Raw genomic sequence first — 537,108 nt, forward strand, 5'->3', positions numbered from 1 at the left:
CATGCCCGGCTAATTTTTTTTTTGTGTATATATATATTTTAGTTGTCCATATAATTTCTTTCTATTTTTAGTAGAGACGAGGTCTCGCTCTTGCTCAGGCTGGTCTCGAACTCCTGACCTCGAGCGATCCACCCACCTCGGCCTCCCAGAGTGCTAGGATTACAGGCGTGAGCCACCGCGCCCGGCCAAAAATATTATTTTAAATTTTTAAGTACATACAGTCATGTATTGCTTAACAACAGGGATGTGTCATTCGGTGATTGCATCATTGTGTGAACATCAGAGAGTACTTACACAAACCTAGATGGTATACCCTATTGCTAAGCTACAAACCTATACAGCATGCTACTGGACAGAATACGGTAGGCAATTGTAACACAATAGTTAAGTATTTGTTTATCTCTAAATGTACCTAAACAGAGGAAAGGTACGGTAAAAATACGGTACTATAATCTTACGGTTCCACCATGGCATATGCATCCTTCATTGACTGAAATGTTATAATGTGGCATATGACTGTACTTAAATTACTTTGCCCCCTCGATAAAAAGGGAGGGCAAGTATTTCCTTCTGGGCCTGTTTTAATGCAAGGAAGTCTCACCCCAGGCTTGGGTATTTCAAAAGAGAAGTTTGAATCAATGAACTCTTACTATAAACTTTTCAAATACCATTATAGTGACCTGAAAAAGAGTTTCATTCACTTTCTGAAGCAATAACATGGGCACTGCCCAGCCTTGCTTACGAGGCACAGTAAGTTACTTCTATCCACTGGTGGAACTCAAAGCCTCCTGCTAAACTTGAACCTTGCTCCTCATTCCATCCTACCCAGCTGCTGCAGGTGCTGACCCGGCATTACTGAAGACACGGAAGTTCTTACTTTTGAGGGCAGGTATGAACAGAAGTTCAGGTCACCCTGGAATTAACAATTCTATTTTTACCCATGCTCTCGACTGAAGTCAACACTTAGAGAAGCTTCCCTTAGCTCCTGCCAGTCATAGGTAGAAGAAAGTCCCTAGTTTCTTGTTCTTGCAAACACAGCAGTCGAGTCATTTCTTAAAACCAAAGGCAGCTTTCCCATGAGGACAATGACACTTAAACTCAGAGCCCCTGACTTGGTCCTCACAGGACCCTTCCAAGGCCTGGGAGAGGCCCTAGCAATGTGTTCACCTGGGCATTTTGACTTTTTCTTACAGAGGACCCCTCAAATTACATAGTATCAAGCCCCACCAGAACTGAATCCTCCCCTGCCACCTCTGTCCCCCACAGGTGCCCACTAGCCACTGCCCACGCAGGAAGTGGGAATGGTGGCTCTGCAACCCACACCTCTGGTATATAAACCAGCCACGTGCCAAGGGAAGAATTTGTGATTTTTTTGTTTGTTTCAAAAGATGAATTTAATAATATGACCAGACTAGAATATGTGGTCTGAAAAGAGGATGTTTATCCTGATATATGAAATTATTTGTATGAAAAGTTCCACGAAGTTAACTACATTTATTAACTCACCTTTATTGAAAAAAACCAAGTTACATTAAATAAGGCCTCTCTCAGAAAAGTGAGCATAGTTACACAGCATCGTATATAATAACCAATACTCCTTAAAATAGTAGGTTCTCAAACAGGGGTGATTTTGCTTCCAGGGGATACTTGGCAATGTCTGGGGATGTTTTTGGTTGCCACAACTTGGGGGTGGGGAGGATGTAGGGTGCCACTGGCATCTACTACCGGGTAGAGGCCAGGGATGCTGTTAAACATTCTACAATGCACAGGACAGCTCCCCATTACAAAGAATTATCTGGCCTGCAACATCAACAGTGCCCAGGTTGAGAATCCTTGCCTTAAAATAATGGGCATGAAGGCCAAGGTGACGGGTGGCTTACAGACAGCTACTGTCTGACTTCAGCCACCACACCATAATAAAAAGCAATGAAAGCTCCAGAGTTTCGTGGACCACGGGACTGGAAGGACCCTTGCCAAGAGCGGCTACGTGAGGAGGTGGTGGCATAATTTCAGGAGCACCAGGAAAGGCACTTTGCCTCCCCAGTTACCTCCAACACCCACTCGTCTGTGCTTGATATGCTCCCGCGGGGAACACGGCCTTTCATTCTGTAATGAGGCTTACCGTGCAAAGACCCCTGGAAGAGAGAACATGGTGACCTACATTCATATTCAAGAAAAAGTGACTGATGACAGATTGGTTTTCCCCTGAGACCATTTTTCACACAGTGAAAGGCTCCGGACAGCTGAAAACGGAGGAGAGGGAGAGAGGGCAGCAGGCCGTGAGGAGGCAGGACGGGTGAAGACACGGGCAAGAGGGGCACTGAGATAAGTGCCACCTGCTCTAGTGACGCTTTCCTCCTGAGCCCACAGGGAGGGAAGGATGCAGAGGAAAAAAGAAGTCACATTCTTGGCCATGAAGAAGATTATAGGCAAGTTCAGCTCAGGTGAAAAACTCTAGGAATGCTTGAAAGAATGGTAGAGACGCACGCAGTGCTACCCCCGCAGCTGGAGCAGGAGACAACCGTCCCCACCAGCTGTGGGATCATGTGAACCCCAAACTGTGCTGGGTGACATCCCCACCTGACACCTAGCACAGTCCTTGACACACAGTAGAATGTTCAGGCAGTGCTTGTGTTGAATGGACACTATTCCAAATGAAGATCCATCGAATTCCTAACGTGCTCTCTCTAGAAATGATTTTCCTTGACACCTTTGCTGATGCTATTTCCCTCAATTTGGGAGGGAAGTCACTGTTAGTCTTCTTTGCCCATCGGAATCTATACAGTTTGTTTTCTATGTAAATTCCTGATGTTGGCCTCTGTTGGTTTCCCCCCCCCTTTTTTTTTTTCCTCTTATTTATTTATTTATTTGTTTTCCCATCTCTACTCTGGAGGAATCCGCTTTTCTTATAAGCAAGCACAGGGCCTCCAAGTACATTCATTCATCTAGTGCTCACCACATTGTCTATGTATCTTTCATAATGGGCTTAATTCCAGAAAAGATTTGAGGGAGGCTTTCAAGTTCACGACAAAAATAATATAATATAGCTTAAAAACTAATTTAAAATGGAGATCAGAAATAATTTAGGAAGAAAAAGATCATCGTACCAAGAAGCTGAGGCAAAGCAGTTACCGGGAATTGCTGGAGGCCAAGGTAAAAAGGTAAACATACAAGGCATACATAGAGAGTCCCCAATGTCTCATAAATGAAAAGCCACAATTCCATGAGGTCGGAATTATTTTTTCTGACATTAAATTCTAGGAGGAATTTGTTCCTGGCTTTTCATACGTGCTGCCTAAAGTTGTCATCTCATGTGCTTATCTCAAGAACCAGACTTCTTTAGGACAAAGACCACATGTCAGACTACATTTCCCTAACAGCCTATGTGACATTGTATGTGCTCAAATATTTGCTGATAGATTGGGGACCTACAATTTTCTTGCCAATCTGGGTATTACAGTGTATCTCAAGATCCCAAGATTATCAGAGTAAGAGATTCATCAAATCTCTTAGCAGGAAGGACTCTCAGACCATTTGATTACACCCTAGGTCCCCAGCCATGGGCAATAATGACGAGATCTTAAAGACCCTCTCACCGTAGCACCACTGGAGCTGGTTTGGAGTGCAGGGCTGGAAGGTCCAGCTGGCCCCATCTTCATGCTTCTCTCCCCTTCCCTATTGGTTCATTCTTTGTTTAGTCCTTTTGTCTGTCTTTCTGTCCCAACCACAGATTTTCCACTCCTTTGAGCATTAGGACTTTGCCTTACTCACCTTTGATTTGATTCCCTGTGATAACTAGCACAGTGCGTTGCACGGAGGAACTGCCTTTTTTTTTTTTAATGTAAGGAACTGAATTGGAGAGAGGTTCCAGAGCAGGCCTTTTCATTATTCTGTCCTGCTCCTGTCTGACAAACCCTCAAGCATAGACGTGTACCCTGAAGTGTGGGAGACCAGCCCCCTTCCTCCACCACACAAGCAGTCCTGAAAGGTTAAAACGCAGGTTACTAAAGGAGTTGAAGACTCAAGGGTGGGAAGACATTATATTCTCTTTCCCTTGTCTCCATACATAGCCTGAAAGTACACTGGGCAACACTTCAGCACCAAAGTTCTTTGCACTTAGTAGGTGCTCAGTAAATATCTATTATAATAAGGTCATAGCACAGCTGCTTTGAACATAGTAGGTACTCAAGAAATACATTATACTGAGAAAGCCATGGCATATCACCTTTGAACATACTAAGTGCTCAATAATATCTATTCAATTGAAAAGTTTGTAGCATATCTTCTTTGCATATAGCAGGTGGTGCTCAATAAATACCTTTTACGTTAAGGTGATTGTAAGACAGTTGCCTTGCACATAGTAGCCCCCCAGTAAATTGATATTAAATCGGATAGTAGCAGATATCTATCTGCTCCTTAGAGAACACTGGCAGAGGTGACATTAATCAAAACCCAGGCACTGATCCACGAATGGAAATGCTGGGGAGGCGCGTGACGTGACGGTGGGAGGTCGTGGTGGGCACCACGCTCTTTCCGGACGCAGCGGACCCACTGCTGGCTCCCGGGTATTGATTAGTGATCGGAATTCATTCCCCACCCAGGGGCGGGAAACGGCCGCTGCCTCCAATTGTCACTTCAGGGCTGCACCTGGAACTCCCGCCACAGCCCCCTCCCGGGGCATCCGCCCACCCGGGCTTCTCCTCCGGAGAGTAGCGGGCAGAACAAAAGCAAATGCCAGCCGGGTTTCCGATTGCTTTTCTGATGGAGAGCGACCCGGCAAGAGGCTGGGGGAGCTGGCCCGGGACCAAGCAGTGATGTCAAACCCGAGCCGCTGCCCTCAGCCGCCCGCCCTCTCCAACAGATTCGGGCTCGGGATCGCTGAGCAGGGCGAAGTGGCGGGGCTCCCGCCCTCCCCTCTCTCCCGGGGCCACCGAACGGCAGAGGGGGCGCCTCGGTTGGGTGGGGTGGGGGGACAGCGCTATATTAACCCTTGAAAGAGGAGAGAAGGAGGCTGGAGGGGAGGATTATAAAGGACTGGGGCAGACCCCCGAACGGGATCCGAATCTGAACTCGCAGTGTGACCCCAAACGCGCGGGACTGTCCCCGGGGATGGGAGCCCCTCGAGGCGCCCGGTCCTTATGTCCCCTTCCCCTTACCCTCAGGGTAGCTCAGCGGCAACCTTCCCATCCAAGCCCGCGACCCAGGACAGGACGACACCGCGACCCAGGACAGGACGACACCGATACCGGCGCGCGCAGTCCGCTGAGAAAGAGGGCACCGAGGGTGGCCGGGGTGGGTCCCGGGAGATACCCCACGGCTCCAGAACTGGCCCGTTTGTTATCTGCTCGCCTCGGGGGTTTTTGTTAAGGTGAGGTGGGGTTGCAGAGCGAGCGGGAAGTATCATTTCTTCCCTTCTCCCCGCTCCTCCGGAGCCCGCCGAACTCCGAGGGGCGCGGGCGGCGGGAGAAGGAGGCAAGCGGAGGGGGAGCCACTTACCCGCGGCAGAGCCCGAGAGCGCGGTGGCCCGGGCGCGAGCTGCGCCTTTGTCTGCGGCCGCGGCGCCGGCGCGCTCGGCCAGGCCGGTCCCAGCCCCGGCGCGCGGCGAGCTCCCGCGGGCGCCCGGACAGCCCGGCTCGCGGCTCCCGCTCGGGCTCGGGCCCCGGCCCCGCCCGCGCCGCCGCGGCTCCGCCCCGAACCGGGCCCCGCCCCCGGCCCGCCGGGCCCCCACCTGCTGCGGCGGCGGGCACGGAGGATCCTACTCCTGGGCGGCCGCCTCCGGCGCGCGCCCCGCTCCTCCCTCCCACGGCCTCCGGGCCGCGCTGTTCCGGGGTCGAGTGCGCGCCGCGTAGACTGGCCTCCTCCGCCCCAGCCCCCAGGGAGACAAGCTCACCTGGGGAGCCGGGCGCCCGCGTTTCCTGCCCCCCGGGCGGGTCCCCGTCCCGGCTACGCGCTCTCGGGAGCCCTCCATCACTTAGAAGCCCGTCCCCACTCCTGCCCTGGGGCAGGGCCCCCTCAGGCTCTGCCCGGGAGGGGAGGGAGGCGGGAAGCCCCGGCCGAAACCCAGCCTCGCCGCCGGCCAGCCCGACGCTGCTGCAGCGGCCCGGGGCAGGGCTTGGCGAGGGGGCGGAGAGCAGAGAAGGAGCCGGTGGGGACCGGCCGGCTCCGGGGCTGGGGAGACCCGCGTCGGCGGGAGGGGGCGCGGAACGCACGTGCGCCAGTCCTGAGCCGGCCTGGGATTCGAAACGGGCACCTGGGCTGTGAGTCTGTGTGTGCTCATTTGCACAGGCGGCCGGAATAAAACTAACAGAAGGGAACTAACACTTTGGGAGCCAGAGAAAAGGGACGGGAGAAGCCAGCAGCCCCACAACATTGGTAATAACTGGTGTTTATGTGGTGCCTTCCAACAAGCCCAAAGCAGTTGGCACCAATTAGGTACATCACTGAATGCGTGTGCCTCCCATTGGAACGGTTGAGGAGCTGCTGTCTAGGCAGAGAACAATGTGATAACCTAAAGGTTGTATAACGAGGTCACTAGTGGCTTTAGCTGTCCATGAGTCCCCCCTTCTCCCTACTCAGTAAGAACCGCACGTCGACACTTCATAGGATCTGCTGCGTACTATGGTTATTTCTGCTTCATCCCAGAGCCTAGGACAACTCCAGGTGCCTAACAGGTGCTTAATAATTGTTGAAAGAATAAATGTGTAAATCACATAATTGTGCTAAATTGCAACGTGAGCAACCATAAAAAATTGTGGGATCATATTGGAAAATGCAGTAAGTGGTTAGCACAATGATGGTTATGAAGGGTAAAGAATGTGAGCTGTAATTATTACATAGATGCAATTGCTATTAATCATATGTACGGAGGTGGTAGGTTTAGGATCGTATGATAAATGAGAGACAGAAGTTATCACTACCCTGAAAGAATAATCAGGGATCAGGAAGGAGTGTGTCATAAGCAAACGTGTATACATCTGGGATAAGACTTTCCAACGTGTCTTCCCCAAAGAGAACATTTTAACATTTTGCTTCCTTAATTTTCATTACAAATAAGTATTATCAATTCAGTGAGTAGGCATAAATATGAAATGTTCTGTGTTGATTTATTCATTTTTTATAACATCTAGGGAAGAAGGATAAGACGCCCCAGGGATGCTCATTTTATCCAAAAGAATCAGAAGGACACATGTCCTGCCACATTAAGCCCACCAGTGGCAGAGTGAGGATCCGGTGGGTTGGAATGAAGAGACCCACCCAGGACAGCACCAGGAAAGCTCAGAGTCTCCTTCCTCAGTGTTTTATAATATCTTGTTGTCGTGGGTCTGGAAACTGCTCTTGGGAGCAATGTGCTTGTCCACGTGAGATAATTTATCTCTTTCATTTGGCAACTGAGAAAATGTAATTTTCTCCATGTGATGAGTGTGAGTGAGTGGTTCGTGCCTAGTGAGTGGCTGTCCTCCAAACTGTGGGACAAGAGACTGTGCAGTATGCATTTTAACAAGTGTCCATTACCTTACAATGCCAGGGGAATGAATAGGCACTGGACATCCATCTGGGTGCTCTCCACCGCATTTATGTCACATGGTGTCATTCTTCTGTGAATTCTGCTGTCAGGAATTGAGCTATTCCTTATTTTTACCCCATAGGGAAGACTCCTAAGGAAACAGCTGGCATGGTAGGTGTCAATCAGCAGAAAATAACTGCATAGAACTCAGGAGTTAGGAAGTTCGCCAGGTCATTCTGTTTTAGGACTTCTTTTGGGGGGGGTGGCTAAAAAATGTACTAGCATTTCCCCACTGCCTGTGACTGGACACCAGAAGCTGTAACTGAGCCAGTGGTGCCAACATCTGCAGTGGCCCTGGAGGATATGGGGGCCAGGGGTGCTGCATCGAGCAGGAAAGTACCCTACCTGCCTCGCTTAGGGTATTTAGAAACAATTTTTTAAAATATAGTGCTGGCTAAACTCATCTCTGGTACCCATTTTTGACTTGGGCTTAGGCGGAGGAGAGGAGGCAACTTAAATTGTTTAATACTGTTTTTCCCCATCCCACCCTTTCTGCTCCCAGGAGGAGATGGCGTCAGGGCCAATGACTGTGCATGTGGCCTCTCTTCCAGGGGTAAGCACTGGCCATGTTTGAGGAACCCACTGGACCATGACTTCTAGATGATAGAGCTCCCTCAGCAGCCTCAGGTGCCTTTTTGGGAGAGTCTGTTTATCTCATTCATTCTCGCTCTCCCTCTCCCCGCCCCCTTCTCTCTCTCTCTCCCCCCCCCCCCCCCACCATTTCTTTTTCTCCCTCTTTCTTCTCATAGGTCCAGCCTGTCCATCTAGGAAGATGAGACAGGCCTGGGGATACTCTAACAGTCTGGGACCTGAGGCCTAGAGATTAGAAATCGCACACTCTTCATTCTTACTTAAGGCTGCTCTGGAAATACCTTTCCTCACTAGCAGAGAGATAAGATTCATGATGCAGGCACAGACTTGGGGAAAAGAAGAAACAGGCTCTTTGGGTTGCTTGGTTCTCGCTGTAGGCCAGTAATTCCGAACCTGCACTCTCTCTAGAATGACCTATGAAATCTTTCAGCGCACTGAGAAGAAGAAGCGATAGGTGACTACAGTGGCCACTTACCAACATCTGTCCCTGTTTATCATATTCTGCCTTCCACGCTTGCCTTAGTCCCTTTGTGCTGCTCTAACAAAATACCTGAGACTGGGTAATTTATAAAAAACAAATTTATATTTCTCACAGTTCTAGAGTCTGGGAGTCCAAGATCAAGGCACCAGCAGGTTTGGTTGCCTGGGGGAGGCTGCTCTCTGCTCCCAAGATGGTGCCTCGTGGCTTCATCCTCTGGAGGAGAGGAAGGCTGGGTCCTCACATGGTAGAAGGCAGAAGAGCAAGAAGGCCAACATTGCCTGAAGCCTCTTTTATAAGAGCCTGGATCTCATTCCCTGGGGTGGGGAGCCCTCATGACCTAATCACCTCTTAAAGGCATCACCTCTTAATGCCATCACCTTGGCCATTAAGTTTCAACACCTGAATTTTGGAGGGGTCACATTCAAACCACAGCACTCCTCAGGCTGTAAATAAACCATCCTTGCTCTATGTAAAGTCACCCTCCACTATGTACAACATCTCATTCCCCCTCCTTTATATAAGGACATCATTCTATAAGTGCTCCCCTCTCTTTTTGACCACTAGTTTTTCCTCACTGCTGGGTCTCAAGCAAAGCAGCTTTCAAATATGGTTTAATGTCTCCTGTCTTGAAAAAACAAAACAAAAATACTCTTTTGACTCCATTGTCCTCCAGCTTCTGCCCCAACTCTCTTCTCTCTTTATTACTTTTTTAGAGATGGGGTCTTGCTCTGTTGTCCAGACTGGAGTGCAGTGGTGTGATCATAGCTCACTGTAACCTCCAACTCCCTGGCTCAAGTGATCCTCCTGCCTCAGCCTCCTGAGTAGCTAGGACTACAGGCGCATGCCACCATACCCAGCTAATTTTTCTGTTTTTGTAGAGATGAGGTTTCACTTTTACTCAGGCTGGTCTTGAACTCCTAACCTCAAGCAATCCTCCCACCTCAGCTTCCCAAACTGCTAGGATTACAGGCGTGAGCCACTGCACCCAGCCTTTCTTCTCCCCTTTTTCTCCCTTTTACTATAAAACCTGGCAGAGCAGAACTTGCCTCCCCTCCCTGTGTCCACTTCCTTTCCTCCCATTCTCTCTCTAACCTGTTCCAATCATCACTCCATGGAAACCACTCTGGTCAAGGTCATCAGAGCTAACCTCTGTGTTTTTAAATCTAATCATCAGTTCTCAGGCTTGTCTTACTTGACCTATCTAGCATTCGACGTAGTTCATCCCTCCTTTCTTCCTGAAATACTTTTTTATCCATGTGACTCCCAAGACATTTCTGATTTCTGTCCAACCTCACTGGCCCTTCAGGGAACAATAAATGCTAGCTACTCAAAATAACACAGCAAAGAGCATAGAGAATGGAAAAGTACTAAAGCCATTTCCACCAAATTCGGGAACGAGACAGAGATGCTGGCTGTCACCACTATCATTAATATTGTTTTAGAGACTAAAATAAAACAGTAAGACATGAAAATGAAATAGCAGACGTGAATGTTGAAAAGGGAAAAAGTCTTTGTAGATTCCATAATTGCACAGCTGAAAACCTTAAGACTCCTGTTCTTTTATCTATTAGATATTAGAATTAATAATTCTAAAAACTATTACAATTAATAAAAGAATGTGGTAAAGTGACTAGAATTAGTAGAAAGAATCGATAAAACCAAAAGCTGGTTTTTTGAAAAAGAATAATAAAATATGTAAGCTCCTTAGAAGCCTGATTGAGGAAAAAAGAGAGAGAAAGAAAAAATAAGCAATATTATCAATTTTAAAAAGGTGATATAAGGATTGATTCAGAAGATATTCTAAAACTTATCAAAGAAAACTGAATGCAATTTCCTAGTAAGACATTTAAGGCGGTTGTTTTTATTTCTCATGAGACAGTCTCTGCTCTCACAGAGCTCACAGTCTGATGAGGGATACAGATATTAAATACACAAGTGATTGATTTTCCTTGTATGAAGGGTCGAACTGAGAGACCTAATCTCATCTGGGGAGCCAGGAAAGCCTTCCTGAGAGAGTAGAAATTAAGTTGGATGGGAACAGAGGAAGAGAGGCTCAAGCACAGGGAACAGTGTGAGGGAACACCCAGGAAAAGGTCAGAGCATCTGAAAGTATCCCACAGACTAGAGGACAGGGCACATGGCCAGGACAGCAGAGGAGACAGAGGCAGGGCACAAACTGTGCAAGGACATATAGCCCATGGCATGGATTTTGACCTTTGTCCTGAGTGTCCTGGGAAACCCTTTCAGCATTTTGAGCAGGGAAGAGTTGAGTCCTTACTGTGTGAATTACTTCCTCTGTAAGGTCTGCAAAGGTTGTGACCATGCAGCAAGGTGGCATCGTCCAGGATCACTTGTCACTAGCATCATTCAGTGATACTAGCCACTAATCCCCTTCTCTTCCCCTACTGCCCCCAAGGTGCTCAATATCTTATAGGTTTCAGTGGGAATTCTGCACCTTCAAGGCAAGTCGACCCAAGCGACTGGTATCTAGTGGTTTGGGGCATATCTTGACTTTCACCTGATTCCCACAGGCTGGGAAGACCTTTCAGCCTAACTTCCCAGAAGTTTCTCAACTGGCTTGGACCATCCCAGCATTCTCTTCTTTCACTTCAACCTGTGATAGATAAGACCTTGCCAAAATTCTAACTACGTGTTCCCTACCCTGAGTCCTTACCTCACCCAGTCCTGTGTTTTTCAAACTACAGATCATAACCCATTATGGGCTGTGAAATCAGCTAAGCAGATCATGCCAGCATTCCTGAAACAATGAAACAGAATAGAATAGAAAGTAGCAGAGTTCATTGTAAGTGGTAAGAGTATCACTTTATGACACTTTAATTTCAGATAAATACGCTTAGATGTGGATGTATGTGTGTGTGCACATACCATAGGTTACACCATTAAATGGATATTTTAATTATGAGTCATGATCAAAAACAGCTTAAGATTCACTACCCTACTTCCTCCCCTTATCTGCTCTGTGTAGAAACGTGAGCTAACTGACTTACTGACTCTTCTGTCCCACCTCAATTCATTTCTCCAAGTCGTTTTTATTCATCTCCTGACCTGTTAAAATATCCTGTTCCTGTCACACAAATAACCCACTATTACTAGACTATATTTGAGTTTTTCCCCTAATCATGGTGTTCGAGTTTTTCCTCATCACAAACAGTGACTCAGGCTTATAAAAGTGCCCCATGGTTTGATGAATAACCCATACCTACAAGGACATAAAACTCGTTCCCTGTGTCTTGTTGGTACCTAGTTGAGCTAACCAGCCTCAGAGCAGTCCATGAACTTTCATCCATCAATTCTAAAAGACTTCATGAAGTATACATTATTGTTCTAGATTCCCAAACATTATGCCAAGCTAGTATGGTCCCTGGCATGCAAAAACCTAGAAGACAACTGATCTAATGTTTGCCCTAGTCAATCAGTTATGAGTGCTTACTATTAATATATGCTTAGAGCAGTGTTCTATGTTTACACCCTGATGGTTAGAACCCACTGGACAAAGACTGTCAGTTGTAACTTTTAAAACTTGGTCTGTTTGTTCTCTTCCTGTGCCATCTCCCTTCCCCACCCCCAAGTCAGCATGTTCACGGCCCCAGCATTTCTAAACATGGATGAGGATTTGACAGATAAGAAAAGCAGTCTCTGGCCATCTCCATCAACACTCACTAAATGTGGAATTGGATCACTATCTCTGACCGCCCCCCAACTCTCCTGATGCCAGGCGAGAAATACACGGCCGTAATTGCCAATGAGCACCACTTGGTTTTATTGTTGTTGTTGTTTACATGAACTAAAAAACCTAAACGGACACTTAAGAATTTGTTTCTAAGTGCTGAGATAATTTTTGCTTCAAAAATCAAAAATTGTTTCTGGCCCTATAGAGAACACCGTCTTAAAATGACTGGATAATATGAAGAAATTCTAGTATCTGTGACCTTACCATACATCCAAGCTGCCTCTGTCTATGCATCGGAAATTTTACTAGAAATTTGTTATGAGTAGCCTAGCTTATGTGGGTAATTTTTATCGAAAAAAAATTGTCACGGAGTAGGTTAAATATAAATGTGTTTTTAATAGTTTCAATATAAATAACACACAAGTCTTTAGTGAAAGCATAATGAATGCCAGTTTTCTCACTAGAGCAATCAGTCAACTAACCAAGATCAGAAGACTCAACTAGGCCGGGCGCGGTGGCTCACGCCTGTAATCCTAGCTCTCTGGGAGGCCGAGGTGGGCGGATCGTTTGAGCTCAGCAGTTCGAGACCAGCCTGAGCAAGAGCGAGCCCCCACCTCTACTAAAAATAGAAAGAAATTATATGGATAGCTAAAAATATACATAGAAAAAATTAGCCGGGCATGGTGGCGCATGCCTGTAGTCCCAGCTACTCGGGAGGGTGAGACAGGAGGATCGCTTGAGCTCAGGAGTTTGAGGTTGCTGTGAGCTAGGCTGACGCCACGGCACTTACTCTAGCCTGGGCAACAGAGTGAGACTCTGTCTCAAAAAAAAAAAAAAAAAAAAGACTCAACTAACTCAAGAATGTAACAACCTAAAACCTTTTAGGAAGTGTTATCACTTTGGGAAAAGAATTTGCATAAATCTAAGTCCACATAGAGGCTAGTGGTGGCCAGGAAATGTGTGACCCAGGAAAGAAAGCAAGAAATGGTGAATTTATTAGAAGCATGTACTCATGTTAGTCACCATCACTTATTTTTGTTTGTTTTACAGAATGCTCTAGTGTGTCAGTTACTTGCGGCCTATCGGTTAGTGGGACTGTGCTTGAATTCTTCAAGGAAGTGTGAATTATAGTTTACCCTTGAACAACTTGGGGGTTAGGGTATCTGACCCTCCTGAAGTCAAAAAATCTACATATAACTTGACTCCTCCAAAACTTAACTACTTAACTGATAATATAAGCAGGCAATAACACATATTTTCTATATTATATGTATTATATGCTGTCTTCTTACAATAAAGTAAGCTAGAGAAAAGAAAATATTAAGGAAATCATAAGGAAGAGAAAATATATTTGCTGTTCATTTAGTGGAAGTGGATGGATCCTTTATCCTCATCACCTTCACGTTGGGTGGGCTGAGGAGGAGGAGGAGGAGGAGGAGGAAGAGAAGGGGTTGGTCTTGCTGTCTCAGGGGTGGCAGAGCTAGAAGAAAATCCATGGGTCAGTGGACCCATTTAGTTCAAAACTGTGTTGTTCAAGCGTCAGCCATATGTCAGTGTCATTTCCTAGGAGGTGGCCCGCCTCGGAAAATCATTTCACAGAATAAGAGTTCTCAGGAAGGTCCAGGTTCTAAAACAAAGTAACTAATGATCATCTTTCTGTTTAGAATTACAAGTAGGACTCATTTATGAATTGTTAATACCCATTCCCCAGTTTGGTTTTGTTTCCTGGAAGAAAACCTATTTATGCTTATTATAGTTATACCTGATTTATACCCTGTCGATTAAAGAAAGGGACTTTGTAAAAGAAAAAGAATAATAAAAGGCAATTTGCAATATTAAAAAAATATGAAACTATAAAGTACTCTTCTAAGTTTTGGTACATCACTCTCAGTTTAGAATTATCCTCAGTATTCTATTAAATAAGGACAGCTGCTGTCCAATTCTGGCAAAGATGAAGAAAGTCTCTGCCTGATATCTGCAGATGTGGCTGATAATAATAGACTTCTACTTAGCTGTCACAGAGTTGCATTCCCCTAACTCCAAAGGAACCTAGCTGACAAGAAAAACAATGTTCCAATTAAAATGTCCACACAGTCTGTGATGGATTAAGTTGGTGCCAAAGACACTTAGGAAATTCAATTGAGGAGGATCAAGGCTTTGATTATGCTTTCTTGAGTCTTCAAGGGGAAGACAGGCAAAAAAATCCATGCAATGACAACTTAGCATGATAAACGAGCACTGGATTGAGGGTCTGGTATGCAGCATTCCGCCACCAACTAGCTGTGTAATTCAGCGAGGTGCTTCCCCTCTCTGGGTTGTGGTTTTCTCATCTATAAAATGGGGGTGCTCCCCTGCTGTATCAGACATCTCTTATGTATCACCCCAGCTTCGGTGGCCTCACCTTATTTGATGTGGCCACTTCAGGGACTGTCCTTGCTCAGGTACCCCCAACAGCACCTCACCTCTTATTCATGCTGTGCACCTCTGACCTCTTGCTCTGGGGCTCACCTGTTGCTTTTGAAGTGTGAGATGCACAAGACTCGGTGGGTACCCTTACATATAATGGAAGGGTGAAGTTTTGACCAATGGGCTCAGGAGCCAGCAGATAAATTCTCATCTCCCCAGGGACAGATTGTCTTGAGATGCAAGAGGCTCTGGAAAGATTAGGCAATCAGTTGAGCTCAATACCAAGTGCTGGCTGGCTCCTTAAGGTGCTTGTGTTTTTTCTCTCCCCACTTCCCTGCCCTGGTCCCCTTTCCCCTCACTCCTGCTCTCCTGGCATTGACTACACTCCCTACTAATATAGCAAAAGATGAGCTTTTATCTTAGGATCTGCTTTAGCGGGTTCCAGGGTAAGACACCAGGATAAACTCTGCTCATCAGTGTCCTAAAGATTGCTGGAGATACTCAGCCCCCAAGCCCACCCACCCCACCACGAGGACCTCAAGGCAGAAATCAAATTCTCTGTTTTATGTAATGTCTTTCCATGTTAGGTTCATTTAAAACAACAACAACAAAAAAGTTATCATGTTAAAACACAGTTAAAAGCTCCTGGAGTAGGTAATATTGGGGCAAGTTTGGGAAAAGCCATCACGCAGGAGAAAGAGAGTTTCTGGTACCTGAGGCATCTCAAAAGAAATACCAGGAGGGTAGCTGGACTCTGAGCTGGAGATACGGATTGTGAAGTGTCATTCCAGTGTGGATAGGAAGGGAATCTGTGCTTGTGCTTGATGTTCCCCTGAAGCAAGGCAAATGGCAAGAGGATGGAGGAGTGAATCTAAAATCACCAATTGCAGCAACTCTCTCCAATGTCCATGCAAACCCTACTCTCCCCCTTTTTCCTAGTAAAACAACATTGATTTGTTTGGGTTGAGGTCCCTTGATCTCAGGAGGTTAACACCTTCCCAGACCTCCAGAGGATGAATCATGATTGGCTTCAAGCCTCATGTGACCCAGTTCTGGCTGATGAAACCTAGCAAGAGGCCTGCTAAAGAGAACTCCCTTCCAGAATAAAAAAGATTGCAAAGAGGGAGAAGTTGCCTGGTTCTTTCTTTCTTGAATGTGGGTATGATGCCCAGTGCTACAGCAGCCACATTGTGATCTTGAGGTGACAAGTGTAAAGGGAAGGCAAAGAGAATCTCAGAGATGCTGGGTCTAGCATCAGTGAGTTACCAAACCAATTTTGGCAGCTGTGTGTTATCTTGTGTGTAAGGAAAATACATCCTTACTTCAGTTATTGTCAGCAGGGTTTTCTGTTACTGGTAGCAAAAATCATTCCTGAGCTCAGGAAAATGTGGTAGAAAAACAGGAGGACAAACAAGAAAAAGATTCAGAAGTCAAAGAAATAGAGTTTTGAGGAAGGAGTAGCTGACAGTACCAATGCTACAGAGGAGTAACAAAAAGAGAGATGGAATAGCTTTAAGACAAATATTGTTCCTAGAGACAAAGAAGGACATTTTATAATGATAAGGGGGTCAATACATCACAAAGATATAACAATGACTTAAAAAAACTATAAACCGACTATACCTAATCAACATACATGGAAGACCTCACCTAATGATAGTAGAATACACATTCTTCTATCAGAATTTATGGAGAAACCTCCAAATAATGGAAGTCATTCAGAAGAATTCTTTTTCCAATTAAATTTAGATCAGAGAAATATTTACCATCTTGTGCCAGTGAAAGTCACCTCAGCTAGTATTCTCATCAGTATCATGGGAAATCTAATTTTCTGATTTCAGAGTTTCATATTTTGTATATAATGTAAATATTGTGAAGCAAATACAGCATTCTTTCAAGGAAAAAAAACCACAATGAGATATCACTTCACACCCACTGAGACAGTTATGATTTTTTTAATGGAAAATTACAAGTATTGGCAAGGATGTAGAGAAATTAGACCTATAATACATTGCTGATGAAAATGCAAATTGGTGTCATCAACTGTGGGGAAAAAAAAATTAGTGATTCTTCAAAAATTTAAACACAGAATTACCATATGATTCAGTAGTTTCGCTCCTGGGCATATAGCCAAGAGAATTGAAAACAGGTCCTCAAACACTTGTATAATACACAAATGTTCATGGTAGAATTATATACAATGGCCAAAAGGTAACAAATGTCCATCAATAGACGAATGGATAAACAAATGTGGTATATCCATACTATGGAATATTATTTGGCCATCAAAAGCAATGGAGTAGAGAAACATACTATGGCATGGATGACCCTACCTTGAAAACTATGCTGTGTGAAACCACTAAGCCATATATTGTATGATTTCATTGACATGAAATGTATGGAAGCAGCAAATCCGCAGAGACAGAAAGATTAGTGATTGCCAGAGGCTGGATGGAAGAGGGAATGGGGAGACTGCTTTATGAGTACAGGGTTTCTTTGGGGGGTGGTAGAAATTTCTGGAATTAGATATTCGTGATGGTTGTACAACACTGTGACTGTACTGGAAATCACTGTCTGGCACTCTTTAAAATGATTTAGATAGGCCAGGCACGGTGGCTCACGCCAATAATCCTATCACTCTGGGAGGCCAAGGCAGGAGGATCACTCGGGGTCAGGAGTTTGAGACCAGCCTCAGCAAGAGCGAGACCCCATCTCTACTAAAAATAGAAAGAAATTATATGGACAGCTAAAAATATATATAGAAAAATTAGCCAGGCATGGTGGTGCATGCCTGTAGTCCCAGCTACTCGGGAGGCTGAGGCAGGAGAATTGCTTGAGCCCAGGAGTTTGAGGTTGATGTGAGCTAGGCTGATGCCACGGCACTCTAGCCCAGGCAACAGAGTGAGACTCTGTCTCAAAAAAAAAAAAAAAAAAAAATGATTTAGATAGTGAATTTTATGTTACCTCAATTTTGGATTTTACCTCAAAAAATGCATGGCAAAATGGATTTTTTAAGCAGGATTCTGGGACTTTGCTTTACGATACAGTTTAATAAAGTCATTTTGCGATTTTTGCAGCAATTCTTCTTTTGCCTTTAGACACAAACCTCAGTAATTCCAGGTCCACAAGGATCATTATATTCACTGGTCTATAATTAGAGGCCTATTTCTGGGTGGCATTTGCCATGGCTCCTGATGGCAGGTTAGATTGTCACATGATGTACATGATTGTTTCCAACATCTCTCAAATGCAGTATCTCCAAAGCACAACTCTGATTGCTTTCCATTGTTGGTCTCCCTCCACCATGCTTAGATCAGCAAAGGGCATTTCTGCATGCCATTTCGAAGAGTTCCCTTACATCATATCCAATTAATCCCCAAATCTGGATGTTTGACCTCCTAAGTGGCTTTCAGATCTATTTACTTCTCTTCATTGTCACTGCCACCTTAGTTCAATATGCCATCATTCTTTATCTGAACTCCTATAATAGACTGGTCTCACCACCTGCTCTCTTAATTCTCTTCAGTCTATTTTCCATACCTATCCACTTGCATTTTCAAAATGCAAATCTAATTATTCCACTGGTAAAGACTTTAATTGGCTTCCCATTGCGCTCAGAATAACATCTTCAAATGTTGAACTGGTCCAGAAGGCTCTGTATGACCTGGCTCCTGCCCACCTCTCCAGCCTCCCCACCTGACTCACTCCACTCCAGTCCTGGAAGATTCTCTCCGTTCTCTCTACCACAGGGCAGTCGTACGCATGCTCATCTCTTTCCAGAACCTTCTCCCTCTTCTCTTGCCTGCACTTACCCAGTCCTGTTCATTTTCAGAGCTCAGACGAAATATCCCTTCCTGAAGGAATTCTTCCTGGCCCTTTCAAACTCAACTAAGTTCCCTCAGGTGGGCTTTGGACCACTTCTTGCAAGGAAAAATACTCAGTTCTCAACATGCTGTGGAAAACGCCTTTTGCAATTTCATCGCCACTTGCTCTCCAGGCTTCTTCCCTACTGGCATAAACAAGTTACCACTAAGATGGCAAAACTGTGTCAGTAGTTTAGGCTTATACTTTGAATAATTGTACTGCCTCTTGTTTGAGATATAATAAACTAAACTTTTGATTGAAATTGGACATTTCATATTTAATGACCTAAATACAATGCTAAAGAGAACGTCTGTTTCCTACTCTGCCTCTAGTTTTATTTCCAAGGTTCTTCTGTTATTTTAGCTGCTGTGTGCCCCGGGGAAGGACCCCTAAGGGTGGATGGAAACCCCTGCAGAAATGAGGCACCAGAAGGAGGCGCCACTCCTAACACGAGCAGTGGAAGGAGGCTAAAGGCATCTTTGTCAACCTTGCAGGTTTTCTGAGTCTGACATAATTTTGTGTTGTTTTGCAGAAAACAAGCATGAGTGAGGGATATTGCAGAATGATTTCCATGAGGTGTTTGAAGCTAAAAATGATGTGCTGGGAATGACATTGACCAAATAGACTCCTTAACTCCTTCCTGATATGCTTCCTTTTTCTCTATCAAGGAGAACAAGCCTTGGACTGCAAAGGGCAGAACAAACGTGGGTGAGGCCTGGTGATCAGGATGAGTGAAGAGAGTGTCTTAGAGGGATGAGCTGGTCCTAGTGCCTTGAGCCTCCTGGCTTGGACAGGCCCCATCCTGGGGGAATGAGTGGACTGATCAGCCCAGAACCACTTCTGAGGACCTTGGAGAAGGGGACAAGTGGCAGAAGACTAGATACAGACTGGGTTTGATGTCAGTTCAGATGATTAGGAAGGAAGAAGTGATCACAGGCCCTGCATGAAACCCTAACCTCATGTCCTTCCTTAGGGTTTCTGGGCTGGGAAATGGGACTATACAGTTGGTGGTGCAGCTGGGCTTCTGTAAAACATTGACCACTGTGAACACCTAAGAGTCCCTGTGCAAAAGTACCTGATTAATGGAACCACTGCGATCTGGAGACAGAGTTTTGGAGGAGTTCCTCAGCGCTCTGGCTTTAACCTGCTCCTGTCCCAAAACTGTCACCACTAAATTTAGCTGTCCTTGCATCTAGCCTATATTTTTCCATATTTCCCAAAGGCAAGATTTAATAAAGTTAAACAGTGATAAATATAAGGTCCTGTACTTTGGTCTGAAAAATCAGCTGCACATCTATAATGCAAGAAAGATGTGATTTAGCTAGAGAGTGACACTTTAAACCTCTTAAGATTTAATAATTATTTGCCTTATTCTGAAAGGGCCCATATAGCAAGGGCTGGTGTTGGATGATGATGTCTATGTTGCATGACCTCTGCTTCCACCTTGATATAAATCTATTAATTTTATTATCAGCTATCAAGGACTGTGACTTGATCTCAATTCATATAACAGACTAAGTATTTCCCCAAAGAGCTTTAAAGACAGTTGATTTTCTTTCTCAAGGATAGGGCAGGAGTATCTCTGTCTTACGCGTTGCATTTGTCATCCAATGGCTAGAGCAAAGTTAAAGAGCCAAGAATACACATGAAATGAAACCACAGAGAGAAATCATATCTGAAGAAGTCCCCTGTATTTGTAGCATTCCTAAGAGCTTAAACTCACTTTTCTCTGATCTTATTTGATCCTCTTCTACGCAAGCTTATGAGATAAGCTATGCAGGTGTCTCCAGTTGATGGATGGGGGGGATCCAAGAACCTGAGAGACACAAAGGCTACCCCTGCTTCTCAGGGTCAGAGCTGGGCCCAGAAGCCAAGTTGCAACTTCAAGTTCAGCTCTCTACACACAAAACTGTCTCGCATGAATGTGTGCATAAAATATGTAGTTTAAAATCAGGTCATCTTAGGAGAAGGAGTTCCCTGTTAAATAGTTAATTCAATAACTATTACCTATTAATAGTTAATGACTAGCAACTATTTAAGAGAGTCTATCATGTGTAAATCGCTTCTCCCACAGTGGCGGGGGGGTGGGACTGACAGTGGGGCAGGAAGTAGTAGGAGCCCCAAAGCCCCTCCTGGTATGCTTGAAGGAGTTAATTCTAATTTTTATCTCCTTACTTCCCAGCTGGGATTTGAAATTTGCTTTTCCTATACTTTCCACCAGGTGAGGGGCGGCTCTTGTTTCCTGGGAGGGCTGCTGGGCTGTAAAGGTACATTTAGGGAAGCGTTTCCCTCTGCTTTTAGCTCCTGACTTCCTGGGGCCAGGGACTCTGCCTTCAGGCAGGCTGGAAATGGGTTCCTGGGGACCCGCAAGTAGTGAGCAGGGACGGCTCTCTCCGCCTCACAGTTGGCTGGTGGGAAGTTTTTTTTCCTTTGCTCTTTACTTGCTGCCATGGATATTTTCCAATTAAGCCTTACCCATGGAATTATACCGTGGCCACCTGAGTTTCTCTGCTCACCCTTTGGGACTGTAATTCTCAGACTCTGCATTTCGGAGGTGTAACTTGACTTATTTTTATTGCATTTTTTCCAGTGATTTTAGACATAAGCTATGCCGTTTGGTGGAAGATCAAATGATCATCCCATTTGTGCATTGCTACGTGCAAAGCACAAGGCGAGATGCCGTCATGTGACAGGACTTCTTGGCCATGGAGCTCAGGGTCTTAGAGGGGCCAGCTGGAGGACAAAGACGAGAAGGGTAGATTTGGCAACTTCAGTTTGGTGGTTTCCTCCAGTAGCCAAGAGAGGTGTAACAATCTGGCCATTGTTCAGGGAACAGTAAGGGGGGCGGCAGGGACTGGAAGGGGGGGTGTGGGATGGGAAACTGTAGTGGAGCCTCCAGCTCTGACGGTGGAAATAGGGCGCTGAGTTCCCACAAAACCGATTGAACAAAGGCCTCAAAACTTCACAGATCGGCCTTAATCATCTCAACAAAATGTCTCATTCAGCTGCAGTTAGCCACGTAATTGGATTGCTAAGTTTGGGGGCAAAAATAAAAGGTATGAAACAGTCACAGAACATTCTGACCACAGAGCAATTTCAAATGGTTCACGTGGTTCCTCATTCCCGAAACTAATTATTGTCCCTATTCTCTCTTTCCCTCCCTAGCTAAACTTGCCTCATAATCATTTAATTCATGGCTGCTGTCCTGTCTCATCGGTCTCAGCTCAGCAAATTTATTTAGACTGGTTTTGCCCCTAAAAAACAGTCTCTAATAGCACATAGAATCTGATTTTCTATAATGGAGATACAATATTACTAAACATAGGGTTTGTTTTTTCCTCTTGTTTGATCAGGGAACTCACAAAGAACAGGCATGGTGGCGTCTATTAAACCAGTGGCTTCCTAATGTGGCTTCGGCAGCATCAGGCTGTGTTAGAAATGCACGTCGTAGGTGTCTATCCCAGACCTCCTGCACCAGAAATACTGGGTGGGGGAGCCCGCTCACACGGGGCCTGTTAGGATGAAGGTTGTTCATCAGGAACCTGCTCAGATAGAGCCTCCTCTTCACATGGAGCCAATTCCCCAAAAGTCTCTTCCCCGAAAAGATAAAAGGGAAAGTCCAACATGCAGATCGAAATGGCAGGAAAGGAGCAAGTCCTTCTCGCAGCTGGCTTAGTGCCTGCTAAAGACAGCTGGCTTCCAAAGCAAAGTGCAGACACTCGGGCTCCCCAACCACCAGCATCACTGCTGCCGAAGGAAAACTTAAAAGAGGCATCAAAAGACCAAAAATTGCTCTCCAAAGGTGGAGGAAATGAAGAAGCCCATCTTCAGAAAGCAGAAGTGGAAAAGGCAGATAAGCGTCTAGCTTGCTGGTCTTGCCGCTCTTGCTAAGGAATCTATCCGTGTTTCATCCTCTGGACAAAACTTGACTATGCCAGTGGGCGGAACTTTAGATAGTAAACATCAGACTGACCCTGCGCTTTGTGAAATGGAAATGGACACTGATGAGAACACAGCGGAGACCCTTCCTGGTAAACACTCCGCAGATGAAGAACCAGTTTCACCGATGGTTCTTTCCCCACCAATAGAGGACCAAGAAGCAGTGTCCGGCACTGCTCTGGCATCACCTCCTGCTCCGCTGGCAGTAACTGAGTCTCAGGAAACTGATGAAGACAAAGGCGTCCACAGTCATGATGAAAGTGACCTAAGGGACAACATGTCACGGGTAGTGATGATTCTGAATTGCATGGGCCTCTGCCAGCTCCACAAGAAACTAGTAGGAAAAAAATGCAGAGGAAGCCTTGGCCGTCAAAGTGGCTGATTTCTTTTGTTTGTATCTTCTGTGATCATTCTTTCAGAAAGAAAAAACATGACCGCAAACACCTCCGTCACCATTGGGTTAAGTGTACTTCCTTGAAAAGGCAGCTCGAGGGCAGGAATAATTAAACTTTGGACAAGTTTTCGGGTCTTTATATGATCCATTACATTTTATATTCATTTATGTAGTAGACCACCTTTTAAAATTGCTTTAATTAGAGTGTAGTATAGGTTTTTAAATGGCATTCTTTTCCTTAGGACTTTATGTACACCTCTTGATTGCTGTATAAATTTTAGCAAACCCTAGTAGTTAGTGTACGAAACCAGCAGATACCTAAATCTGTTAGCTCACGTGTGTAATTGAAATGATTGGCCAAGAAGGTATAATAGCATTCTACTGCTAGGTCCAGCTACAACTTGTCAATTTTTTCTCCGTGACTATCTTCCTGTTTCACTTTATACTAGTTCCTGTTGAGCTCTATAAAAATTGGCTTACTTAATAGCAAATTACTTGAAAAATTTGCCTACTTTATACAAAGTTAGCACTTTAAGATATTTTTTTAATTGATGAGGAAAGACATTTAAATTGAAGAAAAATTTCCCCAACAATGGACATTGTATCAGTCCAGGTATTTACTTTGAGTTTTGATCAATATTTCATATTTGCGTATGTTAATTGTCATTAAAAACAGTGATTTTGGCATTTTTTTTTGTTCTGGTGCTTTAATAGCTTAAGATGTTGTTTACTGTTTTTATTTTTTTAACCTATGCAGTTAATTTTTTCTAGAAATAGAATCTGTGTCGAACAATGACACTTTAACACATATATGTACGTTTATTTTGGCCTCTTTGGAGGGATGCTTTTAGGCATGTTTGCAAATGAGCAATTTTCTTTGTCTTTTTTGCAGAATAAGTATGTGAGTTGTGAGCAAATGAAACATGCAGGTTCAATCCACCTATTTTGATTTTCACGTCTTATATCTATGCCAGAATCTGTATTTCATATAAGTGATTTATTTTAAATGGATGTAGTAAGTTCACAGCTCTCAGTTTTTATTTTGTAATAAATAAACCACTAGGTTCCATATTAGAAAAAACAACACTCTGGGAGTGTGATCCAGTGATCTATATTTTAACAAGTCTTCGAGGTGATTCTAATGCACGCTGGAGTATGAGAGCCACTATTCTAAAAGACCTTCCTAAAGCAACAAGAATCCTTTGTTGCTTTATGTTATTTTGACGACAAGGAAAGTCCTCCCTGTATTGCTATAGCCTAAGAGAGGTGTGGAGGGGAAACGCACTGCACGGGAGGAGATCTTTTAGAATTACATTCTTAAAAAATGTGCAAGTAGAATTTTTTTAATGTCCTGAGGGAAGGTGCACACACTGGGGTGTCTTAACAGGGGCCCTGGGCACCACCCACTCTGAGCTGTAGTCCCAGCTTGGTCACCAAGCAACTGTGGAGCCTTGGGCAGGCCCCAGCTGCTCTCTGCTCACCAGTTTTCTCACCTGTAAAAATCAGGCAATTGGAATGGTCGATCCTTTCTTACTCTGACAATCTTTGTCTCATCTCTTTGTAAATATAGAGTTGCCAGTTTTAGCAAATAAAAATATGCCCATCTAAACTTACGCCCCAATTTCTATGTTTCAGTTGAATTTTAGGTAAAACAACAAACCATTTTTAGCATGTGTGTATACATGCCTACATTTATATAAAAACAATATTTATGCACATGGAACATACTTGTACTAAAAAAATAGTTTTTGTTTATCTGACATTCAAATTGTACTGGGTGACTCGTATTTGTGTTTGTTAAAATTGATCATCTGTATTTGAAGCCAGCTGTCATCAGAGATTGAGTCAACAGGAAGGCCTTTGCCAGAGTGCAAAGGGCCCGGCAGCCTCAGGGAAGGGCAACGGAAGGAGCCTGGGCTGGGGGGGTCAAAGATACAGGATTCTGGTTCTTACCTAATCTTAGATAAAGTCACTTCCCCTCACTAGGACTTAGTTTTATAATCTGTACAATGAGGGGTATTGGACTAAATTATCTCCAAAGTTCTGTCCAGCTCTGAGTGCCTGTGAATATTATTTTTGGCTTTTTCACTACTCTTTGGACCTGTAAAAGGCATTTTGCTGTCTTTTTGCTATTGTTTTACTTGTGGGGAAAATGGATTAATCATGTGAAATTTAGAAAAATAAATAGTATTGAACTATGAGCTGAACTTCTTGAACAAAGCCTTGCCATCAGGCTTTTGATATGTACATGTAGTGCCCGCCTTTAAAAGCCTCATAATTTAATTATGATTTAATACTTAACATCCAAATTACTTTAATTGTCACGAATAATGCTATATCGACCATTCTTATAACCAAAGCTTTTCACATGCACCTGATTATTTCCTTAGATAGATTTCCTAAAAGGGGGGTTGCAGGGTCAAAGGTGAAAATCTCTGGGGGACACCTCTCCCTTTTCTCCCTCCCCCTCCCCCCACACTCCCCCTATCCTACCCCGAGGAGGTCAAGGGAGATCTGCACCAGCCATGATCTGGGTCACTGTGAGGCCTTGTTTCCCAAGTCTGCACATGTGGCTTGGGGGTGGGGCTGCTCCTCTGTCCCACCTCCCCCTCTTTTTCCAGAGCTGCTCTCTCCACCTGCAGCTGGGCCCAGGGATACTGCCTGTCAGTGGTCTAGAGCAGTGGCCCAAGTGACCCGTAATCTGACTCCTCTCTTCCGTTGGCTCCAATAGGGGTAGCTGCCATTCCCCGTGGGCTCAGGATTGGGGGTCCCACATGGAGTAGCTTCTAGCCTGCATTGGTTCAAGGCCATTTGGGCCCAATTATTTTCAGAAAAAGGAGTACTCCATGTGATCCAGCACAGGCACTGGAGTTCTAACCTTGGCTTTGGAGCCAAAGCCTCTCCTAATAGCAAGGAGTTACTTGTCCCGGCCTGGCTTCCTTTGTGCAGCTTCCTCCTGTGGGTACCACGTGGGGAGGGAGGTGTTCTGGGCTAAAGCACCATTTGTCTACATCTGGGTCTCATAGCCAAATGCACAATCGTACATCTCCAACAAAAGGATTTTAGGGCTATTCATATTTTTTGCCAAGTTCTATAATGAGCATTTATTATTTTATGAAAAGAAAGTTATTCTTTTAAAAACCCCTATAATTATTCCCAACTGTTCATTTTTCCCAACTATATATTTTTAGAGTAACCAGAATACAATCCATTGCTCCCTGATTGATTTGCTTTGTGTATCAGATCAGGTATATGATTAATAATTGATGATATCTAGACAAGAAAAATAAATGTATAAATAGGTCACACTTGGTGTTCTTAGGAATGGAAAGAAGAGGAGAACCAAGGTAAGCCTGAGGAAGGAATGTGTCTAGGAAAAAAAAATAAAGGAAGAACTAAGAGTGGGGCTCTGTTCTCAGGGAGTATGTCCCTAACTGTCATGCAATAGCTATTAGATGCTCAGGAAGAAGAGACTGGGAAAACAAGGTCACACCAAGAGCCATCCTGGCAGCCCCCAGGGGCAGAGCTATTCATCTGAAACCACTGAGTGCTTTGGGGTTAAGGAGCTTGCTCTGAAATTACTTTCCATTTTTACTGGAGTGACTTCCTCCATTCTACCATAAAGAGCTCTGCCTTAGTTACCTAAATCTGATTAACATTTGCACGGTTGAGCCCTGGAGGTTCTTCAGCCTTGTTCCCTGTAACAGGAGGAGAATTCAACCAGATTGAGGACAGCAGAGAAGCACAACTGCAGCTGTATGAACCAGGAGATGCTGGAGATACTACTGGGGAAGGTGCTTCTCCTACTCAACTGAACCTACTACATCCTGAGGCTATTTGAGATTGGCCCTCTCTACAGATTAGATTCTTGGCTTACAGAGGAGGTAATTTTGAAACGTCAAAAGCCTCAGGGTAGTTTGGCTGAAGTTCTCTGTGCAGAGTTTGTTCTTAGGGGAGAAATTAGAAGTTCCTTGAGTTATTGGCCAGCTTGAATGCTTGAAGGAAAATTAACTACCAGGAAGGTTTAAAGGGGTTCTCAATTTTGTGTTTGTTTAGACCATTGCCAGATCACCCATTGAGAAATGAAGAACAGTCAGGGTTAAGTAATTCTTTTCTCAGGTACATTGCTAAATCAAATAGTCCTTAACAAAGGAAACACATTTCTTTATTGTTTAAATATCACCAACCCAATTATGAACCCTCATTTGCATAATACTGTATTCTGAATAAGCTCATTTATATCAATTATCTCTTTTAATCTTCTCAACAGTCATAGGAGGTGAGCAGTGCAAGTTTGTTGTGCAATTTTGCAGACAAGGAAATTGAGTGCTCAAGGTCACCTAGCGAGTTGAGAGGCAGAGCTGAGTCCGAAAGCTGGGACTTCAGTCCTCATGGATTGCCTAAGATGACCAAAATTCTGTGCACGCTCAACTCTCTTGATGCCAGTGGCAATGGTTAGAAGCACTGAACTTCAATAATATTTGTTTTAAACACAGCCTTACACAAGAAATAAGTCATAATGGAAATTAATCAGAGAAGTTCAACTAAAACACGGATGGAAAGTGAACCACTTTCATATGAAGTTAGGCTGAAATGATTGTAACTGCTTAGGCTCAAAGGGAACAGATCGAAGGGGACCGATGCAGAAAACTTGGCTTTCATTTCAACATTAGAAACTACACGTGATCTCCTTGAAGGTTGGGCAATGCCATTTTTGGACAAGCACGAAAGCAGGGTCCTGCCATTCATTATCAGTGACATGGCCCTGCCTCTTAAGAGCTAGAGATTTGCTCACTCACTCCACAGCTTGTAGAACATCTAAGCTCTTAGCCCACATTTTTGCCAATTCCCAGAGGTTTGTTCTCTCACGGTCACCTCTGGCTCTAATTTCTTTCTTCCAATGAATGACTTGAGTTTGTGAACTTTATGCTGTTCCATAGTGGATCCACCCACCCTGATAGGGAACTTAGCCTGATCCTTTGATCCGCTTCACCTGTCTCCTACCAAGAAAGCAACAAGAAATAAATACAATTTTATTATAAAGGCTCATGTTTGTATAGCAATGTTTGGTGAAAACAAAAGTATTTATACTGTAGAAAGACAATTTTAAATCACATATTAGACCCTCCCTCTTTGTAAAGATCATTTTGGCCACTCTGCCACTAGATGTTTCACTGGCTGGACTCCCTACGTGTATGGTGCCCAAGCCATGGGTCAGGTAGCTGGAGGCTTCTTACCCTAGAAACCTCCAGAGATGACCAATGAAATTTTTACTTTTTATTATCATTATAAACTCATGAAACTTTATGTGTTTGAATCCATTGTACTTATTTTTCTTTTTGATCTCCAAATGTTCCATCTTTGGCCAGTGAGAGCCCTTTGAAATTGGCTTCTGTGTTGTTTTGATATGAAGTCTTATAGGGTAGACATGTTTCTCAAATTCTAAATGTGAATCAGATTTTTGTAAATTTTAGAATCATAGCATCATAGAGTTGAAGAAAATTGTAAGGATTGTTTAGTCTCCCACATACATAAAGGGTCCTTTCTCTGTTACCCTTGACTTAAGGTCTTAAAGACTGTGGAAACAGTGGAAACTCCCTAGCTTATGAGGCAGGCCCTGCCATCAACTGGATGTTCCAGTTGTCAGGAAGTTCGCTATGTTGTATTCAATCTGTTTCTGACTCCCACCAGAAGGGATACAATTATTTTACTTTTTGCGGATGCTGTAATCTAATGATATAGATGAAAATAACATTAAGTTTTGAGGAAATCAAGTTATACAGTGGAACCAAACCAAGCTTTAGTTTAACTAAAATTGCCTTTTCAAAATGAGCATATATAGAGAAACAATTCGAACAATAAAGTAAAACATAAAATGAAATGTTAGATTCCCACCCTCATCATCAGGCCTGCTTTCCAGAAGTTACCATTGCTAGAAGTTCCTTTTTATCGTTCCAGAGATTTTCTGTGTTCATAAACGTATAAAGTATATTTTAACAAATGGGATCATATTGTACATATTTGTCTGTACTTGTTAGTTTTTAATTTGTTTAGATTTTGTTCATGTTTTAGATTTTGATAGATGTTGCCAAATTATCTCTCAAAAGGTTACAAAAATTTGTCTTTAGACCGTGCTTCCTTCACACCCATGACAACACTAGAAATTACAAAACTTTTTAATCTCTGTCAATCTGTGGGTAAAAAAATGACTTATTTTAATTTGCATTTTTATCTTGAAATAAAGTTAATAATTTGTATTTCTTTTTCTGTAAATTTTATATTTGTGTTTTTCAACTATTTTTCTATAGGTTTGTTTGACTTATTGAGTTTTTTGTGGGAGTTTATATTTTTTTTTTATTTCAAAATATTAAGGGCGTACACATGTTTTGTTACATAGATACACTGTGTAATGCTGAATGTCAGGGAATTCAGTGTATCCATCCACTCATTTGCTGTTCGTAGTACCCAACAGGTAAGTTTTTATCCCTCACCACGCTCCCATCCTCCCCTCTTCTTAGTTTCCAATGTCTTTAATGTCTCTTTTTGCCTGTGTGTACCCATCATTTAGCTCCCACTTATTAGTGAGAACATGTGGTGCTTATTTTTCCATTTCTGAGATACTTCACTTAGGATAAGAGACTCCAGTTCCATACATAAGTTGCTTCAAAAGACAATGAAATCCCCATCAAAATACCAATGTCATATTTCACACTCTAGAAAAAATAACTCTACAATTCCTTTGGAACCAGAAAAGAGCACAAATAGCCAAAGCAATCTTAAGCAAAAAGAACAAATCTGAAGGCATCACATTACCAGACTTCAAACTACACTACAAGGCTATAGTAACCAAAACAGCATGGCATTTTCACAAAATGGAGACATAACCAATGCAACAGAACAGAGAACTCAGATATAAAACCATTCACATACAGCCAACTGATCTTTGACAAAGCAGACAACAATATACACTGGGCGAAAGAAGCCCTATTCAATAAATGGTGCTGGGAGAATCAGATAGCCACATGCAGAAGAACGAAACAGGACCCCTATCTCTCACCACTCACAAAAATTAATTCCAGATGGATAAAAGTCTTAAATGTAAGGCATGAAACCATAAGAATGCTAGAAGAAAATGTTGGAAAAACTCTTCTAGATATTGGCCTAGGCAAGGAATTTATGAAGACAACCCCTATGGCAACCACAGCAACAAAAATAAATAAATAAATGGGATTTGATTGCATTAAAAAGCTTCTGTACAGCTAAGAAGCAAACATACAACCTACAGAATGGGAGACAATATTCACAAGCTACACATCCAATAAAGGGCTAACAACCAGAATCTACAAAGAACTCAAGCAAATCAACAAGAAAAAAACTAATGACCCCATTCAAAAGTGGGCAAAAGACATGAACAGAAGCTTTTCAAAAGAAGATAGACAAATGACCAATAAACATATGAAAAAATGCTCCACGTCACTAATCATCAGGAAATGCAAATCAAAACCACAATGAGATATCAGTTAACTCCAGTGAGAATGGCTTTTATCAAAAAGTCCCAAAACAACAGATGCTGGTGTGGATGCAGAGAGAAGGAAACACTTATACATTATTGGTGGGACTACAAATTAATACAACTCTATGGAAAACAGTATGGAGATTCTCTAAAGAACTAAAAGTAGACCTACAATTTGACCCAGCAATCCTACTACTGGGTATTTACCCAAAGGAAAAGAAGTCATTTTATCAAAAAGACACCTGCACTCAAATGTTTATCACAGCACAATTCACAATTGCGAAGATGTGGAATCAACCCAAGTGCTTATCAATTCATGAGTGAATTAACAAAATGTGGTATATGTATACTATGAAATAGTACTCAGACATGAAGAAGGATGAATTAAGCCCTTTTGCAACAATTTGGATGGAACCAGAGACCATTATCCTAAGTATTTAAAGAATGGAAAAACAAACACCACATGTACTTGCTATTAAATTGGAACTAACCAATGAGCACACATGTGCACAGAGGGAAGAAAAACTCAGTGGAAATCAGGTAGGGCAGGGGAGGAGGAGATGGCCAAAAACATACCTAATGGGTACAATGAACACAGTCTGGGTGATGGGCACACTTATAACCCTCACTCAAGCATAACAAAATCGATACATGTAACCAAAAACATTTGTACCCCCATAATATTTTGAAATTAAAAAAAAAAGAGTAAAGTAGGGATCTAATTTTAAATCATCAATAGTTAAATAATTCATCTTTTCTCCAGTGATATGAAATGATATCTTATTATGTACCATTTTCATGAAATATAGATATTTCTAGAATCAGAAAGTTTACTACCTACAGAGCCTCACTGAAATAATGAAATAATTACCAAAGAAAGTTCCCCATCAAGAAGAAAAGTGAACCCAGAACACAGTAAAGGCATGGAAGAAGTAATGATACAGAAAAAGTAAAACATATAATAAGCATTGCTTATAAAAATATTATTTGAAAAAAATAATTGGGTCTAAAATTCTGGATGATAACATGGGTGAGAATGTGTAAGGTTTTGGGGGCTCAAAGCGAGAAGTGAAAAAATAAAAGTTTGCTAATATTCATGTCATGTCTCCGGAAACATATTGGGAGTAGTTTCAGAATTTTTGAGAATATAAACTTAAGTATACATGTGACAACTTTAAAGATATTATACCTACTACATTGGCTAAAATGAAAAAGTCTGGCAATACTAAGAGTTAGCAATGATATGGAAGAACACGAATGCTCAAAGACTTTGGGGGAGGGGGGTTGTATATTACTATGACCACTTTGGAAAATGGCTTGATGTTGTCAGCTAAAGTTATAGATTCTCATAACCTGTGACCAGGCAGTTTTACTCCAAGAGAAACTTAAGTACATGTGCACCAAGCCACATACAGAAGAAGGTTCAGAGTAGCAATGTTCTTAATATTCAAAAACTAGAATCAACCAAAATAATCATGAACAGTAAATCAGAAAATACATTACATTATGCTTAAACAATGAAATGGCTAAACAGCAATAACGGTGAACTACAGCAACATGCCTTCAGCCTCGATGAAGCTTAAAAACAATGTTGAACAAAGGAAGCCAATGTAAAAGAATATCTACTATTTAGTTCCATTTATACTAAGTTCAAAAATAGGCAAAGCTCATCTATCTTATTCAGATATGCAAACTAAGTGTTAGGAGCTGATCACTATAAAAGCATGGATGGTAGCTGCCTCTAGAGAGAGGAAAGAGGTTGTGATCGGGAAAGTGTAAAACAAATATGAAATGCAACACGTTACTGTAAAGCAAATGGCCCTGGTACCACTATTCAGATCCGCAAATATTAATAAAACATGGCCAGTACTCTGGAAGCCCTCACGTGCTCCTTCCTAATTAAAAGAGCCTAGAGAAAGAATTCCAAACATATCAGTAATTTCCCAAAATATGAATGGGTTGAACTCCTTTATCAAAATATATACCAATTGAGAGAGATGACGTCTTTATAACCCTGAGTCTTCCCATGTAAGAACTAGTTCTGTTTTCCCTGTAAGTCTTCCTTTGTGATTTCCAGTAGAATTTTAAAGTTATCTTAATTCTCCCATGCCATTCCCATGGGGTTCTTTATCCTGTACTTGATGTCAGTTTGTTTGGTATTTTTTAAAAAAATGTTTGAGTAGCTGGCATTTGTTCCTGTTGAATTTCAAGCTTAGGGTTTTCATCTGTAACTCCTGTCTGTGTGCGATTCTCTGACATCTCTATCTGCACACAGATCACTGGTGTAAGATGGTGGCTGGGACGGAGCCGAAAGCAGAGCTCTGCAGCATGCTGAAGAGCCCTTTCCAGATGGACATGCGACCAGTAATCGAAAGTATTTAAGAACAGTGGTATAAACACCTGTAACTTTAATCACACTATTACATGATCTGTTTCTTCATCTTGTCTTTAAGAATATCATGGAAAAAATTTAAAGTGCTTTTCTAAAATGCAAATAAAGCATAACTACCATAATTTCCTTGATTTTTTTTTGTTAAGTAAATCCAGGGAGGAAGAAAGATCCAAAATTACCTTGATCTGACCTACTCTTAAATCTTTTTTTTTTTTTTTTAAGAGACAAGGTCTCATCATGTTGCCCAGGCTGGTCTCAAACTCCTGGCCTAAAGCGATCCTCCTGCCTCAGCCTCCCAAGCAGCTGAAATTACAGGTGCAACCCGCTATACTTACAAGAGTAAGCTTTGACTTACTGTTAATGAATTTGTGCTGGTTTCTTATAGCCATTGTTTTCTAAGTATTCATGAACCATCCATTAAATAATCCCTTTTGGAATTTACTGGGATCAATGTGAAACTTACCTGCCTATATTTTCCAGAATTGACTCTCTGTGGCACACTGGATTATTGTTACCAATTCTCCCCTTCCCTATATTAGAATGATACATCCATGACTTTTGCCATGTCTGCCATGATATGACAGTGTTAATTACCTGGGAGGTAATTCAGCTAGGAAGTAGGAGCTCTTAATTTCTCACCTATCTTGAGCTTCAGGGACCAAGGTATTGTTTATTCCACTTGTTCCACTTTGATTTTTCTATCTCTTTGATAAAAATGTCCAGAAAAGAGAAGTTATGTCTTATTCCCATCATTTGGTCATAGTATGTTGGCCACCTCAAGCAATTGAATCCTGTTCTCCCACTGCTGAGAGTGGAAAGTTCAAGGTGCTTCCTATTATTGTGGTTTTTCTTATCCTTACAAATTTCAGCAGCAAGTTTGAGTTGTTCATTTCAGTCTGTTTTGACATGAACTGTCTAAGCTGTGTGTGTGTGTGTGTGTGTGTGTGTGTGTGAAAATACTAAGTTTATGAGACTCCTTAACTTGTATGCTTAAATAGACTTGTCTTCAGGATAATTTTCAGAGTTTAAACTTGGGCTCACTGACCTGGCAGTGGAGAGTGAAGTCCTCACTCTGGAGGACGGTCCCGAGATTGCACACGCTTCTGGGGATTCACTTTGTGTGCTGGTCCCTAATGGGGAAGGAGGTGCACCGGACATTTTATAATTAACCTCCCACAAGAACAACTTGTTCTTTAAATTCAAAAGCCAAGAAACTTTGAATAGAATCAGTTTAGAGGAACTGGGTTGTTGGGGTTTTTTTTTGTAAATTCAAGTGGAACAATTCTTATTCAGTCAGAACCAAAATCCTGTCTAACTTTATTTGCATCACACTCGCTGGCACAAATTGCCTAGTGATGAAAATAAAAGAGCCTGTGTAAAGGTCTGGGAAGAAAAACAACAGACAGAAGAGAAGAGGAAAACGAAGAGGGAAGAGAAAAAGGAAGGGGAAAAGGGCAAGGGAGTAAAACGAGGGAGGGAGAGTGTATCTCTAGGCAGACAATATTTGCATTGGAAGTTGCCTTAACAACATCTAATTTAATTTAGCCCTTATTTTTATGGTGTAGACATGGAGTCACCGAGAACCTAACTTGCACAGTAGCACCAGAGTAGTTAATGACAAAGCCTGTAGCCATAGTCTCCCACCCGTGTTCATTCTTCTTTTCTTCTACCCTCTTCCCTCATGCAGGCTCATTCATTAATGTTTTTAACACACATTAATTTTTTAACTGGATTGACTCATTGTGAGAATAGAAACAACTGCCTCCCTAGAAAAGTTCAATAGAAAGGTTTGGCTGTATTGGAAAGACTAGGAAAAAATCTAGGACATTTTCAATCAAGCACTGGACATTGTTATTCATCCAAATGCAGTTATTTGCCTACTTGAAAACTGAAAGTTGAGTTTTCTTCTGGTGTCTAGCCTGCAAACTCCTTAAGAGCAGGTTCCAAAGCTGCCTTCAAGTGACTCTGGAAACTGGTTAATGTTCTTAGCCATCCTGCCATGATCCACCCCCCTCCTTTCCCCAGGTGTGCTGGGATTTCCAGGAAGGACAAGAGTGACGGGGCTTCCATTCTGATCTTCTAATCTTGCACTAAGGTACATGTGGCTCAATATCATACATGCACAGTCACATAAAATGCAAGCTGCTCGAAGGATTGTAGTCCTTTTCGTCCATATCTACCTCTTGTAACAGTAACAATATGGCTGCAGGAAAAAAAATTGCCATTCCAACTCACAACAAATGTGGAGATTTCTTCCTACCCTGAAGAAAAGGCCCATTTCCCAGAATTACTGTTCATAGGGTGTTGCAAGTGTCTCTAACACCCAATGACATGTTGTATTCAGAATCTAATAAACTGGTGGGACAGTGCCCCCGAGACGTCCTGGTACCAGCTGATGAGCCTGGAGGGAATGGCCAGTTTGTGGGGCAGAAGTTCTAAGTATAAGTTCAAGAGGGAGAAACTAAGGAAAAGATCTTGGGGAGCTGTTTTTAGGAGGGAAAGTAAGAGGCTTGGGGCACAAGCATTGTTGCTGAAGGGCCAGAGTAGATCTGGATTGGATATTTCCACCTAGAATGCAGTGTGGGTCTAACAGTGCATGGACCAAGCAAGATAGAGCACAGACAGCAGTGTTGGCCTCAGAGGGGCTTTGCAGCATTGGGAGTCCCAGGAAACAGCTGCCCAAGCAGGGGGGAATCATTGCTCTTGGAGAGCAGCCCCGCAGCAGCTGCAGTGGTGAGACACTGCCCTCAAGTGGCTTGTGGGCGGGCACCCTCAATGGTCTAGAACACACCAGAGACATACTGGAATTAATTGGGGGATGCTGAAAATCCTACAGTTAGATGGGTGGCAGCTGCAAGCCAGCAAATTCATGTGTTAATGTTAACATGATGAGCCCACATGGGGGCCCTAGGAAGAAGCCATCCTCTCCTTCCTCCTCCTACACCCATGCTCCATCTTCTTCCAGAATCCCTGGATTCCAGCTTCACAGGTCATGAACATCTCCCCACAGTACTCCTACTCCCTGATGGTTGTGCAAGTGTATGTTACACCATTCACCTGTAGACATCATAGAGTTGTATCATTGTGAATATTATGTGACAAATGGCTGTGAAATGACTTGAGGTTCAGGGTTTTTTCCTAATTTGCACAAAGTTGCCATATTGGCTAATGGAGGGGCTTCCCCAGGGTTCCTTTAGTGCAGGCCTCTGTTCAGGTGTGGTAGCCCAGGAGATTCCCAGATGGATGGCCTTGGAGAAGACCCATCACTAGGAGTGAAGTTAACTTGGAGGAAGTACTAGACTTTCTGACACCATTACCGAGCGATTTGGGTTGGGGAAGTATGGGGAGGAAATGAGTGGATTCTTAGTGATTGGCCTTCAAATTATGAAATGATCTATAAGGACAAATTTTCCCTCTCCAGGTATTAATACAAGTTCTGGACTCACAGTTCTGAAGATAGAAACTGTGTTCTATCTACTTCTGTTTGTGCAATCTAAACATAATGCCCATCACCAAGGTTTTTGTTGAGTTGCATTTTATTGAATTCCTCTTTCAGTAATGTTTATCAATAAGCACATAAATAGCAGACAAAGTAGGAGCTTTGCTACCACCAACTAGAAGATGTTCCCAGAGTGTAACGCAAGCAGTTTGAGTCTTCTTCCTATGTCATAGCTTGAGTAGGGTTGGAAGACTGGGTGAGAGAGAGGAACATGGTAGGAAGAAAAATTAATATTTCTTGAGCACCTACTATGTACTGAATGTTCTACTTTCATTATTTCTGTTGAGGGTTTGGTATAGGGCTTAAGAATTCCATTCTATCCTCCTTCCTTCATTTTTTAGTTATAAACAAGCAAATTTACTCACAGGGCATAATAACCAAATGGGAAACAAAAGAACAATTTAGAAATAGCAGCCTCCACCCCACCCTAGAACTCTGGGTTGGAGAACTGAACCTAAGGACAGTCTCTTGGTTCTTCCTCTCCTGAATCTAAGGTAGTCAGTGCCCCAGAGAAGATCCAACCTGATTTACCACTCAACTCCCAGTAGAGATGCTGGGACACAGAGAGAGCACATGAGGTAGGGTCCTTTTAGGCTTTTTACAACACAGAGACAGGAAATAAAAGGAGAGAAGCAGCTGGCCCACCCAAAGGACCTAAGCCTTCTTTCTGAACCAACCACGTTGCATTAGTTATCTACTGCTGTGTAACAAAATTACCTCAAAACTTAGTGGCTTTAAAACAAGCATTTATTATCTCACAGATTCTGTGAGTCAGAAATCTGGGCATATCTTGCCTGGGTTATCTGGCTCCTCTCCTATATCGACAATCGACGTATCAACCAGAGCTCACTGGGGGAGGATTTACTTCCAACCTCATTCGTACGGCTGTTGATAGGATTTGGCTCCTTGTGAGCTGATGGACTGAGAGCCTCAGTCGCTTGTTGGCCAAAGGCTGCCCTCAGCTCTTGACAAGTGAGCCTCTCTATGTGGTGGTACATAACATGACAGCTTGCTTCATCAGAGAAAGCAAGTGGGAAGAGCCAAGGAGAGTGTATGCCAACAAGATGGAAGACACAGTCTTTTGAGACCTAATCCCAAAAGTGATGTCTCTTCACTTTTGTCATAGTCTATTCATTAAAATATGAAAGTCATTTACAAAACTCAAAAATATGTGGAAAAACAACACATTCCTAAATAACCAGTGGGTAAAGATGAAATGAAAAGGGAAATCAGAAAATACTTTAAGATGAATGAAATGAAGATACAACATACCAAAACTTATGGGATGCAGCTAAAGCAGCGCTTGCTGGGAAATTTATAGCTACAAATTCCTCTATTAAAAAAAAAAGAAAGATCAAAATCAATCTAACCCTCCACCTTAAGGCACTGGGAAAATATCTAAATCAAGCAGAAGGCAGGAAATAATAAAGATTAGAGTAGAAATTAATGAAATAAAAATAGAAAAAAATCAATAAAACCAAAAGTAGGTTCTTTGAAAATAGCAACAAAATTAAAAAACCTTTAGCTAGATTGACCAAGAAAAAAAGAAGACTCAAATTACTAGAATTATAAATGAAACAGAGAACATTACTACCACCCTTATAGAAATAATATCAATTATAAGGGAAGTAGATGCAAAACATATGAGATTATATGCAAAAAAACCTAGATAATCTGGATGAAATAGACAAATTCCTAGAAAGACATGAACTAACAAAACTGACTCAAGAAGAAATAGACACTCTGAATAGACCTATAACAAGGAAAAATTTGGGCTAATAATAAAAAATATAAACTACCCAAAAAGAAAAGCAAGAATGGATGGCTTCACTGCAAAATTCTACCAAGCATCTTTATTTTCCTTGAACATTCACCTATGTAAAATCTACCAAGCATCTAAAGAAAAATTGATAACAATTCTTCACAAACTCTACTTCAGAAAATAGAAGAGGATGGAATACTTCCCAACTCATTCTATGAGGCAAGTATTACCCTAATACCAAAACAAGATAAAGATGTCACAAGAACACTACAGATCCATATCTCTTATGAACATATATGCAAAAATTATCAACAAAATACTAACAAACATAATCTAGCAATACATAAAAATAATTATACACCATGACCAAGTGTGATTTATCCCAGCAGTGCAAGAGTGGTTCAACCAAGAAAACCAATGTAATTTACCATATTAATAGAATGAAGGGAAAATAATCTCATGATCACCTCAACTAATACAAAGAAAGCATTTAACAAAATCCAATATTCTTTCATGATTAGAAAAATTCAACAAACTGGGAATAGAAAGAAACTTCCTTAATTTGATAAAGAGCATCTGTGAAAAACTCACAGGTAACACCATATTTATGGTGAAAGACTAGATGCATCTACTCTAAGATCTGTAGCAAGACAAGATGCCGACTCTCACATTTATTCAACATTGTACTGGAGGTTCTAGCCAGGGAAATTAGGCAATAAAAAAAAAGGCATCCATATTGGAAAAGAAGAAGTAAAACTATATTCACAGATGGCATACTCTTGAGTATAGAAAATCCTAAGAAATCCAATAAAAACTATCAGAAGTAAAAAACAAGTTCAGCAAGATTACAGGATACAAGATTGATATACAAACACCAACTATATTTCTATACACTTGCATTAAACAAATCAAAAATGAAGTTAAGAAAATAATTCTATTTACAATAGCATCAAAAAGAATAAAATACTTGGGAATAAATTTAACAAAAGAAAGAAACTTGTACTCCGAAAACTACAAAACATTGTTAAAGAAATGAAAGCAAATATTAATAAATTCAAGAATATCCCATGTTCATGAGTTGGAATCCTTAATACTACAACAATGGCAATACTTCCCAAATTGATCTACTGATTCAATGCCATCCCTATCCGAATCCCAGCTGACTGCTTTGAAGAAATTGACCAGTTGATTCTAAAATTCATATGGAATTGCAAAGGACCCAGAATAGCCAAAATAATCTTGAAAAGGAAGAAATAGGAAGGTTCACCCTTCCAGATTTCAAAATTTACTGTGAAGTAATAGTAACCAAGACAGTGTGGTACTGGCATAAGGAAAGACATATATATCAATGGAACAGAACTGAGAGTCCAGAAATAAACATGTGTTTACAGTCATCTGATTTTCAATAAGGGTGCCAAGGCCATTCAATGGGGGAAAATAATAGTCTTTTCAATAAGGTGCTAGAACAACTGGATAGAAACATGGAAAATAATTTGGACCCTTACTTCATACCATATATAAAAAATTAACTCATAATGGATCACAAATCAAAATGTAAGAACTAAAACTGTAAAATTCCTAGATGAGTACACAGGGGTAAATCTTCATGACCATGGATTTGGCAATGGATTCTTAGATATGACACCAAACACGGGAGCAACAACAACAAGAAAATAGATTAGAATTTACCAAAACTTAAAATTTTTGTGCCTCAAAAGACATTATCAAAAGAGTTTCACAACCCACAGAATGGAAGCAAATATTTACAAATGATACATCTGATAAGGGACTTGTATCTAGAATATAGAGAACTCTTACAACTCAACAATAAAGACAACCCAACTTAAAAATGAATAAAGAACTTGAACAGACATTTCTCCAAAGATATACAAACGGCCAATAAGCACATGGAAAGATGCTCAGCATCAATAAAACCCATAATGAGATACCACCTCACGCTCACCAATATTGCTAAAATTCATAAGCTTGCTGCAGTGGCTCTCACTTGTAATCCTATCACTTTGGGAGCCCAAGGCAAGAGGATCACTTGAGGCCAGGAGTTCCAGACCAGCCTGAGAAACACAACAAGACCCTGTCTCTACAAAAAAAAAAAAAAAAAAAAAAAAGAAAGAAAGAAAGAAAGAAAGACAGACAAACTAGCCAGCCATGGTGCATGTGCCTGTAGTCCCAGCTACTTGGGAGGCTGATGCAGGAGGATGGCTTGAGACCAGAAGTTGGAGGCTGCAGTGAGCTATGATGGGGCCACAGCACTCCAGCCTGGGTGACAGTGTGAGGGCCTATTTCTTAAAAAAAAAAAAAAATTCTAAAATTTAAAAAGCAGAAAATAACTAGTGTTGGTGAGGATGTGAAGAAATAAAAACCCTCATACACTGCTGTAGAGAAAGTAAAATGTTGCAACCACTTTGGAAAACAGTCTGGAAGTTCCTCAAGTGATTAAACGCAGAGCTACTATATGACCCAACAAGTCCACTCCCAGGTATAGACATGTGAAAAATGAAAACATAACTCTACACAAAAACTTGTACATGAATGTTTGTAGCAGCATTATTCATAATAGCCAAAAGGTAGAAACAACCTAAATGTTCATTGATTAATGAATGGATAAACTAAATGTGATATAGTCACATAGTCATGAAAAGGGACAAAGTTCTGATACATGCTACAATACAAGTGAACCTTGAAACCATTATGCTAAGTGAAAAAAGCCAGTCACAAAATGCCACATACTATATGAGTCCATTTATATGAGATGTCTAGAATAGGCCAACATATAGAGATAGAAAGTAGATTAGTGGTTGCTAGGCATGAAAGGAATAGGGAGTTGATAAGTATACAGTTTCCTTTTCAGGTGACAAAAATGTTTGAATATTGACTTTGGTGATGATTTCACATATCTTTGAATGTACCACTGTATTGAATAAAACCATTGAATTGCATACTTTAAACTGACATGGATTATATCTCAATAAAGCTGTTTTTAAGCAGCAGCAAGTCACCAGGTCCAGCCCATACTTAAGCAGATGAGAGTATGTTTAGACCTGAATACCAGGAGGCTGAGATCACCACGGGCCGTCCTCCCAGGCTGCCTACCACATGCATAAAGATGAAGAGGCAGAGGGGAGTCTGCCTTTCATAGGTGCAGAACAACAAAAGGGTTGCCATGCAAGACAGTGCCATTTTGGTATGTAGTGTCTTTATTCGTTAATAAAATGCAGCCCATTTATTAAAATGAGATCCTGAGCCCTGCTCAAAGACCCTAATCAGGATTAGAAACTTTTCCATCGATGGAGGGGTTAGCAAAGATGGGGTAAATAGTTGGGTGGGATATGGTAAGGGCCAGAGGTGTGGAGCATCCTTTAATCATCTTCTTTGAGTTTCTGTACACGATAAAGTAGGCATTATCTCTCCACATCCCATACAGAGGTTAAATAATTTACCCATGGTCACAAAACTTGTAAGTGGAAGTATCAACATTCAAATATCGGTCTTTCTGATCTCGAAGAACATTTTAGTTCTTATATATCAGTGCTAAGCAACCTTTTTTTTTTCCTGGGATGAGAGTTAATTTAGGAAAGATTAACATGCTTACTACATTTTTTCACCAAGCAAACTAAAAATGGCTTTATTGAATCTCAAGGGGGGAAAACGTGTGCTTGTGCTATTTATATTACCTACTTTACTGAGTAGAAGAATGCCAGTAGGAAAATTGGCTCTGCTTTTAGCTACTAAAATACTAATATCTGTGCATTTAAAGTATAACAGACAATAGTATTTTAACCTTTTATACTTGCATTTGCTCTGTACTTTAGAGCTCACAAAATATGATTATATGTTATTATCTTGTTTATTTCTCAGAACATACCTTATGAGATAGTTATCATTGCCAGCCCATTTTGCGGAGGAAAAACTGAAATCTGAGAGGTGAAATGATTTGCCAGAGGTTACTCGAGTTTAACTGCCAACATGAGCTAAAGTTGGTTCATTTGATTTAATGCAACATTTACTGAGTATTTTAGTCAGGATGCCTTTGGCTGCAAGTAAAAGGATACTAGAACAACATTTATTTAAGCAACAGACACAAATAATTACCTCACATTCTAAGAAATCTGGAAGGAGGTAGCTTCAGGCTGGCTGCAATGGATTCACAATGTCATCAAGAGCCTAGATAGAAAGAACCTACCCTTCTGCTCTGCCATGAGATGTTGCATTTTGGTCTTTGAGTTTTGGCTTCATAGTCGCAAGGTGCTGCTCAGCTTAAACATGACATCTTCACTTCAATACTCCAAGAGTGAAAGAGGGAGAAACCACAGTACCATAGAAAAATCCTCTAAGACCTTCTTTTCTTATGAAGAAAACACTCCCAGAAACCCCCCTTAATCTCAATGGATCACAAATTCACCCCTAGGACGGCTGGGAAAGTATCTGGAAAGAGGTATGGGATTATTGTATCTATCTTAGACTAATCATCAGTCATCCCCTGGGGGGCTGGAGGAGTCTATCTTCCCTGAGGTCAAAGGATTTTCGCCATGCAGTTGAGTAAACCAAGGTTCTGATAACAGGAAGATAACAGGTGGAATGTCTGTTGGGTAGACAGCCAGCCACATTCACCAGGCTGTTCTATCCCTGGGGAGACAGAGATGAATAATGCATCATCCCACATGACTCAATGCAGAACTTCCTCTCCCGTGGTTGTAGCTCCCCAAACCCTGCTTGGATAGGAAAGGACAAGACAATGGCACAACCCTGAGCAGTTCAGCAGTGACCAATGCCAATTTCCAAAAAGGGCTGGCACTAAGTTTATCCGGACACTCTGAACTGGGCTGGACATCAACGGCCATCCTTCTGCTAAGGTATGGCTCCTCTTCACGCTCACCTTTCCTTTCCTTTAGCACATTCTTCACTGAGCTGTCAAAGAAATCTTTTCAAAACATAACCATAGGAGGATAAAAATTTACCCCATACCCTGCTTGAAATCGTTCAATGCCTGGCTTTTGTTTTAGGACAAAGATCAAACTTTGATGTAGACAAGGTCCTGCATGGCTGATCTCTGCCTACTTTTCCAGCCCCATTTCACTCTTACTTGGAAAAGCCTTCCCCCACGAGTAAGTCCTTTAATAATATGTTTCCAAGACCCAGTGAATTTTTTCTTGACCTCACTTACTGCAGTGTGCAATTTTACAATTATTTTGTGATTGCTTATGTCTGATTTCCACCACTAGACTACAAGACCCATACAGACAAGAGCTTTCTGCTTTGGCTCCCATATGCCGCAGCAATTGCTAATGATCTCCCAATATCTAGTCTCCACTTTTTCATTAGAAAAAGAATCCTAACTCTTAGACACTGTTGGTGAGAATGTAAATAGTACAACCTCTATGGAAAAGAGTATGATTTCTCAAAGAACTAAAAATAGAACTACCATTCAATCCAGCAATCCCACTACTGGGTATCTACCCAAAGGAAAAGAAATCATTATATCAAAAAGATACCCGCACTTAATATATTTTTTGTAGTACTAGTCACAATAGCAAAGACATGGAATCAACCTAAGTGCCCATCAATGAATGATTGGATAAAGAAAATGTGGTTGAGTGGTATTCCATGGTATACATATACCACATTTTATTAATCCACTCATGTATTGATGATGGGCACTTGGCTTGTTTCCACATCTTTGCAATTGTGAATTGTGCTGCCATAAACATTTGAGTGCAGATGTCTTTATTATAGAACGTCTTTTTTTTTTCCTTTGGGCAGATGCCTAGTAGTGGGATTGCTGGATCAAATAGTATTTCTATTTTTAGCTCTTTGAGATATCTCCAAATTACTCTAGCACCTCTTATATTATCCTGAATAGAGCTTGAGTCCATCCTTCGAAGTGAGATATTACAAGAATGGAAAACAAGCACCATGTGTACTCGCCATCAAATTGGTACTAACTGATCAACACTAAGGTGCTCACATGGTAGTAATATTCACGGGGCAAAGGTCAGGTGGGAGGGGGTGGGGTGGGTAAACCCACAACTAATGGATGTGGAGCGCACTGTATGGGGGAAGGGCACGCTTGTATCCCTGGCTTGAGTGAGGCAAAGGCATTATATGTAACCAAAATGTTTGTACCCCCATAATATTCTGAAATTTTAAAAAATGTGGTATATATACAATATGGAATACTATCCACACATAAAAGTTAATGAAATCATGTCTTTTATAGCAAGATGGTTGGAACTAGAGGCCATAATCTTAAGTGAAACAACTCAGACACAGAAAGACAAATTCCACATGTTCTTACTTATAAATGGGAGCAAAATAATTTGTAAACATGTACATAGGGTGCAGAATGATAGACAGTGGATGCTCAGAAGGGTGAGGGGGTTGGTGGGGTGGAAGATGAGAAGTTACTTAATGGGTACAATGTATGTCATTTGGGTGATGGATACCCTAAAAGCCCTAACTTCACCACTGTGTAATATATCCATGTAATAAAATTAGAATTATACCCCATAAATTGATACAAATAAGAAAAAAGAATCCTAGATTTATTGAGGGCAGCAGTGCACCCAGCTAAAATACTACACGTCCCAGGTGCCCTATGCATCCCAGCTTCCCTTGCTTCTAGATGTGGTCATGTGACTAAGTTCTGGCCAATTAGATTTAAGCAGAGTGCAGTGTGGTGGTTCTGGGAAGTTTCCTTAAAAGGGAGAGCATGATCCCCTATTTATTTCTCCTTCCAGCTTGCTGGAGCACCAGAGCTGGAGCAGCCAACTTAGACCCTGCGGTGCCATGCTAAGGATGGGAGAACACCACGCTGGGCAAAGCCCAGGCCCCTGACAACTGTGCAGCTACCATAGAAATCCCGGGGGAGGTGCCTACTGCTGGACCTGGTCATGTGAGAGGGAAATAAACTTCTATTCTTTTTTGTGTGTGTGTGAGACAGAGTCTCACTCTGTTGCCCGGGCTAGAGTGCTGTGGCGTCAGCCTAGCTCACAGCAACCTCAAACTCCTGGGCTTAAGCAATCCTTCTGCCTCAGCCTCCCGAGTAGCTGGGACTACAGGGATGCGCTACCATGCCCAGCTAATTTTTTTTCTATATATATAATTTTAGCTGTCCCGATCATTTCTTTCTATTTTTAGTAGAGACGGGGTCTCACTCTTGCTCAGGCTGGTCTTGAACTCCTGACCTTGAGCGATCCTCCCACATCGGCCTCCCAGAGTGCTAGGATTACAGGCATGAGCCACCGCGCCCAACCTAAACTTCTATTCTTTAAGCCACATTTTTAGCTTTCTCTGTCACATACCATCAAACTTGGTCATAACTGATACAATATTGAATCATCTAGCTTGTGCACAGAATCTCAATAAACATCTGTGAAAGGAAGCAGGGAGGAAAGAAGGAAGGAGAGAAAGTAGGAAGGCAGGATGGGAAGAAGGCAGGCAGGCAGGCAGACTCTGGTAGAGAATCAGAGCCATGTATCATAAACATGTGAGCAAAAAGCTATGACAGTCCAGAAGACAGAAAAATTGATCCCAGCTAAGGTAATTGGGACAATTCTTGAATTCGGATCTGGTGGCTAGTTTCATTGCTTCCATAACTCCCTGTGTGTGTCCCTTCAATGGCACTGCCATGCTGTGTTGCTGTTCTTTTATTACATAAGTAACGTATGCTCGTTGTAAAAAGAATGTTTTTTGAACATATGGAGGAGAATAAAGTGGAAAGTAAAAATTGCCCTGCATGCCAGACTCCCCAGAACCAAGCCTCCAGAGATAACCCATCATCCAGTATGCTTCCAGAAATGCTCCGTGCATATGTAAGCGTATCTGTCTGATCTCTCTATATATGTATAAATAACTCTTGTTACTCAGATGAGACTGTATCACTCAGGCTGTGCCGCCTTTTTCTCTTAATCACACATCTTTGGCCACCTCCAGGCTGTTCCAGTGGTCTGTTTTGGTGTTTATCATATACTAGACAGCAGCCTGGTTAGAATTGAGTTCTGTGCTTCCTTGTCTTGGACGTTCTAGAACCCAAAACAGGTGCTTAATAAATGTTGCCAATGTTGTCAAATGAATGCTGAGGAAATTCTTAAATTGGGCCTTGAAGTTGATACAGGGCAAGTGACAGAGGTGGAATTTTCCTCACTGACAAGATGTTCTTCTTTTAAAGACAGCCTTATAGTCACTGGACGCATCATTCTCATGTCCCTGAGTCTCCTGAGGCCGCAAGCATTGATGTTTCAGAACAGGGAGCACCTGGAAGTGTTAAATGAGTTAAACTCCTCAGCTGGAGCTAGTGGCACTGCATGAGACCCAGAAAGAAAAAAATAAAATAAAGAGCCAGACTCTTAAATTAAACTGAGCGCTGGCTCCCTGTAGCCCAAAGATGTCCCTTGGGGTCTCATTAAAATGCAGCTTCAGAGGAGGAAGAGCCTCCACTGGCCAGGAGGGGAAGGCCTCTTCCAGGCCAGTCTGAGGAAAAAACTTAGGTTTTATTTTTACCATAAAAGGGGCACTACAAAGAGGCTCATAGCAGGTGAGGAGCGGGCACTTCCACAGAGAAAAATGTGTCTAGAATTAAAACTGTGAGACACAATAGAAGGGAGACTGAAGTTATTCCTGGCCCCTTTTCCCAAAAATAAGTATTACTTTTAGGTTTTGCACACTTTTAGTTTTCATTTACTGGCTGTCATAGTCTTTTTGTCCTGCTATAACAGAATACTACAGGCTGGGTAATTTATAGTGGACAGAAATCTATTGACTCACAGTTCTGGAGGCTGGGAAGTCCAATAGCAAGGTGCTGGCAGGTTTGGAGTACGGTGAGGGCCTGGTCTCCACTCCCAAGATGTCACCTTGAATGCTGCATCCTCTGGCAGGGAGGAACGCCGTCCCTCACACGGCAGGAGAGCAGAAGAGCCGAGAGTGAGAGCCCAGCCCTGAAAGCCCTTTTATTAAGGTATTAAACCCACCTGTGGAAGCAGAACCCTCATGGCCCAATCACCGCTTAAAGGCCCCACCTCCCATTACCATTACATTGGCAACCAAATTCCAACATGAGTTTTGCAGGGGACAAACATTCAAATCATAGCATTGGTTAAAACCTAATTTTAACAAACCAGACAAAACATCAAATTTGCTTCATAAAATTCAAATAGGCTTGAATGAAAATCTATTACTGCCATGCACAAAGGGAGTGTTTATACAAACTCCTCCCCTCCTGTCCTCAGGACCCCAGCCACCCTCCTAACCCCCCAGTTCTGACACCAACCCCCCTCTTAGGAAGAATTGAAGGCAGTGCCCCCTGTAGGGGAATATGAGATCAATCCTACTCTTTGATGTTCTCTAACTTTTTTGGTCCAGTTCTAGTAGCTACCCTCTGAGAAAGGCAACTGGCATTTGTTAAGGATTTGCTGGGTGCTGTAGGAAAAGATATGCATCAGTGGAAAACTGTGTATTGTCTAGACACTAAAAATACTCCAGAGGTTACCTGATTCTGATTCTATGGAAGCTATTTTACTTCTTGATAAATTGTAGATAACTGATAGCAATGGAAAATAATTCTTGTCTTTAGACATGCAAATTCTGCCCCATCTGATGGAGGTTCAATTGATTTTCCTCCTCCACTGTGAAAGAAGCTAGCTCTGCCTCTATTTGCACATTCATTTTAATATTCCTTAACTACTATACGCTTGTGCCTTTTAAATTTCTCCTTTGAACTGGTTATGACACCTAGGTCCCTCATTAATTCATGAATTGATAAAACCTTTAACTCATATTCATTTAACATCTATATGAGTCCTGATTTTACCTTTTTAAAAAATTATTCTAATGTGTACACATTCTAACATTTAACATGTACACACTTTGATATGTACATGTATGCATGTATATACTAACATACATACAAAGTGCTTTGGGGAGCTCAAAGCAGTAAGAATAGAGGAGGTAACATTCCAGCTGAGTCTTGTAGGAGAGATAAAAATTCACCAGGCAGAGGTACAGCTATTCCAGAAGGACTAAAAGCGGTTTCAGTAGCCAGAGGGCAGGACGCAAAATGGGGGTTAAGGCTGATGTGAGAGGCGGAGCTGAGTCACAAATCAGAAAGGTAATGGAGGGCCAGGTGTGGTGGCACATACCTGTAATCCTAGCAGTCTGGTAGGTCAAGATGGGAGGATCGCTTGAGGTCAGGAGTTCGAGACCAACCTGAGCAAGAGCGAGACTCCATCTCTACAATAAATAGAAAAATTAGCTAGGCATGGTGACGTGTACCCGTAGTCCCAGCTACTTGGGAGGCTGAGGCAAGAGGATCTCTTTAGCCCAGGAGTTTGAGGTTGCAGTGAGCTATGATGATGCAGTCTAGCCCCTGTCCCCCCGCTCCAAAAAAGCACCCATTTCCTTGAATCCTTGCAAACACCGTCATGGCGTTTAACCTTTATTCGTGTGTGGCCAGTTTGTCCTCAGACTCCTTTCTTGGCCTTCACTTGTTCTGCTGTGCATTGCAGAGGAGGGCTGACCACGGCAGGGGGCATTAGCCAGCCTGATTTTCCTTCCACCTGGCTCTGCCTGGGTTTGGCAAACGGGCAGCATCAATGGGAGATTGGAAGGTAAAAGGAAGAGGAAAGCCAGGGTATTTCTCCCCAGCCCTCTCTGCTGGAGCAGACATCTCTGGTAGCTGCTGCATTCCTCTGGGGAGAGGGGGTCCCGACCCCCAGCCCTGATAACACCACCTCCTCGTCTTGTAGCTGACCAATGCTGCCTTCTGAAAAGCTACTGTCCCCAGGATAGCCCTTGGGGAAATCCAGTTACCACTTTGAGATTTTCAGAAGGCAGCATGGAAAGAAAGATTAGGCTTGGAGTCAGGAGACCTGGGCTCTAATTCTGCCTCTGCCATTGGTCAGCTACAGGCAATTCCTCTCTCTGAGTTTCACTTTGCTGCTTCATCAGTAACATAACGGTATTGGAAGAGGTATCTCTTAGGTCCCCTCTGGCTCAGGCTAAGATGCAAAGAGCCTGTGTTCTGTGTACCAATCACTTGTTTCTCTTTTCTCTATTTGACACTCAACATTTTCATATCTTCTAGCCTTTAAAGACACTGCCACATTTATTCTCTCAAGTAAAACTCCCAATAAACTTGAGAATGGTGAACAATTCCATGTGACAGATGAAGAAATGGAGAGACTGAGTTAATTGTCTGAAATCCCACCAAAATGGCTAAAATTAAAGGAATTGATGAATATGGATAGAGATGAGCAACTGGAACTCTCATACTTTGTCTCTGGGAATGTAAATTGGGACAGCAACCTAGGAAAATTGTTACATGTTGTCTTTAAAGCACCTACCCTATGACCCAACAACAGAATTTACTGTGTATTTATTCAACAGAAATGAGTGCCTACATCCACAAAAAGGCATATTGCCAGAATGTTTCTAAGAATTTTATTTACAATAGCCCCAAACTAGAAACAAACCAATTGTCCATCAACAGAAATATGGAAAAATAAATTTTGACACATTTATTCACGAAACTATCACACAGCAACAATGCAGAATGAACTACGGCTGCACACAATAACGTGGCTAAATCTCGTAGGCCTATCTCTGAGCAAACAACACCAATGAGTATGTCCTGTATGCTTCTATTTATATGAAGTTCAAAGACAGGCAAAGCTAATCTTTTGTGATAGAGGTCAAAATAGCAGTCACTTCTTGGGGGTGAGGATTGACAGGAAGGGGGCACAGGGAGCTTTCCGGGCTACTAGAAGTTTCCTGTATCTGATCTGAGTGGGTGATTACACAGCTAATATGTATTCATCAGCTCTGCATTGATGGGTTGTGATGTACACTATATATAAACTGTACCTTTGTTTTTTCAAAAACCAAAGAAACGAGAGTGAAAAATCCCTTCAAAAAGGGAGGGAGGGGGCAGAGAGAGAGAGAGAGAGAGAGAGAAGAGAAGAGAAGAGAAGAGAAAAGGAAAGGAGATGAAAGGAAAAGAAAAGAGCTGGGATTTTAATACATGGTTCTTTACCCCTACACCGAGCAATGGCTGTGCTATAACTTAAGTACATATATATTGGTGCTGACCTAATTTCCAAGTCTGAGCTGAATCTTGTACTTACCTTTCCTTCCTATATAATAAGAGTTTAACATCATTGAAGTGACAGGCTTACATAACAGGAGCTATTGTAAATTAAACCACACCGAAATTGTAACTCAGGCATGATTTTAAAGAGCCTCATGATGAGACATTATGTAAAGAGAAGAATCTTTTCATAGCAAACAATCAGTCTTAGTTTTCTCTTTGCTTTCTTCCCTTTTCATAAATACATATTGTCTTTAAAATATCTGGTTTGCTTAAAATGAGGGACAGCCTTGGTGTTGAAGAAAAGGGATGAATGATATGGGCTAATGGAGGACAAAGGCAAGATGCCAGAGTGAGGTCTGTGTGGTATAAAGTAACAGGGCTGTGAAGGATGTTAGAATCGAAATGGAGTCATTTGTGTCAAACTGACAAAACAGAGCCAGGGAAGCCCATGAAGGGAGGGTTCTCGTGCACGACTGCCTGAGAACAAGAGCTACCACAAAAGATGCTACCGAAACCTCAGCCTTGCACAAAGGCCACTGCAAGCTTACATGAAAAATACTTCAAGGACACCTGCCCAGCAACTGCCTGTGCAACTTTGTACTGACACCATGCTTGTTACTGACCCTTGTAGCCAAGAATAATTGTTTCAAAACAACTTCTCTAATCCTCCTCGTTTTACCTTTAAAAACTCTTGTCTTCCTGAATACACCTGCAGTTTGCTATGGCTCGCGTATTCCAGATTGCAATTCTCACTCCTAAATAATTCATTACCTTTGAAGAATCTCTTTCTGTTATTTTAGGTTGACATGGTCACAGCAGAGAGAGATGGCCGGAGTTGTGCGTCATTAGAATGAGGTAAGCTCTTTTTCAGAACCATAGTTATTCACCACGCTTTGTTCAGTTTGGTGGACACCATTTCTCTTGAAAGACAGTTGCAGAAGGACTCTCTTTCTGAATAAAGAAAGCAGGCCACAGAACTGCATGTGTGGTACACGTCCAGTTTTGTAAAATTGTATATGCGTACTTATATGTGTGTATATATAGGCAGATGCCTGAAAGAATGTTAATAGTCATTTTCTCTGGGTGGTAGAAGGTCAGGTGATTTTTAAATTTTTCTCTAAGCATCTTTTTGTGTTATCTGAATTCATTTCATTGAGAATGTTATCATTTTTATAGAAACCATAAAGCTTTAAAAAACTGAGTGGGATCACAGTCCAGAATGAATTCCAAGATTAATTCACACTCAGCAACACAGGTTGATAAAATCCAAAAGCAAACCAGAGAAAAGAGATTGGACATCCATCAGAAATGTGGGAATGGGAGGTAAAGAGGAAGCTAGGAGCTGACACATATTTGATGGTTGTTATGCCAAAGACAGGGAACAGCCAAGGCCATGATCAAATTCATTTTGACATTCAAGAAGCCTCAATCCATGCTGCAAACCCAGGAAAGACTAGGTCCATGCAGACCATGTTTCTGACATCATCTTAGCAGATCCTGTTCCTCTGAAATGACAAGTGCAAATGAAGCAGCGACAGAAGGAAAAACCAGAGTTTCTCCCATTAAGCCAGTGTATTTCTATATCTGGGCTAAAGAAGTCACTTTTCAAATATAGTACCACCCCGTTTAAGCAGCTTGTTAGGATATACAATAAAAACATGAGCCATGAGATGTAATGGCAAAAGCATTATGATTCCAGCCAAATTTAGAGATTTTATTGTAATATCTGATGCCTTTAAAATTATTAATATATCATGTTTCTTAACAAACAAGACATCCGAATTATAATCATTTTGACTGCTAATGAGTAATTTTACCTGCTTTGAAAAGAACAGATGAAGTCTGGCATTATCTTTGGGGGTCTTGGCTTTTAGGGAGTCAAAGCTGTTTTTCCTGGTTGCTCCTGAGTGTGGTTACTGTTCTTATAAAGTTGCCAGAAGGCTCAGTCCCAGCCTTGTCTCAGAAAAATGATTGCTATTAATACCGAGCTGGGGCAGAGGTGACACGGGACATGGGATCAGGAGGGCTGGTGTGTGCCCTCCATGTTCCCTGGTTACCAGATTGAGAAAACAAGCAACCGGAGAGTTTGGTGTTGTCAAGAGTGTTGTTTGCGGAGAGCTGGAAGGCAGTTCTGCAGACAGTGAGCCAGAGCAAGGGCGCCGAGGATGCGCCGCACCAGAGAAGGGGGAGGAGGATCGGAAATGAGCGCAGCTCCCGCAGCCGGGACTCAGGTGCAGGTGCGAGGCGGGATCAGGCCGGGCCAGAGCAGCAGCCTCTCCCGCAGGTACGGTGCCAGCCTTGGGCCCTGGCCCCGGCCTTCTAGCCCTTACAGCGGCCACAGCCCTGGCAGTAGTGCCGGCTCCAGGAGCTCCTGATCTTATGCGGCAGGTCACAGAGGGATGGGACCAGACGATCTCTTGAAGCCCCTTCAGCGCCGCCATCCGCCAATCGGTAGGTTTTAGGCGAGACTCCACGGGCAGTGGATTGTCCTCAGGAGTGGTCCCGGGTCCCGGGCAGATCCCTGGCAGGTGCTGCTCCTGGAACCAGGACACACCTGACACACCCAATTCCTTGCGGCAGTGACCTGGAGCAGCAGGCTCCACAGGCATTTCTGCTCCGCCGCTGCTTCTGGGGCAAGGATAGTCATTTCATCTGCATGGCTAGCTGGGAAATTTTAAAGGTCAGGTGAAAATCAAAGAAGTCCTGATTTGCTCTCTTCACAGTTTTAGTGTTTTGTTTTTATTACGAGAGCACTGTATGCGTTTATTCTATTACCCTGTTCTCGAAGACATTTGTCCTCTGTATGGGAGAAGCTCATCTCAGACAAAAACACATCAGGAACACGCAGTGCCTTCTACAGAGTAAACACTTCCCACTTATTTTGTTGAATGAACAAATGGAACATCCGGCGTGTACGGGTGAGAAGTCACCCCTTCCCGTAATGGAGCCAGGAGGATTAGGAATCCTTGTACTGGCCGCCTTCTGCAAGGCAGGATGCCCTGCCCGATAAATTGTCCTTGCCTAAAAGCTAGAATTTCATTGCCAAAGAAAGGAAAGGCCTCATTTCCAATCCTTTTTTGTGTTTTAGGTAACTAAAGGTGTCCGGCAGGGATAGATGGTTCTGTCTGTCAAGGCGGTGAAGTGGCCCTTGTTTCTTAGACACCCCTGGACTTTCTGGGCGTTGCCTGTAAGTACGAATGAAAACAGGAAAACTTTTCTGCATGGTGATAGAATGGACTTTAGGGGAACGAGGGATTAGGACAGACTATGCTATATTCAAGAAAAGTGAGTTTCTCTTTCCCAAGGTATTTTAATACCATACAGTGTCTGATAATTACTGTTTGCTCACTGGAAGAGAGAGAGGGACAGGGTGTGTGTGTGCATTTTTCTTATTGCACTGAAATGTTTTCCAGGTCTTGCATTTTATTTAACTTCTTATGCATTTATGTCTTGTCTCTCCAACTGGATTATAAAAACCCTGGAGCAGGTTGACAGTCAAACCTTTGCACATGGGTGGCCAAAGTGGACAGAAACAAATAACACACGGCAAACTAAAGTTAATTCCACAAACAAGCCTCGTTTTGCCTGCTCTGCTCTGATTAGAGTCATAGTTTGACTGACTGCAGCAAAACGTGTCCCTGCCTAGAAAGCTGGACTTAGAAATGACCCCTGGAGATTTTGCCTGTAGAACACAGCGTTGCTGCTGCCCAGCGGACCCAGGAGACAAAGGAAAAAGTGACCCTCAGGCACGCTCAAAGTCTCTATGTGCTTGACTTTGAGAAGCAGGACAGCTCAGGGTGACTGATAAATCTTTCTTTTCTAAATTTTCTGATTAAAATGGAATGAAAGCAGCTAATTTTCATTAATCCTCTTTCTTTTCTCTCTGCCTCAAGAACATACATTTTCCCACTGACTGGGAGGAATTAAGTTTACCGGGATTGTCAGTAAGTATAATAGATACATTATGAGAACCGTAAGAGGCAGCATTGTCCCCTGCAGCGAACATTGCACTGAACAAGGGTCGTGCATTTAGCTCCCAGCTTCACTTACCAGCAGTGTGACCTTGGGTGAGCCATGTTGCACATTTGCTCTTGGGTGATCTACAGGGTGGCCCAATAAGTCAACACAAAATCCTGGAAGACTCTGAATGTGTAATGCTAGAGCAGGGGTTGGCACACTATAGGCCACAGCCAAATCCACCTCTACCACTTGTTTCTGTCAATAAAGATTTATTGGAACACGGCCATACCCATTCCATTACATATGATTTCATGCTACAATGGCAGAGTTAAGTAGTTGCTACAGAGACTGTATGCCCTGAAAAGTTGGAAATATGTATTATCTGTCCCTTTATAGAAAAAAGTTGGCATGCACTGTTCTAGACTCATGCACTGACTCTTGTTGACCTTGGAATCCCTGTCCCCATATAGTTTTCTTGTAAGTAAATCCTGGGTGCTATAGAAAATAACTAATGATCAACTACTTTTGAAATAGAATGCCATGTAAGAGCACCATCTCAGCTCGGCAAGCTAAGGAGCTTCTTTCTACAGAAACTCTGCCCCCTCTCAGCCTCACAGAGCAAAGCGGACAGTTGCCTGCAATGGTGAATGGTCCTCATTTATTATTGCTGTTTCTGCAGAGCAGAGGTGGGAGCAGCTCAGGGCAGCTCCAGCCAGCATGGAGGTAGCCTTCTCTGGATTCCAAGAAATCAACTTAAGTGGTAATTTGGCTGAAGGGCAGCAAGTGTGCAAATCCTCTCACTTTTATGGGAATAAGACCCTTTCCCTGTGGCGCCTAAACAATTGGAAAAGATTCTTCACTTAGCTCCTGGTGTGTCAGAGCTGGAAGAGCCTTGGGCCATGTCCAGATTCCCTCTCCTCATCCTGTAGATGAGGAAGTGGAGCCCAAGGAAGCAGAGGGATTAACCCACGAGGTTAAGGACAGAGCCAGAGTCAAGTCCAGATGTCTCACTTTCTAGGCCACTGCTCTTTCCACTCACTCGTGTCGTCAACAGCCATTTACGAGGCACCTGCTTTGGACCAGAGACTTCAGTGGCTGCTGGTTGTAGAGTCATGAACAAGACAGATACACTCCGGATATCATGAGCCTTTCGGTTAACAGCCAGATCTCACATGCATAATACATATGTTATTACATATATTATTAACAATTGTGAGAAATGCTATGATGGATGTGAGCAGCATGCAATGATAGCAAATAACAGGGAAATCTTATTTTCCATACTTCGTTTATTCTAGGCATACATTTTTTAAACATTTTAATATTTCTGAAATCAAGATGCAACTTATGCAATGCGTGAGATGATAATGAATGGCATTTTTACTTTCTAAGTGGTACATACACCTTACAGCTGATGGTACCTTAAGCCAATGAGTAGATAGGCAGTCAGGGAAGACCTTTGTTTATCTAAGCCAAGACTTGGAGGCTGAGAAGGAGCCAGCTATGACAAGAGCAGGGAAAAGAACATTCCAGACAGTGGGATCAGCATATGCAAAATCCCAAAGGCAAAAAGAAGCCCTTGAGGAACCGAATGGAGACCAGTGTGGCTGGAGCGAAGAGGGAGGTCCCGGAAGTGCCTACAAGTGTGTGCAGGGCCAGGTCATTCTGAGGTTTGAAAGCTGCAGGCAGGAGTTTGGATTTAAGCAGGAGAGTGACACAAACAGCTCGCATTTCTAACAGACTGCCTGTGAACAATTTGCCAGAAGGGAGATGGGAAACCCATGTTATTTATTTATGGGGCAGGATCAGAATTAGGGAGCTGAGGCAGCAGGCAATTTTAGCAGCGCAGGCAAGAGATGAGCATGGATTCGATTGGGATAGGGCAATAGAGGTGGAGAAGTAGGGGTGGATTTGAGCAACGCTTAGATGGCGCCCCAGGCAGGACTCCTCCCTTGATGTCTGACCACAGGCCTGTGGAGATGATTGGGAAGAAGTTAGAGAACCAAAGCCTTCCAACATGTTTGCTACAGTCGGTGGGCGCAGTCACCCCTCTGAGCACGTTCTGTACTTTCCCTAAATCTTCTCCAAGTCTCACACCCTGGAGCCCTCTCGGGGGAAAGGAGTGGCATCCCCAAGGTGAAGAGGTGGCATCGCCTCTCTTTGCCACTAAGCTGGTTGTCTGGTTTCCTCTGGTGCTTCCTTAGCTCATCTGTCCTCCCGCTCAGATTTGCCCAGTTAACCACAGTACGTGGATACTATGGGGAGAGTTGTACATAATGTGATTCACCGAAGGTTGTTGGCATCTTTCCCTTTCACTCCAAAATGGCCTTGCCCAGACTGGTCAGTGGCAAACCCTTAGGGTTCCTGGAGTCCATGAAAACCCAGACCCGGTCCCATCGCAAGGCCATGAGCAGTTACCAGGAAGTGGTGAGGGAACAATGTGTCTCTGCACAGGCCCCCGGAGCCCCAGAATAGCCCACAGTGAGGGCCCAGAGTGCGGGAAGTTGGAGCTCTCCGCTCTTGCTGCCTCAGTCTCTCGCCTTTCTCCTGAGTGTGTCAGCGGCTGTGAAGTCACCAAGAGAAACCTCGCAGAGCGCGCACCAACCTCCTCCACCTGGAAATGGCTCCTCTGCCTGCCACCTCCCCGGGGACATGGGGGCCCCATGGGTGTAGATGAGTTTAAGTTCAGATAATGACAAAGGACCCACATAAGTGTTCCTGGTGATGAGGGCTCCTGTTGCCCACCCATTCCTGCCTGCCTCCCACGGCCTCCGCCAGCACCAGGAGGCATCACCAAGCTCCGTGGGCCCAGCCAGACCAGCAGGGCACCGCCTCCTCCTGCTTGCTCATTTCACAGCACCTGGCTTTGCCTCCCCATCATCTGGCACTTGTGGGACCAGGGCCAGGGACTGGGCGATGAACTGGGAGCGGAGCCCTATTTGCTGTTTCCAAAAATATCTGCTCCTGTGTGCTTTGAATTTCTCTGGCATTTGTCATCCTCTCTGCTCATTTAGCATTTTGCTTATAATGGCTGAAGTTTTAGGTTCATGGCACAGCACCATATTGTATCTCTCCAACTAACTCCTGGGGAACCAAGCCAATGTCACCCAGGTCATTTTCTCCTGCAGAGTACTGCACCCACGTGCTAAGAGGAAAGCAGGCCTTCCCTTCACATTGGCTGACCAAGGCTTCATTGGGGCTCCGAGAATTTCAAAATTCACAGAAACATGAATTGTCTCCATAATCTATTTCTTAGAATTGTGGCTCAGGTGGGCTCAGCCTCAAGACACCCAAGTTGAGAGAGAAGCCAGGAGCATGTGTGCTTGACACCAGATGGGGCCCAGGCATGCCAGCAATTCAAACTAGAGGATTGTGGTACAGTAGACATCATCGTGGATAGCACTGACATCCAAGGGGTAGGAGTGTCCGCCATGAACGGCAGATGGCTTTTATCTTGATGGCCAACCCTAATCCATGAGAGTGACTGTCTGGGGTCCTGCGTAGAAAAGGACCCTGAGGCTGCATCCATGACCAGAAGGAAAAATTGACAGGCCCACTGGAACTGTTTGCCTGGACCTAAGGAAGGGAGAGAGAGTGTGCATTAGCCACTCTCCTTTGCATAGTGCTGGGAATTTGGAGTTGGGTGGATGGCAGAATTCATGGCCCCAGAGCTCCTTCTTTGAGGGCAGAAATATCCAGAAGCAAAGTGGAAAAGGGTGGTCTGGCCTTCACGCCACAGTGGGCTGGCCTGCCCAGTGCAGCTGGTCACACAGCGGGTGGCTCAGGACAGCTCTCTTTTGGGGTACCTGGAGCACATATCAGGAATTCAACACAGAGGTGCACACAGTCATGGAGATGGGGTGAAAGGAGATGTGACCAGAGGAAGTCTTGAACTCTTTGGGGTCACCTCACATACCTCAGCCACTAAGCTCTTGACAACCAGATTAACTGCAGACCCCACTCATTAGCTGGCAGAGCATTTTGGTATAATGGCAGGCCTGTTCCGGATTTGCACCTGAGGCTGGGCCTCAGCCACTCCGGGGAGCTGTGCTGTCAGGGCAAGAATTAACAAGCATCGAGATCCTGTCTGCATCATCTTTAACCTAGATAAGTACAATGGCCTCCCAGCCTCCAGGTTTATTCCACTCCAATTTATCATTACTAAAGCTGCCAGAATATTCTGTCTAAAGCATACTTGTCATCCTGATAGCCCCTTGTTAAGATTCTTTATTGAACCTCTTTCACCTACAGAGTAAACGCCAAGCCCTCAGCATGGCCTGGTAGGTCTTCCATGACATATGCTTTGTCTGTGTCTCTGGCCCTATATGTCACCATTCCCTCCCTTGCCCGATGTTCCATCCACATGGAGCCACTTGAGGACTTCAAAAGTCCCATATTGTTTCACTCCACCATTCCTGTGTCCACTCTGCTTTCCCTCCCTGGAATGTTCTCCCCCAGCTTAGCTATTGAGGTCGGCAGAATTCAAAGACGACTTCCAATGACCCTTGCCCTTGTATAATCCCCTCCTCTTGAGTATGGGCCAAACTTGTGAATATGATGGGATGTCATTATGATTGGGTTGCTATTTAGTTGACTTTGAGTTAATCAAAAAGGAGAGTATCCTGGGTGGGCCTGACCTAATTGGAAGAGCTTTTAGAAGGCAGTGAAAGACCCCTAAGGCAATGACAGCAACAACAAAAATAAATAAATGGGACCTGATCAAATTAAAAAGCTTCTGCACAGCCAAAGAAACAATCACGAGAGTAAACAGACAACCTACAGAATGGGAAAAAAATTTCGCATACTACACATCAGATAAAGGACTGATAACAAGAATCTATTTAGAACTCAGGAAAATCAGTAAGAAAAAATTGAACAACCCTATCAAAAAGTGGGCAAAGGACATGAATAGAAAATTTTCAAAAGAAGATATAAAAATGGCTAACAAACATATGAAAAAATGTTCAACATCTCTAATCATCAGGGAAATGCAAATCAAAACCACAATGAGATATCACTTAACTCCAGTGAGAATGGCCTTTATCAAAAAATCCCAAAACAATACATGTTGGCATGGATGTGGAGAGACAGGAACACTCATACACTGCTGGTGGGACTGTAAACTAGTGCAACCCCTATGGAAAACAATATGGAGATACCTTCAACAGATTCAAGTAGACCTACCATTCGATCCAGCAATCCCATTATTGGGCATCTACCCAAAGGAACAAAGGTCATTCTATGACAAAGACACCTGTAACCGAATGTTTATAGCAGCACAATTCACAATCGCAAAGATATGGAAACAACCCAAATGCCCATCAATTCATGAATGGATTAGTAAATTGTGGTATATGTATACCATGGAGTATTACTCAGCTATAAGAAATAACGGAGATACGACATCTCTATGGTTCTCCTGGAGAGAGTTGGAACCCATTATATTAAGTGAAGTATCCCAAGAATGGAAAAACAAGCATCACATGTACTCACCAGAAAATTGGTTTCCCTGATCATTACCTACATGCACATTTGGGAATGATACCAATCGGATATCAGACTGAGGTGGGGGGTGGGGGGAGGGGATGGGTGTATGCCTACATGATGAGTGCGTTGCGCACCATCTGGGGAATGGTCACGCTTGAAGGTGCTGACTCGGGGAGGCGGGGGTGGAAGGAGGGGATGGGTATATACCTACATGATGGGTGCAATGCGCACTGTCTGGGGAATGGACACGCTTGGATCTCTGACTCGGGGGGATAGGCGGTACATGGGCAACGTATGTAATTTGAACTTTTGTACCCCCATAATAAGCTGAAATAAAAAAAAAAGAAAAGAAAATATATATTTTCCTGAGTTCCACCATAAAAAAAAAGTTTTCAATTATGTCATCATTTTATGAAGAATAAAATCTTAAAAAGTTAAAAAAATAAAAATAAAAATAAAAGGCAGTGAAGCATCAGAAAGATGTCCTCCTGCTAGCTGTGACGTGTTTCGAGAAGAGGGGACCACGTGGCAAGAACCAGAGATTGGGCTCTAGGAGATGAGAGAGACCCTGGTCAACAGCCAGCAAGAAAGCAGGGCCTTCAGTCCTGCAGTGACAAGCAACTGAATTCTGCCAACAATCTGATGAGCCTGGAAGAGGATGAGACCCACAGCCACCTGACACCTTTATTTCCACCTTGTGAGGCCCTGAGCAGAAAACACAGCTAAACCTTGCCCAGACTCCCAACCTATGGAAACCATGATGCTTAAGATGTATTTGTTACTAAAATATTATGAAAATATAAGAAACTAGAAAGCTAATATAGCCCATAATTGCATCCCCATACAAGTAACCACAGCTAAAGATTTTGTATATATTCTCCAAAATTTTTTTCTATGCATACTCTAAAGTGGAGATTTGTCATTATTCTCAATAAAAATGCCATCCTACTTATACATACTATTTTGCAACTTGCTCTTTGTGGTTAACACTTTATCTTAGACATCCTCTTTGTCAGTACATTCAGAAATACTTTATTGTTTTTAGCAGATGAACAGTATTACACTGCTTGATGTGTATAATTTACCTATGCAATCCTCACTGGCATTTTATTAATACTTGTTTTCTATTTTGTGTGTAGTAAAGGATTAGCCTTGCCCAAGGAATGGTTTGGCCCCTTGTTCCCAGCTCTTAGGAGGTATACCCTGCAAGCCTTGAAATATCCTGCCTGATGAGAATGTCCTTGTTTACCTGGGAGCCTTGAGCCATGTTACATAGTCTTTGCTAACAGTGTGATTTATTGTGGGCGACCTTGAGTCACACAGTATCAGCTCAGCCTCTCGAGGGGCTGGAGACTACAGTCAGCCATGCAGCCAGTCAGTCACATCTGTGGCTGAGCCCCAACAAAAACTTGACCCCACTGCTCAGGTAGCTTCCTGGTTGGCAATATTCCATGCATACTGTCACGCACTGTTGCTGGGAGAAACAGGTGCTGTCTGCATGACTCCAGTGGAAGAGGACAGCTGGCAGCTCTGCATTGGGGTCTCCTGGCCCCTGCCTCCCATGCCTCTCCTCTTGGCTGATTCTAATCTATATCCTTCTGCTATAATTAGCTGTCAGTACAACAGCCTTGCTGAGTTCTGTGAGTCCTTCTAGCAAATTTCTTAAATTGAGAGTGATTATAGGGACCCCTGGACTTGTAGAACTGAGGGTGAACTTGGGGACTCCCAAACTTTGCAATTTTGCACTCTCATAAACACTGTAGCAAAGAACATCCTTAATCATATCTGTTTGGACTATGGTACGTTTCTTTAGGATAAATTCCTAGAAGTCAGTTGCTGACTCAATGTTTTGAACATTTCCAGTTATAATAGATACCACACTGTCCCCGTGCCCCAAAATAGTCCACCCAATTGATACTTCTTGCAATTGAGAACATCTGTTTTCTCATATTATCTGTCTTTTTTTGTTGTTTTGCCAATCTAACAATTTTTTTAAAAGATAACAAATAAAACAGTACCTGTCGTTTTGATTTGCATTTTCAAAATTATTAATATTAGTAAGTTTTTTTTTTTTTTTTTTTTTTTGAGACAGAGTCTCGCTCTGTTGCCCAGGCTAGAGTGAGTGCCGTGGTGTCAGCCTAGCTCACAGCAACCTCAAACTCCTGGGCTTAAGCGATCCTACTGCCTCAGCCTCCCGAGTAGCTGGGACTACAGACATGCACCACCATGCCCGGCTAATTTTTTCTATATATATTTTTAGCTGTCCATATAATTTCTTTCTATTTTTAGTAGAGGTGGGGTCTCGCTCTTGCTCAGGCTGGTCTCGAACTCCTGAGCTCAAACGATCCGCCCACCTCGGCCTCCCAGAGAGCTAGGATTACAGGCGTGAGCCACCGCGTCTGGCCCAATATTAGTAAGTTTGAATATCTTTTTGTTTTGTGTTTTGGTCATTTAAGTTTCTTTAGTGAATTTTTTATTCTAGTCATTTTCCTGTTTTTTGACTACATTTTCATTTTTATTTTACTTACTAGTAAGAGCTCTAAGTATACAAGGGCAATTAACCTTTTGTCTTCGATCTGAAATGTTTAAAATCAGAAATCGTGCTTTCCTTTACAGAACTGCTCTTTTCAAATAGCAATGGAATGTTTCTGCATGGATGAAAAGTTACTAACACATTTCCCCAAAGGTCATGAAACCATATTTCTGTTAATTCTTAAAGCTCAAAACTATGTGCCTAATAAATCTAAATATGCTGGTAAGAAATGTCAATTGTTCTGCCTGAATTTAGGGATACATGATTTCGTGCTAAATGGTAATTTTAACATTGAATTATTACAGCAAAAATGAGGTCAAACCATAGAGTTCAATTTAAAGCTTTACTGTGACATCATCTAAATTCATCACCCCACGAAGTTGTCTTTCATGAAATGGATACTGTTTGAGTTGTGTTTCTTGGTTTTAGAGGTAGATCTGTGCTAGACCATCCTGCTGTCCCCTGAGGCCAGTACCGCTGTTAGACCTGGGTGACCTTAGGGAGAGAAGGAAGGTCCTCTGTACTCCTTTTTGGACTTGAATTTTCATACCAAGAGTCCATCTTGTTGCTATAAGTGGCTCACACTACCACCACTCTGACCTTGAACTCGATTAGAGTGAAAAGCACAGTGTTGTCACCATCCATGCTCAGGGAGGCAGAGATGGACCCTATGTGGTGATGATGATGCTGGTGGTGGTAGTGGTGGTGTTGATGAGAATAATATTATAATAGTTATTGACATTAGAAAAGCACTTGGACCTATCTTATTGTGGAAATTCAAACCATTATCATTGTTGTTAATAATATTAAAATAAATAGAGACAGAGCTTAGAGTTGGAGATTCAAAACGACCTGCAGCATTTTCCCCAACAAAGCTTCTTGACTGTGCCCTTTCTTCCACCCCTAATAAACGAGTGCTATGTATGTTTTCCTTTCTGCATAGCAAATAATAGCAGGCAACTGATATGTTTCCGTTGTATCTGTGCCAAGTTGTTCTTACTCCCATCTTCCTGTATGAGTGAACTTTTCCTTCACTGATATAGAGTCCATATAATTTCTTCCCAGCTTAATTTCTGATATATTCAACAGAGGGGGATAAATTTCCACCACTAAAGTAAGGGCCATTAGGAGAAAGATGGCTCTGAGACTCGTAGATTTTATTAATGGGGAAAACATTAATTTCACATTTCATTCTGCTACACAATCTATTTGACACTAGCCAGTTCAGTAAGTTTGCAAAGGCAGAGCTGGCTTTAAACAAAGTGAGTGTGGGACAACAGTTGTGAGTCTGGGATGGACCTTGGCCTTTGGCTTGCCCACCCCCCTCTTTGCAGAGGGGGAAACTGAGGCCCAGAAGGGTGAAGGGCACTAGCCAGCATCACAGAAGGGCAGAGCCAGTCTGACACCATGCCCTCAACTCTGTATGTCTGTTCACGGTGAAGAAGGACCAGAGGCCTTGGCTTGGAGGGTCCCGCCAGGTTCGATGGGACATGGAAGCCTGATGTCTCCTTTAGTGATGAAAACATCTACCTTGATAGGTAAATGTCTATAAAGAATGTTGCATAAAGAGACTCCAGGAGAAAAAAATTATATTCCCCATGATGATGGAAGATTATTTTATTACTTATAAATGTTCACAGCATTAAAAAGTTCAGGAAATATAATAAGCATAGCAAAAATTCTCTGTGTCTGAAAAATCTCCTCTTTTAAGACTAGAAATGGGGAAAAAAGCTGAGAGATAAGAGGAGCTTACACCAACCTCTCCAAGTTTTCTTAAAATGGGGCAAGTGAGGAGAGTGCTGGGTGGAGGTGGGCGGAGCTGAATTACGTCACTCACTCACTGTGTGGGACGTGGGCAAGTCACATCACCTCCCTACACGTCAGAGTCTTTTCTTGTAAAATAATAGTTTTAAACTAAATCATTTCTATGGATTCATAAAACCATAAAAAGTTCCACATGAAGTTATTCCAACCACCTGCAAATTCTCACCAGCTTCTTCCCACCTTCTGAGTGCCATATTGATTATGATCACTCAAGAGAGTGCAGTGAATCTTTTCCCATTTTAGTTAAAATCTTAGCCTGCCTGAAAGTGATTTCTATCAAGCCAAGGACCCAGAAGCCTATGTTAATTAACATAGATTAGTATTCTCCACATTCTCTGGCAAATTATATTTTATTTTCCACCTTGGAGACAACTTCTTGTTACTTCTGAGTTGTCTCTGATGCTTGACATACCTCTGGATGTACATTATGTGTGGCTTACTCTCCTTTCCAGATCATTTAAATTAAAAATAGTGGGGCCAAAGAATGATTCTTCCACTAGTCTGCCTAATGCCACCAACTGAGCCACCAGACGGTTTTTTTGTCCTGAGTGTGGCCTTTCAGACTGAGACATTGTATTTAGAATAAACAGATGTTGAGTGTCAGGTCTCAGTGTACTGACGTTTGCATTTTTCTGGCTGCTTTCCTGTTTTCATGAGAAATTATAATTCATACCTACAGTCTACGTCTTGGGAAACCTCAATTGCAAGAGAGTAGGCTCAACTCAGGAAGGTAGTGGTGATGTTGATAATGATGACAGGTAACGTTTACTGAGGGTTTACAACATGCCAGACATATTGTATTTGGTCTTTGTCCCCAGTTACTGATACAGTGCTCCTAAAACCCTTGGAATTTTCTGCATAATAGGAATGTCTTTTGTTATTCATAATGAGCCACTTCTAGTCACTTCTGAATTTACGATAAGGAGCACTTAGGGTGGGGCCCCTAGGTAGCCTCAGGATGGGACTGGTCACCAGAAATACCAAGCGATTAGAGAGGAGACAGAGGACACAAAAACTCCCTTTGAGCAGCCTCCATAGACTGGTCAGAATCACTCCATGGTCTGCAGTCTCTTATCAGGAACGAATGCTGGTCAGTTGTTGAAATCAGTGGTGGAACAAGTCTTTCCAAGGGTTTGGTTCCTGTTTAACCCTTAGGGGAAAAAACCTAATAGCAGTTAACAAGGGAGGGGTGCATAACGAGGCATGTCCAACCTCCCATTCCATCATGGCCAGGAATTCAGTTTTTAAGTTTTCTCTGGGGTCCCCTTGGCCAAGAAGGGATCCATTTAGTTAGTTGGGGGGCTCAGGATTTTATTTTTATTTCTCAGCTTTTCCAGAGTTGTATCATTTATAATAAATGAGTAAACATAAATATTTTCCTGAGTTCTGTGAGCCATTCTAGTAAATGTTGTAGGAGCTACAGATTTATAGCCAGACGATCACAAGTGCAGTGACCCCGGACTTGTGACTGGTGTCTACAGTTGAGGCAGTCTTGTGGCAAAGAACCCTTAAACCTGTGGAATCTGACACTAACTCCAGGTAGTGTCAGAACTGAATTGTTAGACACCCAGTTGGTGTCCAGAGAATTGGAAAATTGGTTATTGGCGTTGGAAAATTCCCCAGAATGACACATGTATCGCCTACTGAATCCTCACAACGACCTTATGAGGTAAGTACTCTTATGCTCATTATACAGATGTGGACCCTGAAGCTCAAAGAGATTAAGTAACTTCTTCAAGGTCACACAGTAAGTGGTATAGGCAGGATTCAAACTCCAGCCGTCTGACTCTAGACCTATTCGATACCTTAAAGAATGAAAGGAGAGTGGAATGGTTCCCACACCTGCAAGTGCCTCGGTGCATCAGCAGCAGAAAGAAAAAGACTCAGTTGCTGAGTTAGTTGGTCTGCACTTGTTTATACAACAAGCATTTATGAAAAGTCTACCACGTGCTTAATGATGTGAGGCATTGGGATGACTTAAGATGACCAAGACAGAGTCCCTGCACTGAAGGATCTGCAGTCTAAAACCAGAAGTAGCTAAGTGCGCACAAATTGTTACAAAAGAAGGACAGACCATGATCTACGCCATGCAAGGCACAAAGTGCGGGCAATTCAGAACAGGCCAACCATTTCAGGCTGGAGTGAGCATCAGAAAGTTGCTGGCTCTGTAAATAACTTTTCCTCTCTTGCTCACCTGAAACACTAACATTACCTTTCCTCAATGGATCATTCTTTGTTTTCTTTGTTTTGTTTGCATGTGTCTTAACAAAAATGCATGTAAAAAGTCGAATTCTTATTGTCTTCTGGCTGTGAGTGAACCTACTGTTTAATGCATTATCCTTTTGAGTGAAGCCCGGAAAGTCCTACCCCCAGTGGGGGGCAAGAAGCTCTGCCTGTGAAGCACAGCGTCTGTTGCAACCACACCACCTAGCCTGGATGACCTAAACTTCCAGCGTCTCCTCCCAGTGATAAAGGAAGAGTTCTCCACCATCAGGCCCGCTCGCCACGCTGCCTGTGAGTGGATCTTAGCAGGTGAGGCTCCTGAGTGCAGGCACCGTGTCAGCCTAATGCCAGGCTGGACGGTTCTTTCAGGGCAGTCCTGATTTAGAACGCTATCTTGTTGTCCTAGGAGTGGCCTCCTACTTGTCAGACTCAGTTCTAATTTTAATTTTATGAAATGTGGTCACTGGAAATTTAATGAAGGATACCCTGAAGTGGGAGTCAGGAATCTTGGGTCCTGGACGTAGCTTTGGCACTGACCTGTGTGATCTTGGACATAAGACTTCACATCTTGGAGCCTCTGCTAGCTCATCTGTAAAATGTGGCAATTGGTCTAAGTTAGTGTTTTCCAATGGAGGTGCTACCAGCCTCTGAGTGGAGGTTTTTCCAGGTTCTTGGTGATTGTTGGGAGAAAAGAATTTCAGGATGCACCATGTAAGCCAAGCAAGCAACAGCTTCTTCTTCTTTTTTTTTTTTTTTTATTGAAAGCAAAAGCACACGCTCAGAGAGAGCGAGCAGGCTCAAAAAGAGTAGCTGCACTGGGAGAAAGTGGTTTTTGATCTTTTAAAGTGTTACTAATTGAGGGGAGGAGTGTTCAAGGCTAAGGGGTTGGCTTTTACTAGAATTTGGGTAGTAATTCCTGGAATTGGGTTCCCTCCCATTTTTATACTTTGTATGGTTGTCTCAAAACTGTCATGGTGATTTCAAGGGCAGAGAAATTTTAAAACTGCAATGTAAACGATATTATAATTAGCCAAAGTTCATGTAAGGTGGGCAGAGACAGCTGACAAGCCGGCTGAAGCCAGTTCTTGCCTGCAGTTATCAGCCCCTAGTTAGTTTCTGCCTGAGGGTTATTTACTTTAACACCTGCACCCAATCTTCAAGCCCCTGCCTGGTCTGAGCCCTGTCTCCTAGTCTCCTACTGCAACAGAGGCATTACTGACTTTCTAGTTGGGACCATTCTACTTACATGGAACTGCTCATATATAGAGGTTGAGGATGTTTAATGCCCTTCAACCCCTGGGCCATAATTGCCAAATATAAACCTCCCCACCCTCAGTCATTATCAACACCAAAACCACCCCTAAACATTTCCAAATGCCCTGTGGCTGGAGAGGGAGTGAATAATGCCCTCTTGGTTAAGAGTCACTAAAATAAGTGGTCTCTAAAAGGGCCTTCCAGCCATACAATTCTAATTAATAAATGTTAGAATAAAGGGCTCTACCCAGGCTCTTTCTTCCAAAGTATTTGAGGTATGCTGTGTCACCAATGGCTTGTAAAAGCTTTATCAGTAAAGACCTACTTATTTGTCACGGGTGCTGGAGTATTCTGTGTCTCACTGTTGGTGTTTGTTCCATCTGAATGCCTACAGTTGTGTGGGGCATTGATTTGAAGCCATTTAGGTCCCCCAAAAATGTTCAGCTTTTTACTCTGACTATACAGACCATCTATTCATGTGATAATGAGTTTGCTCCTTCTTCACCTTCTCTAACAGGTCTGCTGTTTCTAATTTGTACCTCTTCTTACCTATCAAGAAGGCTCACATCAACCTAACAACAGAGAGAGGCTCACGAAAAGAAAAGATCTGTGTTTGGGAACAGAGCATTGCAGTGGGTCTACGTATGCCGTAGTAAACTACATATGTATTCAGGGAGGTAAAGGAAGACAAAGGTTTTTAAACGAAAAAAATGAAGAGGATTACATAATTGCTTTGAAATAATTATCCTTGGCTACAAAGATCAATAACAAGGGTGATGCCAGTTAGAGGTCGGACAGCCAGTTGCCGGGCAAATGTCCTGGCAGAAGCATTTTCTAGTGTAAGGGCTGTGATGGCCTTTGTGCAAGGTTGTGGTTTTTGTAGAATCATTTTTGTCATCAGGCATACAAGTGTGAGAACTCTCTCTTCATGGCCTTCCCTGGCTCTATTTGTCAGGGTTTTCTTAACATTAGTGACTCCATTTGATTCTGACAACCTTCACACTCAGCTACTAAGGCTTTCTGGCTTAGCACTACAAATTAAGAAAAACACAGGAATGACCAAAATGCCTTTCCTGTGCCTGAGGAGGTCAGCGTTTCCTGTATTTACACTGGTCGCCATGGCATTGAGCTTGACAGCCAGTTGCATCCTTGCAGGAGCTCCCCTTGCCACCCACAGCTGGCAGAATTTGGGCTGCAAATGACCCCAGTTTGCTGTTAATTGAAGTGAGGTGGCATACTGCGTCTGAGGGATTTGAATGCCTGTGTGTGTTCATAGTGCATGAATAAGTTATGACTTTCTGTCTAACAATCTCCTTTGAAAGTGGCTGCTCTGCGCTCCTGCCCAGGCCCTCAGCTTTGCGGTACAACTCACAAAGCCAGGCTGCTCCCGGGCTGTGGCTTTGCTTAGTCAACACCTGTGACATGACGCTAATTGTTTTGTCTTAACTCTTCTTCCAGCCCAGGCTTCAGAAAGCATACTGTAAAATGAAATGTTTGTCACATGCAGCTTTGTGACCACCCTCCCACCCAAGCCACCACCTGTGCGAGACACTGTGGCTGGAATTAGCCTGCAATGATCCAGCATTTGTGGGTGGTGGAGTTTAAACAGACCTCACTGTATCTTGAGTCTCTCTGCTCAGGCCTGCAGCCCCAGGGGCTTCTCTCCAGCAGTGACAGACAAGATGAGCCAACTCAGAGGTGGGTGCTGGGAAGTTGGCCTGGAGCAGGAGCTGGGGGGCCTCACATGCCCCCAGGCTGACAAGCATGGGCCAGGCAGAAATGCACCCACTGGACGGGGGTCAGAGCTCACCTCCACCAAGGCGGGTAGAAAAGTGGCGCTTGTTATTGACTGCTCTTGACTGTGTGACTGCTGAGTTGAAATATTAAATACTCTGCTCTGTGGAGAGTCAATCATCAAATGTGCCTTCCCTGAGAATGTCCACTGCACAGAAAATGGAAGCGTTTTTAAGTTTTTCACTACCCCCAGCTATTGTAACATCATTGCATTCTGTTCTTTATTTTTTAATTTTTTTTTTTTATAAAATAAAGATGGGGTCTCACTATGTTGCCCAGGCTGGTCTCAGACTCCTGGCCTCAAACGATCCTCCCACCTCGGCCTCCCAAAGTGCTAGGATTACAGGCATGAGCCACCATGTCCCGCATTTGTTCTCTATTTCTTCAGAAGGTTTTCGTCTCACCTTTCTTTATCTAACTCTGCCCAACACCCTGACCCAGACCCTCACCGACTCACACTGGGATTACTGTTGTAAGCTCTAGGGTAGAAACAAAATAAAGAGGGTAGTCAATGTTCCTCTTCCCACAGACCAAAAACCTGACAAGCTCCTCAACAAAGAGCATTTAATTATCTGATGATTGCTGTAGGACAAGTCAAAGGTTCTGGTTGTCTAGGAGTATCTAATGTTCCCTGGGGAAAGACCTGGGAGGGGTCCTAATCCACTTTGGATATCCCAAAGGCACTTCAAGTTCAGCTTGTTTAGGAGCAGATGGATGATCTTCAACACCTTCCTAATCCACTAACAGTCCACACCCCACCCCGCCCACACTCCCAGCCACCCCATGTGTCCTGTGCAATAGGCCCTCCTGGCTGGAGAGTATCCATCAGCCCTCGCTGCCTTGCGGAAGTGGGGAGGAAGCAATGACGGGGTTAGACAGGGAAAGACAACCTCACCTCCCAGAATCCACGGGCAGCCACCATATCCATTCAGCCTCCCAGCTCTGCAAATATCCTAGGGCGCTTGGCCATAACCCTTTATTCATGAACCATTCGGTTTTGCTCAATACTTAGAAATCAACTCACATTATGCCGATCCAAATCCTGCTATTCAAGGACATAAATTTTAAAAGACTTTAAAAATGCAACATGGATGGGATTTGGCTGTGTGCTGAAATTTCACATGTTGCAGCAAGTACAGTCATGGGTTGCTTAATGACAGGGATATGTTCTGAGAAATGTGTCGTTAGGCAGTTTTGTCATTGTGCAAACATTGTAGAGTGTACTTAGGTAAACCTAGGTGGTATAGCTGACCACACACCCAGGCTATAGTACAGACTGTTGCTTCTAGGCTACAAACCTGTACAGCATTTTACTGTACTGAAAACTGTAGGCAACTGTAACACAATGGTGAGTATTTGTATATCGAAGCATAGACAAGGTACAATATAGTGTGAAAGATACAAAGAAAGGAACACCTGTACAGGGCACTTACCATGAATGGGCCTAGTGGCTCTGGAAGTTGCTCTGGGTGAGTCAGTGAGTGAGTGAATGTGGAGGTCTTGGCTATTACTGTCTAAAAAAAATTTTTTTCTTTCTTCACTAATAAATTAACCTTAACTTACCAGAACTTTTTTACTTTATAAACTTTTAAATTTTTTTTAACTTTTTGACTCTTTTGTAATAACACTTAGCTTAAAACATACATTCTACAGCTGTACAAAAATATTTTCTTTCTTTATATCACTATTCTATAAGCTTTTTTTTATTTTAAAAAAATGTCTTTACTCTTTAACTTTCTTATCAAAGACGAATACACAGACACACACCTTAGCCTACGCCTACACAGGGTCAGCACCATCAAGACGTAACTAGGTGATGGGAATGTTTCAGCTCCATTACAATTTTACAAGACCACTATTGTATATGTGGTCTGACATTGACCTAAATGTCATTATAGGGTGTATGACTGTACTTAAATTGTATTCAGTCACTATATCATACCAATGATACTTATAATTAAAACACACAGTATTTTTTTTTTTTTTGAGACTGAGTCTCACTCTGTTGCCTGAGCTAGAGTGCCATGGCGTCAGCCTAGCTCACAGCAACCTCAAACTCCTGGGCTCAAGCAATTCTCCTGCCTCAGCCTCCCAAGTAGCTGGGACTACAGGCATGCACCACCATGGCCGGCTAATTTTTTCTATATATTTTTAGTTGTCCAGCTAATTTCTTTCCATTTTTAGTAGAGACCGGGTCTCACTCTTGCTCAGGCTGGTCTCGAACTCCTAAGCTCAAACAGTCCACCCTCCTTGGCCTCCCAGAGTGCTAGGATTACAGGCATGAGCCACTGCACTCGGCCAAAACACAAGGTCTTAATCCAGAATTTCTTTTCTCAATTTTTTACTTTAGAAAAGAGGTTGGCAAACTACACCCACAAGCCCACCACCTGTTTTTGTATAATAAATAGTTTTATTGGTGCACTGCCACACCCACTCATTTACATATTTTTTACCATAATACTACTACTTTGCTACAACAGCAGAGTTGGATAATTGACACAGAGAACATATGGTCCATAAAGCCTAAAATATTTACTGTCAGGCCCTTGCCATCTCCTGCCCTAGGACTACCAAGAGATTACTAATGAAAACCCAATGCTCCTTCCATTTGCAGGGCAATAGGTCTAGCACATGGGCTTTGCCTCCAGACCAACTTGAGTTCAAACCCAGGTGGCTTATGCTAGTATGACAGCTATGTGGGATCTGGTGCAGTCTTGTTCTTTTCTGCTGCAAGTAACAGATATCTCAACTCAAACCAACTGAAAAGATCATAAAAAGTGTCATCTCACATAACAGGAAGTACAGAAGCAAAACAAGCTTTCCGGGTTAGCAGATTCAAAGACTCCAAGGCCCCAGGTTTCTAGCATCTCTCTCTCTCCCCGCATCACTCTCAATGATGTCTCCATGCTCAAACGGATAGCAGGAGAGATGCAGCAGTGCCAGGCAACCCATCTAGCCTCCAAGATGTTCAGAGGGATAAAAAAATCCATCTTTCTCTTTGGTTCTCCCTTGGGAACAAGGACAAACTTCTCTTCCCTAATCTCTCATTAGCAGGTCACATGGCCATTCTTGAACTGTTCATTGGAGAGAGGAGTGGGATTACCCTCAAACCAGTCAGGCCCCATGTAGAATTGAAGGTGAGGTCAAGCTCCCCAGAGGCACAGAGCTGCATAAGGAAAAGGTAAATATCTGAACAAAATTGGGATCCTGTTAGGAAGAGAAAAGGAAGACACTGATTCAGAGAAAGCAAACACCGGAGTCTCTAACTGGCCACTAAAATGTCTCACTCCTCTAAACTCCTTTCTAGAACCACTTTGTTCTGCCCTAGGCACTCTCATCAAATGGTCTCACTCTCACCTACATTTTCAAACGCCAGCTTACGAACCATTGGTTTATAAATCCATATTTTCACCCCAAGACCTTTCCACTGGGATCCAGATCTATATATCAAGCTGCCTTCTTGAAATCACCGTTTGGATATCCCAAAGGCACTTCCGGTTCAGCTTGTTTAAAAGCAGATAGGAGATCTTCAGTACCTTCCACCACACACAAACAACACCCATCTCTGCCCCAACCCGAACCATGTACAGTGTCCCCTTCCCAGTGAGTGGCACCAACATTCATCCAGGGACCATAGCCAGAAACTTGAAGGCATTCTGGACACTTTCTTCTCCCTCACGCCCCCATGGCCAACCATCGTCAAGTCTGCTGAATTCAGCTCTTCCTCTCCGTCACCACGGTTGCTCTTGCATCATTTCTCATCTGAATGAATGAAATAGCCTAACAGGTGAACCCACAGCCTCTCTTGCCCCATCCAATCGGTTCTCCAGAGGGATCTTTCGTACAATAATTGGTCCTGTGACAGTCTCAGTTTAAGACCCTTTAAAATTCTCCCACCAATTTCCAATCCTTGAAATAAGCCTCAAAGCTCTAATAACCTACTTACCTCTCCAGCCTCATCTCACCAACACACCCCCTTGATGTGGTGGAGCCAGTATCTGGACACCCTTCCTTTGTTTGGGGAACTTCCCAACTGGTGAATTTTTGTGGGCAGCGGAGACTTCCTCCCACTATTAAAGCTGAAAACTTGCTTTCACGGCATCCCTTGCAGCTAAGGCGTAGGCATGTGACCCCTGCTGCCGCCATCAGCTCCCTTCACACCAGACACTGGAGCTTATGACACATGGTGCAGTCTGTTGGGATGAGGATGAAAGTCATGACTGTCATCACAGCCAGTCTCCAGAGACAGCAGAGGAAGCAAACATAGCAGCAACAGCCACTGCTAGGTAGCAGTAATGTCAGCAGAGCCAGCAGAAGAGGGTGTGCCCTGAGGGCAGCAGTACGGCTTCCCAAGGCCAGGTCTATAGCAGCAGTTTGAGTGTTCCTCCTGGCTGTGTTTCTCTGCCTTCTTAGGGAGTTTGGGAACTGCTCGATATCCTGTAATAAAGTATTTTTGTGCTTCAATTAGCCAGAGTGTACCTATTTGCCTGAGATAAAAACCCTGACTTATAGTGTATTCCAGGAGTGATTATAAGGAATAGACCCTTAGGATAAGAGGAGGAACCTGAACTTGATTATCTAGTGTGGTTGAGGATGAAACTGATAAAATCTAGCAAATTCACACATTACGGTGCCCAGTAATTAAACTGTTAGTTAAATTACTACCTGTATTATCCAGAACAATGTCCATTAAAGAGAGAGCTTTGGGGGATTTAATGGCATCTGCCATAGAACAGTTACCAAAAGCACAAGTAATTCAAGGACCAGGTGGGGAGGTGGTTGTTTCTTAATGACACTGAAGAGATTAAAGCAATAAGAATGATAAGCTCTAGGTCCTAAATACTGAACTCAAGACAGGAGCAGAAATACTGGCTACTGAAATGATGAGCCATATTATGAAGCCTGTGGGTTGCTGAATTACAGTATTAGATTAATGCACAGCCTCATTTATTCTTAAATAGAAGTTTGGGCATTGGTCAGGAAACAGTGAATTGGGATGCACTGGGATATTATAACTCCCAAGCAACCCAACCCCAGCCAAAGGACTCTTTCCTTTCCTTCTGATGAAGCCATCCCTCCCTTGCTTGAGGACCCTAAAGATCACAGCTGAGGCAGATGCCTTGCCAAGTGAGCTCATTCTGCTCACGCCTCCGCCCAGCCACCTCCCGTTATTTCCAGTTTTATGACCAGATTCCAGTCTTGTGACTTGTATGTAATTACAAAGACAAACTCAGGAGGAGATGTACACACCAAAGGATATGCAAGATATTGCTCAGATTGAATTTCCTGGCACAGGTGTGTACCAGAACCTCTAAATTCAATGTGTTAGATTGAGCAGCTGGAAATTATTTTAGTTGTTTCCAATTGCAATTAATTGTTGACAGATACCTGGGCTCTGGGGTGGCCTAGCTGCAAAATGTTGAAATGCCAGAAATTTGCTGGTGTAGCAAATTTAGGTTAATGTTTCTCAAACTTTAATGTGCCTTTAAATAGCATGGGAGTTTTGTTAAAATTCTGGTTCAGTAAGGTCTGGAGTAGAGTTCAAGATTCTGAATTTCTATCAAGCTCCCAGATGATTCCAGTATTCCTGGTACTCATACACTTTGAGCAGCAAAGATCCAAAGGAAAGGATCCAGTGCCCTGGGGATATAGGAATGTTGAAGTAGATTTATCATTGTCATCACACTCATCCATCTCCTGTATACCTCAATAGAGCCTCGAAGAGACTCCTTTTATCACCCCAAGAATTACATTGGTGAAGTATTGCCAACATCTTCCAAAGTAAGGGTAGGGGCTTTTCTCTATGAGTGAAGGATGCTGGTGGGAGAAACTGAAATAGAAATGGGTTTCCTGATTTCCATGACAATGCTGGATTCCGGGAAGTCTAGAATCAGCATTTAACTCCCTGAGACAAGACGGGGTGGTTACCGAATAGGATGTGGGACCAGAGCAATACAGTGGTTGACCACAGGGATCTTTGGCAATGGTCATCGATCACAAGCTCCTTAGAGATGAAACAGCCAGTCCACTTAGTCTCTTCTGATCAATACAACAAATAAGCAAACCAAATCTAAGTCCAATGAACAGAGACCTGAGCCACCACAGAGTTATGACTCCTGTCTTAGGTCAAATTCAGTGGAAGCAGACCCTGAAAAGTAGATTTCTGTGCAAGTGGTTTACTAAGAAAGTTCTCCCAGGAGAAACTGGTAAGAAAAGGGGAAGCATGATAGGAAAAGGAGAGAAGCCAAGCCAGGGTGCAATTTCAGGCCAAGCGCCAGCCTCAGCCTGATCCTACAAGGGAACTCTGTTTTGTTTTTGTTGTTTGTTTGTTTTTAGAGAAGAAGGTCTTGCTGTGTTGCCCAGGCTGATCTTGAACTCCTGGCCTCAAGCGATCCTCCCACCTCAGCCTGCAGAGTAGCTGATACTACAAGCACAAGCCACTATGCCCGGCTCCACAAGGGAATTCTGGAGTTTAAATTACACCTCTGAGTTTGTCCTAACTCTGGAGAAGGAAGCTGGGCTTTCAGAATTCTTGCCCCACTCAGTCAATGACTAGGAGCCCCAGGAAGGAAGGAGGTATTGAACTCCCAGGCACTTGCAGCTCATTACTTGTGTGGCCAAAGTGGCTGCAATAGTCTAAGGACAGAGCTCTCTTCAGAGAGTTGCAGGTGTGAACTTCAGAAGAAAAAGAACCCAGAAACCAGGGGAGGGGTGCACAAAAACGGTAAAAGGGACCCAAAGGGATACGGGTGGACATAGGATGTCTGCTATGGCACCCATCCCAGACTTGGTTAATTCACAGACTTAGAGTGCCCTGAATGAAGAGACACTGCAAGGGAAAGACCCTGTAGACCAGCCCAAGTATAAACTGTAAATTTCCTTTTAGTCCTGTCCAAAGGGAACTACAGGGCAAATGGACACTGGGGAATGGTAACGTTCTAGACTTTGAGGGGAACATTGGACACAGGTTCTGAGCTAACACAAATTCCCAGGTTCCCAGAATATTACAGTGGGTCAGAGAGGGAGCTTGTGATGGTCAGGTGATGAGTAGAGTTTGGCCTGAGTCCATCTTATGGTAGGTCTAGTGAGACCTCAACACTGATTCAATGTTTATTTCCCCATTCCAGAATGTAGAGTTGGAATAGATAGCCTGGACAATAGGCAAAAATTCTACACCAGCTTCCTTATCTGAGGGAGAAGGGCTGTTATGATAGGAAGAAACAAGTGGAAGCTTCTGGAGCTCCACCTTCCTACCAAACTATAAACCAAAACCAGTCCTGCATCCCTGGAAGTACTGAAGAGATATACTGAAAGATTTAGAGGTGGTAACTCCTAACCTATCATCTTTCTAATCACAAGTTTAGTTATTAATGGTATAAAAGACAGCTAACTCTTCAAAAAATGATACTAGCTTAATAAAGTGGTACAGCAATTGTGACTGCCATTCAAAAAGCTGTATTTATCAAAATAGGTTAGCACAGTCTCTGGAACCTGATACACAGCTATTGGTCTAGTGGGTACTTTATAAAAATCTATCCTAAAAAAAAAAATACCAGAAGAAAACTCTCTCTGCTGTCAGGGGCTGCAGTACACCTTCACAATTTTATATCATAGAGTGTCCCACGTTCCGGACTTTCTGACTGTTTTCTTGTAGCTGTATTGCTCTGACCCTTTTGGGGGAAGGAGGCCACACTGAGGGAAGTCTCTTCAACTGGTCCTGGCTGCAGTACAATTAACTCTGCCATTTGGTCCTTTAGGCCAAGGAGATCCAAGCAACTGTGGCATATCAGCATGCCATCAGGGGCCTATAGCAAGCCCCAAGTGAATTTCAGCCACAGCCCTGAAGGGTTTTGAAGTAAAATTATAGCATCTTTAGAAAGTAGCTATTCCTCTTTCGATAAACAGTTCCTGGATTGCTACTAGAGGCCAGTAGAGATTGAGTTCCTAGTCACAAAGTGAAATATCACGTGAGTTTCTCCTCACTGACTAGGTATCTTCTGGTAAACCAAGCAATAGTGTTAGATGTGCCCAGTAGCACTCCATCAGCAAGAAGAAACAATGTGTGGTAGTCAGTCCACAAGATAGCTCCCAGTGATCGCCCGCCCCCTCCTGGTGTTCACGCCTTATGTAGTCCACCCCCACTTTGTAGCAAGCTTGGTCTGGGCGACCAGTAGAATACAGCAGAAGCAATGGTATGTAGCTTCTGAAGCTAGGTCAGAAAAAACACTGTGGTTTCTGCCTTGTTTTCTCTTAGATAACTCTCTCTGGGACAAGCCAGCTGCCATGTCATGAAGACACTTAAACAGCCTGCAGAGAGTCACATATGGCAAGAAACTGGAGCCTCTTGCCAGTAGCCAAGGAGAAACTGAGGCCTCCTGCCAACAGCTGTGTCAGTGAACCATCTTGGAAGTGGTGGATCTTCTGCTCCAGTCAAGCCTTCAGATGATTACAGTCCTGACTGACACCTTGATTACAGCTTTGTGAGGAACCCTGAGCCACAACCAGCCAGCTAAGCCACTCCCAGGTTCCTGACTATCCTAGTCCATGTTCTGCTATTACAGAATACCACAGACTGGGTAATTTATAAACAATAGAGCTTTATTTGTCTCATGTTTCTGGAGGCTGGGAAGTCCAAGAGCATGGTGCAGGCATCTGCAGGGGTCATTCCATGGTGGAAGGTAGAAGGCGGAAATGAGTGCACCACACAAAGAGAGGAAATAAGGTCAGACTCATCCTTTTTATCAGGAACCCACTGCTGAGATAACTAACTCACTCCCTAACTAACCCACTCCCATGATAATGGAATTAATGCATTCATGAGGGTGGAGGCCTCATGGCCTAACTACCTCTCAAAAACCCCACCTCTTAATACTGTTACAATGACAATTAAATTTCAACATGAGTTTTGGAGGGAACATTCAAACCATAGCACAGACCCTGGAAAACTATGTGAGATAATAGGTGTTTGTTGTTTTAAGATGCTATGTTTTGGGATAGTTTGTTATGCAGCAATAGATATCTAATACACTGTACAGTATATTAGAACAGTTCTTAAGTCACATGTAAATATCATGAGTTATTCATGCATGTCACATTCCCACTAGGCTATACCTGTCACAGTGACACTGTCCCTCAACTAATGATCAGTTTCCTAGAGAGTTTGAGTTTTCAGAACACCCTGCATGTTTTATAGGTACCAGTGGAGTAACAGAATGGGCCTTAAGGTCAATACAGAAGGGAATTCCTCCTGAAAGGCGCAATTTGAAGCTGTGTTTCTCATTGTCCACTTTGCTTTTCAAGCCTGCCTTGTGGCGAGGGTACAGTCATGTAAAATAGACTCTGCCAGTTAGACTCACCTGGGTGGATACTGACTCCATTCTTGTGAGGGTGGTGGCATAGGAGGAGCTTTGTCCAATGTCCAGTGGTGGCAACTACCAGTGATACAAGCATTAGTGGTTTCTCCATGATACAAAATCCATGGAATTATTTTGGACATGGTCAGTGGACTTATTTCTCTAGTACTTTAGGATATTCTGTAATCTGCCCAATCTTTTAATAAATTCCTCTTCTGCAAAAATTGGCCAGAGTTCCTTCCCTGTTATTTTTAGTTAAGAACCCAGAGTAACCCATTGGCTGTCACTTATTTCCTCATACCAGCCATACTTCTTTCTGCCACAGGGCTTTTGCACATGCCCTTTCCTCCATCTGCCTGGAACATGCTTTCTTTTCACTTCGTTTAGTTATTTTCTGTTTATTGTTAGGTTCTTAGTTCAATGGTCCTTCTTATGGGAACTTTCCCTGATCTACCATTAAATATTCTCCTAGTCCCATTTACCTCTTTTTCCTATTACTTATCACTTTTGTGTACCTGTTTGATTAATGCAGATATCCCTCCAGCACATAAGCTCCCTGAGACCAAGGACCATATCTATTTGGATCAACATTATATTTCTAGGGGCCAGTTCTCCACCTGGAGCACAATAAGCATTTGTTGAAGGAATATATGAAAGAAAGGAATTTAAGTCATTTCTCCAACTAGTCAAGGAATTACCCGAGGAATAAAATGAACATATATGTAAAGTAGACATCAGAATTTCTGGCACAGAGAAGCAGACCAGTAAATATTCATTCTATTCCTCCTAGCTTTGTTCCCCCAACCCCAGCTAATCTCCTACCCCTCCTTGGTCTTCAGCCAAATAGGTAAAGGATCTTTTATCTAAACAGGCAAAGGATCGTTTATAAATTCCCAGGGCACAGTTGATGGCACACATGGAAGCCACTCAACTGTGAAAAATTTAGTTACTTTGACTCTTCTGTCATCAAAACTAAACTGCTGAATTGAAAAAAAAGACTGAAATTTTGTTCTACCTGCAGAAAGAATCCAAATCTCTCTCAAAGTTCTGGCCTGTTTGATCTCTTACTGTTCTTAAAACCTCCACCAAATACGTGCCCATAGAACTCTCTCAGCTAAAAAGTACCTTTTTGTTCTTAGCTTGATTTGCATAGCATAGGCTGGGTGCAGACTCCTCCATCCCCCTCACTGATTAATTTATTCGGTTTCACTCCTTGTTCTTAGCTTGAAGTACCAATTAGAAGCTGCTTTGGGGTAGCTGATATAAGGATGTGTGACTAAATATATATCATTACATGATGATTTACAAGAGAGGGTGATCCATGTGAAATGCACACGCACACATAGCATGAACTTGGATGTTGGCACAGTCCCACCCGCCCACACACGACATCTCGGAGATGTTGCCATGGCATTTCTTCAACAATGAACAAGACTCCCTGCTTGAATGCTATTGTTCTTCTAGAGATTCTCTAGTACCTGCAAGGTCTGCTGAAATGTCAGACGCCAAAACAAGGCCCTTAACTGCTTTATTATTCACTTTTGGTCTCACTGAACACGAAGCCACCAGTTAAGAGTATGAGTTCATCGAAGGCATCAGAGCGAGGCACTTTCCATTCAGAGGATTTTAATGGCTGATGCTCATTCACTTAATCTTTTGTTAATGCAAAAAGGGTGAAAGCTTTTTTTTTTTTTTTAATCTGCTAATTTCCAGTTCTCCATCTTGAAGGCTAAGAGGCAGAAAATCTAAGTTATATTCGCAAGTAGACAGCTCAGTCCAAATTGCATTTATGTAACTTACCCTATTTAGACTGCAAAAGTGCTAGCAAGAATCCAGCTAATTCGCCATAGTGAGCAGCTCCGGAACCTTCTCTCCCTCACCCACTGAAATTAGAGCAGCCTCTCATTTTTGTCACAAAAAAACGAGACCCATAACATTCTGTAAATTATTCTTCCTACCAGCGTAGGAGAGAAATATAATAAAAGGAAGTCATTTATGTAGTGAAGAACATTCTAGCAGTCCTGAGATAAGGATCTCCTAGAGTAATGCTATTTCAGTTTCTTTATTCTGGAAAATCAGTAAACGGCATGGGATCCTCCTCCATACACTTGCGGATGCAGGAGAGCTCCTGGCAGTAGACTGAGGGCACGCCAACGATCGCATCATAAAAGTCTCGAATACCAGCCTTCTCTGAGATGTTGTACTGAAATATGATTAGGTGTGTGGGCTTTGCCCTTTTATATCCACTTTATCTGCAATATTTATTTGCTGCTGTAGGCCAAACCAGGACTTAATAAACTGAGACCCAAACCCAGAATTTAATCAGCCTGCTTCCAGGAACACAAATACACTTTTCTCTTTTTTCTGGGGCAGGCGTGTGTGAGTGTGTGTGTGTGTGTGTGTGTGTGTAAGAATTTTCATTAAAACAGGAGAGTGCATTGACTTTGAATTGGTAAACACAAGTTCTAGTCAGTTATTCCCATGGACTAGCTGGCCACTTTAGTTGGATTACTTTCTTCCTCATCTCTAAGTATTTGAAATCAAAATGGAATTGTATTGAGCCAGACCTAGATTGGTAAGTAAAATAGGCACTAACCAGAGACATGACTTCAGAAGAACAGTAAATAATAGAGATGCTGAGTGTCCTCTGCCACTCAGCAGATGAATGACTATTTAATGAATACCTGCTTTGTGCCAAGAACTTTCATAAGTACATTTGGTTCAGCTGGTTTTCTTGGTGGCCCCAGGAAAAGGACTCTAAGGACCCAAATTTTGCCCGTGGCACTTATTGCTCTAGGCCATGCAGGCCTGGCCTCTCTAGGAAGTCTTAGTATGAATGACTCAGTCTGGTATGTACTCTATGGACAGGAGTCTCTGGGTTCAAGTGCCTTCCCTTCAGCCCTTGCCTCTAGAAGAGTTCAAGTATGCAATAGCCTAACTGTCTGAGGCTAGCTGGCTATATAGCACATTCAGTGGGATATTACAAAATATTTAACAGGCTAGGCATGGTGGCTCATGCCTGTAATCTCAGCACTTTGGGAGGCTGAGGTGGGAAAATCATTTGAGACCAGCCTGGGCAACATAGCAAGACCCCTGTCTTTACAAAAAATTAAAAAATAGCCAGGTGTAATCTTAGCTACTCAGGAAGCTAAGGCAGGAGGATCACTTGAGCTCAGGAATTTAAGGTTACAGTGAGCTATGATTGGGCCACTGCATTCTAGCCTAGGTGACAGAGTGAGACCATGCTGCTAAAAAATAAAATAAAATAACAATTGGTAAGGCACATAGTATTACCAATCTGAATGAATGCTAGACATCTTGATGGTCTGACAAGTGCAAACAGTGGAATGTCAGCCCTGAGTTCATTCTAATCTAGTGCAGCACAATACCACAGGGCCTTTGTACATGCTATTCACTTGCCTGGAAAGATTTCTCTGCCCTCTTCACCAAACTCATGCCTACTGACTCACTCAGATGAGTCAACCTACGCCACAGGTGCCGTAGAAACACTAATTTTCTATGCAGATCCAATTGTCCTTGGTCTTTCACTCCAGCAGCAGCACTGATGAAACACTAGCAATAAACATAGCATCGAAACATTTGTATATGTAATTCTCTATTTGGGGTGGGAATGAGGGGAGTAGTCCGGCAAAAATTCCCAAGGTAATTCTATGATTTCCTTATCTCCGCCCTCACTGAGAAGAAAATCATTAGTTTGCTATGCATGGTCTCTCACATTCATGAATTATATGTATAGACAGATAATATTGAATCCAGGTATGCTTCATGTAATAAAATTGACATGCTCTTGAAAGTGGTTTGTAAGACTAATGTTTCTAACCAGAATCATAATTTCTGATTGGTTTTCATTAGAATTTCAAAGCTAATATTGCCACTGAGAAAATACTTGTCTTAAAGAACAATTGACATACTATTCTGCAACAGAAAGGCCACAGACTGTATGATTACATGACATTATGGAAAGACAAAACCATAGGGACAGAAAATAGGTCATCAGTATCTAGGGACTGGGGATGGGCAAAGGGAATTGATCTCAAAGGACAGGAAGAGACTTTGGGGTAATAGAAATATTTTATATCTTGATTATGGTGGAGGTTACATGACTGTATATGTTTGTCAAAATTCAAAGAACTATACACATTAAAAGGGAATTTTACTGTATTTAAAATACACCTCTATGAGCCTTACATACTATGAAAAAGAAAAACAGAAAAAGTAAAATTAAAAGTGAAATATGTAAACTAAAATAAAACCCTAATCTGTCCCCTCTCCCCACCAACTGAATGGACCCCTTTTTGGCCAAGGGGACCTCAGAAAAACCTTAAAACTGAATTCCTGACCATGAAGGGAAGGAAGGCTGGATATGCCTCAGAAAATAAGATACTAAATTATTAACAGGGCGTAAGGCTATGCAGAGAGAAGTTTAAATCACTTTCAGGCCATCAATTTGCTTAGGAGATCACTTTAGCCAGTATATATGCCCAGTGGCTTGTCTCAGATCAACAGATTTTCTTACAACTTAAAACATTCCAAGCCTTTAAACAAAGCTTCATTTCTTTAATCAATTACAAATCAAAGAATCTTTGAACCCACTTATAACCTGTAAGCCCTCTGCTTCAAAGTGTCCCACCTTTTCAGGCCAAACCAATGTACACTTTCCATGTATTGATTTATGATTTTATGTGTAATTCCAATCTCCATGAATGTCTAAATCCAAACTGTAAACTGGTCACCTCGGGCACATTTTCTCAGGACCTCTTGAGTCCATGTTCTTGCAGTCACATATAGTCAGCTCAGAATAAACTTCTTTAAATTATTTTATAGAGTTTGTGGTTTTTTTTCCATTAATAAAACTCCAAAATTTATCATGTAAGACTATTTCATGACTTTCTAGATAGACGAATAGCTGGGTGTGATTAAATCACACCCTCTTTTATGGCACGAGTGTCCCTAAGACACCCACATGACACCCAACCTGCCCCACCCGCTATGCCAGGGCAGTGTCTGGGAAGGGGTGTGGTCTGGCATTGAGGAGCAAGTCCCCCAGGCCGAGTCAAGGGCCACACCACTTTGGAGTCAGGCCAAGTGTGCAGGGCAGAGAGGTGGAAATAAATTCTGAGCAGGATGGTGGGAGCAAAGCAGTGGGCAAGGAGACTGGACAGAAACATAGAGAAATTTGGACACCAGGCTGGAAGCGGGCAGAAGCGAAGAGAACTGGTAGACTAACCTGAGAGGCCACACGTGGACTCGTGCTCTAAAGGGGTGGAAACCAAGGAATCCTGTCGCTCAAAACACATCCCTGCCCCACTGAGCCTCTTTTTCATTCCTTTCAAATATCTTTAATGTTACTCCTCCAGTGGCAAAGATAACCTGAATAGAAGAAGGGTGTAGCACCTTAATTCAAATCCCACCAAATTTGGAATTTCTAACAATTCAGCTTTTGGATATTTGTTTCTTATTGCCTAAACCGGTACACATTTTTCCTTCTGTAATTTTTTTTAGATATTTTAGCACTGAACTGCAATCTGCAGCACCTTTAAACTAGAGGCTTAGTAAGATGCAAATCTTTTAACACACCTTCACTAGGTCCAGTGACAAATTGTTTTAATCTAGGAAAATAACTTTAAATATAGTAATGACATCTTAATATGGAATGTAAACCTATTATAAATTCTGATTCTTTAACTTCTTTAATCGATAGCCTTTATATCATAGTTTATAGTACTCTAATATATATTAGAATTTATCATCTTATTACTATATATAGTAAAGCATTTGCCAGAGAAAGTTGAACCTGAATCTGATTAAGCCTCTAGATCTAACAGAAAACACAGAAAATAGAAAGACATGCAAACATCATTCTGGGGATGCATTCAACAAAATCCAGAGTGTAGGAAACGCCACCAAAAAATTTCTTCAACAAGAAAATTGCAAAAAGAAAAAAAAAATCATATAGGGGGTAACCTATGGATTAAAGCAGTCTTTAAAATATGTCAACAAAATATAATGTAGGTGATAGGAAAGCCTTACTAATAAACTGTCTAACAGGGAAAAATAAACTATCTGATAAAAAAAGGAGAGAAAGATCACTGTCTTTAAGATTGACCACATGGGCCTTAACTCATTGTCTTTTAACATTAACCCTCTATGGAGACTGTTTTCACAGCATTGGAAAAGAGCTGAGCAGACAGAAAGGGAGTGTAAATCCTCCTCCTTGACATCCCCCAAACCAGACCAGCCAGCCCACATTCCAGAGGAGACCGTTAAGACTGCCTCAAGGACAAGAAAAAGGGAAAAATGAGCACCCTAACATCTCGCAGCTGTCTCCTGCTAATCAGCCTATAGCAACAAATTTTTCTTTACCCCTTTATCACCCCCCAATGGAAAGCTCAAGCCTCTTGGCCTCAGTGCCAGCACTCCCTCTTTCTGTCACTTTTGGGCTGTGTCCTTTTCCCTTTTTCTATTAGAGAAAAGTAAAATAAACTTTTTACTTCTTTCTATCCTAATCTTTGTGTTGAGAATTCTTTCTCCACCCATGCTGTGAGCCCCACCCTAATAGTAAGAACCTTATTTTGAATCCTGACTCAATCTTTCTAAAATATCATGAATTAAGGATATTTAAATGCTAACTGGGCATTTGATAATATTAAGCAATTATTGTTAAGTTTTTAGGTGTGATAATGGTGTTGTGGATAAGCTTCAAAACAGAGGCCTTCAAAATGAACTTGTATGCATTTGAGGATCACTCAAGCTACCCTCAGTTTCAATGATTTGCTAGGACTCACAACTCATGGTTATAGTTTATTGCCATAGTTTATACTCATGGTTATAGTTTATTGCCATGAAAAGACACAGATCGAGATCAGCAATGGAAAAAGGTACATAGGGCAGAGCCCAGCAGAGCCCAGGCACAAGTTTCCATTGTCCTTATCAGTGCAATAGTAGGGAGAGCACTTACTTCTCCCAGCAATGATGTGTGATGACACACACTGAGTATTGAAATCCAGGAAAATTTATCCAACCCTTGGTATCCAGGACTTTCATTGGGAGTTGATCACATAGGCAGGGCTGACTTCCCTGCCTGGCTGGACTTCAGTCTCCAGCCCCTCCATAGGTCAAGCCATTATTATGTAGCCCAGGACCCCACAAAAAATTTCATTGTAGTACATAGCCCAAAGTCCCAGCTATAAAAAAGACACTCTTATCAGGCCTTATAGGTTGTCTCCTAGGAAACGAGCAAGGGCCAAACCTTTCTTTGGAATGTGCAGGATTTGGACTGCCCAGATTGCCAAGTTAGTCCTTTACTGCAGAATATGCTGCCGTAAATCAGAATAATGGTTACCCTCAGGGATAGAAAGTGGCTGGAATAAGACCTCAGAGAGGCTCTGGGATGCTGACAATGTTCTGTATCTTAATCTGGATGTGTGCAGTTCATGGATGTGAACTGAGTTGTTTACTTCTGATCTGTGCATTTTCTATGTGTATGTAATACTGCAATAAGAAGTTTTTAAATAGAAGCCTTTAGAGAAGTATTTCTCAGCCCTGGCAATAATGGTATTTGGGGGACTGATTCTTTGTTGTGGGATTATCCTGTGTATTATGGGATGTTTAGCAGCATCCTGATGTCTACCCACTAGATGCCTGTAGGTAGCAAAAATCCCTCCTATTTGTAACAACCCAAAATGTCTCCAGACATTGCCGTATGTCCCCTGAGTAGCAAATCACCCCAAGAGCCACTGTTTCATACACACATATTTAAAAAGTTTATAATTGTAATGACATATCAGAAATTTGCTTCAAAATAATCCTGAGCAGGGAAGTAGCTTGAGGTATTAAAAAAAAAAAAAAGGTTGGCCATGAGTTTTGTTAATTGTTGGGATTTGGTAATAGGTACATTCATCACTATTCTCTATACTTTTATGTGTTTGAAATTTTCCATAATAAAAAGGTTTCCAAAAAACAGGAAAATGTCTATGGCATAATGTTATATGGAGAAAAATTCAGTAGAACAACATATATAAAGTACAGACAGTAAAAAAGATTAGAAGGCAGGCCGGGCGCGGTGGCTCACACCTGTAATCCTAGCACTCTGGGAGGCCGAGGCGGGTGGATCGCTCGAGGTCAGGAGTTTGAGATCAGCCTGAGCAGGAGGGAGACCCCGTCTCTACTAAAAATAGAAAGACATTATATGGACAACTAAAAATCTATATGGAAAAAATTAGCCGGGCATGGTGGCACATGCCTGTAGTCCCAGCTACTCGGGAGGCTGAGGCAGTAGGATCGCTTAAGCCGAGGAGTCTGAGGTTGCTGTGAGCTAAGCTGTCGCCACGGCACTCACTCTAGCCTGGGCAACAAAGTGAGACTGTCTCAACAACAACAACAAAAAAAAGATTAGAAGGCAATAGAACAATATGTGATTGCTCCTGGATAATAGTATTGTGAAAGAATTATGGCGATTTGTTTTCTTTTTAAATATATTGATGCATTTCTCAATTCTTAGTACTATAAAATATCTTTATAATTAGAAAAAAAAGGAAGTAATTCAATTTTAGCATGATAGTTATTGTATAGAAGCTCAGAGGAAAGAATTTGCTAACTCTGACCTGGAAGAGTGAGAAAAGCTAAAATCGACCTTTATATTCAGGTTGAGCTTAGAAGGTTAAATAAATAGTTCTGAAGGTGAACCTATAAGGCATGGTCGGGCATACCCGGTGAGGGAACCACATACATATGCAGAAGCACAAGTGCAAGAAAACATGTTACATTTAGCAAACTACAAGGTGTTGAAAGAGGGGCTGCACCCAGGAGCACGTGCATCCAGAGAACATTTAGTAAGGTAAGGCCATGAGGTAAGTAAGTAGGTGTCAGGTTGGGGGGATATTCTATTCTTCACTTTTCTTTTTGTGTCAACTCCTCTGCCAAAAACTCTCAAAGGCTTTCCGTCATACTTAGGATAAATTCATCGTGCGTGCCATGGCCTGCCAAGGCCCAGCGCTCTCTGGCCCTGCCTACATCTCCCATCATTCATCTGTTCACTCCAGCCACACAGGCCTCCCAGCTGCTGCTGGAACCCACTGAGCACTCATCTCCTGGAGACTGGGCAGTTGCTATTCCCTTTGGTCTCCATCTCTTCCCTGCCCCCACCCATGCCGTCCAGGGACTCACTTGACTGTCTTCCTTACTTCACTCTGGTCAGGTGATACCTCATCAGGGAGGTCTTTCCTGGCCACCCTGTCACAAACAAGCCACCATCATTCTGTATCTTCTCACACTGCTTTATGTTTTCACAGTAGTTGTCACTATCCAACACTGGCATGTATGCAGGTGTTTATCATCTCTACCCCCATCCACACACACAAACCACACTAGAATGAGGGCAGGATTTGCTTTATTCACTGCTGTACTTTTGTTACCTAGAACAGTCTCTGGTGTATTTCTTAACTGAATGACTGTTATACACCATATGGTAGGAAATAAGTACAAGAGTTAAAATTGTGGGTTTTGGAGTTAGCAAGAGCTGAGTTCAAATTCCAGCTCTTGGCCAGGTGTGGTGGCTCATGCCTATAATCCTAGCACTTTGGGAGGCCAAGGCAGATTGCTTGAGGCCAAGAGTTGGAGACCAGCCTGGATGACATAGCAAAACCCTGTCTCTACAAAAAATTTTAAAAATTAGCCACACATGGTGGTATGTACCTATAGTCTTACCTACTCGGGAGGCTGAGGCAGGAGGATCCATTCAGCCTAGTTGTTCAAGGTTGCATTGAGCTATGATCACACCACTGCAACCCAGCCTGAGTGACAAAGTGAGACCCTGTCTCAAACAAACAAACCAAAAAGATAAATCCCATCTCTGGGTTTCACAAGCCATATGATCTTAGGCAATTTATGTAACTTCTGCTTCATCTATAAAAGGAGGCTAACCTGTCATAGGGCTGTTTGTGAGCTAAAGTGAGATACTGTATGTAAAGCCCTTAGTACTGGGCCCATTGGACAGAGGGCGGCAATAAGTCAAAGGCTACAAGTGACAAAAGACAAAATTACCACAAATTTAGTTTGAAGATTCTAGAATCGGGCAACACTTCTTTCCGTAAAATAGAACGAGTGTTCCCATTAGCTAAGCAGAGGAAATTGTGTAACTGAACCAAACTGGGTTCGTTTGCCCGTGTGCAATGGAAAGCCAAACACTGAAGCACTGGGCTTCTGCAGCAGGAAATGTTTGTCAGGCGGCCAAAACAAGGAGACACGAGTAGGACTCAAGTCCGTCTCCCCAAGCTGGGGGTTGGGACAGGGTTTATAGTCAGAGGGTCATGCCCCGTGATCTGATAGGATCTTGTGGTGGGGTGATGCCAGGAAATGTACTCTGATTGGATCCTGCTATGGGGTGATGACAGAGCTCAATCTGATTGGATCCTGGACCTGCCAAGTGGTGTCCGCTTCTTAATTCAGTCCCTACGTCTCAGTCCGCTCCTCAGCCTGAGCACTTAGGTTCCACCTGTGATCGCATGCTTGGTTCATCTGGGCATGCTCAAGTTATGTGACCTTCAACTCACAACTTTGTTACATAAAAGTTAAATCAGATTGGTCTGATGCAGTTACAATTGGTTTTATAGACAGAGAAGAGCTGAGGAAAGTAGAAACAAAACAAAAAGCAAAAAGCAGACTGGGCATTTCAAAGTTACTTTCCTTGTAAATGTTCAAGCAGAGGGGACTTTCTTATCATGCTAGCAAGGACTGGCCTGTTAGGGGATTTGGCTATTTTCTCTTTCTCTCTCTGTCCCCTGATTTCTCTGAAGGCCAGATAAACAACTTGGTTTCAGCTTGGTGGCCGGAGCTTTAGTATGAATAACTCCATTCTGGTGTGGTCTGTCGCGGCTTGGTGCAGGAGCTCAGTCCAAACCAAGGGCCTCCTATAACTTTTATTTAACACGTGAGAAAGTGGCGGGATTTGCAGTAAGTGGCCCACACAGAGATTGAAAAGAAAAATTAGTGAAATGTCTACATTTAAACTTTGGGCACTTTTACATAAATATCTGGATCTGGAGTTTCTCTTTCAAGGGGCCGGCCTGCCTTCTACCGGGGCAGCCATGAACCGGAATCCGGTAGAGGCTTCCCCCTTTAGACAAGGAAGTGTTGAGCCATTTCCATGTTGTCTTGGCTCACTCCCTGTGACGTCATCTACCTGGTCGCTGTGGGCATGCATGTTTGCACTCCAGCAATAAATGGAAGTAGTTGGCTGCTGTTTTCATGGCTGTCACTTAAATGGCCACTATTCCCTTTTAGGGTTACTCTTTTTAAATTTACATGGCCACTAGAGGGCAATACAGATCCACTTCTTAAGAAAAAAACAGCAAAGATAATATTTTTAAAAGTGTTACACATGTCCTTAAATATGTGAATAATTTATAGGTAAGCAGGGGACCAACTGGAACCTTTTCATTCTATGCTGGCTGTAACTGCCCAAATAGTACTATTAACTCTGGCAAGAAAAACTGTGGACCTAGATGGAATTAAGAAAGGTTTAGCATTTCCCTCAAGATTAAGTATGTTTATAGAACATGGCTTCTTAAAGGATGCTTCCAAATGATCAAGAATCCATGATGCAAGAACTACTAATGATCTCAAAGTAGCATAAACCATATCAGTTCTTGAGGTACTAGAGGTTAAGAAATTCAAAATCAGATGGACATCAACAAGATAATATTTCTGAGTTTTCTTTTTCACTAAAATTTTAAAGGAGTCACAAACTTTTGAGTCAATTGAGAATTCTCCAGCTCCCATAAACTCATGTTATCAGTGATGGCATTATATTAAGGACAACAGTAATAAGTTTATCACTGAATAAGGTCAGGGAAACAACAAACACTGAGGAGAAAGTCTAAATGATGGTTGTACTCAGAAGGTGATAGAAAAAAATTTAAAATATTCTTGCATATTAAGTAGAATCTTGACAGGTTATTTGAATTTTAAAATATCATCAAAAATATTAATATTAAAATCACTGAGGGCAACATGTTTTTAAGCAGATTAAGCATTCTAATCCAATAAGCCAAGTCTATTCAGACACAGTAAATTTAGAGAGATCGCTTATGATGTCCAAGCTAAAACTGATATCATAAGACAGCAATCCCATTCATTTTTATTCCAATTATTAATAGTTTGACATTTATATGATTTAAAATATTTTAAATAACCTGATCTTGGAAGGAATCTACTTCCTTCTGAATTTACATGAAGTATTAGTTTTCTGCCAAATTTGATTGCAAGTTATGAAAATTATTTTCTTGTAATTACTTTCTTATTATGTTTTATAATCATAAACATTTTAAGAAAACATTGATTTTCATTATACAATTAATCTAATATCTGGGGCTTTTCATATTATTTCTCAAAATTCCTTAGAACTTTGGTAAATAAATATCAACAAATGACAAAATTATTATGGAAATATAAGTTGAAAATCTTACCTAGATTTGTAACAAAGAAATTCATAATTCTTCTTCCTACTTTTGTGCTTTCATAGCCAAATTTTCTCAAGTGTAAACTAAATCTCCCTTTTGTTGTATCACCTAACCAGTGTATGATGAATGGGTCTCAAATTCAACTTAAGAAAAGGAAAAAACACTTTATAGAAGTTCCAAAGCTAGAAAGATTTAGCTATACAGCCTACAGACTTTTTTGCGATACAAGGTTTATAAAACTTTGGAAGCACTCCAAATGCCTAACAAACAATAAAGAACTAATTATTAATAAATAAATATATCAGATGAGAAAGTATGTATTAATAGTTATTTAAATGATGTTGTAGAATAGTATTTAATGGCATGTGAAAATGATTATGCTCTATTAAATAAAAAGAGCCATATATATATAATAAGGCCCTTTTGTAAATTTAAAAATATATATTTTTGGAAAGAAAAAAAGACTAGAAGACTGTATCTTCACTTTTAATGGTGATTACCTTGGGGAGATGGTGCATTTTCTAATGACTCTTCTTGTTTACTTTATGAATTGCTATGTGTGAGGCACCATGTCTGGTACATATTAAGTCATTTTGGAAATGCAGTTCTATGGATCATATCTGGATTCTTAGTTAATAGGCAATTTTTAAATAATTTATGATTCATATTTTTAAAAAGTTAAAGCAGATTCATATTTATCCCTATGATGACTTTAGATTTGCATTCTATTAATACATGCTCTCTTAAGCGGAAGAAAAAAGGGTAGGTATAGGATATAGTTGGAAGTTGGGCATAACCCTAGATTCTCTCCTGGGCTGGTGTTGTTCGAGGGAATGTTGGCCACTGTCCCTTCTGCTTGGAGCCCATTTCCTCATAATCACCCTCAGGCCTTACCCCAGATGCCACTTACCTGAAGAAACTGTCCTTGATCCCTATACATTTATGTTAGGTGCTTTCATCTGTCCCTATAATAAGATCCTATACTCCCATATTAAAGCACTTATGCTTTAGTATTTTTTTATTTACTTAGCTGTAATCTCTCCCAGGAAATGAGCTTCATGGAAGCAAAACCTCATATCTTTCTTGATATCACTGATCTTCTGCCCTTAAGAGAGTACCTGGATCAAAGTAGATGCTCAATAAATATTTGTCAAATGGATAAGCAGATCCATCTTGTCTATTAGGGTGAAAAAAAAGATAAAAAACCAGTGTGTGAAAGTTTCTCCCAGGGTCTTTGCAGGAAGCCATACCAGCTGAAAGGGGCACAAGGGAGTCCATGTTAGGAGGCTACACGTTCAGAACACGTGCAGCCAGCAGAGGCTGAGGACACCGTTGGGTTTAGGAACAGATACAGGACGAGCCAAAGAATACACAGAAAAGATGATTCAGAAATGGCAAAACTAGGAACTGCAATCAGATAAAGAAGAGAAATTAGTAGCTGAGGAAACTGGGGGATAGTCACTTTCCATTGTTATAAATAATCCACATGATCCCTCACAGCAAGGGCTAGACATCTCACCAGCTGGGATTAAAGCCACCTAGAGGAGGTCTGTCTACATAATGTGAGATTTAATCCCTCATAAAATTATACATTATATTCCTCCAAGGTTGAGACTCAATCTCTTAAGGTTTTAATATTTTAAAAACAAGAAGACTGTCTTTATCATTGTATCTCTGCCCTGGTGGCATAGACAAGCAGCAAATCACCTCTGACACACGAACTTCCAGATTGCAAGGTTAAAATACTGCTGCTTACTAATCTTAAAAGAGCAATCTGGGCTCCAGAACTAGAAACATGGCAGTTTATATGGTGGGTTTGCTCCAAGTCCAGGAGTCTCTTCTGACTAGGAGCAAGTCAAGGAGGCAGAAAGAGCCAACAGCCTTCTCACCCCTCCTCCAAGGCAGAAGTCAGCTCACACTCATAAACGGCAGAGGTGTTTGTGAATACACACCTCTGAATCCAACCCCACCTCCAAGGAGAACCTCAGAATAGAAGGGAACCACCCACCTCCATGCCCTGCCCACATGGAACAGCAGAGGCTTGGGTGTTCCAATTTGGGGAAACAAATGATTGGTATGATTTGTCATGGTCTCTAACTTAGAAATGATTACTAAAAGTGAGTAATTTATTTCCAGCTTACTAATACCAAAACCTTCTGATAACACAAAGGACCAGAAAAGAGACAGCTGGCAAAAGCATTTACCTCAATTATTAGCTTTGATAATAAAAGTATAAATAGAAGCACAATTCTCTCAATATTATTCCAAACTGTGGAAACAAGCCAGAATTAAGTGTACAGACACAGTCCTTCCTCAGTGGGGATTGGTTCCAGGACCCCGTATGGATACCAAAAGCCCAGATGCTCAAGTCCCTTATATAAAATGGTATTGCATTTGCATATAATGTACACACATCCTCCTATGTACTTTAAATCTTCTCCAGATTACTTATAATACCAAATACGATGTAAATGCTATATGGTTGTTATACTGTATTTTTATTTTTATTATTTTTTATTGTTTTTTCCCTAATATTTGCCATCTGAACTTGGTTGGATCCATAGATGCAGAACCCACAGATACAGAGGGATGACTGTGTATGTGTTCTTCTTGAAGAAAATCCTAAATCCAAAATACAAATGTTCAAAACAAAGAAGTGTGGCTCTCCGTACCCACCACTATCAATAGGAAAACATCAATGGAGCCTACAGAACACACAGCAGATGCATAATATTTTTGATTACTACTAACCAAGGGAGATAAGGGACTATCTATATTCTAAAAGGATATTTTGCTGCTCTCATCAAAAAGGTCAAGAGATAACTTCCTAGTTCTGGTCCTACTAATGGAGGAGTAGCTTAAAATGTACTAATTCTCCCACAGATAACATTGTAAATTTTATTCAAAATATTTTTTAAAAACCAGGTATAGACAGTCTCGGCTACCATTTGAGTAACATTGTTTACAATATATTAGGAAGATTCCTCAATATCTTGAGTATCTCTTCCTTTTTGCCACTTGTATTAGTAGATACATTTATGGAACAAGGGCAATGGTTTATTAGGAGATGAGATATTTCATAAAAGTAATCATTTAATATTATGAAACAAAACTGCATGCTATAAAATAGTTCTATTCAATACGCCACAGTAATTTATGATTACGTGTAATTTATTTACGAATTGTGAAATCTTAAAACCATATCTACTAAACAAAATAGATGAGAAAACTAAAGATATTAGTTTAAAAAAACCCACATTTTCACAAAGATCCTTAGTCAACGAAAGCTTCTTACTTTTTATTATGTAATTAGTAACTTCGAATTTCAGTATTTCTTGAAGCTTAATAATTTAGATTCTTTGCTTAAAAGATGAGATTTCCATGTAATTACACAATATTTCTTGCATTTTTTAATGAGCCAGCCGGTCAGAATATCCTTTAATTTTATCATGAATGTATTTCCCAGAAGTAACCAGAAATATTAGAATCATAGAATATTTAACCTAGATGGTCCTTAGAGAAATTTTTGTGCAACCATCTCAATACATATAGAAAGAAACCAAGGCATGGAAAGGTGAAGTCGCTTGCCCAAGGCCACCAACTGTTTCAGTTAATATGCATTCGATAAATATTTATTTAGCGCCCTCTAGTGTAGAGCCCTAGTAGAGCAACTCGGGACACAGCAGTGAACAGAAGGGACAAAAACTCTTGACTTCAAGTTTATATTCTCGTGGGGGGAAGAAAGACAAATAAATAAGTAAAATATATAAACCATCAGATAGATGTAAGTGTAATGAAGAAAAATAAAGCAGGGAAGGGGGAGGAATTGTTGCAGAAGGAAGCTGGAATTTTTAATATAGGTTATTCTGAGATGGCCTAAAAGATCAAATGACATTGTGAGCAGAGATTCAAAGGAGGGCGGGAGGAGGTTACACGGGCAAGGGCGGGAGCTTTCCGGGCAAAAGCAACAGCCGTGCAGCATGGAGGCCAACGTGGCTGGAGCAGAGTCGGCAAGTGGTGTTGTAGGAGACGATACCACCCAGCTGCGCAGGACCCGTGAGGGCCTTGCAGGCGAGACACGGAAAGCTCCTGGAGGCCTCTGAGCGGCAGTGACCTATGCCAACTTTGGTTCATGTGCAGACTAGGCAGTAGGTGCAAGAACAAAAACAGAGACCAGAGTAAAGGAAAAATAAAATCCCAGGACCCCCAAAACTCATTATGCCACAAGGGAGACGGAGCCTGGGAACTGGATCAGGCAGCACTGCCATCCTCTCCCCAGATGAACAGCTGTGAGATTTCACGACCCTTTGTCATGGCTTTATGCATAGGCCAGGTTCCCACAATAAGGTCCTCACAGATTGCTTACACGGAACTGCCTTGTTAGCCCTAAACCTTTCAGGATATATGGCCCCTATAAAACTAGCTCATGCAAATTATAACCTCAGCGCTACAACCTAAATAAATCCTTGATCCTGAGTTCTGTTAAGTACAAGCTTATCTCCACAGATGCACAGCAGGGAGGATGAGATCAGTGAGTCCTCTGCCCACTGTGAGAAGACGACATAATTGCTTTCTTTCCCTCCATTCCCATTTGGATGGCCACCTCATGTGAAACGTAGATTTACTGAGCCCTAATTAGAGCCTCACAGGAATGTAACCATTTGTCTCACTGCCTACCTCTCCGCATTCCTTCCTCTTTTCTGTGTGCCCTCTCCCTTAAATACCTTGTTCCCAAATCCCGCTGCGGAGAGCCCACAGATGCTTTGTGGTCTGTGCTTTTCCTGGTGGGTCCTCAGACTTTGGCGTAATGAACCTGAGTGTGACTCTTGGTTTCAGTCACTTACAACTTATCTCACCAGTTTTTGTAACAATCCACAAGAGAGGTGACACTGTTTGGGACTAGGGCGGTAGACACTGAGTTTGTGAGAAGGGGTCTGTGCACTAAAATAAAATCTTAAGCCCCACAGCTGACAATGGATCCCCTCTTGGCCAAGGGTACCCCAGAAGGACCCTAAAACTGAGTTGCTGGCCATGAGAAGGGAGGTTAGACCTACCTCATCCTGCCGACCTGCCCTCTTGGAGATATCCTTTGTAACTCATTACCAGGCCTGAGGCTATGCAAGGCGAAGCTAAAACTACACCTGCAGGTCCTCAATTTACTTAACAGATCACTTGAGTCTGAGTCTATGTCAGGTGACTTATCTCTGATTAACAGATTTCCTCACCTTAACTTAAAACATTCCAAGCCTTTAGACAAAGCTTCATTCCTTTAACCAATTACAAATCAAATAATCTTTAAACCCAACTATAACCTGTAATCACAAGCCCTCTCCCCTTTGAGATGTCTCACCTTTTCGGGCCAAACCAACATGTGCCTTCCACTTGTTTATTGATGACTCTATGTAATTCCTGTCTCCCTGAAATGTATAAAACCAAACTGTGACCCAACCATACGGAGATCACTTGCTCAAGGCCATGGTTGCACATATTCTGCTCAGAATAGCCTCTTTAAATTATTGTACAGAGTTTGGGTTCTTTTCCATTGACAGGCCAAATTTGGATTATATTTTGAAGGTAGAACCAAGAGTGAGTAAAGGGCAGAGCTAGGACTAGACCCCAGGTTTCCTGATGCGTAAGTGTTCTTTTTGGTACACCATGTTGCTGAATAATTTTTTAAAGTTAAAGAGAGTATTACTGAGAAATAATTTGATTTCTGAGTCACAATTAAGGATCAGAGTTGCAATTCTTAGTGTGCAAATGAGGCACAGCTCAGAATCACTATACTACGAAAACGCTTGTAATTAGAATAGTTCATATTGTCAGGCCCTTTGACCCACCAGAAAAAAATGAAATTTCAATTACTTGAGCTTTTTGAGTTGCCGCATTGATCCTAGATTTAAAACATTAGTCTGAAAGTGCATCACAGTTCTTACAAACAAAAGTAGGCTCATGATAATAAAGATTTTCCTGCATTAGCAAGGAAAATCTGTCCATGTTAATCACCTGTGGAGTCCTAAGCTTATTCAAAAACATAGTTCTTTAAAAATGACACATCTTTCAGGTATCAAGCTTTAAACACTGCATATCATTTCTCCATGGATAAGTCAGATGCCAAATACATTGCTTCACAAGTAAACATGACAATATTTACATACAGTATAATTCAAGAAATTCGTATCTTCACCCACTTCATCTAATACATTAAGTTCAAACACCTGGCCTAGGCTCAGTGAGCAGTGTTGGGAAGAAGGAATGCTCCGGCTAATGAATTTCACCAGAGTGCATATCAGCTCATAATTGATCGCTGACAACTCTCCCTTCTTTCCCAACTTCACCAGCCCACAAGTTATTATCAATGCACATTCCATGAGATATAAATATATAATCAGTACATTTGTTTCACATGGGCACTAATTATAGTAGGAAAAATTATTAAACATTCAGAAAATTAGAACGAACAGTACAATGGATACTATTATAACCAATTATTAAGACGGCCACATATGCTCTATGTGTGTATGTAACTATCTAGTTATACTGCTGGACCATTTTAAAGCATATTATTGACATCACATATCACTTTACCACTAAATACCTCAGCATACGTTGGCAAAAAATAAGGATACTCTCCTTTTTTTTACTGGTAACCACAATACCTGTATCATATCTAAGAAAACAAGCAATAATTCCCTTATGGCACCAAATATACAATCCTTATTAAAATTTCCACAACCTTCCCTACATCTTTTTTTCAAAACTGAATCAAATCAAGGTTCATGGTTTATATTTGGTTACACTCTTAAATCTCTTTTAATCTCACACATGATTCTTGTTTTTTTCTGTGACATTGATTTGTTTTTAAGAGACCAGGTTATTATGTTATATCGAGATTTGTCTGATTGTTTCTTCATGGTAACATTTAGCTTGTTTCTCTTTTCCTTGCGTTTCCTATAAACTAGATGATAGCACTAAAGCCCTAATTAGATTCAGGTTTAATGTTTTTAGCAATAATACTTCATAGGCAGTATTGTCATATCACATTTAACAAGTGCATAATATCAGGATGTTCCATTACTGGTGATGAGAAGTTTAAGTAGTATATTCATTATCTCTTGTTGTATAACAAATTATGCAAAAACTTAAGCATCTTTAAACCACCATAATCATTTAGTATTTTTCATGATTTCTGTTAAGTCTTGAATTCAGACAGAGCATTAGGAGGAACAGCTTATTTTTGCTTCTTTGATGTCGGGGACTTCAGCAAGAACACTTGAGTGAAGGATGGGATCTGGACTCACCTGAAGGCTCATTTGCTCACATGACTGGTAGTAACAGCAGTTAATGTGGCCTCTCCATGTGGCCTAGGCTTCCTCACAACATGGTAACAGGGTTCTAAGGCAAGCATCCCAAGACAGAAAGAGAACCAGATGGAAATCATATTGTCTTTTATGAGCTAGCTTTGGAAGTCATGAAGCATCACTTTCTCTCCATTCTATAGGTTGAAGCAGTTACAAAGATACACCCAGATTCAAAGAGAGGGAACAAAGATCCCACCTCTTGATGGAGGAGTGTTCATATCACATTGGAAGAGCATATAAGATGGGATGTGGAATTCTCCCATCCATCCATCCATCCATCCATCTTTGGAAAATGCAATCTGCCCCAAGTATTGACAGCCAGATCTCTTCATTTAAAGTTACCTCTGTCCCTAGTGACTAGCAAGTAAAGGCAGGGTTTCCTACTAACATTTCACCTAATGATTTTAGCATCTATTGATGATCCTTACCTAAATCAATTATTTCATTAAAAGTTACCAAAAAAGTGATTTTCTAATTCTACCATTTATTTGATATACTTAGCTGGAGAATGTTTCCATTATCAACTTGGCTATTTGGTTATCCCGAAATATGATTCCTCCTGAAAAGGTAAGATAACTCTTTTACATTAATTACCAATGTTCAGAGAAAGAAGTTGGTGTAGAAGAGTCCATCAATACTGGCAATTTGTTTGGACTTAGTCAATTAGTCATTATTTATGTTTAAGTTTGTTCCTAATTTGGCCAGTGGGAATCAGGTTCTAGTAAGGAAAATAGAAACCATTCTAGGTATTTCAATGGGGGCAATTTAATACCAGAAATTAGATACACGAGTAACAAAAGAGCAAAGAAGCCAGTCAAAGGATAGTGAATGATAAACTGGTTAGCAACAGCAAGAAACTACTACCACAACTAAGCCTGACGGGACAATGGGAGAAAGTGGCATTACCAGAAGCTATTTGCCAAATAAAGCTAGAACTATAGCTGGGGCCGTCCAGTGGGAACTGGAACCACAAAAAGAGAACTGGTTGGCAGTACTTAGAGCCACAGAGGAGATACCACCTGCCAAGGATACCAACCCAATGCAAAGCAAAAGGGAGAAATCCCTGGCTTCTCCCCTTCTCCTACATGCAATCTTCCACCAGTGCCTCCTATTGGCTGAACCCAGCTAGAAACTATTTAGTAAGGAAGACTGGAAAACTAGTTCCCTGCAAATCAGAGCAAAGCAAATAGGTGGGAGATGATACCAGTTCCTGCCCTACCTCCCTCCCTCCCATCCCTGGCCTGTTAGGAACCCAGCCACACAGCAGGAAGTGAGCTGCAGGCGAGCAAGTGCAGCTTCATCTATATTTACAGCTGCTCCCCATCACTCGGCATCACCGCCTGAGCTTCGTCTCCTGCTCCAAGGACAGGATCTGGATGGGGCTGCTGGTGAAGAACAGTTTCCCATCTTCTCCAAGCACCTGCTCCACTTCTGTCCAGAGCTTCTGTCCAGAGGAGTTTGAAGCAAGTCTCAAAGACTGGCAGTAACCTGCCTCTGCCAAGGGTATGACTTCAATTGGATGAGATAGTAGAGCAATTTATGCCCCAGGGCATTGATGAGAACAATAGAGCAATCATGTAGCAGTTAGTGGAGGCTAACAGCTGGGTGTGATACCAATAGAGGCAAAACCACCAGGAGCTTAATGGGAAGATCAGAGAGACAGTCAAAGAAATCCTGGCCAACACAGTCCCTGGTGGTAAGACTGTGTATGTGTCACCCTCTGAGGAGCGACATTAGAGGCAGCACACTGCAGGGGAAATAGTCTTCACTGAACTAGTCCAGCCAAGTCTCTGTAGCTGTTATGAATGTGTTCAAAGATCTAAGGGAATCATGTTTAAAGAATTAAAGGAAGCCTGATTAGAATGTCTCATCAAATAGAGAAGAATATCAATACAGAGATAGAAATTATAAGAACCAAATGAAAATTCTGGAGGTAAAAAGTACAAAAAACAAAGAAAGAATCAGCAAACTCGAAGAGATAGATCAACAGAGATTAGGCATTTGAAGAACAGAAAGAAAAAAGAGTAAAAATAATAATGGGTAAAAATAAAGAAAAATGAGTAGAACCTCAGAGGAAAGTGGGACACCATTAAGTGAGCCAACGTATTTGTAATCCAAGTACCAAGAGAAAGGAGCACAAAAAAAATTTCACAGAAATAATGGCTGAAAGCTTCCCAAATCTGATGAGCATTAATCCACATATCACGAAGCTCAAAAAACTCCAAGTAGAATAAACACAAGACAATCCACATCCAGACATATCATAATCAAAATGCTGAAAGAGGCCGGGCGCGGTGGCTCACGCCTGTAATCCTAGCACTCTGGGAGGCCGAGGCGGGTGGATCGCTCAAGGTCAGGAGTTCGAGACCAGCCTGAGCAAGAGCGAGACCCCGTCTCTACTAAAAAATAGAAAGAAATTATATGGACAACTAAAATATATATAGAAAAAATTAGCCGGGCATGGTGGCGCATGCCTGTAGTCCCAGCTACTCGGGAGGCTGAGGCAGTAGGATCGCGAGCCCAGGAGTTTGAGGTTGCTGTGAGCTAGGCTGACGCCATGGCACTCACTCTAGCCCGGGCAACAAAGTGAGACTCTGTCTCAAAAAAAAAAAAAAAAAAAAAAATGCTGAAAGAAAAAAAACTTCTATGTCTCCATGAAAGGGGCGGCCTTGCAAAAATAACAGGACAATACCTAATCCTACAATTTCCCCAGTAACAGTTAAAGATCAATCCTATGAGTTCTCTCACTAACAGGCAGCCTGAAGGAGTTCTGTTTTGCACAACTTCTGAAAAAGCTGAATGGACAGAAAAGAGATGTAAATCTCTCTTTCAAAATTGTTTTTTGAGAATCTGCTTTTACAGAGTTCCTGAGTAAACAGCAGAACAAGCTACAGCCTCAACCATATCTCGAGGACAGAGTCACATCTCTTGTGACAATCCCTTCTGCCAGGAAAGGCAGGAAGCCATGTCCTGTACTTTGACATCCTTGCAGTTTTTGTTATCTACCTGCTGTGGCTTTTGTTATCAACTGACGGACATCACTATTTTTTTTCTCTTTGTCCCCATAAAAGCAGCAAGCCACTTGGCCTCGCTGTTGCCACCCGCCTTCTCTTTCTTTCGGATGCTCCGCCATCTCCCTGCTCTCTCCGCCTGCCCCCTCCTTCCTCTCGCCCATTCTGTCTCTCTCATTCTTTCTGTCCTTCTAAAGGATAAAATAAACTTTTAAACTTATGTATCTTAATTTCTGTGTGAGAAATCTTTCTCCACCCACACCGTGAGCAGCTACTAGCCTTTCCACCCTAACACTCCCTAGTGACCATCCATGAAGTGATTGTTGCCATCTTCTCTTTCGGGAAAACTCTAAACAGCCCTCAGCTCCCCTCTAACCAAGGGCTTCCCTCAGTGCCGACCACTGATGCAAGCAATCCAGCCTTATTCTTTCCGCAGCCTTTTATAACTGGGGTCCCTGTGCCCAACAGGTGGCCTTCTTGGTAGGTACTGGCAAGACGTTTAAGCCAGAGTCCATGGATCGGCTCCACGTGTTGTACAGACCCCTGTCAGGCACTTGACCTGCCAAAGATGGGATGCTGTCTGTGCACTGGCTCTCTCTCCTGTCCTTTACACATTGTAGTGTCACTGTGACCGGGAACTTTAGGAAGCTTGGTGGCTGACCAGGTGTCAGACTGGTTTTTAGGATATCTGTCTCCCTATTTTTTGTACTCCCAAGATTTACCACTGCTTTTCTCACTTCCTGCCCTCACGTGGAGTCAGCGAGGGGAACCAGGTGACCGCCATTATTACCTCACTACAACAGATGAGAAGAGTGTGGTTCCAAGAGGTTAACTAATGGAAGCTTACGCGGCTTGTCAGTAGCGAGTCCAGGATTTGAACTCTGGTCAGCGTTCTTACCCCAGGTCTATTACACTGCTTCAAAAATGGTGTTTTTTTAATGTACGTTTACTAATAGGAGATTGTAGTAATGAAGCTTCATTTATAAAAATGAGCATGGTTTCCAAACAGATTGTTTTCCGTCAAGGTCCCCAAAATGCATTTCATGGAACATTAGTATGTCGAGAGATACGTGTTCAAAAACAGTTACAGAAGTAATGGAAATAATGTGCTCCACTCTACAGTCTATCTCTGCTAGAGATTTACAAAATAAATGGGTTCAATGAAGGCCCTGAGAAGTCATGCAATAATAAAATCTACTTAACTATACTTAACTGAGCATATCTCAAACTCCTTTAACCACAGAATCCTTTTTAAAACTATCTACTGTACTGAGAGACACTAGCACTCAAGACATGCATTTTGGGAAATGCCAAGCTAGAGGTTTGCCAGCTTTATTTTAGCTCAAGCTCCCCAGAGGCAAGGTTTCGGTGCTAATGCTTTGCTAGGAGTTACGTGCCCAAAGCAGCAAGTGAGGGAAGAGAGAAATGACAGGGTAGGGTGGGAAGGAAATACAAAGCGACGATGCACCTACACCGGCCGCTGCTTCAGGAGGCATGAAGAGACATAGCTGATCACTCAGCCACACAGGATGTCCCCAGATAGGCAGATTAGCAAACTGTGTCTTAGAACAGTCCCTTAGAAGGAGGAAGAGACAGGAATTTATTTGCCGGCTCCATCTCCTCTCTCCCTTAGAAAAGCCTATTCCACAGGTGGGTAAACTCCCCAACACGTCTGGGTTATCACCTGGCCCCTTCAGGCAGCTGCTGGGGAAACCAAAGCCCACGCGTGCGGTCAGGTGCTTCATCTGAGCCTGGAAGGAGGAGAAGCCAGAACCTCCCAGGTCCCGCTGGGTCAGGTCTGGGAACAGACGCTGCAGAAGTTGCTGCTATAGCAGGTGTCACTGAGGCCACAGCCTGGCACTCACCCAGGGAGAAGACAGCCAGTGCTGGTGCCTGTGGCAGGGCCAGTCAGGGCTCTCCATGGGCAAGTGGCCCAGGGTCTGAGATACAGATGAGGCCAAAAGCATCGGAGGGGACACCTACACCTCAGGAAACGTACAAGAGGACAGAGCATACTTAAGGGAGGTTCAAGGGGACAGAGTGTACTTGGAAGGGGTAAAGCAAGAAGAGATAGTGATCTCTCATGATCATTTTTAACTAGCCTGTGTTACCTGAAGAAAAAAATGTTTTATGTACAAATAACCAACTTTTCCAAAAACCAGAACCCATTATATAAAAGAACAGGTTGAAGATTTTATCATATAAAAATAAGTATCTCAATAGCCAACACAGACAGCAGGCTGGGGGAGGTCTGTAGGCCCACCGGGAGCCCCACTCCTGCCCAGGGCCTACAGAGGAGGGGTCTCAGCCTTTGAGGGTGCAGTGGGGCCACTGGCTGGGGAGTGCCCATGAGAAGAGGGAGGGCACAGAAAGGGAAAGGGATGCACCTAAGGGCAAAGGGCAAAGAGAAACAAGACCACAACTTTCTTTCAAAATTTTAAAAATATTATTTTTTAAAAAAAATAACTAAATAGAACAAGCCAGTCATTTTGCTTGAAAGTGAATTTCAAGTAACAAATTAATTTGTTTGAAACTTAATGTGTTCATTATTCTTTGAAGAATACAACTATATCAACTGCACACCTAAATTAATGTAACAAGTTGATGATGTGCTAACAAAATAGAGACTAACTGTTCACCTCAGTGTCCATTCTTACCAAAATGAAGCAAACCTAATGACAAAATTGTTTGACATTAGTTTCAGGAAGAAATATTTTAAACAGAGAAAACTTTCTCACAGGGAAAAATTTTACAAAGAGAAAAATCAAGTAAGGCTTAAGACAAAGGATAATGCCATTATTTTTATTTAATTTGAGGCATAAAAAATTAAACACCCCTGCATTCAAATTAAGGAGAAAAAAGGATAACGGTAAATGTGCAGTGCCTGTAAGGTACTCTGTGGTCATCACAGTGATGGTGTTAACCAGGCCACAAGGTCTGGTGAGACGTTTTTATTCTCTGCTACAGGGACAAGCGTGCCAAACAGATGGCACAGACATCGATAGAACAGATTCCCCAGCTGCAGAAGAGAAACATGGCTAACGTTTTACAATCCAATAACCCATTTTTCATGACTACTATCAACCTGCCCACACATGTTACTGCATCACGTTTTTTTAATCTAAAAAGGAAAAGCTCTGTTTTCTTCTATACTACATTCACATAACACTTCTGACACTAAACGTGCGAGGGTTTTTTCCCATACCAACCAATTCTCCAACTCTCTGGACGCCAACTGGGTAGCCTACAAAATTATGACGCTAACCACCTGGAGTTAGTGCAGACCCCACAGATGAAGAGGTCAGTCTCACAAGGCTGCACCCCACTTCAAACACCAATCACAACTGGTGTATACCCAGGTTACCCACACTTCTGTCCAACTTGGCTACAAAGGTGGGGGTTCCCACAACCTCCTCCTCAGGTTTGACAACTTCCTATGATGACACAAATGGGTGAGGGGCTGTAGACTGAATTAACAATCTACCACGCCTTATACACTGAAATGCCATCTATAGAATCTAGGCCCTAGTGAGCTTTAATTCCAAAGGGCCTATGTATCCTTGACTATATCTTCTCGACTTTTTCCTTCCAGTGTCACGTCTGTACCTGTGTCTTATGGGGTCTGTAGCAACGTCCACTAAACACAAAAACTAGATATGAGCATTTTTGAGTTTGCTTATATGCCTAGTACAGAGGCTTACATGGCAGGTGGCTAAATATTTGCTGAAAGGAAGTGAATCTTGAAAATATATAAGCTTTATTCAAAAAAGAAACAAAAACAGAAAATGAAAAAGCTAAAGAAATTGTATGTAAGAAAACTTTAGGAATAACCTCTGTACCCTACTGTTGGTCTGTTCAAAAGCTCACCAGGGCCTCAGGTTATAACATAACGGGTAAGTCCTCCCCCTCGGACCTCTGATAACCTCCGGCAGTGTCGTAAGATATTCAGGAACACATGAAACTTCTTGTCAACTTTCAAAGTCGTGAACTCCTTTATGTCAGCTTCCACTATAAAATAATGACCTGGAAATAAAGATATTAGTGCTAACTTTTATAAGACCAACTTTCAAGATGAGTCTTCAATGCATTAAATTGTGAATATGAATGGCATTCATCATTTTTACTCTCATTATCTAATAAAAGCAAGAACTGGTATTCTTCCTAAAATAATTATTCTACCATTTGAAGTTGCATACTTACTGTAGCATTTCAGAATTGGTATCTCTCTGAGCAATTCACTTTTTAAGAGGCAATACAGTGTAGTGATTAATACAATGGCACCTGTAGCAGCGTTATCACTTAACTAGCAGACCTTGGGCAAGTAAGTTAAGCATTCTTTGCCTAGTCTGCAAAATGGGATACTAATAGTACCTAGGTGATAAGCATGTTACAAGGACTAAAGTTCTTAGCATGCTATCTTGCACACAGTAAGCACTATATAAGCATGACTAACAGTTATCATTACTATTCTAATTCTCAAAACACTGGGTATAGTTCCATAATAGACTCTAAAGCAACGTTTCTCAGGCTCACCACTACAGACACTGTGGGCCAACTAGTTCATTTTGTGGGTGCTGTCCTGTGCAGTGTAGGCTGTTTTAGCAGCATCCTTGGCCTCAACCCACTAGATGCCAGGATCTTCCCCCACCCCAGTTATAATAACCAAAAATGTCTCCAGACATGCCAAAATGTCCCCTGGTGGGAAAATTGCCACTGGTTGGGAATTGACACTCTAGATTTAGAATTTTCTGGAATTAGCTGTGTTTCCCATGATTTAGTTTATACTCCAAACAGTTTACATGTACATATATATATGCTACCATTTTACCTTTGGTATCTTTAGTTTCTTCATCCATAAATCTATGATAGAGATTTCTGGCCACAGAATTCATAGACTTTTTTGGTTGATGTAGAATCTTATATTTACTAATTACTGCCTTGTTGATTTCTTTAATAACTTCATTAATTTTACAATAGGTTAAACGGGATTTCATGTACCTGTAAAAAAGTACATGGTTAATTATTTTTTAAAATAATCATCATATAAAATTACTTTCCTTGAAAAATATAAGCATGATGACTTTGTATAGTAGCAAAACAATAGTATTCTTTCTAAAAAAAACTTTATGTTAACTTCCAAATAAACCAGACACATCTCAAGAGCTGAAAAATTAAACAGAGATGACAACACATCAGTGTTTATCTTCTCTAATTATGTTTGGATGCATTAATCTCCATTCTCCACCTATGGAGAACTAACATAATTTAAAGTAAGCTCTCAAATTCTGATTCAAATGGACTGATTAATTATAAGTTTAGTTAAACATTTTTAAACATTTGTGAGCAAAGGAAAGAAAAATTTTGCTATTAAAATTTTTACTATTAAAGTATGCAACTCATAGCACTCTAGTGCTACACAAAAACTATTATCCAGTCAGAGGTAAGCACGAAAGAGGGAGGGAAAAAAAGGAAGAGGAGCAGGACAAGACAAGGGACAAAGAAAACCACAACAAAATGGTCCTAGAGAAGAACTAAGCAATGAACTGATCCATCTCTAGATCTCTCTATGAAATGAGGTTTTGCAATGAAACAAAAAACATGATTTTAAGCATCTTCAAAAATTTCTTACATTTTCATAGTATAATGTAAAACTATTTTAGAAAAGGTCAATATTCAAACAGCCTATTCCAATTAATATACTCAAGCTTTATGATTTAAACAATCATGAATGTTGATTATTAAATAATAGCCACTAGACCACCAGGGAGTCTATGTTGATTATTAAAGAGTTGACCATTAAAATTTTTCTTAAATACTTACGCAGGAATACCATTAAACTCATCACAAGTTATAAACGGTATTTCTTTAATACTTCTTTGTTCTTTTGGGGGCCTCTTAATGGGTGCAGGTTCCTCAACTTTGAGTGGTTCTTCAGAGTCAACATCTGACCCCTTCTCACTACGGAACAGAGATATACATAGATATCAGTAACTGTCAGAATTACGCAGCATACTGGAAAGTTTTCCCAACTGAAAAAACCAATATTAAATGCATGATTCATCCTGTAATAATAATTTTATTGCCAACATTTGCTTCTATCCCTACCCCTACTGTTCATGAAAATCTAAATAGTGAAGGGAATGTTGAAAAATTAGCCCCAAATCTTCGGTAATATGGCTGTATTTATTTACACTTGCAAAACATGGTATATGTTATATGTATGCTAAACATCTTTAGCAGCTGTCCCACTGGCTCCTTAAAGTCAGTATGTGTAAAACTGAACTTAACCTCTAAACAGCTTCTTTTCCTGACTTCCCTAGTTCTGAAACTGGAAAGAAAATGTGGTCTATGTATACAATGGAATACTACTCAGCCATAAAAAAGAATGAAATCATGTGTTTTACAGCAACATGGATGGAACTAGAGGTTATTATCTTAAGTGAAACAACTCAGACACAGAAAGACACTTACAAATGTCTTACAGCTCACTTATAACCGGGAGCTAAATAATATGTATACATGGAAGCAGAGTATGGAATGATGGGAAGGAGAGGGTGGGTGATGGGAGGTTGCCGGTGGGGACAATGCCATTGCTCCAGTGATGGGTACTGTGAAGGCCCTGACTTCACTACAATGCAATGTATCAATGTAGCAAAATTGCACTTGTACCCCACAAATATATAGTTTTTTAAAAAATAAGGAAAAACAAGATAAAGATGCTCAGTGCTATTGTGCCATCATCCTTACGTGAATCATAACTTGAGACTCCACTGAGAGACTGGCTGAATCTCACCTGTACTTGCTTCTCTGGACCCTGTGCTGAGGAAGCACCTGATTTCTTCATCATGCCCTGATGCATATGTCAGCTAAAAATTACATTTCAACCTACAGAAAGGTTCTGCTTTGACCTATCCCTGAGAGCTAAAGCTAGGCCATAGAAAGTTTAGAAAAGTCTCTGGCCATATTCCTGCTGATGTCCAATGACAGGTGATGGTTAAAGCGAGAGTGTCTGGGTGAAGGGAGGAGAGCAGTGGTTGGATGGATGGGTGATGAGAGAGCCAGGTCTTAGAAATGCACAGTTTAAGGAGAAAAATAACTCACTCATCAGATTCCCGGCAGCCATTAAATCACCAGAACTAGATGTCATGTCAAGGCTGGAGTTGGACGTGCGAGAGCATTAACAGTGGGGTCAGGTAAGCATGAATAAAATAGTTTTAGGAGGCACCTATAAGTTAAAGGAGGGCAGAAGACAAGGAAGCAGCCAAGTCAGAGATGTGGGATGACACTGACAAAGCACAGTGGCAGTGCAGAGAAGAGAATTTCAAAAACAAAAGGTGGTAAACAAGATGAAACCTGAAAAGTAGATTCAGGGCTGAAAAAGGATTTTTGATCTCTTTGTGGCCTTCAAGCAATCAATTTCATAAGTGTGATGTAATGACAGCCAAAAGCCAAGCGTTAGGGCCTCTGGGAGAAAGGCAAAGCACAAACATATATTGTCAATGAACAACAGAGAGAGAGGATGGAAGTTTCAGGGGGAAAAAGAGGTAAGTTTATTGTTCCTTTGGCTATTTTTAAGATGGGAAGGAAGTTCATCAACTTATTTTCACCCTAAAGCAGTTCTACAGGGTCAGGGGAGATTTTTTCCCCCAGAGGGAATTTGGCAATGTCTGCAGACATTTTTCATTGTCATAGCTGGGTTGGGGAGGAAGCACACTACTAATATCTACTGGGCAGAGATCAAGAATGCCACTAAATGTCCTATTCTCATAACAAAGAATTACTCGCCTAAAATGTCAATGAAGCCGAGGCTGACGGAAAAAGAGGTAACATTTTCCTCAGAGATAGTAGGACAAGAAAACTGGGGAAGATATGGGGAAATACTGTTTCCAATGTATGTGACAAAAAATTGGATAATCACCAACAAAACTTCAAGTACATGAAAGAACAAAAAGCTCTGAAGTATTTGTTAGCATGGGTTTATAAATCCAGATAGCAAGAATAATTATAAATATACTTACAACCTTTGGGTTACTGTTACTGGAGGCAAATGGGAGGGAATGTTTTCTTCCAGATGTTTCACATCTTTGTAATCTTCTTCAAGAGACTCACAGAGTTCCTAAAATTTAAAAAAACACTCACAAATAAGCCTTTTTCCTCCCTGTGTGTGTTTTAAGACATTCTAAAGAGCAGGAAAGACTGAGCCATAATCACAGCGACTGTGAGTGTTGAGAATGAAGAATGAACTGAAAAAGCACTGAATGTAGCAATATAAAAAAAGAGCCCTTTGGTTTTCTAGAGGTAGTTTTGGATGGTGGTATAATATTTTCTCTACTAGATCTTTTCAGAGAACAATCACTATAATCACATTACAGTTACAAAGCATGGCTGAAGTTATGTCTTTCCCAAATACTTTAATCTTGGGAGACAACTAAGAAATATATGAAAAATTTGTTTTTCATTCTGGTAAATTGCTTTTATTGACTTAGCAAATGTTCCCCAGTGTTACCTGTGTGACAGCATCGGAGGGATAATGCCCGCCCAGATGGCAAACAAGAGGTGCCGCTTAGAATGACTTCCATCATTGACCTGCATGTATGCCAGCTTAATGAATAGTTCTACTTGATCATAACTGGGTTTTTTTTTTTTTGTCTTTATTTAATTCCCACTAGAACTTGAGGCTATGAACACATACAGATTTTAATGAGGAAAATATTCTGTACCTTTGGAGTCCCATTATCTGGTCCCCAACCACAATGTGAATAGAAATCCCAAACAGCCCTCAGTTCTGCAATGAATATTCTCTAGGTCCACACCAAACCCTGGACATTCTTGAGCAAGTTAGAACTGAAATACCAATATTAGTTTCCATTTTGAATTTGTATGACATCTTTTTTTTTGAAGAGGTGAATGATGTTCATAGATACTAATTTCATTTTGACTAACAGTAGGATAGGTATAACCATGCCCATTCCTAAGCTGAAAAATTTTTGCAGACATTAAGGATTATATAAGGCTGAACAGGACCATACAGGTCCCTTGTTCAATCCCACTGAACACTTCAATGGCTCTAACAACGTGATGCAATTATGCTACAGGTTGAGTATTTTCCCATCAGGAAGTACACAAGCACTTTTATTAGGTGAAGTCAATTAGAAGTCTTTTTTTTTTTTTTTTTTTTTTTTGAGACAGAGTCTCACTCTGTTGCCCAGGCTAGAGTGAGTGCCGTGGCGTCAGCCTAGCTCACAGCAACCTCAAACTCCTGAGCTCAAGCGATCCTCCTGTCTCAGCCTCCCGAGTAGCTGGGACTACAGGCATGCACCACCATGCCCGGCTAATTTTTTCTATATATATCTTTAGCTGTCCATATAATTTCTTTCTATTTTTAGTAGAGATGGGGTCTCGCTCTTGCTCAGGCTGGTCTCGAACTCCTGAGCTCAAACGATCCGCCCACCTCGGCCTCCCAGAGTGCTAGGATTACAGGCGTGAGCCACCGCGCCCGGCCAGAAGTCTTATTTAGAACAAAATGTACATGTAAATGAGGCTCAAGCTTTTCTTCACTGGTGAATCCTTCTATTACATTTTATAAAAACATAGAAATGTAGAAACATAAGGGAGCTAAGAAACTGTCCAGTATGACCTATTATTTTTCAAATGAGGATCCTGAGACCCCGAAAGGTAAAAAGACATTCTCAGGGTGGCAGAGAGTACCAAGGACACAGTCAAGGTGAGAATCCACATCTTCTCGCCCAAGGCAGGTATTCTTTATATCAATATCTGCAGTCCCCAATCCCCTGGCCATGGATATAGAAAAATTATCTTCCACGAAACCAGTCCCTGGTGCCAAAAAGGTTGGGGGCCATTGCTTTATATAACACTCTACCAGGACATCATTTGTTTAAATTAACTGTATCAAGAATTATTTAGAAAACACTCCTTTTTAGTAAAGTTCAACTCCATTGGCCATTAGCATAAAGAAAGAAATAGCTGTGATGCTATGAACACCTTTATACCAGCAAAACAAAACACAAATGGCACTCTATACTATTAATGATTTATAAAGCTAAGAACATTATAAACAAAGAATCCTTAAGAATTACCTGTTGATTAGGGAGTTTGTATTTATTGCCTTTTTACTGTGTCTTCATTAGAAAAACATTACCTTGAGTGAATTGTTGGTTTGTTCTTGATACTGAATTTCCAATTCCAATTTATTTAGAAGTTCATTTACTACAATGATCTCATCTCCTATTTTATTTAATATAGTCTTCAAGGTAGGTTCTTGACCTGTTATAAACAAAGATAAAATAGAAACAAAGTGTATAGAAAAGCAATAATGTACAAGTAACCATGTATGGATGTTTGTCTCCTCCAAATCTGATACTGAAATTTGATCTCCAGTGTTGGAGGTGGGGCTAAGTGAGAGATGTTTGGGTCATGGGGACGGATCCCTCATAAATGGCTTGGTGCCCTCCCCACATAATGAGTTCTCCCTCTGTTAGTTCACATGAGAGCTGGGTGTTTAAAAGAAAATGGGCATTCCCCCACCTCCAGCTTCCTCTCTTGCCATGTGATACTCCTGTTCCCCTTTTGCCTTTCACCTTAATTGGAACCTCTGTGAAGCCCTCACCAGAAGCAGATGCTGGTGCCATGCTTCTTGTACACAGCCTGCAGAACCGTCAGCCAAAGAAACCTTTTCTTTATAAATTACCCAGACTTAAGTATTCCTTGATAGCAAAACTAAGACACTATGTAAACTCTTAATATAGACAGCCGTACCTTAGAAAGACACTGAGGTTAGAAAAAGAACTACTGCTTCAGCCCCTAGGACTGCAGTCTTCAAAATCTAAAATTATCTAAGATACATTCACTTAACCAGGTATAAGATAATCATTCAAAATGGAAGAGTAATCAAAATGCATTTTGTATATACAAAGTCAGTGGAATGTGTTTTACTTACCACAGTTTCTTAATGACAGAGTTTTCTTAATATTGCCAATCTTTTCATTAACATGAGAGCATAACTGTTCCAGATCTGAGGCCATCCTTTAAGCCTCTGAAGAAGAAAATATAAACACATTTAAAAAAAAAAAAAAAAAGCCAGACAAATTTCTGTTCACTTTCAAAATCCAAGAATGGTAAATATTGAGTAAATCACATCTCCTTGAAGGAAAAGTACAAAAACTCGAGAGCAATTTCTTTCAATTCTACAAAACTCAGTTTCTAACCAAAGTACAGTTCTGACTTATCTCGGAAGCTTCAGCAGTCAATGGATCCCAAACCAGTGCACAGGGTATAAACCCAGGGCATTTCCTTAAGGATTTAAGAGAACAAACGCACTATTTATAAAGACAACGTTGGTGTTTTCTCTGAAAACGCAAAATACACACGCATTTCAAACAAACACCATAATTTCAAAGAAAAGGGCCAGGTAACCATTTTTCCTGTGCTGTGGGGAATTGGGGCTCTACAGTTTGGGGTCGGTAAGAGGCAGAGAGAGGGGAAAGAACTCAGTTGCTGTTCACTAAGCGTGAGAAGGGACGGGTCTAAAGCGGCCACCGCAGCTAAACAGAGCGGAGGAGTGTCAAGTCCTGTCCTCCGCCCCGCCCGGCGCGGCCCGCGGCCCACGGCCCCCAACGCCCCAAGCAATACCTCGGGCTGCTTCCGAAGGCGAGGTCCCCAACACCCAGACTCCAACCTCAAGCCAGCCCACGAGTACACGGCCTACTCACAGCTGGGTCGCAAGCTGCAGACACCCAACTCTCCGCCGGAAGCCCGTGATCTTGAGACTAGACGCTGAGGACAAAATTCAAACGGCCCGCCGGATCCCCGCGTTGCGCAGGCGCACAGCCGCACTTCCGAGGTGCTGGCTCCCGGCCAGTGCGCGATTTTTTGCGTCATCCGGGACACAGCTGGGCGGGGCCGGGGGCGGGGCCAGGCCGGGGAAAAGGCGGGACGGGGGAAAGGCGGGGTAGAGTCGGCTTCCCGGCGAAAGGTTGCCGAAGCGGTGCCGCTCCTTCTCCAGGCGGTCTCGGTTGATCTCAGTCAGTCACCTAGTCCTGAGCACGGACCAGCCAAGCGCTCTGGGGCTACAATGGCGAGCTAAAACAGTGGTTCTGAAAATGCTGCACATTAGCGTCACTTAGGGGCAGCCTTACAACTCTCAAAGCCTAGGACATACCCTCAATCAATGAAATCTGACACCCGAGAGGTGAGGCCCAAACCTTAGTATTTTTTAAAATGTTACCTTAAAGGTCAGTACTTGTCCATGAGACCCAATCAATGAGAACGAAGAACGAGGACAAGTGGTTTAAGAAAAAAGGAAAAAGAAGTTTATTAGTTTGCCAGCAAATGAGGAGGGCAGGAGATTAGCGTCTCAAAGACCACCATCCTGACTTTAAGCAGAAAAACAGGGTTTTTTAAAGGGCAGGGGATCGGAGTTGGGCTCGGGTCTACCCAACTCGTGTCACATGTTGCAACTTTGGGCTATTGTTTTGCTTAACTATAATCAGTGGTTTCTGGTTTCAGTCTTGGGTTATGTCAACCTTATCTCCAGTAACAACTATCTTGTGATCTTATGACCCTTGTCCGGACAATTCTGGACAATTCTGTTGAGCTATCTCCTGTGGTTTAAGATAATAGAAAACAAACATCAAAGAACATTTTTCTGCCCCCGTTGATCATTGTCGTTGATCGCTGGCCTCCGGAAGGAATGCAAGTTTTAATTCCCCAAGGTGGGGGGGGGAAGGTTTAAAGAGAGAACTTGTGGAACATTTCATTGCCCTTTTTCAGACCTTTACCCCTGTTACAAAAACATTCCATATAATTCCAAAAGGCATCCAAGTTTGTGAACAAAAGGTAGGGACTCTGTCTTCCTAGGGCTTACAGCCTCTGTAAGGGCAAATATAAATTTAAAAGAAGAAAAACAAAAGTTTAATTCTCCCTGTTGAAAACAAAAAAGAAAATGGAAAAGCATCCCAGGCCTGGAGTGGTAGCTCACTAAGTTCCTTTCATCTTTTGGCTCTACCATCCATAGTATCATGCATTCTTGTCTTAAGATTGCCAGTCCCTGTCATCAGGTCTTTGTCTCAGCAGAAAAGAGGAAGAGGCAAGGATAATAGACTTACCTACCAGCTGAACCAGCACCTTTAAAACTTTTTTTCTGGAAGCCACACCCAATGGCTTCTACCTGATTTTCACTGGTCATTCACAATCTCCAATGGAGACTGAAAAATCTTTTTAAAAAAATTTAATCTGGACAATTACATTGCGTCCTCAAGACTGTAGGAGTTCTATTAATAAGTATAGACTCTGAGTAGGTGAAGGCGTTCAAAACATGCCACCTCAAAATATGCCATTCTAGCACATTGATTCTTTTGAGTTAAAGGTACTTAAAAAACAGTAGTTGCAAAAAGGATACACTGGCCTTCCTTTTTCTCTTGAAAGCAGGAGATGAAAATTCCATATGAAAGGTGTCCTCACTATACCAAGAGGACATATCACTAGAGATGGGAAGTGGAAGCTGAGAGAAATCTTTACAAAATCTTGTTGAACTAACCTTTATCTTCCTAGTCACTTCCCCATAATTAACTGCCCTAATCTAAGCCCCTTTATCTTGCCATATTTTAACAATTTACTATTCTGTGTCCAATTCAGTTTGTATGCATCCAGCTCTAACTGTTTCTTTGGGTCTTCATTTTTCTTGTAAGGATTATCATGTACATGTGAAAGAGTTATTAATATTTGTATGCTTTTCTCTTGTTAATCTGTATAATGTTAGTCCCAGCCAGAGATCCTAGGAGGGAGGAAGAAAATTTTAGCTCCCATACATAGGCAAATATAGATGCTTTGGCTGTTTAGACTTATTACTTTTTAAAACTTTTTATGAGGATTCTGGGAAGATGGCAAAGTAGGAGGAACCAGAATCTGTCTCCCCACCTAGACAACAATTGTATTGGCAGAAACTATTTGATGTTTTGGCAGAAACATTTGATGTAATGATTTTGGAATTCTGGAGTCTATTGAAAGCTTGCAACTTTCAGAAGGCTTGGAGGGTAAATTATGGTTAATTTCCATCAGTTCACCTCTTAGTACAGTAGTAGCTACCCATGCTCCACCCCCAGTGCCATGACAGGCAGCTGTGCATGTGTTTTGGGAGTAGCGTGTATACAGCCTGTGGAAGCCAGAGTGGGCAAAAAGGACTCTGTCCTCCAAATATGTGGGATCTGGTCTCTGATCACGGATTGTTGCTTCTGATCACAGAGGTGCAGACAAAAAGCCTGGTTGCCATTGTTGTTGTACCTCCCCTCATGGCTGACTTGCAGATAGCTGCCTTCTCATTGTGTCTTCATGTGGTGCTGATGGTGGGGAGAGGTAAGAAGAGAGGGAGAGAGAGAGAGGGAGAGAGAGAGATATCTTCCTCTTCTTATAAGGCCACCAATCCTATAAGATTAGGGCTCCGCTCTTAAGACCACATTAACCTTAATTACCTCCTAAAAGCTGTATCTCCAAATTTAGTCACTTGGGAGTTAAGTCTTCAACATATGAATTTTGGGGAAACACAATTCAGTCCATAGCCTATATATATAATTCTTTTACTATGAAAGGCTAAACTTTTAGGTCTCTAGCTGCTAGAGTCCAGCATTTTAATGTGACAGAATGTGTTTAGAGAACAAGAGGATAACATTAGAGGGCCAGCTGCCTGCTGAGGGGAAGGGGCAAAGACACACATGACCAAACTTACTTAAAAATTTTCCAATAATAGTAAGAAAATCTGTGCTCTTCCTAGTTCACACATTCTAGGGGATGGTTGCTATATAAGGGGATATGCAACAACAATGTTTGAACAACCCCTCAGACACCTGACAGGCTGTGGGTGAACTGATCTCAACAGAGACTCTGACCTAACTGAAAATTAGAGCATTGCTTTGTATTTAAAGAAAAGGGAAAAGAGACGTATTAATAGAGCAGTTTTGTAGCACAGAATTTCTCCAGCTTTTTATAACCAGAGATTTTATTTTAGCACCTTTTGCTGTGTGTTTAATTCACACAAAGGAAACGAGTAAACATGCTGTATCTTTCAAGATCCTGGCAGGAAACAGATGGAAAACTCAAATGGGATCACTGGAGGAGAATTTAATAAAAAGAACTACTTAAAATGTGTGGGCAGTGTATGGAAGGTAACAAGCGATGGTGCGGTTCCCTGGGGCTCACAATCTCAGGGAACAGTTATTACCTCTAAGCACAAAGACTAAAGGTCATGTAGGGGGGTGGTGCAGCTGCAGGGAAGAGGTCACTGCACCACGTAGGGACTTGGGCCATCGGTATAGTTTCTGAGCACCCCCCATTGGGAGAATAAATACTGCCTTCATTCTCCTCCCACCTATGGATCTTTCCCTGATAAACTCCTCCCCTGTTGGCTGAACCTAACCTGAAGCCAGAAGGCAAAGGGAACCCCTGAAGCAGTCCATATAGGTTAGCACCTGCTTCCAACTGAGTCGAGGGCTAGATGGAAATCATGGAAGTGCATCTTGGGGGGCAAATGAAAGACAGCACAAGCACTTAGATTATGGCATTCACATGCTGGCATACTTTGTGAATTTCATAAAATATTTCTCAGAGCAGCCATCAATACTTGGTATATACATATTTGAAATCAAGCACTATAATAAGTTACTGAACTACATCTTTTATTTGATAGAGATTTTTCCCAAAGTATTTGTGTTATAGGATTTTTTTCTATATTTTCAATATACTTAAATGAGCACACACTGTCTTAGTCAGCTCAGGCTGCTATAACACAATACCTTAGAGTATCCACTTTAAAGGATATTGCTATATTGGTATTTGCAAAGTGGGAAGTTGTCCGATTTTTGAGGTAGAGAAGAGTAAGGCTTGCCAAATTTTCCAGAACCAACTAATTGTGAAAGAAGCTGCCAATCAGATCTCTTATAATGGGCCACAGGAAAGACAGACAGGACCCTTTCTATGTCATTTACATCAACGTTTTCATTTTGCTGAATATGTTTTAATCTCCTGGGCCAAGGTATTTTTCTTGCTTACCTTTTGAAAGGTTTTTTCTTAAGAAAAAAATATTATAGCAATGAAAAAGGAAAACACAGAATTTCATTTAATTGACTGCCATTATGATGTCCAAGTCTATAAAATGAGACACTTTCTGTTTTGGGAGAACCCTATCTGTAAACACAACCAATCATACTGAAGTATACATTCTGTATAGTAGATATATTTATAAATCTTGTGTATAAGCCTTACATAAGGCTAAATTAATAATTCATTACTTCAAAGATGCTTATAAATAAATTGCAAGATTTTAGATCTTTGCATCAAAGATTTATTATACATCATTAGAGCACCCCAAACCTCCAAATAAACTTCCTAGATAATCTAGAAAATGATCAAATTACAGTGGGAATCTTTCACACTACACATTGCAATACAGTTATAACAGAGGGGACAGACTCGAGCATGGTCAATTTACATTCCCAGATGCTACTGGTGTGTGAGAGAAGCCGAGGCCTCCCCGGAGGAGTCTGAGCTGTGGACAAGCGCCCCCAGGGCCTGCCTGTGCTCACAGGGAGCAGCCCATGTGTCCCTGCCATGATGGTGGGTGAAGCAGGAAGCTCAGTCCTCCTCTGCCCATGGTCATGTGCATATGCTGCAGCTGAGTGGCTTGGCTCTCCCTCACCAGACCCCGCTGAAGCTGTAGGGGACCTTCCCTGGCACAGATTGTCACCTCTGCCTTTTCCTTTGTACCCAGCATGGGATATACCCAATGTTGCCAAACCATGTACTTCTGTTATCTGTTCGCCTCCCCTCCCCGCTGGCACACAGTGCATTTCCTATTTGTCCTCCTGACTGTTGTCTGGGCCTTGACCTCCCCCCCTCCACTTCACTGGTCCAGCCCAGCTCCAGTCCTGCCTCTTCCACTCCAGCCTGACTCACTGCCATCCAGGGCAGCTTTGAAATTGACAACAGCATCCTTTCTATATCAGTCCACTCACACTTGTTATTGTTTACAAAAGTAGAATCGGAGTTGTGATTCAGCTATCAAGAGGGCAGCCACACCAGAAGGCCAGGACGCCTGGTCAGGAGTGAACTCAGGCATGATGGCAGCTCTCAGCCTCCCTTTCTGAATTGACGTGGAAGCCCAGGCCCCTTCAGTGAGGCCCAGGTCCCCCCTTGCCCTGGCCCCTCCTGCCTCATCAGCCTCATCTCTCAGCACCTGTTCCTTGGAAGTTTATCTCACAGCAGCAGTTGCTCCTGTGCTGGTATGTGCCACCCTCCCTCCCGCCACGACACACACAAGCCCTGCCAGCCCATCCATGTTGTCCGACACCTCTACGTCCTTGCTCATGATGGTCTTCTGTCTACACCCCTCTTTATTTTCTCTCTCAATAATTTCCATTCATTTTTCAAAATTCAGCAAATGAATCCCCTCCCATCAGAAGCCTTCCTCAATCCCTCCTTCTTGGATTAGGTTTCTCTGCAAATGTTCTTCTGATTTAATTGGTCTAGAGGTGGGCTTCAGGCTCATAAGTTTTAAAAACTCCTTGGATTTTAATGTACAACAGGGTTGAAAACCGTCGAAGGACAAGAAAAGGAAGATGGGGAGAAAGGAAGGGGTAGGGATTTCCAGCTACCTGCCTGAGGCTGAGGGGTCCTTCTACTGAGATACTGCATCAAGGGGGCCTTAGGAGTCGAATTGTGCCCCCGCCATTCGCGGATTTCCCAACCCACAGGACCTCAGAATGTGACCTTATTTGGAGATAGGGACTTTACTGAGGTAGTCAGGTCAAAGTGAGGTCGTTAGGTGGGTCCTCGTCCAATATGACAGTGGTGTGTATAAAAGAGGAAATTTGGACACAAAGCCGGGCACAGAGGGACGGTGACGTGAAGAGACACGGGGAGAAGACGCCATCTGCAGGCCGGGAAGAGAGGCCTGGAACAGAGCTCCTCTCACAGCCCTCAGAAGGAACAAACCAGGCCGACACCTTGATTTCAGACTTCTAGCCGATAAATTCCTGTTGTTTAGTCCCCTTAGTTTGTGGTACTTTGCCATGACAGCCCAAGCAAACCAACAGAGGGTAACACTAAGAAAATGCTACGCCACTCCCGAATTCACTCGCGTAACTGATTAGCTACGGCTAAGACTGGGCTGGTCCTGCGGATGGCTTGAACTCGTCTGCGCACTGAAGAGATATTGTTTGAAAAGGCCACGAGCTCTAAGGGAAGGGTTTTTGTGGTCACTACATTCTGTTTAAGAAATGGGTGAGAAAGTTCACGTCATCTTTACGTGGTTCCTTAAGAGTTAAGTGTTTAGAGGAGAGCTGTGTTCTGTGATGATGCCAAAAGGATTACAGAGTACCATAAAACAGAATACCTGACCTCTGTGTGGCATCAGGAAGGCTCCAACCAAATCAAAATTTACTTAGAACACTACTAAAACATTTTTTTGTTGTTTTATTTGTAATGCTGGCTGGAAGGCTCACTTGCCACATGGCCACCAGAGGGCAGTGCAGCGCCATTCTTCTGGAGGCCACCAGCAAAACGACATTCAAAATCGGGACTATGTGGCCGCAGATAGCAAGTCCACGTGCTCTAAAAGTTTATGAAGCTGAGCTTCACTCTCTTCCTTTTTGAGCATTCTCTTTTTCTGATGATAAAAGTATCACATGTTTTTTTATTATTATTTTTTTATTTTCATTTTTTTGTTTAATCTTAAGTGTTCTGTGCATGTTTTTAACTGAAAATTTTAACAACACACAAAATTAAAAAGAAGAAAATGAAAAACTCATTCTAGGCCGGCGCGGTGGCTCAAGCCTGTAATCCTAGCACTCTGGGAGGCCGAGGCGGGTGGATTGTTTGAGCTCAGGAGTTCGAGACCAGCCTGAGCAAGAGCGAGACCCGTCTCTACTAAAAATAGAAAGAAATTATATGCACAGCTAAAAATATATATAGAAAAATTAGCGGGGCACGGTGGCACATGCCTGTAGTCCCAACTACTTGGGAGGCTGAGGCAGGAGGATTGCTTGAGCCCAGGAGTTTGAGGTTGCTGTGAGCTAGGCTGATGCCATGGCACTCTAGCCCAGGCAACAGAGTGAGACTGTCTCAAAAAAAAAAAAAAAAAAAAAAAATCCTGCTACTATTTTGACTGGAATTGCATTGCATCTGCAGCTCAACTTGGGAATAATTGACATCTTCAATATATTGTGTTATCCAATCTATGTACATGGTATATCTCTTCATTTATTTAGATCTTGTTTGACTTCCCTCATTAACATTTTGGAAATTTCAGCAAACAGATTCAGCACATATTTTGTTAGATTTATACCTAAATATTTCTTTTTTGAAGTTATTATAAATGGCATTATTTTAAAATTTTTGGTTTCAAGTTAATATGATGTCTATAGAAACATGATTAATTTTGAGTGCTGATCCTTTATCTTGTGACATTACTAAACTACTAAGTTCTAAAAGCTTTTTCTTTTTTAAGATTCACTGGGATTTTCTATGTAGAAAATCATGTTGTTTGAGGCTGTAGGGACAGTTTTATGTCTTCCTTTTCGATCTGTATGCCTTTTACTTCTTTGTCTTGCCTCATTTCCCTAGCTAAAACATGAGCATGCTGTTGACTAGAAGTGGTGAGAGGGGATAATAGAGCACCTGACACCTGTTGTCTGTCACCAGGAGCAGCAGTCCCAAGATATCAACCCACTGCATGGTTTCTAGGTGTTGGGGTTGCCAAGAAAGATGTGACTCACACAGGCAGGCACTGGATGGAACAATGATTTACTCACATAGGAGAGAGAATAAGATCAGCTTCAATAGCACACGTCAGTCCCCCATGGCCAGTGGGTCTTGCCCCCCAGCCAGTGCAGAGAGCTGGTCTGCACACACTCCTCTTGTGCTGCAGGCAAAGGACCCCATTCCCTTCCCTCCAGGAACAGATATAGCAGTGGGGTTAGCAAGGTGCCACATGATGCATATACTTCGGCAGGATAAAGAAGTACACATCAAACTTGGAATGGAAAAAGATATTCCCAAACAGAGATATGCCCAGAACAGTCTGTGAGGGCTCTTTATCTCTCTGCAAGGAAATGTTCCTGTGCAAAGGGCAAGAAGCTGTGCATGACTGCCTTTCCCAGCAGCAAGCATCCTTTCATTGTTGTCAGTCTTAAAGAGAAAGCATTCAGTCTTTCGCTATTTAAGCGTGATATTAACTATAGATATTTTTATAGACATACTTTATCGTGTTAAAAAGTTGATCTTGAACTGTGTACCTTGAAACTCTGATGAATTTGTTTATTCATTCAAGTAATTTATTTTTGTAGATTCTTTTGGATTTTCTATATATAAGATCATGTCATTCAAGTCTAGAGACAGTTTTACCTCTTCTTTTCCAATTTGGATGCCTTTATTTCTTTTTCTTGTCTAGTTTTCTGGCTAGAATTTCCAGTAAAATACTGAATAGCAGCCATTCTTTTCATGGTCCCAATCTTAGGGGAAAACCATCCAGTCCCATTGAGAGTTAGGATTTCAACATATGAATTTTGGGAGGACACAAACATTTTGCCCACCACAGTCATGCAGTATAATGGTGCTTTATCCTTTCACTATGCTGTTATTAATGGATTCAGTTTGCTGGCATTTTGTTGAGGATCTTTAACATCTATATTTATAAGTGACATTGGTATATAATTTTCTTTTATTATAATGTCTTTGTCTGCTTTGGTATTAGAACTGCTGGCCCCATAAAATGAGTTAGGAAATGTTCCTTCCTCTTATACTTTTTGGAAGAGTTTGAAAAGAATTAGTGTTAATTATTCTTTAAAGTTTGATAAAACTCACCAATGAAACCATCTGGTCCTTAACTTTTCTTTGTTGGAAATTTTTTTTTAATTTTCAAATTGGGAAATGTATTTTTTTTTGTTGTGATGGTAAAATATACACAACATAAAAGTTATCATTTTAATCATTTTTATGTGTACAGTTTAGTGGCATTAAGTATATTGACATTGTTCTGCAAACATTACCACCAGCCATTTTCAGAACTTTTTCATTTTTCCAAATTGAAGACTCTGTACCCATGAAGAAGTAACTTCCCATTCCTCCCTCCCCCAGCCTCTGGCAAGTACTTGGGAGATTTTTGGTTACTCATTCAATCTCTTTACTGTTACAGGTCTGCTCAGATATTTTCTATGTCTTCTTGAGTTAGTTTTGACAATTTTTGTGTTCCTAGGAATTTGTCCATTTTATCTAGGTTATCTAATTTGTTGGTATACACTTGTGCGTAGAATTCTCTTAACAAAACATTTTATTTCTGTAGATTAAAGGTAAGGTCCTTACTTTTATTTCTGTTTTAGTTATTTGCATCCTCCTCCCTCTTCCCACCCCACCCCCTTTTTCTGTCAGTCTAACTAAAAGTTTGTCAGTTCTCTTGATCTTTTCTAAGATCCAAGTCTTGTTTTTGTTAATTTTCTCTATTATTTTTCCATTCTCTATGTCATTTGTCTACTCTTTATGATGTCTTTTCTTCTGCTAGCTTCAGGTTTACTTTGTTCTTTTTTTTTTTTTTTTTTTTCCTAGTTCCTTAAAGTCTAAAGTTATTGATTTGACATCTGTCTCTTTTTTTAATGCAATGTATCCACATAGGCTACATAGGCAGGGCTTAAACTGCAGCTGATCTGAGTCTTGGCAGAAAGCCTTGTGATCCTCCCAGAGCACAACAGCATGGAAGGCTTGTGAGGAGCTGCTACAAGGCCATTTCCAACTTGTCTCTCTATCTTTCCTGGGAGGCTGTCATGAGACAGTTTCTCATTTCCTCCCAGGTTCTACTTAGGTGTAAGTCTTTCTGCCTAACCCTCCTTTTCAGGATACAGCTGTACGCTATAAAATTGCTTAGTTGCATCATGGCATTGGCTGTTCAGCAACAAGCAGTTCCAGTATATTGCATTTTCATATGGTCCCCTTCGTTTCAGTGTTGTCCTGTGGGACAAAGAACATGGGAACCTGGCACCTTTAGCTACTCTTGCTTTCCCTATCAAAGTAAATAATAAAACTACCTGAATCTAAAAAGGGCTTGCTATTTCTTCACAGGCCAAATCTATCAGCCTTGATAGTATCCAAAATATATAAGGTACTCTCAAACTTCAATAACAGCCAGGTACAGTGGCTCGTTCCTTTAATCCCAGCTACTTGAGAGGCTGAGGCAGGAGGATTGCTTGAGGCCAGGAGTTCAAGACTAGCCTGGGCAACATAGTAACAAAACCAAAAAACAAACAAACAAAAACCCAACCTCAATCATAAGAAAATAAATAGCTGAATTAAAAAAAAAATAAGCCAAAAAACATGAACAAAAGATATATGGGTGGCAAATAAACACATAAAAATATTGTTAGTCATTACTCATTAGGGAAATGCAAATTAAAACTACAATGAGATACCACTTCACACCCACTGGGATGACTATAATTTAAAAAAACAGAAAATAACAAGTATTGTGAGGATATAGGAAAATTGGAACATTCTTACGTTGCTGGTGGGGATGTGAAATGGTGCAGCCACTTTGGAAAACAAGTTTGCAGTACATAAAACAATTAGGTATAGAGTTGCCATATGACCCAACAATTTTATTTCTAGGTATATACTTAATAGTAAGAAATATGTGTCCATGTAAAAACTTGTACACAAATGTGCATAACATTATTCATAATAGCCCAAAAGTGAAAACAACCCAACCCAGACACCCATCAAGAATGAATGGGTAAATAAAATGTGGTATATCCAAAAATGGAATACTATTTGACAATAAAAAAGCATAAAGAATTACATTAATACATACGGCCACATGAATGAACCTTGAAATTATGTAAAGAAGCCAGTCACAAAAGACTGTATATTATTATATGATTCCACTAACATGAATTGTCCAGTATAGCAAATATATAGAAACAGAAAGCAGATTTGTGATTGCCTAGGGCTGGAGGGGAAGGGGGGAAATAGGTGGTGACTACTAATGGGTATAGAGTTTCTTTTTTGGGTGATGAAAATGTTTTAAAATTGATTGTGGTGATGGTTACACAACTCTGTGAATATACTTCAAAACCATTGAATTGCTACTTTAAGTGGGTACATTTTATGGTATGTGAATTATATCTAAATAAAACTGTTCTTTTTTAAAAAAAATACAAGATAAATAAAATAAAATATATTGCTGGTAGAATTGGCACAGCCACTTTGTCAAAGTGTGGCAGTGTTAAAAAGTTGAACAGATACTCATCATATGACCCTGCAATCCCACTTAGCTATTTACTCAAGAAAAATGAAAATTCATGTTTGCACAAAAAATCATAAGCAAATATGTATAGCAGCTTTATTCAGAACCACCACAAAGTAGAACTAACCTAACTGCCCCTCAAGAGATAAATGGATAAACAAAATATAGTACATCCATACAAAGAAATACACCTCCACAATTAAAAAGAAAGAACTACTTACATTAATACATGCAACGTGGGCGAAATTCAAAAGCATTAATCCAAGTAAAAAGAGCCTATGTAAAAAATTCCTTTTATATGACATTTTGGAAAAGGCAAAATTATAGAAATAGAAAATAGATCAGTGGTTTCCAGGTGCTAAGATGTGCGGAGACGTTGACAAAAATGGGGCAGCCCATGAGAATTATTGAGGGTGATAAAATTGTTCTGTTTCTTGACCGTAGTGGTTGTTACATGACTGTGCGCATTTGTTCAATGCATGGAACTATATGCTAACAGGAGATTTGATTATGTCAATTAAAAGAAATGAACTAAAAAATATGTTAAGTTCTAACTATGGGTATAGTGAATTCCTAATAATGTTATGTTGCCTCAGCATCTGTTTTGAATACAGGTTTAACTTTCTCATTCCAGAAGCAGGGCTTAGTCATGCTTGACAGTTTCCAGTTTTCTGCCTACTCCCAGTTTGTCAGTGTGGTAGATCCGTATATCTGCCTTACACAACTGCTTCCTGGTGACCATCTCCCTGTGGGGCAGCTAGATACAGCCTACTGACTCGCCCCACTGACCCACACGCCCCTCACGGACTGCACAGATATGCTCCAGTGACCCCTTCTCAGGCATAACATGACTCCACGGAACTCATGCCTCAGCCCACCAGTTAGAACTCTCCGAAGGAAACCTGCTTGGGTGGCACCCTGAACCCCAATAAAGGCCTGGGTTCATAGGTTCATCTCTCCCTGGCTCCCCACCTGCTGGTTGAGCATACCACCTGCAACCTTCCCACTGGCCCTCAGCAGGACCCCTCTTCTCTCATGCTGTGAATAATAACCTGTTTCTGTTCTCTCATGGGTTTTGTTTCGCCTCTTGTGTCTCACCCGACTGGCACACTTGAATCTAACTTTTCTCCTGGTCAAGGCTCTTAGAGAATGGCTACCTTGGCAGGAATAAACTGGACATAGTTCAGACAAGAGCCAAAAGAGTGTCTACCAGTATACACAAGTTTCCTGTGAGAGGGACATTTGGTCACAGGTCAGACACTTAGGCACTGGGCCATCTACCAGGAAAAAAAAAAGTATCACGTGAAAGACACACTGTGAACATCCATGACCAAATTCCCTGGATCTTCATGAAGTCAGGGCTAGAGATTTGGCCACTCTGCAGAGAGAGAGATCTCAGGACCAACCTAGAGAGAAATATTACACAAAAATGGGACAGTGCTTGTATCTTTGTCAATTAAAGGCAGCAGTTTTAGAGACACAACAGGGATTTTCAGTGTTACTTTCAATGTGAGCACAGCTCATACACTGATGTGTGGGGAGGGTTGGCAAAGAGCTAGGAAAGTGAAATGTGAGTTGGAGTGGAAGTGGGAAGGGTTTTGTCTGCTATCGGGGAAAGCTGTCAGTAAAGGAGAACCTGGGGCATCTGTGGGACAAGATGTGGTCTTGTAGGCAGAGGTGCAGCAATACAGAGGCTGCTGAAGCTATCACAGCATAGATAAGGAAGCTGACATTTTCAGAAATAACTAATAACTATGGGAGAGTAAACCTAAAGGATATAAACACAGGAAAGACTAAAGAATGTTTTAAAAGTCCAACTTAAGAAGTACAGGAAAACAGACTACAGGGGCCCTTTTTCCCTCCAAAAGGAAAAGATCAAGTTTCAACTGTCCTCTCACCAATAGCCATCTGTATCGTCCCTATCGTCAGATGGAGGGACTTAGCTAAAGCCAATTTGCAAAGTGCTTGTAGGTGCTCAGTAGGTGGTCAGTAACTAGACCTGCTGTGCCTTTTGGCACTATTCACGCTGGTGGCTGTCCGGCTCAGCAAGTGAGTAAAGCTCTTCCCAGCTGCAATTCTTTTTTTCTTTAATTAAAACTTTGAACAAACTAAGACTGGCCAGCTGGTCCCTGGGAGTGTCCCCACCTGGTCCAAGAGGAACCGTGCCTTCCTTGTGGTGGTGTACTTGCCCGGGGGCCTTTCGGGCTTGCGGTGCAGCCTCGGCCTTGTCCTCTGCCACATGCCCATAGTCCCCGAGGTTCAGGGTCTCAAGAAGTCCCCACACAGTCCTGATCGCCTCGCAGCAGCGCGGGGGGTGGGGGGTGGGGGTGTCTATCTGTGGGTGTCTTGTGGCCCAAGTGCTCACAGCTGGAGGTTTCTGTGCTCTTTGTGTAGGGGATGCCCTGCTGAGTGAGCAAACTTTTAAGCTTTTTTTCTCTCCTTCGACAGTTCTTTATGTGCCTTTGGGCAGTTTTCCAGGGTTTCAAACCCCAGGCCCTTAGGACCGCCTTCCTGCTCCGTGGGTTCATTTTCTCCTGGAGTCTTTAAATAGCCATGTCCTCAAAAAGTGCCTTCAGCAACTTCTAATAACCCTGAGGGGTGATCAACTCATCTGCCAGGTCTGGCCCCAGCTGGTCCCACTGCCGCTGCAGTGCCTGGCAGGGCTGGGTACGCTAACAAAGAGTCGGGGTGGCAGAGGAGGGGGGTCTCGAACGTCAGCGAGCAGACGCAAGTGCTGGGCTCTGACCCGTGGGCCAGTCGGTTGCCTTTTCCAAGGGTAAGCTCCCACTTGTTCTGCCGGCTCCGGGAGCGGCAGGAGTCGGCGTCCCGCATCCACAGGCCCATGCCCGCGAAGGTGCCTGCTAGATGCCGAGAGTCCCGCTGTACGTGTTCCCGCGGAGGGTCGCTAGTGCTGGGTCACGTTGTGGGACGGGCAGAACTCATACCAGAAAGTCAGAAGAGGTGCGCGCGCCCAGACACGGGTGAAGGCGCCCTCTTGGGCTGGAGACCACTGGTCTGGGGCAAGAACAGGTTGTTCACCCTGCGGGAAGCGCCAGGATCAGGGGGAACCTGCCCAGGCCGCCCCAGGCCCAAGGCGCCCCGCGAGGCCGCTCACCGGAACGCGCTGGGCTCCTCCACTTTCATCTTGGCGGCGCCTGGCCCGCGCGCCGCCAGCCGGAGGAACAGCGGGACGCATGTCGCCTTCGCCGCCATAGCTCGGCGGCGGTCACGTGGAGGCCTTGCAATTCTCATTTATGTTGTCTTACACAATAGATGCAAACTTTAACTTGGCACTTCTTGTGTTGCTCTCTCTTCTGCAACAAGGGGCTAGACCAAAGATTCTTCCCGATGGACTGAGGCAGCTGCTTGTGGAAAATATTTATTCAAAGGAAAACAGAGATCTTTCTTTGCCATGTTTCTTTGTGTTGTTACAAGTTACTTCTCAAAAAAACTCATTTATGTAATGAGTAAAAATAAATGCACATATTGTAAATTTATATTGAATTACATCTAATAACATGTTTAAGAACAAAGTTTTACAGTGATAATTTGTTTTTTTAATCCAAAAAAAAAAACTGCCCATGTTAAATTAAAACACTGTCATATTTCAAACAAATTATACAAAAATGATTTTTTTATTTTTTGGTTCTTTGTTTTCAGACAATTTCCTGCTATGCTGGAGACCAATAGAATTTGGAACAATTACAGTTTTTAAAACAACACAAAGCAAAGCCAAGACATAATATGGAAGCTGAAAGAACAGTCTTGCTAACAGCTAACAAGGAAATAAATTTCTAACGGGCAGCCACTCAGAGTAGCATAAACGCTGCCTCTAAGGTTAGTGACATGAATATCTCTCCTACAGAGATGTTTAGCACTTAAAAGAAGCTGAGCAAACAAAAGGTGCAAACCCTCATTAACATTCGCCGGAGCTGGCCAATTCACATTCCAAAAGGGAAAAGAGTTTCCAGGAGAGTGGAGGAAAGGGTAGACTATCTGATGGACTGTCATCAAAATTTCACTGCCTCTAAAAAGGTTTTTGAGTATTGTTTAAACGGCCTTGAAGTTTCTGAGCGGACAGTAGGAGTGCAAAGTCCCCGTGCTTTCTCGAGAAGTACGCGCTATCTAAAGGAAAGAAGAAAGTAGTTTCTGTTATCAGTCTGCTACGTGAGAAACTGAAGACAGCAACACAGCAGTTTCTCAGCTGTCTTCTGCTAACTGGGCTACAGTCTTAAATCCCCGCTCCCCTCCTCAGTCTGACCTAATGAAGAGTCAGAGTCGTTTGGCCTCAGGGCCAGCGACTCTTTATTTTCTGGCGCTGTGCCCTCTCTCTCCGGAGAGAGTAAATAAACTTCGCTTCTTTCTATCCTAAACTCTGAGAATTCTTTCTCACCTGCCTACGGACTTCACACCCTAACAGACGCCTACCATAAACACTGAAGCTGCAAACATTTATCTTCCTAAACCACCAATAGAAGAAAGGGTACGTCAGGGGACACAGCAGAGGGACAAAGTCTTATCACAATGCTAGGGGGGAAAAAAGATGACACATGGTGACAATAACTTAAATTCAACTGTGGTGTGAAAGGCTTGCCTGGCAGAAAATAGCAATAATCCCGCAGCAGCCTCCAGCTGGAGGTCTCCCACCTGTGAACCTCTTCCTATCCTAGTACTCAAGGCTCAACGAGGGTAGAGGGAATAGCAGCTGATGGTAGGAATGTAAAACGATGCACTTTGGAAAACCACGTTGCAGTACATCAATTAGGTATAGAGTCAGACTCCCGAAGAAAAGGGCTTAGGTGCTCACGGGACCGGTGACTCGGCCTGCCCAAGTGGCGGGTTTTCTCAGCCTCCTGCTCCAGGTTGTGTCAAAGTCCCCGATGCCCGTGACGCCCTCCCTGCCGTCCGTGAGGTCACTCCGCGGCCACCGGGGCGCTCTTCGTCCCGCGGGTCCCCGGACGGGAGCCTGATGGGCCGGGCTCTGCGATCTGCCTTTCCCGACGCGGAGGCGGAGGCTCGAGTCTCAGACCCGGCTTTCTCCCCGACGGCGAAGTGGTCGTGGGCAGTGTCTGCGGGGGACTTCCCCAGATGGCGCGGGCTCGGGGACAACCCAGGTTTCCTGTCGCTGAGCCGAGGCCCCTCCTGCTCCGGGTGAGCGCTGGCCGCTGGGCGGCGGGATTGCCACACGGAGACTCATCCTCGCAGGAGTGGGCGCAGGGGTCGCATACGCTCCACGGGGCTGGCCGACCCCACACGGAACCCGACTTCTGGGGAGCTCCTCGGCGGGATGCCGAGCTCTCACTGGAGTCACGTCCCAGGACAGGCAGACAGGCAACCGAGGGGACGCAGCGGGGGCTGCAGCTGCTCTGGGCGGGACCTGAGAGGACCACTGCGGCCGCTGCGCTCTCCCGCCCTCTCCGAGAGGGGCGCACCTGCCCGCCCGCTCCCATTTTAAGCCAGTACAATAAATAGCAAAATAGCAAGAATCTTCCCGACGTGCTAAGACAGCCCCAACCATACGCTCTTGGAACAAGATGAGATCTAAACAGACCTTTATACCTTTTATAAGGCACAAAAAGCTGTATAAATTAAAGTTGCATTAAGTCCTGCGACTTTTCCAATAGGAAAGGCGTTCGTTTGCCTTCCGGGCAGAACCCGGAAAATATCCAGGAATGTGGCCCAGGTTGAGATGGGGATCGCTCAGACTCAGCTTCTCGGTGCGAAGAGGAAGTAGCCAGTTTCGGCGTCCTTGGTTGCCGTGGTGACGCCCACTTCCGGCCGGACTCACGCACCCGTCTAGCCACGATTCTTGATACCGTGGTACCCATGGCAACCAGAAGGTAGTGCCCCTGAAGCGGGCCTCACTGGCCGCTGCAACTGTGGGATCCCGACTGTGTGGCGGCTGCTGCCTGTGCTAGAGGCCCCGACAATGTAAAGACGGCTTTTTAGCTTTGTGGGACAGAACGAGGTGAAGGGAGGGCCTTACGCTCATTTTGGGAATCCTGGAGCGGTGGGGATGGGGATGAGGAAGGAAGCAAGGAAGTTCGTTAGTGACCTGGGCCCTAGACCCTAGAGACCTGTACAGCTGCCTCCACTCTCAGGCCCGGCCCAGCCCTACTGAACCAGTAGTGAGGGCTCAAACTTTAAGAGGAAAGGGTGATATCCCATGTTCATGAATCAGAAGACCTAATATTATTAAGATGACACAACTTCCCGAATTGATCTATAGATTAAGCGCAACCCGAGTCAGGATTCCAGCTGACTTCTTTGCAAAATTAGACAAGCAATCCTAAAATTTATATGACATTTAAGGGGTTCAAAATAGCCAAAATAATATTGAAAAAGAAGAACAAATTTGGAGGACTCATGCTTCCCAATTTCAAAATTCTACAAAGCTGCAGTAATCAAGACATATACAGATGCTCGATCCTGATGTAAGGATAGACATATAAATCAACAAAATAGAAATGGGCATCCAGAAATGAACCCTCATATTTATGGTCAATTGATTTTTAAGGGCACCATAACTATTAATATTTGTTGGGGAAAGAATAGTCAACAAATGTTGCTGGAACAACTGGATGCTCACAAGCATAAGAATGAAGTTGGACCCCTACCTCACCATATGGAAAACTCAAAATGGATCATTTAAATCAAAATGGACCAAAGACCTAAATGTAAGATCTTTTTTTTTTTTTTTTGAGACAGAGTCTCACTCTGTTGCCCAGGCTAGAGTGAGTGCCGTGGCGTTAGCCTAGCTCACAGCAACCTCAAACTCCTGAGCTCAAGCGATCCTCCTGTCTCAGCCTCCCGAGTAGCTGGGACTACAGGCATGCGCCACCATGCCCGGCTAATTTTTTCTATATATATTTTTAGTTGTCCATATAATTTCTTTCTATTTTTAGTAGAGGTGGGGTCTCGCTCTTGCTCAGGCTGGTCTCGAACTCCTGAGCTCAAACGATCCGCCCACCTCGGCCTCCCAGAGTGCTAGGATTACAGGCGTGAGCCACCGCGCCCGGCCTCTAAATGTAAGATCTTAAACTATAAAACTCCTAGAAGAAGGCTGGGTGCAGTGGCTCACACCTATAATCTTAGCACTTTGGGAGGCCAAGGCGGGAGGATCACTTGAGGCCAGGAGCTGGAGACCAGGCTAAGCAAGAACAAGACCCTGTCTCTACAAAAAATAGAAAAATTAGCCGGACATGGTGGCACACACCTGTAGTCCCAGCTACTCAGGAGGCTGAGGCAGGAGAATCACTTAAGCCCAGGAGTTTAAGGTTGCAGTAAGCTATGATGGCACTATTGCACTCTAGCCTGGGACAGAGCACTAAGTTTCAAAAAAAAAAAAAAAAGAAAAGAAAAGAAACCTAGAAAAAAACATAGACGTGAATCTTTGTGACCTTGGATTGGGAAATGGTTTCTTAGATATGATGTCAAAAGCACAAGTTATAACAGAAAAAAATAGATAAATTGAAATCATCAAAATTTAAAACTTGTGCTTCAAAGAACACCATCAAGAAAGTGAAAAGACAACCCACAGCATTGAAAAAAATACTTGCAAATCATATGTGATAAGGGACATGTATCCAGAATATATATAGAACTATTACAACTTAGTAATAAGAACAAATAACACAATGAAAAAATGGGCAAAGTATTTGGTTAGATATTTCTCTGAAGAAGATATATGAATGACCAATAAGCACATGAAAAGATGCTGAACATCATTAGCCATCAGGGAAATGCAAATCAAAACTACAGTGAGATACCACTTCCTACCCACTAGCATGACTCTAATCCAAAAGACAGATAACAAGTATTGGCAAGGATGTGGACAAGTTACAGCCTTTATACCTTGCTGGTGGGAATATAAAATGGTGCAGCAACTTTAGAAAACAGTCTGGCAGTTTCTTCAAACAGTTAAACATAGAGTTACCATATGACCCAGCAATTCCACTCCTTCTAGTTATATACTTCAGAGAAATGAAAATATGTATGCACACAAGGACTTGTACGTAAATATTCACAGCCACAAAATTCATAATAACCATTATGTGGAAACAACCTAAATGTCCATCAACCAATAAATGAATAAACAAAATGTGGTATGTCCATACAATGGAATATTGTTCAGCCATAAAACAGAATGAAGTATTGATACATGCTACAACATGAATGAACCTTAAAAACATTATACTAAGTGAAAGAAGCCAGTCACAAAAGACCACATATTTATATGACTCCATTTATATGAAGTGTCTAGAATAAGCAAATAGAGAGAGAGACAGAAAGTAGATTAGTGGTTGCCTAGGGGGAGAGGGTGGGGGAGTGATATCCAAGTGGTGCAGAGTTTCTTTTTGGGGTAGTGAAAAAGTTTGAAAAATGATTGGGGCAGTGAATGCACATACATGAATGTACTAAAACTATTGAAATGTAAACTTTTAATGGGTGAATTGGATAGTATTTGAATTATATCTCAATAAAGATGTTTTTTAAAAATGCTTGATGCCTTTCGTTATGGTTTGGAAAGATTTTTTTTTTTGACATGCATGAAGGTTGGTTACTAGAAGAAAATGAGTTTGAAAGAAGGAACACATTTTTTAAAAAAAGAAAGAGGTGTGATAGGATTTGGAAGAGGAGGAAAGCTAATGAGGGCCTGTTCCCTAACTTCCCCGTCCCACATCTCCCACAGGCCAGACTTAAAATACATAAATTCCATACCTGGAGAATTACCACTGAGATCTTGAATGATTTTATTCTCCCGTATACTCCCAGGATAGCTGTCCATGCTATGTGCAGTGTGTGACGTGGAAAAGTGAGCTGGGCCAGGCAGCAGGAGATCTAGAGCCTGAATAGGTGGTTAACCAGCCATGTGATCTTGGGTTTCTGCTGCTCTAGGTGATTCTGGAGACTTTCCTGTGGAGTGAGGAAAATAATGCTGTTGTTCCATTCACCTTCTAAGGCACTTACGAGGATCAAATACGGTATGTATGAAAGTATCTTGCAAACTATAAAGAACTAAGCAAATATAAGGTTTTTAAAATTATGACTATTACCGTAATCATCAAGCTAAACTTATAGACACAAACATTTACTTTTTAATGAAATATTCACTTATCTTTGTTTGCTTCTTCATGTCCATACTATGGCTGCACATGGATGAAAGTGAGCACCGATAATGTAAATCAGGAGCTCCCCAAGGGCAGCATCTAAGATGATTCTGGGGGGTTGAGAAAATACCAAAGATGTTTATATTTATTTTTATTTCATCCTTTTATTTATTTTTATGTGGTTTCTGATTTTGTACTATATTAGTATAGTAATGAATATATAGTATTTATATATGGCCGTGGATGCTGACAAAGTTTTTTACTGAAAGGGTTGCATGATTTTAAAAGTTTGCACTAATCTGACAACCTAATAAAGATCTGATATGGAAACCTTCATACACTGCTCGTAGAAATATATGTTTGTATCAACTGTCAAAGGACAGGATTACTACAAATTTAATTATAGATCTAATGGCTTTTATTTGCAATTCATTAATCGGGGCAGACCCCATTCTACAAACTAGAATGAAAGCTCCCCCTGGACAATAGCAAAGCAGTGAGTTTTGTAAGGTGGGAACAAGGAAACAGAACAATTAAAAAAAAAAACTGGTTAATATCAGGTAACTTCAGTTTACTTTTTTTGTAAGGGTTAAAGCCGAGGGGACTGTGTTATGCTGGCTAAAAGTGGCTTGTTTGGGGATTTGGCTATTATTATCTCTCTCTTATTTTCCTGATTTCTCAGGAGGTCAGATAAACAATTTAGTGTTGGATTGGTGGCATTGAACTTCAGCATGAGGAACTCCATTTTGGTTGGGCCTAGTGCAGGAGCTCAGTCCAAACCAACGGCCTCCTACAAATTTTATTTAACATGTCTTAGAATATTTATACTCAATTACAAAGTAATTCTACTTTTAGAGCCTAATCTCTAAGGAACGTCAGCTAAAAAGAGGCAAATGATCAAGGAGCAATGCAGTAAGCCAAAATTTATTGGGGTTTTGGGAATTGCAATTCAGAAGACATAGATTCAGCTAGAAGCCAAATTGTGTTCCAGAGACAGGGAGGAAAGTAGGGGTTTTTTTGAGAAGTAAAAAAGATGCTAAGGGTGATTACATGAGTTGTTTTTAAGGAATTACCATTGATGGAGGCGGCTGCCCAGCACAAGTCCATAGTTCACTGGCCATTGTTCAGGAGATGCAGCACTACTGAAATTCAGCTGTTTTCCGGGATGGTGTGGTCCTTGTAGTTTGGCCCAGTTCAAGGGTTCAAGGCAAGTTCATTTTGTATGTGTACGTGTGTGTGTATGTGTATGTGTTGCAAATTTGCAGCAAGTGCAGATAGTCCTTCTTAGAATGGCTTCTGGACTCCATTTCAGACTCAGAACCAGAGTAACACCATTTCATATATCACATTTTGATGCAGGAGGTGTCCCAATGAAGGGAGGAAAGCCCTCTTGAACTTGACAAGTGGGTTTTTGGCTTTGCATAGGGAAGAATTTAAGTGGGAGCGAATTAGTAACAGGGAAGTTTATTGTGATAGAGACATACAATAGATCCTACTCCACAGATCTCAAGCTGGGGGTGAGGAGAACCCGTATCGGGCAATGGTAAAGTTTTTTAAATGTTCAAAAATCCGGTGGGATGTAGGTGACCAACATTGTCTTATGGTCAGGCCATAAAGGTTAATCATAAACTGCTGTCATAGAAAGGTAAGCACAGTTTGTAAGGCATCTGGTTTAGTAATTTATCCATCTTCGGAGGGTCACGGGCTTGCAACCTGCTGGTGATTTCATTGTTCAGGGTGGTAAGGGGTTGGTATTGGTTAAAATGGTTGCATTCAGGCTCTCTCAACCTTCCTTTTCTGCCTTATCCCTACATTAATTTCACAAGAAATAATCAGGGATGAGCATATAGATCTATGTTTAAGAATGTTCCACGAAACTTTATTAGAATAACATTTGAAAATGTCATAAACGTTCAACAATAAACGAATGGGGAAGTAAACGGTGCTATACCGTTAGGTTTATGCAGCTTACAGAACTAAATTTTGAAATTAGTTTAAGAATTGTCTTTAAATAAAAATAAAATAAATAAAAGCTGAACAGTGTTAGGTCCCGCTGAGAAACGGACAGGAGAGTCGGAAAGAGTGGTGGCAGGTGAAGTCGGGGTACAATAGGGACTGGTTTCCTTCATGGCGCAAAGCACACAGCCTCCCGGCGCCCCATTAACACATATAGAAGGGGAAAGTGATTGAACGCAATAACGAATGAGATTTGATCCAGGTAATGTTTCGGGGGCGGCCGTTTTCCGCGTGAACCTCTCTGGAGGACGATTGGCCCATGTACCGAATCGACTTCCAAGATGGCGACGCCCACGTAGAAGCCGCGACTAGGACGCCGCCATGTGTCGTCTGGGATCGTACGGCCTCGACTCCCTCACGGAATCAAATTCCACGATGACGGCATCTACGAGGAAGTAGCGCAGTAGGTGCGGCCATGTTGCCTGTAAATTCGAGGCCGTACAAGCGTCACCGTACGGACTCTACTGACAAGGTGGCGGCGCCCTCAGAGAGCTGCATACAGGCACGGCCATGTTCCTGGCGAACGTATGGATTCGGCCACTATACGGACTCGATAGCCAAGATGGCGGCGCCCGAAGAATATTCGGGGTTGTAGGGGAGCGACCTACTTGTTTGCTGCGGAGCCGACGCGTGGAGCCTGCGCAATAGGAGTACGGTGCCCAGAAGGCGTGACCTGGAGCGGAAGTAGTGGGCGCCTTTGCAACCGCCGCGGACGCCGCGGAGTGGTCTTAGAAGATTCCCGGGTCTCTGGCGTGGGGCGCGAGGGAGTGCGCCGGCGGCGGAGCTATGGTGAGCACGGGGTCCAGGGAAGGCATGGCGTTGGAGGTCTGTAGGGCTGGGAACAGTGGGGTCGGTTGGCGGACGCTCGGGGGTCTGTGGCGAGCCGAAGCCGGAGTCTGGGGGCAGAATGGTGGGGTCTGTGGTGAACCACCTCGGAGTTCTGTGGTGAGCCATTATGAAGTCCGCAATAGAAGTTTCTGGGGGACTCCGGATGGCAATTCCGTGGGAAGCCGCGATGGGGAGTTCTGTGGGCAGAGGGATACGCGGGTTGTGAGAAGCCGTACTGGGCGGTCTGTAGTGAGCGGGACGAGGAGTCTCTCAGGGAATCCGGGGACAACCGTCGGCGGGGGTGGGCCGGGCCCGGGGGCGACAATGACGAGGGAGCTGTGGAGACCCGTGGCGGGAAGTCTGCGGAACAAAGTCTGCAGGGTCTGTGCGAAGCCCCGCTCGGGGTCTGTGAGGAGCCGCCATGGGGCAGCGTGTGGCAGAGTGTGAGCCATATGGGAGTGCGGATGGTGACTGGGTGTCGGCGGTGAGTGATGGGAGGTCCGGGCAGAGCGATGGAGATGTGTAAGCCGAGTAACGGGGTGACAGAGGTGAGCGATGGGGTCTGTGGGAGCCCTGTCGAGAAGTCTACAGGCAGTGTGTGAGTCTGTGCCGAACCCTGATGGAGTTGTAACGGGGGATGCGCTGCCACCATGGCGTGTCTCGCAGGAGGGAGATGGTTCAGACCCAGAGCCTCCGGACGCCGGGGAGGACAGCAAGTCCGAGAATGGGGAGAACGCACCCATCTACTGCATCTGCCGCAAACCGGACATCAACTGCTTCATGATGTGAGCCAGGGAGAGGTGGGTGGGGCGGCGGGTGACACCTGGCAAGTTTGAGTGAAGCCAGGGGGGCTGGCCCCTCACACCTTCACCGCCTGCTCCATCCTCTGCAGCGGGTGTGACAACTGCAACGAGTGGTTCCATGGGGATTGCATCCGGATCACTGAGAAGATGGCCAAGGCCATCCGGGAGTGGTACTGTCGCGAGTGCCGAGGTGAGGGGGGTGGGATGGACAGGGACCGCAGGTGGGAGGAGGAGAAGCCCTAATAGGGTGGTCGAGGGAGTAGTGATACACGTCTGCTGGCAGAGTGATTGTTGGTCTGGGAGCCAGAATGGGGACCCCATCGTGAGAGGTAACAGGATCCCACAGGAAGGGGCAGCTCTGCCCTTGAGCAAGGGGACCAGGAGGTGGGTGGAACAGTAAGAGAGAGAAGAGGAAGAAAGAGGGTCTGGGACCATTTAGGCCTGCCACTGCTCACTTACCTTGGCCCCATTCTTTGCCCCACAGAGAAAGACCCCAAGCTGGAGATACGCTATCGGCACAAGAAGTCACGAGAGCGGGATGGCACTGAGCGGGACAGCAGTGAGCCCCGGGATGAGGGTGGAGGGCGCAAGAGGCCTGTCTCAGATCCGGACCTGCAGCGCCGGGCGGGGTCAGGGACAGGGGTTGGGGCCATGCTTGCTCGGGGCTCTGCTTCGCCCCATAAATCCTCTCCACAGCCCTTGGTGGCCACACCCAGCCAGGTGAGTGATTGCAGTGATTGGGATGTATAAAGTGGTCCCATTTTGTGTTCTGCTTGGGTCCCTGATTTCTCTTCTGGGTACTTTTCTCCAGCATCACCAGCAGCAGCAGCAGATCAAACGGTCAGCCCGCATGTGTGGCGAGTGTGAGGCATGCCGGCGCACTGAGGACTGTGGCCACTGTGACTTCTGTCGGGACATGAAGAAATTCGGGGGCCCCAACAAGATCCGGCAGAAGTGCCGGCTACGTCAATGCCAGCTGCGGGCCCGGGTGAGCATGGGCAGAGCTGGGTAGGATGGGGGGGGGGGGAAGCAGTCCATGAAGGGCCGGTTAACGCTAGGCATGAATGGGCCAGGTGTGGTGGGGCCGGACTGTACCAGATAGGTGGGAAGGGGCCTGGCATGTCCAGATGAATGGGGCATGACCAGGTATGCTGGGCTGGCAGGAGAACCCCCAACCCTGGGTGGGGCCAAGTATTTCTGGGTGATCAGGCATGGCAGTGCAGATCAGGCAGAGCTGAGCATGTCCTGGTGGTGAGGGGTAGGGGCAGACGTGTCTGAGGAGGCAAGGCCAGGTGGGCAGGGCCAGGGCAAGGCCACCCTCCACCCACCTGGGGCTGACCTGGGCCTTCCTCCTGCCGGCACAGGAATCGTACAAGTACTTCCCTTCCTCGGTGAGTCCAGCCCCCCAGGGCGGGGCGGGGCATGCGGGCAGGGCGGTCAGGGCCAGTCCTGAGATTCTGCCCCGCAGCTCTCGCCGGTGACACCCTCAGAGTCCCTGCCAAGGCCCCGCCGGCCACTGCCCACCCAACAGCAGCCACAGCCATCACAGAAGCTGGGGCGCATTCGTGAAGATGAGGGGGCAGTGGCATCATCAGCAGTCAAGGAGCCACCTGAGGCTACAGCCACGCCTGAGCCACTCTCTGATGAGGACCTACCACTGGATCCTGACCTGTACCAGGACTTCTGTGCAGGGGCCTTTGATGACCATGGTTTGGTGAGCAGGCAGGAGTATCCCATGGTGGAAGGGTGGCGGTTATAGAAGCAGACAGTATCCCTAATGAGAAGAGAGGAGGCAGGGTATGGAAGGCTGATTTGGGAAATGAGTAGGTGGTGGGTTGTCTTGAGTGGGGCTTGTGCGTCAGTGCATGCCCTGCTTGCAGCCCTGGATGAGTGACACAGAAGAGTCCCCATTCCTGGACCCTGCCTTGCGGAAGAGGGCAGTGAAAGTGAAGCATGTGAAGCGTCGGGAGAAGAAGTCTGAGAAGAAGGTGATGGAGAGGGTAAAATGGGCATGGGAAGGCAGAGGATGGGTGGAGAGGGAGAGGCGGAGGTCAGGGGCCGAATGGGGCAAGAGCCAGAAAGGGGTGGAATGGAGGGGGAGACATTTGGGGCTGACTTCCATTCCACGTTGACCTGACCTGTCTTGTCCTGTAGAAGGAGGAGAGATACAAGCGGCATCGGCAGAAGCAGAAGCACAAGGACAAATGGAAACACCCAGAGAGGGCCGATGTCAAGGACCCTGCATCACTGCCGCAGTGCCTGGGGCCCGGCTGTGTGCGCCCTGCCCAGCCCAGCTCCAAGTATTGCTCGGATGACTGCGGCATGAAGCTGGCAGCCAAGTGAGTCACTCCTGGGGGTTCAAGGGAGTCAGGAAGTACAGGGTAGGGTAGAGTTCTCTGTATGTCTACCAGTCAATCACCTATTCATCATTTAGTCAACCAAATACCTACATATCTATCTGCCCACTCACCCATCCATGTTGCCCCCATCTGTCCACTTGTCCATCCATCCACCATTCAGCCATCCAGCCACCTATTTACTTACGTTTTCACCATTTAGTCTTGCATCCATTTGCCATCTTTTGATCACCCCACTTAATCATCTTGTTGCTTGCCACCTTCCCTGCCTGCACCATACCCACTGTCTCCCTGCAGCCGCATCTACGAGATCCTCCCCCAGCGCATCCAGCAGTGGCAGCAGAGCCCCTGCATTGCTGAAGAACATGGCAAGAAGCTGCTGGAACGCATTCGTCGTGAGCAGCAGAGTGCCCGCACCCGCCTTCAGGAAATGGAGCGCCGATTCCATGAACTTGAGGCCATCATTCTTCGTGCCAAGCAGCAAGCTGTGCGTGAGGATGAGGAGGTGAGCAAGCATGGGCATGGCAGGGCCGGGCCCAGCACCTGGTCCCTCTTGGCCTCATCGCTCCTTCCACCCCACACAGAGCAACGAGGGTGACAGTGATGACACAGACTTGCAGATCTTCTGTGTCTCCTGCGGGCACCCCATCAACCCACGTGTTGCCTTGCGCCATATGGAGCGCTGCTACGCCAAGGTCAGGGTGTCAGCCTAAGGGGGTGGACGGTGTGGGAATATCAGTGGGCCAGTGGGGGACAGATTTATTGTCCGGGTGGTGTCTTGGGCTAGTGTGCAGCACACATCCACAGTTCCCTCCATTTGTGCTCATCCCTCCAGTATGAGAGCCAGACGTCCTTTGGGTCCATGTACCCCACACGCATTGAAGGGTAAGTGAGGGTGCCATCCAGAGTTAGGGGAGTAAAGGCTGGGGTCAAAAGTGGAGTGTGTATGGAGCTGGGGCAGAATATAGGCATGGGCAAGGATAAGAGGGCCTTCCTCCTCCTTTCCCTCCATTACCCTCTCTCTACTCCAAACCCCTAGGGCCACACGACTCTTCTGTGATGTCTACAATCCTCAGAGCAAAACATACTGTAAGCGGCTCCAGGTGCTGTGCCCTGAGCACTCACGGGACCCCAAAGTAAGATTTTTCCTCAACTCCCCCGACTCTGGCCCTCTTCCCTGTCCCACATTCATCCTTTCCTCCCCTCCTTCCTTCTCTTTTTCCTACCTGACCACTTCCATTTCTCTCATTTTCTCTGCTTCCTCACCCTTTGTCCTTTTCCTTTGGCTATCTTATCACCTGCTATTCCTCCCCCTTTCCCTGCTTCTTCATCCTCCATTCCTCCTATTTTCCATTGCCTCTTCACTCTCCCCTGAACTTTCCATTCCTTCCCTTCTCCTGTGAGCACCTATTCCTGTTCTCCCTCACCAGTTTTGTTCATCCTCATTCCTGGTTTCCCTGCAGGTGCCAGCTGATGAGGTGTGCGGGTGCCCCCTTGTACGTGATGTCTTTGAGCTTACAGGTGACTTCTGCCGCCTGCCCAAGCGCCAGTGCAATCGCCATTATTGCTGGGAGAAGCTGCGGCGCGCTGAAGTGGACTTGGAGCGCGTGCGTGTGGTAGGTTTCGATGCTGAATGTAGTGAGGGGACCCCCTCAGGTGGGGCTTCAGGATCCCCTTCTCATGGCACCTTCCACTCCTTTGGCAGTGGTACAAGCTGGATGAGCTGTTTGAGCAGGAGCGCAATGTGCGTACAGCCATGACAAACCGGGCAGGATTACTGGCCCTGATGCTGCACCAAACAATCCAGCATGACCCACTCACTACCGACCTGCGCTCCTGTGCTGACCGCTGAGCCTCACCGGCCCACATCACCCCCACCACCCTGCATTCATTCCAGTTGGGGAAGCTGCCCTGAGCCTCCCGTGTGTTTGTTCCTCCTCCATCTGTTCATGTTTCTTTAATTCTCTCTGTGCCCATCTACCATTTGACTGGCCATCTTCCCTTACCAGAGAGTCTCAAAATTTCCCTGTTTCTCCATTTTCTCTGCCGGGGTGGGACTGTGGAGTCTACTCACCTCTGCCTCCTCCCTCCCTGGATTTTGTTAATAAAATTTTGAAGAAGCAAGGAAGATAACTTCTGATGCTCTCTACACTTGTTCCAGTTGCAATTGTGTTCCCAAACCCCGGGATAGATGGGCGGTGGCACGCCTTACCCCGGAGGGGCTGCAGTGCATGCATAGGCTGTGAGTATATAGTTAGCACTCAGTCTGTGCTCCCTTAGGCTGTGGGGATATGACCTGACGTCGTGTCCTGTATTCTCAGCCTCTCTGGGACAGTGGGTGTACACACTCAGCACTCGTCCTGTGTGGCTGACTTGCCACTCCTGTGTTTGTTCATACTATCCAGACCAGAGTTGTATTCGGTGATGGAAACAAGCCGCCCCCTTTCCCGCAAACCCCTCTTGTGGGACACGTACACGACAGGAGCCCCCTCCAGTTCTGCAGTCTCGTGCGGCGTGGACACGCCCTCGCTGGGTGCTCTCTGTTTACTTGCGGCGCGGCTCCGCCCCCTTCCCCGTGTCCACGGAGCCAACCGGGGCCCGCCTGTTCAGCGGGGAGGAGAGTGCAGGACACAGTAGATCTGGGGTAGATGTTCCCAGGGACCAGTGAGCACAGACGCGACCTCGAAAAGAGGTGGGAGAGTAGGGTCCGGGCTGGACAAGGGAGTGCGCAGGCGCAACCCCAGCCTTGCGACGCCCCGGTGGGTTACTCCTGGAGACGGCCAGAGGGAACGGAGAGCGCAGGCTCAACCCCTACCGTCCGCGCCCCTTTAGCGTGGGACGGGAGAGCGCATGTGCAAACTAGGCAGCATGGGGAGGACGCGCCGGCTGGGGAAGCGAGGAGCGCAGGCGCTGCGGGTCCCGGCCGTGGGCGCGCTCCGGTGTGGAACGTCAGCACGCAGGCGCGGGAGCCTCCCCGCTAAGGGCGCGCGCCGTTGAGGCGCTAGCGCGCAGGTGTTTCGTCGGGGGCGGAGCCCGAGAGGCAGGCACGGGATTTCCGGTTCCGGGAGCAACGAACAGCCGCGGAGGCGACAGCTACCGCTTCAGAGGAGGCGGCAGAGGAGGAGGAAGAAGGGGAGTAGGGCAAGGCGGGAGGCACAGAAGGGACCCTCGCCATGAATCCACGGGCCTAGAAAGGCGGAAGCTGCCGGCCTGGTGCCGAGCTGGTGAGACAGCCGTGGGGTTGGAAGGGGAGAGCATTCAGGCGTAGGATGGGGAGGAATTGAGGCTCAGAACGCTGACGGGGAGGAATGAAGGGCCCTCGGGCCGATGAGGGAGAGGAATGGCGGCTTCGGAATATTGAAAGGGAGGAATAGGGGGATTTAGGCGAAAGACGGGAAGGAATGGGGCTTAGAACGCTGACAGGTAGGAGTGTCGGGATCCTGGGACGGAGACGGAGAGGAATGGAAGAGCTCGGAACGCTGAGGGGAGACATCGGGGTCTCTGAAGTTAAGGAGAGAGAAACGGAGATTCAGAACTCTGAAAGGGAGAAATGAGGGTCCCTCAGACTGATGACAGAGAGAAATAGGGGCGTTGGAATGCTGAAAGGGAGCGACGGGAGTTGTGTTCATATAGAGGATGAGGAGAAATAGGAGATCAGAACGCTGACAGTTAGGGATGGCATGATCCTGAAATAAGAACGGAGGGGAATGGGGGGAGTTCAGAATGCTAAGGGGAGAAATCAGGGTCTCTCAGGCTGATTAGGAAGAATGTAGGGTGAGAATGTTGAAGAGGAGGAGTGGGGAACTTTTTGGCTGTAGAGGAGAGGAATAGGGAGGTTTTGGGTTTGAGATTGGGGAGAAATTGTGGGTCAGAACATTGAGGGAGAGGGAAAATAAGTGGGGGAACTCTTGAGCTGGGGAAGGGGGAGCCATGGGAGGCTTCTAGCTGAGGAATGGAAGGGACTGCTCAGGCCAAGGATGTGGAGGGTTTGGGGGCTCTCACACAAAGGAATTTGAGTCTATAACACTGAAGTAGCAGAATAAGAAGACATCAGACAGGGAAGGAATGGAATGGTTAAAACACTAAAGGAAAGAAATTGGGAACTTGTGGGTCAAGGAAGGGGAGGAGTGGGAGGGAAGAACACTGAAGTAGAATACCGAGGGCATGAGGAATGATGGCCTCTTGGGATAAGGATGGAGAGTATAGGGGTCTTAGGGCGATAAAAGGGAGAGATAGGGACCTGTATGTAGGTCAAAGACAGGGAGGAATGGGGGGTGGGGGAATGAAAGGTTCCTCGGTAGGCAGTAGAGGGAATGGTGGGCTCTCAATCTGAAGATGGAGAGGATTTAAAGGGTCAGCATACTGAGAATAAGAAACAGGGACCCTTAAGTTGAAGATGGGAGCTGTGGAGGTTACCAGGTTAAGAAGGGGAAGGAGTGAGAAGCTCCTGGGCCCAGAACAGGAAAGAATGGGTTGAGAATGGGAAGGGTTTCTCTTCTATGTATGGGATGGTTGCCTGTGGCAGGTCCTAGGTCTTGGGCAAGCAGTAATACACACCAGTGATTTATGTGGCCTGGGGCACAGTTTGTCCCTTCCTAGACCCTTAGTTTCCCCCATGCACCTTCTTCTCCCACCTTTGCAGGCTGCTGCTACTTCCTGTGGCCTCCATGGCTGAGGACTGGCTGGACTGCCCAGCCCTGGGCCCTGGCTGGAAGCGCCGTGAGGTCTTTCGCAAGTCAGGGGCCACCTGCGGGCGCTCAGACACCTATTACCAGAGGTACTGGGTGGGTTATGGGCAGAGTCGGGTGAGGCTGAGCCTGGTTAGGGGCAGGGTGAAATCAAATAGTGTGGTTAAATTTGTGGATGGAGTTAAAATTATACACATACAGTTAATCGTCATTATTCTCATATTTTGTATTTTCAAATTCACCTACTTAATAAAATTTATTTGTAACTTCAAAGTCAGTACTGACGGTGCATTCGTGGTTATTCCAGAACATGCACAGAGCAGCGAAAAGTTGTTGCCTAGTGCACATGTTCTAAGCCAAGGTCGAATAAGGCGTTTTTGTTTCAAGTTTCATATTATGAGCAGATGTTCTTTTCGTGATCTATTTAGTATCACGTTTTTTGCATTTTTGTGCTTTTTGTTGGTGATTTTGCTGTTTAAGATGATCCTCAAGCATATGCTGAAGTGTTGTTTAGTGTTCTGAGTGCAAGAAGGCTGTGATGTGTGTTAAGGAGAAAATGCAAGGTAGATAAGCTTCGTTCAGGCATGAGTTACAGTGCTGTTGGCTGTAAATTCAGTGCTATGAATCAGAAACATGGTACATCCCCAAAAGAAGAAGGAAGTTTGTCAGTATGTACGTGAGGCTGCTCCACAAAGTACAAAAAATAGCATCTATAGTACTTGAAGCTGCGGAAGATACGAAAGCAGCTAAATTTGTGGATCTGTGAAATGATGACCGATAAAGCATAGTGAACAGCATCGTTGTAAGGAAAGCCAAAGTCATGTTACCCAGGGTTAGGAAGACATTAAACTTAGCTAGTGCTGGCTGGCTTGCATATTTCAAAAGGCGATAACGGCATGAAAAATATTAGTTTCTACGGATCAGGAGTCTGCAGAAGAATTTTAAAAATACCTGCTAAGTGTTATACAGGAAAAGGGTTATATAGAAGAGTGGTTTTCAACGCCAGTGAGACTGGCTTGTTTTATAAGAACATTGATAAACAAACCTATATAACACAAATGGCCTCTGAAGTCCCTGGCTTTGAATCATTCAAAGACCATGCAATTAATCATTTGTAAGAAATATATATTAAGTAAAATGTCTTTAGGCTGAAACACATGTAAAACAAAGTTATGCTTTGATCAGTTGACAAAAATGTGACCAGAGCCTCTCAGGAACCTAACCTTGTATTTCCGCTAGGAGCAATGGTTCTGTATTCACTAAGTCAGTGTTCGTGGCAACTTTGTAGAGCATAACTACCATGAACAATGGAAATCAACTATAAATATGTTAACATAGATGTTTATAAACATTTACATGTGTTTTAGGGTACATTAGTGATATAGGTATTAAATTTTCTATACTTGTCCTGGTTCTTTTTGTATCTAAGTTGGCAGTTTCCCCAATAAATATGGTAAAGTTATAAATAAAATTAATTTTTTTGTATTTAGTTATAATTTATTCACAGTTACATACTTGTATAAAACTTTCAAAACTTGTAAGTGCGATTGTCAAAAACCATAAAGGATCTGAGATTCTACTCCAATTAGGACAAGATAATGGTGAGTTTGTCACAATTTTGTGGATGCTGTTAGGAGACATGAGACTCCTGGGACAGAGATGAAAGACAGTTTATTACAACAATAGCAGGATCCAAAATATGGTAGTTCTCCCTTATCTGTGGTTTCGCTTTCTGAGGTTTTGCTCTCCTGAGTTTCAGTTACCTAGTCAACTGCCATCTGAAATATTAAATGGAAAATTCCAGAAATAAGTAATTCATTAGTTTTGAATTGCGTGCCGTTCTGAGTAGCGTGATGAAATCTTGCACTGTCTGGCTCAGTCTTGCCTGGGACATGAATCATTTCTTTGTCCAGCATATCCATGCTGTATGTTCATGCCGTCCATTAGTCACTTAGTGGCCATCTCGGTAATCGGATCAAAAAAGCACTGTATATACCGTATAGGGTATACTATCCATGGTTTCAGGCCTCCACTGGGCATCTTGGAATGTATCCCCTGCAGATAAAGGGGGACTATATCATCATTTTTGTGCCCGTTCCTCGAATCCCAATTCCTGTGACATGAAGAGAGCTAAAACAGCACCTGCACACACAGTGAGTTGTATCATAGGAATGGAATCCTAAGCTTAGGGGATCGAATCTTTTATAATACCAGGACAGTAAGTATGCTTTCTCATTATTCTGGAAGGGGACTCCATCTCTTATTTTCCAAGGTTGTTTGCTTTATAAACATCCTTGGAAAGATAGGTTTTTTTTTTTTGTTTTTTTGTTTTCTTTTTTACAAAGGACAGTCAGGACATGCAAGAGACCCATGGAGTATTGTCTCCCAATATCAATTACTTATACTCCATTATGTATGCAGTTGTATTTGTTTATATGTTTTCTTAATCATAATTATGACATAAGTTTTCTTGATTATGTGTTTGGTACATAATGTTAACATACTTACATGTTATTTAATATATTTATGTCCACATTTGTGTTTATTTTTACTTATAGAAAGTATTTCCAGTATGGCAAGTATAATGTTATAGATGTTCATGTCTATTTACATTTATATGATTTATTAAATGTTTGTATACATGCTGGTATTTGTATTTTATACTTCTGTTATTCGGGGCTAGTTGGGGTGGGGTGGGGCTCACAGCCAATTCCAGGCTGCCTCCTGTATCCTACCAGCCCTGTGGAAGGGTTGTGTGGGTGGAATGGCATTGGCTCTACCTATCCTGGTCCATCCCCAGTCCCACAGGAGACAGGATCCGAAGCAAGGTTGAGTTGACCCGGTACCTGGGCCCTACATGTGATCTCTCTCTCTTCGACTTCAAACAAGGCATCTTGTGCTATCCAGTCCCCAAGGTACTTCACAGCGTGGGGAGCCCAGTCAGGGGTGGCTATGCTACCTAACATGTACCCACTGACCCACATTCCTTCTGCCTTCACTCTCTTCTCCAGGCCCATTCGGTGGCCGTCCCCAGCAAAAAGCAAAAGAAACCTTCAAAGCCAGCCAAGACTAAGAAACGTCAGGTTGGACCCCAGAAGAATGAGGTCAGGAAAGAGGCCCCAGGCGAGGAGACCAAGGCTGACACTGACACAGCCCCAGCTTCATTCCCTGCACCTGGGTGAGTGTTGGCCTAAGGTGGGCCAAATGGGTGAATCTTGTGATTGGGGGTGCTCTCAGGGCCCCACACCTGTCTTTCCCATCCCAGGTGCTGTGAGAACTGTGGAATCAGCTTCTCAGGGGATGGTACCAAAAGGCAACGGCTCAAGACATTGTGCAAAGACTGCCGAGGTGAGTTAGGACAGAGGCTACTGACATAGTTGGAGATTGGATTTTGAAAGTATTGGACATGGGTAGAGACTGAATGTGGAAGTCAGGCCAGAGGCAGTGGTGAGGTCAGGTGTCTGTTGCTTCCTTTTCACTTACTCCTTCCTTCTCCCTCCCCGCCAGCACAGAGAATTGCCTTCAACCGGGAGCAGAGGATGTTTAAGGTAAGCACAAGCTGCGTCTTCTTCATAACTCTGCAGTGGGAGCAGGACATGACGGGGCCAGTAGAGGGTCTGAAGAAATGGTGATGGGGCCATAGGGTGTAAGAGTCATTTTGTAGAGAGCTAGTGTGGATTGGCAGACACAGTAATGGGAATTAATGGGGTGCCAGTAGACAGTGATGAAGCTAACAGGAGACCAGTAGACATACTAATGGCCTCATTGATGGCAGCTGACCGGTAATTATCAGATATAGCGATGAGGCTAATGGGGGACTAGAAGACATGGTGATAGGAGCTAACGTAGGATCAGTAGACAAGGGTGGGGCAGCGCTTCTGGAGCCATTCTGCCTGGGCCTGTGACCTTGTCCCCCCCCATTCTTGGCAGCGTGTGGGCTGTGGAGAGTGTGCAGCATGCCAGGTAACTGAAGACTGCGGGGCCTGTTCCACCTGCCTCCTGCAGCTGCCCCATGATGTGGCCTCGGGGCTGTTCTGCAAATGTGAGCGGAGACGCTGTCTCCGGATCGTGGAAAGGGTGAGTCGGGCAGGTGGGGAGGGCCCTGGGCTCACCCCAGCCACTGATCCTCATGGCCCTGGCCTCATACATCATGCCTCTGGCCCTCCCCACATACGCACACAGAGCCGAGGGTGTGGAGTATGCCGGGGCTGTCAGACCCAAGAGGACTGTGGCCGTTGCCGTATCTGCCTGCGCCCTCCCCGTCCTGGTCTTAGGCGTCAGTGGAAGTGTGTCCAGCGACGCTGCCTACGGGTAAGTCAGGCAGGAGGGGGCAGAGTTCATTCTGCTGTTAAAATTTCCCTGCTGCTGCTTCTTCCCAACCTGGCCTTGCCCGCCTCATGTCTTTCTTTTCTTCCTTACCCCATGGTCACCTCTCTGGCCTCACCTCCCTTCCCCGTCTGTCAGCATCTTTCTGACCGCCTCCGTTGCCACCATCAGCGATGTCAACGTTGCCCTCCCCTGGCTGTGGCTCCCCCGGCTCCACCCCACCCTCTGCCTACCTGTCCCATGCATGCTTTCTGTAGTCTTGGGATGTCCTGTGTCTGCCTGGTACCACCAAACCCAAACCACCCTTTTTATTCTCCCCCAGGGTAAACACAGCCGCCACAGGGGGCGCTGTGACTCCAAGATGGCTCCCCGGCGGCAATCCAGAGCCCAGCCACTGCCTCCACCTCCCCCATCACAACCCCCAGAGCCCACAGAGCTGGTGAGGCCCCAGTGGGTGGGAGGAGGCACACCCCTAACCTTACCAAGTACCTGCCCTGACCCCAGCCCATTTGCCTCTGCAGCACCCCAGAGCCCTGGCCCCCTCGCCACCTGCCGAGTTCATCTATTACTGTGTAGAGGAGGACGAGATAGTGAGTGGCCCTGCCCTACCTGGATAAGCCTAGACTCTCCCAGGACGCTTGATTAACTCCAAAGAAGCAGATGCTGTGATGGGCCTACTGGGGAACAGCAAGGCACAGTAATGGGTCCTAGGATGGGATGAGCAGATGATGGGGGAGGACTAACATGGCTCAGCAGGTGCAGTGACAGTGCCACATCAGATGCACCAACACTCTGGTGGCTAATGCAGGACTAGCAGACACAATGATGAGGCTGACAGAGGAGCAGCCTGTACAGTGACTGGGTTTCATGTAGAATGAACAGAGCAGGCGCAGTGATGAGAGGTAATAGAGGGCCAGCAAAATCCTGCTGGAGGTGGGGTCAGAGAAATTTTTTGGTAGCTTTAATAGAGTACTAGCAGATACAGCGATGGATCCTGGGATGGAGCAGCCACAGTCCTACTGTACCGAGGGCCAGCTGTCACAGTGATAGCGACCAGTGTTGCACTAGCAAAGGCTGAGGTGTGACTAGTGGGGAGTCAAGAGGCTAAGACTGGTATGCAAGTAGTGCCCTCCGATGGGGCTAGAGGAGCACCAGGACCAGCACTAGAATAGCCATTGAGGATGGCCTCTCCTAGTCTTAGTGACAGCACCACCCATTCCCCCCACCCCAGCAGCCCTACACGAACCGCCGGCAGAACCGCAAGTGCGGGGCCTGTGCAGCCTGCCTACGGCGGATGGACTGTGGCCGCTGCGACTTCTGCTGCGACAAGCCCAAATTCGGGGGCAGCAACCAGAAGCGCCAGAAGTGTCGTTGGCGCCAATGCCTGCAGTTTGCCATGGTGGGTGGGGCAGGAAGGGTCAGGTGGACGGGATAGGTGGGGCCAGATGCCCCAGTACCTGGGAATGGTGGGCAGGCCTGGTAGGTGGGTGGGCGGGGCTATGGCTTTGGTTGAAGATTAGCAAACATTGTGCAGGTGACACTGGCATTGCTAATGGGAGACTAGCAGTCTCGATGACAAAGGGCTCATCTGTAAGCAGACTCTGTGATGGGACTAATGGGAGATTAGCAGGCATGTTGAGCAGGGCAGGGTGGATGTGATTGGTAATGGCACCAGGCGGCCATAGTACCCCATCTTTCCTCAGAAGCGGCTGCTGCCAAGCGTCTGGTCAGAGTCTGAAGATGGGGCAGGATCGCCCCCACCTTACCATCGTCGAAAGAGGTCCAGCTCTGCTCGAAGGCCGCACCTGGGCCCCACTCTGAAGCGCCCCTTGGCTACACGCACAGCCAAACCAGGCCGTGCCCAGGCTCCAATGAAGCAGGAAGCAGGTGGTGGCTTTGTGCTGCCTCCGCCCGGCACTGACCTTGTGTTTTTACGAGAGGGTGCAAGCAGTCCTGTGCAGGTGCCAGGCCCTGCTGCAGCTTCCACAGAGGCCCTGGTGCAGGTGAGGGCCCCATCTTACACTGCCCTTCCCAGCCCCATCTAGCCTCATGCCAGGGAGCTGAGACCAAGTCTGCTGCAATCCTCCCTCATGCAGGAGGCCCAGTGCTCTGGCCAGAGTTGGGTTGTGGCCTTACCCCAGGTGAAGCAAGAGAAGGCGGATGCCCAGGAAGAGTGGACACGGGGCACAGCCATCCTGACTTCTCCTGTATTGGTGCCTGGCTGCCCTAGCAAGGTAGGGGTAGTGATGGACATTCTGTTGGTGCCATAAAAGGGTGGTCTCTAAGCAGAGTGATGGTGAGCCATAATGGTGGTTCTTTGAGCAGAGCGATAGATGTGCTGATTGCAGCCTTTCTACACAATTACCCCATCTGTCTAACAGATACCCTACTTCCATAGGCAACTAGCCTTGCCTGCTTTGCTGCCCAGCTAACAGAAAAACGGAGATCAGTGAGGAATGGGAAAGGTTTGTAGGCAGGGAGGTGGCATTTCTGTGCTGAACTGTGGTGGAAGTGGGATTTGTCAGCACAGTGATGTATTGATGGAGACTTTCCTCAGGCCTGTCTTTCTAACTGCTGCCTATTCCCCACTTCTCCCAGGCAGTAGACCCAGGCATGCCACCTGTGAAGCAAGAACCACCTGACCCTGAGGAGGACAAGGCAGAAGAGAACAAGGATGACTCTGCCTCCAAATCAGCCCCAGAGGAGGAGGCAGGAGGAGGGGCTGGCACACCTGTGGTCAGTGCTGGGGATGCCCCACCCTGCCCTGACCCTGCCTTAGCCCCACCGGGCATATTGACCTATGATGTTAATTCTTCCCTAGATCACGGAGATTTTCAGCCTGGGTGGAACCCGCTTCCGGGACACAGCAGTCTGGTTGCCAAGGTGTGCCCCACACAGTGAGGGGTGGGGATGGGGTGGGTGCTGGTCAGATGTGGGCTCTGAGTTTTGAAAATAACAGTCAGCAATTTGGTGTGGTGTAGTGGGAGGTAAAGGCTTCACGTCCACTGTGCTGACCACAGTCCATCAGAGGCATGTGTGCAGGACCCTAGAAATTTCCCTTGAGACCCAGCCCGATAGTGTTCCAGGTTAGGGCTCTCCTTTGGGGAAGGGAGGAGGACTTGATGCCCTATGATGAAATTTGAATGATAAAGAAAGATAAGGAAAGTCTGGTCCCCATCTCCCTGAGTAAATCCTATGGGAGTTTTTCTTGATATGTAAGTTCTTATTCAAGGAATCATCATTTGTGGTCTTGAAGGCCTTTGGAGTCTCCAAGAGACCACTGGGTGGATGTTCCCTGACAGTGGAGAGTATGTGTCCCAGAAATGGTTGTGGTCTTGCCTGGTAGTGGGGTGGGCAGGAGATCTGGGTCCTGAGCTGACTCAGCTGAGTCCACATGCAGTTGTGTGATCTCCGGCTCATTCTGCACTTCCTGGAGCAGCCTCCATGGAAGGGCTTGGGCTGGGTCTCTTGAGCCTTTCTTGAGCCTGTTGAGGTTATTAACTGTTTCAGCTGCTGCGCAGAACTGTCCCTGTAGGCCTGGCATAGGATGAAGGGTAGGTGCCTATAAGGATTGGGATGGTGGGAGGAAGACAGGGGAATGCTGCCTTCTGCAGAATGTAGACAGGCCCTGCACACAGCCCCACACAGTGGCAAAGTAAACTATTGGCCTAAGCACCTGGAGTCCTTTGCTCCTATAAATCAATTCCAACAGGCCAGAAACCCTTCCATCTGTACCTAGGTGATTACACAGGTACTGATTGAGCTCCTGCTGGGTGGACAGCAGTCTGGGAGACCCAGCAGTGAGTACAATGAGCCCTGGAAGGCTTACCCTTCAGGAGACACAGGATCCCTACCCTTAGCTTATAATCTAACTGCACGCAATGTGTGTTAACAGAGAAGGTGCTATGCTGTCTATAATGATAGTTTCTAGGAGAGAAGAGATAAAGGATAATTAAGGGGAAATGGGATGGAGGACACAGAATAGTAGGAAATGGTTTTGTGATGCTCCATTTTGCACGTAGCAAACCTCATTCAACATATAGACCTGCTCCCTCTTCTCTAGGTCCAAGGACCTTAAAAAACCTGGAGCTAGAAAGCAGTAGACTGGAGGCTTCTGCAGACTGTAGGATTCAAGGTGATATTTGCAGACCGGCTTTTTGAGAGACAACACTGATCTACTGGGGGCTGGACCCTAGATTGGTTGCCAGGGCTTGTGTGTGAATCAACCCTAGGAGGAAAAACCTACCACCAAACCAGAGGAACAGGCCTAACAGTACTTTGAGCTTATAGAAGAAGTAAGCGGGAAAGGAAGACAGAAAGAGTAGAAAGTTGGTGCATCTATCTGCTCCTCCCCAAGAGCCTGAGTGTGATAAGAAGTTGGGTATTACGGGTGGGGGAGCTGGGGTGGGGAAAGGGAATATAATTAAAGCCACAACAAAACAACCTAAATGGGCCATCTGTATAAATAATTTAAGTGGCTTCTGGATGAGACCTGGTAGTGTCTCTAAACATTTCCTCAGGGAGACAGCAATTGCAAATGTAATGTGAAAAAGGAGGAAAGGAAAGGAACTGCTATTTGGTGTGTTCCTCCTGTGGACCCCATTTATTTAATCCTCAAAATAGTCTTTTTAGGAAGACATTGATTTTGCCCATTTTTGCAGATGGGAAAACTGAAACTCAAAGAAATTAATTTGTCCAATGTCAAATATGTTAGTAGAGCCTAGAATTAAACCCAGGTTGTAAAGGCCATGTTCTTTAAACCACTAAACTGTAAACTGTAATCCTGTATGCAATAATGTGTAATATTATAGTAACAGGAGTTTTCAGTGATCTTGAAAACACACAATGGATTACTATAAATACTATAATAAATCCCTTATACTCCTGTCTCTAGCATGGTTTAGGGAGCGCCAAGGCTGTATGTGGAAAGGGTCATCTTGTTGTCAGAGCATCTGTTCATCCAGAAACTGGGTTCTCTGCAGGCCCTATGTGCTGCATCAGATTCCTCAAACCCTCAAGGCTGTCCCTCCTCACTGACTGCTGTCCGTTTTGCTTGTTACCCTGACTCCCCTTCCTCAGCCAGGGCAGTCTGTGGAACTAAAGTTGGCAGCCTGGCTTGTCTTTCCTAACAACATGTATCTCCTGCCCTCTGATGACCTGTGTGCTTAGTTCCTTCCCTCAGCCCGAATGTCTACTAGGAGGCTGAATTCCTGCTTCAAGTCCTGCCCGAGGGCCAGTGTTGGCTCAGCCCTACCTCACTTTCTCCAACTTCATTCATAAAGTGCCAAAACAATTAGACCTGTAATTTGTTTCTTAGCCAGCTTTACAGGGCCAGGACTGAGTGAGTGCCTCCTTAAATTTTGTACCCTGTGTGCCTCCCTTGCCTTACCCTAGTCGCAGCCCTTTCAGCTTTAGGTAATTCAGATATGGATTAGCCATTTCCCAATTCTAACTCAAAATATAGCCCTCTGCCACCCTCCTCTGCCCCTTCCTTTGAATCACCCTACCTAGCTCAGCCCGAATCACGACTGGATAATCTGATACTGCTTTGTCTCCTCCCCCTCACCCCCCCCCCCATCCAACCACCGAACCCTAGTATTCTGGTGATTTTGACAATGATGTTCTAAGTGAAATTTGATTGGCATTTTGATTCATGAATTAAGAATGTGCTTTCCATGTGTATTAGGGATCAGTCACAAAAGCAGAACCACTAAGATAAAGATTATGTATATATGTATTTTAAAGGATTTATTATAGGGATTTGACCTCATGCAATTGTGGGAGCTGGTTAAACAGTTTCTGTAAGGCTGTTATCTTTGCATCTAATGCTGGAGCTTGAAGTCTGCAGGGCAGGCAGTCGGGAAGGGAAGATGGATATAAAGTATGGGAGACCGAGGACACAGCACAGCCCACAAGCACAAGCTGGAGCCCACGAGGATGGCCTGGAACCTATGTCAGTCTCTCACCACCTCCAGCTTCGATGATGTGGGTGTCCTGCAGAAGAAACTGGTGCCCTTCCTCACAGAGTTAAATATGCATCTGCCTAGGAATTAGAGAAGCTGAAGGAAGATCCTGGGGAAGGTGGAGCAGCTGTAGGCCTGGCTTCAGGCCTGTCTGTTGCACCACATGAACAAGGTGAGCCAGCTGATAAATGACAACATGAATGAACTGCAACAGCACCTGGTGTCCCTGCACCAGCCTTCCAAGTGTAAAAAGAATATGCTGCTGCTTCACTTCTGCCCACCAATTATCAGGCAAAATGTCTCTGTGGCCCGTCTTAACTGGAAGCATACAGGGAAGGGAGTTCGGGGAAATATAGCCTAGCCATGGTGACCCATTACAAAGCCACCTTGCTATGGATCAGCCCCCAAAGGGTCTCACTGTTCACCTGAGGATAACTCGATAAAACTACATTGCTGAAAATGCAAAGCTGAAGACCATGGATTTCATGGTGATCCTAGCAAGTACAGAAATTCCATCAAGCCCACCCAGAAAAAACTTGCTGGTCTTGGCTATTTTTGTGTCTTTCATTCAAGTATTGAGAACCTGGCGTATGGTAGGCACTTGTACTTAATACTGGGATACAGAAATGAAAAAGATACGGTCCATGCGATTTTATTAAATGCATCAATATGTATTACAAATGAATGGATTTCCAACTTTATCATGGAATTTAATACTGAAAATATAGAATTCAGGAAACTATCAGGAGGACAACCCTTGTGTGAACCTTGTTTGGGGCGCAACGGGAATTGGAAATACTTTAGTTTCTATCTCTGAGCTGTTCTATTTTAAAATTATTTTTAAATGATTTTTATTGTTCCATTTACTGATTTATATGCTTAGTGTTTCTTTTGGGAGCGTCTTGGTGGTAGCACTTTACTGCCTGTGAGAAACTGGGATAGTGGGTGGCAAGATCAAGGTCACTTCTGTCCAAAGACCTTGGGGCAATCACCTCTGTAGGCCTCCCAGGAGGGTTGGCTGAAGGCTGTTGCTCACTGCTCAGCCCCGGGCCGGGTTCCTTCGATCTCCGGACGGGCCGCCAGGGGGCGCCGGGGCGAGAGCCCGCCGTTCCCGGCCGCGGCCTGCCCACCGGGCCCTGGAGACACTCCCCACCCTTGGCCTGGCCGCCCTGGGGCGTGGCCTGCGCCCGGCGCAAACACCAGTACCTAGGCTGGGCCAGAGGGAAGGCCACTGCCCCTCTCTTCAAATGGTGGTAAAACACGCGAAAGCGTACCGGCGTTAAATTACGGAGCTTGCCTGGGGTGAGGGCGCGGCATGACGAGCTGTCATGTCTGGGGGCAGGCGGGTCGGTTTTCGCCTCCGAGAACTCATCCCGACGGGACCCTCCGGGCTGCGCGATCTCGGAGTACCTGACGAGCGGCTTTTCCCTAACCCTGCTCCGGGCCGAGGGCGTTCTCATTGCTGTCCTCCCCCAAGGCTTTGTGTTTGGGGTGGGGGTGGTTCCGCCCAGACCAACCCGCGGGCCAGGCGCCTGTGAGACTCAAGATCAAGGAACCGACACTGGAGACCGTCCAGGGAACTGAGACGACACCTAATTTCTTTCTTTTTTGTTTCAGGCTATGTAAACTCTTAGCAGTAAACGAAAATGAGTATTTTACTGAACTGCAGTTGAAAGAAGAATCATTATAGGAAGGAAAAAAGGCAAAATGAGAATTATTAAAAGAGATTGTTAAGAGAGAAGACAGACATTATTTTGTGGCTGAAAAGCTGAACCAGCAATTCAGGAAATGGAATTCAAACCTAGAAACGTACCACATACAAAATCCGAAGTGAGAGGACTGCAAAATGATTAAGGAATGCTAATTTACAGCAAATTGCGTCCTTAAGAGGGCATACACATTAGTTGTACTTTGGTTATTATACATCAGTGTCTGACGTAGGTATTGATTTTTTTGTGTGCCATGGTCGCCCCCACTTTAGCAATGGAGTACCAAAGTGTCATTCTTAATTGGCTTTTAGGTATTAACTACCATCTTGCTCTTGATTGGAAATGCAAGTTTAGTTTCCACCTGTGCTGCGGGTCCGTTCTAGGGTCCCTGATCTGCCTGAAATCCTGACTCTTGGGAACCAATTAACCTGGACTTCTGATCCACATCCTGACCCTGGTCCACTGTGACCCCTCAACTCAGACTCTTGGTCTTTCTTGTGCGCAGCCAGGCCGTGCCACTGCCCCACCAGCCCATTTGATCTGCTCCCATCCGAGGGTATCCTGAGTCTGAGCCCTAGTTTCTACCCATTGCAGTAGGAAGATTTTATTAATAATTTATTATTACTGGTTGAGCGGTTTGACAAGGCGCTGAGGCTCCCTGAGCCTTAACTGTCTTAGCTGTAAAATGAGAATAATACCTGCTGTTCCATCAACCCTATAAGATATCTGTGAGGCTCAAAGGTTGTATGTGTGAAAATACCTTGCAAATTTTAAAGAACTACACAAATAAGGTGGTCCTGTGATGATTACCGTCATCGCTAAGATTAACCTAGCGATGGTACAAAATTTGACCTCCGACAAAATGTCCACTAACATTTCTCATGCTTTTAGACCGATTACAGGATATAAATAGCAAAGTCAATTGGAATTATAATTAGACTTTCGACTTCTCTTCAGGGCAGAGGTTTTTTTCTTCCATTCTGATGAACCCTAGAGCAAGGGCGCTAGGTCGGCGGGCATCGGCCAGGGGCGGGGTAAGGACCGCGCAGACTCCGCTTCTCTGCTGCCGCAGGAAGTCGCGAGTGCAGGCGTCTGTGGCCCCCATGGCGACGGGACCGACTTCCGCCCGGCCCACCCACCTCCACCTGCCCCTCACCCCGCGAGGTGCACCATGGCAACCAGACCTCTGCGTCGTGGAAGCGGGTCCCGCAGGTGGCTGCGGTTGGGGAAGCGCGGCTAACGCCGCCCCCATCCCGCGGGGACTCGCAAATGTACAGCCAGAAGTTTGGCGCCGTACAGCGGGAAGTTAAGGGCCCCACTCCCAAAGTGGTGATCGTGGTAAGCATAGGATGTGGTGGCGAGGTGGGGGGTGTGGACCTACAGCTCTCTCTACCCGCACTCTGGGCTTGGCTGAGCCCAACCGCCCCCCGCCCCCGTAGTTATAATATTTAGGATCTGTATTTGGAGAATCACCACTGGGATCTTGGGGGTTTTCAGTCTCTGGGACACTCGAAGCAGATCTGTTCCTTATAGTGGGAAGTGTGTGTCATGGTAAGGACACTGGGCCCAGAAACAGCTCTGGGGCAGGGCTGGCCATGATTCAGCTGTGTGATTTGGGGCTCCCCTTTCGCTCCTAGGAAAATCATCTGTGGAAGGGGAATTAGGCTGTGAGTTGTGAGTGGTTATAGAGCCTTTCCTGTGCCAACTCAACCAGTAACCATTGCTGGACAGTGACGCTGCATGCCTGGAAAAATGCAGGGTGGTTGCCTCTAAGGCTGGGATGGTAGTAGGTGGTAGATTTTTATCTAAAGATGGGATTTTTAAAGTTCAAATTTAGGCTAAGGGAATGCTGCTACCTACAGAATTTGATGGGTCCTGCTGAGAACTCCCGTCATTATTGGTCCATGCACCTAGATTCCTTTGTTTCTACAGACTAGTTTCTGCAGGTGGGAAAACTTTCCCTGTGCAATTAGGTGATTGCAGAGTTATCACTTGAGCCCCTGCTGTGTGCACAGCACTGTGGGAGATACAGGGGTGAATACAATGACCCTGGGAGGTGTACCCTTCATTGAAGCCTGACCCCTGCCTCCAGTGAGCTTATACAGGTTAAGTATCCCATATCAGAAATGCTTCAGACCAGAAGGGTCTCAGATTGCAGATTTTGGAATATTGCGTATATATAATGAGATATTTTGGGGAGGGGATCCAAGTCTAAACACAAAATTCATTTATGTTACATACACACTTTATACACATAGCCTGATGGTAATTTTACTTTTCCCTTGGATATGCTGAATAAACTGTGTTGTGTGCCTGCGTTTTGACTATATCCAGACACGTGAGGTCAGGTGTAGAATTTTCCCCTTGTGTTGTCATGTCACTCACAAAGTTTCAGATTTTGGAGCATTTCAGATTTTTGGATAAGGGATGCTCAACCTATAACCTAATTGCAGAAACAACTTGCTCATGCATAAAACCGTTATGGTTAACACAGCAGATAATGATGTGCTATATTGTCTGTGATGTCAGTTTATGGAAAAAAGATCAGAAAAAAATCAAGAATACAGTTTTATTATGCTCCACAGTTCACACAGCAAGTTTTAGTCAACCGATAGACCTGCTGTTTCTCTAAGTCCAAGTACTGTAGGAACTGGAGCTGGGAAGTAGACTTCTGTCTTCTATAGGCTGTAGAGTTCAAGGTGACAATTATAAACAGACTCCATGAAAGAAAGAAACTGCTTTATTTTGGGTTCTGTATTCAAACAAAGGGCTGAGGGGCTCGGCTATTTCTTGGGTGCTGTTACTTGTGCTGGGAACCAATAAAGAACAGTAAAAAATAAAAACACCACCACCAAACCAGAGAAGCAGGCCTTTTGACCACTTTGCACCTATAGAAGAATTAAGAGGAAAAGGAAGAGGTCAGAGTTGGTGCATCTGCTCCCTCTCAGGTGTCTGAGTGTAGTAAGTGTAGATGTTAGAGGTAGCAGAGTTGGGTTGGAAGAATTAAAACCACCAAGAGAGGAGACTTGGACCCTAAACAATTCCCTCAGAAAAAGCAATAGCATATGTAATGTCCGAAGGGCAGTATTAAGGGCAGTAAAAGAAGCAGCTATTTAATGAGTGCCTCCCACGAACCCAACAGGTGAACATTTATTTTGTTCATTTGACAGGTGAGAAAACTGACACTCAAAGAGATTAAGTAAGTCGCTCAGTACAGTAATGGGTAGAGGCCAGACTCAATCCTAGGATGTAAGGCATTGTAAATTGCAATCCTAATAACTATAATTTGAGATGCTACAGTAACAAAAGCCTTTAGTGACCTTGAAGACACAAAGTAGTTAGTGGGTTCTCCTGCCTTTAGCATGGTTTAGAGCTGTGATGTCCAGTATAGTAGCCACTAGCCACATATAGCATTTGAGCACTTGAAATGTGCCTAAAGTCACATGTTGAAATGATAATATTTTGGATATACTGGTTAAATAAAATGTATTATCAAAATTAATTTCCCCTGTTTCTTCTTTTTAAAATGCAGCTACTTGGAAATAGAAAATTACATAATCTGTTTTGCATTATATTTCTATTAAATGGTGTGGGTTTTGAGCAATGCCAAGACTGTTCCTGGCTTGGCATCCACCTTGTTAGAGAACTCCAGGTCATAACCTTACTCATCCAGAGACTGAGTCCTTCCCAGACGGAAGAATCCTGCACAGGATGCCCCAAGCCTTAAAGGGCTTCCTGACCCCTGGCTACTGCTCATGCTGTTTCTCACCACCCCTCACCTCCACTTTCCTCTTCAGCCAACATGTACAGAGCCTGATTCCTGTCCTGCCAAGTGGAGACAATGTTTCTGTGTGACCTTGGTGCTTGGTTCCTGTTCTCAGCCCATGTATCTCCTGGGAGCCTGAATTCCTGCTGTGTATCCTGCCCAAGATGCAGCCATGACCCTGCTCTCCTTCATTCACAGAATCTGTATTCATAAAATGCCAAAAATATTAGACAACAGTAGTTTAATTATCTGGCTTTAGGCTCCAAATAATTCCTATATGGATTAACTACTTCACATGCTATAACCCCCAATATCATCTTGTCTCCTCCCCACCTCAGGGCCTGCCTTATCTTGGTACCTACATGTGTATCCTGAGCCCTGAATCTTTTCATCAAGCTACCTTCAAATGTTGATTTTCTTTCCCAGGAGACTTCATTACTGACTCCCAACCCTAGTGTTCTGGTAACCCTGACAGTAATATTCTGTCACGTAAGCTATCAGATTGATATTCTCTCTCTGCCTCGTGAGTTAAGACTTTTGTTTCTACGAATGAGCACCCGAGTGTCTCACAACCCACCTAAGGATGACCTGATCAAACTTGCTAAAAATACAAAGCTCAAGACTATGGATTTCCTGGTGGCTCCAGAAGGTGTAGAAATTACATCAGGCCCATCCAGAAACACTGTTTCATTCATTCATTCATTCATTCATTGGTTCATGTAGAGAACCTGACTGTTTATGCATTATGCTCAATGGTAGGAATATAGAAATGAAAGAGATATAGTCTATGTGATTTCATTAAGTATATCAATATATATACAAAATGGTGCATGCATTTCCAACTTTTTGGAGGTCATTTCTATACATATAATACATTTACAGAAATTCCAAGTTACCCTAAAGTGTCAGGAGCACAGTCCTTGCATTAAAACTTCTGGGCACCACAGAAATAGGAATAAAGTTATACCACCAGCATTTTTCCTTTTTTTTTTCCCCCTTCCTTTTCCTCTTTCCTCCCTCCCTCCCTTCTTTTGTTTCATTCTTCTTCCTTAGTAGGGCTTTTCATTGTCACAACTATATAAAATGTATTTATGTGTCTGTCTGGGTGTGTATATATCCTATATATTTAGAAACTTTTCATTGAAAGTATTTTGATGGTGGTAACTATGATGTACACCTTAGAAACAGTGTGGAATATGGGTGGCAAAATCAATGTCAGGAATTAGAAGCCCTCTAATTCTTTTCTGTCTAGGTCTGCCCTATTTGAAGCAACCTTAGGCAAATCACTTAATGTCTCTGAGTTTGACTAGATAATCTTTAGAGTCCTGGTCACATTTTTAACTTTATAATTCCATCAACTCTTACTTAAATGGCACTTCTGAAATATTTGAGACTGATTTGGTAACATCTTAGGTATAGGCTCAGAGAACCAAACAAGTTACTCCTTAGGTGCTTAAGCTGTTTTCAGTCATAGTAGGATGTATTAGTTTTTTTATACCCAATTTTATTTAGTATGAATATTGGTGGAGGTCATACCTGAAAATATGTGATTGATTTTTGGTTTGTCATAAGTGATAGTAGCTTTTGTTTTCAGAGAGCCAAGCCTCCCAAAGACCAAGGGGCTGAGCAACAACTGGAAAGAATCCGACGCACTCATCAGAAGTATCATGCTATTTTGGCCTCTATTAAGTCAAATGAGCAGGACCGCTTGAAAGTTGAGTGGGACCAACACAATGACCGCAAGTTTTTGGCGAACCTTGTGCAAGCAAGAGTCAAGGATGCTGTGCAAGGGTTTATTATTAATATTGAAGAAAGGCGAAATAAGTAAGGCTTACACACCTGGGGACCCAGATTATGAAACATTCCTAAAGTTGAAATTTGAGATTGACCAGTCAAAAATCACGTATAAAGATTGTGGCTGAGATATTTATATTCAAATTGCTATCATTTAATATTTTTGCTGGTGATAACCTATGTTTAGAGATGGAAAACGAATATATTGTTTCATATTTCATTACTTAACTAATATCTGTTTGTTTTACTTCTTTTGTTGAAAGTGTACATTTCATATGTGTACATTTGTATATGATCAAATAAAATATGGTGCAGATTAGTCTCTTTATTGCTTTAAGTGGTAACTAGTCTTATTTTATAGAGGACTGCCATGATCTTTTCCTTCTTACAAAATTTGTTAGACATGTAAGTCTGAAATCAAATATAACAAATAAAAATCAATAAAATGGTGCATGTAGCATGAGAATTTTAATTTTTTTTTTTTTTGGTCTTTTTCTTTCAGGCTACGTGAACTTTTAGCATTAGAAGAAAAGGCATATTTTACCGAAATGCAATTGAAAGAAGAAACCATTGAGGAAAAAAAAGATAGAATGAGAGAGAAAACTAGATTATTAAAAGAGAAGAAAGAAAAAGAGAGACAGGATTATGTGGCTGAAAAGCTAGACCAGCAATTCAGGTAATGGAATCAGAAAAACACACAATCAGAATCCAAAGTGGACATATTGAAGATTTAGGAATGCTAATTTGGAGTAAGTTATAGCCTAATGAGGATATACACAGTAGTTGTACATTTAAGTCTTGGCAATTATATTACGTATCATTGAATAATAACAGAGTTTGTCTGAGAACTGTGGTCTAATGTTCTGTGCTTGCTTCCCAGTTAGAATGAAAGTACCAAGTGAGATTTTGTTGTTGAATAGTATGTATTAACCTAAGCCTTGCTGTTGGCAGGGAGTTCTTTTAAAGCCCTTATGCCAGGGAGTCTTTGGTAAAGTTGGGCTCTCTCCCTACTGCTGCAGTTGCCACCTGTGCTGAATGTGTGCTTAGCTACCTGTTCTTTATTGTCTGTTTCCTTGTCTGGTATTCTGATCCATGAGATCTTATCACCTGGACTTCTGATCCACTCCTGACCCAGACCCCCAGGGACTCTCGGTTTTCAAATTCCTGGTTTTCACTGTACTCAGTCTGATCCTGTGGTTGTCTCCGTAACCCTTTTCATTGTGCTTTCCCATCTTAGGATACCCTGAGTCAATGCGTTGATTTCAGCCCAACACTGTGCACTTACAGAGGGAAGGTCCATGTGGAGGTTTACCCAAGGGTGATCCTTTGAGATGATCTACAGTGTTGCATAATCAAGAGCTTGGCAGATGCTTTTAATTTCACAAACTAAGAGATTCTTTACCTCTAAAGCAAAGATATACTATGAAGTCTCAATATCTTATATTCCTCCCTCTTATTCTTACAGCAAGAGCTATCAGATATTTGCAATTTATGATGTCATTATATTGTAATTCCTCAGTTATATTTTCAGTACCTCGGTGACTTCTAAGAAAGTGAACATTAAGAATCACTATTATATTTCTAAGGATAGTTTGTTTATTTTGCCCCTTTTATTCATTCATGTCTTTCAGTGCAGTGATGATCACATGATGTGACCCATGGAATGCCCCAAGTCATCCACTTCATCTGTCTTTTAATTTTAGAGTAACCGGTTAAGATTTTTATCTTCAGAAGGGATTTTTAAGTTCAAATATTACCTAGATGCGGTAAATGTTTTAAATGTGTTTAAAACATTCATTCTATAAATATTAAATATTTTTGAGCCTCTACTTTGTGCCAGCCTCTGTGGTAGTGTCACTTAGGTTATCAGGTCACCAAGCATGAGTGGGGCAGGGTGTGTATCATGTTAAACTGGATTCGGGAACAGATGGTCCAAGAGTCAATTTAAACCCTGAGCTAAAATCTGGTAGAATACAGAAGGAGTTCATCTTTCACAGCATTCCAGATGTGAGTAGGTCAAAAACCCAAAGGTGAACAGATGTGAGAAAGCCGCAAAATGAGGCATGTTGGGGAGTCAAGTCATGGTTCGGAGAAAAGCTTTCACCATCTCCTCTCCCTTTTGGCCATGAAGTTGCTATTAGTAAAAGAGACATCCCTAAACCCTAGGGGTCAGAAGGAGAAGTGAGCTATTGCAATGTGTACTAGATACAAGTTGCAGATGCAGCTGCTATAATTATGAGAGTAAATTCAAACTGCTAAAACGGGGTGGAATGGGAAGTTTCAGGGCTTGGGGAGCTGCTGAAGGAGGACAGTGAAGAAACGCAGAGTAGTAATGTGTAGGGCTGACGTGACTTGCCACTCTCTTTGGCTTGCAGATGGATAACTGAGTTCCACAGATAGGAATTTGCCTGTGTTTTCAAGCCTGTAGTGACCAAAACAGGGTGACACTTGGAGTTTCCAGCCTGTGTAAAGTATGTGCTCGTACCCTGTCCTCAGTGGGATTTGGACACGCTCCCTGGTTGCTGGGGACGAAGGTGCTGTGAGGGTCAAAGGGGGACACCACCAAAGTGACTCTCAATGGACCATTCGTATATTTTCTACTCCCTAGTAAATATCTCAATATATATTAAGAAAAGTGAATTGTTCGTAAGTGGTTGTGCTTTTAAAATATTTATGAGTTTGGCAATATTTTACATATTTCACTTGTGTAACTGAGTTTTTGATAGTTAGATGAATTGTTAGAATTTTTAAAGAAACAAATATATCCTACAGTGATGTAATTCATCTGAAAACAAATTGTTTTCAGTGTCTTAATGCAACACGGCAGCATTTATCTTCAATACAGAGCAGCAAACGCACTTTTGAGTAACGATGCTATATTAGGCTCCATTACTGAAAATATAATTGAGGCTTTAGCACATGTATAAAACAAAATGAAAATTTTCCTTCTCATTCTTCTTTTTCTTCTACTTATTTTTATATTCTGTTGTATGATACAAATACACCACAATATATTTATTCTCCCAGTGACAGTCATTTCCGTTATTTCCAGTCTGGGATTCCTATGAATAAAGCTGCCATGAATACTTTTGTACATGTCTTTTGATGGGCATATGCATTCATTTCTCACATGCATATTCAGTGGCATTCCTGGACTCTTTGATATCTGGAGTGGATCATTTTTAGTGATCTCCATTCTGCACAGCAAAATTATTTTCAGTGATAATATGAAATGAATAATAATGAATAGAAAAACTAGCTGGTGATTATTTTTGTTTTTTAAAAATTTTAAATAACTATATGTTCACAGAAAGTGCAAAGATAGTACCGAATGTACCCTTCACCTAGTTTCCCCCGGTGGTTACGTCTTACATAACTATAATACAATATTAAAATAAGGAATTGACAGTGGTGCGTGGGTGTGTAGTTCTGTGCCGTTTTGTCCCACGTGGAGATCTGCGTAACCACCGCCACAATCAAGTCCAGAACTATCCCACCACCCTCCCCCATCATTCCTAACCCCTGACAACCACTAATCTCTTCTCCAGCTCCATAATTTTGTCATTTGAAGAATGTTAGATAAATAGAATCACACCATATGCGATCTTGTAAGATAGGCTTTTTCACGCAGCATAATGCCTTTGGGGTCCATCCACGTTGTTGCAGGTGTCACTGGTGTGTCCTTTTTATTGCTGAGTAGTACTGTGTTGTACAGATATCCCTCGGTTTGTTTCAGCTGTTCCCTTATTGAAGGACATTTTGGTGGTTTCTAGTTTTTCGCTATTATAAGAGAATCTGATGGGAACATTTATGTATAGGTTTTTGTGTGAACGTAAGTTTTCATTTCTTCAGGAGAGTTGTCATACGCTATTGCTGGATCATATGTATATGCTCAGTTTTTTTAAGAAACTGCTAAACTGTTTTCCAGAGTGTACCCATTCTGGTATAACCTTTTTATATTTCCACCAGCAGTGTATGAGAAATCCAGTTTTCTCACATCCTTGTCAGCTTTTGATATTGTCACTATTTTTTTTTTTAGCTGTTCTAATAGGCATGTAATGATATCTCATCATGGGCTTAATTGGCATTTTCCTAATGGCTAGTGATTTTGATCAACTTTTCATGTGCTTATTTGCCATCTGTGCATCTTCTCTGGTGAAATGTCTCTTCATATCTTTTGCGCATTTTCTAATTAGATCATTTGATTTTCAGCTAAGTTTCGAGAGTTCTTTCTATATTCTAGATACAAGTCCTTTGTCAGATATGTGGTTCTTTCCTAGTCTGTAGCTTATCACTTTATCCTCGTAAAAGGGTCCTTCAAAGAGCAAAAGTTTTTAATGTTAATCAAGTCCAGTTTATCAATACTTCTCTTATGGATCATGCTTTTGGTACACTGTGAAATCTCTTTCTCAATGTCCTATTTTATACACAATTAGTGATTATACCCCAGATTAAAGTACACATTTTGGGGTTTTGTTTTGGGGTATTTTGGCTAAATGAATACCCTAGGATGTGTGGTCAGAACCCCTGTGAGTAGTCTTGTCTCTGTCAGTTGCTGGCGGAGGTGATACAATGAAGCACCAAGTAACCCAAACGCCAGGGCCATACTTCCAGGTCTTCAGGCCCAGTTCAACCACATATGAAATACAGGAACTTAGGTAAGATGCTTACCTGCTCTTTGTTTACATTTCCTCATCTGTAAACCAAGGATAAAAATAATAATGAACTTGCCATCATGTTCATTGCCACATTGGTTGTTACAAATATTATAAAAGTTCATACATGGTAAAAGTACTTAGAATGGAGCCTGGCAGATAATGAGTACTCAATAACTGTTGCTAATAATATTCCTACTATTGGCTGTGTGGCTTGGAAAGACACTTAGGTTCCCTGAGTCTCAACTGCCTTAACTCTAAAATGAGGATGATACCTGCTGCTTGTGGGGATCAAACAAGATACCATGTATGAAAGTACCTTGTAAACTATAAAGCACTCACAAATGTAAAGTTTTCTTCTTATCAATGATCATTATCATTAAAAAAAGGTAGCTATCCTGTCTGTCTATAGATAAAAGTGAGCATCCCTAAAGTAGGGGCTCCCAAAGTCAAGTGAATAGGTGGATTATTAGGGTATAGGAAGAAAATATTTAATGTTTATTTTTTATCTTATCACTTTTTAATTTTTATTTTTGTATACATTTAATAATTTATATGATACAGTAATATAGTAATCACTGCATACAATCTATAAATAATCAATTGATGCTTAGATTTTTTTTACTGAAAGGAATACATAATTTAAAAAGTTTGAAGACCAACTGATCTAAAGACATACTTGATATGGGCACCTTCATATACACTGTTCATTCAGCCTTCCTTGGCAGCATGCATCCTCAACTGCCTTAACAATATTTGTACTCTTTCATTTTATATTAAGGAAGGGAATTACCTTAAGGAAATCATCAGAGATAAGCAGAAAGAGGTACATTTAATAATGTTCAATGCATCATTATTTGAAATAAAACTCAGAAGTAACCTATATTTTCATCAAATAGGAAAATGTTTAAATAAACTGTGGTATATGTATAGGCTCCAGCTTTTATCATACAGCTTATTAAACTATAATAAAAATTTAAAGTTAGGAATTATTTTTAAAAATATTTCATGAGAAATATTTTTCCTAGTATGTTAGGTGGAAAAATCAAGATACAAGGATACACACACACACACAGAATGCCCCCAGTTCTAGTAAAAATGCACATACACACACAAGACTGGAAGGAAATACACTACCAAGATAATAGTGGTTATGTTTTGGTAGTGGGATTCAGGGTTTTTTTTGTGTGTGTGTGTGTGTGTCTTTAAACTTTTCTGTATTTTCTAGATTTTATATAATGAACATGTATTAATTTTGTAATTAGAAAAAGGAGGCTTTTTTAGAAGAAAAAATGTCATACACTACTTGTTATTCTTGGGCTTTAGATTTTCATTAATTGAATAACTTTGCTAGAGTATGAATCATAGGATTAAGAAGGACTTCAATAACTTATCTTGGCCAATTCTTATAGAATTTCGCTGATTAATTTGAGATAAATTCATTTTTCAATATTGAAGTGTTCTTTGTTTTTGACTTTGGTTTTTTTTGGTACCCTAGCAATTTCAGCTTCTGTTACTTTGTTGAGCCTTCCACAGAATATAGACAACTGCTGGTTATCATATGTTGCTAATGAGCATGATTATTTATCAATTAAACCAAAAATTATTTATTGGGAGCTGCATAGGTGCTTTGGGGCCTATTGAATACTTCTGATTCCCAGCCCTCAAAGAAATTCCAGTTTAGCTAGGGAAATGAGATGAATCCTCATCAAATGAACAGTACTCAACATTTGGTTAATGTCAATTTGTATAGTATTGACCACCTGTATAATAATGAGTTTAGACCTCATCCTTTTTTTCAGTCTTAGCAACTCACATATCTTCAAAAGTTCTTTATTGGGCCTCTTCTCCAAACTTCAGCTTCCTTGTGCTGCATTTGATTTAGAAACCAGGAGGACGTGATGTTTGTAAACACTGCCTTTAATCAAAACTTCTCAAACTTGGCTGTATGCCAGAACCTTCTGGGGAGCTCTAAAAAATACAACTGCCAGCTCCCTCCCCCCGCCCTGCCCCAAGATACTCTGATTTTACTAGTCTGGCATAGGAGGAAGAGAGGAAAGAAAGGGGGATTGGGATTTTGAAAATGTCCCTAAGTAATTCTAAAGTGCAGACAGTGTTGAGAATCACAGCCCTTAAAAAATGGGCTCAATGAAGAACTTTTGAAGAAATTTGAATTCCTAAGACTGAAAGAAAGGATAGGGTCTACATACTTATGAAAAGAGCATTTTTCTTGAATGGTGGCATAAGCCTGGGGGTGAAAGAGTAGTGGGACAGCAACAATAGGGCTGTTTTCTCGACTCTGGCAAGAACCCCTTCAGTGTACATGTGCCCTGCCAGGAAGTCCAGAGCAATGGAAAAGCTTCACCATGATATGCGGCCCCTATCCTCGGATATCCTTGCAATATCTCTTCCAACCAAATCCTAATATTGCAGGTGTCCATCTCTTTTCTGTTTCCTCTACAGCTGTGGTCCCCAACTCTCAGGCCACGGATTGGTACCGTTCATGCGTGGCCTGGTAGGAACCCGGAGGTGAGCAGGCCAGTGAGCGAGGGAAGCTTAATCTGTGTTTACGCCGCTCCCCATCGCTAGCATCACTGCATAAGCTCCGCCTCCAGTCAGATCAGCAGCAGCGGCAGATTCTCACAAGAGCACGAACCCTACTGTAAACTGCGCATGTGAGGGATCTAGGTTGCACACTCCTTATGAGAATCTAATGCCTGATGACCTGGGGTGGGGCCGAGCGGTGATGCTAGTGCTGGGGAGCAGCTGCAAATACAGATTTTCACCAGCAGAGAGGTTTGACTACACAACAAATGTAATGCGCTTGAATCATCCTGAAACCATCTCCTCCTCTCCCCCTCGTCTATGGAAAAATTATCTTCTATGAAACTGCCCCCTGGTGCCAAAAAGGTTGGGGACCGCTGCTCTACAGTAGTAGTTGCCAGTTACTGAGCCCCTGTCATCTACCAAGCGTTTACATCCATTATCTCTGATCCTTACCAACACCTTGAAAAGCAGTTATTTTACAGATGAGGAAACAGGCTCGGACAGGTTGAGTTTTTGATCCAAGGTTATACAGGAAATGGCAAACCTGGGGTCAAAGCCTGCTCTGCCTGATTGCAGTGCCCGTATTTTGGCTATGACAGCCTGGCACAGGCCGCCCTGTGGCTCCCTCCCCTGTTCCCTCTGCCCAGAGGGCCTACATCCGGGTCTTTGACTTTCCTTAGTCCGCCTGCGAGTCTACAGACGCGATCCTCAATGGAGCGGCGTCTCACGGAAGGCTGGGTTTTGCCTTTTCTAAATTCCTCTTTCAGGGAATGCTGCGAGGAGCTCCGTGTTGAATTGCTTTGCATCCGTCAGAAGCAAGTGTGTGAGGAGCGGAAGGCACAGGTGGCGTTTAACGAGGAGCTGAAGAGACAAAAGCTGTTGGAAAAGCAGCTGTTCTCCAAGCTGTGGGAGGAAGACCGGTTAGCCAAGGAAAATCGAGAAGCCGAGGAGGCGAGGAGACGGCGAGAGCTGGTGGAGAGCACCCGCCTGGGGCTGAACGCCCAGGTCACCGGCATCCGGGCGCAGAGGCAGGCGGCGCAGCTGCGGAAGGAAGAGGAGGCGCGCCTTGTGGTGGGCCTTCTGAAGTGCTTGTTGTACGGTGGTCACCGTCGTGGGTGTGAGCCGGTCTGCAGGCCCGTTACTGTACGGCCTGCCCGATGGCCCGGGCTGGGGCACGGGGCACATTGCCATTTTGGGACTCCCATTGCTATTTAGTAATGTATGCAAATCTAGATGTACAGATGCACGTAGAAGTCAAGTCTGCAAGGCCAGCACACCAAAAAGTTGACAGTGGTGGTGGGTGAGGAGCCCTGGGATTAACACGTGGACTGCCACACCCCCCAAAATCAGTCTTCTCCTTGGGGCCACAGTGTTTTATTACGAAAATAGAATAAAAACTTCGAGTGTCATTTAAAGGTAAACAAAAATAGAAAAACGGAATTCATTGGCTTCTATTCATTTAGTCCACGTGTTTAGAATTAAATTGTCAATATTAATAATTCTAACAATGAGAAAATCAACAAAAAGATTTTATATATGCTTCACGCAGCCCCAGGGTCAAAACCAAAGTGAATTGAATAACGCTCATGGCAGTTAATATGTTAAGGGTGGTTTCTCTTTATGCTTTTCCGCATTTTTTTTTTTTTTTTTTTTTTTGAAACAGAGTCTTACTTTGTTGTCGGGGCTAGAGGGCCCTGGTGTCAGCTCACAGCAACCTCAAACTCCTGGGCTCAAGCAATCCTCCTGCCTCAGCCTCCTGAGTAGCTGGGACTACAAGCATGTGCCACCATGCCCGGCTAATTTTTTCTATATATATATTTTTAGCTGTCCATATAATTTCTTTCTATTTTTAGTAGAGACGGGGTCTCCCTCTTGCTCAGGCTGGTCTCGAACTCCTGAGTTCAAACGATCCACCCGCCTTGGCCTTCCAGAGTGCTTGTATTACAGGGGTGAGACACCACGCCCAGCCCTTTTCTGCATTTTTTTTAACTCCACTAAGGTAAAAAATAGTTACTAATAAAGTAAACCATTTGTTACTTTATTATCACACATACAGAGTGATTTTCAGAAATCACTCTGTATGTGTGATAATCTGTATGTCTGATCCAGCAATGAAAAAGGAAGTTTGTTTCTCATAGCCTCTCTAAATCCAGGGCTGTGTGTGGGGGGGTGTGTGTGTGTGTGTGTATTTCCAAGAAATCCCTTATTCTCATCTCTGAAATCAAATGCATTAACTTACTTGTTTTGTCCAATTTACTGACACATTATCTTTGTTATTGTTCCACCTTAGGAAAATGACATTGCACGGGTTAAACTTGAGGATGAACAGGAGAAACTAAAGAAAGAGAAGGCAAAACAGGAAATGAAGGCTGTTTTGCAAAAATCCATACAAGCGAAGATGCAGCAGATTCGGCAGGACTACAGAGAAGAACAGGACTTGAACATGAAGCTCGTGCAAAGGGCTCTTCAAGACTTACAGGAAGAGGCAGATAATAAGAAGCAAAACAGAGTAAGACATTCATTTAGTGCGTTACTGTATGTTGGATGGGATTCCTTGTTGAATTCTTGGTCTTGTGGAAGATGGCCAGAAGTATAACAGTGCTGCACTAAGTGTGGTCCATGAACCAACAGCATTGGCATCATCTGGCAGGGTGCTAGAAATAGAAATTCACAGGCTCCAGAATCAGAATCTCCAAATCAAAATCTTGGCAGGGACCACTATCTGTGTTTTAACAAGCACCCCCCAGGTGATTCTGATGCTTACAGAGGTTTGAGAACTCCTGGAATTTGGGGAAGACATCACTGAGAAAATGACATTTGACTTGGACCTTAAAATATTTGTAAAGTTTGTCAGGCAAAGAGAGTAGGGAAAGGCATTCAGTATTTATTTGGCTAGCGGTACCTTTGGAATTTGTATTGAACTTTTAAGGGGGTTGTGCTTTTCCTATAGGTGTTTTGTTTTTTAAATACACTTTTTATTTTGAAATAATTATAGATTAACATGCAGTTTTAAGAAATAATACAGACCGATCCCTTGTACCTTTTACTTAGTTTCCCTCAATAGTAGTATCTCGCAAAACTATAGTACAATGTCATGGTCAGGATATTGGGATTGATACACTCAAGATACAGAACCTATCCATCGTCACCAGGAACTCTCATGTTGCCCTTTTCTAGCCACGCCTACTTTTGTCTTGCCCCACCCACTCCTTATCCCTTGGCAGCTAGTAATCTGTTCTTCATTTCTGTAATTTTATTTCAGTGTTTTATTAATGGAATCATGTAGTTTGTAACGTTTTGGGATTGACGTTTTTCATTTAGCGTAACTCTCTGGAGATTTATCCAAGCTGTTGCATCTATCAATAGTTTGTTTCTTGCTATTCTTGAGTATTATTCATGATGTAGATTTGCCACAGTTTGTTTAACTCTTCACCTGTTGAAGGACGTTCGAGTTTTTAAGGACATTTGGGTTGTTTCCAGTTTATGGCTGTTATGAGTAAAGCTGCTCTATAAACATTTGGGTATAGGTTTTTGTGTGAACACAAATTCTCATTTCTATGAGATAAATGCCCAGAAGGGCAATTGCTATGTCATATTGGTAGTTGCATGTTTTTTTTAAAACCTTAAAACCTATTTTCAGAGTAGCTGTACCATCTTACGTTCCCACTGGCAATACATGAGCAATCTGGTTTTTCCACATCTTCATCAGCATTTGGTGTTGTTACTATTTTTGACTTTCGCCACTCTGAGAGATATATAGTGATATCTCGTTGTGGTTTGAATTTGCATTTCCCTAATGGCTAATACTATTGAACAACTTTTTATGTGCTTATTTGCCATCTGTATATCTTCTTCAATGTACTGAACTATCTCCTCATGTCTTTTGCCCATTTTCTAATTCATTTGCTTGTTTTTTTTTTGCTATTGAATTTATTGTTCACAATTGAATCATTTTACTTAATTTATTTTTAACAACTTCATTGAGATACAATTGACATAACATACAGTTCCCCCCATTTAAAGTACACATTCGCAGATATGTGCAACCATCATCACATTCTATTTTAGAACATTTTCATGATCCCACTATTCTCTCTTCCTCACCTCCCACCCCCAATCCTAAGCAACTACTAATCTACTTTCTGTCTCTAGATTTCCTTATTCTGGACTTTCATATGAATGGAATCCTATATTATGTGACCTTTTGACTAGCTTCTTTCGCTTAGCATAATGTTTTTAAGATTTTCCATGTCACAGCGTGTATCACTATTTTATTCCTTTATATGGCTGAGTAGTATTCTCTTGTATGGATGTATCATGTTTTGTGTATCCATATGTCAGTTGATGGACATTTGGGTTGTTTCCACTTATTGTCTATTATAAATAATGCTACTGTTAACATTTATTTACAAATTTTTGTGTGGACATATGGTTGCATTTCTTTTGGGCACATACCTAGGAGTAGAATTACTGAGCCATAAGATTAACTGTGCGTTTAAGCTTTTGAGTAAATGCCAAACTGTTTTCCAAAGAGGCTGAACCATTCCCACCAGCAATGTATGAGGGTTCATCTTGTCTAATTTCTGCCCCAGTCTCGGAATAAGTCATTTTCCCAGGGATTCGTTGTTCTTTTTAGTAGGAAACAGTATTTATTAATAATAACATCTACAACCTGAATGTTAGATGAATTCATTGCTATTGGATTATCATTGCTGCTTGACATTAGCCAACTACCTGCCTTGAGAAACAGCAGTTCTCAACTGCACATTACAATCACCTGGGGGAACTTAAAAGCCATCCATTAAATAGGAATCTCTGGGGGTGGAACTCAGCCCTCAACACATTTTAAAGTTCACTAGGTGATTCCAAAGTGTAGCTAAGATTGAGAATTGCTATTATAAAGTACAAGGTGACTACCAGTCAGAGAGGTGACTATAGTAGTAGGAATGGCTTATTTTGTTTATTAGGCTAAGATTTCATCTACCTAAATTAAAATAAATGAAAATAAAGCTGTATCATTGAAAATTATTTGGCAACTACTTTGAGAAACACTTTGGAAAAGTGTTTGAATTAACTGATCCAAACATGTGTTATTAAACATTTCAAACATACAAAGAATAGCACAGTGAGTGCCACATGTCCATCACCTAGCTTCAACAGCCATCAACTAATGGCCAATCTTGTTTTATCTATACCCCACACATTTGCCCCGCCACTCCTGAGTATTTTGAGGTAAACACCAGACATAATATTTCATCTGTAAATGTTTCAGTATGTGACACTAAGAGATTTGGATTGGAGCTTTGAAAGATTTATTTTAAACTTATCCTTAATATCATTATCACACCTAAAAATTTTAATAATATGAATTAATTTTTATGTTATCACACAGGAAGATATGATAAGAGAACAGAAGATATATTATAAATATTTGGCACAGAGACATGAGGAAGAAAAAGTTCAGGAGAAAGAATTGGACAGAATATTAGAGGAAGAGAAGGAAAAGAAGTTGGCTGAGAAGGAGAAGGAGCTGAGACTTGAAAAGGAGGCAAGGCAACAACTTGTGAATGAAGTCATGTGTACAAGAAACCTCCAAGTTCAAGAAAAGTGTAAGGAATTGAATTATAACTATCTCATAGTTTGCCCTTAATTCAACTTAAGTAGCAACCAAAATATTTACTAAGTAGGTATTATGTGTAAAACACTATGAAGGATGCAAAAAGGGTGAAGGCAATGTTCCTGCTTTTGCAAATCTTATCTAATTGGATATATATAAAGAGTTGCATATCCCAGCAGATTCTGAGCAGTCACCAGGGAGATGTGCTCAAGGTTAATGGTATGTTGTTTGAATACTGTGTGCCTTGGCGATTACAAAGAGGAGTGAGAAGGTGGGGCACAGACACACATCTCCCCCTCCTCCCTTTACCAGTCCCTCTTTTTCTTTCCAAAGGTGTCTCCGTATCTCCATACCTTTGTTTATGTAGTTTTTTCAGATTACGATGCTTTTGATCCTGAGAAATCCTAGACATCCTTCAAGGCCAGCTCAAATGTCTCACTCCTTGGCAGGCCCTCTGTGTTCCCTGTCTCAAAATAAATCCTCTTTCCGGGCCTTCACTGTGGCTTGCTCACATCTCCAATGACCGACTGACCAGGAGGGTCTTTGGAAACCATTCTCAAAATTTGGGGAATCCTTCCCCTTTTTTATACCCATATTCAGTCTGGGTCAGTTACTGGGTATTTCTTTCATAAAGGAGGTTTAAACTATTCTTGTAAGGGTAACCTTTGTTTTAAGGTTTCTGAAAGTTACATCTGTGCCCAGGTGACCTTGTCTCCTGGGAATCCCTGTACCAGGTTGTACCATATTGCTAAATTGCTAAATGACACATAGTGGCTGGCAGTCCTGTGAGATGTTTAAGTGGACCTTATGGCTACTGTTAATCTTTTAACCATGACATGTCTCTCATACAACACTACACCATTGTGTCCCTTCTGTCTCAGGCAGTGCTTAGTCACAGAGGGAAGTTTGTGTTGAGAGGGTAAACTATCATCTCCAAATTTCTGTCATTTCCATGTCCAGCCCAATGGACCAGAGAGGCAATAGATGGACACGTGTGCTGTTAGATTCACACTAACGGTCTTTGCAAGGGAAAGCTCATCCTGGTTCCATTGATGAAATTCTCCACTCCAGGAATTATAATAGCAGTAGAAAATTGTTAAGCCAGTATTAGATGGAATTTTTAGAAAATGAAAGGAAAACTTATTAAGCTGAAAAGATTTTTGCATTCATCAATGGTAAATGTTGTAGAAAATATTGAGAAAACATGGAAAATTTAAGTATTTGGGCCCATTTATAAACAAGGAAGCAAAATCAACCATAATTCCACCACTCAGGAATAGCTACTATTTACAACTTTGTATATTTCCTTCCAGTATTTTTACTATGTATATACTTTCCCCTCACAAATTAGGATCATGTTTTATCTACTGTTTTATAGTCTGTATTTTTCATTTACCAAAAACATTTTTCTAAGTGATTTTTCATCAATTATAAGATTTTTAATGGCTGCCTAGGAATCTGTTGTTAAAACGGACCATAATTTATTTTACCTAAACACAACTAATGAACCTTCAGATTGTTTCTAATCTTTTTACTGGTATTTTAGCATTCCAGGTTACTATCACTGTATATAGGTTTTTTGACTCATATCTGGTTAAGATAAATTTCTGGTTAAGAAATAGATTTTGGGACCAAAGATATGTACATTTCAGATGTATATTGGCCAGTTGTATTTATTCTTTTGTAAATTCTGTTTGTTTCCTTTGTCTTTTCTTCTACTGAGATGCTTAAAATTTTATTATTTATAAGAGAGCCTAGGCATTCAACATTGCAGTGAGCTATGATCGTACTGCTGCACTCCAGCCGGGGCAATAGAGAGACAACACCTGTTTCTTAAAAAACAAACGAAAAACCAATAACACAACAAAAAGCCCGAAACTTGTAAGAGCTTTATATACTTTTAAAAATATTTATCTTATAATAAACTCTCTTATTAATGAGAATGTCAATAGAATTGTTTGTCCTCAAGAAGAGAAAAGTGAGAAGTGTTTTGACATTGGTAATCTGGTATGAAATAGATTTTCAATGAAAAATGATTAAGAGAAAATCTGTGGCGATGACAGTACATACGAGCCCTATTCACTTCCCAGTGGAGTTAACTACCTCTACCGTACTGATCTAGGATCCAGCCCAGTGATTCTAAGCTCTATTTTTCTAAAGACAAAATGGCTTTGGTGTCCAGAAAGATGTTGGCCAGTCTTGTCTGAAAAAGATATTTAAAAGTAACAAATAATTACTTTTACCTTTCTTAGTGCAACGAAAAGCTAAACAACAGGAAGAACTTGCTATGGAACAGGAATGCATAAATAAAGGTCTTAAAGAGCTTAACTGTGAAGAGAAGGAGAATTTTGCAAGGTATGATTTTGTTTGCTTTATTATCATTTGCTTTTTAACAACAAATTTTTCAACATAGAGAAAGGACAACATGCCAAAATTCATGCATTACTGATGTTATTTTATATCAGTATACACTTGTCCTTCTAGAAGCTCAAAGCAGTTTACAAAATTTTATGTAAAAATAGGTACTGGCTGGGTGCAGTGGCTCATGCCTGTAATCCTAGCACTCTGGGAAGCTGAGGTGGGAGGATCACTTTGAGATCAGGAATTCAAGACCAGCCTGAGTAAGAGTGAGACCTCTTCTCTACAAAAAATAGAAAAATTAGCTGGGCATGGTGGTGCATGCCTGTAGTCCCAGCTGCTCGGGAGGCTGAGGCAGGAGGATTGCTTGAGCCCAGGAGTTTGAGGTTGCTGTGAGCTATGGTAGCGCCACTGCATTCTAGCTGGGGCAACAGAGTAAGGCTCTGTCTAAAGAAAACCAAAATAGGTATCAATAGTCTTAGTAAAGTTAAATTCTATTGGCATTATGTACATTCTGATTACACGCATTAGGTATTAAGCTAGATGAACATCTTTAAAAATAAAGTAAATTTGAAACAATTAAAAAAAATAGGCACCAATCCTAAATCCTAATGAAATAACAAGAAGATTTTTATCCCCCATGAAGTAAATCCTGAAATGAACTAGATTAGCAGAAATGTCTTGTTAGGGACAGGATTCCACACAAATGTCTCCAGGAGGATTATTTCAGCCTCACTGGGATAGAAAATTAAAATGCTCTGGGTGCTTTGGGAAATACCCCTACTGTCCTCTGACAAGCCCCTGTGCTGGGATCAGCACAGTCAGGCTCAGGGGGAGGAAGCAGGCAGCTGCCTCCTTGAAGCTTTTCTCAGACCACAGCAGTCCGTTCCCATGAACGGCCAGGATACTGAATTCAGGCGGCCAGTGTAGTGGAGGAAGAAGACCTGGCTCCTCTAATTACTGGTCACCCTCCTTGATCCTGTCCCCTGACTCACCCACACTTGGTATATAGAAATAAGCTCTTTTCTTTCTAGAAAGAGTATGGTTAATGTGCCCGAGTCTATTGTCAATCTGGGGACAATAACAACAGTATCTGTCCTCCCCCTGACTTTTTGCCACTGTCTCTGCTCTGGAGGTCTTTCCTTCTTATTTTTGAAAAGTCTATTGTTGGAAATTTGAGAGGACTCCATAAATACCACCTCTCTTCCCTGCAGAACATCTGAATCAACTGAGAGATACGAAAAAAGTAGGGGCGTGAGATATTACAGTTACCTACTGCTGCATAATAAAACACCCAAAAAATTGTGGTTTAAAGCAATTTATGATTATCTCTTATGATCCTGTGGGTTGACATGGCTCAGCTAGGTGGTTCTTGTTTGAGGCATCTCCTGTGGTTGAAGTCAGAACCATATGACTGAGGCTGTATTCATCTGAAGGCTCGGCTGGGGTAGACACCTAAGATACCTATTCGTATAGCTGGCAGTATGTGCTGACTATAGTCTGGGATCTCAGTTACCAACTAGCAGTTGTAGTTACCCACTGGAGGAACACCTACATGTGGGCTCTCCGTGTGGTTTGGACCTTTCACAGCCTGGTGGCTTGCTCTGAGAGGAACAATTCCAATAGCAAGTGTTCCAGGAGACAGGTAGAGGAAGCTGCCAGGCCAGTTAAGGGCCACACCTAGGACTGGCATAGCATCACTTCTGCCATGTTCTATTGGTTGTAAAAGCAGTCACAGGGCTCGTCCAGGTTCAAGGGGATGGAGAAACAAGCTCCACGTTTTGATAGGGGAGTAGAGGTTCACATTGCCGAAGAGCACTGGGCGAGGAGATAGTACTGTGGCCATCTTTGGAAAATGGAATCTGCCACAGAGGGCTATCCAGACCACTATCTTTATTTCTGATAAAGGTTGACAGGGTATTTTCTGACACCAATAAATAATTGTCTGATTCTCCAGACATCAACTTGTATCCAGCAATTCAGTTCAATTCTGATACTAACTACCCGGAGTTGGGGCAGACCCCACAGGTTAAGGGCTTAATCCCACAAACTGCCCCCACTTCAGACACCAGATGCAAGTCCCGGCCACCTTTTGACCAACCAGCTGCAAATTGGGGGGTCCCAACACCTCCTCCTCAGGTTCAATAGTTTGCTAGAGCTGCTTCCAGAACACGGAACCACATTTTACTTATGTTTGCCCATTTATCATAAGGGATACAACTCAGGAGCAGCCCAATGGAAGAGAAGCTTGGGCGCTCCCGTGTCCCTTGGGGTGCACCCTCCTTCCAGCACCTCGATGTGCTCGCTCGCCCAGGAGCTCTCAGAATGTCACTGTTGAAGAGTTTTCATGGAGTTCAATCTCCAGCGCCCACCCTCCCCTTCCCAGAGGTCAGGGGTAGGGCTGAAAGTTCCAGCTCTCTAATCACTCTGACTTTCTAGTGACCAGGCCCCTTCTGAGGCTACAGGAGGCTCGAAGCGAAGACTCATCCTGAGTCATCTCAGGAGCATAAATTCAGGTGTTCTTGTGAATAACAAAAGATACTCCTGTCACGCAGGAAATACTAAGGGTTTTAGGAGCTCTGTGCCAGCAACTAGGGACAAAGACCAAATATAATTCTTACTATACCACAGCTGATAATAAAAATGTGGCTTATATATTGTAAAATGGTACAATCTTTATGGAAAACAGTATAGAGTTTCCTCAGAAAAATTAAAAATAGAACTACCACATGATCCAGCCATCCCACTTCTTGATATAAATCCAAAAAATTGAAAGCAGGGTCTCGAAGAGATATTTGCACACCATGTTCATGGCAGCACTATTTACCGTACCCAAGAGGTATCACACGTCTGTCAGCGAATGAATGGATAAACAAAATTGGTATATATGTCCAGTGGAATTTTATTCAGCCTTATAAAGGAAGGAAATCCTGTCACATGCTACAATATAAATGAACCTTGAGGACATTATGCTAAATGAAGTAAGTCACAAAAAAGACAAATACTGTATGATTCTACTTTTTTGAGATATCTAAAGTAGTCAAATTCATAGAAACACAAAGTAAAATGGTAGTTACCAGGGGAGGAAAGAGGGGAGTTGGTGTTTAATGGGTATAGAGTTTCACATTTGCAAGATGAGAACGTTCTGGAGATCTCTTTCACAACGATATGGATACACTTAACTACTGATCTGTACACTTAAACATGGTCAAGATGGTAAATGTTATGTATGTGTTTCTTATCACAATAGAAAATTACACCAGGAATCCAAAAAATCTGTCTTCTATATTAAAAATATGGCTTATATATACAAGAGATTGTTTAGTTAACACCGAACGGCTTGTTAGAGTGAGGCTAACTTGTCCCCCCGGGTCCCAGCAGCGCCAGACCACTGCAGGCCTTTTGATCTAGAGCAGAGCAGGAAACAGGCAGACCAGCCTCCAGGAGAAAAAGGGAAAAGCTGACCGAGCAGCTGCTGATTCTCTGCACTTTTACCAATAGATAAGTAGCTTCTCCTCGGAGAAGAGGGAGGAGGAGATGGAGACAGGCCCAGGACTCCCTCCACATAGCACATGATCTTGTGAGCAGGGAAGCCTCCCCTCTCTAAAATCAATGTTTGTTCTAGGATTATATTAATGATAATTGTGTAAGAAACCCATTATTGAGTTTTTAATCTATTTCTTCCCCATGCACCCTGATTTTAATGGGAATTTTAATTTGGCTTCGCAAATTATATTCTAATTGTAATGCTCTAAGTAAATCCAAATGCTTTTTATAATTTTGTGCTTTGACATTTCTAATATTTTAGACGCCAAGAGTTAGCCCAGGAGTACAGGAAGCAACTCGAGATGCAGATAGCCCACCAGCAGCAGGCCCGAGAAGCAGAGGAGGAGGAGAAGCGCCGGGAGTTCGAAGCAGGGCTAGCAGCAAACCAGCTCTGCATGGACAAGATCCAGGAGATCCTGTCCACCCCACACGCGCTGCCCCGGAACACCCATCCCATGCGGAAAGCCTGTCCTAATAACCTTCCACCATAGTTTCATGAACGTCAATGTATCTTTTCTCGGTCTTTTAATATTTTTAACCACGGTTAAAAATGTGGTTAAAAAAGGAACATGCTTGTATGTTCCTTTTAACTCATGGGTAAACTGTTCTTTTTTTTCTTTGAGTTTGTATAATTAGTTGTACATAATTTTCTTCCTTCACATAAACTTGTTCCTTTTTTGGATTTCATAGACGTACAAATCCAAATGATGTACCTCATGTCAGTTATTTTCCTGACTTGCCCCCCACGCCTGTCTTTCTTATTCACTTATTAATGGCTATTTTCTGACCTCTGTCTACACACATGCCCATTTCCTCTTCCCTCCTTTTTCTTCTCTCTCATGTACATAATTCAATGTTAACAGGGCATTTTTGCAGACAGAACTGGGAGTAACCGCCACTTTCATTAACCCACCTATTCAGTCATTAAACAGATATTTACTGAGTGTCTCCCATGTGCCAGGCCCTATTCTAGATCTTGAGACTTCAGCAAGAACAAAACAAACCTCTTGCACTACTGGAGCTTACATCCCAGTAGAGGAAAACAGGCAGTAAGTGCTAAGTGCTATAAAGCAGGCAATGGCAGGTGCACCACTGTATTTTATATGTGATGGTCAGAAAAGGCCTAAGCAGCTGATATTTGAAGAGAGGTCTGAATGAACCAATCATGGGTTATCTGGGGAAAAACATCCCACAAAGAGGAAAGAGCGAGTGCAAGAGCCCTGGGACAGAAGCCTGCTGAATGCATTTGAGGCATTATATTGATTTTTGTACTGGAGTGGAGTTAGTGAGGAGACAATGGAAGAAGATTGATCAGAAAGGTAGTGGAGTATGGGTGTGGTGGCCACACCTGTCATCCTAGCACTCTGGGAGGCCAAGGTGGGAGAATTGCTTAAGGTCAGGAGTTTGAGACCAACCTTAGCAAGAGCAAGACCCTGTCTCTACAAAAAATAGAAAAATTAGCTGGGTGTCGTGGCACACACCTGTAGTCCCTACTACTCAGGAGGCTGAGGCAGGAGGATCGCATGAGCCCAGGAGTTTGAGGGTGCAGTGAGCTATGATGATGCCACTGCACTTCAGCAGGGGTGACAGAGTGAGACTCTGTCTTGAAAGAAGGAAAAAAAAATAAGTTGTGGGGGCCAGGTGATATAAGGCCTTGGAGCCATGGTAAAGACTGGCTTTTCCTTCACAATGGGAAGCTGCAGGGCTTTCCAGAGGGGAGCAACACGACAGGATGTAAGCGGGTTGCTGGCTGCAGTGTTGAGAACAGACGTCAGGGAGACAGAATGTCACTTAAGAAGCGACTGCCATAATCCAGGTGAGAGGAGGTGGCAGTGTGGCGGCCAGCCTCCAAGACAGCTCGCAGTGATCCCTCCTCTGTACTCATGCCCTCCCACACTGAATTGCGGCTGGCCTGTGTGATCAATAGAACACTGCAGAGGTGACAGGGTGTAACTCCCAAGTGTAGCTCATAAAAGACGCTGCAGCTCGGTCAGCCACTTACGTTGGTAAGTACAGGATGCTAAAGAGGCCACATGGGAGGCACTGAAGCCTCACAGCAAGACAGCACCCCCATGCCGGCCATGTGCATGAGCGACCTTGGAAGAAGAGCCTTTAGCCCCTGCACCTATGAGGCATTCAGATGACTGCAGCCCTGGCTGGTGTCTTGACTGCAACTTCATGAGGGACTCAACCAGAACCCCTCAGCCAAGCTGTTCCCCATTCCCGACCCACAGAAACTGTGGGAGATAATAAATGTGTGTTGTGGTTCAAGCCACTACGTTTTGGGGTGTCTTGTTAGGCAGCAATAGATCACTCATACAAGGTGGAATCTGGGCCACCTTGAGAAAGGTCAGATTCTGATGATCTTTTGAAGATAGAGCCAACTAGATTTGCTGATGGATGTACATGTTGAGTGCAGGGTTTGGAAGGAAGTCAAATGTGACTCCATGCTTTGGGTCTGAGCTGCAGATCACTAAACTGCCCTTGTGGTGGGAAACAGTTGACATAGCTCCCAAGCTGTGAGTCTGGAGTTTTCTCAGCCAAATAAATTCAAAGAAATTAGGAAGTTACCAGGTAATTCTGGACAATATTCTATTTGGGATTCTACCCCTGCTCTGCAAAGTGTTTTCCATATATCAAAGTGTGCTTTGTGCTACACCAGTTTTTGTGGAAAAACAAATTTGGAAAAGGCTCCCTTTCCTGAAGAGTCATTAGGCACACTGAAATATTTACAGACTCTGGGAAACCCAAAAGTAATGAAACCCAGCTACCTTTGTTTACTTCTCTGTTATCCACACTTGCTTGATCCTGAAACCCATTATTTTTAATCACATCTATTAAAATACAACACCTTTTGGTAAATGCCCATCTTTCTTCTGCATGTTCTCATGATGTATTACCTCATTCCCATGAGATATTCAGAGATGCTTTCTACGGGATATTCCTTCTAAATAAAGCAGTGCTTTATTTCTAGTAGCTCTAGCCAATGTTTTATGTAAAAATTCTAGACGAATTTATTCTTTTAGAACCAATTTTAAGAGCCATATTGAGGTATAATTTCCATGCTATAAAGTCCACCCATTATAAGTGATTTTTGATAAATTTAGAGAGCTTTGCAACCATCACCACAATCCAGTTTTAGAACACCTCCATCACCCCAAAACATTCCCTTGTGCAGGTCCGCAGTCGGTCCCCACTCCTTTACCCAGTGCCAAGCAACCACTGACCAACTTGCTGTCTCTATAGTTTTACCTTTTCTTGAAATGTCATATTAATGGAATCATACAATATGTAGTCTTTTCTATTTGGCTTCTTTAACTTAGTAGGTTTTTAAAGTTCGTCCATGACATTGAATGCATCCGTAGTCTATTTCTTTTTATTTTTGTAGTATTCTAGTATGTGGATATGCCACCTTTTAATTATCCATTCATTAGTTCAGGAACATTTGGATTACTTCCAAGTTTTGACTGCTATGAATATTCACATACAAGTATTTGTGTCAACATACATTTTCATTTCTCTTGGGTAGATAGCTAGGAGTGGAATTGCCGGGTGTTACGCTGTCAAGTGTAACTTTTTAAGTTGCCAAACTGTTTTCCAAAGTGACCACATCATATTATACATTCCCACTGCAATATATAAAGGTTCCAGTTTCCCCACGTCCTTGTCACCACTTGGAGTAGCAATTCTAGCAAGTGAGAAAAGCATCTCATTGTGGTTTTAATTTGCATTTTCCAAAGAACTAATGATGGTGGGCATATTTTCATGATCTTATTGGCCCTTCATGTGTCTTCTTTTGTGAAGTGTCTATTCAAATCCTTACCCCGAGACCCATGCCTTCCACTCCAACTGTAAACTAGTGCGGCCCCTGTGGAAAGCAATGTGGAGATACCTTAAACAGATTCAAGTAGACCTACCATTCGATCCAGCAATCTCATTATTGGGCATCCATCCAGAAGAACAAAAGTCATTCTATAAAAAAGACACCTGCACCCGAATGTTTATAGCAGCACAATTCACAATCGCAAAGATGTGGAAACAACCCAAATGCCCATCAATTCATGAATGGATTAGCAAAATGTGGTATATGTATACCATGGAATATTACTCAGCTATTAGAAATAATGGCGATATGGCATCTCTTTGGTTCTCCTGGAGAGAGCTGGAACCCATTCTATTAAGTGAAGTATCCCAAGAATAGAAAAATAAGCACCACATGTACTCACCAGCAAACTGGTTTCCCTGAGTGCACATTTGGGAATAACACCAATTGGGTATCGGACAGAGGTCGGGGCTGGGTGGAAGGGATGAGTGTATACCTACTTGATGAGTGTGATGCGCACTGCCTGGGGAATGGACAGGCTTGAAGTTCAGACTGGGGGGGATGGGGTGGGGGGGAGGGGAGGGGTGCACACCTACATGATGAGTGTGATGTGCACTGTCTAGGGAATGGACACAACTGAAGCTCAGACTCGGGGGGATGGGGAGGCATGGGCAATGTATATAGCCTGATCTTTTGTACCCCCATAATGAGCTGAAAAACAAACAAACAAACAAAAAAAATCCAAGTGGAAAAGCCAAAAATATAGTATTGCCAATGCAGATTCAGAAATGAAGAACAAAGAGAAGCAAAATGTCCAACCAGACTTCAAGATTATTATAAACCTACTATAATGGGGGGATGATATCGATGAGAGAATAAATAAAAGGAACAAAATAGTGAGCCACAAAAAAAAAAAAAAAATCCTTACCCCTATTTTCTAATTGGGTTGTCCTTTCTTACTGAGTTGGAAGAGTTCTTTTTGTAGTCTGGACACAAATTCTTTATCAGATATATGATATGCTATGGTATATTACATGATATGACATCTATGATTGGCAAATATTTTTCCCAGTCTGAGGCTTGTATTTTCATATTCTTTTTTAAAGAAGTATTTATTTTTAAATTGATACATTGTAATTGCATATATTTACGGGGTACAATTTGGTATTTCAATACACATATATGTTACATAATGATCAAATCAGGGTATTTAGCATGTCCATCACCTTATGCATTTGTTGTTTTCTTCTGGTGCAAATATTCAAAGCCCTCCCTTCTATTTATAATGTACTCAATGATGTCTGTTTAAGAGCAAAAGTTTTAAATTTTGATGAATTTCAACTTATCATTTTTTCTTGTATGGATCATGACTGTAGTGACTTATCTGTGAAATCTCTGCTTAACCCAAGGTCACAAAGATATTCCATTTTTTTCCTAGAGATTTTAGAGATTTAGCTCTTAATATTGAAGTCATGGTCTATTTTGAGTGTTTTTTAATAATATGAGATAACCAATTTCAAAACTCAATTGATCATAAATATAAGAGTTTATTTCTGGACACTTTATTCCATTGATTTGTCTATTCTTATGCTAATATAATGCTATAGTGACTGCTGTAGTCTTTTAGCAACTTTTGAAACAGGTGGTATGTCATCCAATATTGTTCTTTTTTTAAAAATTGTTTTGTTTATTCTAGGGCCTTTAAGTTTCCATGTTAAGATCAGCTTGTCAATTTCTACAAAAATGCCTGCTGATATTTTGATAGTGATTGCATTGACTCTACAGGTGAATTTGGGGAGAGCCGCCATCTTAATAATAATGAGCCTTCCAATCCATGAAAAAGATCTATCTCCCCATTCACCTGAGTCATCTTTAATTTTTTTCAGCAGTGTTTCATAATTTTCAGTGTGCAGGACTTTTGCTTCCTTGGTTACATCTATTCCTAAGTATTTTTTCTTTCAATGCTATTGTTAATGGAATTTTTTAAAATTTCATTTTTAGATCATTCATTGCTAAGTGTTTGGAAAAACAATTGATTTTTGTACATTAAGCTAAACACACTTATTCTAGTTTTTGTTTGTTTTGTTTTATTTTTTGGTAGAACATGTAGGATTTTCTATATTCAAGATGTCATTTACAAATAAAGACAATTTTATTTTTTGCTCACCAATCCGTACAATTTTTTTTTCTTGCCTGATTGCTCTAGTCAGTGCAATATTTAGTATGATATTGAATGGAAGTTGTGAGAGCAGACATTCTTGACTTGTTTCCAGTTTTAAGAGAAAACATTCATTCTTTCACCATTAAGTGTGATATAATCCTGGGTTTTTCATAGATGCTTTTTAGACTTCTATTCCCAGTTTATTGAGAGTTGGTATATGAATAGATATTGGATTCTGTTAAATGCTTTTTCTGTGCCTATTCAGTTGAACATGTGGTTTTGGTTCTTTGTTTATATGGTATGTTCCATTAATTTATTTTCAGATGCAAAACTAACCTTGCATATCCTGGAACAAATGTCACTTGGTCATGGTTTATATTTTTTATATGTTGCTGCATTTCATTTGCTAGTATGTTGTTATGGATTTTTGCCACTATGTTGATTCTGCTCTATTGTATATCTTAGATCTTGGATCTTGGTCTATCCTGATGTCTCTTTCTGGATCTGGTCTCAGGGTAATATTGGGCATGTACAATAAGTTTGGAGGTATTCCCTCCTCCTCTATTTTCTGAAAGAGTTTGTGAAGGATTGGTATTTCTTCTGTTAACAAAATGACCATGAGATTTATGGAGGGGAAAAAAAGGAGAAAACTTTATTTTCAGAGTAATGATCTGCAGATCAGGGAACGTAACCTCTAGGGGAGCCATAAGTACATATTGTGCAGAAGAGAAGGAGGCAGAGGCATTTGAGCCTTCCAGGGTCTGTCTTACATGTATATTCATCAGGTCTGGGGAATGTCTATGAATATTTATGAGGAAAGTCTAGCACATGCTCAATGAGTTAACATATATGTAAGCATACATCCCATATTCACTTTGGAACAAGGTTTTAACGTTAAAACGAGGTGGCATTCAGCTCTTTACATCCAAAGGTAAACTAGAAGGCACAAAGATGCTTTGTGTGCAGTCTCTGTAAGTCAGCTAGAACTGGCTTAGGGTTTGCAGCTTCTTATCAGGAAGGAATATTTGTAAGGCCAGTCTCCTATCCAACCAGAGCTACTGGCAGGACCCTCACGGTGGGGGTGTCCTGGCTGGCTAGAGACAGGCAGTCCACTGAGGTCGATTGGACAATGTTTCTCTAGAACAGGTTTCTGCCTAACTGTAGGAAGAAAACATTATGGCAGTCAACAAGCTTCATGGTAGTTAACCATGTGTGTGACCAGGCCCTTATCCCCCGCTATGGACACTTAATTTCCTCTCAAAAGTCTCATCTTGGCCACAAGGAGTCCATCTAGTCTGACAGCTAGCTGGGGGTACAATGTTGACACTTCCTTAATGTATGATAGAATTCGCCAGGGATGCCATCTGGGCCTGGGCTTTTATTGTAGGAAGATTATTACTGATTTAATACTTTTACTGACATACTTCTACTCAGATATCTGAGGAGTCGCCCTCCCTTCTCCTAAACTTTCTTATAAAAGCCTTCCAACTTGTCACAGACTTGGAACACTCCTAACTTGGTGTGTTTTCCCAGGTCCATCCTTACATTGGCTTCCAATAAACCTCTATCAAATTATTTCTGCCCCAACAGCCTTAATTTTGGTTGATAACAGCTAAACCTTCTATAGGGCTTACCAAGTACTAGCCACCACCCTACCGCTTTTTATGTTTACTCATTTGGTCCTCGTGCCATCTTTTGAAGGAAGTACTGTTATTATCAAACCCATTTTACAACTGAGGAAACTGGGGCATAGCAGGTTAAGAAAGTTGCCGAGGCCACATGGGTAGTGTGGTATAATAACAAATATTTGGGGTCAGGCACAGTGGCTCATGCCTGTAATCCCAGCACTTTGTTGGGAGGCTGAGGAAAGATCACTTGAGGCCAGGAGTTTGAGACCAGCCTGGGCAACATAGGAAGAACCTGTCTCTACAAAAAAAATAAATAAATAAAAATAAGCTGGGTGTGATGGCTCATGCCTGTGTCTCAGCTACTCAGGAGGCTGAGAGAGGAGGATTATTTGAGCCCAGGAGTTCGAGGCTGCAGTGAGCTGTGATTGTGCCACTGCACTCCAGCCTGGGCAATAAAGCGAGACCCAAAAGAGAAAAAAAATTTGATTTTTGTCTCCAGTTCCTGGCACAGAGTTCTAAAACCCTTAGAATTTCCTGATAGGAATATCTTTTGTTATTCATAAGGAGCCCTTTTAGATTACACTTGTTCATTCTAATGAGGTGTCTTAGGGTAAGGCCCTAGATAGCTTCACGATGGTGCCAGTCATCAGAAAGACCAAGTGAACTTTCAGTGCCACTCACCGACCTCTTTGAAGAGGATGGGGACGGGGGATTGAACTCTATTAACAACTCTTGAGCAATGATGTTCAGAGAGCTTCTGGGTTGGTGAACACTTGGAGGAGGAGTGCAGGAGAGGGGTGGATGCTCTGTGCCCCACCCCATACTCGCCTTGTGCATCTCTTCCATTTGTCTATTCCTGAGTTGTATTCTTCAGAACAAACCGATCTGTGTAAGTAACGTATGCTCCCGAGTTCTGTGAGCAGTTCTAGCAAACTTTTGAACAAGAGAAGAAGGTCAGGGGAACCCCTGATTTATGGCCAGTTAAAAGTACGGGTGGCCCAGGACTTGAGAATGCCTCTGAATGGAGACACTCTCGTGGGACTGAGCCCCTAACCTGTGGGGTCTGTGCTAACTCCGTGTAGTTAGTATAGACTGAATTGAATTGTTGAAGACTCGTCTCAGTGGAGAATGGGAGAGTTGGTTGTTGGTGTTGGAAAACACTGCACTTGGTAAGGAGTGGTGCTGGTATTTGAACCCAGTCTGATTATAGAGTCTATGCTTGTAGCCACTCCGCTTTGCGGCCTCTCTAAACAGGCAGGACAGTAAAGTCAATGAGTTGTAGATTTGTAGAGGTTAAAAACCCAATACAATACTTTAGTCAGTTTCATTATTTTGCAAATGAAGAAACAGAAGCCCAAAGAAATCTCCCTCTTGGTTCAGCGCAGCACTTTTTCCATCACATACCATCATGATTTCTTACCAAAATTTATTAAAATAATTTGATATCAAAGTACTCTTCATCAATCAATGTACCTTTGAAGACTTGCTTTTTAGGCTGTTAGCATTTTCACTCCATTTCCACCGCTTTGTGGTCCCTGTCCAAACCGTTATGTTTGCTAACATAGCAATTCAGCGCAAATCCATCAAGCACACCAATGTGTGAACATTCCATAAATTACACATGGGTATGAATATTTTTCACTCTGTAAACTATCCTTCTGATATTTTGATTACCTTATATAAACAGGGCAAACAGCCTCTCAGAATATAGATGAGAACTTCATCTAATAAAAAGAATAGCATCCTATATAGAAAAGCCCCTGAGATAACTGGAAAGGAGTATTTTATCACACTTAGTGCAGGGAACAATAAAAAGACGTGATTCCGTTTATGCCTCCTGTGAAGTTGACGGCTGGACAAGGGCTCTGAGAGCCCAAACTGCCTCCAAATGTCAGCTCTTTTCTATAAAGTTCTAAGATGTGTATTTTGGACAGAGGCTGAGGGTTATTAGCTTAGTGCTTCTGAGCATTGACACATGGGACTTTTATTTGAAATGACTTTGTAGATAGAGATCTAGGGAAACTGACATAACGAGACAGTTTCGGGCCAGGTTCTTGCCTCATATGTCATTAATCAGCTGCGTGTGACTTTGGGTTGGATTTTGTGGGATTCGCTTTTCTTGCTTAAAAATTGAGGCGCTCCTAGAGCTGGAGGGAGGCTGAGAGGGTGTCTAGTCCAAATCCTTTACTTTATGGATGAGAAACCGTCTTGGGTTTGGTTCTCCCGGAACCAGAGCCCGAGGTGAGGACTTGGGTGTGGTCAGATTATTCGGTAGGTGATCCAGGAAGCAGGAGTGCGGAGGTAGGAGAGTGGGGTGAGGACAGTACACGGATGTGTTAGAGGGTGGTCACCATTGCGGAAAACTGGTCTCACTCCTCTTGGGGACCTTCTGAGGAACCGTGTAGAAAGCCTCTCAGATTTGTAGTGCACCAGATTGGAGGCTGGGGCATCTATCTCCCCATTCTTGCCCCCTTTGGCTGAGGGTTGTCCCCAGGGGCACTGCCTTCCCCCCACCAGGTGAGGAGGCTTGAGGAGGCGGTGGAGAAAGCCTCGCGTTGCGCGGGGCCTCCCCTCCGAGGCAACCCGGCCAAAGCTCCATTAAGCCTGTGTGTTTGCCACTGCCACCTTGTGGTCAGCTCTTCTTCCTCGATCGCCTCCGAGTCCCTCGAACCCCTGCAGAGAGGCAGAGGGAACCCTGTCATCAAAGGAGGGACCTTTACTCAGTGACCAGAAGACACGAAGGGGCAAAATGTCTTGCACTTCAACCCCACGCAAGCCCTAGAAGCTTACGGAGATGAGGGGGTGGCCATCCAGGAGCGAAGGAGGCCACAGGAGGCTGCTCACATGTCCAGATGTCACTCAGCAGCTCGGTGGGGACTCTCTGGGTTCGGGGGCTCCCGGAGCCATAGCAGCTTGGGGCCTTACTACTGCCAGGCCCTACCTTATCAATAGGTGACAGCTGTGGGTGAGGTTTGGCGGGGTATGCAAAGCAGACAGGCTCTACATGGCTACAAATTTGCTTGTTTGAGCTATTTTTAAAATACTTGGACGTGCAAACATTTGCACTTGGTGCCAGCGGGCTTTTGTGCTAATGGGTCTCAGCCGGCAGTCAAGAAATAAACAACCTCGGGGTCAAACACCCAAGGGCCACCTTTAGCTCGTTTGTATAATACTCCGAGCACCCAGTCTCCAGCTACATGGAGGTGGCAGTCACTGGTCCCCAAACAGATACCCCCCTCCCCCCACTTCCATGCCATCATCAGAGTGTTGCTTCAGGACGTCGTGCCCCTCCCTTCCACATCCCCCTGCCGAAGTCTAACCCGGTCTTTACTGAGAGCTCAACTCAAAGGCCATCTACTCACAGTCCCCCCGACATCCTGGGGGCTCCCTGGCTCCCTGCTCACCCCCGCTCTTCGTTTCTCCTTTCTATCAGATGAGCCGTGATCTGACCTGTGCCCACTGCTAGACTCTGAGTTATTTGAAGGAAAGAGCCTGCTATGGGCTAAGTTGTGTCGTCCCAAAATCCACACACTGAAGCCCTAGTCCCCTGTGGGACTGTATTTGGTGATGAGGCCTTTAGGGAGGTAATTAAGGCTTAATTGGGCTCAGCAGGGCTGGTGCCCTATAAGAAGGGGAGGAGAAACCGGAGCATGCGCTCTCTCTGTCTCCCGCCCCTGCCCCTCCAGGCCCACAAAGTCCAGGTGAAGATAAAGCAAGAAGGTGGAACAGAGGCCTCCCCAGAAACCAACCCTGCTCACACCTTGATCTTGGACTTCCAGCTTTCAGAACGGTGAGAAAATAAATATCTGTTGTTTATGCCACCTGGCCTTTGTGAAGGCAGCCCAAGCTCACTAATATAGAAACCTATCTTACTCGCCTTTAAATCTCTCACAGCACCTGGAACAGTGCCTGGCACACAGAAGCCCTCAAAAAAGGCTTACTGTGTTGAACTGTAATCCCCAAATGAGTGAAAGTTGAATGATCCCGGTGGGGCCCTGGATCTGGGATCCCTGAAAAACCCCACGGCCACCCCTATTCTCTGTGCATCATAGAAGAGAGCCAGGCACAGACCAGCTCTCACCTGTAACTGCAAAATCTAATAAGCTCTAAAACCAGAAAGTTTGACGCCAGACCTTATTCAGCAGCAAAGTTTGACCTGAGTAGGAGTAAAGCTGCTTAAAATCATCTCATAGATTTTACTACAGGACTATTAATATGACTGTTTTTGATAACTGGGCACTGCCCTAGCTCTGGCTGGGAGTGTTATAAAATCTATGGCCTAGACATCATAGTACCGTTCCAAAATCCAAAAAATCCAGAATTCCAAAACACATTTGGCCCCAAGGTATTTGGATAAGATTGTGTGAACCTGTGCTAACCTCCTCACCAAAGCTGTTAACTCGAGGAAGACCATGGGAAACACTAATTATCCAGTGTGTAGATAAACTGCCATTGCTATTTGAACAAAATGGGAAATAACTTATTTCCAAACTGGGGAGGAGTATGATTGAAAGTAAAACATGGTTATTGATATGCATGCTACAGATGCCAGTGCTGGTTTTGAGCAGTTTATTTCATGAGCCTACAAAATGTGCTGAGTACGGTTTTTTAAGATGTAATGAAAAAGTACAATATTACCTTGGAAAATAGCAGTGGTGCAGTTTAAAGTCCAATTGGCTTTTTATAAATTGCACTTACCAGCTGGAGAAATCAATAACAAATGCAATTGTAAGAACTCTAATAATTATCATCATGGTTATCAGCATTACTACCACAAATGATATGAGTAGAATGTTTGCTGAGTTTATAAAATATGTACATTTTTAGCAGAGCGTCTCAAAAATTTTTAGTAACTAGTTCTATCTCAGCTGTGTTAAACCCTCTGCTAAACTCTATGGGACATACAAAATAAGAATGATATAATTTCTGCCCTGGAGGAATTTATAGTCTTGTTGACAATCAAGACCTAGAGATAAGAAATAATTGAGAACAGTACAAGGCAACATATAATCAAGTGCGTGGAACAGACTTATTGCTGTGCTAAGAAGGCTCCAGAATTTCTATGTAGCCTTGGTTTAATGGAGGCATCTGGTTGGAAGACAGGGTTAGAGAGTGTGTCTTGAGGCTGCATTTGAAGAGCAGGACACTGTTTTGTTTAGATTGTATGTTTATTTGGAGTGGCTTGCAGGAGGAGCTTTTGCTGACTCGGCGGAGGCTGATACTATCCAGGCCCCATTTCTGGAGCTACCCCACTGCTTCTTGGGTTTTTGGGGAAAGGGAGAGGCTTGCTATGACTGGGGCCGTCAAGAAAGTCTTCCAGGAAAAAGTGGCACTTGAGCTGGACTTATGGGTTGTGAGGATTGTAGATGGGCTAAGGAGGGAAGAGGACATTTAGAGTTGAGTGTTGGGGCAGGTCACAGTGAGCAGTGGCCTCGACTCCATTAGAGAATCTATCTTGGGGGCAGGGGGTCAGAGCATTCTGGGACAGACCAAAAGATCCATTCTATAAATGAGAAAAAGGAAAATCTCCTAAACCCCACCAGATTTCAAGAGGAATTAATTGCCTGTAGAACGTCAGTAACTGTCACCCCACCTTAGGCTCGACTGCCTGACCTCCTCTCTCACTCAGGCACAGTCTTGCCTGTGTTGCTGACATTATTAGACACAATCATCTGGGCTGCTAACTCTAGGAAGAAGATGGTGCACCGTCAGTAACAGGCAACAGGGGGCCTGCAGAGCCTTTGTGGCTTCCAAAGCCAGTCGAGAGGTCACAGAACCAAGGACAGCAGGGACAACCCTGCCTTGACTGTTACGGAATTCAGTGAGATGATACAGCACGGTGTTAGCATTCAACAAATGCTCAGCAGTGCTGTAGCTCAGCAGCAGAAATGTTACAGCCCATGATACATAGCATACCCTTCCCATGAGATCGTGTAATTTCCCAGAAGGGTTCAGTTTCTATTGCTAGTTAAGTCAGTTCTGGTCTAGAAGAACAATACAGCTTTTTTTCTCAAGGATCTAACGTTTTTGTAATGCCATTATTATTACTTAACAATAACAATTTGCATGTGTTTGGTGTTTTATAAGCATGTCTCGTTTTACTTGGTCCTCACCATAGCTATGGGCGTTATATAGGGATGTTTCTTTCTTAAATTGAGGTATAACATGTTTTGCGTGTTTGCTCCTGTATAACCCTGCCAGATCCAGACACAGAACATTTCCAGCGTCCCAGAAGCCTCTCTCATGCCCCTTCCTTAGTGGTTGCCCCTCAGACATAACCACTGTTCTGACTTCTAACACCGTCCATTAGCTTTGCCTGCTCTGGAACGTCCTATAAATGGATTCATATGGAATGTTGTCTTCTGTGTCTGGTGTCTTTTACTTGACATAAAGTCTATGTGATTCATCCGTATTGCTGCGTATTTCAGTAGCTCATTTTTTGTTATTGTTGGGTAGTATTTCCTTGTGTGAATACACCACAATTTGTTTATCCATTCTCTTGTAGGCAGGAATCATTAAACAAAATTTACAAAGGAAGAAACCCAGGACCGGAGTAACTAGGTCCCTGGCCTCAGGCCAGGCAGCAGCTAGGAAGGTCAAGATTTGAACTTAGGTCACCTGGCTCTAAATCCAGCACCGCTTTAAGCTGTGCTTTTGGAAACTTTTTTTTAGGTTGCAGAAAAATGCGAACCACATGACTGATAATCTCTTAAATCACTTGGAAAGAATAAGTAGTTCAATCAAAAAGCAAAAGCAAAAAAATAAAAATCCCCTTTTGTTGGGATTCCTCATGTGAAAACGTAGGTGTGGATTCAGAATGGAGCCCATGCACAGGCGGGGCTGTGACTAAATGCTAATGGTCCTGCCGCAGGTGGAAGAAGAGGAGGTGCAGGAGGAGAGAGGGAGGAAGAAAAATCCTTTGTTAATGAATGAATTACCGGGGAGAAGTACACTGTTTTCTAACACAGTGGTCTGTCTGTATGGTTGGCTGGTCCGGGGTGTGTGTGTGTGTGTGTGTGTGTGCACGTGCGCATGTATGTGTGTGTGAACTTAGCATGTATGTGCATGCAGGCATAGGCCTCTCCCTGCACTGGAAACTGAGGCACCTCGCTCTGCCCCTGCAGAACCTGGCTCTTGAGGCCTCTCTGTCGGGACCCAGCTACGGCCACGCTAGCTCTTTTCTCCAAGGACTAACTGCAGAGTCAGGTCAGAGGTGCTGGAGGCAGCTCCGAGTGATTTGTGGAGAACCCAGGAGGAGAAAATAAATCCAGGCAAGGATGTAGGGCAATTACACAAAACGACAAATCATTTCATGGTAAATGCTACAAATCAAATTGCAAGTCTGGGGCCAAGAACTAGAGAAATTTATGTGCAGTAGAAAGGCAAGGGAGGAAATTGGTCGGATTGAACTGTGCTTTCCCAACAATGTGTGCTAAATACAGGCGTCTCCGGTCGCTTCTCGGCCTTTTGCCGAAGATCAAGTGTACATACAGACGTCTGAACGGTCAGAGGGGGGCCTCTTCCGTTACCTTTCCTGAAAGAGGAGTTGTCCAAGCCACCCAAGTTACAATGAGGAAAAAATCAAGTTTTGTCTCTGTCATTTCCTGTGTCCACCTTCAGAACCCTGCTCCCCTCCCGACAAACTTATGACTTTCGTGTCTCCTCCCAGCCTAGCACTTACACCCGCTCCTGGCTGCCCGCCGGGCAGGTCACATCCTGGATACGTATCTCTCATGCCTTTTTCTCCCACAAGGACACATAACTACCCACCCTCCTTCCACCCCCAGCTAGCTCTCCTCTCTCTTTTCTGGCCTCAAACTAGCCTGTCTCAGTCCTGTGTGTACAATGCCCTGCTGTCACCAGAAAATGTTCTGGCAAACTAATCTCTGCTGTTGCCATGACCCAGGTTTGGGCCAGTACCTCCATGGACAAATCTTCTTAGAGCTCCGTGCCTCCAGGAGACTGCTGTAGATGGACCTTTAGGTGGTTTCCAGGCTTTTGTCATTTTCAATCATGCTGCTGCGAATCCGTTTGTCTGTACACATTTACGAGCATATCATGAGAGAAATTCCTAAAGTGGAGTTTCTGGGTCAAAAGGACTGTGCATTTATTTCCGTTTCTGGTAACAATTGCCAAACACCCCGAAATATCCCAGTCCACGTTACTGATTAACTGCAGAGAGAAGGGGCCGATTGATGGCTCAGGGCTTGGTTATAGGAAGACAAGCCTATAGACTCCTTCATCTTTCTCGAACTTTTTTGTGTAGGTTTCAAGTCACACAATAAATATCAGAATATTTGTCAACACATCTGCAGGGATTTAATGACAGACACAAAACATCACTAGACAAGTCAGCGAGGATTCTACTGCTGCAGCCTCACAATCCCTCTCTTCTACACGCCCAGGCTAGCACACTGTTCACTTGGTCACCAGGATATGCGTCTAGCACTTGATTGCACTGTCCACACCCCCGGAATGTTCTAGCAAACAAGTTACCCCATTTCTTTCCTCCCAGTCAAAGCAGTTGCATCCTTTTCCTAAAAGTATGTATCTTCAGTGGTCACAAAGGTAAGTTTTACATTCTAAATCACAATTTGGTGGTGCAACAGTGACAGTTCATAGTGCTGCCTTAGTTCCCATAGAAAAGTGATTAAGATCCCCTGACCCCAGAGCTGAGCAGATCCTCCCAGGGAGAGCAGAAAGTCCGGGAAGGTCCCAGCAGTGGTGAACAGGAATCCCGACAGGTGAGCAAATCACAGCATCAAGAACCTGGAAGCAAGATATAGGCCGGTCCAGGTGTCAGGGAGAATCTGCTGCACATATTGGGACAAAGTCATGAAACCTCGGCTTATGGAAGGGATCAGAGGTGGTGGGAATATTGGGATGAGGAGTCTGGTCCCAGGGAAACCTGGATATGATGCAGGGAATTGGATAAAGTTAAGGGCACTGGGGACAAGAGAAAGACTCAGTTAACATGAGCAAACCGACAGAGGCTTGGTTGTAAGCAATAAAGCAGGATCCAAATTTCGGGAATTAAAGTTCAAGGGAAGGTGGACATCAAGACAGAGTGGGGGCCGGGTGCGGTGGCTCACGCCTGTAATCCTAGCACTCTGGGAGGCCAAGGTGGGTGGATCGCTCCAGGTCAGGAGTTCAAGACCAGCCTGAGCAAGAGCGAGACCCCCGTCTCTACTAAAAATAAAAAGAAATTAGCTGGACAACTAAAAATATATATAGAAATAATTAGCCAGGCATGGTGATACATGTCTGTAGTCCCAGCTACATGGGAGGCTGAGGCAGAAGGATCGTTTGAGCCCAGGAGTTTGAGGTTGCTGTGAGCTAGGCTGACGCCACGGCACTCTAGCTTGGGCAACAGAGCAAGACTCTGTCTAAAAAAAAAAAAAAAAAAGGAGTGGGACCACTTACTGACCTTGGTCTTAACACTGGTTGCAGCTCCGGGGGCCAGCCTTGCCTGTGGGTGGTTCCTGAGGTTTGAGGAGTGGGGATCCGGGAGCTGGACAGTTACTTCTCCCACCACGTGTGGAATACGCTTTAAGACCAGCTGGAGCAGGAATGGCAAAGCGCTTGAATCCAGTGACAACTTACGCGTGTGAGAATTTTTCTGCCTAATTTATGGAGTAACACATGTTGAAATAGAAGTAGACCATAAACTTTTAGCCAGAGCATAAAAATGAAATCCTAAATGATATGCCTCCCCACGCTGGAAGGCTGCAGAGGCTGGGGATGTAAATATTATTGGAGGCGCCAGCAGGTGGTTGCTCATTGATAGCCCGGGGTGGGCGGGGGAGGAGCTGCCTCTCACCTCTGGCTGCCTGGGCTTGTGCAGGACTCGCCACAGGGCGGTGTTATCATTTGTTTTCCTCACTAGCCTGCGGGCTCCCTGGGGTAGGAGGCCTGCATATCACTGTTTTATCTCCAGTGCTTAGCAAATACCTGGCTCTATAAATGTTGGCTGAGCAAGTGGATTAAGAAAGGAAGGACGACTGTGAGCCTTATAAACAGTAGCAGCTCTGGCCCCATGTCTTTGTCTTGATGGGACAGAACTGCCGCTGGACAAGAGCACCCTCAGATGTCACCTGTTATATAGGATGAATTGTGTATCGCCAAAAAGATGTGTTGAAGTCCTGACCCCCAGGACTTTGGAATGTGACCTTATTTGGAAATAGGGTCATTGCAGATATACATTTTCTTTTTAATTTTTAAAATTTGTTTTTAATTAATTTTTTTGAGACAGGGTCTCACTGTGTCTCCCCGGCTAGAGTGTGCAGTGGCATCATCGTAGCTCACTACAGGCTCAAACTCCTGGGCTCAAGCAATTCTCCTGCCTCAACCTCCCCAGTAGGTGGGATTACAGGCGCTCACCACCGGGCCTGGCTAATTTTTTCTATTTTTGGTAGAGGCGGGGTCTCGCTATGTTGCTCAGGCTTGTCTCAAATTCCTGGCCTCAAGTGGTCCTCCCAGCTCAGCCTCCAAAGTGCTAGGATTACAGGTGTGAGCCACTGCACCCAGCCTCGTTACAGATATAAATAGTTAAGATGAGGTCATCCTGGGGGAGGGTGGCCCCTTACTCCAATGTGACTGGTGTCTTTATTAAAAAAGGAGGAGAGACAGAGAGACACAGGCACGCAAGAGGTGAACACCATGCACTGACAGGTGGAGAAGGAAGTGCTGCATCTAGAGCCCAGGGACCCCACACTTGGCGGGCAGACCACCAGAAGCCAGAAGGGGCAAAGACAGACCATCCCCTGCACGTGTGAGACAGAGCATGGCCCTGCTGACACTTTGATTTTGGACTTCTAGCCTCCAGGACTGTGAGAGAATACATTTCTGTGATTTTAAGCCACTCAGTTTGTGGCTCTTTGCTATGGCAGCTCTGGGAAACCAAGACATCACCCAAACCACCCTTCGTGCTTGGAAAGAACCAGGCTTACGTTGAGGAAGTCCCTAAACATTAGAGAATAAAGCAGCTTACATTTTAGCAAGTGGAGGGAAAAATAAATAAATACGTAATCTGCTAGACAGTGATAATGACATGGAGGAAAATGAAGGCAACAGGATCTGGATGCCAAGGGGACGTGCAATTTAAATGAGGCAGGCAAGGAAGGCCTGGCTGAGAACAGCCCTGCAGAGGTGAGAGGGTGAAAACTTTGGAAACAGCAGGGCAAAGGCATGGATGCCAGCCTGACCACAGGTGTTCAAGGAACAGCAAAGGCTGGAGGGCTGGAGTGGAGGTGATGAGGAGGGGACTGTAGGAGCTGAGGCCATTGCAAGGACTTTGGCTTGTACACTGAGTGAGATGGAAGCCCTCTGGGGCTTTGTGTGCGGGGTGATCTAGGGCTGCGGTTCCCAGCCCCCGGGGCCACAGGCTGGTACCTGCTAGGAACTGGGCTGCACAGCAGGAGGTGAGTGGTGGGTGAGTGAGCAAAGCTTCACTTGTATTTGTAGCCACTTCCCATCACTGCGTCAGTGTCTAAGCTCCGCCTCCTGTCAGATCAGCAGGGCATTAGATTCTCATAGGAGCTGGAACCCTACTGTAAACTGTGCATATGAGGGATCTCGGTTGCATGCTCCTCATGAGAATCTGATGCCTGATGATCTGAGGTGGAGCTGGGGCGGCGATGCTAGTGCTGGCGAGTGACTGCAAATACAGATTATCATTAGCAGAGAGGTTTGACTGCACAGAGACCATAATAAATCAATTGCTTGCAGACTTCTATCAAAACTCTATCAGTGGCCGGGTGCGGTGGCTCACGTCTGTAATCCTAGCACTTGGGAGGCCGAGGCGGGCGGATCGTTTGAGCTCAGGAGTTCGAAACCAGCCTGAGCAAGAGCAAGACCCTGTCTCTACTAAAAAAATAGAAAGAAATTAGCTGGACAACTAAAAATATATAGAAAAAATCAGCCAGGCATAGTGGCGCGTGCCTGTAGTCCCAGCTACTTGGGAGGCTGAGGCAGGAGGATTGCTTGAGCCCAGGAGTTTGAGGTTGCTGTGAGCTAGGCTGACACCATGGCACTCTAGCCAGGGTGACAGAGCAGAACTCTGCCTCAAAAAAAAAAAACCCCTATCAGTGAGTGGCAAGTGACAGTTAAGCTGCATCTGGTGGCAGACTTTGTAGTGGCAACTGAGTTGATGTAATTCAGTTGTACCGTTGCATCTGGTGGCAGGCTTTATGTCAGAATCCAGCACTTATTTTAGTCCATGTGTGGCCTGCCATTATTTTATTTACCACTTCCCACACTGCGCACTTGTGTCAGTCACAGTTTTGGTAAGCCATGAGCTAACCCTAGCAAAAATGAGTAAAAACCAAACGTCACTGGAGAGCTTCTTTGAAAAGCGGGAGAGACCCAAGGATGAGGCAGCAGAAGACCCTAAGACTGCTAACAAAATGAAAGCTGCATTTAAAAGAAAATACCAAGAGTCCTACTTAAATTACGGGTTCATTGCAACAGGTGATTCATTCTCCAAGCCCGCTTTGCATAATATGCAGCCACCGGCTATCCAATGAAGCCACTAAACCTTCAAAGCTGCTTTGCCACATGGAAACTAAGCACCCTGCATTAAGACAAGCCTCTGGAGTTTTTCAAAGAAAAATCATGAACATGAAGAACAGAAGCAATTACTGAAGGCCACCCCTTCATCAAATGTGTCTGCACTGAGAGCACGATTCCTAGTGGCTAACCACATAGCTAAAGCTAAGAAGCCTTTTATTATTAGTGAAGAGTTGGTCCTGCCTGCTGCTAAGCACATTTGCCATGAACTTTTAGGAGAGGCTGCAGTTCAAAAAGTGGCACATGTTCCTCTTTCCGCTAGCACCATTACTAGATGAACTGATGAAATAGCAGAGGATACTGAGGCACAATTGTTAGAGAGGATTAACAAGTCACCCTGGTACACAATCCAGGTTGACAAGTTTACTGATGTTGACAACAAGACAATAATGCCTGTTTTTGTGTGATATATTTTTCAGGAGGATGTGCATGAGGATATGTTATGTGCATTTTTGTTGCCAACCAACACCACAGCTGCAGAACTATCCAAGTCTTTGAATGATTGCATATCAGGAAGATGGAACTGGTCATTTTGTGTCAGAATATGCACAGACGGAGTGGCTGCCACTGCTGGACGGCTTTCCAGTTTCACTACTTGGGTCAAGGAAGTTGCTTCTGAATGTGAGTCTACACACTGTGTCATCCATAGAGAAATGCTGGCTAACTGAAATATGTCACCTGAACTAAACAACATTTTGCAGGATGTGATTAAAATTATAAACCACATTAAAGTACATGCCGTTAACTCACGTCTGTTCGAGCAGCTCTATGAGGAGATGGACGCAGAGCACACACGTCTTCTCTTATACTCAGAAGTGAGATGGCTTTCTAAAGGTAGATCACTGGCCAGAGTTTGAGTTATGAGAGCCACTCCAGAGATTTCTTTTAGAAAAATAGTCACCACTGGCAGCACATTTCAGTGACACAGAATGGGTCGCAAAATTTGCTTACTTGTGTGACATATTCAACCTGCTCAACGAACTCAATCTGTCACTTGAGGGGAGAATGACAGCTGTGTTCAAGTCAGCAGATAAAGTGGCTGCATTAAAAGCCAAACTGGGATTATGGGGGTGATGAGTGAACACTGGGATTTTTGACATGTTTCAGACATTAGCAGAGATTTTGCAAGAGACTGAGCCAGGGCCTTCTTTCTCCCAGCTGGTGCATGATCACCTATCTCAGCTTTCAAAAGAGTTTGAGCATTACTTCCCAACCACAAAAGACCCCCAAACTAGGGAGGAATGGACCCAAGACCCATTTGTGAATAAGCCAGGTGAATTGACTTTGTCCGTGCTAGAAGAGGATCAACTGGTTGAGATCGCAAATGACAGTGGCCTTAGAAGTATGTTCAAGACAAATTCAAATCTCCATACGTTCTGGATTCAAGTCAAGGCAGAATATCCTGAGATTGCCACAAAAGCACTGAAAATCCTGCTTCCATTTCCAACATCCTACCTTTGTGAAGCAGGGTTTTCTGCAGTGACAGCAACCAACATGAGATTATGGAGTAGACTGGACGTAAGCAACACACTTCGGGTGTCACTGTCTCCCATCAACCCCAGATGGGACCATCTAGTTGCAGGAAAACAAGCTCAGGGCCTCCACTAATTCTGCATTATGGTGAGTTGTATAATTATTTAATTATGTATTATAATGTAATAATAATAGAAATAAAGTGCACAATAAATGTAATGCACTTGAATCATCCTGAAACCATCCCCCCTCCCGACCCCAGTCCGTGGAAAAATTGTCTTCCATGAAACTGGTCCCTGGTGCCAAAAATCTTGGGGACCACTGATTTAGGAAACAAGAAGGAGAAATCTTGGCCAATGAAATGTTTGGAGTTAGGAGGTGTTCAGAGGGTGGAGGTCACATCCAAGGAATACTCAGCCTGGGGAGAATGGAGAGTTATGACCAGGCAAGTACAAGAAAGCAACACAATACTCAGAAGCACATGCATTAAAATGAAAACGTTAATGTCTGACAACTCTGTTAATGCATTTTCCCCTCGGGGTTGTTCGTATTTTAATAATGGATACCTAGAATCACAAATCACCACCGATAAAGAATGAATCATTTTCTCAGGACAGACTAGAGCCGCAGGCCAAGGTATTTCTTCATAAGCTCCAAAGCTAAATGCATTATGCAAAGTTTGAATATGCAAAGTAGTATTTTCTGCACTTTGACATGAGTGCAAGTTGACTGCACTCTGTAAATAGCTCTTGTGAAATCAGTCAAATTGGAAAGAGCTAAAGGCTTCCTTCAGCTTTAACACTGTATCTGGACTTGTCTCTGTGAGTCCATTCAGCCTTTGGATCCCCCAGCCATGGAGGACCACTTGGCAATGAACTACATGGGAAGAACCTCACCTGTGTGTCTTTAACGGTGCAGGGGTTTCAGTCCCCAGGCAGAGGGTCAAAGCAACCAACACTTACGGAGCATTAACCATGTGAGGGACACTCTTCTATGGTCTGGGAGTTCAGCAGTGAGCAGACAAACAAGCTCTCTGCTTTCATGCAGCTTATGTTTGAGTTGGGTGGAAGGGTAGACAGGAAATCACAAGATATAAATAAGGTCATTTCAGAATGTGAAGTGATACAATGACAGAGAAATGGAGAGGGTGCAATAATAGATAAGGCGATGAGATTCCTGATTAGGTCCTATTCTGATGAGGCTAGCAAGATGAGAAGCCACAGCCTTGAGGGTCACAAGGCCAGGATGAGGGTAAGGTTAGTGAAGCACTAACCCCACATGCAAAATGGGCACCAAAAAACTCAGTCATCAAGATCAATAATATTTAAAAAAATCAAAATTAATGCAAAAAAAACCATGAGGCATGAAATACCAAACTTTTAAGTAAAGACAGAATCTGGCAGTGCTATACTGAGCCATGTTAGAACCTGAGGCCAAAAGAAAAATGTGTGTCCCTATAGACATGTCTTAAGGTATTTATTTAGTGGTGAACTTCTTTTAGAAGTAGATTTTGAAAATATTATTGATGAATTGGCTTCATTAAAGTCAGTAAAATTATGCTAAATTCTGTTTTAGTATCATACAGTAAAGGGTTAACTCAGCAGGCTTGAGATGTCCAAACCCCGCACATTCCAAAGAAAGGATTGGCCCTTAAGTTTCCTGGGAGATATAACCTAGGAGCCCTTAGAATCCTGCTGGATAATAATGTCTTTGTCTTCCCAGGTACGATTTTTGTTGAATGCCTGCTTTTTTTCACCTAGGGCCCTGGGCCAAGCTGTATTAGTTTCACCTCCGGGGTGGTAGGAATGGGGACTCACTCACCCCTAGTAAAAACCCTGGAGGATTGGGTGAGCTTCCTTGCTTGGCAATACTTCCTCCCTGTTGTCACACATGATTGCTGGGAGACATAAGCGCTCTCCCTACGACTCCACTGGTCAAGGACAATGGAAGCTTGTGCCCCATCTCTCCTGGACTCTGCCCTGTGCACCTTTTTCCTTTGCTGACTGTAATCTGTATCCTTTCATCACAATAAGCTAAAACCATGAATATATTAAATAACAGCTTTTCTGAGTTCTGTGAGTTTTTCTAGCAAATCTTCAAATGTCAACGTGGTGTTAAATAAAATATTTAAACTTAATGCTGTGAGTTTTAATAACCTACTTTACTATTTTTCAATATTTTCCAACTTTTTTAAGGTCCTGGGAAAAGTTAACCTTTAAAAAAATACATAAAACATATATATAGGGGCACACATGTTTACTCTTACCCCAGGCTCCCATATGGCTCAGCATGACACTCTTTTTTTTTTTTTTTCTTATTACAACACATGTAAGTTAGGCATACAAGCATGGTACTCTTGAATCCTGTTTTTATTCAAAATTTTGATCTTTTGTTCATCATGGACCTTGTGCATTATTTTTTTTTACTATTGCATTAAATTATTGTCCTGATGTCTTGATTACTGAGTTTTTTGGTGCCCCCTTCAATCTAGGGCCCCAGGTGAATGTCTCACTCCAGCTCTGTCAGGGGAAGAGCTTTCTAGGGAAGGAGGTGGCAAGTTCAAGTAGTCTGAGGTGAGAGCTAAGGGCAGCAAGTTTGAGAAACAGAAAGAAAGGTTTGAGGTCTGAATTGCATAGTGAGGCAGGAGAAGAGCAGAAAGAGATGAGGTTAAAAAAAAAATAGATGGATGTGGAGAGACCAACCCAATGGCTTCTACAGTGGTCCAGCAGGAGAAGGCGGGGGCAGGTGGCAGCGGTGGTGACAGAAAGGTGGCAGATGTGGGGTGTGTTTTGGAGATTGAGCCATTAGGCCTTGCTGATGGACTATAACTGAGAGTTACAGGAAACGAAAGAATCAAAGATAACATCTAGGATTTTGGCTTGATGTAGATGGTGATACCCTCTGTCAATATGGATATGATTTGGGGAAGAACACACATGTGGGGTGAACATCAAGACTTATTTTGGACATGTTAAGTCAGAGATACCCTTAGATAGACATGTGGAAAAGTGAAGTTAGCAGCTGGATGTTAGCAGACCTGGGTCCCCAAAAGACATTTTATTTATCTCTAAATCTCTAGTACATCGTAGAGTGCCTGAAATACAGTGGGTGTTTCATAAATAATGTCTCTGTTAATATTTGTTTAAAAGAGTCATAAATATACAAGACTCAGAAAATGATTTAGGTTTATATGCCACGCTGAAGCCCTTTTTGGTAGATAACTGTTGCCCAAGAAGCTTGAAGTGGGGGCTACAGGTTATGAAGAAAGCAGTTCAGCTACTCCATGTTCTGCCACTTATTAAACAAGGCTTCAGCGGCAAGTAGGTGCGGAGGGCCGTACAACTGGCCTTGTGAGCTTGATGAGGTCTCAGCACTCTCACCTTTTAGGGGATATGGTCACACGTGTAAGGCAGGGCCACTTAAGGCTCACCTGTCTGAAAGGTTCATTCATTGCAGCATTCCAGAGGCACTCAGAAGTCCTCCTCAGCCATCGGCTGGACACAAGGCCAAGTTGGGATCCAGTATTGGGCACCCTCCTGAATGATGCCAGTTATAGGACACTCTGGATTCCTGTTCTGGCTTGTTCTGGCAAGGATGGGGAGTGTCTTTAGCCAACCTCCAAATCTTGACCAAATTTGACCTCTAATTTCACCAAAGAGAGCCTACTTGTAACATTCATTCTGCTATTTCACCAGTCACCAGTTTCACCAGTAAAAACTCATCTTGACATTCAGTTTGCTAATGAGCCAAGACCTGGTGACTGATCAAGACGTGATAGCAGAAGGACTTGTGGCTACCTCTAGAGTGTGACCTTTCCTGATATGCTAGCTGAGCACCCTGGAATGGAAATTCTCAACAGCATGTTACTGGGCCACCCCTAGAATTAGGGCTCAACTAACTGTGTGTGCTGAAGTATTACAAAGTATATTACAGACATTGTAAGTGTCAGGTGCCAAATAGAACAGAAACATATATCCACATATTGTGGGAAGGCTTTTCAAAGAAGGTGAGATGCATAGTAGGCCCTAAAGCAGGGTTATTTACCGTGGCCCTGCCTTAGAATCACCTGGAGAGTATTTAAAGACCACACCGAAGACAATTAAGTGGGAGCCTCTGGGGTGAGATAGAGGGATCAGCATATTTTAAGTGATTCCTTGGTGATTCCAGTCTGTTGCCAAGACTGAGATTCACTGCCCTAAAGCAGAGGTCCCCAACCTTTTGGCACCAGGGACCAGTTTCATGAAAGACAATTTTTCCAAGCATGGGGTGTGGGGGGATGGTTTCGGGATGATTCAAGCACATTACATTTATTGTGCACTTTATTTCTATTATTATTACATTATAATATATAATCAAATAATTACACAACTCAGCATAGGTTGAGGACCCCTGCCCTAAAGGATGGGTAGGATTTGGAAACAGACGGCATATTCTAGGCAGGTTTTATTAATGTACGTACAGGGTTATGTAATTGATCACAAGCTCCCAGACCCATCCTAAGCCCAGCCTCTGTCTCTGACTCCCTCTCCCTTCATCTCAGGACTTGGGAAAGTCTCACTTAGAATCACGTTGGAACTTGAGGTCCACAGCAAGATTTTTATTTATTGGTTACTTTTTTATTTTTTACCAGGTGATATGCGGTGAAGGGTAAGCTTTCTGAGCAAGGCAGGTGGGGAGAGGTTGTGAAGTGAAACTCTCTGCTACTCAAGCAGGTCTCGAGAGCCCCTATCCTCTTGCCAGTTATTCCCAGAAATGCCCCAGCCAAAAAGCAGCCGCGTGGCTTTCGGTGGGTCCTGCCTCCTCTCTGAGCCTCCGTTTTCTCATCTGTAAAATGAGAGGGTTGGCCCTTCTAGTTATGACTTTCAAAGATCAGGGAATTACGGAATATTGAAAATGAGAGAAAAAGCAAAAATAAAAGTAGCTGTTGGGATGTGTCCAGCAGAGGGCGCAAGACTCTGGGGATAAAGTGTACCGCGGCCTTTGCGATGCTCTGGAAAGGATCCTGCAGCTTCTTCAGAGAGAGCGAGTTTCCGTGAGCGGGGACTGCCGGGGGCCTGGAGGCTCAGAACACTTCAGCCGGGTGTGCGGGCCGTGGGCACGCAGGCAGTGCCATTTGCATGTCCTGTGACCCACACCACCTCATTTTTCTCCTCCCTCCTCTCCACCCAAGCTCCAATGGGTTTGCCATTCTACTCTGGGGGCGGGGTGTGGGGAGGTGGGGGGTGGTGACAGTCATTACAATTATTTATACTACAGCCCTTGAGTTTTGCAAACAGCTTCTATGAACAGAGATTTGGGGGTTCTGGGGAAACATAAACTGCACCCTTTTCCCTTCCTCTTCTCCCAAGCAAAGATGCCAACCCTCCACCTGTTTGCAGCGGTCAGGTGTCTACTAGGAAGCAAAAACACTCATTCCATTCAGGATGAGAGGCAAGCTTCGCGTGAAACGCCTCCTGAAGAGAACATGTGAGTTACAGTCTTACTGAGTTGTAAAGGACTGATATCAAACCTCCCACGGAGCAATCTTTAAGATGGGAGTTGGTTTGTTTGTCTGTCTGTCTGTTTGTTTGTTTTTTAGAGACAGGGTCTCCCTCTGTTGCCCAGGCTGGACAGCAGTGGTGCGATCATAGCTCACTGCAGCCTCAAAAACCTGGGCTCCAGTGATCCTCCTGCCTCAGTCTACCAAGTAGCTGGGGCTACAGGCACAGGCCACCACAACCAGCTAATATTTTAATTTTTTTGTAGCGACAAGGTCTTGCTTTGTTGCGCAGGTTGGTCTCAAACTCCTGGCCTCAAGGGGTCCTCCTGCCTTGACCTCTCAAAGTGCTGGGAGGCCTGAGGCCTGAGCCTTACAGGCCTGAGCCACCTCACCTGGCCTACAATGGGAGTTTTCTTCCCTCCAGGTTATCATGTGGCATTTGTGACAACAGCCCGACATAGCTGGGTGCAGGGAGGGTAGCCACCAGGGCACAACCACTGAGTCCCAGTGGTGGTGCAGCCCAACCTCCCACCCAGCAGCAGAATCTACAGCATCCTAGACAGTGATAATCCAGCCTCTGCTTACATTCCTCCAGGGACAGCAAGCTCACTTCTTCATAAGATGGCTGGTCCTCTCTTGAATAGTTTTTCTTATTCGAATGTTGTAGTTATTCCTCGTGGTTGTCCAATGTCTATCACCCTGAAACGTCTTCCCCGTGGTCTGGGCCTGGCCTCTATTAAGCAGAACCAGCCTAATCTCTCTTTCGTATAACAGATTCTCAAGTATTCAAAAATATTTATGATGTCCCCATCTCCCTTGTTGGGAACCCCCGATCCCCCCATTCCTCAGTCCCCAGAGGCTTTTCCTTCCTAAACCAAATAGCCCTGATTATCTTCAACCATCCTCACGTGACAGGGCTCCTCATCCAGATCCAGAATTCACTTCATTCACCCCCTTGTCTGGGTTAAGGGGGCCAAGCCTCAGGAGAAATCCTGACATAATTTAAGACAAGTTTTCTGGAGGAGACAGAATTTGGGGTATGAGAGAAAGGAGTCTAATAGATGACATTATTATTCAAAATATTTGCTGTCCTGTTCTGGGTTCTGGTCCTTGCCCTGCCCTGTAGAAGCATTATAGACTCCCCCTTCTGATGATTTCAGAAACAGCCCTGGGACTTGTTTTGGCCAATGAGATGTGAGTTCATCCCTTTTGGAACTGAAATGCGAATGGGTCCTCAAGCAGAAGCTTTCAGAGGTAGAGTGGAATTTGCTATATCTCTTTTCCTTCTGCCACAGCACTGGCAATCTTCCAGGTAGCAGCCTAAAGGAAAGACTATAGAGCAGAGGTACATCCACTCCATGATGGATATGTAATGTGAGCAAGAAATACAGCTGTTGTTTAAGACACTGAGACTGTGAGGGCACTCTGTTACTGCAGCATAACACCAATCCTAGTTGATACAGATCCCAACTTACAAGTGCAAAAGAGCTTGGTCTCTTCATGTGCAGGACACAGAGGTGGCAGTGGGAGGGGTAAACCATAGGGCTGGGTACAGCAGTCCTCGCATCAGGGTAGAGGGACGCATGGAAGAGAGAAGCACGGCCCAGGGCTCAGCAGCAGAGGACCCGAACCCCATGTCCCTCTCACATAACACTCCTGCTATCTCTGCCTGCACATCCCTCAGCCAGGACAGTGACAGTGGGTCCTAGCTGTGCTTTGTGTAGTTTTCCATGAATGCGTTTGTAGTTTACATAGGGGAGGAAAGGGAGAGGATATGAATCTGCTTGACATGGGAGAGAATATAAGAAAGTAACTTTAACTGTCACTGAGTGTTGATTTAGAGTTTACAAATCACTTTCACAGAAGTGCCAGCCAATAAAACGGGTTCTTCTTAGAATTCCTCCCGTCTTTCTTTGCTCATACTAATTTGTCTTCTTGGTAATCCCCAACTTTCTTCCCCCTTTTCTTCTAGTTAATGTGCAGTACTTCAAGACCTGGCTCAAAACTCACCTCAATTCACCTACTATTTACTGAGATCAACATTATGCCAGGCATTGTTCTAAGAAGTGCAGAGGATAAAATATGGGTCAGGTGTTGCCCCTGCCTTCAAGACCCTTAGAGCCTAATGGTGAGGAGGAGAAAGTGGTATCAGCACACATATGATACAGGGTATAGTAATGGGAGCACCCTAAGAGAGGTGCAAATGAATGCTTTTGGAAATTCAAAGTTCTTTGTTATTTGTAAGTGATGGAAACCCCTACTTGTCAGAAGAGAGACCAAGGCATTTCTGACAGGTGTCTTCCCTTTACTTTGAGAAGCCATGGAGCACGGAGCAAGGTTTCTCAAAGCACAGGCCCTACACCACCTGGGGCACTTAACTAAATATGCAGGCTCATTGACTAAATTTCCGACCAACTGAATTCACATCCCATGAGAGCCCCTTGATCCTGATACATGCTAAAGTTGAAGAGCCATTGGCATGAAAAGCAAGTGTTTTGACTCTAGAGTGAGACTTTCATTGCATACCAGCTCTCTGATCTAGAAAGTTTTTCACCACCCCTGCCACCCTGAGCCTCATTTTGCTCACCTGTGAAATAGGATTAATATTCTAAACCTCCTTTATAAGGTTGCTCTGAGGCTCCAACAAAATCGCAGAAGTACAGCACTGGGCATGTTTCCTGGCACAAAGTAAGTTTTAAAATGTCTTTATTATCATTCCAAGGAGGGAAAGACCATATCTGATTGTGGGATTAGAAATTCACAAAGCGCTGGCCAAGTGTAGGGTTCTCCTCAGGAATGTGATTCAGTTCAGTCAACATGAATGGAGCTTTTAACTTGTGCCAGGTGTGACGGGAGCCAGACAGGTGGGACTGGGCTGGGGGGTGCAGAGGAAGGATGGGAACAGGTGATTGTCCGGTTGGTCCGAGGTCTCAGTGGTAGCATTGCCTATCTGGCAGGTGGAAAGGTGGGCCTAGAGTAAGGTTAGAATTAGATTTGAGAATTAGCATCAGGACGAGAGCTGAAACGGGTGTGGATGAGAAGAAAGACGAGATCTCTGAAATTGGACACAGTTTTATTCAAGAACCAGGAAGAGGAGGCAGAACTAGCAAAGGACATTAAGAAGATGTGGTTGGAGAGGCTGGGAAAACAAGACGAGAAAAATTACAGGTACCAAGGGAGGAGATGGCTTAACACAGCGTGGAGAAGCAATTACCACCCGATGCTTCACAGGGACCCGATGCTTCACAGGGACGTGGTGAATTCAATGGGTTAGGCTGAGTGGGACCCAGGTAGGAAGGAATTAAAGCAGCAACTCTTAACTTTGCTACCTTTAGAACCACCTGGGAGCTCTTAAAAAAAAAAAAATCCCTTCACCCAGGGCAGTGCCCCAGACAAGTTAAATCAGAATTTCTGGGAGTTGGAGCCAGGCATCTCCTTTTTTCCCAAAGTGATTCTGATGTGCAGAACATGTTGAGAGCCAATGAATTATGGTTCTCACCCAGGGAATGGGTGTAAGTGGAGGCAGCTGAGTAGGTGAGACTACCATTTCCAGCAGTTGAGCAGGAAACAAGAACAGAGAAAAAGCCGGAAGTCAGTCGCAAGATGGGTAGAGACCACTGATGGGGCATGGTAGTGGTGGAAGAGGGAGGGGATCCAGGCAAGGTGGCTTTCTGATTCAGAGAAGGGAGAATCACCCTTGGAGTTTCTGATTCAGTATGTCTGCAGCGAAGCCCAATAACTTGTATTTCTAACAAGTTACCAGGTGATGCCAATGGCCCGTCAGGGTGGGGAGGGAGCATACTTTACAGAGCTGCTAGAATCCAAGGAAGGGAACTGTGCAGAAAGATTGAGAGAAATATGTTTGAACCATTTCCTTTCTGCTCTTGCTAGTGTTATGAAGAGTTCCAATTTAGATCCAGTGAGAGTTGCCAAGCTTTGGTCACCACATTTGTCACCCTTGCAGTACCATCCATTAGGCTTTCAGAGGAGCTCAAAAAATTCAGATACCCAGGCCTCATTCTTCACTAACATGTCAGAATTCCTGGGGATGGGGCCCTTCCTTGGAACCCTTAGCGCTCCCCAGGTGATTCTCATTGTAGAGGCACCTATGTGCAGGACCGCACAGGTGAATTACATTGAGGCTCTTGCATTCCAGGTGGGAAGGTCTTGAGTGAGATGCCTTTGATAATCACCTTCTGGGGGTGGGACTCCAGAACAACTGCTCCAACTGGTACCTACACCCTTGGGTTGTAAACCACCTTCTGGAGCCATCCCTGATTCGGGGACAAATGTCACCTTTAGAAGCCCAAGGCTGTATCTCTTCCTACAGCTCTCCTGTTCTCCCTCCACCAACTCCTGCTAGTTATTTTTTTGGCTGACATTTCTGCTTTTGGCTGGAAGTAGGAGAGGAACTGAAGTTGCTGTAGGCAGCCAAGTGTCACAGGCAGAGGGGACACAAATGAGTTAGGGGGCGGCAGAAGGACTGGGAGTGTACAAGTGAGAGAGACGGGAGAATATGTGAGACTTTCCAGGAGAGCAAAACACCCTCTGAGGGGAGGGGCGTGGAGCCTCGCTGGAAATTGTGGGTGAAACTGGCCAACCAATATTCGTTCTGCAGAAGAGTTACGACTCCCACCTATCTGACCAGGATTTCAGCGCAGGGATTCAGTTTGACGGAGACGATCTTTGGTGTATATCCAAATCACCTTAATAACGATCTATGACATAACTGAATTTTAATAATGAAAACGTTGAATCCAGAGAAAAATGAAACATCGAGAGAAAAATGTCTGGGGTCTTCCAGCCATAGACATCTCCCCTCCTCCTTGTCTCCAGCACGGCCTTGCCCAGCCCCCGCTGGCACAGCCCAGGTGGACGCGAGCGGGGCGCGGCAGGTGCAGACGCCCGGCGCGCACCTGTGCCTGCGTGCGCCCTGTGTCCAGCAGGGGGCGGCCCGCGCCGGCTGCCCGAGCGCCGCTCCTGGCCGGCCCCGCCCCCGGCCCCGCGGACCCCGCGGCGACGGGGGTGGCGGGGGCGCGTCCGCCCAGGCACCCGCAGGGCTCAAAGGCGGCGGCGGCGGCCACAGCGCTGTGACGCGCGGGTTGGCTCTGCTTCCCTCGCTCGCTGTCCCTCCGGCGCCTGCACCTCCTCCCCATACCTGAGCGGGGAGCGGCGCCGCGGCCTCCAACCCCGCCCGCGAGTCCTGCGCCGCCGCCACGGGAGTAAAGGTCGCGCGGGCCGGGAGCGAGCTGGCTGCGGCGCCTATCAGGAAGCCGGCAGGGCAGGTCCGGGGAAAAGGGGAGAAAGAGAGAAACTCTCTGCTTGCCCAGGAAGATGGCGCCAGGCGGGCCGGCCGTGGACTGAGGGCAGCCGGGAGCTGGGACCTGCCGCCCACCCGGGCACGAGCGAGGGCCCCCCGCCAGGTGCGGCGCCCCGGGCTCCTGCCCGGCCCGCGGGGTCATGTCGGTCAGCGAGCTGTACAGCCAGGTGAGTGCGGGCGGCGCGCCGCGGCCCGGGCGGGCACAGGTGAGGCGCTGCGTGGGGCCGGGGGCGGAGCGCTCTGCGCCAGTGGGGCGCTCGGGGTCGCCTTTGTCGGTTCCTGGAGACGAGAGGTAACGGGAGACCCCTTCCGGGCCCTCCTCGTTTCCATCCTCAGCGCCCCGAAGTTCGGGTGGCGGAGAAAGTTTGGCTGTTCCGGGAGCGCCCCACACCGACCGGCCGCCGGCTCCTGGCGGCCCGCAGCGCCAGCACGGCAGAGCCCTGCCCGCCGCCCTCCCATCCTTTTCGCCGTCCGGGCTGGGCTCCAGCTGAGTTCCACGAACCACCGGGCGTCCCTGCCAGCTCCCGGTCCGTGCGCGGGACAGCCACCCCCCCACCCCGCTCGTGGACCCCGCCCCAGGTGCTCGGCAGCGCGGAGGGAGCCACCTCCGACGCTTGCTTCCCTCCCGCATGTCAGCGGAGGAACCCTGAACTTGGGGGTGGGGGTCCCTGCACGTGGTGGGGGTCCCTGCACGTGGTGGGGGTCCCTGCACTTAGGGGCGGAGAGGACGGGACCCACCCTGATGTGAGGAGCACGGCGGCTGGGGCTGACGGGGGTGTAAGCAGTGGGTGTAGAGGTGCTCCATCATCTCCGGAGACCCCAGGGAAGCGCGTTCTTAATTCGCTGGGGATGGGCATTTGGAAACAGCTTCTCTGGGTGGGTAGCAGGAGGGCTTCGGTTATTCTGGAGAGGGGATCGGAGTAATGCCGACCGGGGGTGGGGTGCGGATTTTCCAACTACCTTCAAGGTCAGAATGGATGTGCAAGTCTCAGTGCTCAATCGGGAACAGGTGCGAGCAATCGCCAGGTTCCGCGGCGGGTTGCGGTGGTTAGTTTAGGGACCAGCCGCCACTTCCCGGAGAGTCTCTGGTTACGCTGCAGCCGCCCGCCTGTTCCCCCTCGGGTTCAACCTGGTGAAGGGGTTAGAGACCTTTAAACACGTGTCCCATGTCTCTTTAATAAAACGAGTCTTGAGTGTCCTAACGTCTGGTCTCCCTGTTCGTTTTCTCTGGCGGCCAGGACACGTTTGACAGTGCCTCGCGCACACGCCTCAGTGCAGAGAAGTGTGTGTGGTGTGGGCGTTCGATTCCCAGGACACCGACCCGGGCCAACAGGTCTGGGCAGGGCAGGAAGAGCTATTTCCGCATCCTCACCTGGCGATTGCTCGCTGCTGTCCAGCGCGTGGGAGGAGCCCTTCGGCTCTGTGGGCTGGCCACCCCTCTTCCTTTGAGGAATTGTTAAAGCCTTCCTCCCTAGAGGGGAACAGGCCGGGATGGGTGGACGCTCATGAGGTGGCTGCAGAGGCTGTCACCTGGCTAGGGGTGGGGCCTCAGACACCACCTGCACGCCCACTAGGGACACTAAGTAGCTGTCAGGATGGACCACAGCCTCTGGGGGACCAGTGCAGGAGGGCGTGAATTCTTACCTGTGGGGGTCTTGGGAGGAGCCCTGAGAGCTTCAGCTTTCGGTTTTTCCCCTGAAGCCAGTTATCAGGCATTGGAACTGGGGTCTGGGAGCCAGCGAGGTAGGAGAAAAAATCTGACCTGAGTGTTTATAGAGCTGAAGCTTTGTCACCTTAAAGTGCACGGAGATAACTTGTACTAATAAGGAAAATGAGTGACTCAACTGACTATACCTACAGTGTATTATTAATAGAAAGTCCTTTATCAGACAGTATTAAATTGCTGTATTATGTGCAGCTAATGGATAATTGAATAAATCATTAATTTTTGGAGTTCTAATTTTGAAAAACATTAACACTGGATTGCTTTAAAAGATAACACTTTCAGGGGAAAACACTCAATTTGATTTTCAGTGAGAAATGGGTATGTTGCCTGTTAATTCTTAGGAATGATGAATCAGTGGGGGTCTGAACTCGGGGGGTTTCGGTGTGTTTTTTCTTATGGAGATAGGAACAAAACTTAGGTCACCAGGAAAAGGTCTTGAGCAAAACAAGGCATTTTTTTTAAGAGGTAGCTAATTAATCAAAAGTAATTAATTCAAAACAAACATTAGCATTTCTAAGGACTGGTGGACTGCATCTTGCTCTGAATGTTTCTAGTTCTTAATGATTTCCAGGTTTTTTGAATCAGAAATCAAGGAGATTTTTCTGTGACCAAGACGGTAGCTTCTAGACTTGTTCTAAGCAGCTGTTTTTTCTTTCTGGCAAAGTTGAACACATACCTTACTGTGAGGAGCATTTTCGTTGTTTCCTAACCATTACCGCCCCTCTTGCCTGGCTGGATTCTCGGTATGCACCTGAATTGTAAGTTATACAGAGAAGTTGTGCCTGTTACTCAGATTTACTTTTTTTCTTCAGGAGCTGATTTGTTCATTTTAGTGTATTATCAAAATAGCTAGTGTTCCCTTTTATTTTTAACCTGCTAGTGGGCTTTCCTAATATGAACACTGGATCCAGATGCACACTTTAATGTATTATGCATGGTGGAAATAATTATCCATTATGCCAACAGCACTTGTAAGTATGTAGGAATAGAAAATTTAAACCTTGTATTGATCATACTTGTTGCTTTAGTGACATAGTTGGAAGATACTATTGGAATATGAAATATGTAAAAGCATCTACATAAGCTTATAAGTACCATAGTTTCAGGTAACTTAATATATCGTGTATTTTTAGTTATCCAAGGAAACTTTTTTCTTCCCTATGACTTACTGTTTCCTTCTTTCTCTACTTACTCTCCAACTGGGGGTTCATATGCTATGTGACTTTTTTTTTGAGAGGGAGTTGATTTTTGTCGCTGGTTAAGGGCACTTGCCATGAACAAAGATACTCTTGTTCTCAGTACACCCAACACCTCACCTTTGAGAAATTGCTTTCTTTGTAGTAAGGTTTATTTGGATGGAGAAAGAAAATCAGTGGCAAATGCTTTCAGGTGATGTCAAGGTGAGTCAGCCTCGTTCACTCTCATTTCAGCCCCAAAGGTGGAGCTGATGACGGGCTCTGTTGTCACAGGTGGCGTATGTGGCAAGTACTTGGCCTCTGACCTACTGGAAAAGACAATGTGGACTTCACTTGATCTACACAGGTCCCAGAATGAAGCCCAAGCATGTGCAAGCATGGTGAATGGGATTTGATGATTGCAGAAAACAGTCTGATTTTTAAAATATAAAATACATAACCTCTCTCCTTCAGGCTGAATAAGGCAACTCTCCTTTAAGAGAAGGGTTATTCTGGATGAAAAATTTAAATACTATTTCAAATACGGAGACTTTCAGTTTGCTGCTCTGATTGTAGCCCCCAGAGTGACTGGGAAGTCATCAGATTGAAACCAGTGCCTTCAAATAATCCTTTTTCCTGCTTGGCTTTTAATTGATAGGTAGTAGTCTGAGCAGTGGATTTTTGAGTACTGCTAGCTTACTATACTGTCAGACCTCATCCTGTGGATGGCAGATTTGCACCTAGGAGCCTTTACTAAGGGTGCTGATTTGGGACCAATCATTTCAAAAGTAGAACTCCTGTGCTTTTGGGCAGGTGTCCTGTAACTGTCCCTTTTATCATATCTATGCATTGGGTAGTATAGAATTCTCCCAGGTGTCAGTCTGTAGGGCAGCAAGAGCCACCTGTTTCCTCTGTATCCAACCACCACCACTAAGGGGGCTAATGGTTCAGTTTCCTGCTGTTGGCTCTGAGTGATGTTCTTTCTAAACAGTGGTGTTAAAGACAGGAGTTGATCAGTGTTAGCAGGTGCAGATAGCACCCTCTCATCTCCTTTACTCTTTTCCTGCGTATGGCCTTAGTGCATGCTTATTGCCAATAGCCAGCACCTGTGGTTAGTCAAAGCATCCTGAAGCTGTCTGTGTGTGTGTGCACAGGAGCCAGAAAATTTACATCCTCCGCAAGGGGGCACAGTCTTTAACCAGTGGGAGTATAACCACATCCTCCCACCTGGGAATGGGACAGCTCTAAAGCGTGGCCCACACCGTTTCCAGAGTTCCTTTGCAGGGTTCAACTAAAGTTACTCGGCTTGAGGATTTCCTTAATATCATACCCTTGCTTGGCTTCCTTACTCCTCTACCAGTCTTTCCTGGGAACACTGCCCAGTGATCTCAGGATCTGATTCTGGGAACCCACATTAACCTGTAACTCATGGTGGCCTGGCTGACTAGGTGTTGTGAAGCTTTAAGGGTTTGGTCTCCATAGGGTCCCAGGTGAGGCTGGAGAGCAGTGTCACATTCCCACCACCTTTCTGAACCTCATTCTCTGCCTTGCATGTTGTTTTCTCTCTCCAAGCCCTAGTTCTTTTCCCCCCTCTGCGCTCTTTCCTCAGGTAGCCCTTCTTGGCCCTCCTGGGTTCATCAGAAATCCAAAGTTTGCATGTAAGTTGTTACCCAGTGCACAGGGCATGTTCTTTGCCTGCAAACTGTACTCATTGAGCAGGCTCCTGCCTTTCCCTCCCTTGGTAGTTTTTATGTTATACCTCATCTCCCCAACTAGGCTGAGAGCCTGGAGAACGGAGGCCGTATCATACATTTTTTGGGGGAGCCTCCAGTGTGCTTAGCGATAAAATCTAAATACGTAAAGTTCACTAACAATGCAGCATTACCTGTGTATCTTGAGAGGAGTGCAAATAGTTGGAGTTGCAGGCACTTTGTAGAAGCGTTGGTCTGGTGGGCTGCAATAGTGGGGGAAAGGCTGCACGGGCAGTGGGTTGGGGGCTTTGAATAGGACTTGAATATGAGGAGGCTGGGAAGAAGGACACTCCCAGGAGACAGGGAGAGTGTGAGGATGGGAACAGGCATGAGTTAGGCATATTTGGGGATAGTAATCATAGCACTATTTTTAAAACTATTTTGAAATAATCTTAGACTTGCAGAAACACTGCAAAAATAGCACAGTTCCTGTGTCTTCCCAGATTTCTCTACTGTTAACATTCATGTAACCACAATGTAATTATTGAAACCAGAAATTAACTTCCGTATAATACTGTTCTGATCCATAGACCTTGCTGGAACTTCACCAGTTTTGGTACTAATGTCTTTTTTTCCTAGGCCAGGATCCCATCTGGGATTCTGCATTGTCTTTAGCCTTGTAGCTCCCTAGTCTCCTCCAGTTGGCAACAGTTGCTCAGTTTTTTGTCTTTCATGACTGTGGCACTTGAAGGTCACTTTGGGTTTGTCTGATTATTTTCTGATGCTTAAATGGAATGAAGCAATTTCAATTTTCGATGTGAATTTTTTGCAAGAACACATCAGTGCTGTGTCTTTCTCAGTGCATCCTCCCAGGAGGTACATGATATCAATGTGTCCCATTACTGATGGGGTCACTTTGATCCCTTAGTTAAGGTGATTTCTGTCAGTTTCCTTTTATTGAAGAATGGAATTTACAAACTTAGATCTGGGTGCTGGGTGTGCTTATCACTACTGTTTATATTTACTTAGAGATTACTGAGACTGGAACTCCAATGTTTAGGATGGGCAAGGAAAAAAGAGTCAAATATGATCTTGAAGTTTCCAGCTTAAGTGTGGACAGAAGGTCAGATTGGGGCAAGGGTAATTCTTGATTTTTGATGTGTTGAGTTTGGGGTGACAATGGTTTGTCTGAATTGGAGACATTTTACTTACATTTGGAGTTTTAAGAATGAACCTGGGGGGGAAATGTCAGGATCTGGGGTTCTTGCAAATAAAAGATGCCTGGGATTTGCTTTTCCTTAATGAGGAAATGCAGTTGTCTTATAGCATAATATTAAGGGTAAGAACATAAGCTTGGTGTGGACAGTCCTGGCCTTTGTGGCTATGACCCTGGATATTGTGGTTAAGTGCTCTTAGCCCTTGCACTTTGGAGCAGATATTTTCTGAGCCTTGATTTCTTTATCTGAAAAATTGGGATGGTACCTGCATCATGGGAAGATTATTGGAGATTATATGAAATAATCCATGTAAGGTGCCTGCCTAGCAGTGTCATGCACTCTGTATGTGCTTGGCAGCTGTTGGTCAGCTTGCTTTCCCTTGTTGCAGTGCTGGGTGGTGGTCAGTATTATGCGGCTGGGACCTTTTGTCCCAACCCTCTTCTGCCATCCTGCACTGGTATTGATCACAAGGGGACTTTGTGAGAGAAGTGAAGATGGCTACAAACATAACTACCAAAGCAGCAGACAGCCAAGGCATGGGGAGAAAAGTTTCCTATTCTCCACCCACGCCTGGGGAAGGAGCAAGAGAAATTTGAAGTTTTAAATTTAAGCTGTGTTTTCTAGTCTCCTGTTATAGCTTTAGGAATTAAAAAGCATTTTTTACAATGCTCCTTTTTTTCCCTTTGTGAATACAAATGATTATTGAAACAATTCATACAATGTGGAAGAGACGAAGGCTCTGCAATCCCATTTTCAGAAACGGCTACTATTAACCACTTACGTATATTCTCTGGACCTGGGCTGTCCAATAGGGTAACCCCATATGACTATTGAGCACTTGAAATGGGGCTGGCCCAAATTGGGATGAGCTAGAAGTGTGAAATACGGTACACATTGGATTTCCATGGCTTACTAAGAAAAATGAATGTGAAACATCTCATTTATACTCTTTCATATCAACTATAGTGTTGAAATGACCTATTTTATATATTGAGCTAAAATATTTCAATTCGCCTTTTTAATGTGATGAATAGAAAGTTTCATATGTGGCTCACATTTGTGGTTTGCATATTTTTATTGGTTTTTTAATTTTTATTGGCTGCTTATACTTGCACACAATATGTACTCAAAAAATGGATCTTGCCATACATATTACTCTAAATTTTCATCTATAGCTACTTTTTTTTCCTGTAGCATCTAAAGGTAATTTTGCCATTTTAATGGTTGCACAGTATGGTAACATATGGGATGTACTATAATGTTTTTTTTTAACCGTTCTTATTTTGAGCATTTAGGTTGGTTGCAATTTTTTTCCTTTTGTTCTTCATTGACATGTAGTAATTACACAAATTTATGGGGTACAGAATGATTTTGTTTCAGACAGGGTCTCGCTCTGTCCCTGGCTAGAATGCAGTGGCATCATCATAGCTCACTGCAACCTCAAATCGCTGGGCTCAAGTGATCCTTTGCCTCAGCCTCCTGAGAAACTGGGACTATAAAAGTGAATGCCACCATGCCTGGCTAATCTTTCTCTCTCTCTCTCTCTCTCTCTTTTTTTTTTTTTTTTAGTAGAGATGGGGGTCCTGCTCTTGTTCAAGCTGGTCTCGAACTCCTGACTTCAAGTGATCCTCCCACCTTAGCCTCCCAAAGTGCTAGGATTACAGGTGTGAGCCACTGTGCCTGGCCAACTTTTTTTTATATGTATATATAATATATAGTGATCGAATCATGGTAATTAAGATATCGGTCACTTCAAACATTTATTTCTTTATATTGGGAGCATTAAAAATCCTCTCTAGCTTTTTGAGCATATGTAATAAAATGTTAATCTTTTCATATTGTAAAAAATGTTACAGGACATTCTGTGACCTTGTTTATTTTCTCAGGATAAATTCCTAAAGGTAGAGTTGCTGGCAGGCGCGTTTACAGTCTTCACTGATACAGCCAGTAGCCTCCAGAAAAGAACCAGTGTTTCTTCACCCTTCCAAGCTCTGGTCATTGTTCTGTTGATATGGGTGGGATTTTTTTTTTAGTTTAAAACCTTACTCATACTAGAAGTTTTATGCTTGTTTTAAAGTTGACTTTCATTGGTAGGTCGCACATCTTTTCATATGCTTGTTGGTATTTGTAGTTTTCCTTGTATTTCCTGTTTATATTAACCAACATTATTTATAACTGCTCATTAAATAATTATATTTTTTAGCGAGGTAAACCATGGAAAGCAGAGTATTCAATATGAAACATTTTTAAATAAGGTACCTTGACATATATTTTCCTCTTTTGTTCTGAGCTTGCATATTGAGCTCTACAGTTAGAAAACTACTTATGATAGCTGTTATGTTGGACTTTGTGCCAGGTCATTTCTAAGCACTACAGGTTAGCTCACTTAGCAACACTATGATGTAGGCACTGTGATCATCCCGTTTGCAAGTGAGGGACTAAGGCTTACATGACTTTCCCAAAGCTGCCTGGCTCAAAGGCCTGGCTTCTGACTGTCCTGTTCTACTGCCCTCCATGAGGAAGTGTCTGTCCCTTTGGTGGTGGGTCTGGAACATCATTTGGGCATAAGAGAGGCTCTAACATAGAGGGTCCTTTCTACCTAGCACTGCCCTGCCACGTTCCTTCCCTGCCCAACAGTAGCAGAAAACTCGTCCAGATCAGAGAAGGATAGTCTCCATGTGTAGAAAGAAGGGCAGATGGTCCAATCCTGATTGTGTTCTTTTGCCACCACCACACCCGGCCCTGTGAGCATCCTGATGCTTCTTAAAACTCTGTCCCAAATGTAGGCACAACCCCTGCTTTTAGCTTTCGTTGGGCCAGGTAGTCTCAAAAGAGATCCGTCTCTTCAGAAAGCCTAAGTGTAAAAGAAAAAAAAAGTACATTGTCTTAGTCCATTTTGTGTTACAACAGCTGAGACGAGGTAATTTATAAAAAGGTTACTTAGCTCATTGGAGAAGTTATATCAGCTCTGCAGGCTGGGAAGTTTAAGGGCAATGACCCTGGCTTCTGGAGAGGGCTTTCTTATTTTAACATGGCAGAGAAGGTCAAAAGGGACGTGTGCAAAGAGACAAAAACCCAAAGGGCATCCTGGCTTTACAGCAACCCACTCTGGTGGAAACTAACCCAATTCCACAGGAATTAATCCAGTTTTGGCCAAGTGAGAACTCGCTCAGTACCATAACAAGCCATTCATGAGGGATCCACTCCCATGACCCAAATACCTTCTGCTAGGCCCCACCTCCCAACACCACCACATTGGGGATCAAATTTCAACAAGAGTTTTGGTGGGGACAAACAAACCATATCCATACCACAGTGTACATGAAACTCAAGGAGCATAAAATTATTTCTAAGACTAACCATACTCTCACTCCAGGGCCTTGGTCCACTTTCCTTGGCTGCATCCACCTTGAAACCTTACAGTAAAAGGCATCTTACTTCCTACTCTGCTGGATGTCTAATAGGCATTTTGTTCTCTTGCTGGACTGTGACCAGAGAACTGGGTATGAGGCTCCAGGAAGTCTTCCCCCACTTGCCTGTATAGTCAGAGGTCTTCACATTCATGGATGTGCCCTGCCCACCTGTTTGGGTGCTTGGAAAATGGAGCTTGCCTTCCTCTCTCAGGTTGTCAGCTCTGGCTATCCTAGAACAAGGCTGCCTCCTTTAGCAGCTGGGGAGAAACCCTTACAGGAGCATACCCAGGACCCAGATCATTCCTTACCACAATGTTAGGTGCTGGTCAGGGGGTTTGTCAAAGCACTTAAGAAACATCCTCCCATCAGGAGCATTTTAAGTTTGACACAAGAAGTCCTCGAGTTGTCTGGTCCTGGCATAGGTGGGCACTAGTATCTTGCTAATTTGCCTGGCAGAAAGAGCAAATTTATACATATGAGCTCCAAGCTAATGGCTCATAATGCTCCTTTTAAAATGTATTTGCTGGCTCATAAATTATTAGCCTCCTCTGAACAATTGTAATAGTGACCCAGGCCCTGCAGCTTTTCTCTCCTTTGCTGAAGTTTGGGGAGGAATGAAGGAGGCCCATCCTTGAAAGTTGATGATTTTCCCAGAGCCTTTGCTATTATAAAACTCAAATGTGCTGTGACATGAAATCCTAAGAGGATGAGGATATCCAGATGCCTTCTGCATGGAATTCAAAGACTTACATCTTCCACATTAAGAAGTTTAGGTCCCCTGCCTTGGAGACCAACTTCCTTGAGGTAAAAGAAGATAGTAGGCAATGGAATGCCGTTTCCATTCATAGTGTGACCTGGATGCTGTGTATCTTGGAAGATGAAAGGATAAAATATTTGGACCAGTACATTGTCCTACTGTCCTATATTCAACTATCTCCTTTGTGTGTCCTGGCTATTCACTTTAGACTCTGGCTCAATTTCTTTGTGCTGATTGGCCACCTAGACCCCAGCTGAACCTCACCAACCATGTGATATGTTCTTAGAACATATTACCTAATTCCCTATGATGCCCAGTTTAGGTGTCTTAATTTAAGGTGATTTGGAGAAGAATATAATCAGAATAATACCATTCTTACAGATTTCTGAAACAAAATGTTTGTTGATACATTGTTGATGGGTATACATGTGATAAAAACTATGAGGAAAGACCAGGGAATAAGGGAAAGGAAATCTAGGATGGACTGTTTGGGAGATGGGAGCAGGATGGAGAATAGTATTGTTAGTAGTCTACTAATTTGGATGGTGAGTTCACATATATTCATTTTATTACTGTGCCTCATCAATTATACATCCAAAAATGGTGGTTCTGCTGAAAGTAGCATGAGTTATAAAGCCAAACTAGACAGCTTTGAGACCATAGGTGACTTTTGGATTTACTGTTTCACTTTTATTCGTGCAACTGATAGTTGAGTGTGTATATTTGCAAAATTACTGTCATTGAAGTCATAGGTTGAACCTTGTACTCACATTCCTCACAGTTCCCAAGATAAGGTTTTACATACTGTAGCCACTCAACAAATGTCATTGAATTGGTTTAAAGTCCACCTGTGTACCTACTCGCTTCCCCAAACTTTCCAGGCTATGGCCCTTTGAGGAAAGGCCCCTCTTCACCAGGGAGCCAGCTTTACTGTAACGTTATTTTCTCCTGTGAGTTTTGGCAAGGTTTCTGGCTTAGGTACCCAGTGGAAAGCCCATCTGTTTCCTGTGGCACTTGCCTAAGTCTATGGAATGTGGCGTCCCTGTCAGGAGATAATTGCATATGTTGTTTTTCTTTATTACTGTGCTCAAAGGCTTAGCACAAGGTATGAACTGTAGAATATAAGCAAAGTAACATTTGTGGATGTGAGAGTTAATACAACAGCCTTGCATTTGAATACCCTGATTTTACACATATTTGATCATCTATTTTTGCCCTTCCCAAGGTTATCACTTATGTTTAAAGCATAATCTACTTTTGCCCCCCCTCTAATTAATTCACACATTTTATTAATCTCATCAAGACTGATGGATATGTGCACGATGAAGTGGGAGCAAATACAGATCTCCATCCCTCTCAGACCTAGCAAAGACAGGTGGCTTTCAGGAGAGACAACAGTGAATCTGGGAGGAAAAACTAGATTAAGTCAGTTTCAGTCTTGTCTCCCCCAGGAAAGATAACAATACTCATCAGTCTTCATCTGAAGATTGAGACCATCTCATTCATCACTCAGGCAACAAACGTGCAGAGCACCTTCCTATGGCCCAGATGCACATCTCACAGTCAGTACATGAACGAGGAGACTCCTGCAAAGTAGTCTTTTGACCTTGAGTTCTTCTGATCCAGTGGTTCATTTGTTGTATGAACAAGCACTGAGGAGGTATGAGTACATTGGAAGGAGATAAATTGCTTTATCTCATCAGATTTAATCACATTCTCCATTTGCCTGTATTCCCTAATGAGAGCTAATGTTTATTTGTGAAATAGGGAAAATGAGTGTCTTCTCAACCAGAAACCAGTGTTTTCTTTGCTATCAAGCTGCTTGCTCTTTTACCTATCATTTTACTATGTGTATGTGACTATGAAACAAGCTGCATGCACCAAAATAATAGCAGTGACCTTAAAATGCAATTGATTTTTATTTTAACCAACATGCCAGATCCTATCCGTCTGAATGAATCCCATTTCCTTCAGGATGGCCGCTTTGGGCAGAGGTACGAAGATGCTGTAGTTTGTCAATATCCCTTGTGAAATTGCCTTCACCTCTGATGGTGCATACTTTTGATTCCTTTCTGTGGTGTCGATGTTTTTATGCCTGCAGGGTAGGCTTTCTGTTTTAGAAATGATTAAAGGTTATTCAAAGAACTAAACTGGTTGAAGAAAGGAATTTACTGACTGACACTGCTGTTATATAGACCATGTGTGATTTCCAGGTATGGATGCCAATTTTGTGTGACCTCTTAACTAGCTGTCACCTTCTGGAGTTATAGCTGGGCTTTGAATGTTCTCAACGATCGGTAAGTATAGAGCCTCCCGAGCTGTCAGGAAAATACTAATTTGGATGTAGCAATTCTGGTCTGTTTGGGTAACAATTTAAAGATTCACAGAATTTTATAGTTACACTGACTTACAGTCCCACTTGAATTATTTGTATGTTAATATGACTACCTTAGTACATGAATGTAATTACCTCAATGTTATAAGTATAATAGCATTAAATACTGATTTAAAAAATAAAATGGAAAACCTATTCCACTGAATTTCCTAAAATGGTCTTTTGAAAGTAGATTAGAAGGATACTCTCTACTCTTTCCCCCTGCTGTGTCAGGCAGGGTGTCAGGCACTTGGATATAGTGAATGGAAGATAAGCAAGGGGCAGAGCGGCATTACTCAAGATAGTTAAAAGGTGGAAGCAGCCTGCGTGTCCACTGAAGGATGAGTATATGAACAAGTTGTTGTCTGTCCACACGATGGAATATATTCAGCCTTAAAAAGGAATGAGATTCTGAAACCTGCTACAACATGGATGAACCCTGAGGGCTTTTGCTAAGTGAAATAAGCCACTTAAAGATAAATGTGTACTTTTGCTTATATGAGGTACCCAGAATAGTCAAATTTGTGGAGACAAAGTCGAATGGTGGTTGGGGTAGTGGGCAGTGATTGTTCAATGGTACAGAGTTTGTTTCGCAGGATAAACAGATTTTTGGAGAAGGATGATGATGCTGATGCTGCATAACCATGTGAATGTACTTAACACCGCGGAACTGTATGCTTAAAAAATGGTGGTGCTAAATTTTGTGTATTTTATCACAATTAAAAGTAAACTAGGGTTGGAAAGGGGGATGGGGAAGATACAGGGATTAGGAACGTAACCTTTAGGTGGGATAGAACTGGGTTTCGAGTACTGGTTCCCCCAGTTTACCAGCTGTGTAACCTTCGTCTTGGCCTCCAGGCTCTTTAGGTATCCATCAAATCGGGAGTAAGACTCTAGTACAACCCTCAGAGGCTTGTTGATGTGATAGACTGAGATAACAAGTGAGCTGTATTAATCTCTGATAAGCACATCACTAGGAGAAGGTCACGTCCTTGGGAAGCCACAGCCCAGAGAAGGTCATTGTGTGGTGCCAGCCTGATGGCTGGGAGGTGGCTCTGGGTGCTGGTTTGCTGGCTCCAGCTCCTCCATGCTGAGGGGCCAGCCTTGGGTTGGGTCCTCTAACCTAGCAAAGCACGAACATTGATGAAGAACCTTGAGGGGCAACATGCTTTTCCTTCATCAGGTGTGGGGAAGGTCCTTAAGGGAGTCCTCAGGTCTAGCTTTAAGGACCACTTGTCACCTCAGATCTTCAGCCCTAGAGCTCTAGCCCTAACTTTTCCTTACCTGACAGTTGTGAGCCATCCTGTGTTGACATCACTAACAGGATGCCTTATATCTACCCCTGTTCCTCCTGGCACTTGGTGTACTTGGCTATTTTGGGTTCAAGGGCACTTGAAGATACAGGCTGTATTCTAAGGATCCTTTGGCATTAAAGGAGATGGAGCTGTCTGAGGAACCAAGCTTAGCTGGTCTGAGAAGCCTGGCCTAAGAGGCCAGCACAGTATTAGGGGACTAGAAAGATGCTCATGATCTTGCACGGCTTTAGGGACCAGGTTGCCATATCAGCAGCAGGGGTCCATTGACTTCAATGCTGGTGCCAGCAATGTGACTTGGTTACTCTTGGCCTTGGCTCTCTTCCCTGTCTTTTCACCCTTGCCATGGATGAATAGCCTTTCTGAATTGGGTTCCAGTTTAGATTGAATCCACTATCCACCATTGTCCCTGTCACCAATGACCACAGTTCTAAAACCTTTGTAGAAAGCAGCCTCTTGATTGGAGGCTCCTGGGTGGGTTTTTACACCTGGTCCAGGTGACTTTGGCCACCTTGACCGAAGGAACTTCCCAAGATGGCTCAGTTAATGGGAACTGTGTGTTTCTATCAGAGGCTGTGGATGTTGCAGGCACCAGAGCCTTGGTTTTCCTCTCTGGGTGTGTCAGAGTTACCTGGAGAGCTAATGAAAACAGATGCTCTGTGTCTCAGGGACTTGGGTTTGGGAGATTTGTCCTAGGCCTGATTTCACTTCATGCTGGATCTTGGTTATTTATAGTACTTGCATCCTTCTGCCTGAGTCTCTAATGATCGTCAATCTGTGCTTCAGATGCTAGTGCTAGTTTCCATGTCTGGAAGAGCTTTAACCTGGTATCACCCTTAAAAACAGTGCTGGGCCATGGGCCCGAATAGTTGCCATTTCAAATAATCTAATAAACATTTTTTTCTTCTTGGATTTTGTCCATCTCCTCTTAAAGTGTTCTAGGTCTTCTTTTTCTCTGGTTGCTTCCTTGACTTCCTTCCTCACTGCACATTCCTTAACCTTCTATAATCCATCCTTAATAAAGGCTTGGGGGATTTCCCACTGTGTTAATATCCCTGAAATCTGCCTGACAGTGTGAAACCAAACCCTGCTCAGCGGGCTGCTGGGGTTACACAACACTCAGCCGTGTAGAGAGCTCTTCCTTAATGGGACAGATACTAAGGGTACAGGTCTGAATTGTGCTTAAGTTGCAAAGTGAAACACTCAGAAATCAGAAACTGCCTAAATGCTGGCCAGAGAATCATGTGTCCAGAGCTGTAAATAATAGCAGAAGCCCTGGAAACATAGCGTGGGTCTAAAATGATGTAACTAAGTGCCAGCCAGATAATTACTTAGGTTATAACTGTTTTCTACTTTATCTCAATAAGTAAACTCTTGGCTTAACACTGGAATTTAAAATCTTGCCTTGTGCTTCTTGTGCATTGCCAGGGGGTCAGTGGTCACACTTCCCTGCAGAGCTATGGGTATGCATCTCAGGTATCTTCTGTTAAGTTACTGTGTAAGGTGGACACCCTAAAAATCATAATTTTGTACAGAGTCATTCATTATGGTAAACAGGGGTTAATATCTGAGCTACATCATGGCACCAAGACAGAGAAGTTGATTTCCAAGCATACACTTTGTGATTTAACAGGGTGTTACCGTGGTGTGGGAAGTGGCATTGATTCTACTTCATGCCCATCTCGGCTGTGGGCCACGATCTGTGATGAGTCTGAAGCTCTGTTTTGTGAATATGTCCATTTTCAGCTCGTGTGCACCAGAACTGCCTTCTTATCATAGCTGAGATGTTTTCCACTCTTGGCCTCAATGGGTTGGGCAGTGTTGTGTAACAGACACAAATATTTGAAAATCATCTTGGTGCCTGGCACAGCGCTGGGTATAAAAGGTGAATAAGGGGTAGTCCTAGTTATTAAGGATCACAGCAAAATTAATAAGTGCTATGCAGGAGTAGTGCATAAGGAGGTATTTTACAACGTCCTTGCCTCTTGGAGATGACAAAGGCGGATGTGGCACCCTTCTAGTGGGAAGTTGAGGTTGCTTGGCTGTTACGACAGCTTTTTTTTGTTTGTTTTTTGAGACAGAGTCTCCCTCTGTCACCCGGGCTAGAGTGCCGTGGTGTCAGCCTATCTCACAGCAACCTCAAACTCCTGGGCTCAAGCAATCCTCCTGCCTCAGCCTCCCGAGTAGCTGGGACTACAGGCATGCGCCACCATGCCTGGCTAATTTTTTTCTATATATATTTTTAGTTGTCCAGCTAATTTCTTTATATTTTTTAGTAGAGACCGGGGTCTCACTCTTGCTCAGGCTGTGTTTGAACTCCCGAGCTCAAACAATCCACCCGCCTGAGCCTCCTAGAGTGCTAGGATACAACAGCTTTTCAGACAGGGATCTGGGAGGCTCACCTTTTGCTGTTGTCCTTTGCAGCCTGGTGTACCTGCCTCCCACCTGTTCAGGAGAAACACGGTTCAGTGGGTGATGAAGACCCAGCATCACCTGGTTGCTTTTAGTTTGCAGAGCTGTTTCTTCCTCTAAGCTATTAAAAAGAGCTCAGCTAGTGTGGGACCCCCTTACTCTGTTCACCTGGAAAACTGTTCCCCCTCCCTCTAACCCGAGGGGCTCAAGTCTGCATGTGGGACAGCAGGACTTACAGGAGACAGCCTGAGTGGATGGGGTGGGGATAGGACTGAAGCTTTGTTTGCCAGGCCACTCAGAATTGAGAAAACATTAAGTATCCACATCAAAGAATGATTCCCATAAATTACCATGCCATTTAAGGAAGAGGGCAAAGATGGGAGTTAATAAAAATCCAAACACAAAGATGTTTATAAGTTGTTATAATAATTTACTGCAGCCCTTTTTAGAAATGAGTTCTTCTAGAGCTCATCCCAGCCCTCTAGAGTATAAAAACACTGTATTCAAAGTGTGGAGGAGTCCATTTGCATGAATCTCTTCAGGGCTGCCTCTGGGCTGATGAGGTCTACCTTCTCTTACCTTGTAGTCCTTTGCTAAACCTTATTCTTGAGAACAAAGTTAACTTAGCTGGAACTTTCTTTGTAAGATGGCCTCGTGTTTCCATAAAATTAAGATTATCCTGACTTACATAATTATGTTGTAGTTTTACTATTTTGACATTGTTTTGAACAGGGGTGTCATGAAGTTCTTTGAAAACTCAATGTTCATTATCTTCCTAATGAAACACCACTTTTCTTCCTAAATGAATAAATGTTAACCATGATGTGTATGATCCTGGTGTGCTAACCTGACTTAAGATGACTTCAAATGTAACTGTTATGGAAAGTTTAGCATTTGTCCTTAAGGCTTTGTCAGAAAAATGAGGCCAAGTCGTTTGAGGAGAAGGAATGGGAGGTTTATTAATTTGTCAGCAGATGAGAATAGTGGATTCATACATCTCATGGTACCATTTTCCTCCCTATAAGCAGAATACAGAGCTTTTAAAGTGGGGGAGGGGGTTCAGCTTCAGGCTATTGCTGTTTAACTGCGGTTGATGGTCCTGATCCATCCCATCTCCAGCAAAGACCTTGCCTGGACAATGCCCTTGAGCCATCTCCTGTGGTACAAAGGACACTCCCTGCCCCACTAATTACTAGCTTTGGGCAGTAGGGATGCAGGTTTTAATTCCCAAAAAGAGTGGGGGAGGTTTTAAAGAGACAGCTTGTAAGCCATTTTTACCCTTTTTTCATGCCGTTCCCTCTGTTCCATAACCATAAATACACAGGCAAGAAACCCGAGCCAGTAACTTTTTCACTTGGGATGATAAATGACACTCATAAGATTGCACACTTGTCTTACAGGCAGAAAAAGTAGTTGCTTAAGTTGTTGTAGCCTTTAGAAAAGGATAGTGCTATTGATTTTATGTACTATAGTAAGATTGTGATCACATTTACCTCTTTATGACCTCTTTTTTTTTTTTTTTTTTTTTTTTATTAAGACGAAGACTTGCAAAAGTAAGACTTCAGAATGTAAGTTTCACAAAGTTCCTTGGGTGAACTCTGCTCAATGGGTCGCTCTCTAGTCACCAAGAAATGTTGGCATGGCTCGGGGACCAGGTGTGGAAAGGAGGAGGATGAACTTGAAGACCCCAAGAAAACAGATGTCCTTTGGAAAGGACTAGGGGTGGCCCTGTCCTACAGTTTGGGTAAATTTGGCTCACAGTTGCAATTACGTTTCAGAAATGAAGTGATGTGTGCTAAGTGAAAGTGAACAAAAATCTCCAAGAAACCAACCAAACAAGAAGAAAAAACTTCACTTGTTGAATGATAGGATCTGCCTGCTTCATGAGGATATTGCCACAGGGGGTGAAGGTGAGATATGGAAGGAATCTATCTCCTTAGGCAGTTCAGAGTCTGTCAAAGTGGGAACATCTCACTATGGTGACGGACAGTGTTTAGGGATTGTCAAGGGTGATTTTGATGCCGCATCATACTTGCTTTAACATTGACTTTAGAATTGAGCTCACCCCAGTAAGATGTGATTCCTTGATATTAATTCTGACCTCAGTGATGTCTTAAGGGGACCTCATCTAGGGGTGGATACCAAGAACAGCAAAATGCCTGGAAACCTATGGCATATGAGAAAGCTGGCGGGACCCAGGACTTAAATAGTCCAGGAAAAGGAGATATGATCCTGAAATGCTGCAGGGCTGTCATGGGGAATGCGTGTGTCCTCTCTCTGAATTCTTCCAAAGATCAGAATGATCAACAATGGGTGTACCTTGTGTAGAGGTAGGTCTAGCTTAGGTGCAAGAGCACGTGGTCAGTCGGCCACCCACCCCTAGTGGTGGGATGGGCTGCCTCATGCAGAAGTGTGAGGGCTTCATCTCTGCAGGTGCCTGAGCAGGCTGGGCACTGTCCTGCCAGGATGTCACATGAGGGGCTTGTGAGTAGGGATTTGACCTCGCATGACCTTGAAACGTCTTGCCCACCTGAAAGGTGGCAAGAAATGACTGCTTATTGGGAAGGAACATGAAATTAAGATGAAAAGGCATAACTTCAAATAAATAGTAAAAGAAATAAGGAGTATACCATTTTGTTCTCGATTCTACTTATCCATAAAAGTAAACCTAAAGCAATTTTACTTTTTGTCTCTCTTAGAGAAATAGGTTTCCAACTCAATTTTTAAAAATGGAAATTATAAAGATTTTTACTGATTCAGTATAAAATAGTTTAAAATGTGCTTTAGTTCCATGTTGTGGTGATTTAGTAGTGGGAGGTGAAGGGCAACATGAAAGGACCACCTGTTTTTCTTTTAGGATGAAGCCGCTTGTGGGTTGCAAGTTTGGATGCAGACAGGAAAGGGGTGAGAATGAATGAAGGAGATTAGAGAGAGGAAGGATGATGGAGGAGGAGCATGAAAGGAAAGGAGGAAGGAAGCAGGCATGATGTGGGCTCTGCCACCTGGCAGGGCTGGAACTGCATGGCCCCCTTCCATGGAATGTTGTTCAGGTCATCCCTGGAAGAAAAGCTGCTGAAGTGAGGAGGATCAAGTTCCTTGAGAGGCCAGCTAGGAACTGGTTTGCCTCTTTTAGATGTCGGTTCCCCATATGCCCTGGAAGCTGATGATTTAGCTCTAGATCAGGCATCTCATTAGTGACAGATCCAAGATGTGCTGATGGCCTGGCCAGCTGCCCTCAGACTCCTCCAGCCATCACTCTGCTTGTCACTTGATCAGAGCCCTGGCATGGGTATGTTCTTCTAGGAACAGGGCCTGATGTGAGGTCGGACACGTGCAGTTGCAGCGTGCCTGCATTAGGCAAATCACTAGCACCCTAGGTAGGACATTTGTATAATCAAATGAAAAACAGGCATTCTCCACTTCACACATGTATATTGATGCCTAAGAGTATATATTACCACCCTATCCCTAACCCTGGCTATGTGGGAGCAGAGAAGTGGCTTTGAAGGAACTCACAGTGGGTAGCTTCTGTTTTTTTTCCCCCGTTAGAAAATACTGGCAATTTGTTCTCAACAGCAATATCATTTTCTGTTGGTGTACACTTTATGCCGTCCAAGTTGTGTTCACACTTAAGTGTCAGTTTTCTTGCTCACAAGAGTCCCCTGAGGTAGGAAGGATAAAAAAGGAGGTGAGACCCTGAGCTGACAAGTGACATGCACAAACTTGTTCTGCAAGGTGGGACTGGAATGCAGGGCTTCTGCCCCTATGTCAGGGTTCCAGCGCATGACATCCTTGTGTTGGTGTTGTACCGTATCAGGAACTGTGGGCTGATGGCGGTGGGAATGCACCAGCTCCTGCGTACTTGCTGTGTGTTTCGAGACTTGATATCTTGCTTGTGTTCAAGGGAGTTAAGTTCCATGTTACTAGTTACATTAATGTGTTTATTTTTCTGTTCTCCAGTATATTAGCTCCATAACCACATGAGCCAATTTCCATAATCTCCTTTTATATATCTATATCCTGTTGTGTTTATGTGGAGAACCCTGGCTAATACGGATTTTGGTACTGAGACTAGAGTCACTGATGTGAGTACTAAAGTCCAAGGGCTCGAGAACAAGGAGCTCCCATGTGTGAGGCCACGAGAAAGATATGTCCCAGCTCAAGAGAAAATTCGCCCTTCTTCTGTCTCTTTGTTCTGTCTGGGCCCTCAATGGATTGGATGATGCCTGCCCATATCCGTGAGGATGAATCTTCTTTGCTTGTTCTGCTGATTCAAATGCTGATCTCTTCTGGACACACCCAAAAATGTTTCACCAGCTATCTGGGCATCCCCTTAGCCCAGTCAAGGTGACACATAACATTAACCATCACTCTGCCCCATTATGGGAAGGGAAATGGTCCAGTTTGAAACTGTGCACATTTTTAAAAGTTGACAACTCTTAAGAAAAGATGCTTAGAAGCACACTTGTTTGTTGCTATTCCTGTTTATCCCCACCAGCTCTGACCATTTCAGTAAGAGGCATGATCCAGTTGCTTAAGCCTCAGATCCAGGTGGCATCCTTGATTCCTCCCTCAACACTGACTCTTTCTGTGAGTCCTGTTGACTCAGGTTCCAAACATGTCTTGAATCCTATGCTTCTCACCCCTCGCTGCTGCGAGCCATCCAGGCACCACAGTCTCTGGCTGGATGCTGGAAACCCTTTCCCAGCTGGCTGCCTACTTCCCTGGTCTCCTACCAGTCTGGTCTCCTCACAGTAGCCAGATCAGTCTTGGATCTGTCACCTCTGCTCGGAACCGTCTAGGTGCTTCCCTCTGCTTTTGAACTAAAATCCAACCCCCTGAGTGGGCCTGTCAGTCCCTGTGTCGTCTGGCCTCTGTCTACCATGGCTCACCAGTGTCCCTGTGTCACTAGCTGGCTGCTCCCATCCACACCGGCCTCCTTGCCCATGGGACATGGCAGGCCACCTCAGTGCCTTGGCCCTAGTCCTTCTGCACAGGTGCTCTCTCCCAGGTCTCTGCACAGGTAGCTGCTTGTCCTTCAGGCCTCCCCCAAGCCACTGCCTCTGGGAGGCTGCCTCTGCTGCCCACTCAGACCACCATTCACATGGTTTCATTTCTGTCCTTGCCCTTACCCATGGTTGGCTCTTCTGTTAGTTTGTCTTCCTCACCTGGACCCTGCAGTCCAGGAGAGCAGCACTTGTCTTGTTCATTACTGAATCTCCAGTGCTCTGTAAACATTTCTAGAATGAATGATATTGCAAAAATTGACTCTATATAGAGTAGCTCTGCAACTGTCAGACTTCTCTAAATTATTTTTGTAGGCTTCTCAGGATTAGGGAGATACACCTGATCATTGAGTATCTTGCTTGGATATAGGGCTTGGCCAATTTCATGTATGACAAAGCTCATGATAATAAGGACCTCCCGGTATCAGGAACACAATGGGAATTTTGACTTCCTAGGCCTGGACATCAGTGTACTTCTGGGCCATCCTGTGAGATGAAGCAGGCTGGCCAGTGTCTTTGTACTCACTAATGTGCTGGGAAACATCCCAGCACAGCTTTACTTTAGTGAATGCAGGCCTCCAGTGGTGGTTAGAATGAGGTCTTTGATTCTATAGACTTTGAGCCGCCGTTCTGGTTTGATTCACCTTAACTCACATGTTTTTAATAAATAGGCACAGGGAGGAAGAGCCATTGTTACAGACTTTTCCAGATCAAGTTTTGGGTTTGGCCTGTTAGATGAAGAGCCTCTTCTGGCTCTCCTCAGTCTTTCCTCCCCGGTTTAAGGGTGAAACACATGGGGCAGGGAGCGGCACTCACAGGACAGCCACCGCTTGCGGTGGTTGGTTGCCTGTTTCAACATCTTGACAGAACCCTTTTGTAGCCGTGTGCCTTGGGCTAGAGAATTAACACTGTAGAACCTACCAGAACTCTGGACTTTCTGTCACATGATATATTCATAGTAATGTCCTTCTGTTTAAGCCAATTTGAAGTCTCCTTTGTAGCCAGAGCTGGGAACTGACACGCTATCAGTTTGCCGTTGCCTGTGTGCTCCACTGGTTCCCCCTGGCAGAGTCCGCTCGTGTATTCTGCACGGACCTTGAGTTTTCTGCATCCATGCCGTATCTGCCTGCAATCTTTTCTATTTCTAAGTTTATTCTCCCAAGACCCAAGGTCAAATTGCAGCTTTTCTATAAACCCTTTCTGACCTACCTTCGCCTAAGGAAATCTATTCTCTGTACATAGGCAGTTGCTGTAAATAACATCCATTCTTGGCACTTGCTCGTCTCCTCTTATGTCTCTGCCGCTGGCCTGCACTGTTATTTATCTGTTGGATGATTGCTTCACTTTATGCGTATTTGCCTTATCTCATCAACTTACCCATGAGGGCAGAGACCCTGCCAAGTGCCCAGCACTGTCTTACGTAACAGGCAGGCTTAGTACTGTAGATTTGGGGAGCAGAGCACTCGAGATTCCAGGATTTCTGTGGGGTTTTGAGGACCTGGCGAATTCTGAGGGGGCACGAGCTGCAAGGAGAATCTCAGGGAGGCAGGTGTGGGCTCATCATGGGAAGAATTGTTTTGCAGCTCTTCACTGCTGAAGCCAATGTGAACAAGCAGAAAGATGGAGTGCTGAATTTCCTGCACGTCATTCCTTCAGGGTTGGGTAAAATAAGTGCATTTCTTCTCACTTTAATCTGACCTCTTGTTCTAGCCATTTATAACATAATCTTCTAATCTGAAGAAGGCAAAGAAGGAAATGTTAAAAACTGACAGTGTTATTAATGGCACACTGTGTGGCTTGGGAAAAAGAACACCGGATTGGGAGACGTTGCTCAGAATTCTTCCATTTATGCCATTTCCTTGCTGTGAGACCTTGGACCCGTGGCTTGATCTCAATTTTTTCTGTGTGTAAAATGGGAACAATTGGATTCACCTCCAAATACTGTTCAAAGTGAAAGTGAAATTAAAAAGTGATAAAAGGAAACTTCAAAGAAGGTAGCATTATTAGCCCCAAAATGAGGTATTATGGTAATAAAAATAAATTGTGATTGGAAAACGAAATACAGGTTGATGCCTAAGCAACAAAGTTGGATTATACACATTAGCTACTTAGAGAAGTTCCCTGTTTATTTGCAGTTAATATTCGTAAAGGTTGCTTTAAGTCTAGCATTTAGAATCTGTCTCGTAGAGGTGGTTCCCTAAGTCGTGTCCAGCACCTGAGAGCCTGACTCATCACCTGCCTGCCGTAGGTGCTGCTGTGCTGCATGGATCTCGATGGCCCTGCTATTGCTGTTTCTGGCCAGGCCTCCTTTCCGTGATGCCCACTGCTGGATAAAACACATCCTCACGGTTTCTCTGCCCTCTTGTCCCTGCAGCAAGTCATAGGTTTTCTGTTAACTTTTCCTATGGGTTTTTCGATTAGCAATAGTGAGAAAATTGGAATGGAGTTGTAATCTTCTATCTATTATATCATTGATGAGTGCTTTGGCTGTAACAGGAGACCCTACTGCAGTGACATCGGCCGTCAAGGGGGCCTATTTTATGCCACACTACAGTACATTTGGAGATGGGCCATCCGGAGCCAGAGCGGCAGGTCCAAAGCTCCGGTGACAATGTTCTGCTCTCTTCATCATGGGATTTCATCCTCACATCTGTATTCCTTCCAGGAGAAAAGCAAGTGAAAGGGTGAAAAGCAAAAGCTGTCTGTTTCTTCTTAAATACATGGTTTTGAAACCCTTTCAGGCTTATAGAAAAGTTGCAAGAAAAATTCAAGGAACTCCCATATTGTGAATTGGATTTCAAGTTTTGCCAGTTGACCCTGCAATGTCCTTCATAGTAAAGGATCCCATCCAGGGTTAGAGCATGCCCTCTTGTCATCTCTCGTTCGTCACTTTCAATCTGGAGTGTTTCCTTAGTCTTTCCTTGACTTTCATGGCTTGTGCAGTTCTTGAAGGTGATGGCCCAGTCACTGTTGGAAAGGCTGTCCATTTGGGCTGTGTATTTCTGGTTGGATACTGTGATACTGCAACCTGTCCGGTGGCCTGTTACATCTAATGTGGCCTGTTGCTGGTGGTGTCAACTTTGGCCACTTGTGATCACTTAAGAATGGTGTATGCCAGGTTTCTCTACCTGTCCTTTTACCTGGTCCTTAGGAGGTATTTGATTAAATGCTAACTCGCCACTCTCCCCTGTGTTCCCTACATAGTTTTTGCCCCCTTCTCACTTCACAAATCACTCAGAAGTGATGGTTGCTCAGAGAATTGAAACAATGCTCACATTTCAGATGGAATACATATTTCTTGCTGGAAGGGGCACAGGCATGTGGGGCTTCTGGGATGCTGTTGCTATAACTCCCAGTCTAAGTGCTAGTTATATAGACGTGTGAATTTTAAGTTCGCTTAGTATTTGTATACTTTTCCATATATGTTATCTATCTTTTTTTTTTTTAACTTAAAATCTGAGTGTTTTGGACAATTAAGACTAAGACCATGAGGGAGGTGGTTGACCCAAGAACTCGGTTGGGGTGGTGGTGCTTTGAGATTCACGCTGGGCTGGAGGAGTGTCGGGGTCCTATTGGAGGGGTCTCAGAGACCCTCTCACCTGTCTAGGGCATACCTGTCCTGGACGGTACTGACACATCTGAGGAGCAGAGAGTAGGGAAGCCCTAGGTTATCCTGGGGACTGCAGCAGTCAGGAGAGTTGGAGAAGGGTCCCCTGACAGGGGCAGCTGTTCTCCTCTGACATGAGAAACAAAGGAAATTGAGGCATATTCAAGGAAGAGAGACAGCCTGTTTTCTAGAATGACAGGTGTTAGAACTGTCCTTTCCTGAGTCCTCCAGAACTGCAGGCTTCTCAAAGGACCCCAGTAAATCACCTTGTCACTGGATTTTCCACTTCCTTAGCTGTTGGACAAGTTTGACTTGGAAGGTTGAAGGCCCTTGGTGTGCTTTGGCAGTTAGAGGGGAGGGAGGCAAATGAGGAGGTTTGACTCTGATGCTCTTAGAGGGAGTAATGAAGCCAAGAGGTCCCACGCCTTAGGGGTTAGTATTTTAATTAGCAATCTATCAATGCAGTGCTGAATAATTCAGAGCTAACAAAAAGCCAGCCCAGGCCCCATGTGGTACTTTGTATAAGTGCAATATAAATGCTATAGAACTTGCTCTATGTGAAATTTAACAACTTTCTCTAATGATGTATTTTATTTCTGAGTTGTTTGTTTAACCTAGACTGTAAGCCCCTGGGGCAGCAGTGGCCTTTATGCTGAATACATGGGTTTCTGTAAATGATGGGAAAATGTTTTTGCCTCACCCATGGGGCCAGATGGCAGATGGGCTTGGCTTGATTTATTTTGGGTACGTGAACATTCAAGTTATGTATATGGGTTTAAACAAATTGATGGAAGGCGCTCTAGGCATGGGAGATAATCCCTTGCCTATGGACCATTGCCTTTCTCAGCTGGGGAAGCTATAGAAGTAGGAAGAGAGGGGACTTCTGGGGGGGATGTGGGTCTTAGAGCAGATATTAAACAGCCAGTAGGGTTTGGGTTAGAGGACAGCAAGGAGAGAAAGCATTTCCATGACCTTTCATGGAGGAAGCCAATTCCGATTATTAAAGTGACTTGTCTTCTGTAACTTATTTCTCATCTGCTGTGAATTGAGTCTCCAGAGCTTGGGACAGTTGATCAATCATCTCTAGGTTGAAAGGGGATGTTGGATGGTGTGGAGCGGAATGTAGAACAGAGGAGGATTAACGGAAACAAATGCCAGGGCCCTTTACACCTGTCACTGATGGAACTGAAGCTTGCTTATTTCAGGGGTAACAGAAAGTCTCTTGCCTTAAAAGAAATCCCATTCTCGGTAACTGGAGCCTGCGTTGCACTGACGCCTGTGAAAGCACCTGGCACGTGGCCTCATACACACAGGCTGCTCAGTAATATGTTTTCTGAGTTTTCAGTTTGAATTTATGCAAAGAGGCAAAGTAGAGGGCATCTTCTGTGATACACAGCAAGGATTTTCCTAAGGAAATATGAGATTCTCTCATCTTTGTTCAAACATTGTACTAGAGCCTTTTCCCAGCTGTAGCCTGCTTGCTTGGGGCACAATCACTGAAAAGATGCTTGAGGGGGGGAGGATTCGGTTAACTTGTATAGGTCTTTAATGTCCTTCACAGGGAGTACTTTCTTTGCAAGTTTCTTGGCATCTCTTATATTCACTTAAAAAATTGAAACCATTGATTCAGTATATGCATTTAGGATCAGCAGTTCTTTCCAAGTGAAGTAAAATTTGATATTCAAGAATTGGTATCTTCATAAAGTAAAATGTGTACTTGTACGTGGTTGCACTAAAGATGGAAATGTAGTAGGTCTTAGCTGGGGAAAAATAGCTGTAATTCCTCCCCTCCCCTTAAAAAGTCATGCATGGTGTCCTTATCAGTGGTATTTTCATGAGACCTTTGACTCAACCTAATTTCCTGGTGAAGAATCTTATGAAATCAAAACTCCAGACAAGTAAGTGACTGCTCCTGGTAGGTGGGGGTAGGGAGTGAGAGTAAGGAGGGGAATTTTACTTACTTTGGGTACAGTGCAGTTTAAATTTTACTTTGTTTATAGAGCATGAGGTGAAAAGGAAATAGAAAAAAAAAGACAAAAAGATAAATTTTACTTTATTTGCAGTGAACATGTAACTTTAAGAAAGTCTCAATAAATTAGAGAATGCTTGATGGTCTACTATAATAACTTACAATTGAGATGTACCAGGTTAGGGGGGGGTGTGTGTGTGTGTGTGTATGTATGTGTGTGTACTCACGCACGCGTATATGTGTGTGGGGTTTTTTTTTTTTTTTTTTTTTTTTTTTGAGACAGAGTCTCACTCTGTTGCCCAGGCTAGAGTGAGTGCCGTGGCGTCAGCCTAGCTCACAGCAACCTCAAACTCCTGAGCTCAAGCGATCCTACTGTCTCAGCCTCCCGAGTAGCTGGGACTACAGGCATGCACCACCATGCCCGGCTAATTTTTTCTATATATATATATTTTTTAGCTGTCCATATAATTTCTTTCTATTTTTAGTAGAGATGGGGTCTCGCTCTTGCTCAGGCTGGTCTCGAACTCCTGAGCTCAAATGATCCTCCCACCTCGGCCTCCCAGAGTGCTAGGATTACAGGCGTGAGCCACCGCGCCCGGCCTATGTGTGTGTTTTAAACCTGATGTTCAAACAACAATTAAACTTGCTTGTGCCTATGGTTTGGGAGGCTTAACTAAAAAAACTAAACATGGTCATTTCTGAAAATAATTTGGGCTGCTGTTTCCAATATTCTGGATGTAGAATGCCTAAGGCTTCAGATAGAATTGGGGGACACTGTTGGGATGAGGCTGCTCCAGTACTTGTGTAATGATGTAATTACCTGTTAGTCTGGTGGACCCACCCTGGGGGATGGGGGAATTGCTTACAGGATGTGTGGTGGGTGAGTCTTGAGGCCGTTGTGTGTTCTCAGAGATATGAACAGCATGCTAACTGACACACAGAATAACCCTGGCCTGTCAGTAGTGCTGTAATTTACCTGGCATAAAGGGTGTCTCCTTTGGTCACCTTATAAAAGGAAGAGGGATAGGGACAAGTGTTTAACTGTTGCTTTGGGATAGTATGCTTACTTGTCAGTGAACCGTCTCAACCTAGGGATAGAGGAGAGGCCTCCTCCAGCCGCATGGTTGGCACCATCTAACACCTTCTATGCAGCAGTATTAGTGTACTCTGAGGGAACGTGACCTCTGGGAAGGAGAATCTGGCTGGTCCTGGTTTTCCAGCCATGGTATTTAAAATATTAATCATTGGCTTTCTGGTAGATACATCACCTCCTGATTTGGTCACCAGTTAGCTTTCCAGATCTGCAAACCTGCAGCCCAAACCCTCGTTTCACCACGCGCCCCCCCGCCCCTAGGTGTTTCCATGCCCAGCCTACCATAGATGCTCCTGCCAGGTACCAGATGAGTTACCCCAACCCCTCCTGAAAGAAGGGGCCTGGTGGGACCTCCACAAAGCCATCTGTAAGCTGATGGATTATGTCAACACTGAATTGACTCCCAGTTTTAACATTTCTTAATCCAGCTTTAACTCTAAGAAGGAACCTTTAGTATTTTCTATTTCCCTCTCTTGATAGAAACTCGGATCATCACAATTTGGAAACCTTGTTGACTTTATTAGATGGATCTAATCCCAGGGGAGGCATTGAGTCACTGATTCCACATAGATACCTGAGTTACCTTATCAAGGAGAGGGTTTCCCTAAAAGAGAACTACTAAATGGGGGCGGGGCTCACAGTTGTCAGTTATTCTGTGTCTCTCTCAATAGACTCTATCTCACGGATGGTGTCTGGGATGTGTTAGCTATGACAACGTAATGTCATTAAGCAGGCTTGGATGTCATGCTTTGAAGAGAATACCACCTATAATAAGACATGTACTTCGGGAGGCACATTTGAGGTCTGAAATAGAGTGAAAATGAGACCTGACTAACTACTACATAAAGATCACTAAAGTACAAATAATAATGCCAAAGGTGGCCAGTGTTGGAGTTGTAAGTCACCTGACAGCCCGAACTGAAAGCTTGGTGTGGGCCAGCTTCTGCAGTCTCTGGATCCTGCGTAAGGATGTGTTGGCTCCCTTCTCTAAAACCAGCACTGAAAACCACCCCGTGGTTTCATGCAGAAAAGAGAAACTTAATTTCCCTGACATTTTCTTTGCGTAGAATGTTACACCTCTAATAACTTGAGTTATTTCTGATATTTGTGTTCTTCAAATATATATAGCATTTTGTTCCTGCCTACATTGCTAAAATGTGAAGTTTATTTTGAGGTCACCTAAACTGTCATTTGGGATCTCGGAGCAAATTAGAACTTTCATCACAGTTGTGCCTCCTCATCTTCTCTTGTTAGGTATACAAGCAAAACAATCACCTGGAGTCCAGGCTGGCACGGGGGCACTGGCTCCCTGGGGTACTTGTCATCCTGCTGCAGCTTGAACAATCCTGATGTGTGAGAGGTTCCTGGTCTCCACTGAATGAAGTGGTTTCTGCCCAACTCGCTGTTAGGAGACTCTGGCCCTGTGACCCTACCTTTGTCAGGAAAGGTGCTCACCATGCTATCAGAAAGGCAGTGCGGAGAGTTTCCCACAGTATCCCGCACCTGAGCTGCTGGCAGGGCCTGACAATAATGAAATAAGAGGAGAAACTGAGATTGTGTGTCTCAGGAGAGCTGGGCTCTGTTTTGGGCCAGAGCTGCTGCCAGGGGTTTCCCTTCTTCCTTAATGTGACAGGCAGAAAAAGTAAACAGACCTTGCACACGAAGCCTCCAGGGCTGGGCAGGCATTGTTTTGGAGGGGGAAACGGGAACATGAATGGCCCTTGTGTTTGCCCATCTCCTGGAGGGAGCAGGGGGTGCCCAGAGGAAAGGTGCCACCCTGAAATGAGCAGGTCAAGCTCTCCACCTACTGAAAGTTCTGTGTCAGGGTGGATTAATTCCTGTGAACAACTCTCTCCCTGGAGGGGTAATGAAGGTAGAATGGGGAGAAAAGGAATGAACATTAGCAGGCTTGGTTGGGCTTTTCATTCACTCGGAGGTCTATTTACGCAAGGTTATGAATCATTTTGTGTCTTGGAAAGCCGGCAACCTCGGTAGCAATTGACTTCAGAAGATCTGATTGTACTGCTCCACCAAGTCATTTTTGTTATTAGCTACAGTCGCATGAACACCAAACAAAAAATCATTGACATGTAAAACGTAGTTGCCTTAACTAACCAGTTTGTAAAAGGAGGTCTCTGCCAAGGGCATTCTGCTTTGCTGATGGTAGATCCTAAGGTTGCTCTTGGTACCTGGGGACATTGCCCTGACAGGGCTAGAATGGACGGGGTGGGGTAGCATCAGCTGTAGGTGCTGTGCAGCTGAAAGGTTGGACTTCTGATTATGGGGGGCAGTGCTGACCTCTGGGATGCAGGTGTTGCTGCCTCAAAGGCCAGCACAGTGCAGCACTTAGGAGTCGGGGGACACTCTCTGTAAATGGTAGATAATCAGATCTGATGTCCTTCAGTGCCAGGACCATGTGAAGGGGAGTGTGCTTTAGAGGGTTAATGGGGTTGAGGGCTCAGGGGTCCCAAGTCGGCGTAGAATATTCCAAAGATGCTCTGATCATCTGACATTCTGATGTTTCTCTTCTCATCAGCTATGCAAGGCTGTGGCTGGGCTTTGTTGGCAAGTGTATAGAAAATGTGGTCTTCAAAGCAAAGTGTTGATGGGCTGATCTCATTGGTAGATCAGCACAGTCCCTCTAAATTGTTGAATGAAATATCAGACATTCTTCTGCTTCCTTTAACGTCTGGTGTCAGAAGCTGAGCACAGAGGTTGGGCACAGTGGCTCACATCTGTCATCTCAGCACTTTTGAGAGGCTGGAAGGATCCCTTGAGGCCAGGAGTTTGAGACCAGCCTGGACAGCAACATGGACTCCATTTCTACCAAAAAATAAAAAATTATCCAAGTGTGGACCTGTGGTCCCAGCTACTTGGGAGCCTGAGGCAGGAGGCTCACTTTAGGCCAGGAGTTCAAGGTTCAAGGCTATGAGCTATGATTGTGCCACTGCATTTCAGACTTGGTAGCAGAGTGAGACCTTGTCTCTTAAGAAAAAAAAAAAAAAATTGCTGGGCACAGATTCCTATTAGTGGTAGTGATGTTTTGAACATATGCTAGCATTTGGCAAGAATTTGCTTGGGAGGGGACGGAGGGGTGGTTCGTTCAGTCTTCTGAAGGTTATTTTTCTCACACTACTGTTGGAGAATGTTAACACGCAGAAATACGTTTTAGAACCCAATTCAAGGAAAGAGTTGGGGCCGAGCAGAGCAGTTTTAGAAATGGCTGTTTATCTGTGAGATTGAAGTATAGAGGAATTTGAGAATGCAGTAACGCCTTCTTGCAGGAAGGACCTCTTCTCTGCCCTCTACTGGGAAATGCTTCTGAAAGAATCGCCATTGCTGCAGGCGCCTATGTAGCCGTTTCCATAAACAACAAATTGATGCCAAACCAGTTTAGCAAAAAGCTGGTGGCCCTGCCCTTCGCTGCGTTCCTCAGCCTACCTGGCTTCCTGATTGGGACATATTTGAGTTCTAAAATAAAAACTCATGCTGTTTTTTCTCTAGAAACTTTCTCCCTCTGCTGTTGGTTTGTCACAGTCTCTATCTCAGGGCAGTGGAGAAGTGGGGTCCTGCTCCGGGAGCTGTGTTTTACGGTGTTCAGGAGCCTGGAATGCTTGCCTTTGCCTCCTGGTGGCCCCGTGGTGGGGACCCTATATAGAACTTGATTGTCCCTAAGCATGATTTCTAGGGGTCACTGATGTGACCGCTACTTCAAGGGCTGAGGGAAACAGACGCAGCTGGGCTGTAGCTGGCAGGGTCACGCCTGCAGGTTCTTTCTGTAATCTGATTTTTTCTCCCAGGGGGAGATAGAATGTGGTGAAGGCACTGACTGTTGTGCCCCTGGAATCACCAGTCCTTACTGACATCCCTTGCCTAACATCCCTCTAAATGCCTTCAGAGTCTGGTCTAGTCCCACAGGTTAGTGTTTGGGTACCTGCCACCCCCACCCTGGGAGGGGAGTTTCCTCATTGTTGTGAGTAAATCTCTTAGCCAGGTTGTGAGCTCCACAGGGGGCAACCATGCCTTCCAGAGCTTTGTACCCAGCCCCAACCGTGAGTCCTGTCCTCCAAGGGGGACACAAACTGAAGATTGTCTTGAGAGAGGCCAGGATGGTGCGTGGGAGTCAGGAAACATGACATGGGAGAAATGGTTCCGTTGTTTCAGGGGCTTTTCCTGGAGGGGAGAGTGAGTTCAGGATGGGTTGGAGTTGGATGGCGGTGGGCGTTGGACAGTGAACACTGTTTCCACGTAGTTCTGAGCTTAATATGGAATCGAGTGGGGCGGGGGGGATGGGGGAGAGTTAATGTTCACTGAAGATTTGCTTTGTGCCAAGGACTTAAGAATTTATGCTCAAGGAAGTCACAAAATAGGATTGGTGAGTAAAAGTTTCAGGAAGAGAGATACCAGCTCAATCTGAGGACACAACTTTCAGGCGACCCAGAGTGGACCCCCGTGGGCTGCCCCCGTGAACCCCACTACTGCTGGAGGTGTCAACATGGCATCTGGCTGTCTGTTCACAGGGAGTGCACCTGCTCCATGGCTCGCCCACCGAATGTAGTCAGCTGAAGGACTGTTCTTTTCTGAAGTTGTCTTTACTTTGGAGGGGACTAAAATGTCTACTCTTAGAGAATGTTGGTGATAGTCTCTGAAATAAAGTAAATATTAACTGATCGGTAGAATCTGCAAGTCAGTGAACCTCTGTTCTCCATCTTACAGAGGACAGGGTTGTACCTAAGATCTGTCCATAAGGCCCCTTTCAATACTGAGGTCCTCCAGCCGTGGTCTCTGAACTGTTAAAGAGCCTGCTACACAGCCTTGCACTCTGTAGATGGCTGCTAAACATAAACAATTGTCAAGGGAGCAGTTAGCCTGGGTAGATCCTAAGTTAGGGGGGTAGACACACCTCTCTCAGACCCCATTGTTGTCCCTGCTTTCATGCTTACATTGGCTATTCTTGCCTGGTGCTCCATCCTTAACTAGGAGGTACTGACCTCGGCATGTTGGGCGTGTTAGCAAACGGTCCCACCGATGTGAGGGAAGGCATTCTCGCTCCTGGCCATGCCATCGTGGCTGCATACGTACTGTTGGCTTTGTGACATTCCTCTGTGGTGTGTTCATGTACCTGTGCTGGTTCTGCAGGAGTGGGTGAGGGCTGAGCCCAAGGGTTCCTGTTGTCTGAAGCTCAGTGTTGAACAGGGCAGCAGCACAAGCAATAGGTTGGACGTGCAGCGTGACGTAAGTGGTGTGGAGGGTGCAGGAGGCTGTGCCACTGTGATTAGTCTGGACGATGGGATGTGGAAGGCCTTGAAAAACAGGCAGTGGCAGAAGGAAAGTTGGTTCAGGAGGTGTGGAGCAACACTAAGGCCTGGAGGTGGGGATGGCTAAAGGGACTCTCTTGGTGTGCAAGATTGCTGTTGGGACGGTAGGGAGACAAGTCTGTACGGGGGTGGGGGAGGGGCTGGGATGTGACATGGTGTGGGCAGAGGAGGAGGCCGCTGTGAGTGTGAGAAGCGAAGTGGCCTCAGGGGGCAGAGGGACCGTGAGAGCGTCTGGAGACACCAGAAGCCTTGAGCCTTGCTCTGCTGCTCTCCAGTGGGGTGACTTTGAATGTCACTTCCCCTAGCTTGAGTTTTGTGTTGTAAATTTGGGCCCAGCCTGCAGACATGGTTGTGAAGGTCAAAGAAGATAATAAACATGTGAAAGCTCCTTTGAAAGTGCACGATTTCTTAGGAGGCAGAGGACATCTGCCTGGGGTTAGTCATGGGTTAGGTTAATCTGACTTTGAGGCTGATGGTGCATCTTAATTGGGGTCTGTTATTTTCAGAACTGATTGACAGCTCTGGACAAACCTGTCTGACTTCTTTGGGAGTCTACCCAGGGTAATGAGTTTCAACCTTTGTCTCTTTGTCTCTCACGGTTGTTAGTCTTCACGCATGAAGGGAGCTGTAGGACTTACAGTGCTTTGTGCAGCCAGCTCTCATTTGGAAATGTCTGTTAATAATGAAAACAGCAAACATGGTGTGGCGGTAGTACAGGAGTAGGTTTATGTTTAATCTGGGGAACTTCGTGGTGATCCATGCATGTTGTCATTCATACCCAGTCATCAGATACTCAGTAAGTTTCTACATGTGCCAGGAAGTTGATAACTGTAGCTCCTGCCTCAGAACGTGGGCTCCTTGGGGGAGACAATAACCAGGCATGTTCTGGATTGGGAGCCAGGGAACTGGCATTGTCATTTGAGTGCCCTCAGCGATGGACTCTGACTTTGAAAAAAACCTCATCACCTCCTTGAGCCTTGGATTTTTCACTTGCAAATGAAGATTTGGGCCAGAGGATTTTGACGGATCTTCCTGGGTATTTTCCATATTATAGGATTCTGTCGTTGTCCGTGTACAAAGGCATCACATGTGAGATTGTAAATATGCACGTGAACAGTGCAGATAGTAAGAGCAAGGAATTCATGCAAAGAAAGATGCAATTGTGGGTTTTAATGGTCAGAAATGGTTCTGCCAAGGAGATGGACAGGTAGATGAAGTCTGAATATCTGCATAAAAATAGGGAATGGAGGCTCACTTGCCAAACTGAGGTGTTAGGTATTTGAGAAGGCAGAGGTGGTTAGGGGTTCTGAGGTCCTTGGCAATATCCACATATGAGCTAATTGGGAGATCCAGGGATCTCCCTCCCTCCTGCCCCCAGTTCTTTGTGCTATAGATGTGAATGTCTGTAACATGCCAGGCACTATGTCTCCATTAGATACGTGACCCCAAGAAGACCTTAATGGTATAAAACTAATACAACTTGCAAATTGATGAGTCTGAACTCATTACTTCCTGCATCCATCCTTCCTGGTCTCTATTATCAGTTGTTCTTGGGGAAATGGCTCCTTGTACCCACTTCCTGCTAGAAGTGGACCCTAGATGTGTTCCTGCTGTCCTGTGCTTCCACCTGTGAAAATACCAGCATTTAGTTGTAGGAACTCTTTTTGTTATATGCTCCTTTTGTTAAAACCTCCAGAATTTTACTGCAGAGTTCCAGTGAGTTCTGATTGAACAAATATGGAACTTGTTTTGGTTTTCTGTTTTTAATTCTCAGTTCTTGAGTTTCACCATTATTCAGGTGCTTGCTCTATTCCAGGCACTGGGTAAGCATTTGTAAACACAAGACACGATTTCTGCCCTCGTACGTCTTGTGATCTAGTGGGGGAGACAAACTGAGTCACCACATAAGTAAATGCAAGACCATGAGTTTGCTGGGCACTGTGGTGAGAAGGAAGCAGGATGCTGTGAGACTGCTGGGCCACTTGTTTCAGATCTGAGAATAGGGTGACCTCGCAGACAGCAAAAGATGCGAGGCAGCTGCTAATGGGGGAAAAGGGCTTGGCTGGAGTTGGGGGCAAGAGAAATGGGGCTCGAGCAGAGAAAAAAGCCAGTGCAAAGGCCCCAAGGCAAGCAAGGACTTGACAAGTGGGAGGAATTGGAAGACAGGCCAGAGGGGCAGAACTGTTATAAATTATAGGGGAGGGTTTGAGATGAGGATAGGGAGAAAGGCCAGGACAGATCACGCAGAACTCTGGTGACATAAAAATTTTGGATTTTAGCCTACATTCAAAGGAAATCTGTTGATTTATTTTATTTTATTTTATTTTCCCTTTTGCTTGTTGTAAAGGAGGAAGGGAAACAATTCAGCATAGATTTAATCATCCTGGCTATATGCTGTGAAGGATGGTTTGGAGGAGGGCGGGAGTTGAATTGGAAACAGCATTTATAGGGATCAATGTGGCTCAGGTAAGAGATGACACTGGCTTGCACTTGGTGACAGTAGTATCAGATACAATCGAATGGATTTCAGATGTAGGAGGTCAAAGGGATGGAACTTGGTGTCATGGCTGGGATAGGGGAGAGGTGTCAAGGTTGACTCCTAGCTTTTGGCGGCTTTGTCTTCAAAGTGGAAATGCTATTTATAAGATGCAGTGTTAAAACTCTTCCCTAGAATGTATTGGGCCACTTTTACACTTTCAATACTTAAGGAAGTAGAGCCAAAGAAAATAACTTTCTTTGGATGTGAGTCTTAGCATCTTGAAACAGCAAATTTTACTGTATTTGTTCTGCAGATGAAAATAGCATAGGAGATGGTGTTGAGCATGCAGATACTAGGTTTCTCCCAGAAGTTGATTTTTAAATAAGAATGTTTTTGTTTATATTTCTTCTGGAAGTCCAGTGGCCTGGCTCTGGTTAGTTGGGTTGTGGTTGAGATTTTACTTTTAAATCAGAATGCTCTGAAGGATATATGTAGGCTGTGGTCCCAGAAAAGCATGGGACCTCTCTGCAACCTCATGGTACATGACCACAGCAGGTGGTGGTGTCCTCAGGATCCTAGAACAGGAAGGAGTTGAGGTTTTCTGGTTCATCCTCTTGATCTCTTAGTATTATGGGACTTGAAGATAACTTTTAAAAGCACAAACTTAGGTTGGAGGCATCTTTGGTGACACCACAATCTTTCATAAATCATTTTTGGATCTTGGGTTGTAGCAGTTAGTTACTGAGATTCTTTGCAGTGCTCAGAAATTCCTAGTTCTCATGAACTGGTTAGAGAATTCCTTTTCTTTCTTTTTTTTTTTTTTTTTTTGTTGAGACAGAGTCTCACTTTGTTGCCCAGGCTAGAGTGAGTGCCGTGGCGTCAGCTTAGCTCACAGCAACCTCAAACTCCTGGGCTTAAGCGATCCTACTGCCTCAGCCTCCCGAGTAGCTGGGACTACAGGCATGCGCCACTATGCCCGGCTAATTTTTTCTATATAGATTTTTAGGTGTCCATATAATGTCTTTCTATTTTTAGTAGAGACGGGGTCTCGCTCAGGCTGGTCTCGAACTCCTGACCTTGAGCAATCCACCCGCCTCGGCCTCCCAGAGTGCTAGGATTATAGGCGTGAGCCACCGCGCCCGGCCTGAGAATTCCTTTTCTGATTGATAAAAAAAAAAAAAAAAAAAAAAAAGACAATTGCTGAATCTTACCTGAACACACTTAGCTTTTTCCTCTTCCTTTTTGTATCTGCTCTGATCGAGGAAATAGCATGAAAACAACTCATTGTGCTCATTGGGAGTGTCGGGCAGAGCAATTTAATTACTCTTATTAACTTGGGAGCAGTCAGATGTCTTCCATTAGCATGAAGATAAACTGCTGCAGGGTGGTTAGAAACAGTGATGGGTATAAAAAAAAAAAAAACCTTAGGAAGATTAACTCAAAATGCTGAAGATGAGATGAAATCTTTTAAGGATTACCAAGGTACGTACCTGGTTGAATAATCATTTGTAGTTCTCTTCAGTCTTATCCTAATATGTGTTGTACTTTCAAAGATAAGAGTACTGGTCAAGGTTATATTAATACAATTCTAATGAAGAGCTATATTTTACTTAAAGGCATAACATGATGAAGAAGAGTACTCTTAGTTCACCATGTCTATATGACATGAAGCTTACTTGTTTGTGCCACAGGACTGCTTCCTACCTGGAATGATTGCAGCTACCATTTGTGGGAATTCTCCTTGTGCTGGAAACTTTATATACGTGAATCCATATAAATTTGAAAAATGAATTTTTTACTTTTCAGATTTGTCCGTGGGTTGAAACCAGTAGAAGAGTTGAAATTGGGATTAAGGTTTGTCTGCTCTGAAGCAGACCTTCTCAGTGTGTTGTGCTATCTCATTGTACTAAAAGTGAAGCACCTAGAAAGGCAATCAGGCTTTTGAGTGCTGACCTTGTAAACATAAGTCTGTAACGGAACAGCCAGTGTCAGGCAGGATTCACAGAACTGCCTTGGACAGGTGAGAATTGACCTGATTTAAAGGATTTTCAGAGTCGAGAGCTTGACCACCCTCCCCTGACCATTCCAGGGTCTTATGCAGCCCTTGCTTCTGGGAAAGACTTGCCTATGATTAATTCCAGGCCCTCCCACCGCAATGGCAGCCTGTCCCAATTAGAAGTGCTTGTTGAACAAGCTAGTGGATTATTAATCTGTATTTTTGCTTGGTAAGCATAGTGTACTATAAATGTCCTCATGGTGTTTCTAGATAATAGGTAACACATGTGACCTCGGATGTGTTTCTGTGGAATAGGAACAAGGTATTAAGATTGAGGACTCTGCCTAAGCTCTTTGAGCTCCATCTTGACATGACCACTCAAACTGGATCAGCCCCTCCCGGGTGGGCTTAGAGGGTGGGCTTAGAGGGTGGGCTTAGAGGAACCTTTACCAATCAAGGAAGGCATGGTGGGGCGTTAACTGTTTTAGAGCTCTTAGTGTTAGAGAAGACTCTTGACCTCAGTATTGTGAGATCATGGATAGTCAGATTTTTTGGGGTAAGCTTTAAAAAAAATTCACACAATTGATGATTATCTTGTAAAAATTCAAACAATAGAGGAATGTCTAGGATAGGAAGTAGAAGTAAAAGTCCCTATCCCCTTACCCTCCTTTTCTCTAATCCCTTTTCTTTGAGATAGGCAATGCTATTTTCTTGGCACATAGTATCTACAGACAGACGTACACACACACATATGTCCACAAGCTTGGGGGGGTGTTGTCTCATAAATCAGGAAAGCTTTGTGAGGTCAAGGGGAGCCCTGGCCGAGGTGGGGGAGGTCCTGTGAATTCAGAGCCCGGGAGAGCAACTGTCCATGTGAGGATTGGTGTCCTCGGCCTCACTGGCCTCTTGCGCTACCGGCTGATCAGGTGCATCCGGAACATGGGAAGTTACAGGTGATAGTGATGTGCTCAGCTCCGGGGGTAGGGAGCAAGATGGTGCAGTCTTGGACACAGGTTTTATTTACTCTCCATTCTCAAAGGCTGACCCGGTTTTACTTTCATAAGGAAAGTAAAATCTCTCCCCCATGTCTCATGCTGCTTGTGCTTATAAATTGCCAGAATATATTCCATCCTACTAGGAGTGTCTAAGTCCTGTGTCACTGTTAGGACGAAGTCTCTCATTGCACACAATATGCCTTCTAGCTTGGAGATCACTATTTTGGAGTTAACACTTGGAGCACTATAGTCTTATGCCTTAGAGAAGACATCGTTGTTTTTAATCTTTGAGACTGTAAACATGACCATAACTCTTACTAGTTAGAATATACAATTACAGATATGCCACATTATCTTGTCAGGTAAGCTGGAATTTAACTTGGGTGAATAATTGTGCCACAGGACATTAATATTCTTGTGAAAGACCAAATTCCCTGCTTTATGTAGCCATATCAGTGAGATAGCCACCTCAAATCTGCATGAATGTGCTACCAGCAGTAACTTCAGTTTGATTTCCCACATTTTTTTAATAAGGAAAATAAATTCTAGTTGCTACTTGCTTAAGGGCGGAATCTAGAATTTACCAGTGTGTGAACAAAGGACATGAGTTACTTTTCAGTGTGGCGTTATTTGATTTCTGTTTAGTTTTGCAGAGGGCGCATACTATTTCTTAATGAACACCAACTATTAATGATATACAGTAGTAGTTTTTTTTTTTTTTTTTATGCTCACTCAGTAGGTTTTAAGAATGCCAGTATCAGAACTTGGGAAGTTGGTTACTTTAACTTTCCTGACGTTTTCAAATCAAAATGTTAATCATAATAAAATACCTTGAATTTTTTTGGTCATTTGGGCCTGTCTGGTTCTGTGAACCAATCGCCTGCTCTCATGTTGTGGTCCTTACACGAGGACACTTGTGATGTCGCGAGTCAGGGGTTGAGTGTTCTGGGTGGTTGGGATGACGGAGTGTGCTCTGTAAGCTCCCTCCTGGTATCGGTGCTCAGAGGTTTTAGTAAATACTGAAATAAAAGTTGCCAAAAAGTTGTCCTTTACAGTCATGCTGAAGGCAGTGGCACTTCATGTGCTACAGTGTATCTGTCATCTTTCATCTCTAAACATAAGGGAGATGCCTTTAGTTTCTTAACCCCAACTCATCCCAGAACATTCTACTCAGATCCCATCCAGGGGGGTACCCTGTCCATGGGTTAAGCCCTTAAACACCTGAGGGAAGCCTATGAGGTTCTGTGAAGCAGCTTATGCTGTTTAGGCAGATGGCTTTAATTAATTGCCTGCCACCTCAGCAGGAAACACGAGGGGCTCAGCTGGGACACGGGGTCGGCAGGCCATACTTCTCATGAAGACCTGTAAATCAAAGCACTGTATAATGTATCAGTCTTCAGCTGATGAGTTGTGGTCCAGAGAGGATTGCATCTTTATGCCGGCTCAGCACTCTTGTTTACATAATTCGTCATTCCAATTACTGCTCTCACGTGCCCCTGGCCCCCTTAGAGTTAAGGGGGGAACTGAACTGGGTGGATGTTCCCCTGGGATGCGGGCTTTCCGGGTTGCTGGTTTTAATGCATCCCTGGAGCTTGAAGGCAGGCTCTGAGGGAACAGGAACCCAGGAATTCGTATGATTCAGGGTAGACCCTACCTCAGAGAAACTGGGCGGATCCTGATGACTCCAAGTGACCAGGTCGGAGAGCTAATCTCCCTTACATCCTTGGAAAATCAAAGTTGCATGCTCCAGAGGCCCAAAGCAGAATTCTGTTACGATGCAGTCTTAGCTCTGTTCAGGCTTAAAAAAGTGTTTTAGAAGAAGAAAAAAAAACTAGCATATATTGCACTTCTGTTACAGCCAAGCATTTTTCTTGCATAGTCTAATTTGTGTAACAATGTGTTGGAGTTATTCTCAATCTTATGAGTGATGAAACAGAGACATATAGTTACAAAGTGAAAGAGCCTATATTTAAACCTAGATCTGTCTGACACCAAACCCTACCCAATATCCAAGGAGGCTTGATAATAGAAATTTCAGATCACATCTGAAGCATGATCCTTGGAATCTCAACCCTCATGACGGTGCTGAGACGTGAAATGGCTCAATGACTATCTGAAGTTGACTTCCTCCGGGTTGGTCACAGAGTTGGAGAGGAACTGGGTGGTGTCCAGTCTGTCCCCAGGAAGAATCTGTGGTGGGTCATACTGTGATTGGAATTCTGTGTCCTTGGAGTATCGAGCTGGCATGGTAACCCTGCACTGCGAGGCCTTGGTGTGGTTATTTTTCAGAGCTATTTTCACTGGCTGGGGGGGAGGGGGATGCGAAGGGATTTAAAACAACAGGCAGATGCAAAAGTGAACCCTGGAGGTAAAAGGGAAGAGGTCTCTCTTAAGCACTCTCTCTTGAGAGAGATCTCTTTAAGCACATCAAAGAAAAGACCAGAAGCTCGACCCCAGAGACAGCATCCAAGGCAGGTATCCAGGACAGAGCAGAGGGGGCTCCTGAGGCCTTGAAAAGGTAACCGTAAAACTGATGCACACGCTTGCTAGTGACCATGAGCCTTTTTGGGGCAGAGGCCATGCCTCATGTGCTCGATTGTCGGAGAGCACCTGAAGGAGAGGACTACAGGGGACAGTTGGGTGTGGAGTTGTGGGTATAGCTTTGTGGTTATGTGCTGTGGCTTCCACAACCTCATTTTCACATCTGTCAGTGCTGGTAACAGTTTCTGCCTCCTGTCTACCTCATGGGATCCTCAGATTCAGCAGTGTGTAGTTACTTAGCTCCTCAGCAGATCCCTTGATACCTAGTGTTTATGGACCAATGACCATGCCAGGCATTGAGAGAGACGAGGGATAGAGTAAGGTCTTTGTGCAAAGAAGTTTCTCTCCTGTAGGGGAGACTAAATCCACAAACGTGGGACTGTGCAAAGTGCTATGGCAGAGGCCCTGCACAGGGACTCCAGTAAAATGTAACTTAATCATGTTAGGGAAGGCTTCCTGGAAGAGGTGACCCTTAGACTTCAGTGGCAAAGTAACTAAGCAGAAAAGGGAAAGGGTGTTCTGGGCAGTGGGAACGGCGTGTACAGAAGCATGAGAAAGCAGTGTGCATTCAGGGAACTGGCAGTGTGGTTCGAAATGTCGGGAGTCGGGGCGGTGGGTGGGGACAACTGGTACCGCCTGAGGCGGGTGAGGCTGGGCTCAGGGGAAGGACTCGTATGCTACCTAACACATTTGGATTTTACTCACAGCAATGGGGAGCCATAAGTGGGTCTTAACTTTGACTTCATCACTAGAACGTAAGGCCCATGAGCATGGGGACAATGTCTGCTCTGCTGACAGCTGTATCCTCAGGGCCTAGAACAGTGCCCGGCACAAAATAGTTGCTCAGTGAAGACTGAATACACAAACAAATGAACAGTTTCAGCTTTATGTGTTAAATAAACCCATGTACCCTGTGGTGGATGGATTGGAGGCAAGGTGCACTAGAAGGGTGCTTATAAGGAGGTCGCTGCAGTAATTCAGGGGACTTGGGAGAGGGCAGTAATAGGGACTAGAGTAGAAACCTGGTTTGAGAGAGGTTCAAGGAGGGACCTTACAGACTCGATAGGCACTGCAGGTAAAGGGAAGCAAATGAGGATGACTCATAGGATTCTGAGAAGTTGGAAGAAGGGAACCCAGTGTGGGGAGAGGATGCTAGGAAGTGAGGTCTATGAGGGTATATTGGGGTGAGAAGCTGGGGGACAGCTTAGGGGGTTGGCCTGAGCTTTTGGACACACCATTGTAGAGTTCAAAAAAGCAGTCCAGGCAGGAAATAAGGATTAGGGACCAGGTAGAAATGGAAACTGTTTCTTAAGGAGACAAGATGGCATCCACCAGTGGAACTCATGAAATGATGATCCTTGAGGGACAGAACTTACGCATGAGAGTGGAGGGTAGCCAGAAATGCCCTGGGGAGGGGGCTGGGGGGGTACAGAATTATGTGAAGTGAAGAGTCTGCCTTTCCCACATCACCCCTCTCCAGAAGTACCTGCAGAAGATGTTTTCCCTATACTCTTCCAGCTGTTTTCTGTGCCTAAACAACCCTAAATATGTAAACTTTTTTTTTTACCCAGTTGCATTTGACTTTTATAACATCCTCTTCAATTCTAAATCTATGATTCATATAGGAAAACATCTTTAAAGAGATCTCAAAATACAAGTTGAGTCTTAGGACTGAGTTAATTCAGATTGAATAGCCCTTGATGAAAGTACAGAATCTAAATGTTCATCCAAAACAGCAAGGGCTAGCTTATTTGGAGGTGTTTGTGCTTTTTCATTGAAGACATCTAGGCACAGGGTGGACACAGGTGATGCCAGGTCACGAGCACAGCCCTCGCTCTGCTCCTGGGTTCCTTCCTTTCTGCTATTCATGTTCTGATGCAAGCGTCTTCACTGGGGTTGCCAGGTGAGCCCAGTCTCCTGGATGCACTGAACTGGCTGCCAGGGCTCCAGGTGGCAGCAGGGTCATCTGAGGGCAAGTTCCTGGTCTGCTTGCTTCTAGCCACGAGCATCCGCTTTGGCAAGGCTTTCCCAAGTCCTTCCCGGATGGGTAAGAATCTGCCATTCACCGGCTGTGTGACCTTGGGCAGGTGATTTCGTCTCCCTGGGCTTCAGTTTCCCCATCTGTAAAATGAGGGGCTTGGACTAAGATGTCAGGACTGTGTCTGGCACAAGTGTCTCATAATACCTGGGGGGTTAGACTGAATGAAGGTAGAATGTGAAAGTGTACTGAAAAATACTACACACTATAAAATTTGCCCTCAACAAATCATAATTAAACTGTACCCCTGTCTTAAGTTACCTTTTCTACCATCTAGGGAAGTGGTATAGTAATTTATATATTGGGAAGGGCTGTGCCTTTAATTTACAAAACAAAGCCAAAGTTTAAAAAACAATGATTTGAAGCATATCAGTTTTTGGTAAATTGTTTCTTCCATCAATGTCACAGGCATCAGTGAAGACCAATGGTGTAACAAGTTTGCAGATTTAATAAGAATGACTTTTGAGTTTCTCAAACACCATGTTAATGGAAAACTAGCTATTTTTTTTTTTTTTCTGATACTCTTTGGTATCCTTCAAATAACTTTTTTTTTCCTCGTATGCAAAAATCTTCTCTGGGACAGCCAGTGGTGGGTTCGGTTCCAACCTCTCTGGACTTTTGGTACAGCTAATTGGATAATCTTTTTAGAGACTTTGGTTGAATGCTTCTTTAAACTAATGGAAAATATACTTACGATAAATGAAATGTATTTTAAAGCTCCTGCTATCAGCATTTTTAACTTAAATGCTTTTGGGGATGATCCTGAGAGGATTGCTGCTCTTAAACTTTGACAGACACCTGAAAGTAGGTCACTTTGTATTCAAATTTTTGCATCTTGGTGGGAATCGTAGCCTCAACTTCCCTCTGTGCTGAAAAAGACGTGAAAATTCCAGGCAGAAAATTTCTCCTGAAGGGAGGTGCTTAATTGTTGCCTTTCCTGGAAGTTCCGTGTCTTAGAGTAAATAGATGATCAACTGAAAGTATATATTGAGCCCCGAGTGTCCCCAACTTGGAGGGATTTGAAGTGCGGGCATGAGTCCTGCTGCCACAACTCACTTTTACCTGGGATTTGGACTCAACCACCTGTGCATGGGAGATGACGGGGGCGGGGGGTGGCCTTCATCCTCTGAAGGCCTGGCCAGATGTGTGTGTTCAGATGAATGTGTGCATCTATTAGGTGCTACGTTAGGTATGGGAAAGGGCCTTTAAAACTTACAACCCATGTACTTTATTCTGCAGACTCTTGTTGGTATCTGACTTAATGTGTCATTCAGTTGGAATACCAGTGTGTCTCGTCATCCCAAGCAGTGCTTTATATCCCTGAAGATTAAATTTCTCTTCCCCTGAGGTTTCTTGGGAGTTGTTCCCAGGTTAATTTGCTACTGTTCTGCACATATGTAGCTCATGAAGAGCATCTTCCAGAAGCCTCTGTTATGTTTTCCACTTAAGTCTTGTTTGTGGAAGGGAGAGTGAAAAGCAAGTGTCGTGGAGGACTGACATTGGGAAAGGTCCCTGCCAGAACCAAGAACCACCCTCCGTAGACAAAGAGTGAGCTCAGACAAAAATAGAGGCAGACCACCCCTCCCCGCAGGTTGGTAGGTAGCAAAGATTTTCTTCAGGGGGAACTTAAACATGAGGCGGTCTTGGCAGCAGCAACATGGGGTGGGTCTTTGTGCTTGTGATGCACACTCATCTTTTACACTGTGAGGGGAAAAAAAGGGAAAAGAAGAAAGTCACTGTGATACTGTGTTAAGCCATCTGGTTGCTTTCTTAATCGATTTACCTTCTACTTACAGGGATTGTTTGGGTTCCCTACAATCTGGTCAACATTCCTGAGGGGTGGGGGCATGTTCCCGCAGCAGCAGTTACCTTGGTCCTCCTGTCCTTGTGCCCTGTGACTCCTTTCAAGGTCACGTACGCAGAATCCCTTTTCGCAACACCTGCGTTTTCATTGCAGCTTGCCTCTCCCCAGCTGTCTCGCTGGAAGCTGAAGCCTTGGGATAGGAAGGTGATGATTCTCTGTCTGAATGGAGGATTGAGGGCCTCCAGAAAATGTTCATTGAAAACCTCCTGTGTGCTCAGCCCTAAGCAAGACCCTTGTGGGAGAAATGGGAAGTGTAGGATGTGCTTGCAGGTCGCCAGAGGGATGGAGGCAGGTGCGTGGGAGGCAGCAGGACATGTCTGTGCACACGTTCTCCATGTTGCGTGCTCCATTGCTGCTTCCTGTCGTGACCTTGCTGTGGTGCCTGTCAGACAAAGATCTTCCCATCTGTGCTTTAGACAGCCCCTGAGAGATTTCTTCCTTAGCAAAGGCCTGCCTTCTTTCTACCTGTAGATGTTCAGGGGTCTTCTGGATGTACTAATGTTATAGAACTTTTCATTTTTCCTTATTGTAAGCCATTATGTTTCCAGATAAACATCGATGTGATTAGTCACCTGGAATCCTTAGGGCCACACAGACCAACCACTCCAGTCCCCTTGCTGTGACTGGTGTCAGCCAAGTACTGCTCCATAGCTCCCAAGGCATCCCACCTACTGACTCTACTGCTGCCTTCCAAGTTGGGAGGAATGCCTGTTGTGTCCTACAGGACCACTGTTCAGAGTTTTTACGCAGATAATGCAGCCTTCCCAAGGCCTCTCCAGGCTAAATATTAACACACGTGTCCAATCGCCTCTATTACCCATTTAGCAGATCCTTGGCTACACTCTTTCCCCTACGAGCACTCAATAGTTTGCCAGTGACTTTCTTGATGAGTAGTGCTCAGGGCCAGTACAGTTGCCTTGCTGGATTGGAGCAAGCAAGATAAAACTTAATAGAAACGTTATATGCTTCATTCAGATTAAAAATGTTTGACAATGCAAGTTCCAAATTCCCCTTGGCTGGATGGAAGTCTGTGTGAAGAAGTGATGGGGTTTTAGTTGAGCTCACACTGAACTCGGTTGGTAATCTACCAGGAGTTTCTGTGATTCATGTTCTTTCCATTCTTACAGAGGTGTTTTCCTATCATATGTCTTTTGGCCCTTGTCTTAACAGTGATTTCTTACAACTAGAATGATACTGTTGTGATTTCACATGCCACACTTCAGTGCACTTAGACTTGCAGGTTAAGACGAACCTGAGTGTGCCTTGCTGCTGTAAGACTGAGGCCACCCTTTCAGCTCTTACTAGAGACGGTCTCTTGGGGGTAGGGACTTGGGATCTTGGGCATCCACACTGCAAAGCGAAGCAAAGCAGACTTGTGAAATGAATGAGGAATAGTTGCAGAATTAACTGTTTGATTCCCTGAAGTCAGAAAACATTCCCTATATCTTGGTTTTAAAATGAATAGCATAAACCGCTAAATTTGCAATCACAGGCCCCTTCACCTCCTGTCAGGGACATAGATGATGAGATTCCTACTTTGGGAAGTGGATGTGGTAGTTTTTCAGCTGATCACCAATATCTGGTCCTCTGGCTCCCGACCCCACGGTAGGATTGCACCTCCTCACTCTGTTGAACTTGGGCGTGACCATGGGGTTGGGTTTGGTCAAGGAAATGTAATGGAAGCAGCTTGTGACGTTGCAGATGACACATCTTGCCAAGCTCTTTCCCTCTGCCATGGTGCCCAGCACTGTTCTGGGTGGGGGCTGCTCCATGACCTGACTCCCTGGGGGAGGCTGACACAGCAGCACCCTCAGCCAACCCTTGCTGAACACAGGGCCCAAGTGAGAAGCACACATCTGTTGCCACTGAAATTTTAGGTGGTTTGTGACCATCGCAGAACTTGGCATATTCTGATGGGTGTACTGGGTGGGCACGCTTCTGGGTTAGTTTCCAAAAAGGTGGCCTGGAGAACTTTGTGGTTGAATCGGAGCAAACTAAGTCTCATTGGTCCTGCAAGCAACACCAGAATTCCCATGGAGAAATTATCCTCTTTTTGAAGAAATGGTATGTTGACTTCTTTGTCTCTTTTCTTAAATCAAGCTTTCAACTCTTTATTGCTGCCTTGGTCTTTAGCCACTTTGGTGAAAGGTGTAGTAGGGAATGAGAGTTGTCAGGGCCTTCAACTCCAGGAGGCTGACTGACCTTGCTTCTTGACTGTGCTAATGGGTTAGGGTATCTGACTTTATGCCTGGTACAGCCATTTACCGCCTGTGTATTCAAGTATGTAACCTTGCCCACAAAGAGGTCTGGCCTTTTTCATGGGCTAACAATGGGATTTAGGGTAGGGGCTGGCAAGCTCAGAAGGACTGATGTGGTTCGGGGTGGGAGATGGTCACATCATATGGTTGTGGCCATACCAGAAAGATCAAGTATGTGATTTAGGATGGGAACTTTGGGTTATGCCTAGAGGGGCTGGAGCCTGAGATCGGCTACAGAGCTGTCAACCACACCTATGTGGTGGGGCCCCGGTAAAACCCTGAACACTGAGGCTTGGTTGAGCTTCCCTGGTTGGCAATATTCTATGCATACTGTCTCACATCTATGCCAGGAATGTATCACATTCGGTACTTTTCCTGGATTCTGTCCTGTGCGCCTCTTCCTTTGGCTGATCTTAATCTGTATCCTTTTTCTGTAATAAATACTGTACCCCAAGTATAACAGCTTTCAAAGAGTCTTTCTAGTGCATTGTCAAACCCGAGGACCTCTAAAGTTGCTATTGGTGTCAAGTGAGGGCGGGTGTGTGGACTGTATTCTAACTGGACCCTTGTCCCTGTGTGCATTTGACTTCTCTTTTAAAACTCTTCTGGAATTCCTTAGGTCTTCATCCTCCATCTCTGCTGAATGGAATTATTTTTCGTGCCTTTGGAGGTTGTTTGCTGCTTTTATTGTAAACATCAGAAAGGACTGAGAATGTTTTTCTACAGGCTTGGAGGATTTTCTTCCTGTAGTGGGCTGGGAGAATAAACTCACAACTCTTGTTCTTCCAGCTGCAGAACCACTACCTCATGTGGGAAACATTTTATCTCTGCATTGCCTGAGAGCTCCAATAACCTGAGACTTCTCCTGTGTCAGTCAAAAATTAATTTCTGTGCACTGAGGCATTACTTTAGTTTTCTCCCCTGTTCACCCACTTAGCCTCATGTTTGGAAAGAGTTACTGCCTTTTAGTTTTTAAAATGATGTTAACATGTGTTGCGTTCATTGGGAATTTTGAAAATAGCAGTTAAAACAGTCGCTCATTTTCCCAGAATGCTAACTGATAAAGATACCCTAGAGTAAGCAGCATAAGGTCATTCTAGATGTTGTATCTAGAACCAAACGTGAAATTTTTGGGTCTCTGTTTCAATCACAGTGAGTTTTACAGAATGACCTAAATGTCCTACATAGCAAATAATAGAAGTGTAAAATGATACATCTAATAATCTGTGATGAATGCCACTTCTTTTTTTTTTAGCAGTTCAGGTGATTAGTTTTTGTAAGTTTGTCCTAGTGTGGTTGTAACTTTAAAAAAATGGAGCTTTCTGAATTATGCTCCTAGGAGAAGCTGAAGAATTTACTACCACCAGCTATGGTGTTTCATGTATTTATACAATAAGTATAAATTTATCTACAGTGCATTCTACAAGATAGCTGAAGGAGTCGTGAAGAGAATGGACAAGCTGCTGGTTGGGGAGTGGTGAGGTGAAGGGTAGCAGTGGCTCTGCCCGACTCACCTGCTGCTTTGCTTTGGAGCTGTTGGGCCGCATCTTCTCAGGACACGGGCGTGAGGAACACATGGGTAGATGGAATAGCAAGTCCAAGGCCATCGTTACTGAAAGTATCTGTACAGTGACTTGCCAGGCATCATGGGTTAGGGAAAGGCTGGACAGTCACAGGCAAAAGGGCTGAGCACGACTGATCTTAAGGAGCCTCCCTCACTCTCACCTGTGTCTTCATGGCCAGCCTGTGACTTGGTTATCTCTAAAACATGCCAGTGAAGAAAGCCAATTCTAAGGGTCAGTAACTCAAAAACCAACACTCTTGAGTTATTTAGGATTTTAGTTGTTGGAACAAAAGTAAAGTTGGAAAATACACATTTTGTTCATGTGCTATGTTTGGGGATCCTAGGGTGATAGTGTGTGATCTATTAGAGCCCAGACCAAAGGATGTTTTTTTTTTTTTTTTTTTTTTCTGACCCCAAGTGAGCATCCACTTTCTAGCGTGATTAAGTTACCTGATACACTGTTGGAAAGTTGGGAGAGGGTCCTGAGCCCTCTACACACTGCACACCTTGGGAACCGGAAGAGGAGCTGACAGGAACACAAGAACTTTGTAGAACAGGTTTTTCAAAGTCTTGTGGGCCTCCTAAATGTTTCCTGTGGTCTGGCCTGTCCAAATTACTCTGGCCTTAGATTAGCTGAACACTTTTACACTACTATAAATTATTTGGGCAAGGTAACAGGAATTTATTGGCCTATGTTAACTTCGGCTGTCTGTTGGTTGAGAACAGGGTCCTGGGAAAATGGAAATGAGAGGTAGATGTCTTGAGGGTGAGCGACTTGCAGATCCAGGCCAGGGCTGGCCACTGCTGTGGGGATGGTGGCATCAGGCCCTGCCACCTGTGACGCCCAGGACCTACTCTGCAGAGCCACCATCCCAGGCTGAGGGAGAATGAATGGTAGGCTCCAGTACTTAAAACGACTTAAGTATGTGGAAACTTTTCTTCTGAACCACCAGGAATTGGGGTCATAGGTTCTTCATCTTTGGTTTGCTGATGGTTGAATTAGGTACTAATGTGCTTCTTAACTTTATTTTGGGAGGACATATCAAATAGAGACTACTCAGCAGGGCTTCGCTTTACTTTTTTGAAGATTCAGGGTTCACAAACAAAAAAAACCCCCTGTGTTTCAGTGTGGCATGAGATTCCTTCAGAGTGTACTGAGGTGTGGGCTGGGCCTTTTTATCCTCCTATGGGAACCCAGAGCAATTTAACACTATTGTGTTTTTGTCATCTTTTTATTTTGATGAATTGTCCACTGGACATTTGCAGTAACCCTTATTTATGGACTCTATTCTTGTACCTTTTGTGTAATTTTGTCTCCTGAACTGCCCCTTCTGCTTGAGACAGCACCCCACTGGCTGCTCCTGCCTCACCCCGACACACATACTTTGCGTAGTTTCTCGCATAACTTCTTCCCTTTCTCACATAATTTGTTTCCTGTGTGGGGAAAGATGGCAGAAAGGAATGCTGAGTACTGAAATCTCTTTGTTGTGGGGATTGAAGTGACAGTCACCCAGCTTTCAATACGGAAGACATTCCTTTTAACACTTATGTTACTAAATTATTTCTTAACATATCTACAGAGGCAATTTATTAATAGACTAATCAACAGAGCTGCAATAGACATTGGAGAAAACTATCCAACTTGCTTATTTACAGCTGAGAAAGTTGAGCCCAGCTCGAGACTGGCAGGACAGGACCCTGTCTGGGTTCCTTTACCATTTGTGTAAATTCTTAATTGATGTCATTCCACTCCACAGCACTGCTTTGAAGGTGAGGTCCATGTCTTAGTCATCTTTGGACCTTGCACAGTGCTGGCATACAGCAGGTCCTGAAATAATGTTCATCGAAAACATAAATGGGCTGTAGTTAGATAGGACTAGGAGTCCTCCAGAGGAACCTGGGTGCATCAGTGGTGTGTGCATCTGCAGGACCTTTTGATTGTGTGTTAGATAAACTGTCCTGTGGCCAATGTTTTGTTAGCAATTGCTTAAAACTTCTTTTCCCTTGAGTTAGTTCATTTCAAAATACTAGAGTCCCTACTTACAAACAGCGTCTTGGTTAGAATCTGTGAGGAATGTAAAGGTAAGAATTAGTGTCCTTCCCAGACCCCCGTGCCCCCTTAAAAAGTGTTTAATCTATGTGGGCAGATAAACTGTTGACAGCAATAGCTGTGATACCCAAGTGCCTACGACAGGGCGTGTGATGTTTCTGCGTCTGAAGAGCTGAGTTCATTTGTTAGGGGCTGCTTCATGGGGCTGATGGTAGCGTATTGAGTGCTATGTGACAGGAACTGTATGAGGGGCCTGACACACCATCATCTCCTTTCATCTTTGCTATAATCTTTCAAGGTAGTAGTAGGTTTTCTCCTTAGTTGCATCTGAGAGAAGTGAAATGAGGATATTACTTTCCCAGAGAGGCACTGAGTGGCAGGATTGGGATTTGAACCCCAGATATCTTTGACTCTGTGGCCTGTGCTTCTTCCACTCTGGTTGCACCAGAATTGCACTTCATGCCTGTGTGCACACATGCACACATGGTGGTTTTGGGAGGTCAGTTTTGAGCTGAGCCTTGGAGTGTGATTTAGATTTGAATAGGTTGAGAAGCATGGGCGAGGGCCTTCCGAGTAGGGGCGATGTCGGCACCAATACTGTGTCAGCTAACGTGTAATTGTATCATCAGCTGGTAATGTTACAGGCACAGCTTCCTTCGATTCTTAGGAATTTGCATGGCTGCAAAAAACCCAAGTGACCGGTTGATAAAGGCTTTTCAGAGTCTGAAGACAAGGTGTTAGATAGTTATAATGGTGTGTTAGGCTTTCGTAGACCCTAATGTGGCAACTCCAGTCAAGAAGGTTCCTCTGGTTAAGCAGCAAGACCACAAAAAGGCCCCTCCGTGGACATGCTGTGTCACCTTGGGAACGTCACCTGAGTTCTATTTCTTCTATGAAGCCCCTGAGTTAACTGATCATGTAAGGCCACATGGCCCCAAAGCTGTGTGAGGTGTGAGATGCTGTGGGGAAGCTCTGTGGTGTGGTAAGAGGATCTGCATTCGCACTGTGTGGCCGCGGGCAAGTTACCTCGCCTCTCGACTCCTCACCTGTCACACAGGGTCACGGACATCCTCTCTCTCGTGGGTTTTTGTGTGGATGAAAAGAGATGACAAACATAATATAAAACCATTAGACCACTTGCAGCACATCAAGGGCCTGCTGTGCGTTTTTGGCACCTAGAACCGTGCAGCACTTCCGAGTCCATGGACCAGGTCTCTGAGTTTACCTCGTAACAATTCTCGCAGGATCTAGACACTTAAAAATCTGCTTTTACAATAGACTGATAGTGTGCAAGGAATCTCAATTGTCTTTAACCACCCCTACTATGTTTAAGGAATAAATATAAAATTTTCATTTGTATAAATTTATGGGGTGCAAGTTAATTTTGTTAGGTGCAAAGATCGTACATGAAGTCAGGGCTCTTGGGGTATCCATCACCAAATAATGTATGTCGTATGGTTAATCTCTCACCACCCCCCCTTCCGAGTTTCTATTATCTATTATTACACACTCTATGTCCATGTGTACAATTGAATAAATAGAAATTTATTAATATCTAATTATTAACTCAAATACATATACTCTCTATCTGAATAACTTGCCCAAATTGAATTTTTAACCCTGTCAGCCCAGGGAGGTGGCTCTGGCCATCCTTGGAACCCTTGTCTCCCTATCTAGTGGGTTCCAGTCCGCAGAAAGATGTGTGTGTACACAAGAGGGGGTGAAGTAAGCTGTAAAGTGGATTTTTGACTCTGGCAAAGGCAGATGACAGTTACCTCTTGGTGTTGTTGGATTATCCATTTTCCTTTCATCATTGCAGGATTGGTATCTTTTCATCTCCCCTAAACTCTGTAAACTGTCTTCTGGACTCACCTATCGACCAATGTCTTGAAAAACGTCAAAGCAAGCCTCCTTGAAGGGAGGAGAGAAGTGAAATTGGAAGTGTGGCTGGTTTTTCTTTTTTTCCTTCAAGGAGTACAGGGAATGAGAAATGGGAGATGATTTTAGGAACATGAGGCAGAATACAAATAGGTGAGGGCAGGATTCTCTTGCCTGTTGGGCCATGAGGAGTAAAGACTGTTGTTACCCTGCGTTTCTGGGTTGTGTGGATTTAAAGAGGAAAAGTAGAAGGTATTGTCTTAGAGGAATGTGTGTATTACAGCTGGGCAGACAATCCAAAGGAGACTTTATAACAGTTTGTAGGAACTTAATTCCAAAACTCAGGCTCTGTTTCTTAGTGATTTATCTCATGCGAAGAGATCTGAGTAAGCTGTTGTGTAAGCATTGATTAACTGACTCTAGGTGTCAAGGCAGATATTAAGGTGGGTGAGAAATAGGCTGTTTTTTTTTTTTTTTTTTTTTTTTTTTTTTTGAGACAGAGTCTCACTCTGTTGCCAGGGCTAGAGTGCCGTGGCATCAGCCTACCTCATAGCAACCTCAAACTCCTGAGCTCAAGCGATCCTCCTGCCTCAGCCTCCCGAGTGGCTGGGGCTACGGGTGCACACCACCACACCTGACTTATTTTTTCTATTTTCAGTAGAGATGGGGTCTTGCTCTTACTCAGGCTAGTCTTGAACTCCTGGTCTCCAGTGATCCTCCCAAAGTGCTAGGGGACTGCAGATGTGAGCCACTGTGCCTGTCCCATGTGGCTTCTCTTAGTTGTCAGTTCTGAGTGATTCATCTTCTATTGGTGGTTTCTGCAGTTGTGTTTGCACCTGTTCTTGCCTTTCAGGGTCCTGTTCCAGGTATCTGCAGCATATGAGCTTTCACGAGTCTGCCCTGCTGCCTCTTTCCACCTCTCCGGCTGGTTCTGCTTTCTTAGTCTGCCTCGCTGAACAGTGCCTGAGGGGTGCTGCTTCCTTCCCCCACTGCCAGTTCCCCAACCTTTATCCTCAGGGCAGTGGTCGGAGGACACTGTTGGAATCCCCCATATGGATTCCTTTGTGTGGCTGTAGGTAATAGAGGAAAAAAATGATCTAGAAAGTGAAGCTTGGCGGAGGTGCCTTAAACACAGTGACACGCAAACTGAGCACTTTATCTGTCTGAGTAACTATTCCAGGTTTACAGCCCAGGTATGCTTACAGCAGCTCGATGTTCCTCAGGTTTATTTGTCCAGCTCCAGGGGGCTCCTGGCCTTGTGTGGTCACCAAGGATCCCCCTGTCTGGAGGAGTATGAAGGAGGGACTGCAATTCCTGGTTATCCTTGACCTTTAGACTGGGACAGGGTCTTAGAAGTCATCTCAGTCTTTAAAGTTTCGTTTTTACTAAATCTATTAAAGGAATCTTCTCTCTCATATCTGATAGGCAAGTATTTAAATTTCTAAGAAGTTAAATTATGAAAATCACAGACCCTGGATAGAAGTTTGCTCTCCCCTCAGAATTTCACAATGGGTTACTATTAATACGTAGGTTTCTGGCACATTTTGTTGTCAGTGAATCCTTAAGGATATCTGAGGATAACTCTTTATTGTAGGTTCTTCTAATATTTTAGACTAGAATTAAGACTCAAACATGAGCCTCACTTAAGGCAATAAGCATTGTCATGAACTCCTCTCTGATGTTGGGCTGTAAGATCTTTGTGCTTATTTTTTGTGCTTATTTTTACCTTCTAGACTTTAAGGAGAGCACTGAATAGAGAAAATACAAAGAACGAACATAGAGCTTCTGTGTGGCTTGATGAATCTTTTTGTCTGGGATACCATGGTCCCTGTTTGAAGTGCTTTTAAGGGGCCATGGATAAGGAATGAGTTGAGACTCCTGCTCATTGATACTTTTGCTTTTATAAGAAGGAAACTTTCAGATCCTGGATTAATTCTGCCCTCAGTGGCATAGGCTGGTCTTGGAGAATTGTCTCCTAGGGTTAATCACACAAAAAAGCCTCAAAAAAACTATGAACTTGAGTCTCTGGAAATTAGTAGCAAATATTCCCTGCTCCCATTGACTTTAAAGCTTTTATACACATCTCAGTAGTTGAAGTTGTGGGTGTAACCAGGGTGCTGTGAGAAAGAGGTGGAGGAAAGAGATGGGAAATGATTTAAGGGATTAAAAGGTATTTACCTGGCTTTCAGGTGTCAGCTGAGGTACTTAAAGTTCTTGAGTTTCATGCTTCTACTGAACTCCAACCAGCGCCGATGTCTTCTTGCCATTTGCTCTATGGCAACCATCGTAATCTCTTCATGGACAAATTCTGAGCTGACAGCTCTAGTCCCAAGAAGAGATATGGTAGAGAAAAAGGGAGCATGGCAGAGGGGTGCATCTTACTGGCACAGTGAAATAAGCATTAATGTTCATTTTCTTCCCCAGCCTATGGGAGACTGCTGTCAGACAGGCTTGTCAGGCCTGGAAAGAGTTAATGTTGTGGCATTAGTATTATGAATTAACATTGAACCATTGTGACGTGAGTCATATTACAGTACTTTGTGTGTATGTTAATCTCATATTCAATCTTTACAACTGTGGAAGGATGGGAGTTTCTATTACCTCCACTTTACATAATTGAAAACTGAAACCCAGAGAGGTTTAGTAACTAGAATAAGGTCACACAGCTAGGAAGCAGCTGAACCAGGATTTGAGTCCCTGACTTTGTAACTATTACACTGTGCACCTCCAGCATGTTCTAATGTACTCTGTTCTTAAATTTTTGGAGGATCCTTGAAGAGGCACAGCGGCCACTATTTCAAAGCTGAGAGCAGATGATGGTTTGGGAGATAATGCTCGCATTCTGTCCTTGGTTTTGTTCTTGAAGTGGGGAGGGCAGGTATTGGCACACTTGGGAGGGGGGAAGAAAACAGGAAATGAGGTATATTTTGCCAGTGCCCACGGTGGAAGCAGGAGCCCCTTTCAGTAAAGAATCCTGAAAATTGTCATTTGGGGAAAAAATAGTGCTGATTGGAGAAACTGCAGGTATAGAAACTAGAAATGTTCTCTTTACAGAAAGTTCAGGCACAGATCTAATTGTGGACGGTGGTTGGTTTGGTGTTCAGCCTGCTGAATAATTAGAGTGATTCATACTTCATGCAGAGAGTGTGTTTGGAAGTCCAGCATTGCTACAATTAATAGAGGGGAGGCGGTTTTCACCTGCTGTTTTGAAACTTGTGAAATGTCACATTAGCACCTCCTGTCATGGTGACAAATAAGCTTTTGCACTGATCTCAGTACTGTATCCAGCTAAATGCTTTCTTTCAAACTGCCTGTTGCTCCATCGGTTTTTTTGAGCTACAAATGCTTTTAAGGCACCATTCAGCCTACCTTGCTATAAAAGAATAATAATACTTATGATGATGACTTAGCTCCAGGGAGTGCAGAGCAGTATGCCAAGTGGCATGCCAATATTTAAATGCCTGGGGCCAATGTCAGAAAGGAGGCTTGTTTGGTGGGTGTTTATAGAAGGGAGTTGGAGGGAAGGGGACTTGTTACTTAAGTTTCTTCTGAATCTGATTTTGGATGTTGTTTGGTGAGGCCATTTCTGATACGAATTTGGCTGCCTGTCTTATAGTCCTACTGGTATAAATTGTGGTATAAAGATTCATGGTATAAATTGTGCTTGAATGGAGTGGAATGTCTCTTCGTGGTAGCTAAAGCCTAGAATCAAATGGCAGGAAATCTTGGAGGGTTGGAGCCCTGCAGCCTGAGTTTTATTAGATGGTTTTAGGATTAGGACTCCCCTTCAGGACTAAGTTCCTGTGCACGCCATTCTGTGATTCCATGCAATTAATAACTAGTATTAGCTAGTATAGAGCTTTAATGTCTGTAAAGTGCAATGACCATACGTCATCTGATTTGATTCTTACAACGTGCCCTGTGCCCTAAGCAGAACATGGTTCTCGTCCACTAGTTGTAAGAACTGAAGGTTGGAAGAAGAGGCTTGCCCCACATTCCACAGCTGGAACATGGTAGGTATGAGCTAGAATTTTTCCTGCCATGGAACTGCTCAGCTTGGGTTAAATGACTCCTAGAGTTCCTAGGCAGCAGAGAGGAAGGGCTGCAGGGTCTGCCAGAAGCGGATCGACTTGAACAGAGGTGGTTAGGTTGCAAAAGCCAAAAGGGAAAGTACATTCGACCCTGGTAGAGATGACTTCATTCAGGATACTTCAGACGTTTTCTATTGACGGTACACACTGGTTACTTTGTAAAGTGAGTCTTTTGCGAACTTGGGCACTTAAGTGCACATATGCAAATAGCATTCATCGGGTGTGGGGGGGGAGGGTAAATTCACACCTAATGGGTGTAGTATGCACTGTCAGGGGATGGGCACATATGTAGCTATGACTTGAATGGTGCAAAGGAAATACATGTAACCTCAATATTTGTACCCCCATAATATTTTGAAATAAAATAGAAAGGTACTAGGAAATAGCCTGGCAAATGGTAAGGTCTATTATTTTATTTTTTTACTTTTTTGCTGTTTATTTTGAGCATCCTGGGTGCAGATGGATGGAGGCCGAAAAAGGTGTTCATCGGTAGGGTCTAAGTGCAGCTGTTATTGGATCTCTGATGTTAACTTGCTGGTAGATCACATGTCTGTGCTCCCTAAAGCAGAAAGAAGGACAAGACCTCCAGTTAGTTTTTGCTTTATTAGAGTTTATTTCCCCTTTCCTGTCATGGAGCACTTATAGGGTCTTAGTTACGTTGCTGTGCATGACAATCAACGTATCTTGTCCATTAAAGCTCCCTTGAGGAGAATGGGATGCCTGGAGTTTGCAGTACGTGTGCTGTTGTGGGCGGTGTTTGTTGGCGTCTATAGGATTGTAACCGGGATTTCAAGCTCCAGCTCCGGGAATTGCTGTACTTAGGAGGTCCTTGCCTTTGCCAGAGTCCTGCTCCAGCCTGGCCTCCCATGCATACAACCCGTTTGTCAGTCCCCACCTCCATCACCATGGGGCCAGGCCTGGGTGTGTCCCCTCCTGTCACTGAGTGTTCGCTACCACCCTGTTGTACCTGAGCTGGCTGTGACAGCCGGTGGTGTTCAGTAGTGATTCATCGCTGAGATTTAGCAAGCTGTTTTCCCTGTGGCTTTAATTAGGCCCTGGGTGTGTGTTAAGGAGGTGATCCTCTGTGGGCTTTGTCAATAAGAAGCCTGCTTTTCCAGAGGGCTCTGGCTGATTGGGCCATTTCCGCTGGGCCACTTCCTCATATGATGTTCTTTAACATTTTATCCTCACAGTTCTTCTGGTGCTCATTTCACAGAGAGGGAAACTGAGGCCTGGGGGGGTGGTCAAGTATCAGATGTGAGAAGTATGAGGGATCTCAGATTCTTGGGTGCTGGCAGGTGGCCTGCCCCGTTTGGCCTTTATACCTAGACAGGGCGTGGAGCTGCTCTCTGAGCTGTTGGTTAAATTGAAGGGAGTGTGAGAGCCTTCTGTTCCCAAAGGCTCAAGAGACTTGCTGTCACCTTGCCCCTACACTGCCATCTCACCTCACACGCATCTCCTCCTGCCTGGACAGATGGAGCACCTGTTTGCTGGCTTCCAGCTCTCCTGGGCCCCAGCCTTTTCTACTCCTATCCATGTAGGATCACTTTTCCTAAAACTCTGCATTTGTGTGGTTTACAAGGTCACAGGCATCTTGTCTGTCTGCCTGTGGTCACGTTCAGAATCCATCAGCTCTGTCTTCAGATAACCTGTTCTATCTTGGTCCTCATTCCTGTGTGTCCTCTCCCCCTCAAGCCCGTCTTCTCATGGCCTTCCTATTATGTCCTCACACCTTGTCTTTTTTAGTTCAGTTTCTTATACTCCTGGAATCTATCTTCCCCTTTCCTCTCTGCTAAGCCCTTGTTGGTTCTTTCTCTGGAGAACCCTGATTAATACGCTGGTAGGAGATATGTATATACGTACTTATCTGTCTATTATGGGGTTGGCTCACACAATTATGTGAGCCAAGTCCCAAGATCTGCAGGATGGGTTGGCAAGCTGGAGACCCAGGAGAGCTGATGGTGTAGTTCTGGTCTGAGTCCAAAGACCTGCAAGCCAGTGGTGTAAGTTGCAAAAGCCAGCAGGCTTGAGACCCAGAAAGAACTAATGTTTCAATTTGGGTCTGAAGGCAAGAGGAAAAATACCAATGTCCCAGCTCAGGCAGGCAGAGTTCCCTCTTACCCAGCCCTTCTGTTCTATTCAGGCCTTCAACTGATTGGATGAGGCCCACCAACAGTAGGGAGGGCAGCCTGCTTCACTCAGTCTACCAATTCCAATGTTAATTGCATCCAGAAACACCTTCACGGGCACACCCAGGATTACGCTTGGCCAAATATCTGGGCACCCTATGGCCCAGTGAGTTGGACATATACAATTGATCATCCAAGGAAATAATCTTTAAAGCTCCACTTTGAATCCCAGTTGCTCCATGAAGTTTTCTGTGATTATGTCATTGACTGGTTTGGCTGGATTCCTCTACCTCTTGTTAGCTCCACCAGCACTTAGCAATTAGTGGTACCTACCCCTCCATTGTTCCTTAATTACTTCTGCTGAGTACCTCTTGCCTTCTCTGGCACGTATGCTGGGCAGTACCATGAGTTTGACCACTCCTGTCTTCTTTGTGGCATAGTGGGCTGGGTCCACAGTAGGTGCTTAATAAAGGTTGTTCTGTTAACCCAGTTTCCTGATGGATGAAGTGAAAGATAATGAAGTTGGTGGCTGTTCCAAGACCAAGGGTGATGGTTTTGAGAACCTGGGATCTTGCTTCCTTCAGGCACCAGAAGTGGTAGCCAGTATCTGGTATAGAGTAGGTGGTCAAATGTCAAGATTCTTCATCAAATGCTTTTGAATTGTTAACACCCTCGGTGTGGTGGGGAGAGCAGTGGACTCCAACTAGCCTCATAACCAGTAAGTGACTGGCTCCTCCTCTGCTTCAGTTTCCTATGTGAAATGGGGATGGTTGCCCTGCCCTGCCTCTTGGGCCTTTTGAGGATGAAAAAATAACAGCCAACTTTACATATAGCAAGGATTGTTCTAAAAGTACTCTCCATATGTCAACTCGTTTAATTTCATAACCCTATGGACGTATATTTTTCCTGCACTTCGCAAAATGGGGAACTGAGGTCCAGAGAGATTTGCTAACTTGCTCGAGGTTATAGCCTCAGACTAGCAGGGCTGGGATTCAAACCCAGGCAGTCTGGTTGCACAGTGCGTGCTCTTAGCTACCATAGTGTGCTGCAAGGTGGTGTGAGAGTGCAGTGGAGACTGAGCTGTGCCACTGTTTGACATCCCTCTGAGCGGGTCCTGGAGCTGGTTCATGCATGACTGCTGTCCGCTGGGGAGTGTGCTGGAGCCCGGACCACGTATGAATTGAGAGCAGGAATGTGTGCAGGCTCTTGACTTGTTAAGGCCTTTGCTCATCAGAGCGACGTGTGGATTTGCTACAAACATTTCAGACAACTCAGGATTCTGCAGCTTCCTGGTGAATTTGCTCTGACAGTTTCCCCTTAGGGTCCCCTGGGATTTGCCCTCTTAGCTCTGTTCTTCATTTTGTGGCATCTGCCTTACTTGTAACTAAACAACGGCCGATGTCTGTCTCCTAGGAGGGAGCAGACGCTGTGGGGGTGGGGCGGAGGCTGCTTTTACTGCTGTGTCCCTAGTGCTCAGGGCAGTGTCTCGTCTGGCCAGGGGCCACGTCTGGAACGTGGGCATTACAGTAAAGGACCTGCCTCAGAGGGCTGTTCTTAATACAGCAAAATATGTATAAAATTAACCATTGTGACCTTTTAAGAATTTAATTGTAGTAAAATACATGTAACAAAATTTATGATCTTAACCATATTTTCACCGTTTTTAAGTACACAGCTCAGTGGCATTGAGCACATTGATGATGATGTGCAGCCCTCACTGCCATCCAGCTCCAGAACCTTTCCATCATCCCGCGTGGAAACTGTCCCCACTAAATACTGACTCCCCATTTCTCCCTCGTCCCTGGCCACTGGCAACCACTGTTCTACTTCTGTCTCTAGGAATTTGCCTACTCAAGGTCTCCTGTATAAACGGAATTATACAGTATTGGTCCTTTTGTGTCTGGCTTATTTCACTTAGTATAATGTCCTCAAGGTTCGTCCATATGGTAGCATGTGCCAGAATTTCCTTCCTTTTTAAGGCTGAATGATACTCCGTTGCATGGATATAGCATTTGTGAGCTCATCGGTCAGTGGATATTTGGGTTGTTTCTACCTTTTGGCTATTGTGAATAATCTTGTTGTGAACGTTGGTGTACAAGTATCTGTACCCTTCCTCTTGATTCTTTCAGGGATATACCTAGAAGTGGAATTGCTGAATCATAGGGTTATTTTGAAGGTTGAATTAACCTAATATTTGAAAAGGTCTTGCTACAGTTCCTGACACATAGCGAGCACTATATGAATATTTGTTAAAGATAAAACTCTAGGTGTCTTTACCTGATACATTCCTTAAAACTTAGCAGTGGTCTGGGAGTGGCCAGGCTGGGGGTGGGAGTTGAGGTGGGCTGGGTTTCTGAAAGCTCCTGCTCCAGCTGCTCGTATCTGCTCCTTGGTTGGAATCTGGTTTCCAGCACTGCAGTCCCTTTATTGATCTTGGCAGCCTCTGTAGCCTTGCTCTGTTCTCTCCCGGTCTGGGAAAATTAAAATGGGGCTTCCTAATTCTGATGTGGATGTCTGCAGTTTAATAAGGGCAGTATAACATTTCTGAAATCTTTTTAATTAAAGTTTATCTTAAGAAATAGCATATACTATTCAAAATGATGAAGCAGCAGGAGAGAGATGTCAGATGCAAACAGTGATGTGGAGTTTGGTGGGAAGGACACCATGGGGAAGATTTGACACTTTGTTCTTAGGTTCATGCATATTCTAGATTGGGGGTTTTCACAGGAATTCCCTGCAGTTCATACATATCTTTCCTTCTGGTTCCAAAGCATTTTCTGGTTACAGGGTATTCTTATTCATTGAAAGGGTTTTATTTTTTCTACAACATCCACTTGAAAGCCGAGTTTGAGGTAGAAAGACAATCACATTTTCCCTAAGCCTTTTAATAAAACAAAGAACCAGGGAGATGGTTCCTGTAATGGAAATGCCAGCACTCCATGACTTGATGGAGAATGATGGGATCGTGTGCCTGGGAAAAGGTGCTCAAGCCTCCCCTTTAGGAATGAGTGTCTATTCAACTAAAGAAACCACATTTTGATGAAAATGTTTTAGTGCTGTGTGTTGGAAAACTTTAAATCTCGCAGTTTTACGGTGAAGTCTGTAAAGCTTTAAGAATAAAATGTTGAGTTGAACTTGTCTTACACCATCAAAACCCAGTTTTAGTGAGGTTCACATTGTAGGATGTATGAGAACTTTTTATAGCTTATAGTCTGTTGTAAGAGTATACCACATTTTATTTATGCATTCCTCAGCTGATAGACATTCGGGTTGTTTCCACCTTTTAGCTGTAGTGAATAGTGCTGCTAAGAACATTTATGGAAAAGTATGAGTATCTGTTTCTAGTTCTTGGTATATACCTGGCAGTGAATTGCTAGATCATATGATATTCCATGTTCATCTCTTTTAAGTGACACAAACTGTCTTCCACAGTAGCTGCACCCTTTGACCTTTACATCAGCAGTCAGTGTCTGAGAGTTCCAGTTTTATCCACATCTCTGCTGATGCTTGTTATTTTCTGCTGTTTTTTTGTTTGTTTGTTTTTGTTTTTTGTGGCCATCCTGGTGGGTACAAAAGGATGTATCATTGTGGTTTTGATTTGTATTTCAGGGTTCCAACTTTAAGCAACATCAAGGAAGAATCACATTTCTACTTAGGGCAAATGTCCTAGGAAGAGTGGCTTTTAAGGTGAATTTTATCTGATCAGAAGAGGTGGTTTGCTGATGAAAATTGAGTGAATGCCTCATCTCTGCCCGGTATTCTAGTGCTTTCTGCACCTTGTGTTTGGTTCTCACACCACCCTTGCTTTTTATGTGAGGAAACGGAGACCTAGAGAGACTGTTATGTGCCTGAGGTTGCACAGCTGTTGAGGAGCAGCTTGGGGTTCTGTTCAGGGCTGCCTGTTTGACTCAAAGTCTCCTGATCTTTCCATGGGGAGTTTGAATCTTGGAAGTAGAGGGGGGAGAAGCTAAAATTTAGTCCATTTCAAATACTTTAGTCAGAAGTGAAGGCTTAACAGATTGCAGTGACAAAGTGCTGCTGTTGGTGGCTGTATGGGGTCCTGTGCTCTGTGGGTGTCCGCCCATAGGTCCGTGAGTCAGGACCTCAGTTGCAGGAGGCACCGCTGTGCTAGAGGACATGGCGGCTGCAGTGGCTGGACATCGGTGGAGAGTCCTACTTGGGTTTGTGGGCTACGGGTCTTTTTCTTGTCCCTGTGACCCCTTTAAGTGGGTGCTTTGTATTGCACTGAGTGGTAAGGTTGAGGATGCACACAGGGCACGCCCCAGCTGCAGAAAGTTCAGGGGAACCCCTCCCATTAGGTGACAGCTCTCAGTAAATGCTTAGACTGAATTGAGCGTGACTTCCTGAAAAAAATATCAAACTGATTCCTACTTTAAATGCAGGAGAACCTGATAGTTAAAGAAGAGTCCTCTTGTGTTGTGCCTAGCCCTTTAGTGTATCTTTTAGGTAAATCTGACTTTCATAGACATAAACAAAACATAAGCTTGTTTAGCGTGAGATACACCAGCACTGGAATTTTACGTAAAAAGGCCTTTGATGGGAAACCTGTTATCTTAGTATGTACAGTTACCAGTTCATGTGTTCTAACGTTTATTAAACCACTTTGGTAATTGGACACTGGGGATGAAGAAATAAGTGAGGCCTTGAACTTAAGATCTGGAAGGAGCAGCTACTACATGGACTGTGGAATAAAGACCATGCAGGTTACACCAGGGGTGCGTGGCGGGGCTGACGGTGCCACCGTGGGAGCTCAGAGGAGGTTTTGTGAAGGCACTTGGAGGGAAGGAGAGAGTTCTCAGGACAGAATGGCTTCACGGGGGAGCGACCAGGTACAGGGAGCGGTGTTTGAAATGGCCCAGCAGGGAGAAGGTACAACTAAACTGGCAGTGAATTGCTGGACTGGCTGACTTTTGGGCTAGAGGGCAGGGTACATGTGGACAGAAGAGATGTTCAGTTCCCCAGCTTTCTAGAGTCTGGCCTTAGAAGCTCCTGGAACATTTGAAATCTTTTCAGCAGTGAGTGGGTCAGTTTTTACCATCTACCAGCTGACCGGGAAATAGCAGTGTCCATCAACTACTCTTGGGAAGGTGGGCCGACCTGGGAGGGTGGGGGTAAACCTAGCAGGGAAAACTCCCTTAAAAAGCAGAAGCAGCCCCTTACCCTGGCACAAAGCATCCTCCACCCCCAGGCCAAGCAGGAATTATCTCCTTTTTACATATGAAGAAGCCGAGGCTCAGCTGTGATGTGACCTGCTTAAGGTCAGGCAGCTTGCTTAGAGGAGGGCCAGGCTGGACCCAGGAACACTGGCAGGCTCACTGGCATGCCCCCTGGATGCAGAGAGGTAAAGGATGGTAGAATAATGCTCCTGGCAGCTTTGACAGCTCAACTTTCTTTCCAGGTGTTTCCTTAGAACGTGGCCCATTGGGACCTGACACAGTGTTCTCTGGGTCTCAGGCCAGTGCTGCCCTGAGATTGGAGGGGTCACCCTCCTTGCCACCCCATTTTCTTACATATCTCACCTCCAGTGAGTCAGACAAGGGGTTCAGAAAGTAGATGCTAGAAACCTATGGCTCTGAGAGGCCAGTCTCAAGCAGACCTTGCCTTCAAACCTCACTCAAGTCTCCCATGTTGAGATTCAGGGTGCTTCTTCGAGGAGGGGAGAATGCTGACTGCAAAGATCATGAAACTGGCCAGTTCAGATGTTCTGCTCTGGCTCCAAAAAGAAATTTAAATGAAAAGCACCGTTGGATGAGTGTTTGTTCCTTCTCTGTATATCATAAATGCTTGAAGTGCTTAAACAGTTAAGTTTTGCAAATGCACACACATTCTTTTTGTGTAGTATACAGTGGTGTTTCTGTTTCATACCTTTTAGCACCCTGTGTACTGGAGGCTAGATCTAAAAGAATTACGTTCTTGGAAAACCCAACATTCAACTCTGGAGCAATGAGAAGGCTGCCCCTCTCCCCTCTCTTGGTTCTAGGCCACTGTGGGGGCTGGTCTAGCTAGCTCACCTGAAATATTTATGCCTATTAGAAGGTATCCAAAGAAAACTCAAATTTTTCCTTTATTGGCAAGATCCCCTCTAGCTAATCTTATTTTCTTCTAAAACTTTTCTACGAAGTTCTGGGAAAGTACTTGAAAAGGAACGAGAGTGTAGTTCGGTTTCTGGGTTGCCTGGGGAACACCTTGGGTTGATTAATGCTGGTGGGGTTTTTGCCTGCCATACATGCCTCCTTCAGAGAAAAGGAGACATGTAAGTTCTTCAGCTGGAGATCAAGTGAACTAATTCTCGCTGCTCACTGACTCTGGGGCTTCGGACCAGCTCCTGAATCTCTCTCTGACTCTTGCTCATCTTCTGAGTGAAGAGCTTGCCCTTTCCAGTTGAGTCTCTCTGTGACCCTGTCGTGCGAACTGGATGGACCATTGAACAGAAAACTCCTACAGCCCACAAGATTACTCTGTCTGCAGCGACAGCAATCTCTGAATCCACAGACAAAAAGTTGAGGGAGATGGAATGCAGCTGTTGGTGAAATGAGTGAGGAGAGAAAATAGAATTTGTTGAGGATTAAAAATATTAAGCTGAAAGATGTGAAGCCTGTAGGGTAACTGCTGTTCAGCTTGACGTTTAAAATCAGTACCAACCAGTGCTGCCCTAGGGGCCCCTCCTCTGTCGCAGGGCAGTGTGCTCTCGAAGTGGGCTCCTCAGTGGCAGAACCGGCATCACCTGGGAGCTGGTTAAAAATCCAGATTCCTGGGCCCCACCTCAGACCTGCAGAATCAGTAGGTGGGGAGGAATCTGTTTTCACAAGCCCTGCATGTGATTCTTACGCATGTGAAAATTAGAGAAGCACTGTTCTAGAAGCCTAGAATTTGAGATCTTGGGGATCATTTACTTTTTATAGGTGAAGAGACAAGCCCAGAGAGGTTAAGTGGCTTCCCAGGAAGGTGGACAGTTGACGCTCAGGCTTTCTAGGTGGGTTAATAGATGAGCTGTAGCGTAGGCTAGTGCTGCTCCTGGTGTGGTCCCCGACTGGCACCTGGGAGCTTGTTAGAACGCAGGTTGGCGGGTCCCACGCCAGATCAGTGAGAATCTGAGTGTCGGGCCCAGCACTGTGATTTAGCCAGCCCTCCAGGAGAGTCTAAAACGTCAGTGTGCATGTGAACCACCCACCTAGGCTCCTAGCTTGTCACCGAAAAGACACTCATTTTAAGTTGCTAAAGGCATTGACAAACTCTTCCAGAAACTTCATTAGGATTCAGATCGGAAACATGCAGTCCTGTCCACAGACTTGTTTTCCTATGTAGCAGCAGCCATAGGATCTGCTGGTCCTATGGTGACCACCTGCCCTGGTTTGCCAGCCTCTCAGTGCTGAACCAGGGAAGTTCTGGTTGAACTGGGTCAGTTGGTTGTGCCAGCTGGTTTCAGAATTGGGGTGGGGGGGTTGGAAAGTTGTCTCCTGTTGAGTCGCAATCATTTGACAAGCATTTTCTTGATTGCATTGGGGAGAGGCCGAGGCGCTAATGAAAAAGGCCATTTTCATGAGGCCTGCTGTGGTAATGTGGCTGCCGTCCCCTTGACTCCATTATCCTTCCTTTTACTTCCCTGGGAAAGCTGGTGGTGCACGAGTACGGTTTGGGGGAGGTGATGGGGCGGCCCAGCATTAATCTCTGCTCCTTTTGTACAGCAAGTGCTTACTGTACAATACTGATTGTGAGCCCCTTGGGGGTGAGGCACGAAGTTCCATGTGGTTGTGACATTATATAAGCCAGAGAGACCTGTTCTGTGGGCTCAGGCCTGAGGCAGGGAGGCGTCCAAAAGAGGAAGGGATGTTTTTAGTAACAAAATCATTCCATTTGTGAGCTGAAGCTGGGAAGCTGTTTGGGCCTTTGCTGAGTGCAGCTTTTCTTTCTCCTGCTCTGCCGGGTGGTGCTGGTGCCCATGGTCAGAGAATAATGGCCCTGTTTGCTTCATGCACTCGCCTTTTCCCCCTGGGCTTTTCAGAACATTTAAGGAGCAAGTAGGTATTTCTAGTTACTCCATCTTGTAGGTTATAGGTTTTGCCTCTAGAGAGGAAGAAAACCAGACTCCTAGGGAGAAAGGGGGGTGATGGTATGGTGTGTCGAATTATATAATCCAGACTTGAAAAATTTCATTATTGATGTTTGGTGGAGCTGTTTCTCATGCTAGTCTGTTAAGGGCCTGGCAGTGCTGCCTCAGGTGCCTGGCTTACATGGTGTGGGACGTTGGGTCTTCCTGGAATGGCTTTGAAGAAAGAAGCCCAGAGAGTTCAGGATTCGCGGGCATGCCATTCTTCATAGGTGTTTGTTTCCTCTCCAGACATTTGCTCTTTAAAGGGCCTTGGTCACAATCAGACTCACTTAAGTTGCTTTTTTTTTTTTTTTTTTAACTCCCCAAATTGGAACCCAGAATGTAATCATGTCTTGATGGCATTTTGAAAAAAAGGCATTTTGAAATGAGCTGCCGAATATATAGATTAATGTGTTCAGATATTGCTATTACCAAAGAGGATAGGACTAATGTTCATCTTGTAACAAAATGCCAATGCTGTAAGTACTTAATAGCACTTAATGCTGTGACAGTGTGTTATTGTCAACGTTGGGTGCGTGTGGCTTATGTAGGAAACACCTTCATAGCTAAAGGACATCACAGATGCTCTATGCTGTTGACTTCGTGTGTCCCTGTTTTTTGTACCTCCGTGGTTCTCAGACTTAAGTGTGTATCAGAATTTGCCCAGAGGGCTTGTTAAACAGATTCCTGCATCTTACTTCCAAGGCCTCTGATCCAGCTGCTCTGAGTTGGAGCCCGAGAATGTGCATTTCTAACAAGCTCCCATGTGAAGCTGAAGCAAGTGATGCAGGGACCACTCTGAGAACCCCTGTTGGAACTAGAACAAGGGTTGAGCCTCCTGAGGTCATGGACTGTGGTGTTTACCTTTCTGTCCCCACCCTGTTAATGGAGCACTCGACACATTGGAGAACTGAGTAAATGCACTGGGTCACTTTCATGGACTTGAGTCTGAAGCTGTCTCTTGCTACAGAAGTGAGTGATGGCGGTTTAGGTCAGTGGAATTGTGCCTGTGTCCTGGCAAAACTGCTGCTCGGCTCATGCCTGAGATTTCCTCTTCTGGATTTTGGGAAGCGTGCCCTCCTCCCCACATGTTCATTTAGCGACAGCGAAGTTTTTCTAAATACTGATTATAGAGCACTGGGCTGTTGACTAGAAAATAAATGATGAAGGCCACTCTGCCCCTCGAGTCACGATCCGTACAGCAGAGAGAAGTCTGTTGTGGGCACAGATCTCCCCACGTGGCACATGGCGGGGGCCTGACAAAGTGAAGTAGCCGTGTCTTCTGTGGAGTGACACCAATTGCTCAATGTCCCATAGCCGAGAACTTTGGTCTTTTAGGCATAGATGGCATGATTATTCTTAGGTTTCTGTCTTAGATTTTCAGTTTTTTTTAAGTTTGTTGGTGATCTGTTTTAAACTTTCCTCCAGGAAAACATTAGCTCACTTAATAGAAAAACCAATACATTTTTGTTTAGTGTCTTAAGTCCTGGAGAGATGGGGGAGATAGAAGGGAACCTGGGTGGGGTGTGAAGGACCAGTGGTGTTAGATTATTTCTTTCCTCTTGCACCTGTGATTAGTGATAGGTGGAAACAGTCAAAACCTGTGTCTTCAGAAGTAGAAGGGAAGCTGCTGTTTATTTTATTTTTTTAAAAATAAACTCTATACACTAATCCCACCCCCCCCCCCGCCCCCGAATCCTGACCAGAGAGAAACTCTTCACTGCCCTTAAATATCCCTCAGCATGTTTCGGATCGGATATCTGGTAATGGGGATTGAAACAGTGGTGGAGGCTTAACTGGCTATAGAATGTTGTGAAAGATTCTGAAGTCATGCTAATGATTACACTCTCACTCTAAAGAGGTTAAATGAGTTTCAGTAGTAAACTGTCCACTCCGTGAGGACAGGGACAGTGGTTTGTTTTGCCACTGCCTTTCTAGGGCCTGGCCATGGTAGGTGCTCAGTATGTATGTAATAAATGAGGAATGGAAGTTCTGATGGAAGGGGGAGGAGTTTGCAGAACTGCTGAGCTGTTACGTAAGTCTGATTGAGTCTAGCCTTAAGACGCAATTCCACAGACACTTTCTGAAGATGAGCCAGGGGCCCGCTCCTGTCTGAGTGTTGTGAGGAGTGGTGGAGGGGACCTCGCGCTGCGTTCGAGGAGGCACAGGTGTAATGATGGGCAAGCGCAGATCCAGGTGCAGCCCCCTGAGTGGGCCAGCAAATCCTGGACCCAGAAGGGATCCTGACGGTGACTGGGGCTGTGTTTCCTCTCTGCAGATGAAGAAACTGAGCCTCAGAGTGGAAAGGGATTTTTCCAAGACCAGACACCCTGCTGGCGTTAGAACCCAGATTAGAACCTACGTCTTCTGGCTTTCCAGTTTTTACTGCCAGCATCTGGTTTTCAAAATGTTCTCTGGAGCAACTAGGAGCCTCCTAGGTGTGGAATAGGGCAGGCGGGATACCATGTGTACTCAGCTTTGGTCTGGAGAGGGCTGTAGGGGTAAACCAGACCTTGGACAGCACTGCATCCTGTCACAGGCTTCGCTGAGGGGGCAGCGCCAGCATTGCTGGTCTCACCCGTCCCTCCCGACCTTCCGCCCCCACTGCGGCTCTGCTCCGCTCCCAGGTGCGGTGGCGTCGGCCCCTTGCATAAAAGGATGCGCTCGTCCATCTGCTGTGGTCCTTCGGCTCTCTGCCAAGTCCCCTCTGGGACAGAGTATTGAGGCTTCTGGGGGCATCGGCTGACACGTGAACGTGCTTGCCCAGCTCAGACAAATGTCTGAATCGGGAGCGGTTTATGTGACTTTACTTATATAAACCTGATTCTCCCCAAGGCCTAAGTTACCCCCTTAATTAGCAGCCAGCTGCCCCTCTGGGCTCTTGGAGGACGGCTTGGGTATTCTCTGCCACGACGAGCCTTCCGCGGTGAGACTCGGCAACCTGCAGGAGTCAGTGCAGCTTTGCAAGGTGCCTGGGAACTCAGCGTGGCAATTGGATGTCGCTCTTATGTTCAAGCACATGATTTTCTAGCGATTCATCTTCACTGTATTCACAGAACACCACTCTGTGATAGATTGGAAATTTAATAAATGGTCCTCACCAGAGTTTGAAAGGTCTGTCATCCAAAGCCCTCCTCTGTATCTAGCAATAATAGTCGTCACTACGTATAAAGCACATGCTCTGTGTCCATCCAGCTTTGTGCTTTAAACATACTGCTTAATCTTCATGGTGGCCCTAGAAGGGGAACACTCCAGGATCACTGCTTTTACATATGAGGCATCTGGGCCTCAGAGAGGGTCCCAAACTCAACAAGACAAACAGCGAACAACAGCAGGGCCAGGGGCTGGAATCGGGTCTGCACGGGAGCCTGTGTGATTCAGCATCGAGAGCCCGTCTGGCCCTGGGAAGAGAGTGGCCTGGGGTCAGCAGGTTCGACGCCAAGGCTGATGTAGCCCTGCACTGCACTGGGCTTCGCGGACAGAGGAGTTTCTGCCTCTCTGATTTCCTCCTCTTCTGCCTGACTCCCCGATTTGTGCTCATAGAATATATGCTGCAGTTGGAAGACTAAATAACAGCAATTGCCATTCATTCCTCCTGAACACAGTTTTTTCTTACTGCTCACAAATAACATGGGGAAAACAGTTCCCCATGGAAATGAACTCTGGTGGCTAGTGCCCACTTATAAAAGGTAGCAGTTGGCACACTTTTCCCTTCCCTTCTTGTGCTGGACGGCTTCCTACCCCATGTCAGTGTGTGGGGCAGCAGGCCCGACCTGGTGAGGAATAACTGGGGAATGGGCAAAAGACCTACTGTGAGTCTGCTAGCTGAAGCCTTGGGCATGGATGAGACTTAGGCTTCCTTTCTTTGGGCAGCTGTGATTGGACTTTCTGTGCATTCTCTAAATTTCGTATAGCATAAATTCAATATTATGACATTTTAAAAAAACTAAATCCTACCAACTCTTCGGTTCTTTTAACTCTTGCTGGCCTGTGCCTCAACTTACCCATCTGTAAAATAATCCTATAAGCCATTGCCATTGTTTATTACTTCATGGGGCTAACACCAAGCCAAATGAAATAAGAATCTAGTGTGCTGGGTACTTTAAAGAGAAGAGACAAAGGACCACGAAGCCAAGCTCAAGTGGCAGATACATTTTTTTTTTTTTAATGCTATAAATGGGGCTGTGAGATGGAAGTTTAATCTTTTGAAATCTGATCCCATTTGTTCAGTCTAAGGACTTAACTTGGGAAATCGATAAAATGAGTTAATTGCGTGTTCTTTTTTTTTTTTTTTTTTTTTTCAATCGGTGTAGCAGCTCTTTAGGCTTTGGACAAAGGCTAAACTTCAATGCACTTTAAGCTAAAATAGCATTCGAGATGCCTGGGCGATAAGAACAGCGGCCTGAGTCCCTCCCAGCTAAGGGTAACAATCGAAGCCTGACTGTTCCAGTGAGGGTGACAGAGCCAGAAAGGGGTGGGTGAGAGAAGGGCTTGTTAGGGGCTCTCCCTCGTGGAATCTTCCATGAGAAAAGACCCCTGCACTAACCTGAGCCTTGAAGGGCTCCTCAGTACCTACTTTTGGGTACCTGATGTTTTTTTGGGCATTGTTCGATGTATAGAAATGAATTGCAATTCCCTGTCTGAGCCTGGTAATTAATTACAAGGCCACCTTGATGTTCAGACATAAAGAAAAGCTCTCTGAGCTGAATAATAAAACCATATCAGAGCGGCGTTCCATGGCCTGACAGTGAGTTTTTTCCCTCTGTTCAGTTGTCCCTCACTTTGAACACAATGCAAGATGGGGTTAATGCCTCCAAATCACGGTGCGCCCTGCAATAAAACTGGCAAAAGCATGACGGCAGCCTCACTGGGAGGTGTCAGTGACCCTTGGGAGGGAAGACGTGGCTGTTGGTTTTATGTCAAAGGAAACTTTGAGACCGCTTTAGGATGACAAGCTTCCCGAGGGCAGGGATTTTTGTTTTATTCACTATGCCCAGTACTTAAAACGATGCTGACCACAGGGGTGTTGAGCAAATAATTCGAGAATGGATGGGAAGCTGCAAGGAAATGCCTCCTTACATTTGGCAATGTGGGTGGTGGGGGCAGGGGCAGGTGATGTGAGGCACAGTGGAAACAGGTCTTGGGAAACAACTGTTAATTCCTGGTGATAAGAAAGTGTTCTGATTGTGCATTATTCCGAAGCAGTCACTCAGTGTCCGTGTAACCTTCATTAAATGGAATGATTTTAAAGTTTAATGTGGGTGCCAGGCTGGGTGTTTGTGACTTGATTGTTTAATAAATATCTTACTGAAATAAATGACCCAGTTTGTTTTAATACAACACTGTTGTGAAAGTGGAGAGCCACTATAGGGGGTGTTATGCTGCTGGAAATTGGTTCATAAATGTCTTGACAATAGGGAAGTTGTCGTCATTGATCAGTTACTGAGCTGCTACTGTGTGCTAGTTTAGAGACCCTCAGTTCATAGGGGAGTTTATTGCCGTGGTGGGGTATGCACGTGGGGCAGCTGGTACCAGAAGGGCCTGAGCTGGCTTGGGGTAGACGGGAAGGGGTTTGTTTTTCACAGGATGTAACTAGTGTCAGGTGCCACACAGTGCTCAAGGCAGACGCTGCTGGTGGTGCTCAGTGGGCTGAGGTGCCCTGGAGTTTGTAAGCCTGGGAGCACAGGGGCCTCGCCCACCTGTCTGCCCTGGGAGCCCAGTTTGGTGGGTGTAGGTGGGTGGTTGGCTAGACAGAAGCCTTGCCTTTCCCTCTTGATGGGGACATCTCGGTGTCAATGCTATACTGCTCTGATGGGTCGGTATCGTCATTGTTGAGTACAGAGAACTTACATGTTTATCTCCATGGCAGTGTTTCTCAAGATGAGGCTCTTGGAGCCTGTGATACAGTTGCTTTGGTTGGTTGTTACAATTTTGGATTCGTTGACCCATCCCAGCTCCCCTCTGGAGGGGGCTTTCCATTCTCTTTGTGATGCCTTTTCCCTACTGAGTGTTTACAGGATTGGCTTCCTCATTTCATCCTTCTACCTCTCCATTGTCACTTCCTTAGAGGCTGCCTTTGATGTCTCTATCTAAAATAGCACTCCTCCTCCCCCCCCTTAGGTTATTTCCAAGCCCCCTTAACGTGCTTTACTTTCCTTCATAGCAGGTATCTTTGCATCTGACTTTGTCTTCCCCACAAGGGCAGCGACCTTGACTTGTCTGCCTCTGCCCCCCCCAGTGCCTAGAGCCTGCCTGTCACACAGTAGGTGCTCCATAGGTGAGTCACATTAAGGTCTCCAGGTGACTCTTACATGTTCAGTTGCCTTACAGGAAAGAGAGGGGATGAGTAAGAGACAGATTCCTTCAGTAGGTTAAATAATGGGAAAAAGCCCAGACTTAGAAATCCCAGTCCTAACGTTCCGTTAGTAAACTTAGTTTTACCTCATGAGATTTCTTCATCAACATAAATGGCAGAGAATTTAAGGACCTTAATAACTACTAGTGATAATTGCAAACCGTTCTGCAAACATGCAGCAATAAAAGTAACAGTAATGGCTGTTATACATCTCAGTTATGACTGACCCCTTAAGGAAGGTAGAGTCTTTAGCAGGTGCCTGGTTCTTTTGAGTTCTGTCTTACCTAAATTAACCCAGAGAATGTGCACTGGAGTGGAAGATGCAGTCTGTCTGGAGAATTAGGTGCAGCATTTGCAAAGGCCCAGAAGGGCCTGTTTTTCTGCCTACTAATTTAGACCATCTTGGAGTTGGGTGCATATCTGTTTCAATCTGTGACTAATCTAACAAGATAATTTACTGCTCAGAGCTCTTTGCAGAGTAGGGACTTTGTAGTTTTATGAATAGAATTTTCTTCTGCAAGATAATCAGTTTAACTTTTTATTTGACTTCTCCAGCAAGAAATGCTACAGATGACAAACGATGGTAGTGAAACCTCCAGTGCTGGCCTCGCTTACATACCTTTGAGTTGGCGGTGGTTAAACTGAGGCTTCAACATAACTGAGAATGCAAGGCACAGCCTCACTTCCACTCCATTAATCTTGGAATTACTCCTTCCTTCCTCTTTGCTCATTTGCTATTTCTTTACTTAATATGATCTCCACCAAAATTGAAAACCTTAACAGAACCTTGCCAGAGAGAATTCTGTGACATAATCTTGAAGCAATCTCAGTGTTGTAGAAATTTCATTATTGTAACCATTTTTAAAGTAGCTTTCATATCTACTGCTGTCTGTGGTACGCTATGATTGCAGGATAATCATCTCGTGTTTGTATCTAATGATACGTTCTCTAATCTTTGTGCTTTCCCTCTTTATTTTTAACAGACCCATATTCTGCATTGTCAAGATCTTTCAGGTGGTTAACAGACTTAATAAACTCATCTTTCTCACCAGTCCATACTACAGACATCTTTGGAAATTGATTCCTAATGGAGTTCCTTAACTTCCATTCTGTGTTTATGGAGTGTGTGACTGGCTGGTTTGGTGACACATGCTTAGGGGGAAAGGAAAGGACACATTTGACTAACTTAAGAGAAGAGGCAGGATGGATTCAGAGCATTGCTTTGGAGCCCTGTAGATCTCGGGTCAGTCCTGGCTCTGGTACTTTTCCGTAATGCGTACTTGGCAAGGTACATAATCTTGCCGATTAAGTACTCCACTTTCTTGTGTGAAATGCGAGTAAACGCTATCTTACTCATTGAAATACTTGAGTGCCGGCCACCTGCTGGGCAGACCTAGAGCTAATGGGGGAGGGGCTCTAGGCCACACGGAGCCATCACGTAGTGGGGGAGACCAATGTGACCAAGTGTTCAGTGTGCAGATGCTGTTGCTGCCAGGAGGAGAAAATGAAGCAGAGAAGGGAGATAGGAAATACGGTGAGGAGGTGTGATGGTGGAATGGCTGCGAAGAGAAGTTCTCCTTTTGGCTAAGACTTGAAGCGGGTGAGGGATAAACAGTGAGACTGTCTGGAAGAAGAACACTCCAGATGGGGAACAGCAGGTGCCCGGGCTTGAGGTGCAGTGGAGGAACAGTGCAGTTTTGAGGAACAGTGAGGAAGCCAAGCCTGTGGCTGGAGCTGAGTGGGGAGAGGGTGGGCTGTGCGGCCAGAGGGGTGAGGGCCTTTGCGGCTGCTGCAAGCGTTTGAGTGTTACTCTGAGATGAGCGGGCAGTGGGCGCTCGGCAGTGTCATTCAGTGTGACACTGCTGTTGGTAGGATGAGGGGGCCCTTGTGTGCCTAAGTATTGTCACCTTTGGGGAAAAAATCATCAGTGGACCAGTTGTCAAGTGGGTGACTGGAGAATCATGTTTTATGGACCTCTTAACTCTTTTGGGGGCTTTTGTCCAAATTTATGGCCGCTTCTCTCCCTGCTTGGGTGGCTAGCATTCATGGTTTTCCTGTTTCCTGTTGGTCCCAATAACAAATTCTGCTTTTATGGAAAGGTGTGTGGTCTGTCATTTAGACTCCAGTCTTGCTTGTGATTGAGTTGTCCTGTGCCCTCTCTTAGGGGGTATGGACATTAGAAACTTACTGTGGTTATCGGTCCTGAAAGGTGTGGTGCCCTCTCCTCTGTTCCCATTTCTGCACATCCCGGGTGCTCAGATGGCTGCCTGGGTTCTACAGTCATCAGGTGGACAGCTTGGAGTGGACTCCACAGAGCATGTGCCGTGCAGTCTCTTGGATGCTGGTGCTTGTGCCGGTGACTGGCTCCAGAAGAAGAGCCTGATGTGCTGGGAAATCCTCCCATTGTGTTTCCTGTTAATGTTTATCTCTGCCCTCAGCCCCCATTTGCCCGAGTGTGCACCTCTGAGAAATAAGAGGGAGATTCAGTCTGTATTCACAAGTTTCAAGGTGCTTCTGGATCCTGAAAATCTTTTCTCATCCTGGGAAACCAGGAGTCAAGGTTAAGTAATTAGTTTGCCCAAAGCAAATCCATCAGGCTTGGAAAGAGGAAAGACTAATTTCTCCATCGCTACTCTACCTTCCTAAAGCCCCAGGCTCTATTTGTGTGCTCATGGTGGTTCCACACAAATGGGGTGTGGGGATGATCCATTGAAGGGTGTCTGTGGGTGCACCTGCTCACAGATCCACGCCCATCTGATAGGATTCCTGGAACAGGTGCCTCTGAGGCCAGGTGAAAATGCTACAGAGGCAAAACTCTAGCATTATGGAAGTAAATTCAGTGTCAAAGGGTATGAATTGTCAATTTCAAACTTGGGGAAAAGGCTATGAAAGATTTGTATTGACTTAGCTGTAGCTTAAGAGCATGGTCTGAAATTTATTATTACTATGAATGATGTTAGTCATTACTGACGAGGAACTGGTTTCATTGGTGTAGGAAACCTAAGAATGTCTTTACCAATGCCTGTGCTATTTGACCTTTACTCTTCATTCTGAAGAAAGACAAAAACCATCAACAAAAATGAACAATTTAATTATATAACCTTTGTTAAACGTCTGTCTATTGAGCTAAATTAGTCTTTTAGAATAAGTTTTTCTTCACTGAATAAATTAACGACCGTAAACAGGTGATGAGATCTATTTGAGTCAAAGTGTTTTTTCCAACTGGTACTGTTAACAAAGAAGGAGATTCCCAGGTTACATTTAACATAACTTGTAAACTGTGTTCCAAAACCATATTGTATGGTTGCTCTAACAATTTGGAACTCCATATGCTTCATGGCAAATTATTAGGGTCCACCAAGTTTCAAGGAGCAGTTGGAACAGTGTTCGAGTTTGCTCAGTGTTGGACTGGAATCTTTATGAAGAAAAAAAGATTGAGATTTAACCCACAGTAAGGATTTTGAACAAGCACGAGATTGTGATATACTGACACATCCAGGGGAGGGGTTAGGCAAGAGTCTTTTGCCCTTCCCTCCCCAGCTTCCATGGTTTGGGTTTATAGAATCTACATGGAAAAAAAAAAGATTACAAATGGGGGGACTCAGGTAGTGACTTAATGGTCTGTGCAGCACCCAGTTACCCTCAAATTTAGGACCTTTAGTAAACTGAGATCATAGCTTTGCCAGAATGCCGAGCTGGCTGAGCCCACGAAGTGGGGCCTCCTGGGTCACTGACCACAGAGATTGGAAGCCCAGGGGGAGCCTGTAGCCCTGAGCACGGGCACAGCAAGGAGAGTTGAGGCAGGAGAGCAGGGGGAGAAGTGGGAAGGGGAGAGGGCAGAGCCTATTTCAAGAGCATGATCATTCTAACTGCTGATAGCATTCAATCTGTTGGATTAGCCAATGAAGGAAAAAAAGACTCCCTTTTCATTGCTCTCGGGAGAGGGCAGAAAAGTCTCACTTATGGGCTGAGGCTGGGGAGAAGGAAAGGACTTGGGGGAACTCTGGCCTGGGACAGGATCATCTAATAAGTCTTTCACTTTGGCGGTTTTGGGACAAGCCCAAACTTTGTGCATGCAGAAAGCCTGGTGATTTTTTTTTTTTTTAACTGGAGCTATCCCTTGGTTCTGGGATTGGAGATTCTGCATTCCTAACATGCTTCCAGATACTGCTGCTCCTGATCCGTGGACCACACTTGGTAGCCAGATTCTGATGCTGTCTTCTGGGCCATGCAGGACTGGGTTGAAGCAGCCTTCACCCTGTATTGGGGGCATCTTGTTAATTGCAGAAACTGCCCATCTGGCATTAGTATTCCTGATCTGTAGCCACTCCTGCATTTGTTATCTTCTCACTGGGTCTGTGCAGTGCCCGGACATCGAGGAAGTTTCTTACCTGGCTTTTCCCCATGTGGGTTGTATTATTGCTGTGAATTCTTTCTCAACAATCTGTCTTCCTAGGGTTATGACTTAGAGGGTTTTTTTAATAGTTTTTTTTTAATATGTGGCAAGCAAGATTGCCTGGGACTTAAAGTACGAATTACATAGCACAGAGATGTATGGTCAAGGGCTCAGCGATGCCTGACTGCTAAGTACTCTTTACCTTTCCCCCACCCCCCAGCTCTATTGAGATACAGTTGACAAATAAAGATTACATTTAAGATACACAACTTTGATGTTTTGATGTACATACACATTGTGAAATGATCGCTGCCATCAAGCTAATTAACACATCCATCACCTCGTGTAATTACTTTTTGTTTGCTCTGTGGTGAGAACGCTTAAGATCTACCCTCTTAGCAAACTTCCAGTATACAATACAGTATTGGTAACTGTAGTCACAGTGCTGTGTGTTAAATCCACACGAGTTACTTATCTTACAACTGAACGTTTATTCATCTCCGCATTTCTCCCTCCCCGCTGCCTGTGACCTTCTTAAGGAACAATTGCCAAATAATAAAGGAAGTTCCACTAGATTTCGATTGGCCCCAAGCCCAGTGCCTCCCAAAGCAGAGATCTGGGCTGGAGCATCGCAGTTTCGGGTGGTGGTATTGGCTCCAGCACTTCCAGAGCCACATCCGTATCTAAGGGTCCTGCCGTGCTGTGATTGTTCCCTGCAAAGCAGAGACAGGGGAGAGCAGAGCAAAGACCTGATGCTTTAGTAGGAGCCTTCAGCTCCTGTTCCATTTGCTGATCCCTAGACCTGGAAGGGAAGAAGTGAAGGAGTGGGAGGAGCACTGTGTGGGGTCTTTGGACCTCAGTGACCATGCTCGAGCGACACCTATGAACAAGTGATTTCCTGGACCCTGACCAATCAGTAAGATGTGCTTTGGAGAGAGTATAAGGAAGTGGGCCAAAAGTAGTGGGCAGAGGGGTAGAGCCTCCCTTCCCTCCACACCATGCAGGCCATTTCCCACCTGAATGTAACTTAAGCATGATTCTGTGCATGTCAGCTGAGGTTTTCTTGTCGATGGGCCTGCTGACCTGCAGTAGGAGGTGCTTCATAGGTACTCAAGGAAGCTGGGATTCCCTCCTCTGCAAAGGTCACTCTCAAGCTCTCACTTGCGCAGCACAACCAGCATTGTGTATCCCTGTCTTGAGTGTAACAGCTCAGGAGGAAACAACATCCTGATTCACTGGAAGCAGATACCACATAAAATACTGTGCTTTAACTGTGACCAAGTGAAACTGTGAATTAGTCATTTGAGAATTTACTGTAGTGACTATCCAAACAGATGTGCTCATGCAGAAAAGAAAACACGCTCCTTTCTTCCATCAGGGGACCACACCTGCATGTGACATTGTTCTTCCAGTTTCCAGCTAGGGCATTGCTGAGACATCTTTGCTGTGTATCTTGGCTCTGAGCTGGAAACGTGCCCACTGTGTTGTGGGAGGCAGATCCCTGAAGGTTGCCATTGGATACTGAGCGTCTGTGTGGACTACATAGCCTTGGCCCCATGTCCAGAGTTCTGAACTGGCCCAATAAGCCACAGTGGGCACATGGGGGTCCTGTGAAATTTTGTATTTAGTCAGTTCTTTTGGTGGAGGGATAAGGTTTATGTGTCATGTGTCTATTGTTAGATGCCTATTAGCATCAGTGAAGCCAGTTGAAGCCAGTTGACTCTGCAGAAGGAAAGTAACTACAAGATAGCTTGTGTTTCTCAGCCGATCATTCTGCACGTGCATGGAAGAATGGTGCTGCAACTATGTGGAGCCCCATCCCCGCCATTTACAAGCAGCTCAAAGCTCAACTAAAAGTGTCTCAGCCTTGCCAAACGTTTTCTGGGGGCCACGGTTGCCCCTAATTTTGAGAACTTCTGACTTAGAGTAAGGCCCTGTGTTCTGTGGGGAGCCGTTGCAGGTGAGAACCCCAAGAATCAGTTGCATTTCATTTACCAGGCGAGGCTGGCTGCCTGTGTATCTGAACCGGGAGGTTAGGGAGTAGAAGGAATCACAGGCACCTTTTCAAGCTTCTGTTCTCCTGTCCGGCTCAGCCTCTCCCGCATGAACCACAGGACTGACCTTCCGGAAGCACTGGGACTGCTGCCTGTTTTGTCAGCCCCCATGCTCTGTCCTCCTCGACCTGTCCAGACCCACTTCCCACTGTTGTTTGACTCACATTTTCTGTTTTAGGTACTGTGGGTTTTTAAAATTTCAATTGTCTTTATTCTGAGCAGTAGGTACAAAAAATAAGGACACAGTCGTGTCTTAGGTTGGAAATGTACGTCTTCAGACTTCATGGAGAAACTCCAGAGTGAGGCACACTGGGATGGGATTGAGTCCAGGGCTGGCAGAAGATAGATCACACGGAAATGGGCAACGTGTGCTTGAAGTCCAGCAGCAGTTGCTGAGTCATTCCACTCCTGGGGTTGTGCTTGGATCGTTTATATAAAGGCCACTGTTACTGTTCTCCAAGTTCATTCAGGGGTGTATAAAGGTTCATATCTTTGACAGCAGGGCTGGGTGCTAAGGGAGGTACCTAGGGAGCAGATGGCCTTGGCAGGCTTGGGAGTTGTCTTCTGGAATTACAGGAGCTGGGCTGTGTGGATCCGAGGTTCCTTCACTGGGACTGTGCTGCTCTGGTGAAGGTTTCTTCCTGGGCCACTCGGTTGACCTCTGTTGTTCCTGAAGTTGCTCATGCTCCAAGAACACATATTTGAGTCATCACATTAATCGTATGGAAGAGCTTACTACATTGCCCATGTTATATTACCTGTCTATGTTATTACATTTGTTCCTAAGCTTACCTTTTCCTTCTGTTTAAATCCTACCATCTCTTGAAGCCTTTCCCAGTTAATCCAGTCCCCACCCTACTGCACTTCTGATCTGTGTCACACAGTTGAACACTTAATTCTTTCAAAGCTAAGCTGTAGCTTCTAAGCTACTTGAAATGCAGTCTTTTTCCTTGCTGTATATTTACTTCATCACAATTAGCCTAGTACCTGGTGTATATATCTTAGTGTTGGTTTTGATGGGGCTCTTTGAGACATCTAATATGAATGTTATAATTTAATTGGAATCCATAGAACATAGTAGCTAAGTTTTGGAGCCTATAGCTCCAAAGAGGCAATTGTCAGTTTATACCTTGGCCCTTAAATAATTTGAGCAGTATACCTGTGAGATAAACAACTGAATTTTAAAACAATGCAGTGTCTCCATGAATCTGTTGGCATTAACTATTGTTAAAATATACTTCTAAGCAATCATACAAATTGACCTTGATGGAGAATCTTAGACACAAGCAGATTATATTGTGGAAGAAATAGTAAAGTAAATATTTCATTTTGGAGTGAATTTTTGCTCTGATCTTGAGAGGTGGTCTCTTGCATGAACCTTGCCTGTGGTCCAGGCTGTGAGAAGCTGGTCATCTTGTCCTTTCCTGACTCTGACCAGTGGCCCCCTTGGTAAAGTACTGTGTGGCTTCCCCGTTAAGGATTTTGAGCATGAGTGTCCTGGCTGTGACTCCTCTTTGCTAGCCCCAAATTGTGCTGCCTCTAGTCTCCTCTGTTTTGTCCTCTGCTCCACCTTGGTTTCACCAGGGTCTCTGATCCTTCTGCCTGGTTCCCTTGTTGGCAACAGGTCTTTTGATACCTACAGCTGCTTCATGAGCTGCCGAGGGTTTTCCTGTAGACCTTTCGAGGTTTGGTATTTTATCAGAGGTTTGCCGCCTTTGACCAGCGGCTGTGTTGTTGGATACTACTCAGAACCCAAAACTTTCTGCCTGTTAGGTCCATACAGCCATCATGCTTACTGCCTGGAATGGCAAACCTACATTCTGCTGCTCCAAAGTGATTTTTAACAGACCAGAAATGACGTGTCTCAATACGTTTTGTTGAGTGCAGTCACTTTAGGACTGTTAACACTGTGATTGCTCAAGAAGTTGTGGAACTTCTCTGATGATTCAGTTCAAAGCCACTTCATAAGTTACACATGGACCAAACAAGTTTTATTAGTGTAATTAAATAAGTCTTTATCATTGAGGACTTTTGATGGGCCAAGTAGTGTTCTAGGACTGGGATTACAAGAATGGTAAAGCACGGTGTCTGCCTCTGTGGAGCCTGCAGTCGGACTAAGATAAGGTGCGAGTGATGCCGGGACAAGCCAGCCTGCTCTGGCCTGTCATGAGAGAGCAGAGATGGTGGGGTGATGGACATCTGTGGGCAAGTGGGGGTGGACGTAAGATGTGAAGGATGGGGAGGAACAATGTGGACGTTATTGACAAGGGGACCATATCAGCAACAACATCTTGACGACCTGGGGGCTTGCCCAGGAAATGCCGTCATTCCACTTGACTGACAGCGTGCACTGCGGTGACGGTTGCCCTTTGCACAGGTGGAGCCAAGCCCAGCACAGACGCTGGCCCTGTGGGCTGGTACCGGGTGAGCTTGGAGGGGCTGTGCTGGCTCAGCTGGGGTCCCTGGGGGAGCAGACATTGTCCAGAGGTAGGGGTATATTGTGGCCAAGCTGAGGAGACTCCAGTGTTGGGCCCGGGGGCTGCCGGGAAGTTGTAGACTGGGGAGCAGCATTGGAGACAGGACAGGAAGCAGAAAGGCAAGGGTGGATTTGAGGTCTTTCTCCCTTCCTATCCCGTCCCGTCCCATCAGCAGGAAAGAGCTGGTGTTTATTGAAAGTGGACAAATTGGTGTATTGTAGAAGTCAGGCTAAAGGAGAGATGGAAATGGTGACCAACAGAGGCAGAGCCCCAACAGCCTTGGATATAGGCTAAGTGTGGCCTGAATGCAAGAGGCTCTGGGAGCCACTGATCCCTCCTGAACAGGGCGTGGTGTGGCCAGACCTGAGCGTTAGGAAGGTGGATCTATGAGCTGCTGGTGGGATGGGTGGAGGAGAGAGAGGCTGAGAGCAAGGAGACCCTGGCACTCACAGCCTAATCTGAAAAGTAAAGAGCAAATTCCCTGAACCAAGATGTTCCAAATGGGAAAACGGAGGAGTTCAGTGTGGGAGGCAGATGTCAAAGGATTTGGGGATGGCTCGGATGCTGGGTGACCACAGGTCCTTGTGTGCCCCAGAATGCCAAGTTCATACCTGTTGTCACTGCCTAGGTGAAGCTCCTGGAACTGCCTTTCTGTAGGTCAGATTGGCCAAATGTGGAAGTTTCATATGGCTCAACCTAGGGTCGAAAGTGCTTCCTTTCATGCTCATAAGTGTCCTGGGCTTGGACAGAAAATGACATGGTCCTCCTAGCTAATGTGGGAAGATGAGGTAGAATAGTTCTTCTCAAAGTTCTGAGCTTGCTGCCCGGGAGAATGCCCTGGTACCAGAAGGGAATTAGGGTTGGGAAGACGGGTGATACTGACCAACATGCTCACCAAATTTGGGACTGACTCACATTTGACTTTCAAATGATTCCATTCTCTCTCTAAAGGGAATGTTTTTACCTCTGAAGACACTCCAAAGTAAGAAACCTCTGAAGGTGGCTCACGCAGGAGCGCTGGGAAGATTGCTTTCAGTGGCGTGACTCGGGGGGGTGTCTGAGTTCTTGTGTGTGTTCACACACGAGGGCCCTGCAGTGTAGACACTGCTCATACAGGTGGTTAGAGTAGGTGGTTGATCAGCCTAAGGCACATGGGTGTCAGTCTCCTAACTGTGTCTGTTAAATGATTATAGACTCTGTTTCCTAAGCCAGCCAGTCTCACATATGCTTATCCTTATTCACGATGGGGGCTCTGCTTGTGTATGTCTTTGTCTCAGTACAGACCACCCACCCCTGTGTGTACATCCCACAGAATATGTCCGGTAAAGCCACCTTTGTTTCAGATCCCAGAACACATGCCTGCTTCATTATTTAAGCAAGTGCCCGGTGTCTAGTGGCAGAGCAGGAATGTCACTGTGATAAAGCTGTTCTTAGATCTTTTATTCAAAAGATCGTGCCTCAGTTCCTTGACCTCACAAATTAACTGCAGGCCTTAGTGTACAGAGGAGAGAAATATAGGAAATTACTCCCACTTCTATTTCATGGGTGTAATTCCTGGCCATACTAAGGCATCGGTCCTCAAAGAATGAATGGTTTTGTCAGGCCAACCATGACAGTAGAAGATATTTTAGTGGAAGCACAGTTTTCCGAAATGGGTGCACTGAAGAAGGGCCCACTGTGCGAAGTGTTATGCAGGAGATGTTTTAAACTACAGGTTTCAGTCATTGGGCAGGTCTGCAGGCAGTAGGTCCTCGCTTCTGTTGTTGGTGGCCTAATAGAGTCAGGATCACATGGAGAGCTTGTGTGTTCCGTTCCAGGTTTATGGCCAAACAGGTCTAAGAACACCAGAGTACCTCAGTTGTCCTTGATAAAAGCAACATTGATCTGCATATAGGGTTTTTTTTTTTTTTTTTTTAATAAATGTTCTCATGGGACAGTAATGTACACAAGGGTCACTTCTGCAGGTCTCTCCTTGATGGCTTATTCCTTCCCTTCAGAATGAACCACTGTTTGTTTCATTATGAAATCTTGAGTTTTGTAGTCAGAAAGAATTTAATTTAAAAAGAACTCATGAGTATATTAGAAAAATGTAAAAAGGCAGAAAACAAAGCATCATCCATAGTCTTACCAATATTTTCTCTTAAACACACTTCCCTCTTTCCTTCTTCTTAGCCCACCTGCTCAGCCATACCGCTGAATTTTGTTGTGAACCTCTGTAGTGTAGCCCTTTGCTTATGCAAACAATGTATCCATAGATCGCAGTTTTCAAACCAAACAGGCATCATACTATATGAAACATTTTATAACTTGTTCCTGAGTTAGTATACCTTGATTATCTTCCCAGATTGATACATATTGGTCTATGTATCAGTGACACAAGATTCTTTCCCATGGGTGACCACGTGATGATTTGTTTCCATCCCACTGTTGATGGATGTTTAGGCCAATTCTTAATTTCCGCATTCATAAACCACACTACAGTTAATACTCTTTCATCCTCAAACTAGTGCTTTTGTAGGAGAGACCCCTAGACTTGGTGTGAGATCACATTGCTCTCCAGATTTTATCCATTTTGCAGTTCTGTCAACAGTATGAGTATGCCCATTTCTCTGCTACTTGGTGTTAATTTTTTGTGTGTGTGAAGCTCATAGGTTAATAATATCTCATTTAATGGTCACTTCTTGAATCATGAGTGAGGTTGAGTGTCTTTTCATGTTTATTGGCTTCTTATATTTCTTTGACTTGCCCATTTACGAATTGTTCATATTTCCTTACTGATTTATAGTAGCTTTGAGCATAATAAATCTTTCTATGTTTGAAAGTTTCTTCTCATCCTCTGGCATTTGTTTAAATTTGTAGAGTCTTTTTAAAGGGAATGAATGCTGTCAAATCTGTCAGTCTTTCTTCTTAATGGATTCTGAATTTTTGTAGGATTTTACATTCTTAAATATATTTTTGGAGCCCAACTCCTGACACTTATTCAATGATTGAATAACTCAACTAGTTTAGGGTATCTACTTAATTGTGCTCTGTTCCTACTTATTACTGTATCATTTCCTTTTTCTTAATTCCATATAGAGCTCCAGTATGTTACTGTATGTCACTGGCATGCGTCCATGATTGTGGTGTTTTGGGAAATTGGATGTCATTCTGCTGAAAAGGCTGAAAGTTATGGTCCCGTCAAGCAGCTGGCCAGCCTCTTCCAGGAACCCCCGTGGTTTCCATGCCACCTGTATAACCCTTTCATGGTTCTTTGAGCAGACTGGGTGCCCTTGTGTTAGAAACTGATCCTTGACCAAAGTCAAGGGCTTCAGACACAGCCTGCTCTTCTGAGATGTGTTAGAAAGAACCCAAAAGCAGGATCTCTGTACTCTAATCTCCCTGGTCTATTACATTGTGTGACCTTGGCTTGTCCCTTAACCTTTCTCTTCTCCTCTGCTCACTTTTCAAATGCAAGACCCAGTCATCCCTTTTAATGCTTCTCCCATCACTGTTCCTTGGTTTCATGATTCTTAATGTCAGCTCAGGGCTGTGCCTGCTACTGTAGTTTTTTGCCTTTTTTTCTTATTTTTCTATTCTAATCTTTTCTTTGCATCTTTGAGCCTCTTATTTGAAATCCCTTCAAGGCAGGCAGTTATTCATTTGGGTTCTTCTTTGTTTCTGCAGGCCCTTAGATGTGTCTGCCTCATTTCCTAGACTCTGTCTTTGCAGCTGAAATTAGAAACCTGCAGAAGCATAACAGATGCCAGAATCTCATGAAGTAACGGCCCCGAAATAGCCCAAGTCTACTGGCAGAGGGTCTGGCCATAATTCCAGTGGCAGCACTCGATGGGGCTACCCTGACTGGGTAACCTCATCGGTCCCCTGTTTCTCACAAACTTTGAGGATGGCCTCAGTGCATTGTCGTCCCCTTGGCCAAACCCTTGCCTTTTCTAGTTCTATTTCCTTCTTTCGTTTAGCGTATTAGTATTAAAAAGCTTTGGGAAATCTTCAGTGCAAGCCTGTATGCAAATAGTTTAAATCTGCAGAAACTGCAACCGGACAGGGAACCAGGAGTCAGGGGAGCTGAGATGCATGGAACAGGGTTTGGTGGTAGTGTCGGGTGGCCCTGGGGCAAGTGGCTCAGTTGGTAAACAAATGGCTGCCAGTGTACCCCGAGGGCCTCCTGCACAAGGACAGAAGCAGCCACCAGAGGTGGAAGGAAGGCAGAATAGTTGCCAGATTGTGGTTGGAGTTCGGGGGCTACCAGTTACTTTTGTTTTAGGGATGTCCCTTAACTTCTGAGTACACCTACACTGTGGGATAGTTGTGGGGATTAAGGGATGGTATTTGTGTGTGTTGACTACCGTGAAGTTCCATCTGTGGGTGAGTGGATAATAGTTTTAGTACCAGTGATAGTCATTGGATTTCCAAGAATACAAGGATGGTATGCACATAAGCTGAATATGAGTAAAACTTGCAAATGCCCCAAGAGACTTTTCAGATAAAGTGCTAAAGAACCTTGAGGAGAAAGCTTCTATCAATCTGGGTGTTGTAGGGAGTACACAGTAGTATTTATATTAGTAAATACTCAGGGATTAATCAAAGCTATTATGAGATGGGCATCTGGATATTTAACATTCCCTTTATAAACCTCCAGTGCATTTGAATGGTAGTAGAGGACTTTGTTCCAGTTTCCTTTCACCAGGTGGCAAGTGGCTGCAATGTATACGTGAGCATGGGTGGGGAGGTCCCATTTTTAGGCTGGGACCTCCACTAACTGGGGGATTCCCTTATGCTGGTGGCACATGGATACCCAGGCATGCACCTGCTGATAAATGATTGCAGATGCACTTCCTCATAGAAACATTGTAGTTTAGATACACAGGCTGTGTCAGCTGTCCTGGGAACCTGGCACGGCTAGGATGGTTTCTACGGAAAAAGTGAATTCTGAGTTCCGGACGTAGAACTTGGAACACAGCTTGAGTATTGGTAAAGGAAGCCCTCGCTTAATGCTACAGGAGGATGTGGGGTCCTGCTATAGGAAAAGTGGTAATACAATGAGGTTCTTTCTGGATGGATCCCAGAGGTAGCAGCTCCCCTGCGCTGCATTGTAACGCATGGCAGGTCAGTTGTAAGAAGACTTTGGTACATAAAATGCAAGGGAACAACTCTGCTGTTTAAGAAAATCCCCAAGAAGGTTAAAAAGGGGGTGGGGCAGCAGCATAGGAACAGAGGCAGAAAACTCGCCGTGATTTGCCCTTGGTGGTTTCCCAGTTGAGTGTAAGTGCTGACTGCAGAACGTGAATGTTGGTTGGTGAATCCCGGATGGATGTGGATGCAAACTCCTATACCACATAATACCCTATAGCTGTCACTTCCTGAAACCTCTGTCAGTGAGCAGTGGTTGCATTCTCATGGGCAGACCCACAGTGTGTCTTACATGGACATTCTTATATGTTAATTTCCCTTGGAGGGGAAACTTCGGTTTGCTTTTCATGTCTCTCATCCTTGAAGACAGATGCCTATATCTTGACCTTCAGTTAAACTTTTAAAAGTGAGTTTCCTTTAGAAAGGAAACTGACTTGCTTTCCAGAAGGTTGCCTTTGTCAGGTGCCTGACCAGGAAAACAATGGGCATTTTAGGGAGACTTTTTCTCCCCCCGAGTGATATTACCAAGCCTGGGAGCAATAGAAATCAATTAAAAGGAATCCGTCAGGCACTAGGCTATGCTTTCCATTGGGCCAAGTATCTTGGAAGGAGCAAAGAGATATAATAAGCCTTCTTCAAAAGAGGTTTATGATACAGATGGGTAGATAAGATAGATATGCAAAACAATGACTGGAAAAGACAGTGTGAAATGAATTGCTGTGCTATAAATCACTTTTGGAAGATGGAGGATATAAATTATACATGTGTGAATGCATACATTTTTGATGGCAATGTGCTCAAATGCATAATCTATTAGTGAAAACTGGTAATTTCTGAGTATAGACTTGACCTGGTCTTTGGAGGAGGGTGAGACTCCGGGTTGTGCAAGAGAATGTGTCAACATGTAGCTTTTTAAGATATTTCATTGCTCTGTCAGTTTTATTCCTAATGCGCTGAGCTGTAGTTAAACAGAGGAATACAATTCTTGCTGTACAGGTTTTAAAGTCACCTGAAAAACGTTTCACCTCTGTGGTTTTACCAGGGCGCTATGTCTGGGTGGTGGTAAACGGGGACCATGTCACTGGTGTGTGTGGAAGGTGTTCCCACAGGTATCCACTGTGTGAGGGAAACTGAGGCTCAGCTCCCAACACACCTCCTGGTTCAGAGACTTTCAGGAGCCTGTGGTAGCTTACTGCATGGAGTCCCCTCTCCCAGCAGGGCATTTGGGGCCCTCCACAGTCTGCGTGTAATCCTAACTTTCCAGCTTTATTTTCTTCTACCTCTTTACACCACCCCCGCAGCCAGCCAGAGCGGGTCCCCTCACACCATCTGCTGCTGTGTGTCGTAGGTGCCGGCCTCGTTTCCTGGTCTACCTCTTCTGCCTCTGAGTGTTCAAATTTTGTATGTCCTTCAAAGCTGTGCTCCAATGTCACATGCTTCCAGCTAAAAGAATCTCTGCCATCTGAGTTTCTGTGGCACCCACCCCCTACTGCTCTGTGGCCCTTAATACTTTCTCCCTTGCACTGTTGCTTTCTGTGCAAGTTTTTCTTTCCCCATTGTGCGTGGACAGAGACCCCAGGCTCTTCTCATCATGGTTTTCCTGCATCTAGCATCACCTGTGCTTTGCACACAGTCAGCCTTACCTCTCTGAGGAAGGTGCGTCGTAAATCGGGACTGGCAGCCTCCAGTAAGTACCCTGAGCTTCAAGACTTGGTCCTGCAGTCCTACCTAGTAAATACCTGGGCATCTTGTTGCTACTTTTCCATGTTCATCTGGAGGTTTTTATTGCTGTCTGCATAGATGAGAGACACATGTAGGTAAGGATAGTGTGATTCTCTTAACATTTGGCTTTATAACACTCCCCAGGATGATGTTTTATCCAAGGGTAGAGTTTCCAGAGCAGCTGGGGAAGTAAATAGGAAATCATTAAGGATACTCTGCAAACATTTCAAAATCCTGCCTGACTGTCCCATAAGGCAGGCTGTTTCAGAACGCTGTAAGAAAGCTGAAATAGGATGTGTCCATGGCCACGTGATGTGACATGGTGTTGAGTAGTGTCCGTGCGTGGTGGTTACATGGCTCACAGCTGTCAGGCTCACTAGACTTCAGGTGTGCTGTAACTGAGTCGTCTTCATGATTTGCTGTGGAGGGCTGCTACTCCCTGTCACTCTGATTTGGGGATATTGGTAGAGTGACCACGACCACCTTCTTGGTTGTCTATTGCTGCCTACAAACTAATCCAATGTGTAGTGCCACAAAAACAATTTATGTCTCATGTTTGAGTTGACTGGTCACATAACTTGCTACAGCCAGGTCATCTACTCTTACGGCTTCAATCTCCACCTGTAAGCATGAGACCTGTAGACTTCTTAAGCCTTTGCTCCCTTCCTGAGCTCTAACATCGTAAAGATTCAAGAGACTGTTGGCACAGTCAGTGAGATTTCCCCAACCTTGGCATTTCCACAAAGGAACTCTTTATCTTTGACCCTGAATGGAAGGATTACATAATTTCTCAGTGTCTCTAGTGCCTGCACAGTGTGTGGTACACATAGTAGATTCTGAGTGACACTGGATGAATTAGTAAGTGAATGGACACTTGTCAAGGCCCACCAGTAGTGGGATAGATAAATTGTGATATACTGAAAGGAGTGAACCAGATCTATGTGTGTATCCACAGGGAAAAATATCAATAGTGAGTGGCAAAAATCAAACCATAGAATATGTAGTGTACGCTACCATTTGTCTAAAGCATACGACCTAATATTATATAGTATGGATATATATTTATGTAGTCATGGCACACTGACATGACTGGGAGGGAATTGCTCCACGGTCAAGGTCATGGCTGTCTTTTGGGGTAGAAGGGGATAATGGAAGGGGGCAGGAACCCTCATCAGTAATTTTATTTTATAAAAATCTAAAGCAAGTAGGAATAGGCCCTAAGTGCATTAAAATGGGTGTTGGGGATGTGTAGATGTCTGCTCTAACTCTTCATTTTAAATCTGCAATATTTTATAATCACAATCTTGAAAAAGACAAGACAGGGATCAGCAGAAATAAGTTGAATGTGCCTTGCTGAGAAGTTAAATAGGAGCTTGGTGAGAGTCATGCTTCTGTGACAGAAATTAGAACCCAGATCATGGCTCCTGGCCCACTGACCTTCCCAGTCCCCCATGTCATCCTGTTGTACTGAGAACTAGAACATTTTGTAAAATTTGTTTTCCAGACATGCTGGTATGGATTGCCTGTTGTGTTTGTTAGTTAAGCCCTGTCCTGGGCATAGGATAGTTAGCTCATATTTAGGGCCTAGCTTCTGATGCAAGTGTTTTGACATCTCTTCAAGGAGTGTATGTTGGCATCCGTAATACCACTGGGCCTCTCACAAAGCTGTTCAATAGATACCCGTGACGTGGCATTCTGTATGCTCTCAGCAGAGAGGCCAAGCCCTGGGAAGAATTTGTTGGCTTGACTAGGAACTGTCCTAGTTGTCCATGCGTCCGTCCTGGTATCTGCCACATTGGTGCTTAAATGCTTATTTGAATTAATGGATCCAAGAATGTTGTATTAATGTGGCATTGTTAATCAGAGTGGGGATGAGACCTTCTCCCCATATGCTGAGAGTAAAACAGGATGTACTAAGTTTAACAAAGTAATAACAAAGAGCCCTTCCGCCTCTGCAGTGTTTCCTGGGAGCAGCTGTGGAGGTTCCTTTATAGAAGATACTGAAGTTCCGATTTGGGACCCCTGTGCCCATGGCAATTGCCCGGCCGCTTTCCTCGGCTTACCAAGGGCAGGTGGCCACAGCCCTTTCCTTGCACCACCTCACAAGGCTCACTCTTCTTCCCTCCCCCGCTGTGATATTTTGCTGTCAGCCCCAAAGCTACAGCATCCAAAAGACTTCAGTAAAAAGGAGCACATTCCCCCTGGATGGCAGCTGAAGCTTTTGTGGAGACATTGCTGTTTGTGGGGTAGGGAAGTGGGGATAGGCAAGATAATTGTGTTTTCTCTGCCCCCCCCCCCCCCCACCACTTCCCACGTCTATTGTGTTAACTGCTACAGTGGTCACAGGGACAACAGCTGTAATAGAAGATCCCGGCTTCTCAGGGAGAGTGCGAGACAGGGCAGGTTTCTACTCTGAGAGGTGGTGCCCCTTCCCTGTGGGCAGCAGCTCTGTCCTAAATGGCTTCTGTTTGTTAAATAAATGATCTTTGCACACTTTTATGGCTGACTACATCACCGTGTAACTTAGTTTCAGCCAGTCTAATTATCCCAATTTAATTTTATGTGTGATCTCGAAAGGTGAATGGCAGGTATCCTTGGGAAAAGTAAATGCATAGAATATTCTTTGTTTAGCTTGGGAGTGGGGGTGGCACGGGTGGTTAGTGAGTCGTTACTGCAGGTGTTACAGATTCAGGTTTTTATGAAGTTCTCAAGAGTATCTTCTGTGTGAATGCTTTTCTAGTTATGCCCGTGTTTTCCTAATTAAACTAATATTCTAAGCTATCAGTATCTCAGAAAAATTACCACTGACCACCTGACAATTCATAATGAATTATCTAGATAGAATAAGCAGGAAAGGCTAGAAGTGTTGATTGTCTTAATTGCATGTGAGTTGGGTGCTTGGGCATTTCCCAGTTCTGAACTGGTGAGTGGGTGAAAATGGACTGAAACTACTGGCTTGGGGTTGGAAACCCTGGGTTCCAGATTCTACAGTTTTGTAGGGAAAGTGGGGAGAGCTACTTAATGATTTCATCAGTCACACCTATGTCATGAAAATTACATAAAACCCTTAAACTCTATGGGGTTTGGAGTGCTTCCAGGGTGAAACACATCAAGATGCTGGGAGAGTGGTGCACCTAGAGGTAGGCATGGAGGCTCTGCGTGCCTTCTCCTATGCCTTGCCCTGTGCAGCACCTCTATTCGGCTGTTCCTGAGTTGTATCCTTTGTAACAAACCAGTGTTAGCAAGGAAAGTGCTTTCCTAAGCTCTGTAAGCTGTTCTACCCGGGGAAGGGTCATGGGATCCCTGACTTTTAGCTGGTTGGTCAGAAGTACAGGTGGCAACTTGGAACTTGTAACTGGCTTCTCAAGTGGGGACAATCTTGAACTGAGCCCTTTATCTGTGAGGTCTATGCCAATGCCAGGTAGTGTCAGAATTGAATTGTAGGACACCCAATTGGTGTCAGAAAAATTGGTCATTGGATGGCAGAAAACCCCCATCCATTTGACGTCAGAAGTCTGAGAAAAAGTTCATTACCTAAACTGGCTTCTTTCTTCCTCAAATTTGTAAGTCTTTCAGTTGTTACTGAGGTGATAGCTTTGCATTTTTAGCCAAAGTAAAGTGAGCCTCAGTGGCTAATGCTCTCAGCTCTTAGGAAGGATAGACGCTGGGAGAAAGGGTATCCATGAATGAAATTAGGTCCTAATCCTGCAGTTAGTATCTGGTCAAACCTTCGCTTGAGGTAGAAGGATTGGCGCACACAATATGTTGTGTGTGATACTGGTGTATTTTTTCCATAAGTGCATAGTCCTTTAAGCAGAGGAAACGGTGAGACTCTTGATCTGAATTAGTTATAAAAAATGAATTTTACATGTAAATAGCCCCTACTATATGGATAGATGGTTACAGTATTTTCTCTGGTCATGTATTTGAAGTTTTAAGATGCATTTTCCCATTAGAAACAATCTTGTTGCAGGTGGCTATGTTTCCAGGTCAACCTGCTTGTTCCGTAACGCACTTGAGCTTACGACATTCATGGTGTGAGGCCGAGGCCTGAGTTCTGGAATCTGCTAATCATGGAAAATGGGGTATGGCCCATGGTTTGGGGGGTGGGGCACCGCGATGCCATTCTGGCCCCTGAGCCCCATCACACTTGAGGTTGCCTTAACCCACAATAAAGATGTTTCCTCTGAGCTGCCAATCTCAACTCTTTTCCTGCAAATGGCGCTAGACTGACTTGTTATTTGGGTATAAATCACTAATATACCATGTTTCTCTTAGAGGTGTATTTTGCATCTTTAGAAAAGAAGTGTTATTAAACCAAATGAATCACTTTTTGGTAAAACTTCAAGTTCTATAACCAGTAATTTGGTAAGAAGTGCCCCTAGGCTAGCCTTAATGAGTTAACTACTGCACTAGGAAAAAAATTCTTGGGGCCACGGTGTTTTATTATGAAAATAGAATAAAAACTTTGAAAATGGTCTTTTCTAATTTAATGAAAAATGAAATTTATTGATTTGTATTCAACTCATGTTTTTATAATTAATTTGTCAATATTTGTAACAAAATAAGAACATCAGCAAGTAAGATTTTCACGAACCAACTGCAGGGTTTTGCCTAGGATTTGCTTCATAGAGGCCCTGGGCTCAAAACTAGCGTGAATGAGTTAACTACAACTCACACGGCAGTTAATGTGTTAAACTTTCCATCTACCATCCACAACTGCCTCTTGGTATACAATTGTGAATTTCTGGGTTTTGTTTGCTAACAAGCATAGAGAACAGTGGGGGCAGGATAGAGAAAGTGCATGTGTGAATCAAGATGTTAAATGTTACTTGCACTGAAACTTTCCCCAGAAATAAGAATTTTGTTCCCATATAAGCATTTTTGTACCAGGATACCTGATATATTTACTTACTATGACCCAAAACAAACAGAAAGCCCCTAAATCAGCTCCCGAGTGTGGTAACTCTTTATTTGGGAGAGAGCATTTACATTTTATTACAGTGCAGGGATTGTACGCTGTCACAATGAGGACATGTTTCTGTCATGGTTTTTCTCCCTCTTTCCCACCACCTTTACAGTAGCAGGTGGATGAATCACCTGTGTGTGGAGTGTGTGAATCAGCTGAAAGTCCTGAGCCATCAGTTCGCTTTTGTTGGCTGTTAGCTGCTTATTTAAAAATAGCAGGTCTTTGTTTTCATAAGGATTGGGATCTTCCCCTTGGGAGAATGGGCTGGAAGGTCCCCTAGGTTCTGGGAATAGGCCATCTTCTGTCAGCCAATCCCTGGTGACACTAGGAGATAATGCATCCTGAGGGCTGCTGGCCCCAACAGAGGGAACCACTGAAGAGGTTGGTCTAAATCCAGGCTTTGTGAGCCTGTTTAAAGCTAGAGGAGGAGAAGGGAATTCTGGTAGAGTCACCCTAAAAAAAAAAAAAAAAAAAAAAATAGAGCAGGTGCTTTTTCAGAAGGCACCTTCGGTCTCAGGTGATGCATACCTTTCTTTCAAGTTTAGCTTACTACTAGTTGCATGAAAATATTTTTCTTAGCTTCTACCTCCTGGTCATATTTTGGTCTAATGATGAAATTTGGTGTTCTAAAGAAACACCCAACGTGAACTGCGGACCCTTGGGCAGAGTGGGATGGGCAGGCAAGTGACTCAGGGGATCAAAGACCTCTCATATACCTTCCTCCCTGCTGTAGGGACACCTCATCATATTGAATGGGAGGACTTTGTCCCATACTTACTTTAAAGTTAGCACAGTAACTTGGTGCATCCCAATGTCTTGCACAGTCCTTTGTATGTAGTAAACATTCCATAAATGTTGACCGTTCAGTACAACTCCATTGAGGACTTTGATTTAGTGGCCTTTTTTTAGTTTGTCCCCCTTCCCATTTCCTAACAACTAATACTTGGAGAGACTCCCACTGACTGTGGATGGCCTAGAAACGGCACATGAAAATCTGTTGGCCTCATGTCAAACTGTGACCCCTGGGGGAAGCCATGGGGCAAGTCCGACCTGCTTTCTAAAAGTGTCTACTTTAGGAATGCCGTATGTCAAGAGCATTGAAAGGATGGGTGGGGAGAAATTGGCATAGAGTGGGGAGAGGCTCTCCTGCAGGTTTGCTCTCAGGAAGGTAGATGCTTCTGTTGGCTGCCCTGGGGGTGAGGAGGGCATTAACACCTCCTCCCACCCACTTTCACAGATGTCCTCCTTGAGCCTAGATGCAGAGCCTTCAAGAAAGGGTGGTTAACTGTGGGTAGTTAACTTGCTTGACCAAACCACTGTAGTGCGGGACTGTTCCTAAGGACTTGCTGAGATACTTACTCTGCAGTTCCTTTTCTCTTGGGCCTTTTAAAAATGTTACTGACCGGCAGCTTATTGTTTCGTGAGCAAAGATTTTCTGTTTGGAATTACAAATTCTGGAGATCGATGGTGGTGATGGTTGCACAGTAATGTGAATATTAATGCAACTGAATTTCCCACTTAAAATTGTTAAAATGATAAATTTTATGTATATTATACCACAAATAAATTAAAAACTTGTAGAAATGGTGCCGGTAACAGGAACTGCCTTTCCCCCACACCCATCATCTCAGAGGTGTCTGAGTTGTGACTGAACAGCTCCGCTGTGCTCTTGTGGTGACAAGACCCACCGCCCTAGGGTAAATGCACGCTGGCAGAATGGAGGGCAGGCATTCCACTGGAGGCTCCCCAGCTGGGCTGTTGCCCAAGGGTGAAACAGCAGGTGCTTTGTCCTGAACTTGGACCATCTGATTCCACTTGTACAGAGGCTCACGTCCATCCCAGGCTGCCTCTTGCTGCCAGCTCCCTTGAGGCCTGGCTTCTCCGGGGAGCTGGAGGGAGAGGCAAGTGCTGTACAGAAGAGGTGTAGTCATGGTCTCTAGTGCCAGTGAGACCAGCAGGTATTTGAAAGTGCGTGAGATTTCTCTATCCCAGGGCTCTGCTGTGAGGGAAAGAATTTGAGGGCTTGGAGGTGGAGGAAGGAGGTCAGTGATTGGTCCAAGGGCCCATGGATGGATTCCGTTACGCCCCCTTCTCATACCTGGAGGTTGTATGTGGGTGGCATTCCTTGGAAGAAGAGAAGTCACAGGTTAAGTGTTGGCATGTTTTTCTAGAACATAAATTTCATGAAAGAGGTGGGCGAAATAATAGAGATACAAATGCGGTGAAATTGTAGAACAGAATACATGGGTCTAGATCTCAACGGGGAGGTCAAGGCTCAGCTACCTGTGTGAGTTAGGAGTCAAGAAAGCCTAGTTGTTCTGGAAAGCCTGGCTTTTCACAGGCCCTCACGTGGAGGAAGACTTGTCCTTCTGAATTCTCTTGGGGTTGATTTCATTTGCTTAGCTTCCTTGGCTTTTCTTACCTTGCCAGTTCCATCTGGGTGCAGAGTTTTGTTGAATGATTAAATGATATTAAATTATTTGCAAGTCTGTCTTGTGGTTTTTAATGTTTTTATTCTGCCATCTGGGCACACTTTACATGGTGCCCAGCTTCAGTAGCAGGTGCCAAGAACAGCAGTGATAACAGCTAGCATTTGTGTACTGCTTTGCTTGATCACTACAAACTTGCTTGCTTTTATGCTGATGGCTCAACTGCTCCTGAACTTCCTCTGGCTTCTCCTGGGAGAAGGATTAGTGGAGAGTCCGTTAGCTAGGATTAAACCCTCTGTGTGACTCCAGCCTGCCTTTTGGAACTTCCCTCCCTCCACAAATCCCCGTATCCTCAGCTTCAGCCCAGCCCGTGGCCTTGCTGTTGGGAGCTCTCCTGCAACACCCCTGCCTCGGAACATCAGCCCTTCTTCTACTCCTGTCTGGTCACGCAGGTCAGGTTCTCTCCCAGGACGTCCCCCTAGACTCTTCTAGCCTGTGGGAGGTCTCCCTCGGCATCTCTGAGGCTGGTACCGCTCACCAGATTTAATTCTGTGCTCAGTCCCAGTGTAACTGTATGTCCTGCTTATTTCTAACTGATGATTATTTCCCATTTTACTGCTTTGTCTGCTTAACTCTGCTGTTAGTTCCCTGAGGGCAGAAACACACCTTGGAAAGCACCACAGTGCCCAGCAGTAGGAGGTGTTTAACATCTGCCTGGAATTAATCTCTTTTCATGCCCTTGTGAGGTAAGACAGGCAGCTTCTACCAGTGAGGAAACTGAGGAAGAAAGCGGGCTGGCAGTTTATCCTAGGCCACAAAGCATTAACCTTGGGGCTGAGGCCAACATTCGCACCACAAACTCCATTCCCAGCTGTTCCCCAGGCCACAGTCCCTGAACACAAAGCCATTTGTTCACTCTGTCGCTCTCCTCCAAAAATGGTGCTGCGTCCACCAGCTGAAGGTGCTCCACAGACTTCCGGCCGGACCCCTGAAGCTTGCAAGAGCCTCAGATAGACAGTAGCCACTTGCCTGTCCTCATAGGTCAGAGGCAAATGTTAAGTTCTATTTAGCTTGTTTTTTTCCTTTTTGAAATGGTTCCTGGTTATGTAAGTTGCAAATGCGTTTGAGCTGCTTTTTGCCTGGGCAACCACAGTATGTCTCTCCTCCGTAGCATCAGTTCCTGCGGGGCTGAGGTCGGTGTTCTCTGGAGTCCATGGAGAGCTTCCCAGGGGAGTCCCTGCAGAGTTAACAGGGCTTGGTGGTGGAAGGCCTCCACGACTTCTATTTCCTGTTTCCCTTTAGCTCAAGCCTTGTGGCATTGCTAGTCTCCAGTGACAGAAGATGGATGGTCTGTGTGACCAGCACATTCTAGAAGTCAGGTGTTGATTTGTCCTTTGTTAACAGACACAGGGCAGGAGCCTGGGACTCGGTGGAGTGTGTCTTAAATGCTCCCCTGTAGCTATTAGGCCTGTGTCTAAGGATCTTGCTCTCGTGGCATTCTTCCACGTTCTTCCACTTAGTTGCAGCACAAAATGCTGCATTCCTTTAACCCATTGCCTCACAGCTTTCTAAATCTGTGGGACCCAAGGATTCCCGCAGAACTAGGAGTTGTGGCAGATAAGATCTAAAAGTGACAGGAGCTATGGCTGGGCTAACTCTGCAGAGAGAAGTGCAGCATCGCCAGACTCATGCTGCAATTTGGGGACCAAGCTGCTCTTCCTTGTGCCCAGCTGTTCTTGAGCTGGTGACAGCCCTGTGCTGATGGGTCATTTAGATAGTGCTATATTTAGCATTTCTGGGGGGAGAGAGGCCATAGCTTCTTGCTGTGAGAAGCAAGAATCTACAGTGCAAGAGTGTGTGCATGCGTTTATCCATTTAACCAGCATACTGAAGTACTTCCAAGACCTTGTCCTGTATGCATATGGGACACCAAAGTAAATAACATTTTATCCCTTCCCTCGAGGGAAGAGAAACATCTATACAAGTCAATATAGTGGAATTCGAGGCTGTTACAGTGAAAACACAGAAGAAGGCCCACCAGGGCAGGCATGAACAAAGACATGCCGAAGGGAGTGATATTTAAGCTGGGCCTCAAAGGTGGAAAGCGGGCTAGGTGGAGGAAGACCACTGAGGCAGAAGGACCAGCATGAGCAAGGCCTGTGGACAGAAAAGCTGGTGAGGTCAGTGTGCTTGGAGTGGAGTGTAGGTATGGTGGGGCACAGAGGAGGAGGGGGGAGGTTGCCAGAGGAGTCATCTGGGCCAGACTGTGAACAGTTTTATAGGAACTTACCCTGTAAACAACATAGACATTTTTAAACGGGAATGACGTCACGAAGCATGAAGTGTTTTTGTTTCTAGTTTTTAAGGTAACTCTAGATTTTCTCAGCCTCAGCACTACTGGTATCTGGGGCAGGATGATTCTTGGTTGTGAGGGGCTGTCCTGTGCCTTGCAGGATGTTTAGCAGCATCCCTGAGCTCCACCTACTAGATGCCATAGCACCCCTCCTCCCCAAGTTGTGATAACGAAAAATGTCTCAAGACATTGCTGCATGGCACCTGAGAAGAGTTTTGGCTCCCACCCCAGTTGTGGTGACAAGACCCACCCACCCTAGGGTAGGCTTATGCTGGCAGAATGGAGGGCAGGAAGCAAGCAGTCTAGAAAATCAGTTGGAATGGGAACAGACAGGAGGCAGGAAGACCAATTCAGAAAAGACTGTGATATTTCAGGTAAGAGATGATTCCTGCTTTGCTGCCTTAATTCAGGACTTCAAGAGAAGATGATGCATTTGAGGGAGATGTCCACATTATCTGGCATGTCCCTGGTGGCTGAATGAATGGGGTTGAACTGACAGGTCTTGGTGACTGGTTGCAACTCCTCAATTAAACTTGAATGTTGGGTTGGGCTTGGAGGAGTGGAAGGAGTGCTGGCTGGGGAGTCAGGGTCTGTTTCCAGGCCTAGGCTTTTTTAGGAGTCTGAGCTTGGCCAAGTCCCTTAACTTTCTGGATCTCAGCATCTTTCATCTGTAAAATGTACCTAAGACTTCATATTTGAAAACTGCATCACTCTCCTAGCAGTACCACACTGAGGAGCGAGGGCAGTGGGGAGGGGTACACGCAGACGTGGCTGTGAGGGGGGTACCGTGGATGGACAGTGGGCAGTGTGCCTCGTCTGGCCGTGGACTAATGGACAGAGAGGCTGGGCAGCATTGAGCTCACATGAAGGCCCTGAACACGGGGAAGGGAAAACTTAGCTGGTGTTTCGGTGGTTAACATCTCAGCTGTGAGTGGTGGGACTCTTCATAACATGATGCTGTTGTTCATCCTTATGTCAGCAGTAAAAACAGACTAGAGCTCAGCGTTAACCAAAATATGAACACAAGCAGATGGTGGATACAGCAGGAGAAGGGATGGCCAATAAGTGGTCTATTTTAAATATCCATTGGTTATTTATTTATGTTTTAAACCCAGGAGCTTTTTTGTTTTTTACCGGTTTCCTACTGGGTTTCAGGACATTTCTTGGTCTCTAGAGAGTAGTGTGCTCTTTGGCCAGCCAGTGCTTCCCTGGGGACCTTGTTTCTCCCACCTGCTAAGCAATGAGAGAACCTTTTTCTCCTGAAAACAAAGCACTAAACTGATGGACTCCTGTGGTCTCTGATCACAGAGAGCCCTTTCTGTTGAGGCACAAACCTTGACCTTTTAATGGACATATTGGAGGTAGACACTAAAAGATTTTGCAGTGGGCAACCCTCTTACTGGGAAACAGGAAGGTGATTGATAAATGCAGATGGAGTGTTGAGAGCTTATTTTAGCTCCACCTGCTGATGGTGAAAACCAGGGCCCAGAGAGTATGAATGACTTGTCCAAGGCAGTTGTGCTATTTGGATGCTGAGGGAGGACCGTGTACCTTGGTAACCCGTCTGCTGGACCCACACTTCTTCCATACCAAGACCCGATTGCCTTTTGCTTGACATTGCCGACTCCATGTTCTCAGCTGTCCTGGAAAGAATAAATGTGACTCTGCCCGTGTCTAGAACCAGGGCGATTGCGTTTTTCCTTTTCATACATTTTCAATTTGAGGTGGGAACTGCTTGGATCACTTACTTTGTGGGAGTTTTGGTTGGTCCTTTGTGATGTTTTCCCAGGCTCTTATGTATGGTGTGCTGAGACTTGGGGAAGGCAAAGGCAGGGACACTGGGGAAGGCTGGTGCTGTAGACCTGGGATGGATCCTTGTTTCAATACCTAAGTATACTGGAAAGAATACATTGTGATTCTCATCTCTTGTCAGGCTGTGTCCAGAACCTGGGTGACTTGACAGCTGGTGTGTGTACCTATTTTAAGACCTGGGATATGTATTTGTTAAAATAGGGATGTGCACCTATTTCAATGCCTATCATTAATCTCATTTGCCAAAGGCTTATTAGCTTATAAGCTACTAATATTAGCTTATTAGTAGGTAAGGCATCTGTGTGAAAGTGAAAATTTTGTTGGGTAATCGGACTTAATCATGTTTCCCCAGAGTTTCTGAGCTCTTCTGGATTTAAAATATTTCCAGTTAAAAAGTGTTGGATATATAACTCTTCTAAAACACGCCTGTGGTGTCTACTTGGAAAATAGCACCAGGAAGACTGGAGTGCTTTATTGTTACCTGTCCCCATGGGTCACTGCGTTCTTAATAGTAGCCGTCTTAGTCTATTTTGTGTTGCTATAAAGGAAATATCTGAGGCTGGGTAATTTATAAAGAAAAGAGGTTTATTTGGCTCATGCTTCTGCAGGCTGTACAAGAAGCATGGTGTCAGCATCTGCTTCTGGTGAGGGCCTCAGGCTGCCTGCTGCTCACGGCGGAAGGTAACAAGGAGCCAGCATCACATGGCAGGAGAGGGGGAGGGTAGGTGCCAGGCTCTTCTTAATAACCGGCTTCCCGGAGAACTTACTCCCCACCACCGGGGCATTAATCTGTTCATGCAGAGTCTGGCTCGATGACCCAGACTCCTCCCATTAGGTACCACCTCTAGCATCGGGAATCAGATTTCAACATGAGATTTGGAGGGGACAGACATCTCAACTATAGCAGTAGCAGTGGTAACCCAGACCCCAAGGGACAGCCCCTCAGAGCAGCACTGCTTACCTGGTGGGTGTGTTGATGCTGCTCAGGCTTGGGTTGGAGGAAGGCAGCAGGCAAAATCGTAAGTCTGTAACTAGGTCCAGCAGTGGCTTATCTGTGTGCACATTGCACAGGAAATGTCATTGGTCTCCTCAGTCACTTCATAATTCCTCCTCAAATGGTTTTTCATGGTGATACTTTCTTTTTTTTTCGGGAGAGGGAGTGGTATCAAAGTTTTAGATTAAGAAGACAAGGAACTTTCTCTCATTTTACTTTTTCTCATTAAGATGAATCCTCCCTCTGCCCATCCTTCAGAATAGAGTGTAGAAAGGATGCATTTCATACAGTCTCATCTCTCCTTCCCTCTTATCCTGGACTCCTCTCCCAAGTCTTGTCTTGTTAGGAACCCAGAGGGTCGGGCCAGCTGTCTTTCTAGCTTCAGACCCACTTTCAGCTGGGCATGAATGGATGTTGCAGTATGAAACCATACCCGAATCTCTCTCCAAATACAGTCATCTGACATAGAGGAGTTTGAGGTAGCAATGGTCATCCTAGAGAATCCATGGCTGTCCGGCAGCTCTGTTTGATAGTAACACTGGATAGAACTCTCCAGAGACTGATTTGGTTTCAAATAGGCAGGTTGATAGTGTCTGCTCAGTGTATTTTCTCAGTACAGGATGGAAATCAGAGGCATGTTTTTGAGGTCTTTGGGTAACAGTGACTTAAACAGCAGATAACTATTTAACTTTCCCAGCTTGAAAGTCACAATCAGTTTCATGGCTGCTACTCAATGAACGTGTGTGTTGGTTCTAGAACATTTGTTCCCTTTCCCTGGAGGTCCCAGAATTGTAGATGCTATTTTCTAACATACTTGTTTTCTAATATACCCAGGTTGAACATTCTTTCATTCTTAGTGTTAAACTTTTCCACTCAACTCTATGAAACTCCAAATAAGCTCCACATCGCAAAATACAGTGGAAAAAAAATTGGGAGACCTGGTTGACAAGATAAAATAACACAGTATGTGAATAAAGATGATTCAAAAGCTGTATAAGTGTATCTCCAAAGAATTGTGATGGAAATGGTAATTTAGCAGTCTGGAGTGATAAAGTACCAAATAAATGAAGTGATAGGAATATTTAGGGGCAGAATTTCAGAGACAGTTTATTTGGGGGTAGCAGCAGGATGAATGATGTCCTTTATTTCCCTTTCATTGTGAATGCTCACGAGGGGACAGAGGGAAGGGATTGGGATCATGCGCATGGGAAAATTGAACTGTATTCTCATACTGAGAATTTTTCCCATATACATAAGTTTAAAAGTACCGATCTTTTAATTATGCAGGTGTGACCATTTCCTTTTCCATGTTTAAAATCCATGCATAATTTTCTGTTGGCTATGGAATAATAAAATCTTGAATGTAACCCCTAAGGGCCTGCTAAATCTGGCTCCTGCACCTCTCTCCAGTGTCACTTTGACCTCTTTTCCCCACTGTCCTGTGTCCCACCCACACTGGCCCTCTGGCTCCTCAGCAAGATCTTCTCCTTCCTGCTCTGGGCTTGTCACGCAAGTCCTCTCTCATTCTGGAAGCCCCCTCCCTGCCTACCTTGCCCAGCCAGCTTCTTACCCATCTAGGATTTGGCCTGAATCTTCCTCCTTCAGTGAGGGCTTTCCCGAGGACCCAGGCTGGGTGACGTCTGCCGTTAGATGCTGTGCACGTCAGTGCCGTTGAAGCAGGCATGGCCACTGCGGTAGATGAGCTTCATGATGGGGCCTGAGATCCTTGAAGGTAGCAAGGTCTTGTCTTCACTGTGCCCCAGCGCGCCTCACAGTGCCTGCCTGTCACACACAGGTGTTCGGTAGAGACTGCATGGACTAGGGTCTGTGTTCTGGTCTGTAGGCCTTGTTGCTTATTGAGGACATACAGGAGTCGAAGAACGTTCATTGAACAGCTCAAAAATGAAGTTGTTGGAACCACTGGGGATGGGGAGGCTGACGTGCTCCTGTGGAGGGAAGAGCAAGAGCTGGCTTGACGACCAAATGCGAGCGTGTGAGGAGTTTAAGTTCCGAGACAGGTGATCTCTCAAGGTTAAGGCAAAGGCAAACCAATGTACTCATGTGTCCAGGTGCAAGGTGCCGTTTCCACGAAGTTATTTCCCAGAAAACCATTCTCCCAATTACTTTATTTTGGTCAATGAAGCACCGTTTGCAGAAGAGAGCTTAGCCTGAAAGAACTAAGTCAGTCATTGCTAGTTTTGGTTGCTTACCGGAGGTCAAATAATGGCACAGGTGTTAGAAGCAAAAGGAAGCAAACAGACTTAGACTTGGTAAATATTTCTGGGGCTGTGCCTTTCTAATAAGTGTTATGATGATTGTAAACCATTAAGACCGTTTCTTTGGGGAAAGCAATGTACTAGCCTTTGACTGTAGAGATTGTGGAGTATATACATCCACAGGACAAAGAGGGAAACAACTATCCAGTGGATGGCTTTATATATGGATTTTAAAAGTTGGAGTGTCTAAAGAGCTTTAAAAATGAAGATGGTATGCTCTGAAAAACCATCCTAAGAGACTGAAATATTTTTAACGTGACAATGAATTGCTTAATTCACATACTAAATCGTTCTATACAGGGAGCATTCATGGGCCAGGAGCTTACAGCCCTGTTGCTGCAAGGAGGATTTCAAATAAGTGTTAGCTTTTTGATTGGATTCGGGCATACACAGCTGCATGATACGTACTAGCTTGGAGTAAATCTTTTTTAGCTTCTCTGGCAAGCAGGTTAAATGCATTTGGCATTGCAGCTTTACAAAGCCGTCTTGCTGTGGACACATTCCTTTTAAATGGGGGGACTTTCAGGGATCTTTCCACTTAGGACATTCACAGTCTCCAAGGAATGTCCCCTTGTACCCAGTTCAGACTCAGAGATTTATGTTCCAAGTTTGTTGTAAGTGGACATGCAGAAGGTACTAAACTGATCTGTTGACCAAATAAAAGGTGGGACGTCTTGAAGTGACTGCAGCAGCGGCAGCACATTGCTTGACAGCTGTTCTGAGCCCCTGGTGTCACTACAGCTCCTGTCACCAGGTACTGCTGGTGTGAACTAGCTGGATGAAGTGACTCAGCAATGCTCCCCATCCACCAGGTGCTTTCGATCTTGTCAGTTTGTCCCTCGAGGACATACTGACTGTATCTATGGAGCAGTAAACAGGTAAATTTTGCTTTCAGCAGCCATGGGGAGATTTTGTTATTTACTGGCTCCAAATACAGAAAGAGGATGTGGGCTTAAGATATAATTGTGACCGATGTGATCAGATATCACAAAGTTAACTCTTTTCTCCAAAGACTGGGTTGAGATGAGATGCCATAAGCAGGTTAGGATCGCACACATCAAAATGATTGTGGCGGCCAGTTCCAGGCGTGTATAGATGGATTTGCCTTTTGGTATACTTGACTTTTATTTCATTTAAAAAGAAATATTAGATTTTATTGTAGCTTCACTGTATAAGTGCAGTGACTGCATTACAGAATGAAGCTTTCTTCTCTGTTTCTTTTTCTGTCATCCTTTTCCCCAGGGATGCTGAGTGGCTCTTGGCTGTTCCAGTCTGTATGTGTTATAGCTCTTTCTCCTGACATTCAGATTAGCCTGATTTTTCATCATTTAAGAAAAAACAAGGAGCAAGATTGGAGGGATCTGGGTTGGACTGAGGAACCCCCTGGTTGCCTCAAATCATACGTGAATTTTCAGTTACTTTGTTGGATCTGGACAAACAGCATATTTATATAAAATTCCTTCTGTCTTTAAATCACAAGGAGCTTCCTAGTGAAGAGCATTTAAGGCAAAGGAAAGGTTATTATTGGCTCAGGAAGCCGTGAATGGGAATGAGTAAACAGGGAAACTAAGACACATGGCTTGCTCTTGGGAGAGGAAGAGTTAAGTGACTCAGGAAACGAGTTGGAAGCGTTGAGCTTGTATTCCCATGACATTCTGCATGCACATGGTTCTGTTGGGATTATTTGCTTGTGTCTGTGCTCTCCCATAATATCCATGTATTATTCATTCCCAGGGCCTGAGCTCCTGCCATAGTAATAACTATTAAGCGTTTACTATGTGCCAAATACTGTGCTAAATATTTTATATATACTAATCCTAACAACAACCCTGATGTAGAAGATATTTCACCCAGATGGGGAAATACCTTTTGAGGAAGCAGGGCCTCAGGAGTATAGAACAATACCTGATGGGGTGGGGGTTGGGAGCAGCACCCTTCATCTGATTCTTAACCTCCTTGCTCGCCTGTCTCCTCTAGTGGGAGCCCAGTAGATAGGAAGGAAAGATGACCAGCAACATCCCTGGGTGGGAGATGCTCTTGACTTTGGTCCCCAAAGTCTGGGGGACTAGTCACCACTGGGTTCAGGATGCAGTTAGTGTTTGGGCCCATGCTCGCTATCTTCAGACATCAGTAAATACGGAAATGATTGAGAGGTTCTGCTTGGATGGGGTGAAAGGCTAAGTCTTTGTCTTCCAAATTCTTACTTTGCAAAGGTTTGCAATCGGACCCACTTCCCACAAGCACAGTTAGGGAAGGTGTCTTCATAGTTCTTCCAACGTGGCAGTGCCCTGCCAGGTACCAAGTCACTTGGGAAACTGCTCTTATGGTGGTACTGAGACGAAATTATTGGCTTAGTTCAGAAGCTAATAATTTTTCTTTCTTTCTTTCCCCTCCATAAAACTATTGCATTCATAGCAGAAGCTTCAAGGTAGACACATTTACACCCCGCAAAAAGACACTATTTATGACATTCTTAAGTATGTGTTTGTTTGCCTCACTAAAGAACTGACTTGTGAATATCTTCAGTTTTAAAGGGTACAGGTTTTAAGGGGGTACAAGTTCATTTGGCCTGGAGGGTTTTTTAGTCTCTTAGCGCTGTGGTTCTCAGCACACACTCCTGTCATTTTGACCCAGGCCAAGCTTGCTGTTTTCTTGATGAGTGTGATGCTTCCTGCCTCAGGTGACATCTGGGTTTCTAGGTCTTGCCTCTCTCTTTTTAAGAATTACGCTGGAAGTTTCAAGTGAAAAATCTACCTAGTTATTCGTTTCCATGCTGGTGACTTTTGTTTGATGTTATTCTCCATGATCGATCTCAGATTGGTCTTCCTTGGAGAAGTTTGTTGGCTTCTGTGCTCCCTGAGGGATGGAAGCTGATCATCTGAATCTTGCATCCTCCCCGGCGAGTTCTAGCAAAAACTCATGTCCTGAGCAAAAGGTCATTGACTACATTTTCTATTCTGTCAAAAGGGCTCCTCCCCCTCCCCCCAACCAGAGTCCCGATTTCAATTTGAGGCAGAGGTTTGGGTGCCTACTAAAAACTGTGGACTTTATTTTAGTGCTAGGGTTACAGTGATGAAAAAATCAGTGTTCCTGTTCTTGGTCACTAAACTCAGGAATGGACAGGCCATTTATCCAGGTAGCCACCAAGTTAGGCTGGAGGGGGGGGGGGCTTCTTCTCTGTTCCCAGGGAACCCTGCTCAGGCAGTCTTGCTTCAGGGCAAGGCTTCCTTACAACTGAAACTTCAGTCCACTTAATGCTTATGCTGAAACCAGCTGGTGGCTTAGCTTGGTGTGTGTCATTGTAAATAGGCATTTACACTTGTTTTCATGTGTAATTACAAGACACTTTACCTGTATAAAATACATACTCAGCAGGTCCTGGGCTACTGTAGGAAAATCAATATTTCTCCAGGAGAGAGTAGACAGGGAAGGACTTACAGTTAGAGCCTGAGATCTGTCTCTGGTTCTGCTCCTGACTTGGCTCTCAGTGACCTGGGCAAATTGTTTAGTACTTTTAACCCTCAGGTTTCTCCTCTAGAAAATAGGACTGATACCCCTGCTTACCTTAACTCTATTTTGAAAATAAGTTGAAATTACTATAGTACTCAAATTTAATTGTATTAGTATAAGGTTATGGAAGTAGTGTATCAATAATTCCAGGGAACAAGTGTTTCCAATGTCCCTCTTCTTTTTCCTAAAGTCCACCTTACCTCTGAAGCTCACTTTGAAATAGTGGTTTTAATTCTGATGGCACATTCAGCACTTGGGACACTTTCTTTTGGTTTTTAAAATGCGGTGCTTGGGCTTTACCCCCAGAGATTTAATCTTGATTATTCAGGTCTGGGACATGGGTGTTGGTGTTTTTGTTTTTAAAGATCTGCAGAGTTTTTAAATGTTCTAGCATTTAAGGCTAGATAGATCCATAGGCATGGCTACCTATGTACTGTGACCTGCAGGACATCAGAAGGATCCCAGTAACATGAAACCTTAGGTTTCTTATTTTCCTGTTCCCTAATCCTATCCCATCAGGATCCTGCTTTCTAGACAAAACAGTGTGTGGTTATCATTATCATTGCCTAATATTTACATGCTCTGCTACTATGGGCTCTCATTTAGTTCTTGGAACACTTTATGAGGTGCGTATGATTTTTAACCCTGCTGTTCAACAGAGGAAACCAAGGCTCAGACCCATTCATCATCATAAGTGGTGGTTAGAATTCCCACCAGAGCTGTTTGACCCTAGAGCCCATACACTTGGCCACAGTACTTATACTGCATGGTAATTCATGTAAATGAGTAAATGTTGTGCTCTTGTGGAGAGTGTATTTACATTTTAGCTGGGGCTTTTGGGAGAAAGTTCTTCAACTCGGGAGAAAGAATCCACAGGCTGAAATTTTGTGTTAACCACAAGCCTGGTAGGGCGAGGCCTCTGGGCACGTGTGTGTCTGTGATACCCTTCAAATCACAGTTTGAGTCAAGCCACATGAACTGTTGGTTCTCAAACTTCCTTGAATATTGGATTCCTCTGGGGAGCTTCAAAAAAAAAAAAAAAAAAAAAAAAAACTTGCTGGTTCCCACTCCCAGAGATGGATGGAAGTAGTCTTGAATGGTGGTGCTGGCATTGGGGGGGTTGTCAAAGCTTCCAGGTGATTCTCGTGTGCAGACAGGGCTGAACACTGTTGACCTAGGTAGCCACTGCCTTCAACTGTGTGCAGAACTGTGGGAGATGGCCCTGCAGCTGGAGAAACCAACAGCAGGCTGCAGAGAGTAGCTTGGTACTGACGCATTTGTACTTGATGTAGGTATCGATTGGCCTTCTCCAGAAAATACACGGGGCTCTTTCCAAAATCACAAGCTTTTCTTTGATAATTAAGTCAGACTTGTTCTCTTATTTACTTTGATATGATGAATGAAGCATTGCTAAAATGGGGTGGTGACAAATTGAGTAGCACTGTAATCGGGTTCTGTGAGTGAGCGTGGCTTTCCTACAGTGTGCTGCCTTACGGTAAGTCTGGTGGAGGTCAGACTTGTTTGAGGAAATTCCTTGAAGGTGAGAAGCTAAAAGGCAACATGGAACCTTATTTCTAGAGAGCTTCTGTCTGGCTCATAAAATGATGGTTTGCTGTGAAAATGTTTTATCTCACTGCTTATCCGTAGTCTAGGTGTGAGAACCCATGTCAGCAGAGAGGGGATACTGTTTGCGTCCTCTGCAGCCAGAACAGCGTGTGTATGTGTGTTTAAATTGAGGTAAAATTCACATAATAGAAAACTAACAGTTCTAAAGTGAGCAGATCAGTGGCATTTAGTATATTTACAATGTTGTGCGTGCACCACCTCTGTCTGAGTATATAAAACATTTTCATCACACCAAAGAGAAAACCCTTCCCTTCCAAATCCTTTGTGTCTCTAAAGCCCAGATCTGTCTTCCTCAAGTCTTTGCTAGCTATTGTGGAGCTGTCTCTCCTTTCTTAGTTTGTGTGTCTGCTTTCTTAGCCATTTATTTCCCACTGATCGTATACTGCTTTGTGCGTTACAGAGGCGATGCATCTTCCTTGGTGGATAGGTTGTTGGGGGCAGTGTTTGCAAAACCAGCATGTAAAGCAAAATTTGATTATATTTAAAATTACCCTTGGAAGACCTATAAATTGCTCATTATGCATGGTATGTGTGACATTGGGTAAATGGCCCTGGTCAGTAATTTATAGGCACTTTAAACTGAGAATGTGAAGGTAGGATAAAAGTGAGGAGGAAGGAATCGGGGGATGCTGCCTGCAGATGCCAACCATCCTGCACCCGCAGAACAGAGGATTGACTTCATTCTGCTGTAACAGTGAGCTGCAGTGATCTCAATGCATGTCCACATGTGTCTGTATTGTGGGGACTGAGTGGGGACATGCTAGCAGCCCAGATATTTATGGGGTTTGAATCTCATAGCTTGCTTGGTCAGATGTGAATACACAATATCCTTTTAAAAGTTCCGTAAGAATTTGGCCACCCGCCTCCTGTCCTTTGAAGTTGTCATTAACTTATTGCCCCTTTTTTCCCTATCCTCCCCTTCCCCCAATGGATAGCCATTACTCTCCTTAGGAATTGGTCACATCACTCCATCAGAGTATATTTCTGTGTGAATTGCCTACCCAACTAGATTATATGTATCTTAAGTTCAGGGTATAGATCTCCATGTTTATACTTGATTACATAGTGCTTATCATAATGTGTTTTAGATATAAACCAGGTATACCATAAATGCACATTGTTTGATTCCTGTACTCAGTGAACATTTAGTGAGCATCTGCTATGTGCCAAGGAAGTATCAGATCCCAGGGATATGAAGATGCCCAATAGTATATCTGAAAGATCTTGCTGTAATGAGATGAAACTGATGTGTAAGCAATGACTACAAAACCAGAAAGCTAATGATAGAAGAATTTATTGTGGCAACACATAGTTGGGTAGGGCTAACTTTGTAGGGGACAGGGAAGGAAGTGTTCAGTGGGGATATGGTGCTGGAACTTGGACTCTGCCCTCGTGGACAAGTGAGGAAGGGCACCCTGGACTGAGGAAACAGCCAAGTACAAGGGCAGAGGTTGGTAAACCTTCTGTAAAGGGTCAGATGGTAGATATTTTAAGCTTTGGGCCATAGGGTCTCTGTCACAGTTACTGACCTCTGTCATTGAAATGTGGTATTACATAGATAATTGAACGAATGAGCATGGCTGTGTTCCAATAAAACTATTTATGGTCACTAAAATTTGATTTTCATGTAACTTTTCCATGTTACTATGTGAATATCATTCTTTTAACTTTTTAACTATTTAACAGTTTAACAGCTATTCTTAACTCCTGGGCTATACAAAAACAGTGTGCCAGATTTGGCCAACAACTATAGTTTGCTTGACCTCTTTACAAAGGCAGGAGAGTATGAGATCCAGTTGCAGGAGCAGAAGAACAAATAGGTGCGCAGATTCTGATTCGAGGGGTCCAGGTGGAAGCTGCAATTCTGCGTCTCTGACATGCTCCTGAGTGGTGATGCTGAGGTCCTCAATTGAGGGAGGAACAAAGAGCTGAAGTATCATCAGGGTCCCACTATGCCCTTGCTGTTGCGATAGGTTTTGTGGATATGGGAAAATCTCAGTAGCCCATTTTCTGCATATCAGGTGCTTTCAGTCTGTGTAGAGAGGAGAGAGATGAATCCTCCTAGATGAAGAATTAGAGAGCCAGGCGGTGAGATTCTTCCAGTGCTGGATGCAGTTAACTGCCTGACGACTGGCACGTGGTTTCAGGGTTTGGGGGTGGTGTCCCTGGCTGAGCTGGGGCTGGGCTATGCTCACCTCCGGTATCCACACATCATCACTTCCATGTGGATCCTGCTGGAGTTTTCCCCATTCTCCTCTGTTAGTCATTCTGTTATCTCGAGACCTTCCTGATGTGATGTACACGGAGTGGAGACTTTGCTTTGGGTAAGATTTCTTGGGTGTGCTGACTGGCAGGGAAGTCCCAGGAGCGTAACTCAGAACAGAGAGCAACCAGAGAGAAGTGTAGTGATTGAAGCCAAAGAAAGGACACTCACCTGAAGTGTAGGGACAGAGTCTTAAAGGTCATGTCAGCTGGATGAATGGCTTAAGGGACAGTGGAGAAAGTAAGTTAGAACACCCAAGGGCAGAAGAAATGTTGACAGTTAAGGTCAGCAAATGCTCAGGAAGTTTTCTCTGGAGATAACTCAGAACACTTTATATTTCACTCTGAAGCTCTCAGATACCATAAAGCTCTTTGTTACTCTAAAGGTCTGTAATTTTTGACTATAAAAATACAATACTATCTTGGTGTGTAAGGCAGGCAGGAGGTTACTATTCTATCAACTTGTTTCTCTGTAGTGCCAAAAACAGATGACTTTGGCTTTATCTTGGGTTGGGACATCAAGGATGCAAGTTGGTCGATTTGCTTTCTCATTGATTAATACTCTGATTCTGTTGCCTTATGACTTTCACCGCTCAATAGTGAATTAGAGACAAGTATCGTAGGCATCAAAGTTTTACTGAAAAAAAGTGATGACTTGGAGGAAAACTTTTTTTTTTTTTTTTTTTTTTTTTAAGGCAGAACCAAAATCCAGCTGGCAGCTTGTGCACAGGTTAACTGGCCACAGGGTCTGTGCTCAAGGATGTCACTCCAGGAATGAGATGGATTATGCTGATCCAAGCACATGTTCTGGTTGAGCTTCTGGTCAAAAGGACCTTTTATTTCAGGTTTGCTAAGAGTCTGCTTTGGCCATGAAGCCATGTGTATGTGTGTGCACATGTGCACTGATAGCTTCTAAAGCAGATAGGCCCTGGTCGTCGCTTACGTGTGAGATGGAAACTTAGAAATTTGACAGCTGTGCAGAGGTGCAGAGGGTGATGCCAGGAGTGACAGCCAGTAGATCCAGATGCTGCTGTTCGTTGCTGTACATGTTCGTCTCCTTGGCAGCCTTTCTGTCACCTCAGATCCTGCCTGTGTTGGTCTGAGGTAGAACCCAGAATTGGTGTTTGCAAAGCTCCCCAGGTGATTCTACGGACAAGCCAGGGCTGAGAATCCCCAGGTTACATTGAGAATGTGTCGGGCACATCACTGGCGGTTGCTCCTCTGTCGCCACTTACCAAGGGCTGTGTTCTTTCCTGCCAGGACTTGGTCAGGTCAGTGCCCTTTGTATGCAAATCAGAGCTGCTGGGAGGAGGTTGAGTGAGATTTTGGGGTATATTTGTGGCTTAGGGAATGGACAAATAAATTGAGGTGTCTGACAACTCGGAGATACTTAAATATGCTGACCACTTTCTTTCACTTCTGCAGGAAAATAATCTTGTCCCTGAATGCAGAATATCACAGCAGAGATTCCTGACCTTTGAAGATTTGCTGTACCGTCTTGATATTTCTTTGCATGTGTTGTTTTGTTTGTTTGTAGCATGCTGGGTGCTTCTTCTGACATAGCTGTTTTGTAACACCCTTCGAGATAATAGTATAAAACTCTGAAAGACAGAACCAAATGCAGGCCCAGCAATCTCTCCGGAATTTTAACTTCCTTAATCTGTGATGTTCTCTTAAGATCTACAAGGTGCCCTTGGCTCCCGGTCCTGTGAGTTATTTGTCTCTAAACATGGATCATCTTGTGTCTTGAAATCTGAAGGGGCGTATATGTGTGCAGATGGCTTTCAAAGTTTTCCTGATGAGCCCCTCCTGGATAATGACACATATTTAGAAACTTCTGTTCTAATCTTTTTCAGTTCACAAGGGTCTGGATCCCTGACCCTGATGAAGTGTGGTGCTCGGCTGAGTTAACCAAGGACTACAAAGAGGGAGACAAGACCCTCCGGCTCAAACTGGAAGATGAAACGGTACGTGCTGGTTCTGAGGGGTGGGGAGCCTCAGGTGTGTGCTGAACAGGACTAGATGATACATTGTGGCTGGAGTTTTTCTTGGATACTGGGGCTTCTCCTTTGTATTCTTCCTTGTTGCTGTTGATGACGATGGCGTGTGGAATTGCCAAACCAGGAAGCTGCTCTCTGGATGTCAAGTAGCATCGGGGTTAGCAGCTGTGAGGTCATTGGTGGTTGAGGCCAGAATCTTCTCAGTGGAGTGGAGGGAACAGGGGGTTCCCTTCCTGGGACTGAGGCATAAGTGGGAAGTGAAGGGAGAGTAGCTACTTGCAAGAGTCTGCAGGGAACAGGGCCTGTGAATCCAGCCTGTCAGGGTTGGGATCCTGGTTCAGCCATTCCTGGCTTGGTAACCTTGCATGAGTTAGCCATGTTGACGAGCCTGTTACTTCATCTGTAAAATGGGGATGGTAGTTTGTCTAGGGCTGCTCTGAGAATAAAATGGGCTCATAGGCGGCAAGTACTTAGAATAGTGTCTGGTACGTAGCACTCCGTATGTGTTAGCTGCTGTCATGAGCGTTCTTTTTGTTGACTTTTCAGTTGGTTTCTCTCAAAAGGAAGACAAGGTTGTTAACTATGAAATTCTATTCCTCCTAATGTGTGGGATTCAGTTTCTCTTGAGCCTTTTGTGATTGGTACATTCCACAGATAATTTGAATGCTCACCTTGTGCACTGAGTCGGGTCATGGGGGCAGATGGTTGAACAGTTGTAGCCCTGATGTTTTGATGGGGCTCAGTGCCAGAACAGGCAGTTAACGTGAACACAGAAGCGAGACAAAGGACTGTGACCGATGGCGGTAGACATGGGAGAAAGTGGGTGTACAGGAGGGAGAATGAAGGAGCCTGCTCTGAGGTGTAGGGGTGTTCAGCAAGGCCAGGCTTCTTGAGGGAGGAGGGGGTTGTGGACAGGAGCCAGCCATGGAAGACTCAGGATACAGTGGGCTGCGAGTGAAGCATCCCAGGCAGGAGCTATGTGTGCCGAGGTCCTGAGACCTTGTCATGTTCAAGGTGAGGAAAGGAGGCCAGTGCAACTAGAAGCCATGGGAGAAGGGGACAGACATCCGGTCTCAGGCTGAGGACGCAGGCAGAGGTAGTTCATGAAGGGTTTACAGTAGAGGTGTGGAAGAGAGAGATTTGGAAGGATGTGGCGGGAAAAAATCAAGAATCTGCGTTGGGATGGATTGAGTTTGGGATGCAGGTGTCGCGTGAAGAGGTGGTTTGTGTTGGAGTGATCGTTGCCCTTCCCTGAGCACCAGTAGCACTAAAAGTTTGTACCGCATCCTCTAGCTTTCGATCATTTATTGCCTGTTTTCATCCTTTCAAGCATTTTGGTCTTGTCTCCTTTTCTGGAGGGTTGGTGATTAACTTGTTGACCAGACATCCTCCTAGCACTAACTTCTGTTTTGTATCAACTTGAGGGTATCATTTGGTAAACTTACAACAGTGAGTTTGTTAGAAAATGTTTGCACCAAAGTGTGTACCCCTCCCCTTCCTCCTCCTAGCAGGCAGGTCTTGCTAGCCGCCTCTTGGTTTTGAGTTGAGAAACACAACTCCCAACAGATGGAATTATGTTTACCATGTTGAATAGCTTCCCACCCCACGCCTGAAACAAAATTAGTCCACGCACTTGGCTGGTGTATATTCTACTCCAGCAGACTTCATTTCAGTTGATCTTTTCAAGTGGGTGGGTGTTTTTGAAAAGTTGTACGGAGGTAGTGGGGAATGATCTGTGTTGCTAAAAACAGAGCAGATGCACGCCTCCCCTGCTGAAAACGAACTTGGCCTTGCGTGACTAATCCTGGCAGCTTCCCAGGGCCTGTCTCCTCCTTCCCCGGCCACCAGGCCAGTGAGTGTGTAATTGGAAAGGAAGGCTGGGGCTGGAGATGAGCAGCTCTCCAGAACTAATGGGCTCCGAACACCTGAGTCTGTCCAGGTTGCTCATGGGCTGTGGCTTGTCCACGGCTGGCTCTGAGCTGTCATTAAGAGCAACTCAGCAGAGCTGTGGACTAGAGGCAGGGGCACAAAAGTTCTATGGCTGGACCCTGAACACTTGAGAAGAGTCTCTTCTGAAGCTGAAACCATCCCTGGTATATTAGCCTGGCTGGAAAATTCACCCCGTCAACCTCTTCCCCTGAAGTCCAGTAGTGTGGGTTTTAACTGCAGTGGCAAAGGATTAAAATCAATTAGGGTCTCTTCCATAAATACAATACTGTTCCCAACTTTGACTTAGGACAGGACCTTCTACCTACCTGCTCACCCATGCCCTCTGTTCAAGGTGGTCAAGTTTCTCACTGTCTCTTAAATGTTTTGTCACCCCTGCTTTTGCTTATTTATTTTGGTGGCAAAATATATGTAACATAGAACTTACCACAGCTATTTTTAACAATTCAGTGGCAATTAGTAACTCACTGGCACTCACATTATTGTGCAACCATCACCACCGTCCTTCTCCAGAACTTTTCATCTTGCAAAACTGAAACCTGGTCCCCATGAAACACTACCTTCCCAATCTCTTCTCCCTGCCATGGCCCCTAGAAACCTCCATTTTACTGTCTGTCTCTGAATTTGACCATTGCCAGTACCGCATATATGTGGAATCATAGTGTCTGTCTTTTTGTGACTGACTGATTTCACCTATTATGATGTAAAATGTTTTATGTTGAAGCCAATGAGGAAAATGGCAAACTTTGAGGGAGTTGGAGGGAAAGGATACAAGCCGCAATGGGTATGAGATATCTAGGTGTGCCAGCCCTTGGCACAGTACTGTGTTTTTAGGCTGGATGGGGCATTTCATGGAATGCAGTCCTTGGCGATAAGGTAACTTCCTCCTGGCTCCCTGGAGCAGAGCTCTGTGCAGGTCAGGCCTGCTGGCTCTTGGCCCCACCTCCCTTGCAGACGGCTCAATTCCTGCACTCTAGCGGCAGGGAAAACTCTACCTGTTTCCATGGTTTTGCTTTTAAATTCTGTTTCCCAGCTGAGTTTGTGTCTAGTGTCTGGCCAGGCACGGTTGATGGTGAGCACTCCCTATGTGCAGGGCCCTGGCCTGGCGCTCGTGAGAGGCAGACGGAGCACGTGGGCGCTACAGAGAGGAACGTGCTCCATCCGTGTCTCAGTACCTCCAAGGCCCTGATGTTTGTGGGGCTGGGGTAGGAGAGAATGTGATCCTATGGTCTGCTTCAATGTTTAAGTATATTTTATCAAAACTATTTAGATCTTACACTTTTAATTTTAAATTTAAAACATTTAATATTTCAAAAGTAAAGATATTTGCAACTCCTACTACTTAATCTCTATCCAGTTGCCATTGTAAAGAATCACTGTCTTTGAGCGTGTTATGCCTGCACCTGTATACAAATACATGTAAGAGTAATAGGAATTGTTCACTGTGGGGAAGTATTCCTCGTTTGTCCTGTTGCAGAGGTTGCAAACACTTAGCACACCTGGAACCATGACTAAACCGTGTGGGGAGAAGCAAGGACTTGGATCCTTGGCCCAACTGGGAAATGATACTCCGTTATGGAAGAATCTTCTGCATGTCTGCTGTCCGAAAGGAAGGATGGCATGTTCCTGCGTCTCCTACCTAGACGTCTCTGCCGCCTGATTCCTCTCCCCACTGCAAAGCAGTATAGTCTCTGACATTGGCGATGACAAAACCCGTGAACCTTCAAGGGAACTGGGCACCAGCGTCTTATTTCAAGGACATGGGGCAAGAGGTGTGGAGAGGTATTTCCCTGGGGCCTGAAGGGGTGTTAGTCACCAGAGTGGTGTTGAGAGTTGCAGTCATTCTGTATCTGCACTGAATGCTGATCCCAAGGATGGAGGCATCATGTGTTCATTAGTAAGTGTATATTTTGTGTTTTTGTTATTTGAAGGCCTCTAAAATGCAGGGCCCAGGGAAGGGGCCCTTCTTAGATCTAAGGATGGCACTGAATGAACATATCAAGATACTATAGCAAGGGCTTATCAAGCATGGTTCTTCATGTCTGTAAGCTATAGTTCCACAGAAGAACCAGGACTTCTGTCCTTGCACATAGGTGCACTCAGACCCATCCATTTAAGAATGCCTCCGAGCTCTTGTAAACCCATTGTAGATTAAGTGCCAGCTGTGTACGTATCTGGCAAAACCTAGAGAGCTAACAGTGTCTGAGAATACTCTTCTGGTGCCAGTAGAGCTTCTTAGTGGTGAGCTTGATTATTTTTTTTTAAAGCTGGTTATTTCAGTTCTCTATTACAACATTAGTTATGGGACATCTAATAATTTTTATATTTATCTTAGTTTTGCTCTCAGTGGCTCAGTTATCACAGTTATATTGTACATATACAAAATGTGTCTTAAGACAAAATATAATATTGCATACAATGGTCTACTGGTAATGTCACCAGTGCAGCTAGTCATCTTGTCTAAAGAGTCAAAGTACTTAAAAAAAAATTGTGGTAAAGTACTTATAAAAGTGGTGAAGATGGTAAATCTTAAGTGTACAGTTCAGTGGCATTAACTACATTCACATTGTCGCCTGACCATAATCCAGTCTCCAACTGATTACCCTTGAAGTGCTTTCTACTTAATTATCATTGACGTGTTTTCCTACTGCGTTTTTTTTCCCCCTGTAAGTTAGGATGTTTTGCCTGGCTACTTCTGCATAGAGATTCATGAGGCAGCAATTTGGCCCCCAAGAGCCATTTGGCAATGTCTGGAGACACTTTTAGTTGTCAAAAGTGTCATGAGCCCCGAGGGGTTTGCTACTGGCATCTAGAGAGTAGAGGCCAGGGGTGCCAAGTACTAATACGTAAGACAACACCCCCACAATAATGAATTACCCCCAGCCCCACATGTCAACAGTGCCAAGGCTGAGAAACCCTGGTGGTCAGCCCATAAAGGAAACGGTCTGGTCTGTTCATTGCTGAAATACACCAAGTTATGACTTAAACTGGGACTCCATGATTCTGACAGAATGTGTAAGCAGTATATAAACTGAAGTCACAAAGATTAACCTAGACTCCATGTTCTTATGTTGCTGTAATTTTGTTTATAATTCAAACCTCTCAATTGTATGTTGACCAGGCAGTTAATCCGTGGCTTTTCATTTATGGCCCTTTTCTTATAATTACTTGCAACCGCTGTTCATTATTCATTCATTAAAAATAATTGAGCAATTATTATATGCCAGGGTCTGGTGATACGGCAGTGAAAATAGACATCTGTGCCTTTGTGAAGCTTTCAGTCTAACTTACCATAACTATACATAAACAATTATAGTGCTTAGGATATGAAAAGCTCTAGGCCAAAAATCTTCAGAAATCTTTCTAAAATGTTAGTGGCCGTGAGTAGAATACTTGACTCTACCCCGCCACACTCTCTCTCTGTCCCTCAACTCCAATACTCTTTTGGAAACCCCTTTGGGCAGCGACGTCTGAGTTTCCAACTGACTTCTCAAAGCAGGAGCACTGACGGTGGCAGAGATGGGATCCTGCATGTTCCACAGTGGTTCTTTGCCCCTCGCAGGTAGCTTGGATCCTGCAATGACTTTCGTCCAGAGGGCCCTAGGTAGAATTGATGCGCATCACTTCCAGGTGGAAGCAGAGAAAATCGATGAGAGTTTGCTGTGTTCTCTTCACCTGCCTGGTGACTGTCCAAGCAGTGTGTTGGTGTCAGTGACTTCATGGAGCATAGCCCCCTTCTAGCCAGCCTTGAGCAGTGAGAAATAAACCTTAGTGGTATTGAGCCACTGAAATTTCAAGTTTAATTTACTTTCTCATAACCTAACTGACTTTTCCTAATTGAAGTTTATGTAAATGAGAGTACTTGATTTTTCTAGTAACTGAGTACCTGTGCTGTGTTGAGGCCTGTGTTAAGTAGTATGAAGGGAAGAATAAGAAGGTTAAAGAAGAATGAGCTTTCTGAGGACTGGAGAAGATACAGATAAAACTTACACATAGAACTGCTGGAGAATGAGAAAGCAGAACGTTCATTGAATAAATGTGTGTTTTGTACTCATACTCATTTAGGATGTAATATAAAACAGCCATTTAGTGTATATTAAAAGAATTTAGAGCCACACACTTGCTACTGTAAGTGAACTCAAGCTTTGAGTTCTCTTCTTATCTGTAACTATAGTTTCCTTCACTTTGCTTTCCCTGTAGGGCAGCTCTTGTGATTTCACAAATGAGAACATCCCTGCATTCACCGACCTGAGTTAAAAACCTTCAGCCAGCCAGGTGTCGGGGTGCACACCTGTAGTCCCAGCTGCACCGGAGGCTGAGGTTGGGAGGATCACTTGAGCCTGGGAGTTCAGGCCTAGGCAATACTGTGAGATCCTATCTCTTAAAAAAAAACAAAACACCTGCCTTCGGCCGATAAACAAGAAAGTTGGAAGGGTCCTTACAAGTAGGGAAACCAAGGTCCATGGGAGTGAAGTGGTGGGTTCAAGGCCTATAGCACTTGGGTTCAGTGATTCTCAGCATTGGCTACACATTAGGAACCCCTGGAAAGCTTAAAAAAACAGACAAAGCCCAGGTTGCAGCTAGACTAATTAAATCAGAATGTGGGGATGGGAACATAGCACAGCATCTTTCTCAAAAGCTCACCAGGGATTCTAATGTGCAGGAAGGGTAGAGAGCCACGGCTTTGTTTGATGAACCAGGACTTGAATACTGGGTTTAACTCCTGGGTCAGTGCCTTTTCTACCAGAGTAAGTACTAGTTACCTAGTGCCCCTGGGTCAACACTGACTGCTTGCTAGCTGGTAACTGTTTTTATTAGTTTCTCTTTAAATCTTGTTCTTTGGGTAGATAATGAAAGCCACTCTCTTTCTCCTGCTCTCTCTACCACACACCATTATTGCTAGCCCTGAATCTTTGTTGGGAGTTGTCATTCAAAGATGTTTTTATGATGATGCTCTCTTGCTGTAGTATTATATAACATGGGTACAGAATGAGGGATGGGAGAAGTCAAGATGTCATCCGACTAATGTTTTTTAAGTACCTACCAAGTATTACAAGATTGTAGACCTGCAAGGTTTAGCTCAGTCTAGGCCACTGCTTCCAATAGAATCCTGTGCTAATATGGAATGTTCTATTTCTTGAGTTGTCTACTGTGGCAGTCGCTAGCAACACGTGGCTATTGGACCCTTACAGTGTGGTTAGTGTGACTGAGAAACTGAGGTTTTAATTGTATTTAATTTCCACTAACTTCATGTAAATAGCCACTTGTGGCTGGTGGCTACCCCATCAGAGAGTGCAGGGGTAGATGAGCCCTCTACGTATGCTGTGCCTCCCTCAAGGGGACCAGGTGGAGACGCCCTTCTCCTGGCTCCCAGCTCCTGGCCTCAGAGGAAAGCCAAGGACCACTGTGAGTGGGGGACTGAGTGCTGATTTTGTGATGGGTGTTAGCATTCAGCCTCCTCTGTACCTCCAAGGGCCCCGTTATTATGAAGTGGATGGAGTCTCTTGTGCCAGAAAGTTCATGGCCCCTGATCGCTGTCATAAACACTTAGATTTCAAATTAAAGCCATACTAGCTAGAAAGGCTGGACACCAGCGGCAGTGTCAGAATCCCATTCATGTTTACAGAACAAGGTGTCAAGTCCCTTATTCCCTCCTTCCCTCTGGATGCACACACACCAGGAAAAAGCTGTAGCTTTGGATGCTGAGCTTGCAGCGCCTCCCTCTTTCCTGCTGCTCCGGGCATTTTCACTCCTTGCCGGTTTAACTGTAACCAGTACCGATAGTTTATTTGTGGGCACTTTCACAAAATTGCATATGCATTTGCCCCACATGCTTGAGGGAGTGTCTTTTGAGAAGAGACTGATCCGAGAAGAGCTAGAATGCCAGCATTTCTTCCTCAGGGTTTAAAGCCATGGGTTCAGGTGCCGGCTTTCTAATCTGAAAAGTGAGGAGTTGGGCAAGGTGCGCTCCGAGGCTGTGCAGTTGGCTGGCCCCGTGCTGCCTGCTGAGCTGGGGGAGGGGGGCAGGTATGTTCCAAGGGGGCCAGGGACATCTCTACCAGGGCACCTCTGGGACGGCTCCAGGAGGAAAGTGTGATTAGGGTCTTGGTGATACCACTAACAGCAGAAGGTGGTAGCTACCAACTCTAGAATGTAACGAAATAAAAGTCAACCCTGAACACTCTATTTCCCCTTGGTCTCACCTTTAACATATAGTTTTAAAAAACGGGATTCTCTCATAAATTCTCTAGACACCTTTTTTCTTAATTCAAAAGAATGCTGTGGGTAGCTGCCTCAGCGTCCACAGAGGTCTGTCGTGTTTTACTGTCATTATCTATAGCTTTAGTGAGTCCCTATCTTTGCTCACTTGTAAGGTTATTTTGTGTGACCAAGGAAGGAGGAGTCTATTGATGTAAAATTCTGAGTAGGTTTTGCCTGCTGCCCTCCGGAGAGGTTACAGCAATCCGTACCCTCACGTCATACGTCTGTTTGTCCACACTCTTCCTAGTTAGGGGCTTGTCAGTCTTTATGCTTTTGCTCATCTGGTGGATAGTAGTGCTAATAATCTTTTATTTGCATCTCTTTGTTTACTGGTCAACTTGTACAGTTTTTTCATGTGTTGTCCATTTGTTCTTATTTTGTGTTCTGTGTATAATTTTCTGTGAAGCTGTTGGTTTTATTTTTGATTTCTTATAACTCTGTAGATACTGAGACTATGAATTCTGTCACGTAATGCAGAATCCCTATACCCATTTGACTTTGCACATGGTGTGTTTTATGATGGTTTTCAAGTTTTGTATTATAGTGAAATTTATGAATATTTTCCTATATGGTTTTGGGTTTTGCATCATCGTTCGAAAGTTCTTCCTTCCAAAACATATACAAATATTGGCCCGGTTTTCTATTTTTCTTTTTTAATGTTCCATCTAAAACTTACTTTGGTTTCAGGGAGTGAGAATAGAATACTGGCATTTTTTTTTTTTTTTCTAAAAGGCTAGTTTACCCACATTATTTTAAAGATTCCTCTTAACCTTTCATTTGCAATTTTAACATTATCATGTACAAATTTTCTCTATGTACTTGCATTTATTTCTGGATCTATTACATTTCATTCATCTGCCTATTTTAGCACCTTTCCTGTCTGGGTTTATAATACACCCTAAGATGTGATAATACAAGTCCCTCTAAAAGTGGTATGGGAGGAACATTGATACTTATATTCTCTTAAAAATTGACTATTATCCCAGTAAACTGAGTCTGTGTCCATAGAATTTTCTAAAAGTTTTCTGTAGAACAATAATTCTTAAAGTGTGATCTATAGGCCACCTATATCAGAATTACTTGAGAATTTCTTTAAATTTCAGATTCTTAAGCCCTGCCCCAGAGCTCTTGATACATAAATTGGGCTGAAGAAACTGTTTTTACAAGTTTCCCAGAAGATTTTTAAGAACACCATAAGGCACTTAACACTTAGATACAACATTGTGCATAGCAGCCAAGTTCCTCACAATGTTTAAAAATACCCTCTGCTACTTTTTTATAACTTACATGTGTAGATGTATGTTTGCATATGTGTAGTCAGTTATAAATGTGTCCTGATATTTGACCTTAAAATGTGTAATCCTACTCCCTGATTTTGCATGAATACCCCAAGCTATTAATATACTTTAGGTCAAAGCAAAATTACCGCCTTAGAAGAGCTCGCAGTTAGGTTGTGGAGAAATACATGTACACATGGTACAATTTGAGGCCACTTGTAGTCACAAGATAATCCAAATAAAAATTGAGAGTGAAGCACCAGCAATAAATGGGGCCAGTCAAGGAAGGTGCCTTAGATGGGAGAAAGAGCAGCACCCCACCTGCAGCTGGCATTAAAGATTCAGTGTTTTTCATTAAAAAACAATAGAACACTCTCTTAAATCTGGTGCTTTCTGAATGTCTCGTCAGTCTTTTACCTTAATATCCTGGGATTATGTTATCAGCAGATTTTCCACCTGTGCTGGCCTATCATGGGAACACAGATATTTGTTCAGTTTGCCTTTCTTTAAAACATTATTTATCTTTATCACTTCTGATCGTGTCAGTGATCCCAGTGAAGAAGGCAGGACATTGACTACAAATGCTTCATAACTCTGCCTTTTTGTGTCTGCTACTTGCATGTCTTTAGATTCGGGAATACCCAATTGACGTCCAGAGCAACCAGCTGCCCTTCTTGCGGAATCCGGATATCTTGGTGGGAGAGAATGACCTCACTGCCCTTAGCTATCTGCACGAGCCTGCAGTCTTGCATAATTTGAAGGTCCGTTTCCTGGAGTCCAACCATATCTATACCTACTGTGGTAAGTGGACAAGTGTCTGTTGGCTGTGTGTGTGTTTGAAAGTACTTACCAGCTTCAGATGTGTAACCATTCTTCAAATGGTTAAGAATCCCCATTTTACTCTGTCATTTATAAGTATCTCTCCTCGGAGACCCTAAAAGGTTTGCAGTCAGTGAATGTGGCTTAATTAGGCTGTCCCAGTCTCTGCGGGATGATTGGTGTTAATCACGGCTCAGCCAGGGAAGAAATGGGTCACACCATGGGGTGTGTGACTGGTGGAGGCTCAGTCCCTGGAGTCGTCGCAGAGCAGTGAGTGTAGAACAGTGCCCCGGCTCGGGTTCCTGCTCTCACCACCCAACCCACGCCTGAAAATTCATGCTTGGCTTGTTTTGTTTTTCTGCTTGAAAGGGCTACCTTTCTTATCCAGTTACTTTGCCTATGTACAAACACAGTGCTTGATGAGGTTTTGTCAAATTAGCAAGCAAAACATACTAAATGCTTAAAACAAAAAGTCCTGAAATTATCATATTTGATTGTCTTAAAACTTCTCCTTTTCCCACATCCCAAATTGTGGTTTCTGCTTTGTTTTGTTTTTCTAAGAGTATTGCTAAGTGGTACGGCAAAAATACTAGTAGAACCCCATGAACTGTCGTTTAAGAGGAAAGTCAAGGATCTGGTTTGAGTGTCAGGCCTTGGGGCCTATTTGTGGGAGTTGTCCTGGTCGTGCCTTTAGAGCCCTGGTTTTGCTCGTGGTCTTAAGTGATGCCGCAGGTACTTGGGTGTTCACTTTATATTCCACTTTGGTTTGGAATTGGCAGGTTAGCTACGAAGTTAGGGTGAGCTTTTATGCCAGCTCTCGGGAGCTGTGGATAAGCATGTTCAGTACTTTGAGAGCTGTGGTTTCCCAAAACTCCTTCACCCCAACTGCTAGTGGAAGTTTTATTTGAAAGAAACTATCAATTATCAAAGCCTTTAATAAGATGTTTTTTCAGTAGACTTAAAAAAAAAAAAAAAATCTCCCTTTTTAGGAGAAAGGGGTAAATGACCATCAACTTCCCTTTTTAAAAGAATCCCCTGTAGGAGCTGTCCTTGTGTCTGCACGTACTTATCCAAACGTGCTTTACCTGTTCCCGCTCTGGCTGCTCAGAGTGGCTGATGGGGCACAGAATTCCCAGTCAGCAAGCAAGTACTTGCTTCTGCTCTGGAGGGACCAGGATATTTTAGGAAAACATGTGATCTCAGCATGTATCAACATTTGAGTTGAATGCTACATGAATTAGAGTTCTGTAGAACTCTCGAATAACCAGCAGAACATGTGAGGCTGCTCCTAAGAGGTTTCTCCAAGTGATTAGCCTTATTAGTGGAACTTATGCAGGTTCCGGAGATTATTTTTTGTCTTTTCAGGAATACTTCATCAAAAGAGAGGACTTTTGTGTCTGTTTCTTTGCCTGACCCTTTCCCGTTTACTTGGAATAATCTGATTTGATTACACTTCGGGTTCCCCATGTTTCTTTTCAAACACTAGAAGGGAACACGATGTAGGAAACTTCCCCCCTTAGCAGTGGCACTTTCCCTTCCTGCTGCCTTTTCCCCAAGTGACTAGAGACTGTTTTTTGTACCTCAGTCAGTGGGTCCTCTCACATCCAGAATGCAGTCTTATGGGAAAGAAAAAGGCATATTTCTGTTGTATCTCAAAGATCAGATTTGCTTTTGTCTTAAATATCAGCCTGCCTGACCCATCCATAAGAGATGAACTGAACCTTATAGTGTTTCCTGATTGCTCAGTCAACATGTGTTCGAGCCCATCATTGCAGTGCATCCTCTGGGGACACAAGATATAACAGAAAAGATATGAGATGTGATACAAAAATAATAGCAAATACGATGCCTACTATATCCAAGGCATTGGTCTAAGTGTTCCCTCTCTCAGTCAGTCATTTTGTCCTTAGGACATCCCAGGTAAATGCATTGTTGTTCCCATTTTATAGTTGAGGAAACTGAGGCACTGACAGATTAATTGCCAAAATCACACAGTAATTGGTTGAGCTAAGATTAGACCTTAAGACATGTAAATCATACTCTGTCCACAAACTTTATATTCTAGTTGACATCCCACATACAAATGAAAAAATTAGTAATCCCTTTCCTAGATTTTAATTCTGAGGTGGATATTTAAGTGTCTCTAATACCCACTGGCAGAGTTAAACATCCTCTTCTCTCTGATCCTGGAACACTTTGCATGTATCTATTTTATGAACTCAATTTGAGCATTTGTGAGTGTGTGTTTGTGCTCATTCCAGGCTGCAGGGTATTTGGAGGCCTGGCCTGGCCTGTATCTTATTCTTTTCTTCACCAGAGTCTAGCATAAAAGCACACAGATAGGTCTTGATAGAGTTGGGTGATTGGTGAAGACTTGCTCTGCTGCCCTCTCATTCTTTAGTTTTTGGTGTATGTGAGCGGGTGGGTACCTTAACCTGATGCCCCCTGGCTGTTGTGCTGTCAGAACCTGACTGCCTTGTCTGTTTGCAGGTATCGTGCTTGTTGCCATTAATCCTTATGAACAGTTGCCAATCTACGGACAAGATGTCATCTATGCCTACAGTGGCCAAAACATGGGAGACATGGATCCCCACGTCTTTGCTGTGGCAGAAGAAGCCTACAAGCAGATGGCCAGGTGAGAACGACCTCAGCCCAGATGTTCTCCTGGGTAGTGAGGGGGACAGGAAGAAGGGGAGTTTGCACCTTCCTCTGTGGCTGCCATTCCCGGTGGAGTGGTAAGACTGAGATTGAAAAAACACTTTGGAAACAAAGCAGCCCGAGTTCTGCTTTTTACCTTATTTCCTTGTGTCGTTACCTTGTCCTTGTGAACTTGAACCTAGAGTTGAAGAACAGTGGCTCTTCAGATATAATTCATTTTCTGAGGCATGGGATAGAGCCCTTGCATTTCCTCTCTCCTTGACTTCCTTTAGGCCCTCTTTCCTCCCTTGCTGGTGTAATGGAATCCATTTGATAGCACCTCCATTCATTTAGCCCAGCTTGTTACACAGATGATCTCACTGAAGACTCCTTTCTAAGAAACGAGGACTCTTGACAACTTGTTGAGATGCCAAGCATTTGGGGGCGGAAACAGAAGTTTCAAATGAGCAGCTGTGCATAGCAGTTTTGGGTTTTTAGCCTGGAAGTGGGATTCTTTTCAGATGCTTAAGTAGATCTCCTCATTATCGTTCTTTTCCTAACTCTGAAAGAGGTGCAGGTCTGTCCCGTCAGAAAATGGGCTGCGTGATGGGCTGTAACTGTTCAGGTGTAAAGTAGGGAAAGTTTTATCAGTGTTTTGAGGGAAATGCATGTCTCAATTAACACTAAAATGCTGGATCCTCTCAGCCAAATTTTGCTTGCCTTTTCTAGAGAGCATCTTACTGAGCTAGCAACATACATTGCAAAGTCTTTGAGGGGGAAGGGCGATGTTCAGGCTTAAGTTGAGAGGAGTTAGTGATTTTTATGGGAGGAGAATCTCCCTTCAGGTATTCTGTGCTTCAGTGGATTTCAGAGTATAATTTTCAGCCCAGTGGAAGTTTTCATGAGGAAAGACTGTTTTATAGCCTTCCTTACTGATTTATAGTGTTTTATTGCTGGCCGTGGAGATCAGTATATAAAAGGTCTGCTTCATTATAGATATACAGTGACCATGTCCAAAGTAAGTACTGATTGGAGAACTGATAAATCTAATAAATGGAGTGATCTATAGCTATTATTTTTCCAAAGTGTGGAGCTAAAATGACTGCAACCTTTGACCGCTATAATGCTGTGGGAAAGACCATATGCTACATTACTCTGCTATTAGGGCTTTACCAGGAGTCCCTTAGCTTGGGCAACTTATGTGTACTTCCTAACTGACAGCGTGGTTCGGGGCAGATTGTGTGCAGAGAAGAACGAGTGTTTGTGTGTTGCTCAGCACACTGCCCTGCTCCTGAGTCACTGGTGGGGGTCATGGGTATGGCCCGGTGGAGGGAGACCCGGGGGCTGGACAGGCTCCCGCTGTGGGAGAATCACTTCAGCTGAGTCTGTGTGTGCTTCATGTGAGGACAGCGACCGTCCCTCCACCTTTAGGGGACAGTTGCTTTATGGTCCTGGTGGTGTGGCTTGGTTTTGGTTACTTCCTACCATGCAAGTTCTGACAACTCTCTAAGACTTGTCTTTTCATGAATGTCATTGGCACTTGATTATTTGTCATCCCATTCTCTTCTCTTAGTGTTGCATTTAGCTGTGTCAGTTGCTGTTCTTTATCAACACTGCTTGAGGACCCCCTGCAGATTTGAGAATCTTCTAGCCTCCAGTTTTATCCATACTTGAGAATCACTTGGGTAGAGAGGCCTCTGTTCTTGCCCCACCCTCCATGCCTAAAGCTGGGTCTGTGGTTCTTCTAGACTTGGGTTATTTTACTTGGTGGGCCTTTACACCCACTGGAGGGAAGGAGATGTTTGGGAGTCTGGGGTGATGGTGATACAATCTTGCCCTTGGCTAATGAATTTGATGAGTAGGTGGATTGGATCTTAAAGCTGGACCAAGATTTGCTTCCTTAAGGATTTTCTGTGAAGTTTTAAGGTTTATACTGATTTTACCCACTGGGTCAAATTTTACTGAAGTTCTTATGCAATTTTTGCTCATGGATGTGCGTTAGAGGTATAAGACCAGCACATGTGGCCACAGGAGAGAGCTATTTTTGAATTAGTTGTGTTGTCAGCAGCTCGGGGTTTCGGTTATTGATCTGGGAGGTACATAAGAAACCCCAGCAGAATCTCTGTCGAGCACACAAAGAAGGAGGCCTGTAGGTCAGATGCAGGGAAGGTTGATGCTGTGTTTCCAGGGTGGGCCTTCTCTGTCAGTTCTGAATACCAGGACACGGTCACTCAGCTGTGCTTGCTGACTGTGTGTTGTGCTCTTCCTGATTCACCAATATCTGTTAAAATGACTGGCTTGGGTGATCATAGCCTAGCGTGCAGCGAGCTTTGAATCTGAGTCCTTCTGGCAGCTAAGCAAAGCAAAGGGTGTTGGAAACTAGATTCCTTCCAGTCTTTGGAGACTGTAACTCAGGTGGCTCAGACTCGGTGATTCTTTCTCACTGGGGACTGGATTTTCTTTCTTGATGCGGTGCTCACAGGGACTTTGTGTGGGTGGAGGACTCAGTCAAAGCATGAGGGACGACACACAGATCCTCTCCTGGGAGTTCCAGGAGGGAGCTGCTAGTGCGGGAGGAAAGGAAGAGGAGACGCCAGGAAGAGAAGAGGATCAGGTCCCTGTCCCTGTGGTGTCCCGTCCTTGCCTGGACTTGAGGGCAAATGCAGATTTCAGTGAAGAGGAAAAGGGTTAAAATCGAATGAGACCTGGTACTCGTGAATTCTGTCCTGTGAGGGAGAGGACTGACCTCCGCTGCTCAGCTCTGTGCTTCCTGCTCCTCCCTCCCAGCCTGAGACCCCACTTTAACTCCCCCTCACTTCTACCCACCTCAACCCCAGCCCCAGGTTCTACACTAAATCCTATCAGCAAATGCTTTGGGAGTATCAGTTTATAGGATAGGCTCCACACTAGCCACTAGGAAATGTAGGACCCTCACCCTACCACTGAAGGAGCTCATGTCTGGTTGGAGAGAGAAGACGTAATAAGTAAGACAAAAAGCCTGTAACTTTACGAAGTGTAAATAGAAGCTATGCCACAGTGTCGTTTGAAGTGGGCTTGGAGACGTAATGTCACAGATGGTCCAAGAAAACCATAGGCTTTTAGCTGGGTGTTGATGAATTTGTAGGATGCACAGGGTGTGAGAAGGCATCTGTGTGGGTGGAATAGTGGACCATAACCTCTGAAGTAGGCCATGGTCATGGCTGGGCACAGTGGCTCATGCCTATGATCCCCAGCACCCTGGGAGGCTGAGGCAGAAGGACTGCTTGAGGCCAGGAGTTAAGGACCAGCATGGGCAGCACAGTGAGACACTGTCTCTACAAAATAAACCTTCAAAAATTAGCTAGGTGTGATGGTGCAGGCCTGTAGTCCCAACTACTCAGGAGGCTGAGGTGGGAGAATCATCTGAACCCAGGAGTTTGACGTTATAGTGAGCTGTAATAGAGCCTGCATAAAAATTGGAATTCCCTAGTGCCAATGTAAATTGGTACAACCATTTTTGGAAAATAATCTGGCAGTTCTTCAAAAGGTAAAACGTAATTTCCATATGATCCACTCTTAGTTATGTACCCAAGAGAAATGAGAACACCCACTGACACAAAAACTTAAATGTTCATAGTGGTATTAATTCACAACAGCCAAAAGGTAGAAACAACTTAAATATTCATCACTTAATGAATGAATCAGCAAAATAAGAATATCCATATGCAGAATATCATTTGGCCATAAAAAGGAACAGAGAACCGATACCCCCCAGCACATTGATAAGCCTTGAAAACATGCTAAGTCAAAGAAGCCAGATAGAGGAGACTACATATTGCACAATCCTATTTAAATAAAACATCCAGAATAGGCTAATCTATGGAGACAGAAAGTAAGATTAGTGGTTGAAAAGGAGAACATCTTCTGACGAGCATGTTTTTTGTGTGTACGTTGCTGGTGGTGATGAAAATGTTCTCAAATTGGTTGTGGCTGTGGATGTACCCCTCTGTGAATGTGCTACAAACGGTTGAAGCATGCACTTTCAATGGGTGAATTGTGTGTTCTGCGGATGGTGTCTTAATAAAGCTATTATAAACAAAAAGGCGTGGTCAGGGTACACTAGGCAAGTTTACTCTCCGTGGGGAATGGACCTGCAGGGAAGTTGTGAGCTGTGAAGTTAGAGACAAAATGAAGCCAGAGTGTGGAGGCCTTTGCAGGCCGGAGGGAACTTTGGGAGAGAAGCATGTTCTATTGACAGAGGGTACAAAGGTGGTCGAACAAGTTTGGGAAACCCTGGATTAATCAAGGTAAACATCTCCCTTTAAGGCAGAGCTTCTCAGAACTTTATGTTGACATGCATTCCGAGTTTCCAAGATGCAGATACATTTTGCTGGGTTTGCGAATCATATTTAGATACACAACTGTTTTCAAAGATTATTTCAAGGGACCAATGTTCTGGGCAACACTGGGAAATAGTGGCCTAAAGCAATGGAAAAGTTTTTACAGCTTCTTAGATAAGGAGATCATCTGATACAAAAGATATGCAAAGAAAAATTTTACTGAGTTCTATTTGATAATCCTTTTTTCCTCCATGTTTCTGTGCATTTCCAAAAATAAGAATTCCTTCTCATGACAAGCTTAGCTTGTTGTGAAAATAACTTGTGTGTTACAAATGACCTGTATAGAGTGAATGAAAGGCAGGGAATTACCAAGTGTGAGACTTGGTGGTACAGTGTTGTATTCTATTTTTTCATCTATGCTTTACCCCAACATGTGATTGGTGCTCAAGGAAGAATTGAAATAATTATGACACATCAGTGCATTTAATTCTCACCATTGCCACAAGGGATTAGTTAGCCCTACAATACAGAGGATGAGAGAGACTTAAGGATGTTGAACAGAGGTCATGAAGATAGTAAATGGGTAGAGATACTATAGAATTCAGACCCAAATCTATTTGCCCCAAAGCTTCCTGCATTAGCCGAGAAGTGGTACCACCTTCCTAAATGGGTAGAGATGGAATCCATACAGTCTGATTGCCCAAAGCTTCCTGCATTAGCCAAGAAACTGTACTGCCACCCTAAATGGGTAGCAGTGGAATTTGGACCTAATCTGTTTGCCCCAAAGCCTTCTGTGTTGGTCGGAAGCCTTCCTACCATCCTAACTTGTGTCTGTTGTTTAACCTCGGATGGTCTTGTCAGAACAGAGCAGACTCTAGTCCCCAGGGCAGCACTGAGAGCCAAAAGGGATAGATCTTTTTCCCTAATGGTTCGAAAGCATCTAAGATTCCAGAATGGGACTAGGGTTTTGGTGCATTTTCCAGCCTTTGTGGGAGTAGGCCCTCTTAAAGGGCTCACTGGGTCTGACTCCTTTTTTGAACTGTGATTTATTTGTGGTGTTTTTATGGAAGAGTGGAGACGCTGCAAAGCAAATTTGTTTGCTCAGGTACCCAAGGTAATTGAGCACCCACATTCCCATCTGGCTCTGCTGTGTTGCCAGCTGTGACTAATAATGAAAGATGGGCTTGCTGTTGTTGCCTCAGCTCCGAGGGGGGGAAGTGCAGTTGGGCACACTTGTGGCAGGGAATGAAATGGACCCTTGCCCAGGCAGGAGCCTTCCTGGAGAAGGGGTTTGGAGCCCATGAGAGTGAAAGCCTGTGCTCGATGGGGGGAGAGATTCTAGTTGACTAGTCCTGGTTGGGTGCTCGGGAGAGGGTATCCTGCTTGGTTTTTGGTCCCCACCAATGTGAAGAATACATAGAGAATTTGAAGGCCTTCCAGGGAAAGACCAGCATGAAAATGAATGTTTATGGTGAAAAAGCTCAAAGCATCCCACTTTGGTGAACAGGAGGAAGATGTTGTAAGAATGATGGTATGAGTGGGAAATGCGAGGCTGTCCTCTGTTGCCAGTGACAACCCAAAGTGAGCATGTTGGTTCCCGTCAGGGCAATGAGAGAAATTCCTGATTGGAAATGCACTGCAGAAGAGAGGGAATGAGAAAGCTATGGGTTCTCCATCTCGGGAGGTCAAAAACAAGTTGACAATTTTATCTTCCTACTAATTGGGATAGTATACTCTGGGATTCATGAGAATGAACTTGGACTTATCTGTTCTAGGCTGAAGCATTCTGTGGAACTTGAATCACTGGGAAAATATTTTTTAAAAAGAGTTATATGTAGATGGCATAAATCCACACTCTGCTTTGGGATCAGGTTTTAATGTGAGGTGGTTTGTTGTTCTGGGCTGTTATAGTTTGGACAGTTGGGAATGTGAAGTGCTTCCCGATTGAACCTCATGTTTTCAGGGAGAGACCCCCACCATGCTGATGTCTGCAGAGCCAGGTCTTGTTTTTCTGCAGGTGGTTTGCTGTGCAGGAGTATCCAGGGGTCTGTCCCTGGCGATCCCGTCTTCTGACCTACTGTGTGTCCGTGGGCAAACCCTCCGGCCTCTGTGGTTCTCGGAGTCCTCACCCTTTAAGGAGAACATTGATTGGCTTTGCCTGCGAGAGGGTCTTGAATCCAGGGAGAAGTCATGAGGAAGCTTTGAAAGTTGTTGAGTGCTATAAAACAGATTCATTGGCTGTTGTTGGATACAGTGAATGGTGGAATCACTGGGAAGGTCAGTAAGTAAGAAGCAGTGAGTGGAACTTTTATAGTAAAATCTGAAACCATGATTTCAGTCAATCCTGAATTTTGGATGAAGAGTTTTGTTTTCCTTCCCATTCACTATGACATCAGGTCAGGGCTAGTCTTAAGTTGTGGTAGGAGAAAAGTATAGGAAATGCTCAAGGTGTCTGAACCCAGTAATGGTTTTTAATTTCCGCTCTGGCATTTTCTCTCATTTCTTGAACATGACCTAAGTGTTTCGTGTTGTTCAGATTCCTTCCTGGGACGCTCTGTGCTGTTCCCCTATACGTATTCTTCCCTGCTCACCTGAGTGTCTTTTTCTGTGGCCTCCTGCCAGGGGTGCCAGTGCACACTGATCTCCCTTTCTTAGGGATGTGAGAGGGCTAAGGTTTTGTAGCATCATTTTGGTCCTTTCTAAGTTCGTTATGTTAAAATTTAAGAGAAGGAGAAAGTTACTTGTGTGCAGTGACTGTGGCTAATGACGTTCCTATTCTAAAAGAAATTGATAAAGTGTATATTGCTGTCTCCTTTTAAAAAGAAATGAGGACTAGGCAATTTCCTTTGGCTGCTATAACCCTACAGAGGGCATAAATAATAACAGTTGCATATCTGCGGTGTTCCCAACATGCTTTGTAAGGTTAAATCCAAAATCAAAGATCATATTTTACCTGGGGAATCGTAGCATAGTAGAGTATAGTCACCTGGCAGGAATTGGTTGCGTGTTGTAAGAATGCCGCGTACCATGTCCTGGCAAGTGGTCCTTTGGGTGCTGCCTGCCGGTTCCCAGTACAGGTTACTCTGTGGTGCATTTTTAGCAGCTTTCACTGTCGAGAGTTTCTCCATCACACAGCAGCCTGGTCCTGCGCAACTTCATTTGTCTTCACCTGTGGATCTGAGCTCTGTGCAGCTGTGTAGGACAATGGTCATTTTCTTACGCAAGGCAGCCCTGCTGTCATGTGTCCTCCTCTGGTCCCCAGTCTGGGCCAAGCTCCTGGTTCCCACAGGCATTCCTTATGAGCACAGACTCTCTGACAGTCTCCTATCTGGTCACCTTCGCATCATCCAGTCTTTGTCACTGATAGGAGCGGTCACTGGATGTGGTCTGCTGAATGAGGTGAAGAGTTACTCTTACGCAGAATTTGTTAGAGGAGCTTGTGAATGCATTTCCTTTTGGCAGCCATTTCATATTGACTTTTTGCAAGTTTGTTTCCATCCCCTTCCCTGCCCCACCCATGTACATGCTCAACAACTGCTTTTATTACAACTTAGATATAATTTACTGGTAATAAACTGCACATACTTAAAATGCAGTCACACACATTAGATTGCAGACACAATTTGGCAATTGTATAACATACGCTGGTGAAACCATCACCACAATCAAGATAGCAAACATTTCCTTAACTCCTGAAAGTTTCTATGAGTTCCTTTGAAGTCACCCTCCACCCCCAGGTAACCACTGGTCTGCTTTCTGTTGCTATAAATTCAAACTGCTTTTATTAAGATACGTTGCTCTCATTCTGCACTTGTGCAGTTGTTTATGTGCTGAGCAGGATTCTACAGTTATCCATATTAAATTTCACCTTTGTACCTGTGTTCCGTCATGCTATGAATGTATCTTTGTGAATTCTGATTTTTACATGTGATCGTTTAGTTCTCCCTGGCTTAATGCATGTGCCCATGTAACAAGTCTGTCATGTCTGTTCTTATCCTTTGATTAAGAGAGGTAATCTGGAAGGGTTCCTATGACATGCAGGGAGCAGTTTTTTTCTAGCTACTAGTCATCTAATCTGATAGAACTGAACATTTAGTTCAGGTGCTTATGTGTATTTTTAAGTCTAGGTAAAACCTTTGAGTGCTCCTCTTGGTCATGTGTGAGGTGGGCTAGCACAGATCCCAGTTAGCGTCCCAGCTTCACCCTGGACAAGTTCCTCTGCTCAAGGTGCCCCGTTTCCTTGTTGAACCAGGAGGATGGGTGTGTGCCTTTGCCACCTCGGGTCACTGTACGGCATAAACGGGTTCAAGTGTGTGGAGTGCTCGGCACGGAGTCCTGCACCCAGCAGTGCCTTGTGGACGTGGGCTCTTGTGGTTACTACACACCATTCTGATTATACACTGTTTTTTCCTGATGTCAAAGTCAAACTTGTCACCCCACATGGATTTCTTCTGGAAATAATAACGGTGGTGACATGTGAGTAAGATTTAGTTTTTCAAGGTGTCTAAAATAATCTTCAGTGAAAAAAGCTAATAGAATGTGAAGCCTAGCAGGATGAAATGGCATTACTATTTACATCATGGTAATGCCTTTCACGCCGTGTTAACCACTCTTTTCTTTCAAGTGCATATTTTCACATTTATATCCCAGAAGAGACAGAGCAGCTATGAGCCTCGTGTGCGGATGTGCCTGAGTTTAGTACTGAAGGAAGATGGCATGCAGCGAGGTGGCTGAGAGTTCGGGGTCCAGGGACAGAACAGGGACTGTCTGGGTTCTTAAAATGTGATAGCTGAGTGACCTTGAGCACGTTTTTTAAGTTTGCCTCACTTTGTGCCAGTGCTTGCATCTATAAAATTAGGGATAAACATATAATGTCTAATGCATAAGATGGTTAGAATTAAATGAGTTGATGAATGGAAAATGCCAGTATAACTTCTGGCACAGAGCAAGCATTCAGTGAATGTCAGACATGGTGGTGGTGGTGGTGGTGGTGGTGGTGGTGGTGATATTGATGACATATAATATGTGGTATCTGTCATCAACATTTCATTGTGTCCAGAAGGAGGAGGTGATGGAAGGAGGATTCACGGTTAGGTGGGGCTCCCTTCAGAGGTCACCCTCACAACTGATTTTACTTTCACGGCCAAAGTGAACAGTATAAGAGCGGCCAGTTCCTTGTGCTCAGTGAAATTCTTCTGGACTTTCTGATAAATTTGTGTTTGGCAAGGCTGTATAACTTCTGTAATTCTAATTTCAGTCTGTCTAGAAGACATACAGCATCAACTGGACTGTGTTTAAATGTCTTTATCACATACGGAAAACCGACAGCTTTCAGTGCTACAGTTTTCCTAAGTGGCCAGAAGTGGTGGTCACTTTTGGTCCCCTCAGTAGTGAACCAGTTGGTCTTCAAACTGCTGGAGTATACCAGTTTTTGGAAGATGATGCATTGGAGTATGTGAAGAAAATATTACAACTGAATTTTTTACATTTTAAAATTAAATCATTTGCGTATGTCTCATATGTACAATATAGTACAGTAGCGCAGAAAATACGTATTTTGGGAGGAGCGTGCTCACAGTTACTGTTGATTAGGAGTGCGTGTTCAAAAGAAAGATGACTAGTTTAATGTCCATGGAAGTGTCTAACACCACATACACAATGGTTTTTTGTGGCCAGTTCATGTTCCACAGAGGAAAAACTGTCCTTCAGCCATCTGCTGTCGTTCTTGTCAGGGTGACCTTACAATGGGGAGAAGGTGCCTGACTCATTGCAATCCATCCTGTCCTAGGGGATGTAATTGAGAGTGCATGGCCATTGTTTCTCCATTAATGTCATCTTTCTAGGCTGGATTAAAGAGCATTGCTCTTTCTAGTAGATATTTGATTATATTAGGACATATGTGTATAATAATAGTGTTTTGGCAAAAAAAGTGGGGGGAAAAAAACCCTTGGTAGAGGTCCTTTATCATGGAGGTAGTTAGAATCAAGTCCCAGTAGGTCTGGCCTTGCCCATGGTGGAGAAAGGGAGGAGGCTCCACTAAATGGCTCTACCTCAATCTCTGAGAAGTCCCCACCCCCATTACTGAATCAGAATCTCAGGGATGGAATCAAATCCTCTGTATCTTTTTTTTCAAAGCTTCCCAAGTGACTCAGAAAGGAAGCAAGTCTTTGGACCAATGTTTGGGAGACTTTTGGAATAGATGAGTACCTGTGATTTCTGGGATTCGGAAGATCTGTTTCACAGGTTTTAATACTCTCCATCTCAAAGCTCTGCTTAGTTGCTTTTGACATCTCAGAATGAATTAAGGATCAGAGTGGGTTTTGATCAAGGAAAATAGTTACAGAATTTGAAAGCCTGTTAGAAGGTGGAGGGACCTTACAATTTTGGGAGATGCCTCAGCTTCTTGTGCCGCTCAACCCGGTGGCACGTGAGAGTCACCTGGGAGGCCTTGAAGTACCTGTGCCCAGGCCCCACCCCCAAGATGGTGAATCAGTTGGGGCTCAGGTGTTGATAATTTAAACACTTCCAGGTACAATCTGTGAGGCAGGGTTGAGAGATGTGCTGAAACGACCTGTGCAACCCAGGTAATCCACCTGGTCTTTGTGAATAGCAGAGACTCAGGAAGTGAGGGAACTCCTCTGTGGGTGTGGAAAGGCCCATAGGCAGTGCAGCAAGGCCAGGAGAAGGCCCCGTGGTTATGTCCTTTAGAGCCACAGTGGACAGGCTTAAAGCAAATGCCTTTTGAGCCTGCCTGGCTCCTGCCCCTATTATAGATCAATGAGCTTGGAAGCCAGAGAAGAGGTACCTATAGCCAAAAGATGACGGAAATTAATTTGGTCTTCTGTATTCCCAGAACTAGAGAATAAAATGTTTCATGATTGATGACTTGCTCTTAAAAAGATGTCCTTTTTGGTTCAAAAGGGAATTAGCTCTCTTTAGAAAGCAGTACCGAGAATACTTAGAATTATGGGATGTCTTTTTAGAAAATGCCTTGTACCTAGTAGCAGAGAGAGAAAAGGAGGGTGGAATCCCAGCACCCAGGGAACTTTCTCTGATTAGTCACCCTTACTAGCTAAGAATAGCAGCACCCCTAACCTTGTGTTCCTGAGAGATTGTTGAGGGCGTGTTAATATAGGTGGCTACAGTCTGTATAGCCACATTTAGTTTAAATGTGCAGTACTGATCTTCAGTTAGCATATCGGGGATCAATATGCTCATCTGGTTGGTTCTGCTGCCCCACTGGGTCATTGGGCTCCTAGAGTTTGATTCCATTTGTCATTGCACGTATTGATCCCATCATAATTACCTTACTCTAGCTCAGCAATCCAGAGCAGAGATTATTCTTCCCACTTTTGTGGAGTTGTCACTTCTGCAATTTTGTTCATTTTACTTATAGAGCCCCGTATCTCCTATGTTTCAGAGTGTATGTTGATGTAATGCATAGAATGGCTGATTTTTTTTTCTTCTTCTTGAGTTTGAAGACTCTTTAGATTAAACCATCTGGAACAGGGGTTCCGTTTTTGACATTTTCAACGTGTGGCACCCTGCCTGGGCAGAAACTTTTAGTTCCCTCAGGATGCAGCCATTCCAGTGTTCTAAAGCTCTTAGAGATGATATGTGTCCCTGTCACCTACTCGCGTGCCGGGGCCTGCCTCTTTTCTGGAGTAGCTGCTGGAACCCACTGTTCAAGGAATAATCACGTAATCTTCTTTAAAGTCCTGCTGTATTTGGCCCTTTCCCTGTGCCCCATCTCCACCAGCCAGGAACCCATAAGATGGCTCAGCACAACACACCGCTGTGTTATGGTTGCTGAGCAGATGGACGAGGGAGGCTTCCCAGCCTGGTCTTGGAGCCTGTAGTGCTTGCAGGTGACCCTGGTACCAGATATGTTCCAGATCAGCACTTGACAAATATCAGATGGACCACGATCACAGTGCTCATACCAGAGAGCTCCTAGAAGGCAAAACGCACTGCTCACAATATAGGGGCAGTTGATTCAGCAGGTGATACTGATGGAGCACCCTAAGGAGGCGCTTGCTCATCTTGATGGCAAGAAAGAGGGGGCCTTGCGAGCTGTGTCAGGATGATATCGTGTGGTTTCGTTTGTCCTCGAAGATAACGGGCAACTACCGGAAGGCTGGCTTCCCTTGCCCTGGGCATACCTGCTGCTCCAACAGGAGGTGTCTAAAAACTTAAAATGCCTGTAGATTTTGATAAATAACACACACAAAAAAACTTCACCATTACTGAAAATAGCCAGATTTCCCCAGTTAGAAGTTTTAAAGGGAGTCCCAGAATGGTTTTTAAAAAAATTAAAGCAAAATAAGGCAATTTTGGCCCTGGAAATATTTGAAGATTGAAAGCTGGATAATATAAAACCAAAGCATGTAAATATTCAGTATCCCAAATTTCCTTTCCAAGGGAGTGGTCAATTATCTGCTTTAGAAAATAGTCACCCTATTCATGGGGAGCCATGGTTTAATTTTTGACAAAAAAGGAAGCTTACCATTTCAGAAGGGTTCATTTTCTTGCCAGAAGCACAAGATAATTGAGTGCTTGTGTTTGTACCCCCAAACTGTTCTCCCAAGGGCAAGAGCCAACACTCTTCTTAGTCTTTGGTTCAGCACCCTGGTCCCTGTCGCGTGAACCCACTGTGTGCAGCAAACTCTTGTCTTTGAACTTCCCTTCTGTCTGTGCAAACTTCTGACACTTGGTCAAGATCAACCTTAGGGCTGTCAACACTTTGATTTCTGACAAGACTCCCAGTTACAGGAAACATTCCCCAGGATTTCTCCCCTCTGAACTTCAGACTGCTGATGGTCTCTGCGTTTCAACATCCGTGCTGCTCTTTGTGTTAGGTGTGCTGGACATGGGTCCCTTTCTGGAGTGTCAGCTTCCCAAGGGAGCAGTTTTCTTACACATAGTCACAAAGCTCAAAACTTTACCCAAGGGAAGTGTACAGTAAAGAATTGCCTAATGGGTGGAGCAGCTGAGCCCCCTGCCCCACCTTGGGTGTGGAGAGTTGGTAGGCACTCAGGTGGGACAAATGTACCTTCCATTTTACAAGGACAGAGAACACTCCATGTAACATAATTGTCCCCTTCTGGGCTCCCCAGCCAGCCAGAATAGTAGAGCAGGAGTGCTGGACCTATTGCTTGCATTCGACCTCAGGTGCTGCTAAGTGCCTTGATGTCATCCGCTAAGCATGCCCTCTCTCAGGGCTCAGAGATGTAGAGAAGTACCAAAACCTTTCTCCAGAAGCCATGGATGAAGTGAGAATGGTGGATGCTCTTCTTCCCTGGGGCAGTTGCACGTGCCCTGTGGACTGGGGAAGGCCCCCAGCAGGCTGGTCAGAGAGTGGGAGGTAGGCTGGCAAAGGCTGTGTTTTATCAGGTGGGAGTTACATAGACCTCTGGCTTTGCTGAGAGACAGCTCTTGGTGGGTCTGTAAGGACATGCTGAGCTTCATTTGCTGCAAGTAATAGGTGGGTGCCACGTTATACTGAATGAACGTCAGCAAATTGCAGGCCATGTTCCACCCTGATGGTATGTTACGCACCTGACACAACCTGTAAGGAAAGCCATAAGGAAAGCGTTAGGAGATCATTAATGCTTTCTTTTGCAAATGAGGGCACTGAGTCCTAGACAAGTGAAATAATTTGCCCAAAGTGGAAATGCCCCTCCGAGCCCTCTCAGAGGAAGATCACTGCATTATCGTTAATACATGACTCTGTATAGGTTCTATTGTGAGTTAACCACACTCAATTTTTTTTTTTCCTCATTCATTTTCCCTATAATTTTGGTATGTCCTTTATGTAGACATTTGTAAAACAAAGTCTTTACCAGTCACACCTGAGGGTTTCAAGTTCTACTTTTCTCACTTGTGAGCTCTGCAGGCCCCTGGCTTCTCTTCCTCACACTGACAACCTTGATGTCATTTTTAGGATATACACAGCCTAGTTTTACTACTTTTCTCATAAAGAAGTAACATGAAGGAAGAAGTTAGAGGAATTGACTGAGATTTTGGGGGATCAAGGATTCTGACTTGGAAGTAGAGCTCTACTTCTTGGGACCTTGTCCTTGGTCACTCCCTAGCCATGCGCCAGGGTCCCTGGAACTCTCACCTGTGGGAAATTCTCCCTGCCACAGCCTCTGCTGTGCTAGGCAGGGAAGTGTGGGAGGAAGTACCACTGGATCCTGCCAGGGAAACCCAGGCTTCAAATAAATCACTTTGGCATTGTACTGGGTTATTGTCCCTGTAAAGTGAGTGAAAGAGTGTCATCTTTCAGATCCGTGTCATCTGATCTGCTTCATGTTGTCAGCACCAGGGAACACGGAGACTTCAGATGTGATAATGCAGTAGGATGGAGTTGTTATTGATGATTGCGAGTTTTGGTCATCTGTGTTACCTAAATCCTTTCTATTGCTAACTCTTGGCCTCTTACGTCTGTGCTATATAAAAAGGCACTTGAGAGATGGCAGGGAGGTGAGTAAGGGATAGGAACTGTTAGAACCAAGCTCTTCATTATCCTCTCGCTCAGCCCGGGTAATTGAAGGATCCCATGATTCTTAAGAAGGCTATTTTTTGGCCTGAGGCTGCTGTTGGAGAAGTTCAGTGCTTGACATAAATGTTGTTTTCTTATCTATTCAGATGGTGGCATTTGTCATCTTAAAATATCAGGGCCTGGGAGCAGGTGGGAGTGATGCCTCTGAGGCCCCAGGTAGCGTGAGGAGTGGAGGTGGCACATTTGGACCTGCAGGGCAGGATTTCCCGGATGTTGTCAGTCTAAGACTATCAGAAGCTGTGCGGCTGAGAGGAGGGAGGAGTATTCCTCACTTTTATTAGTAGTTTTGTTAGAGATGTTTCTGAGGTTGGCAAGTTTTCCTGCTAGCCTAATGAATGATTGATTTGCTTTCCATTAAATAGGCCCTTTCCAGCCCATCAAAGCGAGACTTTCTTTTGAGGACTCAGATGTGTTTTGAGACCTTACGCGTATAATTCATTTGTATCCCGGGTTCCGCAGACTTGGGGTCGTTGTGCCAAAGAGACTCATGACTTAAAATAGCACTTTGATAAATACAGCTGACGTTCATTGTGTGCTTGCTGTGGCTTCCACAGTTACGTGAATTACCTACCAAGCCATGAGGTTGATGATGTCTTCGCTTGAACAGCTTCAGTCTGAAGCAGATAGTTTCACAAAGCAGCCTCTCCTGTGGTCGGCTGCCTGATGTGTTTGAAGGGCCCTTGCATGGGAGGAGGAAAGAATGCTGGACTTTGATTTCAGTTGGGGCTGTCAACTTATGGCATGGCTTCCAACAAATCATTCTGGTTCTTTGCACCCAGTGTTCTCCAGGGGACGAGAAGTAGCAACCATCAGAGAGGGGTCCAGATGCTGAGCAGTGGCCCCCTGGAAGAGGAAGCACCTACTTCCAGGTGAAGTTTCCTGGCAGGTTTTTTAAGATGGCCTTGAATTGGGCCAGGAGGCATAGATAAGATTTGTATAGGCATCTGTGTGCCTCTGACATCCAAAACTGCCCAGTCTATATACTGTGACTTCAACTGTGGGTGTCAACAAAGTAAATCCAGTTAACAAGGAAGCTCCACTTTGATTCCTAGGTGGTTTATCATAAGCTGTCAGCTGGAGCTTGGAATTGCATGTAAAGGAAGAATGTTAATGTGTTGGCAAATTAAAGAGACTCCTTAGCCCTGTGGTTCCCAACTCCTAGGCTGTGGACTGGTGGTGGTCAGTGGCCTGTTAGGAACTGGGCCACACAGCAGCAGGTGAGTGGCAGGCAAGCAAGTGAAGCTTCGTCTGTATTTATAGCTGCTCCTCATTGCTCACATCACTGCATAAGCTCCACCTCCTGTCAGCAGCAGCATTAGATTCTCATAGGAGCTCGAACCCTATTGTAAACTGCGCATGTGAGGGATCTAGGTTATATGCTCCTTATGAGAATCTAATGCCTGATGATCTGAGGTGGAGCTGAGGCAGTGATGCTAATGCCGGGGAGACAGCTGCAAATACAGATTATCATTAGCAAAGAAGTTTGACTACACAAAGAAATGTAACACATTTGAATCATCCTGAAACCATCGTGCCCCCCCCCCACCCAGTATATGGAAAAATTGTCTTCCATGAAATTGATCCCTGGTGCCAAAAAGGTTGGAGACCATTGCCTTAGTCTCATCAAGCTAATCTTTAAATTCATTGTTACATTGTATCAGGCTAATGTTGACCACAGTAAGTTACAAAGTATTTGAATTGCTACAAGTACCGGAACGTGTTAATACAGTGAACCATTTAATAAAGCTGTTGAGTCTCTAGCAGTGGTTCTTAGCCCTAGCATAATTTATGTTCTAGCAAAGCATTAGAATCGCAGCAAAGCCCTTAGCCCCACCCCCAGAGATTGTGATCCAGTTGGTCTAGTGTGGGATCCAGTACGAGTAGTTTCATAAAGTCCATGGGTGTTTCTAACGTACAGCCAGGGTTGAGACCACTCTACGGTGAGCAGACCGTGGTTCTTTGCAGTCATGTTGTCAGAGACCATGACTTGCCTGTTGGGATCAGAGTGGCCTAAACTTTGCCCTCTTCTGGAATACTCCCTGTGCTTTCCCACCCGTTGCACAGCCTGGCACCTCTGCCTGGAATGGTTTCTGGGAACAACAGATCATGAAGTGCTTAGACTGCTAGAGACGGTGACTGTATTCTCCAGGCCACAGGGTCTCACACAAAGGTGATGAGCAGGGCCTGTGCATGCTCAGATGAGTGTTGTGGAAATATCTTTCCAGTGGCAGCGAGGAGGAATGGATCGAGCAGGGGATAAAATTGGCATGGGAAGACCAGTTCTGCTGTGGGAGGATCCAGGAGAGAAAGGAGGAGAAACAGGGCTTGGGGGATGAACTTAGAAGAACATCAAAGCAGCGCAATCAGCTTGCCTAGGGGAGTAAGAGAAAGGAGTCAAGGGCAGTCCCCAGGTATCGCCCATCATTGCTGTGAGGTCACTGAGCCATCTCTCCGGGAGGCAGCAGGAGGAGCAGATGGGTGGGGAGATGAAGAGTTCTGTTTCAGACATGGCGATTGGCGGTGCCTGTGCAACCTCCGTGTGTCCAGTGAGCAATTGGGCGTGTGTGCTTGGCTCTTAGGGGGAAGGCCTGGGGTTGAGGAGATAGATCTAACTGTGGACAACTTGTGAGTGGCAGTTACAATTGTGGGAAAATGAGATCTCCCTAGAGGCAACCTGGAAAAGGGAGACAGATGCTGCAATTGACCTTAAATGATGCTCTTAACTTAAAAAATGAATGGATGAAGCAGTATATAAAAGAAAGAAAGAAAAAAGATCTTGTGTCTTACTTGTAGCATGCTAAAGAAAGAGTGTGGTATGAATAGGATGGGTTTTAGGCTGAGTTACTCAGATGTGCCTGACTTCAAAGACGAGCTGGACTACTGGCCAAGGGAAAGTCGTTTTACAGGAGTTTACTTGAACGCATGTTCCTTCACTGCAAAATAGTTTCCAGGACCAAACTAAATAGTTTGAAAAGTGATTATTTGGTTTGACAGGCTGTACATTTTATGTGCGTATCATAGTTCACCCCTGGCTAGTGACAACTTTAAAACAAGTCTATGAAGTATAAAATCACAGAAAGCATTTGTGTCTCTTGCACACTCTCGCCTGCACCCACAGGTTTCTGAGTTCCAAGGTGTATTGAGACATTAGCAGATGACTGCAGTTGATGTGGAATGTATCATGCAGCTCCACTGTGACCTGGGTCTGGGATCACAGGATACAGGAGTAGCAGGAGAACTTAGGGATCATCTTCCAGCCCCTTATTTTAAGAGCAAGGGAACTGGCACATTCCCGTTCACTCTGAAGAGCTTCCTAGCCAGTGCTTGATCTCACTCTACAGTGCGCTTATCTAGCAACGAGAGGGGTGAGCTGGATGGCGCTCTGTGATGCTATCACATCTGAGATGGAGACAGCCCCTCTTGGGAATGGCAAGTAAATGGGAGGACAGATTGATTTTGCTACTACCTATATCCCATTACACCTGAGAGGTTTATAAATAGAGTTTAGTGTTACAAGGGCCACTGTGAAACTGAAGTGGGAAAATGATATTTGGATATTAAATGCATTAAGTACTTACCTGTTACACTATCAGAAGGTTCATTTTCATCTCTGACTCTGCCTGCTAAACACCAATTAAGCAGTTTCCAATGAATATTCATGAGAGCCTTCCTGAATGGCTTGTCTTGATTTCTGGGCTGTGCCTGAGTACTGCACTGCCCCCAGCCCATCCCAGGAGAGGAGGGCATGGCAGTGTAGGATGTCAGCACCTGGTGACAGGTGCTCAGGGATGCCTGTCTGCCACCCTCATGCCTGGAAGCCAGAGCCTGCCTAGCCCTGGGCCTGGAGAGCCCCTCACACAGGTGCCTTCTCTTCAAGTGCCCAGCACCCGTCTCCTTCCCACTTTCAGGCCTGGCTGTCTTGTAGGAAGGATTCATAGAATCTCTTGCTTGGAGCTTTCAGGCCCTTTTCACAGCAGAAATATTCTTTACGGTGCTTCCAACCTTGGGAGGAAGTCCTTAATGTTAGAATAATTGTAATTGTGTAGCTCTGTTACAAACGCAAATCTGTGTCACTGTAATCTTCTGTATGCATTTTTGCTGGACTTTACTCCCAACTCAGCCTACCTCTGTTCCCTGCCTTATTCTTGCCTCCCAGCATAGCCTTGTTTCATGCCCCTTACTCTGGTTCTTCTCTTCTGACTTCTACCCGGCAACCTAACTTCCCTCACTGTAAGAGGTTTTTATATCATTTTGTATTGATACAATTTTGTGTGTTGGTATCTCTAAGCATTACATTGTTTCATTTTGCTTGTTTGAATTAATAAAAATAGCATAATACCTATATATAGTAATATCATTTTTAAGCCAGCATTGTTTGAGATTCATGGTTGCTATATTTGCCTAACTTATCTCCCAAGTATTAATGTTGTCCATAGTACTGACATAAATATCTTTGAACCAAAATTCTTAAAGTTTTTCTATCCTGTTGTTTAGATAGTCTTTTTTAATGGTAGTAGATGATCTGTGTTTCAGTGATGGTGCCGAGAGTATAATTAGAGGGTAGGTAGACATAGGCAAGAAACAGTGGATAGATTATCCCATTAGTGAACAGAGTATATTCTGTTGACACACGGACATTTTCAGATTTGTCACTAGAGGAGGAAAAAATGGAGGGGCTTTATGTTCAGAGATGGAGTGTCCTTCCTGCCGTGCCTTGGCAAGCCAGGCTGCCCCTTCTTCCTGTTTTGCAACTGCAGTGTGTGTCAGAGGCTTAAGCAGGTGGTGTTCCCACCTCTTCATCCTCTCTCAGGGAGTTTCCAGTTCAGGGAACTAGAGTTGTCCCTGTCTGAGTTTCAGCCCCCCACCAAAGTTAGTCCCCTGCCCAGAGATGAGTTGTAGGAAGGCTGAGCTTAGGGCAGAGACTACTGAGTTTGGTTTTGTGGGTAGTAATTTGCACAACCCTAGGGGCTCCAGACACTGGGCTGGGCCGGTACCACTGCTCGTGACAGCCCTCCTCGTAACACAGTCCAGGCGCTACCCTGCACGTCTGAGCCCTGGTCTGTGAGACTGGCCACCATGGGACTTAGGTTCTAGTGGGGAGACCAGAGTCAGGGGAATGCTAAGTAGATGAGTGAAATATTAGTGCATTGTATCATGAATGCTATGAGGGTAGGATGGTCAGGGAAGGGCTTCTGAAGAAGTGATGTTTCAGGTGAGGTGGTGGTGATCAGCCAGCCAGTGCTGAGGACCCCCGATTCATACTAAGGGGCTTACAGAGAGTCTGTTGATGCAGACCCAGGACTCAGGGCAGATCCTTAGACCAAAATCTCAGTGTCCTTTCCTCAAAACCACAGTTTGCCCCATGCTTGTTAAGGGTTTCACTGTTAGGAGTATGCATTGTAGAGGGTCTCACATGCCCAACTGAGGAGTTTGGACTTGATAAGCAATGAGTAGTTATTTGACTTTTTTGAGTGGGAAAAACATGATTAGAACTGTGCTTTAAAAATTTTAACCTAGCAGGAGTGTTAGGAGGAATTAGAGACCTGGGTACCTAAATCAAGGTGACCACTTAGAAGAGCTTGGGTTTTGGGGATCGAAGCCCTTAGAGACTGAGCTGAGATTAATCCGAGGGTCAAATAAGTTAACTACTTGTCGGAAGTCAGATGGCTAATCAGTGGTGCAACTGAGGTTCAGGTTCCAGCCTTTAAAGTCCATATTCTGGATTCCAGTTCTCTAATGAGCTGGGAAGAAAGCTAATAAATATAGAGCAAGGTGAGAGTGGTGTTGCACATTGCCCCATATCGGCTGTTAGATAACAGGTGTATGTACCTAATGTGCACCTGGCCCTGCACAGGCTGGGGAGGGAGGGGAGTGGGTAGAATGTGTGAAACAAGTCCAGTAAGCTAAGTAAAAATCATCAGTTTTTCCAAATATTTTACATTGATCTAAATTAAGGAAGTTAAAGGTACTTCTTGGTCTAAGAGGTAAACTTTATCTGACTTTAGCCTACATGTCAGCATCAGATCTAATATCCATCAAATGAGGCGGGAGTTAGTGCTAATGGTCATTTCCCAGACTTGTTCCTCCAAAGAGTCTTAAGTATGGAGGTTAACTTTTTAAAACTTGGGGATATTTATGACTCCTGCTTAATTTCTTGGCCATGTATGTACATTTTCATTAGAACCCCAAAATTCATCTCCACATCTTATTGGGTTGTTTGTTTCACTGCCTTGATTCCTTCTCCTTTTGAATTCTTGACACTTTTCACATAACCTAGCTCTCCTTTTTGACTTCTGGCCACCACCCCTAGAATAGCCTGCTTGCTCCACAAACTGTTCTGCCTCTTGCACGAGTCATTCTCCAGTGGTGTGCGGAACGATTCCCATTCCCATCTTGACGATGTAAGTGAAAAGTAACAAGTGTCACTGGTTTGTGCCTTGTCTTTGCCAAGTGTACCCTGTTACCTGGGTCTCCTTGTACTGTGTGTGCTGTGTTGCCACAGGTGCCTGGCAGTGCTGCTCCTCCCCCCCGCTGATCTGATTCTCTCCCAGCATCCAATGTTGCTTTCCTGGGATCTTTATTAAGTACTTTGTACAGTGTGTATCTCTGCACTGTAAGTAGTTCTTTGCTGAGGACGAAGGCTCAGACACATCCTGTGTTTATCTGCCTATTTTAGGCTAAACACACAAGTTTGGGACAAAACTCCACACTTTTGGGTGTGCCTACTACAGTCCAGTTCTCCTTGTTGCGGATCCCCAGGGAGTTTTAAAGACGGTATCGAACTCGTGTGTTTCAGAGGTGCGAAGCCCAGCTTGTTAGGCTCTCAGTTGGCCTGGGTGATTGTGCTTTTGAGCAGTTCCCCTAAGAATTTTCAAGGACTTGAAAATTAAGATATTGAGATTAGAGGTAAAACTTGTTATCCTTTAGGTCCAATGGATGTAGCATAACATTAAAATAAAAGATAAATGAGAATTGGAAATGTAAGCACCCTTGGGGGCCACCTTTCAGTGTAAAGATTTCACAGGAGCAAGGAGAGAAGAAACAGGTGTTCTGATGATGACAGTCATATCCTAGAACTACGAGGGATCTCAGAAAGCCTCTTGTAATTCCATCCCCCAAACGCTAGGTAGGGTTCTGCATAAATTTGGAAGTAACTGGTTGTATAGCTTGTTTGAAAGATATGTTCTTTCAGCTTCGTCTTCTCAACAGTGTGCACTCCATTCCCTCCCTGTTGCTGATACTTTGTGTCAGCAGGGCAGGGCTGTTGTGGTGGCTTCTCTGTTCTCCTGTAGCACACTCTGCCTAGGAAGCCACTGGGGCTGGTGGAAGGGAGACCTGAGTTCTAAACCTGCCTTCCTTTGGAAAAGAAAGGAGTTAAATTAGTTAAGCCCTAAGTTGCTTCTAGCCCTACGATATATATCAAGTCTGTGCTTTTTAAGCTCTGTTCCGGGTGCTGAGGATTAAAAGCCCAGTACCTGCCCTCGTGGCAGTAGGCTTGTGAACTGGAGGTGATGGTTGGGTACATCTGTGGCCCAAACACTTGTTTTGAACATCTGTGTTCCTTGGAGACCAAATGAGCTTCCCTTTCCCTCACTTGTCTGTCTTCCTACTACCTGTTTTAAAGGGGTGAACATAGATGTGTTTTTGACTGATGTGTAGAGTATCTTCTTTCTGCCTTCCATTCAGTCTGATTCACGTACCTCTTATTGACATCAATAACTGTTTTATCCAATTTCTTAGAAACTTGAGGCAAGATCATCCCGGTGGTGAATAGCATGCCTTCTGTGACATACCTGTATGCACAGAAATGTTCAAAACCGTATCCATTGGCATGCTAGGCTCAAACACAAGAGAAGGAAATACCTTGTTCTTGAAGAAAGAACGTATAAAGTAGCACAAGATGGGCATGTTCGAGAAATAGAGGTGGGATCACATAACTGACAGTGTGTAAATGGTATTGTAATTCTCAGGGGACATATGTAAGGGAGTGGTCCGGGGCAGGGCACCCAGAGAGAACTTGGGAGAGTGACCAGCTGGCTGCATCTTTCCTCTGGGCAATAAAGAAAGGCGATAGCTATTTTGCAAGTCATTCTTAGAACTGCTTTCTTCCTCCTCGCTTTCGGATCTTGTGCAGGTGTGTGAGACAGGGCAGGACGTTTTTACACTGTTGTCCACCCTCATCCCTAAAGGTGGGGGAGGTGCTCCCAGCGAGGCTCAGGCCCTTGTCCAACAGAGTCCCTGGAAGGCAACAGTGCCTTCGCACAGCAATGACTGATCAGAGCTTTTTCCCTTCCAGAGATGAGAAGAACCAGTCCATCATCGTCAGTGGGGAGTCCGGAGCCGGGAAGACGGTGTCAGCCAAGTATGCCATGCGCTATTTCGCCACTGTTGGTGGCTCAGCCAGCGAAACCAACATCGAAGAGAAGGTCCTGGCGTCCAGTCCCATCATGGAGGTAAAGCCTTCCAGATGCTCTGGCCTTCCTGGCGGGAGGCCCTTCTGCTGGCAGCAAGACCGCTGGGTGTCGAGCCTGGCGTGGCTGATCCTCAGCAGCAGCTCACGTAGGCAGGCCCTGCGCCTCTCCCTGAGAACCCATGATCCACTGTGGAGGGAAAAACCTGCCAAGATGCCTCTGAAACCACAGATTTTGACCTGGTTGTGTCCTCTGGGTCCCTAGTATTGGGTAGGGTGTCCTCACAGTCTCTGTATCCTTTGATGTTGCCAAATGTTGCAGTGACAGTCCCTCCCACCTCGGCTGTGTCCCCTTCCCTGCTGCCATCATGTGTCAGAGGATCAGTGCTCCACCAAACCATCAGACGCGTGGAAGGGCCTGCTGGGCCAGGAGAGCAGTTGGAGGGAGGTGGTGGGGGGTGCTGTGTAGAATATTCTTTTCTCTTCCTCTAAAATTTGGACATTTTACCTCTTTGCGGGGAGGTGGAACTGAAAGGTATGTGATGACCTGGTATCTATTGAAGATTCTCAGAAAACAGTTCTATGTGATGGCACAAACTGGCCAGGGTGGGTCCCGTCTGTATCTTCACCCCCAGGGCTTCATGAGAGGCCTGGGGTGGGCTCAGAGCAGTTGATACAAGTAGAAGGCCAGAGACAGTCCCTAAAAATTAGATCTTGCTGTAACTAATCATGTTTTATGATCAGAATGCCACTTTTTTCTTTTTCCTCTGTAAAGACTTAATTCTCATAGAGTAGAACCAAATGACCTCACAGTCCCTGCTTTGATTTTTCCATGGTTGAAGCTATCATCTGGATTGCAGTGTGGTAGCAGCAGGCCCTCCTGCCGGCCTTGGGGGCAGCCCCTTTGTTTTATCTAGAAGAAATTCAGTTGAGGCAGTGAGCTCCCCAGATAGGATCAGTGAGCCCTATCAGCTAAGACACAGTCTCCATGGTGGTTGGTCTTTCAGAATGTTTTGGAGCTGGTGGGGAGCAAGAACCTGCCTGGACCTTCCCCAGTCCTCCCTGTCTCCCCCTGCCTTTACCAAGTATAGGAGTAAATTCTGAGTCTCAATTCATAGCAGTTTGTCGATTATCCAAGACAAAATCTCCTGCCTTCGGAGTTGCATTATCTGGAGAACTTTTAGAAGAATTCACCAAAAGCAAATCTCAGTATTCTTACATGAATTGGGAAATAGTTGATACAGTTGAAGGCATTTTTAACCAAACAGATAAAAACAAAAAGAAAAACTTTTATTCTATTACAATGCTTCTCAAACTTGAGGGGTGGGTAAGAGTTGCCAATAAAGCGTGTTAAAGCACAGATTGCTGGACCTCACCCTGAGTTTCTGATTCAGAAGGTCTGGGAAGGGGCCCAGTCATTGGCATTTCTCACAAGTTCCTAGGCAATGCTGCTGGTCTGGCTACTATACATGGAGAACTATTGACTTATTAAAAAGACATGAAAGACTCACTGGAAAATAGGAAAGAATGAAAGGAAGTATCCCCCATAATACTGCAGCCTGTTGATCATCATTCAACATTTTGGTTGAATCATCCTTCCAGCTTTTTTACTAAATGTTATAGCATAAGCCTTGTCCCTGTAGCATTAAACTTTTTATGAATGGTCTTATTGACTGCAACCATATTATCAAATGGCTTTCCCATAATTTATTAACAACTCCGTATTGGCCAACATTTAGTTGGTAGCCTGTTTACTCACGGCTTTTATTCTAAGCCCCAAACCTGGGGTATGGCTCTGGCCCAGTTCAGAAACCATTTGTGGACCATGTCCTTGGCCTTGGCCTCCTTAGACCATGTACCATATCTATATTGAAGCAACTAAGACAGCACTCTACAGTTAGCATCATGTGTACCTCAAAAGGGAGTGAAACCAGGCCCTTCTTTGCCCCTGAGTTTCAAAATTCTGTTCATCTTTTAGGGAGTAAGATTTCAGATAAAAGGATACTGGTACTTTAGAAAATAGAGTAGTTATTGTACGTTAAACGAGAGGAGACCTCTTTGGAGACTGAACAAAGTAACTGTTAGTCACGTTGGGGAATTTAGCGAAGGCAGATCACCACATTACAAAACATGTACAAGACACGGAGAAATGTTTTTAAAATCTTTTTATTGTGGTAAAATATGCATGGCATAAAATTTGCCACTTTAACCACTTTCCGTGTGCAGTTCAGTGGCATCGAGTGCATTCACAATCTTTGTACAGCCATTGCCACCATCTATTTCCAGAGCTTTTTCATCTTCCCAAACAGATACTCTGTACCCTTTAAACACTAACTCTCCATTTCCTCCCTCTCCCCAGCCTTTGGCAACCTTTCTTCTGCTTTCTGTGAATTTGCCTATTCTAGGTACCTCATAAAAGTGGAATCATACCATATTTGTCCTTTTGTGTCTAATTTATCTCATTTAGCATAATGTTTTCAAGGTTCGTCCATGTTTTAGCATATGTCAATACTTTGTTCCTTTTTGTGGCTGTACAGTATTTCATTGCGTGGTTATACCACGTTTTGGTTATCCCTTCCTCCGCCTTTTTTGATACTGTGAATGATGTTGCCGTGAACATGGATGTGCTGGTATCTGTTTGAGCTCCTGCTTTGGGAATGCTTTTTAAATGATGGCAGTCCGAAATTGATGATTGTGTATTAATATCCGTTATGGCCTGTGTGGGCTGCTGGGCTGTGGGGAATCAGGGTGCTTTGTCATGGAAGAGATGTGAGAGCAACATGCATACCCAGAGATACAAGACGTGCTCCAGCTGCTAAGGTCTGAAGGAGGACTGTATGCAGTAACCAGCCTAATCATCCGTGATCATGTAGATAAATACTGCAGGAGTTTGGGCTCAAAACATTAATTTTCTGCCTTGTGCAAATTGGTACTTTGGAAACTATGTGGTTAAGTCCTGAGGCTTCATTCTTTCAAATAAAGAATTCTGCCATCGTAGGGACTGTCTCTTGAGCTGTCATTAAGTGTCATGTTGGAGAGAAGTTTTGGATATGAACATGGAAAAGGAAGAGTTGTAGCCAGGAAGAACCCTGGGTGGGATTAGAAAGAGTGTTGCCAAGTAGAGAAAGAGAGGCTTTTGCACTGCCAAAGTCTGAAAACACGACTGTTTGGAAGCTCCAAGTCTAGCTAGGTCCTGGTGTCAGGAACATAGTCTGCTTTGTGTGTCCTCAGAGGGTTGTAATCAACACAGGGCCTGCCTTAATCAGGGGACTGCTGATTACTGATTATTCCGCCCCCGTCCCGGGGAAGGATGGCACCTCCCCACAAAGCAGTCAGCTGTGGTCATGGCATCATCTCACTGCATGTGCAGCCTGGCAGGGCAGACACCTCCTGGGGAGACCAAGAGGGTGAGTGCAGCCTGGGGAGGCAGAACTCCCAGTGGGCTGCACTCAGTGGCCATTGTTTGAATTAAAGGCGACTTGAGGATGGATTTGGATTGGCTGGGGTGGGTTGGGATGATTTATCATCTCCACCTGTGCTCTCTGACCCTATTCTGTTTTAAGAGCTTGTCGGCTTCTTGGGAGTGATTCGTTCACAAGTCTGCATTGATTAAAAGAACATTGGTAATCAGGAGATGATTAGAAGAGGGACAGAACCCAAGTCCAGGCCAGGAGGGTCACGTGGTTTATTGGAATGTTTGGAGTCTGCAGTCACACAACTCTGAGGGGCACAGAGACTCCCCCTATCCTGGGAGGGAGAAAGGGGGCTAGTGTACAGTGAGCAAAAACAATAGAAACTCAAACCAGATACATGATTTTTGAGTTTTTTTAACATAAAGAAGAAAGCCTCCGACTACTACCCCATTCATACAAGAATCTGCCCCCAGCATACCTCACTGATCTCATCTCTCGTTTTCTCTCATCCATCGACATTTAGCTATTCCAAACTTGTCCGTTCTCTAACATGCTCCTGTCCCTTTGTCACACTGTATTCCTAAGTAGAATCTCCTCTTCCCCACTGCTAAAATTCTGCTCACTTTAAGATCCACATTCATTTCACTTCTTAAAGCCTTTCCCATTCTGCTGTGGCGTGTGTGGTGGCTTTCTGTCTGGTGGTGAGTGGTTTGGGGAGTTGGAGACGGCGTGTGGAGGGAGGGGACTGTGACATCACGCAGAATGAATGCAGACTTGGACATGGGCATATCTGAATTTTATCTTGGGGGCACTCCCAGCCGTGTGACCTTGAGCACGCTTCTTGACGTTTCTAAGCCTAGGTTTTCCCCTAAGTATAATGCAGGTTAGTAATGCTTACCTCACAGGGTTCTTGACAGGATTCAGTGAGATTTTAAGGGGTCCAGGCCAGGGCCTGGTGCATTTTGGAGTCCTGGGAAGTGCTTTTACCAATATTTTAAGAAATACAGGCCTCCTTTCCATCTTGCAAACAGAGCTGGCTTACTTGAAGTGTGACAGTCTGCCACTGCCCTGTGGGGCCCTGAGGGACCAGCCCTCCCTCTGCAGAGGGGCACCAAGGCCTCTGCCGAGGTGACGAGGTCGGTGGGTGCTGACTCCTTTCGTTGGAGGGAGCTGATGGACAAACTCCTCTGATGAAGCGTCCCTTTGAGAGTCACATCAGGCCGCCCAGGCTCTGGCCTTGCCCTGACCTTGGGCGTGTTCCAAGCGCTAAGATGCCCTTCAGAACGACCTCAGCACACCCGGGTTATACTTCCCCGCCCCCACTCCCCTGCGGCGGTACACAGTGTATACGTGACGTATGGGTTGCTTTATACACTTCAAACCCTAAAATAAAAAGTACATATCGTGACCTCAACTGGAGATTGTGGGCCCTGCAGGGACAGGGACTCCAAGACTCTCACAGGAGAAAAACCAAAACCCAAGTTCATTTATGCTTCCATTTACTCAGATATTTTTGAGTGCCTCCGTGTGCTGGGCGCCGGTGTGGGTGCTGGAGAACCCGTGCTGAAGCCGTCACATGACTCCCTCGTGAATGCAGAGGGTTAATTGCATATGGGGTGAGGAGAAGAGGAGGGGGAAGTTCAGGGCGTGGGAGGGCTCGTGGCAGGAGGAGCCCCCCTAGCCTGTGGGGTCGGAGGGCCGGTCTGAAGCAGCAGCGTTGCAGCTGAGCCCTAAAAACAGTGAGGGAGCCAAGGGGAGAGGGAACTGCAAGAGTGAAACTTGGCGGAGCGCAGAGACAGCACAGGGCTCGGGAGAAAGGAAAGAGGAGTTGGGATTGTTCAAGGCCAGGGCCGAGGGCAAGAGTGACGAGAGGCAGTGCCGGGCTGGATCCTGCCAGACACGTAAGCCATGCTGTGGGTTCAACACTATCCCAGAGGGCAGCGGAAGCCACTGAAGCATTTCACACGGGCAGTATAACAATCAGTTTACGTTTTAGAAGAATCGCCCTGGCGGTCCAGTGGAGAACTGACAGAAGTGGGAGCAGGGAGACAGTTGAGAGCCCGTTCAAGTTGTCTGGGAAGGAGGCTGAGGCTGTGGCAGTGGGACAGAGAAGTGGGAAGATGTTTCACTCCTTTGGGAGGTGGCTTCGGCCATACTCAGATATTGGTGAATGAGAGTAGGTGGAGCACAGGCCGGTCCTGGGCTCAGCTGCTTCCCTAGGGCAAGGCCAGGCCTAGGTTTCTGAACAAAAGGCTGTAGACTCGAGGCTTCATTCTGTTCATCTCAAAAACAGGAACAGTGATGATTTTGTCTATTAAGACTTAATGGGATGTTTTCATGAGTATTATGGGTCAACTCCTTGGCCTTTTAAGCCACAGTGATTTGCTTTTAACTCTTGTGCTACCTTGTCAATGATAGGTGGCAGCTGGGTGTTATGTGGTTTGGGAATGTCGGGAGATGCTCATGGTGTTTTTGCTTGGATTGGCTGGGCAGGAGTGCAGGGCTGGGATCTTGGCTTTTCTTTTAACTTCTTTGTGCTTCAAATCTCCTAGACCACTTAGAAGTTATAGTGGATATTTTAAGTGTTTTAACCACCTAAAAATGTAAACATATGAAAAAGATTAAAATTTATATTGATTGCCGATGCATTGGCAATGTGATGTTCTATAGAAAGTGAATATTCATGCAATGAGATCAGTCGCTTAGCCACTCACTTTAGAAATTACTGTCTAGTGTTTTAAACTGCGCTTATGCTGCCGTGTGGGAATGATGCCAGGAGGGGTGATGGCTTCCTGAGTCTCCCTGGTAATGAGGTGAGGGGCATGTCCATTTGTGGTCTGTTTCTAGGAAGTATCATTTATCAGTTGGGAATGACATTTGACTGCCTAGTCGTGGAGATCAGGTCAAAGTGGGTTAAGCACAGGGAAGCTTACTTTTTTCACAAAAAGCTCAGCTAGTGGGCACTGGCATTGGTTTAGTGGCTCAAGGGTGTCAGAGTTGCGGTCTCTGTGGTTCTTCAAGCCTTTCCCTTGTGGTCCCAAGATGACTGCTGCAGTGTTAGCCGTCACATGTGCATCCCAGGCGGGAAGAAGGGAGGGAGGGACAACGGGGTGCACCTTCCACCTAATCAGTCTCCTTTGAAGAACCCACCTTTGAAGAACCCACCAAGGATCTCATTACTCTCATTGGCCATCCTTAGGAGCAAAGGAGGCTGGAAAATGAAGGGATTTTATCTATTCTTTTTTTTTAAGCCCAGCCTATTGTCAACCCAGTAGCAGAGGGGTTCTGTAAGGAAGGGAGAGAGAGAGGCATGTGAGGCAGGTTCTGCCACAAGCATATGATCCTGAAATCCAGAAAGCCCTCACTTTTTGCACACCTCTCTCGTTTGGTCCGTACAGGCCATCGGAAATGCCAAAACCACTCGCAACGACAACAGCAGTCGCTTTGGAAAGTATATTCAGATTGGCTTTGACAAAAGGTATCACATCATCGGGGCCAACATGAGGACCTACCTGTTGGAGAAGTCCAGAGTGGTCTTCCAGGTGAGCGGGAGGTCTCGGGCCCTTTGTGTGTCTCTCATGGTTGACGCCCTCACTTGTTGCTCCCTGTGCCCGAAGAGCATCTCATCTTCTGACCCTGGAATTGGATGTGCTTGTTCTTTTGCTTCTCTTTCCTTTCACCAGTAAGTGTGTTCATCTGAATGGTATAGGCAAGAGGCCTCAAAAACCTTTTACACAGTATTGTTTTTAGATTCCATCAGCAAACGTTTATTGAGTGCCTATTATGTGTTGTCCCTGTGCTAGACACCTAAGATACAGCAAAGAGCAAGACAGTCCGTTTCCTCATGGATTTTAAAATCTTATGATCAGAGGAATGTCATAGACGGTCTGTGGGTTTCACCTTCCTTTAGAACCTTCTTCTTTGCACTTGATCTTAGAAGACTGAGAAACAGTTGGAACCTTCTTATTTGGTAATTAAAATATATTCTCGGCTACCGACTTAGTTCCCTTTTCAAATAAATGGAGGTCCCACTTCTTCTTGTTCATTGTTCTTTGCTTAGCTTTCATTTCCTCCCGCCCCACCATTCTTTGCAACCTTTTCCTTCTCCGCCTTGCCTTTGGTGGGGGTTGGTGCAGCCCACAGCCCCAACAACTGTCCTCCTCCAGCTCCCTCTTCCCTCCCATGGCTGGACTGGGGTGATGGCGCATGTCCTGGTTTGTCTGCGGCACATTCTTGCCTTGGATTAAATGGCTTCCTGGTCCTCACGTTTCAGCCGCCTTCAGCGGGGACATCAGAATCTCCTCAGCTGCTGGTTTCTTGGTCCTGTCTCCATGCTGATGCTTGGCTTACACGTAATGAATTTTTTTAACCAGCTCCCCACACCCCTTTTTGCCCGGATTTTCTCTGCACATCATAGGTTGGTTTGGCAACCCACATCCTTCATTTCACCGCAGCAGGGGAACAGCCTGCTGTGCCAGGCGCAGACCAGATGTTCTGCTCACGGCTCTTCCTTGGACACCCCCGGGGCTTCCTTCCCTCTCTTTGCTCAGGCCCCCTGAATGCCCACCCCACCCCCACTCAGCCAGCGAACAGCCAGGTCAGCTGCAAGTGTCCACTGGGAGTCCTGTCTGGACTCGAGGGCCTTTCCCGACCTCCCCGACTGATGTTACGGGCCAGTGCAGCTTTTGCTTGGCTCAGCCTCCCAGGGGAGAGCTGGCAACCCACAGGATGTCAGCCAGGCAGCACGGGAGTCTGAATGAGCGTTTGTTGACTGACCCCACTGTTAGTGGAAGAGCAGTGATGTTTTATATAGAAAGAAAAAGAAAACACATGGTTTTATATAAGTCGCGGTAAAAATTCTCAGGCTGGAGGAAGGCCCCGTCCTAGCAAATGGAAAATGGGGAGGTGGGAATTGAAGGTGGGAGAGGTGTGGAGGAAAACATCAAGAAGGGGGGGGGGCTGGGCCCCACTGGCTGGAGCACTGAGTTACAAAGGATGAGGGGACAGTCTTTGGAGGTCACTGCCCTAAAACAGCTTCACTTTTTCCTCCTCCAGGCAGATGACGAGAGGAATTACCACATCTTTTACCAGCTCTGTGCCGCTGCCAATCTTCCGGAGTTTAAGGAGCTCGCACTGAGTAAGTCACCAGGTGCATGCCTGTCCTCTGGGGTGGGCCCCCCACAGGGCTGTCAGCTGGGGCTCTGCTCCAAGCCCTTCATTGTGGGTTCTTGTCTCAGCTCTGCCCCTGCTGTGGCCATGTCCTCTAGGCTTCTGTGACCTTCGCTACCCGATTAGTAAAAGAGGGTTAATTGTATCCAGGTCTCCTACCAAAGAAAGCGTGTGAGAGGCTAAGAGGCAGGGGTGGAAGCGTGTTTTGCATAGCATGAGTCTGCGTGTGTTACTATTTCGAAAGGTATGTTTCCACCTTAGGCGTCATAAGAAATGTATCCCAACCATAAGGATCTAGAGATTTAGGTAACACTTAATTGCAGCCAGTGCATTTTAAGTCATATTTAAGGATTGAGACAGGGGTGTGAAGACGGAGCAGGGCAAAGTTGGGGTGGCTCGAGGACCTGTGTCCAGGAAGCATGGGCGTCGCCACAGAGGATAGAGGGGTTAGTTGCACGAGGCTCCGGACCGCTGGGCTGTCTGATGTCTCCCAAAGAGGCACCGAGGCCTCTAGAGCACCCACACCGGTGCAACCCAGAGCGCCTCTGCCCGGGAGCCAGTGGATGAGTCACCGTGCTGTCCCCGTCAGATGGGTGGGCACGACCCTTTGCTTCCACCACTGCTGCTTGCTGAGGGTCGGCAGCAGGTTCTGTTTTCTTTGAGGCTGTTGGTGTGCAGCCACTGGAGGAGTGAGCAGGCTTTCGTTCTGATTCCGTGCCCTGTAGCACCTCTCCCTGGGCCTGGAGTCTTGCCCACCTCTCTATGCGGGCCTCGTGGTAGAGTACTGATTCCTCAGCCCCCTGGGTGGGGAGGGCGAGCCGGGGGCTCAGCAGTGTCCTGGCGGCTGCCGAGCATCCCGTCCTGGCCTGCTGTGTCTGTGTCTCGGGGCCGTGTGGGGAGGTGCAAAACTAGCAGGTGGTATGAAGAGCTGTGTGCCTGTCAGGTTGGTGGATCTCTCTGCAGCTGTGTGAGAAGCAGACTCTGAGGCTTGTTTGTCCCTGACCTGAGTCTTGGCATCCTGGGGGGCCCAGCACTAGACCCACCTGTGCTCCCAGCAGCTAAAATCCATACAGTGGTCCAGTGTAGGTCTGCCCTCGTAACGCTGCTTACTTGCCTATGAGTCCCAGTAGCTTTGATGTCTGTACCATGCAGCTTAGTGTTTGTTCATCAAACCCTACTCTGGCCATGTGAGGCGCCAGGGATGCGGCACAGAACAAGGCAGTGTATGCCCTGCCCCTGCTTAGCTCTCCAGTCACCATAGAGAGCGATTTAAGGGCTGTGCTGAAGGAAGCATAGCTCAGGTGGCTAAAAGGGTCCCCTGCGAGGTAATGTTGAAACCAAGACCAGAGGAGGAAGCTCCGGCTGGCATCCACTGTGCTGGTTTTGTCCTGTTCTCCCACTATTCAGTCCTTACTGGTCTGATCCTCGTAGGGACGTCGTAAACTCCTGAGGACAAGGCGTGTGTGTTACCTGCTAAGCAAAGCAGGTGCTGAGCACTCCTTGTTTGTGCACTGCCCTGAGCTGGCGCTCGTGGCTCTGGGATTGGCTGTCAGTCCCAGGTGCCCAGGTAGGCAGCCTTGATACGGGCCACTGCCGTTGTCTTTTTCCCTTCCCAGAGGGGGATGTGGGCCCAGCAGGGCTTTTCAGGAACAAATTGCAGGAGATGCAGTTTTTTTCCCCCCCTCAGGTCAGTTTTGTAGAAAACAAACAGATTTTGGCAAGATCTATTGGGCTGAATTTGGATCACTGGGTCCCAGTTGTGACTTTAAGGTAATAGGGAAGAAATCCTCCTAATTTTTTTTCATTTATGCAAGTTGTGCTGAGGTTAAAAATGACCTTTCCTAATTCAGTGTCTCTGCAAGGTGCAGATTCCCTGGGGCCCTGGCTGCAGCACTTGCAAACGACCCAATTTGATCAATTTCTTGCACCTGCACGAGCTGTCTGAGAACTTCTTGGAGTGAAGCGAGAGCCTTTGATGAGCGCTGTGCTCTGGTGTGAGGCTGTCTGCTGCCTGGAAGTGAGATTGGCTGTGAGCCCTAAAGCTTGGCACTTAGTTCCTCTGATAACCCCAGCTGAGTAGCTGGAAGCTTCAAATAAATGAAGGACTAGCCAGGGGCTCTAAGTGAATATGTAGGCTACCTGGCATTCTTCGCCCTCTTGTTGCCCTAAAACATGCCATTCAGATGCACAGAAATCTCTGCAAGATCCCTTGGTCTGGTGTGAATCTGTCTGAGGGTAGAGGGCACAGGTTTGCATCTAGTAATCCACACTCTTCCTCTGCTGCATTGTTGGTCTATTGAATTTAAAATGACCTCAGGGGGAGATTTTTTTTTTAAAAAAAAAAGTCCAGTAGGTAACTTGTTAGAATGTAAATAAATGATGGTAAAAACCACACAGGAATAAACAGCCCTTTTTCACTTCTATAGGTGCATTGATACAGTTTTTTAAACAACCTCTCTGGCCTTGCACAGGTCAGCATAGCCTCCCCAGGTGAGGTGCAAGCCCATGACCTTGGACTTGATGGTCCAGTGCTCTTATTGGGTTCTTGCCCCCTTGTGGTCTGTTCACTTTTTGATCTGATGGCTGCCTGGTGAGCCAGTTAATAGGAGACTTCTGGTATATTTCTCCTGGGGAATTCTTAGTAAAAAGAGACCCAGACTGGAAGATGAGAGAAATTGCTTTGGGATGGGGTGGTCAGAGCTGGCTTCATGGGCCTAAAAGGAGAGCTGAGACCCAGGCAGGGCCAAGCAGGTGGGGGAGACAGACTGAATCATGTTTGGTGTCTCTTGTTACGGCGGTCTGGAAGCCTTACAGCAGATGGAAAGATGATCACTTTGACTGGATTCAGGTTATGCAGTAGAGAGTGCTGTGAGTGGCCCAGGTGGCCCCTGCAGTGATAAGTCTTGGCCTAAGGAGGTCACCCCGCTGGGCCTGAGTTCAGGAACTGGGAGCAGGGAAGGTGGGGTGGTCTGTCCGACTCAGGCAGGCAGCAGGGCCCTGACTGCTGAAAACGAAGGTCTTTGAAAGATGCCGAAAGCGCCTTCCCGCTAATATGGAAGTCGAGTGTCCTGCCTTGGAGTCTCAGGTGACTCTGATGTGTTTGGCTGACACTTGATGATGAGTTGGGGTGTGTTTATGGCAAAGTCCTGGCATGCCATAAATGGTCACCTTTACGATGGGAGAGTCAAGGAATGGGCTCCCAGGCTGGACCAAACCCCGAGTGAGCCTGGGAACCCCTTAAAAAGCCCTGTGTTTCTCAGTTTGCTTGTCTGCAGAATGGGAGTAAATAATACAGATAGTCTTGCTCAGATGGGCACTATAAAAATCATCGATTGGGATACTTTGAAAGGGGAGTGTAAAGGGAGAAAAGAATTGGTGCTTTTATATGGAGCCTTTGAAACTTGTATGCTCTGTGCCAGAGCTTAGAGAGTGCTTAGATAGGCAAGAGCTAAATATACTGTCTTCTAAGCTCTGATATAGTTTTTCTCATCAAAATTTGCTTCTGCCGAGGCTATGAGTGAGCACAGGGCTAAAGTCTTTTCACTCTGGTTCAGGTGCCTTGGCTGCACCTGAGTGTGTTTGCTACTTGTCCAGGAGGCCGACCCTCAGGACACCACTGATACTCTGACTCCTGCCTGTGGGCAGGGTGGCCTGGTGGTCATATCTCGGGTTGTGTGCTCAGACTGAGGTTTGGGGCTGGGCTCTGTCACTGCCTAGCTGGCCTGGCAACACGTGCTTAGCAGGCTGGAGGGGTGGACATAGCTCTGTATGGCTTGCAGCTAGGCTACAATGTGGGAAACGGGCAGAGGTGAGGAAGGGGGAAGGGGGAAGGGGGGTAGGCAGGGACAACTGAAGACGTGGACAGAGGGTGGAGCAGATGAGTGACTATAAGGAAATCGGTATGTTGGGAACACAGAGATGGGGAGGGCAGGAATAAGCCATGAGTCTGGAGGGCTAGAGGCGGCCACTTCACAGAAGGGCCCTAGGCTGTTCTGGGGTGCTGACCTTCGCCTTGAGGGCAGTGGAGTCTCTGAAAGGGCTCTAAGCAGGGGGATGGTGTGATCAGAGCTACTGGGTTTTGGAGGTGGATTTGAAGGGACAGGCAGAGAAGCAGAAAGAACTGTGTAGAGTCTTGTGCAATGGTCCCCAGACGACAGATGCTGAAGGGCAGACCCAGGGCAGTGGCAGTCGAGATGGAGAGGCTCCAGAAGCTCTTGGGAGATCAAACTGGAGGGACAGGGTGTTGAAGGAGGACTGGGAGCTGCAGTGAAGCTGCACCTGAGCGCGTTTAACTGATGTGTGTTCAGCTGCACACACGCAGGTCAAGGGAAAAGAATTTTACTGGGGTTTTCAGGGGAAGAGAGAAACCAGCCAGTGTCCAGTTTGGGCGTCTTGTCAAATCAAACATTAATCACTTAGAACACAAAGTACCAGGCAGGGTCGTACCACACACAGTACTGCATCTTATAAAAGGTTCAAGTGACTTCTAAGGGCGACTTTGACCGTGTGCAGTTGCCCTGACTGCTGATGTGAGTGCAGCTCCCTCGCAAGGGCTGACTGTACCATCCTCCCTACAGAGCGGATACTCCCAGGGCTGGTTGCAGTTTTGCCCTCCGCTGAGGGTGGCTTTGAATTCTCAGACACAACCTGGGACCCTCCTTGCCAACTGTCCCTACATCTTTTGCCAGAGGCCCGACGGAAGAATAATTAGTCTGGGGATGAGAACAAACTCGTAAGGGTCTCAGCCTGCATTTGTTCATGTGCCTACGTAGTTCCAGTGTGCCCCAACTTTGTACGACACACAAAAAAGCACATCACCTGGGGCACATCACTGACCTTTGTTTGTCAGATGTTAGACTAAGGTTATCTAAGGTCACAGAAGTCTGATTCTAGGGTGGGTATACATTTTACTTGCATGGATCTAAAAACCAAATCTGTCGTGAATCTTATTAAATTGAACTCTCCGTGACTTATTTATCTTTTGTGTTAACATGTTGTCCCATGCCAGTTGTACACAAATACAGCAGCACGTTCTGTCAGTGTAATTCTCTTCTATTCAGTTTTGTCTGCCATTCTCCACTGGGGATGAAGACTGTTTTAAAGGGTTTCGCATCCAGCTGGGACTAAACTAAACCGTGGTCGGGAGTAGCTTGCTGAGGGGTCGAAATCCTCGTCTGTGGGGAAGCAGGATGACGCGCTCCCCAGTGACTCATGTCTTACTTCCTTGCCTCCCCCAGCAAGCGCGGAGGACTTTTTCTACACGTCACAGGGAGGAGACACGTCCATCGAGGGTGTGGATGACGCTGAGGACTTTGAGAAGACACGGCAAGCCTTCACGCTGCTCGGTAAGGCGCTTCTCACTGGGAGAAGCAGGCCCTGGAGGCTGATGGTCCTGGAGGTGGGAACCAAGGTGACAGCCCCTTTACTTGCCAACCTGCATGTGCTAACGGGGGACACCCTCCTACCCTTGGTGGGTATTGTCATACTTTCTTATCCGTCCCAACCCTTAGGCTCCCCAGCTTAAAACTGGGAGCTTTGTTGCCCTTTCTTAAAAGTAAGGTTTTGAGAGCCCCTCTCTCAGGTGCTGGGAAATGTCCCTTTCTACCTGCTCAGGCCATTGGAACCACTGGAAGGAAAAGAAAGGATGGCTGTGTTTCTTGATACAGTAGGCCAGACGGGTGTGCAGGCAATGTGCTCTAGCAAAAAGGACACTGTTGGGATCAAACCATGTGTATACCGGGGCTCATCAAACCCGGCTCCCAGTTGGAAACGGGCTGTAGCCGTCTGGTAGCTTTGTCTCACAGTGTTAACTCTGTGAGCTGTTTCCATTTAGACTTAGCATTGGAGTCTTTAAGACAAGAACTTCTCTCTGTCCTTCAGGGGCAGGAGGGAACAGTAGAGCTGAACGCGGTTGTCCCTTTCCCCTGCCAGTTTTAGGGGAGAAGAGCCCCCAGGTGGGAAGGTGGAAGGTGTAAAGCCTTTCTTAGTTGGGAGGTTGAATTGTTAAATTCCTGGGACCTGCAGCCAGAAGGAGGAAAGCTCCAGAGGTCGGTCTGAAACCCAAGCCGTGGCTCAGGATGGCCCTTTTGTTTTCCCCAACCCCTTCCTTGACAGAATATTGGGCTTCTGAGCCATGTGACTAACCCAGAGCAGCATGTGTTAGGTACGTTGGTGGAAGGTCAGGGAAATTCTGTCCGTTGTCCAAATAAAACATGGCCAAACATGACATGCCCTAATCTCTGAATGGGGAGGAAACCAGGCCCTTGTGTGCCAAGATCCCAGCGCTGGTCAGTTCTCAGTGTAACTGGTATGTAGATGGGATTTGTATTTTGTACCTATGAAATACCAGTTAGGAGACAGGAGCCACACTGGTTATTCCAACGGGGAAAAATTGATGTAAATGTTAACTAGAGCAGTAGTAGGAGATTAACTATAAAAGGGATAAAAGTGGACTTTAAGGCATCCAGAAGTAGCAGGTGCAAAAGAACAGCTGCTGTCTCTAGGGCAAGAAGAGCAGCAATAAAGGAACTAGGGAACAGGACAGTCCCCACCCCACTGAGGTTTAGTTCACTGCTGTAGAGGACGTGATGGAGGAACTTGTCAGAGGGTATGTGAGGGGTGGGGGGAAGGCAGAACTGCTTAAAAGCCACGGCTGGTGGGGAGACAGGCCGGCAGGCACAGCTGGAGCTCATCAGGGAGGTCGCTGGGCCTGATGAATGATAACTGTGCAGGACTAGAACCAGGAAGAGAAATGTCTTCTCTTGCTGTCGCCGTGCAGATCACCATTGCCCTCTATTGAGCAAGCCTGACATTCCACCAGTCGGCACAGGAGAAGCGTTTACAGGGTCCAGCTCTAGTCTCACAAACCAGGGCAAAGAGGGGAGGATTGAAGCTGAAAGACAATAGATTGATAACTGGCCCCCGACTTCCCCAGCATCACATGCCGGTCCTATTCTCCAGAATTGGCGGTAGATTTGGAGAAGCCGTGATATTAAGCAGGATACATTCTGACCAGTTTGTCCAAGAACAAAGGCCTCTGGCGGCTACCCTTTTAGTGCTGGTATGAGCAGTGGGCATGAGCTGATAGAAGGAGAGGGTCGTTCCCTCCAAGGCTCTAAAGAGATTGGATACTTTAACTCTCAAAGCAGATCCCTTATGTAAAATTATTTTAGTAAGACTTTCTTCCGTACACTTTAGCACACACGTCCTTATTTATTTGTTTTTTACGACTCTGGGGAGTTGGCTAACTTTTTCTTAAAGGACAAGATAGTAAATGTTTTAGGTTTGTGGACCACGTGGTTTCTGTTGCAGCTGCTCAGCTCTGCTGTTGTATTATGAAAGTAGGGATAGATAACATGCAAGCAAGTGGGCATGATCGTGTTCTAATAAAACTTTGTGTATAAAAACAGGCCGTGGGCTGTAAACCACAGGTCGCTGACTCCTGTTTCACTCCCTGTGTATTATTGTTTGGCTTTTGTTTTGATTTTTGCTGCCCACAGTGAGGTACTGCTTATCAAAGGATCCCGTACTAAGAAGGGATCTTATCAGTGTAGTGCAGGGATCCTAACTGTTGTTAGGATTCAATATTCATTCTCTATATACCTCTTAAATTCCTACCATTGTAGGGTGGATAGGTCTTTAGAAATTGACAGAGCGCTGATTCCTAAAGTAAGTGAAGTGGGGAGAGAAAAGCTGGTGTCTGAGCAGCGTAGCCCTCTTACCCCATGGTGGTTCCAGCACCCCCTTCTTACTGGTGCTTCTAATGGGACTTGCCTGAGAGTTACGATGCTCTAAGCAAAGACCAAAAGCCCAGGGCCTTACCCCTCGCAGGCGTATGCAAGCGTCCAGCTTCCCATCTTGTCCTGGACACCAGTTTCTGGCTTTCCCAGGTATTCACGGAACTGGGATGGATGCCTAAATTCTTAGGCTTCTGGTTGTTTTTTGGATTATTAGACTGAATAAAATCATGCATTTGAATAATGCACATATTTCTGTAGAGATCCACAACCACTCGCATTCTGTGTCAACAGTCACCAGTTCAGTTGTTCCATGATTCATGTTTCTGAGCACCTATGTGCCAGGCACTGTTCTAGGCACTGAGGATATGATGATGATGGAAGAACAGGGATTCGTTACGTTATTTACTTTGTATGTTTTGAAATTTTGCATAATAAAAACTTAGAAGTAATTCTCTGCCCCTGTGAAGCTTACGTGGTAGTGGTCATCTAACACTAAAGCCTAGAGTTAAGTTTGTTCAGTTTATGCTTGGGTTGCCCACGTTGTGGATTATATGGGGAAATTTTTTAACCCTAGCCTGAGACATCTGTGCCTCTTGTTTATATAGGTGATACTGACTTTTTTTTTTTTAGCCTGAGTAAAGTATTGCCTTAAAAATAAAGAACTGTTGATGGGTGGAATGTGGGGGACACTGGATTTCTTAAAGTGAGTGATAGGTTTGCTGGTGTTCATTTTATTATTCTGTGGTCTTTCTTAAATAAGTCCTGAAGTGTTCTGTAATTTAAAAAGAAATGCTGATGCCTTCAAACTAAACATAAATTCCAGGATACTATCCATGCCTTTGGTAATTCATGTAGGTAAGTATCAAATTTGACACCAGGTGATTGCTGCCACAGTGGTTCTGGGGTTGGTGTGTCTGTCTGTGACTGTGAAGGTGCATATAGTGTGGCCAACGGCAGCCCGCATCTATGTGTATGGCCATGAGCCAGCCCCTGAAACGCCAATCCCAGAAGTTTCTCCTCTTCCTCCCCTGTTGGTGCTGTGGATGTGTCACAAATGTTTGTAGGATATTATGTTGGGGGGGAAAAGAATGATTGCAGATAAATGACCATTCTTGTTAAACTCATAAAAACATGCATACCGTGTTTGGTTGAAATGAAGTCCCAAATGAGCCTGCAGGAGCATTGCCTGGCCTTTGCTCTTTGAGAAGTTAAAGTGGTAGCATGACCCATCTGGTTTGATCGGGACAATCAGAGTGAGGATATTTCGTTTTTAGTCTGGGGAGCCCCTTTGCCCTCCGAGCTGTTACTGTGAGTGGCAATTACTTGGTGAGGAGCCTGGATCGTTTTAGGAGTCACTGGGCCAGAACGGAAATCAAACTGTATTTTTTTAAAAGTCCTTTTAAAAAAATGTCTTTTCCATCCTGCCATGGATATTGAGTGTCATTCATTCATTTTTTTCTTCCCCTCTTAGGAGTGAGAGAATCCCATCAGATAAGCATTTTTAAGATAATTGCTTCTATCCTGCACCTCGGAAGTGTGGAGATTCAGGCCGAGCGCGACGGGGATTCCTGTAGCATATCAGTAAGTTTCACCCCAACACCGGAGATAAAACATACACAGTTTACCCTGTTCTTGCTGTTAGATGCGACAGAGATGTGTCTCTGTGCTCAGAGGACACTCATAGGTTATTTATTCTGAACAGTAATGGTTTCTGTTCACTCGCTGATAATTTTTTTTAAAAGAACCAATCCTTTTGCAATCAGCTGTCAGCACATTTCTGTCGCCAAGGGCAGGGAGCTTGGTGGCTATTTAATAAATTCTCTTTGATGGGTTGATTTTCCGAGTACCCCGAGGTACGTGGAATTCCATAACGTATCGATTCACTGAGTACTGTCTGAGCTCCAGACGGAGGTCCCTGTTGCAAGGAGAGGAAAGGGCATTGGGCACCGTGCTTGGTGACTGCCTCAGAGGAGCTTACAGTCTGGTGGGGTGGACAGAGGTGGCAGCACTTGCCAAGATTCTGACAGCATGAGGCAGATGAAGCGAGCCATCTGTGAGTACTGCAAGCTGTAAAGTGCTCCATAAATGCCCAGTGTGAAGGTGATTTTCCTGGTGCCCAGTGATCTGTGGTAGGTGGTGGGCAGTGGAGTAAGTACTACACAGTAGTTCTGAAAGCAGTTGTCGTGCTTCTCTGGAATTTAGTGGTGGTGGGCTAGGCTGAAACTGGGATTCCGGCCATGAAGAAGTGAATCTGCAGCTGTTTATTTTACACCCACTTTGTGCCCATTGATGGCCAGGTCCCAGGGAAGTACACAAAGTGTGATTCTTGTTTCCAAGGACTTGGAATTTAAGTAACCAGATGCTGGCGAAATACAGAAGACAGCGCTACACACTGCAGGGTATGACTGTGGGCACGTGTCCATGCCGCTCACAAGCTGATGCTTTCTCAATTGGGTGGACATTTATTAACCTCCTACTGTTTGTCTAGCATTGGGGTTATGACAACTTCAGACCGGCCCTGCCTTTATGGGAGGGGAAGACCTGCACTGTGGCTGGGAGCTGGCAGAGCTCATTGTGTCCCTTGCCCCGTGCACTTTCCCTAAATGAGAAATGACTTGGGTTTGAGGGGGCCCCTGGGCTTGTCAGGCCTGCTGTCATCCTTGGCATGGACTCTGCAGCCTCGTGAGAGGTTTGAGGCTCACTCACTTGGGCCCAGTGGGAAGCCTGTGTGTGTGTGCACGCACCTTGCGGGTTGGGGGCCAGTGCAGTGGGACTGGCAGTGGTGATGCCATGAGAGAGACTGGGACGTGTGGAGAAGGACCTGTGGTCTGGCAGGTGGTGGATGGGCCTCCAGTGCACGACAAACCTTGCCCTAATCCGAGTCGTCAGGGCCAGTGTGGCATTGCCCCTGACATCTTCCCCTCTTGACAAAGGCATAGAGCGTCTGTGCCTCCCTGCTGCACGCAGCCCAGTAAATGTCCTGTGCCTTCCGTAGGGCAGCCATACTCTGCCTGTGTCAGGGATGGGTGAGGTTAGGAATGTTTCCATTGACCAACTCCTGGCTCAGGCTGGTAAGATGCAGGCAAGAATGACACATGTTCCCTGGGCCCCCAATCCCCCACCCTTCTCAGGGCCACGTCCTGGCCACACACCCCATCATGGGTTGGTTCAGCACTGTGTGCCTCTTCTCCATGGTGTGGTGGTTTTGCATTTCTTGTGATTAATTGCTGCCCCCCTCTCTCCCTTGTGAGTCCAAACTCCAGGGACAGGGACTGTTCCTGCTCATTGCTGTATCACCAGCATCTAGCGCAGTGGGGGACACTGGGGAGGCTCCCAGGAAGTAGAAGGATAGGTGACCAGCTGAGGGTTGTAGGACTCAGGGCAACACACCTGAGAGTGGGATTCGGGGAGACTCTGAGCTCACCGTGGGATTGGTGAGCACGAGAACCAGGGCCGGGGACGCTGGGCACCTGCTGTTGGGCTATGCTGGGGCCTCTTTGGAAAGCTAAGGCTTGAGCCTGTAGTGAGGCATGTCTGAGCCTGTGACTGGTCCCCTACACCTGGCCTCTGGGGGCCCTTCAGGTGAGAAGTATTTATTAGTGATTTGATCTGAGTTCATTTCCCCACTAGACTCCAGGGCCACTTCCGTCGTGCCTCTCCCCCTCCTACCTCCTGGGTGTTCATGTGGACACTGTCGGAGGTGGGTTGCTAGGGCCCGCCTGGAGAGAGTGGATGGGAGCGTGCAGGTTGGGGAGGTGGCCTGAGAGGTGGCAGTTTGGATCCCACATGGGCCGCAGCCCTTTCTCTGACAGCAGGGAGTCCAGAAGGGTTTGAAGTGCAGGGGTGTGGTCTGGGCGAGGCTTGTGCTGTTCTGCCTTTGGACCTGTATGGAGAACTGGTGGGGAGTGAGGATTGGGGGTCAAGGCTGCCAGGGTTCAGATCCTGGTTCTGCCACTGGATGTGGGAGTTAGGGCAAGTTACCTAATCTCTGTTTCCCCCTCAGTGGGGTGTGGGTGATGCCACCTGCCTCGGTGTTGGTGTGAGGATTCACTGAAGCCTCGCGTGGAAAGGCCTTGGCACGGAGCTCCCAGGGATGGAGTTCTCGACTGTCACCTGCCTTGTTGTTAGAGCCAGAGTGCACCTTAAGCACATCTGTCCTCCTCTGTAGGAGAGGAGAACCTAAGGCTGAGAGAGAGGAACATTCCTCTGAGGTCAGAGTGACAGGTGATGACAAAGGCAGGAGAGGGCCCAGCCAGCCTGGCTCCATCAGCTGGGGACAGCAAGGCCTTGGAGCGAGGGCTGCCCACCACCTGCCTGTGGCCCTGGTGGCACCCAGCGTGGAGTGTATGCTTCAGAAATGCACCTTTAAGTGTTTACTACTTAAATGCCCTTCTCTCAGACTAAATTTGGTTTATTCCTCCCGTACCCAGGGCTATTGGAAAGGCCGTTGATCTGCAAGCAGTGTGCCTTCTGCTCAGTCATTTTCATTTTTAATTAAAGCATGAGAATGTGTTCCATTTCTGCCAGAGTTACCTTGGAAATGCAACAGCGTCCAATTACTTGGACACCAGAGGCAATTTGTTTCTTGAATTTGGCAATATGAGCCCGTAAAACTAATCTGCTACCTATGATGCTGGCTATTTTTAATGGATTTAGCATCATTTAATTATTTCTAAATGTAATTGCAGGATGTTAAATCAGTTTCAGTTTCAGCACCTTCAATCAAGGGAGGGAAGGTGGGGGGTGAGAGAAGCAAGCCACGCCCCGTGTGGTGGGTGGAAACCTGGAGGGGACGAGCAGGTCATCAGACAGGTTCCTAACTTGAGGTCCTTTCTCCACTGCACTCACAGCATGAGGCCCAGGGTGGGGGGATGGGAATAGGGGCGCCTGTGCGCGGGTCTTGGGCAGTCATGTTAGCTGCTGGTAGGCCATTTAAATGTCAGGGAATCCATCTGCGGTGCTGTGCCTAGCAATTAAGAATTTCTTGGAAATAGGTCAGATGAACAAATTGGACACTGGCCACCTCTGAACTTGTTGCCTGCCAAGCAGTTCCCAGGCACTTAACTCTGCTACATATGGCTTTACGTTTGGAGGGAGGGTGAGGTGGGGATGGCTGTGGAGGAAAAGGCTGCTGGCCGGAAGTGGCCATGGAAATTCTTACTGCCCAGTGAGTGTGAAGACAGGGGCCTCTGCAGCTCACCCAGTCCAGACCAAGCCAGTTCTCCTGCCAGGCTGGGCTTAGGAGCTTTTAGCCACAAGGCAGGGGGCCTCATTTAGCCTCATTTTCCTTGCCTGAGTAATAAGGGTAGTTAGATTAGAAAGGGTAGTTCCAAAGGTGTTTTCCTGGGAACCTTATCCCCAGGCAATTTCTTAGGAACATAGTGAGTCTTTGGTTAAGTAAGTTCAGTAAATGCTCCTTAAGATATCTCTCTCTCTCCTCTCTCCTCTCTCCTCTCTCTCTCTCTCTCTCTCTCTGTGCCACCCGGGTGAATTAGCAAGTTAGTTTGGCTGTGTCTGGCCTGGGTACCATCCCTCCTCCCTTTGTGTTAAGTAAAGGCAATTCATATTCTTTGCAACTATTCTTGCACAAACTGTATTTTGGAAAAACACTGGCCTTAATGATTTTGAATGGTTCTTTCCTACTCTGACATTCCATTTTAACTGTTGGTTTGGGGGAGATGGATTTTAAGTATCTGTGGTAGGAAAAATGGCCTCGAGGTTATGGTGTTAAGGGGGAAATCATACAGTTATCTGTGTTAATTTTCATCAAACAAGTCTTCATTTAAGTCCTACAAGGCAGCCTCATCAGAATATGAGTCTCATAGCAATTTAGGGCCATTAGGAGGTGGCACATTGTGTCCTAAAGGATTCCCTTTCAGCCTCGGAGCTAGTAAGCTCTCCAGCGGGCTCCAGGCTGGCTGTTGGCTTTCTCAGGAGGATTTGGATGAGAGGACGTGTAACAGGAGAGAGGGACCTCCAAGGATGAGCAGGTTTTCCTGTGGGGTGCCCTGAGTGGGCAGGAAGGATTATCCAAGAGCTTTATATGTTGTGGTGAAATGAGACAAGACCCTGTGGGAAATATGGTGACCCAGTGGCTCCGAGGTCAGGCTCCAAGGTTTTTGGGGTAGAGCAGGGTCTAGGCTCAGAGGTAGCCCTTAGAGGCAGCTGGATAGGCAGGAGTCCTGAGCCCAGGGGACCTGGGTGATTTCATTGCACCTCTCTGGGGCTCAACCTCTTACTTCATTAAAAAAGAAGCTTAAACTAGAAGAATTCCAAGTTTCTTTCCATGTCTGATGTTATCATTGAAACTGTTCCAAATGATCTTGGTCAAAACTTGTTCCATGTTCTTGCTTTGTGTTCCAGCTTTCCTCATTGATTAACTTTTCCTCTAACCACTAAGTGCTTTCAGAAAGTTAAAGTTCAATTATGGGTGATTTTATGTCACCAAGGCTAATATGAAAGAGAGCCTGCTTAGAAGTAGAGGGACCGAACAGTGTTAGTATTGGGAGGGACGTCGCCCATCGAGTTTCAGCCTGTTTCTCGCCCAGCACGTCTGAACATACCCATTGGTGTCACGTGTAATTTGAAAAACTCCTCAAGGTGATTCTTCAGTATCCCAGCCGCCCACCCATAAGGGAATCACTGGTCTGGCCCATCTGAGTTACTTCACTGAAGGGGGCACTGACCCCTAAGGGGGGGGCGTGGCAGGGCACATTCAAAGGGTCCCTCCAGCCTCAGGAGGGACCTGAGCCTGAGTTCATGTCCAAGCACACAGCTGGTCAAACCCAGGGCTGGTCAAAGGTAAAGCTTGTGAGTGAAGAATTCTGAGAGGGAGGAAGAGAAACTCCTTTCTGGGCTGTGGGTTAAGCACCGCGCGAGAACCCTGCACGTCTTGTATGTTTAGTGTGACTCTGCTTGTTGTTCTGAAAGGACCGTCCTGTCCTAAGCTATCAATTCTCATTCTGCTCCCTTCACTCAAGGACTCCCCTTCTACAGGTTTCTTGACAGCAGCCTGGCATGGAAGGGAGGGGGCAGGAAAAGTGGAGAGAGCCTTTTGTTTTGTAAAGCCCTGGTAGTTTGGCCATCAGCAGGTGTGATGATCAGTTTGAGCAGCGCTCTGTCACAGGCTCTAATTGTCACCCCCCCCCCTTAGCAGTGTGTGGGGTGGGATGGGTTCTGGAGTGCTGGGGAGGCCTTGGGTTTGGCTCATCTTCCCTCTGCACAGGAGTGTAGAAGGCGGCGGGGGTCGGGGTGTTGCCTTCCATGTGCCAACTGAACCTGTGTCCCCACCTCCCCCAGCCCCAGGATGAGCACCTGAACAACTTCTGCCGACTGCTAGGGGTGGAGCACAGTCAGATGGAGCACTGGCTGTGCCATCGCAAGCTGGTCACCACCTCGGAGACCTACGTCAAGACCATGTCCCTGCAGCAGGTGCTCAATGCCCGCAACGCTCTGGCTAAGCACATCTATGCCCAGCTGTTCGGCTGGATCGTGGAGCACATCAACAAGGCCCTGCACACGTCCCTCAAGCAGCACTCCTTCATCGGGGTCCTGGACATCTACGGGTAGGCCTGCCCCCTGTCCCCCCAGCCTGCCACTCCACCTGCTGGTGGGTAGTGGCCTCCTGCTGTCATTTTAGAGCCAGCAAGGGCCTTGGAGATCTTCCTTGTGGTTCTCAGTGAGGGAGTTTAAGATGTGTGGGGGCATTTTTGGTTGTCAGAATGGCGGGGGTCACTACTGGCTTGAAGCCAGGGATTCTGAGTGTCCTGTAACATGGAGGACTGTCCCAAGGAAGAATGGACCCTGTCAAAACACCAGGAGCTCGCCTACTGAGAAGTCCTATGAGTATCCATTTTTATAACTGGGGAAATTTCCAGAGAGGAAGATTTCTTGCCCAGCATCATTCTGGAAGTTACTTTGAAAAATAGAACTTAGATTCAGGTTTTGTGTCTTCGTTATGTTTTAGTTCAATCTACCATTTGACCTCATTGACTAAGGTGGTTATTTTAATACCATAATTTTGCCCGGTGCTGTACAGATGGGTGTTTTGTGTGGTCATTCTTGAGATTTTTCTTCCTTTCAGAATTCGAGCCCGATTTATAACAGCGTATTTTTGGCAGGGAGAGGCAGCGTGGCATGGGGCAGTGTGCTTGGCTAGCCATCGGGAGGCTGGCTCTTTGTATCCGTGCTATCACTAGCGAGCTGGAGCAGTCTCCGCAGATCACAGCCCCTCGCTGATCTTTCGTTCCTGTAGTTTCAAATGAAGTTTTGAGCCACAGTCTCCCTGAGGCTCTTTCCAGATCCTTCTAGAATTGAAGTTGTATGAACTGGGTTGCAACCTCCCTTGCTCTTCTTTTCTGACCAATCCTGCCCTCTTTAGACTAATAATAGATTAGCTCCTCCTGGATCTTTAAATTATAGAAGTCATGGCTTCTGCCTTAAAATAGAAATTTAGACGAGAGAAGTGCAGTGTTGTAAGAGCAGTAACACTCTGGTGAAAACAGCTGCTTACTGGGCCTGACCTCAGCCGGACTCGCCTTACGACGAAGTTGGAGTAAAGCAGCCTCTTCCTCATGTGAAGATGGGCTCTGCTAATTATATCTCTGATGCGGTTGCTCACCATTGGGTTTCAAATTGGAGCATGTCACTGCTATAGAGAAAGAAGACTGGAACTAGATTTCTGGCATCACCAAGGCCTTAGGAACATGCTGAAGAGTTTTAAGGCGCATGCACGAGTTAGATAATGCAAGAGGCATCGGCAGAAGTTGTAGACGTGACTGCAGATTCGGACACTTGGTGCTGCAGCTATCTCAAGGCTGGAGAGAGCACCTTGTTTGCACACTCAGGAGAAGCTTTATGTGGGAGTTGAGATTTGAACTGGATCATTTAAGGGGGGTAGAATCTGGAAGCTGGGGGAGGCACCTTTGGGAACAGGAGCCACAGTCAAGGTGGGAGGAAAAAGCAAAGTGTGAAAGGAAACTGCGTCGCTGGTTAGGAGCACACAGTGGAAAGTCACCCTAGAGAGGGAGGCTGCATCCTCTTCGGTGCTCTGCAGGGTTTCTGCTGAGTGACTCTGCACAGGCCACTTCTCCTTGTCATCAGTCGAGTGCCTGCTTTGTGCTTGGCCCTTCTGGTTCTTGGGAGAGGATGGAACAGTCTGTGCTCTCTGGGAACTTAGTGTCCTCTTGTCAATAATTAATTATGTGGTGTTCTTCTCTCTACCTCAAGTACTTTCAGGTAATTGGATTTCCCAAAATACTAAGCTTTAGTGTTGCCTTCTGAAATAAGACCTGAAGAAATCCGGGCTGTAGCATCTGACCCAATTCCCTTAATACACATGTTTAAGAATCTAATTTTACTGAGGTTTTGATTTTGGAAGATTAACGTGCATACTCATTATTTAAGGGCATGTAATAATATTGTGATTTCAATGCTGCTGCTATGTAAAATAATCCTGCCTCAGTTCTATTATATTTATATATTTTCTTAACAGGGCTTAGAATTTAAATAGACTTGTTCCTCCCTTCCCAGGGACCCCTGTGGAAGTCTCTGCCCATTGCCGGGGGTCCCTGTGAGCTGGGCTTCTGGCACTGCTGAAGCTACAGACGTCAGCTGGGCTTGTGCAAGCTTCTACTTGCCATTTAATTTTTATAATTGTTTATTTTCTAGAAGGCCAGTGACTTTCCAAAGGGAAGAAATAGATTACAGGGAAGGCTTGTTTGTGGTTTCAAAGGAACAGCTTTCAATGGATAGGGTTCGCAATGTGGAAAACCCAGTTTCCTCTTCCTCATGCCACCTCCTAACCTGTGTGCCCCTGTCGCCTCACAGTGGCCCAGGGGCTCCTTGAGAACACCCGACAGCTTTTCAGGGAGTAGGGTCCCATCACAGGGCCAGCATGGGGCCACTCTTGGGAATTTTCTACCCTTTGTGCTTTCTCTTTTCTTAATCCATGTTCTTTCTCAGAAGCTAATTTACTTTGCTCAAACCATACCGTAAAGTGGTCGTATTTAAAAAGCGATTCACTGCCCTTCTGGAGAGAAATAAATGCCCATGCACAGGTACTCCTTTGCATCTCAAAGCTGTGCTGATTCACACCCTGGAGGGAACTCCAGGCAGAGTTAAAGGCAGCAAGTTAGATGGTGGCTGCCCTGTTGGGTGTGGCAATCCTGTCTGAGTGTGGCTCTGATTGGCTTTTCTGTGGTGATTAGTGATGGTCATTGTTTCATGTGCCTCTTGACCAGTTGTGTATCTTCTCTGGAGAGAAATAGCTATTCATATCTTTTGCCCATTTTTAAATCAGGTTATTTGTGTTTTTTCTTGAGTTTTAGGAGTTGTCTGTATATTCTGGATATTAACCTTTTATTAATATTAGAAATAGGATTTGTAAATATTTTCTCCCATCCTGTAGGTTGACTTTAATGATGTATTGTAAGTAAACTTCTTAGATTCACTGTTGGCCTTCATTTTGGTGGGAAAAAAAAATGTTCTTTGGTTTGTTTTCTTGGTCTCACTCTCCAAAATAAACTTATGAATAATATTCCAGTTGCAATATAGTTATTCAGAGATACTTCCCCAGCTCCTCTGTGACCAGTAGTACTAAAAAGTTTCACAGAGAATGGAGCAGAAATCAGTGACTGCATTTACCCTCTAGCCTGTGGCAGTGGCCCAGCCCTGGACAGCCCAGAGGACCCCTGCACGTGCCACCTTCAGGGAGAAAATGCGTGGCTGGCTCCACCATTCCCAGACCTAACAGATGACCAGAGGCTATCGGGTTACCCTGGAATCTCCCAGCCTCCCAGGAGAGCCTTGTAACTAACTCAGAGTGCTCTAAAGCTAAGTGCAACCTCCGGAATTGCTTCGAGGCAGCCCTTTGGGGTGCTTCTGGAGCCAGATGCTCCTGTGTGCTTCTAAGGCTCAGATAAGGTCCCATGTTCCTTCTGTCCATGCGGCACCACGCACCACCACCCCATGGCCTCACTATCCTCTAAAAGCCTATAGCACCTAAAATTTCTACTCCTTGGGGAGGGTCTCATATGCCAGTTTCCTGTCATCTTTCCAGCAGCTCTTGTGGGCAGGGACCATGTCATTGAAGCACTCACAGTTCTTGGGACAGCTGGCTGATGGGCTGGGAGAGGATTCCCATGTAGTGGGTGTTTCCATATCCTGCATGGGCATTCCAGGCATGAAGAGGAGGTGGAAATTGCAGCACATGGCAAACTGACGAGGTTTAGGTCTTGAGAATAACAGCTCTTGGCCTTGAAGTGTGAGCAGTGCCTGGGATTGTGTACCGTGTAGGGACGGACGTCCAAGCACAGAGAGTAACATAGGAGCAGAATTTAAGTCCTGCCATTCTAAGGTGCAGCCAGAATCCTGAGATTGTTTAGTAACAAGATCAAGACATTAACCTCTCTAACAGACCCTAGGGTACCCTGTGAGATATCAAAGCCTTCAGAATAGAAAGGAGCCTCGAAAGGATGTTGGATCACTTCTCTGACATTAATGCGCAATGGTCCTATTTTTAAAGGCTTCTCTAGGGAGAATTTCCCCACATTATTTTTTCTGTATGACTTTTAATAATCATTCCCTAGAAGCCCTCCTCTGTATCTCACCTATAATCCCATCTTTTCAACCTCCCAAAAGTAGAGTGCTGGAGTGTGATCTTTGTAAACTAGAGAGACGAGCCTGAGCTAAGAGACTCCAGTTCCTTTGACCTGTGCTCTGGGGGAAGCTTGGAAGCATCTCATCGGCTCTCTGCTCTCTCAGGTCTGGGAGTGAGAGGTTCACAGAGGTTGATTATTAACTCAGTGATTGGTTGACTTCTTTTTATTGCAATTTCACTTTCCAGCAAATTCTACCTTATTTTTAGAGGCATTTGTAGCCCTTACTACACCCTAAAACTGGGGTGGAATGAGAAGGAAATTGTATACTTTTCAACAACATTCTGAAGATAGAAAGAAATGGAAGCAGAGGTGATCATTGTGCCACCAGGAGTCCAGATGTCACGTCTCAGCATCGAATTTTATTCTATGTTTTGACCTTCCTCCCACCAAAGGCTTTTCGTCTAAATATTCTCAACATTGATTTTACAAGAAAAATTCAATTCCCTCTAGTATATAAATTCCTTTGTGGTGTTTTAACGTTGTTGGACTGTAAATTGATTCATTGTGTTTATTTTAAAAAGTCATCTCTGTTGATGGGAAAAAGTACTATTATAATTGTAAAGGAGAAGTTGCCCTGTCTCCCTGACGGTGGCTTTCTGAGCTCAGTCATCTTAAGACACTTTTCCCAGGCTACCCGAGCGCCTCGTTCATCTCTGGGCCTCCGGCATTGCAGTAATTACATTAGATGGCAGAGGAATTGTTACCAGATAATATCTCAGAAATAGGAAAATTATGAGCTAATTTCAGGCCATTTCAAATTAATGAGAATGTTCTTTGTGGAGCGCTACCCATGTAAACCTTTAGAAAATGACAAGCAGTAGGTATTTAAACCCTCTCCGGAGCTCAGCGCAAGGCTCTGCCAGCACACCCAGTTGCTATTATCTGGCCAATTGCTGGGGTGGCTCTTTATCTTCCTTCTAGGTTTTGTTAATTAAATTTCCTCTGGGGCTTGGGTGTTGTCAGCAACCTCTCTTGGGGTGGGAGACTGGCAGGGTGGAGGGAATGAGGTTCTAGGGGATGTAACTTGGTCTGAGGGACCGTCACCTGGGCTGGGAGGGCCCCCCCATCCAGTGCCTGTCTTCTGCTGGTCTGGAGTGCACAGGGGTGGGATCCTTCGTCCCAGCATGGACTTTGCATCTTTGATCTTGTTTTATTAACCTAGAATTTTCTCTCACATTGGCATGGCCAAAGGCTGTGCTTTAATGTGGTTGTCTCTAAGCAGTTGATGCCTTTGATCTCAAAATTTCCCACTTTTTCATGTCTCATACCTTGGCAGGGGAGGTGGGTGCCAGGGAGGAGAAGCCTGATGCCTTCTGGGCACTGACCCAGCCTGTTGGGTATCTGATGCCTCTATTTTGGTGGTCCCTCTGCATAGGGTGCTCTCTCTCACCACTGTCATCCCCACCCCTCCGGAGACAGCAGTCACATTTCTGTTTGGGGTTGGAACTTAGGGAGTAGGCTGTATTGGAAGGGCCTGTATGGCCTTCGTATAAGATTGAGGAAATTCAGTTTTTCATACTGAAGAATGGGAAGGGGTGGAGAAATGAAGATTTTGGAGAAGGCTGAATGAAGCCTGTGCCCCAGGTCCCCGGTTTCTATATATTAGCACTGGCCCTCTGCCCCTCACCATGTGCTCAGATATCTCCCCTTCTGGGAAGTTGCCCCTCATGTCCACAGCCCTTCTGAGCCATCTTTTCTTCCTTTTTTATGAAACTTTTCCTCCTCTCTGAATTTAAAGCTGTGCCCATACTGGCTCTGCCTACTGACTCTCTGACCTTGGGCAGGTACTTAGTCTCCCCACACCTCAGTTTTTCCAGCTGTAGGGTGGTTTAACGATAGACCGTAACTCTTGCTTGCTGTGAGCAGTCATCAGATTGAGAACTTAGGAAGCACTTGGGGCAATTGCTCTGCGGGGGCTCCTTGGCAGGGCCTCTGCCGGCCCACGTGGTCCGGGGTGTGAATGCAAACAAGGCAGCTCTTCCTCATAGATCTCCACCCCTTCTCACCCCTCGGCCTGATGCCGTTGTTCAGTGTACAAGGTGGGCCCCACTCATTGTAGCTGAAGCTGCTGGTGCTTGTCATGTTGTGAGCATGGCAAGTGACACATCATACGGTTATGTGGCCTTCTCTGCACAGCCTGTCGGCCATTCGAAGTCCTCTCGTCCCCATCTTCCTTGATGTCTTGAGAACCTTTCTGTTGCTTGGCCACCACAAGCTTAAATCGGACCCTGACTGGATCTTGCCTGGCTTCCTGCTCCAGTAATAACTGCCTTACTCAACTTCCTGCCTCCAGTCTTGTGTACCTTCCCCTAAATCAGTTTCTCTCCTGCCCGACTCTAAAATGCAAATCTCATTGTCATTTCTAATGTGAAATCCTTCAGGATCTCCCCGTTATCCCCTGGTGAGATCCAGACCTCCTGGTGTAACTCACGAGGCCTGCGGAAGACCCAGCCGCCTCCTGCTGCACCTGTGTCTCATCCCACCCCCCACTGGCCCCGACTGTAGCTTCCCTGCACGGCCATCGGGCCATATTGCAGACATTTAAGTTGAGCAATGAATCATGATAGCATTGATATTCTAAAGTATGAGGAGCTCAAATATAAATCCGTTTTTAAAGTTGAAACCCAGCAAAATTTACCAAGGATCACAGATAATTCACAAAGTATGGATGACCCGTGCAGACAGAAAAATGTTAAACTCTATTAATGATCAAAGAAATTAAAATTCAAACAGACATTTATATACCAAACAACCAAAGATTTTTAAAGTTATATACACTGTTGACTAGAGAGCTGTGATACATTAATACTCACAGTGGTGAGGGACGGGCCGGCTGTCGGGGAGACCTTTGAGACCTGAGTGGAGCTCAAGGGAAATTTTTCAGGTGCTGAAAATGTTGTCTGTCCTGGGTTGTGGTGATAGTTACACACTTGGTGACATTTTTCAAAAATGCATCAAAATATACACTTAAAATTGGTGCATTTATTGCGTGTAAAACTCTAACTCAATAAAAATGATTACAACAAGATAATTATTGACCAGTATTAGGAGAACAAGACACTTTCCTACATTGGGAGGGTGGGGTGGGGTAATAACATAAATTAGTTCCACCCTTCTAGGAGTTACTTTGCTTCCACCTTTTAAGAAGTGATACTCTTTGGCGTGGTAATTCTAGGCCAGCATTGTAAGGAAAGAATCACGAATTCAAAGAATTTGTCACAACATTGATAGCAACTAAAAACTGGAAAAGGAACCAAAATGTCCCTCAGTGGGGGTGTGGCTGAATAGGATACATCTGTGTGGGCGTCCCAGCCAGCTCAGGAGGCACCTTTGTGTGACTTGAGGAAGGGTGATGTTTCCTGGGAGTGCCCCTCTCCGCAGCGTGTGAGGGGCTGGCTGAATTTCAGCACCATTTGCCCCTCACGTGGGCACCTTTGCAATTCCGAGATGACCTAGAATTCTAGACCACGGCCCTGACCCATCCAGTGGTCAACGAGGCAAATGTTAAAACTGCTTTCAGGGCCGCAGTGTGGGGAAGTGTTGGCAATGGAACGGTAAATAAGAATAGGTAAAACTTTACATTTTGGGGGGAAAAAATGAATGGCATATAAAAATCCCTAAAAGGAAACCTACCAAGATGTAGCTGGTGGTTGATGTGAATGATAGAATCGTTGATGACTTTTTCTATGTCGCTTTTCCTAAATTTTCCTGCTGTCAGTACTTTTTCTAGTTATGAAAATACATATGTGTTCTTTCCTACTTTAGTAAGGCTCTCTATAGTGCTAACATCTGCAGCAGTGGCCTCCTGAAACACAAGAGCAGAAACTGGGGACTCTGGTGGCGCCAGGGACAGAGCTGGCTGGGAATAGGAGGGTGAGGGCAGCCCTGAAAGGAGTTGTCTCTTACCTTTGTTTTCTCCTTCTGTTCTGCAGGTTTGAGACCTTTGAGGTAAACAGCTTTGAGCAGTTTTGCATTAACTATGCAAATGAGAAGCTCCAGCAGCAGTTCAACTGGGTAGGCGGGACATCCGGACCAGGGATACTGGGCTGGGGAGATGTCTCTCTCTCTTCCTGGGATTGACAGCCTAGGTTACCTCTCTTCCATCTGAGACCCGTGGGCTCCACTCTGCCCTGACCTGCGCTTGGTTTCCTGGCGGTGCCCTGAGCTTTGGGAAGGCGCTCTCCACTGTCAGGTGGCAGTCTCAGTCGGGCAGCCGTGCTGAGATTGTAAATGATCCTCCCGTGGCCTTGACTCCCACTCCTTTGAGCCTGAGTTTCTAGGGTGGTTAAGCACCTGCAAGCCAGATATGGGGTTTCTTGTGATTGGTTGGGGTACAACGACACAGGTGATTGTTAAAATCGCCTGGGAAAGGGTTCATGGGAATGAGAAATCACCTAATTGTGTTTTGCTTTTCTGTAATCATGACTGTGAAAAGCACCGAAACCTTTCTAGCAGTTACCTGCTTTCCTACAGGACCCAGCACTCAATGAGCAGTTGGGGGAGGTGAGTAATAAAGTGTGTCTGCAATTCACCCACCATGACCTTTTCACCTCTTGCCCTAGCACGTGTTCAAACTAGAGCAAGAAGAATACATGAAGGAGCAGATCCCTTGGACCTTGATTGATTTTCATGATAACCAGCCTTGTATCGACCTCATAGAAGCGAAGCTGGGGATCTTGGACCTGCTGGATGAAGAATGTAAGGTAAAACTGATGCTGCCAGTGAATTAGTGCAGTTCTAGGCTTGGGTGTGGGGCTGAAGGCAACCGTGCAGTGCAAGAGAACATGTAAGACGTCACAGCTGGAATTTCATCTGTGATTAGCTGGACTTTAGTTGGTGGGAGGTAGCATTGGGATCCATTCTGCATACCAGAAGGGGGCACGTTGAGTGTGACCAGCAGGTGTTGCTAGGTTGGTAGACATGCACCTCTTTTAGCAGAGACTGGGTGGTATGGATTTGGTGCCCCAGATATCCTAGGTGTCAAGAGAGGCCTAACATCTAGACAGGTGTCCCCAGAGAGCGAGGACTCAAGAGCCCAGAACCATCCTTGCCACGTCAGATGGCTTATGAGTGAGTGATAGGGTGGCTTGATGGCAGGTGAGATCAGTAGGTTTCCCTGTCGGGCTTTTTGTGGACTCTACCTGGGGGGACAGGGAGAGTGCTGAATCGGCAGCCTGCAGAGAGCCTGGCAGCCCTGGGAAGGTGGGGTGATGGGGGTGCCAGGTTTTATCAGTCACCTAACTTCTTTGGCCTCTGGTTTCCTGCTCTCTGAGTTACGGGGATTGGATCTATTGATATCTAAAGTCTTTCCCAGTTTGGTGGGTGATTGCTAAGTGGGTAAACATGTACCAGTTTCTCCAGTGATGGAAACTCCAGTTGAAAGGTATAAAAGCCGTATGGTTCTTGGGATTGAAAGGGAAGAGCCCAGTGGCTTTTACTTTCTGGTCTCCCACACGTGGCCTGTAAAGGGTTGAGTGTAGCTTGACAGTTTGGTAGGAGGAGGTGTTTTCCTTCCAGGAAGGCTCTCCTTGTTTCATTGCCTTTGAAAATGAAAAGGAAACAAGAAGAAGGCAAAGAAAATACACTGAACTCTACAGCTTGCACATTTTATCTCCTGAAGTTCTTTATTTCTTCAGAGATGTGGGCTTCATCTTCAGAGTCGGTATCCGAGCAAGCATAACTTCTCAGTGCGACAGGTGTTTGTCGAGGCCTGCCCAACCTGAGAGGTTGCAGTAAAGGTAAAACAGTTGTCCCTGGATTAAGTGGCGCTGGCTTAAATGACCAAAGTCGCAGCCCAGGCCCTACCGGCTCCCCTCTGCTCTTCTCCACTTGCTAACTTTCTTGGTTCAGCATCTACTGCCAACAGCTCCCTCCCCAAACTCAGCCAGGACCCATGATCCCCTTGCAGAAGGGGAATCTCTGAAACTCTTATCAGTAACTGTTGCCTCCAGCTCCACATTCCCTAACCCAAAGGCAACACCCTGTCCTGTGTCCAACCCCAGCCTCTGGGATGCTGAGCAGGTGTGGCTCCCCAGACCCTGTCTAAAGGAAGACTCCAGATTTTCTTTCACGCTCCTCCCCAGTGGTGACGGTTGTACAGCTCTAAGGGCACATGGAGTAGGCCTGTCTGCCATAGGTCTACCTGGTTCTATGATGAAGAGTTAACCACATCATAAACCCTGACTCCAGGGGCTTGGTCTTATCTTTCCCGTTTACACACAACCTCTCGCAAAAATGCCTAAACACTCTGGGACGATTGATTCTGGGAACTTATCAGGTGCCTAACTGATGTTCAGTGATTTGCCCTGCCTTTTGCAGGCAAACTAGGGCCACTTGTGGATTTGTTTTGGCTTGTGGTTTGAGGATCCAAGAAGTGCTACCACGCAAGGGAAGATGTCACAGGAATGTCAAACCGGAGCAGGGAGAATGCTGGTCCCATTGCACAGCTGCAGAGTTGGATGGACAGAGACATCAGACGGGGGAGGTCTGCAGGCCAAGGGCTTGGTCTGGCCACGCTTCGGTGCTGGTAGGGGCATGGGTCACAGCTGCAGGGCCCCAGAGTGACAGCTGAACGGCATCAAGAGCGGGGAATGCCAACTCGGGAAGACTGCTGAGCCGCACACAGGCACTGCGTGTTCTACCTGAGGTCTCCTTGCTTCACCTCCCTAAGGCTCCTTAGAAGGGAAGATTTGCAGATAAGCCTGGGTTTCCGGCTAATCGTGTTGAGACAGCAGGTAGTGCTGTGGATGTGACACGTTTAAACTCGCTGGCGGCCGAGGTTATAGGTGTGGCAGAGGAGACAAGATAAATAGCATATGTTCTGGTTACTGTGAATATAAAAAAATTATAAAGATTAAAATAAAAAAGAAAAGAAAAAAATACTAAAGAAAAAATTAAAAAAAGATGACTAGCAAATTAAGGAATAAGACAAAAACTCACGACATGGAGACCTTTAGTACCAGCTTTAATTGCTCTGGGAATTCAGGGTGATTCAGTGTAATCTGATGTAGCATCCAGTTAACAGGAGAATTTTAAGCCAACAGGTGTTATTACATTTATCAAAACTCATTAATGTGTACACTTAAAAAGGATGCGTTTTACCCTATGGAAATTATTCTGCAATAAATCTGACTTTAAAAATAGGGAGGCCGAGTGGGCCCCTCTGGAAGGGCCTTGGCTCTGAGCCTACGCAGGTTAAGGAATCGCTGTGGAGTTGGTCGCAGCTGGGACCTCGGTGCCCCTCGGGACGGATGGCTGTGGACTACGGGGCCCTGTGGATGTGTTCCTTTCCTCCCCATCTCATACTCCACAGCAGGAGAAAGAATGATGAGATCGTGCCGTGAAGAATTGGGTTCTGTGACCCCCAGGTGACAGGACACAAAGTCAAATGAAGGCCAGGACTCACACTGTAAAGGTAGCCAGTGGGAAAACCACTTTCCTGGAGAAGATGCACAGTGGCTGGCAGGCAGCGATCTGGGGTTTAAGTTAGAAATACGGAGATGGGGCGGCGTGGGTCTAGAGGGGCCACACGCAGGGAGCTCTCCCGAGAGCCCGAGACCGGAAACAGAGGAAGCACATGGGCTGCACCAGGGTATTAAACCGCCAAGGTGGAAAAGCCCTTCTGCAGGCCCCGTCTGCAGTCAGAGCCTGCCTGAGCCCCACACGGCAGCTGGCGGCTGTCCTGCGGTTATCCAAGGGGGCCGGAGAGGAGGTGTCTGTCGGAAATGCTGATGTCCAGGCTGCTCTTAAGAAAGCTCTTAAGTGCTTTCTGAGGCTGTGGGGGATGGGGGTGGGGGACAGGCCAGCCCCTGTCCCTTGTGGACTGGGAACTTCTACCTCTCCTTGTGCACACTCATCAGTCCCCTCCTTTTCAGAGGAACAGGCCAGTCTGGGCTGATAGGATATGCGATCAGAGCATCTGCCCTTACAGGTGACATGTTTGCATTTTAGCAGAGCTGTTCTGGAAAATGATACCTTGACCCTTGGAAGCAAATCTAGTGAGTGAAAATCCAGACACTGCCAGGTGGAGAGGCCTGGGTAGGGGCGCAGCTCTGCCAGGTGTCTAGGTTGGTTTGTTTCACAGATCCCAGCCTGAAGAGCCGACTAGACCTTCCTAATTCACACAGTGGTGTCGCGGCTGAGAGTGAAGTCAGGCTGAAGACAGTGGGAGGCCAGTGTCCTCCTGTGTCCTCACCTGGGCCCCAGCTGCCATCATAAGAGTTTACTCTGTGTTCGGGTCATGAGTTCATGGTTTAAGAAGTGGCCCCAGGGGTCTCCTTATCCAACACTGGAATACAGGTTTGAATCCTGGGCCAGTGATGGCAACATCTGTGATCTGTGATAGAGAGTACAGTTTCTGCTCACGGTTCCAAAGACAACAGTGGTGTAAGGTTGTCCCGGGCCCCAGGCTGTTGGTGGAACATGGGCTTAGGAAGCCCGAGGAATTTCACTCCCCCTCCTTCTATTACTATTTTAATAGCAAAGAAGAAAGGTTTAATGTATTTTTAACAGCTTTGATGAGAGATAATTCACATACCGTACAATTCACCCGCTTAAAGTATACAATTTAACGGGTTTTAGTGTGTCCACAGTTGGGCAGCCTTTACCACCACAGTCAGTTTCAGAACACTTTCATCACGCCACGTGGAAACCCATTTGCAGCAGCCGCGCCCCATTGCCCCCAGCCCCAGACAACCATGAATCTACTTTCTGTCTCTATAGAATTGCCTGTTCTGGGCATTTCATGCAGATGGGACCTTCACTTTCTGATGTGAGGTTAGGCCTCAGAGGGACAGAACCGACCTAGATGAGGACAGAGCTGGAGTCTGGGCTCCCTGCCCAGTGCTCGCTCTGCACTGCTCTGAGAGGAGCATTAAAAAGCTTGTGTGAAGCCACCTGTGGATTCCGTATTAAAGCATTTGACTCAGCTGCATATTCCAGCACTACTGATAGCAGTGATCCAGATGTTACTAGAACAAAAGGTTTTCTTTCTTCCTCCTATGGCTGTTTAAAATCTACTTTATTGGAAATATTTTTGGAAAAAAGCACCTTCTACCTGACCCTACCTTCATGGCTGCCTTCAAAACTCTGTTTTCAGGCAGGAAAGCAACATATCCAAGAACACATGCCCCAGAACCATCCTGTCCTGGTTGCATCCACAGCTCTGCTACTCCAGTTGTGTGACCTTGAACGAGGTGCTTTAACCTCGCTGCCTCAATTTCCCCATCTCTAAAGTGTGTGCAAACACTGTGGCTAGCTCGTAGTATTATATGAGGGTGAAATGAGTTGATATGTCTAAAGTGTGTAGAAAACTGCCAGGCAAATGGTAAGTGCTGTGGGCATTAGCTATTAGTATTACCTGGGAAACTTAATTGCTGTAAATTCCTGCTGGCCCTTATTTTTTGTTGGAGGTAGGGTGTCAGGACATATGTATACATGTGACATCAATTGTTGGTCTCTTCTTATTAATTCATGCCAGTCTGAATTAGTGGATATGTAGGATTATGGATAGAGTCTTCACACTGAAGTCCAATTTCATTTTCAAGACAAGATGATTTTGTTCCTGGCAGATCTGTTTGCTTAGGTGGGCTTCTCACTGTGGTTCTGTCTGCCCCAGTTGTGCCAGTCCTTGAGGTTCCTCTTGTTCCTGTCCTCTGGCCTGCCCGGTCCTGACAGCCATGCCAGGCTGACCTCTGCTTCCTTCACACCTGGTGGTTCTAAACACAGAATGCTTGTAGATAATGAAAACACAGTATATATAGAAAATGCTGAATTAAAAATATCTTATTGTCTGCCCAACACAATTAATAACCTCCTTCAAGAAAGGGTTTTCTTTTCTTGAATTTCCTATGGCACTTAGCACTGGGTATTCAATATTATTAATAGTTACACCAAATTAAAGCTTGAGAAAAATCAGTTTGCTTACAAAGGATTTAAGAAGTTTCTTCCTAAGTAGGTAAGCATTTTCTTCATGGCAAAGATTTTATTAATGTACTGTGTGAAGCCCTTTTTAAATAGCTAGTCAAGGGTCACCTTCAACCCCTGCCTTATCTAAATGTGTACTCTGAACTAATGAGGGCGAGTGAGTTATGATCATAACTGAGGACTGGACTGATGCCGGTCAGTGCGTGTGTGCAGTGGAGGTCAAGGGTGACAGGAGAGAGCACCTTCCTGTTGGGAGAGTTGCTGTCATCCTGGACAATTTGAATGGTGGTTACAATGACTCTTATATTTTCAATGAAGCAAGATGCTTTTTCACTTCTGAAGACATCCATAAAGATATTAAAAGGGGCTGCCCCTTCAGAATTGTTAATGCAGTGAAACCTTTCAACCTGAATTTAAATTTTGGGGGAGGCAGAGATTAGTACCCTGTAGATCCGGCACTGGGTACTCAATACCCAATATGTGACCAGAATCCAATTCTAAGTTCTCTGAGGGGCAGGAAAATAACATTAAGGCATGGTCAGTCCTTGAAACCCAGCAAACGGGTAAGACAAGCCTAATGAGCGATGGTGAGCAACACGCTAGAGTATGTGCAGGAGCTCAGCTGTGGGGAATTGCAAGGAAGAGAGAAGCGAGGTGAAGAGTATCAGGAAAAGGATGAACTTCAGCCAAACCGGGACAGAGGTATTTAGATGAGCTTAGAGAGCAAGGGTGGGCTTTCCTGTGGCTGTTCACGTGGACAGGAGCTTGGCATGGAGGTGGATGTGACGTGTTCATGATGCCGAAGTCACGGGCCCACCTGCAGGGAGGAAGCCCCTTCAGGTTGTTCCACGAGCTGTGACTCTGCTCCCATGACCTCGTCTTCCACCTTCATCCTCTCTGGCACTTCCAGCGTCTGCCAACCAGCAGGCTCTTTGAGGCTCAGCATGCTCCCACGGGAACCAGCCCACGTGGGGCAGGATCCCGAACGTCCGTCCGTGGTTGAACCATTCTTTCCACAGCCCTACTCTGGTCCTGGTTTGAGAGCTGGAGCCAACTTACTGGCAGATTCCATCCCTCTGCCTCGACTCTTTCTTTCCTGTTCACAAAGCCCTCTGCCCTGTTTTGTGGTTCTGCAGGTCCCCAAAGGAACTGACCAGAACTGGGCTCAGAAGCTCTACGACCGGCACTCCAGCAGCCAGCACTTCCAGAAACCCCGCATGTCCAACACGGCTTTCATTGTCGTACACTTTGCGGATAAGGTGGGGCATTGCCGTAGCCCCACTTCAGGTAGACTCGGGGATTTCTGGGCCAAGAGGGAGCTGTCACTTTTGATTTCAAGTGGCCTGAAGCCTCAGATAGTTCCCTTCCATCCTTTCTTATTCAATCTGCTCCATTTCTGGGGGATGCTCAATTGCTACCACACAGCATAACCTCACAGTGGGTGTTGGAGTCACCCAACTGCATGCTTAAGTATTTATTGAAGGTCACTCTTTGGGGAACTCAGCAGCAACGAATCTGCCCTCGTGGAGCTCAGGAGAGGAAAGGGAGGAGTGGAGAAGAGGCACCGAGTGGTCTGGCTTCTTACAGGGACCAGGTGTCACTCTGCTTCAGGTGGCTCCTTTCCCAGGAACTGGTGTAGGTGTAGAATTTTTCTAAATGGATTTACTCCATATGCACCAGCCTTGTGTTCTTCAAATTTTAATGTGTGCGTAAATCCACAAGGGCTTGTTAAAATGCAAATTCTGATTCGGTGGGGCTGGGATGTGGCTGAGAAGCTGCATTTGTAGAGCCCTAAAGAAGCCTTCTGTTATGGGAACTCCCTTTTAAGACAATATTTTCTTCCACAAAATGAATACTCGGTTCCCTCTGTGTAAATCCTGAACGTTTATTGGATTTGCATTTTAAATGGAACATCTGCGGGTTTCATATCTACTCTAGCGCTTTTCGGAACACCCCCTTGGATGAGATGAAACTACTCAAGTACTCAAACTGCCGAAGGAACCGGGTCCGGCTCAGGCACTAACTGTTTCTCTCTCCTGTCGCTGCTGCCCCAGGTGGAGTACCTTTCAGATGGCTTTCTGGAGAAAAACAGGGACACGGTGTATGAAGAACAGATCAACATCCTGAAGGCCAGCAAGGTAAAGGGCATCCAAATGGGGCGGAGAGCAGGAATGTCCCCAGCACAGCGGGGCCCGGGACAGGCTGGCGTTGGCCCCGCTCTGGGTGGGAAGGCAGAGATGTTGGGTGGGGAAAGTGAGGGGTTTGTTGGTTATTTCAGTCTGAAAACATTCGGGCATGGCCTGATGGAGGGAAGGAAGCAGCAGGGAGTGGGGATGGCGGGGGCGTGGAGATGCATGCCAGGGGAGCAGTGTGGAGAGGGGTGCATGAGCGGTGACAGCCAGGAGGAGAGACCACGCGAGCAATGAAGGAAACACAACTGCTGTCCACTATGTCACCTCTCCGCCTTCTCCTGTCTTGGATGTAAAGTTACTTAAATCTCTCCAAATCTCAGGATCTGTGCGTTTAATTTGTGTTTAGCAGTCTATAGAACTTCTCTGTAAATGAAAACGTAATAGAATGGAAGGTGGGATTTAAGGGACACTTGAAATCTAGTACTTTGGACTCTATTATAATCATCTCCAGAATTATTTCCTTTTCGTGAGCATTGCAAAAAGTTAGCAAATACTGTGTCCATTCTACAAGTAGAGGAAACAAGGCATCAGTTCATCCAAACACATCTTTTTTAAGCACCTGCCTTGGGAGGCACGTCCCTAAACACACCTGTTTTCATACAAAGGTGAGCGAGACAGATTCTTCCCCCTACTTGCTTACCTTCTAATGGGCTGTGAGTGGGCAGGTAAAGACAGACACAGGTGACTAGAAGAGGAGAGGAGGGAGGCAGGGGGGGAGGGTTGGGTGGCGGGTGGACAGCATGTGTGCCAGTGTTCCAAAAGGCCGACACTGATGCAGAGGCTGTTGCTGGCTTTAGCCCTTCAGATGAAACCCAGAAAAAGACTTTCCAGGACTTAGGTTTTCTCCCAGACCACATGATACTGAACTCACTGCAGCGGCCTGATAACACTGTAGAAATGGCAGATTAATTCTCTTTCTGATGAGCTTTAGATGAATGCAATAGGGTGAGATGATAGAATGGAGGAAATACACACAGCAAAATAGACCCAAGGACACAAAGCCAAGTAAACCCCAAGGCCGGGGGGTTTAGGGAGGATTTTAGTCAGTAGCAGCATGAAGACTGTCCAGGGCAGGGACCCCCTGCCCATTGTCATTTCTGGATATCTGGAACAGCAGGGAATTCGTCACCACTGAAACAAATTTGCTTTGGGTGAGTGTGGATATTGTTGGAGTTCAACTCAGGATTGACCTCTCAGTTCCCACATGTCCAGAGCTCCAGTCCACGGTGGTTAACAGGACTTTTTCCATTTTTCCAAGGGCTGTGGGATGGAAAAAGAGCCACAAGGCGCAGAGAAAGAGTTAGAAGTAAGAGGGTGGAGCATTAGGAGTGCCTTCCTTCCTCATCTCAGTTTCTTAGAATGCTTGGAGGTCTGTTAACGACTTGTGAGTCTGACAGTGGCCCGGAGGTCCAGGAAACTGTCTTGGTAAAAGTTTCTCCTTTCAGGTAGGAGCACAAATGAGAGGTGAGGGGAAGGGAGCTCGGTACTGAATACAGCGTTTGGTTCTGCCATGATACCAACTTTTTAGTGTCTTAATTTGTATGACTCTCAGGTTTCAGAATCCAAAAAGGACCATTGCACGTGAAACATTCTCTACACTCTCTCCAGCTGATTGTTTTATTAGTAGCTGAGCTTTTTTAAAAATTTTTATTTAACAAATTTATCAAGTATTCGTGTAGTCTATACTGGTAACCAATACATATAGTTAACCTCATGGAACTTAGTGAAAAAGACAGTTTAGTTACAAAGTGTAGTAATGTTTAGGTCAAGAGGGGCTACGAGAAAAGTGATAGGGATACTTCGGGGGCCCCCAAGGCCATCCCCAGGTTTAATCATTTGCTAGAAAGACTCACGGAACTCAGCACAGGGTTGTACTCAGGGCTGTGATTTATTTACAGTAAAGGGATGCAGAACAAAAGCAGCAAAGGGAAAGATGCACGAAGTACAGTCCTGGGGAGACCAAGCACAAGCTTCGGAGAATCCTATCCCAGTGGGGTTTTACAGGGGTGCACATAGAAGCGAGTTGTGGCAATACTTGTGAGATGCCTACCAAGAATGTCACCTGAGCCTTGGTGGCCAGGGTTTTTATTTGGGTTCGGTTATGTAGGTACCTTTCGCCTAGCACAAACCAAAATTCCGGAAGGAAAGTAGGTATCCAGCATAAGCCATATTATTTGCATGAACAACTTAGATACGGTGAACCATTCTTATAGGGGAATGGCGAAATCTCTCCTGAAGTCTAAGTTCCCAGACACCAGCCAGCAGTCAACTGTGTAAGCAGGCTTTTCTAAGAATACCAGTCTTGGGCCTGCTGCGTTGGCTCTTTGCTGTACAGGAGTTACCATTTTAGGTTGGGGGTACTGGGTTTTTATTAGAAATTAAATGTAAGCTCATAAGAAATTAAAATAATGAAGAAATACGTAAGTCCTCTCTCCGACTCCTTGACTCATCTTTTGATGAATTCCTATTCGTGTTCAAGCATATTGGGATATCATTTTAAGATTGAAATAACCATGTTTTTTATATATGTGTGTGTGTATATATATATATCTAATTTTTCACTTACCATTGTATCTTGGCCATCTTTCCACATGAGTACACGTCTACTTTTCTTTTTTCAAAACAACTGCTGGGAGTTTGCTATTTCATGTAACGTAGCAATGAATGTCCTTTATATCTTTGTATACTTGTACAATTATGTCTGTTGGGTAAACTTCTAGAAGTGGAATTGATGATTCCAAGAGTATGCAGTTTATAGATGTAAAAGTTTATAGATGTTGCTACATTGGAAGATAATACAGGTCTGTGATCTATTCTTGAAGTGTAACCAACTTCCTTCTCTTCTTCCCTACCCTCCCACCACAATTCTAGCTTTCCCCTCACTAGCTAACATTTCTAAAGAAACGGGGACCTTGTTGCCATCCCTGAGATGCTGTCATGGTAGTCAGCAGCACTCAGACCAACCACAGAGGGCTTCTGGGCTGCCAGACCCTGGTTGGGGAAGTGCTGGGAACACTCCACCCGGAACTCTTTCCAGCCCATTTCAGACGTCCCAGAAAACAGAAAGCAAAGATTGACACTAGAGCACTATAAACCTGCAGGTGGGCTGTACACAGACCGCAGCTGCAGATCAGGGTGATGCTAAGTGTGCTCTAAATCATCTGGGCAGATGGGCATATCTAGCAGCCTCTGTCATTTAGAGTTTCTAAAGCTCATTGTTTACGGAGCCTCTATTATTTTCCTTAAAATTTTTTAGTTTTCACAGCAGCCCTAAGAGGCTTATGTTTCTGACTCCATGTTAAAGATGGAAAAATAAAGACCTGGAAAAATACAAGGTCCTATGTCATGGCATTAAAATTTAAATGCATAGTTTTTTATTGGTTTTCATCTCAGCGCAGCTAAATCTCCAATACTATGTGTGTAAATTCAGAATTTAATGTTATTTTATGGGAGAATATTAGCTGTTTTCCTTTGTTGTGGCATTCTTGATAATTATTCACAACTTTTTAATTTCTTAAGCAGTGTGGGATAGAAGACTCCCATGTATCCTACCAGCCAAAGGGATGTTTGAGGAACTCCCACCAAGAGCAGTGAAATAACACCGTGATAATGAGAATGTAATTAGTAAAGCCAGTTACTCTGCCTAAGAGGTTATAATGTAGCTAATTGCTTTCTCAGCTATCAGAGAGCTATAAATAGAGACTTAAGTAAAGAAATACTTCTTTAAAACATGATTTCAAGTTATGAATAGACTCACTGCTTTAAATACTAAAGGATGGAGGTTTTTTCCTCCCCATATTTATTATAAAAAGGAATATTTTATCAACAAGAAAAAAAAACCTTAAAAAGAGATTTTTTTTTCCTCTAAAGATTGCCTATTCCAGGCCACCACCGAGTGTAGGTCAGAAGGACACACAGTGGGTCATGTGTCTGTGCCAGACATGACATAAACATGCCTCCTGCTGGGCAGCGAGCGTGTTCTGGGTGGTGGTCCTGATGCCATCTCTCCACTGCATCCCAGCAGAAGGGATCTCAAGACCATTGTGGTCCAGAGACCATCTTGGCCCAAAGCCACCTACCCTGAGCCATGGCAATCCCTGGTCTAGGAGTCACAATGGAGCAACTCAGACAAGGCCTAAATGTTCTCTGTCCCCCTCTTTCTGCTTCTTATGACTTCAGCTCATCAAGGAATGGCAAGTACATGTGTTTGTTGCCTTCTACACTAATATGTTCTTTCAAGGTTACACGTACGTCCTGTTCTGAGCAAATGACTTGCTTTTTTAAAATTTATTTTTATTTTTTATATTTTTAAATATTTTATGTAGGAGCTTTATTGAGATAACTTACTATAAAATGCTTGTTCTTAAATGTACTGGAGAGCTTCCTGCTTAAAATGTACTGGTAGTTGAAAGGCTTTTACTCATGCTTAGAATAAACAGATCACTATGTAAGAGAATTTGTTAGAAGATAACAAAATAATATCCCTTTTCCAATGTTGGAAAGTCCATGTTTGTCGTCTTCCAAAGGTACCTGTGATATTTTGGTATGAAAATACTATGTGTAATGATCAAGTTAGGGTAATTTGGATATCCATCACCTCAAACATTTCTTTGTGTTGGGAACATTCTGAATTCACTCCTAGTTATTTAGAGTTAAAAAAAAAAAAATTTCTTAAAGTTAGAGGTTTTTTTTACCTTGGAGGGTACCATTAACCATGTAAAAGGAATTGATTGAAAAGAAAATATTTTTTATTTATAGCCATAGTTTTTAAAGATAAGATATTAGGCAAGAGATCTCAAACTGTTCTTATACTATGTCTTATTATAGTTTCCTGTGTTTGTTTTAAAGGAAAGATCTCTTACATTCTTATAAACACAAGTGAATAGATGTGACTTCCAAGGTAACAGCTATGTATACAGCTATAATTGACTTTTTTCTTGAACTGTCAAATGATCTTTAAGAGTGTTTTCATACTTAATCCCTTTTTGATTTGCCTCGGGCTTTTAAAATCTATAAATAGGCTTAAATAGCAGAGCTATGAAAACCAGTACCTATTGACACGTTTCAAATAAGTGAAAAAGGGAATTAGGGAAGTGATTGGTTTGTCGGAAAGCGTTACCTTGTGTGTTTTCCAGTTGGAAGGGAAGAAGTTTTTAGAAAGGCCCAGGCAGGTGCCATTTCCTCGGGCTGCCCTAATAAGGTGAGCTGTGGTATTGTTACTGGTCAGTCAGCTGATAAACAGACTTCTTAACAGATCCAAAAACATAATTGGAGTTAGCCAATTAAAGAAAAAATAGCTTTCTCCCCCTCACTCAGAAATGTGTTCTTGTGTATGAATCCTTTGTCAAGGAAGACCTTGGTAACTACTATTCCTTGGGAGTCTGTCTGTAGCTGGGACACTCCTGGGGCAAGGCAGTCCCTACCTGGCCCAGCCCTCCCAGTGGATGGGGACAGTAATGGTGTTTCCTGCCTCCGTCTTTGGCTATTGCCTGCAGGCCAGGATTGAGTAGTACCTCTTAGTCTTGTAGTCCTGCCCTCAAAGTAGATCTGCGTTCACTGAGTTTATAAAACAAATTCTGCATAGAATATGAAGTCTACACCTCCTTCCCAGAATTAATATGTCAACGAACTCATCTTCCTCTGAATCAGAGAGAATCCACCAGCTTCTAAATGCAGTCTCAATAGTGGGACCTACGGTTAAAATGTGGTTTTTAAAATGCAAATCCTTCAAACAAAAACTCGGTCGTGTTTGTACCTAAATTAAAACATAGTGCCGGCTCACGTTAAACTCTGGCTTGTACAGTTTCACTTTCTGTGAAGTTAGGAATCCCTTTTTTAATGTATTAAATAAAAAGCATAGGTAGCATCTCTGAAGCAAGAGAAAGGGGCTGAAATTTTAAAATCCTCCTGTTGGTGAGCCTGATTTCAAAGTTCCTGGTATGATTTTGGTACAGATCTAGCATCCCAAATCTGAACATCAGAAATCCAGGAAGCTCCAAAATCCAGAATGCTCATTGATTGGAACATTCCAGAGTTCAGATTTTCAGATTACCAATGCAAAACCAGTGAGCATAATGCAAATATTTCAAATTCCAAAGAAATCTGAAATCCAAAACATTTCTGGTTCCAAGTGTTTCTGATAAACGATACTCAATCTGTACCTGTTCCTGACTTTACACTTAGCTGGTTTTTCACAGTAAATTTACCATTAATGATTTCTATAAACAGATCCCCAGACAGTATAATTATGCAGACTGGTAACTTCTACCCGTGCCCCAGATATCTCAAAAGTCCATTTCAGAAAGTACTTGGATTAGAATCATTTAATCAGTCAGTATTTTGTTTTGACATGACAGACTGCATCAAAATGTTGTGTTTCCTACCATTTTAAAAATTGAAATATCATTTGCATACCATAGAATTCACCCTTTTGAAGTATATGTTTCAGTGGATTTTAGCATGTTCACCAAGCTGTACAACCGTTACCTCTATAAACTTGAATATTTTTATCATCCCAAAAGAAACGCTGTACACATTAGTGTGACTCCCCTTTTCCCCCTCTCCCAGCCCCTGGTAACCACCGAGCTACTTTCTGTTCCCTGTGCATTTCATATAAACGGTGTCACCCACTAGGTGTGGTCTTTTGTGTCTGACTTCCTTCATTTGGCATGATGTTTTCAAGGTCCACCCTGTTGTGGCACAGATCAGGACTTTGTTTCTTCATATCGTTGAATATTCTGTTGTGTGGATATATCACAATTATCCATTCATCAGTTGATGGACATTTGGGTTATTTCTACCTTGTAGCTCTTAGGAGTTTTCAGTTCTTTTGGGTATACGTTGGAAAGCTGATGTTTTGAAAGATAAAGGTGCAAGATATCTTCATTATTCTCCCTTTGTTCCTAGTTCCCAATGGTGGCTGACTTGTTTCATGATGACAAAGACCCCATTCCTGCCACCACCACACCTGGGAAGGGATCAAAGATCAACATTCGCTCTGCCAGACCCCCCATGAAAACCTCCAACAAGGAGCACAAGAAAACCGTCGGCCACCAGGTCAGTCGCCGTGAGCTTTGGCACATGTGCAGGGCTGCCCTCCGTGTAGGTGAAGGACGGCTGCTAGGTCGGAGGGAGGTCACAGTGGCCTGGGCATGAGCAGCCCCAGCCACAGTTCAGTCTCCGTGTCCTTTGAAGAAGGAAACTCCAAAACGTTCACTGTGGGGAACCGATGGAGGAAAGAGGAGCCCCAGTCAGCACGTTAGTCCCTGTGGTAGGACCCGTTGCACGGGGCACAGACACCTGTGGGGGAGGCCAGAGGTCCTCAGTCTGCAGGAAGGAGAGGAGGCTTAAATAAGCCCCGGGGATCACGAGACTGAGAACTCCTGTGGGGTCTCTGTGGGCGTTACGTCCAGTGTGTCTCTGAAAAGCATGCCTGCCAAGCCCCTGGCAACCACCACCTACTTAGATTCCTGTGGATCTGGTCATCTTACATAAATACAATCACTCCCAGGATGCCCAGGTCCCAGATGTCAAGGCTCCACGGCTTCAGGTCTGGGAGTAACAGCCCTCCAATGCGCAGGGACCAAGTCTCATGCAGAGTTTGCCCACCTGTCAGCTCATTTGATCCACAACACTGGGAGTTGGGCATGTTAGAAGACAGTCTCTCCCCATTTAGTTTGAGGAGCCCTGCTATGGGAAGGTCTTGATTTTTGGTTACAGCAAGGTGGGAGTGTCAGAGCTGGAATCTCACACTAGGGCTCTGAACTTCTTCCCGTCCTTCTGGATCGACAGTGATAATAACAGTAATGGTAATAATTGGTGAGAACTACTACCACCCCACCAGTATGTGAGTTTTTCTTACTTTATTGTACATCCACAACATGTTAGAAATAAGTAACCACGCGCTGGCTTTCACCTCCCCAGTTCCGCACCTCCCTGCATCTGCTCATGGAGACCCTGAATGCCACAACACCGCACTACGTCCGCTGCATCAAGCCCAATGACGAGAAGCTCCCCTTCCAGTAAGTGCCTGTGGGGTGTTAGCCCGTCCAGCACAGCCTCTTCATGCCGCCCGAGAGCTTCAGGTGGAACAGGGCTGGGCCCAGCCTTCCAGAGTCTGTGGCCTTCTGCATGATGACTGGTCAGACTTGCGTTCCCAGATGGCTTCTGTGCTAAAGACAGGCCAATAAATGTTTGCAGGGTTCCATTCATCTACTGGCCAGGGGGGTTCAAGAGGGTGAGAAGATGGGGTTCCCTGATCTGTGAAGCCTACAGTGGTAGTTAGGAATGTGCACACTTGAGTCAAATAGAGAACCACTAAATGCAGATGTGAGTGCATCTCACAGCACATGTTAAATTCAGACATGGGAAGATAGCTGGAGTGGTCAGGAAAGGCTTTTCTTGTGTTGAGAGAAGTAGAGCTCAGATGACATGTTGAGTGATAGACATCCCCTCCACCGCGGAGCTTCCAGAGTTATCTATACTTGCTCACCTTGCCCTTCTCAGCCTACTCTGGTCCAACTTCTGCCTCTACCCCAACACTAAAACAGTTTTTTCCAATTCTATCCATGCTCACGTGGCTGAGCACACTCAAATCCATGTAACAATGGCTCTTAGTGATCTCTGCCCATCTTTGGTTTCTGTCGGATCCTAGACAGGTATTGCTACATGCCTGCTGCAGCTTCGTTGCATTCCACCTCACCTTCAACGTGTCTGAAACCCTGCTCTTCACCTCGTCCCCCCAGAAGGCTTCCTCTTTAGTTGGTCTCTCAAAGTAAAAGGCATAACCATTTCCTGGTATTTCGTGCACCCACCAGAGCTGATCTCCCAGACTAGAAGCCTGAGAGTCACGCTAGAACATTGCTGTCCAGTAGAACTTTCTGTGATGATGGAAATCTTCTATAATCTGCATCGTTCAGCACGGTCACTAGTAACACATACTGGTGAGTGCTGAATGTGGCTAGTGTGATTGAGGAGCTGAATTCTTAATTTTATCTCATTTTAATTCATTTCAAATACCCACAGGTGGCAGTGGCCACTTACTGGACAACATGACCCTTGATCCTTCCTTCCTCCTTCCTCTCCGTAGTGTCTGATCATTGCCCAAAATCCTATGGAGTCCACATGAAAATTTCCTACATTGGTCTCCCTTTTTTCTTCCTCCTCCTGTCACCTGTTCCAGATCTTCATTTCTTTCCTGAAATACTGCCCTAAGCCTGTGAAACGTCTCTCACTTAGCTCTGCAGATGCTGCTTCTGATGCTCTGGGCCTTCACACATGCTATTCCCTCTGGCCAGAGGAGGTGTTTTTTAAATTTTGTAAGCTCCTTCTTTCCTTCTTTCCTATGATTTCCTTTTTGGTTTTTGTATAATTTCTTTCTGTGAAATAATTTAGTTTGGCAATTCTGACTCTCTGATTATTTGAACTTCCTTCTGCAGTTTCTGTCATTTAATAAAGCTTGACTTCGCTCAGGTGGGCCTTGTGGTGGAAAAGGCCGGGGAGACAGTATTGAATGGGCCTTCCATGCGGAATGCTGACTATTCCTCCAAAGTTTCGACATGTGCTTAGGGATTTCCCCGTGTGGCCTCTGAGGGCTGACACCTGAAGAAAAGAGGCTGTTAGAAGCACAGTATATGTGAGAGACTTAGGTTACGTGTGAAGGGCAGAGCAGCGTGCAGGGCCCAGGGGAGAGGAGAAGAGGGCTCCACACCAGCTCTGCCCCACCAGCCGTGACCTTGGGCTATTCCCTCATCAGAGCCTGGCACCTGCTGGGTGCCAGATATCCTGCTGGGTCTCCCCTCCCCAGTGAGAGGAGAAGCTGGTGGCTTTCAAAGGGACTTTCTAGTCCATTAAATGTTCCATTTTACTAGGACCCTCCTTTGCCTTTTGGACCAAAAAGAGGGGGAAAGTAGGAAGAATATGGAACCAAGTCACAGAGCCTGGGTTCTAGTCCAGGTTCACTGCCGACTAGCTGATCACAAGCTCATCTTCTACTCTCTGTCTCATCTCCTCATCTGTTCAATGTGATTAGAAAGAATCCGAGAAGATAATGGAATTGTTTGTGAGAAGTATAAAAATTTATGTGATTAAAATTATTATTGACATGATTTTAGAAAAACATTGCTTATCCCTCCTATTTCCTGCAATCGGAGTTTCTCAACCTTAGCACTATTGACATTTGGGTCAGATAATTTTTTGTTGTGGGGGGCTGTCTTGTGCATTATAGGATATTCAGAGGCCTTGCTAGCCTCTGCCCACTGGATGCTAGTAGCATCCCCACCACTGTGACAACTAAAAATGTTTTTAGATATTGCCAAATGTTTCCTGGGAAACAGAATTGCCTCCACTTGAGAACCACTGTCTTGAGCTAAATGTTTTGATAACATCTCTTGTGTGAGTCTTTTACCTCTGCTTCCTTTGTTCAAGAAACATCTATAGGCACGGGGCCAAGGCAGGTGGAATGACAATAAGACACATCCTCTACTCCTAAGGATTCGTCTGTCAAATAACTGGCAGTGCCACAGAAGTGGCTGTCAGTGGCTCTGTGGAAGTGCCGCTGGGCAGAGAGGCAAGAGAACAGGAAGTGTCCAGGGAATCTGGGATCGCTTGGGAGACAGCTGAGGATTTCTGAAGGCCAGCCCGCTGGTCTTGGGGTCTCAGGGTCCTGAAGTGTGACTGCAGGGTGCAGCTTGAGCAGGGAGCTTGTAGCTTGCGCAGAAATCACTTCAGTGGTGTGTGACTGCGGAGGTGGCACCCGGTTCTGGCGCCATGGATTTCTCACTCTGCGTCCAGCAAGCTCCAGGTGCTGCCCTTCCTGAACATTTTGCTGGGAGGGGAGAGTACAAACCGGTGTCAGCACTTTGACCCTGTGTATCTTTGGTGATTTTTCAATCCAGAGTTAAGTGTTAGTTGTCCTCATCATGGTCCTCCAAGACTTAACAGCAGAAGGGCTGGTTTTCCATTCCTAGTTACCTCATAGTGAAGGCCGGGAAGGCAGATCGTGAGGTTTCTTTGCTATTTGGAAAATAAGATTAAATACAGAAGGCCAGCTTACTTCACACTGCCCCTCGGGGTATGTGAACAGGGAAAGATGATAATGTCGTCTTTGTGTAGTGTCTTTTAGCTTTATTCTGAAAGCATTCATCTCTATGTCACTTGTTCATTATAGCAAACCAGTGGTTTATATACAGTTGGGCAAATGTGCTCAGCTCACGTTGAGTAAATGAGGAAAATGAAGTGTGGAGAGATCGTCTTGCCTAAAGTGACAGTGACACTAGCTGTGTTAGTGGCAGAGCTAAGGCCGGACCCTGTTCTTTCTCTGCAGTCTTGCTCTTGGCTTCAGACCAAGGGGAGGACGGTGTTGCCATCTCAGGACAGAGCAGGTGTGAGGAAGAGAGTGGATTTGCCAAGCTCATCATGAAGCTGGAGAATGTCAGGGCTGAGTTCAGAAAGTACTTGCCAGATGCCTTCTGGGGGACCAGCTCTAGGCCCGGTGTGTGGGGACCCCGAGAGAAGACTGCACCCCAACTCTGTGCTCAGAGGACTTGCACTCGGGAAGCCATTGTCCAGCACTTAGACCATTGCTGGGATGCCCAGTGGTCACAAAGCATGATATTGGGGTACCAGCACAGAGCCGGGGGTGACTAGGGAAGAGTAACAATTCTTCTAAGAAAGGGAGGGGCTCTCAGGGGTCATTGGTTCACTTTCCCATGAGCAAACAGTGGGAGGTCATGGAGGAAGTAGGGTCCTCAGCCGGACCTGTAGCCCACGTGGGACCTCAGGGTCACAGGTGCTCCCCAGCGTGCTGCTGGCTCCACGGTGCTCAGTGGATTAAACGTGGCCCTGTGGTTGTGCTGGGCAGAGGGAAGAAGCCTGGAGGATGTGGCTGTGTGGTCAGGCGCACAGTCCCTCGGCGGGAGACCTGCAGTCCACAGGGACCCCTTTTTCAAAGCACAGGCGCATACACTTGGCGTTCATGACTCAGGGCCTGTTGGTGTCTTCTAGTCTGTGCTCAGCCCCTGACCTTGAGCCTGAGGGACATGACAATCTCACTCAATGGCAGCAGCAGCTTCCGGTGCTGCAGGCTGAGGTGTTCTGTTCTTTCTCCTGCTCCATGTGTGCTTTGCACGCGTGGCCACTCACCGCTTGTTTTGTCGTTTGGCAGCTTTGACCCGAAGAGAGCGGTGCAGCAGCTCAGAGCCTGCGGGGTGCTGGAGACCATTCGCATCAGCGCAGCTGGCTACCCGTCCAGGTAACGTGCCCACCCGCCGCGCCCCCCTGGGTGGAGCAGCCAGAGCCTGGTTCCCCGGGAGCCGCAACACGTCCTCCAGATACGTTCCCAAACACTGAGGCCCCCAAGCAGGATGTTGATGGAAATAAGGATTTGACTTTGGCCTAAAAAATATGGGAATCAACAGTAACCACCTGTCCCCTTTAACTTCCACCCCCATTTTTTTATGGTGGTAAAATATACATAATACCATCGCAACCATTTTCAAGTGTATGCTTTAGGGGTATTAAGTACATTTGTATTTTTGTGCAGCCATCACCACCTCTCCTCATCTTGCAAACCTGACACTGTCCCTGTTGACAGCAACTCCCGAATCCCCCTTCCCCAGCCCCTGGCAGCCGCCGCTCTACTTTCTCTGTGAATTTAATAATTCTAGGACTCATGTAGATGGAATCATACAGTATTTGTCCTTTTGTGACTGGCTTGTTTCGGTTAGCATAACGTCCTCAGGGTTTATCCATGTTGTGGCTGGTGTCAGGATTTCCTTCCTTGTTAAGACTGAGTAACACTCCACTGTGTGTATGTATCACATTTGGCCTGTCCAGTCATCCTTGGACCCCGTTAACTTTTAATGTGGAATTAAGTCTATCATGGAAAATGTAGTTTCTTTAAATTAAAAAACTGTCATGCTCTGGTCTGCATTGTGGGTAGCCACTGGGCCACTCTGGAGCTTGCTGAGGCCGTGCCAAGGCTGTGGTCCCCTCTGGACACTTGCCTGAAGTGTAGGGGTGAGGGGTGGTGGCAGCCCCCAGCTCTTGTGAAATCGCACTGGGTACTGGTGTCACATAGGCCAAACATCTTCCGCCATTAGTTGGAGTTGAGCTGATCAATGTAGCAGCCCAGAGCCTGTGGTGTGTTCCACGGGGACCTTCTGTTCTGAGAAGTCCCTGGCATGTCAGGAGGTGGAAGAAGCCAGAAGGGGGGATGAGGGCCTGGTGGTGGTACAGGCCTCCCCTCCTGTGGTCTTTCCACCTGGCAGTTTCCCACTGCAATGGAGAAACCTCCTACGCAGTAGTTAATTACCCATAAACAACTTCACCGTAAACAATTCCCAAAAGCTAAGCCTGGGAAGGAAGTTGCTGACGGAATTAGGAATTTGCATTTGACCAGGAAAGTACAGGAACTGTGAGTAAACTGCAACATCCAGGCTGCTTTTCAAAACCCAGCAGGTTCCAGCATTGTTCGGGATGATCCACTTTAGCCAAGTCAAAGGCTGTTATTCATGTCTTTTCAGCCATCTCTCTCCCTGCTTAGGAAAAAGGACAGAGAGTATCCTGGGGCCCCCCTCATTTTTTCACCTTAGGGTCTGAGCACAGATAGCCAACAACCCGGCTGTTAATGAGATGGGCCGAGCTTATCCTTGGCCGGAGGCTCGGTGTTCTTTGCCCAGGCCGCCCTGCGGTATCTGGCGTCAGACTTTTGATTGTGGGGATCGGGCTCAGGCCGCAGGCGTGGTAGCTCAGTTTAGAGTTCAAACTGCAGGTGTCTCCCCCACTAAACTGTGTTTCAGCACCTGCCACAAGCCCAGGCTTCAGATCAGACACACCTTCATTCTGTTAGGAACTAGCAAGAGGACCTTAGGGACCCACTGAGCTACTCATTTTCAAACTTCATTCCACAGGCAGCCGGCTCTGCTCCTGCTCCTGGCTCTTGTGCTCCCAGGAGAGGGCTCACCAGCCAAAATCGTGTTAGTCCCCTGCTTCTCACAACTCTGTACTGCAGCCCGTTAATGGGTCAGGAAATCGGTTCAGTGGGTTGTGACCGGCATAATGTTTTTTAACAAAATAACTTGGGGTAGAAAATAAAAAGGGGCAATTTGTAGGAGAAAAGACGTCATGATGTGACCAGATTTCAGTGCTTTCACAAGAATGAGGAAGAGAACTGCTCAAGGCCCCCAGCTGGTGGGTGCCTGCGCTAGGCCTAGACCCACCCTTCCTCCCCTCCTGCTGTGCTGCTTACTCAGCTCGGCTTGGCTGGTGTCCTTGTGTTGTTACCACTGCAAAGTTTATCAGAGGAGCCTTATCTGATAAAGGTTTATCAGAGGGAAGAGGTGGGGGCGGGATCCTGAGAGACTATCCTCCAGGGCTGGCCCAGACCTGAGAACTTGGTGCAGAACTCCTCCCTGCCTCCCCTCCTCGCTGCAGAACTCTGGCCTCGGCTAGAGCCAAAAGATCCTGGTGGTTGAACGTCCGGTGTGGATTGTAGGTGTTGGGTCCCACACTTTTTGGCTGGGTGACCTTGGGCATGTAAATTAATCTGTGAGCCTGGGTGTCCTGATCTTTAAGTAGAATGCTTGTACTCGCTAGGTGGTTGTGAGGAATGAGGTAATGTGTCCAAAGTCCTCAGCACAGTGCCTGGCATTTCAGCATTTAATAAAATACTTATTGCTCATCCAAATATGAGCAAGAAGCTGCCTCCTAGGGGTGTAACTATCTGGGTGGAACGTGTCTATAGCAGAAATTTCTAGCTTTCTTTCTGTGAAATCCCAACAGGTGTGGCCCCCTCAAAAGAACATTCTGAAATTCCCAGAATTCTCCAGGCATGTGAAAAGTTCAGTTTAAAAGTTATGTAAAGAAATCTGTCAACACTGGAGCTAAATGTCCATGTTAAACCGTTAGGATCTCTGTGCAAGAAACTTGAGGATTGTAAGTGTTTGCAGGCTTACCTGTGCAGTGCAGGGACCTGGAGGTGAGCAGGGAAACCCAAGTTGTTCATCCTTGTGTATAACTTCAAATTGGTGCTACCGCTGAGCTTGTCAAGTGGGAGGCATGAGCATTGAGACCATGGCAAGCCAGGGGAGAGAAAACAAGGGAAGCAGGTGACACTGAGATACTCTAAGGCAGGTGGAACCTTGGGGGTCCATATCAGTATGTAAGGAGCCACCTAGTTCACCAGTAACTAATAGAATGAATTGTTTAATAGCAGGACAGATGACTGAAGGATTGTCACTTCAATGATGTCTCCTTGGAGGATGTCAGGGAAGGGCCAGAAGTCCGTGGCTCTGAGGTGGTTTCCTGTGGACCAGGCTCAGGTGGAGTGAGGTCCGTACACGTCTCTGCCACCTCTGATTCCCTGGCTGAGCTTGCTCGCAGCCTCACTGTGTGAAATCAGAGTGACAGTGTGTGTCACCTGCGTTCCTGCTGATCTTGCTGTCTCAGTGCAAAATGATCTGTTCGGGGGGGGGGGGCAGGGGAGACTAGAGAAGAGGGTTTTACTTCTGGGGGCTCACAGGAGCTGTGCAGAGTGAGGGCGGTTTCCTGCCTTCACGGTATCGTCCTCTCCCCAGAGTCCCCTCATCCTGCGCTGGGCGTCCAGCCCTGTGCTGGCTGCTGGGGGAGAATTAAAGACACAGGTCCGGCCCCTGCCCAGCAGGAGCTCACAGCCTAGGGGAAGGGATACGAGCTTGAGATGGAACAACACACAACCAGAGGCCAGGTTGTAGTGCCAGTGTGAGAGGAGCCATGACTTCCCGGAGGAGGTGAGACGTGAGCTGGGCCATGAAGGGTGAGGAGGATCACCGGATCCGTGGGGAGCCCACTGGAGGTTGCTGCCAGCCAGGGAGCAGCACGATGTCCAGGGATGGAAGCCACGAGGGCCTAGAGAGGGTTTCTCTGCCAGCTCGGAGCCGGCTTGGTTTCTGCCCGTAGCATGCTGGGAGGCCAGATAGGCTTTTTGCCTCTGCTGGGCAACCTCTGTCTTGGCAGCTGAGAGAACGCGTTCCCTCCAAGTCTTTAGACCCACATGGAGAGTGGGTTCTCCTGCTGTTCGTTCCACCTGGCTGCAGTTCAGAGTTACCAGCAGAGTCGAGATGCCCACAGCTCACTGGCCTCTTAGGAGGCGGCTGATGGCTCTTTTCCTGCCGTCCTAATTGAGTCAGACTTCTTCCTAGCAGGTAAACCTAGCAGGTACAGTGCATCTGTATCTTTTGTTTTTGTAATTACAGGTATTGTGGAAAGTGTAGGGAGGGGAGGAAAGACTATATTTCTGGTATCACAGGCGATATTTCCTAATGCCATGATTTACTCGTGTGGGCTTAGGTCCAGAACGCTGCCTTCTGTGTCCTCCTTGCATTGCTGCCTTAGCAGATTTCACTGAAGGGTCAGAGAGAGGATTCCCCTCCCAAAGCTGCCATTTGGACTATTAGCTTTTGGAAAAAGGCCACCATGGTTTTGTGGCACTTCTGTTGGTACAGTATGGAGGTGGAGTTGAATCGTCTACACTACTTCATTGAGATCCCACCCCGCTTTCATGTTCTCACCACCGCCAAGCCCCAGCACCCAGGGTGGCATTTATTTGGAGGATGAGTGGTGGGGGCAGGGATGTAGGATGAAGACACCACACATGTCATCTTTTGACCCAGCACGATTGCTCCATCTCCTGTACCTGCTCAACCACAGTAATCATTTGGATTGACTTCACTGATTAGAATAATCCACCTAACTGCCCATCCAGGAGATGGGTGTGTGTCTGTTGTATCTGGGAATAAAGCAGGTGAGATTTTATGTGCTGTGTGCCCAGCAAGGTGTTAGCTATTGAAGGAAACACACAAGTGTAATGTGTGCTAGCCTCGGAGCGTAGAGTTGAGCTGTTAATTTGTTGACCTGACTTTGGGAGAACTTTATGGGACCAGTGGGACCTGGGCAGATTGGGGGTTGTCTACAAAAATTCACCTCCGTGGCTGATGAAAATGCAACACAGCAGCGATTCCAATTGTACTGGCTTGTCAAGTGACTATACAACCTTGCTCAGTGCTTCCAAAGGAAACGTCAGTGGACTTCCTTGAGTAACAGAATTACAATTTATGCCATCTTCCTACATTTCACCTGTGTAAGAGAATGCATACTCCAAGATCAACAAGCCCCGTGAGGAATAGTGCAGGGCAGTTCCCCAAGTGCCCACACAAAGGACTTTCCAGGCAGAGTTTCTGCATAAGCCTACTGACGCCCTGGAAGGAGAATGCTTACCCTCGTTGCAAAGTCACTTCATGCCCAGTGCACCGAAGTCCCCCCAGCTTAGGGGAGGAATGCAAAATCGCAGGCTGGTTGTTTGGCTCGCCGCCCGCCCGGCACTCCTCCCCACCCCCGCACCCCGCCAGGCTTCAGGAGACCTATTTTTATCCTCCCTAAGAATTATGGGAGGTGAGTCTGATTTAAAATGAAAATGTATCATTCAATTTGAAATGCTGTGCAGTGGCTGAGAAATATGTTCATTGTAACATACATAAAGCGCTGTGATGAATGCACTGTCCAGGACAGAAGCTCGTCCACCCGGCTCTGGGGTCTCGTGCGTGTGTAGTCATCTGTCTCCCTCTCCGGGAGTTCGGAGTAGCTTTGTGTCCTGGAGGAATCGCGAAGCAAATGCTGCTTCCCCAAAAAGGATGGGGGGGGGGGGATTACTTGAATGTGCAGTGTTTGTACAAACAAAACAAAACTCTGCATAAAGTTAAGTTCACCTTCACGCCACTTCACCTTCACTTCGTAAAAGCTGGTGCTTTCTGGAAAGATTCCCACTCCTTCCTCAACTTCTATCCCCGCAACCCCTTGTGGAATAAATGGCATAAGATTGAAGAATGATGGAAGCCTTAGGAATTGCCTGCTTCACCTACCTATTTAACCATGATTGAACCTAAAACAGACACACAGTGATCTCCCTTGCTATTAAATATCCCACAGAGAGAGAATAATGTAGAACTTATTTTTGAGTGATGTGATTCTTTATATTGGGACCTTAAAAGCCTTTGGTTCTAGCTCTTTTGCCAGAGATCTGTCCTCATTTCTCTGGAGTCTGACCTGGTGGCTCTCACACAGGGCTGCACATCTTGGTCATGAGGACATGTCCAACAGTCTCAGAAGCCAAGACCTCACCTTCAGACCTATTAAGTCAAAACTGAGACTGAGCCCTGAACCATCTGTATTTTGGAAAGATTTACCCAGGTGATTTTTAAACTCAAATCCTGCCTGAAAACCATCACCCTGAAGCCATGTATTGGCCCCTGGGTAAATCACAGGCTGCTTGATGATACCCAGGCAGAGTTAGGGTAGACTGGGTTTCCCTCTGTCCTCACTCTGTCTCTCTCTCCAGCCCAGAGCCAATGGGGAGGAATTATGTTTCCCTTCCTTTGCAGCAAAGCTTAGCAAGCCTCAAATCCAGGGCCATCACTGAGGCTGAGCCCACATTCCCCCCGGAGACCCAGGACACAGGTGGAGGGTAAAGAGGAAGCAAATACGGAGCATGTCTGAGGGTGTGGGTGGCAGAGTGTGCGTCCTGCAAGCTTTGCATGAGGAACCCTCCATGAGTCAGTGCTGAAATAATGACAACAAATCCTATGTTTATATGTTACTTTATGAAAGCCACCCACAAACCTTATTTTTCCATCACATTTTTAAAATTTGAGAGATGATTCATCTATAAAACTCACCCTTTCAAAGTATGCAATTCAGTGATTTCACGGTACTCAGAGTCATACCGCCATCACCACTATCTAATTTCAGAATGTTTTTATCGCCCCATAAGGAAACTCTGTACCCATTAATAGTCACTTCTCCTTTCCCCTCCTCCCAGCCCTTGGCAAGCGCTAACCTACTTTCTATTTCTATAGGTCTGCCTATGCTGGATTTTGCACATAAATGGAATCCTATAATACGTGGCCTTTTGTGTCTGGCTCTTCTTAGTACTATCTTCAAGGTTTACCCCTGTGCAGCATGCATCAGTATTTATTCCATTATATTGCCAAGGAATGCTTTATTGTATGGATAAACCACATTTATTTGATCCGTTCATCAGTTGATGGACATTTGGGTTGTTCTTTTTGGCAAGTAAGACTGATGCTGCTAGGAACGTTTGTGTAGATGTCTTTGTGTGGATGTATATTTGCAATTTCTGGCTCTTAACGATAACTCTTCCCCTTTTGAGGAACTTCCATACTGTTTCCACAGTGGCTGCACCATTTTACATTCTCCCAGCAGTGTGTGAGGGTTCCTATTTCTACACATTCTCACCAATGCTTGTTTTTGTCTGTTTTAGGTTATAGCTATTCTGGTATGCGTGACAAGGTATCTCATTGTGGTTTTGACTTGAATTTTCCTGATGGTTGATGATATTGAGCATCTTCTCATGTGCTTGGCCATTTGTATGTTGTCTTTGGAGATTTATCTATTGATCTCCTTTGCCCATTTTTTATTTTATTTTTTTTGTTGTTGTTGTTGTTCTGTTTTGTCTTTGTATTTGGAGACATGGTCTCCCTCTTGTCACCCAGGCTTGAGTGCAGTGGTGCCATTATAGCTCACTGCAACCTCAAACACCTGGACTCAAGCAATGCTCTCACTTCAGCCTTCCAGGTAGCTAGGACTACAGGTGTGCACCACCATGCCCAGCTAATTTTTCCTATCTTTTGTAAAGATGGGGTCTTTGCTATGTTGCCCAGCTGCAGTGCAGTGGCATGATCATAGTTCATTGCAGCCTTGAACTCCTGGGCTCAAGCAATCCTCCTGCGTAGCTGGGATTATAGGTGCACACTACTGCATACCTGGTTGATTTTAAAATTTTTTATGGAGACGATGTCTCTCTATGTTACCCAGTCTGGACTCGAACTCCTGGTCTACAGCAGTCCTCCTGCCTTGGCCTCCCAAATTGCTAGGACTACAGGCATAAACCACTGTGCCCTGCCAAGGGTTACTTTTTATTGTTATAGCAGTTCTCTGTGTATTCAGAATATGAGAACTTATCAGACATACGACTTACACATATTTTCTTTGATCCTGTGAGCTATCTTTTTGCTTTCTTGCTGGTGTTCTTTGAAGCACAATAGCTTTTAATTTTGAGAAAGCCTAATTTATTTTTTTCTTTGCTTACATCACAGCTAAGAAACCATTGCCTGCCTCATCCAAGGTTATGAAGATTTATACCTGTGTTTTCTTAGTGTTTTATAGTTTTAGGTCTTTGATCCATTTTGAATTAGTTTATGAATAAGATGTGAAGTACAGGCCCAACCTCATTATTTTGTATTTGGTTACCCCGTTAACTGACCCGTGTGTGAACTCAGCTATAACACCAGGGCGGAAGCTCTGTGTCCCTCAGGAGACTCGGGAGTAGCTAAAACACTGTGAATGGGAGATCCTGGATGGCCCTGTGCCCTTGATGAGTGACTGTCCCAACTTCTATGTGATCACAACGAGCCCACATCCAAATGTCCCCGCCAAATCAAAATCCCATTACGTTCTATTTTTGGAAAAAGAATCGTATGTTCTTTTTAGCTGCACTTTGAAGATTTTCCTCTTATAGGTGAGGGGGCTTTTCCTGCAGGGTTTTTATCTCTAAGAGGCCCACGGAAAAGGGAATCCATATTCAGTTCTGGGTCCTTTGGCAAACGCTGCCTTTACAGGCCTTATGCCAGACCCCAGAGTGCCCCTTGGGTCCCTTTTGGTCCCCACCTGAGCCCGCCCTCATGTCCCTGAAGTGGCAGCAGTGCTTCTGAATAGCAGACAATTTGCCTTCACGTGGGAACCCGGAGTTGTCCTCTCCCCTCAGCCTCACTGTGTACCCTCTCCTTGGCTCGGGCGTGTGTGAAGAACACCTTTGTAGGAAAAGGAGAAGTAGTGGCTTGAGCAGGAGAGAGCTTAGATCTTTAGAAGCTTTGTGGCTTTCCAGACACCCCCCATCAGGAACTCGCTGGCTTCTAGAGCCTTGTGAGCACTTCTGTGAAGCGGGTGACGTTCTCTGCACCCTCCAGGTAGGGGAGGGTGGCACGCAGGCTGGGGCCAGCCCTGGTCACGCTGCTGGCTGATGTCAGAGCCGGGCTTCTGTCCTTCGGTTCTCTGGGCTCGTCCTGTACTGGCCTTGATGTCTTTGCTACTGCATCTCCCTGCTCTTATAATTTCCTTGAGATACGGATCTGTCAGCAGTAAAAGATTTTGAAATTAGAAGCATTTAAGGCTTTTAGCCTAGCTAAATGCTGCTTTAATTATTTCCCCAGTGAAATTGCAAACTCAGAGAAATAAAATTAGTACACAAATAACCACAACGCAGAACGTGGGAAGTGCGTACAGAAAGTCGCACGGAAAGTGCTGAGCAGCTTTAGAAGGGGAGCCCACACCTGACCGGCAGGTCAGCAGATGGGAGAGTCAAATACTGATGGTGGGTGCAGGGAAGAAGGGGACTTGGGCTTTAAGAAGCTCTTTGTCATGTGCATTATTCTGCCTGGTTCTTACCCAAACCTGCTTTACCCTACGTGGAAGCTTCGGTAGAGAAAATGGTCCGTATTTAAAACTTGGGGCTGGGACAGAAAGATCCTGGGAAAACTGAGTAGCGTTCGCATGTATGAAACACTGAATGCACACCTGCTCTGCAGCTCGCCAGCTGTGGCACTCTGCTCCCCGGCTTCCTGTGTTAAGTCGTTCAGGTACCAGTCAGGGCTGAGGAGTTTCCTTGACACTTACTGAACGTGATTGAAATAATTAGAGCAACATTTATCTGGGCAAATAACCTTAAATGCTTCCATTTTTGAAGCCTCCTGTTAGAGATGGCCAGCTATTTGGTGGATTTGGTTTACGGCCCCTCCACAGCTGGGGGAGGGGGCAGGAAACAGTTTGTGTTCAGCGAGGGAAGGGCGGGCCATAAAACAGGCTCTGGGGGCTCTGAGAGACTTCTGCCCCCCTTCTAGTGGGACTCCACGTGGACGGTGGGCCTGTGGAGCAGGGCACAGGTTCTCGCTCCCCTGGGCCACGACACCTGTGACAGGGCCAGTTAAAAGGGGAGGGGGCAGAGAAACAAAGTGGCTGCCGGGGGCTGAGGAGGGAGAGTGGGGACGGGGTTTCCTCTTGGGGTGATGAAAAAGTTCTAGAATTCAGTGTAGCAGATGGTCGCACAACTTTGTGAATATACTGAAAACTATTGAATTGTACACTCTAAAGGGGTAAATTTTACAGTACATGATTTATGTCTCAAAACTTATTTTTAAAAAGGTGAGGAGCAACCACTAATCCACTGGTTTACATAGAGAAAAACGTCATTTTATTGACTCTTACAGTCACCTCTTCTCTGAGACCCGTAACTATGTCTGAAGTCTTCACCAGACCAAGAAAAGTGTTCACGAAGGAGTGTAAGGAAGGGAGGGGGACGGCAAGGAGCTTGGTGTCTGTGTTCCTTCTCGCCCCGGGGAGGTGGGTGGGGAAGGGCTCTCAGGACCCGGAGACCAGGAGACCACAACGTTGTGAGCTCCAGGAGCTCTGCACCTGTCTCCCAGGCCGTGTGCCCCCTGCCCGCCAGTGGTCCCTGACACTCCTCAGCACATGTCTCTTTGGATAGACTTTCTAATGGACTCCCTTGAGAGGGAAATGTGCTCCCGGAGAAGGTACAACTTTAGAATGAATGGGTTTATCTGAGTGGTTGGACGTCCCTCAGCACGGCCACTGGGAATGGGAAGCAGGAGACACAGGCTCGACACAGCGCGTAAATGACTAACAAACGAGCGGCACAGACAGCGCGTGGACCTGAAGGCAGGGCCAGGTAGCCCCTCCTGACGGTGAGAGCTGGGACTGGTTGTGCACCTCAGCCAAGGACACAGGAAAAGTCAGTTGGGCTGGACTGACCTTCAGAGGGATTGGGATTGAAAATTCAAAGTCTCTGTAGAGCAGACATTCTGCTGAATCGCATGTGACTACACGAGGTTGTGAACATCTAGAATCTGAGATAAAAATCACGGTCCTATGAAATGAGGCAGCTTTAATGAGACGGGGGGCAGGGGGCAGACCCTGGCTAGGAAACAGCGAATTTGCTCATTGAAGAGACTGCATTTGTTTCAGTGGGTGTCCTCTCAGAGGCCAAGGGGTAAACTTAAGGCCCTCTTGAAGGTTACCCTCCAAAACATACCAAACCAGCACTCGCACATAGAGGTGGTGGGATTATAAGTGCTCTTCATTTATGTGAATTGCAGTGGGCCTGCATTGCTCCAAGCATCAGGAAAAAAAACCATAAGCAAAATCTACTTTGGGGAGAAAAAAATCTGTGTTAAAATATGAACAGTGTCCTCTAGGGGTTAAGGGTATGGTTGTTTGTTATTTGCTAATGTATATTTTTCTGCATTTAAAAATGTTTACAATGAGCGCTATTAGTTCTACAGGAAGAAAAACCGACATTAAAAGCAAAGCTGCACTCCAGGGAGGGCGCCTGCTTCAGCTGCAGAGGAGTGGGCTCCCCACGCTTGGGCAGAAACCCCCCCTGTGCAGTCCTTCGGCCCCAGCTCCAGGAATCAGCCACACACCCACGTTCTTGGAGGGCATCTGGGAGGACGGAACCTCTGGGACTGTTCTTTGCTGCTCTGAGAACAACTTTGTGCCACAGTATCGGGGCACTGTCTGAGGTCACCCATGGCCCCCGTGTGGCTGGGAGGCAGGATGTGTCACCTGACATAGCTTTGCTTTCCCTCCAGGTGGGCCTACCATGACTTTTTCAACCGGTATCGGGTGCTGATTAAGAAGAAAGAGCTGGCCAACACGGACAAAAAGGCCATCTGCAAGTCTGTCCTGGAGAACCTCATCAAGGTGAGCGGGACGGCCCAAGCTCGGGGCGGGGCTTGACCCAAAGACCCTGAGAATCGGGGATCGGGGTTGTTGACCGAACTTCTTAGTCCTGATCCTTCGTACTGAAACTGTCTCTGAGATGTGAATCTATTTTCCTGCATCTGAGACTGGAAAAGGAAAGCCCCTTCACCTACCTAGTGTACTTTCTAGTCTTTTTCACATCGCAGCACACATAGAAAATGGAGTTATTCATGTAGTTCGCTGGGGTTCATGGTGAGGCCGCTCCTGGCCCGCAGCTCGGGCCTGCCTGTGCTGGTGCACCGGGGCCCCCTGCCTGGGAGGGGAAGGGAGCCGAGCTGCTTAGGTCTCACCCGGTGCAGCAGTAGCCGCAGGCCCTCCCCAGATACTTGCCTTAAGTAAGACCATGGACTGTATGTTTAATTGAAATAACCTGAAGTCACACCTGACAGTTGTGACTATAGAACTTCCAAAGCAGAGCTATTTGGGAAAGGGACCTCTTTTATGAGGGGCAAAGCCTTGTGCGTGGAACCTGATTCCTATTAACCGTGTGGGGCTTACCCCACGAAGGGTGGCGATTCAGCGTTATTTTGGAACCATTTGCCAACATGAAACGTATTTGTGTGTGTTCCGGAGACCTTGGCTTTGTTTCTTCTTTTCTCATTACGGTCTTCATGCCAGTGAGCAAAACGAGATGGCAGTTTGTTTACAAAGAGCGCTCGGTTAACTGTGGGTCAGTTCTCCCAGTGTCTGTCCTGGGCCTGCTCTCAGGCACCCTGCTGGGTCCTCCTCCCTCATCCACTGGGTGAGCGCAGGGAAGGGCACCTGATCTTAATCTTAACCCAATCAATGTAATTCAGACAGTAATTGCACGTCTAAAACAATCTGTAATGTTGCTCTGTTTGGGGGTCATTTGTACCCTGTAACTACACATACAATGCTGTGGCCATTTGAGGATAATCCTTCAAAAACGTTGAGCCAGGTCAGGTCGTTCCCTTGCTGAAACCCCCTGTGGCTCCCATCCCAATTTTGTACTGTGGCCTACAAGGCGATTGGTTCCTCCTGGCTTTCCTGATCCTCAAACACACCCGGCCTGTTGCTACCACAGGACATTTGCATCTGCTTTGCTCTTCTGCAGTGCTCCACCTTCCTCCTTGCCCATGCCTGCCTCCTTCGGTTCGTTCAGATCCTTGCTCAATATCAGCTCCACAGAGTGGCCTTCCTGGGTCATCCTCCTGAAACATCTTTTCCTGCCCCCATCCCCCAGTTTGAGTTTTTTCAGAATCCTCACCATTATCTGAAAGCATAGAGTATCTTTGTTGCTTATTGGTGTGCCCTCCCCATGATGTGGGTTCCTTGAGGGCAGGCATCTTGTCACTGCTGTGTCCTGGACACCTGGCCCAGTGCCTGTCCCACAGTAGGGTCTCAGCGTCTGCTAAACAAATGCTGGGAGTTCGTGCATGTGTGCAGAGGAGGGGGCACGTGAAGTCTGGGCACTTGTTCTAGATTCTGTGTTGGAAGAACTGGGTGGTGTGGGACATGTTATCTCGCTGCTCACCGATGACCAACCGGCTTCCCTCCGTGCCTCATAAAGGATCCCGACAAGTTCCAGTTTGGCCGCACCAAGATCTTCTTCCGGGCGGGCCAGGTGGCGTACCTGGAGAAGCTGCGGGCTGACAAGTTCCGTGCGGCCACCATCATGATCCAGAAGACCGTCCGGGGCTGGCTGCAGAGGGTGAAGTACCACAGGCTGAAGCAGGCCACGCTGACCCTGCAGAGGTACTGGCGAGGATACCTGGCCCGCAGGTGAGCCCAGTGGGCGGCTCTGGGGCGTCCGGGAGGAGGGAGGGGGCTGTCTCTCTCAGCTAGTTGGTCTCTCTCATCCTCTGGGCTTGGAGTGGTTCCTGTCGGGCCCTGTCTGCATTTTGGTTTCCTCCCGGCAGATGGGCCTGTCCCTGTCGCTCTAATGCCCTTCTCACCCAGGTCTCCTGACTCACCCAGTCTGCCCCCATCCCACTGGCTCTAACCTAGAACCACCTGCTCTTGCTGCAAATCAGCCGTTTCCCTTTTGCCTAAACCCTAAAGTAAAAAAATAACTTATTTTAGGAAAGGAGGCAAATTCAGCCTTTCTGTCACAGTTAACTGATGCCTAGCCTCATTATTTATACCACAGACTTCGGAATCCTTTGGCGTTTGGTAATTAGGGCTGGAAAGGTCCTGGGTGGCCCGTTTTATGAGTTACTGTGCTGAGCTCGTACAGGGAGGGTGTGACTTGTCGAACCAGGGGCGGCTACCTCGGGGTGGAGCCAGGGTGCCAGCCAGGCTCGCCTGCCCCGGCCCAACACCGAGCAGAAGAAATGACCGTGACATTCCCTCCTGACCGACATCACCGGGCTGGTGGGGCGTCTGCTGAGACAGGCACAGGGGACACAGCCTCGATCAGACTGTACCCTCAGACCTTTCAGCAGTCGTCAGACTTTGGACCCAGCCCCCTGGTTCAAGACCAGTTCTCTCTCTAAATAGGAATTTCTTTGGAGAAGTGACATTAATTGCGATACGTCTGGCAGTTGGAAGCCAGAGTTGTATAAGTGGCTGCTGAAAAAACGAAACACCAAGAGAGCCCCTGCATTCCTAGGGTAGAACAGGTTAGAGGCAGAAGGCAGCTCCTGCGTGTACCCTCGCGTCCCGGCCATGAGCTGCTTGTCCAGGCGCACACAGAGGTGATGAGTGCCATCGGCTCCCTCCCAGCCGTTGACACGAGCTCTGCAGCAGAAGCTGTAGAGATGAGCAGATTGTCAGGAGCGGCAACGCCGTGTGATCCCCGACCAGCTGTGCCAACTAGTCAGACCAAGTGCCCTTGTGCAGGGGACCCTGTCTTGGGCACCCTGATGATGAGGATGTGAAACAGAGATGGCCCACATTCTCCCTACGGGGAGTTTACATTCTAGAGGATGTGCAGGGCCCACATGTGAAGAAAGGACGTACAGAGAGCCAGGCTGGGGAATTGGGTGCGTTTCAGCAGGTAGCTAGTGTGCGGGCCGAGTGGGTCACCCGCCCCCGTGGGGCTGCACTAAATGATTTCTAAGGTGCTTTCTAGCATTTAACTCTGAGTCTGTAATCAAGCACTTCCTATGAGCCTGGCAGCCAATGAGACCCCTAAGAAAGGGTAGAAAGTGTCACACTGGCTCTTTGTCTTCTTGGGAGGCGTGTGGGGAATTCAGAAAGGAAGGAGAGGAGATGTCTACATTCGGTGCATCCTGGGCAGAAAGGGCTGGGAGGTGAGAAATAGGGATCAGTGTGGGCCTGAGATGGTTTTAGTCACTCAGCGAAGAGTTATCCAGCGCTCACTATGCCACAGCCTGTACTATACGTGGGGTGTGCAGGACGGAGGAGACCCAGCCCCAGGGATCTCCAAGCTTGGTGAGGTGGAGAGGGGCAGACGGTGACGCAAACGCGTGATGTCGTGTGCTGCTGGTGAGCTTGCGGAGTGGAGGGCTCCCCCCCGCCCCCCCCCCCCCCGACCCCCTGCACTACAGCTCACAGAAGAGGTCAGGCTCAGACTGAGTTTGAGGCTTGCGGAAAGACTTTTTTAGACCACAAGAAAAAAGCTAATGTTGCTGTTCTGAGCCTGAGGGTAAAAATGCCCGAGGTCTTCACTGCCTTTGTTAAGGTTTGTTAAGGGCGATGAGAGTTGGCTTGGCCTGGGGGTGTCTGGGTCGGGCCGTGGAGGGAGAGGCTTGCTTCAGTGAAGGGTTCAGGGTCCTCTGTGCCAGCATGGCCAGTGCTCTGTGCCCCTGACACCACCCGCCGTCCCTTGCTCCCCAGGCTGGCCGAGCACCTGCGCAGGACCAGGGCAGCCACGGCGATCCAGAAACAGTACCGCATGTGGAGGGCCCGCCAGGCCTACCAGAGGGTCCGCGGGGCTGCCGTCGTCATCCAGGCCTTCACTCGGGGCATGCTGGTGCGGACGATGTACCGCCAGGTGAGTGGCCGCCCCGAGGGCCATGCAGGGTGCAGATCCAGGACCGCGGGGGCAGCAGATGTGGCATTGCCAACATGAATGTGTTGGGTCCTCCCAGCGTTTTTCTAATGACACATCTCTGCTGTCACCAGTCCTTTCTAAAGTCTTGTGAGGTAGGATGGAAGTGTATCCTCATACCCCTTTGACACCAAGTTGCTCTGAGACGCTGAATCACCTGCCTAAGGGTACGTCAGCTGGCAGCAGGGTCCAGTGACCCATCGTGGCTCGTTCAGACTCGAGAGCAGGAGGTGGTATTTGGCATCACCAGGTCCAGGCCTTCATTTGACAGCGCGGAGCTTGCAGCCCAGCGAGGGGAGGTCGGGAGAGAGACCCTGGCCTCTTCCCCACCAGGCTGTTCTTCTTCGCGTTGTCCCAGGGAAGCTGAAGTCCTTGGCGAAGTAGCATTGAGTCAAGACACATTTGTTCAGGGAAGCAACGTCGGCACAATTGAGGCACAGCACTAACTTGAAAGATGAATTGGAAGAAAATGTCTAAAATGTGTTTTCTCTTCTGTGACCAGAGAAGGTTTGATTTTCCAAATGGTAAAAGTGAAGCCCTAAATTGATAATGAACAAAAAATGTCATCAGGGTAGAGCATGCTCTGATGTCATACGTGGAGAAACCCAAGCCAGTGGGAGAAGGTTCTGTGCATATTCTTGAGAAGTTGGTGACATCTGTGTGATGATATCTCTGTGGAAAGGGCAGGTGACATTTGGGAGGCCACCAGCAGGGGCAGCACGAGGGAAGAGCAGGCACTGGGTGTGGCTCCCAGCTGTGTGTCTCCTCGCTGTGACACTTACTGTCTCGGCACGCTTGCTTGCTTGCTTGTTTAGTCCACACACCTTTATTTTGCAAGATATTGGGGTGAGAACATGGATGCTTTCATCTCCTGGGTGGTTTTTAAAGTGGGGAAAAACCCCCAACAAACCCAGGGAAGTACATTGCCAAATTTGTATTAATGATTATAAGCCGTTCACCCCCTGTGGGCTCTCACTGGAGCGTCTCATGCCATCTTCCAGCTCCCCATCTCCAGGGTGGGATCTGTGTGTGTTAAATGGGGAGAGATCAACTGAATGATCCTTATGTCCCTACAGCTTTGAGATTTTTAGATACTGGTTCCCTAACCAATAAAACAAAAAGAAAAACAAAGCCAAAAACAAGAGTTTGACAGCTGATTCCCTGGGGGTACGTGGGCTGCAGGCTTAGCTTAAACGTGTTCATAACACAGCACCAAAGCCTTGTCTCAGGGGGCACGTTCCCTCTGGCTCACCTCTGTGTGTCACCTCCTCTGGACAGTGACATGAGCTTCCCTTGCGCCCATCCTGCGGTGCAAACCCACGGGGGGTGTGCTTGTCCCCACCAGGTCCTCATGGAGCACAAGGCCACCGTCATCCAGAAGCACGTGCGGGGCTGGGTGGCACGCAGGCGTTTCCAGCGGCTGCGGGCCGCCGCCATCGTTATCCAGTGTGCCTTCCGGAGGCTCAAGGCCAGGCAGGAGCTGAAGGCCCTCAGGATCGAGGCCCGCTCAGCGGAGCACCTGAAACGCCTCAACGTGGGCATGGAGAACAAGGTGGTCCAGCTGCAGCGGAAGATCGACGACCAGGTCAGTGTCAGGAGCTCCCGCCCCGGTACTGAGGGTGCGGGACGGGGGGCACATTTGAGAGAGACCCACGGCTTCCTCAGGGAACGGCACCTGCCAAAGACCCGAGAGAGCACAGGTGTCCTCGGGGCATCACCACACTGAGCAAGAACCGGGACTGACTGTGGCAGGCAGAATAATGGCCCCCGGAGATGTCCTCGTCTTCATCCCTGGCATCTGTGAAATGTTACCTTACGTGGCAGAAGGGTCTTTGCAGATGTGATTAGTTTGGGGATCTTGGGAAGATTAGCCTGGATTATCCAGGTGGGCACTAAGTGTAATCACAGGGGTCCTCACGAGAGGGGGAGGCTGGAGGGCCAGATTCAGGGGGGAGATGAAATGACAACCAGAGGTGGGAGTGGTGCAGGCCACAGCCGGGGGATGCGGGCAGCCTCCAAGCGTCCAGAAGGAACACCGCTCTGTTCAGAGACTCCTGACGTTCAGACTGTAAAATGATAGATGCACGTTGCTTTGAGCGACTAACTTGGTTGTAATGTGTCGCAGCAGCAATAGGGAAACTAACACACTAGGCCAGAGTTCTGCTTCCTGGCCCTCGCAGAGGCAGCGTGGTGTGACAACAGCAATAATAGCTAGTGTTTAGGAAGGACTCGTCACGCTTGGGGCACTGGGCTAGCACTCTGTAGTAGCTTGTCTAATCCTGATAGCAGCCCCCTAAGGTAAATATTACTGTCCTCCTTTTACAGATAAGGAAACTGAGAGGGCACATGACTTTCTAAAGTCACACAGGTGGCAGTGGTGGGGCCCAGGTTTGAACCTCAGCCGTCTGGCTCCAGAGCCCCTTCTGCCTCTCTGTTGTGTTGTGGAAAGAGCACTTGCTGTGGAATCAAACAATTCAATGGAAATTCGGCTCAGCTGCTTAAAAGTTGAGTGGCTGACTTGGCTGCTCTGAGCCTCAGTTTTCTTATCTGTAGAATGGGGTTGGTAGGGTTGGAGGAAGAGCAAACAGTCTAACATATATGAAGGGCCTGGTACACAGCAGGAGATGCAGGAAACAGCTACCGCCATTACTGTGCTTAAGCTGTTCCCTCTGTCTACCCTGGCCACCTTCCCATGTCAGCCAGTCAGACAAGTAACAAGTCCTTGATTAAGTCCCTGCTGGGGCGGAGGGGTGTGCACCATGCAGGGTACACAGAGATTCAAGACAAGGACACTCGGCTTCTTCCATCAGGTTGGAGAGGTGAGGCTCTCCGTGGGGAGCACACACCTGGATACCTACTGTTTGGTGGCCCGAGTGGCCGATCCTCCTTCCCTTCAGAAGACCTTTATTTGGTGCCTGATTGTTCTAGGTGCTTTTAGGCTCGGTGGACGAGATGACTTGGCATGTGCTTGATGCTATACTATCAGGGAGAGTGTTTATGCCAGTGGGGACAACAGCATCGATTGTTCTGATTTTCTGAGCACCTGCCATGTGCCAAGCCCTGTGATATGTGTTTTATGGTCACTTGTATTTGATCGTCACATGACTTTGTGAGGTCATTGCATAGCTGAGAAAATTGTAGATCAGGGACAATCAGATACCTTGCGAGGGTCACAGAAACAGAAAGTGCTAGAACCAGGATTCCACCCCAGGCCTGTCTGGTCCCACAGACATGATGAGAGTGATGCTGGTTTAACCCCAACATCACTGAAGCGTCAGTCCTTTCCTGTGCACGGTCACTGCTGAGTCTGGTTCCCAGAGTTGAAAGGGGGCTCACTGTCACTTTGCACATGGAGGGTGTAAAGGTGACCACAGGACCAGGCTTTTAGGTGCCCCAAAGGGTTTTAGGTGCCTTCTGGGAAAGGGAAGGAGGGAGGGCAAAGACATGACTGCATGGTGTGGAGAGAGAGAGAATTAGAGTTGGGGCCCCTAGCCATGGCCTTGGAGGTCACTTGGCTTTATTGTACCTATTCTATACTGGGCATTTTTTAAGTTTCTCATGACCCCAGTAGGGCAAGAAAATAGAGGAGCCATTTTACACCCAGACCAGCTGGCCTGGACAGGAACCCAAAAGCCGTGCACAGATAGCAGTAGAATGTCCCTGCTTGCCTGCTCTTGAAAAAGACCAGGCTCTTTGAGGCGAGGCTGTCGCCCTGGATGTTCGTTCTGTGTGAGTTCTATCGAGTGCCTTGCTGGGCTTGGCTCCTGATGGGGGAATCACACAGAAAGCCCAGTGCAGAGTGGAGGAACTCGGTACCTGCCCCTGGTCGGCCTGCGGTGACACACCAGGTCAGAGACGAAGGCATCCCACTCAGAGGGACAGGAGTGCAAAGGGAAAGGTCCTCTGTCTGGCACTGGTCTTTGAAAAACATGAGCACAAAGTGTGCCGAGGTGGTGGTGGTTATTGTGGCTGTCGATGACCAGCCAGCAAAGACTTTGCGTAGTCAGGTTTTGCCGGTTACCCTTCCAGGCGAAGTACAGTCAAGGGACAAGTGAGCTTGGACTGCTGCACCCTGCCAGGGGCCCTGCGTACCTGCCGGCCACCCCGGCCCTGGGTTTCCAGCCACAGGGCTCTGCATTCCACTGCTGATTCCTAAAGTTGACTTAGGATAAAAATAAATCTAGTATTTCACAATCCATGTGCTTTGAACATCAAAGAGAAACAGATTTAAAAGGACTATTTTTAAAAAGAGCTTTTTGCCTTAAGCTTCCTGCTTGGCAAACATCTGTGAGTGGTGGCAGGTGTGAGCCACCCTGGGCAGGGTGCCCTGTGTGCAGAGTGTGATCAGAAGCAGGGGGAGGGGTACAAGATCTTACTTTCTCACACCCCTCCCACATTGCCTGTGTGCCAGGCCCTAGTCTCACATGTTAACTCCTTTAATCCCCACCACAGCCCTATGAGATAAATATTAACATTCCCATCTTACAAAAAATATTATTAGCTGGGCACGGTGGCATTCACATGTAGTCCTAGCTACTTAGGAGGCTGAGGCAGGAGGATCGCTGGAGTCCAGGAGTTTGAGGCTGCAGTGAGCTACAATTGCGCCACTGCACTCCAGCCTGGACAACAGAGCGAGACCCTTTCTCAAAAACATATATATATATACAAATATATATATATATATATATATACAAATATATATATATATATATACACAAAAAAAATATATATATATATACAAATATATATTTGTATATATATATATATAATTTCCATTTTAAAGGTGAGGAAACGTAGGCTCAGAGAGGTTTTAAGTAGCCTGCCCGAAGTCACACAGCTAGTGAGTAACATGGCTGGGACAGAAACTTGGCAGGCTGGTTTCGGGGTCTGTTCTGCCACCTCTGACAAAATGACAAGATCTCTGCCCATCGGGAACCTCTCACACCGTGTAAGAACTCCTCAGTCTCAGGGAGGCTCGCACCCTTGGTTTGGGCCCATGCTCAGCACTGTGTGGGGCTGGCTGGCATTTTGCAGTGGGGTGTGCCCGAGTGCCGTGAGAGAAGCATCTGCACGACCCCCGTGACGAGCTCTGCAGAGGGGGTGTTTCAGTGCGTTCTCTTAGCGTGTGGGGCTGGCTGTTTCCGAGTGACGGGTTTTGTTCCTGTGATTCCTAGAGACAGTGCAGGCAGCTGTTCTCTTGACACACGAGGTTCTCGAGCCGGAAGGACAGGATCCACCTGCGTCAGGGTCGTCACAGGCTAAGTAAGGTGCCTTGAGGTATTTGTCAGAGCAGCATGGGGTAGTGGACAGAGTCCCCACAGGACGAGAATAATGCTCACAACCAGAGCTGATGGCTTGGAAATAATTGAGCCTTGAGTCCTTCAGAGGGGATTGGCCTGAGATCTCTAAGGTAACTTCTAGCTCAAAAGTCCACTGACACCATGACCTGGCTTTTAAAGTAGGGGTTCTAGCCCCAGGGTACACTCTCAAACCATCTGGGTGAGCTTTTTTTTTTTTTTTTTTTTTTTTTCCTTAAAAAAAAAAAAGTATCTCACTGCCAAGAAGTCAGCAAGGGAGAAAACTGAGAGAGACAACCAAGGTAAGGTTAGCACTCAAAATTTATATCCTAAGGCCTTGTATACCCAACTGGAGAGAGAGAGAGAGAGAACAAATTTGGCACTGAGTTCCCAAGCAAACAGCAGAAGGAAGGAAATGGGTAGCTTGAGAGTTCTGGAAAGAGAAACAAAGTATGTAGTTTAGGAGCATCGGAGCTGTCCCTGGTGCTGAGGCTTTTTCCTGTGGGCTTTCATGCTCTGACATAATCATCCACATCCTTCACAATAAACACAGTGCCAGTTCTTGGGACCATTTCGTACGGCGTCCCTGGTGTAGGCCTGTGCTGTGACATTATTCAACCAGAATAATGTAGCCCATTTATCGGCTCTGCCAGTCTGACTGTATTTAAGCCCACATGTAGAATAACTAAGCCGGTTGAATTTACAATTTATTTGTGATGGGAGTCCGGTTTCTCAGATCCTTATATGTGTAAGGTTGTCCTTATTTTTTTAATCTGAAAAAAATGACAAATCTATGCAGTCAGTAGCCTTTTAAGTCAACTTGATTCAGTACATTTAGTTAGACACTCAGTAAATATGTTAAGTTAATATTTTATGATCACAAGAGCATTCATATGTTGTCCTGTGTCACTTAACAGGAATGTGTTCTGAGAAATGCATTGTTGGGCAATTTCATCATTGTGCGAACATCGCAGAGTGTACTTACACAAAGGTAGATGGTGCAGCCTGCTACACACCTAGGCTGTATGTGTGGCCCATTGCTCCTAGGCTACACACCTGTACGGCATGTTACTGTGCAGAATACTATAGGCACTTGTAACACGGTGGTATTTGTGTTTCTAAACATATGTAAACATGCAATTGGTACAGTAAAAGATAATTTATAAAAGATAAAAAAAAATGGTATATACCTGTATAGGGTACTTGCCGCGAATGTAGCTTGCAGGCCTGGAGGTTTCTCTGGGTGAGTCTCAGTGAGTGAGTAGTGAGTGAATGTGAACATGGACATCACTGTGCACCACTGCAGACTTCTTAAACACTGTACACTTAGCCTACACTGAATCTGTTACAAAATTTTTTCTTCAATAATTAATTTATCTTAACTTTAACTTCTTTATAAACTTTTACATTTTTTAAAATTTTTTGAATCTTAAAACACAGGCACATTGTACAGTGGTACAAAAATATTTTCTTTATGTTCTTATTCCATAAACTTTTTTATTTAAAACCTTTAAATTTTTTACTTCTTACATGTTTTGGTTAAAAAGACACACATACCTTAGCTTAAGCCTGCACAGTGTCAGGATCATCAGTATCACCGTCTTTCATCTCCCCTTCTTGTCCCACGGGGAGGGCTACAGGGGCGGTGGTGTCCCGGGGATGGTGTCGGGGGTCTGGGAGGGAGTGAGTGCACCGCGCCAGGCCCTGTGCCCGGCTGGGCGGTAGAGCTGTGACACTCGTGGATGTGAGGATGTGTCCTCCTGGGACCTTCCTGTTTGAGGTCACACAACCAGGACAGAGTGCGCAGTTTCACGTGCTCCTAGCTGCATTTGGGTGCCCATGATGGTGAGGCGAGGGGCTGTCCAGGTTCTGCTGCTGGCGACCTCCCCCGACACCCCAGGCAGCCAGCAGAGACTTCCAGACATCTGTCCAGGGGACTCCCTAGGGGACTCTGAACAATGAAGATAGTGACATTTATTGACACTTTCTGTGTACCAGGTACCCAGCTAAGCACTTCATCTCCCTAAATCTTCCTAACCACCCAGTGAGGTAGGAGTTACTGTTATCCCTGTTTTGCACATGAGGATGCCGGGGCACGGAAAGGTTGGATGACTAGATCAGATGTGCAGCCTGGTCAAAGGTAGAGCTGAGATCCAAGCCGGATCTGTCCAGCTCCAGCCACTCAACTCCCCTGCGTCCCTGAGCCTGGTCTCAGGCAGGTGTCAGGATCGGCAAAGCTGGGCCTCCTAGACACGTCATACTTTGCACTGGGGTCCTCAGGTATCATTTTGTTGATGGCAGGGTAGGATGTGCCTGTGTCCCCACCCATCACCACCATGTGTGCCTGTCTCTGTATCCCAACCAGCTGCACCTAGGGACTCATCAGCCCCTCGGCACTGTCCTCCCCCTACTCCTGGTGACGTGACCCAGGCCGTGCCACCTGAAGGTGATGGCTAGGCTGAACTTCGCTTCCAGCCCAGAGCGGAGAGGAAGTCAGAGGGTGGCTGGTGCAGCAGGCATTCCCTGTCTGGGCCACATTCCCCTGTGCGGAGACCTTCAGCCTCCAGTGGAGACCCAGGTTGGAGAGAGCAGTACATATGCTTATTAGGTTTTTAAATGGATGGTGCTTAATTGGATTTCTTCTTTGTGATTCTTTAGAGCAAGACTGACAGCAAGAGCAAGCCTAAGGGTGTATCAGGTTGTAACGGGAGTTTTCCCACGGAGTGCGGGGGATCTCGCTCTGTATCGGTGCAGGAAATGTACTGCTTGTGCACAGTGGGTCACAGTGAGGTCCCACAGCATGCATGGCACGTATGGGTCCAGCAGCTTTTCTTTTGCTGCTTCTCACTGCTCTCAGTGACGTTTTAATTTCTCAGGAGAATTTAATAATCCCTGCTTATTGGTGATTTGGCCAGTAGCTCTGCTCTACTTGGAGCTCCTGAGGACCACAGCAACGAAGGATTATCAGTGCCTGTTTGTTGCCTGCTTGATGATTTGAAGAACTCTGCTTCTCCCTTTCCACGTCCCCCACTGACCACTTTTAGCTGCTGCCCTCTCAACTCTTGCTGCCTCGATTTCTGCCGGCAGTTTCCATGAACACTTGATACCAGCATGGGGTTCTCAGGGCTCTGGACTCGGGGGAATGCTTCGTGCGTGAGTTGGTAGTCGGACACCTTGTCTGCAGGGGTGTGGTGTAGACGAGGTCTGCCAGGCATTGGTTTCCAGAGTCACAGTCTTGCGGGGTAAGCGTGGCTGACAGGTGGCGAGAAGGATCCCAGGGCCCTGTGGAGGGCCTCCTTGGAAGAGGGGATGCTGAAGGGGTCCTTTGTCTCGGGGCTGGCGATTAGGTTGCAGCTCTTTGTGCCAGCGCGTCCACAGGCAGGAGGGTAAAGAGCTGGGAAACCTGAAAAGCAAAGGCCGCGGATCTCAGAAGGCAGCTCTGTTGTTCCTGCAACTTAAAAACCGGGTGTAGGATCTGTCCAGCTGGATGAGGACAACCAACCACTACCAGCCAGGCTCATGCTCACGAAAGCTCCTTGAGCTATTTTCACGTCAGTGTTGCTATTTTCTGTTTCCCTCCATTTCTCCTAGGTTCACAAAAGAGTTTTGTTAGGAAGATGCCAGGAAAGCGCTGTAGCATGTAATGACTGTGAGATTTAATTCCACCTTGGGAGTTCCTTTTATGATTGCCTTTGTGCTTTTTCCTGGCAAAAAGTAACCCTCTCCTTCTCCTGTCTCCCCGTTTGCTGGTGCCGTCCACAGAGCAAAGAGTTCAAGACGCTGTCGGAGCAGTTTTCCACGGCCACCTCCACGTACGCCATGGAGGTGGAGCGGCTGCAGAAGGAGCTGGCGCGTTACCAGCGGAGCCCAGGGGAGGACCCCAGCCTGAGGCTGCAGGAGGAGGTGGAGACCCTGCGCAGCGAGCTGCAGAAGGCCCACTCGGAGCGCAAGGTCCTGGAGGACGCCCACGGCAGGGAGAAGGACGAGCTGAGGAAGGTACGCTCGAGGCCAGGGGCGCGCACTGGCGGGGTGGGCAGGCCAGCAGAGCCACCCCGGCAGAGACTGTTTCTTCTTCCAGCTGAAAAATGGCCGTGGGCTTTGCCTGGGGCTCGTGCCCACAGACTTAGCACCCGTCTGTGTTTACAGACAGTGGCGTGCTTTCGGGGAACCCGCACAAGGTTGTGTCCGTTCACTTCACAGTGTTGACTGAGTTTCTGCTGTTAGCTGGGCACTCTGGCATCCCCGGAGAGGGTCGTGCAGCGCTGACCTTTGAGTGTCTTTCTTATGGTCTGGCGTTAGGCCCCACGCTGGCTCTGTGGCCTGCATGTTGGTTGGCAAGAGAACTGTGACAGAAGCCATGGCTGCTCTTGACGCTGCCTACAGGGTTGGGGGCAGCTTCTGGGCACCCTTCACCAGGCCGAAGTGTCATGCTGTGGCACATTTGACTGCAGTGTGAGTGACAGTCCCAGCCTGGCTCACCCGCTCAGCTGGTGTGGTCCGTGTGATCACTCCCTACCCCATGACACAGAACTTCCTGGGGTTTGCCCCCACGCCCCCAAACATCAGGATACAAAGACTTCCTGCTCCATTCCCAGCATAGCTGTTCCGACCAAGAAAGTCCCACGGGGTCCCCAGAGAGCCACTTACAGACTCAGGACACTGCCATTCTCCCGCCATCTCTACAGGCCACAAGCCACAGGGAAAGCAACGCCCTGCCCATGTGTGTAGTATGTGCCCGTCAGTGGGAGGCACAAGGAGGGAGAGATTCAGTGGGGATGTCGGGGGCAGACTGGGTGCTGCCGTAGAAAGGGCCCTGCGTTGTCATCCCCGGACCTCACCCTGCCCTGCTGTTACTAAGTGTGTGCAGAAAACCTCACTGGCTGTAGTTCTCTCATCTGTATGTGTATTTTAAGGTTGGTCCACATTGTCTTCAAGGCCCGTTCTGGACGTGTACCTGGCCATATCCGTGAGCTTGTATTTGATGGTTCTGAAAGCACTAGGGGCCCTCAGTGTTGCTCGGGAGTCCTTCTCTCTTCTTCCCCCCACTTCCTTCTCAGCCCTCAAACACATGCCAGCTCCACTGGAGGGAAAAGGCCACAGAACCAACTCGTGCTGGGCTTGTGTGCATCGTTTTCCCACCCCAGGTGGTGGAATGTTAGCACCAACAGCCATCGACTTCACCCAGACCCCAGGGGTCTCCAGGGGCCAGAAGTGGGATCCAGATGGGATAAAGCAAAGAGGAAAGTTAAGACATGGCTTCCCAGTGCAGCCAGCCTGGCACGTAAAAAGCACTCTTATGATGTGTTGCTTTGAGGCATCACAAGACCCTCTTCGCAGATAAACCACCGGCCAGCTTGCCCACCACGAGGCAGGAAGTAGACTTCATTCTTTAGGACAAAGCATTGTGGTGCTTGGAAACACCTGGCAAGATACAGCTGTCAGCCTGTAACCTACAAAGCATAGAATTCCACACTTGGGGTCTGCTCATCCTCTGGAGTAGGTGGATGGACGGCAGCCCTTCTGTATGAATAAAAACAAGATGGTAGAATCCAAAGCCAGAAAGAAAGGGCCAGGATTAGAAATGGAAGCTCTTGAGATTGGTGACCCTGCGAGGAAAGAAAAGAAAGCTCCCTGTAGGTGTGTCCTGGCCAGGTGAGACACCTGCAAAGCCTGTTTGCTCAGTAGATCCACAAACTGGGGTCTCACCTAGCTCCGCCCCCACAGATGGCACTCGATTCATCAGTTCCCCAGCCTCCCTTCCGCTAAATGCTGTGATCTGGGGACTCAAAGCACTTTTCAAATATCCAGGTCTCCTCTGAGGGAGCATAAGAGTTTATGATATGAAAACCTTCCTTGGCAGAGCAAAACAGAGCAGTGGACTCCATCCTCCTCTCCTTAAGAAAATTGCAACTATTCGCTGGGAGTGTGTTGGCCTAGGTCTAATTTTGTTTAAAATGAGAGCTGGGAAGTGGCAAGAGGCCACTGCAAGGAGGGGGACAACAGGAGCACAGGCAGAGCAAAAGCCCCTTTCCTGGACTCCAAACATAAACACATCCCAAGAAACCAGCCTGAGATGATTCATCAACTGGAATGTCTGTTACTTTCTAGGAAAAGAAAAAGTGGAAGCAAACATCCTTCCTTCTCTAAGGTCTTCAAAACCTTTTTATTCTGGTCATTGAGGGGTAGACAGGCTGTGACTGGCTTTTGGGGTCGGGGGGACATGTCTTCTCTGCCTAGTCAGGGTTTAATCAAGGGCACTGTGTCCAGTTTTAATAAATGCTGAATAATCAGACGCTTGGTTTCCTCCTGGGCTTGAGCAGGGGCCTGCTCTGTGTTGAACAAGATAGATGAGGCAAGCCAGGCGCGGGGAGGGAGCTGACTGCTAGTAGATGTTTAATTCATGGGTTGGATGTTTCCATCAGCAAAGGCAGCAAATGTTATATTGGAACTGGCATCCTGGAAAACTTCGGGCCCCCACCCCTGACAATATTAACTGGCAGCCCATGTGGCCACCCTGCCTTTGCCTCATCTCCCTGGGTGCAAGAAGTCGTCTTTGTCTACGGAGCCCAGGGAAGCACCATCTCACCCCGGCCACGTGAGTCAGATGGCATCCTTGACTGCTAAAGGTATCCATCACTTTGGCCTCCCCAGAGTGCTCCACACCCAGGCCCTGAGCCTCCTTCCCTTTTAGCCTGCGGAATGTGTAAATCTTGTTCTTTTTTAAAGCTTCAGTGATCCCTGCCCTGGCTGCTTTTGTGCAGCTGTGCTGTTTGTTTGGTGGCCCTGGTGAAATAGAGGTGGCCCCCAGGGCTGCCCTTGGCACAGAGGCAATAGCTCATCGTCCAGAATCTGCTCTGAAGGCCTCTTGGTGGGGCCAGAGCAAGGCCTAACTGGGTGCAAGATTGCAATGGGTGAGGAGAAGCCCACAGCCAGGAGCCTGGTTGTGAACAAGGGACTTTGGCCCTTATGATGGATAGCTAGCAGGCCACCAGGCTCTGAGCATTCACACTGGTGGAGTTGGGTTGTGCATTGTTGTGACATCAGTCTTAGGTATTAGTTGGCCACCTTGGTTAATTCCAGTATAAAGATTTTGGATTTTTCCAATAGAAGTAGATCTGGCTGGGGAGGTAGGGGGTGGGCCTCATGATGGAATGTGTTCAGCCTTCTTCCAGAAGGTGCAGAGCAGGATGACTTTCACTAGGTGCCACTCGGAGTTCTGTTCTCAGTGGCTCCAGGATTCACGGCTCATGATGAGGCTGGTGGTTATTAGGAAAAGGGACCCTAACCCATCTTCATGGAGGAACATTGTTGCAGAGGTCATAGAGTTCATGGTCTTTCATTCAGCATGTCTTTGAGTCCCCTGTGTTAAGCATTGTATGCACTGGGGCATAAGTAAACAGTTGTTTTTTATGTTTTGTTTTTAAGTATTTTTCATTCCTATGGAACTTACATGTTTGAGGGTGGGGGAAGAAGGTCCAGGCAAACACAAGTTATCCACCATGGGCTATAAAGAAAAATAAAGCAGAGTAAAGGCGGGGCGGATAGAGAACAACCTGGGGGACTGGAGAGGATGGTGTCAGGAGGTCTCGCAGAGAAGACACCTGCAGGGGGGTGAGCCGTGGGATTTCTGGGGAGCAGGTGACAGGTGTAGCAGCAAGTACACAGGGCAGGAGGCGGGAGTAGGCAGGTTTGGGGACTGAAAAGGAGGCTACTGGGCTCAGGCCAAGGGAGCAGTAAGGAGGAGAACAGTAGGAGGGGGTGAGGGGGAAGATCAGGAAGTGTTTTCTGACCTCAGGGGCAACCTTAGCCCTTGAAACCTCTGGGGAGATGAACAGCTGTGTCTCAGGCACTTTAGTTTCTGTGGGTGCAGGATGGGGACATACTGAAACACGTTTACTGGACCATTTTGGAGATGATGTAGTCGTCGTTTCAAGTTGCCTTGCTATCCAAAGCATGTTGATTTTCAACTTTTAACATCTTATTTCCTAGTTTAAATGCGAATTAATACTGTGCTTGCTTAGAAGAAAGTTTACTGTCAGCGTGGGCAGGTAAGCCCTGTAAGATTTCACAGAATTAGAAGTATTGTCACTGCCAAGGGCCGTGCACAGCGTGGAAAGGTAGGAAATGGGGTCTAATTCCCTGCCCAGAGCAAAGGAGCTACGTTCTCTTTGCTGAGTGGACAAGAAAGGGTTTTTTTTTTTTTTTCTCATTACCCTGTGGGCCTTAGGAGGATGGTGACTTTTTCCAAGGAAAAGGAGGGCTTTGCTGGCACCAGTCTTCTCTCTCTTTGGTTCATCCCCCCAGCTCTTGCCAAGTTAATCTTCCTAAGACGCTGCAGTTCCTGCCTTGATTTTCTGCTCATTCTTCATGTAAACCTTTCTCTTTATAGAGTTTTCCCTTCTGGCTTCTTCTTTCTGACATTCTCCAAGCCTGGGGCTTCCTCGCTCTTCCTCAGCATCCGAAGTCCTTCCCTCCTCCTCAGGTTCAGCTCAGATCCCTCTTCCTCCGTCTGATCCATCTTGGTCCCTGAGCCGCACACCAGTTCCCTCCTTCCTGCAGCTCTTGGTGTGGAAACTAGTCTTTTGAGGCCTGCCCTAGGTTGCTCATTGCCATTCTTCACGTGTCTGCCTGCTGAACTGTCGGGAGATGGGTCGGCACAGTGGTTCAGGACGTGGTACCGGACCCAGGCTGCCACTATCACTCTGTCTTTATTACTGTATCTTACCGTAAGTTTTAAAATTTAGAAGTGTGATTCTTCCAACTTTGTACTTCTTCTTCAAGATTATTTTGGCTATTCTGGATCCCTGTATATTACACATGGATTTTAGGATCAGCTTATTAATTTCTGCAAAGAAGCCATCCAGGCTCTTGATAAGGATTTGCATTGAATCTGTAGATCAATTTGAGGAATGTTGCCATCTTAACAATATTAAGTCCTTTGATCCATTACCTCAGCGTGTCTTACCATTTATTAAGATCTATCTTTCCACAATGTTTTATAGTTTTCAGAATATAAATTTTATACTTGTTAAATTTATTCCTAAGCATTTTATTCTTTTCGATGCTATTATAATGAAATTGTTAATTTCTTTTTCTGATTGTTTATTGCAGATGTATAGAAATACTGTTGAGTTTTGTATATTGATCTTGTACCCTGCAACCTGAACTTATTTATTAGTTCTAATAGTTTTTAAGTAGATTTCTTAGGATTTTCTATATACAAGATTGTGTCATTTGCTGATAGAGATAGTTTTACTACTTCCTTTCCATTCTGGATGCTTTTATTTTTCTTGCCTAATTTCCCTGGCTGGAACCTTCAGTCCAGTGTTGAATGGAAGTAGCAAGAGCAGATGCCCTTGGTTTCTTCCTGATCTTAGGAGAGAGGCATTCAGCCTTTCACCATAAAGGACAGTATTAGCTATGGATTTTTGAAGATGCCCTTTATCAGGTTGAGGAAGTCCACTTTATTTCTAGTTTGTTGAGCACTTTTATCATGAACACTTACTTGCTATTATTTAGTTGAGGATTTTTGAATCTATATTCGTAAGAGATACTGGTCTGTAGTATTTTTATAATGTTTTTGTCTGAATTTGGTGTCAGAGTAATACTGGGCCCATAGAATGAATTGGGAAGTGCTCCCCCTTCTATTTTCTGGAAGAATTTGTGAAAAACAGATACTAATTGAAGATTTTGGTAAGTGGTGAAATGATTTTAAAGTATGTTTCCATTTAGTGCCTAGTAAAGGTAACGTAGACCCATCTGTTACACATATCTCTGTCGATCAACTGATATATACAGCACCTGCTGCTTAGTACGTTGCACACATCCTCTCATTTAATGCTGAAAACAACCCTGTGGATTGGGTGTCAGTTTTACAGAGGGGGAAGCTGAGGGTCATAGAGCCTAGGACCTGTGCGGCTGCCAAGCTCACCTCCTTTGCCGTGTGCAACATTTATGATCACAGGAGTTGATCCCGTGGTGACTGGTGATGGTTCAGCCAGCCAGCAGGGAAGTGGGGGCTCGAGTCTGGAGTCCTGAATTTTGAGGGGCACGTGTTCCTCAATTCTCTCCTTGTGTGGTTTTCACAGTGCTCAATTCTTTCTTCATCTGTGTCACCAAGGCAGCGATGTGATTTTCGTGGGGAAAATTACTTGATGGCCGTCTGCAGAATGAATCTGCAGGGTTCAAGCACACAGCTGGATCAGTTGGAAGTTAGTCCCCATGTTATAAAAGAAATACACCCTTTCTCGTCTTCCTTTATACCAACTAATGAGTTCAAATTTTTTTAGAACACGTGTCTGAGTTGTTGCATTTTTTAAAATCCATACAAATAGTTGCTCCAATAATAAATAGTAAAAAAATTTCATTTTTTAAAAACTTGCATCACACTTTTAAATCTTCTTTGAACAGACCATTTTTCTTTGATTATAATAGTATTTATTTCCTCTTCTGCTTTTTTTTTTTTTAAATATTCATCTCATTTTGGCTCTCTTTGGCAGAGGCATCAGCAACCAAGCACTAGATTGGATAGTCCTGTGTCGATAGCCAGTCTCCTTCCCTTTCCCAGGATTTGGACTGGGCTAGTAAGACAGGGAAGGGCAAGTGGGTGAAGACCGGGGACCCTTTGTTCATGGTGAGCTTTTGGCTTTCTTGAGACTTGGATTTGAGAGCTCAAAATTTAGCGAGACGGGCAAATACAAGAATGTGAAAGCCTGATCTCTCTGTAAGTTCCTCAACAAGGCATGTGAGCGTGCTGTAGACTTTTCATGATTTTGTGGGCTTTTCATGTTTTTATGGGCATTGGATGGCCATAAACAGTACCGAGCTCATCTGTCTTGTTTTAATGGGGTTTTTCTTTCAGCTTGCAATTTTTCCTTTGAAATGAAAGCAGCTTTGGCCAATTCAGCTTTCTTAAATATAAGGAGTATTTACATACAACTTGTTAAAATTCAAACACCACAAAAGGAGCCTCTCCTTTGCCTAGCATCACGAAACTGTTTTTCCCTGTTGCTTTCTCTTTCAGCGAGTTGCAGACCTAGAGCAAGAAAATGCTCTCTTGAAAGATGAGAAAGAACAGCTTAACAACCAAATCCTGTGCCAGTCTAAAGGTAAGTACCAAAATGCTTGGGTTTTGTTTGGGATTTTAATCTTGCTAATTTATCCCCAAAGACTCCTAACAAGCATGCAGTTAAGATGCTGCAGTGGGGGAAGGGCTTTAATAGATGGCCGTGAAAAAAGAATGGTGATCCTTAAGATCTTGTGACATTTGGTTTCAAGAGTTTAATGCGGCGAGACACACGTATGATGGACGATGTAGTGCATGGGGCTTAGAGTCAGGGAGACCACTCAAAGCATGGCTCTGCCATGTGCTGTGTGTCCTCGAGCAGGTCCTTAGTTTCTTGATTTGCAAAATGGACATAAAGGTTTAGACATCAGAGGGCTCCCATGAGTGAGCAAGATGCTGCAGGCGAAGTGCTTACGAGGGTGCTTAACACGCACTGAGTACTCAGGAGCTGTTGCGTTGCTGGGTTTTACATTTATCTTTCACACCCATGGTACCTGTGATGGTTTCTTCTACCCGGGAGGTCATCTGCTAATGTTTGCTGAAGATGGGGTCTTGAATCAGACCCCAGTCAGCCTCTCTCAAGCACCCACCAGCTCCTGGGCTGCCATCAGTCCCCATGTGCCACTCAGCTGTGAAGGAGCAGGGACAAGGCTTGCCCCCCAGCTCAGCATGACCTTTGGCAAATCCCTTCTCCCACCCCTAGGTTCCTCATCCGTATCAAGACAGAATTGAGCCACATGACCTCAGTCCCACCCAGCATCCCATCTTTTGAAAACAAACTATTTTTTAATTTCCTTTTGAAAATATTTTCTTTTCTGCTAGTATGAATAAGTTTTGGCAGGGAGAAGCCCAGCCACATTGTCTATTTGTCTTCTTCCTTCCTGCAACCAAACCTTTGGCCAAATCACCCTGCACTCCAAGCACCTGAAAGATCAGGGACAGGAAAGAAACAGTGGAACAAACCTTGGTTCTTCCAGGGACGCTGGCAATAGTTGCCGTGACAGTTGGCAGAAGAAGAGCTGGCGCGTTACCTGAGCAAGTTCTCACATACGCTGCCAACTCCTCCCTCCCCACTTCACCAAGAGCGGGGTCTTTCTCCCCTCTGTGAAGACTTAAGCCAGAGTAAAGAGCTTCCCCCTTGGCAGCAGAGGAGGAGCTTAATAGATGCATCGAGTGTCTCTGTGGGGAGCTGGTCACGTGCAACCGTTTAACAAGAGGTGGATCAGAGTGCGTGAGTCAGGACGTGTGAGGGGAATCCGTCCAGAAACACTGCAGCCTGGTGTGCTTGCTTTCCAGAGGAATTTGCCCAGGACTCTGCGAAGGAAAATCTCCTGATGAAGAAAGAGCTGGAGGAGGAGCGATCCCGGTACCAGAACCTGGTGAAGGAGTACTCACGGCTGGAGCAGAGATTTGACAACCTTCGGGACGAGCTCACCATCATAAAGGCAAGGAGGGCAGTGCGGCAGCCCCGCGACGCCTTCATGACCCTTGCTGCTGTGCACTGCCCGCTGGCACAGTGTGGGGCTCAGGACACGTGTGTTGTAAGCACAGCGTCACCTTCTAGCGTCTGTTCGTGCCCTTCCTGCAGAGAGGAGGAATCACATAAGGAAGTAGCCGGGCTGGGTGATTCATTCCTAAGGACAGGTCTTTTTCCAACTTCGCAGTCTTACAAAGATCTCAGTTATGAGTCTGAGGAAAATTCCACCCAAATGCATGTTATCTTTCCTGTTTCCAGTTCTGGGACCATCCCTGTGTTGAAATAGTAATGGTGTGGAGGAGCTCTAATCTCAGCTTCAGTAGTGTGCACGGCAGAGCGGCCCACAAGTGCCTAGAGATCAGGTCTCCTAGTCGCCGAGGAAATGGCAGTATATGTAGAAATAATTTCATGATATTTCAGGATTTGTTTTTTTCTCAAGCAATAGAATCAAGGACCACATGATATTTTAGGATTTGTTATTTTTTACCCCTATAAACATTTCCTCCAGAAATGCATATCCAGACAAGAAGGGAATAAGTTAATTGCATAGAAAGCAGGAAGAAAAGCTGAATAGGAACATATATAGAAATCTAAAAGTTTCCTACCAAGCACAGTTTTCACTCTGAAAACCAAATTAAATGCTAAAAAGGTATTTTTAAATGAACACTATAAATAGTAAACTCTATTTCTAATATGCTATAATTTTCATAAACCAAGTTGGAGTACAGTTTGAAGGAAGGGGGTCATTGGGAGCAGGTTTGCAACATTCTTTTCGGGGGGGGCGGGGGGGCGGGGGGTAAACAGGCAAGACTGGAGTGAAAGGTCGTTTCCCCAGGACTTTTCCAAGAAATTAGCCTAATGCTTATGGATTTGCATTTCATTGCAAGACAAGGGAACTCAGTCCTTACTGTAGAGCTGTGTTCTCTTCTTATTGCCATAGAGGTGGTCGGCTAGATGGATGTCTATAAGAAGTGAGGGGAAATGTTTTGTGGGACTAGCTCTAACTAGCTATCATTCCAGGAAGCAATGACACCTGTTCTTGTTGACAGATGAGGCAGGGGGCCAACTCTAGGGCCTGCTGCTCTTTTAGAAGTTCTTCCTAACATTAGTTCCTTATGAGTTGTCACCTCTTTCTCCTGGAACAGCAAACTCCAGGCCACAGGCGGAACCCATCGAACCAAAGTAGCTTAGAATCTGACTCTAACTACCCCTCCGTGTCCACGTCTGAAATCGGAGACACTGAAGATGCTCTCCAGCAGGTGGAGGTAGGTACCACAGGCTCTTGGCTGCTGTCCTCTTCCAGAGCAAGGGTTTATTCCCTGTGCAGAGCTGCCCAAGAGAGGTTTACTATTCTTTTGGTGGTGACCAGAGTGCCCACGGGCTAATTCTTGAAAGCAGGATCACTTGGACTGCAGCGGATTTAGAAGCAGTACTCTGTAGTTAACGTTTACTATGCAAAGCCGTACATTACTGTTCACTTTACCCACTATCCAGAAAGGAGGGAGGAAGGTAGATCCCTGTTTTCTCTTGCAAAACTGAGAAACTAATGCAGAGAGCTGAAACGGCTGGCCTAAGGAGAAATAGCTAAGTCATTAAAATAGATGCGAGTTATCACCCCCATTCAGTAGCACAGCGCATATAGTAAAATCAGTAATCACACAAGAATATTGTTCCCCTGACTTTAGAAGTGGGGTAAAACCCAGAGAACAACAACAGATATTTGGAATGCTGGGTGACTGGGTCTTTGTCAATAATAGCCTCTTGGAGTCACTAAATAATGGACCACACAGTGGGCTTTGTGGTCTGTGTGTAATTTTGTCAAAGGTATGTAGACACAGTTTTTCCTCTGGCATTTGAAAACAAGAAAATCAAAAGCACATAAAACCTTATAAAGCATGTGGAGATAGATGGAGAAGAGAGCCAGTTATAAAAACAAACGTGTTTGAGCACGTCTTTGTGCCAGGCACCACTGGTAGGCGCTGGAGAAACAGTGGTGATTGAGCCGGGGGAGGTCCCTGCCCTCCTGGAGCTTATCTGATGGAGAATTAGATAATAAGCAGTTAAGGAAGAAACGTGTGATATAATTGCAGGTACTGCTAAGTGCTATAAAGGAAAATAAAGGGTGATAAGGGGTGATAGTGCTGGAGCAGAGGGTGGAAGGAGAGAAGAGGATGTCTTCGGGCCTGAAGGCCCACTGTCTGCCCTGCACTGCTGCGTGGCTTGCTGCTTGCCGTGTGCACTTAGGCAGCCTTTAATAAATGCTGGCTTCCGGCCCTTGGTGTTTTGCATAGCTGTCTTCTAAGTCTAGGTCCCTGGGGGCTTCAGCCTGCCTGAACTCCGGACACACCACCCCGATGTTTGCATGTCTGGCTGTTTACATGCAGATGAAAGCACTGCCTTCCCTGGGCTTGTGTTCTTCAAGAAAGTCAAGACGAGGCCAATGCTGGCTAAACCCGAAGTGCTCATTAAATGCTGGTGGTGTCAAATTGTTACACATTATATACATGTGCTTTACAAATCCATGCGGATATGCTCATACACATTACCTGTTCACGGGCAGATACACATTGGTACACCCACATGTTACAGAGCCCTGGAGGGCAAATCCAGACATGAATCTGGGAGGCCAAAAAATCTACTGGGAAATGGATGCTTTAGGATCTGTTGGATAAATGGGTTTCCATGGCAGGGCAAAGTGTTGGTTCTGTTTCAAGGCAAAATCGAGCAGTGGTTGACAGCACCTTTGCAGTGACTAGAAACTACATCGATTCTTCATCAGGAAGCATTCTATCCCAAGTTTTATGATTTCTCCGGTGTGAGACCATTTTCCAAAAGTGAGCTCTCTTAACTTCCAAAGAAAGTGGCTGTGTCTTTCTCCATTTGTTCTTGGGACGTATGATTGGTCATTTTAAGTGGCTCACACAGGAGGAATATAAAATGGCTGAGACTGAGACATTATCCAGACAGAAAAAGAGCCTGGAGCACTAACTCTAACATGAGAAATGCTAGCTGGTTGGCATTGGCTTTGTATGTGAGACGCTGACTGATGGTTGGGAGAGGAGAGGAGATGGATGGCTGCTGGTAGGGACAGGCAGTTGAGGTGCTGTGATTCCTTAGGTGTTTACGCTCTGACAACCTCCTTTTCCCTGCTCCTGTCTTCCTGTGAAGGAAATCGGCCTGGAGAAGGCAGCCATGGACATGACCGTCTTCCTGAAGCTGCAGAAGAGAGTACGGGAGCTGGAGCAGGAGAGGAAGAAACTGCAGGTGCAACTGGAGAAGAGAGAGCAGCAGGACAGCAAGAAAGTCCAGGTGCGTGAAGGGGTAGGTACCCTTGTGGTACCTGGATGAGTTCATGGCACCAGGGCTTACAGGGCAGGTGTGACCACATGAGATCCTGCTGGTGCTGGGTTTCAGAGAGCCCCTTCATCTTGTCTTGGAGTCATGCTGAGTCTTCTCTGCGAGCGACCTGCCCCACCCAGCTGGACAACAGTGAGCTCCCTAATTCCCCCAGGGCGAAGGATTTCCACTGGTGAAGCTGTGGGGGCCGGGGGGTCTGTGGCATTGTGGCACGAGGGGAGCTCATGCCAGGAGGACTGGGGTGTGTGAAAAAAGTACAAATAATACAGCAGAGGCCAACCTTGAGCAGAGAAAACTCGTTTCCCTTTCATACCTGGGACCTGGCATGGAGCAAACCAGGTGTGTGTCATGCATCCTTCTCTCCCATGGCTGCACCCTCACCTCAAACAAGATTGTCAGCAGCCTCTTGGGTCTTTAAAGGGTATTGTTTGAAACCTCAGTGGCCCCAGAAGTAATCATTCTATCTCAAGGACCTGTTGGGCACCTATGGTACTCTTAGAACTGTGCTAGTGCCAGGCTTATAGGCGGAGGTATGCAAAATGTTTATTAAATGAGAAGAGGTAAAAATCTAAGAGAAACCACCAGCCCTTGAGGAATTTCAAATGTAGTTTGGAAGTACCAGACAGAACACAGGTGAAAAGTAAAACAAGTAACATTGTACTGAAATAAATGCAAAGTTGAGTGCAGATTGGTGCTTTAGGAATAGAGCCCATTGAATATAACAGTGCTAATGAGATGAGAACCATTTTGTATTTCTTTGGAGGTACAAGGACCACTTCTAATGGGACACAAGGCCAGTTCTGATGTGGGCCATGTCGTTAGCTGACCTCATAGTGGGTTTGGCAGTGGGTCTGCGCTCAGGCTCAAATTGCCAATTGCGCCCCCCCATCCTCAGCTCCCATCTCTGCACGGTCTCCTTTTGAAACACCTGTGTTCCCTTTCCAATCAAATTTGATGCAGATTCTGATCTGTATTGCTAGAAAATTCTTGGGTTTTTTTTCTCTGAGCAGTGAGTAGGGAGATAAATCTTCCTGATGGATTTAAATCTCTCAGGTGGATTACATTCAGAATGGGGAGGGGGAAAGGATTAGGTTTATAAATGGTCCATTCAATTAGAAGGGAAGCTGCCCTGACAGGCAAGTGCCAAACAAATGTATGAAAAACTCTGCAGATGACATCAGACAGGGCCTGGCATGACAGTTTCTGGCCCACCCAGCTGCATCCCAAAGATTCTCCAGGTTCCCTGTCATGGAAATGCCAGTAGATTTTGGAATCTTGGCTTTGGAACTTCTGTTTGTCTGGATACCAAATAAAAAGGGTATTTCCTTTGTCAAAAAGTAACCACTGACCAAGAGTTGGAACGGTAGGCTTGGCCTGTAGTCCTGTCGTGGGTATTGAGAGTGTCTGTTTAAGGAGAATGGCCTTGTTTCTGATGGGTTAGTAAGAAAGGCTGTGGGGCAGGGGAGAATGTGAAATCCCTCTACAGGACCTGAAGTTGAGCTTTCGGAGGTCAAGTTCTTGGATTCACAGTTGGTCCCAAGAGGAATCCTGAGCTACCTGGGTTTTATTCTGGAGAGATGCAGCTCAGGGTCTCCGATGCGGAGGCCACGCTCTCAATTAAGAATGGCAGAGAAGCCTGTGGGATGTCCCATCAATGTGGCAGTGACCGAGCCACCATGAGGGTGTGGCCTTTGTGACAGCCAGCGGTCAGTGTGTTTGTCCTCTTGTCTAGCCACCTCCCTTTCCTGGGCCTTGCAAAGTCACCTTGGCTGCCACCACTGGCCCATCTTGTACTCACAGCCCCTTGAGTTTGAGTAGGGGATCTCCATTTTCCAAGGATCTGGTATACTCAGCAGTTATCCATGGTCGTGTGGCAAATCCATACTACATGGAGCACAAGTGCTGGCCTCTCCGTTGGGTAGCAGGTTAAGCGTGACCCTGAACAGTCCCATCCCCCTGCACCACGGGTGACGATGGAGGTACAGCAGAGACCGGTGTCTCGGAGAGGTCTTCCCCTGGGTCTCAGGCTGGAAGCAATGCAGTAAACGTAGGCATCCTTCATCTGGAAGGGGCTACAGGAGATGCTCATATCTTGTCCCTGTGTCTGAGCTTAGGCACACCTAACCCATCCTCAGCTATTGGTGGCCTTACCTTGGACTTCACATTGCTAGCTTTCGGTGATCTGATTAAGTGTTCGGTCAGTTTTTTAGCTTTAAAAACGCCTCCTGTTCAGGGACCGTTGCCCACTACTTGAAGTTATTCCAAGTAGTTAACCACATATGAAGCTGTTTCTACCCCTTCTCATTGGGCAGTTTAAGTCTAATAGCTATCAGATGACACTGCTAAACTTATATTTTAACCCTGGCTCAGCTGAATCCCAGTGGGCTGTGATTCCAGCCGTTGCCACCGGCATGCCCTAGCTTTGGAGCTCTGATGTCGGACAACAGTATCGAGCCTCTGTGGCGGGCCAGCTGTTGCAGAGTGTCACAGAGAAAGCAGGCCCTTCTGCAAGGTGCTTGGAGTTTAGTTGGGAAACAGAATACACATGGGAGCCCCTCTCCCCCATAAACTTAAGTTTAGCTCATAAATAGATCTTTAGTTTTGCAGTGTGTTGGCTTCCTCAGGCTGCTGAAACCAAGTACCGCAAACGGGGTGGCTTAAAACAACAAAAACTTATTCTCTGACCGATAGTTCAAGAGGCCAGAAATCAAGGTGTTGGCAAGTCTGTGCTGTCTTGAAGGCTCTAGAGAGGAGTTTGCTTCATGCCTTTCTCTTAGCTTCTGGCGCTGCTGGCAGTCCTGCTGTTCGGTGGCTTGCAGCTGCGTGACTCCAGTCTCTGCCTCCGTCTTCCATGTCCATCTGCCCTGTGTGTCCGTCTTCTCCCCTTAGAAGGGCATCAGTCCTATTGGACTAGGGCTCACCCTAATGGCCTCACCTTGATTACATCTGCAAAGACCCTATTTCCAAATAAGGTCACACTCGCAGGTGCGGGGGCTTAAGACTTCAGTGTATCTTTTGGAGGACACAGTTTAACTCGTAACAATGTTACATATGTTCAAGCTGTAAGAGCTGGTGGGGACCCTGTGAGTAAAGTTGCAGGGGTGGGGACAGGAGGGAGTTGTTTGTAGAGCACTTCACGGTAGCCTGCAGGATTGGGCTGTACTTTGGAGGCGGGGAGGAAGTTGACTTGCGGAGGGTGGAGGGTTGGGTCATGCACAGGCAGGGACGGGCAAGTTCGACCGTGGTCGGAGATGCTTCTGTGGAGTCTCTTCCTCGAAGTTCATGCTCACCCTTGTTTCTTTGTCCGAACAGGTGGAACAACCACAGAATGATGTAGATTCGGACCCAGATGCAGATCTGGCCTACAATAGTCTGAAGGTAAGACCCCTGGCGGGGACAGGCTTCCTCGAACTCTCACCCAGTGGAGGGCAGACGGCAAAGCTGGGCAGCAGGAGATCGGAACCTGAGCCCCAGCCTGGTGTGGACCCGCAAGCAGATAACTTGCCCTGCCCATGCTGTAGTGTCTTCATCTTTGAAATGAAGGAAAATATGTATTTCCTACAGAGGTAATAGATGCCTTCCCCACCTGATACGGTTTCAGTCAAAATGCAGCCACTGGAATAAAATCACTTTGGAAAAAATCTAGACTCTCATGGGCAAAGGATCTTGCAGTGCATTTGACCCTGGCCCGGCAGGAAATGGATAAGGGGGGGACAGTGGAAGGCCCCAGGTTCAAGGGTCCTGTATACCTTGTATGTAGGTAGTTTCTCAAACTCCGCTGGCATTGATGGTTAGCGGCTTTCTGTATGACCAAAGCCGTGTTCCTGGTATGTTCTCCACAACATTAATCCCCCAAAACCAGGGGAGCTCCCCGGACAGGTGAGTTTAGGAAATCCTACAGTCCACGTCCTCCCTTGGAAAGCCACAAAGTGCGTGAGCATGTCCAGGCCCTAGGAAGTCCTGTGTTCACAGCATGTTATTTCAAATTGTTAGCCTGGCATTGCCACAAGGAAGGGTGTCACGGCCACCTGTGCTTGGAAGCACGTTATTGTACCACTGTGGGGAACGCTCCAGAGGCATCTTGTGTCAGACGCCTCACACCTGCAACGTGGGGTCCTGAGTTCAAATCCAGCCCTTAGCTTTGTCTGCTGGCTGATGCCTGTCAGAACTCTTGCTGTGTGTGTTTTGTTGTTAAAATGGGGGGATCGCTCTTGGCTTCCCCAGCGGACAGGGCAGGCTAAGGAAGTGGGGAGCAGCCCTGGGCCCAGGTAGTAATGGAGGGTGCCGCTTGGCTGTCTTCCAGAGGCAAGAGCTGGAGTCAGAGAACAAGAAGCTGAAGAATGACCTGAATGAGCTGAGGAAAGCCATGGCCGACCAAGCCATGCAGAACAACTCCAGCCACGGCTCCCCGGACAGCTACAGCCTCCTGCTGGACCAGCTCAAGCTGGCCAACGAGGAGCTGGAGGTGCGCAAGGAGGAGGTGCTCATCCTCAGGACCCAGATCGTGAGCGCTGACCAGCGCCGCGGCCGGAGCATGGTAACGAGCGGGAGGCCGGCCGTTGGGCCTGTTGGGGGGATGACACTAGGTATAAAAGATTTGTGGTTTTCTGATGCGTCTTTACCCATGAGGCTCTTAAACCTGAAAGAGCAGAGTCTTTCACTCTGGGATCCTCCTGTAAAGGCAGGGCAAGGAACTTGCTGCCCTTTCAGCATGACCTTTCCTGAGAGATTGAGCTAGAAGTTTCTAGAATCTTCTGAAGTTAGTATGAAGATACTCAGTAGGTAAACAGGACAGTCTTGTTGTGTTTCACCCTGTGCCTCTAGCTGTTTGCTGTCTTTCTGAAGTGGAGAGAGTCGTTCCTCTCTGTCCTTCCAGGGCAGCAAGTCCCACTCAGTGTGTGTCGTACCTGATGTTCTCACCTTCCTGGACAGAGGGTAGAGCAGGGGAGGGGGTTCGAGGCTGCCTGGGCCCTTCCAAGCATGGGCCGGGGCTGGCAGGGGGTGAGCGGGCAGCAGTGAGGGTGGGGGTTCCAGATGGAGCCAGGCTGTAGCCTGTGTGTCCTCTGACTTGGGTGCTTTCTCTGCCCAGGGTCGCTGTCCTTGGCATCTTCCCCAACTGCTGCGTGCTCAGGTTGCTCACAGCCAGGCCTTGTCTTCTGTCTCCCAAGAGACACAAGACTTTAGAAGTCACATTCCTGCCTGGGTTTGACTGCAGTTATCTAAGTTCTTCCCAGCCCTGTCTTTCCCCCCAAACACATTTTTATGCCTCTGTTTGAACATACCGCCACTTTGTGACAAGTATTTTATAACCAGATATACTTATTTCTTTACTTTGGGGCCTTCTAGGAGCCAAACATCAATGCCAGGACGAGTTGGCCCAACAGTGAAAAGCATGTAGACCAGGAGGACGCCATCGAGGCCTACCACGGGGTCTGCCAGACCAACAGGTAAGGCTGCCTCTCCGGGAACCACAGGAGGCGGTGATGGAAGGAGGGCCTTGACCGTGAGTTCAGCATCGGGGAGTTACTGATTAGAGGACACAGAAAAGGAGGAGCTGACCCAGTCCCCTGCCCCTGGGAAGCCCACTGTTACCTTCACAAGGCTGGGGTGCCACACCTGGAGCACCTAGAACCCAGGTCCCCTGAATAGTATTAGGCAAAGGGGGAGCCTCCCTGGGAGGCTGGCAGGAGGCAGAGCATGGGAAGGACTGGCAAGCGTGGCCTGGAGGGGGCCCGCTAACAGCAGGGGCTGCTCCAGCTGTCTGCCCATCTCACACACGCAGTGGCAGGCGTCACACGTAGGGGTCCCATTCCCTGGCATTCAGAAGAGACAGAACCCAAGCTAGACACTGGGAGGTGGAACAGGAGTGTTTACCGTATTGGCCACAGTGAGATTTCCCTGGGCTGACCACCTCCGGTCCCTCCGTGAGGAAGAGCTGACCGGGGGTCGAGTTGGGAGAGAGTGATGGTCTCAGGGAGGTGGCAGGGCCCAGGGTTGTCAACAGACAGAATGAAGACCCCCAAGGCAGCGTGGCAGAGTGCTTGAGAAGGTGGACCCTGGAGCCCACACGTACTTCACAGTAACTACTGATTGCAGAACAGCTCGTGCCTCAGTCCCCTCATCTGTGGAGTGGGGACAGCTGTGGCCGCGTACCGCCTGCGGTTAGTGCAGAGACCAGATAGGCTGGTCCAGCAAAAGCTCGTAGAACAGGCCTGCACGTGGTGCACACGTAATGTCAGCGCTGTTCCCACTGTTGTTACTGTCCCTGCCGTCTCGTGCCCCTGTGGGCACCTATCAAAACAGAGCTGGCCTTTCTTCTGGCTGCCTTCTTCTCACTTCAACTGAGAGAACGTTGAACAATTCACCCGTGGGCATTTGGTCAAAATTCCTGAAAACAGCAAACATTTCCAGAAAACGTCATTAGGTGGCACTGTGAGCACAACTTGAAGTTTTTTGCAAGAATGTCACAGAATCACTGAAGGCTTCCTAGTGCTTTGATCTCCAGATCTTTTAATCCTGTCCCCCTTTCTGCGGGGGAGGAGACACGTGGGGGCCTGCACTGAGTCGGGGTGGAATCCGGGGAGCCAGACTCTGGGGCCGGGGCTGCCTCTGGCTCGCTGCCAAGGTGATCAGAAGGCCAAGGCACGTCACAGGCCCCCAGGAGGAAATTAAACTTATTTCGGAGGGATGTAATTCTGTTCCTTAAAGGAGAAAGAGAAGGACTGAAGGTGACTCTCTCAGTTGTAAAACTGGATTGAAGATTTAGTCATTTCAGTTTATCTTGGGTGGAAGATAAGAAATGAGGTGAATAGGAGAAAAGAGCACAGGTGATACTGAAGTAAGCGCAGCTGCCGTGTGCCTGGATTGTCAGGGCCATCGCTCTTGTCTGCTCCTTGCTTGTTCATCTAGAGATTGTCAAGGATCCAGGCCCCAGGCTAGGTTTTCCCAGGGGCCGCTGCGTAATACTGTGGATTTGTCTTTCTCTATAGCAATGATAATGATGGTGATAAAATAAAGATAGCTTTTATTGTACCTGAAAACAATTCCATCCCCAGCGAGCCCAGCATACAATAGGGAATTAATAGCCTGTGCAATGGAGCGAGGTGCAGAAAGGAGCCGCTGCCTCGGGGAGGGAAGGCCTGAAGAACCAGGGTCCCGGTGCCCCTGATCAGGTGCCGTGGCAGTGACCCTGGTGGGTTTGTCTCTCTTCCAATCAGACTTCAGCCTTAGCTTTGAGACGGTGTAATGACTGCAGCAAATCCCAGCAAGGCGTGAGGAGAGCAGTGGAGGGTGTCTGGCCAGGAAGGGGCTCTGACTGCGGCTCCGCGTGGCAGGCCATCCCCTTGTGACAAGGGCCACCCTGGCACCCAGGGTACTTTGAAGGTAGAAAGTTGCTCTGCCTTTCCTATAATTTTCCTGTAATGGAGAGTTTTATAGTTTAAATATAAATTGTATCTGTGCATATGTCATTTGTTAGGGATAGGTGGAGACCCTTTAGAATTTTGATGAAATCTGCCCTCTCCCTAGAACAACTTACATTCATACACTGGGTTTTGCTTAGATTTCTGGGGGGGATTTTATCACATACCCAGTCACAGCCCCGCTAAATGTGTCTGCTCCCCAAGCTCAGAAGCTTTATTATATACTAACTTTCATAGTTTATAGAGTTCTGTTTTGGTCATCACAAGTGTATCTTTTCCCTTGTTTTGAAATCTGGGGAGAGAAGCCAGTATTGAGAGCCTGTTCTGGGTGTAGTTACAGGAATATGGATGACATTTCTGCTGCCACAAACCTTCTCTTTTTTATCTCTGGGAACTAAGAGAAACCAGCATCATTATTACCATTTTCTTTAATCCACTGTCAAGAGTCATATGTTACCATTTATATAGGGGAATTTTTTTTTTTTTTTTTTTTTTTTTTTTTTTTGAGACAGAGTCTCACTCTCTTGTCTGGGCTAGAGTGCCGTGGCGTCAGCCTAGCTCACAGCAACCTCAAACTCCTGGGCTCAAGCGATCCTTCTGTCTCAGCCTCCTGAGTAGCTGGGACTACAGGCATGCGCCACCATGCCCTGCTAATTTTTTCTATATATATTTTTACCTGTCCATATAATTTCTTTCTATTTTTAGTAGAAACGGGGTCTCGCTCTTGCTCAGGCTGGTCTCAAACTCCTGACCTCGAGTGATCCTCTCGCCTCAGCCTCCCAGAGTGCTAGGATTACAGGCGTGAGCCACTGCACCTGGCCCCTGATCCCACTTTCTTCTGGAACATGACTGCCCAGAGCTGGCATCCTCTAGGCATGGCTACTCACAGATTCATGTTGATCGGCTGGGATCTCCATACCAGAGTGATGGTTTGGGGGTCGTATGTTTCAAGATCTTCACAGAGGGGGGGAATGTCAGTGTTACCTTAGGCCTTTCTTGGTGCATGACCTTTACAGTTAGTAATTAAAGATCTGGAAGCAACCTTTGCAGTCATATAGTTGACTACTTTCACTTTTCCTGTAAAAAAGGAGAGGTCCAGAGGGAGGTGATGAGCGCATGCCGCGGCTTGTGAGAGGCAGAGCCGGGCGTCGCCCTGGGAAGCCTGGCTCTCCCGGTTGCCCCGGTTGCCCCGGTGCTGTGCCTCGCTGCCTCCTGCAGCTGGAGGCGGCCTGCTGCCTACCTGTGTGTGTGGCCTCCTGGAGAACAGGGCTCGGTGCAGTGGCCTGAGACTGCACAGATATTCTTTGTGAACATGTGATTCATTAATAAACATTAAATATTATCAAATATTAATAAAATGAATCAATTGACATCAAGCACTTATATTTTTAAGAAAAATTCCTGTGACCTGAGCCATTTGGGCTTTTTCTTTTCATGCTAGCAGGTGACGTGCCCTCCGTGGCCTTTGCCCTTGATGGCGTCAGTGGCGGGGGGAGAGGGAGAATCTCCTCTGGGGAGTCTGTTCTCTCTCATCTGGGAACAAAGGGTGAACCGAGGTGGTTGACTGGTTTTTAATTAACTCGTGTGCCCGATTTCCTGAGCACCGTGGGGTGCGAGGGCTGCGTGGTTTCTGTTGTCATCTTTGTCCATGACACTGGGCACGTTATAGAATTGAGAAGTCTGTGTTGCTCTCTGAGGCTGCTGACACTGGGATTGATGCTGCCTTCCTTGTTGTTCATCTCAGCAACACACAGAGGCGTCTGCAGGCTGTGGCTCTGTGGGAACCATAGGAGTGAGGTGACCCTCGGAGCCCAGCAGCCCCTCCTGGGGTCTGGAGGGCCAGCCGGCATGAGGCTGGGAAGGAGCTTTAGAGCAAGGTCAGGAGACCCTGGGTCCCAGCCGAGGTGTCAGGGTCTCTCCAGAGGTGGGAAGAGGGGTGGTTGGAGTACAGGATCCCAACATTTGTTCTTTGAGCTCTGATGCTCTCTGCTTCTCGGCCCTCCCCAAGAATTCCTGGCACAGTCCCTGGTGCCCGCAGTCGTCCAGTGCACCGCGGCTTTGGGTTAAACACTAGCCACTAAAGGGCCCAAGTAAAGTGCCAGCACTGACACCTGAGAAGGGAAGGTACTGACCTGTCAGCCCCTCTTAACACACCCTGGGGTCACTTTTGCATTTGCTGGGTCAAATGGGCGCACAGGGCAGCTACATGCTAACCACGGGACGAGATGACAAAACATCTACTACCAAAGGCAGTGTCTGGGGAGGCCCGGCCTGGCAAGGGTTCTGGGCATTTGAGGGGTGGGGTCCCTGGGGTGAGTGTGCTTGCAATAGTCCCCCTCGCTGCCCAGGGAGAAGCTACGGCAGTGCGGGGTAGACCCAGGAAACAGAAGGCACAGCGTAGCCACCAGAGGTGTACTTGCCACTCTCCCCACCTCCTCTGCTGTCCTGCAGACTTGCGGGGAAGGGCCTGGTACTGATGTGACTGGCTGTGCCCAAGCAGCAGCTGTGTGAGCACGGCAGGGGCTGCGGACCACCTTCGTGAGGCTGAGGTGGGGGGATGGGGTGGGCAGCTACACCCCCGGACCTCACACGGTGCCTGTCGGGGCAGTACTGCACTGGCCAGGGCACAGAGCACTCCTGGGGAGGCAGATGGGTGGCCACCTGGGAGTTAGGAAGGAGGGATTGCTTTTCCTGGTGGTTTGCATGCAGTTCCTGCTAGGAAAGCTGGGATCCAGCCAACAGAGTTTTTGAACCCAAAATGCAGGTGACAAGAGAGGAAGAAGGGAAAATGAGAGTTCTCAAGCCCTGCCTTTTTTTCATCTCCAAACCTTGGCTAGAATCACCTCACTTCCCTGGGCTTTCTGCCTTGCCTGTCTTTCCTCTACACTGGACACCCTGTTTTTCTGTCCTTTGTTTCTAGCAAGACTGAGGATTGGGGATATTTGAATGAAGATGGAGAACTCGGCTTGGCCTACCAAGGCCTAAAGCAAGTTGCCAGGTCGAACGCATCCCTTCCTGCCTGTGTCTGCTTTGTCCGTTGTGCCTGCTCCTGTCCACGCTTGATCGTTTTTCAGCTAGGGTGGGTGCAAAGGCACGGGGCACGAGTCACTGGCAGCCCCCCGGAGCTGCCCGTCTGTCACTGTGCGCAGCTGTGCAGATGCTGGTTTGGGTCAGGTGATAGCACTTGGTGGCCCAGTTGAACCTTCGAAACCACATGGCCCAACACACTCGTCCTGGAGGTGAAGAAACAGACGGGGGGAGGGGCGGTGCTGACATGGCGGCAGGGACATGGCTGTTTAGAACAAGGCTGAGAAGGAAGTTTAGCTGGGGACGCCAGAGCCTGTGCTGCTTCCACACTACGTATTGACCGTCCTGACTGCCCAGGATCAGCCGTGAACATCAGCCTGATTTGTGCCACTGGTTGGGCTCCAAATGCAACACCAGTGCTGGTCCCCATGTCAGGGACTCCCTGGAGCTGCTACCAACCAAGTGTGGTGCGTGCGCCGTGATGTCTGGCTCACAGCACCCTCGTAGGGGTGAGGGTGCTGATGCTTACAGGGTTTAGGAAACTTGCTGATAAAGCAGAAGATTCAGAATTACCTGGTTCTATTGGGTACCAAAGTCCGAACCTGAAACCTGCCAGCCTTCAGTAGTGGGTGAGCAGTTTAGTCAGAGTGGTTAGGCATAGAGAGAAAGAACACGATATGGTCGTGTCATATGCTTGTTTTCAGCATGTGGCTTTTAGGGGCTGTGGCATGGCTTTGTCCATTCGAGCCTCCCAACAAGAGATTCGGGGGGCAGGTAGTCATCGAGCTTGTTTTCCAGAAGAGGTAACAGGCTCAGAGAGGTGGCGTGAATGCCATGCCCAGCTTAGCTCCTTCAACGTGGCGGTGGCAAAGCAGGAGCCTGACGCCCTCTTGCTTGTCCTCCCTGCTGATGATGGTCCCTGCTAACAGAGGTCCCGTTGCACCAACACGGTCGGCTGATTCACAAGGCAGCCTTTTCCTAGGTTCAGACATGGCCCCATGACCTCTGACCCATGAGAAAGGTTATGTGCTGGGTTCAGTTTCCTCGTTGACAGACTGATCAGAATAGGACCTTCCTCCCAGGGTTGTCATGTGGAATAAGGTTAGTGCAGGTAAAGCACTTTGCACATGCCTAGCATGGAATAAATATTAGCTGTTACTGATACTTCGATTACTATAGTGGTTATTCAATAAGATCAGATTCCTGTCCCATCCAGAAGTGTGTTTTATTGGAGGAGGAACCTATGCATGAGACCAGGTGATTCCTCATGCCTGTCAGCCGATTGGATGTGGCTTAATGAACAAGCAAGTGAATGCAGTAACAAAGGAAAGCACAGGCCTGGGCATCAGACCTGGCTTCTAGAATCAGCCCTGCACAGCACAGTGACTGGCCTGATGGTTAGGCGGGAGTCGTGCACAGAACCCAGGCTGAGTCGCTCATTCTCCATTCGGAGAATAAGAAAGACACAAGCAGCCAACACACAGCACAGGTCAGGAGATGCATCTTTGGGGACACCTGCCTAGAACCCGAGTCTCTGTTCTCTCTTGTTAAACTTATAACTTATTGGTGATCACTTTCAGTATATTTTAGCCAATATTGGATGTTACCTTAAACATTGTACGTCATTTGAAATGCTGATTTAATTACCCAGTTATGCTCCACAGTCCTCACGTGGTTACTGTTTTCCTTTGGTAATACTGCCCGTGGTGAATAGGTGAATTCCTCCATCATTTCTTCATTCTTTTGTGTAATTCATGGAGAAGCCGCTGGGAGCCAGGTATCCCCCCAGTGCAGCCCTGGAGCTGAGCTGGCTTTGTAAGGTGTGGCTGCTTCCATCAGCAGCGTGAACTTTGCCCTCTCTGGCTCCCTGGTAGATGTGCTCCCTCCTCTCTTCTGGCAGGTGTCGCCTCCAGCCAGCAGAACTGCCAAAACGTGGAGCCTGTCCCCTCCCTGCCCCTGGGCACTCCCCGTTCCTAACTCTGCGCCAAGCTCTGCTTGTAACCTTTGTATCCCCGGAAGAGACTGGGGTGATTTCTCCCAGTGCCCTACTTTTCTTCCTGAGAGCCTGCTGCACTGGATCAGAGCTGGTTCAAGGAATTCAGTCCAAGAAGACAGTATGACAGTCGTACCAGCATTTCACTTCCTGGAGATGAGTCTACTTGTGAGCCCTCGTTAATTTCTTGCCTTCCATTCTGATGGAAAAATGGCCCAGATGTCTTGGCACCCCGTGGTCTGTGCCTTTCGGACTCAGAGACTTATGAAACTTCTCTCCCATCTTTTCCAGATCTTCTCTAGGTCTCTCTGTCCTTGTCGTGACACCAGTTGATCTTAGACCACTCCCTAAATCATTTGCAAATAGACTTAGTCTCTGTTTTGGGCTGGGAGGAAATTATGTATAAAATTGTGTATATGAGATAGTAGTAATGGTGACAATATAGTAGTAATGGAGGTAGTAATGGTGACAATATATAGGAAAGGAGCTAATATTTTGCCTTTCTGAAACTCATGGAGAATCCAGTGTAGGGAGAATATGCAAATGATATGCAAATAATATAATTAGCTTAGTTTACCAGAGTTTTGTCTAAAGGAGATTCTTGTGGATTTTGGGGCAGATGCGTGGATACTTTAAGAAATTTATTTCTGCTGATGACATTTTGACATGGAGACAGTCTCTCAATCCCAAACCAATGCACTATGTTCATGAATGAGGAACAAAGGCTGAGAAAAAGGGCTGAGACCCAGGGGTGCTTGGCCTTGGTTTCCCATCGCCTGAGAGGAGGACAGGTGGGCCTGCTTGCCTGGTGGTCCCCACGGCATCTGTTTCCCCGCTGCGCTCGTCCCCTGGTGGGGATGTGCAGTTGCTGCTGCTGTGTGCTTGGCCGTTCCCCTGTCGTGTTCCTGTCTGTGGGCCCTCACGTGGGGGCACTGACCTGGGCCGCATGGTCGAATGGTCACCTGTCCTCTTCCCCTGGCGCAGGTTGCTGGAGGCCCAGCTGCAGGCCCAGAGCCGGGAGCACGAGGAGGAGGTGGAGACCCTGAAGGGCCAGCTGGAGGCCCTCAAGGAGGAGATGGACAAGCAGCAGCAGACCTTCTGCCAGACGCTGCTGCTCTCCCCGGAGGCCCAGGTGGAGTTTGGCGTCCAGCAGGAGATGTCCCGGCTGACCAATGAGAATCTGGTGAGTAGCCACACCTCGTGGATCCCCGCTCTGGGAAAGTCCTGTTCTAGAAGAAAATGGGATTGGGGGTGGCCATTAGCCACAAGGTTGACATGCTTAGCCCTGTGGCAGGAACAGAAATTCTCGAAATCCCCTGTCTGCTGATGATAGATAACTGAAGTATCTTTCTTTGTAGAGTTAAGTGGCTTAAAACAGTGGCTTAAAATAGCAACCGCTAATACGTGGATGAGGAATTCTGGCAGGGCTCAGTGGGGACAGCTTGTCTCTGTTCCATGTGGTGCTGGCTGGGTACCCTTGGCTGGGGCTGGCGGATCCCAAACAGCCTCACCCCCACGTCCGGGGCCGTGGCTCCCCTCCAGTGGTCTGTCCTTGTCCTTGTGCCCTTTCTTCATTCATTGGTCTACCCTGAGCTGTTCTGCATGGCAGCTGGCTTCCAAAAGGGTGACAGTGACAGCAGGAGCCCTTATGACCTCGTCCCAGAACCAGCACAGGGGCACTCCACCACATGGTGTCATTCAAAGCAAACCCCATGGCTAAGCCAGACACAGTGGGGGAGAGAGGCCACCCCTCGATAGGAGGAGTAATGGGAGGAATTGCTGGGGGCTGTCTTTGCAGACGGGCACCAAAGGAGCCCCCCCCCCCACCCCGCCCCTGGCAGATGGCAGAGAAGAGAGTCTCTGCCCTTTGAGAGCTTGCAGCGTGGTCAGTAGGCGAAGTAAGGCATGTAAAAAAGAGAAAGAAGATAGCGTTGTTAGAAATGTGACTGTTCACGGGATTAACAGTGAATATCACAGGGGAGGCTTGGGCTGCGGCGGGCGTGACGGGGGGATGTAAACCATGGAGACTGGTGGAGCAGAAAAGCGTGGTCAAAGGTGCCTGAGCAGGAATGGGCGGGGGTGGGGACAGGAGGGTCAGTTGCCTTCTGGAGTTGAGTGTGCCTGCGGGGGAGTGGCCGGATCATGTACCAACCATGCGTCCAGTCCAGGAGCGCAGCTGTGGCTGCCATTCCCTTTATAACCAGGTGACCTGTGGTGGGGTGGCCAATTCACTTGATCCCAAGAGCAGAGCTGGGGTCCTGGACCACAAGCTCTCTGAATAGGACTTGCATACATGCAACCCTCCTCCTCTGTCTGCAGGTCACTGCATGTGTGAACTGGTGGCTTTGTGGAAAGAAATGTACATACTATTGGGCCAGCTTCTGCCAGGTAGAGGAGGCAGCCTAGGAAATGCATTTGCCAGCCTATGTTTCTGGAGGGCCGTCGGCCAAGTAGCCTAGTGGGTGCCACAGTGTGGGGGGGCTGTGTACTGTGAGGGGCTGCATTAGCTCACAGGACGGGGTTTCCAAAGCATAGCTTAGGGGAGTCAGCGAATGGACAGAGGTGGGTAGTCCCACCCTGAGAGACCACTGGAGCAAAAGAAGGTAGTGCGGTGGGCCCCTCTGCTGGAGCAGTGAGCCCTGGGGCACGGGTGGGAGCCCGCGTGTTAGGTGGAAGAGGAGGAGGGCTCTAGCTCGCAGCCTGCTGGGAGACTTGAAACATGTTCCTTGTTTGCCCAGGCAGAGGCTGGGACCTGTAGGCAGAGCCAGCCACGGCAGGTCCGGGGGGCTTCTGGTGACTTGTGTTACCCTGCTCGGCAAGTATTCCTGCCTGCCACGTGTACACGAGTAACCATGATAACGCAGCGTGCTGGGGGCCTCGATGCTCTCACAGGACCGTGGGGAGGGGAGGATGGGATCGTCCTGCCAGCGACTTGAAAGGTCTAGAGACGTCTTCAGGTGCGCTCACCTTTCAGTTTCCGAGATTCCTTCTGGATTGAACTCATCATTCCGTCAGTGATTTGTAATTGTAGCCTCTAGGACTTGGGGCCTTCATAGCTCCACAAGTTCACAGCCACCATGACCAGTGCTGTGTTCCATTTCGTTTGTCCTAAATTTACTGATTTCAAGCTTTAAAGATTCCCAAGTGATTCCAGTATGCCTCGAAGTCTGGGAAGCACAGCTTTGTGTAGTTCCTCTTAGCACTGCGGGGCCCCAGGCCGGTACCAGTCCCTGGCCTGTTAGGAACCGGGCTGTGAATCACTGCCTGAGCTCCGTCACCCCCGCCCCCTCCAGTCCCTGGAAAAATTGTCTTCTGTGAAACTGGTCCCTGGGGCCAAAAAGGTTGCCTTGATGCCTTAGCACGTTAAGGAATACAGCCTTTTTGGATTGGGGGGCAGGAGTTTGCCTAAAGAGCTGGAAAACAAGACTCAGGAATTCAGAAGCACAAAGCCATCATTAGTGACGTGGATCCAAAGTCCTAGAGGCCAACAAGGACAGGAAAATGTAATGAGATACAAAGCTCCCAGTGTCCATAGGGTAAGAACAAACCAACTGCTCAGGAGAAGCATCGTCATTTGCAACACTAAGACCGCAAAAAAATCATCTGCTCTGCTTGAGTGGTTTGGGGTAGAGTATTGGATTTCCTGGGCTCTTTCCCCCAGAAGCTGGCTGAGATGTCAGAGTTCTTGAAGGCAGAATAGGATTCAAAGCCTGGCCACTGGTTACTCTTTTCTTGTTGAAGGGTCTGGTGGTGAATTAGCTACAAAATAGCCATTGGAGGATTTAATGTCTTCCCTCCCAGGGTGTAGTGAAAGCTTTCAAAACAATGGTGGGGAAGGCACAAGAAGCACATTTTTGTCTTGCGAGTTCGGTGGTGTCACATACAGGAGCCTGGGGAACCGCACGGTGATGGCACTGACTGCCTGGGTTCCTCATGCACTGGGTCGTTCACCTCCAAGCATCGGTTCCTCCTCTGCAGGAGTCAGAGCCGTAGTGGAGGACGGGGAGTGAAGCAGGGCTGGGGCTGGCCGTGCAGCCGAGCCACTGACACGACTTGGGGAAAACACCTGGGGCTGAGACGGGGTCTGAGCAGACGTCAGGGTGCACAGGAGCCCTCGAGTGGCCCCAGAGAATCCTGGTTAAAGTTTCTCGGACGCCTGGGCCCTTTCTACAGACTGACCTCACACACGGGGCACTCGGAGGCCCCGCCGGAGGCTGTACTCTGTGCTGCCTCCCCCATTGTTTGTGCTGGGATTTTAGATAGCTCTCACTTTGAGAACTTTTTTAAAATTGTACTTCTTTGTCAAGATAAGTAAATGACGTCCCCAACAACATCTCCAACCAGGTCTGTCGTTTGGGATGGCCACAGCACTGGGCTGGAGCTTCTTGGCCGGCCCTTGTCGGGAGGCCGGACTTAAAAAGCTGTCACCCAAGGTGTTTTCAGGGGCTCCGACGTGGAACGTGGCTTCTGTCTTCCCTGCCACTGTCTAGTCGCCAAGGCTGGGCTCTGATGGTGACGGAGCAGGGGTTTCTCTTCTCCCTGCCTGTCTGGGCACAGAGGGCCACTGCCCAGCTGGGACAGGGGTGACATTAGTGACAGAAAACTCCTTCCCTGGCAGCTTGCCGCTCTGGGTCCCAGTGGGCTCATTTGCTTCCAGTGGCAACAGCTGCTAGGGGTTAGGGCCACCTCCGCTGTCCTGTTTTGCCTCTGGGCCTGGGGTGATTTCGCAGGCCCTTTCGGCCACATGCCCCCACGCCCTGCATTCTCACACCTCCACCTGCCATTCCTCCCCAGGGCACTGCCCACCCCAGGACTCCCAAGCGGACTGTGTCCCCTGGGGGGTCGGCATGGCAACCTAGGGAGCCTGGGGTGGCAACCTAGGGAGCCTGGGGAATTCGGCAAGGTGCCAGAGGGGCCTGAAGTGGGAGGAGTGGTTTGCCCTGTTAGTGAGAGAATGGACTCTGACTCACCCCCTGCTTCCCGGGTTCTAGAACAGGGAGCGGCAGCCCGCGTGGGGCAGCTCTCCAGGCCGGGGCTCAGGTCCCTTCTCACGCTGCTTCCTCTGCTTCCAGGACCTTAAGGAACTGGTAGAAAAGCTGGAAAAGAATGAGAGAAAGCTCAAGAAGCAACTGAAGATTTACATGAAGAAAGTCCAGGACCTAGAAGGTAGAGTGTGTGCGAGCGAGCGTGTTTTGTGAGCAGAGGCGCACTCGGCCACACCTGCAGGCACGAGCTGCCTGCCCTCTGCACACTCCTCCCCCTTCCCCAGTTTCCGGGTGCTGCGCCCAGTCGGCCATGGGGTAGGAGAATTCTGTGGGAACCCCTGAGCTCACACAGTCGCAGTGGGTCAGAATCTGGACGAAAGGTGCTTGAATGGGCAGGTTTTTGGTGCTTGCTCCAAGCCAGGCTCTGCAGGACTGGAGGAGCAGGGAGCCAGGAATGTCCCAAGGTCCCTCTGCCTTCAGAGGACGTAACCTTGGGCAGCAAGACTGTCTGTCGTGAGAGGATTCTGTTCTACACAAAGGCCCAAACCCCAGGGCCCCCACTCCAAGCTGTGGGGTGTCAGGACTAAACTTCCAATCTGGAATCTGGCAGAGAGGTCAGGCAGAGATTTAAATCACTCTTCCACAAACACCTAGAATGTTCTTTCCCTCTGACTCCCTGCTGCAAATCGAATTGTGTCACTCTTGCACGTGTCACCCTGCCTCAGCCCCTCGTCACCTGGGTGCCCCTCCTCATCCTCCCAGCCTCGGCGCAGGAGCCAGGTGCCCAGGGTTCCCGTCTTGTCCTGCACGGTCCCCACCCCACGTCTGCCAGGCGCAGCCCTGATCACAGGTGTCCTTTTACTTCTTGAATCGCCTACTGCTCTAGACCAGGAGCTCTCAGAGGACAAGGACATCTGTCCCATTCAGCCTTGGGGCTGGCCCACCCCTGGGCTTGTGCTGTGGCTTTGTCATGATGACCACTCTGGCCACACACAGGGTACTGAGTAGAGCAGGCCTGGCCAGGGCCAACAGCATCCGCCCAGAAAAATGGTTTCCCCTTTTCTTACAACCCGGCAGGGGAAAAGGAACAGCTGCCCCGCAGGGGGCGCGGTCTCACATCTTTCGCAAGTTTTCTCTGGTCCAAAACCTCCCACTGCCTTTTCAGGTGTTTTCCTTTTCTGGAGTGGACCCCACGGCCGGGCGCTGAGTTCCGCAGCTCAGGCTGCGGGAACAGACCGGGTGGAGAGTGTGGGATATCAGAGAACCCAGAACGCCGGGTCCCTAGACCCAGGTCCAGTCCTCCCCTCCCCGCAGGCCTTCAGCTGGAGGTCTCACTCACACTTACTGCCACTTACTTCCTGCTCAGCTGCCCAGGCGTTGGCTCAGAGTGACAGGAGGCGCCATGAGCTCACCAGGCAGGTCACGGTGCAGCGGAAAGAGAAGGACTTCCAGGGCATGCTGGAGTACCACAAGGAGGACGAGGCCCTCCTCATTCGGAACCTGGTGACAGGTCGGTGCCTGCTGTGACACCCGCACACTGCCCACACCTCCACCCACGGCTTTTCCAGACAGGAATCGCACCCCGATCGATGGCAGATTGACACAAACTCGGGAGAAGGGTGCACGGAGATGGGAGGGGAGCCAGCTGGCTCCCGCCGCCCTCCCACGCGTTTCCCTGGTGAAGCTCCGTGTGGGTGACGGAGCTGTGGCAGTAATAGCGGCTCACGCCTCTGGACCACGTCCTGCTGCCCGGTGCTCTGCCAAGCACATCACCCGTCCCTCATTTAATCCTCGCGGCCTCCCTTTAGGTGGGAACTGCTCTCTCCTCATGTCACACTGGAGGAAACGGATACTCATCCCAGTAACTCGCCCAGGTCACACAGCTCGGGAGCGTGGGTCGAAGATCCAGATTCCTTCTGTTTGTGTAGAACTTTACAGTTTGTGAGTGCCTGCGAAACGGCACCTGCGAGCGTGGTGTCTGGAATCAGGTGGCCTTGGTTCCTTCCTAGCTGCGTGGCTGTGCTGGTCCCAGTGTTCTCCGTAGCATGGGGAAGGGGATTGTGCCAATGGCAGGGAGTTGAGAGAGTTAAGGTTAGCGTTTTGTTGCACACAGCACAGTCCCTGGACTGGTGCGTCAGCGTCACCTGGGAGTTAGGAATGTACACTCTCGGGCTGCACTCCAGACCTCCCGAATGGGAAGGGTGACAGCAGGGTTCCCGGCATCCTCACGTGCTCGCTACGGTCCGAGGAGCGCTGAGCTCACGCAGGGTGCCTAGGGTCACACGGTCCCGCTGTGGAAGTCCATCAGGGTTGGTCTCTACTGTCCCTGTTGCACCTGCAGCTTCTCGCCCAGGCGTGTGGCTGGGTCGGGGCTGGCCTCCCTGCCGCCCCATTTGGATGTTCCCCCCCAGGGCTGCCAGGCAGCTGTGAGAGCCACTTTGCAGAATCCCCTCCCTACCTTGGTCCTCAGGACTTAAGGAAGAGGTTTCCCTGTTAGATGGGAGCCTCCTGGCCCTCCCCTGGGCTGCTCAGGGGGTCCGTTCTACACCCTGGGCACTGCTCTGCCAGTTGTATCCGCTCCCTCCCTCTGGTCTCATGCCCCAGCTGGCTTCACCTAAGCCCCCTTCTTGTTCTGTGCCAGCCCAGTCCAGCAGCCCCCTGCAGAGCCGGGAAAAGAGTCTTTAGGGGAGAGAGTCAGTCCTGCATGAAAAAAGGAGGAGTCTTTGGTCTGATCCTCTGGACCCTGAGCCACTAGCTCCCTCTCTGTGGTACCTTAGTGCTGCCATCTGTAAAATGGGGGTAACCACACTGACCCTGCCCCCCCATCACGTGGAGTATAACAAAGGTGACAGTGCTGTATTAAAACTGCAGAACCCTTCTCAAATGTGAGCAATTCAAAGAAGTTTTAGCTTTTGCAAGGATACGTGAAGTACAAGTACAAGGCAAATATTACTGTAGAGAAATTTATTTAAGGGCATTGAGGTTCCACTCTACACATTGTGCCTAGGGCTGAGGGACACAGGAACAATGAAGAATGGAGTGTGACTTTTGCCTTGGACAGATTTTGCATGAGCTATTCTGTTTGGGTGGGTTTTTTTGTTTTTATTTTTTGAGATGGGGTCTCGCTCTTGTTGCCCAGGCTGAAGTGCAGTGGCCCAGTTACAGCTCCCTGTAGCCTCCAGCTCCTGCACTAGAACGATCCTCCCACCTCAGCCTCCTGAGTAGCTGGGACTATAGGTGCACAACACCACACCTGGCTAATATTTTTTTGTGTGGAGATGAGGTCTTGCTATGTTGCCCAGGCTGGTTTCAAACCTCTGGGCTCGAGCAATCCTCCCTCCTCGGCCTCCCAAAGTGCTGGGATTACAGGCGTGAGCCACTGTGGCTGACCCAGTTTGGGCATTTTTAGTAGCCATCTTATTACTGAGTACTCTGCTCTTTTGCAAAGGTTAATTTCCTCTACAGTTGTCCAAAAATTAAATGTGATTTAACTTCATCTTAAACTTCCTCAAACAGATGGCATCTCGTTCAAATGCAGTTGGGAATGAATCTCTAATCTCTGGCGAGGGAAACTCCAAAGTTCACAGCATCAGAGTTAAATAGTAATTAACGCTGCTTGTCCCAGACATGTGGCTCCTTCCTGTCACCTGAGCTCCTATCTTTGCTCACGTGGCCCCAGGGAATGTCGTCATCTGCTGAGCTGCCTAGGAAAAGCACCCCGTCATCTTCCCTCCAAAAGACCCCATCCAAACAAATGCCAAGACTTGATCGACCTCCTTTTGGGAACTTGGCACTGGCCAGTTGCTGTGGAGGAAAGAGAAAAGTGTTATAGATGCGAACATTCAGCTGGGGAGCCCAGGCAAGCCTTGTTCAATCACAGCAGAACCTGCCAAGGCAGGTTAAGCTGGGTGCAATCGGCACATAGGTCAGGCTTGAAGCAAGAAGTCATGGGCTAGAAGTCTGGGCCTACAAAATACGTTTTTCTGGATAAGTGTTACTGGCGTTCTGTTGAGAGCCAATAGCCAATCCACAGCCATCTGTTGGACCTATAACATGCCCAGATCTTACCCATGTTCCCAGAGTATTATGGCCTATAGTTAGTGTTTAACCGGAAGGATGCATCTGAGGGGACAGTGTAACCCAAGTACTGACGAGCTGCTGGAAGCACAGCCCCAGTCCAACCCAGGACGTCCTGGCGGATGATTTGAGGGTGTTGCCCACCTGCAGATAGGGGGAGGCAGCCTCGCCTCATTGCCGTTCCAAGCCTGGAGGTAGCTAATGAGGCTTGGCTTGAGTGGGGGTGATGAGAGCCAAAGTCGAGGGCCAGGGATACAGGGCGGGGCCTTGTGCCTGCACCCTGTTCCCACCTTGCATCTGACTTTTGCAATGGGCCTTTCCTCCCACTTCTCTGGCTCCTGCCAGCACTCATTGCTTTAGGCCCAGTTTGTTCGCTCCCCTGGTGCACTCCCGGAGTGGAAAACCATCTGACAGCTGGCCCTCCAGGGGCTTTGGCAGGGAAAGGCCCAAGGGACTGAGCATGAGTCTGCAGTTCATGGGGAAAGTCACAAGTCCCTTCCAGGCCTGCCAGACAAGCCTTGCCTGGGCACGGGGAGGGAGTGTGGGATACTACGGACAGGGTGCTGGTGAGATGCATGGTGGGGGGTGGGGGGCAGGGCAGTGTGGGGGCTGGGCCTGCTTGATCTCTCTGGCTGTGAGGCATCTGGGCAGGTGCTGCCAGGTGATTTATTCCTGAGCTGGTGGGCCAAAGGTTGCTCCAGCCTTCTCTGGCTCCGCAGACTGGCTCTTTGGGAACATAAAAAAATTCCTCAAGTTCTGGAAGTGGTGGTGCCAAGGAATCGGGTTTCTCGCCCCAGTGAGGGAGCCAGGCCCTGTCTTCAGCCTTCCTCTGGCCACAGGCTGCCTCCTGGCTGAAGACTGTGACATCGAGGGGCTCTTTTCCCCCATGTTGGCAAGTGTTGAGCCATCGGGAGCCTGTTTCAGTGGTGCGGCGCAGACAGTTAGGAACGTGGTTTGGTTTTGCTTTTTAACTACAGTGTAGTAGTGAAACTACTAGTAGTCAGGGTCGGAAGGAGTTTGTGTGACCAAGGAGAGCCTCTCTCTGGCTTCTCTCCCAACCACCCCCGCCCCAGGTCTGCTCTAGATGAGTTACAGGGAAGTGCTGAAAAGTTATCTCAGATGAGGATTCCAACAGCCCCAGGTGAGCCCCGTAGAGTAACTCTTGCTGTTTGCTGCCGTCAGAGCTGAAGCCCCAGATGCTGTCGGGCACGGTGCCCTGTCTCCCCGCCTACATCCTCTACATGTGCATCAGGCACGCAGACTACGCAAACGACGACGTCAAGGTGCACTCCTTGCTGACCTCCACCATCAACGGCATTAAGAAAGTCCTGAAGGTGAGCGGCCCGCGCAGAGCGGGGTTCACGGTGCGCTGAGTGAAGTCGACACCTCCCCATTGCCTCTCTGTGTCTGGGTTTTGCAGTAGCGGGTTCTTCCAAGCCCCCGCTCTGAGGGTAAATGAGGCACGGAAGCCTCTGTGCAACTGGGGTGCCCGGCCGTTCCTGGAGAAGAGTTCCAGGCTCAGAAGCGGCAGGGAGCCCAGAACTCCAGTGCAGCCCTCCAGCCGCGTCCCTGCTGAGCCTCAGGGGTGCCTGGAGCTCAGGGAAGCCACCGCCTGCAGACTGCCAGAGATGCTGCGGAAACACGCGCAGCTAAGGGCGGGCGGGCCTTGCCCTCGTGCAAGTTCAGGGACACACCTGGAACACAGTCCCCCGCTCAGCTTCCCAAGGAGCCAGTTGCTTGCTGTGCGGGGTGGTGGCACGGGGAGGGCTGCTGACAGGCCTCAGCTTCCAAGGTGAGGCAGCCAGGGCCGGGCTGCCCACGGGGTGTTGAAGTGGCTCAGGAAAGCCTCCTGAAGGCGGGAGACTCCTCACGAATGCAGTGGCAGCTGCCGCGGTGACAGGCTGGTCTGCAGGGAGGGGAGGCCTGTCCACACAGGGACAGGGCCAGGTGGTGGGAGGGGAGGTTTTTGAGGGAGATGGGCCCCCAGTGAGAGGGATTCCTCGATGCTAGCAGGTCCGAGCCCCAAACGTTACTGCTCTTTAAAGACCGTCTTCAGTTCCCACACCCACTGCCGCTTCTAGGACGCGCGCCGTACTCGAAAGCAGTGACCGCAAACCAGTTCTGGGGTCCGCTGAGCCGCTGGCCCCTGCTCTTGAGAGTGCCAGCGCCAGCCTGTAACTTCTGGTTTCACATCAGTAGCTGCATCGCTTTCCCTACCGTGGGCTCCATGGGCAATTTTATCCATTCACAGCTCGAAACGTGTCATCTACATGCTGGTGACTCTCAGATTTGTGTCCCTTCCGTGACCTTTATGAGCTCCAGCTGGAGGCTTGGGCCAGTCTAGGACTGACTGCAAATGTCACTTCTGCAGGAAAGCATTCCCTGGCCTAAGCTAAAGTCGCGTGCCCCAGCCCCACCAGTCGCTTTCTGTCTGACCTCCTCGGTTTATTATCGTAGCTCGCACCCCTCTCTGACGTTTCAGTAGGGATCGTGCTCACCTGACAGGCGCCCCGCGAAGCCATTGGTTTTGGTGCAAAGACTGTATCATAGCTGTTGGGGTTGGTGAGCAGCCTTTGCCACTTAGGGTCTGTGTCTGTTTTCTAGAGAGTTAAAGCCATGGGACATCTGACCTCTAGAGAAACGGGACACCAGAACATTACAGTCACGCCCCTTAGCGTCCCTTACGTCGGCTACCTGGCAGTTCAGAAGCAGGGCCAGCTCGCCCGGGTGGTGAGACTAGAGCCTGGGGCTGCTGGGGGCGAGCCTCATCCGTGTCACTTGGCTTTGCACTCTTCGGCCACGGAGGGCAGCCTGTCCTCTGCATGTGTTCCTGTATGTGTGCCACTGATCGGGGACCAGGAAAGGGGTTCTGTACCACCCCTGGTAGCGGAGGAACAGTCGTGTAGCCTCTCCGCGGTGGGTGTCATCTCTGTGACTCCCCGCCCAGCACCAGGGCTGCGCGGAAACGCTGGGTGAGCGCGGGAAACACGCAGTGAGAGGCACCAAGTATGCGTTTCCCCAGGCAGGAACCGCTCACTCACAGCTGGGGATGCCCTTTTCTTTTCACAGAAGCACAACGATGACTTTGAGATGACGTCGTTCTGGTTGTCCAACACCTGCCGCCTTCTTCACTGTTTGAAGCAGTACAGCGGGGATGAGGTCAGTGCTGAGACAAGCGCCGGGAAGGTGTCCCTGCTTTGCACACGTGCAGTTGGAGCTGCTTTGTATCCCCTAGAGAGAGGGCTGTAAGGTCTTTGGGGAGCCCTTGGGGACCTCAGACTGTGGGCTGGCTCATCATGCCTGGTGGCTGGAAGCAGGAATGAGGCAGGCCCCGGGAGACCCGCCTCCAGGTGGCCTTGGTGAGCCCAAGGGCCCCCAGCAAGCACGCCTCCATTAACATAAGTAGAGTCTGCCTAACGCATCCGCATCCGTTGTCGGAGGGCCTCTGGGATTCTCCAGGGAAACCCTCGTGGCCTTACATTTCTGAAGCAGCCCTAGAGGAGCCCCATTGCAGTGAGTGCTGGAAGAAAGCTCAGTTGCCTGGAACGTCCAGCTATCTCCTAAGCCAACTGATTAGTTTGTCCACGTCAACGTAGACAAAATACTCAGAGCTACATCTGTGCAAACTGACCTTGAGCCCAGCTTCTATCCACACTGGATTCTTTTCAAGTAACCCCATCATTTCAGGGTGCACTCTGGACCCAGCTATGTCTAGAACCCACCGTCCTGGACTTTGGTCCCTGATAGAAGTCCCGTGCTCTGCAGTCTGCCCTGTGACCTAGTAATATGTGGCATGCTTTTCACCCCGGTTTCTCCAGGCCTCCCCAACTGTCCCTGCTCCCCTTCCTCCCACGCATCTCACTACCCACCCTTCCCAAGGTCGGGAGGTACCATACACCACAATGGTATGACACGTTTTAAAGCCTTATTCTATCTTTCGTGGCACAGTGAATCCTGACAGGCTCTTCTCTCCGGGATAATGAAAGGATGTGCCGTGGCAGGCAGTCTTTACCTTCTTTGGAATGTGCCGGGGCTCCATCTCTCTCATCAGAACGAGAACTGTATTTGATTTCCTGCTTTTTTATTATGAAAGGGACGGGTTAAAGGTGGAAGAAGTGGCATTCAATTCAAACCTTCAGATGCCTTCTGTTCCAGAACCACAATGTCATATACAAGCATTTACTTTAAACTTAGAACTACATTTAACGTTTTACTGAGGTTCATCACTTTACCCAAGGTTATATATATTCTAAATGCAATGTCAGGTAAGGCTAGGCAGGACCAAGGACTCTGCTGTGTCAGGCTGTCGTTACACGTGCTCGTATTCTCAGGGACAAGACTCGAACCACAGCATAATCAGATCTGTGTAGTCTAAAAGGAAGAACGAATGAATGAATTCGTCTTGGGGATTACAATGACTCCCTCTTCTGCCTGCTTCTGTTTTTATTGAAGAGGGCTTTGTTATTTGACACAGTCCGAGAGGCTGTGCTGGGGTTCATCACCCTTTTGAGAGCACTAATAATATTTTTAACTGCTGTTGGTTTTCCTTGGCCTGAATAAAAAGGGCATTGGACACATGAATCCTTGTGATACTTAGCAATGTTTAATATTTTTTTAGTGAAAATCACAATGTCAATATCGGGTGCCACCTGTTTTGCTTTTTTCTAATATTGTTTCATGAGCACTAGTCGGCAAAGAGTGAGATGCCCTCCCCAGGACTGGGGCAAAATATGGAACATTTCACAAGTTACCCCTGCACAGAGGCCATGCTAATCTTTGTTGTTGTTGTTGTTTTTGAAACAAGAGTCTTGCTCTGTTGCCCGGGCTAGAGTGCAGTGGCGTCAGCAACCTCAAACTCCTGGGCTCAAGCAATCCTCCTGCCTCAGCCTCCCGAGTAGCTGGGACTACCGGCATGCGCCCCATGCCTGGCTAATTTTTTTTTCTATATATATTTTTAGCTGTCCAGGTCATTTCTTTCTATTTTTTTTTTTAGTAGAGATGGGGTCTCACTCTTGCTCAGGCTGGTCTTGAACTCCTGACCTCGAGCGATCCTCCAGCCTCGGCCTTGGCCTCGGCCTCCCAGAGTGCTAGGATTACAGGCGTGAGCCACCACGCCCGGCCCATGCTAATCTTCTGTCATGCCAATTTTAGCGTATGTACTGCTGGAGCGAGCACAGCAGTTCTTTTAACCTACGTGTTGTTTCATCCTGTTTATACAGGAAGTTAAGAGGACACAGTGCTGTAGCTACAGAGTCATTTCAGCTCACCTGTTAGTTCTGATGCCCAGGGGTAGGATCTGTATGAAATTTTTTATGCAAACGTACAATCTGGCCGGGCGCGGTGGCTCACGCCTGTAATCCTAGCACTCTGGGAGGCCGAGGTGGGCGGATCATTTGAGCTCAGGAGTTCGAGACCAGCCTGAGCAAGAGCGAGACCCCATCTCTACCAAAAATAGAAAGAAATGATATGGACAGCTAAAAATATATATAAAAAAAAATTAGCCGGGCATGGTGGTGCATGCCTGTAGTCCCAGCTACTCGGGAGGCTGAGGCAGGAGGATCGCTTGAGCCCAGGAGTTTGAGGTTGCTGTGAGCTAGGCTGACGCCACGGCACTCACTCTAGCCTGGGCAACAGAGTGAGACTCTGTCTCAAAAAAAAAAAAAAAAAAAAAAAAAAAAAAAAAACGTACAATCTGGTCCATGGCCATACTCCTTTAGGGACTACGTATAACATCTTAGAGTGACCTGGTATAGTGGAGAGAGCACTGGATAAAGAGTCAGAAAGCATGGACCCCTTTTTCTCTGGACCTGGTACCAATCCGACTTTTGCTACCTTAGGGAAAATCACTTTACCTCAGGGATTTGGACTAAATGATTTAGGCCTTTTTATTTACACAGTTCTGATTTCTCTATCATGCTGAGTTTCTGCATTACCTTTGAGTTCAAGGGTCATCAGTGAGGCCTCAAAGAACTGTCAGGGTTTTATAAACATCCTCCAGAGCAGGCCTGGGTAGGTCCCCCCAAATAGGAGATTGCTCAAGTCACCGGAGCCCCAGAAGCTGTGCTGAGCCCAGCGGACCACAGAACCTCAGTGATGCACACCTCTCCCCCTGCAGGGCTTCATGACTCAGAATACTGCGAAGCAGAATGAACACTGTCTGAAGAACTTTGACCTCACTGAATACCGCCAGGTGCTGAGTGACCTCTCCATTCAGATCTACCAACAGCTCATTAAAATTGCGGAGGGCGTGTTGCAGCCTATGATAGGTAAGCGGGCACTGGGCGAGCCCCATCATTCATCATGGAGTCTGAAATGAGAAGATGTGATAAGCACCCCCTGGCTGTAGGGAACCTACTATATTAGCCATGGCCTCCAGAAAGCCAGGATCTTCCCAACGAAGGCACCCGAGAAGGTGTGCACATCGTGCTTAAGAAGAGCTGGGAAATTTTCGACATCATCCCATAAAAATACGTGAAACAAGGGTAGTGAGAGTATAAATGACTTTCCCTTTGTTTCTTTTTGTATTACAATATATTATTTTTCCCAAACCTTAATAGGTAATATTAACTCAAAAGGCATAAGTGCAAACCCATTATGTACTTTATTCATGAAAAACATCGTGTAAAAGAACATAGCAGTGAGTACTATGCAATGAATATTTACTGAACATTCACTTTGCACAAAGTATACTTGGGCCCTGAACGTGAAAAATCAGCATTGAGAAATAAGAACAGCCGTGTTTTAAGTTAGACAAATAATGTGTATGTGCCTTCCTCACTGTGCTCCATAAAGGCCGGGGACGAAATTGCACTTGAACCTGTGTGTATTGCTTTCCCCAGGTTCTTACTACGCAGGGTGGTTAGGGGTGAATTGGAAGCATGACCAATCCAGAAGGAAACACTGTGGGGATAGGTTTGTTCCAAATCCTTCTTCCTGTCTGGCAATCTTATAAGGCACCAGCCTGGGGGCAGAACTGACTTACCAAGCGGGAGATACTTCGTAACTCAGAATCATACAACAGTTAATAGCACCCGCTCTGGAGTCAGACACACCCAGGTTCAAATCCTAACCCTGCCTCTTCCTAGCAGCAAGAAGCTAGGCAAGTTATTTAACCTCTGTTTGCCTCCATTCCTTACCAGTAAGACGGGTCGTACCTCAGTGTTATCGGAAGATTAAAAGATCCTGAACACCTGACGCACAGTTCAGAGCTGCCAATATTTACTTGAACCTGATACTACATAGTCGGTGGCTGGGCCGGAACTATGCCCCAGTTGGTCAATTCCAAACTTTGGACTCTCAGCACAGGCAATACAGAGTCACACTGGCATATGCCCATTATTTTTGTCTCATCACCAATAAATTTAAGTGAAAATTTGGACGATGGCTGTTTGATTCCTGACAGAGACCAACACATTAGAAATTCTTTCCCAAAAGTTTTAAGTCCCCGAGCATTGTACACCTCCAGTTGGTATCATTGCTAAAGCCCCGAGTACTAAATGATCTGAGTGGTCCAAAACCAGACCTTGCTGGGGAACGTGCAAGCTTCTCTAATCATGCTTTTCTTCCAGTTTCTGCCATGTTGGAAAACGAGAGCATTCAGGGTCTCTCTGGTGTGAAGCCGACGGGCTACCGGAAGCGCTCCTCCAGCATGGCGGATGGGGATAACTCGTACTGCCTGGAAGCCATCATCCGCCAGATGAATTCCTTTCACACGGTCCTGTGTGACCAGGGCCTGGACCCCGAGATCATCATGCAGGTGTTCAAACAGCTTTTCTACGTGATCAACGCGGTGACTCTGAACAACCTGCTTCTGCGGAAGGACGTCTGCTCTTGGAGCACAGGCATGCAGCTCAGGTAAGGGAGCCGCGTCTTCCTCCAGCGGCCTGGACAGAGTGGGCCCCTGCTGGACAGGAGCTAGAATCGGGACACAGGACCGTTGTTTCTAAAAGTGAAATCCCCAGTGGATGGGCCTTGCCCCCGTCAGGCCGTGACTCAACTCCACCACCTTTTTATGCGTTGGTGAAACCCCTCGAACACTGAAATGGTGACTTGGTAAACAAATCAGTTCAAAGCTTAAAGACATTTACATACTTTAAGACTGTAAATACAATGTGGATTGGTTGGAACCATCAATGAGTTAAGAGGCACGAAGGCTCCATAGAAAGATAAAGATGTTTGCAAAGTGTTAAATATAAATTGTTTTAATTCGACATATTTAATGCCTATTTTAAGCACCCACTCGTTCATTTATTCATTCTTTACTCAACAAATAGTGCCAGGCACTTGTCAAGCTTTTAACCACAGGAGGTAATTAAGGGGAGGAGAATGACAAGACTAGCTGGAACTGGCCTGCAACACTGGGGTCCTCATCCCAGTGAGTCAGAAGGACCAGCCTAACCCAGTTCCCTCTTTACACGTGGCCAAGGTACAACATCAGCCAACTTGAGGAGTGGCTCCGGGGAAGAAACCTTCACCAGAGTGGAGCAGTTCAGACCATGGAACCTCTGATCCAAGCAGCCCAACTCCTGCAACTAAAGAAAAAAACCCAAGAGGACGCAGAGGCCATCTGTTCCCTGTGTACCTCCCTGAGCACCCAGCAGGTATGGTCAGTCCACACCTGTCGCCCACGGCACCCTGAGCAAGCCCAGCTTCCGTTTCAGATCCGTTATCTATCCGTAATGGTACAAGTCGGAAGGCAGCAGCTGATGGGATATTCCCAGGTGAACCCAAGACCACTGTAGTCTGTGCAACGAGATGCCGTTTTCTAGTAATTCTCTAATCCTCTTGCTCACGTAAGGTAGTGAACCCACAAAACATCAAGGTTAGGTAACAATGAATTCTGAAGTGTTTCTTACTTAGAAACTTAAAAATTTTCAGAAATTGGCAGCCTCAGGCATTTGCTTTATTATTGTAAAAAAAAATGCTTTCTTTACAACTATAATATCAATATGGTCACATTTCTACTCGCACTCCATTTACATTGCTTCAAATGAAGTCATTAAGAACCTAGAGACAGCTAAATGTTACTTTCCTTTTCCTCCCAAAACTTACACCATCTCAGTTGCAGATACATTCCAGCCTCTGGAAAGGTAAATCCTGTCCACACACAGGGAGACCTTGCCTTCTGTCATGAATGTGCCTCAGAGACCAGCACAAGGAAATTTGACAAGTCTTTTCCAAATCACATGATGCATCTTCCTGACCACCTAAAAAACAGAATCCAAACTCAGTATAGCAAAGTAAACATAGCTTTCCTTACCTCCTCCACTAACTACTAAAAGGTTAAGTATGAAATTGTTACGAAAACTCCCTTCTGTAAATCTACTGAAAGTTTTCAAACTTCCTACCTCTTTAAAATACATTTTACTTTCATAAGTTTACTTCTAGAATGCAGCTAGCATTGCATTTGGGCAGGCTACTTCCCCCAACCTATTGGCAGGCAGATGAAATTTTATTTGAACAGGAGATAATCTTTTATTTGTAAATGTTTTTTTTTTTTTTTTTTTTTTTTTTTGGCGGGGGTGTGGTTGTTGGTGGATAGGTATTGTTAAATAAGACCTTTCTCATCTAAGGCAAGATCCCCGGTACTCTTTGAAAGAAGCCTTTAAAAGTAGTATTAATACAGGGTGTCCCAAAAGTCTCCATACAAAGGAAAAATTTTGTAAGATTCTATAATGAATATTTTGTAAGTAAAGGTACAGTTAGCTACAATTTCCCATTTTCCCTATGTATGGCAACTTTTGGGACACTCTGTGGATTGGCTAAGGATTTCAAGGCTCCAGTTTTCTAAACAACTCGTTATCTATACCATCAAGCATTCAGGGTGGGGCAGGTGGGTCCGTTGGGGACACGGATGTGGTAAGAGGGCTCAGGTCCCCCAGGCAAAGCTGAGGGCTCTAGGTTGCTGGCTGGGGACTCCTAGTGCAAATGTCAGTGCAGCTCCACCCACGATACGGGGCCTGTCGAAAGAAGATTATGCTCTTGTACCAGTGTCATATATTCTTTAACATTCAAAGGTTGTCTTACGTTCATTTAGCTCCGTGCTAAATTTTGTTTTTATTCCCACAGATTGTCAAAATTTTAAACCTTTATACGCCTTTGAATGAATTTGAAGAACGGGTAACAGTGGCCTTTATACGAACAATCCAGGTGAGTTTTAAAATACTAATTTTATAAAGTCCTAGTCTAAAACTATAATAGAAACAGAAAATATAGGTTTTAACCTTCTCTTTATCATCATATACTGGTTACATTATATGGTGGAAGACCTTATAGTTCTAGGCTTTCTGTGTAGGTAAATATGAATCATATCACCCCATGATTAACTTATTATATACACATAGAAAACTCAACTTTTATAAGCTCTGCCTCTCCAATTGTAGACCTAGTCTAGGTATCGTTTCATTTGCCACTGGCATGTTACTGAACCATAGCACCAAATGGAATTAACACGGTAGAATATGAACCCTACCCACAAATGGAACTAAGAAATGTTCTTTTAAGAAGACAATTTGGGCTCTTAACTCTTACCTGTAAGATTTATAGTATTTGCCCTTAGGAATACCCTTGAAAGAAAACATGTTAGGGAAATGATTATTTCAGTCTGCCTTTTCTTAAAATGATGGGATTTTTCTACTTAAAGATGAGCTTCCTCAAGCTGAGCCCCAGGTGATTTTGGCTGAGTGACCTTCACCTATAACTGTCACTGACAGCATTGGAATGATAGTCACACTGCCATGACTCAAACAGGGGCACACTTCTCCCATGAATACACATATGCAAGGACTGTAACGGGGGGAGGAGAAGTGATCAGAGAAGTCAGGAAAAAGGAACCAAGCGGAGGTTTCTGAAAGACACTGAAGAACCTTGAGAAATGACGGGGCCTTTGTGTCAGAAGCTGTTCCCTTTGGAATACGGTTGGGATTTTATCCAGAGGTCAGTGTAGAGATCCAAAGATTTACAGAGAGGGTCTGAGAAGAGAGATGGCTGAGAATAAATGCACTTTAGCCTTGTGCCTACGTAGAGAACAGGGGCAGAAGGTCCAGGGAAGGGATGCCAAGTCAGACCAAAGGTGGTTCTCTCGAGGGCAGTGGGGAAATGCCATGCATTGTTAAAGACACAGCCCACAGAGAAGCGGGCAGATTCAGTGACTTGGATATTAATGGGGCTAGAAGTGGCCCTGATTGGAAGGATCCAGTTAGGAGATACACATAGTCAACTCCTGAAAGGGAAGAGTTTGATGACAGAGGAGAAGCCACCGCGATCTATCTGACCCTGGACCCATGCTGGATTTTTATGGAGGGTTTGATAGTTTACACAGACCAAAGTACAAGTTTCCAAAGTTTTATTTGGTTTTGACTATCTGAGACACACATTAGAAGGAGAACCGTAACTGCTAATAAATTGGCAACAGTACTGTTTATGGGAAGAGAATTCAGGTCAAAAGATACATGCCAAGTTAGACTGCAGGGTTAGTGAATTAAGGAGAAATAATTTTAGCTTCTATTTCTGCAAAAAAAAAAAAAATCATTGGGATTGTGATAAGGATTGCATTGAATCTGTAGATTGCTTGCTTTAAGTAGTATACTCTTAATATTAACTCTTCTAATACATAAATATGGGATGTCTTTCCATTTCTTTAGTTGTCTTTCATATCTTTCAGAAGTCTTATGCCTTCTTGGCTGCCTTTATTCCTAAGTATTGGAATTATTTTCCTTCTGATTGTTCGTTGCTAGTGTATAGAAATACATACAACTCCTATTTGTTTGATTTTAAATCCTGCACTTTGCTGAATTTATTTGTACCGGAGATGTATTTTTATATTCTTTCAAATGGAAAATTTTTTAAAGAATGCTAGACTTGGAAGAGTGCTTATAGTCACCTGGTCTCCAAAAAACCTAAACGAGGGCTTGTCTACCTACTAAGAATGGGGAGAGGGAGACCCCATTCTCCTGGTCCTTAATTCTTACCTAGTTTTCTCAGAAATCTGTCCATGATATATGCCAATTTAGCACGTGTACTAAGAGTGGGTTTTATTCGTCCCCATAGGCACAACTACAAGAGCGCAATGACCCTCAGCAACTGCTGTTAGACTCCAAGCACATGTTTCCTGTTTTGTTTCCATTTAATCCATCTTCTCTGACCATGGACTCAATCCACATCCCAGCCTGTCTCAATCTGGAGTTCCTCAATGAAGTCTGAAGATGCATATTTCTAACGTTAGCTTGCTGTACCCAGTGATGGCAAGAAGGAAGCATATACAGTAAAGTGAATTCAAGCATCAGTTAAAGCTTAAAGGCAGGTCAGAGATTGAGAGCCTGTGGAACGTACTGAACTATCCAGCATAAGATACATCTCATTATTTTTTGTACCTACTGCTCAGAATAAAAGCACTTGAAATAGGGAAGTTTTTTTAGGTTTGATTTCAATCTAACAGATACACATCATAATCCACAGCCACCAGCCCAGTCCTCAGGGCCATATAAAAGGTACCAGTTCGCTAAAATGGAAGCTGCCTAGTTTTGATCTTTGCATCTAAATGGAGAATGTCCAAATTAAAATATTTAAAAATGTGTAAGTCACATAAATTGCTTTCACAAGACTTAACAAATAATGTTACTAATAACCACGATAATGGCATATACTGACATTTCCCCAAGTTGACAAACTCGTGGAAGAGTTTGTGGTTTTGTTTTTTTTTTTTTTTACAAAAATACAGGTCTGGGCCTTTTGAGAAGTTTCCCAACAGTATTTAAGGGCTGGTGATACAAAGACACTGGTGTAATTGACTTCTAGACCAAACATTTTGAGTAGCGGTTTCTGAAGTGAAATTAGAAGTCACAATCTGTGCTGTCTGTGGTTTATGGAAGAGTTATGCTAAAAATGCTGTCCCAAATTTCAAAGGTGAGCAAAACACAAATACTACTTGTTTCTGATGCTAATCCATATATTTACCAAGTCCAACAAAACTTTCACAACAATCTGTATATGCTAAATATTGGAAAAAAGAAACACCTCTTATTTCTAGATACAAAAACTTAAACAAGTCAATGCCATTACCCTCCCACTAAGAGCATCACATCATTAAATACTCTTCCGGACAACCAAAACAGTCAAGGAACACAAACTTCAGCTTGAGAATAAGATCATTTGAAAAACCTTTTAAAATAAACCATTCAGTGATTATTATTATACAAAGGTTTGTGGGATTTTTTTTCCTAGTTTAGGTTAACTTTCCCTTTACAGGTTAACATTTTTCAAATTCACCACCAAAAATCACCAAGTATCTCTGCAGTGAAATAAAGATTTGAAAAAAGTATTCAGTCGTGATAGAACAAGCTTAGAATTTTTTGTTTTTTGGACTCTTCAACAGCACACATTCGATTAAAAAACCTTATATTTATTTTTCCATATTTCTTGATAACAGCATGCTGTGCCCATGGCAGGAACAGATGGTGTTTGCAAATCATAGAACAGCCTCTATGTTATAGTAAAGAAGATGATTTCTCCATGAATTGGAAGTAGAACACCCCACCATCACCTCCTTTTACTCAACCACCCAATTTAATGAGGCTCTTGGGCATGCAACACCCCTCAAGCCCTAAGCAATCTTCTGTACCTTAGAGCTCAGCTTCCTCAGTCATTCTCACCTGCTGGGGCCGGAACAAAGCACAGCACCTAGGTTAAGGCTGCGGACAGTCGTGTCCCAATCAGTCACTGTGGGCATTAAACATCCTGGCTCCCCCTGGGTCTCTGCACAGAGCTGTGCGCCTCTCTCCTTACAGTTACATTATCACCGATGTCCACACTTACCCTCTGACCCACACACCGACTTTGGAAGGCCAGTCTAACACAATTGGGTTTGTGGCTACCACTTTAAGGTGATTTATGAAGTATAATTTGCTTTTTGATGCACTTTAGTTTGAAACAGTTTGTCATGTAAGGACTATCCTTAATCTTAAGGACAACCAAAAATGCCTTTTTAGAGTGTGAAGGAGTTTTGACATACAGTGATTCCATAAATACAGTGGCTTACTGTCCTTATCTTACCCCATCGCTTTGGGTCACTACTCTGCTGTGGCTGGTTGGTTATTGACTAGGTGCCAAGGGTTACTGAATAAACTCAGCAATTAGAATAAATGGGAGTGGGACCTTTATGGGTCTCTACTTAGCCTAAGAAATGGCAGGAGTAAGGGCATTTCACTGGAACTCCACGTGATTTATAAATGATTAAATAAAATACCTAATTGGTTACTTAATGTTTAGATCCATCCTATTTAATACTTGGAGGCAAGAAGCATCTTTAAGGAAACTTCCATCAACTTGTTAGCATTTTTTTCTGCATTTTTAAAAGTTCAGCTCACTTTCTAACATGAAGTCAGTAATGACTTAATTCAAATAACCTAATTCAACATAAAGGTTTAAACTCTGCATTAGATATCTTTTGATATTTAAAATTTAGTTGACACTTTTTCTCACTGTGTGCCTTCAGCAGTTAGTAAGAACTCAATTGTTTCTCTGAACTACGTGTTGTGGGAAGAATTTTAATGTTCAATGTAACATTGCGGTGTTCTGATCTGTCGTTTTAAAACAGAAGCATTTTTAAAGGTCACTTAAGAATCAGATATTTACAGACCAGTTTAAGTATTGGGCCCGTTTACCTCTGGTAATGTGTATGTACACAGGAATTGTTGAAGCTGGCAAGCACGTGACCTGTATGCATTCTCCCCGTGCCACCATCGCCGCAGTCAGAGTTTTGGTACCTGTAGGCTCACCTAAGAAGCAGATTAGATCCACAGGTAGCCCTTTCTTTCTGTCCTTTCCATGGTGCATGTCAGTAGGAGCTGCTTCTCTTGGTTTTCCTAGTACTAAATTTTAAGGCTCTTGTACAAACTAACTAGGAGCCTGCAAAATTTAGAAAATAATTAACCCTGACACCATCAGTTCATCAAATATTTACTTAGAGCCTTAATGCATTAAGATTGTTGTAACAAATGAGAATCCATTTCTTTTGTGTAAAGTAAGTTGTTTCATACACTTGACCCTATTAAGGGCAGCAAGGGTATCCTAAATTGAAGCATTTGTATGATGCCCACATGACTACATTGGTTACTAAAATGTGCCAGCATGGGGCAGGACCCTACAGTTTTTCTTCACTGAATATTTATGGTCAATTTCTCAGATTAATTTGCTGCATGAGCCAAATAACCATAATTCACTTTTTGTACACATTGGTGCCATAATTAGAATTAGGGGGTATAAAAATTAGAGGTTAATGCTAATGACAATAAAACATAGGACGGGAGTTTTTTTTATTATAGAGGCCATTAGATACACAGATTGTTTTTCCTTAAATTTCTAATAAAGGATCAATCAGAAATGAAATTGTTATTTTCTAAAGTGGCACTGTATCAGAATAATCCAGACTTAGATGTAACATTTTCCCACCAACTGATGTGTTCAGATGGAGGTCTGTCTCTCTGAAAGACTTCATATTCAGGGGTAAAGCAAACCTATAGAAGAATTACTGCTGATGAAAATATTTTTTCCATTTTGAACAAATCTGTAAACTACACCTTTGTTTATAGAAAAATGCTTGTAATAGTCACTGGATAACAATTTGTGGAAATAAATACTTTTGAATACAGTGGTGTGCCAAATCTAAAAATTTAAAGCTCTGCAGCTACACATTGGCTGAAAAGTTTATTTTTGATGCTTCCTTGAGAAACTTCATTCTGGAGCCTATATTCAAACACGCATCATGATCATTTAAACCAGGGGTCGGCACACTAGGGTCCAAAACCCGGGGTTGGGGGGAAAACTTTCCCCATAAAATAACAAGGCTCATTAAGCAGTTACTTCAGAGCTATAGAATTCAAGGCATTTTTGGTGCAGAAGGCTAGTAGTTCAAGGAAACAGAATAAAGAGCCCAGAGATAGAGCCATTCATACAACATAGCATATGGTAGAGATGGCATTAAAAATCAGTGGGAAAATATTTACAAGATCTGTATGGAGAAATATAAAATGAAAACCATTAATGACAAATAATGGAGAAATTATGTGTGTGGATAAAGACTCCATACCACAAAAAGGTGGTCAGTTGTTCCCAAATTGGTATGTACATTAGAAATCACAATCTCAATAGTTTTTATTTGAAAATTGACAAGCTCATTCTAAGATGTACATGGAAGAGCAAAGGCCCAAAGATAAGACTTTCCCTAGCAGCTATAGAGACTCTTTACAAAACTTGAGAAATTAAGATGTGTGGGATTGGCAGACAGGAAAATTGACCAGTGGAGCAGACAGCCCAGAAACTGAACATCTATATGGAAACACTGGTCTGTTGTTTAAGTAGGAACACACATCAAAATCCCTGGAAATCTTTTAAATTCACATAACCTGCCTCACCTAGATTTATAGAACAAGACATCTCCAGGGATGGTACCCTTGATCACCCATCATTAGGAACCACTACTGAAATATTTCATGATGCAGAAAAATGCTCACATTACAGTTAATCTTCACTTAACGTTGCTGATAGGTTCTGGGAAACTCCAACTTAAAACGATGTGTAAGGAAACCAATTTTACCATAGGCTAATTGATATAAACAAGAGTTTAGCTCCTACAGCATATTTCTGGTCACAAAACATCACCAAACTTGTAAATAAAGACCCAAACTCTTCTAGTATTAAACATTGAAATAAATGTGAGCTATGCGTTGAAGAAATGTTAATAAAATGAATCATTTACCTGCTTATCCCAGTTCAGAGTTGTGGCTGACCAGAACCTGTCCCTGAAGCTCAGGGTGGCAAGTGGGAACCCACCCTGGACAGGCCACCGTCCCATCGCAGGGCCCTCTCACGTACAGCCCCACACCCTGAGACCATGTGGCCACACCAACTCACCCAGCGTGCACTGTTGCGGCTGCTTTTTCGCTCCCGAGCTCGGTAGCAAAGGAATGAATAATTACTCAAAACACATGGTGTTTAGAGAGAATGGGAGACCAAAACCAAAAGGAGAAAATGACCACCTCAGCTAAGTTCCTTCCTGTATTTATTTCCAAGGACACGTGCAAAGGATCAGGGTCATTTGTTAATTCAACAACTTCCATACAGGTCAGCTGACTTTGCATAGCAAACAAGCAGCTTTGGGCAGGTGTTTTCACCTGACCCTTCACTCACCCCACTCACGTTCTCTCCATCCATCCATCCTCCTTTCTTCTAGGCCCAGCCTCCACATTGTCCCCCTTTTGTAAGGGAATGTTTTTAAAGCTAATATAAGCGCTCCTAATTCTGCTTGTTGAGTGGAGGGAAAACCAGAGGTGGATAAGTATTTCCAATCACTGTCTTTCCATGCAATTCCTGCTTTACATGATCGTCCTGAGCCATCCATGACACTGTCCGGGTGGCAGGAAGAGGTGTAGGGGAGAGTTTTGTAAACAGTTGTACAGGAAGTAAGAGAGTGGAGAGAAGCTTGTCGGAGGGGGAATGGAAGGAAAGAACCTACATAACTTGCAAGGGCTGATTGCCAAAGTAAGGAATTATGTACAGTTGCTTTGAAGCACTTTTTAGAAATAGGGAGATATATAGTGTGTGGATCTAATCCAAGCAATTGTTGTGTAAGACAGCATCCCTGAATCAAAGGGGCAAAGTGATCCAGAAGGGGAGAAAATGTTTTAGAGGGAGAGCTAGGTAGAAACAGCCATTGCAACGGAGCATGTGTAGTGTTAATTGGCCTGCAAGAGCAGCTGGAGATGGGGGGGGCACTGAAGAGCAATAATAGAACAGGTTTGTCTGGGTCAATGATTAAGGGCTTCACTGATATCATGCAATTCCTATAATGCCCGAGATGTTAGTGAACAAGGTGAAGATGGATCTGGATCACCCTTTAATGCATCAGTAAGATCATGTATTTGTTGATTAATAAGCCTCCAGATTAGTTACCTGTCTTTCAATGCTCAGCTACAGTCTATTAATAAATTCAGTACAGGGCTCAGTAGAATGCTGTCGAATGGCAGTGAAAGAGCCTGTACTTTCCATTTCATCAGGCGTCTTTTTCCCGGCCTACACAGCTATTTGAGAGCATTGAGTAAACAAGTGCCGGCCTGACATGCCTGTTGATCATGTGCGGTATACTGGCCTTCCCCTAAAAGCATTTCTACTCCAATAGGGATTAGGTTCCCCAGGTTTTCCACAGCTTGTGCCATGCAAGCCTCCTTATATTCTAACACAAAAACACTGTACTGGGCCGGGGTGACTGCGGCCTTAACCATGGTCTTCTAGTCCCAGGGGACCATCACGTAGCCATCCGCTATAGCCTGAACTATGCCAACGGTAAAAGGACTTTGGAGACCATAATCCTTAACACTCTTAACTCTTTATAGGCCTGGAAAGGACTGCATCATGGTGCATAGGATCGCCATGCTGTCCGGCAACAGCCAGAGAAATGCAGGTCTCTCCTGGAGTTTGGCCCTCTCGTCGGCACTGTTGAAAAGCGGGTGGTTTACCAGGGGAGAAATAGAGATCCCCTTTGAGAGGGGGAGGAAGAGGAGGAGGTAGCTGCTCTTCCTGAGGAGCCACAGAAGGCGATGGTGGAGAGAATGGCTCAGGATTTGGGAATTTTGTAGCAAGGGACGCTTGTTCCTTCCTGGCAGGGGACACCGGCTGCTCCAGCAGAGCAGAGCAGAGGAGGAGGAGGAGTGGGTTCCAATGGATTAGACTCCGCAGGAATATGCAAGGGAGTCAGTGCTGTTCACACCAGACTCCATGTAGTTAACACAGCAAGAGACACTGGAACCCCCTGGCTAAGAGTCTTCTTAAAAGTCTTCTCTACTTGTTCCCAGAGCTCTAAATCTAACATGCCCTCATCTGGGAGCCAGGGGCAAGGCTGGCTTACTGCGCAAAAGAGTTGTTGCAAAGCTTTTGGTTCGACACAACACCAGGCAGCTTTTAAGAGTTGTTGCAAAGTGCGCAGATAAATTTGCTGATTTTTTGTCAGATACTGCCCCATATTGAAAATCCCCTTCTGAACTACACGCGTCGGTCCCTTTCCCAAAGCAGCGGGGGAGGGTGGGAGTGGCACTGTCGCTTACCAGGATGAGTCCCCTTGCAGTCTGGAGGACGAAAACACTCACTGGACACGCGGATTCCTGAATCACGTCGTCGAGGTCACCACTCATTGCGGCTGCTTTTTCACTCCTGAGCTCGGTAGCGAAGGAATGAATAACTACGCAAAACACATAGTGTTTAGAGAGAATGGGAGACCAAAACCTAAAGGAGAAAATGGCCTCCTCAGCTAAGTTCCTCCCTATTTCTATTTCCAAGGACACGTGCAAAGGGTCGGGCCGTTTGTTAATTTCTTCAACGACTTCCATACAGGTCAGCTTTACACAGCAAACAAGCAGCTTCGGGCAGGTGTTTTCGCCTGACCCTTCATTCACCTGCTCACATCCTTTCCATCCATCCATCCATCCATCCTTTCTTCTACGCCCAGCCCCTACAGTGCACAGCTTTGGGACGTGGGAGGAAACCGGAGGACCTGGAGAAAACCCACACATCCAGGGAGAAGGTGCCAAAATCCACACAGACAGTGAGTGGCCCTGGCTAGGAAGTGATTTTCCCCCTCAACTTTATCATGAAACAACATTGAGTGAAACAGTGTTATCTGAGGACCTGCTGTATGCTGTTTAGTGAAAAGTTGCCTCATGAACCCAGCTCCAATCTAAGGTCAGAGTCACCTGTTTTCTGAGCGGGCTGACCAAAGATGACCCTCACCTGAGGAAAGCCTCCCCCCTCATACTCAGAGAGGTCTGGGCCTGTCTCCAAAGCCTCAACAGGAAAAGCATGTCTGGAAAGAGCCAGGTCTCATAGAAGACACACTTGCCTAGTAACAGCTCAGACAGACAAAAGCAGCCTGACATCAGGACTGGCTGACACTCAGAACTAGGCCCAGGTGGTGTGAGAACCTGGCCTGCTGCTGCCTGCTGGGCCATGTTCGTTTGCACATGAACAGTCTTACAAAATGTACAATGTCATTCTGTCACTGTGAGGAAGTGAGACGAAACAAGACCATGTCATAATTTTGTCTAGGTGGAGACAAAAACAAGATTACCGTGTGAACCACACAGTACCAAACATCCCCTCTCCCAGGTAATATTAATAGAAGGGCTGTGGCTTCCTTACCAGGTGCACCTTTAGCGTCGCTCTCATCTTCCCTCTTTCGAGATAAGATGATATTAAGATATCCAGTCAGCCTCTTGCCCCTACGTCCTGGCTGTACCCAATGCAGTACTCTTGCTTCTTTGGACCCTCTCCAAATCACCTAACCAAAGCCCAAATCCCAACACCCTCTTAATGAGATGTCCCACAGTCCCCTGAGGCACACCCATGCTGCGCAGTCTCCCTTGTTGCAAGAAACATGAAACCCAGCTTGTTCAACTCTAGGCGAGTTTCTGGAGATGTCTGGCTACAGTGTTGTCTCCTGCCACCAATATTAGTATTTTGCAGAGTAAACTTAGACCCAAGGAGCCTTTGCCTATGGTTACATTACTAACTGAAATTCTAACTAAGGTTTGCTAAGAATATAGACACTGTAAATATCTTTCACCTAAGTTTCAGACAATAAGGCTACTGGGAACACACCAAGACTTAGGGTAAACTTAAAATGAGGGAGTTTGGCAAATCAGTGTCTCCATTACCTTCTGTCTACATTTCGTTTTGTTCACTTGATGTTCTGGTTTGGCAACTTGAATTTTCTCAAGATTAGGTATTTGTTACATGGACAAAATCACAACCAAGCTAATAAATATTAGCCTTTTAATTAACAAATATTGACGTGTTTACCAAAGCAGTTCAATAAACAATAAACACGTGGCCAGGCGCGGTGGCTCACGCCTGTAATCCTAACACTCTGGGAGGCCGAGGCGGGTGGATCGTTTGAGCTCAGGAGTTTGAGACCAGCTTGAGCAAGAGCGAGACCCTGTCTCTACTAAAAATAGAAAGAAATTAGCCAAACAACTAAAATATATACAAAAAATTAGCCAGGCATGGTGGCGCATGCCTGTAGTCCCAGCTACTTGGGAGGCTGAGGCAGGAGGATCTCTTGAGCCCAGGAGTTTGAGGTTGCTGTGAGCTAGGCTGACGCCACAACACTCTAGCCCAGGGAACAGAGTGAGACTGTGTCTCAAAAAAAAAAAAAAAAAAAAAAACAGTAAGCACACATATAACTTTCCAAGCTACTAAGAATAGCAAATTCACTTGTTTCACTCAAATTCATATCCTCATTTTAAAAGATTGTCCTGGCCCCTACTGACTTCATCAACTTTCCCCAGTTTTCATTACTAAAACTTCTAAAGTCACTGCTGCTTAAGCTACCATCAATTTTGAGTGTTATAGAAGGCAAGGGAAACTGTGTAAACACAGAAAAATTACCCAGAAAATGTGGAGGATGGGGCTGAGGCTGGATATTTCTGAAAACCTGATAAAACATTAACACTAGAATTTACAGATCTACAATAGGAGATTCACTGAGCGCCAGTCTTATTCTAACATTTTGCCTTTCTTCTTGTTCCCCAAAAGTAAGTACAGAAAGAAATGATAATATTGCATTTCTAAAAATACTAAAAGCTAAATGTCTAAAAGTAGAACAACTTTACATCTCATTAGAGGTTCTTCGTCTAGACCAAAAAAAAGTATAAAATAACTCATTTTAATATACACATACCTGCTTAAATAGTTACATAAACAAGAAAATGACTATTTTACAGAATAATTTGTTTCGATCAATTTTGTAGCTTACCTGAAAGACACTTTTCCTCCCAACCATCACTTTGAAAAAGTTAATACAGAAAAGTTGTAAAAATGGAACAATATGATGCACACCTGCGGTCCCAGCTGAGGCAGGATTGCTTGAGCCCATGAATTTGAGGCCAGCCAGGGCAACACAGTGAGACCCCCATCTATTAAAAAAAAAAAAAGTACTGTATACTCTTCGTTTGAATTCCTCAATTGATAACATTTTGCCAAATCTGCTTTCTTTCTCTGCTAGTGTACAGTCACGCATTGCACGTTGCATAACGTGTTTCTGTCAATGACAGACTGTATATATGATGGTGGTTCCATAAGATTATACTTTTATTGTGCCTTCTTTATGTTTAGATTTGTGGGAGGCCGGGCGCGGTGGCTCACGCCTGTAATCCTAGCACTCTGGGAGGCCGAGGCAGGAGGATCGCTTGAGGTCAGGAGTTCGAGACCAGCCTGAGCAAGAGCGAGACCCCTGTCTCTACTAAAAATAGAGAGAAATTATATGGACAGCTAAAATATATATAGAAAAAATTAGCCGGGCATGGTGGCACATGCTTGTAGTCCCAGCTACTCAGGAGGCTGAGGCAGGAGGATCACTTGAGCCCAAGAGTTTGAGGTTGCTGTGAGCTAGGCTGACGCCACGGCACTCACTCTAGCCCGGGCAAGAGTGAGACTGTCTCAAAAAAAAAAAAAAAAAAAAAAAAAAAAAGATTTGTGTAGATACACAGTGACCATTGTGTTAAACTTGCCTACACTATTCAGTACAGTAACTTGCTGTACAGGTTTGTAACCTAGAAGCAAGGCTGTACCATGTAGCCTATGTGTGTGGTAGACTATACCACCTAGGTTTTTGTAAGTATACTCAATGATGTTTGCACAACAATGAAATCACCTAATAATGCATTTCTCAGAATGCATCCCCATTGTTAAATAAGGCATGACTGTATATAAATGCATTTATTTCTGAGTCTTTTGAGAGTTACTTGCAGACATCATGATTTTTCACCCCTAAATGTTTGTATCTCCTAAAAACAAAGCAGTCTCCTACAAAATGATAATTATCATAACCATGAAAATTAATGTCAATATTACTACCTCATATATAATTTATATTTAAATTTCCCCAATTGTCCCAATATTGCCCTTCATAGTTTTTTATTTTTATTTTTATTTTTATTTTTTTTTTTTTTGAGACAGAGTCTCACTCTGTTGCCCGGGCTAGAGTGAGTGCCGTGGCGTCAGTCTAGCTCACAGCAACCTCAAACTCCTGGGCTTAAGCGATCCTCCTGTCTCAGCCTCCCGAGTAGCTGGGACTACAGGCATGTGCCACCATGCCCGGCTCATTTTTTGTATATATATATATTTTAGTTGTCCATATAATTTCTTTCTATTTTTAGTAGAGACGGGGTCTCACTCTTGCTCAGGCTGGTCTCAAACTCCTGACCTCGAGCGATCCACCCGCCTCGGCCTCCCAGAGTGCTAGGATTACAGGCGTGAGCCACCACACCCGGCCAGTTTTTTATTTTTAAATCCAGGTTTCAGTTAAGGATACCACATTAGGTTCAATTGTTACACTCCAGTCTCCTTTAATCTGATGCTATTCCCAGCCTTTAGTGTTTTTTACAACATTGACATTTTTAAGGAGTTCAGGTCAGTTTATTACAGAATGTCCCTCAATTTGGATTTTTCTTATCATTTCCTTATAATGAGATTCAGATCAGATATTTTCAGAAGAAATCCTACAGAAGTGAGCTTGTACTTTCAGTGTAGCAAGGGGGTACGTGATGTCAGTTTGTCCCATTATCAATGATGTTAATAAGCTTGATCATTTCGTTAGGGTAATACCCACAAGATTTTTCCATTGTAAAGGTACCTTTTCCTCTTCCTGATACTTTGAGATGATGTAAATTTGCATGTTTTAATACATGTAAACCTTTCACTCAGTGGTTTAGGATCCACTCATTGGTGACATTTCTAATTAGAGAAAACACAGTAAATTTTGAAAGACTTGCTGGTGATGATTTGCAGGGTACTGAGTGGGAAATTGTGATATTTAACTTTTCTTAAATATGTGGAGAGCAAACTGAATAGAAGAGTTCATACAAGAGTGTATGCATTTGTGAACCTCATTCAATTGAAGATTTGTACATTTGACTACATGGAAATTTTAATTTTGGAAATTAAAAAGAACTGTAAATGAATATTCAACTCTAATGCAGGTCAAAGTGTTCATAGGGTATAGTATACTAAGGTCTGCATTAAAATAATAAAAATAAAACAAATTAAAATAACATGTTCTTATTGCTTACGGTTGCATTGGCTATTTGGGGTCTTTTCAGGTTCCATACGATGTGAAGAACTATCTTTCCTAGATCTGCAAAAAATGGCATTGGATTTTAATGGGGAATGCATTGAATCTGTAGATCACTTTGGGTAATATAGATATTTTATTAATAATAATGTTGATTCTGCTGACCCATGAGCACGATATGTTTTCCCATCTGTTTATGTCCTCTGCAATTTCCTTCCTCGGTGTTTTGTAATTCTCCCTGTAGAGGTCTCTCACCTCCTTAGTTAAATATATTCCTAGCTATTTTATTTTCTTTGTTGCTATTATGAAAGACATTGAGTCTTTGATTCGATTCTCAGACTCACTGTTGTTGGCGTATATGAATGTTACTGATTTGTGTACATTGATTTTGTAACCTGAAACTTTACTGAACTTGTTATCAATACCAGGAGTCTCTTGGCAGAATCTTTTGAGTTTTCTAGATATAAGATCATATTGTCAGCAAAGAGTAATAGTTTGCCCTCTTCTTTCCCCATTTGGATACCATTGATTTCCTTCTCATCTGATTGCTCTGGTTAGGATTTCCAGCACTATGCTGAATAGAAGTGGTGATAGTGGGCAACCTTGTCTGGTTCCAGTTCTAAGTAGAAATGTTTTCAATTTTTCCCCATTTGGTATCATGTTGGCTGTGAGTTTGTCATATATGGCTTATATAATTTTGAGGTAAGTTCCTTCTATGCCTATTTTGTTAAGCATTTTTATTATAAAAGAGTGCTAGATTTTGTCAAATGTTTTTTCTGCATCTATTGAAAGGATCACGTGGACTTCGTTTTTGCTTCTATTTATATGGTGAATTACATTTACAGATTTGCAGGTGTTGAACCATGCTTGCATGTCTGGTAGGAAGCCCACTTGGTCATGGTGGATTATTTTTTGATGTGCAGCTGAATTCGGGTTGCTAAGATCTTATTGAGAATTTTTGCATCTATATTAGTAAGAGATATAGGTCTACAATTTTTTTCTTGTGTCTTTTCCTGGCTTTGATACCAAGGTGATATTGGCTACATAGAACAAGTTGGGGAGCATTCCTTCCTTCTCGATGTTATGGAATAATTTCTGCAGTATAGGTACCGTTCTTCTTTGAAGGTCTGGTAAAATTCAGGTGTGAAACCATCTGGTCTGGGACTTTTTTGTTGTTGGAAGATTTTTTATTACTACTTCAATTTCAATACTTGGTATTAGTCTGTTCAGGAATTCTATTTCTTCCTGATTGAGCCTAAGGAAGCTGTGTGCTTCCAAGAATTTGTCTATTTCCTCCATGTTTTCAAGTTTACATGCATAGAGATTTTTATAGTATTCCAAGATGATGTTTTGTATTTCTGTGGTATCAGTTGTGATTGCTCCTTTTTCATTTCTGATTGGGCTTATTAGAGTCCTTTATTTTCTGCTTTTGGTTAACCTAGCAAGAGGCTGGGAGGCATCACTTTACCAGACTTCAAGCTAATACTACAAGAAGTAACCAAAATAGGCCGGGCGTGGTGGCTCACGCCTGTAATCCTAGCACTCTGGGAGGCCGAGGTGGGCGGATCGTTTGAGCTCAGGAGTTCGAGACCAGCCTGAGCAAGAGCGAGACCCCATCTCTACTAAAAATAGAAAGAAATTATATGGACAGCTAAAAATATACATAGAAAAAATTAGCTGGGCATGGTGGTGCATGCCTGTAGTCCCAGCTACTCGGGAGGCTGAGACAGGAGGATCGCTCGAGCTCAGGAGTTTGAGGTTGCTGTGAGCTAGGCTGATGCCACGGCACTCACTCTAGCCTGGGCAACAGAGTGAGACTCTGTCTCAAAAAAAAAAAAAAAAAAAAAAAGAAGTAACCAAAATAGCATGGTACTGGCACAAAAACAGACACATAGACCTATGAATCAGAACAGAGAACCCTGATATAAAACCATCCTCATATTGCCATCCAATCTTTGACAAAGCAGACAAAAACATACACTAGGGAAAAGAATTCCTATTCAAGGTTGGTCGGAACATGATGGACGAGAAAAACTGCTAGCCAGACCTATCTCTGCAAGAAAGACAGATTTTAGAAGAAATTGAAACAAAATAAACAGGCATACATAGATCAGACGAGGGTCGGAAGGAAGGGTGCCCGTAACTTCAGGAGACTCCACAGGAAAAAGTTACAGAGAATTGGAAGGAGAAAGGCCCCCGAGAGGCTTGGAGACTAGCAATAAGGGTAGGTGGAGTGGTTAAATTTCCTCTCCCTTGCATCTCGGACTGCTGGTGGGCTCCTGAGCGCTTGGAGAAACCTGCCAACATCAGCCCGGAGAGAGCTGCCGCCAGTGAGCTGTGAGCATCTTGCGAACAAGACACCAGGCTCCCAGCCTCCTCGGGGCACCTCCCAGCCTACAGACCCAAGCCGATTGGCAGGTGCCATATTGCTTCATTCTCCCCTTCCCCTTCCCTACCCATGGCTGCCGAGAGACACAATGTAGCCACCACCCCAAGGCATCTGCAGGGAGCGGGAACTTTCCTTTTGGGGCCCTACAGTGGACTAAGGGATACTCAGACTGTGAGCTCCCTACCCGCCAGCCCTCCTAGGCGCTGCCTGCCTGGACTCCAGGAGAGCAGGGCAAATCCTGAGGCAGAGAGACATCAATCCAGCTTGGGCACCATGTGGGTGACTTAAGACCAGCACCCCCTCCCTGGCAGGGTCAGGGATTGATCTCCAGGGCCCAGGACACAGGCCGGCAGATGAGATCCCATACACTCAGGTATCGATCACATTGCCCAGGAGCACAGAAGGGAAATTTGTGAACAAGCCTACTGAGGTATGTGTGCCTTCAGGAGCAGATCAGTGTACTTGAGAGGCAACCCTCCTTCCACAGGAAGGCTGTGTGCCCAGCCCAGTCTGCGATCCTGGGTAGGGAACCTCCCAGCCCCCATCTCAGCCAGGGGAGATCCACTGGCTTCAGGTCCTGCCTGCTGGCAGAGGCCTGGAAGAAACTGCAGATAGGAGAAAGGGGAAGGAGCGAGGCCTGCTCAAGACTGCAGGTCTCAGACAGCCACACCCCCACACATAGCCTTTCCCCCAGAGTGGACCCATTTCAGCCTCTCCCTAGCAGCTTTGCCCAGAAGCAGAGAATAGACCTTCTGACCCCTGCTAACAGCGTTTGTGGAGCTTGAGGGCAGGCTCACCCAACCCAGCTCCGCCCAGACTCACTCCCCACTGAGATGGAGAATAAAGGCACACCTGGAAGTCCCAGGGTCCCACCCACCACCTGAGGCACTAGAGTGCCTCTCCAGAGGAACAAGAGCTGGTTACAGGACCCAAAAATAACACTGCAGCTTGCTTCTCCCAGCAAGCGCCACCTACTGACAGGGAGGTCATTCTGCACACCCTTTTACTGCATCTACTGACTCATCATACAGAGTGTGGTTGAATCTCACCCACAAACACCACCTACTGACTCAGAGACTAAACAGGGTGTATAAGAAGCAACAGCTGATATAGATGGGAAAGAATCAGCAAAAGAACAATAGAAGTATGAAGAGTCAAATGGAAAGCACAACCCCAAAGGGGAACACCAGCTCTCTAGCAATGGACATCAACCAAATTCAGAACACTAAAATGACAGAACAAGAATTTCAAACATGGATTCTAAGAAAACTCAATGGTATGCAAGAAAAAATGGATAATCAACACAAAGAAACCACAAAAAAAAAAAAAAAATCCAGGACTTAGAAGAAAAATTCACTAAAGAAATTGAAACATTAAAGAAAAATCAAACTGAACTCCTGGAAATGAAGGATTTATTCAAGGAATTACAAAACACGGTGGAAAGCCTCAAGAACAGGGTAGATCAAACAGAAGAAAGAATCTCAGGGATTGAAGATAACACCTTTCAACTAAATAAGTCAGTCACAGGGACAGAGCAGAGAAATAAGAAAAAAGAGCAAAGCCCACAAGAAATGTGGCATTATGTGAAGAAGCCTAACATAAGAATCATACGGATCCCTGAGGGTGAAGAAGAAAATACACAAGGGTTGGGTAAGCTCTTTGAAGATATAATAGAGGAAAATTTCCCAGGCCTTGCTAAAAATCTAGATAGCCAGAACAAGAAGCTCAAAGGACTCCTGGGAGATTCATCACAAACAGGAAGACACCACGACACACAATCATCAGACTGACCAAAATAACCACCAAGGAGGCCCTCCTACGAGCTGTAAGGCAAAACAAGGAGGTAACCTACAAAGGAAAACTCATCTGAATAACAGCAGACTTCTCAACTGAAACCTTACAAGCAAGAAGAGACTGGGGACACATTCTCACTCTTCTCAAACAGAGTAATGCCCAGCCTAGAATCTTGTACCCTGCCAAACTAAGTTTAGTATAAAAAGGAGAAATAAAGACCTTCTCAGATTCAACAAGACAAGACCTGCCCTCCAGGAAGTACTCAAAACCATGTTACACATGGATCAACACAATAAACACTCATGAAAGTAAAATCACCCAAAAGCTAAAAGTCAAAGGCCAGATACCATGATGGCTCAAGAGAGAAAACAAAGCAACAAAGCTCAACTCAACAGGATGAACTGAAATCTGCTCCATTTATCAATTCTCTGAATAAATGTGAATGGCTTGAACTGCCCATTAAAGAGACACAGGCTGGCCAAATGGATAAATATACACAAGCCAAGTATCTGCTCTCTTCAGGAAACACATCTAACCCATAAGGACTCATTCAGACTCAAGATGAAGGGATGCAAAACAATATTTCAAGCAAACGGAAGCCAAAAGAAAGCTGGCATGGCAGTTTTGATTTCAGGTAACTTAGTCTTCAAATCAACAAAAGTAATGAAAGACTAAGAGGGTCACTATATAATGGTGAAGGGTACAGTTCAACAAGAAGACATAAGAATTCTAAATATTTATGCACCTAACTCAGGTATAGCCAGATTCATAAAGCAAATCCTACTTGGTCTAAACAAAATGAGAAACAGCAACACCATAATAGCTGGAGACTTCAACACCCCTCTGACAGCACAGGACAGATCCTCCAAACAGAAAATTAACAAAGAAACAATGGACTTAAACATAACTCTAGAACAAATGGGCCTGACAGATATTTACAGAACATTCTACCCAAAACCCACTGAATATACGTTTTTCTCATCAGCTCATGGGACATTCTCTATGACTGACCATATCATAGGCCACAAGGCATGTCTCAAAAAAATTTTTAAAAATAGAAATTATACCATGCATCTTCTCAGACCACAGTGAAATAAAATTAGAAATCAACTCCAACAGAAACTCTCATCTCTACACAAAGTCATGGAAACTAAACAACATTCTGCTGCACAATTATTTCATTAAGGAGGAAATCAAGATGGAAATCAAAAGATTCCTTGCATTAAATGACAAAGGAGACACAAGTTATCAAAGTCTGTGGGACATAGATTTATATCCATAAATGCCTACATCCAAAAGATACAAAGATCACAAATAAACAATTTAATGAATCATCTCAACGAACTGGAAAAGGATGAGCAAACTGACCCCAAACCCAGCAGAAGAAATGAAATAACAAAGATAAGAGCAGAACTAAATGAAATTAATAAAAAAAATCATACGGAAGATTAATAAAACAAAAAGTTGGTTCTTTGAAAAAATAAACAAAATTGACATACCTCTGGCTTGATTAACGATATCATCTATGAATACTATAAAAACCTCTATGCACATAAACTGGAAAATGTGGAGGAAATGGACAAATTCTTAGAAACACACAGCCTCCCTAGGCTCAATAAGGAAGAAATAGAATTCCTGTTAAAATGTCTATACTACCCAAAGTGATCTACAGATTCAATGCAATCCCTATTAAAATACCAACATCATTTTTCACAGATCTAGAAAAAATAATTCTACAACTCATACGGAACCAGAGAAGACCCCATATAGCAAAAGCAATCTTAAGCAAAAAGAACAAATTGGGAGGCATCAATTTACCAGCTATATTAAAAGGCTATAGTAACTAAAACAGCATTGTATTGGCGCAAGAACAGAGACATAGACCAATGGTACAGAACTGAGAACCCAGATATAAAACCATCCTCATATAGCCATCTAATCTTTGACAAAGTAGACAAAAACATACACTGGGGAAAAGAATCCCTATTCAATACATGGTGCTGGGAAAACTGGATAGCCACATGTAGAAGACTGAAACAGGATCCGACCTTTCACCTCTCACAAAAATCAACTCACAGTGGATAATAGACTTAAACCTAAGGCATGAAACTATAAGAATTCTAGAAGAAAATGTTGGAAAAACTCTTAGAGACATTGGCCTAGGCAAAGAATTTATTAAGAAGACCCCAAAGGCAATCACAGCAGCAACAAAAATAAATAAATGGGACCCAATCAAATTAAAAGGCTTCTGCACAGCCAAGGAAACTATAACAAGAGCAAACAGACAACCTACAGAATGGGAGAAAATATTCGCATGTTACACATCCAATAAAGGGTCGATAACTAGAATCTATATAGAACTGAGGAAAATCAGAAAGTAAAAATCAAACAACCCTATCAAAAAGTGGGCAAAGGACATGAACAGAAACTTTTCAAAAGAAGACAGACTAATGGCCAACAAACATATGAAAAAATGTTCAACATCTCTAATCATCAGGGAAATACAAATCAAAACCACAATGAGATATCACTTATCTCCAGTGAGAATGACCTTTACAAAAAAGTCCCAAAAGAATAAATGTTGATGTGGTTGCGGAGAGACAGGAACACTCATATGCTGCTGGTGGGACTGCAAACTAGTACAACCTATGTGGAAAGCAATATGGAGATATGTCAAAGAGATACAAGCAGAACTACCATTTGATCGAGCAATCCCATTACTGGGCATCTACCCAAAAGAACAAAAGCCATCCTATAAAAAAGATTATCTGCACTAGAATGTTTATAGCAGCACAATTCACAATTGCAAAGATGTGGAAACAACGCAGGTGCCCATCAATACACGAGTGGATTAATGAAATGTGGTATATGTATAACATGGAGTTCTATTCAGCCACAAAAAACAATGGTGATCTAGCACCTCTTGTATTATCCTGGATAGAGCTGGAACCCATTCTACTAAGGATCCCAAGAATGGAAAAACAAGCACCACCTTTCTCACCATCAAATTTGTTTTAACTGATCAACACTTAAGTGCACATATAGTAATAACATTCATCGCGTGTTGGGCAGATGGGAGGGGGGAGGAGGAGGTGGGTATATACACACACCTAATTGGTGCGGTGCGCACCGTCTGGGGGATGGACGTGCTTGAAGCTATGACTCGGGTGGGGCAAGGGCAATATATGTAACCTAAACATTTGTACCCTGATAATATGCTGAAATAAAAAAAAAAATTCCTATTCAATACTGGGAATTCCAATTTCAGTACTGGGACACCCACATGTGGAGACTGAAACAGGAACCATACCTCTTACCATTCACAAAAATTAATTCACAATGGATAACAGACTTAAACCTAATGCATGAAACTAGAAGAATCCTAGAAGAAAATGTTGGAAAAACTCTTCTAGATATCGCCCTAGGCAAAGAATTTATGAAGAAGGCCCCAAAGGCAATCACAGCAACAATAAAAATTAGCAAAAAATTAAAAAGCTTCTGTGTAGGCAAGGAAACAATCAAAAGAGTGAACAGACAACCTACGGAACGGGAGAAAATATTTGCATGCTATACATCCTATAAAGGGCTGATAACCAGAATCTACAAAGAACTCAAACAAATCAGCAACAAAAAAATCAAACTACATCATAAAAAAGTGGGGAAAAGACATGAACAGAAGCTTTTCATAAGAAGATGGACTAATTGCCAATAAACATGAAAAAGTACTCAAAGTCTCTAATCATCAGAGAAATGCAAATATGCAAATCAAAACCCTAACGAGATATCACTTAACTCCAGTGAGAATGGTTTTTATCAAAAAGTCCCAAAACAACAGATGCTGGTGTGGATGTGGAGAAAAGGGAACACTTATACACTGTTGGTGGGACTGCGAACTAGTACAACCTCTATGGAAAATAGTATGGAGATACCTCAAAGAACTAAAAGTAGATCTAACATTTGATCCAGCAATCCCACTATTGGGTATTTACCCAGAGGAAAAAAAAATCATTTTATCAGAAAAACACATGCACTCCAATGTTTACTGCAGCACAATTCACAGTCCCAATAATGTGGAATCAACCCAAGTGCCCATCAATACATGAGTGGATTAATAAAATGTGGTATATGTATACTATGAAGTACTACTTAGCCATTAAAAAAATGAATACCTTTTGTAACAACCTGGATGGAACTGGCGACCATTCTTCTAAACGAAGTATCACAATAATGGAAAAACAAATACCCCATGTACTCACTATTAAATTGGAACTAACTGATCCACACCAATGTGCACATATAGTAGTAAAACTCAAGGGAAACCAAGTAGGTGGGATGGGTGAGGAGTGGACAGGTAAATTCACACCGAATGGGTAGGTACAATGCACACTATCTTGGTGATGGGCACACATATAACTTTGACTCAAACTGCACAAAATCAAAATGTTTGTACCACCATAATACTCTGAAATAAAAAAGATATACATACAATAATAATATGGTTTGACAGAGGAACAGGTGCATAAAAATAATGTAGCAAATATGGCAACATGTTAACGATCATAGAGTTAGGTGACTGATACCAGTGTTCACTGTGCAAATTTTTCTGCCTTTCTGTATGTTTGAAAGTTTTCATAATAAAAATCTGGATTTTTTTCAAAAAAAAAAACACTGTGAGAAGGCCACCAAAGCGTTTGAACAACAGGATTCTGAGGCAGGCATTCGCTGACGACTCAAGAGAAAACATCTAGGCCACCCACCACCCATTGCCAAGCGCTGGATCCAAGCCCCAGGCAGGTTGGCCGCCTCCTTAACCATTTCCTCTGCCCCTGCCGCCTCCTGCTCGCCCAGCCTCAGTCCGTTCTCAGAACACACTCCATCACCTGGTTCCCAGAACTCAGATTGCGCAGTGGTCACGTCATCATCGGCCAGGGTTCACAGTTACAGCAGCTGAAGCCTCCCTAAACCTCCCTCCTGTCTAGCTTCACCCGCTGACCCTCGCCCCTTACCCTCCCAATCCCCTGCCCCGGATCCCCTGGCCCCACTTCGCCTGCCACATTTTCATAATCCTCTCAGGCTCCGCGCAAGCAGCAATGGAACCTGATCATATAAGGAAAATATTGCGGGCTCATCCAAGGGCTGAATGGAGGACCTGAGAGCGCCCTACCCTACCTCACTCGCTGCACCCGGCCCGACCCCAACCTCTCCAATCCCTCCGCCCCGCTGGGTATCGCAACTGCTCCTGCTTCCGGCTAAGGGAGCAGAGCCTCCGCCCAGCGGTCTGCGCGGCTGCCGGCCCCAGCCAATCCGCCGCGCCGTCGCCGTGCCCGCCCACGGACTTCCGGCCCGTGACTCCGGCCGCCCGTCTTCAAGACGGCGGCTTTAGGTGTTTGGTGTCTAGGCGTCTAGATGTGTTTTCTATAGTACCTGCAAGCGGGGATGAAGGGGAACACTTATTACCTGCTGGGGGCCAGGGGTTATAGGAGACGGGGGTAGGGTGGATGCGGGCTGTTCAAATTCTCTCGGTTTGGAAACAGGGGAAGTCTAAAAACTGTGACGTCAGTAGAAAGTGCGCTCGCATGGCACGCTTCCATCTCCCCCAGGCCGTCTCCCCGGCGGGCGGTGGCACCTCTGGTTCCTACGGGATGGGGCGATTGAGAAGTCCCGGGGCAGGCGGAAGGAGCCCGCGGGCCGAGTGCGGCGTGGGGCGCTCCGCCTTCGGGAAGTGGGGCAAAGGGCAGGGGCGTGGCCTCGGGTGCGCCGCCCACACTCTTAACGTCTGGGTGCCATCGCGCTCCCCCGCAGCACACCAGGGACGAGAAAGACGCGCCCTGAGCATCGAGCCCCCGCCATGGCCCTGCTCCGAGGTGAGCGCGACCCACTCCTCCTCGCCTCTCGGGGTCATACCCTCCCCGGGCCGCCCTCCGCCTCCAGGCTCAGCGGAGAGTTGGGGGTCGTGGGGTCACGTTCATTCAGTCTCATCGGTTCTCGAGGGAACTTGATAAAAACCCAACCCGAGAGGAAGCTTTGGGTTAAGGAGAAAACTCTTACTTGCAAGGCGCTACCGACCGCGATTTCGGTGCACTTTTCTGCAGAGAGCAAGGTTTGCCTGCTTCTGACCTTGGAGATGCTTCCCTGCTTCGCCCAGTAGTTCGAGCCCAGCTATTAGGCAAAGTGGGGCGATGCCGTGAGCACGGGGCACGCAGAGCAGCTGCGTGCAGGAGCCGGGCCCCTTAGTTCGCGGTGGCTGGTGGGCAGGGCTTGCGGGGAGAACTTGAGTAAGTTCCCTCAGCGTCGCCAGGGAATTTCCGCCCGACCAGCCTGACCTCCACAAATGATACGTGGAGTTCCGTTTGAACATCTGCCTTACTCTATTTTCTCCTGTATTCCTTAAATTTGAACGACTGCCGGAAAGTGCATTCAGTACTTAAGTTCTAGAGTTACTACCTTGTTTAAAACAACTATGCAAAGTCCCTTTTCATAGTGAACGGTCACAGTCAATGGAATTTTAATTTAAGGATGAGTGTCTGTTGAAGAACATTCAGGTAGAACACAGATCAAGACCCTGAAACAGGAAAAAGCCTGGTGGGATCAAAGAACCAAGCATTTGGGTGCTCCAAGGCCCTGTGGGGTTTTATTCTAAGTTCAGTGGAAAACAATACAAGGATTTAAAGCAGGGGAATGACAGGATCTGATTTCCACTCTGCCCGATTTCCTAAGGCTATGGGGACTATTTAATAATGGGGAGACCTTTTAAGGATTTTTGTAGAGGTCCAGGCAACAGCAAATAATGGCTTTGGCCCTGTGAGGGCCATAGAGTCCGGGGGAAAAAAGGGGGAGACATGATTTCTGAGATACCTTTGAAGGTGGATTTGATAGAACGTGGTGGGTATTGAGAGGGAAGTGTCACGAATGACTAAAGGTTTCTGGTTTAAGGAACTACGTTCATGGTGATACCACTTACGGAGTGAGGAAAACTGGGGGAGGAATAGGTTTGGAGAGGAAGATTGAGGATTCAGTTTTAGGCAAAGAACTTTTTGATGCCTGTGAAGCACCCAGGTGGCGATGTCAGCTAGGTGTTGGTTAGAGGGATCTGGAAGTCAGAAGAGCCAAAATGGCATGTGAATAATTCAAGTGGAAAATAGGTATTCTGGAACAAAATGCAGAGTATCCAGTTTCCTGCAACACGGGTTTCATTTGCCAGTGCCCTTCCCAACTCTGAACTTACTGCATTTATTTATTAAAGCAGCATGTTGAATTTTTTTTTAGATGAGACATTCAGAAAACCCACTTCATTTAAAAGCTACATGGTAATGAGCTATCTTTTTAAAAAGGAAATAATTTTATTGCTCTCATTTTAATATTTTATCAGTGGTTCTTACCCTTCTAATACAGAAGCCTTTTAAAAATTTGATGAAAACTATAAACCTGATAAGGAAAAAAAACTACACCAACACCTGTATTAATGAAGTATAAAATTTATAAATTTGTGATATAGTTTACTCTAGCGTTAGAACTGGTGATCATATTTTTTCCCATTTCTCTATTTTACATGTAAAGACACTAATGTCCAGAGAGGTAAAGTGGCTTGAGCTTCAGATAGTGATGTTATAAGCTAGTTAGACTCTTTAAAGATATGTACTTCTCTTAAGTAGCATACCAAGGTTTACAGGACTGGTGGTAAGAAAGGAGGACATGTGCCTGATCATTGTAGAGAAGAGGACACATTTGAATTAACTTTGGTAAAGATTATCATTAACTTACCAGATTTCAGTCAATAAGAAGGAACAATTGTTCAGGTTTTTACTGGCCCCCATCCCAGTGTTTGGCAAGAGGTTTTGACAGAACAAAGATTAGTTCTCCTGCTGCTTGTTAGCTTTGTTGGCCATATTCATTTATCCCTTCAGGGCAAGTAGGCAGGGCTGCTAACAATACCTTAATCCTGAAACAGAAATGGGTGCCACAGCACGTGTACCTGCCTACTGTCTGTAGTTGCTCTAATTCTGTGGTCCATCCCACACAGCAGGAGGGGAGTGGTGAGCCAGGGAAGCTTTATCTGTACTTAAAGATGCTCCCCATCTCTCCGCCTCCTGTCAGATCAGGGTGGCATTAGATTCTCATAGGGGCTGGAACCCTACTGAAAACTAAAAAGGGGGCATCTAGGTTCCTCTTGAATCATCTCAAAACCAACCCCCACCCCCAATCCTGTACCCCTCATCTGTGGAAAAACTATCTTCCAAGATACCAGTCTCTGGTGCCAAAAAGGTTGGGGACTGCTGCTCTAACTAAATGAGTAAATATTTACGAAACCATGTGACAGAAAGGTGGGCAGAGTTCCTATCTCTCTTCTAGTGTTGTTTTTCCTCTTCTGGCAAATCAGCACCTTCTTGTTGCTTCTGACTCACTACAATTTGGATCAATGTGTCTCTTCACTGTCTTTCAGTTTTTGGAAATCATTAGCCTCTGAATTTTCAGAGCCTATATATAAACAAGAGTTTAGTTCAATGTCAAAGATTGGTAAATTTTAGACCTCTTAATATCTACATAAAATTGACATCAAATCAAGTAAATGTTGACATGGTATCTAGTTTATGAAATTTTCAGGAAGAAAACCCTTTAAATTTTCTAGTCTTTGTATCTGCACATCCCAGATTATTTTAAAAAATGTATTTTATAGTATTTTCCCTATTCAAAATAATTGTATTAGTTTGGTAAGGCCTTACTCATGCTGATCTTTATAGTCTGGGAGCATCAAGTAAGGAGAAGTGATATAGATAAAGGGGAAGTTCCTATTTTTATTTTCCCATACGCACTCTTTCTTTTATAGATGTCACATATTTCACTATTATCACTGCCCCTCACAAATGTTTTCTTAAATTATGAGATAGGGAGGAGAAACTTAATGAAGGGAACTTGGTGGAGAAACAAATTAGCCTCTTTTGTTTCTGAGGAGAAGTCAGTGGTCATTGAAATCATTTCTATATGTAATATATCCTTTTTTCTGGATGCTTTTAAGATTTTTGTTATCTTTGGATTTCAGAAGTTTGACAATGATGTGCCAAAGTTCGGTGGAGGGGGTTATGTGTTCTGTATTTATTAGAGTTGAAGTTTACTAAGCTTGAATCTGTAAATATGTATCTGTAAGGCTGGTGGCAGGCACCCCTCCCTTCCCTAATGAAAAAAGAGGCGGCTCCTCCTGTCCCTCAATACCTGCCCCAAAGCTGAAACAAAGAAATTCCTCACTCCTCACACCGACATCTCCTGGCAGAAGAAACTCCCATCCCCCAGCCCTAAAAACCTATATAAACCCACTCAGACTTCTGGGCGGCGCGGCTTCTCTGGGTCCCGTGGGTCCCGTGAGGCTTGCCCGGGTCCCTCTCTCAGGGACTTGTTACCCCCACCCAGGAGCGCCCCAATAAAGCCTCTTTACTTACCCCTTTCAACTCTGCTCGTCTTTCTTTCTCTGGCACTGGCCACTTCAAAGAAACCTTACAGTATCTTTCATCAAATTTAGAATTTTTTCTTTTTTTATTTCTTCAAATATTTTTTCTATCCATTTTCTCCTCTCCTATGACACCATAACTGTTGTTAGTCCTTGAGGTTCTGTCCATGTTTTTTGTTCTATCTGACTTTTTTTTAAATTAATGAACTTTTTTGAGCAGTTTTAGATTTACAGAAAAATTGAGCAAAAAGTATAGAATGTTACCATGTGCCCCCTCACCCCACCGATTTCCCCTATTACTAACATCTCACATTAGTGTGGTACATTTGTTACAATTTGTGAGTTAATACTGACATATTACTATTAACTAAAGTTCACAGTTTGCATTAAAGTTCATTCATTGTGTTGTACAGTTCTATGGGTTTCAACAAATGTATAAATGACAAGTGTCACTATAATAGTGTCAAGCAGAATAAATTCACTGCCCTAAACATCTCTGTGTTCCACTTATTCATCCCGGCCTCTGAACCCCAGACAAGCGCTGATCTTTGGCAATACAGTACTCTCCATATCTTTGCTTTTTCCAGATACTGTATAGTTGAAATTATACAGTATGTGGCCTTTCTTGACTGCCTTCTTTCACTTAGCATAATGCATTTAAGATTTCTTCTTTTTATTGCTAAATAATATTCCATTGTATAGATGTACCACAGTTTGTTTATCCATTCACCTATTAAAGGACATCTGGTTGCTTCCAAGTGTTGGCAGTTATGAATAAACATTCATGTGCAGGTTTTGTGTAGATATAAGTTTTTACATCATTTGGGTAAATACAAAAGAGTGCGGGTGCTGGATCATATGGTTAAAGTGTGTTTAGTTTTGTAGGAAACTGTCCAACTATCTTCTAAGTTGGCTATACTGTTTTACATTACCATCAGTAATGAATGAATTTCTATTGCTACACATCTTCACCAGCATTTGGTGTTGTCAGTGTTTTGGATTTTAGCCGTTCTAATAGTTGTGTCATGGTATCTCATTGTTCTTTTAATTTGCAATTTCCTAATGATGTATGATGTTGAACATCTTTTCATAGGCTTATTTGACATCTGTATATGGTGTCATGCGTTGGTGACATGCGTTCATATATTTTGTCCATTTTTTTAACTGAGTTTCCTTATTGTTGAGATTTAAAAGCTGTTTTAGATACAAGTCCTTTATCAGTTAAGTATTTTGCAAATATATTCTCCAGTCTGTGGCTTGTCTTTTCATTCTCTTAACGGCATCTTTTGCAGAGCAGAAGTTTTTAATTTTAATGAAGTCCAACTGCATAATTTTTTCTTTCATGGATCCTGCTTTTGGTGTTATATTAATACCAAACTGAAAGTCACATAGATTTCTTCCTGTGTTATATGCTAGGAATTTTATGGTTTTACATTTTATATTTAAGTCTATGATCCATTTTGAGTTAATTTTTGTGAAAGGCATATAGTCTATGTCTAGATTCTTTTTTTTTTTTTTTTGTATGTAGATGTCCAATTGTTCCAGCACCACTTGTTGAAAAAATCATTCCTTCTCCAGTGAACTGTCTTTGCTCCTTTGTCAGACTTTGAGGTTCAGCCCATGCTTTGTTTTTGTTTTTGTTTTTGTTTTGTTTATCAATCTCTTTTTCTCTCTTTCTTCTGATTGGATAATTTCTTTTTTGTTGTTGTTGTTGGATTGGATAATTTCTACTTATCTATCTTCAAAGTCACTAAATTTTTCTTCTTTCATTTCCATTCTTCTGTTAAGCCCATCCAGTGAATTTTTTATTTCAGGTATTTTTCAGTTTTAGAATTTCCATTTGGTTTTTATGTAATATGTATTTCTTTGGTGAGATGTCCTGTCTTTATTTGAGCATATCTTCCCTTATATCCTTGAGCATAGTTATGGTAGACAGCTGTTTTAAAATCCTTGTTTGTTAATTCCAGCATCTGGGTCTTCTTAGGGTTGATCTCTGTTGATTATCTTCTTTCTTGAAAATGAGTCATATTTTTCTGTTTCCTCATATGTGGATTAATTTTGAATTGTATCGTGGACATTGCAGATATTCTGTTACATTCCTCCAAAGAGTATTGACTTAATTGATTGTTGGCTATTTATTTACTTTTTGTTGACAGGTTTAGTTGCTGAACTCACACTAAAAAAAGTCTCCGTTAATAGTCGGCAGCAGCTCAAATCTAATTTTTTTTTTTTTTTTTTTTTAGCCTTGGCTTAGGTGGTTGTAGTCTGACCCACACATGAATGGTTAAGGGGTCAGCTATGATATTTGGGCAGAGTTTATATGTAAATTTGGACTCTTCCTCTGTGCTGCTCCTCTTTCCCAGATTCTCCCTCACTTTCTGGTGGCTATGGTTGCCATGAACTTTATTCTCTGATTCTTAAAGCCAATAAGACTGTGAGTTTCTGAATTGTAGCCATTCTGTGCAGCATGGACAATGCTAGCCATTAAGTTAGATGGTATAAATAAATTGGAAACTCCTCCTATAACACTGTTCTCTTCTTCCAAGTGTCAACTCTTCTCCTTATCTATCTAGTTTTGCTCATTTCCAGGACCTTCAGGTAGTTGTTCTTATGTATTGTCTGGAGTTTTTCATTGTTATCTGCTGGAGGGTTGTTCAGATAGGGACATAGTAGGCTATGACCAGAAGCAGAACTAATGAAATTAGTAAGGAGGATTAGAGGATACTTGCAGAGATTCAGGAAGGCATAGTGGCACAGAATAACCCATCTACCAGAGCAAAACATTTGTATTGCACCAAACTAATATTTATGGCCTTTTGGAAATATCTGAATATTATATCTGTAAATCTGTTGTAAATTATAGGTATATATGTTGCTCCTAACATTCCTTTAGATTGTAAATTTCTTAAAAGTAGGAATGAAAAGAGAAGCTGAGATTTTTTTAGGCTAGGTTTTAGTTTGTTCCATGGAAAGAAATCATTGACATAAACTGGAGGATTGGACTTAGGTACCAATAGTGCATAATGCTTGAGTAGTCTGTTATGGGTCAATATCATAGCACAGACCCATTGCTAAAAGCCCCACAATTTCCTGAGAAGATGTGGAATTGTGAGCTCAGATTGTTTCAGGGAGAATAAAGTTAGTATATGCAAAGTGTCCCCTATATGTTAACTATAATACTTACCCTGAGTTGTTTTTTTTTTTTTTTTTTTTTGAGACAGAGTCTCACTCTGTTGCCCAGGCTAGAGTGAGTGCCGTGGCGTCAACCTAGCTCACAGCAACCTCAAACTCCTGAGCTCAAGCGATCCTCCTGTCTCAGCCTCCCGAGTAGCTGGGACTACAGGCATGCACCACCATGCCCGGCTAATTTTTTTTTTCTATATATATTTTTAGCTGTCCATATAATTTCTTTCTATTTTTAGTAGAGATGGGGTCTCGCTCTTGCTCAGGCTGGTCTCGAACTCCTGAGCTCAAACCATCCGCCCACCTCGGCCTCCCAGAGTGCTAGGATTACAGGCGTGAGCCACCGCGCCCGGCCTAAGTTGTTGAGAAGATTATATATTGTGTGGAAAGGATAAAATGTCTAGTATTTAGTAGGTGATGAATGAATGTCAGTCTGATAAAACTGCTACAACCGATGCTGCTTACCAATGTACACGTTTTGTACTATACAGCTCTAATTAGTATCACATCATAGTCATTATAGACTTATATAGTTACAAGTTTTTTCTGGCAGATGGCAGTAGGTGATTGGGAAGGGGTGATATTTATTTATTTGTAAAAGACACTAATTTAACTGATAGTGATGCTACAAATGTGTAGTCTTAGTTTGTATTAACATGTAGATAATTCCCCTGTATTCTTTGTGGTTATGTAAAATGCAGGGTATTTTGTTATATTCTAGGTGGCACATTTTAATAAGATGTTGACAAACGAGAGTGTCTTTAGAGGACAGCAATCAGAATTAATGTCAAATAGAGAACTATTGAAAGAATGCTTTTTACTTACCTGGGGTAAAAGTTGTAATGTAAGGTCTGGGGAATTTTATAGGTTAGCTGACTCCAGATACTGGAGGAGCTAAAGGTGACCTATTTTTCGAAGGGTAAAAGATAAATAGCTCATAATATTTGAAATTTGTAATTTGTGTCATCCTGTGACTCCAGAAACAGTGACATATATAATTCAAATGTAAAGCAGCATGTATTCTAGAAACTATATCTCTATCTGCCTTGAGATGCATTTGGATAGAACCAGGATTGGTGGGTGGAAGATTTGGCAAGCAGAGTCAGCTCAGTGTGAAGAAGAATCATTAGTTTGTGTTGTCCATTCATGGATATGCTGCTTCATGCAGTAGAGTATGACTTCTTATTAAAAGTTTTCTAGCAGAGGTTAGAGAGAACCTCTTGTCAGGCATTTTCTAGAGGGACTTCTTATATGTTGAGTGGTTGACCTCATACAACCTCAAGGAGCTTTCTAGTCTGGAGATTCTTTGATTCTAATACTAGGCAATATACTCCAGCATATAGAAGAAAGAAGCATTTCAATTCTCAAAAAGTGTTTCCAGCATTGTAAAGCATCAGAGAACAAGAATACCCCCTAACCAGAATGGATGTATATCATATCATGCAGTGAAGTTCTTGGTACCTACATGTAGGCATCGATCAAACTGATCTCTTTTTTTTTTTTTTCTTTGAGACATAGTCTCTGTCACCTAGGGCTAGAGTGCCATGGTATCAGCCTAGCTCACAGCAACCTCAAACTCCTGGGCTCAAGCAATCCTCCTGCCTTGGCCTCCCAGACTACTAGGATTACAGGCGTGAGACACTGCGCTGGGCCCAAACTGATAATTTAAGGCTCTACTTCCATGGTTTTGACCCATTCTTTGTACTATTACATGACAAAGATTTTCAGTTATCTAATTGTTCTTTACAATAAAGTTTCACAGCAAGATTATTTAAAGCAAGTTAGGGACACTGACTAATCTGTGATTGCTTACCAATCTCTCCTTGTAACAGGTGTGTTTATCGTGGCTGCTAAGCGAACGCCCTTTGGAGCTTATGGAGGTCTCCTGAAAGACTTCACCGCTACCGACTTAGCCGAATTTGCTGCCAAAGCTGCCTTGTCTGCTGGCAAAGTCCCACCTGAAACTGTTGACAGTGTCGTTGTAGGCAATGTCTCACAGGTTGGTAGGGCAGAGGGAGGTATTCACACCTGTTGCTTTCTTTGATCAGTTTCTAAAAACAATTCCTTTAACATACCATAATGGCAAACAAGTTAAATAATTGTTACAGGTATTCAGTAATTTTAGTAATCCTAATTTAGAGGTAATGGCATGTGTAATTCAAAGCAACATATATCCTGGGAACTATATATGTGTCTGACTTGAGGTGCATTTTGATGTTTCTTAAATTGCAGATTGACTTCCTTGCCTTATATGAAGTTGAGTGGTTTTCCCTTTGTGCCACCAAAGAAGGGTAGCAAACCCAAGCAATACAACACACCTTTTATAATTTCTTACACATTGTAGGAGCTTGGTCAGTATTTGTTGTAGGAAATAAGCTTGCTTATCCTCTATCTTGCTACGTGTGGTGTACAAAGTAGGTCATTTATACACGGGTAAGGGAAAGCTTGGAATTCCTTCGAAGTATACCAACATTTATTGGGTGCCTAGTCAGAGGCTATTTTAGGTGATAGAGTACCCAAAGTGGACAAAAAGGAGGTTATAATCTAATGGAGGAGATTATATATGTATATTTTAAAAGATGTCAATGATGTAATCATTGCTAAAGGACAGAGAATGACAGTGGACACACAATCACTAGGCCTAGAATTTGAATTTGATTCTGTCCATCTTGCCATTGTTTATCTTCATATCCAGAAAAAGCAGTGACATTTTTTCTTTTGCAATTGTGTCTGTCAAATCTAAAATATTTTCATGAAGAATTCTTGATATTAAATCATCTTTTTTTTTTTTTCCACTTTTTTAGGGGGGAAATTTTACCTCTGACCTAAGAAGGCATTAGAACAGATCAAATAGAAGTTGGATACTTCTGGGTTTTGTTTTTCCTAGAATTTATTTTATAAGGAGCTTTTTCCCCTCTAAAATCCTTCTGTTTTTCCCCCAGCATAGGTTCTCTCAAACTTTACCAAAAAAGTCACTGTAAATATTAAATAGTATCAGTTTCATTGTGTTTGTGCCTCTGTTCCTAAAGGCAATATTTCTTGCATTAAGTTTTCTGTCAGACCAAAATACATTTTCCTGGTAAGGGTGTTAAGTGTTTAATGGATAAGTATTTGGGGCTGGGCCTTTATGGTTAGAAGAGAACAGAATAGGTTTCAGATAACATTTGACAGATATCACAAAGCTGTTCTTCTAATTCAATTAAATTTTATTAAATATTACTTGGAATAAATGAGTTTTATGTCACCCTTAGGAAACAATGAAATCCAATATGGATTCTTTTTATTTCTTTTTCTTCCCTAATTGCCCTGGCTCGAACCACCTATGTTGAATAGAAGTGATGAGAAATGGAGATCTTTGTCTTGTTCCTGATGTTAGGGGGAAAGCATACAGTCTTTTGATATTAAATATGATGATAGCTGTGGGGTTTTCATAGATTCCCTTTATCAGATTGAGGAAGTTGCCTTCTATTCCTAGTTTGTTAAGTATTTTTATCATGAAAGGGTGTTGGATTTTGTCCAATGTTTTTTCTGTGTTGACAGAGATGATCATATAATTTTTGTTTTTTATTCTATTGATATGTGATGTATTAATTGATTTTGAGATATTGAACCAACCTTGCATTCCTGGGATAAATCCCACTTGGTCATAGTGTATAATTCTTTTTATACATTGCTGGATTCAGTTTACTAGTATTTTGTTAAGAGTTTTTACACCCATATTCGTAAGAGATACTGGTCTATAGATTTCTTGTGATGTCTTTGTCTGGTTTTGGTGTCAGGATAACTGGCTTCATAAAATGAATTGGGAAATAATCTCTCTTCTTCTATTTCTAGGATGAGTTTGTGAAGAATTGGTATTAATTCTTCAAATGTTTGGTAAAATTCCTTGGTGAAACCAGTCTGAGCTTTTCTTTATGGGTAGTTTTTTGATTACTACTTTAATCTCTTCACTTGTTGGGTCTATTCAGATTGTCTGTTTCTCCTTGAGTCAGTTTTAGTAGTATGTATCTTTCTAGAAATTTTTCCTGTTCATCTTAGTTATCTAATTTTTTGGCACATAGCTGTTCACAGTACAGTTGATTCTTGTTACTGTGGTTATGTTCTATATAGTCGCCGTGATCACTGACTTAGCAAATACTTTAAAATAACAAAAATTACAACAAATTTAAAGATCTATGTTGAGCCTAAGAATACTGAGTTATAGAAATGCCCCCTGTATTTCTGGAGAAAAGATTTGATTTCAGAAGTCAAATAAGGCTTTGCCTTAAAGAAAAAATAAAGGTGTTAGTTCAAAAGCTGCCTCATCTCAGGAGGGCATCTCGTTGGTCAGTAATAGCTGCACTTCAAAGAGACAGCTATAAACTGGGCCTATGGTTCTCACCTGTTTTGAAAGACAAGGCAGACCTCCCTTACCAAAGGTTGCCGGAGCTGACAGGCGTAGACCCCCGGAGATGAGAGCTAATCAGATAGATATGCTAATGCCCAAGCCGGGCCCAGGAACCATGCGGTTAAAGTAATTAACACAAAGCACAGCCCATGTTGACTTCTGGGATCATCTCTGTCTCCAAGAACACAATCACCGGAGCCAAGATGTCTCTGTTTTTTGCTAAAGTAATAGCCTTATCATAAAACTTAGAAGTTTGCCCCAAGAAGATTTTGTAACTCATTGTTCCCCTAGTTAGAGTTAGTTAAAGGATCTGTAGTAGCCTTTCAGGAGACTTTGACCCTAAAGCAAACTGCCTATTAATATGTAAATCCCATTGCCCTTGGCAACAGGAGCCTGTATCTACCCTATAAAATACCTGTGTGGAGTTTCAGTCGGGGATATATTTTATGCAGGTAAAAATATATCCATCCCAGATACCCTCCTTTATCTATTTTCATAAACCTTTACTTTATAAACTATATCTTTGGCTCTGTGTATTATTATTGCCATTATTTTATTTTTTATTTCTGTTTCCTACTATTTTTCATACTTTGCGATGACCTCTGCCTGAGAGACCTGATCGGAAGAAAAAACCTCTTTGCGGGGAGTGTAGCTAACTCCCCACAGATCTAATTGGCTTTTATTTGCAATTCTAGAATCAGGCAACACTTTATTCTGTAAAACAGAACGAGTGTTCCAATGAGCTGAGCAGAAGAGGTTGGTTTAAGCAGAAAAGGGCTGAAGCAGGCAGAAACAGAACAGAAAGCAGATTGGTCATGTCAAAGTTACTTTCCTTATAGGTTTAAGGGTAGGGGAGGATTTCCTTATTATGCTGATTCAGGATGACTGGAATCTCCTGGGCTTTTTTGGAAAACTGGCCCGTTTCAAGGTTCAGTTTGGTTGCACAGCACTTAGCACAAGTGTCTCCATTCTGGTTTTGTCTGGTCTGCTGGGACCTAGTGCACAAGGCTAGTCCTGCTAAACCATTGTTCCCAGGGAAAATATAGGATTTGGGTGCCTGCGGTCACAGTATTTTCATTAATCGATCAATACATAACTTTGTTTTATGTGCGTTTTTCTTTCAAGACACCTTATTTGATATATATTGTTGAATCATTAACATTAAACTCACAGCCAACAGCATAACTCATACCTGAATGAAGTTGATCTAATACACGTATTTGGTTAAGATGATAAATTTTATGTTTTGTGTACTTTACCACAATAAAAAAAAAATAGGAAAAACCCAATTGAGCAAATTATAGTTTTTATTCAGATCATAAACATGTATAATATGCTGTACCTGTATGCATTGTGCCCTACCCTAGGGCCTTATAGTTTATCATTTTTAATATATTGCCAACATTTCTACGTATTTTGTACTTGTTCTTAATTCCTAGATTTGTAGAGGAAATTCTTTTTTCTTTTTCCTGTCTCTGTTCCAGACGTCTTCAAATGCTATCTACTTGGCAAGGCATGTTGGTTTACGTGTGGGAATCCCAAAAGAGACCCCAGCTCTCACCGTAAATAGGCTCTGTGGCTCTGGCTTCCAGGCCATTGTGAATGGATGTCAGGTATGGGCAACATTATATTTCTCTGAAAATTGTTAGGGTGGAAAGGCTAGTAGGTGCTCATGGCACAGGTGGAGAAGGATTTCTCATGCAGAGATTAAGGTATATAAAAAAATTTATTTTAGCCTTCTCAGAGAAGAGAGAAAGAGACAGAGAAAGAAAGAGAGAGGGGAAGGGGTGGGGAGAAGAGAGCAGGGACACAGCGTGGCATCCCAAAGAAAGAAGGGAGATGCCAGCAGTGAGGCCAAGTGGCTCGCTGATTTTAAGGGGGACGAAGAGAGAAAAAAAAATAGTGATGGCGGTCAGTGGATAACAAAAGCAGCAGCAGGTAGACAACAAAAACCACAAGGATGTAAAAGTCCAGGGGGTTGGTTTCCTGCCTTTCGTTGGAGAAGGGATTATCACAGGAGATGTGACTCTGTCCTCAAGATATGGTTGAGGCTGTAGCTCGTTTGCCTGTTTACTCAAAAACTCTGTAGGCTGGGCGCAGTGGCTCATGCCTGTAATCCTAGCACTCTGGGAGGCCAAGGCGGGAGGATCTCTTAAGGTCAGGAGTTTGAGACCAGTCTGAGCAAGAGCAAGACCCCATCTCTACTAAAAATAGAAAGAAATTAGTGGGCCAACTAAAAATGTATGTGTACATATATATATATATATAAAAAAAAATTTAGCCGGGCATGGTGGCACATGTCTGTAGTCCCAGCTACTCGGGAGGCCGAGGCAGGAGGATTACTTGAGCCCGGGAGTTTGAGGTTGCTGTGAGCTAGGCTGACGCAATGGCACTCTAGCCCGGGCAACAGAGTGAGACTCTGTCGCAAAAAAAAAAAAACAAAAAAACCTAACTCTGTAAAAGCAAATTCTCAAAAAAATTTTAAAGAGAAAGATTTACATCTCTTTTTTTGTCCTTTCAGCTCTTTTCAGAAGTTGTGCAAAACAGAACTCCTGCAGGGTGTCTGTTAGTGAGAGAACTCATAGGATTGATCTTTAACTGTTACTGGGGACATTGTAGGATTAGGTGTTTTCCCGTTATTTTTGTAAGGCTGCCCCTTTCAAAAATATGTTAATAGTTATTAGAAGAAATGTCCCACTCCAGTATAACACTTTAGCTTTTTTATCTTATAGTGCTGATTAGGAGATGTCAAAATTTGATTTTTCTTGGAAAAACACTGACAGGAAGAAAACAGATTATTAAAAGCTAATAATGAACCCTCAAATGGAATAAGCCTGTCACAAAAGGACAAATACTGTATGATTGTACTTATATGGGGTACCTAGAGTAGTCAAATTCAGAGACAGAAAGTAGAAAAATAGTGGCCAGGAGGTAGGGTAGGGGAGAAGGGAAAGTTAGTGTTTCATAGGTATGGAGTTTCAGTTTTGCAAGATGAAAAGAGTTCTGGAGATAGATGGTGATGATGGTTGCTTAATGCCACTAAACTATATACTTTAAAATGGTCAAAGTGGTAAATCTGATGTATATTTTGCCACATTTTAAAAAAAAATTAATATGTTCATCATTCTTATTGAATGCTTCCTATGTGCCAGGCACTGTGCTAGATTTACATTCAATATCCTATTTAATCTTCACAAACATCCTATGAAGCAAGAACTGTTATTATTCCCATTTTACAGGCAAGGAAACTGATTATTAAAAAAGGCTTTAAGGTTACTAAGTCAAAGAGGCAGAATTTGAACTCAGGTCTGTGAGAACTACCTGTGAGGGAGGTTGAAACACTGAAGAAAGACTGTGAGGCAAGGAGGAGAGTTGAATCTTGGAGATGATAAGAAAATGTATTTTTCATGCCTGTAATCCTAGCACTCTGGGAGGCCAAGCGAGAGGATCACTCGAGGTTCAATACCAGCCTGAGCAAAAGCAAGACACCGTCTCTACTAAAAATAGAAAGAAATGATTTGGACAGCTAAAAAATAAAAATTAAAAAAAATTAATAAAAAAATTAAAAAAAAGAAAATGTATTTTATTACAAAGTAGCTTAATTATACAGTTGATAGAAGTACAAAGTAGTATGATCTTTTTAAAGCACGGTTGGGCAAATGCATTTGTTTCTATGAACGCAGGGGAAGAGAGTACAGTGAAATTCAATTTTATTTGTAAAAGTCTTCATTTGATTACAAACAAGAGACACAGATATTTTGTAATGAATAAATTATTTTCACATTAGTTTGTTTCTACAACAGTATGTCTTAAATAGTGACCCTGATTTTCTTAGCAATAATTTCAAACATCACGTTCTCAGAGGCTTACTATGTGCGTCTATTCTGAGAAATGCAAACAGTGAAAAGAGTTGGAAGAATGAATGAAACAGATTCCTTTTCATTAGCCCCCGAGATTGACCTGGTTCTTGTAAATCTCTGGTCTCCTTCAGATGCATCCATTAATAGGATAATTTTTTTCTTTTGCCTTTTTAAAGGGTTTGTCCTCTATTATCTGCTATACATTTATGCCAGACATTAATATCTCTGCTGATTTTCAAGATTTATATTAACAATTACTATTCTTAGCCAAAATGTAGGTAGGGTCTGTTACTCAGGCAAAAAATGATTGAAATCTATTAGTTCCGCGCCCCTCCCCCCCCATCTTGGGAATGGTTACTTTACAGCATTTGCTATGCAATTACTTTAAAAGCATTTCCTGGCCGGGTGCGGTAGCTCACGCCTGTAATCCTAGCACTCTGGGAGGCCGAGGCGGGTGGATCGCTCGAGGTCAGGAGTTTGAGAACAGCCTGAGCAAGAGCGAGACCCCGTCTCTACTAAAAATAGAAAGAAATTATATGGACAACTAAAAACATATATAGAAAAAATTAGCCGGGCACGGTGGCGCATGCCTGTAGTCCCAGCTACTCGGGAGGCTGAGGCAGTAGGATCGCTTAAGCCCAGGAGTTTGAGGTTGCTGTGAGCTAGGCTGATGCCACGGCACTCACTCTAGCCCGGGCAACAGAGCGAGACTCTGACTCAAAAAAAAAAAATAATAAATAAATAAAAGCATTTCCTTTTGAGACACTAAGCTAGGGTACAATATTTATTAGAATCATCATTAATTTGTAAAATCTGTATACTTCTTAATACCTTTTTTGAGTATAATAAAAAGGTTTTTCTTGTTGTGGTTGTTGTTCATTTGTTTTTAAACAGGATATTTGTGTTAAAGACGCTGAAGTTGTCTTGTGTGGAGGAACCGAAAATATGAGCCAGTCTCCCTTCTGTGTCAGAAATATCCGTTTTGGAACCAAGCTTGGAACAGAGCTCCAGGTTGGAACCATTAAAATTTTTAAGGATTATTTCTTATGATATTAGATAAGTAATTTTAATAACATACTTTTTTACCAGACACAAAACTAATTTTGAAACCAAGTTTGTTAATGAAGATTGGCAAGATATGAATGATTTGAAGTTTGTAAACTACTTCAAATCTCTCTTTTGGTTGTTAGTTTTGACATTTCAACTCACATAAAAGTATGTGGAACATAATTTGGAGCACACCTCTAGTAGTGGAATTAACCCATGTAAATGGCCATAGGCCTGGGAGAGGTGGAGGAAGGGAAGAAGTGGGTTAAAAAGATAGGCAAGGGGGTATGCCTACACAATGAGTGCATTGCGCACCGTTTGGGGAATGGTAACACTTGAAGGTGCTGACTCGGGAAGGGGGGGTGGGGGGGGAGGGACATATACCTACCTGATGGGTGCAATGCGCACTACCTGGGGAACGGACACGCCTGGAGCTCTGACTTGGGGGGAAAGGCGGTACATGGGGCAACGTATGTAACCTGCAATTCTGTATCCCCCATAACAATAAGATGATATTAAAAAAAAAAAAAAAGATAGGCAAAAAGGGTGACTTAACTCCTTGACTGCTACGTGAGTTGTGTTTAACTCAGGCTAGTTTTGCCCCCAGGCCAGGTGAAGCAAAACCCTGCAGTTGGTTGGTGAAAATCTTGCATGATGTTCTTATTGTTACAAGTAATATTTGACCATTTAATTCTAAAAATGTGGGTTGCGTTGCATATTCTCTCATGCACAGAAAACAATAAAAAAATAACAAATTAGAAAGGATTGTTTTAAGAAAATACTGCGACCCCAGGGAAAAATCTTTTTTTCTAGTGTGGCAATGTGTTAATCTTTCTGCTAAACAGTTAACAGTCTGAGTAATTAAATCTTTACTGTGACTTAAGAGAAGTTTTATTTCTGGAGCCAGCTCAGAATAGATTTCTTCTGCATCCCAGAAAACATTAATTTTGAATACAGATTATATTATCCCAAAACAGACAAAAACTGATCCATCCACCTTCGAGAGCTGCAGCCTGAGAATGATAGCACAGTACTGATAAAGAATGATATTATAGTCTTCCTCCCATATGAAAAGGCTAACGACATTTTATATTTTTAAGCATCTTTCATTAGTAATGTTTGATTTACACTGTTCACCCCGTTTCTCCCACCTGGCCTTTTTGGAAGTTGAAAGTAATGAAACTTAGAGAATATGAGGATTTTAACAGTATTTTAGGCACCAAATATATTTGAGAAATCCTTTGCAAGGACAGGTCAGTGACTTGAGTTAATGAGGCAGCAAATGGAGCACACTTATCAGAGACTCAAACTACTTGGATAATAACAACCTCTTCTCTAACTCCAGGAGCCTGTCCCAGCTTCTTTTCAGCCTTATTAGTAACTGGTAGAACCAGCTGTCCCTGTCACTGGCAAGGGATAAAAAAGGAACACACATACAGTTTTTCCTACTAAGCTCATAAGTGGTTTGCAAAGGTGGCTACAGGAAAACATTGCATGAGGACTCATTGTCAGGTTTCTTACAGAATGTAGAGGATTTATTTTTTGATTATAAGGTAACTTCCTGTGATCTCACCTTGCACATTTAGTACTGTCAGCTCTCTTTAGAGCCCCACATTTAGATACAAACAGAGAGTGTGTGCATTTTATTGTGTGACATTGGATGTTTTTTAAAAATATCCCAGAACCAAATATGAATAGTAATAGCAATGTTTATCAGAAGTATAATTTTACTTTTATTTATTGGAACTATTAATTATTTAAATTTAAAGAAATTATAGTATATTACTTTCAAAAGATAATGCTCTAACAAATCACTCTATTAATGTCTTTTAATAGCTGGAAGATACTTTGTGGGCATCATTAACCGATCAGCATGTCCAACTCCCCATGGCAATTACTGCGGAGAATCTTGCTGTAAAACATAAAATAAACAGAGAAGAATGTGACAAATATGCCCTGCAGTCACAGCAGAGGTGGAAAGCTGGTCAGTGAAATGGGATAATTATCAATATCAATAAAAAAATCTATAGGAAAGCTTTTCATGATTTCTTATTATGATCATAAGATTATTAGTTTACAAATCATTGCAAAAGTAGTTTGAAAATTACACTTTTTCATTACTCCTTTATTTTTAGATGATCAGATATTCAATTAATTATTGCAAAATTAACTGGGAATTTTCTCTTGAAAAAGTTAATACTACTTAAAAAGTGACATTGGTACTTGGCTTTAGATGGACACTTGAATGTAGTCCTGAACTGGTCCTGTTGTCAGGAGAACATGCCGAGGGATGTGATACACTGCAGCAGGGGTGATGGCTCACTGTGGCTACTGGAACAGGGAGGGTGTCCTCCCCCAAGAGCCATCTCATAATCACAAGGAGGGGTGATGTGTTTGGAGAAGACCCACTGGGTATCCTTTAATGCCTTCTCCCATTCCTGAGAATCATTACACCTGACTCAGAGACTTAGAACTAGTTCAAGACCTGAATTATAGTGTCCCTCGTGTAACATAGCACACTGCTGTGGGGCCAGTCCAAACTGAGCAACATAACAACAGTTCTTTTATCAATATGGCAAGTTGAAGAAATGTGTTGGTCTTCTGAAAATGATTTTTAAAATTAAACTGTTATAAACAACAGGAAACACTTATTTAGGGATGGATATTAAATATTTGAAGTAGTGAGGATAAAGTCCATTTTTGTATTTCAGAGGGATGAGTACAATAGAGCTGATGCCATTCAACTCATCTGTGTTTTTTAGTTACACATTTATAGTGGAAGAGGAGTGGTCTAGAAGTCAAAAATTATCAGTTCTGTTTCTAGTTTCGCCATGTACAAGTTATCTGTCCTCAGTCAAGTCCCTTATTCACAGAGCGTCTGTAAAATAGACATAATATTTGCCTTCCCTGCTTATCTCCCCGCTTATCTAATAAAACCAAAAAGGGAAGATAAAAGTATTTTGCCAACTCTAAAGTGATGTCAATATTAAGATGGTGTTATTACTGACTTACCCTATTTCTGAAGCTATAGTTTACTACAGTCCATTCTAGTCAATGGAGGTCAAAGTAGGTTGTACGTATAATTGTATCAGTCATAGATTTTTAGTCATAGATTACTTGGTAGCATAGAAAACTTGGTTACTTTTTAATTACTTCCTATCTCACCAAAAGAAAAAAGGCATTAAATCCATTTAGTACAATTAAATCTATAGCTAACAGACAAACACTGCTAATAGTCTAGCAGTATCTCGTAAAAAAATTGCAATTCAAGACAAGTAAAATTATTTTTAAAAGGTGCAAAATGTATTTGCATAGATGCATGACAGTGTATTGAATCCTTCAATAGGGAAGGTAAGTTGTGTGAATAATAAAGGCTCATATTAAAGTAGCCTGTAGGGAAAGGGTAGACCAAAAATCAAATTGAAGAATATGTTTGATTTATTTTCTTTGTATATTTCTCTCGTTTTTATTCTTATGGTAGTCTTTCTGTCATTTCAGCTAATGATGCTGGCTACTTTGATAATGAAATGGTGCCAATTGAAGTGAAGACAAAGAAAGGGAAACAGACAATGCAAGTAGATGAGCATCCTCGGCCCGAAACAACACTGGAACGGTTACAAAAACTTCCTCCAGTATTCAAGAAAGATGGAACTATCACTTCGGGGAATGCATCGGTTGGTCTCACTACACAGATTAGCCTGAGCTCTTCCAGATATGTTCAATGCAAAATACTCATGAAGTATCTCGTAGATATTTTTCATGCTAGTCTTTATTTAGCTTAAACTATTAATAGTAGTATTCATATTCAATTAATTTGGGTTTTCATAGTCCAACACAAAATATTTTAACTAGGGGCCCTTATATAAAACTCTTCTGATTTCTTAGTTTTTTCAGAATGTCTGAAGGAAATATGCCTAGTTTATTGTTTTGGTTGCTATACTTTTTCTCTTTCTCCTGTATACAATTCATTAGATTTCTTCTTACTCACATCTAGATAAAAAGTTTTTGTGGGTTTTTTTTTTTTTTTTTGACATGCTTTTCTATTTTCCATTAGTGAAATTGTATTCTGTGCCTAAAACAATCCTCTGAATCCACCATAGTACTAGTTGTTTCCCAAATTATGCCATGGCCTCCTATGCCATATTCCTAATACAACCCCATTAGTAATACTACTCCATTAGTCCAAACTCTGATTAACTGGATTCTTTTATCCTTTAGTTAATCTACCATCTTTTTTCAAGGGGATATGTGATGGTGCTGCAGCCGTTATCTTAGCTAGTGAAGATGCTGTTAAAAAACATAACTTCACACCCCTGGCAAGAATTGTGGGCTACCATGTGTCTGGATGTGATCCCGCTATCATGGGTATCGGTAAGTTTATAGTGACACCAACTGGTTCTATTATATTTCTGGAGATAAGTCTACCTTGGCATTCAGAGTCCTGAAAAAGTAGCCAAACCAAGGTCACTTGTGGAGGAAAGGTAAGATAGGTAATCAGTCATTTATACAGATAATCTGGGTGAAGAACTGTCCTTGCTACAATAGGAAAACCAAGACTGTGCAAACTCCTTGTGAGCAGTAATCACATCTGATTATCCATTTGAGATATTTAAAAATTAACACACAGAAAATAGCAGAGAAGAATTACATTATGCTTACAAGATAAAAGAAATTATGAGATGGGAGAATTCACGGGGTGAAATAGAGACGGCTGTATGGAGAAAGTCTAAGCCTGGCTCCCTGCTGGGTGTTTTACACAGTCACTAACGTACCTCATTCCATCTTCCTACAACTCCAGTAAGTGAGACTTCTTTGTGAATGAGAAAATTGAGGCTTAGGAAAGCTGTCTTGAAAGGTTCCAAATCAGTTAGTAACGGAGCCAGCATGTGAATCCAGGTCTCTCTAATTCAAGTGCTCTTTTCACTGTGAGTTAAACATACTGTCTCAGGAAATCAAAGTCATAGTCCTCTGGGTCAGCTGAGGCTTATTAGCCAAATAAAAGAATTATAAACAATTATCTAGATTGGCAAAGTACTAGGTAAAGAAAATTTAGAACTCCCTACAAACAAACATGTATAGTCTTGGCTTGAAAAATATGAATTAGAACAAAGAGCTTTTCACTGGATGTACTCCCAGGAAACACAAATGTTGCTGAATTTGAATAGTTCCTATCATTAATCTTTGGGGAAAGAGGTAACCAATTAGGTGCCTTACTTACAGAAATAAAATTGGTGCTCAGAGGCTTTGATCTATCCCACCTATAACCTCACACCCTAGGGAAAAGCCTGCCCTAGGGTATTGGTTTCAGATTATTTATAGGACCAAAGATTTTTCTATCAGCTTAGGCCTTTTTTGACTAAATTGCTTTTTGAGGTGGGTCCCAAGGTAGGAGGAGGATAACCTGTTGCTGACCTAACATCTCAGATATTCTTCAGGTCCTACAGGTTCTACTCGAATAATAGCACTTACATTGATTTGGGGTTAATACTCAGCCATGTTTGCTGCCATGTCCTTCAGAGAAGACTTAATTTGTGTGCAGAATTCCTAAGAAAGCAAGCTGACATGTTCATACCTTGTCACCTTCCACTGTGTCTCAAATTTATGTAGGCAAGAACTGTTAGGTATTTAGATATCTGCTAAAAGTCCATTTTTTTTTCCATTACAGTCTTTTGAGTTTATTAGGTTTTAGCTACCCTCTGCTGGTAAAACGTAGCTTTTGTCTTAGAAATGGAAGGTAGCTGAAAAATTAAACATCTGTATGTTGTTCTAACATTTATCATTTTGGTATCTAGAGTGGTTCCCAACTGCAGACGATTTTCAAAATCTACCCATAACCCCACCCCACCCAAGATTTTGTTTTAGTAGGTCTGAAGTAGAGCCCCAAAACAGGAGTTTTTTTTCCATGTACCTAGATGCTTTTTGTTTGTTTTGTTTTATTTTGTCTTGTTTTGTTTTTAGCTATAGCTCCTGGAATGGGACCTTGATGCTTTTGATGATCAAACAAATTTGTTTGATATAGATTATTTTATAATTCTTTTTCACTCTAATCTCCCATAATAGGTTCTGATAGATTAGCATAGTCAGTGAAGAAAGAAAATGTAGTTTTCCTTCATTCTGTTCCTGGGCCAGGGTGCTTGCCTTAATGTACAATGAATGCCACTGTGGAAGGATCGTCTTTTATCCTCAGGGCTTGAACAGAGCTATGCATGCCAAGTGTCCCACAGTATCAGATGCCCCTTCTAGAAGCTCATCTGTCACTTGCATGTAGCACGAGATTAAACAGGGTAACCACTGGAAGCGCTCCAGATGAATGAGCAGGAAAATAACTTATTGAGTATCTAGTGAGGACTGATTTATCAGTCCAGTTTTTAAGAATTAGCTCCCGAGTTCTGCAGCTGTCTAACATACAGCACTCCTTAGCCCTGCAGAATAGCTGTAGACCTAGAACAAGCCAGGACTTGAAAAGAACATTTGTGGCTCTGAGGACGTACACAGTTATAGAAAGGTTGTGCTCCCTGGAACTCCTCAGGGGTGGCAGTGGCAGAGGTTGGTGGGTGGAGCTTTGAGCCTCTTCAGCTGGAGCAGCTCTGGCCTTATTATTGACTTCGTTTGTAGAAAGAAGGGCAATATTTGAAAAAGGTTGAAAAACAATTCAGAACACTTTTGATGAGAAGCTTAGTAATGCCCAAAGAGGTGCCCAAAGTCACACAGCTATTGGTGGCAAGAGCTAGGACTAGAATTAAAGTCTTCTTTTCCTAACAAGAATACTAAACCTTCCTGATTCCCAGTAAATAACAGAGTGGTCTGGGAAGAGTCCTTTAAAAATCAAGCTATGGCCTCACATATTGTTACAATTGACAATAACGATTCTGAGTTAACATGAACCTACTGAGTCGTGCTTGCTGTGTTGTTTATGAAGACAGGGAAGTGTGTACAGTGGTCTTAGCACCGTCAGCCTTTCCTTCTGTGTATCTTTCACCGCTAGAGGCTGCTTTGTCCCCTGACCAGGCTGGATAACTGATGCTTTGCTGTTGACTACCCGTCCCATTTTCATGCCTTAGACATACAAAGAGAATCCGGAATTAGATTCTGTATTAAACCAGTAGCCACACAGAACTGTCACTTTTACTTGAAAAGCATTAACTGGATGGTCTTAATCAACAAGCAGACTGTGTCCAAAGAGCATTTTAATTGGGTGACAAGATAAATTGATATGAAATTTAGATTTCATTATGCTTTTCTTGTAAAGACAGATTTCCCATTTTACCTTGAGTATATTTGTGAAACGTTACAGAATGTTTGACTACTTGAATTCAACAGAATATACCAAATATTTTTCTTTGCAGACATTTATGGTAGTTTTTTGATTCTCTGAGAACAAATAGAGAAGTAGATAATATTCTGTAGTCAGATTTTTTTACCTTTTGGGGAAAAAAATATGAATTTACTTAAAAATTATGAGCAGTATTAAAATGTCATTGGTGATCATGAAAAATCTGGAGCTAAAGGTTTTTCTTTTTCTTTATTCTTTTTAGATCCCTAAAGCCTTGCCAAAGGGAGTTAAAGTTTATTTCAGAAGTTTTAGGTAGATTTGCATTTCTTGAGTTAGGGGTTATGTTTTAAATTCTCTGCCTACCCTTGGAATTATAAACATCTTCAGATATCTTTACAGTGTCTCATTGCTTCCCATCTTTCTGTGTAAATGTGGAGATGCTGTTCCTATTTCTTGCCTTTTGTCCAAATAGGCCCGAAAATATAGAGTGTAGCCCAAATCCCTTCTTTACTATGAATATATATGTTTTGTATCCCAGGAGAGCACTCTGTCTGCCTTGCTGTTTGATATCAATTATGATTTATGCCTGACTATAAAATCCCACATATGACTTTGGCTGTTGGAAATCTTAAAGCCATTCATGGTAGAGTTTTTCATGTAAGTCTCTCATCTGCAGCTTGAGTGTATAAACTGCTTTTTACGTTGGTTCTGTTTTTTGTTTCTTTATTGTCACATCATTTAATATGTGCTGTCAAGGTGGTAAATTTGTGCTTGCTAATAACTCTGTCACATTATTTCTTCCTTATTTAGTAAAGAAGGAGAAGTTTGATACAGAAATAAATATAAGATGACATTTATTTCTATATAAGATTTTTATTCTTATATAGGTCCTGTCCCTGCTATCAGTGGGGCACTGAAGAAAGCAGGACTGAGTCTTAAGGACATGGATTTGGTAGAGGTAGGTGTTCTTTTTTTACAGTATAAGAAAACCACCTACTTTTATAGCATAAATGGCTTTAGTTTAGTATTTTACAGCTCTTTCTGTGTCAATATTGTCAAGCTTTCCAAATGATGTACATCTAAATAAATATTACCTTCATTACATGCCTTCCGTTGGTATTTTTCCCTCCCTAAAATGCTTTACATATATCTGACTAATTCAAACAGCCTGATTTCTCCTACTAAAGTACAAATTCCTTGAAAACTTCTTAGACTTTATTTTTTTTTATTTTTTATTTTTTTTAACTTTTTTTAACTTCTTAGACTTTAAAGAACTCTATTGCATTTTAGACTATTAATTTACATGTTGAATTAATTCTTGTGTAAGGCAGGAAATAAATAAGTGATTTTATTTTATAGATTATGGTGAAAAAATATATGTAAAAGAATTCACCTAATAGGCTGGACACTGTGGCTCACACCTATAATCCCAGCACTCTGGGAGGCCAAGGCAGGAAGATTGCTTGAGCTCGAGTTTGAGACCAGCTTGAGCAAGATCAAGACCTTGTCTCTACTAAAAATAGAAAAACATTACCCAGATGTCATGGCACGCACCTGTAGTCCCAGTTACTCAGGAGGCTGAGGTAGGAGGATCATTTGAGCCCAGAAGTTTGAGGTTGCTGTGAGCTAGGCTGACGCCATGGCACTCTACTCAGGGCAACAGAGTGAGACTCTGTGTCAAAAAAAAAAAAAAAAGAAGAAGAATTCACCTAATAGAAAAGCAGTATCTAGTGCCAACTCTCGAAGTTTCTTGCCCTTCTTCCCAAATTGAGCCCCCCAACAACATATCTTTGGCTTTTACACCATTGTTGTGGTTTGAATTGGGACATACCTATTGTAATTTTTGACACTGGAAACTTAAATTTATTGATAGAGTGATTTTTTAAAAAAGAAAAATCTTAGAACAAAGGTGTCTTAAGCATTTAGCATAATTAGAAAAGATGGAGTCGGGTTATGGTGGCTCACACCTGTAATCCCAGCACTTTGGGAAGTGAGAGGATCCCTTGAGGCCAAGAGTTCGAGACCAACCTGGATAACATAGCAAGACCCCATCTCTACAAAAAAATAAGAAAAATTAGCCAGGTGTGGTGGTGTGTGCCTGTAGTCCTAACTACTTGGGAGGCTGAGGTGAGAAAATCACTTGAGCCCAGGAGTTCAAAGCTGCAGTGAGCTATGATTGTGCCATTGCACTTAAGCCTGGGTAACAGAGCAAGACCCTGTCTCTAAAAAAAAAAAAAAAAAAAAAAGAAAAGAAATCAAGAAGAAGATAAAGATATATATGTAAATAAAAAGACATATATAACATATATTAAAGATATATATAAAGTTTACATAATATATGTTATATATTGAAGATATATATAAAGTTTATATATATTCCATATTTTGGGAGTATTTGAAAATTTTAGGCAATTAAGCATGTGCTGCTTGGCATTGGAAAATAGCTAATATATAACAAAGGAAACCTCTCTGTTTAAATTGGTAGAGATGGCGTAGGCATAGGTTGATTTCCTCTATGGTAATGTCTCATGCAAGAAACCATGATTTCAGACAAATAGTTCATCCTTAAATCTCTTCTTCCATTTTTAACAGATCACAGTTCAGAGCCTCTAAGGAGCTACTTAATTTACCATATTTGTGGCAGCAAATAGATACCAGTAAATTTATTACTTCAGACTTCACACTTAAAGCTCTGTTGAACTGCATCGACTCTGCAAAGCTGTTCATAATCATTTATAGATGTAGAAATACTCAAGGACATAACTTGCAACATAGTTTTCCAAGGTTTAGAAGCCCTGTTTCACAACATATCCTAAATCTCCTAGTACGTCCTTGAAGATGACTATATAAAATAGAAAAGTAATGTTGGATCTAAGGACAAATAAACACCATCCTGGGAGAACACAAAATACAGTAGGAAAGAACACAAAGACTGAATTTTGATCCCAACTCTGCAAAAGTTATCTTTCTTAGAATCCCTTTTCTTATCTATAAACTGAGCTAAGGTCATGTGAAAATATAGTGCTATAGACTTGAAGTAAGGTCATTCTCATAGCCAGCCTTGGTAAGTATAATATAACAATATGATCGGCCCTGAAGTTTTATCCTTTGTTTTCTATCAGTTTCTTCTCGGAAGATAGCGCCTAGTACTGAGTAATAATAATAATAGCAGCCACTCAGTAAATACTTGCCATGTATCAGGGAATACACTATACACTTAATACCCATGATTTTATTTAACCCTGACAATGACTCTTAGCATGATACTACAGTTGCATTTTACTGCTGAGGAAACATAAGTGTATGAAGAGTTTAAAGACCATGCCTAAGGTCACACACTAATAAATGATGCAGCCAAGATTTGAACCATCCATCTAGCTCCAAAACCTGTGGGCTTTCTGCAGTATCCCACTGCCTCTAGCATGTCCATTTGTAAGATTACTCAGAATGTCTTTTCTCTAAGGAGTGCATTTGACTTAAAGCACCATTTAGTAAATATACCCATTTTCAAACCTAATAGCTTTAAACAGAATGATTGAAGATAAATGCAAATAACTTTGTAAGGTAATTTAAATAGAAAGAAACAGCAGAATTGGCTGTTGATCGGACTGGACTATTCTCAGTTAAAAATTAATTTGTGAGTAAGGATTTTTGTTAATGCTTTAATTTTTTTTTAAGGTGAATGAAGCTTTTGCTCCCCAGTACCTGGCTGTTGAGGAGAGTTTGGGTCTCGATCCAAGTAAAACCAATGTGAATGGAGGAGCCATTGCTTTGGGTCACCCATTGGCAGGATCTGGAACAAGAATTACTGCACACCTGGTTCATGAATTAAGGTACTTGCTAGAAATTGCTGTATTTCAGATTTGCTTTTTTTTAAAAATAGAAATGCATGAATTTTGGTCTCCCCAGAACAATCCAACATTTTTCATTCTTCTTCCTCACATCCTCTGCAGTGGTTCTTAACCAGGAACAAGTTACTTGGGCAATACTTTTCAGCTGGCCTTATAGATGAGCCTTAAGATGAGTTGACTTGTTAGTGACTCTGCACTTGGAACCCAAGCTCTTGCTCATGTTTGCTCTGTGTCCTGTGTGGCCACTCACCATGTGCTCACTGAGGGACCAGTGTATGTCTGGCCGCATCCCTGGTGCTGGTGCATAGCACTGAGCAGATAATGAAGCCCTAGTACTCATGGCACTTACATTTTAGTGCCAGTTATAGGAGTAAAATTAACTTATTTAAGAAAAAAAATAGTACTAATCTAAATGTCATCATTTTAAAAACCTAAGCAAACTGACAATTTGGATCTTAGTTTTTCTCTTCACTGGTCCCAGGGTTCCAGAGGGAACCTTCTGTGTGTTTGATACTTTTCAGTTTTGATAGAAGAGCTCCTCCTTCTGGTACTATACATATTTTGGACCATTTTGCTCTGTTAGTAGGAAAATTACAAACAAAACCATATATGTCAGGCTGAAAAATCTCTCTGACTCCCTATTAGGCTAGGGTAAATGGGACTCTTATTTCCCTTAATGATTCATTGAGTTGAAAGGAATGATTGACATGTATAAAAATAATTCCTGGATAATATTCTCAAGGTCATTGTATCAACATTGAGGAATGAGAACAGATGGTACTTTAAAAGAATCTAATTTTTATAAAAGAGACAGGAACTGTTTCTAAATTATCTCCCCTTTTATATGGACAAACTTCATTAATTACATTTATTCTAAGGTACCATAAGACTCTAAAATCATATAAATCAAAGACTGAATATTCGTTCCTTCTTCTTTAACTTTCCCTGTTTATCTAAATTACCTCCTATTCTCACCTCTTTCCCACAGCACACCTAAGCTTGTATATTTGTTTCAGTCCCTCTAACTACCCATCCTTTTCTTGGGTTGCCTACCTCTTCTGTTTTGCCTTTTTTTTTTCCCTTTGGATAAAAATACTTAACTTTCCAAATTCTTTCACCTATTGTGACTATAAACCAATATTGATTGGGGGAACAGATTAAGAACAGGAGCTGAATAAGAATGAATAATGCAAATGTGACTGATTTGTTTAGTTAATTAATCTAATTCTATTAATTCTTTGAGTAAATTTCAATTACTGCTTTCATTCTTAGGCGCCGAGGTGGAAAATATGCTGTTGGATCAGCTTGCATTGGAGGTGGCCAAGGTATTGCAGTCATCATTCAGAACACAGTCTAAGGAGACCGAGGAGCCCACTATGACCCACCCTTGCTCTACTTGGCCAGGCCACAGTAAAACAGGTGACCTTCAGAGCAGCTGCCACAACTAGCTGTGCCCTGCTACTGAAACAGTAATTGAGTGTGATCAAGCCATGGTGAGGCAAAGATGCATTTATCATGAGTAAGAGCCCATGCCAGACAGAATTAGGTTCTCAGATTTGCACCAGTCAAATATGATGTATGTCTGAACTAAAATTCAACAACGGAAGACCTTAAAAGAAATTGTATCCTTGCCAAATAACCACCACTTATGCCTTAGATAATATGATTATAAGGAAATCGAATAAATGTTGCCTTAACTTCAGCTAATCCTTTCCTGTCATTTACTGTATTTTTTTTAAATATTTGTTTATAAAATACACATTACATAAAGTTTACCATCTTAACCATTTTTATCTGTACAGTTCAGTGGCATTAAGTATATTCACACTGTTATGTAAATATCACCACCATCCATCTCCAGAACTTTTTTATCATTGCACACTTGAACCTCTCCACCCATTAAACAGTAACTCCTCATCCTCCCTTCCCCCAGCCCCTGGCAACCACCGTTCTACTTGTGTCTGTCAATGTGACTACTCTAGGTACTTCATACCATGAGTGGCATCATAAGTATTTGTCCTTTTGCAACTGGTTCATTTCTCTTACCATAATGTTCATCCTTGTTATATTGTAGCATGTGTGAGGATTTCTTTTTTAAGGCTGAATAATATTCCATTTTATGTATAGGACTCCTTTCTTCTCAGCTT

The 537,108-nt window shown here is 44.8% G+C and overlaps 6 protein-coding genes, 1 long non-coding RNA gene, 2 other non-coding genes and 1 pseudogene across 61 annotated transcripts; 5 read left to right on the top strand and 5 right to left on the bottom strand.

Annotated features, from left to right (window-relative positions):
• Positions 1 to 105,346: 105,346 nt before the first annotated feature.
• Positions 105,347 to 113,257, bottom strand: SKA1 (spindle and kinetochore associated complex subunit 1). The gene is made up of 7 exons (XM_069467997.1): positions 113,202 to 113,257; positions 112,430 to 112,525; positions 111,632 to 111,756; positions 109,491 to 109,588; positions 107,293 to 107,430; positions 106,301 to 106,470; positions 105,347 to 105,495 (listed from the first exon to the last, which is right to left on the bottom strand). The coding sequence occupies exons 2-7, from the start codon at positions 112,512 to 112,514 to the stop codon at positions 105,347 to 105,349; spliced, it is 765 nt and encodes a 254-aa protein (XP_069324098.1). The 5' UTR covers positions 112,515 to 112,525; positions 113,202 to 113,257.
• Positions 113,258 to 127,035: 13,778 nt separating this feature from the next.
• On the bottom strand, positions 127,036 to 127,981 carry LOC138383165 (N-acetylglucosamine-1-phosphotransferase subunit gamma-like; annotated as a pseudogene).
• Positions 127,982 to 136,266: 8,285 nt separating this feature from the next.
• CXXC1 (CXXC finger protein 1) lies at positions 136,267 to 142,002 on the top strand. Of its 2 annotated transcripts, none has more exons than XM_069467998.1 (15): positions 136,267 to 136,683; positions 137,389 to 137,507; positions 137,615 to 137,715; positions 138,010 to 138,245; positions 138,337 to 138,513; positions 138,890 to 138,916; positions 138,994 to 139,239; positions 139,406 to 139,525; positions 139,680 to 139,864; positions 140,180 to 140,387; positions 140,467 to 140,577; positions 140,718 to 140,767; positions 140,922 to 141,018; positions 141,346 to 141,498; positions 141,588 to 142,002. In XM_069467998.1, the coding sequence occupies exons 1-15, from the start codon at positions 136,681 to 136,683 to the stop codon at positions 141,732 to 141,734; spliced, it is 1,980 nt and encodes a 659-aa protein (XP_069324099.1). In that variant the 5' UTR covers positions 136,267 to 136,680; the 3' UTR covers positions 141,735 to 142,002. The 2 variants fall into 2 exon arrangements, with proteins under 2 accessions (XP_069324099.1, XP_069324100.1); XM_069467999.1 differs by having other exon boundaries at positions 136,268 to 136,683; positions 139,406 to 139,513.
• An 800-nt stretch (positions 142,003 to 142,802) lies between these two features.
• Positions 142,803 to 155,725, top strand: MBD1 (methyl-CpG binding domain protein 1). Of its 50 annotated transcripts, none has more exons than XM_069468382.1 (17): positions 142,803 to 142,894; positions 144,525 to 144,659; positions 147,371 to 147,485; positions 147,582 to 147,748; positions 147,836 to 147,918; positions 148,078 to 148,118; positions 148,501 to 148,647; positions 148,753 to 148,881; positions 149,219 to 149,335; positions 149,418 to 149,486; positions 150,128 to 150,295; positions 150,600 to 150,899; positions 151,038 to 151,130; positions 151,495 to 151,632; positions 151,718 to 151,779; positions 152,960 to 153,031; positions 154,745 to 155,725. In XM_069468382.1, exons 2-16 carry the CDS (start codon positions 144,550 to 144,552, stop codon positions 152,997 to 152,999), a joined length of 1,779 nt encoding a protein of 592 aa, XP_069324483.1. In that variant the 5' UTR covers positions 142,803 to 142,894; positions 144,525 to 144,549; the 3' UTR covers positions 153,000 to 153,031; positions 154,745 to 155,725. The 50 variants fall into 50 exon arrangements, with proteins under 50 accessions (XP_069324483.1, XP_069324505.1, XP_069324519.1 ...); XM_069468418.1 differs by lacking the exon at positions 142,803 to 142,894 and adding an exon at positions 142,946 to 143,106 and having other exon boundaries at positions 144,525 to 144,666; positions 150,993 to 151,130; positions 154,738 to 155,725; XM_069468419.1 differs by lacking the exon at positions 142,803 to 142,894 and adding an exon at positions 142,946 to 143,106 and having other exon boundaries at positions 144,525 to 144,666; positions 150,993 to 151,130.
• A 1,983-nt stretch (positions 155,726 to 157,708) lies between these two features.
• On the top strand, positions 157,709 to 181,556 carry CFAP53 (cilia and flagella associated protein 53). Its single transcript, XM_069468000.1, has 8 exons — positions 157,709 to 157,906; positions 161,929 to 162,158; positions 162,631 to 162,804; positions 170,098 to 170,401; positions 171,621 to 171,839; positions 174,723 to 174,939; positions 177,200 to 177,302; positions 181,114 to 181,556. The coding sequence occupies exons 1-8, from the start codon at positions 157,838 to 157,840 to the stop codon at positions 181,340 to 181,342; spliced, it is 1,545 nt and encodes a 514-aa protein (XP_069324101.1). The 5' UTR covers positions 157,709 to 157,837; the 3' UTR covers positions 181,343 to 181,556.
• A 31,573-nt stretch (positions 181,557 to 213,129) lies between these two features.
• On the top strand, positions 213,130 to 487,032 carry MYO5B (myosin VB). Of its 2 annotated transcripts, XM_069468426.1 has the most exons (40): positions 213,130 to 213,469; positions 326,588 to 326,698; positions 336,846 to 337,017; positions 339,526 to 339,670; positions 362,852 to 363,008; positions 369,777 to 369,920; positions 371,434 to 371,515; positions 376,785 to 376,892; positions 380,758 to 380,867; positions 386,586 to 386,851; positions 394,879 to 394,960; positions 395,509 to 395,649; positions 402,007 to 402,129; positions 402,925 to 403,008; positions 409,969 to 410,118; positions 410,986 to 411,083; positions 415,226 to 415,312; positions 426,777 to 426,888; positions 428,480 to 428,691; positions 430,711 to 430,867; positions 432,270 to 432,509; positions 439,984 to 440,217; positions 447,245 to 447,329; positions 448,583 to 448,731; positions 449,909 to 450,028; positions 451,932 to 452,072; positions 455,433 to 455,498; positions 456,424 to 456,657; positions 457,467 to 457,567; positions 462,462 to 462,539; positions 465,546 to 465,744; positions 469,634 to 469,727; positions 470,913 to 471,056; positions 474,806 to 474,957; positions 476,693 to 476,782; positions 479,739 to 479,889; positions 481,192 to 481,477; positions 482,049 to 482,223; positions 483,692 to 483,772; positions 485,672 to 487,032. In XM_069468426.1, exons 1-40 carry the CDS (start codon positions 213,443 to 213,445, stop codon positions 485,822 to 485,824), a joined length of 5,541 nt encoding a protein of 1,846 aa, XP_069324527.1. In that variant the 5' UTR covers positions 213,130 to 213,442; the 3' UTR covers positions 485,825 to 487,032. The 2 variants fall into 2 exon arrangements, with proteins under 2 accessions (XP_069324527.1, XP_069324528.1); XM_069468427.1 differs by lacking the exon at positions 462,462 to 462,539.
• A 5,689-nt stretch (positions 487,033 to 492,721) lies between these two features.
• LOC138383455 (uncharacterized) lies at positions 492,722 to 497,394 on the bottom strand. Of its 2 annotated transcripts, none has more exons than XR_011233592.1 (3): positions 497,277 to 497,394; positions 495,506 to 495,582; positions 492,722 to 492,851 (listed from the first exon to the last, which is right to left on the bottom strand). It is a non-coding gene; the product is annotated as an uncharacterized lncRNA (long non-coding RNA). The 2 variants fall into 2 exon arrangements; XR_011233591.1 differs by having other exon boundaries at positions 495,423 to 495,582.
• A 9,372-nt stretch (positions 497,395 to 506,766) lies between these two features.
• Positions 506,767 to 506,849, bottom strand: LOC138383549 (small Cajal body-specific RNA 18). Its single transcript, XR_011233615.1, has one exon. It is a non-coding gene; the product is annotated as a small Cajal body-specific RNA 18 (non-coding RNA).
• A 93-nt stretch (positions 506,850 to 506,942) lies between these two features.
• Positions 506,943 to 507,077, bottom strand: LOC138383554 (small Cajal body-specific RNA 17). The gene has a single exon (XR_011233619.1). It is a non-coding gene; the product is annotated as a small Cajal body-specific RNA 17 (non-coding RNA).
• A 604-nt stretch (positions 507,078 to 507,681) lies between these two features.
• On the top strand, positions 507,682 to 536,669 carry ACAA2 (acetyl-CoA acyltransferase 2). Its single transcript, XM_069468429.1, has 10 exons — positions 507,682 to 507,785; positions 516,376 to 516,542; positions 520,415 to 520,543; positions 523,685 to 523,801; positions 525,674 to 525,821; positions 527,336 to 527,511; positions 528,079 to 528,208; positions 531,998 to 532,068; positions 534,789 to 534,943; positions 536,234 to 536,669. Exons 1-10 carry the CDS (start codon positions 507,770 to 507,772, stop codon positions 536,316 to 536,318), a joined length of 1,194 nt encoding a protein of 397 aa, XP_069324530.1. The 5' UTR covers positions 507,682 to 507,769; the 3' UTR covers positions 536,319 to 536,669.
• The last annotated feature ends 439 nt before the right edge of the window (positions 536,670 to 537,108 follow it).

Source organism: Eulemur rufifrons, chromosome 5 (genome assembly GCF_041146395.1).
Source record: "Eulemur rufifrons isolate Redbay chromosome 5, OSU_ERuf_1, whole genome shotgun sequence".
Classification (NCBI taxonomy): Eukaryota; Metazoa; Chordata; class Mammalia; order Primates; family Lemuridae; genus Eulemur; species Eulemur rufifrons.

What these genes read in the sequence shown, in the direction of transcription:
- SKA1 (XM_069467997.1), bottom strand. Translation starts at nt 112,514, where the DNA reads ATGGCCTCAGATCTGGAACAGTTATGCTCTCATGTTAATGAAAAGATT. An exon ending in AAACCAACAATTCACTCAAG is followed by an intron (nt 109,589 to 111,631) that starts GTAATGTTTTTC and finishes TTTAAATTTTAG; the next exon opens with GAACTCTGTGAGTCTCTTGA. An exon ending in GAGTTTAATGGTATTCCTGC is followed by an intron (nt 106,471 to 107,292) that starts GTAAGTATTTAA and finishes ACTTTTTTACAG; the next exon opens with GTACATGAAATCCCGTTTAA.
- CXXC1 (XM_069467998.1), top strand. An exon ending in GTACTGTCGCGAGTGCCGAG is followed by an intron (nt 137,716 to 138,009) that starts GTGAGGGGGGTG and finishes TTTGCCCCACAG; the next exon opens with AGAAAGACCCCAAGCTGGAG. An exon ending in ACAAGTACTTCCCTTCCTCG is followed by an intron (nt 138,917 to 138,993) that starts GTGAGTCCAGCC and finishes TCTGCCCCGCAG; the next exon opens with CTCTCGCCGGTGACACCCTC.
- MBD1 (XM_069468371.1), top strand. Translation starts at nt 144,550, where the DNA reads ATGGCTGAGGACTGGCTGGACTGCCCAGCCCTGGGCCCTGGCTGGAAG. An exon ending in TGTGCTATCCAGTCCCCAAG is followed by an intron (nt 147,486 to 147,581) that starts GTACTTCACAGC and finishes TCTCTTCTCCAG; the next exon opens with GCCCATTCGGTGGCCGTCCC. An exon ending in TGCCTGGCTGCCCTAGCAAG is followed by an intron (nt 151,131 to 151,494) that starts GTAGGGGTAGTG and finishes CACTTCTCCCAG; the next exon opens with GCAGTAGACCCAGGCATGCC.
- CFAP53 (XM_069468000.1), top strand. Translation starts at nt 157,838, where the DNA reads ATGTACAGCCAGAAGTTTGGCGCCGTACAGCGGGAAGTTAAGGGCCCC. An exon ending in ATTGAAGAAAGGCGAAATAA is followed by an intron (nt 162,159 to 162,630) that starts GTAAGGCTTACA and finishes TTTTTCTTTCAG; the next exon opens with GCTACGTGAACTTTTAGCAT. An exon ending in AAGAGGAGGCGCGCCTTGTG is followed by an intron (nt 170,402 to 171,620) that starts GTGGGCCTTCTG and finishes GTTCCACCTTAG; the next exon opens with GAAAATGACATTGCACGGGT.
- MYO5B (XM_069468426.1), top strand. Translation starts at nt 213,443, where the DNA reads ATGTCGGTCAGCGAGCTGTACAGCCAG. An exon ending in GGGATTCCTGTAGCATATCA is followed by an intron (nt 380,868 to 386,585) that starts GTAAGTTTCACC and finishes CACCTCCCCCAG; the next exon opens with CCCCAGGATGAGCACCTGAA. An exon ending in GAAAGTCCAGGACCTAGAAG is followed by an intron (nt 469,728 to 470,912) that starts GTAGAGTGTGTG and finishes CTTCCTGCTCAG; the next exon opens with CTGCCCAGGCGTTGGCTCAG.
- ACAA2 (XM_069468429.1), top strand. An exon ending in TCCCGCTATCATGGGTATCG is followed by an intron (nt 528,209 to 531,997) that starts GTAAGTTTATAG and finishes ATTCTTATATAG; the next exon opens with GTCCTGTCCCTGCTATCAGT. An exon ending in CACCTGGTTCATGAATTAAG is followed by an intron (nt 534,944 to 536,233) that starts GTACTTGCTAGA and finishes TTTCATTCTTAG; the next exon opens with GCGCCGAGGTGGAAAATATG.